The 576,716-nt window shown below is 38.5% G+C and overlaps 10 protein-coding genes across 24 annotated transcripts; 5 read left to right on the plus strand and 5 right to left on the minus strand.

Annotated features, from left to right (window-relative positions):
- Window positions 1–3,677: 3,677 nt before the first annotated feature.
- Window positions 3,678–241,499, minus strand: LOC129771839 (bromodomain-containing protein DDB_G0280777). 12 transcript variants are annotated; one of them, XM_055775922.1, is made up of 9 exons: window positions 240,085–241,351; window positions 160,407–160,748; window positions 159,907–160,252; window positions 75,184–75,349; window positions 41,590–41,938; window positions 23,578–23,668; window positions 13,465–13,741; window positions 13,288–13,394; window positions 3,678–13,213 (listed from the first exon to the last, which is right to left on the minus strand). In XM_055775922.1, the coding sequence occupies exons 4-9, from the start codon at window positions 75,347–75,349 to the stop codon at window positions 10,382–10,384; spliced, it is 3,822 nt and encodes a 1,273-aa protein (XP_055631897.1). In that variant the 5' UTR covers window positions 159,907–160,252; window positions 160,407–160,748; window positions 240,085–241,351; the 3' UTR covers window positions 3,678–10,381. The 12 variants fall into 12 exon arrangements, with proteins under 12 accessions (XP_055631897.1, XP_055631888.1, XP_055631890.1 ...); XM_055775913.1 differs by having other exon boundaries at window positions 41,590–41,941; XM_055775915.1 differs by lacking the exon at window positions 240,085–241,351 and adding an exon at window positions 204,833–204,854 and having other exon boundaries at window positions 41,590–41,941.
- Window positions 105,106–120,012, plus strand: LOC129766239 (uncharacterized). The gene is made up of 3 exons (XM_055766756.1): window positions 105,106–106,636; window positions 106,852–107,445; window positions 119,942–120,012. Exons 1-3 carry the CDS (start codon window positions 105,106–105,108, stop codon window positions 120,010–120,012), a joined length of 2,196 nt encoding a protein of 731 aa, XP_055622731.1.
- LOC129766241 (uncharacterized) lies at window positions 241,046–271,304 on the plus strand. Its single transcript, XM_055766757.1, has 3 exons — window positions 241,046–241,235; window positions 241,288–241,345; window positions 269,279–271,304. Exons 1-3 carry the CDS (start codon window positions 241,046–241,048, stop codon window positions 271,302–271,304), a joined length of 2,274 nt encoding a protein of 757 aa, XP_055622732.1.
- Window positions 271,305–274,364: 3,060 nt separating this feature from the next.
- On the minus strand, window positions 274,365–276,739 carry LOC129768057 (uncharacterized). Its single transcript, XM_055769438.1, has 3 exons — window positions 276,161–276,739; window positions 275,843–276,101; window positions 274,365–275,783 (listed from the first exon to the last, which is right to left on the minus strand). Exons 1-3 carry the CDS (start codon window positions 276,697–276,699, stop codon window positions 275,487–275,489), a joined length of 1,095 nt encoding a protein of 364 aa, XP_055625413.1. The 5' UTR covers window positions 276,700–276,739; the 3' UTR covers window positions 274,365–275,486.
- Window positions 276,740–296,564: 19,825 nt separating this feature from the next.
- LOC129766242 (L-lactate oxidase-like) lies at window positions 296,565–297,376 on the plus strand. Its single transcript, XM_055766758.1, has 2 exons — window positions 296,565–297,120; window positions 297,174–297,376. The coding sequence occupies exons 1-2, from the start codon at window positions 296,565–296,567 to the stop codon at window positions 297,374–297,376; spliced, it is 759 nt and encodes a 252-aa protein (XP_055622733.1).
- A 52-nt stretch (window positions 297,377–297,428) lies between these two features.
- LOC129766243 (2-Hydroxyacid oxidase 2-like) lies at window positions 297,429–299,017 on the minus strand. The gene is made up of 2 exons (XM_055766760.1): window positions 298,211–299,017; window positions 297,429–298,145 (listed from the first exon to the last, which is right to left on the minus strand). Exons 1-2 carry the CDS (start codon window positions 298,784–298,786, stop codon window positions 297,429–297,431), a joined length of 1,293 nt encoding a protein of 430 aa, XP_055622735.1. The 5' UTR covers window positions 298,787–299,017.
- A 9,400-nt stretch (window positions 299,018–308,417) lies between these two features.
- On the minus strand, window positions 308,418–309,561 carry LOC129766244 (uncharacterized). The gene is made up of 2 exons (XM_055766761.1): window positions 308,776–309,561; window positions 308,418–308,717 (listed from the first exon to the last, which is right to left on the minus strand). Exons 1-2 carry the CDS (start codon window positions 309,559–309,561, stop codon window positions 308,418–308,420), a joined length of 1,086 nt encoding a protein of 361 aa, XP_055622736.1.
- A 6,788-nt stretch (window positions 309,562–316,349) lies between these two features.
- On the minus strand, window positions 316,350–387,952 carry LOC129771840 (protein Fe65 homolog). 2 transcript variants are annotated; one of them, XM_055775928.1, is made up of 12 exons: window positions 387,128–387,952; window positions 348,656–348,884; window positions 348,305–348,597; window positions 347,941–348,247; window positions 347,689–347,878; window positions 347,491–347,618; window positions 340,537–340,635; window positions 324,436–324,566; window positions 324,161–324,357; window positions 323,919–324,101; window positions 323,685–323,852; window positions 316,350–323,529 (listed from the first exon to the last, which is right to left on the minus strand). In XM_055775928.1, the coding sequence occupies exons 1-11, from the start codon at window positions 387,273–387,275 to the stop codon at window positions 323,706–323,708; spliced, it is 2,052 nt and encodes a 683-aa protein (XP_055631903.1). In that variant the 5' UTR covers window positions 387,276–387,952; the 3' UTR covers window positions 316,350–323,529; window positions 323,685–323,705. The 2 variants fall into 2 exon arrangements, with proteins under 2 accessions (XP_055631903.1, XP_055631902.1); XM_055775927.1 differs by having other exon boundaries at window positions 324,161–324,360.
- On the plus strand, window positions 332,817–333,700 carry LOC129771842 (uncharacterized). The gene is made up of 3 exons (XM_055775932.1): window positions 332,817–332,974; window positions 333,039–333,242; window positions 333,311–333,700. The coding sequence occupies exons 1-3, from the start codon at window positions 332,902–332,904 to the stop codon at window positions 333,643–333,645; spliced, it is 612 nt and encodes a 203-aa protein (XP_055631907.1). The 5' UTR covers window positions 332,817–332,901; the 3' UTR covers window positions 333,646–333,700.
- On the plus strand, window positions 338,480–339,829 carry LOC129771841 (uncharacterized). Of its 3 annotated transcripts, none has more exons than XM_055775931.1 (3): window positions 338,480–338,995; window positions 339,054–339,257; window positions 339,317–339,454. In XM_055775931.1, exons 1-3 carry the CDS (start codon window positions 338,923–338,925, stop codon window positions 339,352–339,354), a joined length of 315 nt encoding a protein of 104 aa, XP_055631906.1. In that variant the 5' UTR covers window positions 338,480–338,922; the 3' UTR covers window positions 339,355–339,454. The 3 variants fall into 3 exon arrangements, with proteins under 3 accessions (XP_055631906.1, XP_055631905.1, XP_055631904.1); XM_055775930.1 differs by having other exon boundaries at window positions 338,490–338,995; window positions 339,063–339,257; window positions 339,322–339,829; XM_055775929.1 differs by having other exon boundaries at window positions 338,507–338,995; window positions 339,322–339,829.
- Window positions 387,953–576,716: the final 188,764 nt, after the last annotated feature.

Below are 576,716 nucleotides of genomic sequence, written 5' to 3' on the forward strand. Positions count from 1 at the left end.
TTAAATTTGAGAACGTATTTTTTAAATTCCTAAGAAAGCGACCCTTTTATTGAGCAATGACAAATCTCGATGCTCGATTCAGTCTCGAACTTCTGAAAGCAAACAGTTATTTTTGCATAAATCAACATCAATTTATACCAGCTCCTGTTCCTCTCAGCCAAACAATAGATGGTTTGAAAGTACCAATCCCAACAGATGTAAGCATTGATTTCCTTATTCTGTTTGTTAGAAATTCTATGAACTTGTCATATTTAATTCGAATAAACTTTGATTGCGGCCTGGACAGATTATCTACGTTGATATTCTCATTATTTAATAAAATCTGAAATGTTATGAAAATTTTTCAAACGACTTTGATTTTGCGTTACGTAACATGAGGGGGAGGGGGTTTGTCTTGCGTTACTTATTGTTACATAGGGGGGAGTGGGTCCAAAAACCGCATTTTTAGCGTTACGTAATTTGTACACGACGCTTTACCAGTGTGGCATCGCATCGCATCAATTAGGTATCATTGAGGTATCATTGATCAGTATCAGTAAGGTAAATGATTATGGTTTGTCCAGTCAAAAATATGATCATGGTTTGTCCACTTTTTTGAATGCTCTAATTCAGCACACCTTTGTCAAATCAGGTATTCGAATGTTTCAAAACATATAAATAAAATTGTCTTTTTCATGATTTACAGTAGTTTTATAGTACGGTAAATATATAGTATTTATAGTATTGGCATATTTCATAGTATTATATAGTATTTTTACGGAAATACATGTTTTAAAGGCTCATAAAATGTCAATGCGCCCCTCATTCGAGCTAACTTTATTCGATCACCACATGATTATTTGGCACGTATTCAGACCTTTTTAGGATTATAAAACTTACAAATATTGTAAACATTATTCTTGCACACCATTTGTATCAGATTTACATAGCTAAACCATTAAATTAACGCATTTTGATGAACTTAATTCTGATCATGAGTTATCCAATTGAATAATGTTGTTTTGTCCATATGATTTCTATGGCAACCGCTTGGCGCACTGCAGTTTGTTTAGTGTGTCCTTCGCGTATAGCAGAAATAAAGTTTCTCTATGTTGATTGTCTTTAGGTGAACACTTTTAAAATGCCCAAGAAAATGCGATATTCTGAAGAAAGCCTAAATTATGAATGGATCAATATGATGACAGTAAACTCAAACAATGATAAATGCAACATCTAGTTGAGAATTCGAATGTTTTCATTCAAAAATAGTGATTTTTAAAACTGGACAAACCATGATCATTTTTTGGACAAACCATGATCATAATTCCTCTTTGAGGAAAATTTTTAAAAACATAAGAATTTGAATAACTTCAACGCCTTATGGTAGTATTAGCAACTAGAGACTTGGGGATTTTCAACAAACCTAAACTCGTATCGATTATATGTGATTTTCATGAAGAAAAATCGATTTGCATTTACTAGTTGCGTAAAAACACCCAAAATCGGACAAACCAAGATCATTTACCCTATACCCTTCCATATAGCAATATTTATAGATATTTAAACAACATTGATGTTCAGTAAATTTAGTTTTTAAAATGAAGTGTTCGGACTTCGTTTCAAAAACAAAGTGTTCGGAATTAGAATCAAAGCGGTATCATTCGTGATTTGTAGAATATCTGACAAAAATATCCAGTATCATTAAATTAATAATTTTATTTTTGAATATTTTATACAACATTCGAAGTTAATAATTTTATTTTTGAATATTTTATACAACATTCGATCCTTATATTTTTATAATAGTCCAATGAAATATTTTCGATTTCATTGCCAGGGAATACGTAGTATGATTCAGGCGTAATTTGTTTTATTTATTTATCACAGTCTCGAATTGTTCATAATTCCACAGACTGATTCCTTATATTGAACTCTTAGTCCTGTTTTTGAACACGGTTTTGGACATGTTAAAATTGAACACAGCACAAGCACTATTTAACTCACTGAAACAATTTTTTAAGAGGTTATGGAATCCATGAGAAGTCCTATGGCGACTGATAAACAATAAATCGCTCTCACGCAGTTGTCGGGATGGTACATAGAACGATACATTATACAATAAAGATGGATAGTCAAGATGTCCATTAAACAGATCAAACACAAATATGTTTTGAAGGTTGGCACATCTAGAAGCTGGCGATTTCAACGCGATCAGTCTGCAGCGGCTTGGGAGTCAGGAAGATGGACTGGATCTGTCCTAGAGAGTTGTCGGAGAGCATATCGGATGAAACTACGCTGCACTCTCTCCATTCGTATGATTTGTGTGCTGCGAAACCTCCAAGGTTGCGAGTAGAATCAACACACTCTAGTATTTTAGGCCCAACTGAACAACGGAATTCAATTCGAGACTGCCAGCGGGTGAATGACACTGTTTTGCATTTTTTGATATTCAAATATCGGACATATTGAAGCGGTTTTCCACCGATGCGGAAAAGTGCTGTGATGTAGCGACATATTGAAAATTATTGTCAATGGTATCTGCAGAGACGTGGTGCTTTCTTTTAATAACAGTGGCGTGAGATTATCAGTTCCAGAACCTTACGGCACGCCCATTTTACTCAAGGCAGATGAGACATCGTGTTGTGATATTTCAAGTCGAAACGGGCTAGTCCTGAGTCTGTCAGGCGAAAATGTTGGTGAATTGGTGCTGTGTACCTTCTAGGAATGATCTGCCGAAAAGATTTGCAGTATCCTTTCGGGAATCAGCGCTATTACCGTTAAAAGTCATCTCGGCTGAGAATCAATTTGAATGCTTCCGATTGCGGGGTTCGCTTCGCAGTCGTCTCCAGGTGGGCGATGTAATTCCGAAATGATGCGGTATGAAGTTTGTGATAATGTGTCTGTATTTTGCGTAGATTTTATCGATTTGCATCCGTTCGTGCTTGAAAATAACGCTTACGGGTTTTCAGGACAGTGTTACGAAGGTGCTGCAGCTCAGATGTCCACCAAGCGTGCTTGAAGGAGTGTCTCGTGAATCGTCTACGTGGAATATGCTTCTTCTTCTTCTTTGGTTTAAAGAGGCTTTAAACTTTCCAGTTCATTCGCCTCTATGGAATATGCTCATTCTGGACTGCATTCAGAGAGTCGTAGATTATGCGTACTGTCTCGTCAGTATCCTTGCCAAGAAACAACGATGCCCAGTCGATAGCAGAGACAACTCTATTAAGTTCCGCAAAGTTGCAACGTCCAAAGTCAAAGTCGTCTGTTTGATCTGTGTTCCTGTGAGCTTGCAGAAAGCTGTCGTTTACGTCAATGCGAAGAACTATCGGCATGTGGTGTCTATCGATTCTGAGTAGGACAGATAAAGGCATGGTTAGTTCAACTACACTACGCAACACAAGTGATATGTATACTCTGGGGATATTCAGAATCTATCATCCGCGATAGTGATTATTGCAGACCACCGATTGAGAAGTAAAAATGTGGTACAATTTTGACAAGTTGGTATGACCGATCGTTAACATCTGAATATCTTAAAAGTCTGAAAAGTAGTGCCATAAACTTACCGATTTTTGAGAATATCTGAAACAATAGACAGTGTGGATCTATGGAACTCCTCCTTATCATTCGTTGAACAATGAATAGTATCGCATCGTAGCACTAATGACTGTGATATTCAACTCGGCATAAGACTAGCGTTTTATTTTCTAACAGTTTATTAGCCGTATGTATCCTCAATATTTGTAGCTTCATTCATATTGACATTTTCTACACTAGCTTTGCTTCAATGCTTTCTATCTTCGCCTGAATAACACTTCTAATCCATCTGATAAAGTCGTTTCTAGTTGTCAACATCTCACAAGAGTAAATATCTCAGTATGTATGTTTATGTATGTTGTGTGTTTGTGTGTATGCAATGCTTTTACGTAGTAGAATAATGTGTAAATACAATAAAACCTCATGAATAAAATTTTGCAACATCCAGTAGTAAATACAAGGGGAAAGCTTGAAGATTCCAACATACTACTTTTGATTCAGTGCTATTAAACATACGTTTCTCATAATTGTTTTATTTTTCACTTGCGGTCAAGAGAACACGTGTGCAGAGACATTAGTCAGGTTTGAGTTCCATTGCTTAGAACTGAAATAGCTCGCTTAGAGGCTTACATCTAGAAGTGGACAAAATCAACCGCAAAGTATGTACAATTCTGCTGCTAATTCAATTCGTCACATGTATGAAATAACTTACAGTTTACGTACTATTACTCTTATCGGTATAAACTTTTTCGCAAATAATCGATAACATTGAGGATTTTTATATAAAAATCATTCGCCTCTCTGTCTCTACAGTATATCCGTGGCTAGAAAAGAACTCGGAAATATACAGGCGGAAGTTTCAGTTTTACAAATTAATACAGCTTCTAAAATATTGCGCTGAATATATAAACGTTAATTTATTGTTTTTATCACATTTGTTTTAGTTTTGAAATGAATCTTGATTAGTTTCAATGATTATATAGTATTTACGCGCGTCGAATCGGTTAGCCTACGCGCACGAGAAGAGACAATCGAATTTGACTACGGCAATCAAATATCCGAGGCTTGATTTCGTCACAAATATAAAATATCGATTGCTAAACGGGGGACTTGTGAAATTTGAGTTAACACATTTAAGATCGTCAGCTAAGCTAACAGGGGGTGTATGTGTACTGACTGACTCATTGCAACAATTCCTTCCAGCTATTGACTAATGGGGAAGATGACTACGTTTTTTTACACCGGAAAACAGCGAATATACTCGGAACGAGTGCACCTTCAGATTACGTTTTGGTCAAAATTTGCAAATTTGGATTCTCCTTATCATGTATATTACAGGTGGGTTGGAGCATCTCAATCTAGTTACGACTCTTGTTCGTTCATTTCGGGATCGGTGGGGAGATCAGGTTTTCGGAAATCGCGAACAAACTACTGGCGAACACTACTTCGATTCTACTACACAATGAGCACCTCTGAAAGGTGGTGTATGGGAACAGTGCATCTAGAGTGGACACCAAAATGAGAGCGATGAGCACGGTTGACCCAATTGATCCTATCTTACAAATCTACACTGATCTACAGTGATTTTTCTCGTACTATTGGTGAAATTTGTTGCAAATAGATTCGCATATGATGAATTTCATGCCAATTCGGCTGGTAATTGGTAGCAATATCTCAGAATTCAGTGGAACGTTGTGGGTGTAAAGACATTGGTCATTTAAGCAACTTTGCATGCTTGAAAACTTCAACAAGAATTAGACCACTTTTTGAAAAGGGACTAAGTTTTTTTTCTTCATTTCGTACAAAAAAATATAACTGAAAAACTGTAATTCCTACAAAATGTTGGTCAAAGGATGAAAATTTTCATTGGAAATTGCAAAAAATTAAATAGAATTCATTTGTCTCAAAAGTTTTTTTTTAATTTTCAAAGAAATATTTGAACTGCCCTAACAATTTACAACAAGTCATCTATACATCGGAAGATCACCATCCATTGTTCTTTTGTCTTTGTTATCACGCGATAATTCACCGAAAAAAATGGGTTTAAACATTAAACATTAAAAACAAAAAACATTAAAAACAAATCACTAAAAAAGTCATATTTTTGTTCTCTTTAGCATCAACGCTAAGTCGCAACGAATTCTTCTTTCTTCCCAATTTAACAAAAAAAAAGTGTTGCAAATTCGGAACTTATCCGCAATCAGTAAGTTTTAAATTTTTTGTATATGTTTCTTATTCAAAGTGATTAAAATGAATAAACTCTCAGAAAAAAGAGGATTTATAACACGCATAATTAGGTCCCTAGTGTTTTGTTTTTGTTCCTTACGCTGCGCAGGATGAAACCAGGATGCATGGTATTTCTTCACACACACTGACGAAACTACCCATGCAGCATCAATCATGGTAACCCATAAGTCAACAGAAAAAAATTGACAGCTCTATTTGTCGAACTCTAACCGTGATGGGGAAAACAGTGAAGCTACTCCGTTCAGAAGTGTGCGCGTTCAAAGAACGGTACCCCGCCGCGTCAAAAACGGACATCGTGTGATACTTTGTGAACGCCAGATACGCCCGTTCCGGCATTTACAACATTATGGCACTATTGGACAACAATCAGAGCATCGAAAGAAAGCCCGGTTCCGGGCGGCCGATGACCCTGAGTGACGAGAAGCTCCAAAGGATGCTGAAGAAAAAGATCGAGGGAAAAGTGGCTACATCGCTGCGTGCGCTTGGTCGGGAGGTCGGTGCCAAACAGTGAAAAAGTACCTGGCGAACATGGACATACATGTCAGGAAGCGAAAGTCGCGTCCACTGGTCTCAGAGCTACAGGCAATGATGCAGCGGCAGCGGCCGAATAAAATGGTCAAGTCGATTTTCCCGGCGAATCGCGACGTGGCGGTGGTGATGGAAGACGAGAACTATCTCACCCTGGATGGCAACGACTGGCAGGGCACTTCGTATTTTACTTCCCCCACGAAGGAAATGAGTTCTGAAGTGCAGTTTATTTCACACATCAAGTTCCCCAAGAAGGTGCTGCTGTGGGTGACAATCAGCGAGAAGGGGATGTCAAATCCGCTCTTCTTTAGCTCCGCACTGGCCGTAAACAGGGAAATTTATAGTACGAGGTGCCTGCCAGAAGTTGCGTCGTTCATCGAGAAATAACATAAGGGCGAAGACGCAGTGTTCTGGCCGGATCTGGCGTCGGCCCACTACTCGAAGCAATTATTAGAGGAGATGGAGCGGCTGAATATCGATGTGGTACCCAAGTCGGCGAACCCGCCCAACGTCCCCCAGCTGCGTCCCATCGAGAATTTCTGGACAAACCTGAAGCGTAAATAAAACAAAAATCGCCATCCGGAAAAAGTCCATTTTTTTAATGCAAACGTTACAAGAAATAACACAACGATTCGGAAGGTGAAAAACAGAACCAAGAACAACAACGATCGCAGAAATTTGACCGTTTGAGAAAATAAAACTGATGAATGAAAAGTTCAAGGGCTAATTCCAGAAAAAGAACAAGAATAGAAACAAAATCACTACAGATAATTTGCAAGTACTTATGATTATAATTTAATTATTTCAATAAATAACGTTTCTTCTCCACTTTTCTCTCAAATCTCACTCGCGAAATATGAATTTCTCAGGACGACTATCTTTTTGTTGGTCATAAATCAAACATATAACGCAAATATTGGTTATGTTATTTAACAATGTTTGTCAATAAATAACAACAATAACCTTTTTAACAGTCAAATTTACATTTTATGGGTGCACAGGATTAGGAACACATAATATGTTTTCAAAAATATTTTTAATCAGTTTTCTAAAGCATTGTTTGCGGTTTTTATTTAAAATGTTACTACTAATGATCTAGCTTCAAGACCACATTAACTGTATTGTGATATGGTGCATATATTTTGTTACATAATGGTTTCAACTTTGAAAAGTATATGTATGGAAAAAAACTATGTTTGAGTTATACTTATGATGTAACCGCAAGCTTGACGTTGGCTTAGTAATCATTTGTGTATATTGAATATTGATTAGGCTGGTGATTGAATGAAAAAAATTCCGAACTAAATTGCAAACAAATCCCAATTTAGGTCAATACATGCATTGTGATAGTTTAAGTTCTTCGTTGCAAGTAAATCTAATGGCTAAGTCTATCATTTTACGTATGGCATGATACCTGTGAATATGTGAACGGGAGATTTGTCAAATTGAATGGATTTCCGAGTGAGCGCCAGCTTATATACAGATTTGTGTGATTTAAATAGCCTGTTTTCATTTCATAACTCTTGAACATTTTGTCTGTCGAATAAAGTGACTGTCATAACATTTCGTTCATCCGGCAAAGAGGTATCATCGTTCAAAATCTTGCACTTCAAGCGTCTCGCTCTCGTTTTCGAAACGTTGAACATACCCCCCGGTACTAAAATGAAAGATGTAGTCAAAAGTTTGCGGAACATGTCAATCGTGATAATCTGTATAAATAAAAATGAATAGCCGAATCCTCGAGGAAGGAATGATCAAATTTAAGCCGGCTTCATATTGTTGTATTCGTTTGTGCCCACAGATCAATGTTACGGAGAGAAAATCGGAAAATTTTCGTAAAACTCTGGAGAAACGTTGGAAAATTCAGAAAAATTGAATTCTCATCGTGATTACATCGTGATAAGCGTTGTTATTCCATTCGATATTTGCGCTAACGAAATTGATCTTTGTTCGAACGTGGAAATGGATTTTTAGTTGGAACAACACACTTTGAAAATTAAAATTTTGAATGAAAATTTACTTTTCCATATCAAATATATAGTCCATATAATGAAGAAACGTGTTTTCTGTTGCAAATGATTCTTGAAAGAGAATTGTGTCTGATAATAATTTTATATTATGATGACCAGTTTTGTTTACAGTATTGGAAAATTTGTAGAAAGAGAAAATTGCAAGAATAATCAGGCAGGATGAAATTAGCCGGGTCAGGTAGTTTACACATAAACAAGTTATGAGTTAAAAATTAGTGGTATTTTTTCAAAAAAAAAAAAAGAAAATGTAGTTGTTAAGAAAACTTTTTTCATGTAGCAGTGTCCTTCTTCCGATGTTATATGGATGACTGGTTGGAAATTATAAGGGCTATTCATATGATTTTTTTAGAATTAAAACAAAGGTTTTTGAAACGTTCAATTTTTAAAATAACTGAAAACTGAAAAATCAGTGTATTTATTTCGTATTTTTTACGAAAATTTCATTTTGTGAAAAATTAAAAAACACTTTGGCCTTTTCAAAAAGTAGTCTAAGGCCGAGGACATAGTGAACGCAGTACGATGCGAAGCGATTAATTGGAGCTCATCGCGTGCTATGACCAGTGTTGAAAATAATCAATTCATTCATTGACAACACTTCTCTTCACACGAATATCACGGGCTCGTTGGCTACTTCGATGTACGGGCACGTTTCACTCATACGGATCTCTTTTCACTTTTCACTTTTCACCCTCCCTTTCGGTTGAATAATCGCACCTTCGTTAAAGCCGATTGTCATGCTATTATTTGAGATTTACGTTTGTTCCTATCAATTGAACTAGTGACCGACACTCAATTGACACCCGACGATGCTTTGGTTTGTTTTCAGAGAAAAACAGGGGAACAACTCGCGAGAATGAATTTTTAATTTCTTTCATTCTTACGCTTCTCGCATTACTGTGAGAGTGTGATGCTAACACATGAGTAAGGGGCATTAGAAAATGCTCTCCCATCGCCTGCTCTGTGTATGCCTTGCTTATATGACAGTGAATAAACCGAAATCATGCTTCAATGCGGAAAGCCGAGGTTGTGAGAATGAATTATTTGTTTTCGTTCGGCCAAATACATTCATCACATTCAAATGAGAAGGAATAGCGTTCGATTAACAATGAACCCTTTCGAATCACAGTTGACAAGGTTAGCCTAATTCTAGCGATCAAGCAATGCTTTCTTTGATGACGAATGGTATTCTTTGTTATTTTCGTCGATATTTTCGATTGAGACTGAATTTTCACCGCACTGGCTATAACATGCTTATCAATTTGAATCGCTTGGTTTTTGACGTTTCAATAATTTCACATTCCTGTCTATTTCACATGTAAACATCCCAGCACAAAGATGCCAGGTATGATAACATGTCTTCATTTTGCACAATTGAATTGTTGTGAGACATTTTATTTTGCAAAAAAATATATAAGTATGCGATATTTTTCTCAAAAAACTTCAACCGAACATCTAAATCGAAAGTATAGCAAATGAAACATTTTTCTCAGTGGCATTTGGTTACTTTTTCTCCAGTATCTTATATTATTTTTTTAATTCACTCAATCAATGGCAATTTTCATTTCCATGTGCACGTATTTTCTTGAAATCTCCATAAGCCACGGTCAACGATATTCAAAATCGTTTTTCTCTATAAACATGGTAAATGGGAAGCCCGTCGAACTCATTGCAATAAATATAAAAACATCAAGAGTGAGGTTCATGGAGATATTTATGAAAATCATCTGACAATCATCATTTGCATTCACACGCGGCAAAACACTCCACGAACAGTTTCGCCGCATTGAAATTCGCATCGCATCTCGTTTACTATGTCCTCGGCCTTATTCTTTTTTTGAATGTTTCAAGTCTGCAAAGTTGTTTAAACGTCCAATGTTTTTTACACCCACAACGTTGCACTGCTATTTGAGATGGTGCTGCCAACTTCTAAGACAAGTTGGCATGAAATTCGTCATATTACTCACCTTGAGCAATAATTGAACACTATTATCAGAAATGTTTCACGAGAATCGGATGCCCCAGAAACCTCCTAAAAGGGAAGATTGTTTACTGCCTTTACCTTATTTAAATCCCTCCTTGGCTCGCTTTTCCCACTCCGCTCGACGTTGCAATATGCCTTTGAACTCATTAACCTCTCGAATCGCCTCGATGGTCGTGCTATTTCCGTTTGTAATACTGCTGTTGTTGTTATTATTGTTATTGCTAGCATTCAGATTAAACTGGTTCATTGTGGCAATTGTATGGCGGTTGCTGTTTATGTTATTGTTATTATTATTGTTAATATTGTTGTTGTTCATCCCGGAGGATTCGTTACTCTCCGTGCTGTTCTTCGCGAAACTGTTACTGTTCGGTACTGTCGATGTCGGACTGCCTGGGATAAGGGATTTACGTAGCTCGCCAAAGGATGTTGTGTTTCTATTCTGAACGTTACTTGCGTTCCCGAAACGATTCGGCACCCCAAAAGGTTTTGGGTTGCTTTTCCGCAGCACTTCGTTAGAATTATTATTCTCTGACGCAGCTTTGTGATCGGAGGTTTCCTTTGGCATCCCACCAGCAATGCTTTTGGAACCAGCATGAGCTCCCTCCGTTTTGACAATCTTGTCCAGTTTCTCCTCACTAGAATGATTCTCCTTGTCGCTGTCCACACTCGATAGAGGCTTCGCCTCAACATTTCTATAATCATCATCGGAACGAAGCTTCAGCGATCTCCTCGCGAAAACCTTCATCAACTCCGGCGTATCTTTATCTTTGTCTCTGTGGTTATCTACAATTGACTTTTTCCGCAGAACGACCAATTCATCCCCACTGCTGGATCCGCTGTTATAATTACAGTTCCTCTTATCAAACACCTCCTCCGACTTCTTCCGCTCATACTTGATATCTTCGGAGGATGAAGAAATTCTTCGTTCATACTTAATCTTTTCCTCCGTGACCGAGGTCCGGCGCTGCAGAATTACCTTCCTATCGTCAGCAATCTCCTGCGTTAGGTTAACCGAATTCCGCTTTGACGCGACGTCGGATCTTTTGAACGCCAGCGGGCTCTTTGGAGTTTCCACGAAACTGCCCCTGGCCGCCACAATCACCGCTGACGGTGGCAACGGTGGTTTGCTTTCCGTTATCTCGATGTTCTCGTTGCTGAACCGACGCGCTTTGATCGATTCGTCTATAGAACCGCCGCTACCCGAGACCGGAATCGCTGGACTAGGCGAAGGAGTAATGTCGGCACTGGACGGCGGAGCCGATGTCGAGAGGACCACGTTTGACTTGGGACGGGCCGTCTCCACACGGTTCAGCTGGATTTTCATGAACTCTGGCACACGGTTCGATTGTGGCGATTCGGGTTGATCCAACCGATCCGAGCTTCCGGCGTCCTTGATGATACTGACGAACGAAGACGAAACGAGTTTATCGATGGTTTCCTCGATCTGGGAAATGTTTTGGTTAGATTTGTTGAGGACACTGTTCGATTCCGGTGGGACAATAGCGTTTGTGGTTAGGATGATTGACTTCGGCTGGTGATCGATATGTTCCAATTCTCGTGGATTCAACAAATTATTGTCGTTTATCTCGAACTTCTGCAGCGATGTGTTGGAAGCGACCATCGTTCTGCCACCCTCCTCAATTGGCTCGTCCACATTGGAAATGTAATCCTTGAATATTTTCGAATTGCCCACATTGATGTTTTCGGTCATGCTAAAAAATTTGTGCTCTGTTTCGAGGAAGTTATTGCTGAAGTTTCCAATCGAGAGTGAATTGGTGAGGTTGGGAAGACTAGGTAAGTTGTTGGCGTTGGTCAAATTGTTTGATATGTTGTCACTGTTATACACGCGGAAGCTTTTCGACTTTTCAACAACTTTTCGCTTGGTGGGACTTTCCTTGGGCGGTTCTTCCTGGTTGACAGCGATCTTTGCGATTCTTTGCTGATAAGGACTCAGTCCGTATATTCTAGGATTTTTCAATTTGTCCGCATTTGACTGATACTTTCGAACATTCTGTTCATCCCCGTCTCTTTCGTCGAAGCTTCGTTCCGAAAGTTTTCTACACTTCGGCACCAAGTACTCCTCACTCTTGTGCTGGACAATCTTCGAATCTGTGGTGATTATTATCGAACCACTCCCGCTGGAGGAAGTCGAGTGACGGTTGACTTCCACATTCGAAGAGTATCGGTGGCTATCATGAGGTCTGTCAACATCTGATGTGTTAAAAATTTCCTTCGGAAATATCCTCTGTCTAGCCGCTGGCCCAGCCTTTATCTTTCTATAACCGCTCATTTCCGGTACATCCGCATCACACACAGGAAGTGACAGCTTGACAATCGGCTCCGGTGCCATATTCATATTTGATGTGATGTAAATGGTACTGGTGTTGTCCTCTTTTCGTGGTGATGCCACAGGGATGATCACCGGCTGTTGATGATGTTCGTCTCTTGTACTTTGTTCGTGCTTCTTTTTCTTGAAGCTGTAGTTCAAGATTTTCTTGAAGAAGCCGTCGTCTTCTTTTTTCGAGCCGCCAAGCTCGAACTCCTCTGTGATGTGGCCGTCGCCATTGTGCCTGTTGAAATCATAGCTTTTAGATATATTTCTGTTAATGTAGATACCAGAGTTGGAATTCGGAGCGGTTGTGTTGAGCGACACAGAGGCTGATAATTTCGGATTGATGGTGATTGGTTCTCTTGCCGGCGTTTTGTTAATCACGGTGGTACTGCAGCTACTACTCAGCACCGATTGGATGGTATTAGTCGTGGTCAGCCCACCCGGATTGATACCAAATGGAAGCGAGTGGCATTTGGCTTCAGCCTCTTCTGCACTGGGCGATAGATCCACCGGGATATCCGTGTTGGAGAGCTTCAGTGTGTCCTCGTTGACCTCTGGAGTGGCTGGAAGAGCCGTTGACTGCAACCAGAAAAAAGTGAATTTCATTACACAATGAGAAGATTAATGGGGTGTGTGTGACAGCGAGTGTTTACCTCACGCGGACGAGCACGTGCACGAGTGGGTCCCTTCTTTTTTGGTCTCACTGCTAGCTTGTGCTTGGCAGCTGAATGACTAAGTTTGGCTGCTGGAGAGTCAGCTCCTGAAAAAAGGTTCAAGTATATTTATTTACGGAAACAGCTAACTTCAACGCATGGTTCAAATTTGCTCACCATTTTCCTCCTGGTTATCAAACGACCGATTGTACATGCTGGAGCTAGCTGAATCCAGATGCAGTAGATTGTGTCCACTGGCGTTTGACATGGAACGTTCCTCCAGGTCCAGATCCGAGCTAGTCATGCTGAGAATGCTGAGCGACCCTTCGCTTTTATTGATCCCACGATCCTTGCGTTGGGGCGTTATCGGACTTTGCGGAAACCCAAGGTCCTCATCGGAGGCTTCGCTCTGACGATCCTTCCGTCGTTTGCGTAGCACGTCGGCCAGTTCGTTCTGAAAAACGTGAAAGACATCACAATGGTTAGTTTTTTTGTGCTAATATAATTTTTTTGTGCCAAATGTGGTATTCCAATCGCCCTGTGTTTTTATCGCTCGTCTACTGTATCCTTTCTTGCTTGCATGTTTTCGTTGGCTCATCGGCAATCCTGTATTGCACATCCTGATCCTGCCAATGCACAGCGAACGGCCATTCTACTGAAGATTGGAGGAAGAAAGTAACCATTGTTTCACAAAACGCCACACCATGTTCGTCGAATATATTCTCCAACGTAATTTCGTGAGGTGAATAGTATATTTGAGAATTTTGAGAATCTTGCCGTTCTGATAATCTGCGTGGATGCACACAAGGACTATTTTCGACGGTCGATTTCTCCACGTCTGATTTTGATCGATAGGCACCTCTAGTCCATCCAAGCACGCAGCTTAGTTCAACAGATGGAGTATTTTTGATATTCAAGGCAAAGAATTGCCTCAAGGAGGTAATTACCGCCCCAATTCGCTATCTTCTCGTTTTCCTGGCTACCTGGTCTTATTTCACAGATCATCTCGCCGTTCATCATCATGTCCGAAGCTGAACGGAAGTTGCGCCACCTGAAGACGAGATGTCGTCTTTTACTCTGAACAATAGGAGCCGAAGTTCCCGTATGCCTGGAAGCGGTCTCGTCGCAATGGACGGAGCTCAACAACATACAAGTGGAATTAGAAACTTGTGATGAAGCTCCTGAAGAGATAGATCAGTATTTTAAAGAAAAAAAAAAGTCACAGGAGGGTTGTGTCCGAGACGAGACCGCATAGTTGACGTAGGATTCCGTTAGGCTATCTGTTGATTTTAGATATATTTGAAGAATTAAATCGTTAAACTCTTTGATAATGATTTGGTGGCCCTGAAAAGGGCCGTTTTGTTTAGTCCTTGGATATTGTTTGTTCACTCCAACAGTGTTTACCGAGTGATGATGATAGAAGGATGGTAAACAGTCATTGGATGGTGCATATCAGATAAAAGATACAGAAGTGGAGCGAGATATGATGAAAACCGCCCTCTACGATCCTAGACGAGATGCACCCTTTATTATGTATGGATAAAATAAAGAAAAAAAAACTCACCAATGTAATATAAGATAATTACCAATTTTTCTCATCAGTAAAAACATGTTACTTTAATATAGAGAAAACATATTTGAAATGGAAAAGGTAATCTGATTTTATAACTTTTACTTTCTGAGTATTTATTCAACCCAATGCGAATTTGAATTGCACTATGAGCACTTAATAATATATGTTGAGCATATTGTGGTGAACACTTTTGAGCGACACTGTAAGTCGCCAACCGATGCAACATTGTTGCTACGGTTGATTATTTTATCATGGTGTCAAATTGCGCCGACTGGTAAATTAAACATCCACGCGCAATTGACACGCTGTGTCAGCAATGGCATCGACCCTCCACATCGATGCCCGAGCGTTCTCTATGGGTCTCGCTGATATGAAATCAGAACAATAAATCATTAGTTATTCGAACCTAGAGTTGAGTAGTCTGCTGCCTAATAGAGAAAGTCCCAATTTAAGTAGTAAAATGTTAGATGGCGACTGTGGCAGCCTCACTATTAGAGTGAGAGTGTTCTGCGGGCGAGACGGTTCTGCTGTTTTGCACCGTGCCTCGAAGTGTTGCTGGCGGGAGGATGTGATTTCCTCATGAAAATTCAGTGAATTTAGTGTTGGACAGTGGACTGTAGCGACAATGCGCTACATGTTAGCTTTTCTTGACTTTCAAGTGGTATTACTGGATCCCTCTTTAATGTTGAAGTGTTAAGTGAACAATGTCCTGAGTGGCGAACAGGGGAAAGAGCTGCCTAATGAACTGTGGGGCGCCAGTGCTCCTGAATTGTATATGGAAGTGGAAGCAGTCTTCCAGCAGCATACAGTCTGCCGACGAAGCCGCGAGAACGCGCCCGTGCACCAAATTACACCACTATGTCTGTCCTTCATCACCAGCACTGGGTTCCGAAAATATCCACTCAGTGCACAACGGCTGTAAAGAATCCGACTTGAAGCCACTAATCGAAACGGATACGAGAACCACGAAGCAGGCGACAGGCGGGACGGCCCCGTGTGAACATCGGCGAAACGGAGTGACAAATGCTTGGAATATCTTCGCAACAATCTTTTGAATGAATCGCAGAGAGCCGCATTCCATACGCTGCTAGAATTTTACTACATGAACATCGGCGAAACGGAGCGACGGTGGTGCAATGAACACTTATATATGAATTATAGATTAATTAACACATATCAGTGAAAAAGATAAATTAAATGAAGAATTCAATGTAAGTACCTTCATTTGTTTCATTTTCTTAAATAAGTGCCAAATTTTTCCACCTCGCCAATGCTGAAGAAATTGAAAAGTGAGGAACGAAGTTTGTTAAACGAATTGAAAACTATATACATAAATCTAAAAAAGAGTCCTAACAGAAAATACCTGAGGAATACTTTACTCGCCAAAAGAGAATATGCCAGACAGGTCTATAACACAATTTTATATCTGCTCGATGATTATGAACATCACGAGCAGAGGGAAATTGTGTTAGAGGCCAGAGATTTATTCGGCGGTATTCAAGTATTGATTAATTCCAAACTTGATTCCGCAAAACAGTTATTAAAATTTACGACGTTAGTAAAAATAATAATAGCATTTAACCAATTGTTTAAGAAAAATAAAATGGCTACCCCGAAGGTGGACATTAAGCTGGGAACAGCTATCGTCCAAACCTATGAGGGAAACCCGGAAGGGTTGAATCAATTTATTGATTCTGTTGCGCTGTTTGCAGACAGCGTGGAATCGGAATTCGCTGATGCAACAGCTGCACAAAAAACAGCAGCGAAAGAGACGGTAATCAGATTTATTAAAACTCGACTAACCGGGAAAGCTCGAGCAGCTGTCGGAGACAGACCACAAAACACTGAAGAAATAATAAATAAGCTTAAGACATGTTGTGGAATGAAAAAATCTCCTGATGTTTTTGTAGCAAAACTACAAGAAACGAAGCAGATTGGTGATATCAATAAATTTACCAACGAAGTCGAAAACTTAGTGTTCCTGTTGGAAAAAGCATACATATCGGAAAATATTCCCACTGAAACGGCCTGCAAAATGGCTGTTAAACAGGGAGTAAAAGCACTTTGCACCGGAGTTAGGTCCAGTGAAACCAAGCTCTTGCTAAAAGCGGGACAATTTTCGTCCTTAACTGATGCGATAGAAAAGGTGATTGAAAACGAGGGAGCATCATCTGCGAATCAAAACTCGCAAATAATGTATACCCGTCGTGGCCATTTACAACGGGGACGCGGTAGAAATCAAAACCGTGGGAATAGAAATTTTTATGCTCAAAATAATTTCAGTAACCGTGGCGGTTTTTTCAATCGTCGCGGCAGAGGAAATTTCCAGCAATACGACAATCAAAGAAATTTTCAAAATCAACGTGGTAGGGGATCGCAAAGAGGATATGGACGTGGATTCATGCAACCACGCATATTTTACGCAACTGCAGAAACTGGAAATGGTATGGCACCAGTACCACAAAATGCGCAGAATGTGCAAAATTGGAACCAGTGCCAACAACCTCCATTCCAATTTCAGCAGCAGCAACAACCACCACAGCAAAATTTTTTAGGTCAACCCCGAAGCTTTTCACAATAAATGCAACTGCATCAAATTTTGTGAAGGCATACGTTGAAATGGCCAATTCAACGTGTACTTTCATGATTGACTCAGGGGCTGACATTTCAATTTTCAAAATAGGTAAGGTAGTTAATAATCAAATAGTAGATAGAACTAATAAATGTATAATTTCTGGTATATCCGGTGAAAAATTGGAAACTGTAGCTTCAACGATTACTACATTGAAATTTCAGAATGTATTAAAATTGAATCATAGATTTCAATTGGTCAATAACGATTTCCCAATATGCACTGAAGGAATATTGGGAAGAGATTTTTTATCACAATATAAGTGTAGCATTAACTATGAATATTGGATTTTAAATTTTACGTTTAATAATATAGAAGTTAATATTCCAATTGAAGATAATCTTAATGAAGGAATACTGCTTCCGGAAAGATGCGAAGTTATTCGCCGTATCCCAAATTTAAAACTTGAAGACGATGCTTTAGTGTGTGCACAGGAAATTCAGAACGGAATTTTTTGTGGGAACACTTTAGTATCTCCGAAAACGACATATGTTAAATTTATTAATACTACGGATAAACCAGTTCTTATTCTTAATTTTAAACCCATAGTTAAACCATTGAATGATTTCATTATAGCTAATATAAATAAAAATACCGAAATTAAACAGAGATCGGATGAAATAAAACAAAAAATTGACTTTACTGAAATACCAACATACGCTAGTAAACATTTTGAGACATTGATAGAAGAATATAATGACATTTTTGCGTTGGGAGAAGATTATTTGACCACAAATAACTTCTACACTCAAAACATCGAATTGTCGGACAATGTGCCCGTATATATTCCAAATTATAGGAGTATACACGCACAAAATTCCGAAATTGAAGGTCAAGTGAATAAATTACTGGAAAACAAAATAATCGAACATTCAGTATCGGCTTATAACTCACCAATTTTATTGGTGCCCAAAAAATCGAACACTGATGATAAAAAATGGAGGATGGTCGTGGATTTCAGACAGCTAAACAAGAAAATTTTAGCCGACAGATTTCCACTTCCAAGAATCGACACAATTTTGGATCAGTTAGGAAGGGCTAAATATTTTAGCACCTTGGACCTGATGGCAGGATTCCACCAAATCCCGTTGGACCCAGAATCTAAGAAATACACTGCGTTTTCTACGTCGTCCGGGCACTACGCCTTCACGCGCTTACCGTTTGGCTTGAATATAAGCCCAAACAGTTTTCAGCGCATGATGACTATCGCCATGGCAGGATTGACGCCAGAATGTGCATTTGTTTATATCGATGATATTGTAGTTATTGGATGTTCTACAAATCATCACATTAAAAATCTGACTAAAGTGTTTGAACGATTGAGACAATACAATTTGAAACTCAATCCGGAAAAATGCCAATTCTTTAAAACAGAAGTAACGTACTTAGGCCATAAAATTTCTGATCAGGGAATACTTCCTGATGACACAAAATTTAATGTTATACAAAATTATCCAGTACCAACGAATGCGGACGAAGTTCGTAGATTCGTTGCTTTTTGTAATTACTATCGTAAGTTTGTTCCAAACTTCGCGAAGATAGCAAAACCATTAAACGAATTGTTAAAGAAAAATTCAACTTTTATTTGGAATGATGAACGCCAAACATCTTTTGAACAACTCAGAGAAAACCTATTATCTCCACCAATTTTAAGTTACCCTGACTTTTCAAAGAAATTTATTCTGACCACAGACGCTTCCAACACAGCTTGTGGAGCAGTCTTATCTCAAGAAGTAGACGGACATGATCTGCCAATAGCCTATGCAAGTAAAGCATTGAACAAAGCAGATTCTAAAAAGCCAACAATATTGCAGGAAATGATTGCCATACATTGGGCTATCAATCATTTCAAGCCATATTTGTATGGTAGAAAATTCACAATCAAAACGGATCATCGACCCCTTGTCTTTCTTTTTGGAATGAAGGAACCTACCAAAAAGTTAACACAAATGCGTCTTGATCTCGAGGATTACGATTTTGACATAGTACATATCAAAGGAAAAGACAATGTAGGCGCAGATGCACTCTCAAGAATCGTGTCATCTGACGACCTGAAAAACAAAACAATGCTCGTGGTAAACACAAGGTCCATGAGTAGGAAAAATGAAACAGCAAAACAAAACAAACCGATTATACAAGTCGAGAAGCCTGGTAAAATAGTAGTCTGCTGCCTAATAGAGAAAGTCCCAATTTAAGTAGTAAAATGTTAGAATATGGGAAAATACTTTTTCTAATATGTCTTCACTTTTCCAATTTTTCTCGCCGTATAAACTTTCCTTTGGTGAAAATGAACACAACAAAACATACAGCTTAAACCAAACGACCCGTTCTCGAGCGGGAACACACCTTGGTTTTCATTTATGAAAATTGAAATAAATTGTTTTGTATATCAAGTCATTTTTTCAAAACAACTGCTACCATATACAATATACAACACTTACACTTGTGCAATTTTTTTCACAATACACGATTGGTCATTGATATGAAATTTCACGAAGCAACCAACATTAAACTTCTAAATTTAAATTTTATTTGCTAGAATAACCCAATCACTCACCTTACTTGCAATATAAAAATGCCCCCGACTTGCATATATTTGCGATGCCGATTTCCCCTGAGCATCTTGGTTTTGATGTCTCTGTTAGGGAACACATCTCGGTAGGAACAAAAATTCCCCCTAATCCATCATGAAATGACTGAGCAATAAGCGTTTGAAATTGGACAATTTTCACAATGTGTTCGATTTTCGATTTTCAATTTGTACCCCAATATGTTCCCGAAAGGCGTAATCCTACGTCAAAAGCCGAGTTTGAGACGCAGTATTACAAAGTGAAGGGTTTTCTTCTGCAACGCTGCCAAATCCCTGCTACGAATGCGCCTTCTTCCGCCCCCCACATGCGAAGTCATACTTCGAGCAACATTAAACTGCCTGATGTTAAGCTACCGTTAAGCTTTGCCGGTAACTATGAGTGTTGGCTCAACTTTCACGACTTGTTCGTATCGCTTGTTCACTCGTCGTCGGAGCTTTCAAGCATCCAAAAATTCTATTATCTCCGGTCGTCATTAGCTGGGGAAGCACTGAAGCTAATCCAGACGATACCGATTAGTGGCATTAATTATCCAGTGGCGTAGAATTTGTTGGTCGAGCACTTCCAAGACCAGAAGGTTCTTAAGCGCAATTAGTTCAGGCATTGTTTGACTTTCCGGCCCTTCGTCGAGAGTCTTCTAATGAACTGCATTCGTTGGTTGAAAAGTTCGAAGCAAATGATAGGGTGCTCAAGCAACTTGGAGAAAGCAACGAACATTGGGACATATTGCTGATCCATTTCCTCACGAGTCGTCTCGATCCTGTAACTCACCGTGATTGGAAGGAATTTTCTGCTACTCTTGACAACGCTGTTTTCAAGGACCTCGTCGATTTCATCCAACGAAGAGTCAACGTATTGCAGCACGTGTCTTCCAAGCAAAGCGATATTCAACAACTTTCGCAATTTTGCAAACCGACGAATAATCATGTTAGTAGCCACGGAGCATTTCAGGAGAATCGTCGAAAGTGTCTCGTCTGTTCGGAAGAACATCCCATCTACCAGTGTAGCATCTTCAGTCGTATACCGAAGTTCGATCTATTCCACCACCAGTACAACCCTTCAAGATCAACAACCCTCATCATCATCGATGCAAGCGCCAGCACCTGTTTTGAATGCTGCACACTCCGGCTTGAGCAGCTGTAACTCACAACTGTCCGCGAGATCCAAGGTTCTTCTAGCCACTGCTGTGGTGATTGCAGTAGACGACGCTGGAAGAGAACATATCGCTCGAGCACTTTTGGATTCGGGGAGCGAATGCTGTTTCGCCACCACACAGTTGTCTCAGACGATGGCTGTTACTCGAACGAGAATCGATCTGCCGATAGCCGGAATCGGAAAATCGACTAATGTGGAGGACGATGGAGGTCAACGAAGAAAAAATCGGTGCATTTTACACTTCTTTTATAAAGGCGAGAATGCACACCAGACCGCTGAAATAACGCTTGTGATGCTTGCTTATTATTCTCGTGCTCGTCGTATTGTTCTCGCGAGGAAAAGAATGAATCATGACTCATCCATCTTCAGCTGATTCTATGAAACAACGATCTTTCTACACCACTAAGATTATTAAGATTATTAAAACGTTATTTTAAAAATTTCGATGCATTCTGAAATAATATTCGAAGAGATAAACAACCGGATTGAATAAAATAATTCCGTAGTTCGTAGGTCGAAAATGCGGTCGTGTCCTATGCACAATCCCTTAGGTTTTTTTTTTCAAATTACAGTAGTGCAAAACACATGGCGAAAAATCACTCCATCGTGTTCACTGTTTTTTCGTAGTAAAGACTATGTTGGTTTTGCAAAAAGTTGTGTGCTAATCCAGTAATCTATCCAGTAATATCAAAACTAAAAACTAACAGTTCAAACAGACATTATTAACAGGCTATTAGAACTGTTTACATCACCATCAAGAATTTGTGGGGGTAGTTATCACAAGAAATCGTATTTCGTAACGATTTATTTGAAAGAAAGAATCAACTTCGATTCGGACTTGATACACTAGAGAATTCATACACGAAAAAGCGAAAAATGTTTGAGCATTCGCTATATGCAATTAGTTTTTGAACAAGAATTTGATTTACAATGAACAGTTCCAAAGAAAATTTTTCTGCTCTACGTGACGAGTTTTGCCTAATTGTATTTTCTTCTCTGGGGTAGTAGTTTCAAACTAAGGAGATGAACTTTTACTTCGAAGCATATAATATATCATTGTATCTGAAAGTCAATACGAAAGTTACGAATTCATGCGGATTACAGGTGATGTTAATTAGAAGAGAAATGCTAAAATCATATTGAAGGGCATCGATTCGGTAGGTTACATCCACCTGTCAAAATATCACTTTAAATATTTGTATTCCAAAGAACAAGAAGCGCCGTATTTCACGATGTTACTTCGACAAAAATGAAAACACAAAACAGGCGGCTGAACATTTGAATTAGTGTTGCCAAATTCCTAATTCGAAACTGTACTATCTGAAGGCAGGAATCGGCTAAAAGCAGTCAGTTTTAACAAAAAAGAATAGAAATTGTGTTCAATCAGAACAACGCCCTAAAAATGAAAATTTTATTGTATAGGAATCGAAACTCCTTTCATATAAAACTCCTTTCATTTCTCCCTTAAATTCAAAATATCCACAAAGAAACTAGTTTCTTTCTCTTTGTCGGATGCAATGCACAGGGTCTTTTATATTAAACGTTCACGCAAAAAACCTCCTTATAATTTTTTTTGGTTTCGTCGATGGTAACACTGCATTCCGCACTTCGGGACGATAATATTCGGCTACTTGTTCAGTCTGATCGGATTGGTTTTAGTATCAAGATGTATAATTTACAAGAACGTGTATTTTTAGTGAAATCGTATTACTCGAGCAACCGAAGCCTGAATGAAACTTTGTCCTCTTATGGTAATAATTTCAACATTTCTCGTCGTCGATTACTTCCTCTGGGGATACGTGAAGGACCGTTGCTATTTTAATAAACTACAACATTTGAAGGAACTTAAAGAAGAAATAATTCGGAGTTCCAACAGCATCGAAGTCGTAATGCTAGAGTTGTGATGAAGAATTTTGTTCACCGTTTAAAACGCGTTATCGAAAAAAGTGGTGGTCACATCGAAAATGTTCTAAAATAGCTTTGAAAGACCCTGTGCATACTTATTTTTTTATGTGCTGAGCCTCTATCATACTTCTTTTAGTTCTTCCTTTCGGAAACATGCAGTAGCTAATGGTATTATAATTTGTAACACATATTCACTCCTTTCTGCTACCATTTTATCCAACATTCTGCTCGCTGATCTTGACCTATTATACGATATAAATATGTTGAGAGAAGCAACACCTCTCCCTGTTCAGTTTATGTGGATAGTCAAACATAGTAGCAGAGGCCACACACTGGTTTATACAATGTGAACTTTTCCTTTTGCTCTCCGTTAGTGCAACAAATCATAAACACTGAAATCGATTTTTCTCTTAGCATTAATCTCAATCGCCACTTACCTTAAGTGTAATCGATAGACTGCTGGCCGTACCGGCGGATTCCGAGAACACACTGTCGTGGGATTGGGATAGTCCATCGCGACTTATGTCACTGGAAGAAAGAGAAACATAAAAAACGAACGATAAAATAGCGCACACACAACTTGAGGCGCGCGCGATAATAATCTGGCGCAAATCAAATCAACACTCGATGTAAACAACATACAAAAACACAATAGCGCGTGCAACAGGGTTCTCGTGACTTGCCCAAATGGGTGTTCGCCATGTTCAACGACGCGAGGGGTTGCGACAAAAGTCATTATCGGGTAATGCCTAAAAACACATTAGCGAATAGCACCTGTAAAAACGAATCATAATAGTACACCTAGAAATCGATTTGAAAGTAGTTTGCCGGCGATACCAGATTAGGATCAGTTTTTTCTTCGTTTGGTTCTTATATTGCCACCAGAACTGCACGTTGATTATGGTGGCTTATTATGACCTTATTATCAGCCGGGTGACGTCTTTAGAGAACCCCCATTGAACTGACAGGAGCCAACATATCGGGTATCCCACCTACATTTTCCCCTTGTTTTCATATGAATTGGGTATCCCACTGACAGTTCTGCTTGAGATTTTGCTAACGATCCTAGCATCAATCATAGCACCCGGCTGCTTATTATGATCATGAATTCGTGACTACAAATGTTTATAAACGATATGTTTTTATGCCACGAAATGAATTATTTTTCATGATTTGAATCTGGGCTGGATTTATGTATATTACGTGTGCTCTCATGGAAAATGTATCGTTGCAAAACTGACATCGTCTTTTTGTACCAGGGTTGCCAAATATACATAATATTCTGTTTTTTACAGATTTTTCAGTAAAAATACAGAATTTACAGTTTTTTTTTTCAAATTAAATCTAAATTATTACAGTGCATTTTTTCTATACACTTTCTTACTAATAAACTTTGTTTTGTTTTTGCGTTGAGTCATGAAAATACCTTGATTTATAAAAATATTGAAAAATGTAGTCGTGATTCTTTCTGAAGAAGAATGCAGCTAGGAAGTTGACTTTCAAATCGATTCGTCGGGACTTCTATATTGAACTCGTGTAACAGATTTCCAAGCGATTTGATTTCAGTGATCCGGTTATCAAAACTGCGGCCTTGATAAACCCTCAAACTTTCTTCAAGCTACCAAACCTTAATGATTAATTGTGCCAATTTCCTCAATTCGTTGAAGCAGGTAATAGACAGGTGACTAACCACGAGCGACTGCGATGCGGTGGTCAGGTGGAAACAGCACCTCGATGAGTACCTGAAAGGCGGTGCAGAAGGTAGAATCGAAAATCGAACTGACCTAGATGAGCCATCAACAGCCTGACCAAGGTTACTTCAATATGCAAATGTAAATTTTTTTTTTTTTAGAATATAAGAAAAATTGATATTAAGCTACCATTGAAAACCCGAGCTTGTTGGCAAATAAATAAATAAAAATATAAATATCCAACGGTAGTTTAAAAGACTGCATAACAACATAACCGCCGCCATGAACGGAAGGCCGGGAAAGCTCTACATATAAATACAGTTGAACCCCGATTGTATAATAGTCTAGCTCATCGCGAATAACGAAAATCGCACATAAGGCATTAAAGGACCGAAAATGAGTTCCAAACACGAAAAAAGATATTTCAGCATGAAAACTATGCAATATCAATACTGAAATCATTAAACTATCCATCTACAAGGTCGTGTACAGCAGTAGTCAGATATTGTGTAAGCCATGACTAGAACAGAATACATGAAACTATCACTCACTGACAAATTCCGGGAAGGCCTATGGATTTATTATGGAACTCGCTGTCGCGCATAATCCGCACCGCGGATCATCCGCGCGCGGATAATAGGGGTTCCACTGTAGTTATATTGTTATTTCCGGGATCTGAGAAGATGAGAATCTACTGAATGGAGTATAAAAAGGATGAAGGGAGTGGTCTGTACCATCTACAAGAGGACAAACAAGCTGAAATGCTGCAACTTTCGTGAAATAACGTTCAATAGCCACGCCTACAAAATTCTCTCCCAAATTAATTTCCGATATCTTTCACCGGTCACTAAAAGGCTTTAAGCTAGCTACTACAGTAGATCTAGAACAGCTCGATCATGCCCTAGAACTGAGACATCTTCCTGGATAAACTTACTAGACTTATCAAGGCTACCATGAATTGTGTGATAAGAAATGTGAGTGTTCTGCTACTCTCGATATACTTGTCACTTCGGAGGAAGACAAGATCGAACCTAGTGCGCCGCTACATAAAGTTGACGCTGTTCAAAACATTGATTAGACCGGTTGTCTTCTAGGAGCTGGAGATGACCACATTGCTCGCTGAGGATCGTAAGGCAATTAAAGTTATCTAAAGGAAGGTACTGCGGTCTATCTAGAGTGGAGTATAAATAAAAGACGAAGAATGTTGAAGGCGCATGAACCATGAACTCCATGCGCTACTTTGAGTTCCTTTGCATATGGGTCGGACACGTCTTTAGGATGTCGGTCGACAGTCTAGTTAAAAAAAGGGTTTGCAACTGCAACTGGCAACTGAACAACTGAAGATGGTTATAATCAGTATGTATGTTTTCTTCGCAGAAATGATGCCATTTCGTGTGCTGGAGGGTCAAATGCGCAAATAATGAGCTGTTTTAAAAGCTTAAACATAGTTTGTATGTATGCGAGCAGACATCTCTTTCTGTTTTCTTTCCTCATTTAATTTCGGATTGTGCCAAAAAAAAGTCCATTCGACGTCAATGGGGATCGAACCAAGGCCGACTGGAACGCAAAACTATTTCACACGACCACGCTATCCATATAGTTGCCAGCGCTGTTATAAAGAAGCGTGATAATATTACATCTCATCATAAAATGAAGTTGGAAAGTGTTTTCTAAGAGGATAAAGAAGAACATGAACGAGAATATACCTTTCTCTGTCTGGGCCGTGTATTTGGCAAACTATACGAAAAGCTTTCATATGCTTCCATTTAAATGAGTCTCCTGTTTCGCCCGCTCATATTGGCTCTAGCATATATATTATACAAATGATATACATGTATTGGGAAGTAGAACATTTTCTGTTATTTTTCAGCTCATTTGATGTAGTAAATCGGGATGCTAAAAATTAACTTTGGGTGTAGACACTACAGTTTTTATAGTACGTTTGCTTCCAGAAGACGGCATGCATCAACCGCTGAACAATCATGACTTGAGTGGATTTGTAAACAGGTATCCACATTTATAGATCTTTTAAATTTCAGTAGTTGGTCCATGCAATTAATGAGCTTTTGAAACAATGTTTTTGGGTCGATAAGTTACAAACATCACTCATACACTTTCTTTAAATACGCTAAATCCCACGTTTTGATTGGCCCAATTCGTGCTTCTCAAATTGCACCGACCAAAAGGAGCAACTAGAGTAACAGTGGAAAACTATTTGAATACATCAATGCTACTGCGAAAGCAAACGTAGCTATGCATCGTACAAACAATTCTATCCAAGGATAACATAAAAGATAAGACAACAAAGCCAAAACACGCACAAGCGAGCGAGCTGTAGTCTGCTTTCCTTTTCTTGGCTGATGCTTACAACGGACTTACAATGGTACTTACAACGGTAAATGTAATTGAAATATTGTTTCGCAAGCTCCACCTCTAGAGGAACTGGTACGAATTCGGTACCCCGTGGGTAATTTGGTACCCACCCGGATCTCCGGCGGTAATGAGCGCGCTCTGGTGGTGAATAAAAAAAGCGTTCTAGTAATGTAGTAACAAACGTCAGATGCCAAAAACCCAAAATATCTGTGTTTTTAAAAAAAAAATTCAAGTTTTATTGTTTTTGAAATCTTGAAAATTTTTCATGTGCGTCTTTTGAAAAATCATTAAAAATCGAATAGTGAGCCGATTTTAAATAATAAAGCTGATTTGGATCAAGAAATTGATGTTCTTCAATGAAGTAATCGAGTAAGTGTATCGAGATTTTAATCATAAATTTCATAGATTTCATTCCAAAGTGAAAATTCGGTATGCGGGTAATTTGGCACCCTAATGTAAACATAATGTTGATGATACACTAAGCTAAGTATTGCATGCCCATGCAGCAAAATTAAATTTCGCCCGATTTGGGGGTAAAAACTTTTGTAAAGGCTTTTGATTCGTTTTACTAAACAATTAGTTGGAAATAAATCGAGATGAAATTTGTTCACTATTTCTTGAAAAAATCTTTTTTTTGTTCCTCTTTGATTTGTAAAATTGCATGCTTTTTCGTCAAAGTTGAGTTAATTTACGTAAGATAGTGTACTTCACTTCTATGTTGTATGAAAATGTCAAAAAATACATTTTTCAGTGATTTCAGGACGATTCTTTTAATTTGAGAAAATAAAAAAGGGGTGCCAAATTTATACCCAGGCATCTCGGGTACTCGAATTTGAGTTGTTTCACTTCTATGCTCAAAGCTCCGAGCCAAATCAAGATTTTGAAATCGGTTTGCGGGGAAATGTCTGCAATAAATCCCTTCATAAGCTGACGTAATATGAAAAAAAATCCGAGCATTGGCCAAGAGCTAAGTCCAAAAAAAACAAAACGGGGTACCGAATTTGTACCAGTTCTTTTATGTGATTCTCCAGCCAGTCAATACAGATAAATTCAGCTGAAAAAAATCCGAAAATTTAAAGATACAAGAATTTTTTTTTCGATTTTCTAGAGTTTCTTCGATTGATATACATTTAACATTTGTCTAACCGACTAGTATTCTCCCAGTCCAAAAGTGGTTTTTGTTTGCTGTTCATTTACTATTCATACTTGCAGAACCAACCGTAAAATGAACAATACAGCTTTACATGATGCAACACCCGCTGTCACATTTCGGTTTGACACTACCATCTACGTGAATCCGGTTCGGCGATCATGCAAAATGCAGTAGAATAATTTCAACGCAAACTACCAGCTCTACAAGTTAACCCACCCACAGAGTAAAATTGAATCCCACACCTGTCACCTGGTGAAATGGTAACAACAAGTGGTTTTTCTATTTCCGGAATGCAAATCCAGGCCAGGTCTTTATGCGCAGTTGCTATCCAGATTTTCATTACGCGACACAAAGGGATTCGATTCCGCAGAATCAAAACAAAAACACCCTCCCCATTGGGACCCCAGCAATTCGTGGAGCCAAACCAAACCGCGAGCTCTTTGTGGCTGCACATGGCAAATCTAGCTGCGAGAGGTAGTTACGGTTACGGGTTTGAGCGTAAGCCGCAATACACACTCTCCGCCAATGCCGCCTCTGGGATGAACAACAACATAGCCGCCAGTAAAGTTTATGAATATATTAATGTTGCCGAAGCAACAAAAAGTGGCGCTTATTGCGGCCAACGGATTTTCGCAGACTGCTTTTACACGTTCAATGTTTATGCAAATTTGATTATTCGGGCATAGTAACAATTCGAGATAAACTGTTAGTTAATAGTTAGTGGGTGCAGTGCAAGGTTGCTGCATTTTGAACCTAGATAGTTTCGATAACAAATTATTCTTCATCCAAAAAACTAGGCAAAATTTTCTATCTAATGCTGAAGATTCTGCAGCGAAAGAGAAGGTATCGACACTACGCCGTATAATCCAGCGTTGATTTAATTCAAAACAATCTCTTGCATCGAAACATTAAGCCAAACCGAACAGTTTTTTTCTGATGTGAACCTAAACAACACAATGTATGGGAACTTCTTTTGATTAACCTGTGCTGTAATTATATGCATAAAACGAACAGTGGTTCGTAGAAGCGCAAATGCTTCATTAATCCATCCGCTTCGTGAAGTTAGACGTTCGATCTTCAATAACGTACATATGGGACAATGCAGTTAACGAAAGTTAGAAGCGTTGTGCCTGAAACGTGTATTTTACCAGAGCACAGCGGTTAGTGGAAAAGAATTTTTCATAGATCGATTAATTCAAGGCAACACTTGATCGATGCTATTATTTCCTTTCACCTACAACTTCACTATATGTTGAATAAGTAATCGGCTTGGAAAGTGCAAAACATTCCGCTCAAGTTGTAGCTTTCCAGTGTGCTAGAACAACTAGCAATATTTGCATTCATTTCAGAAATGAACATAGATTGTATTCTACATTAAATGAAATAAAAAAATATTCCTCAAAAACCCGATACATAAATTTTAAAGGCGTGTTTCTTGCGGCCGAAAATTGATGCGCAACAGGTGCAAGTGGTTTCAGGTTGTTGATCTTTCGCTCCATTTACAGAAAAGAATAAAAACAACTAATCAAAAAGTGATTACACAATTATATTCTGAGAGTACGAGCAGCAGCGGCCTCATACCTCTTGTTAACTCTAATTCAAACCATAAACAGGATGGAAAACTTGAGAAGCTAGAAACTTGAAATTCTTGGCATTTGTTCAAAAGTGAACACACATCCAATAATAACGATCCGATAGTTTCAGTTTAGGAGAATTTGTCTTTGTAGAGCTTGTCTCTTCATTCATCCATCACTTTCAAAATCTTTCTAGCAGCGCAAACCTCAAATGCTTAGATTTTCGGATTACGTCGCATTGACAATATATATACTTCAAACGTAAATCAAAATGACAGAGTTCGACAACCAGTGAATAGAAACCATCCAATGTCAGGTTTATATTGATCATTGAAGACGTCCAAATTGAATTTCCGTTTTGGGGAATTTCAACATCTTCTTGATGTTTCATTCTTTTTGGGATACTTTTCCGATCAATCGAAGTATGAAATTCCTGCCAGTTCAGAGGTTTTGCTAACCCTCGAGCGAACGAGCCATGCCGTGAGCGACACTCACTCACTTAATCTTTCCGGGTTTTGAATTTTGGAAACAATACTCAAAAATGTCATATTTGTCATAAAAAGTGCATATTTGGTAGATATCAGAATAGGTCGCGAAGTACATTTCATACTGATTGTTAATATACGATATAGAGGTTGTCAGATTTTTTTTTTCAGTGGAAATATGTTGTTTTGTTCCTTATCGCAATATATTAGATCCGTATTTGTTTATTTATTGTAATACAAATAAATAAACAAATACGGGTCTAATATAGCTGACCCGGCAAACTTCGTCCCGCTCAAAATTTGTTCTTTGTTATTAATACCTTTAAACATTCGCGTTTCCTTACCATGAGCATGTTCATTGGTCCAATCGCAGAACTGTTCATTGATTGATCTTCTAATCGACCCCGTTGAATTTACTTTTAATATAAAATTCCTAGCATTTCTAACAAAACTCATCATTATAATATGAGATTATTTTAAGACACAATTCTCGTTCAAGATTTTTCAACCACTTGCAAATAACATGTTTCTCCGTTACATGGAATAAATGTTTTATACAGAAAATATGATAGAATAAAGACAGCCCTGAATCGGACAACTCCTTCTTCGAGTTTTGGTCTTATCAACACATTCGGCGATACTTTTTTATTGGTATAGATAGAACAAGATATAGGAGTGCGTTTCATCACATTAAAATCCATTTCCAGTTTCGAACAAAAATCAATTTAGCTAGCTCAAACATCAAATGGACTAACAACACATGTCACTATGTAATTGTAGAACATATGGGAATTTAATTTTATGAATTCCCTTTTTCCTTAAGAGTTTTCCGAAAATTTTTAATTGTCATGTTTAGTTGGAATATTTTTGGTAGATATATGTGTAATATTTTTAAGGAACCATTCCAGAGGAGGGAGGGGTGTCATATCGTCATAGAAACATTTATCATACCCAAAAACCCTCACATCCCAAATTGCGCTTGATTAGTTATCGAGTCATGCAGAAGTTTCTGTTTGTGTGCCCCCTGTAACTTGTGTTTCATTTTTATGGCAGCCCTTAGAGAGGGGAGTGGAATGTTTAACCACCATAGAAACATTTATTGTACCTTAAAAGCTGCATATGCTTAATTTGGTTCCATTTGCTTGATTAGTTCTCACGTTATGCAGAAATTTGTGTTTCATTTCTATGGCAACACTTCCCTCCCCCCCTCAGAAAAGTGGGAAAAGTGTTGAACCACTTTAGAAATGGTTCTTGCCCCCTAAAACCTCCACATGCCAAATTTGGTTTAGTTTGCTTGATTAGTTCTTGAATTATGCAGAAATGTATGCTTCATTTGTATGGCAGTCCCCCCCCCCCTCAGAGAAAGAGGAGGAGTGTCTCTTCACCATGGAAACGTTTCGTGTCCCTAAAACATTCGCATGACTAATTTGGCTCAATTTGCTTAATTAGTTTTCGAATTATGCAGAAATTTGTATTTCATTTGTATGGCAGCTCCCCCTTAGGAAGGGGGGAGGAGTATCTAACCACCGTAAAAACATTTATTGTACCATAAAACCTACGAATGCCAAATTAGAATTTATTTGCTTGATTAATTATCGAGTAATGCAGAAGTTTGTGTTTCATTGGTATGGCAGCCCCCTCTTTGAGAGTATTACCACCATAGAATCATTCATTGCACCATAAAACCTCCATATGCCTAATTTGGTTTCATTTGCTTGATAAATTCTCGTGTAATGTAGAAATTTGTGTTTCATTTGTATGCAAATGCAAAATGGCTGCCACCACAAAATGGCGGATTACATATTTTTTCTAAACCCCATCAATATGGGTATCAAATGAAGGACTTGACTAGTAGAACACAGTTATTCATGAGGAGTGCAAACCCCAATTATATCACGATACCAGACGGTAAATTTCTGCTACGATATGCTTGCCAATAACTCCTACAACATTTGCACCGCAAGACATTTGCACGACAAATTTTGATTTTTTAGTATTTGAATCGAAACGTTTGAGTGTTTGCTGAGTGCTGAGGTTTTATTTTATCCTTTGATTTTTTTTCTGTAATTTTGTACATGAAAAGCTGCTCATTCTGGGATCTGTGCTCCATGATATTCGAATAATGGACACCCCTTGGTGTAGTCCTACGTCTCTCCGGTTATGTCCCCGACATTACCAATCTGTCTTTTTTCATATTGTCTTCAAAAAATTATTAACGCGTTGATTGCCATTGCACTATGGTCCAGGAGGTGCATTTAAGTGGAAATTAGCATCTAGAGCTCGACAGTGATTCTCTAGACAAAAACTGTCTTCGACAAAGTTGTTACATATAATAGAGCGCTCATTTTTATGTTATCAAAAATAGGGTGACCAAAATTTACGATGAAATAAAAAATTTAACTTTCTTATCTTTATAGATAGAGGTAAACATAGTTCGACAGTATTGTAGCTCTGGTTATTTTAAGTAACTTTGTGGAACAATATTTCTTTCTATCTCTTCAAATAACCGATATAGTGCTTTTTCTCTAGGTTGAGTTAGGGTTTCCATGAAAAAAAAAGTTTTTTTTCTCTAACTTTTATATGTAAAATTCTACATCAAAACTGTCTTCGAATGATCTTTAGAGCTTTCCAATCCACTAATTTTACGGTGCATAACTTGTATGTATCTTAATGCTACTCAAAGTTATTGATGTTTTTTCCCCGAAAACACGACCTTTTCATTTGCTTGTCGTTCTTTTTGGGGCAAACATAATAAAAAATTATTGATGGCATTTTAAAGAGCACATTTGACTCTACATAAGGTGAAACTTTCAAAAGAGTGTTATTTTTTGTATTTGAGTAAATTAAATTTGAAATTATGAGTTTTTACATATAAATGAACAAGTTGCAATTTTTAAATGCATATACTAAGCGTAGACTTTAAAGCAGCATCACTTCAGTTCAGTCTTATAGCCACTCAACATGGAGGTTCAAAGAAGACACATTGTTGATTTCCTTTTTCGGTGGACGAAATATAGAAGACGTTATACAATTATCACGAGAAAAATTTCTTACTATTTTCTTTTTCTACAATAAAATATATTTATTGTATAAAAAGAAAAGCGGGGACCGACAAATTATCAGATGCTTCCTAAATAGAAACCATATAAAGAACAACTCGGGGCTCGACGTGTTATTTTTTAGTAGTGTATTGACATATTTTACTGGCGATGAGTTGATTTTTTTTTTAACAGAACAAGTGTGCACCTTTTTTTTGTACTAAAATTATTTTCAAATGGCTCAGCAACATTAAGTAACAATGAACCGAGTTAATGAATAGGGAAAAGCCTATTTGAGTAGAACAATTCCAATGTTCTTTCTCAAAAAGGCATAAAAACCCTATTATCTTTTCGTAAAATGTTACAATATGGATAATGACAAATTCATAATAAAATAATATTATAGGCTTCTTGTTACAGAGATGTCCATCTCCTAGGAACTTGCTATCTCCTTGGGACTGAGGAAGGGATGAAAATCTGCTCACTTTTCGAATTCTGAAGAAGAAAGTTGCAATAGAGAAAAGGAAACGCTAATAATAAAAATCAAAACAATAAAGGAAAACTAAACATATATATTCATATTTGAAAGTGTATGGATTTGAGAAAATCATAAATTAAAGAAATAGCATCAATATTACGAGTAGCCAGAACGTCGCGAATCGGAAAATTAAGTGGCATTCCCTTATTGCGAAAATTTTCTATTAAAGATAACCTGTCATTTTGAAACTCAGAACAAAACCACACAATATGATCAATATCCTGATATCCTATACCACACACGCATAGGTTACTATCACTGATGTTAATTCGAAAAAGATGTGCATTCGAAGAATAATGGTTAGACATGAGTCTGCACACTACCCGTATAAAATCACGAGAAAAATTATACCCTTTAAACCATGGTTTGAGAGAAACCCTAGGAATGATAGAATATAGCCATCGGCCTTTATCACTACTATTCCAACTTGACTGCCAAGATACAAGTGCCCGTTCACGAGGAAAATGAAGATATTCATCGAAAGTGAGTAAGCCTATAGAATAAGTCTCCTTCCATAGCACCCTTCTTAGCAAGAAAGTCTGCTTTCTCATTTCCTGGTATCGAACAATGAGACGGAATCCATACAAAAGTGATATTAAATGAACTAGTTATCAGAGCACTTAAAAGTTGATGGATTTCAGATAAGAAATACGACGCATATCTATTTCTCACTGAACGGAGTACCTCTAAAGAGCTAAGACTATCAGAAAAAATAAAAAAGTGATCTGGGGTCAAGGTCTGAATATGGAGGAAGGCCATGTATATTGCAGCCAATTCTGCAACAAACACCGAACAAGGTAAACTAAGCCTACGGAAAGTGAAGAATTTGATATTGAATACACCAAAGCCTGTGGATCCATTAAGACAAGATCCATCAGTAAAAAAAGATTTGGTTGGGTCAATATGTTTATACCTTGACAGGAATATCGCAGGTATAACTAAATGGCGGAGATCATCTGAAATATTATGCACATAATCCTTCATTGACAGGTCAATAGTAATAGAGGAATTGAACAAAATTGAAGGAATGATCTGGAAACCAGATAAAGTAGATGGACTTTCCAATGTCATAAATTCATGATATAGAGACATTCGCCTAGATCGAAAACCTGAGTTCAACATTTTTTCAAAGTTTGCTATCACCTTCAGATTAAGTGTTTCACACCGTATTAAAAAACGGAATGATAACTCGAAAAAACGTACGGAAAGAGGAAGTATGCCAGCTAGAATTTCTAGGCTCATTGTATGTGTTGACTGCATACAACCTAGAGCAATACGCAAACAGCGATATTGAATCCATTCCAGATGCAAAATATGGGAACAGGCAGCGGACCTGAAGCAAAAACTACCATACTCCATAACAGATAAAATGGTTGTTTTATACAACCTAATCAAATCCTCAGGATGAGCTCCCCACCAAGTTCCTGTTATGGATCGCAGAAAATTTATTCTTTTCTGACATTTTTGTTTCAAGTAGCCTATGTGTTTACCCCATGTTCCTTTGGAGTCAAACACAACACCTAAATACTTGAATGACATCGAGCGACGAATAGGTCTATCCAAAAGTTTAAGCTGTATTTGTGCAGGATTATGTTTTCTTGAGAATACAACCATCTCTGTCTTCTCAGTAGAAAATTCAATACCCAATCTACAGGCCCAATCAACCAAATTGTTAAGAGAATCTTGCAAAGGATTATGAAGATCGGTGCTGTCTTTGCCCATTACCGATACTACACAATCATCTGCAAACTGTCTCAAAGTACAATTTCCCGATAAACAAACATCAATATCATTTACATAGAAGTTGTAAAGAATTGGACTAAGACATGAGCCTTGAGGAAGACCCATGTAGCTAATGCGTAAAACTTACGAAGAACCATGAGAAAAACTCATATGTTTTTCACGCATTAGGATAAACAGAAAACTATTTAATTTCTGGGAAAACCCATTTCGACGAAGTTTTTGAAACAGAACTTCTATGGAAACAGAATCAAACGCACCTTTGATATCTAGGAACACTGATGCCATTTGTTGCTTACTACACAAGGCAAATTCAACCTCTGATGAAAGAAGCGCAAGACAATCATTGGTTCCTTTACCTCTACGAAACCCGAACTGCGAAGGCGAGAGAAGATTATTAGATTCAACCCAGCTGTCTAAACGATGGAGAATCATTTTTTCTAGTAATTTGCGAATGCAAGATAGCATTGCAATTGGTCTATAAGAATTATAATCAGACGTAGGTTTACCAGGTTTCAGAATAGCTATAACTTTAATTTGTCGCCACTCATGCGGAACAATATTCTGCTCAAGGAAAGCATTGAACAGTTTCAACAAACGTCTCTTCGCATTATCAGGTAGATTTTTCAACAAATTAAATTTGATCCTATCTGACCCTGGAGCCGTGTTGTTGCAAGAAAGAAGAGCAAGAGAAGAATCAGTCATACTGAACGGAGGCTCAACATCATCAGATGTCTCTAAGAAGGGAGAAGGTGCGGGGGCTGAGTCTGGACATATCTTCTTGGCAAAGTCAAAAATCCACCTTTCTGAATATTCAACTTCTTCATTTGAATGAGATGAATTTCTCACTTGTCTGGCAACTCTCCAAAGAGTGCTCAAGGAAGTCTCTCGTGAAAGCCCATTTACAAAATGACGCCAATAGCCTCTCTTTTTAGCTTTAATGAAGCTTTTGAATTTACGCTCCAGATAAATGTAGTTATCACAACGTTCACGGGTGCCCAATTTTCGCCAATCCTTGAACGCATTCGATTTATCTTTATAGAGATTTGTACATTCTTGGTCCCACCATAGATTAGGAGGACGTCTACGAAACGAATTACCAGGAAAGCGCTTCGTCTGAGCATAAATAGCACTGTCAAGAATTAAACCAGTTAGAAAATTATATTCTTCCAGCGGGGGTAACTCATGAACTAATGCCACCGATTCTGAAATAATTGAAGAAAATCTCTTCCAATCAATGTTTCTAGATAAATCATGCTGAATATTTGTTGTTTCAGACGATTTTGAATTATTGGATGACATTCCAATAACAATCTAAAGAAAAAGAGGAAGAACACAGGGACAAATCTAAGCAACTAGTGCGGCCTGAAGATGGAGCAATTCTTGTTACATCACCTGTATTCAAAATTGCCATGTTGAAGTACTCACAAAGATCATAAATCAAATTGGCCCTTCGATCATCAAAAGACTCACCCCATCCAATTCCATGAGAGTTGAAATCTCCCAAAATAAGATTAGGTTGCGGTAAAAGTTCAACAATATTCACAAGATTTCTATAATTAAGCATAGTTCTTGGTGGAATATAAATAGAAGCAATGCATAAATCTTTGTTTAACACATTGTCCGAACGAAGCCATGTCTCAGAAAGAGCAAATGCATCACAATTCAAAAAATGGAGCATCACCTTATGTAGAGTCAAATGTGCTCTTTAAAATGCCATCAATAATTTTTTATTATGTTTGTCCCAAAAAGAACGCCTAGCAAATGAAAAAGTCGTGATTTCGGGGAAAAAACATCAATAACTTTGAGTAGAATTAAGATACATACAAGTTATGCACCGTAAAATGCGTGGATTGGAAAGCTCTAAAAGTCATTCGAAGACAGTTTTGATGTAGAATTTTAGATAGAAAAGTTAGAGCAAAAAAACCTTTTTTGCATGGTAACCCTAACTCAACCCAGAGAAAAATCACTTTATCGGTTATTTGAAGAGATAGAAAGAAATATTGTTCCACAAAGTTACTTAAAATAACCAGAGCTACAATATTGTAGAACTATGTTTACCTCTATCTATAAAGATAAGAAAGTTAGATTTTTTATTTCATCGACAATTTTGGTCACCCTATTTTTGATAACATAAAAATGAGCGCTCTATTATATGTAACAACTTTGTCGAAGACAGTTTTTGTCTAGAGAATCACTGTCGAGCTCTAGATGCTAATTTCCACTTAAATGCACCTCCTGGACCATTGTGCATTGGTGACACCGAGTTTTCCGTTCAGGCCGCGTCAGTCAACGATGACTGACGGTATAAAATAAAAGGGTAGAATCTCTTTTTTACTGCTTTCGAGCAGAAATACCTTCTTACGATAAGAAACGATGGCCCTAATACGTTCAAAAATTTACATCGAGTAAATTCTAATTCTCCAGTATTGCACTTCGCATTGTTTTAATACGATATCAGCGCGTGGCCTGACGGGAAAATCGCTATAAAACCGCGTGGCACTCAACGTGTTAATAATGTTCAACTCGTAACATTTTTATGTGTAAATTATCTCGCACGTTAAAAAACGGCGTTCGACGTCTCGTGGCTTCAATTCATACAGCACCCATTGTCCTATTTTTCCGATCATTCCCATTGCTTTTAAACGATCGGATATTCAGACATTTTTGGCGTGGAGGCGATCTGGCGCAGGGGTAACATTCATATCTCTCACACAGAGATCACGAGTTCAATTCTCACTCCCGACATTCTTCCAAAAATGGAAGTAAAAGTGACGAACCAGCCAAAATGTGTTGAAAGTCACGTTAATAGAGAGGAAAAAATATTTCAAGGACTCCCCTTCCTTGAGCCGTGCATGAGCTAATTGATCATATAGTTTGCACTCTAAGAGACTTATGAATCAGGGTGTCTGCTACATTAGTTGAATATGAATCATTCGCTTTGCGTAGTCCGTATGATCCTGCTGTTTCATGATGCATGGAGAGGTTCGATATGTATATGTTAGAGGCAGAGAAGAAAACACACATTCTGCACTGAGACCGTACATGATAGTTTTGGTGTGTTGGCTCGTATGTCATGAAGTGCGAACCGAAGCAGAGTTGTCTCGTTTTCTTTTGTGTCGTGATTTGTAGCACGTAAAAGCAAAAGAATGCCACTGGGGGAAATGATTCGATTGAAAGGATGATTCAGTAAAAGGATTAATCGGAAAACACTGATCATTAGATCAGAAATCTTCCGGTAGAAATTCCCATTTCTAGTTTCATGCTAAGTAGAGAACAAAGACTAAGGCTCCATTCCATAGAGACCAAAATACTCAAATTTGTCAACAATCAATCAACATATTTTTTGGGTGATCCATGCGGAGAAACTACTCCGAAGATGATGATTTCTGCCTTTGTACGAGCACAGGAGATTTTTTTTTGCTGTTTCCGAGTCACCAAACATCATGCGCAATTGTGCCGAAACACAATCCATGAATTTGAAGCTGGTTATCATGGAATGAAATGCAAGGGTTTATTTCTGTAACTCTAGAAAATTTATGCGACTGGATTTGAGTAGCTTATTTAGGTCACTTCAGTTAGATATGTAGTCAATTTGTTATCTCTTGAATTAAATTAGTAGCTGAGTGTATTATCATTCAAGCTCCAACGGATTTCATAACGCAAATGAGCTAGCAACCTAAGCACAAGCTTGTTACACAGTAAAATATCAGGAGCATTCGATCATGATTTCCTTCGTGTTAAATCCCGTAGATGTTCTAATTACCGATACTACATCTACTACATCTTGTACGAATTTGTGCGCGCTCATCGACTTGTTGAATTTTTGAATACTACAACAATAATACTTTCTACTTAAAAATTAGTCATTCTAATAACAATTTGGTTCACGTAACACAATTTATACTGTATCTTTAATGTTTCAAAAAGAACTTTTGCTCATTATAAGTGTAAATTTTTAGACCTCGTCGACCCCCAAAATTATTTTTCGTTTATGTGGACATCTGGGAAATCACTTTGAGATCTCCTGGTTTAGACATTTAGCTTGGAATGTCGGAACATAGAGACAAAATATAAAAACAACGCCATGGCCGGTGAAATGAAAATTCTGAATGTAAACAGAAAGAAAATCAAAAGGTCAGAGATCAGATGAAAGAAGATTGAAGGTTTCAAAATTTTAGTCACCAACAAAAGTTTTTACTCAAAAACAAAATACGCTGAACAAATTATGATTCGTGAACATAATTGAATTTAATAAAATATTAAAAATAAAATAGGGCGCCCCAAAAAAATATTTAAATCAGAACATGTCCTGCTAAATCAGGACAGATGCTATCCCTATGTATTGCACATTATAACTTTAATGACACTAACTGATCGTTTCTTTTGCTTTTCACAGAGTACTTTCGGAAGACAATCTTGCGAAAAAAAAGAATATCTTCTGTTCCTTTCATTACATTTCATGGTTTACCATTTTAGTAAACAAGAAATGAACTTGAATTGGGTGAGTTCTCATTCTGGAAACGTTTCAGTGAAAAGTATGAACTTCTCCATGAAATTTAAAAAAAATCGATGTTGAGATTGTGCAAGAATTTTATAAAATATATGTCAAACGTATCATCGAAAGAAATAATGTTGTCCAACTTCGAATAAAAATACATATGCGGACAAACATTAGTCACCCATTCTGAATGTTTGTATAATTTGCACTGCTCGAAAACAATAACAGTGTTTATGTGATGAAGCGTTTATTGCAGCGGTAATCTACTATTAAATCTGTAGCTGATACTATTTGAACACGATGTAATCAACAACTCCGTGTTTGGAATGCTATCGCTCCGTCTCAGCATGCAAGATCCACGTGAGAAGTTCAGCATACGTACATCATTATCGATCAACGATAAGTTTCCTTTCGTGTGAAACTTGCTGCGCAATTGATCATTGTTTACAAACGTTTATTACACGAAGCAGACAAGCAGTCCGATAACGTTTCCGCGATTGGATGAAGAAACGAAATCTTCATGCACACGACATAGTCCCCTTTATTCCGCGCGGCGATTGAGGTGAGATGGCTCAAGTCACTGCATTCCCGTAGGCGAATTGCGTGACTATAGATTGTCACTAGGTGAGATTTGAAGTCGTGTCCTCATATGTTATCGACTCGGGTATCAAAAATAAGTTGAAAAGTGTGGTAGCTTCCACAATGAAGCGAGAAACTTTGCTATCTCACGTCACTCGCCGCGTGGAATAAGGAGGAGTGATTGAGCAAACCTGCATAAATCAGATCCATTCCCGAATGAGTGGCTGTGTTGCATTTTTCTCGTTTCTGTCACTTCACTCTGCAATCCACCACCCATGTGAAACTATGCGGAAAGTTAATATTGATTAAGCACACAAATCTGCCATCGATTACCGCGATTATACTGAGTAACTGCGCTCGATGGGCTCGAAGTACTTTTGGTGACTGAGACACGGTGATTGTATGTAGTTGACAAGACGATAACCGAGCCTCGAGCGGAGAAAGGAGTCACCCTACACACCGTTTTACACGTATTCAATCAATGACTGAAATGGAATCGATTGAGCTTTCGCACAAACGCTATTTCAGGGCTGACGAAAGGTAAAAGGACGTGAAGAGGCCATGTGGAAATGGGTTCGTGTTTTGTAATTGCGAACATTCGCTCCTAATCAGCTTATCGTTCAACAATCGTAAATAGAACAGCGACAATCGTTGGGCAAGTCAAGGAGAATCGTTCAACGGCATACACTTCTATGATTTATTTGGAATTGAGTGAAATTATCGCTGTTTTGTTCCCCATCGATTGATTCGTTCCAATCGTGGAAGTTACAAACTTACCTATCCACCAGGCGGCCCTCGCTGAGACTCCGTTGATAGTCAGACATGTCCTTGTCTAGATCATCGGCGTCCCGCAGGCGGTACGTTTCCCGCTTGTAGAACCCAGCACCTACTCCGCCACCACCGCCCGAATCGGCTCTGATAGTGATCGGCACCCCGAGTCCGGTGCGGGGAAGCATTACATCCGTGGTGGAGCAGCCGGATGTGGCAAAGTGGATATGTGTCTGGCTCTTTCCCAGCAACTGTCGGGGCGTGGCATCGGCCGAGGAAACCGTCCGGCGGCGGAAAATTCGCCTCAAGTTGCGCAATGGGTGGAATCGCTTGCGGCGTGTGGTGCCAGTATCGCCCGCTGCTGAAAAAGAACAAAAAATAGAAGCAAATGTCAGTATTTGATTAACTTCCCACAATGATGTTTTATGGTAATACTATTCCTCAACTTGCGATTCGTTCCATGTCGAGAGAGATGTATTTGAAAGCGATTTTTCCGAAAAAAAACTTCAATACATCTCTTATCTGTCAAGAAAGCTACTGTCGAGCCGTTTATGGTCATTGAATGCGAAACGCAATCGGAATCAAATTTTCTTCCACTTCCACATCGCTATACTCCTCTTCCTCCCACTCCCACTACGATGTGATAACGTTTCGTTACATATTATGCAGATGCGTGTGCTGTTATCACAATCTGCTTCCACTTATTACCGAGCTCATTGTGTGGAGATAAAGACAATTTGCCGTAATAATCAGGTAATGGTCGAGCCTTTGGGCAAATTCCGTCTGTCTAACTCTGTTTCTATAAACGAAAATAGATGAGAGACGAAAGGAACAACCGGACTGCCATTGTCGACATGAGAAACTTTCCTTCTCTTTGTTGGCCGAATTGTAGTGCGTAAACTGATAACTACCGTAATATACTGAACCAGACAAATGATGCAATTATAAGCAGAACCCGTAACCTTCCTCATGAAACATTTCATGAAAAAATATGATTATTTTTTTCGCATTTGGAAAACAGGCATTTATTTCAAAGGCAATAACATTTCTATGCCATTTAACTAAGTCAAATGATTTCATCCGTAAAAGAAACAATTCTACATTTCGCAAATTGTTTCGAGTCACCGAAACCACCCTGAAATAGTATGGACAGCTCCGATCAAGTGCAAACACTGAAAGTTGATCACGCGTGAAATCCACCTTCGCTTCCCTCGGCTAATGCAGAGGTGGGCGTCATAAATTCTTGTGTAGAGAAACACAGCTCCTAGTTAACCTTAACCAAAGCAAATCAGCTGTAATTAATACGTGATCGAAACTGAACTTCTCACCACATTCGCCGACGGCGACGGTGTTGGAAATAAATTTATCATCGCGATTGCTAGAGCTGAACAATTTCATATCGTGTTCTTACTTATTCCCCCATCCACGGACGGGGCATTAGATCATCGTTTATCGATTTTTTATTTGTTCAAATTATTTCATAGTATAAATCATTCGTTGAGAATGGTAAGTTCACCTAGAGAGACACAATTTCGATCTTTGGCTTTGTAAAAAACCTTAATTTTCTTCATGCATAATAAGATTTTCTATTGGAAATTGAGACACCGTTTCGTCATGGCCATTTTGACTAAGTCGAATCACCCACTAGTCGACCAAAGTTGTGCACCTCTAATGCGGTGTGCCAGCTCGATGATGGCGTGTTTGCACGGTGCGGTTTCAAAATTATCCGCATTGGCGCCTATTTGCTAATAATTCGATCCTGCTGTTTGTCACAGAGTGAACGGGTGGAAGCAGTGGAGTTACAATGAAACAAGTTTCTCTGCTTTTGAAGATACCCAAGTGCTTCTGAATACTATTTATTTCATCTTGTTTTGTCAATTGACATAATACTTTTCTTGGGACAACTTTTGAGTTTGGCCTCACAACTCCAAAATGACCTCATAAAACTCACCTCACATTCTAGACCAAGGATACTGAAACTATTTTGGGCAAGAGACCCCTTTTTCGGAATGAAGTCATATCATCGACCACCTATAGCCAAATGCTTTAACCCTCCTGTACTCGCGTGCAAAATCATAACACGTATACTCGCGCACGGTGTCGCAGACCGAAAATTGAACTTCTCTATAATGTTGCCATTGTGTATTTTTCAGGCTTTATTGGCATTTATTTGAAGAAGAGGGTATGATTGAATGAAAAATATGAAAAAATATGTTTTCTTCTTCTCTATTATGTTTTAATAGTCATCTAATTCAGCCTCCTCAAAACAGAGTAATTTTTGATACTCCAACACAAATATTTTTCTTTTTCTCGTTTTCTTGTCGATATTGTCCATTATAAAAAAAAGACGGGTGGGTAATGTCGGGGACATAACCGGAGTGACGTAGGACTATACAAAGGGGACAGCTTTTGTTAAATATATATTTTAAATATATTGTTTTATTTTCTTCTCCTACGTGAATACCTACCTATCTACCTGAAAAATGGATTAGTTTACTGTTTACTCTTTATGAATATGTTGATGCTTCTGAAAAGAACCTTTGGTGTTGTGTTTTTGTTATCACTCGATATTCCCATCTTGTTCGGTTAAGCCTTCCTGTTCAGCTATTGCGTTTGCCACTCGCCACAGCTTTCACAGTTGGAAAATTTCTTCCCATCCAGCTTGTGACATGTTGTTCAGTAAATTACATTTAATGCGACGTGCCGGAGAAACACTTTGCCACTCACTGAAACTAATTGTTGCCTTGATGAGCGCCGAACCGAAGCTGCTCTGTTCTTGATGCGGGTTTTCTGATTGTCGTGAGCAGCTTTGCAAGCCAACTCGAGCACTCCGACGGCCGAAAATCTATAATCCCTGTTAGGTATACTGGTGCTCCGGCACTAATCCGTTCGGCCTAGCTACCCTTGCGGAGCAATCAGTGAATGCGACCAACAGGAGACCTGCACGGTTCGAGTGAGACTTTGCCTTTTCCTTAACTTGTCCTTCTTTGTTACGTCCACGATGCCGATGCCGTACAACCACACAGGTTTACGGTTTGAAAGAAAATAAGATATTTTTTTGGGGTCCGCGTGTTTTATACTCTAGCGGTACACACTCACAGGATAGAGACAAATCGGCAGACTCAGCCAGAGGGGCGAGTCCAACGAGACGAACGAATGAGCGTTAAAAGGGAGTGATGACAAAAAAATACATTCATTACGATTTGTTCGCTCGATGGATTCACATGCAGGCTAAAAAGGGTCCTTTTCAGGATCACAAAATTATCTTCAATCTAAAGAGTTTATTGTTTTGTTATCACTCGATATCCCCATCTTGTTCGGCTAAACCTTTCTGTTTAGCGATTGCATTTGCCACTCGCCACAGCTTTCACAGTTGGAAAATTTCTTCCCATCCAGCTTGTGACATATATTACAGTAAATTACATTCAATGGCACGTCGCATTACCACCACTCAGTATCGGATTGGAGGTAATTTTAACCTGTAATTGAACATTTGCGATGACAGTGGTACAGTGTCGACTTTCAATGTGGGGTCATAATTTGGACCTCGAACTCTATGTTTACAAAAATGTCCGACTAAATATGTCGTATTACAGGTCCGTCCAATTAGCTAAATGTCGAGATAAGTGTAAATTACTGTACTTTCAATCTAGAAGCAATTTAAGTATTGGTGCAAATCAATAAGCTCAGAACAACTGCCAAATTCACATACACATCAGATCCTACCAAACAAATGATGAAAAAATCAATTTGTGTTTTATTATTATTTTGGATACTGTTTTAGAAAGCATTAAACTGTATTTCCTAAACTCTTTTTTGGAAGGTTTAATGGCCCTGAAAAGCGCCTTGTTTTATGGAATGGTTCGAATTTAGAAAACTTTGTACTTGTGGTTTTGAAAAAAACCATTTCGAACGCCCTCGATGCCGCCTTGTTCTGGATTGCCACCAAAGTAGTTTGTATAAAGAACAAACTTTTTTCTTCTGCTACCTGATGCCGTTTTGCGATTGCGTTTGCCACTCGCCACTCGCCACTCGCTGCAACTGCCTGTTGTCTTGATGTCCACCGAACCGAATGTGTTCTGTTCCGAATGCGGGTTTTCTTATCGTCACGAGCAGCTTTGCCAGCTAACTCGATCACTTCGGCGGCCGAAACTATATAACGCCGGCTAGGTGGACTGGTGCACTGGTACTAACGCGCTCGGCCTAGCTACCCTTGCGGGGTACTCCAGATCAACACGGTTCGAGCGGGATTTTGCCTTTCCCTTCACTTTTCCTCCTTTACCATGTCCAGACATGGCTGCTTGGGTTGGTTTGTTGATGTGTTGTGATGCGAACCGATGTGGTGAACAGTTTGAATGAGAATGATCGTTACGGCAGCGGAGCGAGGATTTTTAAGCTGACTGGCTGGCTCGAGAATTACGCATGTGTGAGACGGCGACCAATGTTTCGTTCATTTTTTTCTTTTTCCTTTCCAATCGTGCTTCATTCTATTTCGCTGCTGCTCTGGTTGACCGTTTTAGTCGGTACGATTTGAGGAGCACAAAATGGACCAATCAAAAATGGGCACATAGTGCATTTGGACAATGCTTGATATTTAACAATTATTCAATTATTTATCTCAGGAAAAATGAAATGTTATACGTTATGATAGATGCGTATATATATTTCCTATCAATTGATGCAAAAACCTTTGCGATCTATTGAGAAATGCTCGAGTTATAAGCGTTCCAAATCTTGCATTTTTTCCTACTTGTTCAGTGCCTAGATTTCCATTTCACCCCCTATATCTTCCGGTTAGACGTAGTCCTACGTCAAAAACATCCCCGAGACTATAACTGTTAAATTTACCATAAGCAACCGATTAGTTTATAGTTTACTGTTTACAATTCTTCCACAAGTGAAATTCTTTCACAAGTGTGTATATGTATGACCATTATATTTAGTGAATAACCATACGAAAGTCAAACATTTATATTTTGCTTTTGAACGTGTGAATCTAACGACGAATAGTTAATATATGGATCCGTTCAATTCAGTTACAGAAGGGACTGAAATCAAATAAGAATAGTCTGGTAATGATCTTATGCATTATATTCAATAAATATTCCACGCCACTAACATTAATTTATACATTTCATTCAACAATATTCTAGAATATGAAAAAAGGCACTTGTCCAAAAAAGTTACTCCTATACTCGCGTCGGTGTGTCAGACCGAAAGTGTGAAAAAAGTGGCACACGTCCCCTTTGTACCAACACATGCAATACGCTAAACGAAGACGAACGACGAATAACGAAGCTAGAGAGAATCGCAAAGTCGTAGTGTTGATATTTTCTAAGAAATGAACGAATTATTGATTTCTCGGTCTGACAGACCAATGCGCGAGTATAGGAGTGTTAAACATGTTATCTTTGTCTTATGCATACAAAACACTTATTTAATTCGTTTGAATTACCAATTCAAAAATGTTTGCGGTTGGTCAAGTAAGTAAACTTGACCAAATTTTCTCATCAATGGACTTACGAGGTCAGTCCGGTAAGTATTTAGCCTACAAAATAAAAGGTCTGCAAAGTAGGCCTCCGTGGCGGCGATGACCTCCTCATTCGACTCAAATTTCTGCCCGGTAAGTGACTCCTAGAGATGGGCAAACCGTTCACGAACGGTACGAAAGAACTAGTTCGCCGAAAAGAGTGAGCGAGCGGTCGTTCTTTTTCAAAGAACGATAGTTCTCCCCACGAACTGATTGCGAGCGAACGGTTTGTGAACGAACTGATTCCGTAAGAACGGTTTGCGAGTGAATTGTTTGAGAGTGAACTGTTGGAGAGTGAATTGTTTGTGAACGAACTGTTTGCGAGTGAACTGTATGGGAAAGAACTGATTGAGAGTGAACTGTTTGGGAACGAACTGTTTGAGAACGAAGTGTTTGCGGGCAAATTGTTTGCGAACGAACGAGTGCAGCTGAACTGATTTGCGCTGGACGGAATGGATAAATATAACAAGAACGCTTGTAAGGAAAATAAAACGATTTGTCATTTATGAGCAAAATGCGTGTAACGCAGGGTTTATTTTGTTAATGTATTCTCAATTTTGGGTTAAAAATTAAATTAGATTCTCGTAGTTTTAAAAGCAAAACTTCATATACATATCATATACTTTCTAATTATCAGTAAAAATCTGGGGGAAGCTGGGGCGATTCATGGATTAAGTAAACATAAAATTTTATAGTGAGGGTATGTTGAGAAAAAAGTTTTTCCGTTGCTTTCAATTCATTGTTTGGCCTATTGCGTGAACCTGTGTGTTGTCCAAAAAGAGAATATGAAAAATTGCACATATTTTGTGCGCATCAAATTATTACATAAACTTTTGTCGACCGATAAACATATTTTCACATACAGTTTGCGACTTTTAATGAAGCAGCTTATCTTTCCCCACTAAATTTCAAAATTATAAATCCCATACGTACACTATCCAATCCAACGATATCAATATTGATGCTGCTGTCTATTGATGTTGGGTTCCAGCCAACATTCTATGTTGTTCTTAATATCGCTGAACGAAAGAGCGAAAGAACGATTCAAAAGCACTGATTCACGTAAATGAACGGTTAGTGAGTGAACCGTGAGTGAAAGTGAACTGTTTTGCCCATCTCTAGTGACTCCTTCAAGTTTGGAAACAAAAAAAAAAGTCGCACGGGGCCAGAGTTCGGGTTGAGCGACGGTACCGATTGGACGTGCTCGTTCGCGCTCCGTGTTTTTCCTTTGAGTGTCGCTGTTGTTTCGATGAAATTTTTAGGCGTTTCAATAAAAGATGCACTAGTGTTATATAAAAGTGCGCTTTCATCATCGCTACATTGAAATCCTGTTGAATTTATTCAGATTTCCTGGATATTTGCGGAAAATGCCGTGCAAAAGTGCAGTGCAGTGTGCGGCGGAGAGTATTAGTTTCTCGTTTGGTTTCGTGTTACACCATGTTTCTCATTTTGCTGCGTAATTGCCGTGTGTTTGTTTTTGTATATGCATTTAAATGTAGTCAATATCAAATCGTGTTCTAAGTGAAGATATCACGATTATGAAAGAATGAGAGAGAGCTTAGATCGGTTCTCATGGTGAAAATGTCCCACATGCAAATCCGTCCATGCGGAAAGGTGATTCGTTGATCAGCGCACTTTCAAGAACGACACAAGTGCTGTATAAGTGAATTCTCACATATAGAATTGCTGTGGCAATAGTGTAAAGTTTACTGCCAAGAAGTTTTCCATCCTTTTCTTTTTCACTTCAAGCGACAACAGTGTATGCGTGCCATGTCGGACGTCTGTTTGGTACGTGTGGTACTAGTGTGTGCGTATTCGCGTCGTGATAAACTTGGCAGTGTAGTAACATCAAACAACGTTCAGTATCTGCCTATGTGTGTTGGTGACACCACTCGTAGTCTTGTCAGCTCGTCGCTGAAACAAACACCTGAGCGAACGATATTGGAGCTCCAACCATGTTTCGTATGTACTCGTGCACTCGTGATCGATGGCCGGATCGTATTTGCAAATAAAACATCATCGCAAAAAAGTTTTTATTTCGTGCGCCTTCTTCTATATCCCTACGTTATAGAGCGCAGCTAACAAAAAAATATATCGCCGATCCAATCTATTTTAGAAGAGTTTTCTTGGTTGCCTTGATAGATTACAATTTCAAATATTCTGTCAATTCGATATGTATGGAAGGGGCTTTGTCGGTTGCCTTCTAAGATTGCCCAAAGGTAACCTCCGTGTGATACAGTGAAGATGAATTACGTGCGACTAGGCACAAAGGACATTATCAGTCCAATATATCGCAGAGGAGGCCTTTTCAGGCCACCCTATAACATCTTTATTCTCTACGAAACGCATTTGATTTTCGAGTTTTCATTTCGCCGAGTAGTTGTTTCCGCGCTTACAAAACCGAATCACTAACTGGAATTCCGGTTCTATTGCAGAGGAGACCGTTTTAGGCCACCCTTTAGGATATCAGCCGCTGCGAAATTCATTTCAGTTCTGAGTGTTCGTTACGTCGAACAGAGGAGACCTTTTCAGGTCACCCTTCAATATTTCCAGCCGCTACGAATTATATTTGATTTTCGAGTTTTCGCTTCGTCAAGTAGTTGTTTCCGCGCTTAGAGAATCAAATCACTTACCGGAGCTACGATCCTATTGCAGAGGAGACCTTTTCAGGTCACCCTTTTATATATTATGTCGATACGAAATGCGATTGATTTCCAAGTTTTCTTTTCGTCGAGTGGTCGATAGTTCCGTTCACATCACTTACCTCAGTGAATCCTGATTCTTACTTCCCCCACTAACAACTATCCCTTCCATGATATTCGCTAGGGAACCACTCTATAGAGGCGACCCTTCTGGCCTTCTGGGTGGCGAATATCATACTAACATTTCTTCCCTTCCCCTGGTGACTGTAAGGACGTGGCCGGCGTCGTTATTGACCATTTAAAGCTCGAATCACCAGAAATTGCACAACGAAAATGATTTGCTAGTCCCAAGCGTCATTCTGAGTGTTCTTTGTGCAATTTGGTTGGTTCAGGTCAATCACGGAGGGCAACTACGAATTGTGCAGTCTACCCAAGCTCAAGCTCAAAAAAAAAAAGTCGCACGGGGCCAAATCTAGAGAATGCGGTGGATGGGGTCGCAGTTCGTAGTGTAATTCGACCAATTTGACCGTGGTAACGGTGGAATTTTCATGTTTTCCATTTTTCTAAAATCCGCGGACACGCCCGCTTCCACACACGATCAAAACAAAACTACGAGCTCGATTCGGCTGAAATTTTGACAGTAGCCGTTTACGAGAATGTACTACACGATAAGTAATCTCTCTTGCGATACTGACACCATCGGGCGATGAGGCTAAGTACTTATCGGACCGCCCTCGTACAATTCAAGTGTAATTAATGATTATTAATACAAATTACAACAATAATACTTTCTATTAAAATATTAGTCATCCTTATAACAAGTTGGTTAACGTAACACAACTTATACTATATATATGGTTCGTTTTGTTTCCGTTCTGCTGCTAAAACCCACATCATTAAACTGGAGAGGATACAGTATCGTTGCTTGCGTTTAGCCTTAGGGTGCATGCAATCAACACACAACATGAGTCTTGAAGTCTTGGCAGGTGTTTTACCATTGCAGGTTTGGCTTTGGGAACTGTCCTATCGCTTATTAATCCGAAGCGAAATCATGAACCTATTAGTAATTGAGAATTGTAAGAAGCTTCCCGAATTAAACCAACGGTCGAGATCCATGGATCTGTACTCTCATTACATTTCTCAAGAAATAAAACCTTCAGCAGACATCTTCAATAATGTTAGATTTCCGAATTTTTACAGATCTTCCGTTGATTTCGATCTTTCTATGAAGGACGAGACATTTCAGATCATCTTCGATCATCGTTAATCCCTAATATTTTCGCTTCAAAATATAATCATATCAATTCTTCAAGAATGTTTTTCACTGATGGTTCAAGAATAAACGGATCCACTGGTTTTGGTATCTTTGATGAACATTACACTAGCTTTCATAAACTTGAAGACCCTTGTTCAGTGTATGTTGCCGAACTGGCTGCAATATATCATGCAATTAAGACCATTGAGTCCTTACCACCTGATCACTATTTTATTTTCTCGGATAGTCTTACTGCTAAGACAAGCCATTCAATCCTTGAAACAACAGACGAAAGCATCATATTTTCTTATCGAAATTAGGAATGCATTGAATTCTCTTGTTGATAAAAGTATTCGAATCACTTTCATTTGGATTCCTTCCCATTGCTCTATTCCTGATAATGAGAAAGCGGATACACTCGCAAAGATGGGTAGTATGCAGGGCACAGTTTTTGAAAGACAAATAGCGTATCGGGAATTCTTCTCCAATGGAACAGAGATGAGCTTCGGAGATGGCTATACTCTATTATCCCCAAAGTTTCAACGAGGGCCTGGTTTAAAGGGTTAGATCTTGACAGAAATTTTATTAGAACTATGTCCAGATTGATGTCCAATCATTCCGCGCTAAATGCGCATCTCTTCCGCATAGGTCTTGCTACTAACAATTTATGCAATTGTGGTCAAGGATATCATGACATCGAGCACGTTGTTTGGTCATGTAATGAATTTTGCAATGAAAGAATTAAACTGGTTGCCGATTTAGAGGCTCAAGAAGTACACTCACGCATGCCAGTTCGCGATATCCTAGCTACTCGTGACCCTAATTTTATGTACCCCATATATGTCTTCCTAAGAAGCGCTAATGTTATTATTTAGGTCGCATCTCCTACTTCCACTGTCCATTCTCCCTTCCTTTTCTATTACACAAGCAGAACTTAGTACCCGTTGAGATAAGATCATTACAGGAGCTATTAACATAACAAGGAGGCACTCACTACCAAAGGATACCGTTGCTACATCAACTGGTGATGTAGTTTTGTTACGACCCACCACAGGCACTGTTCCAGACAAGGATAATACCGACGAGGCAACGAAGGAATAAATTTTTTTTTTTTATATTGCACTGTAGTTTTAGCTAATTAGACTTAAGTTAATAATTATGTAGTTATAATATATTCAAATAGTTTTAAAATGTATTGCTTGATGGTGGCTCTTTATCCACTTGAGCCTAATTAAATCAATAAAGGAAAAAAAAAGTAGATGTTGTATTTATCAATGCTTGAGTTTACTGCCGTTTGTTTATTGTGTCCATCGCGCATAGCAGAAATAAAGTTTCTCTGTGTTGAGTGTGTTGAGGTGAACACTTTTAAAATGCCCAAGAAAAGGCAACATTTTGAAGAAAGCATAAATTCAGAAATGGCGATTTCTAAAACCGGACAAACCATTATCATTTTTTGGACAAACCATGTGTGTTGCTTGTTTTTGTTGCGCGAAACCTTAAATTTGTTCATATCTTGTATGTGTGAATAGCGCACCTCCGCTACATTTAGTTGCCATTTGTATTCGCTCTCGTGCGAATCGGCCCCGTTCCAATGTAACAATCTCCGTGCTTTGCTAACGGTTTTGATCGAGAATTCGAGAAATGGTGCTTCTTGCGATGTTTCATTTTATCGATGCATCTGTGTGTTATGTCTAGATGTCTATAAGTGCAATGCCACTGGGGTAACACTAAATAATTAGACGCGAATGAACTCTATGAGTTTAAAACCTCTATCAACAACAACACTAAAGAACATGAAGAACATTAAGCATATGAAACTTTCAAATATTTTTATTTTTGTTGTTTTTATGGATATAGTGGTTAAGGAATAAGGAACAACGGTGGGTGCTGGTAGAACAAATATTTAACTGTATGTGGTTGAGTGTATGTCAAATGCGAAAAAAACCGCCGGGAGCGCGATGAATACTCTGTACAATGCGTGCATTGAAATAAAGAAACAAATTGCTACATATGACCAGTTCGTGTATGTTCTCGCATAGGTAAGAAAAAATCGCTGCCTCTAGAGCTATTTCTACAAAGCCAAGGGTTAAAGACATACCCTTTTCAGGCTCACCGAAACTTTGTAATAAAAAGTGATTTATGAAATTTCTTTGCATTTATGAATAACGTCCGAAATGATGAACAAGTAAATTAAATAAAACGAATACGTAGTCCTACGTCCTAAGCGGTTGTGTCTTGGATACAACTCCCTTTGGTTTTTGAGAAGAAAATCACTGCAGTCATTTTTTTCGGGAATTAACACATTTGGGCTAATTGAACATGCCTTTTGTTTCTAGTCATGATTAACAATACCATGAATCGTAGTTCTGGCTTTGAATACGTAGTCTTGTAATCTGACTTTAATGCGCCCACAACTACATTTGATTTAAATTAAATCTATTATTGTTATGGATTAAATCGACAATTATAAGTACTTTGTAAGAGAAATGATGAAAAAATGTTTGTGAAAGTTTGCATCGTATTCGTTTGAAAGTTGGACTACGTCTTTGATTCCTATAAACGGGGATTGCTCCATGAAGTTGAAAAAGAAGCATGTAACGAAAAGATTGAGGGTTTTCAAATGCACATTACACAAAATCGTTATTGAGTTTTACGTTATACTATATACCAATAGACGGACAATTTACTCAGCATATGCTTAAAATACAAGTAGGTAGTTAAAAACAAGAGAACAGTTTAACGGTTGAAATCTCGCTCGCTGATTTCTTTGCTCCACAGAGCAATAAACAATACGTTTGCAATATACCGTTCTGAATAATATTTCATGTTAGATTTTCGGTTTTTGTTTCCCTATTCCACTTTTGGTCAGTATGCATTGTCATAGGATGGTTTAAATATTATAGAATAGCATGTAGAAGGGGTTCCCATCAACAGAAATTTGAAATTCATAATGCAATTATACAAATCAACAACCTGTCCATTACACCCCCACTGTCCATCTTACCCGAAGTTCCCCTAGTGAATTTTTTCAACTTTCTACATAACCTGTTTACACGAGCTTAACGAGTCTGTTACGGTTCTTGACCGGAATCCTATTTAAAATGCAGTTATGTCCATTTGATACGTCGAAATCGACACTCTAGGATTGATCTTCTTTTTGGAATTGTATCAGGTAAAACTTATGGTTTAAGGTGCCAATGAAAATGGCCATCTTGATTTTTCATACGAAATATTGATTTGCATGATAAAGTACCCTATGAGCAATTCCAAATGGAATCGACAAATGACAAAATATGAGTATTTTTTATTCGAATGAAAGTTTGTATTCTGTTTTGGTTGGAGGAAATATGAGCTTTCCACAGCAATTGGAAGTTTTTTGACTGTTTCGGGCTCTGTTTGCCTTAAACTGAAACATTACGCTACATAGGATAATTCTATTGCTTCCATTTGAAAGATGTGAAAATTTAATACAGGATATAGTTGTGAAATTTAAAAGTTTGTGGTTTTTAAGGTGTTTTATTAAAATTTATTTTATTAAAAAAGTACAAAATAAACTTGAATGTTTCTATCTTGAATACATTTGGCATCAAAATATTTTTTTGAAACTCCAATTTCATTTTGAATTAGAGAATCGTAATATTTTGGAAATCTGAAGGAAAGGATTTGCAAATTTCAGTGAGATATTTTAGATATTTTAGAACATATGAACTCGCTAAACATGAAACCACAGAGCGAACAAACCAATCTGATTCAGATCCAAGACAAAGTAATTAAGGCAAAGATAAGAAAACCAGAATCAAATCTGACAATATTGTTCATTTGAACTTCCCGAATAAACAATGTGATCGATATTTTTTGAATTAGCGCAAGAAGATTCTGCTCCAATTGGCTTGCAGGCAGGCAATCCGTTAGATAGGATCTATGATTGTCATAGTGACCATTCTACATCATTCTACATAAATCAGCGATCTGCGTGAATTATTCACTCATCTTTCTGTCAACACTATAAGCAATAATAAAAATTTCAACAACCTTTTCCATTTTTTTTTTATTTTCGAAAGTATGAGATTATTTTTCGATACACTCGTCATATCGAGTACCCAGAGGACATGGAGGATAGAAGAAATGTTTTCAAAACGAATGATTTGAAAATATTTCGTCCAAAATCAACCGAATTGTTACCGAGAGGATTATACGTTCCGATGATCTAAAGTTGATAAAAGTTGATAAAAAATATTTGTTTATTCTTTGCATCTTGAGGTAATATCCTGTTGTAGTGTGCTGTATTCATAACACTTGAAAATATAGAAACTCAACCGATCAACCACTATCATGGGACGCTACAAAACACTACTCTGATTCCATACGCTTTCATTTACTTGCAGCGTTAAACAAAACTCATAATAGTTCATTTTTTTATAACTATGGTAATTTTCCGTACCTGATGATCAAAATTACACGAAATTTTCCAGCGCGCCGCGTTATCCACTGTTTTGTTTTTCTTCGCCCCGCGAGGGTCAATTACACTAATTTTAGCCACTGGTTAGCGGCAAAACTACCCGAAAGAAGCGCCTCGTCGAAAGTTTAGTCGATTGTTTTCAATGGCTGCGCGGTGGATAGTTTTCTTTTTTTTATTTGTTCCAAATAGGGCACCGTTTTTGCTTTTTTTCTAAACAATTGCCACTTTGGGCCGACCCGCACGGTTCGTCACTGTGTTCCGCGGTAGTCTCGGAGAGCTCCGCTTTTCGCAGCGGGGTGCTATTGTCGGATAAGTCGTGGGATATCTTCTCACCAAAGTCGCTGTTTCCTGGTTATTTTTGTTTTCTTCTTGTGCTTGTGCTGGTCCCTATTCACACCATCCGTATGCAATTATTCGTTTCCGATTTGTGTTGTATTCATTGCTTCTGGCATCTGGTTATGTGTGCTCTCTGAACTATTCGTCGGAATTTCCACGCGAAAGTCGAATTAATTAAACCGCGGCGGCCGGGAATGTCATTTTTGCCTATTGTATTTATGCGTCATCGGTGAGAGAGGCCTCACACTTTCGTGATGTACTTTTTTGAAATTTTTCACATAATTAAAGCACTCCACTCTCCCTTATGAAAAAAATGTCTTTCACATTCAACCACGACAGAAAAACAAAACCAGAGGCTCCCAAATTAACCATGAAAAATGGGCTTCTCTTGATAATTAATTAACTAACTTATTGCATCCAATTAACCTTCGGTGTGCAGTCGGCGGTTCACCAATCACTTCGAAGACGTTTTCACCTAAGCTGGTACGCTTTCCACCGGATATGTATCAAACCAGCCCGACCTTGCGCAAATCTTACGGTGAAAACTCTTCAAGATCACAATCTTTAAATCCTTCGCTGTCACAAATCTACTCCGCACATTATCTCCTCTTGCGACAGCCCACAAAAGCTCAGCGGTGTCCTTGTGTCGAACGGAATTCGGCCACCGACGACAATCGCACGTTCCGCGGGTCTGCAACGATCATGGACCGAAAAGGAAGTTCACACTAGTGATTTGAATAACTACCGACTATTCATCATGTAGGGTCCGGCAAGCAAACGCAACCGACGCATCGCAGCACTACTGGGTAGGTATGCGAGGTGTGAGCTGAACCGCAACGTGAACTAAAACACAACGCCTCGTCGTAACATTAACACCCCAGAGCACTACGTCCGCTGCACGCAACAAATCAATCAACAATGAGAGCCCACACCGGGTTTGGGGGAGAGCCTAGATGCAAACGACGAACCACTCACTGGCAGCAGCGCAAGGTGAGTTAGTACTCAGGTGTGACTCTCGCGCTCTCAGCAATATGGGTAATGAGAGCCAAATACACGTGGAAAATACGATAGAAACGGTATACGCTCAAACAACTCCCCAGCACTGTCACTCCAAAAAAATCAGAGAAAACAAATAATTTTATTGTTTAGGGAGACTCGGGGGAAACATTCTGCCTACTCCAGAGAAATCTAAATAAATAAATATGATGAAAGACCATGCCAAATGAAATCAAATAACACACCAAAATTGTATTTGTTCGCACCGTCCCGCTTTCCTCCTATTTCGATAGTAGTAATTGGATTCAAGCCCATAAAACACTGTTTGATTTATAAACACTGTTATCACCCATGCTTCCGAACCATTCGGTGAAACAATTACACGTCATGAATATTTCGAAAATCCCTACAGACACAGTTTTGGCCGGTTTTTTAGAAATCGGATTTGTTTTTGTTTGGTTTATTCGCCCCCCTGGGGAGAGGTTGGAAAAGCTTTGAATGGAGGCGGGCATAACAGCTTATCTATGGACCATCAACCTTTTTTTTGTTGGCCTGCAAACCAAAAAGGTCAGCTTTTTCCTGCAAAAGTCGAAGTGCGTATCGGTTGACTGAAAAAGTTAACTGGGTAGAAGTATCGCAAACTCGGGGAGATTGTGGCTCGATGAATGGAGGCAACAAGTTGGCGCATTTCGAAGGAAAACTATGTTTTATTGCTCTCGAGTACCGACACGAATGGTTTGTGTGCAGTGCCGCCGCTTGTAAATGTAAAATGGTCCATTAAAACGGGTGATAGGTTAGTGTGTTACGGTTTGATGAAATGGCTAGCTTTATTGTGCATAATAAATACATGCTACCGTTGTAGGGGGGTAAGATACTATTCGCATGTAGAGTTGTATATTGTACAGTGGTAGACATTCGTTTAGCCGCACTTGAAAAAAAAAACTTGAAACACTTACAAAACAACTAGGAATGTCCTTTTTATCGGGATACTTATTTGCTGTAGTGATAGTATATTAAAGTCACTTTCATTGAAAGGACGTGCGTCACAATCACACACACAAGGCGGCATCGATGGATATAAACATTCAAACGTCGTTTTTTTCCCGAGACATACGTTCAGCCGCAGGGCATAAAAATCGAGTTTTCGCATAATACCAAGCCTTTATCTGTGTTTTTCGAAAAAAATACTTGGGAATGTTCAATTTACAAGATAAATATTAGATGTGCAACGTAAGAAGTTGGTCAGATTAGTGATTTACGTAGAATTTAAAGGAATGTCGAAAAGTATTCTATTGACGGAAGAGGGGCGGAAAATAATAAAGATATTCAGTGAACAAAAGTTTTCTAATCGCTCGATCGTAACAAAAATTGGTCTATCTGAGAAAGTGGTACGGAATTTCTTTAAATAGTGCCTGAAATATGGGATATAACGACCAACAAATGGGAACACCAAAGTTACTTTGCGTCTTAAAGGTCGAATAGGACACTTTGCAACCAGGAAACAATGTCCTGCTCATACATTAAGGCAGAATCGGTTGTTCCAGTAACGAAGAGGCATATTGCGCGCATCTTGAATGAGTCACCAAACATCATGTGGAAGAAGCGTCAAGGGAAGCCGAACCTGACCGCCACTCATAAGCAGAATCATCTCATTTTCGCCCGGCAATACATGGAATGGAAACTAGAATGGAGAAATGTTGTATTTTCCGGTGAAAAAAGTTCAATTTGGATGGTCCGGACTGTTACAGTTACCATTTGGTACAATTTAAGTCAACGGCACGCCGTGAGATCGAAGCGAAACTTTGGGGGCGGAAGTTTGACAGTGTGGGGAGCCGTTTCCTATCACAGCAAGTTTCTCATTTGTTTCATTTTCACCTGAATGAACTCCGAAAAGTATCTTCAATTACTGGAGGACGTTTTGATTGGACATATTGAGAATAACGCTACCGAGGATGTCGTTTTTTTCAGCAGGATTATGCATAGATCCACGTTTCCAAGCAATCGAAGGCATGGTTTGTCGAGAAGGACATTACCTATGGAGAATTTTGGCCGAGATGGTCTGTGCAAACGGATGACAATTTGACAACATTTCCAGTCTCAAGGCAATTCAGGAATGTTGGGCTATAATCAATATGGCAACACTTTAAAAGCTGTCTGACTCGATGCCAAATCGAGTTTTCAAAGTGGTCCGAAATGAAGGTGGACCTACTAAACATTAGCTACCGATTGGACTGGAAATTTGCCGCAAAAAATTTCTTTTATTGAAATTTTAGGATGCGACTTGACTTATTTTTAAAAATATTGAGGAATAATAGGGTGCGGCTAAACGAATGTCTACCACTGTATATGGTGTATATTTTACTTGAATAATCAGAAGATTTCGGCTAACGTGACATAATTCTCAACCGCTGCTCTCCCAAATGTAACACCTTAGAGGTTATTAACCCTTTCGCTACGAGCGTCGTCTATAGACGACATCAGGGTGACACTGCACATCGATCACTCCAGCGCGATATGCAACCTTTTTCGCGCAGTGCTACGTTCAGCGGTAGCACTCCGACGGAGAATACTGCCTTAGTGAAAGGGTTAAAGTATATAATTCTAATGAATGTTATTGTTTGTAATGAATTCGTAAGTTTTGAGTTTACAGGGGATAGACACTATATCGGGAAAAGCAAAATGATGTCAATGTTTAAAGGGAAAAGTAGACGGAACAGGATACATTTAACGGGGAAATTTATACAAATGGTTATGCGATCAGAATTGGGTCGACTTAAAAAAAATTAAGCCAGATGCGACAGGACGAAAAAAGTGGCCAGTACTTTCAAGCAGGACCTCCTGTCTGAGATGTTGGATACAAGCTACAAGTGTCTTCTACAACCGTGGATCTAGCGAAAAAAAACAGCTAGACTGTCGAAGGTAATTACTCCAATTCGCGACAATAAACAGTACAGTACGGCCAAAACACGGAAGCTGTAAACGACGTCACTGATGAAGTTCAATTGAGGGGTGATGGACGACGTGACCTGCGCTAAGACAGAAATAAAACTGCTCCTGGGCAGGAGTTTTATACAATCAACAGTGGAAACGTGGCAAAAATTTTCAAGCATGTGAAACTTTCGGAATTCGGTCATAAATTAAATTTCCAAATCAAGAAATTTGACGGAAATCGAGAAACCCCTAAAACTGTTAGAACCGAGAAGCAAGTTAAGGAAAGCTGGCGTTCTGCGGCGAACAAAGTGGACGAGGTGGATGAACAAAGTCTGATGGCAGGAGTTAAATGAAAGGCCCGGCAATTCGAATTCGGTCAACTGAATATTTTTATCTGCATTTAATACTAATTAAACTTCAAAAATAGTTTGATTTTTACAAAAGTAATATAAACAGTTTTCCCTCATTATTGTTTGGCCAAATTTTGATCGTACTACTCTCTAATTTTTCGAACGAAACTTCATATATTTTGTTTATTTAGTATTTTGACAGAGAACCGAGATTCGACAACTCGAAATCGCCAAGAAAGCTGAGATATTCACAGTAATGTGAAATTCCCCGCCTTCTTCTTCTTCTTCTTCAATGGCACTAACGTTCCTAGAGGAACTTCGCCGTCTTAACGTAGTATTACTTGCGTCATTTTTATTAGTACTTAGTTGAGATTTCTATGCCAAATAACACGCCTTGAATGCATTCTGAGTGGCAAGCTTTACAATACGCGTGATCACAGTGCAAGTCGGAGGAAATTTCTTTGACGAAAAATTCCCCCGACCAGAACGGGAATCGAACCCGAACACCCGGCATGTTAGTTATGACGCTAACCACTCGGCCACGGGAGCACCCGGAAATTCCCCGCCTCCCATTCTTGAATCAATACTATTTGCGACTAAACCATCAGTATCAAAAAGCAAGGAAACGGTGTCATGCTATATACTTAAGTGGAGTTGAAGAGTTGAAATTCAAAAGAGGTCCTAAATCGTTTTGAAACTATTCCGATAAGCAACGTAAATGTGCCGGATTCTCGTCAAGCGTTTTCTCGAATAAGAATCTTTCTCAAGATCAGTTCTCAACAGCAACAAGAAGCGCTTTACTTCACAAAAAATCGTTTTCGGCATTGCTGTTGATGATTTAATGCTAAAATCAACAAACCAGGCTGGAACAGAATTGATTCTAAACAATGTGCCGTTGGATTGAATTCATTGACAGTGAGTGCAAAAGTTGAACAAGCAAAGTTCCAGAGGGAAAATCTTTTATTGGCTATAATCGATTCTGTAATTACAAAATCACTCTACAAAAACTATTTTATAGAATTTGTTGATCATTGGTTAGGTAGAACTCGGAATGTGGTAGAATACAAAAAAAGATGTTTTAGGTGAAATAAATGGGGGGGCGGGTAAAAACGACACCCTGAGAAAAACGAATGAAAACATGAAAACAATGAATAATCAAAAAGTACTAAGAGGCTATTCATATATTATGTGGGTAAACAAATATCGCAGATGATACGTAATTTTGATAATACAAAAAAACAAATTTAGGTATTCCGACTGCATACAAAAGCTTTTTACTGTTGAGCTACATAGCTCTCGCTGCTGATATAAGTTTACGGAACGAATGGTTTGGATTCTGATTCAGAAATCTCAGCCAGCAATTATCTCTTTCGTATTGATAGGGTGTTTCAAATTGTGTGTTTTTGCCAATTCAAAAGACATAGAAACGATTCTTAGGATCAAGCCGGTTAAGGAGCAACTCTTGCTCCTAGTCAGGAGTAAACACGGGAGTTTTGATTCCAGCATCCACCGGAGATGTGTCCGATGAGCGTACCATTAGCTCTAACAACCTTTTTTGTTGACATGGTCCGCTCAATTTTAATGCTGGCTGTTTTCAGCTGAACATAACATAAATACCAGGCATCTACAAAAAATGAACACGCATTCTTCCTGTCTGTGAAACATAAACCAGGCGTCGATTTTATCCCGAATGGGCTCGAAATTTCAAAAGAAGGCTTTTGAGCATCGTTAAACAACAAAACCACCAAGTTACTCACAGAATACACTAAACAATAATCTAAGATTAACTAGCCTCACGAAAAATATTGAATTTTACAAAATTTCCCGACTAAAACAATTAAATTCTACTAGCAAAATTCTGCACAAAGACTGTTTCCGGTTTACTGATCGATTTTGTTTTGCTGTTTGTTTGTTTGACAGAAACGCGACTTCAGCCGCTATATAATGAATCGAAACGTAAGAAATGACAAAAGTGTACAAAGGGAATCGGAAAATTTTAAAAAAAATAGCTTACATAACACTAAAAATACTTTTTTTTAACTTTAAGTAACGCAAGCTACTTTCTTCATTTATCGCCGAAATCTCACATCAATTCCCATATAAGTGATCCCGACGTGATACTACGGATTTTAAAATAACCGAGGAAAACGCCGCTGTTGCTACGGGAGTTGCAGTCAAACTTCCAGAACTTTCCAGAACTTCTAAAATCATTCCCCTCTTCTCATCAAATGCTCTAAGTTTTTCTAAGTTTTTGCATGACATGATTTCTAACAGCAACACGTTTCGACATGCAACTAAAAGCACAAAAAAGCCACGCACAACCGAAAAAGCAAAGTGTCCCATCGCAAAGCAGGGAAACAAAAGGAAATTGAACGGTGAATGGCGTGGATTTGAGTTATTTTCTTGGGGGAAACTTTGTTTATGCGGTCCCTACCTACCACACAAAAAAAGGTTTTTTTTTCAAGATGTGTACCGAACACGATTTTTTAAAGCTGCTGGTGAAGTTTTGCACGATTTTTTCTTTATTCGACTTTTTTGTGCGGTCCCTATCCCACGCACAAAAAAGGTTTGCCTGTACAACCAATAATTACGAAAATAAAATCCATTTTTTTGGCATGTTCAATATTTTTAAAAACTAGTTCATTGGCTTAAATTTGATATGTCGTCATCTAAACCGGTTCAGTGGTTCAAAAGGCACGATTATACGCACTTACGAAGGTCTGGTTCTGTTTGAATCCGGAATTACTATTCATTTTCTAAACATCGGTCGTAGTAGGCGTATCTGAAATCTTTTGACAGTAAATTATTTGGAAAACCTGTATCTTTCGATGGTAATAAATTCACGTTCATCCGTTTTGTTTTGGAAAAACTGTGCAGGTTGGAAGTCGAGAGTAGAATTATGATCTTCGACATCCACATCAAAAATACGACGTGGTCAGGTACTAAAATCGCGGAATCGCTGAAAGTGGTTAAATGTGCTGAAACTTTTCCGTGAATGTACGACTGTTGTTCGGATGGATCAGAGGACGTGTCGAAATAGAACTTTGACGGAAACTGAGGTTGAAGGTATTGAGAACAACTAAGGCAAGCCCGGGACTCTCGGACTACGACTTCGTCAAAAAACACAACTCTAACCAAAGTCCCATCCGGAGAATCCGTATGTGAGACGGTCTTCGCATTTTCCATATATACAAGCAACCAAACAGGGCCCTGAAGCAAAATCTAGTAGCCGAAAGATACGCTCGAAAGTTGTACAACAGGGTTTTGACGAAGTACGAAGGCTCCACGCTGATGGGTGACTAAACGTACGTGAAGATGGATTTTTGGACAGCTCCCAGACCTGAAATTCTATAAGACCCTGCCAGAGTAATGTCTATAGTCATGATTTGACAAGACAGATAGATGCATTTGCAGATGTGGACAGATGTGGAGAACCAAGGGTCACGTCACAAACAAGACAAAGAACTCGAAAATTTATAGGGAAGAGTGCCTGCAGAAACGTCTGCTTCGAGTTATTAAGACTCACGAAGGTTCAGTGAAGTTTTGGCCAAATTTGGCAAGCTGCCTCTACAATCGAGAGGTACTTCAAATGTACCGTGACAATGGGGTCGATTACATTGAAAAAGACCTCAATCCTCCCAAATGACCCCAATTCCGCACAATCGAAAAATATTGGGCAATTGTCAAGCAGAAATTGAAGTAGGATGCCAAAGTGACTCGTGGAATAAAGAGGCCGCTGAGGTTGACCGACAGTCCTAAATTTGATGGAGGGTATCCGAAAAAAAGTACGAATACTCATCAAAGCTGTAGCGGAATGTTTTTCATTTATAAATATTTTTTTTTCTGAAAATAATACAATCAATTATCTGCACTTTGATATAAAGCAATTTTGTACATTTAACCAATCTCGAGGTACAACTGGTTTTGTGATTTCGGATTCTAATTGAATCAAGCTTTGTCTCTACATGTTCCCTTCCTAGCTTCGTCCAGAGCTTGGCCCGAAGTAGGTGTTGATGCCCTATCCTTGGTTGATAGGTAACCAAAGGCATATTAACAAAAAGCCCGTAAACCATTGGAACTCAAGAAAAAAGTACGGTTTCAAATTTATTCTAGCAATTTGATAGTCAATAAGTAATCGGTTCGGTTTCAATAAGAAATGAATTTTTCATTATGTCCGTCACTGCACATCATCGTTTAATGTATACTGATTCTCATTGATTTTTGCCCAAACGAAACTGAAAGCCTTTTTATTTCTACCTAAGGTTTGGAATTAGAAAAATTGCCAAAATGGTGGCCATTTGAATAAAAATTGGCTATTTTTTTCAACAAAAGTCATTATTTAAAAATCATAAAAAATGGAAAAATTGAGATATCAAAAAATGGCTACGTAACAATTTAGATCAATTACGAAAATCGGTTATTTTTCCACCTTCCAGAATGGGGTCCTCCCATTAATGCTGTTCCCAACCAATGACCGAGTTTACACAAAACAGTTCGTGGTACGGAACAGGCTTTTCTTTTTATTTTCATAAGCTTATGTAAGGAAATACAATAAATGAATTCAAACTGCTCTAGCGTGGTAATGAACGAGTAATTCTTGATATTTACAACCCTAACCCTAAGTCAATTACAAAGGAACCGCGCTATGGATACGACCTCGTTGATCGCGAACACCATATGAATATTCATCCTCCTCCGAACGGTTGAAAGTAAGGACCTAACCGTTAGGGGGTCTCCGTAGCCACATTGGTTGCGCGTTCGCTTAGTAAGCGATCGATCGTGAGTTCAAATCTCAGAGCCCTCATTGACCATCTTTGTTTTGTGTTGCTACAGAATAACTACGTCCACGCAACAATCACCAGCGATGGAGATCGATCCACGGTCGAAATAAGATCGATTCATCCATACAACTGCTCTGCTCTGCAAGACACATCGGGCTGCTGTTCTATGAATATCCCAACAATGATCAATCAACTGTCTCCGCTGTCCGGTCTAACTGGATAATGGAAGATCAGAAGGAATACTCTTACGCCTAAATGGCTACTGTGTAAATGTCCCATGTGCAAATGGTATAGAAGGAAATACTTTTACGCCGAAAAATGGCAACTGTGTAATGTGCTAATTATAGATATGATAAACATGTGACATGTACACGATTAAAATTCGGCCCTGTTACATCTAAAATGCTAATGAGCCTAAAATAAATAAAATGGCACAAAAAAGGACCTAACCGTTGTCGCTACCGTCTTTTTGAAGTTCGAGTTATCACAATATTTGCAAAAAAGAGAATGGACACATCCCAAGTAGCATTCGGTGTGTGTTTTGTGCAATTTCATCGGCTCAGGTCAATTATAAAGAGGCTAAACCTTACCAAGACCAAGCACAAGAAATGGGATAAATAAATGCGGTTCGTTGTAAATTTATTTATTCCACACCCCAGTTGCATCGTTTTTGACTTGCGTAACCTATCACGTGTAACACCAGCAAGATAAAACGCGTGTAAAAAACATCACCCCTTCAATGGCGATCCATATTTATTCCAACTTCTCTTTTTTAACTACTTTAACAAATCGATGAATTTTGGTAGATCGATTTATCACTACCTATCATTACCTTCAGCTGGATTTCAGTTTCACATACACTGCTTCAATGGAGTTCAATTAGATCATTCTGTTTAGTTTTACTTGTTTTTTTAGGACCAATAACGTATTATGATCTACTATTGACGGTTCTGCCATTTTAATATAATCTCTGAATGATGTGCTGAATAATTTGACTGCCGATTTGACTCTCGAGTGTAGTGATGGATCAGTGCAGATTTTTTTTTATTGCACTGAAACAGTTCGAAACAGCGCTCTGCGTTTTTGTTGTTTTCAAACATGCTTTTCCCTTTTACCTGGAAGGTTTAGAGACAGACTGCCATCATCATACCATGTTCCCATTAAAAAGTTATATTTTTCGCATCAAACAAATTTCCCCTTTTTTCATTATTTTTGAATTTCAGTAATGTCTTTTATTTTACATCAACGCAGGACATCGTCGGTGTGAATTTGACTGTGGATTTTTTATATTTATATTTTTATTATAATGTATGGCCACTATTGTACCATTTTAATTTCGAAATTATACAAAAATCCTATAACAACCACGGTAGCGAGTTCAGGTGTTGTTAAGGAACTAAAAGTATTGGGACGATCATAAACCTGAGTCACCGCTTTATGAGTCATGTTATGTTTCTCGGGCAGCTTTCTTTGTAACACCTAGTGTACGCACTTGCACATGATAATCCAAGAAACGTATGTTTTGAATATACAATAATTGTTCATCAACCAACTCATTGTACAGAAATCCATCACTAACGTCATTACACCTCTTGAAGCTGAATTGTTTCCTTTCGATTGCAAATTGCGCTCTAATGAGCGTAATGCTGAAGCACAGTGTTTGGCGGTGGCGCTTCCGCATGTGAGGAGTTTGCAAATCGAGCATTCGACATTGGAGGGATATTTCAATGCAGCTGTATGCTTTAATCTCCAAGAGCTTGGAGAAAATATTCTCTCTCATAGATGAAAGAATAAAAATCTTTGGCGAAACTGTCGGATGTTTGTACATACCGGAAAGGAGATTAACATATTAATGGGAGTTCAATTTGTGGTTATTGTTCATCTTACGGAACCAATCGATCCGCCAAAATGCCAACATCCATTACCCAAGCCGGCGAGATGGAACTTTCCTTTCGAGATATCTCGTGAGTATTGTACAGTTTATTTGTTTCCTCGCAAGTAGCAATTTGGTTACAGAATACATGGTTTGTTGTGTAACATTGCGACGGACGAAAGCAAACATTATCAATAGCCCGAGAGCTTTTGAAGAAAGTGAATAAATTGAAATTAATGCGCAGACAATGTCAAGTGTGGTGAATTCAATGGCAGTAATGTTATCAATTTTTCATGAAAAACTGTACGCATCTATCGAATGTCAAATATCAAAACACCAATCAAAAAATTATCTGTGTACATGTAGTGTATTTTTGAATTTTGTTAAATTTTCACTCTTGGCTGATCAATGGATCAAATTCAATGGAAATACAGCACCTTTCTTTGTTACAATAAACATTGTCAAATGATCGAACTATACAAACACGGATTAAGGGATAACCAAACTCACCTCTATCCAGCATTCAAGCCACAGTAAAATTATTCTAGGTTTGTTTGATTGATGATCAATTATTATCAACACGCACATGCGTGCTGGTAAAATAATTGTCTTTGATACGGGAACGAAGGCTAAGCAGGTTAAGAAAAAAATCGATTGTAGCATCGGAAACTTATGTTTTCCTAGACTCTAAAGTAGTTCTTTGCAGCTTAACACGTTGAACCCCTAGAGGCTGACGTTGAGCTATTCATTAGAAAAACGTTCACTGGGACTGACAGTTACAAAATAAGAAAATATAACAAAAATAGTTATAGTTTGTTTTCAGATGTTTTACGATATTTGACTACTTCCTAGTCAAATTTCTGATTATTTTCTGTTCATACAATAAGTATCGTTGGGAGCTGGGACCGACACTGATATTATGCAAATGCTCTTGATGCGAGCTGAGTGGAAAGCGAAGCAAGAACAATTCAGGGCTTAACGTGTTAATATACTATTTCTTAAACTGATTGGTCAAATAAGTAAAACAACGTTTCCAATTTTTTCACTGGAATAACTTATGGTCGAACAGTAAGATATTTTTAATAGAAGAAATCTCGTGAGCGGTCCGCAATGTGTTAAAATCTACCGCTGCTTGTCTTAGCCGCTGCTTCTCTATATGTCACGGAATTTCTAATAATTCGTGTTTGTGAATATCTTGATTATTAATGGTACAGAGGCATTCATTGTTACGAGCTATTTAAATATTGACTGAAGATACCTGATTGCAGAGAGAATCGAAAAGCACTTTTTTGAAATTTTGAACACAAAACATGTTGAAATAAATTACGCCATGTTTCTAGGCTCATTAAAAGATGTCTACGAAAACGATTGCGTATTCTCCCGACAGCAAAATGAGCTTCTTTGATCGCCTATCTAGCTCTGAGATCTAATCTTTCCTTCTCCTTGTTAGATGGTCCTAACGTTTCAGAGTATTTTTGCCATCACAACTTACAAATGTTTCGGGCTGCTTCCTCGCTGTTTAATCTAATGTTTTGGTTTCCACATTGCGTTCATGTTGTCATTGTTGAAGCCTAATTTTGTTGTTGATAAAATTAGTAAAAAAAAGTTCGACGGTAGTCGAGAAATGAGGCATAGTAACATTGAAGGGTCGGAAATGCGAGAGAAACCATTCTTCTCAGGTATTTGATTTTTTTCACGAACCCTGCACATATTCGTTTTCAGTAGCAGTGATTTTCTTCCGGAAACTCTTTCCACTTTTAGGGTTCAAAATGGATACTCCAACTCTTGCAATTCTCCATCGCAGAAACTCTGTAAACTCATCCAACACTACATTCATACTTGTTATATTGGAAAAGGTTCTGTGATTTACAATTTAAGAAATCTGTACCAATCTGTACTTTGTGGTAAAAATCCGTAACCTGTACAGTAAAGAAAATGTATTAAGAAAAAGAAAAAAATCTGTACATTTCTGGATAAATCTGTACATATGGCAACACTGCTTGACGGTACAATGAGTAGCAAGTTCGTGGAAGACATTTTTTAAGGAGCATACATTTTTGTAATAAATGATTTGCAAATTACAAGACAAGACAAGACAAGAAATTACAAAACAAACTTGACAAGCTTCGACAAATTTCACGAACAACTCGATGCAGTGAGACATATTACCCGGTAATAATTACCGACATAACATACCCTGATAACTGTGTAAATTTCCATTGCACCACAATGAAGCTGAGCTTGAGCTTGAGCTTGGGTAGACTGTACAATTCGTAGTTGCTCTCCGTGATTGACCTGAACCAACCAAATTGCACAAAGAACACACAGAATGACGCTTGGGACTAGCAAATCATTCTCGTTGTGCAATTTTCGGTGATTCAAGCTTTAAATGGTCAATAACAACGCCGGCCACGTCCTTACAGTCACCAAGGGGAAGGGAAGGAATGTTAGTATGATATTCGCCACCCGAAGGCCAGAAGGGTCGCCTCTATAGCGTGGTTCCCTAGCGTTTATCGTGGGAGGGATAGTTGTTAGTGGGGAGAGGTATGAATCAGGATTCACTGAGGTAAGTGATGTGATTATGTAACTGTTATTCTAATCTATTATTCTCACATACTTTTTGTCGATTTCCAATCTCGACAACTGTAGAAAACCCGATAAGGTAACCGAGTGAACTCAGTAAAAATCAGTCGTCTTCAATTGCGACGGTGGTGAGTTATATTTAGGAACCCTGAGAGGGGTAAACAAGAGAACTTCTCTAACCTTCTGGTACGAATGGTTTTAATCATCGAGTGTACTCTTTATCGAACTTAAATCGCGACGGCGTAAAAGAATTTGAGAATTTAAAAACTGAAATTATTAATAAAATTGTCAGAATTTTACAATTATACAATTTTATGATTTCATAGTTTTATTATTCCATGATTTTTTAACTTTAAAATTTTTAATTTCATATTTTTAGAGTTTTAGATTTCAAATATTAGCTATTAATTATTAGAAAATTTTATGCGAACCCACTGTGAATCTGACACACTCGTAATAAACATGTGCAAATTTTCAAATTTTACAACTATGTTTCACAAAAGATCGCGTCCACAAATAGCTCCCTCAGAACAGAAAATCCGTATCAACCTTTCCGATAAGCAAATATACGCGCCTTTCAAGTTAAACTAAAATCTAGCACACATATAATACATTTCTCTCCAATGAAGCTGAGTATTTTTACTACAGTGTTTATGCTACGTGATTGAATATCAATACAGATTTTCTGAAAAAAAAAGTAAGATGTTTACGTATGCTTAAACGCCTAGGAGAAAAGAAACTCAGACCGTCTATGTGGATTCCAGCACACCCAAAGCCTTACTCCCAGACTCGCAATCTATTCGAACGATACCGAATATTGAGTAATCTCTCCTAGGATATCCTAAAAAGCCTGATCTGAGAATACCTTCAATAGAGCAGTTCCGGACTCGGATTATCCTGAAAAGTGGTCAATTTCACAGTAGCTTCTGTCATCTTTCTACGGTTTGCGGATTCAGCAATGTGAAAGATTCTGCGTTCATTTCATTTGCACTGCTTTGGAGATGGACATCTGCGATCTCCTTCGAATATTTACAGTTCGATGGGAGGCTTGACCAAAACGCGATGAACGCGAAGCGTAAAGCGGTTGTACACAAAAATATGCTCCAAACGTAAATCGACGAGGTCAAACAGTAGGCGCAGAGAGTCCTAAGCTCCAGGAATAACGGAGCAAGCGATGTATCGAGACGAAGTGTGGTACGGCTGACCAATGCATTCGCGATTGGGACTCGCGAATCATTCACAGCAGTGCACAATAGTCCAGGAGATGTATTTAAGTAGAAATTAGCATCTAGAGCTCGACAGTTATTCTCTAGACAAAAACTGTCTTCAACAAAGTTGTTACATATGATAGAGCGCTCATTTTTATGTTATCAAAAATAGGGTGACCAAAATTGTCGATGAAATAAAAAATCTAACTTTCTTATCTTTATAGATAGAGGTAAACCTTGTTCGACAATGTTATAGCCAAATTTATTTGAGACATCTTTGAAGAACGAAGTTTTTTCTATCTCTTGAAATAACCGATAGCGCTTTTTTCTAAGTAAGAACCTCCTGAGCCAGAATACCCACACCCAAATCCATAACTACTATGCGATCTGGTCTTCCACTACGACGAGGGGATCACGCAACTCCATGACACGGACCCTTTGCTCAGATACTCAGAACATGGAGGAGTTGCAACTGATAGTGTACTGTGCTGCAGTGGCGACCACTAAAAATTTAGGGTACCGCGTAAAGCCAAGACTGCTCCAACATCTGCGTGAAAGGTGTGAGTTTTCATGGCAGAGGAAATTGAACCAACAGATCCTAAACAAGCGCGCCGCAATTGGAAAGCTGATGGCATACAAAAGAGAAGCAGCATATCGGTGAAATTATATCGCCAAGTTGCTGTGATCGAGCGGCATACAGAACTTCGCCAACAGGGAGCTCACCAACTGACGGAAAATCTCGACAAGCAAGTACAGCGATTGAGCATTCTATCAAATCGGCTGAAACGCTACTCTGACTCTGCAAAACGCTAAGAACATAATCGGATGACTAAAGATAACGAAAAAGCGTTCTAAACTGATGTGGTTGAGACGGGAGGAGGAGAATTATGGAGGAATTGGAGAGATACCAACTCATGGTACCTGGGGAACTAGGCAGCACCGAATCCGGTAGTGTTCATGACTTCTGGCACAAAAAAGCTAACCATGGTACATCCACAGAGCCGAATGATTCAACAAGGTGCGACATGACCCACACAATCTTCCTGAATATTCCCCCCGTGGAGTCTCTTTCCTTCTACCGAAAGACAGCATCACATTGAACCCTTCAAAATACAGAACAAAATGGTGCTTATGAAGTCTGTAAAAACTGCCAAGCAACTTCATAACTGACAGAGTTTCTGCTCACTGTGAACAATACAGCAGAAGAGCAAAAAGGATGCAATAAACTCCATTTGGAATTGGCCGGTATCCAAAGGTCGGGCATCCTTAGTACCGTTCATCTATTCTCGGTCGTCTTTGAATTCCTTATGTCCTTCATAGATATTAACTTGTTCTCATTAACGCTGTAAACAAACTAAATGACAGATCGCGTTCAAAATTGACATTATTCAACTTAACCAACTTAAAAAAATAAAAATTTTCAGCGGAAAATTACAAATTTTCCCAGTATATATTTGACAGAATGTACATGGCGAATTACAAACAAACGCATTAGAGAGATGAATTGTATTTTTTCAACATTTCGCACAGAAGATTGAACAGACGTAATGTTTCTTCCGAGCAACGAAAACGAAACGGATTTGCAAAAAGGAAGCCTATAGACGGATTTCATGCCAACTCGTCTTAAAAGTTGGCAGCACCATCTTTGATAGCAGTGAAACGTTGTGGGTGTAAATACATTGGTCATTAAAGCAACTTTGTATATATGAAATAAGTTTTTTTTTAAAGTGCCAACATTTTTTTTTTACAAAATTTTATAACTCAAAAACTATAATATCTACAAAATTCTGGTCAAACAAATGAAATGTAGAAAATTGTTAAAATTTTAATTAAAAAACACTAGAAATTTCTTAAAGAAAAAATATTTAAAAAATTGAAATTCATTTTTCTCAAAAATGCAAAAAGCCCTTACAATTTCCAATAAGTCACCCATACATCGGAAAATGGGCACTTTTACAGTTTTTCTAACAACTTTCTCATGTTTTTTTTAATCACAACTAATTCAAATTTTGTTTTAAGATAGCGATATAGTGTATTCGACAAAGTATTAAAACTTATTAGAATATAAACTTTTATCGATACATCAACTTTCTATCTTTTATAGTTTTTTGTATACATGGCATTTTTGTATGGAGACTCCTGAAAAAATAAGGTTTTACTCATACCATTTTTGTGTGTAAATTCTCGCGTTTGACATGCTTCTAAATGGAAAAAAAGTTTGCAAAACATGTGAATTGAGATAATTTATACATAAAAGTGTTACGAGTTAAACATTAATATGTAGTAATTTTTCAACGACATCATGAACAAGTTAGAAAAACTCTTTTTCTGTAAAAGTGACCATCTTCCGATGTATGGGTGACTTGTTGAAAATTTTAAGGCTATTTAATTTTTTTCAGAACTTAAAACAATATTTTTTTGTGAAAAATAAATTTAAATTTTTAAAATATTTGTTTTATCTTATTTTCACTCATTTTGCCTCATTTTTCTGTCAGTTCCAGTATTTATTGGTTATCTAATAAAAAGCTCACCGCCAACATGTTAAGCTGAAGGTTCACAGGGAAATCAGCGGACAGTGTAGAACAAAATCAAGAAAGATTAACCTAAAGTGATAAACATGGTTGGGGTAAAAGCTTATGAGCAGTTAAAGAGAAAAGTTAGAGATGTAGTGTACCGTACAAAAAATTCTACCACACGAATTAATTGGAAAGAAAACATAATTGAGGGGCTTAGAATGCAAGGGGTGTAAGTGACTTTATCGATTTCTCTTCATCAACTTTTTCTTTAGTTAATAACTCAACTACAAAAATGTTCTAATTTGAGTTTGCTATAGAATCCGATAGATGAGGTTTTCATCTATCTTCCACTTTGTCAATACAGCTGGGAATGAGTTTGCCGCTAAGTCATGACCAGAAGAGGGAGTCGATGTAGAGAAATCGATCAAATCACTTACACCCCTTTCATTCTAAGCCCCTCAATTATGAAGTATGTTTGAGAATTCAATAATAACAAAACAATATGGTTTTATTTTCTTTACAAAGAAAAGGTATTCAGAACTTTCGAAACAGTCTATGTTTTAATCTAACCCCTAAATCACATACAGTGCCGTATGAATCACCAATGTAGTAAATAGCGATAGACTTCATTCCATCTTCTAACATAGTAAAATTTTCCTGCTTCTACAATATGCATATATCTCATTAGACATTTGAATCTGCTGCGTAAGCCTGGGAAACCATATTCCCCAATAACACGCCACATTACGTCCTCTTCAACCGTCTAGAATGTGGGTCTACCAGTCTATTCGGGGATTATATTTCTCGTATTTGTTCACCCATTCGTTCCGCAGCATTGATTCAACGAATGTCCAATACTGAAGACAGGGCAAAATCAACGAAGAAAGCCCGACATCGAAGGTACGTGTGTGAACATACCGAACCAAACTTTGCCCCTAAGACAGTGTGGCAACACCTGGCCGAAAGGTGGTTTACTCATCCCCTTTATATTCATTTCCTAAGGTGGGCTTTTTATGGCAATAGGTATCTGCGTATTTATATCTAGCGAACAAAAGCAATCGTTACCGACTCGGTTCCACTGGAATTATAGCATTGAAACGGGGAATTGCATGGTATCTACATTTAGGGGTTTTATCTTGGGTGGGCGGATTTTGCAATGCGATATTTACAAATGATAGAAACTCTGCCCCGCACAACAAATCTGACATATTGAATATCTTGCAAAAATACAGCAGCCCCAGAGTTGCTGAGAGCTTTATCGCTCCATGCTTGTAGGATTTTGAATAATTTATGTGATCGTATAATGGCAGAGCGTTATAACATAACCAACACATTACCACCGGTGCATAACTTTAGGCGAATAAGACATTCATCGTGCAGAAGACTTTACATGATAACATGAATAACGCACTGCAAAGAGTGCAGTCGGAATTCTGTAAGCGAAAATAAAAGATATTTTCTCCCTTATTCTGCACCGCGAGTGATGTAATATAATCAATTCCCCGGTTTATTTGGAAGGCCACTTTACTCTTTAGCTGCTTTTTTATAACCGACTCTAGAACAGAAGGGCTTACTCGACCATTATGACAACTATAGTGAAGTATCCCACACAGGTGTATTTTTTAAGTGCACAATCCATTTTGGGAAGTCTTTATTTAGTCTTCTTCGCGTTAAACAAACTATTTATCAGCACTGTGTTTCTACCAGTTCAAATAAATAACCGCTAATGACAAATGTTTGACTATCGTGACCCGAGGAATAAAAATAAACACCCACAAGTTCTCTGTTCGACTGCGGTCCACATGACTCGGCGCGCGTGTTCTGTTCGACAATCACTCTTTCGTTCCGACAGATGGTAGTGGGCGCATAGCAGATGAACTGATGAGCCTGTATGGACCCCGCAAGAGATGTTATTATTCAACTTTCAGTTCCACACACATCAACAAGTTAACCGCCATTAGTGGGCGGTATTTGAACTTATGTTTTCCATGCACTTCACCAGCTCCCTCCCTCCCTCCCTCTATTTATTATGATTATCATTCGGCATCGATATCTTCTTAGAAATGACAACTGAGATGTGTTCTCAAAGATTTGCCCGCCGACGATTGTTTAATGAAAGTTCATGTAAAACCAATACACTCACCTTGATGCTCTGGTGTGGTGATTGTGATCGGCATATCGTTCGAATCCAGCATCTGATTGTTGCCGCCGATGCTGTGGTTGCTGCTGCTGGTGGCTCCGGAGGTGGCAGGAGGGCTCTCCAGTGGGGGCGAATTCTCGCGAACGCACGACATCAATCCGGCTGACATCTGAAAATGGAAGCAAGAAATACGACAAACGATGAGTAACAGCTTGGAATAATGAACGGATAGAAATCATAAGAACGCTGCGGTATACGAACGACTATCCGACAGGCAGCTAACGAGCCATAAATATCTGACATGGGCGATAAAATTTGACGTCGAAGGGAAGCGACCATGATATGCTGAACATTTGTGCTGTAAAATATGCCACCGGGAAAGATACTGCAGCCGAGTGTCACCCACTGCATGTGGAGTCAATCTTCATCAAGTCTACGATGCTTCTTGCTGCCAAGATCATATCAGTTCGTTCGTATTCATATCTTTTGAGGAAGTCTGTACTTATACAGTATACACTACAAACCTATGCTAGTTTATCGCGGATTGGGCTTGTTATTTGCAATCGCATCTGCCATTGTGTTTCGGAAATTGTTTCCAATTGTATGTGGTATACTGTCTCGTCAGTGTCGTTTTATATTGGAGCGCAATTCAAAATGACAATGACTCCCAGAATCCCAACACTAGAGACATATTTCCAGAACATCTCATCCGAATGGACTGAGGGCTGGCGAAGCATGGGTGAATCGTGGTTAGCCAACTCGTTTATGTTTGGTTATTTAGATTGTGCGGATTTAGAGGCGAATGAAGTGCAAAGTTGAAAGCCTCTCAAAAACAAAGAATGGAATGGAATGGATTGTGTTCCAGTGGTCAAGTGGATAGCGTATATCACAACGGGGAATCGAGTTCGATTCCCGTTCTGGGCGGGGGATTTTTAGTCAAATAAATTTCTTCCGACTGCAGTGCAAAAGCTTGCTTGCTTGCCACTTACAATACTTGCAAGGCGTATTATTATGCATAGAAATCTCACCTAAATATTAATAAAAATGTGGCAAGTAATACTATGTTGAGACGGCGAAGTTCCACTAGGAACGTTAATGCCAATAAAGAACAAGAAGAAAATTATTTAGAAAGTATCCGCGCTTGTTTGTCACAAGATGGCATTGGCATACCGTTTTGAACGGGACAGTCCTGATCTTTCAAACATTTATTGTCCTGTTGGAAGAAATGCTGTACCTGTAACTAAAATTGCTATTAATTTTGATGATTCTATTAGAATTCTTCAACATAAAAAGGAATAACTTTTTTTGGTTAGCGAGATGTAAAGTGTTCTAAAAAAATATAGAGGCTTGTGTTCAAGACCGCATTGTTGCACTATATTAGTTAGATCAGGTAAACATCCTCGTCATCCGGGTGAACATCTTCGTCATCCGCGCATTTTATAATAAAACAATCGATCAGTAATTGCAAAATAAGAGGCATCAGTCGATATTTAGACAATTTTTCATGTCCCCTATGCTTGAAGCAATTCGAACGTGGCACAATTTTATGGGGCACAATTGGACGGCATAGAAGTTTGAGAACACTTAATTCAATTCCCAGCTCTACAAAATCATATTAACTCAGGAATCAAATGAACTTGAAAATGTCAGTCGCAAAAGGCTTTGTAAAAAAATACTTCATTCCTCTCCATGCGTTTTTCATAAGTAATTATAAGGATCGCTTCCACCTGAGTGGGATTGCAAATAAGCAGAACTTTCGGTATTGGGTAGCTGCCAATCCATGGGTACTCAATGTACTATATTAAAACTCTCCAAAGGCTACAGTACATAAATTTCTAACCATTTCAGCATCTGAGTCCGATTCAGCGTGTCGAATATTCAAATGTCCGCCAAGGGCTTTTTTGTTGCAATCACTGGCCAATTGTTTTCGATAAAGATTTTTTTTCGAGTCTCCGAAATGATTTTGCTCTTGAACTTTGTATCGAGCAAAACCGATATGTGTGACATCAGAGAAACCGCTGACTGCTTGCTAGTTATAGCGAGAATCAGTATTAGAAACCGCGAATGGCTTATTGACGTGGGACTACGTCTAACCGGAACATATGGAGGGTAAAATGAAAACCTAAACACAGAAAATGCAGGAAACAATGAAAGATTTCGAATGCTTATAACTTGAACATTTCTCAATAGATGGGAGGGATGTTTGCATCAATTGATAGGAATTATTTCTACGCTTCTATCACAATGAATGAAATGTTACTCCTTTTTTTCCCGGCGTGGCGATGGGATAGTTTGCTTTTCTGTTACGCGTGGCTGGTGGTGCTTTTAGTTGCATGACGAAACTTGTTGCTGTTAGAAATCATGTCAAGCGAAACTTAGGGCATCTGATGGAAGGTTAGGAATGATTTTAGAAGTGGATAATTTAGACGCAAATATGCTTTTTTCGCACTGAAATGCATATAAACCATCGAAAAAAAATAAATGGACGATAACTTCGTCAAACATGGTTCATTTCATATACCGCACATAAAAATCGCACAAAAAAACCACACAAAAAAAGGTTTTTTCTGTATAGGAGAAAATTAACAGTATTATATTGAAGTCCTTCCCGGAAATTCAAAGTGGCATTTGTAAAAAAAATCAATTACAGGAATTATAATTAGTGAGATAAAAAGCTGGAGCACATCATCCGTGCCAGTTCGTTATAGGGTTATATGGCTCGTAAGCGGGTACATCTAAGAATGTTTGATTGATTGGATTTTTTCTCGGTTTCATTCACTCAATAAAATACTTCAAAAAATATGAAATAGTTATTTTTTTTTTTGCTTTACGGTTTGGTGTCCCGTTTTCATTACTGAACTATTTGGTCAGTCTAATACTAATCTAGTTGTATCAAAGAAACGCTGTAAGATGACATTTGTGGTTACAGTTTTTGTAAACAATGTTTAGTAATTCTCTAATCGTGTCAAAAGTTGTATTGATTGAACAAAATTTCAGAAGAAATACACTGCGCCAGGATTTTTGATACTGAAAAGCCAAATACGCGGCAAGAACATGCAGGAAAATTTGTGAAGTTTATTTTGTCCCAAAAATTTTAATGTTGATATACATTCCATGCCAAACCGAAATAGTGGTTCTCAGATTTTCGTGAAAAGTGGTAATTTTGTTCTTTACAGCATAACATTAGACCGGCATTTTTCTATTTTTATATTAAGGTGATCATTTCCTTTTTAGAGTGGCGGAAAAATCAACTTTTTCCCTTTTTTTTTTGAAAAATGTTTTTTTTAAACTCAACTAGTTCACAACCGATTTAGATTGTCGAGATATCAAATTAATGCTAACTAGCTACTCTTTCTTGGAAAAATGTTACACTCGCAAAAATTTTACATTTTGGTTTTGTCATTATGTATTGTATTTGTTTTTAATAGTTTTCATGGTCTCGGGACCAGGGGCGCTATTTTTTTTAATATTTTTTCTTGAAAGCTGAGGTTTTTTTTACATAACCAAAAATCAAAGAGGCTTTTTTTTATTCTTGAGTAATGATTTTTTGAAACTAACCGATGGTCCGAAAAATCAATTTTATCCCTTTTTTTCATCACAACAATTCGTAACTTTTGAGTTACTGGACCGATTCAGATATGTTCAGACATATCAAATTAAAGCCAATGAACTATTCTTGTTTAGAAAAATATTACACTTGGGGAAAAAATATATAATTTTGTTTTCGAAATTATTGGTTGTAATTGTTTTTCATAACTTACATGGTTTCGGAACCGAAGGCACCATATTTTTTATATTTTTTTCTTGAGAGCTGTGATTTTTTCACATAACATATCTGTATTTCAGAGAAGTGTCTTTTTTCGTGTATGAGTTATGATTTTTCAAAGTTAACATGTTTTCAGTTTTCTTTCAACATTCCTATTTGATTTTTGGAAAAAAGAAAAGAAAAGATTTTTCGTACCATCGGTTAACTTTGAAAAATCATAACTCAAGAACGAAAAAAAACACCTCTCTGAATTTTGGATATGTTTTGTAAAAGATACTCAGCTTTTAAGAAAAAATATTAAAAAAATATAGCGCCCTTGGTCCCGAGACCATATAAACAATAAAAAACAAATACCGTTCTGAATCATATTTCGGACAAAATTATATTTTGGACACTTTGTTCTAATATCTTGAAATGCTTAATGCACTGATGATATAACTATCAAATCAATATCACAATTGCTTCCTTAGAGTAAACCCTTGGTTTCACTATTATATCACATGAGAACTACATTTGAATTATGACATAATCGGTAAAAATCTATCAACACTACTCACTATCGTTTGTGTTTGACGTTTGCTTAGCGTGAGCACGTAGAACTTACCCCTTCATCAATATTTAAATTTCCCTCGTGTTTTATCAGTTCTCATCATCGTTATCAGGTGATGTGATTTCTTGGTAAGTGTTTCGCAGTTGACTATAAAATATAATAAAGAGTAATGTACCTTTCGTTCGAAAAATTACAAAATAAAGTGTCCGAATTTTGAATTCAATCTGTCCGAAATTTGATTTTTTTTATTAATGGTGTCCGAAGTTTGATTTTTATTCGCTTCATTTGAAAAGCATTTTATTCGATGATTTTTTCATGTTTTCGATCAAATAGGTACTAAAGTAGAAAGCTTAAAAGCATTTTGAACTAATTTATTAAAAATATCAACCAAACAATACCTGTGCATAAAGTTGAGATCTGTTTTCTGCATCATATGCCTTAAGCGTCCGAAATATGATTCAGAACGGTATATATGATACTGCTAGGGTACCGATTATAGTATGTTTAATACCAATTAGAACCAATTCTGAACATTTTTTTTAAATCAACGTCTCAACGTAGTTTTAAATACTTGCCTTATTTCTATTATTTCTTGGTTGCGATTTTTATGCCAAAAAACATGCCATGAATGTGTTCTGAGTGACAAGTTTTAAAATATGTGGGAGAGCACAGTGCAATTCACAAGAAATTTCTTTGACCAAAAATCAAGGGACAACACTGATATTACATAAACATTTAAAAACGAGAACCTTCAACTTCAACAATTATGAACATCATTATTCATTTTGAATCAATATAATATAAAACAAGAGAGTGCGTTCGATTGATTTTTATATGTGTCAAATGATGATTAGATGCGATCAGGACAACGTCATTCTACGATGAAGTGAGCTTTGCCAACATATCCGCAAAGATAACAAAGAACGCAAAAAAAAAACAAACAACTACGATTCCTACAACACAATCACATTCACTTGCGCGACGCTATCATGAGTAACATTGACACAATCTTTGCTTTGCCAGGCTAAAACGCATACATTGTCATGACATTGTTATGTGCTCAAACGAAAAATAAAGTCTTCATTGAGCTTCATTGCAACATTACATGTATTCGGCACCCACACGTTGCTGGATGTATTCGAATGAATGGCAAAAGTGAGGATTACCATACGTACATTTTAGGTTTGGTTAGTTGACAAAACACGCCTTGAGGAAATCGATAGTGTAATTTCCTCGGAAATCCCAGATCCGTCTACTGATCAACTAATCTCCAGTATTCCCGGATGGATCGCAATTTTGCATTCTGGAATCCGTTCGACTCAAGTCCAAGTCCAAGGGTTGTGTAAATGTGGCAACCTTGCCACACAATTTGACATAGACAACATTGAGCTTCCTGTTCTATTTCTGTGAAGAGTAATGAATTTTCGGGTGGTATGAACACGCATTGAATACAAAAATTATAAATGAAAAATAGACTCTACCGAAAAAAACAAAAATTATTTCTGATAATAATTTCATATCATGGATAAAGTTTTGGTAAATTTGGTAAATAGTTAAGTTAGGATGTGTTCTAAGTAATTAAAAACTTCAAGTAATAATTTTCATTCAAATTTAAACTATTTAAAATTACTTGGTCTTTCAATCTGATAGAGAGTATTTCTCAACGAAACTATTAATTATTAGCTTAATTTCATTTGTCTACATGGCGACAAAAATATATTATTTTTTTTATCGAACATGTTGTTTGTTCGATAAAAAAAATAATAAATGAATAAGGAATAGAATGGTTTGTTAATTTTTTTCGGGGGTCATCAACTTGACGTCCCATTCCACGGTATATCAAAAACATATCGAACACAAATATGAAAGCAAGAGTCATGAACGCTGCTCGTTTATCGTATATCGAATGACAAAGCGCGCCGTCATTTCCGGCAGCATAAACATCAAACACACTTTCGTTCAAATCGTTTCATACGTTCTATATTATCGATTACATTCCAACAATTTTATGGATCGTTGAACATTTATTTATTTATTTCTCTATTAATTTCATCTGACTGTAAGTTGTCAAACATTCTTGAAATACATTAGTTGTTTTTTATGTAACATTTAATATATTCACTAGCAACAATTTATATGGCAGTACAATGTTTGCCGGGTCAGCCAGTTTTATGATAAAATTTCCAAAAATCATGATCTCCTTCGCCAGTGTCTTCAGCATCTAAATATTCCATCATAGTAGATAACGTAGCCGGAAAGTTTGATTTATTGTTTGAATGAACTCAATAAAACACTTCAAAAAATATCATGTCCTTTTGGTTTTATTTGTCTTAAGTGCCTCGTTTTCACTCCAGAAGAAGTTTTACACAGATGGAATCATGAAATTATCCCAAAAGAACGGTAGGTTATAGATGATAATGGCCAATGTATACATGATACTTAATTAGTAAAAATGTCGTTCAGAAATTGACCAAAAACCGAAATTGACCAAAACATTCGTTTTGTTATTTGCGAATTCGAAAAAAACCAAAATGTTGCATCGATGCTACTGCGAAACCGAAGGTAATCATCGTAACATAAGTGACAAATTATGCTGGTCAATGTACATTATTGAAGACATATATTGTGCAGCAAATAAATGCAGATTGAACTGAAAAAAAATGGAAATACCGATATAATATTATCCTCCAAATTGCAATAGATGACACATCCACCATGTTATCGGTTTTTGTTGCTTCTAAAATCCGTTCTGTCAGACCACATTCAGATCTATGCATGGAGACTTACCGAATTTACCCACACTCGTCTATTTTATTTACGAACGGCCGCTAAACAAGTGAAACAGGTACAGGATGTAGGCAAGCACAGGTATCGAAAGGCACAGGTGAAAAACCAAAACAATAACAATCGCGTTGCGAGGCACTACCAAATCTTTCGTTTTCACAGAAGAATCATTATGAAACGATTATTCGCGATCACACATAATTATGCTGCTCACTGACTTAATTTTTGAACTAAAACTTCTTCTTCACTCCAAAATTCAAAAACACAATGTGCTACACATTGTAACAGTTTCAGTGTGGCACAAGCAGACAACACGTGCAGTCCGAATAGTACTAACGGAGTGACCGTCTCTTTGGAAACTAAACCGAAAACAAAACGAAAAGATCATATATCCTTTCGGTTTTGTTATGCATAGTTCTACACATCTAGCATACACAGCTACATACAACATGTTGGGTAGAATCCATGCCCACATATACTCTATGAGGGTATGATTTCTTTGGTATATCGTGATTTTTAGATTTTTGTTCGAATGGGTTGATAAGTTCATTGTTTGAGTGCGAAAATGAGGCTGTAACTGTATCGCCCATAATATTTTTTTTTTCCAAAATATATTTTTTATTAAGGCACATGTGGCGTTAGCCTGACGGGGCCGGGAGTCCAATATTTTGACAATTTTTGTCTTACAACTATGTTAGTAATATGTAACCGATTACTCGCGGTTGGCTCGAGGTTAGTATTACAAGTGTTCTCATAATTGATATGTTGCAGTCTTCGATGCTCTATACGTGTGCCCGACACGGGCTACTTCCTATTGGGATGCAGCTGACCATTAATCAGCAACGCTCCCTAGTCTGTACCCCATATCTAGCGTGGTGCGTCTTTCTCGACTCGAGGAATCCAGGATAGAATGGTCACTAGCCGGCGCAATCATCAGTTCGTGTAGAGTTGTCATGAGCGGTACAACCTTTGGCTCTTGTTGAATGATCAGTGGACTGCACAACCTTTGGCCCGTGCATCTGTAAAGAGTGTGTGTATGTATTGCCGCGACTAAGTAAAAGTTTATCGATCGGGTAGGAGGGTTATGAAACGGGGACACAACGAAGGAAACATCATTAAACGTTGACATCGGCGTTTCTGAGGAACAGGTATAGATGAAGCAGAAGATCAGGATCCCGGCTACCTAAGATATCCCGGACGGGGATATCCGATTGTCTGCCTTTTGCTCTCAGTGCTCTAGAGAGCTGAGAGCGAGCAGCATGGAACCGGATACACGACCAGACAACATGCTCGATGTCGTGGTAGCCATCGCCACAATCACAAAGATTGTTTGCTGCGAGCCCAATGCGATAGAGATGCGCGTTTAGGTTGTAGTGATTGGACATAAGCCGAGATATCACGCGAATGAAATCACGACCTACATTCAATCCCTTGAACCATGCACTCGTCGAGACCTTAGGGATAATCGTGTGTAACCAACGACCGAACTCATCTTCACTCCACATGCGCTGCCAACTAACGAGTGTGTCCTGACGAGGAATGTGAAAATATTCATTATAAGCAATTTGCCTTTCAAAAAGTGTGCCTTCTGAAGCGCCCACCTTAGCTAGCGAGTCCGCTTTCTCATTCCCCGGAATCGAGCAATGAGAGGGAACCCATGCTAAGGTAATCTTGAATAATTTTTCGACCAAAACACTCAATAGATGTCTTATTCTTGTTAGGAAATAAGATGAGCGTTTATCAACTTTCATTGAGCGGATTGCCTCTATTGAGCTGAGACTGTCTGAAAAAATAAAATAATGGTCGATGGGCAGTGTTTCAATGATCCCTAGAGCATAGTATATCGCACCCATTTCTGCGACATACACGGAACAAGGATATTTGAGTTTGAAAGAGGCACTGGAATTTTCATTGAAGATGCCGAAGCCAGTGGACCCGTTTATGTATGAACCGTCAGTAAAGAACATTTTATCAGATCCAACTTTCCCATATTTTTCCGAAAATATCGACGGAATAACATTGGAGCGCAGGTGATCTGGTATTCCATGGATTTTTTGTCGCATGGACAGATCAAAAATGACAGAGGAATTGCAAAAGTATGGGAAGCAAACTTGGTTGGAGATGCCTGGTGAAGGGTGCACGTCGTGGGTAAGGTACTCATGGTATAAAGACATAAAACTTGACTGAGGAGTCAGCTGGAGTAGATTTTCGAAGTTATCAATCACCAATGGATTCATGATCTTGCAACGGATGAGAAATCTGTAGGATAATTCTGTGAACCGAAGAGTAAGCGGGGGTACTCCTGCCAAAACTTCGAGACTCATCGTATGTGTCGAATGCAAACACCCCATGGCTATACGCAAGCAACGATATTGTATCCTCTCCAGCTTGAGAATATGAATCCTGGCAGCTGATCGGAAGCAAAAACTGCCATATTCTAACACTGACAATATCGTTGTTTTGTATAACTGAATGAGGTCTCCTGGATGGGCACCCCACCATGTTCCGGTTATTGTTTGGAGATAATTGATTCTTTGCTGGCATTTCTGTTTCAAATACGCAATGTGTCTCCCCCAGGTACATTTAGAATCAAAATATACACCCAGGTATTTGAAAAACATAGAGTGTTGGATCGTTTTGCCGGATAGGTAAAGCTGGAATTGGGCGGGTTCGTGCTTCCTAGAAAAAACGACCATTTCAGTTTTCTCCGTAGAGAATTCGATACCCAGCTTGAGGGCCCACGTGAACAGATTGTTCATGGTATCTTGCAACGACTTTTGCAGAGCGACGGGATTAGTACCCGTGATGGAAATAACTCCATCGTCAGCAAGTTGTCTCAGCGTGCAGTCTCTAGTTAGACAATCATCCATATCATTGACGTAAAAACTGTACAAGAGGGGGCTTAGGCAGGAGCCTTGCGGTAGGCCCATAAAACTGTAACGAGAAGATTTTGAGTTGCCATGAGAGAAATTCATGTGCTTTTCTGACAGTAAATTGTACAGGAAATTATTCAGAATTGGTAAAAGTCCACGATTATGAAGCTTCTCTGAGAGAATTTCCATGGAAACTGAATCAAATGCCCCTTTGATATCGAGAAAAACGGAAGCCATTTGTTCTTTGCGAGCAAATGCGATTTGGATTTCAGAAGATAGCAGCGCGAGACAATCATTCGTCCCTTTACCTCGGCGGAAGCCAAACTGCGTATTTGACAGCAAATTGTTCGTTTCGACCCACTTGTCTAAACGAAGTAGAATCATTTTCTCTAACAATTTGCGAATACAGGATAACATTGCAATCGGCCTATACGAGTTGTGATCGCATGCCGGCTTGTTGGGTTTTCGTATGGCTATCACTCTCACTTGTCTCCAGTCATGCGGGACAATATTCAGCTCCAGAAACTTGTTGAACAAGTTCAGCAAACGCTGTTTTGCCAAGTCGGGAAGATTCTTCAACAAGTTGAATTTAATCTTGTCCGACCCCGGAGCTGAATTGTTACATGAGAGGAGGGCAATTGAGAATTCTACCATCGAAAAATTCTCATAATCGCATTGGAGCGGAATATCGCGTACGACGCTTTGTGCAGGAACAGAATCGGGACAAACCTTCCTTGCAAATTTGAAAATCCAACGGTCAGAGTATTCCTCACTTTCATTGGTATGGTTCCAGCCACGCATTCTCCTAGCCGTATTCCAAAGAGTGCTCATAGCGGACTCCCTTGACAAACCATTGACGAACTTTCGCCAATATCCACGCTTTTTTGCTTTAATCAGACCTTTTAGTTTGGCTTCTAGAGCTTGGTACTTTCGAAACCATTCCACTAATCCAGTTTTCCTGAATTTTTTGAAAGCGGATGATTTTTCAAGGTAGACCTTTGAACATTCCTTGTCCCACCAAAGTGATGGAGGACGACGTCGGAAAGTGGTAGCCGGTACACGTTTCTTTTGAGCTTGAAGTGCGCTATCGTAAATCAAACTTGATATAAAATTATACTCTTCAAGGGGAGGAAGTTCATGCATCGAAATGATTGCTTCAGATATTAATTCTGCAAATTTTCTCCAGTCAATATTCTTCGTGAGGTCATACGCAATATCGACTGACTCACTAGATTTTGATTCATTGGCGATCGATAAAATTATTGGTAGGTGATCACTACCGTGGGGATCTTGGATTACCTTCCATGTGCAATCCAGGGATAATGAAGAAGAGCAGAGAGATATGTCTAGCATGCTTGCCCGTGCAGGAGGGTTGGCTATCCTAGTTGCTTCCCCAGTATTTAAAACTGTCATGTTGAAGTTGTCGCACAGATCATAAATCAACGTGGCACGGTTGTCATCGTAGAGTGACCCCCATGCTGTTCCATGGGAGTTGAAGTCACCTAAGATTAACCGCGGCTCCGGCAATGCCTCGATAATATCAAAGAACTGATGGCGGTCTACCGTAGTCCTGGGAGGAATATATATCGAAGCAATGCAGAGTTCTTTGCCATTGATTTGTATCTGGCAAGCGACAACTTCAATACCTGTAATCGATGGGATAGTGACTCTATAGAAGGAGTGATTTTTTTTGATCCCTAATAGTACGCCACCAAACGAGTCGTTACGATCTAGGCGAATAATGTTGAAATCGTGAAAATTCAGCTCGTCGGCTGAACAAAGCCATGTTTCACAGAGAGAAAATACATCACAGTTAGAACTGTGAACTAAAAATTTAAATTGGTTTAGTTTAGGGATGATGCTTCTGCAATTCCACTGTATGACAGTGGTCAAATCCTTGACTTCTTGCGCTGAATTAGGCATCGAGGGAAATGAACGCTGCTAAAAAGCCACATTTTTCTTTCAAAAATGTTCTCACAACCGGAAGCAAACATAATACTATGCTTTTAAGAGGATCATTTATATTTAAAGCATTTAAAATGTTATCCACAAGGTCTGAAAGCGCAAGCAGGCCAGGTAGTGGCTGTTGCTTCGACCGCGAAAATGGAACAGACGTGTTCGTTGTTGTTCCGGGAAGTGCTGAGGACCCCTGGTTGGTAGCATGACCACGTAAACCGGGAGGTACTTGCTTTGGCCTATTCTCAGCACGTTCAGTTCGAGGCTTCATTCCAACTTGGGAAGTTTCGGTATTCTTTCTGGGGAGTGATGGAAAAGAAGTAATTTTTCTTTTCCTGATGGCACCCTGCGATGTACCGGAACATCCGGCATTGGGAGCGTCAGCAACAGCAACGCTTGAGTTTTTCCTCTCGTTGTTTGTACACCGGGCATTGAATAAGATCATGAGGAGTCCCGCCGCAATGAAGACACTTGTGCTCTTTCGGGCAAGGATTCTCATCATGGCTCTCTCCACAATCTGCGCAACGTTTTTTGTTGCAACAATAGGCGGCCGTGTGACCGAGTTGCATACATTTGTTGACAGCCCATAATATGATACCCTTCATATTCTTCTCTTATCTTGAGCTGACCAGCCGGAGAAAATCTTGCCAATACCATAAGGCGGCGGTTGGTCAGATAGTTTTCGCATCCTTCAATACGAAAAGCATTATCTCTACAAAAAAAAAATCTGGACTTGCCAATCCGTTCCACGGATTGGAATCCAGTGGAAAACTTGTGGTAGATCTTAGTTCAAAGGATTCACGCAGAGAGAAATCAGTACGCTACTGTAGATGAGCCTAAGACTACGAAAACGTAATTTAGACGGTCAGCTGAAACAACCATATTTTCCTTTTTTGGTAAAATATTGTTAATATAATATAAGTCGGCATTTGCAAATATGATAAAATAAGCATGAAGAATATACAGGCAAACCATTTTTGAGATTACGTCACCGCTTGCAAAGACGGCGGTGCAACAATCACAGCTCTAATAAAATTTAATAATCTCAATTGAACAGATCGCTGCCTATGTATTCCTGATTCCAAGCGACCATAGCAAAACACAACACGAGAAAAATGACTCACTGTGTGTTACAACCGAACTGATTTGCCTGGTGTCAGCATCCGTACTGAGAAAGTAGAGAAGACGTTGGGTGGCTATTAAAATTCTCCGTACTTCTCTTAGTCATCTTCACCATCAACGTCGATGTGGTTTTGATTATCATCACTGGAATTGTAGCAGAGGCATGATGTTCTAATGGAGTTTGGAAAACTTCGAAATAAGAATGTGGTTCGGTTTCTCAAACTAGAAACCACAGCTCAAACATGTAGTGAAAGTATCGAACCACATCGATTCCCTCAGAAGAAGTAAGTAGGTCATCCCCAAAATCCCTCAATCAGTTTTTGTAGTCATATGCCGCGCGCGAGTTGTGAGCGCTTAACCTCCGAACTTAACTGGTAGCATAACTTAGTGTCCCTCTTTTCGGGCTTATTGGTTTCCTTCTCTTCGTTTTTTATGCATCGGGATTTCGCATCAGCCGGTATCCGATTTCAGCAAACATAAAACAGGTTTTCGTTTGTCACCGTAAAGGGTAATAAAGCAAACAACAACAACAATAAACGGGTCACAGAAATCGCAGGCTTTTTTCAATATAGAAGGGGTTTCCTGCACATTGGAGGAGCACTTACAACCATGGGAAGAGACCCTGGACTTTCGATGAACAAAGCAAAAAGGCAGGAAAGGCTAATAAATCTTCACGAAACGGAGTAAAGAAACATTCGAGCCGAAACCACCGTTATTAGAGTTGGATGTGGTCGCACGGACGGATGTCAGTTGTTGGGACTAGTCGTTGACATCGCGATATCGAAGGTATCAAATATTGATTTAAAATTATTACTTGATGATTACTTAAAACACGTAGTACTGAACCTAACTCAACCAATTTCTTTTTATTCCACTAAAACTTCATCATTCTAATATGATACTATTTATATTAAAATATTTTCAATCGAGATTTGATCACACCTTGCAGATAACATATTCGACACGGAAAAGTAAATTTCCATTCATCCATTCATAGTTCTAATGTTGAAAATGTATTCATTCCAGCTGATCCATTACCATTTTCGCTTCATGTCCACGGAACACGATGCTCAACGCCGTCAACGCGAATCGATGGTATAACATATCACGAAATGTCGGACAAACGAACGGAACACCGACCAACATGTCAACACACGCACCCTGAATTAATGTTGTTTAACCCTTTCGAGACTGTTGGACGATAACAGTTCGGCTGAAAAGTTTATAAGGTAATGCAGTAAAACTATTTTTTTTTAAATTCAATTTTATTATTCAACATAATTGCCTTCGAGGGCGATACAGCGATTAAATGGTGTGTCACATCAAATTGCATCACGGAAAAAACGCTGTAGAAATTTTATTTTTAGGAATTATATCTTTAGCTTTCGCTTATAATCAGATAAGAGTGTATAGATCACGTTGCGCACATACCTGCGTACATACAATATTCAGAAGGCTCCTAACCGCGACGAAAGGCAAAACATGGTGGGGAAGACGCGAGCACCGAAGCTGTACAACGAAATGTTGACGAAGCCGCATTGCCTGGTAATGGACGACGAAACCTACGTCAAAGCGGACATTCGTCAGCTGCCGGGCCTGTTGTTCTTCTCCGCAGAGGACAAATTCAGCGTTCCGGAGGAGATTCGCAAGCAGAAACTATCCAAGTTTGCCAAAAAGTACATCGTGTGGCAAGCGATCTGCTCTTGCGGAAAGCGGAGCGCCCCCTTCGTGATGACATGCACGGTAAACGGGCAGGTTTACCTTAAGGAGTGCCTACAGAAGCGCTTACTGCCACTATTGAAGCAGCACAAGGGCCCGACCATCTTCTGGCCGGATCTCGCTTCGTGCCACTATTCAAAGGATGTGTTGGAGTGGTACGAAGCCAACGGGGTCACCTTCGTGCCAAAGGAAATGAACCCGCCCAACGCGCCGGAGCTTCGCCCAATAGAGAAATATTGGGCGATTATGAAGCAGGCCCTCCGGAAGAACCCAAAAGTTGTCAAATCGGAGGCGGACTTCAAGAGAAAATGGATTTCTGTTAAAATAAAACTATAACCTGACGCTGTACAGAACCTTATGGACGGGGTAAAGAGGAAGGTGCGAGCATACGGGATTGGGCTCGAAATATGAATAAAAAGAAAATGCCAAAAGTTGTTTAATAGTTTTTATTTTACTGTCTAAAATTTTCAAAAAGATCGGTCTACTGGGCGAATTTCTACAGCGTATTTTCCGTGATGCAATTTGATGTGACACACCCTTTATTTCAACAGATGATGCTACTGAAAATGAATAAGATTGATTTCGAGAGGTTCATCTGTCACTAGCTTATGTGTGAAGTTTCATGACATTTCGTTTATTTGTCCACAAAGTAAAGTTGTTTAAGTGTCACTACCTGAGCATTCGTATAGAAAATGGAAAAATAGGAATATCGTATTTTGATCATACATTGTTTTCGATGGGTAAACTCCTGAACAATCAATGCAGTGGTAGTAGAAATGTCATTCCACTTTTTTTCCTAAGAAAACAACAGTTTACGGGGGTTTAGTGAATTTAAAATGGGCCGTACAAGCACCACAGATGTATCTCACTCTGGAAGGCCAAATGAGGCTACGAATCCAGAAATCGTAGAACAAGTGCATCGACTCGTTTTGAACGATATTAAAACGAAGTTACGCGAGTTAGCAGAGGTCGTAGGAATTTTTAAAAGAATGAGTGGGGTACGTTTTGCACGACATTTTGGACATGAATAAGCTATCCGCGCGATGGATGCCGCGTTTGCTGACCGTCGATCAAAAGCAGCGGCGCGTTGATGATTCAACAGCCGGTTTGGCGTTGTTGAAGCGTAATCGTGTGGACTTCTTTCGTCGTTTTGTGACAATGGATGAAACGTGCGTCTATTACCACACTCTTGTCCAAATCCAATAGGTAGTCTGCAGAGTGGCACTGAGGCATATTTCGAAGACTTAGACGTTTCGTACTACAGAAAGAGAATCGAAATGTTGGAAACTAGCTATACCAAGTGTGCCCTTGAAGGCAACTATGTTGAGGGATAAATACAGCTTTGCCCAGAAACGATTTTTTCTTTAAAAATTCCGGGACTTTTCAGCCCATGTAGTAAAATAATATCCGAAGTGATAAACAGGCGATTTGAATAGATAGAATAATTTATCAGTGCTACATCAACAATGCGGTCGAGTGCTAGTCACAACCGCCTATTATACTTTTTTTTTCTTTTACGCCACCAACATAATCGAATTTATCACCATCAAGTTTTATGAATGTAACATGCTTCGTTTAAGTTCTTCGAAAACATCCGTCTCGAATGGGTTAAGCTGAGATACGGTCTGTATTCAAGGAAGGAGCGCAATCTTACACTATTGCTGCCGTTATCAATTGAGCATGCAATCAACGTTGTCGATTTTATGATGCACGAAATGTCGTCGCCTGGTCGAATGAATAATCTACAGGATGGGTATGTGATTCGTTTGAAATTCTTCACCGATTGCATTTTATCATCCCATCACTGTGTAAATATAATCGGGTAAATGGTATCGTTTGTTGTATCAAATAGGGTAATTTATTCGTGCACTATGAAATGAACCGGTTAAGTAGGTCAGTTTTAGGCAGGAATTAAATAACAAAGAAACATAATGTATATTCGGTCGGGTAATCGTGGTGCTCAACATGTCCACATTACATGTGATTTGTGAATGAGCTAATACTACAATTATAACAATTATATAAAACATAAACACAATAATTTAATTCGGGAAATATTATGGTTGAAAACAAATAATACAAATATGGTAAAGTCGAATAGTGTAAGTTTTTTAAACCACTCAACAAGACATGACAACAGCATCAAACATTCACCGCCTACCTCGGGATCGATTTCCTTCAACACCAATGAGATCGAAAAGCGGAAAATTTCTCTTGCATCCATTAAGCCGAAGGGGAAGCAAAAAATAAACAAACAAACAAAGATCCAAAGAGCTGTCGTCAATGCTGGAAAAACTTCTTGACACAGCGAGGAAATTGAGAACAAAAACGAAAAAAACAAAATCTTTTCTCTGAGTTCCTCGACTGTAAAATGAATATTGCCTCAGGGGCACAGTTTGCTTTTGGAAACCATGGTCTGTAAATGCATTCAGCATTCCTTATGATCTTCGACCTTGAACTCCCTCCGATTGTGACGCCACTGGTAGTGAATATTAGAAAAAAAAGTAATGTGAAATTAAATTTTGTTTTTGTTGGACAACACTACGGCTTTCACTTTTCATCGCCCTTGGAAAGCCATTTTTGATTGGATTGGCCTTTTTGTTGCCGATATCGGATTATAATTTTTTTCTGTGCAATACCCGTTCGGTTTAATTGAGTTCCATGGGGCGGAAATGAGAAAATTGGGAAAAATACATACACTGTGGACAGTGGATAGAAACGAAAATTGGATTGCAATAAAAATATCAACGGTTGAATGTAGGGGAACAGCGGTAACTCGGACAGTGGGGGTAATATAGTCAGGTGGTTGGTTTGTATAGTTAAATTTTGAATTCCAGATTCCTGTTAATGAGAACACCTTCTACATGTTATTCTATAATATTTAGGCCACCCTATGGCAATGAATACTGATCAAAAGTTGAAAAGGAAAACAAAAACCGAAAATCATACATGATTCCGCGTGTGAATTTCATACATGAATTTAGCCGCTAAGCATTTTGAGTGGTTTAATATCGAAATTCAATTCGCTGATGGTTATATTTTGGTTTATGAATTAACAGAGAAGCAATATTAGATATATACGGATATTTTCCACTCAAAAATTTATTTTTGAGTGGAAAATTTAAATTATTAAAATAATTGGGTAAAACGGACAGTTGCCAGGGGGAGTGAGATGGACTGTGAAAAGTCTGTTTAATCTATTCCTAAGGAATGCCCGCGTATTCTAGAGCTTGCCACTCCAGAGTACATTCAAGGCGTGTTATTCGGCATAGCAATCTCAACCAAGTACTACTTATAAAAATGACGCAAGAAGTGCTAGGTTGAGAAGGCAAAAGTTACACTGGAACATTATTGTCATCCAAGAAGAAGGAATGCCCTGCGTCTATAAATGGAAATCAAATCGCCAAATGTGGACTGTCAGCTTCTGCTGACTGGAACCAAAAGCAAAATATCAAAGTTTTGGAGAACATGAGTTTCCAAAGATACAATTGAAGTTCCTCTTAACATGTCCGTTTTACCTCCACCTCCCCTACATGGAAATTCAAATCGCACAATCAATAGTTTTTAATATAACGTTTCAAATATACGCTAAAAAATTCGAGGGGGAGTCATATTCATTTGATTATTTGAGAATAACAAGCTTACCAGGTGGACTAACTAATCCTCACTCTCAGCCATACATACACATAGCTCACGGCAATGAATAATTCAAATCAGATTGGGGCAAACGTTTGCATATAGTGTTATGCAAATGGACACTGCCAACTCGCTTCATTCCCACGAGTGAAAAACAAACAGAAACTTTAGGCGTCGGGACAGCGTTAATATTTTGAGGTTTGCTCCACATTAATTTGGTTGTGATTGTGTTTACATTGCGACAGATGGCGCATGTAACATACTGTCCGGTGTTCGTTTGGTTCATTTGGTTTTATTAGAATCAATGAGTAATGTAATAGCTGTTACAATTTTAGCAATATTTATAAGGGCTGTTCGTTTCATTCGAACCCTATTTTTGATTAAAAATCGTTTATAGTAATTACGTATGTTTTGACTTGCAAACATGGTAATTATTGTACATTTAGATGAATTCATTTGAATTAGTAGATTTATTGCTTATTCTTGAGAAATCTTCCAATATTTTAGATATCTTTCATTGGGTTTTGCACAACTTTGATCGTAACTTTTCGCAGCGCGGTAAGTATTTTTTTCTTGCGACTCATTTTAGTTATTGCTCAGCATTTTTAGGTTTCAGAGCAGTTTGGTGGATGTTGCCACTTTTCGATACATTTGTTTTATTTTATTTCAAATCACGCAAGCAAATTGTTCAATTCTCACTCCCGACATTCTTCCAAAAATGGAAGTAAGAAGTGACGAACCAGCCAAAAGGTGTTGAAAGTCACTATAATATTAGGCTGTCAAAAAAGTCCTGCGGTATTTCCGCGAGGTGTCGTTGTAAGCGCGTAGTTCTAGTTGTATTCATTATATCGAGTCATACTATAGCTTGTTGGGAAGGTATTTTTGCGCTATAATATAGTCCTTGACAGTGTTTTGTTTGGTTAAGTCGTTCGTGAGTTATAGAGTCGCAAATATGGAGCAAAATAAAGAGAAAATCCGACATATTTTACAGTATTACTATGACAAAGGCAAAAATGCATCTCAAGCTGCCAATAAAATTTGTGCAGTTTATGGACCCGATACAGTTTCCATTTCCACCGCACAACGATGGTTTCAACGTTTTCGTTCTGGTGTAGAGGTCGTCGAAGATGCGCCACGCTCCGGAAGGCCTGTCGTCGAAAATTGCGACAAATCGTTGAATTAGCCGAGAAAGACCGGCATAGTAGCAGCCGTAGCATCGGCCAAGAGCTGGGGATAAGTCATCAAACCGTTATTAACCATTTGAAGAAGCTTGGATTCACAAAGAAACTCGATGTATGGGTGCCACACACATTGACGCAAAAAAACATCTTTGACCGTATCGACGCATGTGAATCGCTGCTGAATCGCAACAAAATCGACCCGTTTCTGAAGCGGATGGTGACTGGCGATGAAAAGTGGGTCACTTACGATAACGTGAAGCGCAAACGGTCGTGGTCGAAGCCCGCTGAAGCGGCTCAGACGGTTGCCAAGCCCTCATTAACGGCCAGGAAGGTTCTGCTGTGTGTTTGGTGGGATTGTCAAGGAATAATCTATTATGAGCTGCTTCCCTATGGCCAAACGCTCAATTCGGACCTGTACTGCCAACAACTGGACCGCTTGAAGGTAGCACTCATGAAGAAGAGGCCATCTTTGACAAACAAAGGCCGCATTGTCTTCCATCAGGACAACGCCAGGCCACACACTTCTTTGGTGACGCGCCAGAAGCTCCGGGAGCTCGGCCTTGCACCAAGTGACTACCACCTGTTTTTTTCCATGGCGAACGAGCTAGGTAGTCAGAAGTTAGCCACAAAAGAGGCCTGTGAAAATTGGCTATCCGAGTTTTTTGCCAATAAGGAAGCGAGCTTCTATAACAGGGGTATTATGAAGTTGGCATCTCGTTGGGAACAAGTCATCGAACAAAACGGCGCATATTTGACTTAAAACAGATGATTGTAACTAATTTTATGAATAAATGAAAATTCAAAAAAATACCGCAGGACTTTTGTGACAGCCTAATATATGACTATACAGGAAAACCAGTTTTTGTGCGGGTTTTTTTTGCGCGATTTTTTTGTGCGATATATGAGAAGAAGCATATTTGACGAAGTTATCGTCCATTTAGTTTTTTTCGATGGTTTATATGCATTTTAGTGCGAAAAAAGCATATTTGCATATTTTATGAAACTCCATTGTTTGCAAAATTGGGCGGCTTCCGTGTTCGACTCATGCTCTGGAAACATGAAGCTATTTTGACACTTCTGTGTTGCCGAAACAAGCATTACATATCCACGATGACAGATGTACAGTGTCGACGTCAGGTGGCGATATCCGTTTAAGGGGGTATTCTAGGCACGAGTTTCGGACGAATACAGTGGGTGCGCATAAAAGTTTTGCACGAGTACTTCGATAATTAGGATCTGTCGCATCGTGCCATCGGAAAAAATTGGAAATCCCGTGTATGCCATCATAAAACGGTTCGAAGATCGCCTGACTGTTGATCGGAAGCGAAGATCCAAAAGAAAACCGCCAGGTTAACGAGAATAATCACGAACGCGTGGTTGGGGCTTTTAAACGGAACGACGAACGCCTCAGTTCGATATGTGGCTAAAAAGTTGTATGTGAGCAAGACTATCGCGCAGAATACCAAAATTCGAGCTGGACTACGTACGTTCAAGGTTCAGAAGTCCCCAAACTGTGACGAGAAACAGAATATGGTCGTAAAAAACTGTGCACGGAAGTTGTTAACGAAACCACACTGTTTTTGTGTTTGATGACGAGATATATGTGAAGGCGGACTTCAACTAGATTCCAGGAAACCTGTATGTGACTGCCAAGGACAAGAAAATTGGAACGGTACACCCTTTACTTAATTTAAGGCACCTATTTCACGAAGCTCGTTGAGCGACTTTCCCACTTAGATTTAGATCGAAAAATTGGCAGAAAAGGATTTTTAACATATTGGGATCAAAATCAAAGTCACATAGGCTCGAGTTAACGTTCGTTTCCTTGTATTTTCCATGAATTGGCCAACTTATGGATTCTCTCCGTCTCCGATCAATTTGTTTAGAAAAATATTCGACCCCTCCGCAAGACATTCAAGAACCTGTAAATCATATCTAGGGTTTGGTTAATTTTTCTGGTTGAATTTATCCTTAATTTCAGCATAATCAACCGCTTTTTTTGCGGAGCTAATCGTCGATTAGGGATATCTGTACACGAAAGTTCATTGGCGTCTACTTCTTCACGAGACTAGTATTCGAGGACAAAAAGCACATAGCCGGTCATAGAATCACAATGCACTGTTATTTTGTGATCTACATGCACCCAGGTGAAGGTAAGCGTTGGGTTCAATGTTTGAGAATGCTTTAGTAATTTTCTTCAATGAGAATCTTACCCGAGAACATAAGATAGAAAAACCAGAATTGGCCTGGTACCTTAAAACTGTATTGATCCCACCTTGAAATTTTTGTATGCGTCCAAGCTCTTGAAGGCCTTAAAACTTTCCCGTGTATGTAGACTCTCTCTCGATTTTTAAGATACTTCAAAAGGTAGGCAAGTTACGTTTTTAGGCAAGGAACTTTGAGTATTCAATTCTGTTTCTATTGATATGAGTTATAGGCATAAAAAAATTCTCTATTTTTTTTCCATTTGTTTAAAAATTCAGAATTCAATGAAGTCAGTTATGTGCATTTTAGGTTGGATTTGCCTAACACTTTAGCTGGGATCCACTTTAGGAAAATTTTAGTACAACGAAAATAGTTTTATGTCATTTTATATCGTCTGCTTAGAACATCAAGAAGGTTTGGAATGTCTGCCGTAGAAATGAAACAAAAATTTCTGCATTACTCAAGAACTAATTTTGAAATTTTGCATATAGAGGTTTTATGGTGCAATACATGTTTTTACGGTGGTTAGATACTCCTCCCCCTCTCTTAGATACAAATGAAACACTCTTTGCATTACTCCAGAATACATCAAGCAAACGAAACCAAATTAGGTATATGGAGGTGTTAGGGCGCAGTAAATGTTTTCACGGTGGGTAGATACTCCACCCCCTCTCTAAAGGGGAGCTGCCATACAAATAAAAGACAAATTTCTGTATAACTCGAAAACTAATCAAGAAAATGACAAATTTGGCATGCGAAGGTTTTAGGGGAGACAAAACGCTTTTATGGTGGATAAACACTCATCCCGTCTCTCTGAGGAGGGAGGGGGGCTGCCATACAAATGAAGCATACATTTTCGCATAATTCAAGAACTAATCAAGCAAACGAAACTAAATTTGGCATGTGGAGGTTTTATGGGGAAAAACATTTCTAAGGTGGTTCGACTCCCCCCTCTCTAAGGGGTGAAGAAGGGAGGGGTCTGAGATAACGGAGAAACATGTTATTTGCAAGTGGTTGGAAAATCTTAAACGAGAATTTTGTCTGAAAATAATCTGATATTATAATGATGAGTTTTGGTAGAAGTACTAGGAATTTTATAGAATGAATGTTTGAAGATATTGATAACAAAAACAAATTTTGGGCGGGACGTAGTTTGCCGGGTCAGCTAGTAAATAACCTATAATCCGCTGATTTTGTGTAAAACACAAATAATCAGTATTTGGGAGTTAATTGACCATAGTGTCTATTTTGCGAATTGCGAATAAAGAACACTGATATCTAGCGAATAAAGAACACTGATATCTAGCGCTGTATAAGAACTTCATGATGAATCACGATTGGATCAGTAACCACTGCATGATCTGATCTACCATTTAGGAACAGTTTCCAAACGAAAAGCATGTCATATGTATTCAAAGCCATATGTATTCAAAACGATAATGTATGACAAAATATTGAAAAGTAAAGATTATGATTGTTCTATTTCTGCCAGTGAAATTTTCGCATACATGTATGAACCACATCTCTGTTGCTAGCGCTAAATTCTTTGGAGACCGAATAAAATAAAAAATAATTTCAACATCTCCATGAAAAGCGTGAGCCTTCGTGTAAAGAAGATAAGAACAACAGATTCTTACAATGCGTACTTAAATTTGTATACTTATATAGGACTCTCACTAAAAGCAGCGGATTATATCGCCGAGTTGCTGCAATTGTGTGCTACTTTCGAATCCATGTGAATTCAACAATTGGTTCGTAAGTATCTTGTCACGTTTCGCATTGATCGAAATCGACAAATTACTCTCAAATAATCTTCGAAACACCCGCGAGTACAGCTGGTTTGTCACCGTTGTGTGATTTTCAGATTATGCAGATATCGCTTAATAAATTCCCACGGCACCCAGTATTCACCAAATTTGTTTGTTTATTTCCCATTTTATGATTGGAAAACACTCTGAAATGATCACATTATAACATTATTCAGTGACATGAAATAATGTTGTAGTGTGTGTCAGTGAAAAAACGATTAAACGTTCTAGTTTCGCTCGAATTTCTCTAATCACACTCACCAACAATGAAAGTCGAACCTTTTTATGATGCATTCCATCCACACCGTCAAGCACGAACGGAACAGTTCTTGCAATGCAACACCTCTCTTATCATTAACTTAAAAACACTTTCACATATTTTGATTTCCGTTCTAATGTGTCCATTCCGGAACAAAGAAAATCACTATTTTCACTTAAAGTACGCGTCATCCAAATACTGTCGAGCTTTTCACAAATCCTCAGCTCGAATCAGAGGAGCAAATAGAAGCGACATGATCGCTAGTTTTCTGGCCGAGAACTAACTTCTCCAGAGGTGGCCATTAGCACGCTTGGAATCATCCGATAGCTGTCGCGTAAATAGTTACGTTTTTTTTTGTTGTGGTTGCTCGTAGCTCAATGGTTCATTCACTCCATCCATGTCGAAAACAAACGCATGGATACCAAATTTTAGAGCTCACAAGGATGGGGCTATTGATCGTTTTGCTCCGCTTGGTACATACGATGTTCTGTGAAACAGTTTTCTTTGTTCTTCGACGCGTGTTCGCGGTCTCCTGGACACATCCTCAGCAAATGTTAGAAAGGCGGGCGCACTGTTTGACGTTCACTTTTCGGGCTTTTTATCACTTCGTTGCCTTCAACTGCCTGCCGCTGCGACTTAGTAATTGCTCCCGACGATATCGTGTTCTGCACCATATCTCTATATCTTCCCGCACCATAGTTCATTCTACGATTTCAGCAAGAATATTTATAAAAATGTAAACACTTTGAAAATGCACGAATTCTCGCTGCGCAACAATGGGTGGACGTGTGTCACGTTCTTCGATTGCGTTCGTTCTGATCACGTTCTGCAATTCATCTACTCCCGAGCTGATGATCGGCAATTATCGATCTCGACAGAGATCACTTTCAAAATTTCGTATGAATAGCGTCTAATTGGAAAATCGTTCTGCAAGTGCAATCATGTCTATCTCTTCGTGAAATGAGAGATCATAAAGAAATAAATTATGTAATATAGTGGGGTTGGCTCCAGATTCATTGGCAGGTGAGGTCAGAGAAAATATACAATTATTGAATATGTTGTTCCAGAGTTTTGAAAATCTCTTTTCTGATGAACGGCAACAGCTTTCTAATTGAACCCCATATGATTCATAACCATTGCACAATGCACAATGGTCCAGGAGATGCATTTAAGTGGAAATTAACATTTAGAGCTCGATAGATAGATAGATAGAGGTAAACATTTTTTATAGATAGAGGTAAACATAGTTCGACAATGTTCTAGTCCCAGTTATTTGAGACATCTTTGTAGAACAAAGTTTTTTTTCTATCTCTTGAAATAACCGATATAACGCTTTTTTTCTAAGTTACGTTAGAGTCACCATGAAAAAACTGTTTTCTTGCTCTAACTTTCATATTTCAAATTCTACATACATGCTGTCTTTGAAAGACTTTTAGAACATACTAATACAAACATTTTGCGATGCAGAACTTGTCAATATCTCAACTTCACTCAAAGTTATTGATAATTCTTCCCAAAAACACGCTCTTTTCATTGGTATGTCATTCTTTCTGGAGCAAACAAAAACAAAGTTTATTCACGGCATTTGAAAATGCATATTTCACTCTACAAGATGTGTGATTTTCAACACTATGTTATTTTTTGTGTTTGACTAAATTAAAATTGACACCAAGAGTTTTTGGGTAAAAAAAACATCAATTACTTTAAGTAAGGTGAAGATATTGACAAGTTCTGCATCGCAAAATGTTGGAATTTATAAGCTAAGTCATACGAAGACAGTTTTGATGTAGAATTTGAAATATAAAAGTGAAAGCGAAACAACCGTTTTTTTCATGGTGACCCTAACTAAAAAAACTTTGTTCTACAAAGATGTCTCAAATAACTGGGGCTACAATATTGTCGAACTTTGTTTACCTTTATCTCTGAAAATAAGAAAGTTAGATTTTTTATTTCATCGACAATTTTGGTCACCCTATTTTTGATAACATAAAAATGAGCGCTCTATTATATGTAACAACTTTGTCGAAGACAGTTTTTGTCTAGAGAATAACTGTCGAGCGCTAAATGCTAATTTCCACTTAATCACATCTCCTGCACCATTGTGCATTGACGCCTAGAATATAAAATATGATCAGTAAACAGTAAACTGTGTGTCCACAGTATGAGGTATGGCTATCAAATAACGAGACTGGTTACGAAAAAGGGTTATATTTTTAAAATTACGGTACAACGATATGTTCACCTTGGCTCCTCACACACTTTTCCATACTTTTTTTCCATTGTTCGAAGCAGTGCTGAAACTCTTCTTTCAAAAGTCAAAAGTCGCGACGCTTTTTCCTTTGCCTCTTCTACGGACTGAAATCGGGTACCTTTCAACACGGATTTGATCTTGGGGAATAGAAAAATTATAGGAGGTTGTGTCCAAGATACGACCGCATTGTTGACGTAGAACTACGCTGTATATTTTATTTATTTATTTATTTATTTATTCGACAAATCAACGGGTATACAGAACCCAAATGACGTTTACGTACTAAATTATAATTAAAAACTTAATAACTAGACGGAGTATTTGTGATCGAAGAGATGTTTCTCTTTCTAAGTGATGTGCGTGATATCCCGAGGTCAAAATATATACTGTGTCTATTGAACTCTCGACACATACTCGACATTGGCTCGTAGTATCCGTAATTCGTGCGTGAAAACGGTATCTGGAGGAAGTTATGAGATCTCAGATTCCTTTGCTGGATATTAAAGTTCACAAGTTGTAAAAGCTCTGAACAGTCTATGTGCGACAGTATCAAGTCGGAAATGAAACATATTCTGGCAAGGTTGCGGCGATTACACAAAGAATCAAGCCCGATGAGTCTGCAGCGATGTTCGTAACTGGGACGGTTGCTGGGATCACTCCAAGGTAGATTCCGTAGAGCAAATTTAACGAATTTGCGCTGGATAGCTTCTAGCCGCAGAATGCTGTTTTGATAGTATGGTGACCAAACAATTGATGCATACTCGAGTATCGAACGAACGAGGGAACAATATACGGCCTTTATGCAGTGTATGTCCCTGAAGTGTTTTGTTGCACGAAACATAAATCCGAGCATTTTGGATGATTTCGTCGTTATATATGCAATGTGCTCACGAAATGTAAACCTAGAGTCGAGCATAACTCCTAGGTCCTTGACACAATTGACTCGTTGTAACATACAGCCCTGCAACTTGTAATTGAAGTGGACTGTAGTGCGTTTACGCGAGAATGAAATAATTGAGCATTTGGTGGGGTTTAGACTCATTCTATTCTTGTCACACCATGCAGCAAATGCATCGATTTGCGACTGTAGAAATGCTGCATCATTTTCACTATTAATTAAATAGTACAATTTAAAGTCGTCTGCGTAAGACAATTTTTGACAATCCAAAACAAAATTGATGTCGTTCAGAAATAGCAGGAAAATGTATGGTCCTAAGTGACTTCCTTGGGGAACACCCGAAGTAACACTGAAGGTCTTGGAAATAGTGTCACCAATTTTAACAGACATCTGTCGATTTACCAGATAGGATTGCAACCATTTAAGAAAGGAGCCGTTGAAACCGAGACGATTAAGTTTGGCAATTATTAACTGGTGATTGATGGTATCGAAAGCCGCCGAAAAATCGGTGTAAACTGCATCTATTTGATAACGCGACTGTAGAGCACGAACAATAAATGATGTGTAAACAACTAGGTTTGTGGTTGTTGATCGCTTCGAAATAAATCCATGTTGTTGTTCAGCTATATAGCTCTTGCATGTGTAGGAGATGTAATCCAAGACGATGAGCTCGAGTAGCTTAGATATTGCACATAAGCATGCGATCCCTCTGTAGTTCTGCACTTCTTTCTTGCTGCCTTTCTTAAAAACCGGGAAGACATAAGCCTTTTTCCATATTTCTGGAAATATGCCAGAATCTACGGAGAGATTGAAAAGGAGACTCAGTGGGTAAGACAAACTATCGGTACACTTTTTCAAAACAATGGAGGGGACTCCGTCTGGTCCAGGGTTGGAAGAACGTTTCAGCTTATGGCAGGCGTCTTTGACGATGTTCTGGTTAATTATAGGTGGTGATCCAAACGTTGCAAGATGAGGAATATTAGCGGTTGCGGAGAGAATTTGCTCATGATTAAGACATTCCTTGACGAAAACACTCTTGAATTGGCACCGGAACAGCTCACAGATACTCTCTCTGCTGGAAGCTACTACATTTCCACGTGTCATCACAGTCGGTAGACCGGACTCTCTCTTTTGGTTGTTGACAAATTCCCAAAATCTCTTGGGGTTACATTTTAAAGTGGATTGCACGCGGTTCTGATAACTGGCAAATAAAACTTTGTTAAGACGTTTGTAGTTGCTGTTGGCCAGCGCGTAACGGGTTTTCCAATAATACGAGCGAAATCTAGTGAAATTTCTCAAAGCGGATCTCTTCGCTGCTTTCAAATGTTTCAGATTACGATTTGACCAAGGAGGTTGCTGAATAATATGGATTCTTTTCTTCGGGACAAACTGGTCAATTGCATAGAGCAACACATTTGATAAAGTTTTATGTAAGTCGCCTTCGGATATTATTCTATAATGCTGTGAAATTTTCAAAACAACTGTTTAGTAGAATAATCTTTGAAATGGTTTTTAATTGTAGAATCAGTTGACGATAATTGATTGATGATTCACTCTTGCCCTCGCAAAACAATACACTAGCTGATCGTATGTCGCAATTTATTTCATGTCAATGCATTTAAAATTTACCTCGAACGCTATTCCGGTGGCCTTTTTTGAAATTGACATAGACTCGGCTACAGTCGATTATATACATATTACACCAGCACCATTATTCCACATCTCATAACCACATCAATATATCTATGGCACCGAATGGAAACAACAACAATGACAACACTTGCAAGTATCATTAATCATGCTACATGTTATTTAGTATTGCCTCAAAGCAATCGCACCTCTAGGCATCGTTCGTACAACGTAAACCAAGCGCCAAACAAGCGTTCGCCATAGCATGCATACAGAGCCATACATTGGTGGCTTGAAACTACTAGTAATATAAACACTTCTCATCATTTTGCGCTATTCTCATAAGAAACGCTTTTGTCAATCAATTTTGGCCTCAAAAAAAATTGCATTATTTTCTCATGCTCGAGAGAAGCGCAGCTGTCACCCTTAGTGGAGGAATTTTTGCTACTGGTAAGCGAAACCTAATCACATACAAAACTCAAGAACGACATTTACTTTCTTGGTGACTAAACAAGCGAAATAAACTCTTTTTGTTAATATCAACAACCTCGAAAACAGTAGCAATGCTTTATTATGATCAATATTAGCGCAAATGCAATCCTAGTTGAAGGCAGTTTTGCGACTGGCACGCGAACCTAAATAACTTATAACATTCCAGTAAGACATTCAAGATGCTTGGTATCCCCCAAATATGTTTTTGGAGCATAACCTTAACGCCTGCTTTGCCATAACGTCAGTTTAATGCATTGATGCATTCTCAAAGGCACCAAAGAAGCCGTTTACATTTTCGACCGACGCGCCTAAATCGCCTATTTTGCTGTTGTTCGATGCGGTGTCACACTCGCGAAGGCTCGGTTCAGTGCGAGCGCTTTTCACTACACCAACATCGCGTGCATCATTAGATGACGCTTGCCTCGAAATTTCATTGCCCCTGGCGTTCGTTTTTTGCAGGGCTAGAGCCTGCCTCCCTCTTCTTCTTGCTCATCACACACTACGCGAAACGTCAAATTTATGACGAGGGAAGAAAAACACACGATACGAATAACGAATAACGAACAGAAAAAGCAAACGACGATATCCAAGTTGGATTACCACTGGTGGGGTCCAATCTTAGATCGAAGCGCAGCGAAAGCAAAGTGAACTGGATTGCTCAACAGTCCGATGTCGAATGAAAGTTTGCCTCAGCGAGATCCACTGTTTATATTGAATTCAACCAAACCTCTATCTCATCTCGTCTGGGTTCGACATAGCATCAGAAAAGAACACAGGACGCACCATTTCTGGCACTATGGAAGACCCTTATCCGTCTGGCACAGTCGCGCTGCATCACAACCTCAACCACCAGCTTTCAAGTCGTCCTGGCCCTATGTTCAGTTCTGGAGACGGGGTCTTCCAACTTGCGCTCTCTGGCAAGTACCCTCCTATTACGAGCACCAGATACGCTGAAAAACCTTCATATTACAGCTTTATTACCTCTGGTTCTCCACAACACCATAATGAATCCTCTGCACAACAAACTTCATCTCCAGGACGCTACGAAACCGGCTTCATGGAAGCCCCTAATCCCCCTGCCACAGTCGAGATCCTCCAGCCATCGCTCAGCAGTCGTCCTGGCCCTGTGAGTGGGGTCAGAGAAGGGGTCTTCCACCACGCTGTTCTCGGCAAGTACGACAGTGTTTTTAGTTCTTCAGATTCTCATCCGTCCACTGGTTCTAGCGATGCAACCAATGTATGGTTGCCACCACAACCCGTTGCTGCCCCTGTCGATTGTGTTTGGCTGTACTACCAAAATGTCCGAGGTGTTAGGACTAAAATCGACGATTTGCTGTTGGCGGTTACGGACTGTAACTACGACGTCATCATATTAACAGAGACTGGATTAAACGATTGTATCGATTCTCTGCAAATATTTGGATCGACATTTAACGTTTTTCGTTGTGACCGTAGTTGTATAAACAGCAATAAAACGAGCTTCGGTGGCGTATTAATAGCGGTTCACCATCGCTATTCTTGTACGCAAATCCACACGCCTCACGGGGAAATATTGGAACAGGTGTTTGCCGTCATTGTCATCGGAAATAAACGATTAGCAATCGGTGCTGTGTACATCCCACCTGATCGTAGTCGCGACGTGGAGTTGATAGATGAACATGTGGCCTCTGTTCGTGATCTTTGTGACAATGCTATATGTGTAGATCAGGTGCTGCTTTGTGGTGATTACAACCAACCTCGCTTACAGTGGTTGCAGAGTGCTGGCGGCGAAGTTTTACCAGCAGGAGCTTCGACGGTATCTGCGTCGAGTGCTGCTCTGATCGATGGAATGGACTTTTTGAATTTAAGTCAAGTCAATTGGCACCGCAATCAACTGGATCGAACTCTTGATCTTGTTTTTTGCTCAAATGGCTGTAATGTAATCGTCAATACAGCTGTGGTTGCACTGTTACCCGTGGATACGCATCATCCACAATTGGAAATATCTCTACCAGTACCTCGTACGTGCCAGTACAGTGACGTGTATCCTGTTGCCGATGAATACACCCCCGATTTTGGAAAAATCGACTACGATGCACTTGGTTATTACCTCCCCACTCTTGACTGGACATACCTGAATGCCTGTCAAAATGTTAATGAAATGGCCTCCGATTTCTGTTTCACCATTCAACGTTGGTTGCGGGAGAATGTACCCCACAGAAGACGTCCAGTTTCGCCTTCTTGGAGTACGGCTTTACTTCGACAGCTGAAACGCGAAAAAAACGCCTGTCAGCGAAAACATCGTGTTCTACAATCGTCTGACAGCAAACTCAGGTTTCAACATGCAAGTAATGCGTATCGTAAGCTGTATTCAACTTTGTACAAGGCCCACGTCTTGAGAATGCAAACCAATCTGCGACAAAATCCGAGAAACTTTTGGAAATTCGTCAAAACTCAACCCTCCCAAGCAACGTGCTCTATAACGACGTCGAAGCGAATACTCATACTGAATGCTGTGAGCTTTTCGCCAAGTTCTTTACATCCGTGTTTGACCATATACCAGCCAGTGAAGCTCAAGTTAAGTTTGCCTTCTTAGGTGTTCCTTCGGACGTCATAAGTTTGACGACGTTCGTGGTCACTCCTGCCATGGTGATCTCCGCTGCAAAAAAATTGAAAAGTTCGCTTTCGCCGGGTCCTGACGGCATACCATCGGTATTGTTTTGCCGCTGCGCTGCTGATCTAGCCGAGCCACTTTCTGTCATCTTTACCCGATCACTCAATGATGGAGTATTTCCTGAAATTTGGAAGGAGTCTTTCATGTTTCCTGTCTTCAAAAACGGTAATAAACGAAACGTCAGGAACTATCGTGGAATAACAAGTTTGTCGGCTGCGTCCAAGCTATTTGAGATCATCGTCAGTGAAGTTATTCTTACTCAATCCAAGCGTTACATCTCTACCGATCAGCACGGCTTCATGCCCGGCAGGTCGGTCACCACGAATCTGCTGAACTTCACCAACACCTGCATTACTGCTATGGAGGGCAAGGCTCAAGTCGATGTCATCTATACCGATCTGAAGGCGGCTTTCGATAGGATCGACCACAACATACTATTGGCTAAACTATCACGTCTCGGATCATCTGCAAAACTCGTGTCGTGTATGAGATCATACCTGACGGAAAGAAAACTGCGCGTTAAAATTCATGGCTGCGTTTCCTCGTGCTTCTGCAATTCTTCTGGAGTCCCTCAAGGAAGCAACTTAGGCCCTTTGTTGATCATATTATTTTTAATGACATTGCTGCGAAATTAGGGTTGAACTGCAAATTAATTTATGCTGATGATTTGAAAATATTCTGCATGATCCGTTCAGCTGAAGACTGCCAACGCTTGCAACATTTGCTGAATGTGTCAGCTCGGATTTATTTCGAAGATTGCGAAGGATTTCACTGACCCATACTGCTTGAAGTCCTTATATTGCGCTTTAGTACGACCAATTCTCGAAACTGCAGCCGTTGTTTGGACTCCAAATGTGATTTTCTGGAATTTGAGGATTGAGCGTGTACAGCGAAGATTCATCCGGTTGGCCTTGCGTCATCTACCTTGGCGCGATCCATTGAATCTTCCTGCTTACCCGGATCGATGCAGACTTTTAAACCTGGACACTCTTGAAAGAAGACGCAGAATACAACAGGCAATTTTCGTATCAAAGCTGTTCAATGGGGAAGTTGATTCTCCTCGGCTACTTTCATTACTGGACCTTCGTGCTGCTCAACGACCTCTCCGACAGCGATCTTTGCTACAGAACAGATTTCATCGTACTTTATTCGGATACAACGAACCGCTGTCGTCGATGATTCGAACTTTCACATTGGTGGAGGATCTATTTGATTTCGGCGAGACATCCAGCCGCTTTAAACACAGATTAACTAGTTCGTCGATTGTATAAATAATTGTACTATATTATTATATATTTATTCATTAAGACCACAGATGTTAGATGAATCAGATTTAAATAAATAAATAAATAAATAAATAAATATTCAAGGCAAATATTCCCCTTCATTCTTCTACTTTTCCTTTGTTCATGGCGACTTCAAATCCTACGATTTCCCCTTCGTTGGTCATCGATAAGTTGCTCATAATTGAAAAATAAAAGACGGGTGGGTAATGTCGGGGACATAACCGGAGTGACGTAGGACTATACAAAGGGGACAGCTTTTGTTAAATATATATTTTAAATATATTATTTTATTTTCTTCTCCTACGTGAATACCTACCTATGTACCTGAAAAATGGATTAGTTTACTGTTTACTCTTTATGAATATGTTGATGGTTCTGAAAAGAACCTTTGGTGTTGTGATTTTGTTATCACTAGATATTCCCATCTTGTTCGGTTAAACCTTCCTGTTTAGCTATTGCGTTTGCCACTCGCCACAGCTTTCACAGTTGGAAAATTTCTTCCCATCCAGCTTGAGACATATTGTTCAGTAAATTACATTTAATGCGACGTGCCGGAGAAACACTTTGCCACTCACTGAAACTAATTGTTGCCTTGATGAGCGCCGAACCGAAGCTGCTCTGTTCTTGATGCGGGTTTTCTGATCGTCGTGAGCAGCTTTGCAAGCCAACTCGAGCACTTCGACGGCCGAAACTCTATAATCGCTGTTAGGTATACTGGTGCTCCGGCACCAATCCGTTCGGCCTTGTTACCCTTGCGGAGCAATCAGTAAATGCGACCAACAGGGAACTGGAGACCTGCACGGTTCGAGTGAGACTTTGCTTTTCCCTTAACTTGTCCTCCTTTGTTACGATGCCGATGCCGTACAACCACACGGGTTTACGGTTTGAAAGAAAATAAGATATTTTTTTGGGGTCCGCGTGTATTATACTCTAGCAGTACACACTCACAGGATAGAGACAAATCGGCAGATTCAGCCAAAGGGGCGAGTCCAACGAGACGAATGAATGAGCGTTAAAAGGCAGCGATGGCAAAAAAATACATTCATTACGATTTGTTCACTCGTTGGATTCACATGCAGGCTAAAAAGGGTCCTTTTCAGGATCACAAAATTATCTTCAATCTAAAGAGTTTATTGTTTTGTTATCACTCGATATCCCCATCTTGTTCGGCTAAACCTTTCTGTTTAGCGATTGCATTTGCCACTCGCCACAGCTTTCACAGTTGGAAATTTTCTTCCCATCCAGCTTGTGACATATTTTACAGTAAATTACATTCAATGGCACGTCGCATTACCACCACTCAGTATCCGATTGGAGGTAATTTTAACCTGTAATTGAACATTTGCGATGACAGTGGTACAGTGTCGACTTTCAATGTGGGGTCATAATTTGGACCCCGAACTCTATGTTTACAAAAATGTCCAACTAAATATGTCGAATTACATGTCCGTCCAATTAGCTAAATGTCGAGATAAGTGTAAATTACTGTACTTTCAATCTAGAAGCAATTCTGCCAAATTCACATACTCATCATATCCTGGCAAACAAATAATGAAAAAATCAATTTGTGTTTTATTATTATTTTGGATATTGTTTTAGAAAGCATTGAACTGTATTTCCTAAACTCTTTTTTGGAAGGTTTAATGGCCCTGAAAAGCGCCTTGTTTTATGGAATGGTTCCAATTTAGAAAACTTTGTACTCGTGGTTTTGAAAAAAACCATTTCGAACGCCCTCGATGCCGCCTTGTTCTGGATTTGCCACCAAAGCAGTTTGTATAAACAACAAACTTTTTTCTTCTGCTACCTGATGCCGTTTTGCGATTGCGTTTGCCACTCGCCACACGCTGCAACTGCCTGTTGTCGTCTTGATGTGTTCTGTTCTGAATGCGGTTTTTCTTATCGTCGCGAGCAGCTTTATCAGCCAACTTTATCACTTCGGCGGCCGAAACTATATAACGCCGGCTAGGTGGACTGGTGCACTGGTACTAACGCGCTCGGCCTAGCTACCCTTGCGGGGAACTCCAGATCAACACGGTTCGAGCGGGATTTTGCCTTTCCCTTCACTTTTCCTCCTTTACCATGTCCAGACATGGCTGCTTGGGTTGGTTTGTTGATGTGTTGTGATGCGAACCGATGTGGTGTACGGTTTGAATGAGAATGATGGTTACGGCAGCGGAGCGGGGATTTTTAAGCTGACTGGCTGGCTCGAGAATTACGCATGTGTGAGACTGCGACCAATGTTTCGTTCATATTTTTTCTTTTTCCTTTCCAATCGTGCTTCATTCTATTTCGCTGCTGCTCTGGTTGCCCGTTTTGGTCGGTACGATTTGAGGAGCACAAAATGTACCAATCAAAAATGGGCACATAGTGCATTTTGACAATGCTTGATATTTCACAATTATTCAATTATTTATCTCAAGAAAAATGAAATGTTATTCGTTATGATAGATGCGTAGATATATTTCCTATCAATTTATGCAAAAACCTTTGCGATCTATTGAGAAATGCTCGAGTTATAAGCGTTCCAAATCTTGCATTTTTTCCTACTTGTTCAGTGCCTAGATTTCCATTTCACCCCCTATATCTTCCGGTTAGACGTAGTCCTACGTCAAAAATCCTCAGCTTTCCAGAAAAAATATTATAAAACATATAGCTCCCTCAGCCCCGAGACTTTGAAAACAATAAAAAAAATAATACAATCAATAATAACGAAAACAGGATTCAAATTTTCTGTGTATAAAAAGACTAATTTGAAATGTTGATCATCTGAAAAAGTGATTTTTGGAAAAAGTTGATTCGGAAAACCCTAAAATGGAAATGATCAGCCTAATAAAAAAATAAAAATACGGGTCTTATGTTTTGTGATAAAGAACAAAACTTTTCACGAAAATCTAGAACCACTGTATCGGTTTGGCATGGAATGGCTGTATACGTCTGCGAATCAAATTAAATGCAATTTTTGTTCTACAGACAATGTGGAGAGAGGAAGAATTTCAATTTAATATTCCGTCCGTTTTCAATTTATTGGGTCCATGTGCGATTTCAAATCACAGTTTTGTGCCAGCAAGCGAACAGACAACAGTCTTACCTAATGCTGATAGCACACTAGATACAAAGGGCGAATGGAAGAGAAAAAGTAAAGCAGAACATTGCACCGCAAGCCTCACCCCTGTGTGATTCTTCCGCTAGCCAGTGCGTATAAAAATAGATGCCCCGCAGCGAAGCAATCAGTCATTTTTTAACCGAGAAGTATTTAACACAATGAACCAAAAGAAAGAGGGACCAGAAAACCAGTATAATCAAATTCAGCATCGGCAACAGGTGCGGTAGCGAAGCAGCAACAACCTCAGTAGCAGCACTAACATCGCCAGCAACAGCAATAGAGGGACCAACAGCAATAGAGCAATAGTTGCAAACGAGTTTCAATTTTCCTGTTTTTATGCTTTCATCATTCACCATTCATCAGTCATCCAGCTAGTGTTTTTTTAAGGACGAGAGTTTCATTTAAGTTTTCCAAACTGCTTATTTATACTTAGGTTAGAAGTGAGTTAACTGAAAAAAAGCTTATCAGTTAAAACAACATTATCATCAGCTTCACTTTGGTCACAACGTGCTTTTCATTCCAACTTTTACCAAACAGAAAGGTTTAATTTGGATTGAGTGGTTAAGAAATGTGAAATTATGGCACTAGTGGAACAAAATACAATTTCCTGTAAGCGAGTATGTGTCAACTGCGAAAATGCTGCCACGGTGAATACTCATGAATGAACGAGATGAACACGTAAATTGACATAAGGAATCAAAGTGTGACATACGGTTAGCTTGTGTATTGTTCTCGTGAGGGCAAGAATTAATTATCAATCAGACGTCTTCAATTAATTCTACGAAACGACTCGAACCATCGGTCCTTTCATACCGTTAGGTGAAGCGTATTTGGGTATGATTAAATCACATTGAATCATTGTTGATTTTATGGGTTGTCAAAGGTAGATAATGGTCATGCTGAAACAAATAAAGAAAAACCTCTGGCTGCAACGTGTGACTAGAGGAAAAGGCGCATAACATGTACTACATGCATTAGCAACAAATACACAAATTTTCACATAGGACCAGGTTTTGTATTATTTTCGCGAGTACAAGAATGAACCATGGATCAACCATTTTCAGTTGCTACCATAAAACCACGCAAACCATCGGTCCTATTCTTGTTGGTGGCCCTTTCTGTTAAAGATTTATTTAAAACATTGCACTCTGGCGTAATATCCGAAGTAATTGAAAACGAGCTGATTTGGATATTTTTTTCTGTCGGGAGACCTTGGACTGATTCGTGACTTATTCCGATCGATCATTTAATTTTCTTGAATTCGAACATTGTATCCGGGTTAAAAGTGGCGTCGATAATTTCGTAGCACTACGTTAACAATGCGGTCGTGCCTCGGACAACGCCCTTCGATTTTTTTTATTTTTCTCCGTCAACACTCAACAAAAATATTAGAGGTACCGAGTAAAAATTCGACCTTTTAAGTGATTTTTAGATGGGATATACGCCAGCTCCATATTTCAAGTATTAGAATATTCTACGTACACATTTTTATCTTGGACAACAACGGACAACAATGTCGGGAAGAAATAAAAAATCGATTTGTTTCTATTTTTTTCTAAGATTTTGTGGACTAACACAATTTTCGCCAATTAACCTAATTACCCAGCTTTCATTTGGGCACTAGTGCGTACCTGTAGGATAATGTTTGAATGAAAAATTTCCTAAAACATTATACTAATATGTAAAAAATAACTTTTTCCTGCAACCTACAATTCATAGAAAAAATATATAATGGAATTGCATTTGTTATATAATACACGCAATGTCGTGTAATATCTGTCATTTTCTATTATTAGTAACGAGTGCTCTAACTCAAACTCTACGTTCAATTAATAACATTATCCATTCTGTATTATTTAAATAATCTTATCACGCTTTTCAGGAAAAAAAATTCAAAGAAAAGGAAAATCTATTGTATGACATCGTTTCTGAAATAAATAACGTTCAAATCGAATGAGTTACCATTCCAAAACTACTCTCAGTTTACCGGTTTGGGGTTCAACTTGAACAAGCAATACACAATCATTCCAAAACTGTGAATCTTTGTTGATAGCAATAGATAGATTCGTTTAATTAGAATAGGATTTCTTTCTCATAACAGGAATGAAAAATTTCCTATTTCTGGTTAGGTGTAACCATTATTGTTTTTGTTTTTGCTAAAGCTATCCATTTTGAGTTCATCAAATTCACAACTTTACATCCTTCAAAAGAACTTAGTATATTTCACTTACCACGAAAGATATGAACTATAGTTTCCGAAAGTAGTAATTACCTGCAATACAAAGATAAAAATAAAGGAAAGCATAAGCTTATTTTATCACGAAAACGGATTCCGGCAATTTATTTGCCGCAACACGAAATGAAATAAAAACAGCAGCTCACGCTAGAGCCTAATTTATTTTCCATGAAAACCCATGACATTTCCTCCTGACGGGGCTTCGCGACAATTTGTTCGAAGAAACTAGAGGAAATGCGATATGCAGTGTCTGGTGATTCGAACTTACATAATTATCCTCTCCAGAGCTCCCCATTGAAGGAAACATATTTTGCTGTCTTTTATGCCATCCATTTCAATGCGGCACAAGAAAAACTATTTGCGTGGGTAACAAAAATCACAACTCGTGATTTTCCTATTACCATAAACTATAACTCCTCGCAATAGCCCCTTCCATATGGTGGGCCGGCTCGTTTGTTGGACTCGTTTTGATACTTCGTTGCTCATATGGACTACATCAAAAACTGATATATGGATGTTGAAACTCGCAACGATTTATCGCAGTTGCTGATATGCAGATCGAACATACATTCATTGCTTTTGGGCTACACAACATATTCGGTGAGTATATTGTAATACGATAAGGATGCCACTCGACGAACAGCGTCAACGGTAGGTCAACGGAAATGGCCTTTGCATTTAATTAAATTATTAGTTTCTGACACTTGCCGGGAAATCAATGCCTGGCGGACTGTGTTAACGCCCCACAAAAACATTAGTGGAGCGTGAAATTGATTTTCGATAATTGATATGTATAGTTATCTGTTGCACGACGAACGAATGTATTCATCCATGAAATTCTAAGAGGTGATTTTAGAGGATCAAAAATTAGTCAACTCTTTGACGGTCGCAACTTTCACAGAATGCTTAGCACTTATCGACAGATGAATACAGTTTAGATTACAGTATATATGAAAGTAATTACAAATCATTCTAAAGGTAGTGAATGACTCTCATTCGATTCGATTTGAATCGACTGTCGTTTGTTTTTATTTCGTTGCATAACTCTACTACCACAAGGTGCTAAATTACTCAATTTTGCTCAAAACAAATAGCACATTCGCGGAGAAATTGTAGTCACATCATCTTCTATTTTCACCATATGCTGCAATAGTCTAACCCATATCGGCATAAACATATGTGTTCGAAAGCACAGTCGTAACCTGATCCTGGTAATTGGTGCAAATCTCGCACCGACTAAATTTCAATTAGTGCTCTCTCCCTATGGTAAAGAGAAGCGGCGGCGGCGGTTGGAAGAGACACTGATGTAACGCTCAAATGCTTCTGTGGAACAAAAAACAGCCGTTAGTATTCATGATAATCGTTCCACCATGTTTCATGATACAAGGTGGTCGAAGTGAAATCTCCCCGAGTGAATGATGGATAAGTTTCACAAATAAAAAAAACAGAAAAAATAGATGCGCACACGTTAAAAACCTGGGCAATGGGATGGGTCTTCAAGAGTGGCAGGGTGATGGTGAAACTTGTACTGCTAATTCGTGCTCGACGATTCGAAGCCCTCTGCTAAACCGCATGTGCAAAATTACCGTTGCAATTTTCGCTTTTTAGCGAAGCTGTTGGATCACTGAAGAGAGCGAAGGATTGGCGAACGCATTTCATTGTGCCAAAACGTATGCAAAAACGAAGATTTTTGTGGAACCTGTGGCTAAAGGTATCCCGTTGGATTGAGAAGCAACAAACGCCAACCCACAGAATTTTTTTTTTATCTGTTTTATAGTGACTTTCAACTCATTTGGCTGGTTCGTCACTTTTTACTTCCAATTTTTGGAAGAATGTCGGGAGTGAGAATTGAACTCGTGACCTTTAGCGTGAGAGGCATGGATGTTACCACTACGCCAGATCGCCTCCACCAACACACGGAAAGAAGGTTACGAGTTTCCGTCCATTTTGTTTATTGATCAGTATGGTTTCACTTCGAATGATATCACTTTCAAACGAACAATTATTCGTGTTCTCCTTTACCAATCCTTTTACTGATTCTGTGGAATGCAGTGTCGAAAATGAAAGTTTAACGCCCCAAATTCTACTTTAAAGCCGGTCGCAGAATGTTTTGATGTGCCGCATAACTGAACACATATTACATTCACATAAATCCAATGCAAACCAACGATTCGGATCGTTTCACCGCGGAGATTGATTAGCTTTCGCTATTCAAGCTTCTAATCCTCCACTCGAGCCCATATATGTCAACAATCTTTTCAGCTTTCTGTTAGCAGATTTCTTCCCATTTATGAACTTCCCTTTTTTGTGACTTTGCTGCCTTGCTACGAACATGAAAGCTCTAGCTGTTCGCCCATTTGCACTTTTATGCCGTGAGGGTGAGGTAGATCAAAGACAATCTGAAGTCAAGAAGCATTTTGATGGAGAAAAATTTCCGGTTGGCATCAAACAAGCACATAGCGAAGTCTGTTTTTAGAGACTGCATTCATGCAATTTCTAAGCACTAGAGGGTCTAATACAGTAGAACCCCGATTATCCGCGGGATAGTCTGGCTAGCTCACCGCGGAGAACAAAAATCGCGGATAACGCTACAGTGGTAGACATTCGTTTAGCTGCACCCTATTTTTCCTCAATATTTTTCAAAATAAGTCAATTCTTTGTACAGTTTTGTTCATAAAAGACTATTATTGTTTATTTTCATCGAATTTATTCTAAAATAAAGTATAAATTCACTTTTTGTTTTCTAAGTAATTCAAATATGTGGAATCAGGGTAGACATTCGTTTAGCCGCATCCTAAAATTTCAATTAAAGAAAATTTGGGCGGCAAATTTCGAGTCCAATCGGTAGCTAATATTTAGTATGTCAACCTCCATTTCGGGTCACTTTGAAAACTCGATTTGGCACCGAGTCAGACAACTTTCAAAGATCTCCATAGGTTCTCTATGGGATTGCAATCGACTGCAAGCAGGGCATTCAAGAAGCGGAATATCCTTCTCGGCAAACCATGCCTTCGATTGCTTGGAAACGTAGAACTATGCATAATCCTGCTGAAAAAACGACATCCTCGGTAGCGTTATTCTCAATATGGCGAATCAAAACTTTGGTGTTTCCATTTGTTGATCGTTATATCCCATATTTCTGGCACTATTTAGAGAAATTCCGTACCACTTTCTCAGATCGACCAATTTTTGTTACGATCGAGCGATTAGAAAACTTTTGTCCACTGAATATCTTTATTATTTTACGCCCCTCTTCCGTCAATAGAACACCTTTCGCCATTCCTTTAAATTCTACGTAAATCACAAATCTGACCAACTTCTTACGTTGCACATCTTATATTTATCTTGTAAATTGAACATTCCCAAATATTTTTTCAAAAAACACAGATACAGGCTTGGTGATTATGCGAAAACTCGATTTTTATGTCCTGTGGCTAAACGTATGTCTCGGGAAAAAATGACGTTTGAATGTTTATATCCACCGATGCCGCCTTGTGTGTGTGTGTGATTGTGACGTACGTCCTTGCAATAAAATTGACTTAAATATACTACCACTACAGCAAATAAGTATCCCGATATAAAGAGCAATCCTGGTTGTTTTGTAAGTGTTTCAAGTTTTTTTTCAAGTGCGGCTAAACGAATGTCTATCAGGACTTAAAATGAGTTTCAAACACGAAAAAAGATATTTCGGCAAGAAAACTATGTTTTATCAATACATAAATCATTAAACTATCCATCTACCAGGTCGTGCACACCAGTGATCAGATAATGTGAAATCCATGACCAAAACAAAAGGGCAAGAGCCTATCGCTTACCGACAAATTCGGGAAAGGCCTATAGATTTACTATGGAGCTTGCTTTCGCAGATTATACGCACCGCGGATCATCCGCTCGCGGTTAATGGGGGTTCCACTGTATAGGAAAACTAGCGGAAATAGGAACATTTATAACATAAGTTGATTTTATTTCGATTCGCCTCTTTCGTATTTTATGAGAATGAAATCTAAATCGTTATAATCCATCCTAGCGTAACGCTATAAGGTTCTAACTCATTACAAACATGATTTTTGCATGTTTCTATGTATGAATTACAAGATTTCTATAGAATGAAACGACCTTAATGTTTCTCATAGTGAATCCCTTCAAAGGAACTAAGTCGCACTGGGTTTTCACTTTGTTTTGCTTGCAATTAGATTCTCCAGGCTTTTTTTTTGTTTCTGTTAGTAAGTGTCCACTACCAGACGGAGAATATTTTATAGTTCCATTTGTTTGTTCCCAGTCAAAGAATTATGTCACGTGACAACACCAGACTTTTTGCGATTTTCGACTATTAAACATTAATGTTGGGCCTCATTCCCGTATACACATCATAGTGAAAACGAAATGAACGACATATCATTAAACTTCGTTTTAGAGTTTTGCGAGTCGGTTGATAAACTTACCAACGACTTGACAGCAGTTTACATTAGCGAAAAAATACCAACAGAATCAGCCGAAAAGATAGCTTCAGAAAGAGGCGTAAAAGCTTTGATAAATTGCGTAAAAAACCAAGATACAAAACTTATCTCGAAAGCAGGGAATTTTGGGAAAATTAATGATGCAGTTCAGAAACTGCAAGAGAATGATTCTACAGAATAAATACAACAAAAGCATGTTTTTAACCTAAATACACGAGGTCATGGAAAATACATAAATCATCATGGACGCTACAATAGTTACCAAAATTACAATCAATGCAATAATAATAATGGTTACAGAAACAATAACAATAATAAGAGGATTGTTGATAACCTCTACCTCGCCAGTGATTATTGTTATTGTATCTGTAACCATTATTATTATTGTTTTGATTGTAATTTTGGTAACTATTGTAGCGTCCTGTCACGGTCGCCATGTAATAATTAAACATTTGGCTCGTACGATTTTCGGATTTTAAATAACTGCTCATGTATTCAGAGTCAGAACTAGAATGAATCGATTTATTTTTGAATTTACTTAAACGAACTTATTGCTAGGCCAAATACATAATTAATAAAAAGAGAAGCAAGAACCTCTAAACAAAAAGTGAATAGGAGGAACTTGGTAAAACGGATATGTACTAGAATTTTATGACGGTTGTTAACCCGTCGTGAAATATCGAACTGTTGTAATTTGGGAACGGTCGTGGTTGAGCCTGGGAATTTCATTGCTGGCGGTTCGAGAATGGGCAAGTGTTATTGCACACATTGCGAGACCAAAGCGATTTTATCGTTGCTATGCTACATCTGTTTCTAATTATGCAGCTCAAATATTACGCACCACAAATGAAGCGTCAAACATTTTCCATTAGAAATTATGAACGAAAATTAACTTCTCTGAATCAATTTAGTGTTGAATGTTAATGGAAAATTGTGCTTTTTCGGGTGGTCTCTTACAAAAATGGTATCTGAAGACAATTTTATATTAAATTGATAAGTTTTAGTGGAAAACTAATTTCGTATCCAGATGTCGACACCGAGCCGTTATCATCGCGGATACACTTTATTTCGTTTTCACCGTGAAGTGTATACGAGAAAAGGCCCTTTTTTCAGATTCGTTTCGAAACAAACCAATGAAATTTGTTTTATGTTTTCTTGCTGTAACTTTCATATTTCAAATTGTACATACATACTGTCTTCGAAAGACTTACAGAGCTTACTAATATAAACATTTTGCGATGTGAAATTTGAGTGAAATTTGTTCTTTCAAATTCCGTCAACAAACATTTTTTTTATGTTTGCCCCAAAAAGAATGACAAACAAATGAAAAGAACGTGTTTTTTTGGGAAGAAATATCATTAACTTTGAGTGAAGTTGAGATATTGACATGTTCTGCATCGCAAAATGTTTGTATTGGTAAGTGATTAGTATATTGTTCTAAAATGAAATTAATTTCTCTTGAAATGAAATTTGTCTAAAATGAATTTCTTGAATAGCTAATGCTATCTGTTACCTACGTTACGTTACCAAAATGAAAACGATCTAAAACTCAGCCATGTAGAATGCATATGACCGAGAGTTCTATAGTATAGGTAGTCTTAGTCAGAATTCCGAAGAATACAGACGGTAAATAAAATCCAACTTCCGTTTTCCAATCCGAAAAATTCCTCTAGTCTATTGAGGTCGAAGTCCGCCGGTTGTTTTATAGTTCCGAACTTAGTGAAACTTGTGCCCAGGTTTCTCAGCCCGTTCTTAGTTAAAAGGAGAGTGAGACGGATCACAGTTCGTTTTGGGCGGCAGTTCCCATAATCACGTGTATGCAATTGAACAATCCGGTTCAATTGCACCAGCGAAAGGAAAAAGTGTACGTGTAATCAAGTGGCATTCACGTTTTTAGGCCCAGAGGCCATTAGTGCCGTTAAGAAAGCCTTCGCGTCGGACAATCCGGGTAATCCGCTGAAACAGTAAGTTCTAAAAGTCTTTCAAAAAAAGTTTGTATGTAGAATTTGAAATATGAAGGTTAGAGCAAGAAAACAGTTTTTTCATAGTGACCCTAACGTAACTTAGGAAAATAGCGCCTTTTTCCGGTTATTCCAAGAGATAGAAAAAAAATGGTTCTACAAAGATGTCTCAAATAACTGGGACTACAACATTGTCGAACTATGTTTACCTCTATCTATAAATATAAGCAAGTTATATATTTTTATTTTATCGACAATTTTGGTCACCCTATTTTTGATAACATAAAAATGTGCGCTCTATCATATGTAACAATTTTGTCTCAGACAGTTTTTGTCTAGAGAATAACTGTCGAGCTCTAAATGTTAATTTCCACTTAAATGCATCTCCTGGACTATTGTGCAATGGTAAAACTCCTAGTTGTTTTTTTCGTTTTGGTGTTTTGGGAGCTGCAGATTTCAGTAACGACTCCCTTTAACAACTGGAAGGTCAGGGTTTAGTATTCATTAAGTCCCGTTCGCAGGCTATCGACTGCACCACCCATGTCAGGATCAAATTAAGGAGTTTAGTTTTTGTTGAGAAAGCAAAACAAAAAAGCCGCATCCATAGGGTTTGTGGACAACTCTTTGGGCTTTAAGGACAAGATGATTTCGCTAAGCATCTACAGCGTGTGACATTATACGAACTGTTCAATCTGTTTACTCGTTTTTCGCAGCTTCAACTGATTGCTAGGAAATGTTTCGTAGCCACACAGGTGTGTTGTTAAAAGATTGTCGCAAACTCGATGATGTGCACATTATACTGCTGATAGAACTCAAATCGAACTGTCCCTGTAGCTTTAAAATAAACATTTATAGTGTGTTTCATCCGTTTTCTGATATACATTGTTTGTTGTAAGCTTGCTAAAGGGTGTGTCACATCAAATTGCATCACGGAAAAAACGCTGTAGAAATTCGCCCAGTAGACCGATCCTTTTGAAAATTTTAGACAGTAAAATAAAAACTATTAAACAACTTTTGACATTTTCTTTTTATTCATACTTCGAGCCCAAGCCCGTATGCTCGCACCTTCCTCTTTACCCCGTCCATAAGGTTCTGTACAAAGTCAGGTTGTAGTTTTTTTGAACAGAAATCCATTTTCTCTTGAAGTCCGCCTCCGATTTGACAACTTTTGGGTTATTCCGGAGGGCCTGCTTCATAATCGCCCAATATTTCTCTATTGGGCGAAGCTCCGGCGCGTTGGGCGGGTTCATTTCCTTTGGCACGAAGGTGACCCCGTTGGCTTCGTACCACTCCAACACGTCCTTTGAATAGTGACACGAAGCGAGATCCGGCCAGAAGATGGTCGGGCCCTCGTGCTGCTTCAATAGTGGTAGTAAGCGCTTCTGTAGGCACTCCTTAAGGTAAACCTGCCCGTTTACCGTGCCGGTCATCACGAAGGGGGCGCTCCGCTTTCCGCAAGAGCAGATCGCTTGCCACACCATGTACTTTTTGGCAAACTTGGATAGTTTCTGCTTGCGAATCTCCTCCGGAACGCTGAATTTGTCCTCTGCGGAGAAGAACAACAGGCCCGGCAGCTGACGAAAGTCCGCTTTGACGTAGGTTTCGTCGTCCATTACCAGGCAATGCGGCTTCGTCAGCATTTCGGTGTACAGCTTCCGGGCTCGCGTCTTCCCCACCATGTTTTGCCTTTCGTCGCGGTTAGAAGCCTTCTGAACCTTGTATGTACGCAGGCCCTCCCGCTGCTTGATCCGCTGGACGAATGAACTTGACAAATTCAGCTTATTGGCGACATCCCGGACCGAACTTCTCGGATCACGTCTAAACTGCTTAACTACGCGCTTGTGATCTTTTTCACTGACGGAGCATCCATTTTTGCCGTTCTTCACTTTCCGGTCGATGGTTAGGTTCTCGAAGTATCGTTTTAGTACTCTGCTGACCGTGGATTGGACGATTCCCAGCATCTTACCGATGTCCCGATGTGACAACTCCGGATTCTCGAAATGAGTGCACAGGATTAATTCACGACGCTCTTTTTCGTTCGACGACATTTTTCCAAATTTACGAAAAATTGACAGTGAAGCATGGCCAACGTGATCTATACACTCTTATCTGATTATAAGCGAAAGCTGAAGATATAATTCCTAAAAATTAAATTTCTACAGCGTTTTTTCCGTGATGCAATTTGATGTCACACACCCTTTAGTTCCATTCGAATTATACTTCCCAATTGAAATACATCGTTTTTTAATACCAAGTTACAAGTTGATAGTTCTCGAGTTTTCTTTTTAGAATTTCCCGTTTCCCGCAAATCTACGTGCGCAAATATCCTTTGCGTGAGGGATTTTTCCCGTGATTTCATGCTGTTTTGTGAAAAGGTTAAGTTTTCACAATTCACGTCTGCTCCCGTTCGCCGAAGAAATATACATTTCGTATTTTGGATCCAGCGAAGAAAGAAAAAAGATCATCCCGAAGTCGCCCAGGTAAACCAGTATTTACTCGGAGAGTTAACCCGACCCCAACAACTGCTGTGAAACCACTTTATGAGTGATCACAGCCACTGGAGTATTGTGCACGGTCCCTCCTACCAGAAGTTTCTGATTTAATACTTCTGTGTTATCTGTACTTCTGATGCGTTGTACCGCATGAAGTAGATCTAGCGCAGAATTTTGGAAAACCAAAAGACTATCTCTGAGTAACGTTGTGACCAGACTCGATGCACTTGTAATTCTTCTCGCTGTTGAAAGGAACAGTCTAGTCGAAATGGCCATCAAGAAGGCTTTATTAAATCCCTTGATTACAAATTTGCTACTGAAAGGAGAATTCCTAAGATACTTCTAGATAGCTAGCTAGGTACTAAAAATGAGCAAACCAGGCGAAAGATCCTCCGGGCCCGGGCCAACAATGGAGGAGGGAATGTTGGAGTGCATCCGGAATTACAGGAATGTCAAAATCGTCTAAAGATGAAGTACTTTTTTTTTGAGCTATTCAAGCTCTACCCATGTTATGAGTATCTGACAGCGAACTGAAAACGCCGATTTTACAAACTGGCAACTAATAAAAGTTAATGGTAAACGTTTTTACAATATCGGTCTCAACTACCAAGGTTTTTTTTTGAAAACGAGACTATAGTCTGAAATTCGACTATAAATTAGTCACATTTGGCATCCCAAAATAAAACATAAGACCAACTCGTGAAAATTCTGTGATTTTTTGTTCTACGTTCCTTATATTATAATACCGTTCTGAATCATATTTCGGACGTTTAAGGCACATGGTGAAGAAAAAAGATTTAAACTTTATGCACAGGTATTATTTGGATGATATTTTTAATAAATTAGTTCAACATGCTTTTGAGCTTTCTACTTGGGTACCTATTGACATAACATAAAATCATCGAATAAATTGCTTTTCAAATGAAGCGAATAAGAATCTAACTTCGGACATATTGAATTCAAATTTCGGATTTTGTAATTTTTTGAACGAAAATTACATTACACTTGATAATATTTTATAGTCAACTGCGAACCTTACTCAATATGAAAATGCCTCCGACTATCATATATTTGCAATGCTGAATTCACCCGGGCACCTTGGTTTTCATGTCTCTGTTAGGGAACACTTTTCGGCGGAAACAAAATATATCCCTACTTTCATGTATTTGCAATATCGTTTTCCCCCAGGTAGCTTGGTTTTGATATCTCTGTTAGGGAACCGCCGCATGTATCGTTGATTTCGACCAACCAAAAGAGGGTATTTCCGTTAGGATAGGGGTTGAGATTTTTCAATTGTTCGATAGTTAGTTTCATGACATATATTATTTTCTTCAATATAACAAATTGTTATGGAGTGCCGAAATCGATTGATGCAAAAATTTCATCAATCCATCATGAAATGACCGAGCAATAAGCGTTTGAAATTGGACAATTTTCACGATGTGCTCGATTTTCGATTTTCAATTTGTATTATGTTCCCGAAAGACGCAATCCTACGTCAAAACATATTTATGTAAAGTAATTCATGATGATATTACAATCAGTAACAGTATTCTGGAATCGATATTAGGTGTCTTGGTCAGAAGCCAGACCAGAAAAATTGCATTGAAACCACTTCGAATTTTGCATGAATATTTTTTACTGTTTTTCGAGAATTTTCAAACACTTTCGATGTTATGGGCAAAGTCCCTTCCTTGATGTCGCTTCTTTCTTCTTCCAACGTTATCTGGCCATTCTTGTAATTCCGTGGAATCTGGAATCAGTTATGCGAATTCTCTCCAGAGAAACGTGTCCATGTTACCCCACACAGCATGCAAAAACTTGAATATAATTTATTTCATTTTTTGTAATCAAATTTACAATTTTGTTGCATCAAATGGTTCCTCTTCTGTAGGCGAACTGAACTTTACTGCAGAATACACGAAAAGTTTTTTCAACTGGCGCAAAAAAACCTCAAAACAACGATCGAAAAACTTACATTTTCTTATAATCAAAATACGTGCTTTGTTCATGCTACCGTTTCCCACCACCTGTCAAAGTTAACCGATATGTTTTACGTTAGGTACATATAGGGAATGCTCGTTAATGTTCGGTCGGACATTGCTAGAGGATCGAATCCTATATTTCGAACTAACCGGACAATCAGTGGAATTCTCCACCAAGTCCTCCAGTCCACTCTTATGAGCATTCCGATTCCTTTGGATCTATTTCTCCAATAGCACTTGCTGTTCTCATCATGTAGAGCACAATAGCGATGGCACTGAAACTATTGACCCCATTTTTAACGGCGATCGTCATCACTGTACGGTATCAGGTTCCTCTACGCTTCCATTTAGATGCTTTGTCGACTCTTTCGACCATTATGCGGATGAAACCCCCCGTAGATCTCTCTTTCTAAAATCCAAACTGTATTTCAGAAAACCATGGACTGTGCTACAAGCTGTACTGTTAAATCATTACGAATGTCCTCATATGTCCTCATCTATCTATGTCGACCATTTGTCCTATGATAAAACGAATAAAGAAGTATCAATGAGAGAAATCGTAGTATCTTTGCACCCAATGTCCTGGAAATTACTACACCAAATGTAGCACGCCAATACAAATATACTTTGCCTACTGCTTCACCTCTATATGAACCTCATTGCTTTGCGCCATAACCTACGTTTGATGCCACAATCACCAAATCCATTACTGTTATGAACAAGGAAGGAAGGTAATGAATTATAGAGACTCGTTTATCTATAGCCTTGAAAAAGGCCATCGGAAAACTTTACTTTTCCTGCATTACACCTCCACTCTCACTGCCCTGAGAAAGACACTCGATCCTGCGCCGTCCAGCTCGTCCAGCAACGATGTTGTTCAGTCGTTGTCTTCACGAAGAATGAATGAAGAACTTCTTCTTCTTTATTGAATTAAAGAGACTTAAAACTTTTCAGTTAATTCGTCTCTAAGAAATGAAGAACTAAAACCAATATGACATTCATAGGTCATCCGTAGTGTTCCAATGGTGATTTCAATGACTGGAGTAGTTCACGCGTTCTTTAGAATGGCTGCAAGTGACAGAGCAGCAGCACAATTGAAAGACGGCTGTTGTGCAGACACTGAGCCATTGACGAAATCCGGAAGTAGGCGAATATTATCAGAATAAGACTGAAAAGTGCCAAACTATGTAATAAGTCTATGGTTTATTCAGTTTCTTTCTCCAAAACAATTGTAGTGAACTGAATATATTTATTTGGTTCTCATTCCGCGATTGAGAACGATTACTAATACGACATCATCTGAATGAGTGGAATTTTAATTGAAATCTAACCTAACAAAAAACAATATCGCTATATATTTCATAACTACACAGGAGTGGTTCATCAAATAAAATTAAAAAAAAAAACATTTTTTCGAGTATTGATACAACGTCTAAACAGTTAACGACACTGTGCATATGCAGGGTACAATCTCTGAGCGATCATTCACTCGGTTGATAATTACGACAACTTTTCTAGTCGAGTGATTGATGTACGTTAGCCTGACTAACAATTAATTTAATTTATCTTAATCGATAGTTTGATTTGATGGAACCAATTTGCCATTGCATGGGAATAGCCGATCGTGATGAAATACGGAAACAAACCCCGCTGTAACTAATGAGGTGGAGCTTTGTTACATTTACTAAATAAGCTGCCACAAAACTGATTTGTTTTGATCGGCGAGAGGTTAGCATTGGAACAAACTTATAAAAACTTGTACCGACATGTTTTGCTTGTTAATCGAATAGGAATATGAAAAGTCACGCCCTAGCTAGATAAACTATTCGCACTATTATATGATTAAGTCATCCTCTTCATGAAAAATAAAACAAGTTGAAATGATCTGCTTCCGTTTATTCAAAACTGCGACTACGTCTCAATCGCTTGTGACGATGGACCCATCCATGGTTGTTTTTCCGCTGCTTGGGAGTCAGACCACGGAGTACTCGGTGGGTTTTGCGGGCGTATAATTAAGTAATTTCCATAGGTAATATAGATGTATACAAAATGTTGCAAAACCTGAAGAGAGCAGCAGTAAATTGTACCATCAAATGAGCGTGGCGTCTTTATATACACACGGGGGGAACTCAGCTGTTCGAACGGGGCGGTGAACATCTTCGAGCAAAGCAGTACCGAGTTCGAGTAGAGTAATGGTTTAACTTGAAGGGCAAATGGAAAAGCTGGTATAGAAAAAGTGGTGCAACGGATCACTTCTGGCATATGCAAAAGGCAGCGTCCAAGTCTGCCATTATGTATGGAAAGTGAGAATGTCTTCAGGAGGAATCATTTCACTTTGCACGTGGTGAAAAAAGTATACAGTGGCGAATGAAACCTTTGTTCCGAAAGAATGTTTCAATGCCCAACGTTTCAACTAATGAATATCATTTGCGTAATGGGTGTTTGTGTTACTTTGAGTTTAAAGATTATCTACAAACTTCGGGCGAAAACTGATCTTCTTTTATTACTCAACTCATCTGTATTGCATCGTTCTTCTTAACACATGAGGGACCGCACGTTTTGGGGCAAACTTGAACGCTTCATTTGTTCGGATTCCACGAATGAGATCGTTTCATTTGATGTGGATGAGACGAAGGCGAGCCATCGGTAGGCCTTGTTAGATTCTTGCCAAATCAAGGATTTAACCATCAAGTGTAGAAAACACGAGTTATTTCGTGATCCATCGGTAACAGACCGAACACGAAACACGAGAAATCTCGTGAGCGGTCCGCAATATGTTAAGTTCGCTAGTGCTAGTCAATGAATAATAATGGATAATATAATCAAATTTTCGTACTAATTGAACTGGAATTCAAAAAAGGCAACATTGCGTGCGCATGTTTTTACGATGACAATGAGATACTTTTGGAAATACATGCAATAATTTTGGAAATACATGCAATAATTTTATGTTCATTTACATGTTACGGGTCGTGTTTCAGCTGTCAAACCGGTACTATTTATTATAGCTCACATGGAGATACATAATGTAAAATAATGGCTCTCTTGACGTGTCATTTGGGCATGAAGAAGCCAGCTGGTTCCCAACACAATGGGAAAGCCTCCCCGTAGTGTGATGCTCATAAAGTGAGCGAATAAAAATATTATTATGATCCATCATGAACCGCGTAAGTGGAACGATGTTGGGCAGAAAGCGGGCAGAATTGGCAGAAGCGCGAATTATGTTCGATACGTCATTCAAAGTGCTGCGATATGGAGTCATTTTGCGGCAGCGTTTTGTTATTTGCTTTTGTGATGTCAGCGAATGCTTTTGCATTCTAAGGTTGTGGGTAATTTCTGGCCATTGAAAAACCATCGACTGGGATTTGATGTCGGTAGTGGACAGTAAATGGAACGAACTGATCTCCCAAAATGTGAAATTTTCCAATGAAACTCTCAATTTCAAAGCTCTACTCGACGAGGTAATTCATGCATAAAGCGAAATATAAGCAACAATAAACGTTCCGATCTTGTTACCTTAACGAGAAAACTGTTCGATGTTGTAATGATGTTTCCATAAATTCGGTGAGTGCAAACGATTGAAAATGATCAAATCCTAAATTCTTTGTCAAGTCACGTCACGGACAAATTACTTAGAGGCCATAAAAGTACAGATTCTTCAAAAAATTACTTCACACGTAGTTAAAAGTATGAAATGATCTTAGCACTAAATTTGAAAAGTGATACTAGTTCCCAGGGGTGGAGGTGTACACCTAGCGATGGGAGTCCATATCAAAATATTTTTTTTTGCAATTGTTTGACTGCCAGGTCTATAAATATGAAATCGATGTTCATACATTAATAGTTATACATGCTAATGTAAAAGGTCAAAGTCAAAGGTAAAGTCATTTCGATCAAAATTGTTTTCAAATTCTTGACATTTGTCAACAATGTCGTATTCAATCTATCAGAACTTATATGCAAACAAAATTTTTTAGATGTTAAAAATAACGACCTGCGGACAGCATTGATTTCTATTGTTATAAACAAATTAGCTCCCGATTCGCATAGAATGTTAATGGCGCTTACGGTGAGCATACTCTCGGCAAATCGTAATTTTATGGGGCGTTGGATAAGTTTAAACGCGGGAACACTGATGTGAAGAACGAATCCAATGAAACGTTATCGAAAGTGATTGATAAAATTTATTCATTATTGCTGAGGGGAGCATTCAGAAACAGCTGTCAGTAAAACCCCCTAAAAATCGAAAAAAGCATTTATTCAAAAACAAAAGTTGATGGGTCTGAGCCTACGGGGACGGACGGGATCTTGACATAGGACTGTGATTGTGTGTAGTAATTGCATTTAAATTGAGCTTTTCATTGTTCAAAAATTTATTTTTCTCTTTTGATACATCAAATGGATGCTCTGGAAAAACCGTTTCCTGTATGTACTTGTATCGTTTAAACGGGTTAGATGAGATAACGTGGTGGAATTCACGCATTCTGTTCAAAAATGTACACAAAAATACCATTAAAGCTATTACTACCCTTTTCTTCTGTTTATTCAATCATGCAGAAGAAGACAAAGAGTCATCATTTATCATTTTTAAACACAAGTCTAAATAGTTAAGACCTTCATAAAAATAAGCCTGAGTCAAATCCATCTATGACTACAAAAATATATTATAGATGAAAATAGCATTATCTCCTTCGTTGCCACGTTGTCCGGAACATTGTTTGTAATAACTTTATAGCCCTGTAAGATCGCGACTACTCAAGCTATCTTAATCTGATTTACGAGGGTATACCCTTTCGATCTTCTGAATCAGCAGCCATTTCAATGCATTTATTGCATTTTTACATTACCAAACAACATACTCGATATTACGACATCCTGGACCACAATTACACAAACTGTTAGTAGTGAGACCTAAACGATAAAAACATGAATTGAGCACAAATTGATTGGACGACATACAATATAATATAAAATTAATGCCTATTATCGGTAAATGGAGAATAATTCATTTTACGCATCAATTCACATTATGAGCTAACGCCCGAATTTAGGCAGAAAGATTGCTCGTTGCGTCGGGGAGAAAGCGAGTAGATAGTGCAATCGAAAGAAAACACCCAATTAAATCGTCAAATTGTTAACTTTTTTAACTATATTCATTGTCATGTTTCAAGCAAAAAATAAATTTGGATAAATTTCCTGTCTAATGATATATAACACAACATATGTCGCAATAACCATTTTGAGTAATATGCGTTTGAAAACTCTTAATAAATCGTTACATTTTTCGTAGAGTATATAGAAATCAAAGACATAGTCCTATGTCAAAAATCAATTATACCCATACCTCGCTTTACGGCCTAGATACGTTCCACGAAATTCTGCCGCAAAGCGAAAAGCCGTATAAGGAATCAATTATTCTAATACAAACTCATACAAATTCAATCAGATCGGTTCGAAATTTGTTAAACATGTAACATGGTTTATCATTCAAAATGCATTTTATCTTTTCGTTTTTATTTCTTTTGAATCAAAAATTAAATCCATTTAATATTATTTAATTTAAATCAAAAATACATACATAAAATAAACATAAAACATACAATACATATAACATACATATATAAAAACCAACAAATTATATATATATATATATATATATATATATATATATATATATATATATATATATATATATATATATAAAACAAAAATGAAACAACTCCATCTCACATGGATGTGTATGTATGCTAATTTGTATGTTGCTTAAGTTATTGTATCGCAAATATTTTTTCACTTCTGTACAAAAGTGATTTTTGAACCAATTCTCAATTTTTTTTGCCGTTATAACGAAACATTTTAGGCCGTGAATCGAAAACGTGCCTGAATTGGGGAGGACCGTTATAGCGAAATGCCGTATAAAGAGCGGCCGTATAGCGAGGTATGGGTGTACAGGCTTTCAAAGTACTTCCCTTCCGATATAATACACGATTCCCAGCCAATTTTCCACTTTTGGAAGGACTGACGAAAGAAGTTTTCTCCGAGCTTCTTGAAATCGCCTCCGATATTTTTACAGATATATTCTTAGTGAATCGACGGCCTCTAAAGTGTTTTTACAGCTCAGGAAACAACGAAAAACCACAAGGAGCCAAATCAGAGTAAGTATAAGTGGCGTAACTTGAATGTCGTTTTTTCAGGTAGTCGGTTATAATTCGAACGGTATGCGGTGTCGCGCTATGAAACACAAATTACTCGAGAATTAATCAAACAAATGAAACCAAATTTGGCATGTGTAGGTCTTAGGGTGCAATAAATGTTTTTACGGGGGGTTAAACATTCCACCCGCTCTTTAAGGAGCAGCTGCCATACAAACGAAACACAAATTTATCTATTACTCGAGAATTAATCAAGCAAGTACAACCAAATTAGGCATATGGAGGTTTTAAGGGGCACGAAGTTTTCGTGTTTCGAAGTTTCGTGCTCCCGTGGCCGAGTGGTTAGCGTCAAAACCTAACATGCCGGGGGTTCGGGTTCGATTCCCGTTCTGGTCGGGGGAATTTTTCGTAAAAGAACTTTCCTTCGACTTGCACTGTGGTCACGCGTATTCTAGAGCTTGCCACTCAGAATGCATGCAAGGCGTGTTATTTGGCATAGAAATCTCAACTAAGTACTAGTAAAAATGACGCAAGTAATATTACGTTGAGACGGCGAAGTTCCTCTAGGAACGTTGGTGCCATTTAAGAAGAAGAAGAAGGGGCACGAAACGTTTCTATGGTGAATCGACACTTCTCCTCCCTCTCTAAGGAGGGCTGCCATACAAATGAAACACAAATTTCTGCCTAACTCAAAAACTAATCAATCAAATGGAACCAAATTTGGCATGTGAAGGTTTTTGAGCATGAGAAATGTTTTTATGATGGTATGACACCCCTGCCTCCTTTGAAATGAGGGGGTCCCGTAAAAATAATACACATATTTTAACCAAACCATCCGATTACGGACCGTTTTCAAATGTTCACTAATTTTTTTTCAGCAATGGACAATGTATTTTTAATTGAGGGGCTCAGAATGCAAGGTGTGTAAGTGACTTCATCGATTTCTCTTCATCAACTTTTTATTTAGTTAATAACTCAACTGCAAAAGCGTTCCAATTTAGGTTTGCTATACAATCCGATAGATGAGGTTCTGACCTATCTTCCACATTTTCAAATACAGCTGGGAATGTATTTGCAGCTAAGTTATGACCAAAAGAGAGAGTCGATGTAGAAAAATCGATCAAATCACTTACACCCCATATGTTGTTGAGGTTTTACGAAGGTCCGACACTGTTGTTCGCGACCAAAGCGCGAAGTTTGAGCAAGTGTTCTAAATTCCCAGTTTTTGATGTCCATCCATAACCTTTTTCCTATCCAAATTATTCCCTCCCATTCAAAAGACAATGTGTGGTGCATTACACAACCACAACCAGCAGCGAAACTCGAAGTACAACACATCAAACGCAAACAACTAAACAAGTGCAAACAAATCAATCCCTACCAATGCAATATTTTCATTCCGATTCCAACTTTTATCCGTGCAAGATAGCGAGAATAAAATCCATGTGTGTTAAGAAGTTTTCCTAGTGTTTAATTTTCCAGAGTGTATTAATTTTCCGAACAACACAAATCCAATGGTCTTTCATAAGACCGAAGTGTGACATTATCCCGAATCCAGAGCTATCATCATCCAGGCCTCCTTCAGTCGAAGGATGCGCCATTTCCACAATGGTGTGATCCACCAACTGTTTAGACGAATTTGCCACAATGCCCTAGGACTGACACAAAATCAATAATGTCTGTAATGAGGTCAACCTTTTAAACTCTCGAGAAATTCTGGGTCGCAGAAAAGGCAAACCCTCGTAAATATTCAAAAACGAATGCGAAAGAACCTGATATGAAAAAAAAAATCATTGAGAAGTAGATGAACGCTTCACGGAGCATTCTCTGCGCAACACAATAAAATCCAAGCAATCCCTAGGACAACAAGCGAATCGATATATTTTAAATGTGGTTCGATTATTTCATCATTTTTTTTTAGAATTGATTTGATCACTTCGATTATTGATTCCCATGAATTCCTTCATGTTATGTATATTGTTAGAGGCATCTATCTCACACGTTCGTAAGGTAATCGTGTGAACTAGCGTCTCTCTTCCGGGCTCGTACCAATCCTCATGAAGCCAGCCAACGAACTCTTGCGGATACGCCCCATGAAAACCTTTATAGCACGCTTGTTTACCGAGGTCAAACAATCTCTCGTTTCGCCAGCTCATGTTGTCGATGCTATTCTCTTGCCATCTACACACATTCGCAGCCAATGCTGTCTGGGAGTTGGCTTCTTGTCACGCATGAATAAAATTGAAATAATTACTGTCCGCAACCGGTTTGGTTCGATTCGGCGCTGAGCTTCCGAGCGCCCATGGCGGAATGACTATGGTAACAATTGCAGTTTACATTCGCTAATTATCCTCGCGAATAGTTGCAAAAATGGGTAAACAAGGTTTACCGCTGACGCCACCGTCGACTTGTTGAGATCTCGCGCTGAGATCAGTTCGAAAATTGTTGAGTTGGATCTCGCTGAGGCTGACGTTTTCTTGAACTCGAAAGCACGTGTGCCGCGATGATAAGAAAAATTGCAATCGTTTTCAACCATTTGCTGCTGATAACCGACTGAACGGGTTCGAATTCAAGTTCATGAATAATCTGTTTGCTGTGAATGCATAGTGCTAAGAAACCGTAACATGATTATAATCTTAATTAACTGCATTAATATACACCGACCGGTATGCATCGACCTATTTCCCACTGGAGTGTGAACAGATTAGTGTTTTCTCATGGATTATGACCTTCATTATCATTCCACCCATGCACTGATAGCGGTGCTTAAAGGTGTCGCTCACCCCCTATACCCTCTCCCATTTTGAACATTCCAAACAATGGGTTTTATTCCGCTTCAAACCAGCGAGATCACACATCTTCACCACATATACTCACACAGAGTATATGCCAAGTCGAGACCTTCCAGTGAACATAATCGAGTAAGAGCGAGAGAGAGAATTGTGTAATTTAGTCATGCTGGAAAGAAAACCGATTATTTCCACTATTTTCGTGTTTTATCTGCAGTTTAAATGAAGGCCGTCCAGGCTGTTATATGGACCCCAGACTGAAAGGTTCTCACGGATGCACGAATGTTTATATTATTGCATATAATTTCCCTGACAAGCGAAGTTCGATTGGACCCTCTGAAATCGATGAGAACTCAGCGTTTCGTTTGTCGAAAGCTGGATTTCGAAGTTATTGGCGGTAAAATAAATGTTGCACGAACTATAGTGTGAAATGAACAAATGATTACTTTTAATAATAAATCAGATATATATGATGTACTGTGTCCAAGAGACTTATCTCTCTTTCATGATTTTTAGAAAATTACTCAAGTACAATTTGTACACGTTCCGAAACCAAACTTACCGGACAACGAACGAGGCGTAGCCATGAATTTATCGGTTGATTGCAACAATCAGCATGGGAATGATTTGCTTTTTTTCTTCTAAAGTATCACTCGAACTATGTACCGGATCCACACTCAGTTTTCGTATGAGCACTGTGTTGGGTCGCTCCATACACTTCCTCTCGGGAGCCAATTTGGATGATCAACGTTTCATATATATATATATATATAGGTTAATTTGATTGTGATGATGCTAAGGGTGACCGGATATGGTAAATTGATTACATCGAACGAAGTGATGTTTTGATCACAGTTTCCGTCGTGATGCTCATTGGAATTCGTTGGCGGTGGCCCAGTAAATTATATCGACATTTATATGACAACCGAGGGAGGAATGATATCCACAGAGGCTGAATATGTGGATACACGTAGAAAAACGGAAAGCAGGTGCTGAATCGTGTCAAATATCACAAGCGTTCGATTTAACCAAATGGAGGCGATCTGGTGTAGTGGTAACATCCATACCTCTCACGCCAAAGATCACGAGCTCAATTCTCACTCCCGATATTCTTTCAAAATGGAAGGTAGAAGTGACGAACCAGCCAAATGTGTCGAAAGTCACTACAACACAGAAAAAAAAAAGAATAAATCATAGTAGGAACAGATTCCCAGATACCTCTTCTATGAAGAATAAATGAAATTGATGACGCGTAGCTAGCCACCCAAGACAAACATTATCAAGTCACGTACAAGTGAATAAACCACTCAATATTGTAACCATGTACAATGTATTGCTTTATGAAAGCGAGAAAGTTGATTAGCAAACTACCTGTATCGTGAACAAAATCATATTTTCAAACAATCAAAGCAAACAAATTAAAATGATTCGACCTAAGAAAGTTCTATAAAATTTGCCCAAATTCGTGGAGAAATCGGTTTTCTAAATTGTGTCAAATGTCAGGAAATGCCTTCAGTTCACGCAGCGAATTCGTTTATGCAAATGCAAACTTTTGCCGCATAGTACGGGGCAAAAGTGCGCACTTATAGAATTGAACTTGTAACAAAAATAAATGCTTTATCATTACCAGCGAGAGAACATCATTCCTAGAGTATGTAGGCACCATCCAGTGGGAAGGAGGGGGTCGAACATGATTTTGTTATGTACTGATTGATTCTTGGCACCTAGAAATATGATAACGGGCCATCCATATACCACGTGGAAGTTTTTGGAAAAGAGGAGACTGACAATATGAGATATCTGAAACAGTGGAACATTTGAAACTCATTGTTGAAAAAATCAATATTTATTTGAACTTCATTGTGAAAACATAAACATAAACATCACCAGATCCTCAGACTGCTCACTCGTAAATACTAGTCTGAGCTGTCCTAGGTGCTCGCTAGCACATTCCAGCAGAAATAGAAATGCCAATAAAAGAAGATTCAAATCATCAATCACTCACTGTCATGAGTCTCTTTCAGAGCTGATTCAGAAATACCGAGGTCTATCGCAATTCGACGCTTCTAGACTCCCTCCTGAAGCCTCTGTTTGCCCATTTCTTCAAATTAGTTCTCTTTATATGGGTCCCGTTAAAAATTTGGTTGAAAACATAACGCTGGTGCAAACTATTGCCCCACAGCCAGAGATGCCAACCTTCCTGATTTTTCAGGATTTCCCAGATTTATCAGCACGCTCCCTGATATCCTGACGAATACTCAATTTATCCTGATTTTTCTGAAATGATCTTGATTTTTCATGATTGTACTCTTTACATTATTTGTAATAAATATTCCCATGATAGAGTTTTCTATCATGATAGTTCTCCAGTTCGCACTTGTGTATATCTTACATTAAGTCAATTCTCTAGACGCAAAGCTGTGCTTAACGTTTAAAAGTTGTAGGTACTTCAAATTTATCTCTACCCTCAATTGTTTTGTGGCTTATCAAAACAGTGCTAGAAAATTTCAAGAAACCAGATTGTCTGACGTATTTATGAAATTACAACGAGATTAAATTTGAGGAACAACATTGCTATATCGAGGATAATGTGTATGTAGATGTATCCCCAGAGTTATTAATGTAGGAATACGTTTCAATGTGTAAAATTACTCAAGAGAAAAATGTTGAATCCACAGTCAATATAAAAAGATATTATATGTAATTTGTTCGTCTGATTCAAAGTAGAATCGACTTTAATGATGGAACTATGGTAAATATATCTATAACCGTGCTAAATATCATAAAAATTAGGAATAATTCAACAACTCTTCCACTGCTGATATGCTGATATGCTTTCCACATTTGTCGAGTAAACATTCATTCCAAAGCATGGACGATGAATTCTGTGAAAAGTTGAATATTGATTTCTCTGCAATTGACTGTAGTGATGCTGTAGGTTTTTTGGAAAAAATATAAACGAACAAAAGGTCAAGCGAAACACTCGCATTTCCGCTTATGCGAGGATTTATACCATGCTTATTAATTCTTTTACATATCTGGTTTTCACCCGAAGAAAGATATACTCTGTCTCTGGTGGGATTTGGAATGGATTTTGTATTATGAGCTACTACCAAGCAACCTGTTTTTCACATGTATGGCTCGCAGCACTTTTCGACAAGGAAGCAAACATATTTTGGAAGGATAGGATATTTAAGCTGTGTGAAAGATTGCGAAAGATTGTAAAACAGAACTATGGGTATAAAATTAAATTATAATGCTTTGTTTGAAAATGATGTTTTTGTTTTCTCAAAATCGACATTAACTTTTCGGACAACCCAATATCAGCTATCCTGATTTATCCTGATTTTTATTTTCATTCCGATTTTTTAAAATTATAGTTGGCAACCCTGCCCACAGCCACTGCACACTTTTGCCCCACAAGCAGTTTTTCAACTAATCGAATTTCTAAAAAAAAGCTCTTGAACTTTTCCACAAAAACGAATACGCACTATTATTTACTATAGAATTATAGTTTTCCTTGACTATGTAGTTTCGAACTTTCTAGTTATTTTAAGTAACTAAGTCGTCATCCCCAAATGAAAAGAATTAGAACAAAACAACGCAAAACTCTTCTCATCTCATAACTTTATTCCACTTCCTTGAAATGTATCTTATTTATATGTGTGAGCTGGTGGTGTAATAATGTGTCAAACAAATACACTGTTGTCGAATTTTTATGTTCGTTTGTTTTAAAAAGGCCAATGCGCACTTTGGCCCCGCACTACTCTATTGGATAATCGCAGTGGTTTGAATGGTAAAAAAAAATTAAAATGGTGATTTTGACGTGAGAAATGAAGGATGTGAAAAATATCCGAAAATGTTCGATCGATAGTTAGTTTCATGACATATATTATTTTATTCAATATAAAAAATTGTTATGGAATGCCGAAATCAATTGATGCGAAAATTTCATCAATTCATCATGAATTGACTGAGCAATAAGCGTTTGAAATTGGACAATTTTCACGATGTACTCGATTTTCGATTTTCAATTTGTACCCCAATATGTTCTCGAAATCCTTCGTCAAACCCCATGCAGAATCTTTGGTCAAGCCAAGCTATCTGTGGTGAGTAAAGTTCTAGAAGAATCACGTATGGTTGAAATGTGGCAAGTTTCGTTGTGAAACAAAGACGAATCACCGATATCAGTGTTTGCCAAATGATCCGTTCACTGAAAAAATCGCTTTCGTTCGTTCAAATATGATCATACACAAATCATTTCACCCAGCGGCATCCTTTAGTTTTTTTTTTTTTTTTTTTTTTTCCAAAATATATATTTTTATCAAGGCTCATATGGCGTTAGCCTCTCGGGGCCGGGAGTTCAATACTTTGACAATTTTTCTTATTATCTATGTTAGTAATATGTAACCGATTACTCGCGGTTGGCTCGAGGTTAGTATTACAAGTGTTTTCGTAATTGAGATGTTGCTGTCTCCAATGCTCTGACGTGTGCCCGACTCGGGATACTTCCTATTGGGATGCAGCTGACCCTTAATCAGCAACGCCCCCCTAGTCTGTACCTCATATCTAGCGTGGTGCGTCTTTCTCGACTCGAGGAATCCAGGATAGAATGGTCACTAACCGGCGCAATCATCAGCTCGTGTAGAGTTGTCATGAGCGGTACAACTTTTGGCTCTTGTTGAATGATCAGTGGACTGCACAACCTTTGGCCCGTGTATCTGTAAAGAGTGTGTGTATGTATTGCCGCGACTAAGTAAAAGTTTATCGATCGGATAGGAGGGATATAAAACGGGGACACAACGAAGGAAACATCATTAAACGTTGACATCGGTGTTCCTGAGGAACAGGTATAGATGAAGCAGAAGATCAGGATCACGGCTACCTAAGATATCCCGGACGGGGATATCCGATTGTCTGCCTTGTGCTCTCAGTGCTCTAGAGAGCTGAGAGCGAGCAGTATGGAACCGGATACACGACCAGACAACATGCTCGATGTCGTGGTAGCCATCGCCACAATCACCAAGATTGTTTGCTGCGAGCCCAATGCGATAGAGATGCGCGTTTAGGTTGTAGTGATTGGACATAAGCCGAGATATCACGCGAATGAAATCACGACCTACATTCAATCCCTTGAACCATGCACTCGTCGATACCTTAGGGATAATCGTGTGTAACCAACGACCGAACTCATCTCCACTCCACATGCGCTGCCAACTTACGAGCGTATACTGACGAGGAATGTGGAAAAATTCATTATAAGCAATTTGCCTTTCAAAAAGAGTGCCTTCTAAAGCGCCCACCTTAGCTAGCGAGTCCGCTTTCTCATTCCCCGGAATCGAGCAATGAGAGGGAACCCATGCCAAGGTAATCTTGAATAATTTTTCGACCAAAACACTCAATAGTTGTCTTATTCTAGTTAGGAAATAAGATGAGCGTTTATCAACTTTCATTGAGCGGATTGCCTCTATTGAGCTGAGACTGTCTGAAAAAATAAAATAGTGGTCGATGGGCAATGTTTCAATGATCCCCAGTGCGTAGTATATCGCACCCAGTTCAGCGACATACACGGAACAAGGATCTTTGAGTTTGAAAGAAGCACTGGAATTTTCATTGAAGATGCCGAAGCCAGTGGACCCGTTTATGAATGAACCGTCAGTAAAGAACATTTTATCAGATCTAACTTTCCCATATTCTGCCGAAAATATCGGCGGAATATAATCGGAGCGTAGATGATCTGGGATTCCATGGATTTCTTGTCGCATGGACAGATCAAAAATGACAGAGGAATTGCAAAAGTATGGGAAGCAAACTTGGTTGGAGATGCCTGGTGAAGGGTGCACGTCGTGGGACATAAAACTTGACTGAGGAATTAGTTGGAGTAGATTTTCGAAGTTATCAATCACCAATGGATTCATGATCTTGCAACGGATGAGAAATCTGTAGGATAATTCTGTGAACCGAAGAGTAAGCGGGAGTACTCCTGCCAAAACTTCGAGACTCATCGTATGTGTCGAATGCAAACACCCCATGGCTATACGCAGGCAACGATATTGTATTCTCTCCAGCTTGAGAATATGAATCCTGGCAGCTGATCGGAAGCAAAAACTGCCATATTCTAACACTGATAATATCGTTGTTTTGTATAACTGAATGAGGTCTCCTGGATGGGCACCCCACCATGTTCCGGTTATTGTTTGGAGAAAATTGATTCTTTGCTGGCATTTCTGTTTCAAATACGCAATGTGTATTCCCCAGGTACATTTAGAGTCAAAATATACTCCAAGGTATTTGAAAAACATCGAGTGCTTGATCGTTTTGCCGGATAGGTGAAGCTGGAATTGGGCGGGTTCGTGCTTCCTAGAAAAAACGACCATTTCGGTTTTCTCCGTAGAGAATTCGATACCCAGCTTGAGGGCCCACGTGAACAGATTGTTCAGGGTATCTTGCAACGACTTTTGCAGAACGACGGGATTAGTACCCGTGATGGAAATAACTCCATCGTCTGCAAGTTGTCTCAGCGTGCAGTCTCTAGTTAGACAATCATCTATATCATTGACGTAAAAACTGTACAAGAGGGGGCTTAGGCAGGAGCCTTGTGGGAGGCCCATAAAACTGTAACGAGAAGATTTCAAGCTGCCATGATTGAAAAACATGTGCTTTTCTGAGAGTAAATTGTACAGGAAATTATTCAGAATTGGTGAAAGTCCACGATTATGAAGTTTCTCTGAGAGAATTTCCATGGAAACTGAATCAAATGCCCCTTTGATATCGAGAAAAACGGAAGCCATTTGTTCTTTGCGAGCAAATGCGATTTGGATTTCAGAAGATAGCAGCGCCAGACAATCGTTCGTCCCTTTACCTCGGCGGAAGCCAAACTGCGTATTTGACAGCAAATTGTTCGCTTCAACCCACTTGTCCAAACGAAGTAGAATCATTTTCTCTAACAATTTGCGAATACAGGATAACATTGCAATCGGCCTATACGAGTTGTGATCGCAAGCCGGCTTGTTGGGTTTTCGTATGGCTATCACTCTCACTTGCCTCCAGTCATGTGGGACAATATTCAGCTCCAGAAACTTGTTGAACAAGTTCAGCAAACGCTGTTTCGCCAAGTCGGGAAGATTCTTCAACAAGTTGAATTTAATCTTGTCCGACCCAGGAGCTACCATCGAAAAATTCTCATAGTCGCATTGGAGCGGAATGTCGCGTACGACGCTTTGTGCAGGAACGGAATCGGGACAAACCTTTCTTGCAAATTTGAAAATCCAACGGTCAGAGTATTCCTCACTTTCATTTGTATGGTTCCAGCCACGCATTCTCCTAGCCGTATTCCAAAGAGTGCTCATAGCGGTCTCCCTTGACAAACCATTGACGAACTTTCGCCAATATCCACGCTTTTTTGCTTTAATCAGACCTTTTAGTTTGGCTTCTAGAGCTTGGTACTTTCGAAACCATTCCACTAGTCCAGTTTTCCGGAATTTTTTGAAAGCGGATGATTTTTCAAGATAAACCTTTGAACACTCCTTGTCCCACCAAAGTGATGGAGGACGACGTCGGAAAGTGGTAGCAGGAACACGTTTCTTTTGAGCTTGAAGTGCGCTTTCGTAAATCAAACTCGATATAAAGTTATACTCTTCGAGTGGAGGAAGTTCATGCATTGAAACAAGTGCTTCAGATATTATTTCTGCAAATTTTCTCCAGTCAATATTTTTCGTGAGGTCATACACAATATCGACTGACTCACGAGAACCTGATTCATTGGCGATCGATAAAATTATTGGCAGGTGGTCACTACCGTGGGGATCTTGGATTACCTTCCACGTGCAATCCAGGGATAACGAAGAAGAGCAAAGTGATATGTCTAGCATACTTGCCCGTGCAGGGGGGTTGGCTATTCTAGTTGCTACCCCAGTATTCAAAACTGTCAATTTGAAGTTGTCGCACAGATCATAAATCAAAGTGGCACGGTTGTCATCATAGAGTGAACCCCATGTTGTTCCATGGGAGTTAAGGTCACCTAAGATTAGCCGCGGCTCCGGCAGTGCCTCGATGATATCAAAAAAACTGATGGCGGCCAACCATAGTTCTTGGAGGAATATATATCGAGGCAATGCAGAGGTCTTTGCCATTGATTTGTGTCTGGCAAGCGACAACTTCAATGCCTGTCATCGATGGGAGAGTGAGTCTATAGAAGGAGTGACATTTTTTGATCCCCAATAGTACGCCACCAAACGAGTCATTTCGATCGAGGCGAATAATGTTGAAATCGTGGAAATTCAGCTCGTCGGCTGAAGAAAGCCATGTTTCACAGAGGGAAAATACATCACAGTTAGAATTATGAATTAAAAATTTAAATTGATCTAGTTTAGGGATGATGCTTCTGCAATTCCACTGTATTACAGTGGTCAAATCCTTGACCTCTTGCACTGAATCAGGCATCGAGGGAAATGAACGCTGCTAAAAAACCACATTTTTCTTTCAAAAATGTTCTCACAATCGGGAGCAAACATAATACTATGCTTTTAAGAGGGTCATTTATATTTAAAGCATTTAAAATATTATCCACCAGGTCAGAAAGCGCAAGCATGCCAGATTGTGGCTGTTGCCTCGACCGCGAAAAAGGAACAAACGTGTTGGGCTCTGCTCCGGGAAGTGCTGAGGACCCCTGGTGCGTAGAAGAACCGCTTTAACCAGGAGGTACTTGCTTCGGTCTATTCTCAGCACGTTCGATACGAGGTTTCATTCCAATTTGGGAATCCTTTTGTTGTTACGTGCTGCAAATCACAACACAAAAGAGAACGAGACAACTCTGCATCGGTTCGCACTTCATGATACACCGACACTAGGGTGCCAATGAAAATGGTCATCTCGAGTTTCAAAAAGTTACCCCATAAAAAATGTTCACCACCTCGAAAAAACACCCTATGGCAAATATCAGCTCAAACGGACTTAAGGGAGAGTGGCGCAAAGCAGTCAAAGTTTGAGTTTTTTGAAAATCGAAAAATCTCGCAAGGGGGAATCGGAAATCTGGGTTTTCGAATTTTTTGTTGATTCCAAATGTCTTGAAATTGCATGAAAATTTTTTTTTGTCAAAAATCGACACTCTGGGACTTTTTTTTTCGGCATGCGAAACGAAAAATATGGTTTAGAGTGATAATAAAAATAGTTATCTCGATTTTTCATTCGGAACTTGCTACGAAATGTTGATTTGAACAATAATATACCCTATTCAAAATATTAGCTCATTCGGACTTCATTTACTGGTATCACAAACGTTAAAATTTGAGTTTTCTTGAAAAACGAAAAATCACCAAAAATTGGGGTCCCAGAGTCCCAGAGTGTCGATTTTTGACAAAAAAAAATTTTTCTAGATGACACTAGATCTCGACGTTTCATGCCATTTTCAAGACATTAGGCATCAAAAATTTTTTTTCGAAAACCCCGATTTCCTTTACTCTCCCCTTGGGTGGTTTTTCGATTTTCAAAAAACTCAAACTTTGACCGCTTTGCGCCACTCTCCCTTAAGTCCGATTGAGCTGAAATTTGGCATAGGGTGTTTTTTCGAGGTGGTGAACATTTTTTATATGGTAACTTTTTGAAATTTTAGGGTCGATTTTTTCCCATACATTCATTGGCACCCTAACCGACACGTAAGCAGAACCATCATATACGCTTTGGGTGCATAAAGTTTATTTTCTCCTTTGCCGACCTCTCCATGCATCATGAAACAGCAGGATCGTACGGACTACGCAAAGCGAATGATTCATATTCAGCTAATATAGCAGATACTGATTTTTAAGTCACAGAGAGTGCAAACTATATGATTATTTAGCTCGATAGAGGCTAAGGGAAGGGTAGACAGATCATATTTTCCATTTTTAACGCCGCTATCCCTTGAAATATGTATATTCATATAGACCTCATAGTTTTACTAGCAACACCGCTCTCTTTTCCCATTCGTTGCACCTTGCACTTGTCTGTGCAGTGGGTTTCGCTATAGTAGAGCGGGACGATATATGCGGTTCAAACTTGAATGCAGGCTTCGAAAATGGTTTGCGATGTTTGATACAGCTCGAAAATGCAAACAACAGTCTTCGTTCCTCTCTTGGTTTAATCATGTAATGTCACACAAGTGATTCAGTCATTCATACAAGTATCTGAATGATCTTCTCATATTTGGTTATATGTTCGTGAGAGGTTACTTGCATGACACATTGTTTATCATTCGATTTTGATCGAAATCCAAACACTGACCGATATATCCGAAGGTGTTGATGTGCAAATTTTGACAAAAAATCAATTTTAACTGCTCTCGCTTTGTAATTCAAGTCGATAGATCTACGGATATCAGCTTCTATGTGCAACAAATAATGTTTATGGCGATATTGAGGAAGAGTTTAAGGATTCCAGAAAAGTTCCATAGAGGTTTTATAGATGAATGAAGATCACCACACTTTTCGCTTTACACTGTCGTGCGAAAGATGTTCGAAGTAAATATAATCATCCGTGTTCTTCATTGAAGATGAAAAATGGAATGGTTTGAAAGCTCATAGCATTTTTTTGGGGAGTTATCTCCATTACACGACCACACGACGTAGGACTACAATTTATTAAATTCAAATCGCTTCTTATTTCTTTGAATATTATCTAACTATTTAGTACAAAGTTCAATGGTTTGCATGGTTTAATAAAATAGTGTTCACAGTTAACACACACTCGGTCACAGGCAATTATATACATAATATAGCAGCTACATTTCTCACTCATTCTTCTTCTATAAATAACGTATGACAACTACCAATGACAAACGTATAAAAACGCGCGCGTGTGTGTGTATGTGTGTGATGCTAAAATACAGAAGCACTCTGCTCAACAGCCTGACAATAGACGTGGTGCCTCCATCGAACAAAATTATACCGCTGTGAGCGATATCTTCTATTCACAACATCATCGACACTACGAAATGGTGTCGCTGTTGGATTTCGTTGGAGTTGATGTAGCTTCTACAGCTTCTGGACACCGACGTAGCTTCTTCAGATGCTGTTAAAAATCTCCAAAAATTTACTATATTTATTTACTATTACTAATTGAACCTCAAAAACCTCATTATTAACGAAGGATTCCAGTAAATAAAATTTGAGCCATCATGAGTATCATCAGCCATCATCATTATTTTCAGTGGATTAAGCTCCAATATTTGCTGAATTGAGTTTATCTTATTTGTTCTCTCTGAACGCTTTGGGCTTCAAGATAACTATAAACGTAAAGACCGCAATGCGTTTTCCTAGACCGGTTTTTCATTCTATTTTCATGGCATTTTAACATGAAACTATTGGAAATTCTCTAATTAAATTGCAATGTATTGTTAGGAGGAGTCTAAATCGATTGGTGCAAGCATATCTAAATCCCTCATGAAATTTCTAAACGAAAAGGGCTCAGAAATGGATAATTTCGTAACGCGACCGATGTCTAGTTTTTTTTTAAATTTGAACTCGCTATATGTTCCCGAAAACGTAATCCTACGGCAAAACGTAATGATGATTCTTTTAGATATTTTCAAAGAACTTTCAAAGCAAAATGGATTATGACAAGATGACCTCACGTTTGGAATTCATATTCACTGTGTTTTATAAAGAAAAGGATAAACGATGTGATTTATTTATTGTAACGCTAGTTCATGACATAGATTTTTGCATTAAATTGACACATATGACCATTTAAATCTGTACCAGAGGGGTAAAAAATCTTTCTCATCTGTACTTTTTTTCAAAAATCTGTACCGAAAATATTCGTTGCAGAGAAAAAAATAATTCATTAGCATGAAAAAAATAGTCATTCATTTACTACAAATACTACATTTACATGTGCAAGTCATTCGTGTGTTTGATGATGCTTATACATAGTTTTTTTTTTAAATCTAGATTGCATACTATCATCTATTGAAATGCCACCACGATGTTTGACGAAATCCTTTGATCTCAAAATAGCGTTCATCGTATCGTTGCTAATCCGATTTCAAGGCTTATTTGTGTTCTGATTATATTCAGAAAAAAAACGCTCCATACAGTGGTAGACATTCGTTTAGCCGCACCCTATTTTTTCTCAATATTTTTAAAAATAAGTCAAATATTTGTACAGTTTTGTTCATAAAAGACTATTGTTTATTTTCATCGAATTCATTCAAAAAAAGTATAAAATCACTTTATTTTCTAAGTAATTCAAATATGTGGAATCGGGGTGGACATTCGTTTAGCCGCATCCTAAAATTTCAATAAAAGAAAATTTTTGCGGCAAATTTCGAGTCCAATCGGTAGCTAATATTTAGTATGTCCACCTCCATTCCGGATCACTTTCAAAACTCGTTTTGGCATCGAGTCGGACAGCTTTTAAAGTGTTGCCATATTGATTATAGCCCAACACTCCTGAATTACTGCCTTGAGGCTGGAAATGTTGTCAAATTGTCATCCGTTTGTATAGACCATCTCGGCCAAGATTCTCCATAGATTCTCTATGGGATTGCAATCGACTGCAAGCAGGTCATTCAAGAAGCGGAATGTCCTTCTCAGCAAACCATACCTTCGATTGCTTGGAAACGTGGATCTATGCATTATCCTGCTGAAAAAACGATATCCTCTGTAGCGTTATTCTCAATATGGCCAATCAAAACGTCCTCCAGTAATTGAAGATACTTTTCGGAGTTCATTCGGGGGCAAATGAAACAAATGGAAAATTTGCTGTGATAGGCAATGGCTACCCACACTGTCAAACTTCCGCCCCCAAAGTTTCGCTTCGATCTTACGACATTCCGTCGACTTAAATTGTACCAATAGCAACTGTAACAGTCCGGACCATCCAAATTGAACTTTTTTCGCCGGAAAATACAACATTTCTCCATTCCAGTTTCCATTCCATGTATTGCCGGGCGAAAATGAGATGGTTCTGCTTATGGGTGGCGGTCAGTTTCGGCTTGCCTTGAAGTTTCTTCCACATTATGTTTGGTGACTCGTTCAAGATGCGCGAAATATGTCTCTTCGTTACTGGAACAACCGATTCTGCCTTAATGTATGAGCAGGACATCGTTTCCTGGTTGCAAAGCGTCTTATTCGACCTTTAAGACGCAAAGTAACTTTGGTGTTCCCATTTGTTGGTCGTTATACTCCATATTTCAGGCACTTTTTAAAGAAATTCCGTACCACTTTCTCAGATCGACCAATTTTTGTTACGATCCAGCGATTAGAAAACTTTTGTTCACTGAATATCTTTATTATTTTCCGCCCCTCTTCCGTTAATAGAATACCTCTCGATATTCCTTTAAATTCTACGTAGATCACTAATCTGACCAACTTCTAACGTTGCACATCTAATATTTACCTTGTAAATTGAAAATTCCCAAGTATGTTTTAAAAAAAGACAGATAAAGGTATGTTGATTATTCGAAAACCCGATTTGTATGCCCTGCGGCATATGTCTCGGGAAAAAACGACGTTTGAATGTTTATATCCACCGATGCCGCCTTGTGTGTGTGATTGTGACGCGCGTCCTTTCAATAAAATTGACTTAAATATACTACCACTACAGCAAATAAGTATCCCGATAAAAAGAACATTCCTTGGTGTTTTGTAAGTGTTTCAAGTTTTTTCAAAGTGCGGCTAAACGAATGTCTATCACTGTAGTTGCCGAGGAGTGAGGCATAATGAGAACGTTACAAACAAAACATCGAAGTGCCGAAAAGGCTAGCGAGCCGTCAATTCTTTTTAGGTATTCAATTTTTGTCCATCAACCCTGCACATGCTCGTTTTCTGAAATTGCGATTTATTTACGGAGTAATTTTATCTTTAGTGCACGGAATTAATTCTCCACATCTTGTTAATTCCCGTTTCTCTAACCCACACACACAACGTTTTTTTTTTATTTCAATCGTTTATTTTTACAGGCTCAGTTACATAGGTTTAAAGGAGCCGAACTCCTTACTGTATTGTTACTAGTATATATACATTTTTCCTTAATTCTAATGTTAATAATATAGGAAACCGATTACTCGCGGTCGACTCGAGTTTAGAAGGGTGACATATTTTCTTCAGGAAAAGGAGGGGATATGAGGATATATTGACAATGATCACACTCACACACTCAATCACACTCATCACACTCAATTCTTAAACCTATCTTATATCTAATATGTATTTACATTTCATCTTATTCTTAAGAAGGGATCCGATCTCTCACAAAGGAAAAGGAAAAGGAAAAACTAAGGGTATAAGGACAATCACACACGAAGATATCGAAGATAGCTTTAAGGAATACATATATTTGGGACATGTCATCAAGGTCTAACCGAGCCAACACGTCTCTCACCGGCACCATGGGCTGTCTTCCTCGGGCCCGAAGGGTGTCTTCTAAATTCGATCTGGCGACAAGATACAGCTCGCACGACCAAACAACGTGCTCGATGTCGTGGTAACCTTGGCCACAAACACAAAGATTGTTGTCGGCAAGATTAATACGAAAGAGTAGCGCATCTAACGAACAGTGATTGGACTTGAGTCAGGAGAAGGTGCGAATAAAGTCCCGACTCAAGTCCAGACTTTTGAACCATGGTTTGAGGCTAACCTTAGGGATAATCGAGTGGAACCACCGGACCAATTCATCTTCGTTCCATTTGCGTTGCCAGTTAACTATGGTATTTTTGCGGACTAAAGAATAAAATTCATTGAAGGCGATTTGACGCTGATAAATATCGCCTTCAATTGCACCTACCTTTGCTAATGAGTCAGCCCTCTCATTACCCGGAATTGAGCAATGTGAAGGGACCCAGACAAAGGTAATGACATAACAGCGTCTGGATACACACACAACGTTAATGCTGATCAAATTAGAAAAGTTTCTGGGATTTAACATTGCCGCAGACTTGTGCGTGGAATCATCAAAATCGAATCTTTTTCTTATTTGTTTGATCAGCTTCATGCTCCACTTCAACAAATATCCTTTGAAATGATCTGCCTTTCGATGTCCATTGTTCTGATAAATTCTTCGGCTGTTATACCAACCTAAAATTCCTGTCGCTTTTCAAATGATCATCATTTTGAATAGCATTGGACATTGAAGCAACGTAAGATTCCTTGCAGATTTTAGTAAGAACGATCAGATAAAAATCTTTCAGTTCTTCATGTAGCATCCAGGTTTTCCAGCCTGGAACATACGATTCAATCTCTTGATCTGGGACAAAACATACGTAGCACAGTCTGATGCGAATCCCTTCAGACGATTCTTGTGAGGGATTTCGTCCTGAAGAAACTGATCAAGCATTGCATTGAAAATGCTTTTATGATGAGCAGAACCAAGCGATACTGCGGCGTAAAAGTCGTCATGTACCTCAATGTTGCTTTATTCAAGTGTAAGACATTTCACAAATGGAAAAATTCTGTACCAATCTGTACTTTCTGACGAAGATCTGTACTCTGTACCGTACAGAATCTGTACCAAAAATAACGAAAAAATCTGTACCATTTCAGATTAATCTGTACGTGGGGCAAAACTGCATATAACTATCCTTCAGACTGATTCAAATGCTGTATGAATAAAACTGGTACCATAATTAATACTGGAACGTTATCTAAAAAAATCTCTTTATTCGGTAACTAATACTGGAACGTTATCTAAAAAAATCGTAAAATGTAAAATGTAACAAATCTTAGAGAAATTCGATTCGATTGGTATGCCAATCATCAAAATCCATTTGCACTAAAAATAGTTATTAATATCAAAACAAGTTTTTAAAAAAATGGCATGTTTTCTGATTTGGCACTCTTAATAAAAGACGTGAAGTTTCGAAATTTGTCAACCAAATATTGTTTACAAATCTTCGAGTTTTTCACAATTGTAAATATCGAAATTTTGCTGCAAATAAGCATCACTTGCGGGAAGTTTTGATTTTCTGTTTCCATTGGAAGGAAAAGGTAATTAAAGCTCATCGAATGTAACCTTTCATGGTGATTCTGCACCCGATTTTGTAAGTAGTAGTTTGGGCGATTTAAAAGTGGTGATTTAGTGTTAAAGACAAAAAACGTCAGGGTCAACCGAAAAAGTTTGAATTGAAAGCGAGAGATGTCGAACGGCGATTCTGCATGTCCGGAAAATTGTTTGTACGGTACGAAAGGAATCCTTTTTTGCATAAAATCGTTACTGGGGACCACAAATGGAATTACTCCAAAACGAAAGAGATCGTATGTAAAACCGGACCAATTAGGAACAGCGATAATTCACGGCGTCGAAGTAATGCTCTGCGTCTGATGGAATCAAAAAGGTGTGATCTACTCGATTAACTCGATTTGTTTACATTTGTTACATAGGACCTTTTCAAAAGTTACGCAAGATTTGTTTCGATCGATGCAGAACGATTTGAGTGAAGTACGCTTTACATCAGAGCAGGGTATCAAAAATTGACTGAATTCATCCTTGGCTTCGAAGATGAACGCTTCTTTCGCGAAAATGCTCTGTGGTTTTGTAACACACTTCTCATAATTCTTGTATTACTCACACAAAAATAGAATTCAAATTCTATAGAAAATTTCTTGACTACCACAACTGGATTTTAAATTTCAATTTGTATCACCTATATTTCGATTTTCTATTGTTGAATAACTATTGCTCTTCGTGACTTAAATACGCTGGCCGAACTGAAAGAAGGCATTCAATTCATGCATAAACAAATGCCTGTGAATTTAAAATTCCAAATTCCACCGTCACCGGAATGAATCTAATAAATTTTGTACAAGGATTTGTTACATTGACGAGAGAAGATAAGGATATGACCAAAAATTTGGATAGGAATAGCTTTTCAATATCTAAATTTGGTAATTCCAATACCAAATGAATAGTTCAGCAATGTTGTTTTGGTATCAAATATGCACTATTTGACTGGAATAATATTGTTGGCCATAATCAAAAATTATTCCAGGACTCCAATGCATAGATCATTGCATTAGTCAGTGCATGGAGGCATCAGTTTAACAGTTTTGGACGTTTTGTTTATGTATGGCAACTGAAACAATCTACGCAAAAACTGCTCGAAATAAAACCGATTTACTGAATCCAGTTTTCTTCCAATTTTTTTTTAAAGCAATCTTCCAGTTTTTTGAAAAATATCATTGGTAACCCTGATTCCATGTCAGTTAGTTTAGGTTAGAATTTTCCTCTGTATTCTCAATCACAATTAATAGTTTATCAACATGTTCCAAAAGTACAAATGAATTTCAAGAATTTGTGGGGTTTCTTCGACCTGGTTTTTCACAAGCAAAACACTTCCTTCCCGCATCGAATCTCGCATGACCAAGCCCGTACATTGCGTTTGTGCTTGAGTGAGCGTTTTGTCGGCCCAACAGAACAAGTACTAATTTGCCATTTGACTTTCACTTGCTAACCAGCTAGACAAACGTAGGTGCCGCAACTGGGAACCGTCTCCAATCAAACAACCGAAACCGATTTGAACACTCCCTGCAGAAACTTTACAATTCATTGAGCAACACTGGCGAAGAACATTTTAGCACAACAAATCAACCCATTCGCTTAACATTCTCCGTTATGAAAAACTAAATTATGAAGTGAAATGCGTCTGATAGTTTTATGGCGCCATAGAACACGAAGTAACATTTATTAAGCGTGACTCGTTTCGCGATACAACGCCAAACGAGAATTTACCAAAATCCATATCAGCGCAATTTATCGAAGCCCGCGTGATGAATCGTTTGCTTCAGGCATTATCGAACGGGATAGGCAATATACGAGAGTACGTGGCTATTTACGGAGTGGCGTGAAATGCGCCGAACCCACCCTCCAACACCAGTAACTGACCAATTTATGTGTGCGTATGTTTCTGTGTCCTGGTCCGATGCACAAGTGCGCCACGGGCCCAGAACGGCACCCAACGGTCGGAAAAGGCCTTAATTTCACGGAACGTTGCCATTCGTCTCGCTTTTTGAGTCACTCCTTTCTATAATTGAAGCTTCTGCTTCTGGGTGCAAATCAATCTCTTCGCCATCGCGCCTACCACAAGATGACCACCTGAACCGATGTGCCATGGTTCGTTGCGAAACAGCATCACCCCAATTGCGTACATGAACAACAAGTAACCACGCATTGGATCAGCACAGATAAGATAGTTGCGATAAATTGATTCATTATTCAATTTAAGTGCTTTCTGAACCCGCCATCGGGTTACTGGTTACTGACATTTCGCATTGCCGCATCGAACGCCCATAGTTTGGAGATTGCATCTTGCGGGTCGTATTCACATAATAATGATCATAACAACTGCAATTGGCGCAATTGAAGGCCAGTCGACAATAATCGCAACCGCAAACCGGTTGAAAACACAAAACTGCACGGTGTGTCTTCAACTGTGACTACTGTCTGATGTCAAAAAGGCTGATTGAGCATGTTAGGATGACACATGGATTGTGTTCAACAGTATAATCATGAGCAAATATGATTCTTGTCATGATGATCCATTGGTATTTTAATTTTGCACACAAGATCATTTGAACACATGCATTTATCAATTACTGTTTCAGCTGCACCGTGTGTCCGATATTTCGAACTGTTTCCGTAACAGATAGTGGGTTGGCTGAATCGAGATATCGTTTCGTTGTTTTACTTATCTAGATACAGCCAGTTAACGGAAATGTACATTCACTATCGCTACATTGCCGTCTGCGTTCACTTTCTTTCCCATTCTCCGGTCTTTGGTCGTCCTGTATACATCTATTTCATTAGCGATTTACAATGAGCTTTATAGTTTCAAACCCACATTTCTTACTAAACGCCTGCGGCTGGTTTGATAATATGACATCAAAATCCGGAAACTTGTATTGCACCACATCACATATATCGGGAAGCCTGGGCGTAGTCCAAATGAGGTTACCACTTCAGGTATGATCAAAAATCCCACGATAACATGATGAACGATTTGAAGATGAGATGTTTTTGAAATTACTGAGTCTATCTCAATATCTCAATTAACCGGATGCCAAATCAATCATATTCGATGCAACATAAATATGGTAAGCTACATCGGGGTAAGTTGAAACGGTTTTTTCGAAGTTCAACTTGAAAGTTATCTAAAAAAAATCACAAATTCACTAAATTGAAATCTGGGGTGACATTGCGTATTTCGAAACGAGTGATTTTTGTTCGTTTCGACCATTTTTACATGCATTTGATCAGCTTTGTTTACGAACCCAAAAATTTTATATTTCTCTACGAGACAAATTTTGCTCTAAATCTAGTACACCGAAAATATGAACTTGAAAAATATACATAATACTGAAACCATTTCGATTTGAGTTCGAATTTTCTCAAAACGAGTTACTCGTTTCGGAATGCGCAATGGCACCCCTGTTTGCACCATATGCAAGGTATGACAGATGACATTCTATAAAAAATAGAGATTCACAATAGATTGTTCCGAAAAATATGAATGTTCATTTTTTTGTTTTCATATACATTGTTCCAACTTGCCCCGTAGTGCAGGGTATGTTGAAACGCCGAACTATCATGAATTCAATTTGTGGTTTTGTTTGTCGAACTATCTACAACTGATTCATGAAGCACTAAATTGATGGAATCACATATAAATTATTGGAAAAGGGGTTTTGATAGACTTGAGATGTGGGAAAGTAGTCTGATTCACGCATAATGGACACAACATACTAGAGATTAAAATACGAAACAATAAGATCAGGATCACTACTTTAGGCGCTTTCATGTCAGAGTAGAGTCACTCAAAGCGGCTACTAATGAGATTTATGGGATCATTCAAATATAAAATTATTATGTTACGCACCCGTATTTATGATGTGCACCCGTGGCCGAGTGGTTAGCGTCCCACACTATCATGCCGGGTGTTCGGGTTCGATTCCCGTTCTGGTTGGGGGATTTTTCGTCAAAGAAAATTCTTCCGGCTTGCACTGTGGTCACGCGTATTCTAGAGCTTGCCACTTTAGAGTACATTCAAGGCGTGTTATTCGGCATAGAAATCTCAACCAAGTATTAATGAACGACGCTAGTTAATGAATACGTTGAGACGGCAAAAGTTCCACAGGGAACGTTAACGCCATTCAAGAAGAAGAAGATGTTACGCACCCAGGGAGGAGGGGATACTTTATGGAAACTGATTTAGAAATAAATCTGAATAAGTCTAAACATTTTTATGCAAATGACCATTTGATACATTTTAAGGAGCGAAGAGGGAGTAGAAAAATTATATTTTCATGATGTACTGTATTCTATTAGTCAATGCATTTCAATTTAGTGGCGGCAACCTTTTTGAATTTATGTTGTTCAAAATGAAGTGTGTTCTCCAAGTCAAGCCATTCAGCCATTTTTTAGCAGCAGCCAAATTGGATTTATGAAGATCATGGAATACGTAGTTTTATAATAACAGCTGAGATGAAGGTGTGTTCCAAATTTCAGATCAATCAATCAACGGGGTAAAATATCTATTAATGTGCGACAACTCTATAGACTTTCAAAACATATTTGGATTTTTCATGATCTATTGTGTTCTACTAGTTGAGCACTTTCATTCGATACCCAAATTGATGGAGTATTGAAAAAAAATATATATGGCGCCATTTTATGGTGGCGGTCATTTGAGATTTGTATTTTTCATAAATAACTATGTTCTACTAGCCGCCATTTACGATTTGCATGGTTCATGATCGACTGTGTTCTACTAGTTGAACACTTTCATTTGATACCCATATTGATTTCTTTTTTGGGAAAACCCCTGTTGATGGGGTTTAGAGAAAATATATAATTTGCCATTTTGTAGCGGCCGCCATTTTGGATTTGCATTTTTCATAAATAACTATGTTCTACTAGTCAAGCCCTTTCATTTGATATCCATATTGATGGGGTTTGGAATAAATATATATGGCGTCATTTTGTGGTGGCAGCCATTTTGTATTTGCATTTTTCATAAATAACTGTGTTCTACTAGTCAATTTCTCTCATTTGATACCCATATTGATAGGGTATTGAAAAAATATATAATCCGCTATTTTGTAGCGGCCGCCATCTTGGATTTCCAAGATCATGGAATACGCAGTTTTATAATGACTGCAGAGATAAAGCTGTGTTCCAAATTTCAGATCAATCGGTCAACCGGAAGGGGGTTAAATTTTTATTAATGTGGGTTTATTTCCGAGTGGCAATATAGTTGTGACGGTCTTATAAAGGGTTAACCCCAAAAACACTCCTGCCTTGTAAACTAACTTTATTGCGCCTTTGGTTATTCAAAAATTGTAAGTTTCGCTAGCTCAGAGGTAGACCTAACCTCAAGGTCGGCTTCTCTACCAAGTACGAAGTGGACTCACCATGCGAAGCGGGATTAAAGTAGAACCACTATTAAAGGATTCGTTATATATTTAATAAGAACACAAGGTAAGTATGAGAATGTATTTCTTTATTACTTTTCAAGTTAGGGGGGTTAGAACCGATGCGGCCGGACAGGAACTGTAGAGCAGGTAAGTCGGCGAATTGTAGGAGAGAGAGAGGTAAGTTGTGGTTGCCCGTTGACGGTAGTCGACCTCATTGGTTCCAGTACGGTTCTTACCGTACTGTTACCTCAAAGACTTTGGATCGACTCACCCGAAAGCGTGAGGAGCAACGATGACGTTGGGGGCTCGTTGACTACCGGCATTCGATCTGAGGCTCTCTCTCTCTCTCTCTCTCTCTCTCTCTCTCTCTCTCTCTCTCGATCTCTCTTTTTCTCTCTCTCTCTCTTTTTTTTCTCTCTCTCTCTCTTTTTTTTTCTCTCTCTCTCTTTTTTTTCTCTCTCTCTCTCTCTCCCCTTTCCGCTATCAGCATTTGGGACCGGAAATCTTCCAACCCTTCACATTGTAATCGTTGTTGATTTCCACAGTTGATTTCAGGTTTTCGACAGCATACTTTGCCTCATAGGTATGTACTTATTGGGGAAGGGGTAAGCATTAGTGAGGTTTTTTCTGTACTTATGAATTCATTTCTTATTAAAGAATCGACGATTCTTTTTTGTTTCGTTTTTTTAAACCGTAACAACATCAATACAATTGCAGCGGGAAAAAAAAATTAATTTTTCTATATAGACTTAAAAGATTTTTATTTTCATTTTTTATCAAACACACCATTTGTTTTATTAAAATTTTATTATTTATCTAACGCAGTAGATCCTAAATAGTACGTTTATAGTTAAAACTTATCAACTTGTTGTATTTCCAACGAATTTGAACAGAGTTTTCTGCCGGTCGCGGTTTTGTAATAATATAATATTCCAACTGCAGCGAAAAAAATATGTTTTGTGGGTGGCAAAACAGTTGCCAAGGCCATACGAAGGGTTAAATTAACCTGAACGAAAATACAAAGCTTGTGTTTGCTCCTAATACAGCGTGTTTGCTTCCACCGTTTATAAAACGGAAAGACTTAATTTATTAGTTCTTTCCAGAAATATTTTTAAAAAAGAGTTTCCGCTGTGAACTTGCAAGTTCAAGCGTCCATAGGCACGTTTTCATCGGAGAACCATTCCCGTGCTAACGATCCAACACACACACACACACAATGATGCACTTTTCTCAGTTGAGGCAACGCATCGATTTTCATGCCGTTTGGTGAAGAGTGCTTTTGTATATTTGCATCACACGCACACATTGATGTTGCTTTCATGTGTTGCCAAAGGTTGAGTGAGGTGGTTAATAAATATGGAATAACGGTATGCTGGTGGGACAAAAAATAATTGTCCCATTCACAATTCATCAGTCATCATGCTAGCGACACCACGACAGCGGAGGTTCGATGGGAAGATAGGACGTTGCTCCGGTTTTTCTGGTTTCAGCTTATGTATTGTATTCACGAGAACAAGAATGAATCATCAATTATCCACCTTCAGCGGTTTCCATAAAACCATGGTCCTTTTCTGGGCACCAAAACATTCATCGGGTTATTTTTAAAAAATATTAACATTAATTCAAATCTAAAAATCTATTTTAATCTAAAAAGTAATCTATTATTTTTGGGTAAAATTCAAACCATTTTTAATATACTTCGGATTGTCCGACCTGGGTCAAAACGGTGAATATTTTTGTTGTGAAATTCGTTTTCATTCTGAATGTAGCTTCATAATACTTCTCTCATAAAAGCCTTGGTCCCTTTTGGCGAAAAACTGTAGCAATAGATTTTTACAATCATCTCTTAATCCCAATTTCTTATCATTCAGGTAGTTCTGCATTGCGAGAGAAAGGTGGTAATTACTTGGTGCCAGGTCCGGATTACAGAGTGGCGCAGTCTGAAGGAAAAAAAAAATTATGATCGCGATGCAACTATCGAGCGTGTTGGTTCCTAAGCGGTTCAGTTGTCGACTTTGTATCGTTTTTAATTCGAGAATAAAGATTTTGTATTGTGAGACATTTTATTTATATGAAAAAAAAAATTTGTGCGCTGTGTCCAACGAAAAACCCCGCAAATTCCATTACAAAATCGGATTTCAAGATAGGGCATTTTGCGGAATTTAATAAAACAGTTTGATAGAATTACCATTAAGTCTTGCAACGCTAGACCAACTAGAACCTATTCCTACCTATTCAAGATTCAATGAAAGGAAATTTAAACTAATATATTCAATATTAATATTATTATTCAGCCATATCATGCTAAATCAATAAAGTGGTTTTCAAATGATCATAAAAATTGGAAATTTTGTTCTTTATCGCGAAATATTAAACCCATATTTTTTATTTCTATTGATGAAATACCCATCACCATTTAAAATATGTAGCGCCCTTGTTCCGATACTATTTAAACTATAAAAAAACTAATACAATAAATGATTACGAAAACAAAATCCAAAGCGTGAAAAAATGTAATATTTTTCAAAAAATGGCTTTAATTTGATATGTCGATCATCTGAATCGGTCTAGTAGTTTAAAAGTTAATAATGTTTCAAAGAGTGTAATTTTTTGGGAAAAGGGGAAAAATCAATTTTTCGGACCACCCTAAAATGGAAATGGACATCATAATGGAAAAAATGAAAAATACAGGTCCGATAATTTGCAGTGAGGAACAGAACTACCGGTTTTCACGAAAATCTAAGAACTAACGGGTGTTAAATAAGAATTTTTTCAATACCTTTCAGTAACTCAAATAAAGAGCGTAAAATTTTCTTTCTCCAAGAAAATTGCTCTTTGGGCTCCCTAGAAACATTAGGCGTTTGTGGTTTTGCTTGTTTGAATTTAGTCAAAGCAAAGATGGCGTCGAAACAGCACGTGCTCCGCGAACGCATTGTACGGTTCTACGGTGGCACATTTTAAGGAAGAAAATGTACCTGTCAGTACGGTATATCGTATCCTGGGTTCCCTGAACGTAGAGCGGAAGGTCGGAAGTGGTCGTCCGGTGACGATAATGACGAAGCAGAGGAAGACATCGTTAAAGAAGCTGTTTGACAACAAGGACGCAACCAGCCTGCGTGACGCCGGTCGGAAATATGGCTGCTCCCACGTATTGATCCATCGGGCCCTCAAGATGGAAGGAATCGTCTGCAGGAAGAAGACGAGGTCGCCGGAGTACACGGAGGAGCAGATTGAGACGGTTAAATCACAGTGTCGGTGGATGACCAAAAAAATACCGCGGGACGTCTTTCGTTCTGGACGACGAAAACTATTTTCCGCTGTCCAAAACGCATATTCCAGGAAATGATAATTACTACTTCAGCGACAAGTCATCCACACCGCCTGAAGTGAAATACAAGTTCAAGCACAAGTTTGAAAAAAAGGTTATGTTGTACATCGCCATTTCCGACCGGGGCATTTCAAAGCCTTGGTTTAAGCCGAGCGGTCTGGCAATCAACCAACAAATCTATCGAGAAGAGTGCCTCGATAAAATCCTGCTGCCGTTCCTGAACGAGCATCACGCGGATGGGAAGTACGTCTTCTGGCCGGACAAGGCGTCTTCCCATTACGCCAAAAAGACGCTGGCGTATCTTGAGGAGAAAAAGATACCGTTCGTGCCGAAAGATCGTAACCCAAAAAACTTGCCCCAGTGCCGCCCAATAGAGGATTTCTTTGGCTCACTCAGTGCCCTAGTGTATAAAAACAATTGGAGGGCCAAGGACACGAAGCAACTGACTACAAGAATCCGGAATTGTATCCGGAAAATGGACGTAAGTGCCGTACAACGTTCTTGTGAGAGCATCGCGACAAAGTTGCGTCGAACAGCAGACCACGGCCCTTACTCAAACATTTACTGACATTTTTTTTGAAGAAAATACAATATGTTATTAATAAAGGAATACTGAAATCGATGAAAAAAAATATTTTTTTTGTATGTGATTGAAAAAATTCTCATTTTTTATTTAACACCCGTTACTATATCGGATTGGCATGGAATTTGGCATGTATTTTGCATATTTTGCGAAATAAATTGTTACTCCAAAAGCAGGCAACACGGAAAGCGAAAATACGTGTGAGAAGTGAATATTTCCTTCGATTAGATTAAGCCAAAAACTACTTGCGTTTGCGTGAAGCAAAAAAATTATGTCCAAACATTTTGTTCAAAGTACCGTTAAGACAATGACAACGCAGAGCAATTATAGTAGATCTTAAATCTGAAATTTACTTAATAATGCTGTCAATAAGATCCGGTTTACCGCAAAACTATATGTAGTAAGTGATTGGGCATGCAATTACACGATGCACGATTGACTGATTTGATCGGTTTTAGAGAGACAGATTTATTGACAAACAACAAATTACCTCCATCAATTACCAAACAATCCAGACAGTATTTCACTCGCAGAGCTTCTCGTTTCCATGGGCAAGTGGAAACCGAAAAACCAACCTTGTTTGCGTTATAAATTTTGTACTTCACTTGAATTCGTTCTTTCCATTGAACGGTTCGCCGGTAGACATTGGAAAGGCTTCGATTGAAGGATAATACAATCTTCTGCGGTTGGCGGTTTCATGGCATCTGCACTCTTCACGTTCATGCTCGACACATTTTGCAAAACTAGATCAATTTTCCACCGCTGAATTGCAAATTACAGAATGTCGGCGCTCGCTGGATATTTCACACCGACAAGCACGAAAAAAACGTCTTGCATCAAGCGCTTTCGTGTTGGAAAGCTTGCTCAACGAAATCGTTGCTGAAATAAAAAATCGTTCCAAGCATCGAGAAGAATTCGATTCGAGCGCAAGAGGATGATGATGCATGTAATTAGGTTAGATTGAATTTGATCAAACATCTTCCAAACCCCCAGATGAATTCGTAATCCACGTGGAATGGGCGGTGAGATGATGACTAGTCTCTGATCGGTTACACTGTATGGTTTAATGATGTAATGGGCGAGGGTGGACTCCTTCAAGATGGTTTGAGCACGTGACCGGCAATACTAACAGAGACTCTCAAAAATTTTAACACGAATGCCTGTAAATAATACTGCTCAGAGATTGACTTACCTTGTTTAAAGCTGCGAGCCCCGTTTTGAAGCTGATATAATCCCGTAGATGGCAGAAATGAAAACTTTTTATTGTGTCTTCTCACACCCTACCAAGGAAATTGCTCTTATATCGCCGCGACACAGTTTATTTTTTTCTTTTCAAAGCACAATAACAGTTAGAAACATTTCTTTTCTTGCCTTAACATTTCCTACTCATAACTATTGAAATCTGCATTTTTTCAAAAGATTTTCATCTTTTCTTCCCACATGGAATGTTTCACTTTTCCCGCATTCCTAACACAAACAAGTGATTAAGTATCGTTCGTCTCGACTGGTACACTTCACTCTCGAACAGAAATATTTTGCTACAAAAGTAAGAAACAGCAATAAGCAAACATTTGAACAGAAAATGAGATCTACTGCTCGTGAAATCAGAAGAAAAATCATCTAAAGACACGAAGCAAAACACAACTCCCTAAGCTATGTTCCACTAAACATTTCAATCACCATCGGTGGTACCTATGTATATGCTTGCAACATGATAGCTAAACCACAAAAACTGAAACAAGCGAATATAATAAATAAGGGTAGCTCGACGGCGGCGGCTTTGGCCCGCTCAGGTGTTTCAGCACAGAATTGACGGTTGGAGGTTTTCCGTGTAACCGAAATTCTAGCACATTGTTCTGTATGTGGCTTGAGGAAGATGATTCACACTTCACGTCATTGGTGGCATTTGCAGACGACGCGAAAAAGTAATTCTGAAGAATGTGTAATCCGCAGTGCTTCTTGGGCGGTGTTTGTTTGAATATGGATTCCGGCTGAAGATTACGACGGTCGGCGCTGTGATGTGTCCTGGGCGATCTGAAATTGGAGAAGAATATAATGATTATAATTTTTGCATGAAAATGTCGTTACATTTATTCAAGACTTTAGGAGAGGCAGGGTAAAATGAAAATCCTAGAACTAAACATGCAAGATATAATGAAGGATTTAGAAAGCTTATACTTCTACCATCTTTTTATGTTTTTCTAGTTTCATCAATTGATCGGAAAGATTTCTACGCATCTATCACAATAGAAAATGCTATATTTCTGAAGATACACAATTGAATAATTGTAAAATGTCAAACATTATCTAAACGTGCTAAATTTGATTGGTTCAGTTTGCGCTCCTAAAATTTTACCGATCAAAATAAGTGACAAAAGTAGCTACAATAAAAATACGTTAATACCACTGCGAAAACAATCGCAACTATCCACTGTGGATTTCATCCTATCCAAGGGAAATGAGTAAAATAAGAAAGCCACCATATAAATTTGAGCCTCATTTTAGCCAGCCCCAGCTTCGCACCAGCTATCGAGCAAACAACAGCCATTCTGTACGCTGATATCACCCAAAACGATTTTGTTCAGTTTTTGAAGAGAAGCGACTATCGCAAGACAGGTGCGGTAGTAAAACAACAACATCAACTGATATAACCTCTGCAGTAACAACATCGTCAGCAGCAGTAGCAAACGAATTTGAATTGTCCTGTAATGCCTCCTGTCGCAACATATTTTATTCCACATTTATCAAGAAGAAGGTGTTAGGTGTTCATGTTTTGTGTTATATGTTTTGACGTAGGAAACCATATTGGGGTACAAATTGAAAATCGAAAATCGAGTACATCGTGAAAAATGTCCAATTTCAAACGCTTATTGCTCAGTCATTTCATGATGGATTGATGAAATATTTGCGTCAATCGATTTCGACACTCCCTAACAATTTTTTATATTGAAGAAAATAATATCGGCAGAATATGGGAAAGTTAGATCTGATAAAATGTTCTTTACTGACGGTTCATTCATAAACGGGTCCACTGGCTTCGGCATCTTCAATGAAAATTCCAGTGCCTCTTTCAAACTCAAAGATCCTTGTTCCGTGTATGTCGCTGAACTGGGTGCGATATACTACGCACTGGGGATCATTGAAACATTGCCCATCGACCACTATTTTATTTTTTCAGACAGTCTCAGCTCAATAGAGGCAATCCGCTCAATGAAAGTTGATAAACGCTCATCTTATTTCCTAACAAGAATAAGACATCTATTGAGTGTTTTGGTCGAAAAATTATTCAAGATTACCTTAGCATGGGTTCCCTCTCATTGCTCGATTCCGGGGAATGAGAAAGCGGACTCGCTAGCTAAGGTGGGCGCTTTAGAAGGCACTCTTTTTGAAAGGCAAATTGCCTATAATGAATTTTTTCACATTCCTCTTCAGGACACACTCGTTAGTTGGCAGCGCATGTGGAGTGAAGATGAGTTCGGTCGCTGGTTAAACACGATTATTCCTAAGGTTTCGACGAAAGCTTGGTTTAAGGGATTGAATGTAGGTCGTGATTTCATTCGCGTGATATCTCGGCTTATGTCCAATCACTACAACCTAAACGCGCATCTCTATCGCATTAGGCTCGCAGCAAACAATCTTTGTGATTGTGGCGATGGCTACCACGACATCGAGCATGTTGTCTGGTCGTGTATCCGGTTCCATGCTGCTCGCTCTCAGCTCTCTAGAGCACTGAGAGCAAAAGGCAGACAATCGGATATCCCCGTCCGGGATATCTTAGGTAGCCGTGATCCTGATCTTCTGCTTCATCTATACCTGTTCCTCAGAAACGCCGATGTCAACGTTTAATGATGTTTCCTTCGTTGTGTCCCTGTTTCATATCCCTCCTATCCGATCTATAAACTTTTACTTAGTCGCGGCAATATATACACACACTCTTTACAGATACACGGGCCAAAGGTTGTGCAGTCCACTGATCATTCAACAAGAGCCAAAGGTTGTACCGCTTATGACAACTCTACACGAGCTGATGATTGCGCCGGCTAGTGATCATTCTATCCTGGATTCCTCGAGTCGAGAAAGACGCACCACGCTAGATATGGGGTACAGACTAAGGGGGCGTTGCTGATTAATGGTCAGCTGCATCCCAAAAGGAAGTATCCCGTGTCGGGCACAGGTACAGAGCATTGGAGACAGCAACATCACAATTACGAAAACACTTGTAATACTAACCTCGAGCCAACCGCGAGTAATCGGTTACATATTACTAACATAGTTATAAGGCAAACATTGTCGAAATATTGGACTCCCGGCCCCGTCAGGTTGACGCCATATGAGCCTTAATAAAAATATATATTTTGGATAAAAAAAAAAAAAAAATAATATATGTCATGAAGCTAACTATCCAACAATTCTTAACAATCTCAACCCCTATCCTAACGAAAATACCCACTTGTGATTGGTCGAAATGGACGACACATGCGTCGGGTCCCTAACAAAGACATCAATACCAACCTGCCTGAGGGAAATTGGTATTGCAAATACATAAAAGTAGGGGGAGCTTTTTCTTTTAAAGTAACATGTTTTTACTGATGAGAAAAATTGATAATTGTGTTCGGTATTGGTAATTATCTTATATTACATTGGTGAGTTTTTTTTTCTTTATTTCATCCATTTTTTTCATCATTTCATCACAGAAGGCATCTCGTCTACGATCACAGAGGGCGGTTTTCATCATATCTCGTTCCACTTCGGTATTTTTTATCTGATACGCACCATCTAACGACTGTTTACCTTCCTTCTGCCTTCATCACTTGGTAAACATTGGTGGAGTTAACAAACAATACCCAACAATCAAACGAAGAGACCCTTTCCAGGGCCAAATCATTATCAAAAAGTTTAACGATGCATTTCTTCAAACATAGACGAATTTCATGCCAACTCGTCTTAGAAATTTCTACAAAAAATTACCAAAAAAAATTTTGTTGACAAAAAAGTTATTTTAAAAATTAAAATTCATTTTTCTCAAAAAATTATTTTTTTTAATTCCCAAATATATATATATATATATATATATATATATATATATATATATATATATATATATATATAATAATATAATAGCCCTTACAATTTCCAACAAGTCGTCCATACATCGGAAGATGGGCACTTCTACAGGGAAAAAGTTCTTCAAACAACTACTATTTCATGTTTTCTTTGAAAAACACACAACTTATCCTAATTTAGTTTAAAGTCAAGATAGCGATATAGTGTAATCGGCAAAGTTTTAGATCTTGTTAAAATATAAACTTTTGTCGAAGACATCAACTTTCTTTCTTTTATAGTTTTTGTGTGTAAATTCTCACGTTTGACATATTCTTGACATGTTTCTAAATAGAGAAAAGTTAGCAGAGCATTTAAAATGTGATAATTTATGCAAAAAAAAATTACGAATTGAACATTAATAGCATTTTTCAAATAAAAACATGAAAAAGTTGTTGTTCGAAAAACTTTTTCCATGTAAATGTGCCCATCGTCCGATGTATGGAAAACTTGTTGGAAATGTTAAGGACTATTTATATCTATTTTTTCAGAATTTTGAAAGCCGAGGTACGCTACCACTGGAGAGCCATTCTCTTTGTATCGATCCACCACATTCAAAGATGCAATATTATTCTTTGAGGCACCTTATCAATTTTCATGCCGTCTGGTGGAGAGTGCTTTTGTATTTTTGCATTAAACGCACACTGGTAGGTAGATAGTTGAGGTAGTCAACTTTCCCGTATTCGCGCGCAAAATCGTAACTAGTATACTCACAGACTGTATGCGTCTCTGTAATATTGCTATTGTGTATTTTTAGGCGTTATTGGTATTTATTTAAATTAAAAATATAATTGAATAAAGAAACTCTAGAAAATACTGTTTCATTAACTTCATTCAGTTTTAATAGTCATTAAATTCAGCCACCTCATTGATTCTTGGTCTGTCAGACCATATGCGCGGGGCTTAATAAATATGGAATAATGGTGCTGATGGAACAGAAAGTACCCCATTTCCGGCTGAACGGAGGGGTATAATAATCACTTCATTCGAAAGATAAACTATCGAAGATGTATATGTTCGTTATTTATTGATTCAAAGACTTGTTTCAATAGCTTAAAATTTGCTTTGAAAACACGCTATTGTAATCACCAAATCTATAAATAAGCTCGAAAATCCATTTAATCATGATATCGCTGTAGAAAGAGCATATTTTAGCTGCCATCCAAAGCAAAGCACTCCTCCAGACCATTTCCGTTTCACTTTTGCTACCGATCTGAATGAAGCGATGTTCGAATGATAATTCCAGAAGAATATCAATGAGTCAAATACAGAGTGTCACTACCTGGAAAAACCTTAAAAATCAGGGAATATCACTGAAACATCATTCTTAACTAGTTTCTAGCAACAAAGGCAACAAATTTGCTCACTATGATTGGAGAAATGAATCACTGCACCATTTTTTTTAGGGATTGCTGTCAGGAAAATGATCTGCTGTCTCGTATATAAACTCCAACGGTGAGAAGGTTTTTTTCCATTAATGAAGCTAAAGGGCGAACACGAAATTATTGCGACACATTCAACAGGGCATAACTTTTTTACCATCGCGTAAAAATCAACCAAATTTTGCACACTTTCTCATTGATGTGTATTGTCTACATGCTGTCAAACTCGAAGTCGTGTTTTTCGATTCAACGAAAATGAAGGTGAACCAACGCGAGTTGAGAGAACAAATTCTTTCCAAACACCTGGAATTTCCTGACCTGTCGCACTGGCAGTTGGGAAAAATGTTGAACATTCACCATTCAACCGTCTCCAAAGTGTTGAAGCGGTTCCAGGAGCGGTTGACGTTGGACCACGACGATGGAGCTGGAAGAAAACCGGGACCGGAGAACAAAAAGACGGAGGGAAAGGTGAAGCGGATGATTAAAGCAAATCCCAACGTCTCAAACCGTGATTTGGCTAAAAAGATCGGCATGTCGCAGAGCTACGTCCAGAATGCAAAGAAGAGAGCTGGACTACATACATACAAGGTACAGAACTTCCCAAACCGCGATGAGTGGCAACAATCGACGGCTAAAACTCCGGCACGGAAGCTCTTCGAGAAGATGCTGACAAAATATGGCTGCTGTGTTATGGACGACGAAACGTATATAAAAGCCGATTTTAAGCAAATTCCGGGGTTGGAGTTTTTCACCGGCAAGAGCAAGTTCGATGTGGACGACAAATTTAAGAAGAAGAAAATGTCGAAGTTCGCCTCCAAATATCTCGTTTGGCAGGCCATCAGCTCTTGCGGACTGAGGAGTGAGCCTTTCGTTACAAAGGGCACAGTAAATGGCGAGATCTACAAATCTGAGTGCCTCGAGAAGCGCCTTTTGCCGTTCGTGCAGCAGCACGACGAAGCTATTTTGGCCAGGTTTGGCATCACGCCACTATTCCAAACGTGTCCTGGAGTGGTATGAGGCCAATTCTGTCCATTTTGTTCCAAAGGACATGAACCCGCCAAACTGTCCGGAGCTGCGCCCGGTGGAGCAGTACTGGGCAATAATGAAGCGGGAACTTCGGAAGAGCAAGAAGACAGTCAAAGACGAGAAGAACATGTTAAGAAAATGGAAAAAAAACTGAGAAACTGGTACCGGATGACACCGTAAAGACTTTGATGGAGGGCATCAAGCGAAAATGCGTTCAATTTTACACTCAAGGCTCCATAAATTAACTTTTCTTTTGATTTTTGATGTAAATATATGTAAAAAACTACCCTTAAATTTTGGTTTGATTCTAAACATTATAAGAAAATTGACCGCTCATGACAACTCTACACGAGCTGATGATTGCGCCGGCTAGTGACCATTCTATCCTGGATTCCTCGAGTCGAGAAGACGCACCACGCTAGATATGGGGTACATACAAGGAGGGCGTCGCTGATTAATGGTCAGCTGCATCCCAATAGGAAGTATCCCGTGCCGGGCACACGTACAGAGCATTGGAGACAGCAACATCCCAATTACGAGAACACTTGTAATACTAACCTCGAGCCGACCGCGAGTAATCGGTTACATATTACTAACATAGATAATAAGAAAAACTGTCAAAATATTGAACTCCGGCCCCGTCGGGCTAACGCCATATGAGCCTTGATAAAAATATATATTTTGGAAAAAAAAAATTATAAGAAAATTGGCATTACATTTTCGGTGTCGCAATAATTTCGTGTTCGCCCCTTATGTTTCACGCTGGAGCGATAGCATCAATTCACATTTCGGACAAGATAATTTAACGAACTATGGAAATACTATGGTTTGGGGTTGTTTCTCATGGTTTAGCGTGGGGAATTTAACTGAAATCAATGGGATCATGATGGCAGAGGGGTATATCGACATTCATTGCGAAAATCAAGAAGAGTCGATGCTGAAAATGAGACTGGAAGATAGTTCCACCTTTCAGCAGGATAGCGATACCAAACATATGAGTAAAAAACACAAACATTCTTCCGCTCAATCCATGAAATCCCCAATTAATCCATGAAATGGCCAATCCAGAGTCCCAATTTGAACCCAATTGAAAATTTTCGGGCTACCTTCGACAACAAGGTGTACAAAACGATACACGCCAACTCCGAACCTTCGTCGAAAGCATACTAAATAATCTATAAGTGAGGTCAAGGGAGGTAGATATTTGCGACTACAATCCGATTTTTCCGCAAGCAGTATTTTTTCAAGGAAGGCTAGCTCATTGGCTTCAATTGAATATGTCGATCATCCGAATGGGTCCAGTAGTTCAAAAGTTTTGAAAAAACCATTTTTGTATAGAAGGGGAAAAATGATTTTTCGAACTTTGAAAAATCGTAACCGAAAAGCGAAAAAAACGCCTCTCTCGTCCTTGTATATGTTATGTATAAAAAAATGAGCTTTCAAAACAAAATATAAAAAAAATTAGCGCCCTCTAGTCTAAAGTCATGTAAACGATAAAAAAACAAATGAATCTTTTGTTTGAGAAACCACATAAACGCCATTTTTGTCAAAATAACCTACAAAATTTCAGAAAAAAATTAGTTCTATAAACCCTTTTAAATCGGGGTTGCAAATATTCGTTAACCCCACAATCTGGCAATAGCGCGGATGGTAAGCGTGTCGGTTCTACGATCAGAAGGTTGGAGCTGGGTTCAAATCCGGCCACTGTTTACATAAATATTGTTTACTGATTGGAATTTCGTTCGACAACCCTTGAGCAATAAGCATATCGTTGTCACACAATGCATAATTGGTTACTGGAAAGGCATGGTTAGCCTCAATTAGGAACTATGGAAGAGCCCCCACCCCTCTTCCCCTCTCTCCTTCAATGCAGAGCACAACCTATAAACAACCCCATTCTTACTTGATATGAATATTATGAGCATTAAATGTGCATAAAATTGAGTTGAATCACTTCAAACTGATACATACATCACTGATTTCTCCTTTGTTTGCGAAACCCTCCACCAACTTTGAAACGTTATATTTTGAGCTTAAACTGTCATATTGATGAAAAGTGGTTTCACATTACGTGTTTTTGTTGTAATAACCGAACCTGATATCAAGATAACAACATCATCAGCAAAACATTCTCATTGGATGACCGTTTAAGTACAAATTCTCATTATAGAAAACCTGAGAGAGGCCAAAAAAAGTCGGAAGCAATTGAGGAATCGTGTAGAAATAATATAAAACGCATCAGAATCCAGCGAGAATCGAATGTCATAATGGTTTTAGTTTCAAAAGAACTGTACAATTTGCATGGGTTGTTCTGGTGGTAGTATATTTGCGATGAAATGGCAAATCAAAGTAGCACACATATTAAAAAGTGTTGCCAACTCAAATTATATAGTTTTTCAAAAACACACATTCCTAGAATTTCATTCAGCTCGCGCCGTCCGAAGACATCGGTCGCAAATTTGTTCGCGTCTATTATAAAGTGGAGATTATACCGTTATCAGTTCGTGGCTGGTGAAGTTATTTCGCCCTAACGGGGTTCTCTTTATTGCGCGAGTGAGGAGAGCAGCAATCATTACCAGCGTGAGGAAGAAGTCCTCCACGGCGGACGCGGTGCGTGTGCCGTATCATCGCTGTGTGTGCTTTAGCATCGTCATCGATTCCATCATCGTGTTGTGGTGCGATATACCGTTGCATCTGTGCCGAGCGATTGCCACGCGGTTCGATTGAGACACCGCTTCATTTCATTCGCATTGGTGTGCGATTTAGGTATAATATATATTAGGTTTAGAAATACAAAAAAAATAAGAATTATATTATTTTATATCTGCCGTAATGGCAGAAGGTCATGTTGACATGGAGATTGAAACTACTGTTTCCTCCTCACTAGCTACAACGGGGGCTGGGAAGTCGCTTAAACGCGTTCCCCCCTCAGAAGATGTCTCTTCAGAGAAAGAGGTAATCTACCTTAACAAGCCCCCCTCAAGAAAATTGGCAAACTTTTCCTCTTCGCCCCCTCAATCTCCCGCTCCCGCTTCCGCTCTACTACCGAACTTGCCTCCCAGCCCTACTGATACCGCTCCCGTTCAACAATCGACCTCGTCCTCCCCCTCAGTTGTTTCCTCTCCTCGTGTCAAGGTCTATCCAGACGATGCACTTGGAGCTGGTCCATGGGTTGTTTTTTCCGGCCTAAACCAAAAGGAAAGGCAATTAATGTCATTCAGGTTTCGAAAGATCTGGTAAGATTATATTCCTCCGTGGTCGAAATCTCTAAGGTTAGACCGAACAAACTGCGTGTTGTCGTGAGTGATCGGAAACACGCGAATGCAATTGTGATCGACGAGAGATTCTCCCTAGAGTATCGCGTCTACGTGCCCTCCCATGACGTAGAAATCTCGGGGGTGGTAACTGAAACTGGTCTGACGTGCGAAATGATAAAAGAAGGAGTTGGTAAATTTAAAAGACTCCCGTTGGTGGGTGTTAAAATTTTGGACAGCCGCCAACTAGGAAAAGCCACCCAAGAAGAGGGAAAAACTAAATTCACGCCGTCAGACTCGTTTCGAGTAACTTTTGCTGGTTCCGCTCTACCTGACTACGTCATGGTGGGCAAATTGAGATTGCCTGTGCGACTCTTCGTGCCAAAGCCCATGACTTGCCAAAAATGCAAGTCAGTTGGTCACACTTCAGATTATTGTGCCAACAAGGAGCGCTGTGCCACTTGCGGAGAGCAACATGAGGGGAAATCCTGCAGTGCGACTGAGCATAAATGTCCATATTGCGGGGGATCCCCACACGAGCTCTCAGTTTGTGAAACTTACAAGAGTCGCTGGGAGAAACAGAAGCGCTCTTTGATGGAACGCTCGAAACGCACTTTTGCGGATATTTTAAAGGGCGCTTCGCCACTGGCCCAACAACAACAACCAATCAACACACAAAATGTCTTCGCCACGTTGCCCGTTGACGAAATAGAAGCGGACACAGCTAACGGGGGCACACCGTTCATTTTCCAAGGGAATCCCCGGCGCAAAAATGTGACCACTCCCAAAGTTCAAGGACAAGCCCCTCCGGTGATACCCCCTGTTAGCATGCCTAAAAAATCGAGTGCAGCGGACAAGCAAAATCAGGTTCCTCCTGGTTTCCGTGGGAATAATTCACCTTCGAATGGCCCAGCACTCGAGGGGACATCAAAAACCCCAACTGTCCCTGTTTTTCCGTCCAGTTCAACTTCCCAATCGGGATTTATAAAGTTGTCTGACCTTTTGGACCAAATCTTCAAGTGTTTTAATGTTTCCGACTCCATCAGAACCATTGTCATTTCAATGCTTCCAGTATTAAAGACAATTTTGCAACAATTGATGCAAACATGGCCCCTCCTTGCAATGATTATCTCTCTTGATGTCTAATTTAAATAGAGAGGTCGGAGATATCACTGTTTTACAGTGGAATTGTCATAGTCGTATCCCTAAATTGGATACATTCAAATTTTTAATTCATAAGTTCAATTGTGATGTTTTTGCTCTGTCCGAAACTTGGCTTTCTTCGCGAGACGATCTCTCTTTCCACAATTTTAATATCATACGCTTGGACCGTGATGACAGATACGGAGGGGTGCTATTGGGTATCAATAAGTGCCACTCATTTTTTCGAATTGACCTTCCACCTATTGGAGGGATCGAAGTTGTTGCTTGTCATGCAAACATCAGAGGCAAAGACCTCTGTATTGTCAGCTTGTATTGGCCTCCGAGAGCTGCGGTTAGCCGCAATCAACTTGTTGACATGTGCTCACTCCTTCCTGAGCCACGATTGATCTTGGGAGACTTCAACTCTCACGGAACTGCCTGGGGGGAACAGTACGACGACAATCGTTCATTGTTGATATATGACCTTTGTAACAGCTTCAATATGTCCGTTTTGAACACTGGGGAAACAACACGTGTACCTAAACCTCCTGCTTACCCAAGTGCTCTTGACCTCTCGCTTTGCTCGAATTCACTATCGTTAGATTGCAAGTGGAATGTAATCCAGGACCCCAACGGCAGTGACCACTTGCCAATCAAAATTTCCATCACCATTGGTTCGAATTCTTCTGAATCTATAAACATGGCATATGACCTCACAAGACACATTGACTGGAAAAAATATGCGGACGCAATTGCTCTAGCCATCAATTCCAGAGATGGTTTGCCTCCATTGGAGGAGTATAACTTCCTTTCTCGTTTGATATATGACAGCGCGGTTCGCGCTCAAACGAAACCCATCCCAGGCTCCACTTTCCGTCAAAGGCCTCCCAATCCATGGTGGGATAGCCTTTATCAGGATAAATCGAACGCATTTAAAGCTTTTCGGAAACGTGGAACCATTGAGAATTTTCAAACGTATTTGCACCTTGAAAATCAGTTCAAAAATTTGATCAAAGGGAAAAAACGTGCTTATTGGCGAAATTTCGTGGGAGGTTTGTCACGAAAAACGTCAATGAAAAAATTATGGAAAGTGGCTCGAAACATGAGAAATCGCTCTTCATCCAATGAAAGCGAGGAATATTCACATCGATGGATTTTTAATTTTGCACGAAAGGTTTGTCCCGATCCAGTGCGACAAAATCCAGTGCAAAGAATTATTCGAGATATACCACAAGATAGGTGCGATCTTGATTCCGAGTTTTCGATGGTAGAATTCTCTCTTGCTCTCCTTTCATGTAACAATTCGGCTCCGGGATCGGATAGAATTAAGTTCAACTTGCTGAAAAATCTCCCTGATGTGGCGAAACATCGCTTGTTGAATTTATTCAATCGGTTTCTGGAGCATAATATTGTTCCAGATGATTGGAGACAAGTGCGAATTATAGCTATTCAAAAACCCGGAAAACCCGCGTCCGTCTTCAATTCGTACCGCCCAATAGCAATGCTGTCTTGTATACGGAAATTGTTGGAGAAAATGATCTTGCTTCGCCTTGATCATTGGGTTGAAACGAATGGCTTACTCTCAGATACACAATATGGGTTCCGCAGGGGCAAGGGGACGAATGATTGTCTTGCGTTGCTTTCTTCAGAAATTCAAATGGCTTACGCCGAAAAAAAACAAATGGCTTCAGTATTCTTGGACATAAAGGGGGCCTTTGATTCTGTTTCAATAGAGGTTTTGTCAGACAAATTACACTCTCGGGGTCTGCCGCCTCTGTTGAATAATATGTTATATAACTTGCTTTGTGAGAAACAGTTGAATTTTTCTCACGGGGATTCGACAGTAAATCGGGTCTCCTACATGGGCCTCCCCCAGGGCTCATGTTTAAGCCCCCTTTTGTACAACTTCTATGTAAGCGACATCGACAATTGTCTTACACAAAATTGCAGCCTAAGACAACTTGCAGATGACGGAGTGGTGTCTGTCGTAGGATCAAACGAATCCGACCTGCAAGGACCCTTACAAGATACTTTGAACAATTTTTCAACCTGGGCCATTGGGCTAGGGATTGAATTCTCCACGGAGAAAACAGAGATGGTGGTTTTTTCTAGGAAGCATAGACCAGCAAAACCATAGCTTCAACTTTTGGGTAAACCTTTCACTCATGCTATGTCATTCAAGTATCTTGGGGTCTGGTTCGACTCCAAATGTACTTGGGGGGCCCATATTAGGTATCTGAGTAAAAAATGCCAACAAAGAATAAACTTTCTCCGTACAATTACCGGCACATGGTGGGGAGCCCATCCCGAAGATCTTATAATGTTGTATCGAACAACTATTCTCTCAGAGATGGAGTATGGCAGTTTCTGTTTTCAATCAGCTGCCAAAACACATCTCATTAAACTCGAGCGAATTCAGTATCTTTGTCTCCGTATTGCGTTGGGATGTATGCCCTCAACGCATACCATGAGTCTCGAGGTTTTGGCAGGCGTACTCCCACTAAAAGATCGCTTCAATTTATTATCTCTTCGGTTCCTCATCCGGTGTAAGGTTATGAACCCATTGGTGATCGGAAATTTTGAGCAGCTTATCGAGCTAAATTTTCATTCAGGATTCATGAGCTCATATCATGAATTCATCTCCATGCAGGTTGATCCTTCTTCGTATACTCCCAACCGTGTTTGTTTTCCTGACTACATCAATTCCTCTGTACATTTTGATCTGTTCATGAAGGAGAAAATCCATGGAATTCCAGATTATCATCGATCGGGGATCATTCCTACGATCTTCAATGCAAAGTATGGGCGTGTCAATTGTGATAATATGTACTTTACTGATGGGTCTTCTATGAATGAGTCCACAGGATTTGGAGTGTTCAACGAAATTTTTAGCACCTCCCACAGTCTTCAGAATCCTTGCTCTGTGTATATTGCTGAATTGGCAGCAATACATTGGGCGCTGGACAGCGTCGCCTCACGACCTGTTGAACACTATTACATTGTAACGGATAGTCTTAGCTCTGTCGAAGCTATCCGTTCAGTGAGGCCGGAAAAGCACTCGCCGTACTTACTTGAGAGAATACGAGAAATTTTGAGTGCTTTATCCAGACGCTGTTATGTCATTACCTTTGTCTGGGTTCCTTCACATTGCTCAATTCCGGGTAACGAGAGGGCTGACTCATTGGCAAAGGTAGGTGCAATTGAAGGCGATATTTATCAGCGTCAAATCGCTTTCAATGAATTTTATTCTTTAGTCCGTAAAAATACCATCGCTAACTGGCAACGTAAATGGAACGAAGATGAATTGGGCCGGTGGTTTCACTCGATTATCCCTAAGGTTAGCCTCAAACCATGGTTCAAAAGTCTGGACTTAAGTCGGGACTTTATTCGCACCTTCTCTCGACTCATGTCCAATCACTGTTCGTTAGACGCGCTACTCTTTCATTTTAATCTTGCCGATGGCAATATCTGTGCTTGTGGCCAAGGTTACCACGACATCGAACACGTTGTTTGGTCGTGCGAGGAGTATCTTGTTGCCAGATCGAATTTAGAAAACTCTCTTCGGGCTAGAGGAAGGCAGCCCAATGTGCCGGTGAGAGATGTGTTAGCTGGTTTAGACCTTGATTACATGTCCCAAATATATGTCTTCCTAAAAGCTATCAATCTTCGTGTGTGATTGTCCTTATATCCTTATATTCTCCTTTTCCTTTCCCTTCGCGAGAAATCAAATCCCTTCTTACTAACAATAGAATAAGGTGAAATGTAAATACATGTTAGATATAAGATAGGCTTAAGAATTGAGTATGATGAATGTGAGTGTGAATGTGAGTGTGAACATTGTCAACATATCCTTATATCCCATCCTTTTCCTGAAACAAAATGTCACCCTTTTAAACTCGAGCAAGCCGCGAGTAATCGGTTCTCTACTTCATTAACATTAGAATTAATAAAAAATGTTTATATATACTTGTAACTATACAAATAGGAGTTTGGCTCCTTTAAACTTATGTAACTGAGCCTGTAAAAATAAACGATTTAATAAAAAAAAAAAAAAACACACATTGGAAAGTTTCAATAAAATTAAGGAAGATCGGGTATTACGGTGGATTCTGCGAAAAGTTGGTTCACTAAAAAGTTTTTAGAACATATATTTGTAATATTTTTTTGTGCATTAAGACCTCGCAATACATTGTCAGCTTTTTTGTTGTGTTTGCAATATCACCGCAAGTAAACGAAGGAGTCTTCAATGCTCAACCTGTGCATAACCTGTCAAGAACAGCATCATCCGTCCATGACTGCGAAGCTTCGTAACCAACCACAGAAACATGCAATTGTGGTTGATGAGATAGACGTCAAAATTGATTCACTCTGCTGGATCCAGAATGAGAAACGGAATAACGAAGTGTGTTTTTGTGTGTTTTTGCATTTAAGATATGCGTATCTGGACCAAAATTAATTCTGATCGTAATAGTCATTTGCGTTAATCGATCCACACTAGAAGTGAATTGCCGCTGAGCTGAAGAAAGCGAAAAGTCCCCATTGAATACTATGTGATTTCAACAAGTTATATGTATTGAAAACAATGTTGTTACTAAACATGACATAATGCATCTTCAGCTATACTTGATAAATCTTCCACACGCATTCAACGTTACTTTCTTACTCATCGTTACACTTTTTCAGTCCTCGTCCAATTCATTCTCCATTACCGGATGGCCGCATGCAGTTATTGAATCTCAAATCCCGGTTCGGCCGAGAAAGTTGCATCATCAGGCTACGGGATGGCTGACGGCGTTGGCTGAGGAGAACTCGAGTGATGGTGACAACCTGGGTGCATTTGCTTTACTCCCACTCAACTGTCAGTATCCGATGCGCCCATGTACATCCCAACCGGTTTCCCGTCTATGTAACGGTGACACAAATTTCAGCAGCATGCTAAAATGGCAAACGAGCAGCGAAGCATCGTCTGCAACGTTCTCTGTATATAGGTATATCGTACCGTTTGCCGATGCATCCCGGGATGCAATTTCACTTCGAGAGTGGGAGTCTGGATGGATATAATGTATCTCCTGCTCGAGTGAAATTAATTTCGATGGCGTTTTAGTAGCACATTTTGGATGCAAGAAATACTATCTCCGTTTTGCACTTTTGCAATTTTGACGAAGATAGGTGAGATCGTTGCCCAGGTTAACAATTACAACCATCACAACGATTAATTACTTCGAATAACGTAACGTTTAAAACTTGTGCTGCTAGATGCACTGTGCTTAGATTTTTCATATAATTATATTACCAAGCAGATTTTTATTTACTTTTCTCACCAGAGGCTAAGGAGACACGGTTTAAAGTCCGCTACTGCTGACTCGGTTGGCTGCAAAATGTGCTAGCCGATGGCAAAAAAAGGTGCATCCTTCATGCTATTTCTCGTGTTCCTCTCTAAAGGGAGCCTCGTCGAGTGCTCCAGCAAGCTCTCGGTGACACGTGAACATAACGAGAGAAGGCAACTGGAATACTTTCACGCTTCGCCTCGCGGCAGTGGCAATTCGAAGCGAAGCGCTCGAGTGGGTCCCGGCAAATCTATCGTTAGTGATCCAGTGTGCTGTAAAATCTAAGGTAACCATTTTACCAGCAAACCTGAGACTGAGGTAGCTACCGAGGAAGTTAGTTTAATTGAACTGCCATCTTCATTAGAGCAAGGTTAAAGTAAAATATAAATCGGATTTCAGTTAGTATTAACATTCATATGTTGTTTATCTTAATTTTGCAGCTCAACTTGTACAAAACCGTATACCATTAAAAACATAAGAATTGGTGTCCAGGACACGACCACATTATTCCAACGCCAATATTTTTGGCCTAGGATTACGTTTTTCGGGAACATTTTGGGGGTCGTGCTCAGTCGTGATGGATCAATCGATTTAGGCCCTCCATAACAATTCATCACAATGAATAAAATAATATTTTTTATGAGACTAACTATCCAACAATAGGAAAATTTCAAGCATTATCCAAACGAAAATTCCGTGTTCTGGTTGGTCGATTCGCAAAATAAATCTTTTCTCTCACATCCAGTGCATTTGCACTCTGCACTGTATAAATTAGAATACGGGATTGTATAATGAAATGAGTTTGATGTTTGATTTTCTGCTGATATGCTTCGCATATGTCACATGTTTCTGAAACAAAACCGAAATTTCAGTTTCAGTTGTTGTTTTTGTTTTGTTGTGCTTAACTATTGATTCTAAAACCTGCGTAATTCAATACATGATTATCTCTGACAATCTAAGCGAGCTATGGTGGCAATATGTGCTGATAGTTAATGTGCACTTGTTCGTGCCCTATTCGACCGCTCCGAAATTTAATTATCGGTGCATGCATTGAACGCTTTGCATATCGAACCGAGAGGGTCGTACCTTAGCTTGAGCTTGGGTAGACTGTACACTTCGTAGATGCTCTCCGTGATTGACCTGAACTAGCCAAATTGCACAAAGAACACATCGAACGACGATTGGGAGTATCAAATCATTCTCATTGTGCAAGTTTCGATGAGTCGAGCTTTAAATAGTCAATAACGATGCCGGCCACGTCATACAGTCACCAGAGGGAAGGAATGTTAGTACGATATTTGCCGCCCGAAGGCCCGAAGGGTCGCCTCTATAGCGTGGTTTCCTAGCGATTATCAAGGAAGGGATAGTGGTTAGTGGGGAAAGGTAAGAATCAGGATTCATCGTGGTGAGTGATGTGATTAAGAGTTTATCCATAAATTTCTTTACATAATAATCATAGTAACTATTATAACCATCCTTATTAGGAGTCTTTGAACCCTTTGATCTGGTGCTCAATAGTTTAAGGTTCTTTTTCGGTCAAGCTACTATAGAGATCCGTTATTCGTAGGCGGAGTTCCGAGAATGTCATACCTTAGCACCCCGAAAGAATTTATAGTAATTTTCCACGTTTTTCTCTATAACTGAGCAAGGAAAGGAAAAGCCATCTATCCATTGGACTTTAGCCGTTGTAGTGGTCTTTGCTCTAGTACAGTTATCGGTGGCATTTGACGGAGATTACTGCTTTTGGTGCTGTTGGTATTTGCTGCTTGTCTTCATAATTTTCTTTTTCTATAAATTTCCTAATAACTCTACCAAAACTCGTCATTATAATATAAATTTATATTCAAACACAATTCTTGCTCTCGCTCAATTCTCTTCAATTACTTGCAAATAACATGTTTCTGCGTTACAAGAAGTACATGTTCGATGCAGAAAATATAATGAAATGAAGACATCTTAAATCGAACTATTCTTTTCTCGAGTTTTGCGCTTACCAACACATCTGGCGTTTCATTTTTGTTTATATAGTTAGAAGATGTAGCAGTGCGTTTTTTCACCTGAAAATCCTTTTCCACTTCGAAAGTGGAAATGTTCGAAACAAAGATCAATTTCGTTGGCGCAATCATGGATTAAAAACGCTTATCACGAAGTAATTGTAGAACCTTTGGGAATTATATTCTCCAAATTTTCCAACTTTTCTTCAGAGTTTTTCAAAAAATTTGCCGTGTTTAGTTGTTAATATGGTTGGTATGTGTAATATTTTTATGGGTCCCTCCTTCTCCTTTCAGAGGAGGGACGTATGTTTATCCATCAAAAAAATATTTTCTAGTTCTTGAGTTATGCAGAAACTTATGCGTCGAACCACCGTTGAAACGTTTATCGATCCCTAAAATCTCTATATGCCAAGTATGGTTCCGTTTGCTTGATTAGTTCTCGAGTAATGCAGAAAATCATTTGTATGGTAGCCCATCCGATGGCGGGTCGGCGGCCGACTCGGATTGTGTCACCTCGGAGCTGCCTCGGAGCTGCCTCGGTTCCTTATCCTCATTAGGTGGGAACTTCGCCCCCATCTGTTTGACCTCCTAATAAATGTCATTACAAATAAATAAATTTATAATAAAAGTGGCGTTATAATGGAATTAATACGTAAGTACAATTTTTTTGACGTAGGACTACGTCTTTCATTTCTATACCGGGGTGTAAAATCAAAGTTTCGAAAACGAAAACGTTACGCCGGAGACCGAGATTTTGAGCGTTAATAGCTCCTAAACAACTGAATGAAATGGTATGATAAACACTTCATTCGAAAGATAAAATGTCTACGCGTTATATACTTGTTACTTTTCAATCCAAAAACTTGTTTCAATAGCCTTAAAATTGATTTCAAAACAGGCTATTGAAATCACCAATCGGTATATAAGCGAGCGCCGCTCGTAAACCCACTTTGTTACAATTGAACAGCTATTGGAGCATGTTGTCGCTGCTGTGATGAAGCTAACTTCGTTTTCATGAAAGCGCTGATGAACGGTGTCACCAAGAGCCTGTTTGTGCACCTTAGGCCAGAAGAGAATCCATCAGGAGGAGAGTGATGCCACGGTTCCGCTTGAAACATCGGAGCAGCCACCACACACACATACACGCGCGGAACCCTTGTTGCTATCATCGTTGCTGAAAAATAATCTACCAGTTCCCCTGGGAATTGAAAAATACATTCATGCGAAAGAGTTTATTTTAATGTTTTCTATCCATACAACACTGCAACCAAATACATTTGGTTTTGTGATTTTTCAATCAATCGCAATTAACAGGAAAGTTTCTGAATAATATTTTTCCCCATCAGTAGATAATTTTCGTATCCAATATTAGATGCATAACATGAAAAACGGAAAATTTTTCACATCGCGAAAATCATTTAATTTTCGAGCGATTATTTGCTTCCTACTCATATAATGCTGCGACCAAATACATTTCGTTTTGGATTTTTCAATCAAGTGCGATCAAACTAAGACCACGTCTTTCGGAAATTTATTAGAGGTGCAATTAATCTTAAGGAATTTCCGCTCTACGCGCACTGGCAAACGATGTTTACCCAACAATTTCTCAAACGAGAAATGGGTGTTGTGAAAAAAGTTTAGCGAACGCAATAACGACAATCGGGAGAATGCTCGAAGGAGGAATCGAGTCCTCCGAGGAAATTACCCAGCGCAAATTAGAGCCGACTATCGATTGCGGCATTCGTACACAAATCATTTTATAATGCAGTTTCATCAAAGTGATTTCTTCGATATGGGGAAATATTCACTACACCATGTCATGTATTTCATATTCTTCACTATCAAATCCATATCCATGGCCCCTATCGGTATCGAATTATCATCGACACCACGATTTTCGCTAAATGTTCATTTCAGTTTGGCCTGCAAAACACTTTTCTGAACTCTAATCCATCAAATGTGAAGCCCTGAAAAGGGCCGTTGGTTATATGCTAAACTAATATAGCACGCTCTCCTCGGATACGATGGGCCAGCTGGATGTCCTTGGGCATGATGTGACGCGTTTTGCATGGATAGCACACAAATTGGTATCTTCGAATAGGCCTCCTGCAGCGTCATAACCGCGGAACTTTGGAAGCGCAAGTCGGTTTTGAAGTCCTGAGCAATTCCACGAACCAAATGCTGCAAAGGTAGATTGCGGATCAGCAATTCGGTCGACTTCTGATAGCGACGAATTTCACGCAAAGTTCCCGGTCGATAGCGATGTGGCTTCTTCACGCTTCCTGTGGCTGGTGCGCTTATCCGAGATGCTTTCGTGGTGCCTTACCACCGAAAGACTAACGAGCTGTCTGCTTGGTCCCTCAACAAACAAGTCCTCACGGTGCGAGAGTAGAGTAAGAAATGAACGAAAGCGAAGGTAGCGTGATATTATAAACCATAAAAGTGTAAAATGTAAGGAAGGAAGGTATTGTGTTATAGAGACTTTAAACTTTTGCAGTTCATTCGTCTCTAGCCTTGAGAAAGGCCCTTTGAAAACTCTACTCTACTTTACTCCAGCGCTACCACCTCCGCCCTCTTGCCTTGAGAAAGGCACTCGATCCCTCGCCGTCCAGCCCGTCCAGCAACGATGTTGTCCAGTCGGTGTCCACACAAAGAATGTGTAAAATGTAAACCCCACCCTCTTTATTATATAAGCTGTTATCGATGTTATTCGTTTTTCCCTCAGGGTAAGCTACGAATATAATAAGGGTGGGGTTTACATTTTATACTTTTATGGTTTATAATATCACGCTACCTTTGCTTTCGTTCATTTCTTACTCTACTCTCGCACCGTGAGGACTTGTTTGTTGAGGGACCAAGCAGACACCTCGTTAGTCTTTCGGTGGTAAGGCACCACGAAAACAGCTCGGATAAGCGCACCAGTTAAAATAAATGATCACTAAATCAAAGATAGTCCTACGTCACCCTTGCGGTTATACCACAGATATAACCCACTTCCTGTTTTTTTACTAACTTTTTTCACATTTTCAAGACATGCTTTATATTTTTAATGTTCAAATTATCTGCTTCATTTTCGAAAATGATATTCCAAAACACGGGTTTATTTCCAGCCTTCAAGAAAAACACGTAAAGGAAAGAGAAGACCGCATGTAGATTAAGCCTACGCCAATTTTGAAAAATAAATCAGCAAAATCTCCCACATCACTTCCAAATGTTCTCATTGCAATTACATGTTTTTGTTGTTTTGATTAAATCTCATTTAAAGGGTGTGTCACATCAAATTGCATCACGGAAAAAACGCTGTAGAAATTCGCCCAGTAGACCGATCCTTTTGAAAATTTTAGACAGTAAAATAAAAACTATTAAACAACTTTTGGTATTTTCTTTTTATTCATACTTCGAGCCCAAGCCCGTATGCTCGCACCTTCCTCTTTACCCCGTCCATAAGGTTCTGTACAACGTCAGGTTGTAGTTTTTTTAACAGAAATTCATTTTCTCTTGAAGTCCGCCTCCGATTTGACAACTTTTGGGTTCTTCCGGAGGGCCTGCTTCATAATCGCCCAATATTTCTCTATTGGACGAAGCTCCGGCGCGTTGGGCGGGTTCATTTCCTTTGGCACGAAGGTGACCCCGTTGGCTTCGTACCACTCCAACACGTCCTTTGAATAGAGGCACGAAGCGAGATCCGGCCAGAAGATGGTCGGACCCTCGTGCTGCTTCAATAGTGGTAGTAAGCGCTTCTGTAGGCACTCCTTAAGGTAAACCTGCCCGTTTACCGTGCCGGTCATCACGAAGGGGGCGCTCCGCTTTCCGCAAGAGCAGATCGCTTGCCACACCATGTACTTTTTGGCAAACTTGGATAGTTTCTGCTTGCGAATCTCCTCCGGAACGCTGAATTTGTCCTCTGCGGAGAAGAACAACAGGCCCGGCAGCTGACGAAAGTCCGCTTTGACGTAGGTTTCGTCGTCCATTACCAGGCAATGCGGCTTCGTCAGCATTTCGGTGTACAGCTTCCGGGCTCGCGTCTTCCCACCATGTTTTGCCTTTCGTCACGGTTAGGAGCCTTCTGAACCTCGTATGTACGCAGGCCCTCCCGCTGCTTGGTCTGCTGGACGAATGAACTTGACAAATTCAGCTTATTGGCGACATCCCGGACCGAACTTCTCGGATCACGTCTAAACTGCTTAACTACGCGCTTGTGATCTTTTTCACTGACGGAGCATCCATTTTTGCCGTTCTTCACCTTCGATGGTTAGGTTCTCGAAGTATCGTTTTAGTACTTTGCTGACCGTGGATTGGACGATTCCCAGCATCTTACCGATGTCCCGATGTGACAACTCCGGATTCTCGAAATGAGTGCGCAGGATTAATTCACGACGCTCTTTTTCGTTCGACGACATTTTTCCAAATTTACGAAAAATTTACAGTGAAGCATGGCCAACGTGATCTATACACTCTTATCTGATTATAAGCGAAAGCTGATGATATAATTCCTAAAAATTAAATTTCTACAGCGTTTTTTCCTTGATGCAATTTGATGTGACACACCCTTTATTATCAGGATATTCAACAAAGCTCTCAATCTGATTTGCCGGAGTTTTCCTTCTTCATTCGGGTGTTTGTCGCATTCGGGTAAATGTTCATTCGGTTAAATGTTGCATTCGGGTATTTGTTACGTTCGGGTGAATGTCATTCGGATAGATATTTGCTACAGTCGGATAATCGTGTTTCGGGTGAATGGTATTCGGATAAATGTTACACAACCGAAGTGCGCATGTGGTACACTGAGCGTGTTTCAACTACAATCAAATGTAGCGCGGAAATGATCAGAGATAGTTGAGCATTTTTACGCGAGTTAATATGTCACAATAAATGCCCACAAACTATAAGCGCCGAACCCGTAAACGTGCATCGGAGCAAAAACAACAGTCTAACACTGATGCCGAAAGAGTTGATTGTTACCGAGAAAGGATAAGACTGGCTGTATCTAACAGCGTTGGTTCTCCTGCATAGAATCCACCCTTCGTATATACTTTTATTATTCCATCCATACACAGGAGCCGTCTCGTATCGGACCACAGAGGGTAACATATCTTATTCTACATCAGCATCTTTTTATCATGATATATATCATCCAACGACTAATCACCATCCTTCTGTCATCATCGCTCGGCTGTAACACTGGTGAATTGAATAAACAACGCCTAAAAATCAGACAAAACGGCCCTTTTCAGGGCCACTAAATTGTTATCAAAGAGTTTTTTAATATAGTTTTTCAAACACGTCCAAAATCAGTATGGAACAGATAGCCTAACGTAATCCTACGTCAAATATGTATCGTTTCTCGAACACAACTCTCCTATAACTTTTTTTCTATGGAATTATTTTATTCGATTCCCTTGTTTATCTCTCTTGATATTATTTAGAATGGATCGAAATTTTAGATAGGTTTAAAAAGTATTGGCGGCCTTGAAAAGGGCTAATGGTCGGCGTGGTTTTGTAGAAACTCAAGATTCATTTTTGCCTTGTTTAGACAACTTACCGAGCGGGAACCTCGTCGGTCTGTCCATCTTGACCTTTACTTCGCGTGCAAAACAATATCTGTTGATAATTCTGGTCTTTCTCAGTCTTGTTTTGATCACCTAAATGCGCTTTTCCTTGATCTTATTATGCAATAAGATTCAGGACTGTAGCCCCGGCGCTGCAATTATATTATGCAATCACAGCTTAAGAGCCTACTTTATTTCTCGTGGAAACCATTACACGTAAATGTAACGAGCGAAACGGAATGATTTTCCAATTAGAGTGGCCCATCGAATGGGCGATGGGTCCCTTCTTGAGCGGCCGGAGCAAATAGAAAGTGTACAAATGAATGGATAATCAAAAGGCCCCATAAACGAATTCCGCTGATACTTCGATGGGTACTTGAGTACACTTTTCTCGCCTATTTCCATCAAAGTAACGGCAAACTGTGGTAATGTTGAAGGTGCGCGAAACTATTCCGGGTTGCAATTGGCGAACCTCGAAGCGAACAACGATTGGTGGTGCTTTAGAAGTTTTCCCCCCTTTATTTGCACGCTCAATAAAATGGCGCTAAATGCAAATAAGCCGATTCCGTGCGCTCGTAAAGTCAATAGCGTTGATTTCTGAATTACCAAATTGTTTATGCTCGTGGTAATCTGCAAATGGCGCCAACTGCTCGGAAACATAGGCGCCGTCCTCCAATCTAGTTATATAAGTGAGTTATTATTATTAAATTAAGGAGAAAGTAAAAGCGGTTAGCAGTAATCTTCTGATGTTATGCTCGTGTTTACATTTTCTCCATGAAATATGACTTAGCATGGTATTGATACAGTAATCATAAGAAGATGCATAAAATCGCTGAATAAAATTATCACTGATTGATTCACTTATTCGAGCAAAATCTGATTATTTTCCACCAGTAGTGAAAGTAATTTTAATGAATTATTGTAAAACAAACTCCATCACACCTGTCCGGAACATCTAACTAGGTCACATCGAGTTACAAAATACCACCAGCAGGAGGGTGCCACAATGTGTTACATCCCAAAGTACTCTCACTAGCAGTCATTGCCTCAAAACTTGCTAGCAGCAACCAATCGTGTGTGTTAGAACAACTCATTACATGTTGCATATTGTTGAACATAAACTGACAGCTTTCACCCTATCCAATTTCCTGCTGCACGACGGAGTTTAATTCGAAGTGGCGCTGTGCTTACCTCTTGCACTGATTGCATATTGCAATGCCAACAAAGACTGTAACGTTTGAAAGACAGCTAAAGCATTGCTAAAGGCAACATAAAGCACTGTCGCTACCAACATCACACCACCACCAAACGTGGCGAGGAAACTTCTAACAGACCATTGAACCGAACACAGCTAAATGTTTCTTTTCGAGGCATAGAAACCTTCGTAGCCAGTGGATATCGTGGTGCGGTTTGGGTTGCGCTTTGCTTGGTTACCCCACCATTGGATATATGCTAGTCCGAGTATGCTCCATTTCTTTGTATGTGATGGGGACTAAACCGGTTGCGTTTTTTATGTTTTGCGAGTTGGTTTGCTTTCAAATAACCGGTTTCTTGTGGGTGTGATAATGTTGACTAAAGTTCTAAAGGTTGTTAGTTGTAAACAAAATATTTTTGCGAAGATTGATTAAGACATCGTTTTGTTTTGTAGCTATAGCATAAACCATGCACGAAAACCACTTGTTCTATATTGACACCTCATTTTAACATTTACTCACATTTTACTAAATCAATTGACCCATTAGCGGCCATTTGTTCGATAAATTGAATAACAACTTTGATAATTTTTCAAGCCTTTGGAAAGCAACCGTATGGTAATGTTTTGGCACAATATTATAGCTTTTTTTTTTTAGATTCAACTTACCATCAATTTCATTTAATTTGGTATAATTTTATTGGGCATTTTGATTCGATTTAAAGCAAGTATGCGCGGAAGCTGTTTTCAATGTTAGTAACAAAACCCAATAAAATACAAAAATATGTTAACTTTTCTACGGTATTACTTTGATAACAGTAAGTAGATACTTTGATAAAAGATATAAATATATATTTACGAATTGAGATGTAGGATAAAAGCAGATTGATTGAACTTCCTACAATAAAAAATACAGGTTTTGGTCGATGTTCGATTTTTGGAACAGTCAATTCCTGTTTAACATTGGAGTTTCTTTAACGCCAATAATCAAAATTACACCAATGGATTTCGTCAAAGAATATTTTTATGGCTTGGTCACTCATAGGCTTTGCGCTTTTTTGCAGTAGTTTAATGTCCCTGGAATAGTTTGAAAATATCCCATAGTCTATCGAATCTGGTCTATTAATTAACTCGCTGATTGTATCCTTCAAATTAAAAAAAGTTATAGGAGGTTGTGTCCAAGATACAACCGCATTGTTGACGTAGAACTACGCTGTTATTTTATATGAGTCGCTCGTTTATACCTTCGGATATTATTCTATAATGCTGTGAAATTTTAGAAACAACTGCATAGTTGAATAATCTCTGAAATGGTTTTTTATTGTAGAATCAGTTGACGATCATTGATTGCTGATTCATCCTTTCCCTCGCAGAACAATACACTAGCTGACCTTATGTCGCAATTTATTTCATGTCAATGCATTGAAAATTTACCTCGAACGCTATTCCGGTAGCTTTATTCGCAATTGATATAGACTCGGCTACAGTCGATTATATACATGTTGCACCAGCACCATTATTCCACATCTCATAACTACATCAATATATTTTTGGCACCGCATGGAAAGAACAACAATGACAACACTTGCAAGTATCAAATATCAAGCTACATGTTATTTAGGATTGCCTCAGTGGAATGGCACCTCTAGGCATCGTTCGTATAACGTAAACCAAGCGCCAAACATGCGTTCGCCATAGCATGCATACAAAGCCATACATTGGTAGCTTGAAACTACTAGGAATATAAACACTTCTCATCATTTTGCTCTATTCTCAAAAGAAACGCTTCTGTTAATATTATTGGCCTCGAAAAAAGTTGCATTACTTTCTCATACTCGAGATAAGCACAGCAGTCACCCTTAATGGAGGAAGTTTTGCTACTGGCAAGCGAAACCTAATCACATACAAAATTCCAGAACGACATTTACTTTCTTCTTGGTGACTAAACAAGCAAAATAAACTCTTTTTGTTAATATCAACAACCTCGAAAACAGTAGCATTGCTTCATTATGATCAAGATTAGCGCAAAAGCAATCCTAGTAGAAGGCGACTGGCACGCGAACCTGAATAACTTAAAACATTCCAGTACGACATTCAAGATACCGGGTATTCCCCAAATATTTTTTTGGCGCACAACCTTAACACCTGCTCCGCCATAACGTCAGTTTAATGCATTGATGCAATGTCAAAGGCACCTACGAAGCCCTGCTTGGAAAAAAGACTGAATTATGCCACATAGTTTGTACTCTGTTGTAAAACCCATCGATGTGAATTCGCTGATGAGTTTGTCAAGAGCGAAAGCCTTCACCATCAGCGTGGGGAATTTTGGTTGCTGCCTGGATAACGGCGTTCACATTTTCGACCGACGCGCCGAAGTCACTACTTCGCTGTTGTTCGATGCGGTGTTACACTCGCGAAGGTTCTGTTCAATGGGAGCGCTTTTCACTGAACCAACATCGCGTGCATCATTAGATGATGCTTGCCTCGAAATTTTATTGCTCCTGGCAATGCGTTCGTTTTGTTGCAGGGCACATTACACATTACGCGAAGCGTCTAATTTATGACGCGGAAAGAAAAACACACGATACGAATAACGCGAAAAATGATCTGAAAACACCACACGACGATATCCAAGTTGGATTACCACTGGTGGGATCCAAGCAAAGTGATCTAGATTCCTCAACAGTCCGATACCGAATAAATGTTTGCCTCAGCGTGATCCACTGTTTATACTCTAGGCAAGTGTTCCCCTTTATTCTTCTTCTTTTTCTTTGTTCACGGAGACTTTAAATCCTACGATTTTCCCTTCGTTGCTCGTTATTGACAGCTCTGTTCGGGAAAACACACAAACGGACAGAACAAATGTATGGGAAAATTGAAACGCTCAAAGTTTTCATGAATTTTAACCATTTACAAATAAGGTGATTCGAATGTATAGCATATTAAACAAATCTTAGGGAATTTCCGATTCGTTTAGTATGTAAATCGCCAAAATCCGTTCGCGGCAAAAATAGTTATTGACGTTAACTTTATTTCGTAAAAACGTGACCTGTTTTCTGATTTGGCACCCTTACCTTAATGAAAGACGTAGTTCCACGTCAAAAAAACTTCTTTTTACTTGCGTGTACCAGAGTAGTGTGGAACCAAAGTTTGCATTGGTCATTTCAACCCCTTGCCGTAAGATTTAAGTTCCAACAACAGGGCCCAAACACGAGCACATTGAATCGTCCCGATACTCTGTTGAGTGTGTGCATCTTACTTACGATCGTAGCAGTCCCGCATCATCACTCGCCTGAAGCATGTATCCATTTCACATCGATAGACCACGAGTGAGGTTCAATTTTGTACGTTCTGGCACAGTCTAATCGCAACGAGTGTGGTTCGACGTTATACGTGAAGGGGTTAAAACAAAAAAGGTGAACTCAATTATTATTATTGCAACACTTATTGGCTTACACTCTTCTGGGTAGAAATTACACAGTTTCTTTTCAAAGTGTATGCTTTACATCATGTGAATGCTTAGGGGCTGTCCACATACCACGTGGACAGAAAAAGCAAATTTAGTGTAGTAAGGTTGTTCTCAGTTATGTGATTTCTTCTTTGTACTTGCCTGGAAAATTATTTATATTGCTCTTCCAAATTCTAGTTGTCTTGATGTTTTCCCCACTAAAATCTATATCTAAATATAGTTGTGAATCTAATTTCGGGGATTTTTCATTATAAACCGACGAGAGCTAGCTGAACCGTTCATGTTATCTTAAATAATTAGGTATATTTCACCAAATAAACCGGACAATGAAATCATCAGTTAAGTTAAGTTAAGTGTCGAATAAAAGCTGAATCTTGAAACCAAATAGCATGGGTATAAGAAATCGATTTGAATATCTTAATACTATTCCAGCTATAGAAGCGTTGTGTTGTTTTGTATAGTTTTAGCTTGTTGAACTGTCGAATTGTCCGAATAACCGCTCACGTTGACAAGTGGTCAATTTCGTTGACAAGTTAAACGTTGACAAGTGGTCAATTTCAAATTCCGATTACTTGGTCTATACACAGATTCTTCTTTCCATTATGATTAGTTTACTACTGCAAAATATTGTACGAATTGTTAGCTCGGACATAGATCGTCTGAGCATCAATGACTTCCAGGAAGCAGAAAATTTCAGATTCCCAATGAAATACCTAATTTGGGGAGCTATACACAGCTGTGATAACCGAAATGAGATTTTCGTCACAAAAAGAACCATCAATAGTGAAATTACCGAAACGAAGACCTCCGAAACCAATATTACAATTTATGTAGCAGCACATAGAAACACTGAAAAACCACGATTCTGGCCGGTCTAGAGCTTGCTACTCAGAATACATTTAAGATGTGTTAATTGGCAAAGGAAATCTCAACTAAGTATAGGAGAAGTGTGTAATACGCAAACCCTAAGCGAGAATGGGTTTATCTTGACGGTGCTCTTAAAATTTAAGGTAACAGCTACGTCAGTACGTAGATTAGTTAACCCTCAGTCATCTGTAATCGTTCTGTATTTTAGATACTGAATAACAAAAGTGCTACGAATTTTATTTTGTTAGGCGCCCAAATTCTAAATTTCCAATCATACGGTGTTAAATGGCCCAGCAGAAGTATAATATGCCCATGAGTTGTTTCTCTCAGAGACTATAAAGCTCAGAGAAATCAATCTATTCCCTTCATGCCCACCAGCGAAGAGAAGAAACCATTCCTCCGGTGAGCATGTTCTCCCAGTATTCGTGCATTAATTATCCAGTCCGCGCTCTTGTTTTCCTGCATTCTCTGAGCACATAATATAGATGCCAGATGTGAAGACATGTTTTCGTTTTCAAGATGTTTAATTTTGTAAAAACATACTGAGGTCATTTCAAAGTATGTCAAAACAATTGTTTGTGTGATTTATCGAACATGATTTAGAAATATCGTGATGGTTTGCTCATTTTTGTTCATTATGATTACATTTGAAGACATTTATTCGTGCCATGCAGAGGTATTTGAAAAAATCATCTGGCATCCCTCACATACAAGATATTTTTCTCGTGAGAATGTTTACGGCCGAAAGCGAGCAAATTGCCCCGATCGAGAGTATGCCATACTGCCCGATGGTAAGCTAATTCGGAAAATATCAAATTAAGAAAGAAAAGAATCCTTTCTTTTTCTTCACCATATTCACATATTCACTGAGAACTCGACTCAATAAATGTGACCTCTGAATCGGTTTCGAGCAACAAAAACCTTATAGAAATGATGTAGAAAATTAAATCGAAAATTGCTTCCAAAGAAAATAATTTTTCTTATTTTTTTTAAAGCATGTTACAAATGTAAAACTTGCATGGTAAAATTCTATCATTGACTAGCACGATTGCCTATATCCATTACATTTCTATTCTTGCTGGTTTACGAGAAAATCAGGCGGGTCAAATTGCCCGGCAGGCGCGTTTTAGACACGTCTACTCTACTAATAAGAAATGACGGAAGTAAAAAATCTCAGTGCAAACACTGCATTCAAGAAGAGGACAAATTTGAATTGCAACTATTTTATTTAAAAAAGAATCTTTGACCGTTTTTCAACAAATTAGAGTTTGAAGTTCAGATGTCTTATGAAATCAACGGTCTTATGAACGGCAAAGTTGTTGGAAAATCAATGGATTATGTAAGAAAAATGACTTTTGAAATAAACCATCGACAAATTATAAAAATATTGAATTCAATATCAAAAACTTATCTCGATGATGTACATATGGTACAGCTACATAAATTCACAATTTTCATTATCAGATGCCCTGTTTTAATGAAGACTATTTTTTTAAAGGGGTGTATCCAGAATCACAAAATGCACTCGACAAAAAATTAGAGGAATAGAGTGCGAAGTCGGAAATTTTAAGTGATTTTCGATATGCTGTAACTTCGTGAAAAATCAACGCATATCGATGGGTGCGCACCATTTTGAAACTATAACTTTCAGGTATTAGAATATTTTACGTACATATTTTTATCTTGGTGTGTGTAGGTTCAGTGAGCAACAATATGGGGAAGAAAGGAAAAAACGATTTTTCTTTGTTTTTTTTTTCAAGAATATTCTGAACTAACACAATTTTTTGTTAACCAACTCAACAGCAAATCCAATTAACCTTATCATACAAATTTCTGTCATACAAATGAAACACAAATTTCTGCATAACTCGAAAGCTAATCAAGCACAATTTGAGATGTGAGGGTTTTTGGGTATGAGGTATGTTTCTATAATGGTATGGCACCCCTCCCTCCTCTGGAATGGAGAGGGGTTCCCATAAAAATATTACACATATTTCAACCAAAAATATTCCAACCAAACATTACAATTGTAAATTTCCGGAAAACTTTGAAGGAAAAAGGGAGAATTCCGAAAATTAAATTCCCATATGTTCCACAATTACATAGTGACAAGTGCTGTTAGTCCATTTGATGTTTGCGCTAGCGAAATTGATCTTTGTTCGAAATTGGAAATGGATTTTAATGTAATGAAACGCACTCCTATATCTTCTTCTATCTACATATAAAAAAGGATCGCCAGATGTGTTGATAAGAGCAGAACTCGAGGAAGGAATTGTCCGATTTAGGGCTGTCTTTATTCTATCATATTTTCTGTATAAAACATTTATCCCATGTAACGGAGAAATATGTTATTTACAAATGGTTGAAAAATCTTGAACGAGAATTGTGTCTGAAAACAATCTGATATTATAATGATGAGTTTTGTTATAAATACTGGGAATTTTATAGTAAAAAGTAAATTCAACGGAGACGAATAGAAAATCAATCAATGAACAGTTCTGCGATTGGACCCATGAACTTGCTCATAGTAAGAAAACGTGAATGTTTGAAGGTATTGATAACAAAAAACCAATTATTGGCGGGACGAAGTTTGCCGGGTCAGCTAGTAATGAATAATTCAATAAACAACCATCACGCCGTAAATCGAAAGGCAGTTTTGAAAACTCCAATAAATTCTGTCTAAGGATAATTTGTTACTTGACAAAAAAAATCATTTAAATTTTTTGCATCGATTTCAAAAAAGTGTCAAAAACAGGATTTTATAGTACTTTACAAAATCCACAGTAATTCTGCAAATATCACAGTAAATTCTAATTTTTGCAGACAAATTTTTAGCTTAGTGTATTCCCCAAACATCTGTGAACGTTTCATATTGATACGTTCAGCCGTTTTTTTCAAAGTTTGGAGTAAATTAGAGGAGCAATCATTGAAATGTTCTATGAAACGTTTAGTATTGAAGACTGAACTATGCTGTGTGATCACCATTTCACAATGGTCCAGGAGATGCATTTAAGTGGAAATTAGCATTTAGAGCTCGATAGTTATTCTCTAGGCAAAAACTGTCTTCGAAAAAGTTTTTACATATGATAGAGCGCTCATTTTCATGTTGCCGAAAATAGGGTGACCAACATTTTCAATGAAATGAAAAATCTAACTTTCTTATCTCTAGAGATAGAGGTAAACATAGTTCGACAATGTTGTAGTCCCAGTTATTCGAGTCATCTTTGTAGAACAAAGTTTTTCTCTATCTCTTGAAATAACCGATATAGCGCCTTTTTTTCTAAGTTGCGTTAGGGTCACCATTAAAAAAACTGTTTTTTTCTCTAACTTGTATATTTCAAATTCTGTATACAAACTGTCTTTGGAAGACTTTTAGAACATACTGATACAAACATTTTTTGACGCAGAACTTGTCAATATCTCAACTTCACTCAGTTATTTATAGTTAAGTTTTTGATATTTATTCCCAAAAAACTACGCTCTCTTCAATCGCTCGCCATTCTTTCTGGGGCAAACATAAACAAAGTTTATTGGCGGCATTTCAAAGAGCAGAGTTCACTCTACATAATGTGTGATTTTCAAAACTATGTTATTTTTCGTGTTTGAGTGAATTAAAATTGAAATCATGAGTTTTTGGGTGAAAACCCATCAATAACTTTTAGTAGGATTAGGATATATTGGGATATCCTTTAATATAATAGATTTAGCGCTTTTCCGAAGTTGCAATAGGGTGACCATGAAAAAGCGGGTTTTTTTGCTCTAACTTTAATATTTCGAATTCTACATCAAGGCTGTCTTGGTACGACTTTTATAGCTTATCAAGACCATTTTGCGATGCAGAATTCGCCAATATCTTAACCCATTTTAGGCCAACTGTTCGAAAAATCGAACAGCAACTTTGATAATTTTTCATGTCTTTGGACAGGAACCATATGGTAATGTTTTTGCACCAAAAGATAGCTTAATTTATTAGCTACCACTTATATCGACATACATTGTAATATAGAGCGAAAATCATTCGATTGAGCCGCATACAGGAAAATAACAGCCGGGGAAATTGAGTGTTCGAAAAATCGAACGTTGGCCATAACGAACATTTTTTTTTCTGCTGAATCAACATCAACACATCTAACCTCCACTGCGCATTTTGATTTGTTTGCTTTAGAAGACGAACGAATTTTCATTTATTCTTGCAATTTCAGTTGGGAATGTTTGCAAATATCGATTAATTTAGCAAATATTATTGAAAATCTGTATGATTTTCTGTCCGTAACAACCTTAGGTGATGGCGGCCCGTAGAATGTCTTTTGTGGGGGAGCTGGAGGAAATGATCAGTACGTGTAACGAGGATTCTAATGAGATTGTTTGTGTGAATATTCTTCCGCTGGACCGAATAATTGTCACCCAACCCTCTATGCCATTGTTTTTTAACAGTACTCTGGTACTTTGCAGGTTTTGGAAATTGTTCGATTTTTTCGGGAAATGGATAATTGGAGGGACTAGTTTTTAAGCATTGACATTTCTCCACAGTTAACAATAAAAATAACAGCATATGCTTTCGTTTGAACGAAAAAGCCTGTCAGTAATAAGTTAAAATTACATGAAAGAAGAAATGCCACATCTCACCTTAGGTGGATTAATTTGGATTTATACTTAGAGCCCTCCATTCTCCTGTTCTTGTTCTTCCGGGAATCCAAAATTGATGCATTTATGAATACCGTATATTTGCTAATTGAAGTGACTTTTAGTTCGCAGTATGTTTGTACTTGCAAAAAAAAAGTGCGGATTTTGGCCAATGTTCGATTTTTCGAACAGTCATTTCCCGGAAAATGGAAGATGGGAAAAAAATAATTCTTGAACATTGGAGTTCCTTTAGCGTTAATAATCGAAAATACAACAATGGCTTTCGTCAAAAAAATAATGTTTACAGCTTGGTCGTTAATGGGTTAATCCTGCTCTTATTGATGGGGTTTTAATTTTAATTTACTCAAATACAAAAAATAACATATCTTTGAAAATCACATATTATATAGAGTGATTTTTTTTCTTTCAAATTCCGTCAACAAACTTTGTTTATGTTTGCCCCAGAAAGAACGGCAAGCAATTGAAGAGACCAAACGTATCGACGGGAGCGGTCGATGGAGGTAAGCCTGAACCTGGTTATGACATGAACCATGAACATGAATGTTCTCTTTTTTCGTTACAGACAAAGAGAAATATTGTGGATGTACAAACATTGGCCATTCTAGCCAATCAAGTTTGCATACTTGAAATTTAAAAAAAAACAATAACATGACGATTTTTGGAAAGGGCCTATGTTTTTATTCCGGATGTTTACAGAAAATTCTAGTTCAAAAACTATAAGACTTATGAAATTTTGGCCAAAGAGTGAATGCGTTCATGCGTGAACATAAAAAAGTTCTCATCTCATCATACAATTTTCTTTAAGATATTATAATATTTTTTAAGAACACTGAGAAAATTTTTTGGGAAATTTTTTTTCTCTAAAACGTATTTTTCTTTAAATACTAAAAAATATATTAATAACCAAGTTCATGACAATATTTCAAAAAATGGCTTTTGTCAATGACATCAACTTTCTATTGTAGAAACATATGGCATTTTTGAGTGAGTTTTGAGTTTTGAGTGACTTCTGGAAAAACAATTATTTTATACGTAAAATTTTTGTTTGTAAACATGTTCCTGACTTGTTTTCAAATAGAAAAAAGTTTTCAGAACATGTGAATCGCAAATATGTCACAGGTATACCACATGTTTGAGTACACTGAATTATTTTTTTACGCGATTGATGCATGCGCACAAAAAATCGCGTAAAAAAATCACGGGTAAACTCGCGTAAAAAAGAATTCAGTGTATTTAAGATTTTACACGAACCACTGGTTGTGAAAAAACGAAGGCGTTGTTAAAGTTACAGGAGAACAGTTCATCGCCAATTGTTCTATTTGTATGATCTTAATTTCCAATTCTCCCAAAAACGCAGAACTATTACCCATAATTACGATCAGCATGTCGACGAACTCTCCTACGCATACGAACGTGATGAAGCCACCAAATTGAACCCAGCCATGTTACATTTTAGGAAATGAAACGACAAATTATGGCTGGACCGTGAGGTCAGGGTAAGTCCTGCTCAGTTGCTAGTGTACCGAGAGCACAAACAAAATGAAGCACCATGAGGCGCGAACCTGCTCAGGACATACAAATCTTGTCGCTCAACCTCTCAACCCGACCCTAGCCCATTGTGTCTAACAAAATAGGAACCGCAACAGCGGCGGCGGAAGCTTATCGACGCTTTCTCCGTAAACTGTTGCTCGTCGGTGTCTGCACGTTATGAAAGTGATATTCAGAGCAAGTCACGTTTGTAGTCTGTTGAAATATTCAACACTAATGGGAGGTTGAGGAGGCGTAGAGAGGATGGACTTATTCCCTATAGAGCCTCTTCTGTATGCCGGTGGAATAAAGCATAGATGGTGCATTTATTGTTTGTGGTGGTATATTTCGGGAGAATGAAATTTAGGAGCCGAAGAGGAACCAATTAGTGTAAGTAGTAAAACTTACTGAACACGGATGAATACCATCCATTAGCCTCTATATGTATGTTTCTATAACCTAAAAAATAGGGTAATTTCAAAATTAATTATTTTGAAAATACTCATGTAAGTAAGTAAAAACGAGAATAGAAATGGTGAAAATGAGTGACATTGAGTTTTCTTAATAGCGTAAGTTTAAATCTCTTCATACCATAGTACCACTCACAGTTCTGCATTCACACATGCGGAAATAATTCTTTGAATCGCATTGTCTGAATCGGTTCTACGATTTTCCATTAAGGCATAGTATTCTAGTCTAGAAATGTGAGTTTTTTTCCTTCTTATTTCTGTAGTTTAGACATTCAAAAATATACTCTAGAAAGGACTTATCGATAATCTTATTATTTACCGAGTTAGAGCCATTTTAGTGAAGCGGCATCTAACCTGGTACGGCCATAACAACAAACTTCAAACGCATTTTTCTCGAAACTAGCTTTTTCGAACTGACGTACACGATATCTCATATTCTACTGAACCGATTTATGTCGATAGCGACATCTATACTGATTCAGAATCTGTTCGATTTTTTTTTTGTTTCAGATAAGGGCTGGAATCGTGTACGCCATGGCACAACTTTTATTTTAACTTTGTTAAAAGATAGATGTACAAATAATGGTATAATGGAAATTAAAAATATGATTCGTTTTATTTTGACCAACAAACGTCTGAAACTCGTGTCTCTACACTATAATACCCCCTTAAGGTTCATTGTGAGCGCCTTACCGTTTTGAAAATATTCCCTGCACCGACGGAGCGAAAATATTCAAGTGTAAATTGCGTGCTTCAGAAAGAATTTTCTCGGTCACCGTCCAGCTGTTAGGCATACCTGGAGCGCCTTTCCGTGCGCACATGCACAATCATGCCTCCCCCTGGACGATCGATGGTGGGTGTCTCATCCAGCGAATGTGCGGCTCGAGTGCAGCTATATTGTTTCAACGAGTTTGTTTTTTTGTTTCTTCGTATGTACAGATATGATAAATAACGTCTTACTCATTCATCAGTACATTGATGTTACGGATGGATGACGCTTTTGAACTGCATTTCATCGCGAGGGATTGGTTGTTTGCGGCGCTATATGGTTTTGGTATATTTATTATTTCGTTTCAACTGTAAGATAGGAGAAGATCACTACTAGAGGAGAAGATCACTCACTAGATTTTTTAGTTTCGCTACGATTTGTATAAACCCACATGTCTTCGAATGTTTCGTAACGTAACTCCTAAACATATGTCTTTACCATAACAATGTATTTGGGAAAGTTGTTGGAAATTATAAGCGAATTCATAAAATCTCAGGAACATAACACGACAAACATATTTAAAGGGCCTATTTACTATTAAAAAGACAATAAATTACAAATATTTTTCTAAATATCTCGAGAATGGCTACATTCAGAAGGAGATTGACAATAACCTTTTTTTTTAAAATAACATCAGAAGTCATAATTTGTGATTAAAAATGACTGCTAACATACAAAAACTCGAAGTTTCAAAAATTCCTAAAAATTCGATGTTCCACAAAGTTCGTTTTACCATCTTGGGCCCTGTTCACGCAACGCGTAGTTAATGGACGAGCCAGACTACTCGAATAGGTCTAGATAGCATACTCTTTCTAACGTATCATTCTTCTCAGCCCATCGCAGCATCCGGTTGTGATCTACCGATCTTTATCAAAGGCTCACGAACATTTTTCTATTGTGTTACCCACCCGCTTTGCGATATAAAACCGATAGGAATAGGCAAATCGGTCTTAGTCTACATTGGAAGGTCAAATATACAACAGTTTTCATCACTCCGAATATCGTTACATTATACTCGAAGGAGAATAAAGTTGTTTCGTTCCAATCTCCAAATCAAAAGCACTGATTCCCAAAATCCGAAAGGTGATCGCGGTAACAGGCCCATTTTTTAAATTTTCTACATGACTTCTATCTTATATAAAAAATATAAAAAAATATAAAAAAAATACATATTTTTTGATATCGCAAATTAAAATTTTATTTTGTAAATAAAAAAAGAGTACTAATTTTTCTTCTCAGTGTATATTTTTCTCAAATTAAGCCAACAATACTCTATAACTCTTTCTAACACACTATTTCGGTACGACTCATATTTTTTGAGATTTAAATTATCAAAGATTTCTCTTACTCAAATCGATACGCCCTTTTCAAAAGTTACGCTTGAGTCAAAAAATGAACCATGATGATGTATTTGGAAAAGTTGTTGGAAATTATAAGCAAATTCATAAAATTTCATGAACATGACAGTATAACACGACAAACATATTAAAAGGGATTATTTACTATAAAAAAGACAATAAATTAGAAATATTTTTAAAATATTTCGAGAATGGTTACATTTAGAAGGAGATTGGTAATAACCTTTTTTATTTTAAATCACATCAGGATTCATAATTTGTGGCTAAAAATGATTGTTAACATACAAAAATTAGAAGTTTCGAAAATTCCTGAAAATTCGATGTTCCACAAAGTTCGTCAAAAATATTTTTACCATCTTGGGCCCATTTTTTTAAATTTTCTGCATGACTTCTATTTGGTATGAAAAAAATTTAAAAAAAATAAAAAAATATGTATTTTGGATATTGCAAATTGAATTTTTATTTTGAGATATAAATTATCAAAGATTTCTCTTACTAAAATCGATACGCCCTTTTCAAAAGTTACGCTTGAGTCAAAAATTCCCAATTGCTGTGGAAAACTCATATTTCCTCTAACCCAAACGGAATACACACTTTCATTGGAATCAAAAATACAAGTTTTTAAAATCTGCATTTTTAGGACGATTTCATTTGGAATTGCTGTTTACACTTTATGGCTTTTTTCTAAATCTATGCAATTGTGCATTCAACTGTTAGTATCGATGATACTTGCCAACAATAATTTTGCCAATTATAATTTTCAAAATTCAGAAAGAATGAAAATAAAAATCAGCAAACACGTAGGACTACGTCCTTTATTTCTATACTGGGGTATACATTCAAAGTTTTGAAAACGAGAGCGTTACGCCGGACCAACAAGATTTTGAGCGTTAATACCTCCAAACCAACTGAACAAAATAGTATGATAACCACTTCATTCGAAAGATACAATGTATACGCGTTATATGCTTGGTAACTATCGAGCCGAACACTTGTTTCAATAGCTTAAACATTGCTTTGAAAAAAGGCTATTGAAATCACACAAATCTGTATATAAGCCCCAAGAAAGTGCTGATGAACGGTGTCACCATCAAGAGCCTGTTTGTGCAAACGGAGGGCACTGGTGCGTCGCGTTCGTTCAAGCGTTTACCGCTATCCCCCTGCTGCTACAGGGAAGAAGAAAAGAAGGAAGATTATTTGAGCAGCCCTTACAATATCCAGCAAGTCGTCTATACATCGGAAGATGGGCACTTTTAACGGAGAAATTCTATGAAAAAATTACAATTAATTCTATGAAAAAATTACAATTAATCCTAATTTTGTGTAAAGTAAACTGTGTAAACTGTTTGTTTACGTAAATTTCCAAATTTACGCTTTTTTTTTACGTGACACGTATCAATCGCATAAGAAGTGACTCCAGTGTAAACAGATTTGATATGCTAATTGATGTAACTTTTCACGAAACAAGTTTGTATTGTGTCACTGATTAGTAACAGAGAAATAAAAGGTGAAACAGATATCATGATTGTAGCATGCAAAAAAAGAAATCAGTAAATCAATTGTTAGAATATGCGTTGCATTGTAAACTAATAATTCAACGGAATTTGAAATTTACGTGGTTTTTTTTATACACGGCACGTATTCCTCGCGTAAAAAGCGACTCCAATGTGTGATATTTCATCGAAGACATCAACATTCTATCTTTTATAGTTTCTTGATTATAAGGCATTTTTGTATAGAGACTTCTGAAAAAATAATGTTTCCTACGTAACATTTTTGTGTGTAAATTCTCGCGTTTGACATATTTTTCACATGTTTCTAAATAGAAAAAGGTAAACATTAATAGTAATTTTTCAAAGAAAAACATGAAAAAGCTGTTTTTCGAGAAACTTTTTCCCTGTGAAACACCAGAAAAAAACATGTTTTCGAGTAAAATGTATTTTAATTTTCAATTTTTTTTCAAGAATTTATTTATTTTTAATGAAAACATTCATTCTTTGACTAAGGCCTGATAGATTTTGTGTGAGAAATTTTTTGAAATTTTGAAACTTTTTTTCGAAGAATCTTAATTAATCTTAGTTAAAAACTATAAGAACTAAAAAAGGTTGGTGAAAGAATGAATTGTAGGAAATTATTTAGGTTTTTCAATAAAAAAAATAAATAAAGATGAAAATATTTTTAAAATGTTATTCTTAATTTTATCCTAAAATCTCTAACCACTCTTCAATTCGTTCTTTGACGCTCAACATCTATCTTTTTTTAAATTTCGCTGCAATATCATTTTAAACAATTCCTGGTGGATTTTCAATTATAATTTCCCTAAATCACAGTTTTTACTCCACCGTAGTCATAAAAGCCAAAAAACTTCCACTTAAACGTTGACATATTTCACTTTTGCTTGAAATAAGTTACATTTGAAATATAAAAAAAAATTAAATGTATATAATCGAGTGCAAAATTGTATATAATCGAATCATATATAATCGAGTAAGTATTTAATCGACTTTGTATATAATCGAGTCCGAGTATTATAAAAATCGATTTGCTAGAGTTTTTCCCCAATACGAACTTTTGTGAGAGAAGCACTATGAAGCTATTTTTATAATGGCATCAAATTTTGCAACAAAATGGTGTATATTGATTTCACGCAAAAATAATGTATTTCTATTCTCCCAACGCAGAACGCATTGCAAAACCAAGAGTTTGCAGATTTTAACATTTACGAAGGTTCCTGTTGCATTGACTACGCTGCAGACCCCTCCATAAACAACACAGCTGAGTACACATTTATCTCTAATGAAGGTCATAATCTACGCTAACAACGGAGTATTACACACACCCGAAAGCCGCACGACAAAATTACGGTGGAACGGAGCGGATGCGAAAATTCTGGTTAACCGCGCACATTTGCTCATAAATACCCAAAACAGCAACAATGTTTTTGGAAACCTCATCCATCTTCCATCGGTGCTTTTCCAAAGGCACACTAAATGGGATCAGATGGATTCATGGTACCATCCATTTCACGATTCGTAATTTTGCGCTTTCCGGTACATTTCAACGCTTAATTACTACCTGCTGTAAACGGTTCGACTTTTAGACTTGGAGTGACCTTCTCTGGGGGTTCAAGGTCGAACAAATTGCTCTGTATTTTGCTTACCATTTCATTGATCAATCAAACTGATGAAGCATAATTGATTTTACTTCGGGCTTGGCGAATACAGTGGTGGTGAATTGATTGAAACTTTGTTCCTCGGAGTTCGTCATCGATGAGATCTGTTGCAAAACTTAGACAAATGAAAATTGATTGATGAAACTTGGAGAAACTTACTTTGTTTGAGTAATTATTATCCTATCGAACTGTTGTTTTTTTGAAAAACTCATTCCGGTTAAGGTTGTGTGACTCTCAGAACTGATCTTTTTTGTTTAATTGTCTACATATATTTGAAGGTTATTTCTGTAAGATTATACTCTGCTCGAAAACGCCATTCCAAAAAAGTTGTTGTATTTGTGTATTGCAAGAACTTCCTATCATAATTGATGACACTCAGCTGCAAATGGCATTTCGTTGCGATACATCTTCTACAACGTCTATGTGAACTGTAGTTATGGCTCCAAAAAGCTACTGGAAATGGCATTCATTTTTGCAAATTGAACTTTAAATGCCCAAATCTAGCATTATGCGTTCCCATTCCGTCGAAACCAGCAGTTACACTTCATTTGCGTCTGCACTTGAACTTTAGAAAACACTTAAGTTCTACATACGTATTGGAGTAACCTAGGCTAAGCCTCCGGCAATTAGCAAGCGGCAAATTTTCGAACCATCGCTAAATCCCATTCCACATTCACATACAGATGGACTCGGCCTAAGATGATTGAAGCGATTAGTGGCGAACACTTCTCTCGCCGCATGCTGTGGGTCATAATCATCGCAGCCCGCGCAGCCGCCTGTATTTGCGCTAGCCTCGCTTCATGTGATGCTCATTGGGGAGCTTTCCGAAAAAAAAAACCAACAACAGCTTGAAGGAGAAAACGGTTCAACTTAACCCAGTTTCGTTCGTTTAGTTCGGCAGAGCTAAGATGTGTGGCTGATAAATGGTGCCCCTCGTGTAGCAATTACAGTAAAAGTTTTTTTTCCTCTCCGTTCCAAACTGCGCCATGGCATTATGTTTTTATTTTCTTGGAGGCAATCGGACAAGTGATGACCGACCAATCACAGACCGGAGGAAAGTCTAATATGATTTTATTTATTTTTCTCTGCTCTCGGGCCTGAAAGGTTTCGATAATTTCTCTTCCGTGTTGAGTTTTATTAGCGCATACACACACACACGCGCATTTGAAATTAGTTCACGATAGATACCACGGATGTTGTCGTTTTTTTTCGCAATATGGTGCACACAAAAATGGTAAGTGAAACCAAAATGGTGATGTTATTTTAAATCTCAAAGTTCATCCAGAGATGGAATGTTCACTTTCGGTGGTCGATAGTGGATTGTGAGATTTTATGCGATGATATTCGTGGTGATGTCAGACATCTCTCGATCATTCGGCTCTTTAATGGCCCTTTTTTTTTCTTTAATAAGCTATGCCTTTTTGGTGTTTGATGATGACACCAATGCACAATGGTCCAGGAGATGCATTTAAGTGGAAATTAGCATTTAGAGCTCGACAGTTATTCTTTAGACAAAGTTGTTACTCATGATAGAGCGCTCGTTTTTATGTTGTCAAAAATATGGTGACCAAAATTGTCGATGAAATAAAAAATCTGACTTTCTTATCTTTATACATAGAGGTAAACATAGTTCGACAATGTTGTAGCTCCAATTATTTGAGACATCTTTGTAGAAACAATTTTTTCTCTATCTCTTGAAATAACCGATATAGCGCTTTTTTTCTAAGTTACGTTAGGGTCACCATGAAAAAAAATGTTTTTTTGCTCTAACTTTTATATTTCAAATTTTACATGCAAACTGTCTTCGAAAGACTTTTAACCATCAATAACTTTGAATAGGATTAAGATGTAGACAAGTTCTACAAGCTCTCTGATCGGGATAAAAGTTAGTAGAAATAGTTAGTACAGCTTCGAATACCGCAAAATCGCTTATGCAAATAAAGCAATATTTCAACTTCTCAACTACTCGGGTGACAATTCGTCAAATTTTGGTAATAAATTCTCATATAAAGAGGGTTTAAAAGGTTAAAGCTCTTCATCTTACACCATCTCATATCGAAAGACGTCTGTGTTTTGCCAAAGCTCACATGAACCGATAGTGGGACATGGAATGTTGTGACAAAGAAAGTTTCCAAAAGAATACATTTTGCTATATACCATAACGAAGAGTTCTTCTATGTATAGTTTATCTTCATTGACGAAAAAAGCTCAATTTGGATGGCCGTCATGGTTTCAACGGGTACTGGTGTGATTTACGGAAGAAGGAACAGTATTTTTCAACCACGAATTTTGGTGGAGGCTCGTGCATGGTTTGGGTGGGATTTTGTGCAACCGGAAAGCTCAAGATAGCTCTCACATCACTCAAGGATTACACACATGTTCTGGAATCTTCTCTCCTGCCGTTTTTGCGTAGATATCGTCACAAAAATTCACATTCCAGCAAAACAATGCTACTATTCATACCAGCAAGTAAACTAAGCAATGGATTAAGGACCAAAAACTTATTTTTTTGGACTGGCCGGCTCGCTCTCCAGACTTGAATCCTGTTGAAAATCTTAGGGGGGACTCTTGTACGCTGAATCTACACTGAGGGAAAACGGTACACTACGATTGAAGAGCTCAAAGTCGCAATTTCCGAGAAAATGGAAAAATATCGAGAAATCTGTTCAGCAGAATTTGGTAAATAGTATTCCAACACCAATTTTCAAGGTTAGTAGTCGAAATGGGAAGGTTGCCAATTATTGACATGTAAATCAGCCGATCGTTTTGAATTTTTCATTGATAATACTTATGAATTTTGAAGTGGTCTTATAGAAACTGGACAGCTGAAATATTTAATCATATTTAAGCACAACAAATAAACAAACAACTCTTTTGAACGAAATTGACGTTAAATATATTTTATTCTAAGCATTCAACAATGTATGAATGTATATTGTTGAAATTCTAGCTGTTTGTGTTGCAACGATATAGAATCAGGGTGGTCTTTATAAGTTGGACAGAGTGGATTGTAAACTAAAAACTTTACAATCTATAAAAAAAATGAATATATGACATATTATCAAAATTTGATATTATTTTAAGTGTATGAATTTACACTCGAGTGGAATTGAAAATTATTATTGGATGCATCAAATGAGAATCCGGAAGACTGTTGAAACACACTTCCACGACTGCCTCATCTTCTTCTTCTTCTTCAATGGCACTAACGTTCCTAGAGGAACTTCACCGTCTCAACGTAGTATTACTTGCGTCATTTTTATTAGTACTTAGTCGAGATTTCTATGCCAAATAACACGCCTTGAATGCATTCTGAGTGGCAAGCTCTAGAATACGCGTGATCACAGTGCAAGTCGGAGGAAATTTCTTTGACGAAAAATTCCCCCGACCAGAACGGGAATCGAACCCGAACACCCGGCATGTTAGTTATGACGCTAACCACTCGGCCACGGGAGCACATTTCCACGACTGTCCTTTCTCTTAAATTCGTTTAATTGTTTTTCATGCATAATTCACTTTGGAGGTGAGAACAGCTCAGAAGTCAAAAATAGCAACATCTAATGAATAAGGTTTCTTAGTATAATTCACTGATGCGGAGCGTTTTCTTGATCGATTTTTTTTCTCTTTGTATATCGTAATATCTACGGTTGCCTTAGGTTCCTGATGCATCTCAAGCATAAACAAACTCGCAAATTTTTCATTGAAATTGTTAAAAAAACAATTGGCCACCGAAAATTTCAATCGAAGAGTTAATTCTGAAATATTGTTTCAATACATGCGAATTTGAACAAGTCCTCAGACTCATAGCTTGTAAGCCAAACCACGTAGATGTAATCTTCATACCAATTCTTTTGGAGACAAGCGTGTTAACCTACATGCATATTAATCCACCGCAAGAATACGCCAATCTGTATTTTCACATCTGATACCGTATGCTTTATGTACCTGAAAGAAACTAGAAAAAATCTTTTGTTAGAATATCAACTGTGCAATTGAATAACAAAAATATCAAAAACGAGTGAAGAAATACAACCAACAAAGTTGGTTGTATTACAAATACAAATACAAACAACAAATAAAACCAATTGATGATGTTCTTTCTAAAAGCGATAACGCTTTATATCAGCCATTCCATATCAAACCGATATAGTGGTTCACAGATCTCAGTTTTCAGTTTTGTTCTTTTTCGTAAAATACTAGATTCGTATTTTTTTTAATTTTATTTCACTTCGTCTTAGATTTAAAAAAACATCTCACAGACTGACAAATCTTAAATACTACCTAATATTCCTAATTCTACGTTTAAAAACACATTTAGATACATTAAAATCGAAGTGACATTGAACTTCATTAAACGCACGGAAGCAGCTGGACAAAGGACAGTTTTGCCCGTACGACGTTGTATGCGGCCGTATCGCCAATAGCTGTCTTTCGCGGAGCTGTCTGGTGGGAGCGTAAAACCGTATCTCGCTGATTAACTCCGCACTGTCGATGTTTCCGGACAGTAAATCGAAGACGAACAGACGTTGAATTTTCTTCCGCCTCGCCGAAAGCGTTTCTATGTCAATAAGCATGCAGCGACTTTCGTAATCAGGAAGATGAGCGGGATCATTCCATGACAGTTGTCTTCAGGCGTAGCGAATAAAACAGCGTTGCACTTTTCCGATCCTGATGATGTGCGTTGTATGGTAAGGAGCCCACACGCATGCTGCGTATTCAAGGACACTTCGAACCATTGAGCTGTACAGAGCCTTCAGCGTGTACGGGTCACGGAAGGACTGCGTGTTCCGCCGGATAAACCCTAGAACAGCGTATCCTTTTGCGATGACGTTGTTGATGTGTTCGGTAAACTTTATGTCGAGAATTACCCCGAGATCTCGAATGGAGGTAACGCGATCGATAACAGCAGAACCGATTATGTAGTCATAGGACAGAAACGATTGGCGCCTTGTAAATGTGATTGTCTTACACTTGCTGATGTTCAACTCCATGCCATTATCAGCACACCATGCAACCAATTCATTCACGTCAGCTTGTAGAGCATAGCAGTCCAATATGGAAGAGATTTTCCTAAATATTTTTAGGTCATCAGCGTAGAAAAGCTTACCAGACCTCAGCCGGCTGGCGAGATCATTGACGAAGAGAATGAAAATCAAGGGCCCAAGAACGCTCCCTTGAGGGACGCCGGATGAAATAAGATATGTACGGGAACGAGCACTTCCAACTCTCACGAAAGCTTTTCTATCGGTTAGATACGATCTGAGCCACTCAGTTATCCATTCAAGAAGTCCAATATGTTTGAGTTTCGCGATAGCCAGTTCGTGGGGGACTTTATCAAAAGCTTTCGAGAAATCAAAATAGATAGCATCTACCTGACTGCGACTTTCTACAGTTTCCGACAGAACGCTCATGTAACTCATCAGATTTGAAACGGTTGAACATTTCTTCACAAAACCATGTTGAGCATCAGTTATGAACGAACGAACCGCATTAAAGAGACTCCGGTGGACGAGTTCTTCAAAAACTTTAGCAATGCAGCATAATATCGAGATTCCTCGGTAGTTACAAATGGCGTGAACACTACCAGACTTGTGAATTGGAGTGATCGATGCCATCTTCCACACCTCTGGAAACCTACGCTCGCTCAGGGAACGATTGAAGATTGTGCTGATAGGAGTTTTTAATGCATCTGCACATTCCTTTAGAAATGCTGGAGGTAGACAGTCTGTACCGGCACCCTTGGAAGCGTCAAGGTTTTTCAAAACTGCAGCTACGTCATTTGGGGCGAAAGTTAATAGCGGAAGGTTTATGTCAAACGATGGAATGTTTCGACCAGCCGCTGATAAACTGGGAGTGTCACGATTGTGCACGCTACTAAAAAAGTCCGCGAAAAAGTCAGTGATATTCTCGGGCGAGTCCACAGTAGCTCCATCATGCGTCATTCCTGAATTCCCTCAGTAGTATTTTTCAGGTTCCTAATGTAGGACCAGAAAGATGCTGGATCACGTTTCAAGTTTGATTCGGTGCGGTTGTTGTAACTTCGAAACGCGTTTTCTTGACATTCATTGTAGATCGTTTCAAGGTGTTTTAATCTATCCCTGTTGCACGAAGATCTTTCGCGGAAAAAACGTTTACGTGATTTCCGAACGATATTACGAAGGTGTCGTAGTTCTGGTGTCCACCAAGGGAGTTTTGAGTGAATTGCGGAACTCCTGTGTTTTCGTGGAACTTGATCGTCGAGTATGTTAAAAACCTTTTCATAGAACAGTGCAGCTGTCTGGTCTGTGGATGCGTCGCCGAGTATAGCATCCCAGTCAACCGCCGCAAGCAGGTCATTAAGCGCTACGAAGTCACATCGTTTAAAATCGAAATCATCAACATCACTTACGCCGATAGGGTTTTGATTTCCAGCCACGATTTCGAGCCGGAGAACAAACGGGTTATGGTGAGGATCAATTTTTAAAAGCGAAGATGGTGGATCAATGAGCTCTACATAGGTAGATTCACTCACAAACGCCAGGTCAAGAAGACGTCCGTTTGCGTTACGAACTGAGTTGATTTGGTGAAGTCCGGATGTGAGGATGGATTCTGCAAATGCAATTTCAGATTCGGTAGAGGCGTTGATTGGCAGGTAACTGTTGCAGTCGTCGTCGAACACCATGATAGATGTGGGAGATTATAGTCGCCAAGTACAACAATGACGTCGTTTGCGGAGGACAGGTCGTAAATCTCTTGAACAGCAGCTGCGTGCGATTCATAAATATCAGGACGAGAGCTCGGGCGAATATAAATTCCGCAGACGTAAATAGTTGTCCCGGGAAGACTAATAGAAACGACCGTTTGTTCGAGATGAGTACAGTTTGTTAACGTAAACGCACAACACCGAATATCGGATTTAACGGCGACCAAAACGCCACCACCGCGTTGTAGAGTGCTTGTGTTAGCATTACGGTTACAACGAAAAATGCTGTAGTTTGATGCAAGCTCAGCGTTTACTACGTCTGGGCGCAACCACGTCTCGGTCAGAACAATTATGTCGTAGTCACAACTCGTCGTTTTCCTACGGAACTCGCTAGTTTTTGTACGCATGCCTCGCACATTTTGATAATAAAGTGTCAAATGATTTGAGAATAATGTCGCCGCAGTGTCAAGATTGGAAGGGCAGATGATTTGATCAACAACGTGCAAGCTCTGCGTAGATGACACTAGTTGGATAACAGTACTGTTTGGGGGTGGCGGAGTTGTTACGTCGACGTTGAGGCTCCTGGGTCGGCTATCGGCGCTGGTTCCAAAAATGCCGTGAGTTGGAAACATTGTCCTCAAATTCGCGAAATTCGATCCCCTGCGGCCAAGTAGAGGGGTCCATTGCCTTGGTTTTTAAGTTTGGGTTGATACCCACCTTAAACGACACAAACGTTAACGTGTTAAACGGTCGGCCCCTGGAGATAAGTGATTTTATCACTACGTCATCCGTCTGCAAACATTCCTTGGCGAGGTTCTGGACATCCGCATCCGAGACTTCGGGTGAAATTTTCGACAGGTACATCCAAAGTCTACTCTCTGTCCTTACGGAGGCAGCAATAGATGCCCCGTTTGCCATCGAACCTGTACCACGGAATATTTTCGTTGGCCGTTCGAGTCGTTCGAGGTCTTCGTCGCGGGCTCTCTTTGGCGATGATCGATTGCCAAATTGAAAACGATGCGGTAAGGGTGATAAAAGCGCCGGAGAAAGTTTATTGAAGCCTCCTTGTATCTCCAGTCGCAGTTCGGCGATCAAGCTGTCTTTTATCTCCGTCTTCAACTCTTCGACAACCTTTTTGTGCATATTGTTCAGTTCCGCTGTTACAGAATTCATCGATGTTATTGTGTTCTTAAAGCGTGCGTTCCCCATTATGTCGCGACATCCTTTGCACATCCAGAATACAGCGGGATTTCCAATGATTTCCTTGTACAATGTTTCTGTTATTCTGGCGCATTTGAAATGGAAAGTTGCTTTACAAAGGCCAGCGCAAGCAACTTCGGCAGATGTCATGTTCATTGCACAACTGTTACAGATTTCCATTTCGCAGAATATAAAACATACTAGCAACACTGCGATAAGAAAAACGATTTAGGAACCACCACCAGGGCGTTTGAGTACGACGACAGGCGGCGATCAAAACAAAACAACAAATCACTGAGCGGAACAAGGAAATAGAGCGATTCGCTATGAGCAATACGAACACACACTAACTTACGCTTGGTTTGTTTACCCTTCAACTCCCGATTGCGGTGATGAAAATCTGCCGCGGTGCGAAGCAACTGATGATGATATGATATGTGCAGCTGCTTGTTGGTATTTTCGGATTCCACAATGAGAAGATGAGCAACAGCGGAGAAATGTATTGTCGGATTGATACAGGTGAATTAGAGCAACAGTCAATATATCGCGCTGGTCGAAGGCACTGAATTGATGAACGGATGATTTTTATTAGGGTGCCTATTTCTATTTTCGAAAAATCAAATTTTTCAATTTTTTTCCAAAAATGATATTTTCAATAAATCATATCATTTGAACTACTAAATCGATTCAGGAGATCGACATAAGAAATTAAAGTCAGTTCTGTAGTCTTTCTCGGATAAATGTTACACTCGCAAAAAATTGTATTTAGTTTTTGTGATTATTGATTGTATTTGTTTTTTACTGTCTACGTGGCTTTGGACTAAAGAGCGCTATATTTTTTATATTTTTCGTACAAAGCTGAGTTTTTTTTACATAATATATGCGAAAATCAGAGAGGTGTTATTTTTCGTTCTTGAGTTATTATTTTTCAAATTCAACATGTTTGAAGTCTTTGTTCAATATTCCTATGTGAATAGACTAGAGCTATGCGACTGAAATCGAACCTTCCCGCAAATGTGATATTTTTTCAATGAAGGTTGGCTTCATTTTAATATGTAGGTCATCTAAATCAGTCCAGTAGTTCAACTGTTATGAATTTTTGAAAAAAATCATTTTTAGATAATAGGGGAAAAATGATTTTTCGGACCACCGGTTAACTCTGAAAAATCATTACTTAAAAAACAAAAAAAAATCTCTTTGATTTGTTCATATGTTATGTAAAAAAGCTCAGCTTTGAAGAAAACACAAATACAAATAATTTTTTTGCGAGTATAATATTTTGCTCGTGAAAGACTACCTAATTAGCTTTAATTTGATATACTGATCATTTGAATCGGTCCAGTAATTATGAGTTTTTGAAAATAATTCATTTTTGGAGAAAATCGGAAAAGCTGATTTTTCGTACCACTCCAAAATTAAAATGGGCACCCTAATGAGAAATAAATAAAATACGGGAGTAATATTTTTTCATGCTAATAAAATAGATTATTTTCGATGGTACAGATTTTTGGAAAAAAGTACAAATGAGAAAGATTCTCAACCCCTCTGGTACAGATGAAAATGTGGCAACACAGGATGCGACCGGTTGCTTGATAGGCTCTACATAATTTTTAGAGGCTAACATTCCTTTCATTGTTTCCGTTCATAGTCTACTTTTTTAATCATCGATTGATTTGAGAGAAAAATGGTTCAACCGATATTGTCGAATGTGGAAGATCATGGAATTCTCCTAGAAGTGGAAAAGCCAATGTGTCACCGGATCTTTTGATCGTTATGCCAAAAATCTGCAGCTCTAATTTGTATTCTGAATTTAGCTGTTTTCATGATCCATGTTTTGATCTGAATATTTACTCAACAAATAAGGGAAACATATCAGCAGAAGGGGAATCGAGGATTGTTATCAAATTTTGATATTACTTGGTTCGATTATATAAATATTATTTTATTGATTTGAACTCGAAATGTTTCTCTAAGATAATTTTACACTCTGAAACGTATCCGCAATATTCAGTATGTGTTACATTGATTGGAAACAGTTTTTTAGTTCCCATATAACTGGGCATGAAACCATGAATACTTTTAACATTGTTTTAATTCTTCCATATACACTTCATACGGAATGCAAATAATTACTACGCCATATTTTGTTTACCAATCCTAATATACTTTCCCTACTACTCTACCTCAATATGTACCTCATTTGGGTCAATTCAGAGTTATCAAGAGAATATTATTTTGTTAGGAAGGGAGTGAATTCATTGTAGCTCGCAGTTTGTACAGATCATGGTTTGTACAGTCCGAATGCGAAACGAATCATGTTTCCTTAGTTTTCAATAGTGGATACAACCAGGTATGGGCAAAATCACATCGAAACTCGTTCAACAACACTCATTTACAGATAAAACTCACCCTTCTATTCCCGCTTATGCCTCACTTCATTTGAGACAGAAAACATTCACCTATCATCTTCGCAAGGTTCATTCTTGATTTGAACGAAAAAATACTGTCTCGATTCTGCTCATCTATTCTCAGAAAATTTTGCATTCTCTCATTTGGCTCTCGGAATGACTCGGAAATAAAATCATACATACACGCAGATTAAATCACTCGTTATTTTGTTTCGTACGATCCTTCCACATATTTTCTGAGTTTGCACCCTTAATGAAAGACGTAGTTCTACGTCAAAACAATTTGGAAACTAATAATTGGGATTGCATGTGAATCAAATCAATTTTCTTCTATCTGTACGTATTCGAGCGTTTCCCTTTTCCGGATGTGATAATCCTTCTTCGAATTCTGCCGAAATAGTGGGTAACAGTCAAATGTCCCTAATCACCTTTCACTTCAAGTTGGGTAACCTCTTCAAACCGTAAATTTGAAATCGATTTGGTGAATAAAAACTGTACCGTTAATGAACCAACGGTGATTATCTATAATTCGTCCTCATTATCCAACGCAAGCTTCGCCCATTATACATCCCAAGTTTAGTCGATTGCGCGCTGTTACCTCGGTTGCAGCCAGAAAAAAAACAACTGTGATATAATCGTCCACCGTCGGCAGGGTAGAAAAACGACACCCGTTTTGCGTATTTTCAGATATGATTCGGAAAAAATTAATATGCTTTCACTTTCTCCCGAAATTTGTTAATTTTATGGCATCCACCGTGACGGTGTTAACGGTTGCGATAGTTTCCAAATCATATCAACAAAGCCGCCGAGTGACGAGTGACTGACTGTGACGTTCGTCTGACTCTTGTTTGTATAATTACCTGCCGGTAAGGCTGTTGAAGTAATCACTTTTTGCACCGTTGCAGGAATTAGGCTAAAGTGCTGGTGCTGTGCGACAATGTCGAATCACTGACGTAAGATAACCACTTACCCTCACATGGTAACACTTTCATATGGCAAATACATGTCCGAGTTGCAATTTTATTTGTAGCTTAACTCGTTCTTCTCCCTTGGCTCTCGCTGATTAGCGGTGGCAAACATGATATATTACTCTAGTATGATAAGCTGCATCTTGCGCTCCGTGAAAGTGAGGAAAGGTGTTAAATACCCACGAAACGCCTTATTATTGGGAGCACTACCCACATCTGATGTGTCATCAGCAGAGAAACAGCATGCTTTAAAAAATATTGTACAGTATTCTGTTTTTTGCAATTATAGTTTCGACAATTCTCAGTTGGTCTTTTTATCACATAGAAGCCGGTTCACCACCAACATCCAATGCTCACACTGTGCAAATCACTCACAGGGCGTGAAGATTTCAAAGCATACAGAGCCACTCAGTCCATTTCGTAAGCTGCACTTGCACAGTGCTCTTTTGTGCATTTGTTTGCTTCACGGCTAATCGAAAATGTTTGTGATTTCTCCAATTCGTTTCTAAAAGTACCCCCACATCGTCAGTCCGTCGGTTCGAATGCAGCAAGCATTTCAAGCCCCGGCTGCTGGTCGAAGATTCTGCAATGCTTATGATGTTGAGTGGCGCTTCAAAAACACTTAAGCTTCTCCATTTTTCACTTCACTTCTCAATCGTGTTGTTATATTGTGTTCAATAATAGAGCCTGAGCCTCTGAGTCTGCATTTCTCTCCCTTTCAGTTCAGTGGTCTTGTGCTATACTGAACGGTTCAGCCTTGGTTTTCCATTTTCCAACATTGCATTGTAGCAGTATATTCAATTTGTGCCGATGAACTGTGAATGGAGGGCTGCTAACTGCAGAGTTTTGTGTGGTTTAGAAAAGTGCACTATTAGGTAAGTGTGTATATATTTTGAAGGCAAAAACAAATGGTCGATGTACAAAATAATGAATAAGGCGCGAGAAAATGTTCTTATTATTTCTGTTCTTCATTTTCTCGTCGCGTTCATATTTCAAGAAATTTCTTTGTGGCATTGGAGTCACAGGTTACGTCCCAAATCCATCGAACGCATCATATACGGCAGAGCATTGAGCCCACATTTTTGCGATTTAAATGTACTGAACTATATAACATTTTCCTAAGCGTTTTCTAATACAGAACCTTGGAGTTTACTTTTCGCCGGCAATTTTTGTTTTCATCAGCATTTGACTTCATCAGCCACAGAGACTGAGATACCGTCTCACCGTGATATATCTTCTAATCAATTTTGATTAGGTAGATTATATTACCGTACCCGTTCATTTTTGATGGATCAAAAACGCCATCGATTTTACACTTATGGCTCATATCCGAAGCCATATTTCAAAATCATGTTGACAAATGACCTGTCACAAATCAAATCTGCATTTAATCAAAATTGCATCGTTGATTTAAAAAACCAAACTACATCCGATTAAAGTTGACAGTTGACAATTGAGGGGCTTAGAATGAAAGGGGTGTAAGTGATTTGATCGATTTCTCTACATCGACTCTCTCTTTGGGTCATAACTTAGCTGCAAATACATTCCCAGCTGTATTTACCAACGTGGAAAATAGGTCAGAACCTCATCTATCGGATTCTATAGCAAACTTAAATTGGAAAGTTTTTGCAGTTGAGTTATTAACTAAATAAAAAGTTGATGATGAGAAAACGATCAAGTCACTTACCCCCCTTTCATTCTACGCCCCTCAATTGACAATTGTGAAATATTTCCGGCAAATACCTTCCGAAACTAATGGGATAAAACACAGAATATGAATTTCTAAACTTAGTACTTAGAGTTCATTAGGTACCATTAACACGTTGAGTCCCGCGACGGTCCCATTGAGCTTTTTAGTAGGAAAACGCTGACTGACTGGGACTGACAGATACAACATCTATATAAATAAAAATGTAAGGCAAAATCTGTTGGTAAGGCGAAAACGTGGATGTTTGAAAGTTTGGTCCCTAGTTTTATTATTCATTGATATCAATACACAAATTCATTCAATATCAACATCGTTCTCGGACACTGACGAAAGGGCCAAATTCTCTGAGGAAGACAAGAAAGTACAGGAAATTCTTAATAGTATCTACAAAATAGGATAGCGTTGCGAAGTGTGAAGAAATCGACAACGTATGTCGAGAAATAGGTTTTTCGAATAGGTGAAGCAAACAGTCATTACCTTCTATTGTTGAACCGTATGTACCTAACGTAAAGGAAACTGTAACCCGAGACGGTCGGGTATGAATGAATGGGGGAGTTGCTAGTGAACGGCTTAAGCGCCACTCCCGAAGGAGACCGTTCACCACTGTTTCGGTGCCCAGCTGAGACACTGCCAAAGGGCAGGTTTTTTCTTTGAACCCCCAAACAAGAGAAGTTTCAAGTTCGACCGTCCCAGGCACGTTGGGAAACGAACTGATTGCTGTGGTAATTGTTGCTCGCAACAATCGACCTCAGACTGATAAAGTAGATCTCAATCTGCCTGCGTTATCATCACAGGCAGTAACTCAAACACTCCACGTTTTCCCTTCACGCTTGGGAAACCAGAACCAACCAAAAATCAACAAAGAATAACCAACGGGGAAAGCAATTGGGATCTCATCACAAAACCAGTTTTAGAACTCTATTGTCCCCGAAACCGACAAAAAAAAAGCTAAAGGAGACTTCTAACTTAAAAAAAAAACATAATATGGTCTCTATATGTTCAACATAAATATTCAATATTTGTTTCTTAAAAAACTATTTACATTTTTCTTTCTTCTTTCATTTTCCTTTAATCTTTGAATCTCTAACCAAAAACTCCACTACGCTATCCCTTCCTTATTCGGCTCTTCAAAACTATCTAAACTTCACTACGAAAAATCTTCATTCATCATCATTAAATTTTCCAGGTACTTCCACCACTTATCAATCGTGCTTTGTCCGGTGCTCCATCTTCATCTTCTCACTTTCATTCCTATAGGTTGATATGATGGGTGGGTGGGGTATATATATATGCGTGTGTGCTATTCATTCAATATTTTTAATCACAACCAGCAACCAGTAGTAAATGCATCCGCTGGGACCTAGGGATTTTGGGTATCTTACTTCAAATCAAATCAACACGTACGTGGAAAATCTCATATTTTTCTCTATATGATCATATATTTCATAATTGAGATTCGAACCGGCTACCCTCAACCTGGCAGACCGGACGACTAACTCGCTCGGCTACGATCGCTACTCATAGATTTTCACGACCGTACCGGCACTAATTTCGACATGCGCATGGAATTAGTAAAGTTTCGTTTGTTACTCACGACCTTTTTGAGTTCGCTGTCCAATACAACTTTGGATGTTGCTTATGCCGCTTAGATCAGCGGGGCCTCCTCCCGCTTGTCGATGGTGCCGTTGCAGAGATTAGCGGGGTTTCTTCCCGCTTGACGTGGATGTTGCTGCTGCACGGATCAGCGGAACTCCTCCACTTTCGTCGGTCGTCGTCGCTTTTGCTGCTTCCTGCCAGCGCTTCGCGCTCTTCAACTCGTGGTTTGCTGGTACCTTCTCGCTGCACCGTGGGGTCTGGAACGGCTCTAGCTGTTGAACGGTGTGTCGGAATCGCAACTGTCAAACGGAAAATATATGTTTCCACCCACGTGGAATGTCAGCACACATGGCACCCATGGATATAACAAGCACAGATTACCTGGGATTTTACCACGCTTCGCACGATAACACTCCTACTCTTTCTACCTTTTGAGCCACTACTTTTAAATCTAGGAAAAAATAAATTGAAATTTCCAGAAAAAAGAACCCTAAAACTGGCTTGCTCGGAATAACCGCGACTCACTAACCTAAGCTAACACACCGAGGCTCTTGGCAAAGTCCGCCAGTCCAGCCTCTTCCAGGACAAAGTGACCGATTAGAATTTCTAAATCCTCAGATCAACCAGGCGCGAGATCAATTTTGTCTCAGTTATGTAATTGCCACAAAAGTGCGCAAGTACATAACATTTCTAAAGTCGATTATCGTGGGCAACAATTGCCTCAATCATTAAGGCCATCCACCTTTAATCCCAAGTGCCTGATCTTGCCGGACCTTCCGTCCAACCCATATTTGGGCACAAAGCACCTGCTCTTTTGCAGAGTCTCAAACCAAAAACAGGAACAGCTCTTTCACTCCCCCTTTGGGTGAGGATGCAGCTCAACGTTTCCACAAAAGACATGTTCCAAAACAAAGAAGAAAATACTGAGTGCCGCGTCGCTAGAATGGAATGATTTTTGTCATCCCAGTTCTATCGACGTCTGAGCACTCAGTGGAACCCTACAAATGCTTCTTGTGGAAAGTTGCCCAAAAGAAACAGATCCAAAGCTTTGCAGAATCAAGGGGCCGGCATATCTGAATTTGTGTACCATGCTACAAAACTTTGGTAAAAAAAAAAATTTTATGATATATTAGGCTGTCAAAAAAGTCCTGCGGTATTTCCGCGAGGTGTCGTTGTAAGCGTGTAGTTCTAGTTGTATTCATTGTATCGAGTCATACTATAGCTTGTTGGAAGCGAGGTATTTTTGCGCGCTATAATATAGTCCTTGACAGTGTTTTGTTTGGTTAAGTCGTTTGTATAACTGTCGCAAATATGGAGCAAAATAAAGAGAAAATCCGACATATTTTACAGTACTACTATGACAAAGGCAAAAATGCATCTCAAGTTGCCAATAAAATTTGTGCAGTTTATGGACCCGATACAGTTTCCATTTCCACCGCACAACGATGGTTTCAACGTTTTCGTTCTGGTGTAGAGGTCGTCAAAGATGCGCCACGCTCCGGAAGGCCTGTCGTCGAAAATTGCGACAAAATCGCTGAATTAGCCTAGAAAGACCGGCATAGTAGCAGCCGTAGCATCGGCCAAGAGCTGGGGATAAGTCTTCAAACCGTTATTAACCATTTGAAGAAGCTTGGATTCACAAAGAAGCTCGATGTATGGGTGCCACACACGTTGACGCAAAAACATCTTTGACCGTATCGACGCATGTGAATCGCTACTGAATCGCAACAAAATCGACCCATTTCTGAAGCGGATGGTGACTGGCGATGAGAAGTGGGTTACTTACGACAACGTGAAGCGCAAACGGTCGTGGTCGAAGCCCGGTGAAGCGGCTCAGACGGTGCCCAAGCCCTCATTAACGGCCAGGAAGGTTCTGCTGTGTGTTTGGTGGGATTGTCAAGGAATAATCTATTATGAGCTGCTTCCCTATGGCCAAACGCTCAATTCGGACCTGTACTGCCAACAGCTGGACCGCTTGAAGGTAGCATTCATGAAGAAGAGGCCATCTTTGACAAACAGAGGCCGCATTGTCTTCCATCAGGACAACGCCAGGCCACACACTTCTTTGGTGACGCGCCAGAAGCTCGGATGGGAGGTTCTTTTGCATCCGCCGTATAGTCCGGACCTTGCACCAAGCGACTACCACCTGTTTTTGTCCATGGCGAACGAACTATCCGAGTTTTTTGCCAAAAAGGAAGCGAGCTTCTATAACAGGGGTATTATGAAGTTGGCATCTCGTTGGGAACAAGATAAACTTTACGGGATTTCTTTCATCTTTAAAAAAAAATACAACTTATTGCTGGAAGAGCTAAACTAGAACTAACTTTATTATCATTCCTATGTTCGAAACCTATTCCTCACTTAGAATTATGCTGACCTAAACTGTGCTGCTAGATGGAGAACAATGGTTGTTTGTTCAGGACCGATCGGACGATCGGGCGACGGAATAATTTATAAGTTTATTCTCGTACGCTTCCTGATGTTTATGGGTTGATGCTGGCATGGCTTGAAGTGCTGATGCCGTGGGAACGATCGATGCTCGAGAAAGTGATGTCTCCGCTTTCCTTGGTATCGGGTCCAGCTGGATGTGCGATATGAGTGGTGTTTCTTTGTTAGTGACTGATGTTTCGGTTTTAACTTATATATAGATAGATATTCGCATCCAATCCCCATTCGCTATTCGCAACCTACGACCTGTTCGATTTCGAGCTAGTCTGGGAAAGTTGTGAGATTCGCACTGATTCATGTGAGGAGTATATTGGAAAATGTGGGAACCACTACGACACTCTAAACACATCTGTTCAGGTCCCCCAAAATTTTCAAGAACAGTAAAAATGTTGGATAGCATGAAAAGCGTCTTGGCCAATTTTTCGACGAGAATCTTATTGCATTACACTGTGAACAAATTTTTAGGAATGAATAAACTCACTATAGGAACAAGGAATATGATTGTGATCAGTGATGCCAACCTTCCAGACTTTTTTTTCGCGTGCATCATTTAGCTAAGAATCCTAGAAACAAATTTAACACATTTTTATGTGACTTTTTGTACAACTTATGAATAAACGCATTAATAAGATGTACAAAAAGTCACAACTTTTTAAGAAATTATGTCATAATGTGTCATGATTATTTTTCTGAACGAAATTGAAAAGCAATCAAAATGACTTGTTTGGGCAATCTAGTGTTAATGAAGACACCGTCAAAATCAGATTTTTTTTAAGGAATTTCACTTGTTTTTTACATGATCGCATTATGGTCCTGACAATTTACCGATTTGTATATAATTGAGTGCCGAACAGCATCATTTTTATAATTAGACTCGCTGACCCGGCAAACGTTGTTCTGCCATATAAATTACTTCTAGTGAATATTTTGATTGTTGAATAAAAAATAACTAACGCTAAACTAAAAATAACATGTATGTACATGTATTGCAATACATGTGTGTTCAGATATTTCAACGATCTAAAAAATTAATTGGTTATGATCGATGAAGGATAGATTCCACGTGGATATTGAGCAGATGACGTGAAGATTTGCCCGTGTATTTCATTGAACCGTGGGAACTTCCCGAACCTGAGTATGATGTGGAGATGGAGATAAGATCTATGATGTACAGAGAAATGGACCGGATCGATCGGATCTCAGGATTCGTCTTTTGCATTCAGAAATCTGATCATTCGTGCTATGAAATGTAGCAACCTTGCCTCGGCGCAATAAGTAATCCGTATTCGTGGAGCAATTTAATCTGTATCAGATTAGCAGACACGAAGATAATTTTAAATTGCCTAAATTTGGATGAAAATCATTACTCGATATTGTTTAAATATTTAGAAAACAGTCCGAACTACTATTCTTCTATAAATCTTGTATACATCCAGCAACCTGTTGGACGAAATACGTGTAATTTTGTAATAGAGCCCATTAAAGACTGCATTTCTTTTGTTTAAACAAACGTGCTGTCGTTTGAACAAAGACTGTGTAGGTGTTACTCATGATAGCGTATCGCTATCATTCCTCGAACCGCTTCTGTTGATTGTCTCATAGGAATCGCAGCCGTTCGCTCTCTACCTTTGCGAATATGTTGACCATGGATTATTGACACAGCTCAGCACATCCTAGAATGACGTTGTCCTGACTGCGCCAATTCATCAAACGACACACATGAGAATCCATCGAGGGCACTCTTTTGTTTGTTTCGTCTCCTCCAACCACATAATATTAAAATATTAATTCAAAATGAGTAATGATGTTCCTAATAATTAAAGTAACTGTGGCGCATTGGATCTACACACGTGCTCTCCAATCGGTTTTTTATCAGGATTGACGACAATAGCGTGACTGTTATTTTGCATTCCGAGCATGGGTGTGATTAGAATAATTTCAATAATTCATTGAAAAAAAGGCCTCCAGCTCGCCGGCGATATTCCTAGTTTTAGTCTAATTGAGGTTACTTGCGTATGTTTAGGGTGAAATTCGATGAAGAGGACGAAGTGCCATCTGGCATTGAACAATGTAAATAAATTCGTCCTGTTTAAAAAACGAACGACGAATCAATTATTTGGTATCGTTTATATAAAAATACATATATCGCGATAAAAAAGGAGATGAGGGTGAAAATTGGTTATATATGGTTATAAGTTTTTTTTCAAGCCAAATTTATGCAAAAAAATACGCAAATAAAGTTATTCAGATTTTTTTTGCATGGGACCACCCTAACCGATATCAAATATAAAGTAAAAGGTATCCTAGCGGTATCATATATAGTTTACGACCTATTCTCATGCCTACCAAGTTTTTTGAGGATAATATCATTAAAATCGGTCTAGCCGTTTCGGTGGAGTTTTAAAGCAAAATAATTCAATCAGGCAGTCAATGCCGATGAAGAATCGGCATGATTTTCGGAACAACTCAATCTACTTCCAATATTTTGCATCTTTTCCATAAACCCTTTCAATTCCCATTAGCAGAAAAGCAATGAAACAAATCTAAACTCCGAAAAACATTTGCTTTTATTGTTTTCATAACCAGTAAATTCCTCTCTTTCAATGTCGTTTTTTGTTATTCTTCCCGTGTCCATGATACTGTTTACATCAATTTATATCGACCATACAATACCTAAGGATAAAATAAACATCTTCAGACTCGAAACGAAAGATGAAAATCAGTGTTATGCTTTCCATAAGGTTTTGCTTTGTATACTGTTCTCAGCGAAGTGTACTGCAGACGGCTACTTCCGGTTTCACGGAGTATCGGTTTAGTAAGAAAGGCATAGTAAAAAAGAGGGTAAATAGAAACAGAGTACGATTTCGGGGAAAATTACTTTCCAGTATCGATTCAAAAGAAGATCTTTTGCAAAATAGACAAGTGTTTCGATAATGAACATTCTATATGGTTGAAAGCATTTCAAGCTCAACTGAGATGTTCGATGGTATCGTTTCCAATATCGATACTACAGTTTCCCGATTATTACGCATTTAAATTCATATATTTTCTGTATGTATCACTCGAGTTCCAGTAGCGTACACTATTGAGAATATATTGAATCGTTCCATTCCAGCAGTCGTACCACACGCATCGAGTGCCGCATTAGTTTTCTCCGTTTTCCTGATCGCGATGTGGCACTTTGTGGGGATTTTCCACACCCAGCAATCAATCGAACAAAGCGCACATGAAAATTGCGCCTTGCACTGGGCGAATAATTGCACATAAATTGCAGTTTACGGCGTTTGCAATCAGCGGAGGAATTAGATTATATCTATTGTTCTGATTCAGAAACGGGTCGACAAGCTGCGATCAGTGCAGCACTGCTAAGCCTCTCAACATACATAAACATAAGGCTTCTATAGATGCAATGTTTTCTATGGTAATGAATTGGAGGATTATATGGAGTGATTGTTGCAATGAGAGTTGCAATCTATAGGATTGTTGTTGCAATTTGAAGATAATCCCACAATTGAGAGCACGAATGCAACATAGAAGTATGAATTTTGGATGTTAGCCTCTCCAAGCGAACTTCTACGAAAACGTAAAACGTACCGATATGTGTAGAATTGAACTATTCGAGTCTCAGATTACTCTGCAAACTTTAACTTTTATATATCACATAAACTACAGCCTCTTTTTTCTGGGTTTGGAGTGGCATCTTCAAATATATCCTCATCATATTTCGATTCGCTGCCAGTTCGCGCTATGGAATAGCCTAATTGCGATTCTTTCACTTTGTTCAAATGCATCATATACCGTAGTTTTGCTGTTCTTTTATCTAAGCAGCTTCCCTACACCTTCAACCATTATAATCAGCAACCGTAATAATCTTCGCTGCGGCACGTGGATTCAAGTGCAAGTCATCGCCATAGTAACTCACGTTCGTGCGGCGCTGACTGACGGGTAAATCGGAAACCAGCCAAGTAAAAATACATACCATCGGTTGTATATAGGCTTACGGTTGGAGACGTCTGGTGATCTGTTACGGTTGGGTGGCATTCCTTGCCTTGTTTTCGTAGGAGAAAGACACTCGCTCCAGCCGGTACCAGTGGGTTGTGAAAATTTGCCTGACGGTAATGATTAGTTGTGGTTCCTTTATGTGGCCGAACGGAACGCATTTCCTTCCTGCTGTTTGCAGTCGATAAGCATATCAAGGCCGCATCTTCCCTAGAAGGGGCTCGCTTGGAATTCGATGAACTGTGTTGAAACCACATTCACGTAGACATGACTTTAGCCAGCAGTCGCTCTGTTATGTCCAAAACAATATTCAGATAAGTAGAATACACTTGAATTACATTTTTCAATAACTTGAAGCTCTTTATTTCGCTATAACAGGAAGATTCTTGTGACAAAATCTTGAATATTTTCTGATAATTAAATCGCGATGAGGAGAGTTATAAAATGCATCGCATAAATAATATTGCAGCATCTACTCTTATTGACGTAGGACTAAGTCTATCAGGAAGGGTGGCAAATCAAAAAACAGGTTACGTTTTTATGAAATAAGTTAACGTTAATGACTCTTTTTGCTACAAACGGACTTCAAGGATTTGCATACCAATCGAATCGGGAATTCTCTTAGAATAAGTTGATATGCTATACATTACAATCCCATAGTCCGTAAATAGTTTAACACTAAACCTACCACAAGGGGTCAAACGACCCATTCTAAACATTTAGTCAAAGTAACCTGTATATGTAACCTGCCCTAACTACCGCAACAGGTCATTTGACCCTTGCAAACATTTATATGATATCAGAAATATATGTATGTGTGGTTGTGATACAAAAACATTGCATTACACATTTTTTGCTATTGCTTTCTATATTTTGTTGTATTTGTGAATGAATAGTGAATGATTAGAATTATTTGTATTTCTGACTATCCAAGCGAGCTAACGGTAACCATTCGAAGCTACAGTGCTATTTTGCGTGTCAAAAATTGGAATTTCAATATTTTGTTAATAATTATCATCCCAAAATGTCGAAATATACAGGAGAAATATAGTAGGAATAGGTATACATGAAACATCGGTAGGTTTAGCGTTGAATCTATGAAAATTGGAAGCATTCCCATTTTCCCATACAGTTGTTCTGTCCTTTGGTATATTTACCAAACCGTGCTGTCAATAACGAGCAACTTATACAGCCACGAGAATAAAAACAGAGACGAACGAATCGTAAAATCCAATGTCTCCGTGAACAAAGGAAAAGAGGAAGGAGACAAAAAGAAGAAGAAAAAGAAGAAGAAGAAGAAGAAGAAGGAGAAAAAAATAGAAACAACGAAGAGGGATAACTAAAAGAGAATATTTTGATGTAAACTCCACTCTTGTACAGTAAGCATGCTGTCACTAGCGTATAAATATTGCATCTCCTCTGAGGAAACTTATCAGTCTCTTTCTGTACCCCACACAGCAAACATCGCTTATTCCGCTCATTTTGTGTCATATTCGTTTCCCCTCGAGCTGTGGCCCCGAGCGGACATTTCACTCGCTGTGCTTCTGGCATTGCAATCAACACATCGAGCACGAGCAACACATATCAGGCGTAATCGTAATGTTTTACGCCACGTTATGTAGGGAACAATCAAAACTGTCTCCACCAAGGATGATATCCACGCAATACAATTGCAACTGCAGCTAATCAAGTTATCCTCCCTTTTCGAGGCCAATAATACAAACAAAAGAGTTTATTTTGAGAAGAATGCAAAATGATTATAGGTGTGTCTGTGTATATATTGAGTCGTTTCAAGCCACCAGAATTTGGCTTTGGGTATGTTTGTGCATATTTTCGTTGCGCGAAACTTTTAATTTGTTCATATCCTGTACGTATGAATAGTACACCTTCGCTACTTTTAGTTGCCATTTGTATTTGCTCTCGTGCGCTTCGGCCTCGTTCCGATGCAACAATATCCTAGCTTTTGTAACGGTTTAGACCAAGAATTAGAGAAACATTTTCTCATAAACGGTCGTTCTCGCGATGCTTCATTTCTGTGGATGCATCGTGCGCGTTCTCTGCAGGACGCTTGTTTGGTGCTGGTTTAATGACGACGCACAGGAGGTGTTTATAGGTGCGATACCACTGGGGCAACACGGAAAAAACTTGAAGCACGACATTTGATACTTGTAAATATTGCCATTTTGTTGTTTCTATTAACGCAATTTCGTGGTTAACGAATGTGGAATAACTGGTGGTGGAACAAGTATAAAATTAAATTTTCACAGTTTTATCCAGATTATGTATCTTTTTAAATATGTTCATGTTTTTACTCCACTATTTCAATTCTTTTCTTTCAGTTGTATTTATTTATATATAGCATACGCGCCCAGAGGTACGGTATGGCGTTTTCTCACTTATTTGCCTCACTTTTGATGATATTCAATTCGATTAGGAAAATTCTGTCAATTTGAATAATGTTTATGCTGCTATCGAAATGTTGATCAATAAATGTTTGTCAGTATCAGGGTAAATCTGTATTTATGGTCCGAAAACATCAACTTTTTTCAACTATGTTTTTTTTCAATGAATATCTGTATTGATATCTGAATTAAATTCCTGAGTCCAATTTTGAAGCGTATTCTTAGTTTTAGTGGTATTGATTGAAACAGTTATTAATGATACGCATATACACTGTAGTGAAAATGCAATGCTTCTTCGATGCGTAATGAAAGTTTACATAGTTATCAAACATGCTTGTTTACATTGCGCTGAGCGTAAACATCTTAACTACTTTATTATAAGAAATTTCTGGTACACGCAAAATATAATCTATATCTATCTATCTATATATATATAAAAATGGAGTGATGTCTGTCTGTCTGTCTGATTCTTATAGACTCGGAAACTACTGAACCGATCGACATGAAAATTGATATGTAGGGGTTTTTGGGGCCGGGGAAGGTTTTCGTGATATTTTGAGACCCCTCCCCCCTCTCTAAGGGGGGGCTGCCATACAAATGAAACACAAATTTCTGCATTACTCGGAAATTAACCAAGCAAACGAAACCAAAGTTGGCATGTGAAAGATTTAGGGTGCAATAAATGTTTCTATGATGGTTAGACAGTCCTTCCCCCACTCAAAGGGGGGGCTGCCATACAAATGAAACAAAAATTTCTGCATTACTCGAGAATTAATCAAGCAAATGAAACCAAATTTGGCATGTGGAGGTTTTAGGATGCAATAAATGTGTCTATGGTAATAAGATACTCCTTCCCCCTCTCTTAGAGGGGGCTGCCAAACAAATGAAACACAATTTTTTGCATTACTCGGAAATTAATCAATCAAACGAAACCAAAGTTGGCATGTGAAAGTTTTAGGGTGCAATAAATGTTTCTATGATGGTTAGACAGTCCTTCCCCCACTCAAAGGGGGGGCTGCCATACAAATAAAACACAAATTTCTGCATTACTCGAGAATAAATCAAGCAAATGAAACCAAATTTGGCATGTGGAGGTTTTAGGATGCAATAAATGTTTCTATGGTGTTAAGATACTCCTTCCCCCTCTCTTAGAGGGGGCTGCCGTACAACTGAAACACAAATTTTTGCATTACCCGAGAATTAATCAAGCAAATTAAACCAAATTAGGCATATGGAAACTTTAGGGTGCAATGAATGTTTCTATGGTGGTTAGATCCTCCTCCCCCCTCTCTTAGGGGTGGCTGCCATACAAATAAAACACAAATTTCTGCATTACTCGAGAATTAATCAAGTAAATGGGCGGGACGAAGTTTGCCGGGTTAGCTAGTGGTGAATAAAAAAACGTAACATTTCAAAAACCGGAGTGGTTGTACAAAAAATAAATATAAATGTGTAGACCGCAATGCGAGAATTGGAAATTTATTACGATACCACAATATATCGTTAGGGAATGTTAAAATCGATTGGGACAAAATTGTGAATCCATCATTAAATGCCTGGATTTGTTGATGGAGCATTCAAAATTAATCAATTTTCGTTGCGCGATCGATATCTAGTTTTTTAACTTATACCTTCTATATGTTCCCGAAAAAATCTAATCCTGCGTCAAAACGTATACATGTTTCTTTAAGATATTTGCAATAATTAAAACAAAAATTTCAAAGCATGGATTTTCACGAAAGTATGAGCGCACTTTTGAAGCTCCTTTTATTCTTCTTTAGTGAAGATAAATCGTGTTATTTATTTATTGTAGCGCTAACCGATGACACATTTTTCGCCTTAGATCGAACATGAGAAATCATGGCATCACGCTTCATATGAATGTCAAACAGAGATGACTCTCAATTCAGACTGACTCGAATAATATATAATTAAAATAAGAGAGATAGGCAAAATATCATTGACATCAAGCCACAACTAATATCGAAACGATATTTAAAAAAAGATCTATATATTCTGTATATCACTCGAAATATCTGTAATATTTATCTACAGATTCTTAGTTTCAAAAAGTCCCAACATCTGTATAAATACAGATTATTCTGTAGATATGGTAACTCTGATGAAAGATATGTTTCTACAAAAATTGTAAACTGCGTGCCAAATGCCTACGAAAACTTTGAAACGACCGTGCGTTCAATCTTTTTAACGAACTAGTTCTTTCGTACTGACCTCTGAATTCTATGTTAACATATTGTTTGTTGCTCTTCCCCCATAGCGGAAGCAACGAATAAAATCTGGAAAGCATACCTACCTTATACGTTAAGTTGTTCACTTGTTTTTCTGCCTTCACTGTTTGTGTTATAATAAAAAAATGCAAAATTTCTTATCCAATGTTAGATGGTATAACATATATCGCAATAACGTTTTTGCGTAATATGCATAATTTTTTCGTTTCATTTTTTGTAGAGTGACCCCCTATATAGAATTTCAAAGACGTAGTCCTACGTCAAATTTTATTTGATGCCATATGTTTTCAGCCCTTTGGGGTCATTTGTCTGCTCTCAGCCACCACAGCAAAGAATCATACTCATCTCATACTTTATTCAACCATGTAACGATTTCTCCTGTTTCTCAACGAATCTTAATGTCTAAAGAACCTGTTCCTGAGTTAATATGGATCTTCTTTTGATGATTGATAACGGTACTCAGTATAAACAAAATATGATTAAACATAAGGATGATGTGGTAGATGGATCAAACGTGACGTTATATAACCAAATTTTATTAAAAATTTCAATACGACTATGGGTGGAGTACGACAATTTGTACGCAAATTGGTTGAACGACTTGTTGGTGATTCTCGCGTGATATACATGAAGGTGAATTAAATAAACACATTAAAACACATTATTCAGTAAATACATATCTAAAGTTCACAAGAAGTAAACCGATCTTATTTAGCTTTCATTATCTTACATGATAAATGCAGTGATACATGCTTTTCCGAGGGAATTTAATTCCGACCAGAATGAAGCCCATATAAAAATTCAATTCGACTGCAAAAGGTTAATATCCATGAAATGTCGATACTGTCATCTCGATTTTCTTTTTTTTTGTCAAAAATTTACTCTCTGGGACTTTTTTCGGGATACGAGGCAAATCGTTCGGTTTAGGGTGCCAATAAAAATGGTCATCTCGATGGCGCAAAAACTTTTTTCTTCATTTTCCTGTATGCTAATTCTATCTACTATCTACTATCTAGTTGTCTACTATCTTCTGAATAACTAACAGCAGCTGTTCAGAGAGAGAACAATGAGTAAAATGATGATGTTTTGTTTTTTTTGGTATGAAATTCGTTGTAATTTTTTAGAAAAACCAGAATTTATCTTCAAATTTCCCGGTTTCACGTATTTTTTCTACGCTTAAAAGGTTAAAAAATCGCCATTTTTCAATGTGGTATGTATATTTTGAAGAATGGTTTGGTTTGAGTTTTATTTTTTTTTTATTAAATCGTTTATTTTTACAGGGCCAGTTACATCAGTTTAAAGGAGCCAAACTCTTAACTATATTTCTACTTGCATATATTAACATGTTTTCTTAATTCTATGGTTAATAAAATAGGAAACCGATTACTCGTGGTCGACTAGAGTTTAGAAGGGTGACAAATTTTCATTAGGAAAAGGATGGGATGTAAGGAGATTGTAACAATGTTCACACTCATACTCACATTCTCATTCACATTCACATTCACACTTCACACTCTATTTTTAAAAACTATCCTTACATTTAATATGAATTACAATTCAACTTATTCTCATGGAAGGGAACCTATAGCTCGCAAAAGACGAAAAGGAGGGGAAAAGGATGTAAGAACAATCACACTCGAAGATCGATAGTTTTAAGGAAAACATATATTTGAAACACGTGGTTTAAGTTTTATAAATTTTTTTTTTTAACTAGGTAAACGAGGAGTAGCATGTGTTGCGCTAAAAATATTCCAAATCTGTCTCGTATCGGCCCTCACATTATCAATGATATCATCCAATTTAATATGATATCGGTTTAATCACCATTATCCACAGTATTCATAACTTGTATGCATTATCAAACTTGAAATTCTCGAATATTATCAATGACTTTGGTTCAATCGCGTGTTGAAACCATCATAAATATACAAAGGACTAACTTTCTTTCCATATACTGGTGACATTTAATGGTGGAAATGAATATAAATTAAAATATAATGAATAATCACGAACAAATCTTGCTTTTCAGTGCGTAGAATAAACAAACATCATCACTTGTGTGGTTCAGAGCTCTAATGTAGGTGTCGCCTGAGTTGGTTCAGCTTTGCGTAAATTCGTCAATTGAGAGATACCAGCAATGAACATGGTAATATTAATGAACTTCGAAAGAAAAAATCGTAGTTTCAAAGAACCAAAAAAAAAAAGATTTTATTATTTGATATTTGAAGCCGCCTAAACTGAAACGACATTCGGCCCAAAAACATTGTGAACAAAACTCCAACTCGTTTGTATTTGTGTCACAATTCATCGATTGTCATCATTCGTTTAGGGAGGCTTTACTTGAAACTCATGGAACATCAATACTCAAGGGTGGTCGTATTATTATGAAAAGCACTGTACAAAATTTTTTCATTCGTCAAAGGGAAGCAACAGATTTGTTCTCAGTAGCGTACTTTTTGTATTTATTCATTGACGACCAGCTGTTCAAAAGCTGCTACCACTTACCATCAATTTAATTTTATTCTGTATAACTTTATTGTACAAAAATTCGGTATTGAACCAATATGTGTGGAAAGTGTCTCAATAACATAACCTAAACCAGTAACCAGGTTTTGGCCAATGCTCGATTTTTATCTATTTCCCGGAAAACAGAAGGTTGAAAACATATTCTCGAAGCTTGGGGTTTGTTTAACACCAACAATCGAATTTACACCAGTGGCTTTCGTAAAAAAAATCCTATGATCCTGTTACACTGAATTCTTTTTTTACGCGATTGATGCGTACGCGCAAAAAAAATAGCGTAACAAAAATCGCGTTAAAAAGATCGCGTAATTTCGAGAGAATCGCGTAAAAAATTGCCCCTTCATCGGCCACGCTCGCCATAACCATACTCGCATGCGCACTCGCAGTATTTCTGTTCCCAACGAGGCGACGATAGGCAGATCGCGTAATCTCAAGAAAATCACGTAATTTCGAGAGAATCGCATAAAAAAATCACGTAAAAAAGAATCCAGTGTATTTCATGTAGACTAAAGTCCGATGAAAGTATAAATAGATGAATAAATAAATAACGAAATAAATAAAGAAAAATAAAACCTAACCCAAGAAAAGGTCGATAAATCTGTCATAGTTGAGTTTCAACCACATGTGTAGAACGGTTTGTTTCATCAAATATGATCCTATATCATCTCCTAAAAATGTCTGGGTCGGCTACCCCACATCCTGTATGGTTGAAATTTTTAATGTATGTGGTACAAATTGATTTATGTGGCACAAATTGAGTTTATGTGGAACAAATTTATTCTATGTAGAACAAATTGAAGCCACGCGGAAACAGAAAAAAAACAAGAGTGGTCTAATAATCACGAAAAATTATATTAGTTTGGAGAAAAAGAAATGCATTATTTTCGCGTGAAATTCAAGACTATTTCAGATGCTTCGAATTGTCCGATTTGGGTCAAATATGCATTTATAATTTGTTGCTATTTTGAAGATAGCATCAGAATGCAACTCACATAAACTCTTGGTCTTTATTGGCGGAAAACTCTAGTAATTGATTTTTACAATCTTCTCTTGGTCCAATTTCTTATTGCGCAAATGACCTAAAACTGTTTTATGATCGATTTTTAGCTCCTGGGAGATGCTACGACGAATGTGCTCCCGTGGCCGAGTGGTTAGCGTAACTAACATGCCGGTGTTCGGGTTCGATTCTCGTTCTGGTCGGGGGAATTTTTCGTCAAAGAAATTTCCTCCGACTTGCACTGTGATCACGCGTGTTCTGAGCTTGCCACTCAGAATGCATTCAAGGCGTGTTATTTGGCATAGAAATCTCAACTAAGTACTAATAAAAATGACGCAAGTAATACTACGTTGAGACGGTGAAGTTCCTCTAGGAACGTTAGTGCCATTGAAGAAGAAGAAGAAGAAGATGCTACGACTACTAACATGCCGGTTAACTTCGATTTTTTATGTGATTTTATCGACATTTTTGACGACGGGCTTGCCTATGCGATGTACATCAAAAATCACTGAAAGGAATCGACGAAATCAAAATTGCACATAATTAGCTGTTTCAGTATCTGTACCATAAACAACATTTACAATATCAGCGGCCTGTCTGGTTTGCATTTTGACCTTTATCAAATAAAAATTGTAAAATGTACCTAATTTTCTCTTTGTTGACTTCCATTGTTACAACCTGTAACTCACAAAATAGAATAGACAAAAATAGCAGAATGATTTCTCTAGACCTTTAGAACGAGCATTAATTGTTTGATCGATGCTGTTCGAGATATCGATTACTAAAGACATCTACCGAAAAAATAATGGGATTTCTTTTGCCCCAACCTCTTTCTTCTTGAATGGCGTTAACGTTCCCTGTGGAACTTTTGTCGTCTCAACGTATGCATTAACTCGCGTCATTTATTAATAGTTGAGATTTCTTAAGCCAAATAACACGTCTTGAATGTATTCCGAGGGGAAAACTCTAGAATACGCGTGACCACAGTGCAAGTCGAAGAAAATTTCTCTGACGAAAAATCCCCCGGCCAGAACGGGAATCGAATCCGAACACCCCGGCATGAAAATGTGAGACGCTAACCACTCGGCCACGGGTGTACTACCCCAACCTAATATATGTAATATCGATCTTATTTATCGAAATGTCTGATAAAACTCCGTATATTACATACTCTACAGATGCGTGAACCATTCAACATATGAAAGTCATGTCACATCCACATCCACATCAGTTCTAGCAAATGACATATAAAGCATTGTCCATTTCTGTCAACGAATGCCACTCATTTCGTACGCGTTATTCCAATCTGTTATGGTTTTTTTGTTGTTGTTGTTGCAGGGTTTTCAATGCATGAAACCGCTGCTGAATTTCTGTCGATGTATACTTTTGTGCTCTCCAACAGAGCACCTAAACGCGGGCGGTGTCGGCGGTCTAATCAACAACAGACTGATTCATCAGTTCTTTATTTATTTTACTATGTTTGGAATTTCTGTACGTGTGTATAAAGGCTGAATGTTTGTATACTCTTACAGCTGCTGACTGCCACATTTGTTTTTGTTTCTGCATTTTTGTTTAGAAATTTAACGACCGCTGAGCTGACTTTTTTTATAAGAGTTGAAAAGAAACTCGTTATTTTTTTCAGGCGCGGAGCAAAACAAAAAATCTGCGAGATTTCAAACTTATTTGACTCTGTCTGTTTTCTACACGTCTCCAATCCAAACCACTCACAAGCTGCTTTCAAATGAGAAACATTATATCAACTCTGATGGGAAGTCGCTTCTTGCCGGTTGGTCTTCCGAAACCGCTGTCAATACCGAGGGACAGAAAAGTGATTAAATTACCATCCATTCACTGTCATCATCCTTGAACTGTTTGCGGTGCACTTGGAAAGTAGGTCCGTGGCGTCCACCTCAGCAAAGTGATTCTTTTTTTTGTCTCCTCTCTTGGGCTGGAGATTGTGACTCACACGTTGCGATTTCGTTCGTGAACCGCTTGCCGAAACGAAATTATATTTGTGACTAACAGACCTTCTGCATGCGTGGTTGGTTTTTGCACGGGTGTTTTGTTCCGTCCTTGGGTCGTTGCTTATGTTGCTATTATGATTGAAGTAGAGAATGTTCTTTTGGATATTTGATACGGTTATGTAAATATGACCATGCTTTGTTGAAGGAATATTATCAGAAAATTTTAGCTCGTGGATTTCATGTTGCTTCCAAAATTGTGATAATTGATACGTAAAACTTGTTTGAGCGTCTAAGCATTAATATTTTTTTTGTACAAAGATATCTTCTACTTGTTACTTTTGTGGGTAATAATGTGAGTAATAAGCGCCTCTGGAATGTTGCCGAATATTTTTATTGTAGTGGTACATCCAAACTAGCGTTGGCAGAAAAAGGCTTTTTCATTTGATGAAGGGTGAAATGAACAAATAAAAGCACCTTTTTCATGTGTTTCAAAATATTTTTTATACATGGGAGCAGACCTATCTTTCTCTCAGACTGAACGTCAGCTTGGAATTGTTCTAAAAAAGTCCAAACGACGCCAAGCAGGGATCGAACCAACGCCGACTGGAAGCTGGAAGCAAGGCTATTTTACATGACCACGCTCATCAGGATGACCATATCTACAGAATGATCTGTACTTATACAGATTGTTCAGACCTTTTGATTTTTAAGAATAATGTTTCAATATTAATTATGGTTTAATGACTATAATATTTTTTCCCATCTCACCAAATTTATTCATATGGCATATGAATCAGTCTGAATAAGAGTCATTTTTGCATTAGGTTATCCTGCTTTCTCGTTTTCGATCTAAGACGAAAAGATGGGAAGGTCTATGTCATCGGCTTGCGTTGCAATAAATAAATAACACTGTTTATCTTTTTCTTACTAACGCTCAATGAATGAAAACTTCAAAACTGCGCTCATACTGTCGTCAAAATAAATTCTGCATTGAATTTGAGTGCTTGTTTTGAGCATTGAAAGAATCTAAAAAATCATCGATACAATTTGGCGAAAAATTGCGTTTTCGGGAACCTATAGCGAGTACAAAACAAAAAAAAAAGTGAAACTTTACCACCCAGGGCGGAAGAGTCGATATGCACCCCTACCACCTCGCCAGAAAAAGAATAAATCATATTTAAGTAATTCCTTCATAAAGAAGCCTCGTCGGTGTCGAAGTTGTAGAGAACGAAACTAAAGAACTAAGCGAGAGCAGGAAAAATCTAAATCTAAATAAAAACATACTCGATTAATTTATATAGAAGGATGAAATTTTATCAGAATGTGCCCGTACTCTAAGCTTATGGCTTCAAAGCAACTTTATGGCCATTTGTCAAGCGTTGAGGGTTCTTATATTTTAGAATTGATGCCTTATTATGTTATTGTAATTATTATGACAAAGATGCTTACGTAGCGTAATGTGAACAAGCATACTCTGGTAACCGTGAAAACTTCCATTACACCTCAATGAGGGATTGTATGTTTACTGCAGTTCTCAATTTTTACTACAGTTCAAAGGCTCTACGTGGATATTATTAGCATAGTCGAATTCATAATAACAATCAATGATCCTAAAGCTAAGATATGCTTCAAAATTGGAACTATAAATTTGATACAATACAGATTTATTGAGAAAAAACGTTAAGAAGATTGTTGAGATCAAATATTCAGTTTTTATTATGACAACCCTGCCTTTATATCGTTAGAGGTTCTCTTACTAAGTTAGAATAAAACTTAGAAAAACTAATTATTTGTACTCACGAGATAGTTGAGTTTAGTCTTCAGAAAACTTATAAAACTAACAATTTTCTGAAACTTTGCCGAAGACACATAATTTCTATCATAGCAGAGATATAACCAAAGATGCCAACCTTCCTGATTTTTCAGAATTTTGCAGAACTTTTGGAACGTTTCCTGATATCCTGGCAAACACTCAATCTGCCTGACTTAGACATTGAGTATATTGTAGCGAGATCTTTTTTTTTTATTTTGTAGGTAATCTAGTTTATGAATTAGAAATTTTTATAAAAAAAATAAGAAAAAAACTGTCCCTTCTCAAAAAGTAGTCTAATATTTTTTGAAGATTTCACGTATGCAGAGTTGCTCAAATGACCAATGTCTTTACACCCACAACGTTTCACTGCAATCTGAGACGATGCTGCCAACTCCTAAGACGAGTTGAACGAATTGAAAATATGTACGTTATATCGAGGGTACGTTATAACGAGGGTACATCACATCGAAGTTCCCCTGTGATTGTTTTTCTGGGAAGAGTACCTTAAAACAAGTTTTTTTATCTCAAGTTCTACCTAAATTACATTGTTGATATATCATGACATATTATACAAAATTATGGATGACATTAGAATACATAACTTTACATAAACAATACATAAACTTTGCAAAGAATACATAACTTTTTGATGACACCTTTTATGATGTACAGTAGGGTGCCAATGAATGTATGGGAAAAAATCGATACTAAAATTTCAAAAAGTTACCCTATGCCGAATTTCAGCTTAATCGGACTTCAGGGAGAGTGACGCAAAGCGGTCATAGTTTAAGTTTTTTGAAAATGAAAAAATCATCCAAGGGAGTAGTAAAGGAAATCGGGGTTTCCGAAAAAAAAATTTATGCCAAATGTCTTGAAATTGCATGAAACGTCGAGATCTAGTGTCATCTGGAAAATATTTTTTTGGTCAAAAATCGGCTCTCTGGGACCGATTTTTTTTTCGGAGTACGAAACGAAAAGTAAGGCAGGGTCTCCGTAGCCACATTGGTTGTGTTCAAGCAAACCATTTGTCATGACAATGTCATGCGAAAATGCGAAAACAGAATAGAAACTGAGAGAGGTTGGCGTCGACATCATGCCTCATACCGTATGTTTCTATTCTGTTTTCGCATTTTCGCATGACATTGTCATGACAAATGGTTTGCTTCGTTGTGTTCGCTTAGTAAGCGATCGATCGTGAGTTCAAAACTCAGGGCACTCATTAACCATCTTTGTGTTGTTACAGAATAACTACGTCCACGCAACAATCATCGGCGATGGAGATCGATCCACGGTCGAAATAAGATCGATTCATCCATACAACTTCTCTACTAGACACATCGGGCTGCTGTTCTATAAATAACTCAACAATGATCAATCAACTGTCTCCGTCGTCTGGTCTAACTGGATAATGGAAGAACAGAAGGAAAACTCTTACGCCTAAATGGCTACTGTGTAAATGTGTACCATATGCGATGGTATTGAAGGGACGCCGGAAAATGGCAACTGTGTAATATGCTTATTATAGATATGATAAACATGTGACATGTACACGATTAAAATTCAGCTCTGTTACAGCTAAAAAAATGCTAATGAGCCTAAAATAAACAAAAGGGATAAAAAACGAAAAGTGTGGTTTTGGGTGCAAATAATAATAGTTATCTCGATTTTTCATTCGGAACTTGCTACGAAATGTTGATTTGGACGATAATATAACCTATGCAAAATATAAGCTCATTCTGACTTCACTTACTGGTGTCGCAGACGTTAAAATTTGAGTTTTTTAAAAACCGAAAAATCATCGGAAATCGGGGTATTTAAAAAAAAGTTTGATGCCAAATGGCTTGAAATTGTATGACACGTCGAGATTTATAATTATCTCAGAAAAAAAATTCTCAAAAATCGATTTTTCAGGCGGAAAAGCGACCAAGTGCCAAAAAACTTTTTTTTTACAAAAAAATTATAGGAGGTTGTGTCCAACATACGACCGCATTGTTGACGTAGAACTACGCTGTTATTTTATATAAGTCGCTTGTTTATACCTTCGGATATTATTCTATAATGCTGTGAAATTTTAGAAACAACTGCTTAGTAGAATAATCTCTGAAATGATTTTTTCATTGTAGAATCAGTTGACAATAATTGATTGATGATACATCTCGCAAAACAATCGTATGTTGCAATTTATTTCATGTCAATGCATTGAAAATTTACCTCGAAGGCTATTCCGGTGGCCTTTTTCGAAATTGACATAGACTCGGCTACAGTCGATTATATACATGTTGCACCAGCACCATTATTCCAAATCTCATAACTACATCAATATATCTTTGGCACCGCATGTAAGCAACAACAATGACAACACTTGCAAGTATCAAATATCATGCTACATGTTATTTAGTATTGCCTCAAAGGAATCGCACCTCTAGATATCGTTCGTACAAACTAAGCGTAAACCAAGCGCCAAACAAGCGTTCACCATAGCATGCATACAGAGCCATACATTGGTGGCTTGAAACTACTAGCAATATAAACATTTCTCATTATTTTGCGCTATTCTCAAAAGAAACGCTTCTGTTAATATTACTGGCCTCGAAAAGAGTTGCATTACTTTCTCATGCTCGAGATAAGCGCAGCTGTCTCCCTTAATGGAGGAAGTTTTGCTACTGGCAAGCAAAACCTAATCACATACAAAATTCCAGAACATTTACTTTCTTGATGATTAAACAAGAGAAATAAACTCTTTTTGTTAATAACAACCTCGAAAACAGTAGCAATGCTTCATTATGATCAATATTAGCGCAAATGCAATCCTAGTTGAAGGCAGTTTTGCGACTGGCACGCGAACCCAAATAACTTAAACAATCCAGTAAGATATTCAAGATGCTTAGTATTCCCAAATAATTTTTTGGTGCACAACCTTAACGTCTGCTTCGCCATAACGTCAGTTTAATGCACTGATGCATTCTCAAAGGCACAAACGAAGCCCTTATGAAGACGGAAAATAAACAATGTTAACTGCTTGGAAAAAGGCCGAATTATGCCACACAGCTTGTACTCTGCTGTAACACCCATCGATGCGAATTCGCTGATGAGTTTGTCAAGAGCGACCGCCTTCACCACCAGCGGGGGGAGCTTGATTTTGGTTGCTGCCTGGGCGTTTACATTTTCGACCGCCGCGCCGAAATCGCCTACTTCGCTGTTGTTCGGTGCGGTGTCACATTCGCGGAGGCTCGGTTCAGTGCGAGCGCTATTCACTGCACCAACACCTTCTTCTTCTTCTTCACTAACGTTCCTAGAGGAACTTCGCCGTCTCAACGTAGTATTACTTGCGTCATTTTTATTAGTACTTAGTTGAGATTTCTATGCCAAATAACACGCCTTGAATGCATTCTGAGTGGCAACTTCTAGAATACGCGTGATCACAGTGCAAGTCGGAGGAAATTTCTTTGACGAAAAATTCCCGACCAGAACGACCAGAACGGGAATCGAACCCGAACACCCGGCATGTTAGTTATGACGCTAACCACTCGGCCAAGGGAGCACTGCACCAACACCGCGTGCATCATTAGATGACGCTTACCCCGAAATTTTATTGCCCCTGGCAATTCGTTCGTTTTTTGCAGGGCTCGAGCATGGCTTCCTCTTCTTCTTGCTCATCGCACACTACGCAAAGCGTCCAATTTATGACGCGGAAAGAAGAACACACGATACGAATAACTCGAAAAACGAACAGAAAAATCAAACGACGATTTCCAAGTTGGATTACCACTGGTGGGGTCCTAGATCGAAGCGCAGCGAAAGCAAAGTGAACTGGATTACTCAACAGTCCGATGCCCAATGAAAGTTTGCCTCAGCGAGATCCACTATTTATACTCTAGCCCTTCATTCTTCTTCTTTTTCTTTGTTCACGGAGACTTTAAATCCTATGATTTCCCCTCCGTTGGTCGTCGATAAGTTGCTCGTTATTAATAGCTCTGTTCGGGAAAGTACTCAAATGGACAGAACAAATGTATGGGAAAATAGAAACACTTAAAGTTTTCATGAATTTTAACCATTTACTAACAAGGGGATTCTAATGTATGGCATATTAAACAAATCTTACGGAATTTCCGATTCTTTTAGTATGTAAATAACCAAAATCCGTTCGCGGCAAAAATAGTTATTAACGTTAACTTCATTTCATAAAAACGTGACCTGTTTTCTGATTTGACACCCTTAATGAAAGACGTAGTTCTACGTCAAAAAAATTTCAAGATAACTGTAAATATTGACGAGTAAAGCAATTTAAGGACATTTGGTATCAAAAAAAATTTTTTAAAACCTCGATTTTCGGTAATTTTTCGTTTTTCAAAAAAACTCAATTCATATCGTTTGTGACACGAGTAAATGAAGTCAGAATGAGCTTATATGTTGCATAGGGTATATTATCGTGCAAATCAACATTTCGTAGCATGTTCCGAATGAAAAATCGAGATAACTACTTTTATTGGCACCCAAAACCTTACTTTTCGTTTCGTACTCCGAAAAAAAAATAAGTCCCAGAATGCCGATTTTTGACAAAAAGTTTCATGCAATTTTGAAGACATTTGGCATCAAATTTTTTTTTCGAAAACCCCGATTTCCTTTACTCCCCTCTTGGTGGATTTTAGGAAGGTTTTTCTACATATTGGGTTGGGGAAAAAGAAATGTCGTATATTGTCAATATATGGCAACACTTAAACATACCTTGTGTTGTACTTATCGCATCGGGTCATACTATACGTCTATTTAAAGATGACAATCTGTGCTACAAGTGTCGTTTTGACAGTGTTGTGATTGTTCTTTTCAGTCTCAAGTTATAACGCGTCAAAGATGGAGTCCACCAAGCAAGAAATTCGCCATATTTTACGTTTTTACTACCTGCGAGGTAAAACTGCAACGAAGGTGGCCGAAAAAATTCGTGTGGTTTATGGACCCGATACTGTAACGATTCGCACAGCACAGCGTTGGTTTGATCGATTTCGTTCTGGTGTAGTGGCTGTCGAAGATACACCCCACACCCCGTACTGGTAGACCAATCGTCGTGGAAACCGATAAAATCGTTAAATAAAATCCAAGTAGACCGGCATGTGAGCACTTGCTCGATTGACCAGGAACTGGGTATAGACCATAAAACCGTTTGGAACCATTTGAAGAAGATTGGATTCCAAAAAAAAGCTGGATGTATGTGTGCCACACGAGTTGACGCAAAAAAATCTTTTAGACCGAATCAACGCCTGCGATGCACTGCTGAAACGGAACGGACCCGACCCATTTTTGAAGAAGATGGTGACTGGTGATGAAAAGTGGATTACGTACAACAACCTAGAGCGAAAAAAGTCATGATCGAAGCGTGGTGAGCCGGCCCAAACCATCGCCAAGCCCGGATTGACGGCCAGGAAGGTTTTGCTGTGTGTTTGGTGGGATTGGAAGGGAATCATCCACTATGAGCTGCTCAACTATGAAGTTGCCTTCTAAATGGCAACAAGTTTGCGAACAAAACGGCGCATATTTGACTCAAATTGGATAATTTTAAGTATGTTAAATAAAGCGTCAAATTTCGATCAGAAATACGACATTTCTTCTTCCCCAACTCTATATAAATGTAAGAATTACTATGCTATAAATGTTCGCTCTTCTTCGTACGATGCGAACGATGCTCTTATTGAAATCAAAATATTTCCGTAATACTTTGGAAAAGAGTCACAATCCAAAATGATTATCTCGACATCAATCATTCCTATGTTATAAAATAAAATACTCCAGGCTGCATTGAACAGCACACTATCACATATCTGTAACGACAAATAAATAAACTGATATCTCACTCAAACCCTCTCGAGGAATCCCTGATTGCAAGTAATAAATTATTCAATTTGCAACCATCCATCCGTTCACATGCTATCTTTCTAAATAATCTCGAACAATCCTTCCGGCTCTCTCATCCACGGCGATCATGACACTTTCTCGGCCGTTATCTCCTGGCAGCAGCCGAAAGGAAATAGGATAACAACATTATGAAAGCATCAGAACCAACACCACGACAAAAGTGTGGACAGAATCGTAACATGACTTCTCACGCTCAGCCCACTCTCTTGTTTCGCGTATCTGATTCCTGACGTATCGTGACAAACAAACAAAAAAACACTGACCTTGAACTTTGGATGCTGCGCCTGTGCCACCAATACATGCAAACGGTTGAGCTCAGGATATTATTCACGCTCTCACTCTCGCTCGCTCTGGTGTGAATCCGCTTTCAGTAGGACAAAAAAAACTTGTTGACCCTCTTTCGGTTTCCGGAATTTTGGGTATCCTCCCCTAAGAGAACTTAGCAACTGAGGAGCTTTATTTTGGATCAAGTGTTCCAATTTCGAATTAGTTTGGTGATGATCTCAACGCGCATTGGGTGGTGTATGGTCATAACAAACTCAACTGAAATATCGTGTTTTGATCCGGTTTTGATTCTTTCAGCTGATTTTTTTTCTCTTCATCGCCCGAAACACTGTTATTACGCTTCATTTGCGCTACGCATGCATTTTTCTTGCAGAAACACTCGTTTTGCAACTTGCAATGCTGCTTTCGAGAAGCACAAAAAAACCTTCACTGGACTAGTTTTTCTTCGCAGCACTTATTTTTTTATCTTTTGCACCGTCAAAACACTGAAATATGCGTGCCTTAGCGAGAACTCGATAATCGTATTAAAAACCAATTTCTTTCAGCGAAAAACAGCATCAATCAATTCATGTTGCTGGCTCACTACTTTCCGTTATCTCAAATAACACAACACTACACGAGATTGGATCGGATTTACAACAGAAAATAGTGGAACACAAAAAAAACTATCCCGCGAAAAGAAAATTAGAAACTCGGTTACTGGCTGTCGCGTCCGGCTTCATGTACCTTCCGAGGATAGTGTTTTACAGCTCGCTCGTTATCTCCGATCAGCAATCAACAAAGACTCCGTCCGGCCCGCAATCAAAACGATATTATCAATTCATTGGTTTCAATCATTAAATATTAATAATGCACACAAACATACGAAACGATTATAATCAGCAACAATTTGGTAAAATCTATCATTCATTTATGTATTCCACTTTATGACCCTCCGAAATGTTCCACTCCCATTCGACGGAAGCAAACGGGGCACGGTTTACACTTCACATTGGACTGGAAACTGAGGACTGCAAAATGCATTCGCGCGGAGGGAGGCCTTTCAATTGTGTCACACACGCATCACTGGTTTCGCAGCAACGGATGCCTTTGCGGGCCCATTCCCCCGGCCCGAACTTGCTGCTTGATCGTATGAGAGTGCACTCTCCGTTCGCATCCAGATGATGTACCCTTGTTTTCAGAGGGACCACATGCAATAACCGCAACGCAACAACAGCAACAACAACAGCAGCAGAAATAGTAATATAGCAGCAATGAAAACAAAGAAAAACGCACTCAACGGATCCGGGTGCCACGAAGGGAAGCAAACACACCGACGAATGGACCAGCTTACGACAAAACGATACTGTTCACCCGACAGTCGGACACGGATTGAGAAAAAGCCCAACGCTATGCTATTCACGGATACTTAGCCCGACCGAGAGAACGCGAATGAGCGGGGGAGAGAGAGAAAGATCGCGGATGCATAACAGCTGTGTAAACTTGCGAGACTCCAACGATATGCACTTGTCCCGCATCCTCTACTTCTACCGCCGCATACAATGGAGCCTCGATACGTGCGACTCTCACGGTATGCCGGCTCCAACAAACCTATGCTCGCTACAAGTGTGTTATGGTTTCCAGGCTGCAACCCACACATCGGAGGGGGATTTCCATGGGTGGTAGTATCAAAATCATACTGATCTAGTGAAGTTTGAGGAAATGCGCCATCTGTGGGGTGCTGGCTGAATGATTCTTATGAAGCGCAATTCGTCATTCATGCAATAGGTGAGGATACTTCAACACAGTGTTGGCACCAGGGCTAGTTATTTTCGAAGCTAATAAATGTGATTGAATTTTATTCATACAACTCTCACTTCCACTACAGTCATTTTCGGTGGATTAATTTCAGTGTATCGGGGTGAAGTGGAAACGAAATATTCTCTACGCATACAGTAACATTGATTCTTTTGTTTCGTTCCTTTCCTCTTTCGTTCTCTTACAAGTATAAAAGCAGATGCTTTCACTGACGATTAAAACTGCTTGAACGGGTTATATTTATTTTCATTTCGCATGTTAGAGGATGCTTGCTGCTTTCAAACGTAAGTTTTATTTTACCAAAATGGATCGTCGCGGACCGTGTTCAAAATTCTTCAATCACTTGTAAATAACATGTTTCTCTGTTATTTGGAATACATAATTGTTACAGAAAATGTAATAAAATGAAAGACGGCACTGATCGGACTATTCCTTTCCCTTTTTCACCCTCTCTAAGGGTGAAAAGAATAGTCTGCTGAATAGAGCTGTCTTCATTTTATTATATTTCCTGTATCAAACATGTATTCCATGTTACGAAGAAGCATGTTATTTGCAAGTACGCTGGATTCTTTTTTATGCGTTTTTTGCGTGATATTTTTTACGCTATTCGCTCAAAATTACGCGATTTTTTATGCGATTTGCTTGAAATTACGCGATTTTTTTTACACGATTTGCTCGAAATTACGCGATTTTCGACTAGGTCTGCGCTTTCAGCGTGCCCACGCAGAATTGGGAGCGCACGCACAAACGCATACACAACGCCGGAAGCACGCGCACGCACATACCATTGGGTGCACAAACACGCACACACACGCGCAAACATGCACAAACATGTGCAAAAAAACGCGAGCGCACACAAATATACAAATGGACAAACGCGCACAAACGTGCACACGCACAGACGCACGCACGGAAAGAATCAAGCACACACGTTCACACACGCACACAAATACGCACAAATACGTGCACACGTACGCACACACACCCACACATGCCCATGCACAAAAAAACGCGCACACCTGCACACAAGCAAGAAAAAAACACGCGCAAACGCACGTACACACGCGCACACAAACACGCACAAATGCGCGCAAACACGCCTACACATGCCCGCGCATAAAAAAAGCGCACACCTGCATGCAAGCAAAAAAAAACAGGCCCAAACGCACGCGCACACACGCACACGAACACCCAAAAAACGCGCGAACATACACAAACACCCATACAAATACACGTGCACAAACACAAACATCGGGCTGTCGAATACTCGGCTATCCGGACTCGAAGCTGACCGGTATCCAGTATCCGACCAAACTATCCGTTTCATCACTAATTTCACACTGACAACTAGCGCCGGTAAATAATTACTCCTGCAGGCATACTACACAACCCTCACTGCACCGTTTTCATTAGTCTTACTATAAATAAAATCGCTAAAAAATAAAGCGCGGTCGTCGTGAACAGTCGTAAACGGTCGTAAATGTTCGTATTCTTGACGTAAACACAAACATAGTGAGAGAGTGAGCAGTGAGCAGCTGCGATGCGTTTTTTGTGTGAGAGAGTGTGTGCGTCTGCGTTGTTGCGAGAGTCTGTTTGAGTGCAACAGCAAAGCTATTCCAATGACTTTGCGGTAAACTTATTAAAACATAGAATTGGGCCGCTAGTTTCAGTGAATAAGTTTCGAATGCAACAAGGAAACATTCATTTCTATACAAACTGCCAGAATACATGGATGCTTCAAATTAATTTCCAAGTGACGATTTCTAACGTCGCTTTTGTTTGCAGAATGAAAGGAATCAACGTGAAATGAAAGGAATATGTACGAAAGAGACGAGATATTTTTCTTATTGTGCGTGAAAAGAGAATAGATATATTTTTAGCCTGCATGGTTCTGGTTCTGTTCTGAGAAGCGATAGACACATTATTGAGTGACGATGTGCTAATTGAAGTGAAATTGTCAGGCCCTGGTTGGCACAGTAGATTTATCTGGAAAGGTACAGATTTTTTCGTTATTTTTGGTACATTTTCTACAGGGTATAGATTTGCATCAGAAAGTACAGATTGGTACAGATTTTTTCCACGTGTGAATTTTCTTACATTTGAACAAAACAAAATTAAAGTAAATGCCGACTTTCACGCCGCAGTGTCATTGCTGATCATAAAAGCATTCAAAATTCAATAATTGATCAGTTTCACAAGGATGGAATCCTGCACAAGGATCGTCTGAAAAGATTCGCGTCGGACGGTGCAAGCATGTTTTGCATACAGTGACTCAAATTCGTAATCGTACTCCACCATGCAGATCTCCTTTCCCTTATTTTGAGAATCGAAAACAAGCTTTCGGAACATTCTATTTAGATAAAATCATAGTGTCATATGAGAGTTAAAAGGTTTGCTATTTGTTTGCAGAATAATGGTTTTTTTTTATTTGGAAATGGCGAATGTGTGTGCTAATGTACGAAATTGACTCAAACTCATAATCGCTGGTTGAAATCTCAACTCGATTTCGAAGGCGTTGGCCAATTTCCGAATTTCATCATTAGTATAGTATCCCTTGTTCATTGCAACTATCTTTAGCTGTCTTTAGCCTTATCTACGATTTTTTTGGTGTATTCCGAAGGAATATTTAACATTTTTTTCATTAAGTGGTTTTTAAAATCATTTCTTTCCAGAAATTTAATGGTTTTTAAATTTCCTACACCCGTGCACCCGTGGCCGAGTGGTTAGCGTCTCACATTATCATGCCGGGTGTGCGGGTTCGATTCCCGTTCTGGCCGGAGGATTTTGACGTAGGACTACGTCTAACCGGAAGATATAGGGGTTGATATGAAAATCTAGGCACTGAACAAGTAGAAAAAAATGCAAGATTTGCAACGCTTATAACTCGAGCATTTCTCAATAGATCGCAAAGTTTTTTGCATCAATTGATAGAAAATATATCTACGCATCTATCATAACGAATAACATTTCATTTTTCTTGAGATAAATATTTGAATAATTGTGAAATATCAAGCATTGTCCAAATGAACTATGTGCCCATTTTTGATTGGTCCATTTTGTGCTCCTCAAATCGTACCGACCAAAACGGGCAACAAGAGCAGCAGCGAAATACAATGAAGCACGATTGGAAAGGAAAAAGAAAAAAATGAACGAATCATTGGTCGCAGTCTCACACATGCGTAATTCTCGAGTCAGCCAGTCAGTTTAAAATCCCCGCTCCGCTGCCGTAACGATCATTCTCATCCAAACCGTACACCACATCGTTTCGCATCACATCATATCAGCAAACCAACGCAAGCAGCCATGTCTGGACATGACAAAGGAGGAAAAGTGAAGGGAAAGGCAAAATCCCGCTCGAACCGTGTTTTTTTTCCAATTAATTCAGGCTCAATCGCATAAGCTTTGCGGAGCCGCTAATTCAAGTTTTGTTTATACAAAGTTTCAACTAATTGCTATGTTTAGTAGGATTCGACCGAATACTCGCGGTTTACTCGAGGTTAAAAGGGCAACAATTTCTGTGGGACATGACAGGTTAGGGATTAGGATAAGGAGTACCGTTGTCTCAACAGAGGGTTTCCACACGCACTGTAGCATTGTGCATAATGACCAGGGATATCATCTGGTGTTCGACTAACACGAACCGTGTTGTTCGCAGTTCCCCATAGGTGTATTCGCCAATTGTTCCGCAAGGGTAGCTAGGCGCGTTAGTACCAGTGCACCAGTCCACCTAGCCCCCGTTATATAGTTTCGGCCGCCGAAGTGATCGAGTTGGCTGGCAAAGCTGCTCGCGACGATAAGAAAACCGCATTCAGAACAGAACACATTCGGTTCGGTGGACATCAAGACAACAGGCAGTTGCAGCGAGTGACGAGTGGCAAACGCATTCGCAAAACGGCAGCAGGTAGCAGAAGAAAAAAGTTTGTTCTTTATGCAAATTGCTTTGGTGGCAAATCCAGAACAAGGCGGCATCGAGGGCGATCGAAATGGTTTTTTTCAAAACCACGAGTACTAAGTTTTCTAAATTGGAACCATTACATAAAACAAGGCGCTTATCAGGGCCATTAAACCTTCCAAAAAAGAGTTTACGAAATACAGTTCAATGCTTTCTAAAACAATATCCAAAATAATAATAAAACACAAATTTATTTTTTCATAATTTGTTTTCCAGGATATGATTAGTATGAGAATTTGGCAGTTGTTCTGAGCTTATTGATGGTTGGGGAATTTCCCGATTATTCAATTTTCACCAATTCTTAAATTACTTCTAGATTGAAAGTGCAGTCGACATTTAGCTTATTGGACGGACCTGTAATGCGACATATTTATTTGGATATTTTTGTAAACATAGAGTTCGGGGTCCAAATTATGACCCCACATTGAAAGTCGACACTGTACCACTGTCATCGCAAATGTTCAATTACAGGTTAAAATCGCCTCCAATGCGACACTGAGTGCTGCTTCGGCACGTCGCATTAAATATAATTTACTGTACAACATGTCACAAGCTGGATAGGAAGAAATTTTCCAACTGTGAAAGCTGTGACGAGTGGCAAACGCAATCGCTAAACAGGAAGGTTTAGCCGAACAAGATGGGGATATCGAGTGATAACAAAACAATAAACTCTTTAGATTAAAGATAATTTTGTGATCCTGAAAAGGACCCTTTTTAGGCTGCATGTGAATCCAACGAGCGAACACATCGTAATGAATGTATTTTTTTGCAATCGCTGCCTTTTAACGCTCAATGGTTGAGTCTGCCGATTTGTCTCTATCCTGTGAGCGTGTACCGCTAGAGTATAAAACGCGCGGATTCGCTGAAAATAATATCATTCTCTTTCAAACCGTGAATCAGTGTGTGTTATTCAAACCGTGAATAATGTGCTCAATAGTGAAATATATGATAATGAGCTGATGACCACCTATGCATTCCCTATTACTGTCATCATTTTGATTGTACGATATGTGCATACGCCGAAAGATGCCCGGAGTTGAACATTTCATAAGTACAATGCCTTCAGAAAAAAATCAAGAATCAAGTTTGTAGAAAAAACGCAAAAACACAACACCAAAGGTTCCTTTCAGAACCCCCAACATGTTCATAAAGAGTAAACAAATACTAATCCATTTTTCAGATAGATAGATAGGTATTCACGTAGGAGAAGAAAATAAAACAATATATTTAAAATATATATTTAGCAAAAGCTGTCCCCTTTGTATAGTCCTACGTCACTCCGGTTATGTCCCCGACATTACCCACCCATCTTTTTTCGTCAAAGAAATTTCCTCAGACTTGCACTGTGGTCACGCGTATTCTAGAGCTTGCCCCTCGGAATACATTCAAGGCGTGTTATTTGGCTTAAGAAATCTCAACTAAGTATTAATGAATGACGCTAGTTAATGCATATGTTGAGACGGCAAAAGTTCCACAGGGAACGTTAACGCCATACAAGAAGAAGAAATTTCCTACACAGATAACTTCCACTTGTGTGAAGTTAGCGGCCAAAATCCAGCGGCTAAAATCGCATACAAGTCATATGTTGGATGCAACATGCGATAATTTTGTTTTTCGTTATTAATTATTTTAATAATTATAAATTGAACATTCATCGAATAAATAACGTTAGATATATACTCATTCGAAAGAGAAATATGTTATCTATCTTCTAGCATCTTCATAACCCATCATCAAAGTATCAGAAGGAAGTTATACATCAAAACGTGCACATGAGTCAATAATTTGAGGAGTACCAATTTCGGAAAATCAAAAAAAGTTGTTCGAAACACCCAAAAACACATTCTTGAAACAATGTTCATTCGATAGAGAAATATTTTACCTATCTTCCGCCCCCTACTTTCATTGATCGGAAAAGGGTCTGAGGAAAGTTATAGGCCAAGTTGTATGGGGGAAATTAATTAATTCAAACAACATTGAAAAAAGTTATGAGAAAGGACCCAATACACATTTTCGAGATAATATTCATTCGATAGAGAACATTTTTATCTATCTTGAGCCACATTTTCATTGATCGGAAAAGGGTTTGAGAAAAGTTATAGGCCAAAACGTGTAGAAGTCATATGGGAGAAAAAATAATTTGAGAAAATGCGTACAAGTTGTATGGGCGAAGGGAATTATTTTAAAGAAAATGTAAAAAAGTTATTTGAAGGCTCAATTACACATTTTTGAGATAGTACTCATTCGATAGAGAATATTTTTATCTATCTTCAACCATATTTTCATTGATCGGAAAAGGGTCTGAGAAACGTTATATGCCAAAATGTGTACAAGTTGTATGGGGGAAATTAATTAATTCAAACAACATAGAAAAAAGTTATTAGAAAAGACCCAATACACATATTCGAGATAATATTCATTCGATAGAGAACATTTTTATCTATCTTTAGCCACATTTTCATTGATCGGAAAAGGGTCTGAGAAAAGTTATAGGCCAAAACGTGTACGAGTTATATGGGAGAAAAAATAATTTGAGAAAATGCGTACAAGTTGTATGGGTGAAGGGAATTATTTTAAAGAAAATGTAAAAAAGTTATTTGAAGGCCCAATTACACATTTTTGAGATAGTACTCATTCGATAGAGAATATTTTTATATATCTTCAACCATATTTTCATTGATCAGGAAAGGGTCTGAGAAATGTTATATGCCAAACTGTGTACAAGTTGTATGGGGAAAATTAATTAATTTAAAGAACATTGAAAAAAAGTTATTAGAAAGGATCCAATACACATGTTTGAGATAGTACTCATTCGATAGAGAATATTTTTATCTATCTTCAAGCATTTTTATCTATCTTCAACCAATATTTTCATTGATCGGAAAAGGGTCTGAGAAACGTTATATGCCAAAATGTGTACAAGTTGCATGGGGGAAATTAATTAATTCAAACAACATTGAAAAAAGTTACTAGAAAAGACCCAATACACATTTTCGAGATAATATTCATTCGATAGAGAACATTTTTATTCATCTTTAGCCACATTTTCATTGATCGGAAAAGGTTGGACTCGATTATATACTCGACCGAAAAATTAGAGGAACAGAGGGCGAAGTCGGAAATTTTAAGTGATTTTTGACATACCTACTGTAACTTCGTGAAAAATCAACGCATATCGATGGGGTGCGCATCATTTTAAAGTTACAACTTCCAGTTATTAGAACATTTTACGTATATATTTTTATCTTGAGATGTGTAGGTGTAGTTGGCAACAATATCAAGAATAAATGAAAAATCGATTTTTGTTTATTATTTTTTTTTTGAGAATAGTAAATCCAATTAACCTTATCAACCAGCTTTCATTCCATTCCCAGAACGTTCCTGTAGGACCTTCCCACACAGAGGTATTTCAGTTTGAGTCTTTGTCTTTGGTGATGAATAATTCAATAAAAAAACATCGCATCGTAAATCTAACGGCAGTTTTGAAAACTCCAATAAATTCAGCATGAGAATAATTTGTTACTTTGACGAAAAAAAAATTATTTGAATTTTTTGTATCGATTTCATAGAAGTGCCAAACCAGGATTGTGTATTACCTAGTGTATTACCTAAACATTTGTGAACGTTTCATATCGATATGTTCAACCGTTTATTCTAGACGATTTTTCAAAGTTTGGATTAAATTAGAGGAGCATTTAATTGCAAACCGTATCAGAAGTACAAAATTCTACTCGACTCCAAAAATGAAAATATGACTTAGTTCAAGCAAAAATGTAACCTTTCAACGTTAAAGTGAAATTTAAGTGGTTATTGTATGTACAGTGGGGTGAAAATTGTGATTTTTGAAGATTTTGCCTGAATTTTCACAAGGAATTGTTTGTATCGATATTTCAACAAAATTAAGGATGATAGAAGTTTGGTATCAAAGAACAAATTGTAGAACTGTTAGAAGCTTTAATTCAATTGATAGAAACAATCAAGTTTAAAATAAATTTTTAGGATAACATAAATAATAACACATTAAAAATTACTAACTTTTAAGATTTTCACTTCCAAAATTTAAATGTTCCAGTACTATATCCTATATTATAATTTCTCATTTTTCAAATGGAAGCAACAGAATCGTCTTCCGTACGTAGCGTACTTTTTAATGTAGAATTTGAAGCAACAAAGTCCGAAACAGAAAAAAAGTTCTATAACTCTCTCATTGTTGAAATTCGAACATATGCGTAGATGGATTTTTTCATCCAATATGATTGTTTATCATCCCCTGAGAGATTCCGGATAAATTCATTATTTCCATGTGAGAAAGGTGTTTTCTGACTTCAAAGGGATGAATCAAAAATAAAAATCTTCTTTTATATTCAAGAAACGAAACATATAAGCATAAAAAACGATTTTTTTGTGATATACAGTGAAAAGAAATCCGAGACTGTATCGAGTCCACCCTGTATTTTTATTCACTTCAGCCCTGTACATTTATCCACTTCACTCCAATGACATTTAGTATTGGAAAATTTCCAATATTTTTGGTTTCGTAATTAATTTCGGTGCAGTTGAAAATCATTACCATCATAACAACATCCAAATCTATTAGCAATACGTTGGATGTGATTTCGATGCGCGTCTCAAGTTTTGCGAGGATTTATATCTGATGAGACCATGCATAAAATATGATAGCTGAATAGAAGACATTTTACCGATGAAAAATGATTTGAAATTAATTAATAATCTCACTATATTAAACATACAATACGTTACGAACCGTAAGTGTTGTTGTTCAGATGATCAGTACTATTTTTGGTAGATATGTTTTGGTGTAATTATATTTTATCTGCACAGTACTCGGGCGATATTCTTGGATGTTTTTTTTTTAAATTGGAAATTAACCCCGATTTTTAAAGTACCTCAAATTTCAAACCATTTTTCCTTCATATTTGGTATGATTAAATTTGAACTTTTAAATATTTTGTTTTGTTTAATGCTCAAGACTTTTGTAGAATTTTTCGAAGGGTCTGGCTTGATAAGGAGGTAAAAAGTGACCAATCCAAATCACCAGCTCTATGAAAAATATTGTATAGGGTTCCAAATAATAATTTTTTGATTTTTTTTGAATTCTTATAGGTTGGGTGTTGGAACATTTTGATAATTGATTAGGGTATATTTGACGATGTATTTTTTGTTGTTGCCGATATAATAACTATTATACTGTTGACAGCCAGGCACGTGGCGGTATTTAAAAATTGTCAATTGCTGTTTTTTTCAACTAAAAATTCAAAATTTTAAATTTAAAAAATCATATAAATTGAATAATTGAGATAACAAAAAACAACTACGTAAAAATTTAGATAATTCATTTTTACATGCTAGAAAAAAAATTCAGCCAAATTGTGAAATAAATGTACCACCAGCTGGAAAAAAACATGATTTAAAAAAAACGCGTTTAAATGATGCGTACAAAAATGCTACTTCACTTGGCGTAACCTCATAGTCTTTGCAGTAACTTTTCAACGAGATGCAAAATCGAAAAATCCTTTCCACATAACATTTTTTAAGGCTTCCGAAAATGCAAAAATTTCCTCTTTTATTTTTAAAAATCACAAATTTAGAATCACAAGAAATTGTACTGTGCAATGTTCTGAAATTCTGAAAAAAACCCAAACTAGAAACACATTCATTCAAATAAAAATTATGTTTTTGTTTTCATTTAAATGCACCTGTCTTCTGGATGGCACTTACGTTCTCAGTGGATATTTTGGCTTCTCAACGTAGGTGTTACTTACAGAATAATTATCAAAAAACACATACGAACATATTTTAATATAAATTAGAATAGTACTGGATCTCAAAATTGTAAAAAATCAGAATTTGAAAACAGAAAAAAAAATTTTTTTTGTGCTGCGCCAAATTTTGAAAACACTGAGAAAAAATCATACATGTCTAGAAAAGGCGTGAGAACACATTTGAAATCAAATTAGAGGAGTTCGGATTTTAAAATTGATTTTTTTTTGCGAAATTTCCAAATTTTTTCTTGGTGTTCAAATTTTTGATGAATTTTTTTTCGATACATCATAGTAAATAGTAAATAGTAAAAACAGTAAATAGTAAAATGAATTTTCAGTATTTTCTTTCTTATTTTTATCTCTAAGTTATTGAGAATGGCGTGAAAAATGAGAAGTGAATTTTTCATCATGAATTATATAGTGAACATCATAGAGATTCAAAAAAATAATCATTTTTTCATTTAGTACCCTATACAATATTTACCATAGAGCTCGTGATTTAGTTTGGGAGCACTTTTAACTTCCTTAACCAGCCAGCCTCTATCAACTATTCTAAGAACACACGTATTACGATTATGTAATATAATGTAGGAGGAAAATAATGGTTATGGAATTATTAAAAATTTGGTGCAAATTTTCATTTCTTGTTTTCCGAAAAAGTGTGTATTTTTTTAACAAACTCATATTAGTACTCCCTTGGCCGAGTGGTTAGCGTCATAACTAACATGCCGGGTGTTCGGGTTCGATTCCCGTTCTGGTCGGGGGAATTTTTCGTCAAAGAAATTTCCTCCGACTTGCACTGTGATCACGCGTATTCTAGAGCTTGCCACTCAGAATGCATTCAAGGCGTGTTATTTGGCATAGAAATCTCAACTAAGTACTAATAAAAATGACGCAAGTAATACTACGTTGAGACGGCGAAGTTCCTCTAGGAACGTTAGTGCCATTGAAGAAGAAGAAGAAGATATTAGTACAACTCGTTTCTAGACTATTTTTGTGTACAGTCAAAGGTTTCCGAACTATAATTTTTTAATTAAGATCTTGCTTGCGTCGTTTTAATAAATTACACGTGATAAAAAAATCATTCCTTTTGTGGAAAAGCTCAGTTTCATAGTCCAAATTTATGTGTAATACTCTATCACAATCAATAAAACTGATAAAAACTTCGCATATTTTCAAGATATTCTGGCAGAAAATGCCCTACACAAAAACATGTTGTAAAAACTGAATTTTTAGAGCACATACCGAAAATTAAATTCACTAGGAAGTGTGTCGTTTTACTTAGCGATATTTTCTTTTCAGCTAAAATGGTTAAGTCGAGGAAGCAGACTGTTCTTCAAGAAAATCGAGACAGAGATCATTTCGAATCGAAATACGGTGCTCTATGGATGAATCATTTGAATACGCATGATCCCGAAGCGTACACCGTATTGGGGGTGAAATTTACAGAATCCAATCACTTGAAGATTCTGACCCTGATCAGAAAATTTAAAAAGTCTTCTGTTATTAATGTGGGTGTGGAAAATTATGAGAAACATCATCTTTCTAAATTGCCTTCATGTGATGAAATACACCTAGTTGACAAGGCTTCATTATCCCTCTCAACTGTTAGAGGTTCATCATTATTAATTGATAGTGATGATTCAATTTATAATGACGCACATTTTACGAATCCAAATAAAACTTTTGCTTTAACCAAAAATAATAAATTTGTTAGTACAGGAGCAAACTGCGTCATTAATTGTAACTTTGAAAGTTGTGAAACAACTAGTACATTGTCACAACAGGAAGTTTTCAGTTTTGAGGAAGGTAGCAGCACTGATATACAAGATGAAGTGTTAAGTTTAGATGAGGTTCAGAACAGTATATTGAATGCGCAGGACATTGATGCAAGTAATGTGATAAATAAATCAATTGTACAAACAACTATTGGTAAGGTAGACGGTATGAACTCTACTAATATACCGCAAAGGGACAATAGATTTAACGAATTTAAAATGAAAGATTTCTGGAATTCGGGAAAAGCTCTCGTTTGGAAACGAGAGCAACTCCAATGTTTGTTGGATGGGGAAAACAAATTAATTAGGTTCAAGACTGGATATAAAGAGCGAATTAAATTCGACACTTTTCAAGAGCAAGAATCATATACAACATTCCATGATTTAATCCGACATCTTAATGATACATGTCATGTTTATTTCAAAGGTGTAAAAGATTACGTTCCATTGAAAAAAACCAAACGAACGATTAAAGTTTTTGCACGTTGCATGTTTCTTCCATGTAAACGTTTTATGTTCATCACTACATTTGATCCATTGAAAAATGATGACATAACTTTCAAAATTCTGCATGACATGGATGATATTCATCATCCAACTCCATTGGCTCCACAAATTCGGGGAAAACATAGAATTAAATTACAACAAGAAATTTTGGAAACCACCACTCGTGATTTCATTTCAAACCAAATTGACACGATAATCAAACTTTGTTCGATTTGGATAGAAATCTTCGAGGTTGCATTTCGGATGATACAGCCAGAAAGATGGCTTCTGAGGCAAGATATAAGCTCCGAGAAGATAAGAATGTCTTCTCTGCTCTTGAAGAGTTGTCGAGCAAGCCTGAGACTTCAATTATGTTTTTGCAATACAAACCTATTAATATTCTTCTTATGACGAAAGCACAGCTTGATATTTTCAATAACATTTCAATAGAATCTGGTCTAATTGACTTTCATTGACTTCCACTGGTATTCAGTGGTGTTCTATATCCGGTAAGAGTATGCTTCTGTATAGTTTAATCGCACGTGTTCAAATTTGTCCTCGTGATAAATTAAAACCATTTCCTATCGCCATTTTGTACTGAAAATCACTACACCTGAAATATTGAGACTAATTTGGGTTTCATAAAACAATTTATAGTCAATAACACGAAAAAAAAGTCTCCCTTCTATTTTTCGAACTGTCACAACAGATTTTTCACTAGCTGAGATAAATGCTCTTATGACATCTTTTAATGGAATGTCCATAATGCAGTATCTCAAAGCTTGTGAAGCGTGGGTTCTAGACAAAAACTTGAATAAAAAATTAGATTTTGTTGTTATCAAGTTGTGTAGCTCTCATTTGACGAAAATGTTTTATAGGGATGTAGACAAATTCATACCTGAAAAATATCATCCGAATAACAAATTTTTGTAAAATTGTGTTTGCGTCTTTGTTCAATATAAGATACGCAGACACGATTTACGATATTTTAAAATTATTTTTCACATATTTATTGACTAAAAAGACAAATACCAAATTAGATTCATATGGATGTTTGTCAAAATATTTAAATTTATTAAAAGAAGATGTATCAATACCTAGTTATACAGAATCTTGCACTGTAAGTAACGTTTTTGGTACAGAAAATTGTGATGATTTCAAGACAATTTATCAGTCAAGTCCTTTTTATCAACGAGGATTGATTGATTTCAAATCTGTGGTGAATGAAGAAGTGGGTGATTTTGGGATAGCAGCATCAGAAACAAACTCAATATGTACATTTATCAACACATTTTTGAAAAAATATATTACATATTTACCTTTCTGGACCCCTTTATTATCCAGAAACGCAGAACGTTGAACTGAAGCAAAGATTCAATCGATCAAATAATGGGACTATTCAAGAATATCACAAGGACATAAAATGTGATATTAAAAATTGCACCTTTATTGGCAATCAAGATCGGGTGAGAATCGATGATTATATTTTACATATTCATGAAAATAATGTAAATACGATCGTCAAGAGATTCAAATTGCGAGTACCAAATACGCGAAATACAAAAATGAAGAATTTTGAACGACCTGATGCAACACCTTTTTTGAATAAAACTTCCCGAAAACGAAAACTGTCAAATTCTGAATCATTCGTTACTCCAGCCTGATGAAGCAAACCCCTCTTAGTAAAATGCGTATTTCAGAATTGTACAGAGAAAAAGAAAAATTAAAGAAAGGCAAGAGTAGAAGAAAGCTTCCGTTTTGTGATAAAAAATTAGATTCATTGGAATGTATTTCTAAATGGTGGGGAAAATATAAAGTTGATAACGAAAAGCAAAACCTTGTTGAAGAAGGCGTCCAAGCTGTGAAGCCTGACAATTTAAATAATGAATTAAATTTGAATTCTGTTAAACAAGATTCGTCTTATTGTAGAATAGATGAATCTGTCTCCGAAGAATTTGGGAAACTCTTGCCGAACGGTTTGCTGAAGGATGTAGATTATTATACTGCTCCAAGAACCGAAAAATGTGATGGCATAAAATTAATCTACAGAGAATCTACCTTACAATAGGGTGATCACAAGAACATAATATGTTCCATTGCTCGTAATGCACATAGAATATTCTGCGACCAAACTCCAATGTTATTTGGGCTTTCTCCAGTCGATCTTAATATTCTAGAGAATATTTGTTTGAATATAAATAATGCTGAAATGTCAGTTTTACCTATGTTATTCAAGGCTCATTTCACTTTAGCCCTTATCAATTTAAAGGAAAAAAACATGTATCTTCATAGATTCTAAACATGTGTATAGGTCGGATCAAATGTTCAACATTATCAAAACTAATTCAAACCAGGAATCGTGAAATTTCCTTTTTTTTAAATATCTATATATATAAAAATGGAGTGATGTCTGTCTGTCTGTCTGATTCTTATAGACTCGGAAACTACTGAACCGATCGACATGAAAATTGGTATGTAGGGGTTTTTGGGGCCGGGGAAGGTTTTCGTGATATTTTGAGACCCCTCCCCCCTCTCTAAGGGGGGGCTGCCATACAAATGAAACACAAATTTCTGCATTACTCGGAAATTAACCAAGCAAACGAAACCAAAGTTGGCATGTGAAAGTTTTAGGGTGCAATAAATGTTTCTATGATGGTTAGACAGTCTTTCCCCCACTCAAAGAGGGGGGTTGCCATACAAATGAAACACAAATTTTTGCATTACCCGAGAATTAATCAAGCAAATTAAACCAAATTAGGCATATGGAAACTTTAGGGTGCAATGAATGTTTTTATGGTGGTTAGATACCCCTCCCCCCTCTCTTAGGGGTGGCTGCCATACAAATAAAACACAAATTTCTGCATTACTCGAGAATTAATCAAGTAAATGGGCGGGACGAAGTTTGCCGGGTTAGCTAGTTTTAAATAAATTCACTCCCATTGATATGAAATGCAATTTTCAACCAGATGGAGTTAACTGTGGAGTTCATGTTCTTTATAATATTGAGATGTATCTCACCAATCAAAATCTTTTAAGTACTTCATTCGATCCAAAATATGAGCGGATGAGAATTTTGAAAAACATTATTTTAAATTCCAATAATGTTGAAAAGATGTGTCCGGGCTGCGGAGTAACCGAGAATGACACATCGTTTTCGGGAACTGTGAATTTGGCAAAGTGTAATAAATGCAACAGGGTGTGGCATGTGAATTGCATCAGGGATAAAATATTACTTAAAAATTCCACACATTTTTCTTGCGTAATGTGTGTTGGAATCAAGTACGATTTCAGGAAGTAAATAAAAATGACCAACAATTTTATATTCAAATGAAATATTTTTTTCTACCATACAAGAAGTGGGACTCAACAATTTTCATATAACTTTTTTATAAGCATCAGTTGGATTCAACTCCGCCAGCCTTTTAAAAAAAATTATATGCTGACGGTTCCAAGTCCGTGAGGGAGGAGGAAATTCAACAATACTTCATAAAAGAATTTAATGCTTTGGAATCAAGGAAGTTCAAAATGGAGAAAAGTAAATAAATGAAAGTATTGTTTTAATTTACCAACCTGTCAACACTCATTATTGAATATTTGCAGGAACTATTGTAGCTTCTCTGGAAGCTAACTTTTTTATGATGTTGAAACAAGAAGGTAAATTTCACACTTAAAATTAGAGATTATTGTATTATTATTATTTTAGATGGAACGTATATTCCGTTACTCAATTATAACCCAATTATATATACTATCCGGTTGCATAATGAGTATTGGAAAAAAAACCTTCCATTAAAACAAAATAAATCATAACACAACAACTAAACATCATTCATTACTGTCATGTCAGAAATATTATTAAAATGAATGAAATAAAAGAGTTACAGTATCAAGAGGCTATTCTAGTCTGGAAATTTGAAAAATATAAAAATATCTTTTATTTTTGAAGTTTAGCTAGTTTTTTTTGCAAATCCCGTTATTTATCGAGTAATAGCCATTTTATTGATGAGGTATATAATCTAGTAGGGCCTTGAATCCAAACTTGAAGCACGTTTTTTTTTTTAAACAGACGTACACGATATCTCAAGTTCTACAGAATCAATCAATTGCAAATGAATGTGAATGTGTGATGTAAATAATTATTTATACATCCCTCTATCGCATAAACCAAAGAAAAATTAAATTTTTTTTATTTTATTATTTTCGAAAAAAAAATTGTCGTAAAAACGTTCAAAAATGCAAATTATTTTATCAAATGGCCACCATTTGGTCAAAACTGATTTTTTTTATTTGTCCGAGGTTCATACGATAGCGGTATCTTTACTGATTCATAATTATTTCGATTTTTATGTTTAAGATAAGCAGAAAGACTGAAATCGCGTTCGCCATGGCATAACTTATTTTTAAACCCCCTCACAACACCAGCTTGTAACTACTTTAATTTCGAATTTCCCGTTAAGTTCTCGTTGTATTGTCAGAAGATAAATAAAGAATTAATGAAATAATTGATGGTGAAAATATTCTTTGTTTTCTTTGTTCAGAAACTCGAGTCCTAGAATCCTAGATCCTTAATCCTAGAATCCTAGTATCCTTAATTTATTATCAGTACTCAACAATAAACTAGTTGTATATTATAATGAAAGAATAATAAATTTTCAACAGTAGTAAATATTACTGCAAAGGACTTAAAGATGAACTAGTTAACTATTGTTTTCCTTTGCCACTTCGTTGAAACAGTCCCAAAACGTGTCGTGAGCTTCGCATGTTACGTATGATTCTTTCTCTTTCCGTTTAACAGGTGTTGAAGACGGCAATGAGATGTTACTCTTAAAAGATTCGTAGCAAAATATTTCTGTATTATCCATTTAGATTTTTTGTCAGGCTGTCTCCGTTTGGATATCTTCCATAGCACATCGGATCTAAAAATGTTGCAATATGGTTATTTAGAAATTCTGTGTTACATCAAATTGCATCACGGAAAAAACGCTGTAGAAATTCTACCAGTAGACCGATCCTTTTGAAAATTTTAGACAATAAAATAAAAACTATTAAACAACTTTTGGCATTTTCTTTTTATTCATACTTCGAGCCCAAGCTCGTATGCTCGCACCTTCCTCTTTACCCCGTCCATAAGGTTCTGTACAACGTCAGGTTGTAGTTTTTTTTTGAACAGAAATCCATTTTCTCTTGAAGCCTGCCTCCGATTTGACAACTTTTGGGTTCTTCCGGAGGGCCTGCTTCATAATCGCCCAATATTTCTCTCCGGCTCCGGCGCGTTGGGGATTTCATTTCTAGGCAATGCGACTTCGTCACGTCTAAACTGCTTAACTACGGCGCTTGTGATCTTTTTCACTGACGGAGCATCCATTTTTGCCGTTCTTCACCTTCCGGTCGATGGTTAGGTTCTCGAAGTATCGTTTTAGTACTCTGCTGACCGTGGATTGGACGATTCCCAGCATCTTACCGATGTCCCGATGTGACAACTCCGGATTCTCGAAATGAGTGCGCTGGATTAATTCACGAGGCTCTTTTTCGTTCGACGACATTTTTCCAAATTTACGAAAAATTGACAGTGAAGCATGGCCAACGTGATCTATACACTCTTATCTGATTATAAGCGAAAGCTGAAGATATAATTCCTAAAAATTAAATTTCTACAGCGTTTTTTCCGTGATGCAATTTGATGTGACACACCCTTTAATTAGTGAGCGTGTCGCTTTAATGTGTAGTGAAGTAAGTCTCCCTCTCTCGGCTTAGCTTCCTTGAAGTCGGTTATAATGTTTTTTCAATCTTGAATGAAAATAATTAATTGATATTCTTCGTTCACTCAAAATTCCAAATCCAAAATGGAAACACACACATATCCAAACAAATTGCATTATTATGTTATTTTAAAAAACATTGAGATTCTTTGTAGGAAACTTGGTGCACTATTAGATATTATATCTACTCTAAGCGAAAAAAATAATATACGTTCATGATTTTTATGTGCCTGTGTTTATGATATGTTCTGTAAAATTCAAATCTGTAAAATTTTATTACACTGCTTTTATTTACGCGACTGATGCGTGTGCGCAAAAAAAGGCATAATAACAGAATGCCCCTTCACCGGCGCGCGCTCGTCAGATCACGTATTTTCAAGAAAATCGCGAATTTTGAGAGAATCGCGTAGATAAAATCACGGGAAAAATCGCGTAAAAAGAACACAGTTTATACTTATTTATAGAGCCATTCCATGCCAAACTGATAAAGTGGGTCTTAGATTTTAGTGAAAAGTGGTAGTTTTGTTCTTTTTCGCAAAACAATAGACCCATATTTTTCATTTTTTTTAATTAAGATAACCATTTCCATTGCAGGGTTGTCCGAAAAATCTATTTTTCCTCTTTTTTCCAAGATTGACTTTTTTTTTTTAAATTCATATCTTTCTAATCACAGAATCGATTCAAATGATCGACACATCAAATTAAAGCTAATTATCTACTTACACTTGCAAATGTTTTCATAATTATTGATCGTATTCGTTTTTTTATAGTATACATAGTCTCGGGACCAAAAGCTGAGGTTTTTTTACATAGTATGTCCAAAAAGAGAGGTGAGAAGCGTTTTTTTCGTTATTATATTAGGAAAGTTAACCGATGGTCCGAAAAATAAAATTTTACCCTTTTTTCCAAAATGCCTTTTTTCAAAGATTAATAACTTCTGAACTATTGGACCAATTCCGATGATCGACATTTAAAACAGCAGCCAATGTGCTAACCTTTTTTGAAAAAAATAATACACTTGCAAGAAAAATGGATTTTTCATGTCTGTCCACTAAGCTATCACTATCAATGCATCTCAACTATGAAAAATCATAACTCAAAACCGAAATACACCACCTTTCTGATTTTTGAATATGTTATATAAAAGCTCATCTTTCAAGAAAAAATATTTAAAAAAATATATATCGTCTGTGGTCCCGAAACAATATCAACTATAAAAAAAAAAACAAATACAATCAATAATTATGAAAACAAAGTTCCATTTTTTGCAAATGCAATATTTTAAATATTATTTCAAAAGTTATGAATTTTTGAAAAAAGTAATTTTTGGAAAAAATGGTTAAAACTGGATTTTTTTGAACCACCCTAAAATGGAAATGGGCACCCTGATGAAAAAATAGGAAAATACGGGTTTCATATTTTATGACAAGGAACAAAACTACAATTTTTCTCGAAAATCTGAGAATCTGATCTACTATATCGATTTGGCATGGAATGGCTATTTTCTTTGATCCTCCTCGGCTTGTAGGATTACGACTACTAACACGGTATCTCCCTTAACTTCTGAATAACTTTTCTGATATTCTTAAATTGATTATTGGGAGGCGATCTGGCGTAGTGGTAACATCCATGCCTCTCACGCTAAAGGTCACGAGTTCAATTCTCACTCCCGACATTCTTCCAAAAATGGAAGTAAAAAGTGACGAACCAGCCAAATGAGTTGAAAATCACTATAATACAGATAAAAAAAAAAAAATTGATTATTGTACACATTTTGGCCTATAACATTTCTCAGACCCTTTTCCGATCAATGAAAATATGGTTGAAGATAGATAAAAATATTCTCTATCGAATGAGTACTATCTCAAACATGTGTATTGGATCCTTTCTAATAACTTTTGACGTAGGATTACGTCTTTCGGGAACATATTGGGGTACAAATTGAAAATCGAAAATCGAGCACATCGTGAAAATTGTCCAAAAATGTTCATTTAATGATGAATTGATGAAATTTTTGCGTCAATCGATTTCGGCACTCCATAACAATTGTTTATATTGAAGAAAATAATATATGTCATGAAACTAACTATCGAACAATTGAAAAATCTCAACCCCTATCCTAACGAAATATATCATTGTTCCCACCGAAATGTGTTCCCTAACAGAGACATCAAAACCAAGCTGCCTGGATCAAATCGACATTGTTAACACATGAAAGTAGGGGGAGCTTTTACTCCCACAGAAATGTGTTCCCTAACAGATACTTCAAAACCAAGCTGCCTGGGAGGAAATCGGCTTTGCAAATACATGAAAGTAGGGGAAAAGTTTGTTCCTAACGAAATGTATTCTCTAACAGAGCCATCAAAACCAAGCTGCCTGGAGGAAATCGGCATTGCAAATACATGAAAGTAGGGGGAGCTTTTGTTTCCACCGAAATGTGTTCCCTAACAGAGACATTAAAACCAAGCTGCCTGGGGGAAATCGACATTGCAAATACATGAAAGTAGGGGAAGAGTTTGTTCCTAACGAAATGTATTCTCTAACAGAGCCATCAAAACCAAGCTGCCTGGAGGAAATCGGCATTGCAAATACATGAAAGTAGGGAAAGCTTATGTTCCCTAGCCCAACGGAATCCTACGTCAACTATGCGGTCGTGTCTCGGACACAACCCTCCTGTGACTTTTTTTCAATGTTCTTTAAATTAATTAATTTTCCCCATACAACTTGTACACAGTTTGGCATATAACATTTCTCAGACCCTTTTCTGATCAATGAAAATATGGTTGAAGATATATAAAAATATTCTCTATCGAATGAGTACTATCTCAAAAATGTGTAATTGGGCCTTCAAATAACTTTTTTACATTTTCTTTAAAATAATTCCCTTCATCCATACAACTTGTACGCATTTTCTCAAATTATTTTTTCTCCCATATAATTCGTACACGTTTTGGCCTATAACTTTTCTCAGACCCTTTTCCGATCAATGAAAATGTGGCTAAAGATAGATAAAAATGTTCTCTATCGAATGAATATTATCTCGAAAATGTGTATTGGGTCCTTTCTAATAACTTTTGACGTAGGATTACGTCTTTCGGGAACATATTGGGGTACAAATTGAAAATTGAAAATTGAGCACATCGTGAAAATTGTACAATTTCAAACGCTTATTACTCAGTCATTTCATGACGGATTGATGAAATTTTAGCGTCAATCGATTTCGACACTTCATAACAATTTTTTATATTGAAGAAAATAATATATGTCATGTAACTAACTATCGAACAATTGAAAAATCTCAACCCCTACCCTAACGGAGATACCCACTTCTGATTGATCGAACTTGACGATACATGCGGCGGGTCCCCAACAGACACATCAAAACCAAGCTGCCTGGGGGAAATCGGCATTGCAAATACATGATAGTAGGGGGAGTTTTTGTTCCTACCGAAATGTGTTCCCTAACAGAGACATCAAAACCAAGCTCTGCATATAGTATTAGGTGCTGTTAGTCCAATTGAAATTTGCATTGGGTTGAATAAACATTCAAAAAGCAAACATTATAAAAGAAAATTACCTTTCGCATTTCAAAAATGTTTTCTCTATATTGAAGTAACATGTTTTTACTGATGAGAAAAATTGATAGTTGTGTTCGGTATTGGTAATTATCTTATATTACATTGGTGAGTTTTTTTTTCTTTATTTCATCCATATATAACATATGAGTCATCTCGTCTAAGATCACAGGGGGTGGTTTTCATCATATCTCGTTCCACTTCGGACGCATCATCCAACGACTGTTTACCATCCTTTTGTCATCATCACTCGGTAAACACTGGTGGAGTGAACAAACAATATCCAACAACCAAACAAAACGACCATTTCAGGGCCACCAAATCATTATCAAAGTGTTTAACGATGTAATTATTCAAACATATACAAAATCAACAGATAGCCTGACGGAATCCTACGTCAACTATGCGGTCGTGTCTCGGACACAACCTCCTGTGACTTTTTTCAATGTTGTTTGAATTAATTAATTTCCCCCATGCAACTTGTACACATTTTGGCATATAACGTTTCTCAGACCCTTTTCCGATCAATGAAAATATTGGTTGAAGATAGATAAAAATGCTTGAAGATAGATAAAAATATTCTCTATCGAATGAGTACTATCTCAAACATGTGTATTGGATCCTTTCTAATAACTTTTTTTCAATGTTCTTTAAATTAATTAATTTTCCCCATACAACTTGTACACATTTTGGCATATAACATTTCTCAGACCCTTTTCCGATCAATGAAAATATGGTTGAAGATAGATAAAAATATTCTCTATCGAATGAGTACTATCTCAAAAATGTGTAATTGAGCCTTCAAATAACTTTTTTACATTTTCATTCAAATAATTCCCTTCGCCCATACAACTTGTACGCATTTTCTCAAATTATGTTTTCTCCCATATAGCTCGTACACGTTTTGGCCTATAACTTTTCTCAGACCCTTTTCCGATCAATGAAAATGTGGCTAAAGATAGATAAAAATGTTCTCTATCGAATGAATATTATCTCGAATATGTGTATTGGGTCTTTTCTAATAACTTTTTTCTATGTTGTTTGAATTAATTAATTTCCCCCATACAACTTGTACACATTTTGGCATATAACGTTTCTCAGACCCTTTTCCGATCAATGGTTGAAGATAGATAAAAATATTCTCTATCGAATGAGTACTATCTCAAAAATGTGTAATTGGGCCTTCAAATAACTTTTTTACATTTTCTTTAAAATAATTCCCTTCATGCATACAACTTGTACGCATTTTCTCAAATTATTTTTTCTCCCATATAGCTCGTACACGTTTTGGCCTATAACTTTTCTCAGACCCTTTTCCGATCAATGAAAATGTGGCTAAAGATAGATAAAAATGTTCTCTATCGAATGAATATTATCTCGAATATGTGTATTGGGTCTTTTCTAATAACTTTTTTCTATGTTGTTTGAATTAATTAATTTCCCCCATACAACTTGTACACATTTTGGCATATAACGTTTCTCAGACCCTTTTCCGATCAATGAAAATATGGTTGAAGATAGATAAAAATATTCTCTATCGAATGAGTACTATCTCAAAAATGTGTAATTGAGCCTTCAAATAACTTTTTTACATTTTCTTTAAAATAATTCCCTTCGCCCATACAACTTGTACGCATTTTCTCAAATTATTTTTTCTCCCATATGACTTCTACACGTTTTGGCCTATAACTTTTCTCAAACCCTTTTCCGATCAATGAAAATGTGGCTAAAGATAGATAAAAATGTTCTCTATCGAATGAATATTATCTCGAAAATGTGTATTGGGTCCTTTCTCATAACTTTTTTCAATGTTGTTTGAATTAATTAATTTCCCCCATACAACTTGGCCTATAACTTTCCTCAGACCCTTTTCCGATCAATGAAAGTAGGGGGCGGAAGATAGGTAAAATATTTCTCTATCGAATGAACATTGTTTCAAGAATGTGTTTTTGGGTGTTTCGAACAACTTTTTTTGATTTTCCGAAATTGGTACTCCTCAAATTATTGACTCATGTGCACGTTTTGATGTATAACTTCCTTCTGATACTTTGATGATGGGTTATGAAGATGCTAGAAGATAGATAACATATTTCTCTTTCGAATGAGTATATATCTAACGTTATTTATTCGATGAATGTTCAATTTATAATTATTAAAATAATTAATAACGAAAAACAAAATTATCGCATGTTGCATCCAACATATGACTTGTATGCGATTTTAGCCGCTGGATTTTGGCCGCTAACTTCACACAAGTAGGTATAACTTCCTTAGTTTTTTACTAGGATTCATGTCAGGAGATTGTGGAGGAATATCAATAGCTTTTGAGTAATTGTAATGTAACCATGTGCGAACTTCATATGTCTTGAGCTCTGGGTCATTGTCTTGGCAAAACTTGAATCCTCGATTCCATCACAATTTGTTGACACTTTGCTTCATATTTTCCTTCAAGATGTTCACGTAAACATTCTGATCCAATACACCATCGATGAAAACCAAATTGCTTATACATGCACCCTCATACCATGCCTCCACCACCACCATGTTTAAACGTTACTTTCAGATATTTTTTACGTTTAATTCATCGTTGGCCTCGTCCATACGAAACGATAACCATCGGAGCCAAAAATATCAAATTAGAACCCATCTACGGAAATAACATCTTGGCAGTAAGTAATGTGTTTCATGCTGTTTGGAATAATCAAATTGGAGTTACTGATTTTTTTTCTTCTAAGAAACGGTTTGTCCCTCTGTGCTCGGGCATTCAAGCTGCCATTCCTAGGCACATTACAAACTTTTTGTTTGCTAAATTTGGTTTTTATCGATGGTGTAATGGATCAGAAATGTTTTTAAGTGTCAACAAAATGTGATAGAATCGAGGATTCATGTTATGCCAGGACAATGACCCAGAGCTCAAGACATATAAAGTTCGTACATGGTTACATCACAATTGCTCAAAAGTTATTGATATTCCTCCACAATCTTCCAACAGCAATCTCAGTAAAAAACTGAGGAAGTTATTTATGTAGGAAATTTAGAAACCATTAAATTTCTTAAAAATAACGATTTTAAGAACCACTTGATGGAAAATTGATTAATATTCCTTCCGAACACACAACAAAAACTCGTAGATATGGCTAAAGACCGCTAAAAATAGTTGCAATGAACAAGGGATACTATACTAATGATGGAATTCGGAAATTGGCCAACCCCTTCGAAATTCAGTTGAGGTTTCAACCAGCGTGCGATTATGAGTTTGAGTCAATTTTCATACATTAGCTCACACATTCGCCAATTTCAGAAAAATAAAAACCATTATTCTGAAAACAGATAACAAATCTTTTAACTCTCATATGACACTATGATTTTATCTAAAATTGTTTTCGATTTTTGTTTTAATCGAGTCAAAAAATTAAAAAAAATCGTTTTTTTTGCATGTATTTTTCATTTTTTGGATATAAAAGAGGAATTTGATTTCTGATTCATCCCCTTAAAGTCAGAAAACACCTTTCTCACATGAAAAAAATAAATTTATCCAGATTCTCTCATAAGATGATAGACGATCATAATTGGCGCTGTCCACATACCATGTGGACAACTTTAGGGGGAGTAGGGGTTCCGAAAATGTCCACGCTTGTCCATGGTGAGGGGGGAGGGGGTATAGATTACATCCACGTGCACACTTATAAATATTTTAAAAAACAAATATATATCGGTATTCAACAATATATGAAAAATATTCTGCATTGCAAGAAAATTTATCCGTATTACTGCTGTCTGATAGTACTGCGCGGTGGAAATCCCATATTTCTTTATATCGTTGAAATTCTTTGCTGAAATTTGAATTCAGAGAGTATCGCACAGGAGCTGAGAGCGATCGATTTATTTTTATTGATTTTAAAGAGTCTTGTGTTATCATTATCGATCAGAATTGGGACGCTATTATCGGCAGGATTCAGATGCCACCAAAGCATGTTGGAATGTTGTAATTTTAAAAATACACGACATTGTTTTCGATGTTTCAATTCAGTTTCCGCTCCCAATGTTCGTTTATGTTATTCAAGAACTCGAACAACAAATTCAGTCACGGGGGCCTATATTTAGAGAAGTCTTCTTAGCAGTGATGCTCTTCTTCGTTGAATTATATTATTTTTTGGAATACGCTTCTAGTTATTGGGTAGTCCAGCAAGTTTGAGTGCGCAACTGATGATAATCGAATCGAGACCCTGATGAAGATAATCCTCGGTATACGAAACATCAATTAGCAGGTTCCTTACAAGTATCTATGTTCATGAGCACCTGGTGAAACTTGATTACGAACCGTTACAATGTATGAGTTCTACACCTTTTGACCGAAAACATAAAATGGATCGTATCTCCATCAACAACTCGCTTCATAAATGCAATGAAAACTCGCAGTTCGAAGCAAATAGTGTCAGGCGAAGAAAAATATTATCCTTTACAACAATGTTGAGCAAAAAATAAATCTTTGAGGTGAGCGAAATGAACCATCCTTAGATATCTCCAAACGATCTTCACCTGCAGAAAGTCATTCTTTGTGTCTAGTGGGATAGGAGAAAAATTCTGCATTATAAGCTTCTACCAAACAGCCAATCGATAAATTTCAACGAGCACTATTCGTAACTAAACGAATCAAAATCGTTAATCTAGAACACACGTTCAGAATTGGCAAAGGCGTCCTCTTCTGGAATAATGCCAAATATACAAGATCTGAAGAATTAATTCCATATCCTAAAGATAAAATTACTCCCTAAGGAAATAAAAGTTTCGGAAAACGAGCATGTGCAGGATTGGTGGACAAAAATTGGATGCTTAAAAAGAATTGACGGATCGCTTGCATTTTCGGCGCTTCGATGTCTGCTTTGTAACGTTCTCACACTTCGGTCATTGTCGAGCGATTTTTTTCTGAATATTAACAAAACAAGAATAAGCTTCGAAATCAGCTCAGCAACGATACGATGAACGCTTTTTTAAGATCAAAAAAATTGATTAAACATCGTGGCGGCAGCTCGAAAATTATAATAAATGACAATATGCAATCTAGATTCAAAAAAAAATATGTATAAGCATCATCAAACACACGAATGACTTGCAAATGTGAATGTAGTATTTGAAGTTAATAAATTAGTATTTTTTATGCTAACAAATTAGTTTTTTCTCTACGTCGAATATTATCGATGGTACAGATTTTCAGAAGAAAAAGTGCAGATGAGAAAGATTTTTAACCCCTCTGGTACAAATTAAAACGTGGCAACACTGCTTCAATCCTTTATAAGGCCGTGGCCCTATAAAGTGTATATTAACAAACGTAAGACATAGTCCTATAGAGGGGTAAAATGAAAATCTAGGCACGGAACATGTAGGAAAAAATGAATGATTTCGAACGCTTGTAGCTCGAGCATTTATTCCCTACGCATCTATCACAATGAATAACAATTTATTTTTCTGGAGATAAACAATTGAATAATTGTGAAATGTCAAGTATTGTCCAAACGCACTACAGTGATAGACATTCGTTTAGCCGAACTTGAAAAAAAACTTGAAACACTTACAAAACAACTAGGAATGTTCTTTTTATCGGGATACTTATTTGCTGTAGTGATAGTATATTTAAGTCACTTTTATTGAAAGGACATGCGTCACAATCACACACACAATGCGGCATCGGTGGATATAAACATTCAAACGTCGTTTTTTCCCGAGACATACGTTTAGCCGCAGGGCATAAAAATCGAGTTTTCGCATAATCACCAATCCTTTATTTGTGTTTTTATGAAAAAATAATTGGGAATGTTCAATTTACAAGATAAATATTAGATGTGCAACGTAAGAAGTTGGTCAGATTAGTGATTCACGTAGAATTTAAAGGAATGGCGAAAGGTATTCGATTGACGGAAAGGGGGGGGGGGGGGTAAATAATAAAGATATTCAGTGAACAAAAGTTTTCTAATCGCTCGAACGTAACAAAAATTGGTCTATTTGGGTCAAAAATTGGGAGAAAGTCAATGCTTCACCTTCTAGCAATTGCTGCTCATCCTCTTTTTTGTTCGATGCCTCTACATTGGATCCGGGACAACCAGTAACAGGTATTGAGGAAGTTCCCTCGCCACCCGACCCAGTCGTGCCCTTTATCAACATCTGCCATCACCATTGTCCCGGTCCTGTGGTCGGTGTTGGTCCAGGGAGCTTCCGGCCTGTAAGTTCAGGCGAGTATACTGATAATTCTGAACTTTCGGCACCTGAAATCCCTTCGATTTCCAGTTCCTGCGATCGACGTTCCTCGAACCTCCGGATTTATTATCAAAATGTGCGTGGATTGAGGACCAAAATAGATGCTTTCTTCTTGTCTGTTTCCGAAGAAGAGTTTGATTTGATTGTCCTGACTGAAACATGGCTGAATGATCGCATTTTCTCAACGCAGCTTTTTGGACCTTCGTACGCCGTATACCGAACCGATAGAAGTCATCTGAATAGTCATAAATCTCGTGGTGGAGGAGTACTGATTGCTATCACGAGGCGACTAACCAGTTATCTTGATCCTGCCCATATTTCTCTCCTACTTGAGCAACTGTGGGTTTTGGTGGAAGTTAATCACAACACTATAAGTATCGGCGTTATTTATCTCCCGCCTAACAGGAAAAACGATAGTACGGCGATCGACGAACACGTGGAATCCATTGGTTCAGTTTCAGCTCGTTTGAAAGTTCACTCTCCTGCTCTTCTGTTCGGTGACTATAATCAAGCAGGTTTGCAGTGGTGTTTCCCCGAAAGTAGTACACCAGTCATCGATCCATTGACATCGCATATATCCGAGGCCCGCTGTGCTCTCCTGGACGGATTCAACCTTCACGGTTTTTCTCAAGCCAACACACATCTGAATAGAAATGGTAGATTACTGGACCTTGTCCTGACCAATGATGCTGCATTACCCATTTCTTCGATTGCTTTGGCGGCTGATCCCCTAATTGATCTCGATGCTGATCACCCTGCTCTCGTCACGTTAATAAGCTTGCACACTCCGATCGTTTATGTTGCACCATCTGAACAAACATCTCTGAACTTCCGTCGAGCCAACTACGCTTTATTGAGTGATGAACTCGCCAATATTGACTGGAATTTCATCGAATCTACCGATAGTGTCAATGTCGCAGTGGAGTACTTCTATACAGCAGTAGTGGATGCTATCTTTCGTGTTGTTCCTGCTCGACGACCACCTCATAATCCACCTTGGTCCAATCGCCGCTTACGCGAGCTGAAGCGAAAAAGATCAACCGCTCTGCGAAGTTACAGTAACTGCCGGTCATCTTACTTCAAACGACAGTTCAATTTGGCCAGTCGTTGTTACCGTCAATATAACCGTTTTCTCTATAATCGGTACGTAAAACGAACGGAAGCGAATCTACGCACCAACCCTCGTGGGTTTTGGTCATTTGTGAATACCAAACGAAAAGATGCTGGACTGCCTTGTTCTATGTTTTTTGGAAATAGCACGGCTAATAATGATCCTGAGAAATGCAATTTGTTTGCACGTCATTTCAAACGAGTGTTCAACAATTCCTCAACCTCTGCTATGCAAGTTGCAGAAGCTACCAGCGGACTGCCTTGTGATGAATTCAACTTCGACATTCCTCACTTTACAGAAGAGATGATGAAAACCGCAATGCGTAAATTAACGCTCTCGTATGCCGCTGGGCCCGACGGAATACCCTCAGCAGTCTTGAAGCTTTGTGCAGATGTTCTTTGCTCTCCGTTAACAACGATATTCAATCTGTCGGTTCAGCAAAGCGAATTTCCAACCCGTTGGAAATTTTCATATATGTTTCCGGTGCATAAAAAAGGCGACAAACGCGATGTTGGTAATTACCGCGGTATCACGTCCTTGTGCGCATGTTCTAAGCTGTTCGAGATAATAGTAAATGGATCTTTGTTTGCTTGTTGCAAATACTATATCGACACACAACAGCACGGTTTCTACCCAAAGCGATCGGTATCCACCAACTTGGTGCAGTTCACATCGTTTTGTTTACGAAGTATGGACTCGGGATGACAAGTTGATGCTGCATACATGGATTTGAAAGCTGCTTTCGATTCAGTGAACCACGAAATTCTCCTCGCTAAACTGGATAAACTCGGTGTTTCATCAAGAAGTGTTAATTGGTTCAGATCCTACTTATTAGATCGCTCAGTTCGGATCAAGATTGGCCTCTCAGAATCGGAGACGTTTTCCAACAATTCTGGAGTCCCGCAAGGCAGTAACCTCGGGCCGCTATTATTTTCATTATTTTTGAATGATGTTTCGTTGCTGATACCTCCGGAATGCCGTTTCTTTTTTGCTGACGATGCAAAAATATTCAAATTAGTCAAATGCCATTCGGACTGCCAGGATCTGCAAACTTTGGTATGTACCTTTGCAGATTGGTGTTCCAGAAACATGCTGAGTGTCAGTGTCGAAAAATGTAACGTGATCTCCTATCACCGCAAAAATCAACCGATCATCCATGACTACATCCTGTTTGGTTGTCATCTTGACCGAGTACAACACCTCAAGGATCTCGGAGTTATCCTGGATAGCGGACTTTCGTTTCGCAATCACTATCACGATATTGTTGCCAGAGCCAATCGCCAATTGGGCTTTATATTCAAAATTGCCGACGAATTTCGCGACCCACTGTGTCTCCGATCCCTGTACTTTTCACTTGTCCGATCAATATTGGAATCAAACTCAGTAGTATGGTGCCCCTATCACACCAGATGGATCGCCCGTATTGAAGCTATTCAAAAGAAGTTCGTCAGATACGCCCTCCGATTTCTTCGTTGGCGCGATCCTCGGAACCTGCCACCCTACGAGGATCGTTGTCGTCTGTTGAATATTCAACCACTTGAAGTTAGACGCATAGTCGCTCAAGCTACATTTGCTGGGAAAATATTCTCAGGAGACATTGACTGCCCACCACTGCTGGCTCAACTGAACATGTACGTGCCTGAAAGACCATTACGCCAACGTGATTTTCTGCTGTTGGATCCACGAAGCAGAAATTATGGGTTGCATGAGCCCATCCGTTCGATCTGTCAGCATTTCAACGACAATTTCAATCTCTTCGATTTTAATATTTCTGCCAACAATTTCCGACAACGGCTTCTCGACCTATTTCGTACTGCTGGCCAACTAAGATTAGCATAAGTTTTTTATTCATTGAGACAACAATTGTCAGTTGAATTGAGAAATAAATACAAATACAAATACAAATAAAAATACAAATACAAATACAAATACAAATACAAATACAAATACAAATACAAATACAAATACTCAGATATCATCGGTTGACATGCAGTATTATGAACTAGTCCTTCTAATACTTTCGCCACGCAACATAGAATGGAAACGCCTCGATAATTTTCAACGGCATGATTAGAGCCTGATTTGAAAGTCGGACATATTGAAGCGGTTTTCCATTGATGCGGAAAAGTGTTGTGCAGATTTGCCAATCCTTCCGGGGAATCAGTGCTACTGTCCTCAAAAGTCATCTCGGCTGGGAATCGATTTGAATGCTTTCGATTGTGGATAAACGTCCAAAAATAGGAGTGGTTTCGCATCGCAGTCGTCTCCAGGTGGGCAATGATAAGGTTTGAAGTTCGTGCTTGGAAGTAACGATTAGAGAATTGCGGACAGCGTTACGAAGGTGCTGCCGATCAGATGTCCACCAAGCGTACTTGTAGGAGCGTCTCGTGAATCGTTTACGTGGACCATGCTCATTCAGGACTGCATTCAGAGAGTCGTAGAATATGCGTACCATCTCGTCAGTATCCTTGCTGAGAAACAACGAAGCCCAGTCGATAGTAGAGACAACTCTATTAAGTTTTATTAAGTAAAGTTGCAGCGTCGAAAATCAAAGTCGTCGGTTTGAATTGTGTTCCCCGGAGCTTGCAGAAAGTTGTCGTTTACGTCAATGCGAAGAACTAACGGCATGTGGTGACTCTCGATTCTAAGTAGGGCATAATTTGTGAATTGTTTGTTTGGGAATAATGTTTTTGGGAGCGTTGGATATGTAATTTTGCTAATAGGCACCGAAAAACTATTCAGATATTCTGTAAGTTATTTTTTTTTTTTTTTTTTTTATCTGTATTATAGTGATTTTCAACTCATTTGGCTGGTTCGTCACTTTTACTTCCATTTTAGGAAGAATGTCGGGAGTGAGAATTGAACTCGTGACCTTTAGCGTGAGAGGCATGGATGTTACCACTACGCCAGATCGCCTCCGCCTGTAAGTTATTTCAATTGAAAGCCTTTGTTGTAATTCTACGTCTCTTAGTCTATGTCTATTTCTATGACTCCAACCTGATATGCCAATCTTCCTAATTTTTCAGGATTTCCCAGACTTTTTGACACGTTTCTGATGTCCTGACAAACATTCAATTTTGTCTGATTTTTACAAAATGATCCTGGTTCTCCAGGTTCCTTGGTTTAGCAGTCTGTTTTGAGGAAACGCCTTCCGGTCCAGGTATGGGCAAAATCGCATCGAAATTCGTTCAACAACACTCATTCACAGATAAAACTCACCCTTCTATTCTCCGTTTATGCCTCACTTTATTTGAGACAGGAAACATTCACCTATCCTCTTCGCAAAGTTCATTCTCGACTAGAACGGAGAAATACTGTCTCGATTCCTCTCTTCTATTCTCAGAAATTTTTTCATTCCCTCATTTGCCTCTCGGAATGATGGTGATAGAATCAAACTGGAAACTTTTGCTTGAGCCAGCGAGTGTCTCTGTAAAATCATTCGTTTTTCACTCAAATAGCAATCATTGAGCCTCTATCGCGGCAGTAAAATATAGGTAGATAGTTGAAATCGAGTTGTTTCCTGTGCACTATTGCAATGACATTTTTTTGTTTCTAGTATGAAACGATCTAAGCCAACGCAAAAGACCATATTAACGCAAGTTATTGGTGAGCGGGAAGGTAGATTTATGTGCACTTGAATGCTGACAAGGAAAAGAGTACAAGGGAAAATAAAATCATACATACACGCAGATTCAATCTATTTTGACTCACTTGTTATTTTGTTTCATGCGATCCTTCCAAAGGAATATTCATTTATTGAATGTTGTTTTCCACTCTTTGTTTTGTTATGTTTTCTATCAGTCCCGAATGAAGATGGTCGGGGAGTGTAAAATGATTCATCGTGCAATCTCACGATTGTTTGCTGCATTCTTTTCGCCATGATTATTCCAAGCAGATACAAGAATGATCTATAATCAAGTGTGGAGAAATGAGGAATGAACTTTTCCATACTTGTTCCGTTCTGCATGTATGTGTGACTTACAACGCAATGTTTCGCTTGTTTTCAAATTGTTACTCTAGTTGCTTCATATAGTCGGTACAATTGAGGGAGCACAAATCGGACCAATTCAAACATGGAACTAACGCGTTTAGATAATGCTTGACATTTCATAATTATTTAATTGTTCATCTCAAGAGAAATAAAATTTAAAATAAATGCGTAGAAATATTTCCTATCCGTTGATGCAAACAGCTTTGCCATCTATTAATAAATACTCGAGTTATAAGCATTCAAAATCTTTCTTTATGTAAGTGTTTTGATTTTTGTTTTACCCCCATATATTCCTGTAAGTCATCGGTACAATGAAAACAATGAATTTTAGGTTCAGCTATCAGCTACATGTACGCATAAAAAATTGTAGGAACAAATATAGATATAGGGTGATATCTAATACAATCAATCGCTTACAATCACTCCACAAGATATCTGGGTTGTTAACATTTATTGGATTCGCATCATTATCCATGATTAATTGAAAACCCTTGCATCATAAAATATATCGTAAAAAACTTATTGTCTGCTAAAATTTCAAATTCTCCTTGGTTATTCTATTATTTAAACCATTTCTTCTATTCAATCAGTTTTTATCTGCCTCCAACAAATGACAGATTAAATAAAAATATCGTAAGGCTATGAAGTTTGTTTCAATTTCTTAATTCTTCTGTAGTGCTTCTCATCTGGAATGTTTGAAAACAGTTTTTTTAGAGTTTCATGCACCTGTGAAATACATACTTTATACAGCTAACACCGTTTATAGCTACCAGCTCGCGCGAGCGAAAAACACTTAACATAATAAAACACTTAACATAATCCATCCCTACTAGACCGAGATCTTTTTCTCAAATGAAAATCACTTTATGATAATACCGTTGTTTTGTGTAAAATAATCATAGTTTTGCATAAGTCGATTCATGAGCCACGTGATTCCGACTGATGTCAGCTACACTTTTGCAGCCCGCTAATGCCATCGCAACGTCCAACTCCTTCCTCAAGATATCTAAAATATGTTCCACTCCTTGTTGACCATCAACCGCTAACCCCCAAAGCGTCGGTCTTCCCAAGAATACCATCTTGGCGCCCAGGGCGAGAGCCTTGAAAATGTCGGTTCCCTCTGTGACACCACCATCCATAACGATCGTTGTTCGATCACCAACAGCAGCAACTACTTCCGGTAGGGCTTCAATCTACAATTGGTACAAACATAAGCGAATAATACACTCAATCGATCATTTGTAACAAATACCGATGCCGGCACCGAATCGATCTGTCGCGCACCGTGATTGGACACCCAGATACCATGAACACCCATATCAACCGCTATGATGGCATCTTCTCTAGTCAAAATTCCTTTCACTATAACCGGCAATTTTGTAAAGTTCAATAACCATTTCACATCTTCCCATGACAGAGTTGGATCCAGTTGCTGCGTGACGTACTCATTGATTCCTGAGCCACCCTTGCTTTGGACACTTGTTGCTAAGTGACCTTCGAAGTTTGCTAATCTAGAATTAAAATGCAATCAATTTAGAATAATATATTTATCCACCATATACCTCCTTACGTCAGATGTGGGGCAAGAGAAAACTTATTTCGCATATCTGATCTTCTCAGACCAAACATCGGTGCGTCAACTGTCAGCACAATGGCTTTGAATCCAGCTTTCTCCGCTCGACGAACCAAACTTTCGGTCAGTTTCCGATCCTTGTATATGTACAACTGGAACCACTTCGGTGAATTGGGTGCCCCAGCTGCAATCTCTTCGATAGAGCTGGTGGCGATGGTGCTCAGTGTGAATCCAGCCCCGCGACTGGCAGCGGCTTTCGCATTGGCAACTTCGCCCTCGGGATGAGCCATCCTCTGCATGGCCATCGGTGATATTCCGAAAGGCACCGCATACCGCTGCCCGAACAGATTCGCAGTCATATCACGCGAGGCGCTGCTGTTCAACATACGCGGTCTGATGCGCAAACGATCGAAGCAAATTCGGTTCAGTTTCAGCGATAGCTCATCCCCAGCTCCACTCCGGAAATATCCCAGCGCGATCGGTGGTATTATATCACATGCTCGCTTTTCATAATCCTTCAATGAAACCAACGCCATTGTTTTTTAAAGTACCGTCTCGGAAAAAGATTGAACTTAAACTAATACACGGAGTGCAATTTTTCTCCTCCCCACCAGTTCGATGCGTACAGATGGCTTCGTTTATTATGTTAAGAGATAACGGTAATTTGTCTAGGTGATAAGCCGCGGGCCCTATTTGTGTGGCTTGACAGGCGTAATAATCAGCGAATTGCTACTTCATTAATGAATGAAATGTTAATGTAGTTCATGGATGTTTTTGCTTGAACTATCCATATAATTTTGACACATCAAAACGAATTCATATGTAAAATTAAACGAGCTATTCGCATGTATAAAATATGATAATTACCAGATATCAAAAATTAAAAAAAAATTAGATAACTAATCTTTACTGAATTTCTACACATTTGTACACTTTTGTGTCTGTGTTTTGTTATGTTTGATATCTACCATGAAGCGCGTTAGTCTCAAACGAATGTCGGCTACTCATGTATCAAACAGGGACGGAACACAAATGGCACGACAATTATTGCTCGTATTCCGGATTAAAATACTTAAAATAGTTTTTCACTCATGTTGCGGTGAAACATTCCGCTCAAAGACCCCTTGTACAGCCATAAAGTAAATACGGCAGAATAGGTAGACGTAGATAACGTATGGGAGAATTGTCAATAGATAAGAGCAAGAAATCAAAAAATAGAATTGTTATCATTTGATGAAAAGCGTGAATTCGAATCTTTGAGGTGAATTAAATTATATTTCCTGATTATTAGACATACTAAACTTACAGCTGATTTCAGACAAAATCAACTAAAATTTATATTTAATTTGGAAACTGATAGAGAATGTATGATCTATGAATGAGACTAATTGTGAGTAATTTATTGATATAACCTGAATTTTGTACTCAATATTAAAATAAACCTTCCAGCTTTGAGCTAATCTCACCTAAAAAGAAACGAGTAGCTTCAAGGAACTCAGAAAGAAAAGTTCAAACAACAACTCATATGCTTGCTAGTTTGTGATCTAGTTCTTTTGTCGCAGGACTGCATCTTTCAAGAAAGGTGCCGAATCACGTTTTAATGAAACAAAGGTAACGTTAATAACTATTTTCACTGTGAACGATTTCTGAGGATTTGCATAGCAATAGAATCGAAAATTCTCTGAGATACGTTGATATGTTATACCTTACATTTCCCTAATCCCTAAATGGTTTGAATTAATGAAAATTGGAAGCATTTTCCAATACATCTGCCTGCAGCATTGCAATTTACGTACCCATACGAATATGGAAAAGTATCCTTGGAAGACTACTTTGGAATATAGACATATAGATCAATCGATAGGAAATATTAGGTTGGGGAAAAAGTTATCCATTATTTTCAAGGTAGTTGGTTTTAGTGATCAATATCTCGCGAAATATTGATCCTACTAATTTAATTTAATTTAAACTCGTTGTAACGGTGACATTTCACTAGAAAAAAATCTTCGACCGTTGTGACGAAAACCAGTGGGCATCCAGCTTAAGCCACAGGCTATCACGATGCGGACAGTCAATCGATCCATCTGACAGATCAACTGGTCAGATGGAGAAGAAGAAATATAAATAATTCGAGGGGTTGTATCCGAGACACAACTGCTCAGGACGTAGGACTACGTAACCTTTTTTGTGAAATTTGTTGGTTTATCATTTCGGATATTATTTGCGAATACGACGAAAATTCATAAATAACACTTTAGTAAAAAGTTCCGGGGACCCTGAGAAGGTTTAATGTCTTGGGTGGTTTTGCAGAATCATTTCTAAAAGCAACGATTATTTCTTACCAATGCACGCATTGCACCGGGTATTAAACGAGAGGCATCTTCCGTTCAACAAGCATCAAACACGCGCACATAGTTGCAGCGATAAAAATGAAACATGAAACGCGAGAATGACCGTTTATGAAATATCGATTCTCGGTTCTCGGTCAAAACCGTCAACAGAACCGTATTGCATCAGAACAGAGTCGATGCGCACGAGAGCAAATACGGATGGCAACTAAAAGTATCGAAGGTGTGCTATTCACATGTACAGCTAGCGTTCACAGCTCGAAGAGAAACATAAAACACAAAACGAGCAGAATAAGCGACCTTTGCTAATTCGGGCGCAGAAAGATTCTGAAAATTTTCCTCAGAGGAGATGCAATACTTATAGGCTAGCAACAGCTCGCTTGCTTTTATTCTCCTTTCGCTATCTCTCTTCGTTGTTTCTATTCTTCTTCTTCTTCTTCTTTTCCTTTATTTACGGAGACATTACATCCAACGATTCATTCGTCTCCGACTATTCCTATTCTGGCGGCTGCATAAGTTGCTCGTTATTGACAGCTCTGTTCGGAAAAGCACTCAAATGGACAGAACAAATGTATGGGGAAATGGGAATGCTTCCAATTTTTATCAATTTAAACCATATACAGACTATGGGATTGTAATATATAACATATCAAACAAATCCATTGGTATGCAAATCGTGAAAACCCGTTCGCCGCAAAAATAGTTATTAACATTAACTTTATTTCATAAAAACGTGACCTGTTTTCTGATTTGGCACCCTTAATGTAAGACGTAGTCCTACGTCAAAAAAAAAAAAAAAGATATAAACAAACCAATAGCGAAGTGGTACCATTGAATATTCTATGAGAAATTTTTTGCAAATAAGTTACAAAAATCAAATTGAAAAATCTCAGGGGTTTTCGTAGCCTAATTGGTTGCGTGTCCGCTACTAAGCGAACGATCATGAGCTCATAACTCAGGGCCCCTCTACTGACCATCTTTGTGTGTTATTCTAGCAACAATCATCATGTGAAGGTAATCCCAGTCCCTTACCGCTCACATTTTCGGTCTGCTGTATCGGTTATTGGAACTATTAATAACTCAACAAAGGAAGCCTCATATCAACAGTCCCGCTGTGAACAGCCCAACTGTGAACATTCGAACAATAGCAATATTCTTACGCCGGAAAAGGCGACATGTGTTGTGCATCGATAGAATAGGAATTCTCTTACGTCTAAACGACTACTGTGTTATAGATAAACACAAATGTTTATCGATAGATTGCGCGATACTCTTACGCCATAGAAAGGTAACAGTGTAGTATACGACAAAAGTTATCTTAGGATAAAAATGTACACGAATGAATTCGGCTCTGTTACAGCTGAATTGCTAAATTAGCCTAATATAATAAAATTGTGTTGGGATAAAAAAAAATTTAACAATCTAATACGTGATCTCCATAATCCAGAACAAATCGTGGAAGTAAGGCTATTGGAAACAAGATTAATTAGGTTTATTACAAATTTATTTTCATTAGTTTGAAACTATCCTGCGAAAATTGGAATCAGCCTGCCAAATTATTGTAGCACGAGGACATGGAAAGAAACTATTAAATGTAAGCTAGACTTGGAATCACATTAATCACGAGAATTTAAAACTGACCAAAAAGTATAATACACAGTTTAAGCTGCTACTAAAAACTGCTCCAAAATTGTGGTGCATTTTCCGAACAAACTCAAAATTTAATGTACGGATCAATCCTCAAACACCATGGTGAAGCCTGGGAATTTCACATTGACCCCCTGCAGTGCTTGTTCCAATACATCGGAGTTTATTGAAGACATGGTGGGATGTGATGCGTGCGATGGCTGGTTCCACTGCCGATGTGTGGGAACTAAGCCAGTCAGACGTCCCAGAAGATAATGAATTGTCAGCTTCATACCAAGGAGAAGTAGTAAGTTCTAACAATTTGGATGGCTCGTCATACCAAGTAGTAGATAATGAACCAACTTCCTCGCTTCAACAACTAGATGTAGTTGAAATTTTGATATACTGTCAAAATTTGAACCGTATGAAAAGTCCACTTAAAATTAAATAAATCCAATATATATATATATATATATATATATATATATATATATATATATATATATATATATATTTAATATTCTGAATTCTTCTTTCTCGATAATTATGGCAACAGAGACAAGTTGGGATGATAGTGTTAGAAGCAAGGAAGTATTCGGAAATCGTTTTAATGTTTTCAGAGCCGTAATCTTCACAAATCCCATGAAAAATCGGGAGGCGGCGTCCTTATTGATATTAATTCATTGATAAATTCAGAACATATTCCAACAACAGAATTCGACGAGTTTGAGCAAGTGTGGGTCAAAGCACTTATTGCGGGAAAGATACATACATTTGCATCTGTTTACTTCCTCCCTGATCGTGCTCAAATTAGTTGTTATGAGAAATTCTCTGTAGGTTTTAATTTTGTACATGTACATATGTTTATGTTTCTATAAATTGTTAATTACAAAGTAGTTTGTAGTAGCCATTTAAGCATTAAGTTTTCTGTTCCATTACATACAGTATTGCAAATTACACAGTAGTAGCCATTTAGGCGTAAGGGTATTCTTTCTATTCTTCCATTGTTCAGCAGACCGGACAGCGGAGACAGTTGATATTGATCATTGTTGGGTTATTTATAGAACAGCAGCCCGATGTGTCTTGCAGAGCAGAGCAGTTGTATGGATGAATCGATCTTATTTCGACGGTGGATCGATTTCCATCACTGATGAGGGTTGCGTGGACGTAGTTAATCTATAACAACACAAAGATGGTCAATTGAGAGCCCTGAGTTTGAACTCACGATCGATCGCTTGGTAAGCGAACGCGTAACCAAGTGGCTATGAAGACCCCCTATCACTGTTGTTTGTGATAATAAGACTCTGCAATTTATGTTTGATAAAATATTCGGTCTTGGATTGAATCAAATAAATAATGTTCATAATCGACAGAAATGCTTCTTAAACTTCTTGTTGACAAATATGACCGAAGATTTTTGTGTGACTGAATCATTAGATCCGCTTTGGAAAAAATGAAGCTTTCCACACAGCTATCGAATATTTAGAGATAACACCCGAAACCCATTTGATTATGAGTTCGAGGAAGTCTCTGATTACACTGAAGCAAATTACCAGTCAATTAGGTGTAAGCTTCACTATATCAATTGGCAGGATTTATTTAGGAGTGTGGAAAACATTGAAGTAGCAGTGACGACTTTTTACTCGATGATCAATAAAATTATAGAGGAGGAGATACCAACAAAACGGAAAAGGAGAAATATGAACACAAAATATCCGATTTGGTTTAATCAAAACATAAAGAATCTAAAAAATAAAAAATAGAAGGCACATAAAATTTATATACTAGCTGACCCGGCAAACTTCGTCCCGCCTAAAATTTGTTTTTTGTTATCAATACCTTCAAACATTCACGTTTTCTACTAAGCGCAAGTTCATGGGTCAAATCGCAGAATTGTTCATTGATTGATCTTCTAATCGACCCCGTTGAATTTACCTTTCACTATAAAATTCCTAGTACTTCTACCAAAACTCAACATTATAATATCAGATTATTTTCTGATACAATTCTCGTTCAAGATTTTTCAACCACTTGCAAATAACATGTTTCTCCGTTACATGGAATAAATGTTTGATACAGAAAATATGGTAGAAAAACACAGCCCTAAATCTGGCAATTCCTTCTTCGAATTTTGCTCTTATCAACATATTCGACAATTCATTTTTATTGGTATAGATAGAAGAAGATAAAGATATTTCGTTAGCGCAAACATCAAATGGACTAACAACGCTTGTCACCATGTAATTGTAGAACAAAAGGGAATTTAATTTTCCGAATTTTCCCTTTTTCTTTCAGACTTTTCCGAAAATTTTTAGTTGCCATGTTTGATTGGAATATTTTTGGTTGAAATATGTGTAACATTTTTATGGGACCCCCTCTCCATTCCAGAGGAGGGAGAGGTGTCATACCATCATAGGAACATTTCTTATACCAAAAAACCCCCTTAGAGAGGGGGGAGGAGTGTCTAACATTTATTGCACCCTAAAACCTCCATATGCCTAATTTGATTTCATTTGCTTGACTAATTCTCGAGTAATGCAGAAATTTGTGTTTCATTTGTATGGCAGCCCTCCTTAGAGAGGGGGGTGAAGTGTCTAATCACCATAGAAACATTTATTGCACAATAAAACCTCCATATGCCTGATTTGGTTTCATTTGCTTGATTAATTCTCGAGTAATGTGGAAAGGGCCTGGCCGGGTAAGGAAGTAAAAAGTGCCCCCAAACCAAATCACTAGCCGTATGGCAAATATTGTAAAGGATATTAAATAAGAAATTTTGGCGGTTTATTTGAACCCCTATCTGGTTTGACGTAGGATCTATAGTGAAAAACGTACTTTTCGTTAATTTCACGCCATCCTCAAAAGATCCGAGATAAAAATTTGAAAAAAATACTGAATGTGCATCTTACTACGATGTATCAAAAAAAATTATCAAAAAAAAATTTCATCAAAAATTTTAGTACTAAAAAAAATAATGAAATCTTGAAAATTTTTTTTTTGGGATTTAGAGATTCAGTACTACTCTAATTCATATTTTAATGTGTTTCTACGGCTTTTCTAGATATGTGTGATTTTTTTCAGATTTTTTTCAGTGTTGCGCGGTATCAAAAAATTTTTTTTTTATGTTTCCAAAGAGTGGTTAGGTAAGGGAGTAAAAAGTGCCCCCAAACCAAATCACTAGCTGTATGGCAAATATTGTAAAGGATGTTAAATAAGAAATTTTGGTGGTTTATTTGAACCCCTATGTGGTTTGACGTAGGATCTATAGTGAAAAACGTACTTTTTCGTTTATTTCACGCCATCCTCAATAGATCTGAGATAAAAATTTGAAAAAAATACTGAATGTACATCCTACCATGGTGTATCAAGAAAAATTATCAAAAAAAATTTCATCAAAAATTTTTGTACTAAAAAAATATTAAAATTTTGAAAATTTTTTTTTTGGATTTAGAGATTCAGTACTACTCTAATTCATATTCAAATGTACTCTTACGGCTTTTCTAGATTTATAAATATCTTCAAACTGTTTTTTTTTTCAAATATCTAATACTAAAAATAAAATGAAAAAAAATACACAGTACAAAAAAATGTTATAGATTTTCTGGCATTTCGAAATTTTGAAAAAAAAAATATAACTTTGAGACCCACTCCTGCTCAAATTTTTATTTAAATGCGTTCGTATGTGTCTTTTTTCTACATGTGGCGTAATTTTTCCTGAATTTTTAAGAGCATTGTGTGACACAAAATAATTTTCTTCATCGTCTGCATTATTATTTTTATTTTTTTGAAATCGATTATTTTATTGTATTCGTGGTTTTCAATTGAAAGATTAAAATAAAAAAACAAATCGAATTTGTGGTCTCAAAGTTATATTTTTTTTCAAAATTTCGAAATGCCAGAAAATCTATAACATTTTTTTGTACTGTGTATTTTTCTTTTTTATTATTTTATTTTTATTATTAGATATTTAAAAAAAAACAGCTTGACGATATTTATCAATCTAGAAAAGCCGTAAGAGCACATTTAAATATGAATTAGAGTAGTATTGAATCTCTAAATCCCAAAAAAAAATTTTCAAATTTTCATAATTTTTTTTTAATACTAAAATTTTTGATGAATTATTTTTTTGATAATTTTTCTTGATACACCGTGGTAAGATGCACATTCAGTATTTTTTTCAAATTTTTATCTCGGATCTATTGAGGATGGCGTGAAATGCACGAAAAAGTACGTTTGTCACTATAGATCCTACGTCAAACCACATAGGGGTTCAAATAAACCGCCAAAATTTCTTATTTAATATCCTTTACAATATTTGCCATACAGCTAGTGATTTGGTTTGGGGGCACTTTTTACTCCCTTACCTAACCACTCTTTGGAAACATAAAAAAAAAATTTTTTGATACCGCGCAACACTGAAAAAAATCTGAAAAAAATCACACATATCTAGAAAAGCCGTAGAAACACATTAAAATATGAATTAGAGTAGTACTGAATCTCTAAATCCCAAAAAAAAAATTTTCAAGATTTCATTATTTTTTTTAGTACTAAAATTTTTGATGAAATTTTTTTTTGATAATTTTTTTTGATACATCGTAGTAAGATGCACATTCAGTATTTTTTTCAAATTTTTATCTCGGATCTTTTGAGGATGGCGTGAAATTAACGAAAAGTACGTTTTTCACTATAGATCCTACGTCAAACCACATAGGGGTTCAAATAAACCACCAAAATTTCTTATTTAATATCCTTTACTATATTTGCCATACAGCTAGTGATTTGGTTTGGGGGCACTTTTTACTCCCTTACCCGGCCAGGCCCTTTGCGTTTCATTTATATGGCAGCCCCCCTCAGAGAGGGGGGAGGGGTGTCAAACTATCACGAAAAACCTTCCCCGGCCCCAAAAACTCCTATATACCAATTTTCATGTATATCGGTTCAGTAGTTTTCGAGTCCATAAGAATCAGAAAGACATACAGAAATCCATTTTTATATATAAAGATACAAATCTGACGCTAATCTCGAAAAATATCTGAACAATTGCGAACAACTCAACTCAACTGTTAAAAGCGCTTTTGAAGATTACAACTTAAAAACAGAGTCGGACATAAGGTCTAACCCGAAAAGTTTCTTTACATACATAAAAACAAAATTAAAAAGCAATGGTTTTCCTTCACGCACGCGCCTTGACGATACCCAGAAAAAATTTGCACCCTCTTTGCAACATTTTTTCAAGAAGTTTATATTGTAACAGTTGAGGAGGACCGAGATCGTGACTTCTTTGCATTTCTTCCAGAATTTCCATGTGATGTTGGAGTCAGAAAACTAACTTACATTCAAATTTTTCACGCATTAAATAAGCTTGATGTCTCGAAACGGCCAGCTCCAACATTCAAACGGAATTCCACCGGTTTTTATCAAAAATTTGGCATCAGAATCAACTCATCCACTTCTATGGCTTTTCAATAAGTCATTGGAATCAGAAAGGTTCCCAAAAATATGGAAAAACTCTTTTCTTGTACCAATATTCAAATCCGGTAATAGATCCGATGTAAGAAATTATCGTGGAGTAGCAACTGTTTCCTGCATTCCAAAACTCTTTGAAGCCATAATAAACCAAACATTTTTTCAACAACTAAAGACACGAATTACGAATAAGCAACACGTTTTTTTCAAAGGACGATCAACGACAATAAATTTGCTGGAATTTGTCACATTCACTTTGAATGCAATGGACAATGGTAATCAAGTTGAAGCTCTATACACTGACTTTAGTAAGGCTTTCGATCGTGATATACCCTTACTCCTTCTTAAACTTCAAAAAATAGGGATAGAAGTCAAGCTATTGAAATGGCTAGAATCATATTTGACTGACCGCATGCAAATGGTAAGATTTAATGGGAAAATTTCAAAACCAATATTTGTAACATCCGCAGTTCCTCAAGGCTCTCATTTGGGGCCACTTTTGTTCATTTTATTTGTTAATGACGTTTGTGTTTTTCTTAACAGTGTTAAGGTACTTATCTACGCAGATGATGTGAAGCTGTATATGGAAATAAATAATGAAGAAGACTCTAAAACATTCAAAAATGAAGTTGACATATTTTATAAATGGTGAACTAAGAGTTTATTACAGCTCAATGTAAGGAAATGCACTTTGATGACTTTAACACTTGAACAATGGTGTTAAGCTGGGAAATCAACCCATAAATGTCAACGAGTAAGAGACTTAGGCGTGGTCTTAGATTCGAAACTAACCTTCGTTGATCATTATAATACAATCATCCATAGAGCAAATAATATGTTGAGCTTCATCAAACGCTTTAGTTACCATTTCCACGAGCCGTACACAATAAAGACATTGTATATTACATATGTCAGATCAATTCTCGAATACTATAGTATTGTATGGCCCCTATATAACTTCACACGAAGACAGAATTGAATCTGTACAAAAACAACTTTTATTATTTGCACTTCGTAAACTAGACTGGTTTTCATATCATCTCCCTCCATATGAAGCATGCTGTATGCTAATCAATATTAAAAGCCTAAAAAACGTCGGAACTCTGTCATGATTCTATTTATTATTGATATCATATCACAACGAGTTGTCTCAGAAGATATATTAGGAAATCTAAATTTTTACGCACCGATTAGACACCTGAGAAACCCTAACATTTTACACATAGATTACCGAAAAACGAATTATGCCAAATATAGTCCTATTGATCGTATGATGAGCCTCTGTAACGAACACAGTGAAATAATTGATGTAACCATGTCAAGGTCAATTCTTAAAGACTATCTGAATATTATATATATTTAGTCTGAATATTATTATATATTTAGTCTAGGCTGGTTTGACGAAATAAATAAAGAAAAAAATTTTTTGATTACGTAACTTGTTCGTACCCGACGCTCCGGATGCCGAACAAAATTTTAGCAACCGAAACCACGCCCACCGAATATGCGCAACGATGCAATCAGCTATAAAAATGGCGAGCACGATGCGCTCCATACACAGTGTTTCGATAACCATCGGCCAGATTACCTACTACCACCGATCAGTTGAGTGCAGTATTCCGACAATCACCGAATAGTTTTCCTTCCACCACCGAGCAGTAACCAGTGTTTCAACGACGAAGAATAACAACAGCAGCAGCAGCAGCAGCAGAAGGAGAATGCAATAAGCAAATGTACAGTTGCATTTCACCGACGGTGCAGCTTTCCTACATGTGAACGCAATTGTGTGATTCCTTCCAGTACAGTACTGTGAATGAAAATACACTTTTGTAAATCGAGACACACTCGTTCTTCCTTCCAACGCAAAAATCCAGAGTTTTACCGCAATTATCACGAGCAGTTCATCTTTGAACTACCTTTAAGAGTTTAAGTTTTCTAGCGAGTGATAATTTGCAATTAATCGCGTCTGGGTCGCGTCTGCGCCCGAACATAACTTGTTGAAATACTCTTCTAAAGTTAAACGGATAAATTATCCAGCCAGCTCTCTTTAGTTTTTTTTTTTAGTTTTAAGTAAGTAGTTTTAAGTAGTATTAAAAATGTATCGGTCTACAATTTTGATTGACGACAATAGATAAATAAAAATAAATAAAGCCAAGGAGAGGGAGATGGAAATTGAACGAATCGTAAGAGAAAAGCGTATTGAACTGAAACGATTATTAAGGGAAAAGCAGCGAAAAATCGATAATGAGCTGAGAGAGAAGGAAATGCAGCAGGAGAAGGAATTGTTAGAACAGGAACTGCATGATGGAAAGGCTCATGCTCACCGTAAGCAAAAGATGCGACAGTCATATAAAGATGCGATAAAAGGCATAAAAAGATCTTCAGCGAATCCAGGGGCCAATAAAGAAGGCGTTGACGAGGACAGTGACGATGAAGATGAGGAAACCGAACGCAAGTCAGAAAAATCTGAATAGATGAACGATACACGACTGGCTGGTCGCTGGTCCAACGAAAGGTCCAATTGGCAGTACGAAATGCGATTTCCAGGAAGCTTCCAGTTTTTACCGGAAAACCTGAAGAATGGCCATTGTTTGTCGGCAGCTACGAAGCCTCTAATACAGCTTGCGGCTTCAACGACGTAGAAAATTTAGTTCGATTGCAAGAGAGCTTGAAGGGCCCTGCATTGGAGAGCGTTAGAGGGCAATTACTTCCGCCAAAGTCAGTGCCTAAAGTAATGAACAAACTCCGCCAACTCTATGGACGTCCAGAGCAAATTTTACATGTCCACCTAGAGAAAGTGAAACGATTGGATCCTCCAAAGGCAGACAAATTGGAGACATTCATCCCATTTGGAAACGAAGTGGAACAACTAAAGGGTGTGTCACATCAAATTGCATCACGGAAAAAACGCTGTAGAAATTCGCCCAGTATACCGATCCTTTTGAAATTTTTAGACAGTAAAATAAAAACTATTACAACTATTGGCATTTTCTTTTTATTCATACTTCGAGCCCAAGCCCGTATGCTCGCACCTTCCTTTTTACCCTGTCCATAAGATTCTGTACAACGTCAGGTTGTAGTTTTTTTGAACAGAAATCCATTTTCTCTTGAAGTCCGCCTCCGATTTGACAACTTTTGGGTTCTTCCGGAGGACCTGCTTCATAATCGCCCAATATTTCTCTATTGGGCGAAGCTCCGGGGCGTTGGGCGGGTTCATTTCCTTTGGCACGAAGGTGACCCCGTTGGCTTCGTACCACTCCAACACGTCCTTTGAATAGTGGCACGGAGCGAGATCCGGCCAGAAGATGGTCGGGCCCTCGTGCTGCTTCAATAGTGGTAGTAAGCGCTTCTGTAGGCACTCCTTAAGGTAAACCTGCCCGTTTACCGTGCCGGTCATCACGAAGGGGGCGCTCCGCTTTCCGCAAGAGCAGATCACTTGCCACACCATGTACTTTTTGGCAAACGCTGAATTTGTCCTCTGCGGAGAAGAACAACAGGCCCAGCAGCTGACGAAAGTCCGCTTTGACGTAGGTTTCGTCGTCCATTACCAGGCAATGCGGCTTCATCAGCATTTCGGTGTACAGCTTCCGGGCTCGCGTCTTCCCCACCATGTTTTGCCTTTCGTCGCGGTTAGGAGCCTTCTGAACCTTGTATGTACGCAGGCCCTACCACTGCTTGGTCCGCTGGACGAATCAACTTGACAAATTCAGCTTATTGGCGACATCCCGGACCGAACTTCTCGGATCACGTCTAAACTGCCTAACTACGCGCTTGTGATCTTTTTCACTGACGGAGCATCCATTTTTGCCGTTCTTCACCTTCCGGTCGATGGTTAGGTTCTCGAAGTATCGTTTTAGTACTCTGCTGACCGTGGATTGGACGATTCCCAGCATCTTACCGATGTCCCGATGTGACAACTCCGGATTCTCGAAATGAGTGCACAGGATTAATTCACGACGCTCTTTCTCGTTCGACGACATTTTTTCCAAATTTACGAAAAATTGACAGTGAAGCATGGCCAACGTGATCTATACACTCTTGTCTGATTATAAGCGAAAGCTGAAGATATAATTCCTAAAAATTAAATTTCTACAGCGTTTTTTCCGTGATGCAATTTGATGTGACACACCCTTTATGCGACCGTCCTGAAGCGGCGGACCTTCATCAACACTTAATTAATTCACTTTTAATCCAGGAATTGGTCGACAAACTGCCTGCAGGTGCAAACGAGATTAGATTCGCTTTCGAAATAAAGAGAAAACGGTGATGTTGAGAATATTTTCAGACTTCCTCTCCCAGATTGTGTTGGAGGCATGGGAGGCAAACGTGAGCTTCGACTATAAACCAGAATCCAAAAGTACGTCCAGTCAGTCCTGTCGTGTTCCTGTGGAGTCCTGTTCAATCACAGCATGCCTGAGAATCCGGAAAGTGATCTAACATTCGTCGATAAAGTAAAGCCCTGCAAAATGTGCAAAAGAACGGATCATCGGCTTCGTTTTTGCCAGGACTTCGAAGCGTTGGATTTTGAAAACCGCATGAAGTTGGTGGAGAAGAGCAAGCTTAGCCAAATATGCCTAAATGATCATGGGAACACTTTCTGCAAATTTAAAATCCGGTGCAATGTAGGCGACTGCCGTGAGCGCCATCACCCGTTATTGCATCCATCTGAAAGCGCGATGATTATCAATACGCACATTCGTACATCTAGTTCTGTAATGTTTCGGATGGTTTCAGTAACGCTGTACTGCGGAGATAAGCAAGTAACAACGCTGGCATTCCTGGCATTTCAATTACACTCGTTGAACGTTCTCTGACTGACCAGTTAGGTGCTGTGGGCGTTCGACAACCGCTCACCAGAAAATGGACTGCTGGTGTTACACAGGTTGAAATTAGATCCAGAAAGTTGAATTTTCGGATCTCTGCGCTGGGGACAAGACAAGGCATACAAGGCTTTTTATCTGAAATATCGTCGAAATATAGTCATCTGCGCGACCTGCCAATCGTTTATTACTCGGATCAACATCCTGGGTTGCTCATTGGTTTAAACAACAGACACACTATTGCGCCAATTAAAGTCAAGGCCCGAAGAATGGGAGAGCCGATAGCTGTACGCTCTAAGCTCGGATGGTCTATATACGGTCCGATGGTAGGACACACAAGCTGCGAAAACATCATCGGCCATCACCGTAAAATTACCAATGAGGATATCTACAATCTATTGAAAAATGAATACTCTCTTGAGGAATCGACAGCGACGGAAGAGAGCTCGGGAAATTTTAGAGCGAACGACGGTGTGTGTTGATATTTTTTTCGAGATCGGGCTTCTATGGGTTACCGATGATTATACCTTTCCGGGTAGTTATCCGAAGGCCTCCTGCAGACTAAAACAGCTTGAGCAGCGTCTGACAAAGAATCCAGAGTTATACTTGAAGATCTGTCAGCAATTCGAGGAGTACCAACAAAAGTGCTAGGCACATCTGGCGACGTCAAGAGAACTGGCAGATATTGAACCACAGAAGCGGTGGTATCTTCCGTTGAATTTGTAGGAATGAGCAACACGTCTACCTTCTCATTCTTATCTTGATGCATATCATCACCACAGTTTTCCCAGTGGGCGATTACCAATCTCGCAGAAATAAAACAAAGCGCACAGAAGTAGCGCAGTGAACTTTATTCTTTCTCTTTCATTCCGTACGTTGTACTGTGAACACGCGAATTAAACCTTTTATTAAACCAACAAAATTACACGTGATACAATTTATTAGCGTCATATCCCTTTTCCGTCTATTTGGTGGAGTCCGTTTCGCACAAAGTGGTTCTGTCCACAGAATTTTGTTCAGAACCCGAAAAAACCTGAAAAAATCCACCTCATATGGGACGCTGAGGCAATGGTGAATGGCGTGTCCCTCAACAGTCAGTTGCTCAAAGGTCCTGATATGCTCACTCCGTTGATAGCTGTGTTGTGTCCCTTTCGTAAGCACTGCATTGCTTTCGAAGGAGACATTCGTGAAATGTACCATCAGATGAGAGTCCGCAAGGTAGACAAAAGAGCACAACTATTTCTCTTCAGGAAAAATATACAAGACGAAAATCCGAGTGTGTATATGACGGATGTTGCCACATTTGGGTCATCATGCTCTCCGTGTTCGGCGCAATACGTGAAAAATTTCAACGCGTCAGAATTTTCGGCGGAGTATCCTGAGGCGGCGGCGGCTATAATAAAAAAAAGCATTATGTCAATGACTATTACGACAGCATCGACCTCGATCCTATCGATCTTGCAGCAGTGCGTCGAGCCAAGGATGTGCGATTCATCAGCTCGGAGGCGGGATTCGAGATATGAAATTGGATTTCGAATTCCACTGAAGTATTGGGGAGTCTAGGAGAACAGAGGCCAGTGCATGCAGTTCACATCAACGTTGATAAAGCAACGGAAAACGAACGAGTCCTGGGAATATTTTGGAATCCATGCCAGGATGTCTTTTCTTTCGCCACCGATCATCGACGAGAGCTAAGATTTTTTTCAATGTCACTCAACAACCAACAAAGCGCTTGGTTCTAAGCTGCGTAATGGAGTTTTTGACCCTCCGGTACTGCTACCTCCATTTACAATTCACGGAAAAATTCTCGTCCAAGACTTGTGGCGGACAGGCTGCGGCTGGGATGATGAGGTAGATGATAATTCCTTGAAGAAATGGACGCGGTGGACAGAACTTTTAACGAAGGTAAATGCTATACGATTTCCGTATTAACATCGTGGATATCCTGACGAAATGGGGAAGCGGACCTCCTTCAGAGATGGTTCAACGGTCTCTATTTCCCTTCTGAACCCGATTCGCAGTGGCCAGTAAGTACATTACCTGCCGTCGACACTAGAGAAGAAATGCGCACATGTATACCGGATTTCATGAATCGATGCCAAATTACCCAATTATTACATTGTTCTTGATGAAAAAACAGCAGTAAATGTTTCTGAAGTACTTCGTTGCACTTCTGACTGTTCATTTGTGTTTATACTAAGCTATCTAAACCAGGCCTTTTCGAGAAAATTCTCCCCAAACCATTAAAATACCATTTTCAAAGCTGCGAGTCCAAAAACTAATGCGGAAGCCATGGGTTTTACTGTTTCAGAAGAACTTCTCTGGTAAAAAGAAATTCAACTTGAATAGAACTTCTTCATATTGGGAGGATGGAAGGGAAGGTATTGAATTAGAGAGACTTTAAACTCTGAGAGTTCATTCGTCTCTTATTGGGAGGATTTACGGAACGTGTCATTTAGTTTTTCAACTCGTAACTTTGCAAGCGATGGTTTGGGGAGAATTTTCTCAAAAAGACCTGGTTTAGATAGCTTACTATAAACACGAATGAACAGTCAGAAGTGCAACGAAGTACTTCAGAAACATTTACTGTTATTTTGCATAAAAATCAATGTGATAATTGGGTAAATTGGCAATTCAGAAAATCCGGAATGTATGGTTTAATGAATAGGGGCTTCAGATTCGGGACTGGTCAGCTCGTTCACCAAATCAAAACTCTGTCTAGAACTTATAAGGAGTGATCGTACGAAAAGTAAATGCAGCATACTGCTTAGTATGAGTGATTTAACCCTGTGCGGTCGTTTGTCTGCTCTCAGCCAGGCCAGCAATGAAGTATACTGATCTTTATGTATCAATATATCAGTTCACACTTTTTCTAAAAGAATTTTAATGCCTAGTGAATATGAATATGAATAATACATAACGGTACTCAGTATAAACAAAAGTTGTCATTTATGCTCGAGGAAAGACTTAATGAGCATTGTTATGTATGTTCAAACAGAAAGATAAAAGACTGAAAACGCCAAACGAGTCATTTTTGTGATACATGCGAACACTTGCACTGCACTTAGGGGACTGTTTCGAATGATATCATACATATGATATTTTTATATGAATACAACACAATAAAATACATTGTTTAGTAAATACTTATCTGAAGTTTACATAAAAATAAACAAATCTTGTTAATCTTTCATAAACTCATAAGCAGTGTTACCACATTTTAATCTATACCAAAGGGGTAAAAAAAAAATTCATCTGTACTTCTTCTTCTAAAAATCTGTACCATCGAAAATATTCTTTGTAGAGAAAAATCTATTTTATTACCATGAAAAAATACTCATTTGTTTACTACAAATACTACATTTACATTTGCAAGTCATCCTGCACATGCTCGTTTTCTGAAACTTTTCCGTACTGAGTAATTTAACCTTTGAGGTACGAAATTCGTTCTCCAGATCTTGTATATTCCCATCGTAAAACCCTGGAAACACCTCTAACACAACATTAATGCATGTCAGTTTGGAAAAGTTTCTGGGATTTACTGGGATTTATCATTGTCCTAGCTTCGAGCATCGGATCATCAAAATCGAATCTTTTTTCTCATTTGCCTGACCAGCTCCACGGAAAAATTGCGACAAATATCCTTAAAAATGATCTGTCTTTCACTGTTAGTTTCTGATAGTTTCTTCTGCTACCATTCCAACCTAAAAATTATTGCCACTTTTCAAAGGATCTTCAAATTTAATAGCATATAACATTGAAACAACTCGAGATTCATCGCAGATATTAGTGAGAATAGTTAGATATAAATCTTTCTGCTTTTCATTTAGACGATCCTTGTAAGGACTTCCGCCCTTATGAAACTGATATTGTTGCATTATAATTGCTTTCACGATCAGCAGCACCAAGCGATATAGCGACGTAAACCTCAACCCTAATGTTGCTTTGTTCAAATGTAAGATATTTCGATCGCGAAGAAATCTGTACAAATCTGTACTTTTTGACGAAAATCTATACCCCGTACCGCAAAGAATATGTACCAAAAATAACGAAAAAACATGTACCTTTCCAGATAAATCAGTACGTGTGGTAACACTGCTCACAAGTTATACATATTCTGCATATAATCTCAAAAAGTTATACATCACTGCGTTTTCAAGTAAAAATAATTCCGACCGCAAAAGGTTAGAGAGCTTGAACGAGCATTATCCTCTGCGTAGAACGAGATACACACTACAACACGACGCAGCTTTGTCGAAACCACCCTGAATGGGATATTTTTAGAACTAAAGATAACCTACGAATTAGGCACTTATTGTAATTCATGTGAAATTGAAGTTAATTTTGTAAAGAAGTGAGAGTTTTTCCATCTGGTTCTATAGTTATGAAACACTGGATTTTAGTTTTTTTTTTTAATATTTTGCGCCTGAATACAACAACAAAGTTCAAATGGCCAGTCTTATGGATGAAGATAGTTTTTGTATTCTGTACTATATACTTGGGGGTCTCCGTAGCCACATTGGTTGCGCGTTTCGCTTAGTAAGCAATCGATCGTGAGTTTAAAGCTCAGGGCCCTCATTGACCATCTTTGTGTTGTTACAGAATAACTACGTCCACGCAACAGTCATCAGCGATGGAGATCGATCCACGGTCGAACTAAGATCGATTCATCCATACAACTGCTCTGCTCTGCAATACACATCGGGCTGCTGTTCTATAAATGACTCAACAATGATCAATCAACTATCTCCGCTGTCCGGTCTAACTGGATAATGGAAGAACAGATTGAAAACTCTTACGCCTAAATGACTTGACTACTGTGTAAATGTGTACCATTTGCAATGTGGTATAGAAGGGAATACTCTAACAACGAAAAATGACAACTGTGTAATGTACTAATTGTAGATATGATAAACATGTGAAATGTACACAATTAAAAAATTCGGCTTAGTCACAGCTAAAATACAAGTGATCCTAAAATAAACAAAAGGGATCAAACAAAGACACTATATACTTCAATTCAACCGACTTCTCACATATCTCTGGAAACTCAGAAAAATGGAGTGGTTCTATAGTTGTGAAACGCAGTTTATTACAATCAAGAAAATTATTTATGCTTTGAAACTAATTATTGAGCAACTGGAGAATGTATAGCATTATCTAAATAAAGATCCCACATATTGAATGATCCATTGGCACGAGCAATCTATGTTCACCCAATTATGCTCCAAAAAGAGCAAATAATGTAGCGATATTGATATTGAATAATGTAGCGATATATGTCACGTGTCACGTTGCATCAATATTTTTACTAGAAAATGTTTACTTCATGTTATTTGATTACTTGAAACATGGCATCCTGACCCTTATTTTACTATTTATCGATATCGAAATCTAGTTATACAGCCATTCCATGCCAAACCGATATAGTCGTTCTCAGATTTTCGTGAAAAGTGGTAGATTTGTTCTTTATCGCGAACAATTAGACCCGTATTTTTTATATTTTTTTTTTGTTAGGGTGACCATTCCCTATTTAGGGTCGAAACATAACTTTTTTTCACTTTTTTCCTAAAATGACTTTTTTAAAAATTCATAACTTTTGAACTACTGAGCCGATTCTAATGATCCACATATGAAAATAAGTCCAATCACCTCGTCTCAGCACCAGTCGCTGCACAGTGTGTTTGATTAGGGATATTGTACTACCTCCCTTGTGCAGCTTCCGGCTGAAGAAAACGTTTATGAAGATTAAGATATGTAATATGTGACGAATAACAATTCGATACCATCTGAATATCGGAAGAGTCCTTATATCGTTTGGTGCAACGGAATAAAAATAAACAAACGAAACGAAGTTTTCGTATATCATCTTGATGAATCTCTAATTTCTATACTATTATTTGCAGTGGGAAGATAAACTGATAAATTCGCATACCATAAAGAGCTATACATTTTGTTGTTATAGTTTATGAGCACCTATTGGATGATTCATTTTCTGCCTCATCGATCAGTATCGCGCATAATAATTATTCATTGATGTTGAGTTCTTTGTGCCCTTTTTTGTTCAAATTCCTATAGCCAACCTATATAAAGTCCTACTTAAAACGTTTCCGGAACACGTCCACTGAACATTCTTGTATTATGTCCCGCCTCAAGCTGAACCCAACCATTCCTTTCGGAATCTCACCTGTGTCGCCCTACCGTAAAGTCAATGCCGGGGTTGAGACCGCCGCGGCCAGAGTTGCAGAAAAATTCCAACTGTCGTTCGTTCAGAGTTTGTTTTCCTCCATTACCGTCGAGGATCTAGCTTTGATCGCTCCAACAACCCCGAAATGGATCGAATTATATCCATTTTGTGATAGACGTATCACATCAACGATCATAGATAAAGCGGAAAAAGCCGGCTTTGAGGGATTGGTAATCGTTTTGAAGGAAGAAATGGTGGACGGTTTTCCGTCTATTCCAGAGTTAACCAACGAATATAAACCCCGATTGTTTGATGGTATAATAGAACAAGGGTTTTTTGGGGCCGATATTTCGCAGCTCCTGATCGACCACAAACTTGAATCTAATTGCCAATACGTGGAGTGGTTGGTCAACAGTACCAAGTTATCTGTTGTTGTGAAATGTGACGGATTTGGTAATGATAATGATTTTTCAAATGGAATAGCTGGAGTGTGCGTTTCGAATCATAACGGTATGTAATGAAATATTTTAATGATTTAGTGAAATATATGTGAACTATTGCAGGAATCGCCAACGTGAAAACTGCTACTCAGTATCGAATTCCAATAATTATTAGCGAGGATATAATCAGCGAACAGGAAGCGGCCACAATATTGAAATCAGGAGCGGATCTCATATTGATCGAACGGCCCATTCAATGGGGCTTCATGATTGATGAGCAGAAAGGAATAGAAGATGTGTTAAAACTTTACACAAGTGTCTTGTAAGAATTTTTACGAAATAAACTTTGTATATTTACAGAAAAGTAGCTAGGTTAATCTACAGTATGCATCGACAATCTCCGGTTGGTTTCTTAATACTGATTAGAGTTTGCATGGAATGGGCTCGGTTTCGGTATTCGCTGTTCCTGGCCTGATTGCGCCGAATAATTTCAGCTTTTATGTTCCGCTGGAGCACTTTGGCCACTTCTGGGACTACACGAACTTCTCTGGTTATTCGTGGTGGTGATCGCACTGGCTCGGTTTCATTATTCACAGTTTTACACCACGGACTGATATTTTTGCCGCATTCATCGACTCCATCTCCACTTTTGGGATCTTTCGCTAAACCATCTTCGCCTGTTGGAACCAAGTTATTATCTACCAGCTTTTCACTTACAGTTGATTTTCGTCTATCGACCACTACTACTTCATCATCTTTATCGTCATCGTCGAAATTATAGTTATCCGGGATTCTTGAACGTGGTCTGAGCAATTCCGACTCGAATCGCACACAATTTTCGCATATGTGTATGGGGGTCTTACAACCGGACATCGCCATTGCTGAATCAAGCTCTAATCTGAGAAGATCGAGTACGTCTTCAACACCGATCTGACCACCTACAGTCAGACCCCAAACAGCTGTCCGACCGAGAAACACCATTTTAGCTCCCAATGCCACTGCTTTGAACACATCCGTTCCCTGACTAATACCACCGTCAAGCATCACCGTTACTCGATTTCCAACCGCCTGAGCAATTTCCGGAAGTGCCTCTATCTGTAATCGATTTGGAAGAGAATTTTTAATTCGGTTTCATCAATTAAAAAAGTCAATTCTTTTACGGTAGCCGGTGCCGAATCCAGCTGACGTCCTCCATTGTTGGAAACAATGATCCCATGTACCCCCAATTCAGCAGCTATCACCGCATCTTCCTTTGTAAGAATTCCTTTAACGATCACTGGAAGAGTGGTAATACTCAGCAACCATCGAAGAGAATCCCATCCGACGGTTGGATCGAACTGATTTTTCACATACTCCATTATATTTTTTGTGCACACACTGTGATATGGTGGGCAAAGATTTGCAAAAGTCACTTTCGACGGCAATGTCAATGGGTTCTTCATTTCATTTCGTCTCATTCCTACGATGGGAACATCAACCGTTACCACGATCGCCTTGAAGCGAGCTTTCTCCGCCCGCCGCACTAAATTTTCCGTCAACTCACGATCTTTGAATATAAATAACTGGAACCATTTTGGAGTTTTGGGGATCGCCTCCGCAATGTCCTCAATCGCAACACTCGATAGTGCACTCAGAACAAAGGGTATACCCATCGTACGGGCTGCTCGGGCCATTGCTTTCTCGCCATCGCAGTGCGCCAACTTCAGCAACCCTATCGGACCAATCCCGATAGGCATCTTGTAGTTTATTCCCAGTATATTGACCACCAAGCTGCGATTACCGACCCGAGCCAAACAACGGGGTCTGATTCGAATCTTACTGTAGCATGACCTATTGAGGCGGACCGTGTTCTCACTCGCGGCACCGCTTCGAAAGAATTCAAGAGCGTTCCGGTCGAGCAAGTCAGCTGCACGTATTTCATACTCGAAAATGGAAGCAAGCTCACGAGACCGGCGATCGCTCCGTTTACCACGGAAAAACGTGTCGAACATAATCGGCGCGGCCGCGTATGTTAGTAGGAAGCACTAATAAAAACTCTTATCAATAGAACTAGTATCGATCACAAATGAACAAAGACTAAACCCGAGTTGAAGCTCTCCGCCAGTCTTATATCACTTCTTGGCAAATTGCGTGTGGTAACAAGTTGTGTGAATGTGTTAACTAATTTGCATTTGACCCTTGATTAAGCCGTTCCGATTTGTACCACATTGTGAATCTGCTCGAAGCCTTCAGCGAATAAAAGGATTTCCAATGATTGAATAATATGACACTTCCAAATCACATTTTGTTGCATTCGATTTGATATCCTTCCGAAAAAAAATATGATTTGTTTTTACGTTTGTTCTCCAATGCAACCATTCTATAACCTTGTTCACCAACTTTTGTGCCTGTTAACAAACACACTTCATTTCGTTATAACCCTAAAAACTCTCAATTCCTTTTATTTTCTTAAGATACGAAAAAGATCAGTTAAAATATATACGCAGATATTGTATTGTAAAAAGAAAATGCTTTATTCATCATCTTAATTTGAATTTGTATTACCGCTTTCAAAAATTCAAGTTCGGGACCATGCACCTTCTCCAACGAACAATCTTATCAAAGATATCAGTCATATCTTTGACCAATAGATCATATCAAAAATTGACGAGCAAAAATAGTTAACTTGTTCTCAACATGTTGTCGGTGCCTAAGGACTAGCGTTGAGCTTTTCGTTAAAGAAACGTTGATCACACTGCACAATGGTCCAGGAGATGCATTTAAGTGGAAATTAGCATTTAGAGCTTGACAGTTATTCTCTAGACAAAAACTATATTAGACAAAATTGTTACTTATGGTAGAGCGCTTGCTTTTATGTTGTTAAAAATAAGGTGACCAAAATTGTCGATGAAATAAAAAATCTAACTTTCTTGTCTTCATAGATAAAGGTAAACATAGTTCGACAATGTTGTAGCTCCAATTATTTGAGACATCTTTGAAGAACAAAGTTTTTCTCTATCTCTTGAAATAACCGATATAGCACCGTTTTTCTAAATTACGTTAGGGTCACCAAGAAAAAAGTTTTTTTTTGCTCTAACTTGTATATTTCAAATTTTACATGCAAATTGTCTTCGAAAGGCTTTTAGAGCTTACTGATACAAACTTTTTTCGATGCAGAACTTGTCAATATCTCAACTTTACTCAAAGTTATTGATATTTCTTCCCAAAAACACGCTCTTTTCATTTGTTTGTCATTCTTTCTGGTGCAAACATAAAAAATGTTTGTTGACAGAATTTGAAAGAACAGATTTCACTCTATATAATATGTGATTTTCAAAACTATGTTATTTTTTGTGTTTGAGTAAATTAAAATTGAAATCATGAGTTTTTGGATGAAAACCCATCAATAACTTTGAGCAGGATTAAGATATTGACATGTTCTGCATCGCAAAATGTTGGTATTGATAAGCTCTAAAAGTCGTATTTCAAATTCCACATCAAAAATGTCTTCGTACGACTTTTAGAGCTTATCGATACCACCAATTTGCGATGCAGAACTTGTCTATATCTTAATCCTACTCGAAGTTATTGATGTTTTTCTACCTAAAAAATCATTTTAATTTACTCAAACACAAAAAATAACATTGTTTTGAAAATCACACATCATGTAGAGTGAAATATGCTCTTTCAAATGCCACCAATAAACCAAAAAAAAAGACAAACAAATGAAAAGAGCATGTTCTTTGGGAAGAAATATCAATAACTTTGAGTAAAGTTGAGAAATTGACAAGTTCTGCATCGAAAAATGTTTGTATTAGTAAGCTCTAAAAGTCTTTCGAAGACAGTTTGCATGTAAAATCTGATACATAAAGGTTAGAGCAAAAAAACAGTTTTTTTTCATGGTGACCCTAACGTAACTTAGAAAAAATGCGCTATATTGGTTATTTCAAGAGATAGAGAAAAACTTTGTTCTACAAAGATGTCTCAAATAATTGGATCTACAACATTGTCGAACTATGTTTACCTTTATCTATGAAGACAAGAAAGTTAGATTTTTTATTTCATCGACAATTTTGGTCACCCTATTTTTGACAACATAAAAGCAAGCGCTCTATCATGAGTAACAACTTTGTCTAATATAGTTTTTGTCTAGAGAATAACTGTCGAGCTCTAAATGCTAATTTTCACTTGAATGTATCTCCTGGACCATTGTGCACTGGTACTGACAACTACAAAATTAGGTAATATGAAAAAATATTTGTTTTCGGACGTTTTACGATATGTGTCTACATTCTAGTCGAATTTCTGACTATTTTTCTTATACGAAGAATGCTGTCATACAAGTGAAACACAAATATCTGCATTACTCGAGAATTAATCAAGCAAATGAAACCAAATTTGACATGTGGAGGGTTTAGGGTGCAATAAATGTTTCTATGGTGGTTGAACATTCCTCCCCCTCTCCAAGGTGCCATACAAATGAAGCATAAATTAATCCATAACTCATGAACTAATCAAGTAAATAGAGTCAAATTTGGCATGTGACGGTTTTAGGGGGCACAAAACGTGTCTAAGGTCAATTGACATTCCTATCCCCTCTCTAGAGGGGGGGAAGGCTGCCATACAAATGAAACCCAAATTTCTGTATAACTCAAATGGAACCAAATTTGGCATATGAAGGTTTTAGGGTGAAATAAATGTTTATATGCTGGACACATACCCCTTTCCTCCTCTCTAAGTGGAGGGCTGCCATACAAATGAAAAAAAATTCTGCATAACTCATGAACTAATCAATCAAACGGAAACAAATTGGGCATATGGAGAATTTAGAGGGCAATAATTGTTCACATGGTGGTTTGACAATCCTTCCCCCTCTCTAAAGGCAAGGGGACAACCATACAAATGCAACAAAAACTTCTACATAACTCGTGAACTAATCAAGCAAATGGAGCCAAATTTGGGATGTGAGGGTTTTTGGATACGAGAAATGTTTCTATGATGCTATGATGAATTTTCGGAAAACTGTGAAGGAAAATTAGGAAAATTTGAATTCGCATATGCTCTAAAATTACATAGTGTTAAACGTTGTTAGTTCATTTGATGTTTGCGCTAACGACATTGATTTTTGTTCGAAATTGGAAATAGATTCCAATGTGATAAAACGCACTGCACTTACAACTAGGGAAAAGGTTGTGAAAATTTACTAATCTAAATTCTATGATTGAGGATTTTGCTCAAATTGATCGAATATTTAATTGTTTTACTCGGGCTAAGCGATGAGTAAATTATAAAACATTAGTTGAATTGGAAATCGTCAAACAGAATATTAACCTGTAAAATTCATTTTAGGAATTCATTTGAAATATTCAAAAAAAAATTAGACTTCTTTTTTGAAAGGGCCAATTTTTTACGAAAAATTATAAAAATTATTATAACATTATAAGACCAATTTTTTTTTGAAAAATTATGTTAAAAATTAAAATTTATTTTTCTCAAAAACGTATTTTTTTCAAAATTCTAAATAAAATATATTGATAGCCCTTACAATTTCCAACAAGTTACGGGGAAAAAGTTTTTCTAACAACAACTTTTTCATGTTTTCTTTGAAAAAAATACAACTAATCCCAATTTTGTTCAAAGTCAAGAGAGCAATATAGTGTATTCGATAATGTTTTAGATCTTATTAAAATATGAACTTTCGTCGAAGACGTCAACTTTCTATCTTTTATAGTTTCTGGAATAGAGGGCATTTTGGTATGGAGACCCATGAAAAAATAATGTTTTACTCGTTATATTTTTGTGTGTAAATTATCGTGTTTTACATGTTCTTGACGGCGCCAGTGGTTGTGTGGTTAGCGTAACAGCCTCACTATCCGATCGGCCTGGGTTCAATCCCAGCTGGAGCCGTTGGGATTCTGAGGCGAAAAATCTCTGGTTACGTCTTCCTTCGGAAGGGAAGTAAAAGAAGTTGACCAGGCTCATGAGTTGTTGAGTTTGATAGGTAGGAACAGGTGGAGTCGCTTCCCTGATGTCGGTGACGGGCACCAAAGTGGCGGAATTAGGCCGACAAAAAAGAAGCGAAGATAAAAAAACATGTTCTTGACATGTTTCTGAATGGAAAAAAATTAGCAGAGCATGTAAATCGCGATAATTTATACATGTTAATGTTACGAATTAAACATTAATAGTAATTTTTCAAATAAAACATGAAAATGTTGATCTCAGAGAAACTTTTTCCCTGTAAAAGTGCCCATCTTCCGATGTATGGATGACTTGTTGAAATTTGTAAGGGCTATGTACATTACTGCCGTAATCTCGCAAAGTGACGCAAGCACCAGAGAGACGAATTTTCAGTACGAGGCTTTTCTTAAAATTGCACGTATAATCAGCATACGCGTGCATTACGAAAATCTGATATGTACAAAATGTCTACATTAGATGGAAATTTATTGCCATCGATTCTTGAAATAATGCAGTTTCATTTAAGCTATGTTACCAACGCCAGTTAGTTGTGGAAACAGCGAGTTTTAATTGCTGTTTCCACAACCAATTGGCGTTCATCCATCAAAGTATGCGATAATCTGTTTCCAATAATTTTCTCCAAAATGCCGCCGCTGAGCGGAGCACGAGGAAATATCAAGTAGAAGAGTTTTACACATTATCCGACTTTGTAGCATGCGTCGAACAGGCTAACGTAGTTGAGAACCCGATTGTAACAATTATGGACAGCACCGATTTTTTCCAATCCAATATGAAAACATTTTTCCAATCCAATTGAAAACAACCGTGTTAGATAAGATAATGCCGTCCGAAATTATTCGATGTAAAACAAATACAGATTACGCGAGGATGTTTGGGGTTTTTTGAGTTTTGTTATAAGAAGCGTTTCGATGGAGAATTTAGAAGAGTGCAACTGTTCATCTAATCCGACATTTACCCTTCAATCAACACTCAGCTTCAATTCATCCGAAAGAGCAATTGAGCAGGTGAGGTAAGTAAACATCATCAAGAAGCTTTGTCCCTTGGTTTCTGAAGATAAAAGACACTATTGGAAAACCCTTGTAATCAACAATTAAATTGAGGAGTTTTGACTATTTAGTCCCAATCGTTATGTGCAATATGTGAGAACAGCAATTCACACCAATCTGGGATATTTATTTCTTCTAAGATGAGATTGATTTAATGAATTTAAATATTCGACGAGACTTTTGAATTTTTGAAATGGCGCTTACGCCACACCGTTTTCAAGCTTTTACGGGGTTGTTTTGTCACATTTCTGTAAAACTTCGCAGTCGTTTGAAAAGATTTGGTATTCTTTATCGATCTATAACATAAAAAAATAAAATGTCAATTTTGACGCTTGCGTCACTTTGCGAGATTTCGGCAGATTAGTGTGGCAATGGATGTATGGGAAAAATTTCATCATCGAATTTCAATTCGGCCACTTTCGAGATAACCCCAGATCTCGACGTTTTATGCATTTTAAGTCATTTGACATCGAAAAAAAAATCGATTTTCTAAATTTCCTTGGAAGATTTTCGAGAATCAAAAAATTAAAACTTTGAAAGCTTTGAGGCTTTCAAACTAAACTGAAAAGCTTTGAGGCTTTCGAACTAAACCATGTCCGATTGAGCTGAAATTTTGCACAGGTAATTTTTTTGGGCCAACAAACATAATGTACATGGTAGGTTTTTGAAATTTGACATGACCATTTTCGCTGCCACCCTAATGTACTTTTTTTCCAAATTTTAAAAACACATGTTTTCGAGAAAAAATTAATTTAAATTTTCAAAATATTTTTTCATCAATGATATTTTTTTACAAAAATTTGTTTGATATTTATTAATGAAAACCAAAATTATTTCCTATATTTCATTCTTTAACTAACATTTTGTAGATCCTTTAGTTTGTAAATTAAGATTTTTCGAAAACAGTTGAAAAATAACTCAAAATTTAAAAAAAATCATACCTACAAAATGTTAGTCAAAGAATGAAATGTGGGAAATTATTTATGTTTTGATTAAGAAATATCAAACAAATTTTTGAAAAAAAATATTTTGAAAATTTAAATTCATTTTTCTCGAAAACATGTTTCTAAAAAGAAACATGTTTTCGAGAAAAATGAATTTAAATTCTGAAAAATATATTAACATGCGGGATGCTCTTTAGTAGCGGATAAATGCCACATTTCTTAAGTCCAGAAATCGAGTTGCTCTATTAATTGTCTTTGAAGTTTTCAATTAGCGGTTTCAGCAATCCTGGAAAAGGTAGCTCCTGCAAAGTTGCCGCTGAGGAAACGCTTTTCTCCTTACACGTGCGAAGAATTCGCCTCATTTCCTCCCCATAGGTCCGAAAAAAAACCACGTCTAACGACTTGTAATGAGCGTTGAATTTCATAAATTAAGCTGCGTCAATGAACCTAGAGTCGTAGATGAAGTTACCTCATACGTACTAAAACGCAGCAAGAAGCACATAACGCTACGCATGATGAGGCTTGGATTTGATTGGGTGGCCTCGGGCTTCTCGGGCTGAGCGCACGTTAACATCCAAATATCTCCTCGAACATGAAATCAGGGTTTAAAAAAAATGTTGATGCTAAATGTCTTAAAAATGCACGAATCGTCGAGATTTAATGTTATCTCAAAAATAATTTCTGGTTAAAAATGGTTTTTTTGGCAACCGGTCGTTTTTCCGTCTGATAAGTTAATTTTTGATTTTTTAGATAACAGTGAATCTACACAAAGAGATTGTGTAACATCTACCGGGAAGACAATTACCCGAAAAGCAGTTACCCAAAAGACTTTCACCCGATTTTCATTTACTCAAATGTTACAAATTCTCGAATGCGACAGCTACCCGAATGTAACATTTACGCAAATGTGATATTTACCCGGATACGACATTTACCTGAATGTTACATTTGCTCGAAAGCAACATTTATTCAAATGTAAAATTTACCGGAATGTACTATTCACTACTATTTTGAATAAAAGATGTTTCTATATGTGATATTGATAAGCGGTAATAAAACGATCATATTTGTAACGAGTATTTCAATAGGGACGCTACAAATGTAGACCTATAGGGACAGCAAACGACGCCATATTTTTTCCCGCTCTCTTGAAATTTCTATTCAGTAAGGTTTGCCATCTCATAATGGAAAGCTATACGATCCTACAATGAGTCGAGATTATTAAAATTTACTACCGAAATTCAATGGCCTCAACTTCAAGAGCGCTACGTCCAATTTATGGTCGTCATAATCGTCCTGCCAGATCAACAAGTGAGCGTCTAGTTGAAAAACTTGAATCCACAGGCACAGTACAAAATGTTCCCGTGCCAGTGAGACGAAGAAGTGCCCGTAGTGTCGAGAATATTGTTGCCGCCAGCGCATCAATTAAGGAAGACCCAAATTAGTCTCTCACACGTCATTCTCAAGCGTTGGGCACCTCTGTGAGGTTGTTGTGGCGAATTTTGCAAAAAGATCTTGGCCTACATCCTTACAAGATCAAATTGACACAAGAACTAAAGCCGCTTGACCACCAGAAGCGTCGTATGTTCATGAATTGGACTGAGCAACAACTTGAAAATGATCCGGATTTTCATCGAAAAATCATCCTCAGCGATGAGGCTCATTTCTGACTGAATGGCTTCGTCAACAAGCAAAATATGCGTGATTGGCCAGGCAGTAATCCACACGTACTCCATAAGTCACCATTGCATCCCGAAAAAAAACCGTTTGGTGCGGTTTATGGCTCGACGGCGGGGCGTACTTCTTCCGTGATAATCAAGACCGGCAGGTTATTGTGAATGGGAATCGCTACCGCTCAATGATAACCGAATATTTTTAGCCCGAATTGTATGATATGGACTTGGACAATAAGTGGTTTCAACAGGGCGGCACAACAAGCCACACAGCGAATTTAACAATCGATTAATTGAAAACCAAGTTTGGTGAGCGTGTTATCTCCAGTCAATTGACCACCTCGGTCGTGCGATTTGACGCCGTTAGACTATTTCCTGTGGGGCTACTTCGAGTCTATGGTCTACGCCAACAAGCCAACGACGATTTATGAACTTCGTACGAATATCGAACGTGAAATTACAGCAGTATCGGCAAATTTATGCTTGAAAACCGTCGAAAGCTGGGTTCAGCGTCTGGACTTCTGCAAGCGTGCCCGTGGTGGCCATGCAGAAGAAATCGAGTTCCATACATAATGGCATCAAATGAACATTCACAAAATGATGTACATCCCATCGACATGCGTTGATTTTTCCCGAAGGTACAGCATATCAAAAATCACTTAAAATTTCCGACTTCACACTCTGTTCCTCTAATTTTTTTGTCGAGTGTACAATCGAGCCCCACACTGTGTGTAGTACGAGAAGAATGCCGCAATGCATACTGAGTGCGTTACGTGTATTGTTGTGAGTGCGTGTATTGTTCTCGTGTGAACAAGAATGAATCATGAATCAACCATCTTCAGCTGCGAAACAACGAAAATCCATCGGTCCCTTTGAGGGCCACTAAAGCTTTCGACTAAAGAATTACTTCAAAAATATCGATGCATTCTGAAAATCTATTTCATATTTATTTTTCTGGCTAAAGGGAGCTTCTGTAAATTTCGGAGTATGTTTGAATTTATTGGTGTAATGATGTTGTTTTGAATTATAGAAACTTCACGTTTTCTCAGTTATTCGCCCCTAGCCTTGAAGAAGATCAATTTGAAAAACTAAACTAAATAACTCAGCCTTGAGAAATACCATTTGGTAAGCCTTGCTGCCATCCGGTCACTAACTGAGTGAATAATAAATCGTGAATGACTTATTTGTGATTTTTTTCAATCGATCATCAAATTTTCTTAATTCCAATTATTGTTTTCGGGTTAAAAGTGACGTAAGTTATTTTTCAGCGTTGAGAGAAGTATTTTAATTTCAGTGCTCTAGACAGCGAACAATCAACAGTACATGTTAATGCTTAGGATTAATTTGACAATCTTTTCAAATTGCTTTGCGAAACGTTCGTCCTCCTCTCTAAATGAAAACATTCATTTATCGGCCATTGTCATTCCTATCAAATATTCAAATATATCAAAGAGTTTTATTATGAAATTTCTTTGATGCCTGTGCTCGCAGACAATAACTTCGTAGTTCTAACAATATGGTCGTGTTTTGGACATCACCCTTTTTTATTTTCTTTTGCGGCCTGCGACACCATGACTAACTTTCCTTTGCCCCTATGAAAAAAGGTTGAGTACCGCTGATCTAGAGTAATCAACCGTCTGGTACTGCTTGTCTATTGCATTTTAACGATATGATTGAATTGATTTTAATATCATGATTGAATTAAATTTTATTTACAATGATTATGTTTAACCGATCAGATACTCATATCTCTTCACAATGCTCTGTTGCATGTTGTATGCGGTCCTTTGTGATATCAGCAATGGTAGGGCACCCAGCTAATGCCATGGTGTTATCAAGCTCAAGACTTATACGGCGAAGGATTTCTTCAACACCATTTTGTCCAGCAACGGCTAGCCCCCAAACAGCAGCTCTTCCGATAAACACCATGTTTGCACCAATAGCGAGAGCTTTGAACACATCGATTCCTCTTTCGATTCCCCCATCTATGATGATTGGAACGCGTCCCCTAACGGATGATACTATTTCTGGTAGCACATCAATCTAAAAAAAATATGAGAAATAACTACGCAAACGTTCTTTTACAGTTGTGTAACATTACAGTAGCCGAAACCGAATCCAACTGTCGTCCGCCATGATTTGAAACCATAATAGCATCGACTCCAATTTGAATCGCTTTCAAAGCATCTTCTCTCGTTAAAACTCCTTTCACAATAACCGGAAGTAATGTTATACTCTTCAACCATTCCACATCTCTCCATGTAAGAGCAGGATCGAATCCAACCACATCACTTAATTCTACACGTTCTATAATACCTTCGTCCACCAGTGATCGAAATATTTCCAACTGTATACCATCCGGAAATTTAAGGCTTTCGCGAATTTGTCCACGCACTAAGCCGGACACGGGGCTATCGATTGTCAGCACTATCGCCCGGAAGCCAGCTTTTTCTGCCCGCCTAACAACCGCTTCTGAAATTTGTCTGTTTTTATACAGATACAACTGAATCCACTTGGTTCCATCGGGAGCAGCTCGCGCCACCCCCTCGATGGAACTACTTGCGAACATGCTCATCACGTAGGGAACTCGCATCGCTTGTGCGGCACGAGCAGTCGCAACTTCACCTTCACCGTGAGCCAAACGCTGCAACGCGGTGGGGGATATTCCGAGAGGCATATCGAAGGGCAGCCCCAAAATGCTGAAACCGAGCTGACGATTCACGACGTTCATCAGAACGCGTGGCCGTATCCGAATTCGATCGTAAGCGGTGCGGTTGAGTGCACGCGTTTGTGCCCGATCCGCTGCACCTTGGAAATACTCCAACGCGATCGGGGGCAGTATTTCTGCGGCCCGGCGGTGGTAATCGCCAACGGAGACAAGAGCCATCGTTAGGCTGTGCGTGGCGGTGTTAGAATCGACTTAACTGATTTTCCATTCAGGTGGATAATGAACTTATATAGGGGTTTATTCTTTTATCATGTATATTTCTTTATAAACATATATCGATTCATCGATTGATTTGTGTTGGTAGTGTTCCGGAAGTAGAACAAATGTTGTTGGCGTGACCAGACACATAAAAATGATGCCGATCTGAGAAATTATTGTTCTAGAAAGGGTAGGCAGTGCCCCCGACAAACTATGAAAATGGCGCCCCAAAAAGTACCACTTATTATACAATTGCATCTAAATCAAGGTATTAGCGATTCTTTCTCGATCGAATGAATTGTCAAGCCACGATTCCACTGTAACTGGAAGCATCAGTAAAATTCGTAGCGCCGTCTCGATTTTAGGATAAAATACTTCGAGAGAATAGCTGAAAATAATGTTCAAGATGCCTAAAGGCGTTGAAGAAGTTCAGGTCGGAGAATAGGACCTTCATCTGCGCCTTGAACATTTCTTCTGATACAAGTTCCTCTGTTTCAACATCTGAAGAATACTCCCGCCAGAAATTTTACGCAACCTACTTCAATTGATCAATGCTCATAGATGTTAATCAGTCTCTCGTCAAAATGAAGAATCTGATGCTATATTCGCTATAGCAGGGGTGGCCAAACTTTTCACCACCACGTTCACCTTTTCTTCAAAAGCAGATGGCGGACTACCAATACAATGGGCCTGATCACGAACATCACTGTCACAAACGCTTTCACGTCACTTACACTTCACCTAATCTTTTTGTGTCTATCATCATTGTCACGGACAGTTGCGTGTAAAAATAAACTCCGTGAAGTGAAAGAGTTCATTCCCGTTTATAAGAGACTTGTTAGTTGCATAATTTTGGGCATTTGAACGTTATGTCGGTTGCATAATTTCGGACGTTTGAACGTTATGTAGGTAAAATTAATAAGTGTATGAGATAATATTCCATTTAATTGAACGTATGTTTTAGAATGATAAGTTTGCTATTATACCTCGATGATTCGGTATTTCAATGCCAACTATTCGGACTCTTTCCATGAATCATTTGCTTGGTGCGTTACTTTGCTGAATCAAACGCTGGTTTATAGATGAGGAGGAATACTTGGTTGCTCTTGAATAATGTAGTTGTTGAACATATGGGAATGTAATTTTATTTTCTCTTTCTATGAATTACTCTAGAGATAAAGCATGACTATCATGAGTTTAATAATCGATATCTCGCTAACTCTTGTACTCAGCTCTGTCTTACTCGTTCGAATAGTGAGAAGTTTTTAGTATAGGTCAACGTTAAAATCATTTTTTAAGAACCGTTTCTACAATTTTGATGAATAATAATATTTTCTATATCTCAGAATAAACCCGAATTTATCCATCTCATGATCAGTATAACCTGAGTTACTCCCATATAGGATTCTGAAGTTTAATTCTTTTATCCTTGCCATTCTCGTGTAATTTGATATACGGGACATACGGGACATGAGGTTTGATATAATTACTTAAACAGAAACTGGTCAGTAGCGTCGGTCAGAAGCATAACTTTCATATGAAACACCTGATGAGTTTCAAGGAATTTTCCAAAAGCAGAAAATGATTCAGATTTTCTATAGACGGATATCAACATTATGGAAAAAGAACTAAAGAATAATTTGAAAGTTATTAATTTAAAAGATTTGCAATGATAGATTCATTTTTTCCTTATTTGAAACTTAAATATTCTTTCATTCAAAGTATGTCTCCAAAACAATATCGTTAAAAATGTCTATTACGTAAAAACAAATGATCAATGGCCTTATTCGATGTAACTATCGTCCTGATTCGGGTCTTGTCCACCAATTGCGAATGTTTGAATTACAAAAACCAGCTCTGCAATGTTGGGAAAACATTACATTTATTAAAAATTAAAATTAAAATGTTAGCAAAAAAGCTAATCCAAAATTAAACTTACTCCATTCCGCGTGACTAGCTTTCACAATCTAAAACACAAGTGACAAATATACTTGTTTTTCCCCGTGACGTGACAGTATCGTGATATTCATAATAACACCGAGTTCATTAAAGTTGTCACGACGGATGAACTTTTCCGGATTCTACACACACGGTGGCAGCCGTAATAACGTTGTACACAATTCACTTCGTTTTCACCGTGAAGTGACGTTCGTGATCAGGCCCAATATGTTTTAAGTGACCGTTAATAAGTAGTAGTTTGATTGTGAAATGTTTTAGGTAGCGAGAATAATTATGTCTTCTTAAAACAAATTAGTTATAATAACAATAGGCTCTTTTATTTTTAATGATTTTATTTTTACTGCGAACAATTTTGTTTTAAACACATTTTATCCTGAATGTTTGTTTTGTATCTGATAACGTGCTGAAAACATTAGGTTGCATATTTCGACATGTTTTTCAATTTTTATTCAAAGCTACTCAAATGTATTTGCATATGAACGTTCGTGGGTTCAATCGCAGAACTCCGCATTGCACAATAGTCCAGGAAGTGCATTTAAGTGGAAATTAGCATCTAGAGCTCGACAGTGATTCTCTAGATGAAGACTGTCTTCGACAAGTTGTTACATATGATAAAGCGCTCATTTTGATGTTGTCTAAAATAGGGTTACCAAAATTTTCGATGAAATAAAAAATCTAACTTTCTTATCTTTATAGATAGAGGTAAATATGGTGCGACAATATTTTAGCCTAGGTTATTTTAAGCTAATTTGTAGAAAAAAGTTTTTTTCTATCTCTTGAAATAACCGATATAGCGCCTTTTTTCAAAGTTGCGTAGGGTCACCGTAAAAAAACGGGTTTTTTGTTCTAACTTTTATATTGCAAATTTTACATGCAAACTGTCTTCAAAAGGCTTTTAGAGCTTACTAAGACAAATATTTTGTGATGCAGAACTTGTCAACATCGTAACTCTACTCAAAGTTATTGATATTTCTTCCCAAAAAATACGCTCTCTTCATTCGCTTGTCATTCTTTTTGTGGCAAACATAAAAAATGTTCGTTAACGGCATTTGAAAGAGCATACTTGACTCTATATAACGTGGGACTATGTTATTTTTTGTAATTGTGTAAACTAAAATTGAAATCATTAGTTTTTTGGGTGAAAAAGCATCAATATCTTTAAGTAGGATTGAGATATTGACATGTTCTGCATCGCAAAATATTTGTCTTAATAAGCTCTAAAAGTCGTTCTAATACAATTTTGATGTAGGATTTAAATTATAAAATTAGAGCAAAAAATTCGTTTTTTTGCAATTGTGCATTGATTGATCTTTACAGTTTCCATTTATTTCCTATTACTTCTACCAAAACTCGCCATTATAATATAAATTTATTATCAGACACAATTTACGCTCAAGATTTATGATTCATTTGCAAATAACATGTTTCTCCGTTACAGAAATACATGTTCGCTACAGAAAAGTAAATTTTCATTCATAATTTTTATTTTCCGCCTAAGAATCATTTTCGCTCCACACTAACGAAACACGAAGCTTAATCCCGCAAACGCGAAAACCAATTGGACTAGCAATGTGATTGTGGAACTTATGAGAATAATATTCTATTCTCTCTTTCTTTTCAAAAAAATTCAAAACGTTTTCTCACCATAACATTGAATTATGGGCAGAGACAAATACAACAATAAAAAAAGACATTCCTTCCTCAGGTTTTGCGCTTAGCAACACATTTGGCCTTCCAATTTTATTTATTTGATAGAAGATATAGGAATGCGTTATTTCGTCTGAAAATCCATTTCCACTTTCGAACAAAGTTCATCATATGGGAATTCAATTTTCCGAATTTTTCGACCGTCCTTCAGAGTTTTCCGATTTTTCCCTCCACTATATTGATCTACGGGTCGAGACAAATACAACAAACTAAAGACGGCTCAAATCAGACCATTCCTTCTTCGAGTTTTACGCTTAGCAAACACATCTGGCCGTCTATTTGTATTTATAGATTATTGGAGATTATATTATTTTCGATCTTCAAATCTTCTATCGAACTCATTTTGCAACAAAGAATTTTAATCTTCATAACGATCGTATCCATGTGTTTTAATCTATTGATTTAGTCGCAATATTTTCGAATTTCTCTAAACCTCGTCTCCTGAATTGTGCTTCTAAGAGTGTTTTCAGTTTTTTTTCCTTCATGATTCAAATTCAATTCATTCTGCTTTGCCACCTTTCTGTAGCCAGCAGTGATTTCAATTTCAATTCGCTAAGAAAGCTTCCGGATGGGTATAAAAACATCGCTTGCAAAAGGAAACTATCCAACGTAATCAAATATTAACATATATGACTCCAAACAGTAAACAATACGTGAGCTTCCTTAGCGAGAGCCCTGCTTTATGCTGCCTACGCTCAATTTGAGTTGGTTGGGATAGGGTTGCCAGAGCCCCGCTTTTTATTTTATTATATTTTTTGGGAACAACTCCTATTGTACATGACGGATTTTAGTAACGTGTACGTATCAGACAGGCAGCCGACTAGGAAAAGCTAAGCGGTCGACTCCTGCATTATAGCTCCTCCACGCTGTTCCATCTTTATACACAGTACACTGGAGTTGCTTTTTACGCGGGGGATACGTGCCGCGTAAACGAAAATCGCGTAAAAGAAAACCGCGCAAATTCCAAAATCCGCGTAAATTCCGAAGTCCGCGTAAATTCCAAAATTCGCTTAAAAATAAACCGGGTAAATTTCAAAATCACAATAAAATCTAACAAACAGTGAATTATTAATTAAAAATGCAACCCATGTTCTAACAATTGATTGACTTATTTTTGTTTTTTGTTTGCTGTTATCATGATATCTGTATCTTCTTTTTTTTTCCAGCTACTAATGAGTGATAAAATACCACGCTATTTCGTGAAAAGTCACATCAATAAGCACATTGAATTTGTTGGCGGTTGATACGTGCTGCGTAAAAAAACCGCGTAAATTTCGAAATCCGCGTAAATTCCGAAATTCGCGTAAAATCCAAAAACCGCGTGAAATAAAACCACGTAAAAAGCGACTTCAGTGTATGCGTTCTAATGATGCAGCTTAAGGGGGGAACCCGGTCTGGAAGGTCGCAAAATCGTTTTTTTGCATTTTTGGGAAGCTTATGAGGTAGCCTCAAGGGATATAGCATTGCTGTTTTCCTGATTGTTTTTGTTTTTTTAACTGGTGGTATCGATGGATCTATTCGACCGATTTGGCTAAAATTTTTTTTCAACATGTAAAAATAGATTATCTAAAGCGTTACAGAGCCATTTTTTGATATCTCATTTTTTTGACGTAGGACTACGACTTCCATTAAGGGTGCCAAATCAGAAAACTGGTCACGTTTTTATGAAATAAAGTTAACCCTAATAACTAATTTTGATCGGAAATTCTCTAAGATATGCTATACATTACAATCCCCTGGTGTGTAAAGTCTTTAAATTAATCAAAACTAGAAGCATTCCCATTTTCCCATACATTTGTTTTGTCCATTTATGTGCTTTCTTAACCGTGCTGTCAATAACGGGCAACTTATGCAGCCGCAAGAATAGAAACAACGAAAGGGATAAGGAATAGAGAATATTTGCGACGTAAACCCCATCCTGGTACAGTAACTAAGCTGTCGCTGGCGTATAAATCTTGCATATCCTTTGAGGAAAAAATTCATTTCCCGTTTGGTGGTCATCGAAGCAACATCGTTGCCTGTGAGCGTCGAGTGGGAATGAATCATTTGGTGTCATCTTCATTTCCCCTCGAGCTGTGGACGCGAGTGAATAATTCATTCGCTATGGACCTGGCATTGCAATCAACACATCGATCCATGTAGGAAAAAATCAATTCGTGAATTGTTCCCGCAAAGGCAAGAAAGAACCGCTGCTTCAACAAAACCAAAGATTAATGATTTATCCTTTTCAAACTGACTGGAACTAATCTAATAAAAAGTGATTTATGAAATTTCTTTGCATTTATGAATAATGTCCGCATTAATGACAAACAAGCAAATTAAATTAAACGAATGCGTAGTCCTACTTCCTAAGCAGTCGTGTCTTGGATACAATCCCTACATCTGTTTTCAGATTTTTATGAGCTTTAAAACACCGATCTTTCATGAAAAATAACTCATTTTTAACAATAAATGGCCGCCATTCGGCATTTTCTCGGATTTTTAAAATCCCTTTGTGATGCTTTAGGTATTGTCCAAAAGTTTCAAAATATTTATTGGAATCCGTTCTGCGACACCCTTTTGCTTCAGAACCGATACTACCAGCAAGGTACCGATTTTCAGACAGCATCTACGCATCCAGCAATCAACAGCGTAAGAATCATTATTCGTGTACTTAAAAAATGGAAAATCTTCAAATATACATTAAACAATAACCAAAATACCCGAATACTTCACTGTATTCCTAACATCCGAAAAAACACTAAAATTCATTATTTTCCGACCTTCCAAACTGTAAAACCACGCATAGCATGGAGGCATGGCGTAGCGAAAAATATGGTGTAATGTGATGTGATGTTTCAATTTTGCGAAAATCACAGTTATTGGTTTCATATACAGACAGAAATACGGTGGATGTATTTTTACTCAATTGAAAGATGAAATATAATACGGGAAAAAATTCCAATTGAATTTTTTTGGATTTTGTAGCCCCAAATGGTCAGCGCCCCCTGCAAATGCCGGGTTTGCCGCCCGCACACTACGCTACTGAGAATGAGTAGCTCATAGTTTGGTGGGATTGTGATATCAAGAAACACTGCCAATAATAGTTTTCCAAGATTTTTTATTTATTTTTATACAATGTTACATAGTAATCAAAAGCGATGCAGTCATTTTTTTATTTTCGTGAAAGTTGTGTTGTTTTTTTTGTGATGCTCTCTGATGTTCTCCTTCTGTCTAGTAGTACAACGTATCGCACCACACAGTGTCTACATCTGGAATAGTTCGAATTTTCAAGGAGAGATATCGAACGAACGCTCATGTCTATTACTCACGTGGAACGCTCATGGTAAAAAATGGTTACTCGCAATCCTTCACCTGAGGCATTATCCAGAACTGTTCCAAATGTTTCACTGGCTTTTTTTGTTTCCACCCAATTAGAGCAGACCGTTTTTACACTTTCCTCAAACTTAAGCTGATATTTTTTTTTTCATTTTCTTCTCAAGCCGTTTGCTGTAGCGGGTTTCATTACGAATTTGTTCTGCTTGTATTTTTTAATTCTGATTATTATTGTGCACATGTGCCGAAAGCAAGCCATAGTTAGTTTATTGTTGGTAGGTTTACATTACGATGTTTTTTTCCTCTCATTTATGTCATTGTTTTCGCGATTGTTGCTTGTTACTTTCAGCTATCTTTTTTTTATATCTCAAAGGATGCATTATATTTAACATTGCAGTTTTTTGTTTTGCCTACTCCTCTCACGAATTACGTCTTGGTGATACTTTTTTTGTTTTTTTCACATTTGCCAAATATCAAGAACCGAAATCACTTTTGTTTAATGAAGCAATTGATTCGAAATATCACTATCACTAGCTTTCATCGACCAATCATTCGGAACAAATATAAATAGCATTTTCTTGACGTTGGTTTCCTTCACATCAATCAATCAATCACTTTGCTTTGCTTCCTATAACCTTCACAAAAAGCTCCTAGATAAAAAATAATATATTTTTTTCGTTATAAATATATCTTTGTTGTTACAGCTATTCTTCTTTCTTGTCATATACATTTGCTGAATACACACTTGTGTTTGTTTTCATTTTCTTTTTGTGTTGTTTTGAAGGCAAGAAATATGTTTTTTGGAGTTTGTTTTTTGTCTATATTTACATTTACTCGCTGGATACTGTTAGAGTTGTGTTTTAATTTTATATAGCTTTTGAGTGCGCTGCAATTTTCTTACGATCTCACTAAATGGCTACTACATATTTGTTTTGTTTTGTTTGAATGTAATGTTTATTTGCAACACCGAGAATTCTTACCGTGGCTATAAGAGTGTTTGCGTGAGATTTGTTCGCTATAGTACTTGGTTTGTTCCTAGGAGGACCGTTTTGCGATGGGGGGAAGGGAATCGATAATACGAATAGTGATATACTTCACAGTTTTCTTGTTATGTTTTTGTATGACGAGTAAATACGTTTCCGATATTCGTTTCGTTCCAATGAGGTGATAAACCTGTTACCACCAAACTCAGGAAAAGCTACAATGTAAAACATTCGTATTTCAAGCACTTTATCGATTGTATTCTTCGCAATAAGCTTCGTTCGGATTTTGTGTTTCTTTTCATCATATTCTGACTTTTCGTGGCAAAATAGTTGGCTCCATCGGGCGGCAATAGTTTTCTCGTGGTGTAAATAGCATAAGAAGTTAGAAAATGCGTTCACCTTGTTTGCGGTTAAACTTTGTAAAATTCCTGAATGAGAAGAGAAAATTGGTCCATTCTATGCAGACAGAATGTGCCCGGCTGAAGATTCGAACGCAAAAGGACTTTTTTTCGTTTGGCCGAAATCAAATACTTATTCATTATTTCCTTTTTTGTGTGTAAGTGTGTTGCGATATGTCAGTTTTCGTTAAACGTGAGTCTCCAACAAAACTACGAACAACCTTCGGAATAGTATGAACACTGTTTCTTAGTGGTCAATCCTATTCCATTTATTATCTTTTCCTAAATGACACCTATGACTACGACGTGAATGCCTATGCGAAGAAATGATTTATAAACAAGTTTTCTGGGTGATGTTTACATGAAACATAGTAGCATGTTACAAATGATTCAATCAAAAACAATAACATCGATTATTCACACGATCAAGACTTATTACTAACATAAAACCTGTCAATTTATCAAGAAAATTATGCCTCCTGATTCCTGAAGAAAGCAACCGTTTCTCACGTTTCGCATTATGTCAACCCAAAATGACAATTCAAATTCTGAAAGTGTCTATGTGCATGAGGATATCGCACGCCAGTACGCATACAGCTCTACTGTGTTACAAAACATATAGTTTTCGCTGCCGGGGTATAAATAAATCTTTGCTTATCAATCACAAAAAAAAAAAATCGCACCTATTTACATATTACACATATTTTACCATTGCTAATGATTTTCTTACGTTTTCCCACATTTTGCTAGTTATCTCTTTCCAAGGAAGAAATCATACCTGTATTGAAGCGTATATTTTTTTTTGTTTTTGCTTAATTTCGTTAGATGACAGGGTGGTGCCGCAATCTCTTTTGACGACGATTGTGTTAATTCATCTCGTTTTTCATCGTCGGGAGATTAGAGGTTAAACTGGTGATTTCCGATTGCAACCTGTGTGTCTTCCACTCAAGGACAAAAGTTTCCTGTCGACAGGTTTCACAGATCATACATTTTTTCAGGGAATTTACACGATATTCATAGTGAACCTGGTTCTAGGAATTGACCCCACAATAGTTTTTTCCGACAAAATAAATCTTTACTTAGGATCATAGCCTCATTTGAGAGCGTCATTAGGGGCGAAGATACAAATTCTCATCGTCCAATTTGTTCATGAAAGGTGGTACGATATGGAGTAATTCCAACCCAAACCAGTCGGCTGCTGACCCGTCCCTCTCTGATTTTTTTTTCGAAACTTGGTACTTATGATGGAAAATTCCCTAAAATCACAATTTTCATTATCACATGACCAATTTAAATAACGACCAGAGATGCCAACCTTCCTGATTTTTCGGGATTGCCAGACTTTTTGTGACGTTCATGATATCTAGACACTCAATTTTGCCTATTTTTTCTGAAATGACCTTGATTTCTTCTAATGTCTTCTTCATCGGAATAAATATTATCTGTAAAAAATACACTGGGATTCCTTTCAAAGTTTTTCTGAAACCAGAGTATCTGACAATTTAATAAATAATAACGAGATTAAGTTTGAGGAACAAAATTACCTTGTATGAGGTGTACGTACAATAGGGTGCCGCTGAATGTATGGGAAAAAATCGACCCTAAAATCCTCATACAAAATGTTCATCACCTCGAAAAAACACCCTATGCAAAATATCAGCTCAATTGGATTTAAGGGAGAAAATCGAAAAATCAACCAAGGGGGAAGTAAATGAAATCGGGGGTTTCAAACAAAATTTTTTGATGCCAAATGTCTTCAAATTGCATGAAACGTCGAGATTTAATGTCATCTCGAAAAAAAATTTTTGTCCAAAATCGACACTCTGGGACATTTTTTCCGGAATACTAAGCGGGAGGATTGAATTTTCAAGCTGCCTGAAAGATGGTGAAAGTTGGCAAGAGATTGTGGAATAAAATAAAAAAGATTGTAGAACGCAGAATACAATCGGATATCGAATGCTTGTTTTCCCAAAAATCGACAAGAACTTTCCGGACAATCCAATATGAGCTATCCTTTTTTGGGTCTCAGATCCTCTCACGCCATATATCGCCAATAGTAAGTAGATTTGTAGGAAGTTATCATGTGATACAATGGTACAGTCGACCGACAACAGCTATAGAGGATCATGGACGAACCGAAAACAGACAAAACTGATTCAGACAACGATGAACGGTGTGCAGTGCAGTGTGCGGATCACAGGATCACAGCTATCGGAATCATTTGAGACTCGCAGAGGACTTCGACAAGGCGATGGACTCTCCTGTCTGCACTTCAACGTGGCGCTAGAAGGTGTTATGCGGAGAGCGGGCTTCAACATGCGGGGCACGATTTTCAACAAGTCTAGTCTGTTTATCTGCTTCGCCGAAGACGTGGACATAATCGGAAGAACTCATGCGACGGTAGCCGACTTGTATACCGACACACGAAGCAGCAGTGTTGATTGGGCTTGAGATCTATGCGTCTAAAACTAAATACATGCTAGCAGAAGGGACTGATCGCAACAGAGTTCTTCTTGGTAGTAGTGTTGTGATCGACGGCGACGAGCTCGAGGTGGTAGAGGAATTTGTTTACCTTGGTTCGTTGAGCAACTATGGGCTCCGCAAAGACTTGAGCTCTCCGGCTCCATACCATGTACAAATCCCTAATTCGACCGGTTGTTCTCTATGAGCACGAAGCATGGACGATGCTTGAAGAGGACTCACAAGCGCTTGGTGTTTCCGAACGCCGAGTGCACCGAACAATATACGGTGGTTAGGTAAAAACACTCTATGCCAAACATCAGCTCAATCGGACTTGAGGGAGAGTGGCGCAAAGTGGTCAAAAATTCATTTTTTTATTTGAATAGGAAAAATCATCCAAGGGGGAAGTAAAGCAAATCAGGGTTTTCGAAAAAAAAATTTATGCTAAATGTCTTAAAATTACAAACGTTACAAACGTCAAGATCTAGTGTCATCTCGAGAGAAAAAAAATTGTCAAAAATCGACACTCTGGGACTTAGATTATTTTTGGAATACGAGACGAAACGTATGGTTTTGGGTACCAATACAAATAGTTATCTCGATTTTTTATTCGGAACATGCTGAGGAATTTTGATTCGCACGATAATGCACCCTATGCAAAATATTAGCTCATTCGAACTTCATTTATTAGTGTCACAGACGTTAAAATTTCAGTTTTTTTTTAAATACAACAGATCACCGAAAATCGGTGGTTTCAAAAAAAAATGTTGGTGCCAAATGTCAAAAAAAATGCATTACTCGTCGAAATTTACTGTTATCTCGAAAAAAAAAATTTTTTTTGCCCTTGGTTGATTTTTGTCTGGAAAGTGTATTTTTGACCAAAAAAAATGTTTTGAGATAACTGTAAATCTCGACGTGTTCATGCAAATCGCTAAGGCTAGACGAGTGCGATGGACAGGGCATGTTGCAAGATTGCCGGTCAGCAGCCCTGCAAAGATGGCGTTCGCATCAAATCCGGTAGGAACAAGAAGGGGCAGGACTTGGCAAGAATCGGTACAGCCGGGAGTAGAAGAACTGCAGCTATGAATCTTGTACAATGCGGAACAATGTTGTGAATCAGATCCAATCTCTTCTAAGGATGTGGCATCATTGTAAATAAATAAATAAAAGCAGAAAGATCACGGAAGAAGTTCCACAAAGCTCCATCATAGGGTCCACCCTCTGGAACGAAATGCACGACAGCGTGAACAACAACACTGAAGCTGCTCAGAAATGTAGGACTGTATCGTCAGAACCGGTGAGTGTTATCGCATGTATGATCCCTATCGGTAACATTCTTTTCCGAGCTATTTAAGCTTCTCTTCTCCTTACGAAAAAAAATCTGTGATCTATTTGGGGACATCGAAGCGAGCCACCGTGTCAGTCGGCATCGGTCCTGGAAAATGAACGATTCAAGCAGTATTGGGATCTGACCACCCAACCTCTTCTAGATATAATAGTTTACAACAAAAGCGACCTTATCGTAAACTTACCATTATTGATGTCGTTATTCTACTGACTAAAATCTGAAGAAACCCACAGCGACAATGTGCAAGTACCGACCATTGGCAGTGAATCCAAGGTTTTGTAGAGACAAACTTAAGTTAGTGAAGTGAAGTCTGAAGCCCAACGAAGCGCCAGAAATTGACTGCATTGAGATGTCCCACCCCGCGGATCCACTCAGCACAGATTGCATCAACTCTTCAGCGATATCTGAGGAGCCACGACTTTTCCATACGACTGAGTCCACGACATATTATTGAATGTTCTCAAGAAAAGAGATGTTACCGAATGTGGTAATTGGCGCAGCATCATGTTGCTGTGTATCATGTTGCTCTCAAAGTTCTTTATAAAGTTATCCTCAACCGGATCATGCCGGGTTCCATGTCGTCCGATCCTTTGTGGATCACACACTGAGACGGATGATGCCCTTTCCATGGATGTTGTTCGTTAGACCAAAAATACCATAATTCTATAACACCACAATAGTTCGGAGTGATTCCTCATTCACAGCTACCTGATCACCAAATAAGCTCCCTCAACTGTCTCAAATGTGATGTGGCCCTATCCATTCCCCACATAATAATAAAGTGCAAAGCTTATGATAATGAGCGTTCGGCTTACGATTTGAGCTCCACGCTGGAGTTGATACTCTCTCCCACTTATCGTGATAAGTTTATCCCATTTTTCAATGGATTTGATTGAAATCAAAGATTGTTCTCGACCCTAATTTCCCCGAATTTAGCATAAACCCTGAGTGAACAGTGGTTCACTCGTAAACAATTCTTCTCTCAATGTATACAAACTCAGGTTCACTATAATATCGTAATTTACGCAAAATCCCACCTTCAATACCTATCCAACGTCTGAGCTCCCTTCACCGTGTCATTTTCATCCTTGCCGACCAGTATCCACTTGACAAACACCGTTTAACAATTAATGTGAGATAAAAAAATTCGCCCAAACGAATATGAAAACTTAAATATTTTCTTCAGCCACGCAATGTAACCAGTTATGCTTACAGTTGCTTCCGCAGCCATCGATACAACCAACCCCAGTACCAAATAGGTTCGTTGTTGAAGGGATCGTCTGTTGCAGAACTACCGATGCAGATGTTAATCCCTGTGGATACAGCTGATGCGCTCCAATCGTGGTGCTTTCACTAATACTACCAATACTATTATCATCATTACCGCTAATAGTGTTGCTGATGGTGGTATGAATGTTTAATTGGTTATTACTATAAGCTGTCACGGTGGCTACTTGATGGCTGCAGGATGAGATCGTTGTGATGGACGTTTCCGACGATAGCATGGACTCGACCGATACTACCGACAGTGAAGATACGGATGATTTTCGGCTAGTGCTAAACGTATTACCAGCGGTGGCGGTTTTGGTAACAGCGATCTTCTGCCAGACAGCTGGCAGCGCTATGTGCTACGGACTGTTGGAGTATTCGAAGATCTTCTTATTTATGAGCGGCGACTGCAGGTGCCGATGAGGGATGACCTCCCGCTCCGCGGCTAGTGGCCAGATTTCCTAAATTACAATCGGGGGGTCTTGGTTTACTACAATGTGGAAATGCGGATAGTACATTTTTCGCGGTTTTTTTGTCAACCAAGGTTTGCCAGGAAAGAGTATAGGGAAGCGGACAGAAACGGGGAATTACACACATTTTAACGAACTGAAAAGCACATCATTTTAAGTAAGACGTAGTCATTACCTGCAGTGATTTTGCTCGTTCTCAGGAGCTGGCCTTATCCTTTTTTAGCGAGAACGAGCTCATCAAGTTTTTTAAAGTGGCGCCGATGCCCTTTCCCGGCGTGTGCGAGTCCGCCGAATAGCGACCACTCCCCTCCGGATGGGCATCAAGACATTTCTGGTATCGCAACTAAAATAAATATCGATAGGTACATTATGAGTTCCCTGAAGCGTGATTGAAGTTCCTCAAACAAACCTTGCATGCGGCCTCAACCGTCTTGCACAATGCTCCACTGGTCGGCTCGCAATGAAATACGTGAGCCACGAACTTATCCTGTGCCGTATGCATGACGAACGCACAGTTTTTCACGTTCTTGCCAATTCCCAAAAAGCTCAGATATCGCACCCGGCACTCGCACAGAAGTCGTGCCTCGGGATCCTGTGAAATATAACAATAGAGAAAGGAAATCTCTTCGAAATAAGGGTGATATAACCCACCGAAGTGTTAATGCTGATCATACTGGGCGCCACCGATACGTTAACGTTGTCCCAGTTCTCGATCGGAGTGCAGCTCAACATTTTGTCGATGGCATCGTTCAGCATTTCCATTCCCGTCGGTTGGCTCACCTCGAGCGAACCTATGTATTGTGCCTTTAGCACCTTCTTTGGTTCCTCCATTGGCGTTGGGAACGAAGCTGCTATGTACGAGAGACGCGCGATGAGATATCGAACGCAGTTCTAAAACGAGGGGTTGAATCGAAAGGTTAACTTACGGTGCCGTATCCATCGACGATTCTCGGTCGGCAGATCAGTGGGACGTATTGGACAGCGGGAACTGCTCGAGCCGGAAATACTGGTATCGAGCTGGAGGGATCGTTCAATCATTATCCTTTTACATATGTCTCTGCAAATAAAAGTAAGAAAAAAATTGTTTTAAATAGTGAAGGACATTAACATTTTTAATTCGCTTGAATAGTTCAATCAAAACGAAGTTTTCTTAGTACACGGCCCCCTAAATTGTAAAAATCATGAAGTACATCTAATATTAGTTTATGGTGACTTCAGCATTGCATTACATTGCATAATAAGACTCTTTAACACTTTGCGGACCGCTCACGAGATTTTCCGATTTTGCGTTCCTTCTTTACGGACTTGTGTGAAATTAGCGGATAAAAGTTTTTGTTGCGTGCAAGTTTCTGTTCAACGTCTTGCTGGATTTAATGAATAATGAATTATTTTAATTAAAATAAATTGATTGTTCATCAAGTAACAACCTTCAAAATCATGCTCATTAGACAGAGAATTGAATCATTCATCTTTCCACATAATTCATTTTTTTCTTGATCGTGACAGAGAAAAGTTACAGACTGAAACGTGAGCATGGGTCAATATAGGAAAAATTACAGAATTTTGAAAATCAAAAAAAGTTGTTCGAATAGAGTTATCGAAAATATTCGATAGAGAAATATTTTACATATCTTCCAGCCACAATTTTATTGATCGAAAAAGGGTATGAGAAAAGTCATAAGCCAAGTTGTATGGAAAAAATTTATTATGTTAAAGAAAATTGAAAAAAAAAATTTGAAAGGACCCAGAATACATTCTAGAAATAGTACTTATTCGATATAGAATATTTTTATCTATCTTTAGAAAAATTTCAATTGGTCGGAAAAGGGTCTAATAAAAGTTATAGCCCAAAACCTTTACAACTTGTATGGGGGAAATAAATTAATTTAAAGAAAATTCAAAAAAGTTATTTCAAAGGACCCAAAACACATTTTTGAGATAATACTCATTGGATAGAGAATACTTTCATCCATCTTCAGCCAAATTTTCGTTGGCCGAAAAAGAGTCTGAGGAAAGGATGGGCCAAAATGTATACAAGTTGTAGGAGGGAAATTAATAAATTTATCGAAAATGGGAATAGAATTTTTTCACACTCGAAAAAGATTGAAGGGACAGAGTGCAAAGTCGAAATTTTCAGGCGAGTTTTGAAATGCTTCAAAATTGTGAAATATCAACGCATGAAGATGGGAGATAAATCTCTTTAAAGCATAATTTACATGGATTTACACGGAATATTTTACAGGGAAATTTGTATTTCGATATATGTAGATGTAGTGGATAAAAATATCGGAAAGAAATGAGAAATCGATTTCTTTCCATTTTTCAAAGATAGCAAATCCAATTCACGTTATCAACTATCTTTCATTTGATTTCTATAACGTTGTTGTGGACCATTCAGTACTGAGATATTATTGTATGAACGAAAAATTTCCAATTCGAAATAAATTCGTAATAAATAGTTCAATAAATAATCATCGAAAAACAAATTTGAAAACTCTAATAAATTCTATACACCCAGGATTTTTTTACGCAGGAGATAGAATTTTGTTATGATTTGTCGCGGTACACCATAGTAGATGTACTTTGAGTATTTTCTCAAATTTTCATTTCTAAGCCTATTGAGAATGGGGAAAAAAAAGAAAAACTCATTTTTTCACTATAGCTCTTATATTGAACCATATAGGAGAATTATCTTATTATTATCTGCTTCAATTTCTTAGAATTTTATTTTTTGATTATATTTCTCGATATATCATAGCAAGATGCACTTTCAGTATTTTTTCAATTTTTTATCTCAAAGCTATTGAGAATGGCGTGCCAAAAATTGGGAGGTACGTTTTTCACCATAGATCCTATGGATAAGGATTCGAAAAATATTCAAAATTTCTATACAACGGAAATTTTTACAAATAACTTTTTTTCAATTTTCTTTGATATAATTAGTTTCTCTTATACAACTTATTTATTATTAATTTATTTTTTATTTTTACAGGCTTAGTTACATAAGTTTTAAGGAGTCAAATTCATAACTATATTTTTACAACCATATATGAACAATTTGCTAATTTTATTGTTAGTAAGGTAGAAAATCGATTACTCGCGGTTGACTCCCTCCCATACAACTTAGCCTATAACTTTTCTCAGACCCTTTTCCGATTAATCAAATTGTGGCGGGAAGATAGCTGAAATATTTCTCTATCGAATAACTTCGATAACACTATTCGAACAACTTTTTTTGATTTTCCAAATTCTGTATATTTTCCTATATTGACCCATGCTCACGTTTCAGTATATAACTTTTCTTTGTCACGATCAAGAAAAAAATGAATTATGTGGAAAGATGAATGATTCAATTCTCTAGCATGATTTTGAAGGTTGTTACTTGATAAACAATCAATTTATTTCTACTGAAATAATTCATTATTCAATAAAATCCAGCAAGACGTTGAACAGAAACTTGCACGCAACAAAAACTTTTATCCGCTAACTTCACACATAGAGGCGATTGAACTTCAAAGTTTAAAGCCTCTTAAAAACTTGCAAGCAAAGCAAGCAACTTCACACAAGTCAAAACGTGCGGTCCCAGGCGTATGTCTTACATATTTCTTCCCGGTCCTTAAAGTGTTAACATTGTTCTCTACCATTTGGTGTGGTCCATGAAGGTAATGAAAATATAGAGACCAAATCAAAATTACATTTTTTTCGACTTTTCCTAATAAAGTTGTCCTTAGGCGATCTCCGTGGTTCTAAAAATCGTGCCATCTACCGAATTCTCAGTGATATCAGAAGAGAGATGTCATAACGCTGACAATTTGATCGTATGGAGGCATTTTCCCTGATTCTTTCATTCTACACCCAAAATTAGTTTTAACACATATTTTGACATCCTAAAACATCACTTTAAATGAGTATAAAAATGTCACGAAAAGTGATGTCTACCCATACTGAGTTGCCAATAATAATATTTTTGCCAATATAATATTTTTCAAAAAACTGGAAGATTGATCTTAAAAAACTGGATCCTGTAAAACCGTTTTACTTTAACAGGATAGACTTGAGAAATAGAATTTCCTTCCTAGTTAATAAACAGTGAAATCAACTATTTTATAAAATAAAAAAAATATTACGTTTCCCACCTCTTGAACATTACTGTGAAACAATATTTGAGGATCTTTTCTCCTCCTCTCCTCTAGAAAATACAGCTTTATTTGGGTAAAACATGGGAAATCTCGTATTTATTGTTTCATGTTCATAAAATCGCTTATAGAAGATCGTCGCAAAACTGCTCGACAATGTGATTAATTCCGGTGCATGGGGACACGGTTTCTGGATATGGATCACTGTATTGAAACTAACTTCAATTCTTTGTTTTTTTTTCTTGTCACGCGAATTTTGACATTTTTGTAGTGTTTCTGTTAAAATTTGCTATCTTTTTCACTCTCACTAAAAAATATAGAATAAACGAAATCAATAAATCATTGCATAACTTTATCTTCAGTTTGACATTCGTGCGTAGATTGTTTCAGTTCCCATTCATTAACATTTAAATAGGGACATGTGGAAATTACAACGAATGGCAGCTGAAACAGAACGTCCAAAACTGTCAAACTGACGCCTCCGTGCTCTGGCTTATGCAATGATCTATGTATTAAAATCCTGGAATAATTTTTGATTATGTCCCACAATATTATTCCAATCGAATTGTACACATCCGATACAAAAACAATTTTGCTCAAGTATTCATTAGGTATTAGAATTATCTAGTTCAGATATTGAAAAGCTAATTGTCTCTAATTTTTTTGGTCTTGTCATTATCTTTTTTTCGTCAATGTAACAAATTATCCTTGTACAGAATTTATTGGAGCTTTGAAAACTGCCTTTCGATTAGCGATGCGATCATTATTTACTATACAATTAGTCTTCAAAGACGAAGGAAAAAATTTTCATTCAAACAAAAATATCTCTGTATTGTAAGGTTCTAGAGGAAATCAAATGAAAGCTGGTTGAATAGAATTGGAATTGCTATTGATGCAAAAAATTGTGTTAGACACAAAATATTGAAAAAAAAAAACAGAAGGAAATCGATTTTTAATTTCTCCCCGATACTTTTGTCAACTTCATCTACAAACAGATAATTTTTTTTGAAAAATACTTGAGAGTTTCAGATTCAAAATTATGTACATCCCATCTTTATGCGTTCATTTAATATAAAAAAAAATATTTGTAATGAAAAAATAAAAAAAAAGACGGCAATTACCTTTCTGGCAACCTAACCCAACCTGGCAACTTGAATGATTTTAGTATTTAATTGTTTGACTGGATCGAGCGAAAAAAACTGGAAGAACCCAGTTTAAACTGGAACATTTGTAACACTGATCAGAGCAACATAAGAGAGCAAAATAAGAAACTCTCTGCAAATAAGTAGGGTAAGTTGGGGTGATTTAGTCATACAGGGTGATTTGGACCACCCCATTATCTCAAAAAGTACGGCATAACTTGTTTTGTTTTATAATGTCATCTCCTTTTATTGTTGAACCGTATGTACCTAACGTAAAAAAACCTTCGGCAAAATTTAATAGGTGGGGGAAAACGGTAGCATCGATGGTAATTTTAAGGTTTTTTCCGCTGATTAATCACATTTTTCGTGTATCGTGCAGTAAAGTTGTGTTCGCATACAGAAGAGGGACAATTTGATGCAGCTTGATAACTATAAATAAAATTAATTGCATTTTAATTTTTGCATGTTGTGTGTGGTGACATGGACACGTTTCTGTGAAGTGAATTCGTCATACAAGTTTGATACTATTTTATGGTCTAACTGATTCCAAATGTCGCGGAATAACAAGAAAGGATGGACAGACAACGTTAGAAGAAAGAAGAGCTTGAAAAAGCAACGCAGGCCATCAAGGACGGGTTTTCTTTGCCCAAAACATCGAAAGTGATTGAAAATTCTCGAACAACAGTAAAAAGATCCATGCAAAAATCGAAATGGTCTCAATGCAATTTTTCTGTTCTGGAATTCGGCCAAGACATCACGTATCGATCCCAGAACATTGTTACTGATTGTAATATTATCCCAAAATACTTTACATAAACATAAGTATGTTTTTTTTTCGATTGAATACACACTGGACCAAATCACCCCGCATCAAATTTTAAGGTCCAAAAATCATCTCTTTTGTTTTATGATACATTTGGTAGTTTAAAGCTTTATATAATGATTAAACATTTTTGATTGAGAGAAAACAAGTGTAGCTCAGTGTTCAATGTGACATTTTTTTTTATTTAGACCGTATTGGTTTGGAAATATTAGGCGATTTGCTTAGGGGGTCCAAATTGCCCCCACTTACCCTACGGTTCAAAAGTTGCACACGTGGGTGACATATCATGTTCCCTACTGACATTTTCTGCTTGTGTTCTCCTGAATTGAAGTTCCCACTGACAGTTCTGCTTGAGATTTCCTAACGATCTTAGCATCATTAATACCGTTTTATCTCAAATTCCGAACATTTATTTTTTAAATCTAAATATACTAAACATTAATTCCATGAATAATTGAATGATGAAAAACCCTAACATTCATTGGGATACAGGGTAAACATTAACATTTACAGGTATCGATACAGCCTATAATTTATGATACTAAGCATTTGCAAAAAAGTGATAGTCAAGAAAAGTCAAAACCAGTGATAAAATGTTTACGTGAGCGAATTACTTAAAAAAGCATAGTAATTTATTCAGTTTTTCAGCCATTCCATGGCAAACCATTATAATGATTCTCAGACTTTCGTAAAAAAATGGTAGTTTTGTTCCATATAGCAAAATAATAGACCCGTATTTCTTATTTTTGCATGAGGGTGCCAATTTCAATTTTTCCGCTTTTTTCAGAAATAACATTTGTTGTATTTGTCTCGGCCTACTTCTAAATGGTCGGTGTTAAGTCAGAGGGGACCAAGTCGCAAAATTGAAAAGTTCGAGTTATCGATTGCATTAAGTTAGGCATTTCGTGGTATGGTATGTAGCATGTTAATCAGATTTGGGAAATTACGCGTGCAGCAGTAATAACGTATCGAAATTGTTTCGAATGCTCAATGAAAACCCCTTATAGCACCAAACTTCAAGGTTGTTTTTCCCGAGATCATAAAAATGTCACATGGTCTGACCGATGCACCGACCATATCTTCTATATGAATAAAAATGGAAGGCCAATTTGTTGGTTAGCGCGAAACCCGAGGAAGGAATGGCCCGATTTGAGTCGTCTTTATTTTATTGTATTCGTCTCTGTCCGTAAATCAATGTGATGGTGAGAAATAATTTCGATTTTTCTTAATTTAGGAAAAGTTCGAAACAAATCAATTTCCATATATTCTACAATGACATCGCTGTTGGTCCAATTGAATTTCGCGTTTGCGGAATTATGCTTCGTGTTCCGTTGGTGTGAAGGTAGAATAACGCCCTTTGAAAATAAAAATTAAGAATGAATTTTGAATTTATGAATTTACTTTTCTCTAGTAAAAATGTATTCCACGTTACGGAGAAAAATGCTATTTGCAAGTGATCGAAAATTGTGCCTGAAAATGAATTTTTATTATTGGGTTGGGGAAAAAGAAATGTCGTATATTGTCAATATATGGCAACACTTAGACATATCTTGTGTTGTACTTCTCGCATCGGGTCATACTATACGGCTATTTAAAGACGACAATCTGTGCTACAAGTGTCGTTTTGACAGTGTTGTGATTGTCCTTTTCAGTCTCAAGTTATAGCACGTCAAAGATGGAGTCCACCAAGCAAGAAATTCGCCATATTTTACGTTTTTACTACCTGCGAGGTAAAACTGCAACGAAGGCGGCCGAAAAAAAATCGTGTATTTTATGGACCCGATACTGTAACGATTCGCACAGCAGAGCGTTGGTTTGATCGATTTCGTTCTGGTGTAGTGGCTGTCGAAGATACACCCCGTAATGGTAGTCCAATCGTCGTGGAAACCGATAAAATCGTTGAAATCATCCAAGTAGACCGGAATGTGAGCACTCGCTCGATTGGCCAGGAACTGGGTTCAGACCATAAAACCGTTTGAAACCATTTGCAGAAGATTGGATTCCAAAAAAAGCTAGATGTACGGGTGCCACACGAGTTGACGCAAAAAAATCTTTTAGACCGAATCAACGCCTGCGATGCACTGCTGAAACGGAACGAACTCGACCCATTTTTGAAGAAGATGGTGACTGGTTATGAAAAGTGGATCACGTACGACAACCTAAAGCGAAAAAAGTCGTGGTCGAAGCGCGGTGAGCCGGCCCAAGTCGTCGCCAAGCCCGGATTGACCAGGAAGGTTTTGCTGTGTGTTTGGTGGGAATCATCCACTATGAGTCGCTCAACTATGGCCAGACCCTCAACTCGGATCTCTACTGTGAGCAGCTTGACCGTTTGAAGCAGGCGATTGACCAGAAGCGGCCAGAAATGATCATTAGGAATGATGTTGTTCTCCACCAGGACAACGCTCGGCCTCACACATCTTTGATGAGCAGCCAGTAGCTACGGGAGCTCGGATGGGATGTCCGATTGTACCCACCGTATAGTCCGGACCTGGCTCCAAGTGATTATCATCTCTTCCGGTCCATGAAAAACGCTCTTGGTGATACTAAGTTGGCATCAAAAGAGGCTTGCGAAAACTGGCTGTCTGAGTTTTTTGCAAATAAGGAGGGGGGTTTTATAAGGGAGGGATAATAAAGTTGGCTTGTAAATGGCAACAAGTTTGCGAACAAAACGGCGTATATTTGACATAAATTGGGTAATTTTAAGTATGTTAAATAAAACGTCAAATTTCGATCAGAAATACGACATTTCTTTTTCCCCAACCCTATATAATGACGAGTTTTGGTAGAAGTACTAAGAAATTCATAGTAAAAGGAAATTGTAAAGGGTCAATTAGAACATCAATCAATGAGAAGTTCTGCGGTTGAAGCCACGAAATATCGCTTTATAAGAAAACGAGAATGTTCGAAAGATTTCATATCAAAAAATCGATTTTGGGCGGGACAAAGTTCGCCGGGTCAGCTAGTTGTAAATACACCAAAAATTAAAATCTCAAAACAAACAATCAATCGTATACTGATGGCACCTGTTCTATTTAATTTGAATTACGCATTTTAGTGATCAGACCTTAAACAATCAGAGTTACCTAGGATTGATATTTTTCGTAACCCACTTCACTAAAATTACATACATAGATCAAAAAATCTATTTCATCATGGGGAACCCCTAACGCAAAATCATCACCACAAAACGATCCGTTAGAAACCTGTTTCGATGCGTTCTTTCTCTACGATCGCTTACGGAGCTTCTTCCCTCCATCACTCGAACAGTCAGTTTCTGTTGTTCAAGTTAGAATGACTTTCATCATAACGATCGCCCTTTTGCTACTGCAGTTCACCAATGGTGAACCATCGAATAAATTTGAAGGTGTGTGACAATGATACAGTTTGTGGAATATTAAAACGTTGGTAAAACGGTAGATTATTTTTAGCAACTAGGGGTTGTCTGCAGTACAATACAAAAGATGGATATGAGCACCAGCATCCATATTTTCCGACAAGTAATTTCCAGCACGTAAAAACCAACGAGAACGATGTGAAGCTAATGCGTTTTGGTGTTCTCGGGAACAACGATGGCCACCTTCGGTGGTCGCCAACCATGTATCCATACGATAAAACCGGAATGAACGAGATTGGTGAGTGATTACAATTATTCGAAATAAAGCCGACCGTAATGTTGTATCCCACGAACATTCGGGTGCAGTTCTATCCGGATGGTCCAACACAAAAACCGTAGCCCGGCGCTACACGCGAATTTCGCCACAGAAGTTCATCGATCTGAACGTGCTGAAGGAACAGTCCAGCATCGGTATGCTGTCCGTGTTCGAACCATTCATGTTCACAATGGCAGTGAGTCCCAACGGACTGGTACAACTCACCAAGGATGGTGATTCACATCCGTTTCTTGAATTCCGTGATCGAGAATTTTCAACGAAATATGTTGGATTTTGCAATTGGGACGTTCCACTGGTGTACTTCTACGATTGCCCACTGGAGCTGGATCAGAGAGCATGTAGTGGAATTGTGCTTAGTAAATGAAGTGGCTCTGGCTTGGAAAAAAAATAGCTATACAATAAAAGTTTTCTGAATGACAGTGTTTTGTCTTTATTTTGTTGTTGATGGTTATAAAAACACCGATAATGGCGTGAGGTAGCCCGACATATTAACATCGTTCGTAACCAATTCGAAGAAATATTTATCGAACAGCAATCGTAAGCAATTGGAACAATGGAATCTGATTAATTTAATCTAGCATCATTAAAAAGTCAAATGCATAATGTAACTCATACTATTATATTGACATTTTAGGTGATCCTCCTGGCTGACTTGAGCGGAAAACAGTGACGCATTTTTATATATTTGTCTAAATTAAGGTTCCTGATTCATGTCTTGAGATGTTTTTTTTTTTCAAAATAGATCAAATTTATCTTTTGTTTGCTATATTTTTGCGTTGGTTGCTCGTGTACTCTACCATGATGAAAATGTTGATTTTGCCAAAGGTTTTGACATTGGCAGAGCATTAAAATATTTTAAGGGTTCGTTCACTCGAAGACTCAAAACTGTCAAGTCGTTAATAGATGAACCATTAGCTTCTACCGGTTGTTTTGGTAGAGGTATAGAACTTTAAGCTCGCAACATTTTAGAATGTGCGCGCCATTTTGACAGTTGTCACTTATTCTATATTTGGTTTGATTTGTCATCCCATCATGAACAGACCGAACGCATGAAAAACGCTTATCAAATTATGCAGATTTTTCACGAAATACTTTTAGTCTCGATCCAATACGGTCATTTGAGTATAAAAAATTACAGTTTGGGTTGATAACTACAATATGAAAAATCTAAAGAGAATCGTTGTTGACTAATCCAGTATTTTTGATGAGACTTTCCGTGATCATACCATAATAATGATCTGAATATTTACACACTGATAATGGTTTAAATATTTAAAAAATGATAATTATAATATTATTCATGATGAACGCCCAAGCGCACCGAAGTGTTTGGAAAAAGCTGATTCGAAAGAACGGAAACACCACTCACACTTTCACTCAATAACTCATTCGCTCACTCTCTCCACTGTGCCAAAAATAGATTGCGATTCTTATCTGATCTCCTTTTAATAAATGAAATCCTTTCAATACAACGTGAAATAGCAGCTCATTTGTCTCTAGACAGGAATAATTTCATTCTATCAATCAGTTTTGATATTCACCAGATTTCAGTGTGAATAATTGGTACGGAACCAATTAACGCGGAAGAACTGCTCTTGTTTAGAGAAGGACAATTTTTAGGCATTGCGCTTAAGAAGGCTAAAGAGAGAACTCCGCAATAAATATTATCGATGTTATTGTTTGTGACTTACATCGCGTTGTACGGATAGTTGAGGCATAGTGGTCATCCTATTTTTCATATCCTATTTTTCCATATAGCTATTTTTTGTGCCCACATACCGCTTCTATTTAACCGTTTGAGTGCGGAGCAAATTTTGTTAGCATACGCCAAAAATGCGGATGAGTTTGGGTATATTTAAAAAAATACTGAAGAGCTTAGATAACTAATTAGGTTACAAAAGTTGTACTAATAGGAAAAAAAACATAAAAAGTGAGGTTTATAAAATTTAGTAACATAAACTCCCTTACCTCTACATAAATTATTTTTTTTAAAGTAATATATTTAAACAATATTTAAACAATTTCATTCAAAATTATGGTTTGCTGCACAAGACGCGTGAAGTCCTCTTGAAAAAATGTCTCCGAAACACGAAATCCAACGTTAAGAGATGCTATGTCAAAAATAAGAACATAGAACAAGAAGAGCGCTATTGGGCTCCCCGCGCTTTTCGCACACAATAACTCCCTCTTATTCAAACGGTTAAGTTTTTCCAAGAATATTGTAGTTCAACTTGTTGTTGTTCAAGATAACAAAGGGTTTGTATTATAAAAATTTAAAATATTCATTTTTCGTCATCACGAAAGCTTTTTTGAAAAATCGAACTTTTTTTTGAAATAGTAGGTACATGTATGAAATAAGTTTGAAGTTCAAATAATTAAAATTTTCTCATACATAAAAAACGGAGTGAAACACACGTTCCGCATAATAAGGCTTGGTTTAGTTGGGGTGGCAAATTTTTCCAGGGTCAAAACTACAAAAGGAACGGCTTCAAAATCAGAATGTGATAAGATATATCAGCTTTAGTAAACAGAACATTGTAAGTAGTGTTGCCACAATTTCATGTGTAGCGGAAGGGGTACACATTTCTTCCAAAAATCTTTACATCGAAAAAATTCGTAACAAAGAAAAATCTGTTTCATTAGCGCGAACAAAATCCTTAATTTTTATTTCTTTTCAAATAATCTTAAAATTTAGTAGCATTAGACATTGAAACTGATTCCTCGTAGGTATTAGTAAGGACGATTAGATTGAAATCTATCAGCTTTTCATGTAGATTATGTCATTGATTCTTTGAGGGCAAACAGTCTGTTTTTTGTCTCTGTTATACGGAAACCTTTTTCATCTGTACTCTTTGTTTCAAAAATCTGTATTGCAATCTGAACAATTCACATGGAAAACTCTGTTGAAAAAACAGTAATCAAGCCTCAAATTACACATTTGTATGATGATTGTTATACACACTTTTGCTGAACTTTGACTGCATCAGTTGTGAAGATATTCGAGCTGGCTTATGCTGTATGATCAAATGTTTTGAATTCAAAATTGTGATCATCGTACAAAGGGTGTACCTTTTAAAATCCGTTTTTTAAGTTCCACTCTATACAACGATCAGCTGAGTAATATAACAATTAGAAAATATGTTCCAGAAGGCTACGATAAAGGTACACCAAAATCACGGTCACTGAAGAGTTTATTATTAAATTTCGATTTCGTTTCGTTTCGAAAGTGATGAGAAAACGAATTGAGTGCAATCATTTTGTTGTCCTACGTTAACAATGCGGCCGCCCTCCTATTTTTGTATTTATACGGATTTTTCTTTTTTCGCAATACACTGATAGGTAAAATAAAATGTTCACTCCATAATTTTTTTTATTTTTTTTTGCAATTAAGGTAAATGATTTTTGTTTGTCCAGTCGAAAATATGATCATGGTTTGTAAACTGCTTTGAAAGCTCTAGTTCAGCGCTCCTGTTTCAAATTAGGTATTCGAATATTTCAAAACATATAAATAATATCGTCTTCTTTATGATTTACAGTAGTTTTATAGTATATTTTTACGGATTCACATGTTATTATAAAATCCACATCCTATTGGATTGGTATATAGCGTCATTTATTAATTCTTAGTTAAGATTTCTTAAACCAAATAACACGCCTTGAAAGTATTCCGAGGGGCAAGCTCTTGAATACACGTGACCACAGTGCAAGTCGAAGGAAATTTCATTGACGAAAAATCCCTCGGCCAGAACGGGAATCGAACCCGAACACCCGGCATGATAATGTGAGACGCCAACCACTCGGCCACGGGTGCACACAATTATAACACTTATAATATAATTATATAACAAACTTACAAATATTGTAAACATCATTCTTGCACACCATTTGTATCAGATTTACTTGGCTAAACCATGTAATTAATGCATTTCGATGAACTCAATTCTGATCATGATCAAGAAAAGACAATATTCTGAAGAAAGCTTAGATTATGAATGGATCAATATGATGACAGTAAACTCAAGCAATGAGAAATGCAATATCTACTTTTAAATTTGAATTTTTTCATTCAAAAATAATGATTTCTAAAACTGGACAAACCATGATCATTTTTAGGACAAACCATGATCAGAGGTGGACAAACCATGATCATGATTTCTCTTTGAGGAAAACCGTTAAAAAACATAAATATTTAAATAAATTCAACGCCTTATGGTACAATTAGAAACAAGAGACTTAGGACTTTTCAACAAATCCAAACTCGTCTTGATTATATGTGATTTTCATGAAGAAAAATTGATTTGCATTTACTAGCTGCGTAAAACACCCTAAATTGGACAAACCAAGAGTAAATGATCTATTTGGTTATATTAAAATGAACACACCGTGAGCTTTTTAACATTTTATTTATTATTTATTCTTATGAAGTTTCACTTAAAAAATACTGAAAATAAGAGATTTACAAAAAAAAAACAAAACATCAATTTGTATTAATGAAAAAACAGTGACAATAATCGATATTTTTTCTAAGAGCTCCCATCGGAAGACCACTCGATTGTTTATACAGGGACATTTTGACATGATTTCAAACAAACGACTCGACCAGGTACTTTTGTACACGTAATCGCACTTGATTCTCTTGTTAAACAAAATGAGGAATGCAGTGATTTCAAAAGCTATTCCCTTGTGTTTCCGAAAATATGTAGTTCATGATGTGCAAAACGTTTAATCGCACCGAGTTGTCGCAAGCAAGGAATTTTCTTAGGAAAACTCTTCTGAAACCAAAAACGTTCGGATCAGTGGTGGATCGCCCTGAAAGAGGCAGGAAGGACGAAACAGATGCAAGATCGAACATCAAGATCATGTGCGAAGTCAAGAAGGACCCGAAGGTAACTGTCCGCAGGAAACTCTCCACCTATCAGTTTCCGATCGAATTATTTCTCACCCCATCGAGAACTAGTGAGCGATTCTAGATGCCAGGAATGCCAAAGCTAGTGTTTCCAACAAAAACAATTATTTTAAAGTCTTGGAGCGCGCCTTTTACGGCTGAGACGAGTTTTCCAAAACAATTTGAACAACACAAATACCGCTTGAACGTCAAAACGTGATAATGATAACGTGTACCATTGAAACGTCAAACGAATCAACGCTTATACCAGGTGATCATGCTCTCAAATCTTTTCGAGCTACTCTCGCATTAGTTACAAATACAGTAGAACTCCGATTACCCGCGAAATTAAGTGGCAAAGTCACCGCGGATATCGAAAATCACTGACAACGCATTAAAGGACTGAAATGAGGTGCAAACTATGCAAACTTAAGCTACCCATCCTTATGGTCACTATCACTCACTGACAAATTTCGGAACGCGTTATAAAATTATCTTGGAGCTCACGTTCGCGAACCATCCGCTAGCAGTAATCGAGGTTCTCCTGTGTATCAAAACACAGTTAAAACACATACATACTTCCTATGGAGAGAAGTAGATTCCACTGAGTGGTAAATCCCAAACGTCTTATCGTCTTTGCGGCTAGCATTCGATGGGAACCTGTTTTGAAGCGTTTTTTTCCTTACGTTCTACCGCTGATCATCAACGGAGCGTCCAGCTCTACTCAATCAGTCTGATTCTGTTATTCAGCTCAGAATGATTACTCTGATAACGATTGCGTTTTTGTTGTTGCAGTTTATCGCTGTCGAACCATCGAACAAGTTTGAAGGTAATATAACAATAATATCATTTGATATAGATTCACAAATTAATGTTGGTTATTTTAGCAACTGCAGGTTGTTTGCAGTACAACACAAATCACGGATATGAGCACCAGCATCCGTACTTCCCAACGAGTAACTTCCAGCACGTAAAGACCAACGAAAACGATGTAAAAATTATGCGCTTCGGTATTCTCGGGAACAACGATGGCCACATTCGATTATCACCAACCATGTATCCATACGATAAAACCGAAATGAACGAAATTGGTGAGTAATTACAATTATCCGGAATGAAACCAGTGCTGATGGTGTTCATTTTTCTCAAGATCAGTTCTGTCTGGATGGGCCAATACTAAAACCGTAGCCCGCCGCTACACGCGAGTCTCGCCAAAAGAGCGCATCGATCGGATTATACTTAAGGAACAATCCAGCATCGGTATGTTGTCAGTGTTCGAACCCTTCATGTTCACGATGGCAGTGCATCCCAGCGGGCTGGTGCAGCTGACTAAAGATGGTGACTCATATCCGTTCCTCGAATTTCGTGATCCGAAATTATCATCGAAATACATAGGATTTTGCAATTGGGACGTTCCACTGGTGTTCTTCTACGATTGTCCACTGGAAGTGGATCAGAGAGGTTGTAGTGGAGTTGTGTTCAGTAAATGAAGCAACATCGGCTTAGGACAAATATACTCTACTCATACAGTAAAAACCACGTTGAATCACTGTGATGTGACTCCTCAGAAAGTAAAGTCGTTTGATTATTGTTTGACCTTAGATAGAGGCAAGCACTCATGGTATTTTTTTAAATAGAAACGTGAATAAAATTGTAAGCTCATCACACTCGACTAAACAAACAACGCTTGAAGCATATGATTGGTGATATACTCAATGTACATCATACAAAACTGATTGATACAACACATTCTGTCACATATATACCGGGTATTTTCTTCAAAAATGTTTTATATGTCATCTAAATTTATATTATCACCTTCAAAATATACCCCTCCTGAAGCAATGCACTTTTCCAACGAATAATTTAGTCATCGAATACTTTTAATAGCTGTATTCTGGAATTGCCAGTTCACGCAGCGAATTCGTTTTGATGTCTTCAATGCAATCAAAACTGGTCTCACAAAGCGGCAATTTGATTTTCGGAAATAGGAAAAAGTCACACGGGGCTATATCTGGAGAGTACGGTGCTTGTTCAATCACATTCGTGCCTTTTTTGGCCAAACATTCGTTCACAATGATCGATCGATGAGCTGATTCATGATCGTGGTGCAAAATGCAAGCATTATCCTTCCACAAATATTGCCGTTTGTGACGAATGTTCACTCTCAAACTTATTAACTTATTTTTAATGACGATGTAACAAATTAAATGACAGATCGCGCTCAAACTTTTTATCAACAGCATTCACAGAAGTACCAACTTCATATTTGACAGAATGTCAAACATTTCTCTAACTTGTCTCTAACATTTTCCCCATCACTAAATAAAAAAGTTCAATCGTATTCCAAGTTGTCAAATTGACACTTACCTCAAAGTATTGGCGATCGTCCTTGCGGCGGTATCACAGCGGAAAACGTGACACATATGGATCCGGGTGAGTCGATCTCGGGCCACGTAAGCGAAATCCCTGCATCCGAAAGATAAAAAAAACGCACAAATAAATTAAATTAGTCCATCATAGGTTTTAACATTCGAAGCATTAAATAAAGGGTGTGTCACATCAAATTGCATCACGGAAAAAACGCTGTAGAAATTCGCTCAGTAGACCGATCCTTTTCTTTAAAAACTATTAAACAACTTTTGGCATTTTCTTTTTATTCATACTTCGAGCCCAAGCCCGTATGCTCGCACCCTCCTCTTTACCCCGTCCATAAGGTTCTGTACAACGTCAGGTTGTAGTTTTTTTGAACAGAAATCCATTTTCTCTTGAAGTCCGCCTCCGATTTGACAACTTTTGGGTTCTTCCGGAGGGCCTGCTTCATAATCGCCCAATATTTCTCTATTGGACGAAGCTCCGACGCGTTGGGCGGGTTCATTTCCTTTGGCACGAAGGTGACCCCGTTGGCTTCGTACCACTCCAACACGTCCTTTGAATAGTGGCACGAAGCGAGATCCGGCCAGAAGATGGTCGGGCCCTCGTGCTGCTTCAATAGTGGTAGTAAGCGCTTCTGTAGGCACTCATCACGAAGGGGGCGGGGGCACCGGGGGCACCGGTCATCACGAAGGGGGCGCTCCGCTTTCCGCAAGAGCAGATCGCTTGCCACACCATGTACTTTTTGGCAAACTTGGATAGTTTCTGCTTGCGAATCTCCTCCGGAACGCTGAATTTGTCCTCTGCGGAGAAGAACAACAGGCCCGGCAGCTGACGAAAGTCCGCTTTGACGTAGGTTTCGTCGTCCATTACCAGGCAATGCGGCTTCGTCAGCATTTCGGTGTACAGCTTCCGGGCTCGCGTCTTCCCCACCATGTTTTGCCTTTCGTCGCGGTTAGGAGCCTTCTGAACGCAGGCCCTCCCGCTGCTTGGTCCGCTGGACGAATGAACTTGACAAATTCAGCTTATTGGCGACATCCCGGACCGAACTTCTCGGATCACGTCTGAACTGCTTAACTACGCGCTTGTGATCTTTTTCACTGACGGAGCATCCATTTTTGCCGTTCTTCACCTTCCGGTCGATGGTTAGGTTCTCGAAGTATCGATTTAGTACTCTGCTAACCGTGGATTGGACGATTCCCAGCATCTTACCGATGTCCCGATGTGACAACTCCGGATTCTCGAAATGAGTGCACAGGATTAATTCACGACGCTCTTTTTCGTTCGACGACATTTTTCCAAATTTACGAAAAATTGACAGTGAAGCATGGCCAACGTGATCTATACACTCTTATCTTATTATAAGCGAAAGCTGAAGATATAATTCCTAAAAATTAAATTTCTGCAGCGTTTTTTCCGTGATGCAATTTGATGTGACACACCCTTTATAATACACTTCGGCGCTTTGCCGTTTGCTATAGCAATGAATAATTAATGGTGCGCCGGTTCCCGTCGTGACAATGAAAAACGTGACCTTTTCCTGGCGTAATACACATTCCGAATAAAGAAACTTTTTTCTCTTATTATTTTTCGTGATCGAAATGATGTTATTATAAATTCTGCGCTTATTCTCGCAATAACCATAATCCTGACGACTATGGCTCACTTTTTTGGTAGTGACACATTTGGCGCTCATAATTGAAAGGGAGAAAAACTCGATGGAAAATTGAGTTCTTTTTTTATTTTTTCGATCTTGTACATTTTTTATCTGTCTGATACCGGTACCGGAGGTGATATTACTGAAAAACATTGTTGTTTTGAATTTGTTCATACCTTTCTCTGTGATCACATTTATGTTGATGTAGGTAGAGTTCGTTGGGTTGTTTGTATATCGAAGTACCAAAATATAGCAGCAAGAAGTAAAGAAAGAAAAAGAGAGAGAGAAAAGTAAACAGATGGACAGGTGAATGACAGGAGAACGACGGAAGAATTAGAGGACAATGTGTAAAATCCAAGTATTTTTGTTCAGTATGGAATAAGGTATCACAGATCTTCTTTTTTGATGTTGTAAAATATACCCTAAGTATTCTATCAAATGTTTCCCCATGCAAATTGTATTAAATTGCCATTCTATCACCAACAGTATATACGAGAACTATACATGAGCTACCATGTTTTTAAGTTGTTCGTGTCTTAATGAAAGTGCTCTGCATTTATTGGAAGGGTATGACCTAACGCTTGCGTTGAAAAAATGGACGACTTTTACCAATTTTTCATGCATTCACCTTAGCACCTACCTGGTGATGAGACCACTTGTGCATCGTCAATCATAGTAACCCATAAGTTTTCAAACAAAATTTGAAAGTGCTATCAGTTGAACTGCGGAAGGTATGGCAAAAACAGTAAAGCAACTGCGCTCCATGGTTTGTGCGTACTGGGAGCTCTATCCCGTTGCGCAGAAAGTGGACATCGTAAAGTAACGGGTGTTCAATGAATAATGAGAATTTCTTCAGTATTTTTCATTAAAAACATAACAGTTGTTCTTCAAAAAAAAAATCAGTGAATGTTGGCAAAGGGGCGTTGCTCAGCCGTATGGCGCAACTTGGAGGAGATACTCTCACAAGAGCGCCGAACGGCACTAACATCCATCTTCCGGATGCAATTCCGGATTCTCATGATCAGCTCTTTGGTGTCCATGGCTCGCCAATTATTCTTGTACACCAATGCACTGAGGGAGCCGAAAAAATCTTCGATCGGACGGCACAGGGGCAAGTTGGTTGGGTTCCGTTACTTGGGGACGTCCGGTATCTGTTTTTCCTCGAGGTTTTAACGTCTTCTTGGCGTAATGGGAAGACGCCTTGTCCGGCCAGAAGACGTACGTCCCATCAGAATGATGCTCCTCTAAGAACGGAACCAGAATCTTCTCCAGGCACTCCTCCTGGTACACTTTCTGGTTGAGGGCTTTGAAATCCCTTTGTCGAAGATTGTAATATACAGCATAACTTTCTTCTCAAACTTATGCTTGTATTTGTACTTCACCCCGTGGGGTGTGGACGCCTTGTCGCTGGTATAGTAACGGTTATTGTCGGCAATGTGGGACTTTGACAGCGGGAAATAACTATCGTCGTCCAGCACGAACGACGTTCCGCGATAATTCTTCGTCATACACCGGCACTTAGATTTCACGGTCGCTATCTGCTCGTCCGTGTAATCTGGGGACCTAGTCTTCATCCAACAGACCATGCCCTCCTGCTTGAGGGTTCTGTTAATGTAGGAATGGGAGTAGCAAAATTTTCGGTCGGCTTCACGCCAGCTCGTACCGTCCTTGTTGACGAACTTTTTTCCTTGACTTTCATGCTTTTCGAAGAACCGTACAACGTGTTCGCGAAATGCTTGTTGTTTCGACGCCAGCTTTGATTGAACTGACAGCACACGAACGAAAAGAAACGGGCAACCCGTTTCTAGGGAGCCTATAGAGCAATTCTCTGGGTGAGAAAAAAAAATTATCCTTTTCACTTTTTTACAGAAAGATATTGAAATCATTCTAATTTTTTATTGAATCCCGTTACTTCGTGCCCGCAGGATACGCCCGTTTTGTATGTATTATATCCTTACACTTCTGGAGAAGAATGAGAGCACTGAACGGAAGCATGGTTCCGATAGTTCCAGTGCTACGCAATCGTAAACTGTAGCTGGAGCTGAAACAGAAGACGGAAGGAAAGGTGGCCATATAGTTCCGGACAAAATAGAAAAGAGTTTTGACTTCTTCCGTGTACGCGAGTAACGAGATTCATGTCAGGGGGAGTAGTAGTGTGGATTGAAGTCAGGTTCATGAAGAGGCAAATTTTTATTCATCCGTCTCGTCAATTAGAATAACGATTTTCTAGAATAGTTCATCAGTCATCCTCGCTCTTAACACTCGTCAATTCATTTCTAGTCAATTCAAGGGATGTTGACGGCGGATGCCGAAGTAGTCCTACTCGAAGCGAAGCTGCTGAGGGGAAAGCCAATTTTCATTTTTCATCTTTGAAAATTTCGGGCCCTGATCCTAGCTATGATCGTGACATAAAGTCTTATCGGAGGTGTCGCACAGAACCTGAAAGTGCGAAATAAAGCTTGCTAACATAGTAGCTGGATTGGTTTTCACGAGAACTAGAGAAGAAGACGCGGTGAGATCCTTTCTTCCATACAAATCTTCAGGTGCAGATGGGATTTTACAGTCTTGATTCAAAATGGAGAATCAAAGCTAATTCCATTCCTAATCAATATTTTCAAAGCAAGTCTGGAGCTTGACTGAGCTGCCTGGAGGAAGGAGATCGATCAAATGTTCGTAGATCTAGACAATGAATAGATCATGCTAGATCAAGTACAGCAACGGCAAACAGTAACGTGAATAGACACAAAGCATGCCTACTTCTGAAGGGCTTTTCACAGCGAGAGGAAGAAAACTATAACTAGGCCTATTCACTGCGATACCTTTTCGTCAGTCCGTCATGTACTGGACAGTACGAGCAGATAGATTCATCGGAGGAAATTTACATGGATTAGCCACCGCGTCAACAATGGTTGGACTAGAATGGTTTGCCGTTTAAATCAAGTTCTCTAGGGCCTCAAATAATCGAGCCACGTTTGGCACGGTACATCCGAAGTGGCGTTGTGTAGATTCGGATATCTTTGAAATTCGACTCATGTCTGCACTATCATAAGAACGACAATCGAATAATATATCTTAATACACCGGGATATCCCCGCTACCTCCACCGTTCTGCGTTGCAAGATGTCTTCTGATTCTATTCACACAACGGCAAAGCTTCATAAGGACGCACTGCTTGTTATTATGGCGGAAAACCCCAGGTCTCCTCGACTCAGTCGTGCTAATAGCAGCCAACTTTCTACAGGACCGTCTTCCAATCGCTTTTTTCAGGATGACAAAAGACTGAATGTTCAGGACAGAAACCGGTATTCGATTTGCCGCAAGCACCATGAAAAATCCTTATCTGCCCATTACAGTCGAATCATTCCAGCCAGTGACCTGCAGCTGCCCCGGTTTTGTAAAGAAGAGATCTTCCAAAAAGTAATTGTACAAATACAAAGTTTCTGCAAGCATCTCAAGCTTCCTTATCTGTCCATCACAGTCGAATCATTCCAGCCAGTGATCTGCAGCTGCCCCGGTTATGTAAAAAGTAAAACTCATCGTACTTCTTCGTAACGGATTCCGAGACGCAGATATGTCGCCGATAATACTGAAACCACGGACTTCAAAATGAATACTCTGCCAATCGGTCTTCTCCACCATGGGCATACATTGCATCTTCAGACGAGATAAATGCAATTTTTCCACAAGTAGTTCCTGGTTCGTCCAACACTATCGGACGTTCCAACCAGCGACCAGTCTCGGTACTGTGTTCGGCATCGGAGAAGGGGTTCTCCACCGTGCCTCTCCAAGCAAGTATCAATGTATTATCAAATAACTCGTTCCAGTTACGGCCCGCCATCATCTGATAATAACCAGAAGAATATATAATATGTTTTGGTCGATGGACAGCAAGCGCGGCACCCATCGCGCAGATAGCTTTATCGTGTCCAAAATGTCGTGCAAAATGTATCCAATTCGTCTTTTTGAAATGCACACGACCTCAGCTAATTCGCGTAACTTCACTTTACGATCGTTCAAAACGAGTCGATGCACTTGTTCTACGATTTCTGGATTCGTAGCCTCTTTTGGCCTTCCAGAGTGAAGTTCATCTGCGGTGCTTGTACGGCCCATTTTAAATTCATCAAACCACCGATAAAGTGTTGATCAAGAAGTAGAAGAAGTGGAATAACATTTCGTCAACTACTGCATTGATTGTTCAGGAGTTTTCCCATCAAAAAACTTGATCAAAAAATGTTTGATCAAAATACGATATCATTATTTCCATTTTCTATACAAATGCTCAGGTAGTGACACTTAAACAACCGTAGTTTGTGAACTGTGATATAACCACAAGTGTAACGTAGGGCTACCGTTGGTAGTGGACTGCACAAATGTGTGCGAAATCATATTCCTTCCCTCGGGTACATTCACAAGCAAACTATTTTGCATTTCCTTCCAACAGGGTATCAAACTAGAAACTAATGGATGAATTCGATTTCATCAGGTTGCTTCGATTCGTAGTCTGTATCAGGGATTCGGTATATTCAAATGTATGTCAACCGTAGACCAATCACTATTGAAATGAAATTTCAAACTGAATCTTTATTTATAGCGATTACAGTAATTTGCTTTCGAAGTAGATTTTGAGCAATTAAAAAGAGTTTGGGGGGGGGGGGTAAATAAGTAACAAAGATCACTCGTAGATATTTTATCTTTCGAATGAAGTGATTCTCAAACTAGCCACCGTACGAGTCGTGTTGTCAACTATTGGGACTGAAGGGTTGGGACTTGCGAAGAAGACGTTTCAACAAATTCAATCATTCGATTCACAGCAAAGCGAGCAATAGAATGTAAATTTGCCAACGTAGTTCGATTCGCGATGTCATAGTCGATTTCTCAATGGTGATTGTGCAAATGGGCTGATTTGAGTTGTCATATAGAAACCGATATTCAGTATTATTGGAACACCAGCAATGTTATTCAGAATTTTGATGCATTGTTATCCATTGTTTCTCAATTGTCAGTCATGTCAGTTCCCTCCAAAAAAAAAACCAAATATCTCTAGTGTCTACTAACAACTCCAATGCCAGAAGCAGGTTAAGAAAACCTGATAGATTTCCTTTCAGATTCAACCAGTTGCATTTTGTTGCAAATAATTCTTTTTCAGAAGAGTTATAATTGTTTGAACATTTACAATTTTTTTTTATTTACTTTCATCTTCTATCCACTATAATTTTTTTCAAATATAAAATATTAAATGCAGGTGTTCAAATTTGTATGCGCCCCAAAAAATAATCGAATGAGAAGATTCCTACCTTCCGTTATCCCTGCCAACGCCCCACACGCGAATCGTGTGAATTGGCTGTGAGTTCAGTATTGTCAGCGTTTCCGGATCAATTAATTTTAAAGCACCTTCGTCTAAGTCCATAAACAGATCTTTGCCCTGCAACGAAAGCGTTTTTTTTTTGGAAAGTAAAGTCCAATGTTCCAACCGTCTCACTGCTTCTACTTACGTCACCCCATCTTCCAACAACGTCCAGCAATTCATTTCTGCCCAACGAGAGATCTACAATACACTTGTTCACGGCTTTCGAGGATCGCTCTGGTGTTAGGTCCTCTTCAGCAATCTCAACCCAGCCCAACGAGCGAACGGCGAATCGTATTGGTCGATCTGTGTCCGATTTCAGTGGAAAACTTCTTCGTCTGAAATAATAAATCTGATCGTGTTAATCTCGCAACAATGCAAGTAAACAGACATGTCGTACTTCAACACGATATACTCTCTTCGTCGACGCTCATCTTCCTGATCTAGCGCAGAGCTAGTGCTGCTACGGGTGACGGACGTAATACTTTCATGCAATCTACCGCTGCTGGAGCCGCCCGAACTTGACTCAGGCTTTGGTGTACCGTACAGACTGGCTAGGGTTTGCGAAAACATCGAGTTTTGTATGCACCGTGGAGTTGGTACGGCAGTCGTTTTCGCTGGCTCTTTCGGTGGTTCTTTTGGCCATGCCGGTGGTTCTCGTTGGATTGTTCCCGTTTTGATGTGCCAGTAGTAGGGGCCACCATTATCTGCCAAAGATATCGATTGAAAATGGCGAAAGTCTAGAACTAAATAAAATCAAAAACCTTCATGCTTTTCCCAGCCGGGTGGCAGATCGTTTGTTTTGTCCTTGTCCTCAATACCTTCGATATCTTCCTGCTTACCCTTTTCTTCCTCATCGTCATCGTCTTCCGGAGGAACCTCATTCACTTCCTGCTTCTTCTTATTTGGCAGCGCGTACAAATCGTCCGCGTTCAGTGTACCTGCAATGTGTTTAATCTCTTCCTTGGTCTTGCCGCCTTTCTCCGAAACTTGATCCTTTCGAGTTTCCGACTCATTCGGTGAACCGTCTAGCATCAATTGTTTATCCTTCGAAGAGCTACAAAACAAAACAGTATTCAGCACTTAACATCCATTCAGAAAAGACCACTTGGTACCCGTCAACTTCCTTGCCGTCTACACCCATCGAACCGAGATCCAAATATCCTTTTCGGTTGCTGCCGAGTATCTGGTTCGGATCGCGCACCAGGTTGACCGCGCCGGCTGCCCGCAGGGTACCCTGCTGCTGCAGCTCGGAGATAATCTCCTCGTACAGGTGCGAGTTCCGCTCCATTCGCAGTGGGTCCATGTGGTAGTTTGGGTTCTCGTAGCTTAGCAAACCGTTCTCTGTAAAATAAATCATCAGTTTAAGAAAAAATGTTAGGATTCACGAAACTAACCGCTGAAGGAGTGAGAACGAAAAAGGGAAAAGAAATGAAGGTGTGGATTAGTGAATCGCAATCGCAAGCAACTATCGAAAGAAATGAAGTAACACTGAAATCATTAAACAAGCAATACTATTTAACGGCGTCGAAAATTACCGTTTCACAGAGGCTGTTATTGATCATTATTATAGGTCGGCGAAATAGTTTGGGACATGCAATGTATTCTGATTATGTTTTACTTCAGCTTCAGCTGAATTTCCACCGATAAATCAGATAAATATAAACCAAACTGTGTCCGATGAAGGACGAACCGACGACCGGAGAACGAACGTAAACCTGAAGGCATGAAGGCAATTCCTGCCAAACATTGAAAATGATTCAGTTTGCACAGGTTTGTATCGATTTGCTGTCATTCCACACAAGTAGAAGAAACCGAACGTATAGCAACAGCTTCGAGTCATTTTTCAGCAGGGGATGCGTGGCACTTGACATATTTAGTTTATTGAATTTTCTCGTTCTGTCCCAGAAGGCACGTTTCCGATGGTGCAGCCCCGATGGAAGCTATATGCGTACAGCTCGAAACATTCGACTGGGTTTCGACGACAACGGAGGACCCGTTTGAAGTCAAATGACAGTAAATAAAGAATAAATCAATCAAGATTGAATGGCAATGAATTCATAATTTGGGACCGAGACGCGAGGTTATAATGTCGTACAATACGAGCGGCTTGAATACACAATGTACAGTTCAAGGTAAATGTTTTCTATTATTTGATCATTCACTGTTGCGATTGTACCGTTTTCCTCAGAGAATCAGACAAAGATAAGTTCTTTTGGATTTATGCTCTTAGAAATTGTGATAAACCTCAAGTAGCTTCTTATATACAACTGTGTGAAAAACAGAAGTGAAAACATTCTCACGCTAAATACATTCAAGTGGATAGAACGTGTTATTTAAAAGGTAGAAACAAAACAGTGGAAAAAGAAAAGTTAAATAGTAGAGTTAAAATATAGTGAGAAATAGAAAAAGAAATAGTGAGAAAGAAAGTGACACAACGTAGGAGAAGGTTTCAACATAGAAAAGTGGTACTGTTTGGATATAAATGAAGTTTGGATGAAGTTTGAATTTCAATATTTCTTCTCTCCACAGTGTCCGCAGAACGAACGCTGTATTTCTGGCGAGAAATTCCTTGAGCTCTACAAAATTTTACTGACAGAATGCGTCGTTAAGGATGATGGAGCGTACTGCAAAGTTGTTTTAAACACAAATTTTCTTGACAAAAAATGTCATGCCAACCCCAGGGCTGTCCGGTTATGTTATCACCAAAAAATTCAGTGCTACCCCAAGCACCGTCAGAAGGACTCGTCAGCGAAAAGAATTTCGATATCTTCGGACCAATAAGCATCCAAACAAGGCATTGAAGCAGAATCTAGTGGGCAAAAGACATGCCCAAAAGTTATAGAATGATGTTCTTACGAAGTACGAAGGATGCATTCTCATGAACAACGAAACGTACATGGAGATGGATTATAGAGATCCTTCCAGGCAAAAACTACTGGTCGTGATGATTGCTGCGGAAGGAAGTTCACATTCGTTTTTGCCGATAAATTCGCAAGAAAGCTTATGATTTGGCAAGTATTTGCAGCTGCAGACAAAAGAAACAGGTTTTCGAGACAAACAAGGCTATGAATTTCAAAACGTACAAGCAAGAGTACCTGAAAAATATATTCTTTCGTACATTAAAGCTCACAATGGACCTGTAAAGTTATGATTTGGCAAGCTGTCACGACAGGTATCGAGAGAACGGGATGGATATCTTTGAAAAGAACATCAATCAACCCAACTGTCCCAAATTCCGCCCAATTGAGAGTAGAGTTTTGCATCAATGCATTCTAAGCGAGTGTCTGTTGGATATGGATTATGGGCGAGAGGTATAATTATGTCATTTTTTAAAATGATGCTGGAAATGTCGTTACGCTCAAAAAACGCTATACCGAGATACGAATAACCATTATTTGTGGCCTGAATTCGAGAATATCGAGAATAATGAAATTCAACTATCGATAATAATGAAACTCAAGTGCAATCCTGTATACCTAAATTCATTTTGGAAATGCATTTCAATTCAGAACAAACATAACGGAAGCAGATCGCAAACCTGAATCAACAATTCCAAAAGAGTATCAGATTCTTCAATAATATACTACTAAGTGTACTGAGGCTGACATTATAATATCGGTTACATAGAACGAGGGTTCAGAGATCTTTGATAAATTTTGCTTGCGGATATTCGCAGACAACTCCCACGGCCTTGAAGGCATTTCACTGATACAGATTCAATCTTGGGAACTTTATTTGATACCCAAACTGGACCATAATGACGGTTCCATCGATGATCAAGACTTATAGGAGAGCTTCTTACTTAAACTGCCGTTCAAGGATCATGACGTTGTGCTATAAATACATATCCCAGAAGATGGAACCATTCTTTTCAACCACTATCAATACCTGTTCATGCACTCTTGCTGATCTTCTGCTATTTTGGATTATTCTGTGAATTAAAAAAAGAATAAAAGAGAGTTTGTAACTGTAACAGGAAATTCGTAAATTTAACGTATTCCATGCTCCAAAGGATGGCCCTGCAAAAACCGTTTGTTATAGGAACTGAACTGAACTATAAACGGATTGAAAGAGTTGTAGTGGTGGAAAACCCCGGAACGATTAATTTCTATTTTCTTCGTTTTTAGGCTGAATTTATTTTCACCAACTGGCTCGGAATTTCTATTTTCAATAGTAAACTGAAAAAAATCAGAACCTCTCAATCGGCATCCAGTTTAGTTCTTTCATTGCAAAATTGTCGATAGTACCAACGTACTCAATATCATATCTTACATTATAGAAACGCGTGTTGAGCACGATATGTTGAGACAACAACCTTAAAAAATTATCATCTTCCAATTAATCTCTTCGCCTTTGATTCTGATTGCTTGCTATCAACGAATGAAGAATAATTCTTAACATACATCGAATCAGCTTGTCCGTCACGAAAATCGTGTAAGAACGATTAAAGACCAGACTATGGAGTAGAGATGGGCAAAGCAATACACTTTGATGAACGACTCAGTCGCTAACCGTTCACCTAAGCGAATAAGTTTTTTGAATTGCGCATTTTGTCATATTTTCTGTTAGGACTAAACCTAGGTTCCATCAATAATCTTCAATAATCTTTTCTGGAATCACCATACTTCTAACTTCTATTTTACACCCGCGTCGTTAACTGGATAGACTACACGATGCTATTAAGATAGAAAGACCAGCAAACATCAATGTGGTATATGTGGCAAAGTATGAGAAAAGAGTTAATGTGTGTTTTTTTGCTATGGCATATATATTATACAAATGTTGTACAAGTATGGGAGGGTAGCACATTTTTTGTTATTTTCAATTTCGTTTATTAATTTCGGGCGTTCTTCGTCTTCAACTTATTGCAGAGCTCCCTGCCACAATCGATCCAATATGTTATGAATTCCACAACGATGGGACTCTTTTATTCAATTCTAACCTAGGGTTGAGTAATATTTTATGTAAAGGGCGAATACGAAATTATTGCGACACATTCAACAGGGCATAACTTTTTTACCATTGGGTAAAAATCAACCAAAGTTTGCACACTTTCTCATTGATGTGTATTGTCTACATGCTGTCAAACTCGAAGTCGCGTTTTTCGATTCAACGAAAATACAGGTACAACGCGAGTCGAGAGAACAATTTTTTTCCAAACACCTGGAATTTCCTGACCTGTCGCACCGGCAGTTGGGAAGAATGTTGAACATTCACCATTCAACCGTCTCCAGAGTGTTGAAGCGGTTCCAGGAGCGGTTGACGTTGGACCACGGCAAAGGAGCTAAAAGAAAACCGGGCCGGAGAACAAAAAGACGGAGGGAAAGGTGAAGCGGATGATTAAAGCAAATCCCAACGTCTCAAGCTGAGATTTGGCTAAAAAGATCGGCATGTCGCAGAGCTATGTCCAGAATGCAAAGAAGAGAGCTGGACTACATACATACAAGGTACAGAACTTCCCAAACCGCGATGACTGGCAACAATCGACGGCTAAAACTCCGGCACGGAAGCTCTACGAGAAGATGCTGACAAAATATGGCTGCTGTGTGATGGACGACGAAACGTATATAAAAGCCGATTTTAAGCAAATTCCGGGGTTGGTGTTTTTCACCGGCAAGAGCAAGTTCGATGTGGACGACAAATTTAAGAAGAATAAAATGTCGAAGTTCGCCTCCAAATATCTCGTTTGGCAGGCCATCTGCTTTTGCGGATTGAGGAGTGAGCCTTTCGTGACAAAGGACACAGTAAATGGCGAGATCTACAAATATGAGTGCCTCGAGAAGCGCCTTTTGCCGTTCTTGCAGCAGCACGACGAAGCTCCACTATTTTGGCCAGATTTGGCATCATGCCACTATTCTAAAAGTGTCCTGGAGTGGTATGAGACCAATTCTGTCCATTTTGTTCCAAAGGACATAAACCCGCCAAACTGTCCGGAGCTGCGCCCGGTGGAGCAGTACTGGGCAATAATGAAGCGGGAACTTCGGAAGAGCAAGAAGACAGTCAAAGACGAGAAGGACATGTTAAGAAAATGGAAAAAAAGAGAAAGAAACTGGTACCGGATGACACTGTAAAGACTTTGATGAAGGGCATCAAGCGAAAATGCGTTCAATTTTACACTCAAGGCTCCATTGGTTAACTTTTCTTTTGATTTTTGAAGTAAATATATGTATAAAAGTACCCTAAAATTTTGGTTTGATTCTAAACATTATAAGAAAATTGACATGACATTTTCGGTGTAATTTCGTGTTCGCCCTTTAGCACGAAAGAAAAAGTTTTTGAGTTCTTCTTCTTCTTCAGTGGCATTAACGTTCCTAGAGGCACTTCGCCGTCTCAACGTAGTATTACTTGCGTCATTTTTATTAGTACTTAGTTGAGATTTCTATGCCAAATAACACGCCTTGAATGCATTCTGAGTGACAAGCTCTAGAATACGCGTGATCACAGTGCAAGTCGGAGGAAATTTCTTTGACGAAAAATTCCCCCGACCAGAACGGGAATCGAACCCGAACACCCGGCATGTTAGTTATGACGCTAACCACTCGGCCACGGGAGCACAAGTTTTAGTTTACGTTTTTGAGTTACGTTTTGTATTAATCGGTGGCAAAACAAACAACGAAGATATCTACGAGTACAAAAGACATGAAAATAAACTCTGTAACAGTGCCGTTGAATTCTTCAAAGCGGCAAAAAGTTGCTTGTTTCGTGACCTCGTTTTTCCCAATTAACGTCCCTTTTATCTTGAGCGTTCATTTTAGATCCACGGCTCACAGTGGTCCCTCAGAAATTCTAGGTGGCATTAAATAAAAATTGAACAACAATGCCCGACTTAATGAATGATCTAGTTTTGTTATATAACCTTCAAGGCAGCTAATATCACATATGGCAACAGTGGCCGTGACGATTTTCGTTGACGAAGTGACAACGTAGTGTTTGATGCAGTGAACCAGTGTAGCGATATACACGCATGTTTTGCAAATTTTACTACAAAATACGTTAAAAAATAATGTGATGGTGTTCTGGATAGAGAATTTTATGCGGTTTTCGAATTTGTATTCCGTTTTTTGTTTAAAAAATTTTGAAGCTGTAATGTTTATTAGATTATAGGCTGCAAGCCCGTTATCTTTCTTAAAAACTAAACATGGAAAATAAAACTCATCATAAAAACTAAACATGGAAAATAAAACTCATCATAAAAACTAAACATGAAAACAGAAATAAAACACATCATCACTTATACATTTAGTTGACCTCTTAAAAATAATCGTAGTCTTCTTCGAATTTCTTCTGTTGTCATATTTATGGAAATCACTTCATGCAGCATGTTAAACTCACGCATGAATCGAGTTGTAGGTTCGTGCTGGGTGTAATTTCTGGACCTCAGAGGTGGATCAAAAACCCTCCGGCGACGAAGAGAAACGGGGCTGGTGTTAAAATTTATCCGTCCGTAGAGACACGGGCTTCTTATCCGTCCGCTCAATAGTTTACAGAAGAAAGTCATATCCGCAATTCTGTGTCTACTTTTGATAGTAGCCATGTCTACTAAACAACAGAGATCTTCGTATACTGGCAGGTGTTCTCCTCTCCATCCTAAATTCCTCAGCGCAAACTTCAGGAACTTTTTCTGGACATTTTCTAATCTTTGGATATGCAGATCGTATTGCGGTCGCCACACTACACTCGCAAAGTCGAGTTTAGACCGTACAAGGCTGGTGTAGATCCTCAGAATTACATGCGGGTCAGTGAATTCTTGCCCAAAACGACGAGTGAGAGCAAATAGTTGCAGCGCTTCCTTGACTATTCGTTCTAGGTGGAAGTTAAACGTGAGGGATTGATCCATCGTCACGCCTAAGTCTCGGACATACTTTACTCGTTGTAGATCTGTACCTCCTAGCCTATAGTCGAAAGTTATCGGCTGAGCTCTCCTGGTGTAAGTAATAACGGAGCACTTGCTGGGGTTTACACTCAGTCCGTTGCTCTCGACGAATCTCCGAAAATTGACTAAATCTTGCTGAAGAAGATGGCAATCATCGATGTTTTTACGGGCAGGAAAATCTTCACATCGTCTGCGTATATGAGCACTATTGCGTTGGCAAAACATGATGGTAGTTTATTCATGACCATGACAAACAGAATAGGCCCCAAATGACTACCCTGCGGAACACCTGAACTAAAACCGTAAGACCTGGATGCGTTGTTGTGCACCTTCACATATTGTGTTCTGCTCTCCAGATACGTCCCAATCCATTCGAACATTTTTCCGTGAATGTCGAAATCAGCCACCGCGCGCATTATGCTGCTTATTCCTACTACATCGAATGCCTTGCTCATATATAATTAGATATATAATCCGTGACGGTAGAGCAAAATTCGCATAGATTCGTCACAACTGACTTTCCTTTTACGAAACCATGTTGTGCTGCTGACACACGGTCGATAATACGTTCATAGAGGCGAGAGTAAACAAGTCGTTCAAATAACTTTGGCATCGCAGACTGGATTACAACACCCCGGTAGTTTTCGACATCTGAACGTGAGCCCTTCTTATGGATTGGAGTAATGTGCGAGATTTTCCACAGTGGCGAGAAGTAGCCGGACGTAAGCGAGTAATTGAATAGAGTAGTCAGGGGTTTGATAAGTTCATCCTTGATTTCTTTCAGAAGTTTTGCGGGGAGTCTATCTGGTCCTGCTGACTTACCCGGGTCCAAATCCGATAGACCTTGATTCACTTCACGATGCGAGAGAACCAACAGATCATCGGTCCTGTCAATCGAAGAGTTGAGGATTCTCGGTTGATCATTTTGATGAACGCTCTTGAAATACTCCGCAAAGAGCTCGGCGGTCTCTTGTCCATAAGTTGAAGATCGGTTACCGTAACTTATCACGTCCGGAATTCCCTTATTTTTTCGTCTGCTATTCACGAATGCTGTGAAATGAGTGTTTGAAAGTAAGTACATTTTCTACACTGAATTTACACAAAAGTAGACCTACGAAAAAATTCTCCAAATACCTCCAAAGTTTTTTATAACAAAATGACTTCCTTAGGGTTCCCCCTACATTTTACCATGAATATTTAATACCCCAATACCATACAAAATACCATGAATATTTTAATACCCCAAACATGTTTCTCGATTTTTCTAAAATTTCATTCCCTCCCCTGCACCCTCTTTTGGGTTTTGGGTAAAAAGAATATTGAAAACGTTTTCAGGAAGTTTGAAAACATATATTTAGACACCCCAAACGTGTTTTTTCCAAAAAAATCAAATTTGACCCCCTCCCCCAGCCCTTGCTTTGGAGTTTATAACCAAAATGACTCAAAAATAGATTCAGCACCTTCGAAAACCCCCGTACACCAAATTTCAAGGCATTTCCATTCATTTTTCTGTTTAATGCCACCTAGAATTTCTGAGGGACCACTGTGAGGCTTATTTGAGAGCCATCGATTGTTCGAGAGTCGCGACCACATTTTCAGCTGTACCAGTAGGGGTAAAAATCTTTTTCATCTGTACTGTTTCTTCAAAAAATCTGTACCAAAAATCTAATAAAATTTTTGAGCTGCCGCCACTATATTTCATCAAATATTTGATCTCAAAATTGCATTCATCATGTCATTGCTGAGCCGATTTGGATGCTTACTTTGTTTTGATTATATTCAGAATAAATAGCTCGACAGTTGCCGAGGTGTGAGAACGTTAGAAACAATGTATCGAAACACCGAAAATGCGAACGAACCATCAACTATTTTTAGGCATCCAATTTTTATCCACCAATCCTGTACATGATCGTTTGATCGTTTGATTTTAGGTAATAACACTGAGTAAAAAAATGTAAGGAACTTCACACGCGAAAAAAATCTGTACCAACCCGTTTTTTATGAATATCTGTAATCTGTACCGTACAGAATATGTACCAAAAATAACGAAAAAATCTGTACCTTTCCAGATAAATCTGTTCATGTGGTAACACTGGTCGCGGCTTATTTGAAAGCTATTTTATATTTGAGGTTTGTGTGCCGTGGCTCGTAGGTATCAAATAAGCTCATTAGCGTTCACCCGTCTCTAGCACAGATTAGTTCGAATCCTTGCGATTGGATTATGGAGGCATTTTGTTTTTGGTGCTTTCAGAGAAGTTAGACAGCTGCTTGTAATATTCAGTTTATATCGCACTTTGTGTTAAGCGAAAGGATTAAATGTTATGCTTCAACTAAAGAAAAGTCGAATAAAAAAATAATTGTCGACGTTTTTTGTAACTGATAATTTATGTAGGAAAAGGTACGATTTTCCAAGGATGAAAATTTCTAATATATATTTCTTTCAAAGGTAGCAAGTTCTGTTCTAAGTATTGTTCTAAAATAAATGCATTTTACGGAAGGACAGATGTATACTACCAACATATGAAACAATTGATTGCACGAATAATTTCTTCCCATTATCGCATGATTAATCAGATTATCGATTCTTTTTATAGTTTGCACCACAATAATACCCAAGGTAAATGGATTTTCCAATGACAAGAACGTGGTTGTTCCACCCCTGGAAAGCTAATACACGCGTGACGAGCTGTTGACCATTTGGTTATTTTTATCGTCAACTTGCGCGAAGGCTTCACGTTGGCCAACGGTATATCGGCTCCCAGCATCATCTATTTAGCTATTTCTGTCGTTAGCACATTGTACCAAATAGAATTATTGGCAAAGTGACATTAGATACTGCTTGTCAGATGCTTTGTAGCTTGTTTTATTGCCCCGGTCTAGAATCGTCGCCAAGATTTCAGCATTGTTTCGTGTCCATTGTTCGCCCCCTCTGCTGGTAGATGAAAGTGATAAACCCAATCTCGGATGGACAACGTCGTGCCCCAGAAAACATTCCACTTCCCATAAACAAGCCGATTGGGGAACAGCGTGGAACGTTGGCTGCTTTCGGGCGAGGGTTGGAGTGATCATTAGATTAGTCAAGGATTAGTGTAATAGTGTTGGGCTCAGAGAATGGTGTTCGGCAAGGGGTTCGCTTTACGGCGTTTTAATTTATTTATTAGAGCCGCAACATTCCAGGGTACCAGCAATGATGTTGGCGAGTGCCGTTCAAATATTTGTGATTCCGGCTCAATCCCGAACTATCCCGTGTGGCAACACACGAGAAAATGGTTTGAGGTTGTATCCAGGGGAGAGGTTAACACGCGTCTAACGAGCTAGTGATGGCAATCAACATCGAAATCGCTCGGGATAATTAGCGACTATTTGCTTTACTACCTTGCTACATAGCAGTTCACTGATTAGGGTCAATAAAACAAAATGTTTCGCTAATAAAACGTTAATGATAATGATTGTACCGGGTCAAAAATGTGTATCCACGGTGAATAAATACGATACATCTTCGTTAACCATATGAAACATATTACCCTATGCACTCACATAAAAAATATTGACAAATCTACATGTCATCCGGTTCATTTCCAGTGGAAACAATAACACACACCGAACATTCAATCTTGTCGGAAGCAATTTGTACGAGCTCTCAAAATCTTCCAAGAACACAACCCTTGCGTCTCGAATTTAGATAAAACCCAATTTGCCGGTGCTTTTTCAAGATTACTTTCTGTATTCTGTCCGACGGAAGATTGATTCTCACACTTACAGAAGATAACCTAATTCAATCCGAAACGAGGTAATCGACCAAGAGAATAACCATCTTTCATTCCACCCAATCTGACTGCGGCTGAAGCCCCACAGCTTTCACTTTTCCCCTTCTAGACCGTGAGAAATATAGGCCCATAAGACGGAGAGAATCACCTTTGACCGAAGAAGCGAGAAAATGCGATAACGGAGGAAAATTTCCTTTATTTCAGGTTTCTGCCGTGTATCGAACGAGTTCACATAGTGTGGCGGTGGCTCTGATGGTGGGATGAGGCAACTCCCCCCCCCCCCCCCCCGATCGACCGGAAACCTCTACGAGGGCGGGGGCGAGAAAAGTCAGGCAAATAATGAAGGTGGCCAGGCAGTCAGCAGTCAGTACGTCTGGCGCCGAATGACGGCATCCGAACGGCACACATTAAAATATTAATACCTGGGCGTTTGCTGTTGCGTTTCTTGCTACCCGCACACTTACAGTTTGTTTTCTCTCGCCTTCAACCCTTCTTCCGCGCTTTATTGGTCTGTGGATGGGTTTGCTGTTTTCGTAATGTACTTCTAAATTGTATTACACTGTTTCTGTTTTCGCGGGTTAATTGTCTGCAGCTTTACGGCAGGCGCTTCAATAAAGGACACGTGCAGCGGGAAAAAAGTTTCTCAATCGAGGCGGCTTACCACGAAGGTTGTATTATTTAAGTATGCAATAATACTGCATAATAATACTGGAAACAGGCGTTCTTTGTCGAGGTTTTGCGGACCATGAATGCTTCAAAATTGTGGAAATTATCAAATATCATTACTAAGGATCGAACATTGAGGACATTAGATTAACAACTGAGTATAAGCTGCCAATGTTAACACAACTATTTCAAACTGATGCATTCCTCTACTCCCGTATTCTCGCATTTTGGCATATGTCCCAGAGGGAAGAATTTTCAGCACGAGGATTTTCTTGAAATTTCATGACTTTTAGCGTGAGAGGTATGGATGTTACCACTACTAGATCGCCTCAATGCACGTATACAACAAAAATCAGATCTCTACAAAATGTGTGCAATTGACGGTAAAACATTGCCCTGGACTTGATTCTTGAAAAAAAAATGCAGTTTTATTCAAGTTTTATTCAGTTTGTTGTGGAAACAGAGAATCTCAATCGCTGTTTCCACAACCGATTGGCGTATATCCATCAAAGTATGCGAGAATCTGTTTACAATTATTTTGTTCAACATGCTGCCGATGAGCGAAGCATGAGGAAGCATCAGGGAAACATTGTAGCATGTGTCGAGCAGGCTATCGTACTGTTTTATCCCATATTCCGAACAATCTCAAATTCCGAACACTTCATTTTTAAATATAAATTTACTACACTTTAATGTTATGAATAATTGAATAATGAAAGCCCTGACATTCTTTGAAGTATAAGCTACATTTTAACATCATTTACAGGCATTGATTTAGCCTATAATTTAAAATATTAAACATTTGCTAAAAAGTGATAGTCAAAACCAAAGATGAAACGCTTGCGTTAGCAAATTGCGTAAAAAAACAAGTTTCGTTAATTTTTTAGTTTTTGTTGTTCTTTCAATTTCTTTGTTAGCTTTTTTTCATGTTAAGTGCGAGAAAAGGTGAGAATCTTCAATAAATGGATGAAAAAATGATATTTTATGCAGAATTATTAATTGAAATTAGTATTGAAGTAGTGTTCGGAATTTGAATTAAGTTTCTTTGCATGATTCAAATTCCGAACAATTCATTTTAAATGTAAATTTACAGAACTTTAATGTTATAAATAGTTGAATAATGAGTGCCTTGACATTCTTTGGTTTATAGGCTTAATTTTCACATCATTTACAGGTATGAATACAGCCTATAATTTATAATGTTAAGCATTTACAAAAAAGTGACAGTCAAAACCAATGCTAAAATGTTTGCGTTAGCAAATTCCGTAAAAAACAAGCACCGTTATTTTTTCAGTTTTTTAGTTTTTTCAACTATTTTGTTTGTTTTTTTTTTCATATTAAGTTCTAGAAAAAGTAAGAGACTATAATAAATGGATGAAAAAAAAGATATTTTGTGCAGAAATATTCATTAAAATTAGTATTGAAGTAGTGTTCGGAATTTGAATCAAGTTTCTATACATGATTCAAATTCCGAACACTTCATTTTGAATGTAAATTTACTAAACTTTAATGGTATAAATAATTGAATAATGAGAGCCTTGACATTCTATGGGTTATAGGCTTCATTTTAACATAATTTACAGGTACCGATACAGCCTATAAATTATTATACTAAGCATTTGCAAACAAGTGACAGTCAAAACCAATGATACAATGTTTACGTTAGCGAATTCCGTAAAAGACAAGCACCATTATTTTTTCAGTTTTTGTAGTTTTTTTCAACTATTTTGTTTGCTGTTTTTATGTAAAGTGCTAGAAAAGTAAGAATCTACATTAAATGGATGAAAAAAATGATATCTCATGTAGAAATATTTATTAAAATTAGTATTGAAGTAGAGTTCGGAATTTGAATCGAGTTTCGACGTATGATTCAAATCCCGAACAGATCATTTTTGAATGAGAATTTACTGAACTTTAATGTTAATGTTATAATTATAATGAAAACCCTCACATTCTTTGGTTTGTAGGCTTCGTTTTAAAATTCATTTCCAGGTATAGATACTGCCTATAATTTATAATATTAAACATTTACAAAAAAAAGTGACTATCGAAAACCAGTGATAAAATGTTTGCATTAGCAAATTCCGTCGAAAACAAGCATCGTGAATATTTCAATTTTTGTATTTTAATTGCTGCGTATATGTTCGTTCGGTAAGAATCTCGTTACGAATCTACTATAAGTTGTCAAAAAAAAAATTTTATGAAGAAATCTTTATTAAAATTAACGTTAAAGTAGTGTTCGTAAATTGAATCAAGTTTCGACGCATGAATCGAATTCCGATACAAAATGTTTGAACACTATTTTCCGGCAAATACAACGATAGTTCACAAATTAGGGTACAAGGAAAATTCAATTCTGGTGCTATAGTATAAAAAGAACATTTGTTAACAAATGTTTGCATGCTCTTTCCTTGCAAAACGCAGGTCGCAAGTGCAAACCCACGATAGTAAAATTGATTTTCTTCAACTAAAACCACAATAACAACACCGGGGTCTGAAGTAACAGGGCGAACTCGATTATTATATTACATGTTTATATAACATATCCGAAAATCAAAATGTGTTGTTTTTTGTTTTTGAATTCTAATTTTTCAATGTTAATCGTTGGTCTAATACTCATGTTTCCTTTTTTCCAAAAATGATATTAATAATCATATAATCATAACTTTTGAGCTACCTAACAGATTTGGATAATCGCCATATTAAATTTAAGTCAATGAGCTACTCTTCTTTGAAAAAATATTCAATTTGCAAAAAAAAAAGAAATTCTTTTCGCATAGATCTCGTCTAGTCGCATAGGAATATCGAACGAAGATAAAATCATGTTAACTTTGAAAAATAATGACTCAAAAACGATAAAAACACACCTATGATTTTTGAATATATTATGTAAAGCCTCCTCAGCTTTCAAGAAAAAATATAAAAATATATAGCGCCCTTGGTACCGACACCATGTAAACTAGAAAAAAAAGAACACAATCGATAATTACGAAAATCAAATCAAATTTTATTGTGAGTAAAATATTTTTCCACAAAAGACTAACTTATTCGCTTTGATTTGATATATCGATCATCTGAATCGGTCCAGTAGTTCAAAAGTTATGAATTTAAAAAAAAATGCATTTTGGCTGTTCGTTATTTGAGACAAAAGTTTTCGGAATATGAATCAGTGACATAAATGGTGTTCGGAATTTGAGACAAATGTGATTAATGTAATTTTTAGTTTTTCACCATGAAAATATATTTGTGAATCAATTTTTTTGAAGTCCAATGAAAAAGAAGGCTCTATTGCATCCAAAAATCAAATTATTTTCGTAATAAAGTACCATTTTGAGTAATGAGACACTGTTTAATGGCCACCAAAGATTAAGTGTTCGGAATTTGAGACAAAACGGTAGTTGAGAACCCGATTGTAATAATTGTGGATAGGTCCCTTTTTTCCCAATCCAAAATGTTTTAAATAATATAATACCATATTATCCGATATAAAGCAGATACAGTTTACGCGAGGATGTTCTGAGCTTTGTTACAAGATATGTTTCGATGAAGAATTTAGAAGAGTAGCTGTTCACCAAATCCGACATTTAACCTTCAATCAACACTCAGCTTTCAGATGAATTGAGCAGTCGGGGAAAGTAAACATCGTCAAGAAGCTTTGTCCCTTGATGCCTGAAGATAAAAGATACTATTGGGAAATCCTTGTAATCAGCTATTCAGTTACAATCTCTATGGGCAATATGTGACAACAGCAACAAACTTCAATCTAGGATAAATCAGGATTTACATGATTTGTAGTTTTAAACCAACATTGCTGTTTTTGATTAAAATGTTTGACATGACGATATTTTGTGATTTCTTACAAGAAGGCGGACATGTGACTCTCAATATGCTAAATGTCTATTACAAAAGAAGTTGTTATGTGCCATCAGATCAGATCAAAAATCACATCGCATCACAATCAACTTGACTTACTCTACATCACAGTGGAAATGGCTCATACGCCACTCCGTTTTCGAGCTTTTACGGGATCTTTTTTTTTTGCATTTCTGTAAAACTTTTTTGGGAGTATTTGGTATTCTTATCGATCTATAACAAAATAAGTAAAATGCCAATTTTTGGCGCTTACGTTAGTTTGTCAGATGACGGCAGTATAAGCAACCGATTGGTACTGAATTACGGTTGACATTCCAAGAAAAACATACAGTTCGGAATATTTATTCTGTAGAAGCCAGTGTTTTGGGGGATCAGCAAAATCGGCTGTTTCCTTCTAATCTTCTTGTTGCTTATGCAACGAAGAGAGAGTCGTTTCCGAAATTTTTCAACCAAGTTTATTTATACTTTGTGTTAAAATTTCCTATAATAAATTTTACAATTTAGAATTTGGTTCAATAATTTTATGTTCGACTTACGTTTTATAATTCTTTCGTCGTTTAGCCCGGAGTGAATGATCCCATTTATCGAAACGTTAATTTTCGAAAAACCCGTGAATAAAGAGTAATAATTCACAATGTGACGGCGTTGGTACAATGTACTTAACCTAACTGCTACCTGTTAGAATAATAAATTTATTATACAACTAATGCAAGTTCTAGCTATTTATATTCGACTCACTGCAACAAATATCGGTTAAGCAAGTATCAGTGGATTGATTTGCTATATAATGAATTTAACACACTGTATAAACTAATAAATTTAGGTATCGAGCACGTGAGTTCTATTCTTAGGAAATTTTGGAACAAAGGTGAATAAAATCTGTAAAACAATATCTCTTGTATTCAACATTCCATCATCTGTCAATTTCAATCATGGTGATGTTCTAGAGGTGTGCTCGCTGACAAGGGGCGTTCGTAACAGTCCCCCCCAGTAGCTGGAGCCTGTTCCAGCATACTCTTGTTTGCCCCGATGTCCAGCACCGCCAGTTTAACCGCAGGTCTCTCGTAGATTCCGGACTCCGTCTGAACCGTCGCTGAACGGACCTGTCCGTCTTTCGAAGCTTTTACTGCGATGATTCTGCCCTTAGGCCAACAATTTCTCGGAAAGCTGGAATCGACGACAATAACTATATCCCCGATCTTAATTGGTTTTGCTGGGCGGAACCACTTTGCTCTGCGAGTAATCACTGGAGTGTACTCAAGGACCCAGCGCTTCCAGAAATAATTGGCGAGTAGTTGGGACGTTTTCCAGGACTGCCGCATGACCAAAGCGCCATCATCGTATGGCACTAGAGGTTTAGAGCCATTCGAGGATCCGACCAAGAAGTGGTTCGGCGTTAACGCGGGAGACGATTCGTCATCGACGGGAACATGAGTCAACGGTCGGCTATTCACGATGTTTTCGATTTCGATCATAAGGTTCCTGAGGACTTCGTCGGTTGGTAGACGTCTCGGTTTTATTTCTTCTAGAATTTTTTTAATCGTTTGAATCATTCTCTCCCATATCCCGCCCATATGTGGGGACGCGGGTGGATTGAAGATCCACGAAGTAGACGCAGTAGTAAACTCTTTCATCAGCTTGTTTATCTCAACTTGAGCCAATGCCGCTTTGAGCTCTTTCGATGCTCCCACGAAGTTGGTGCCTCGATCGCTTATTATTTGCACTGGTGTTCCCCGTCTGGAGAAGCAGTTACGGAGAGCCATTATGCACGAATCCGTGGAGAGAGAGGAGGCTAGCTCGATATGGATTGCCCGCGTGGTCAAGCACGTAATTAATACTCCATATCGCTTTTCCATACGCCGACCAACGGTGACCTGATATGGGCCAAAATAATCAACCCCTACATAAGAGAAGGGTCGAACAAAGGCTGCTAGTCGCTCTTTCGGGAGGTTAGCCATCATAGGAGGATCAGGTTTAGCTAGACGAATTTTGCAACGGACACACTTTCTGCGGACTCTGTCACATTCCACACGAACTCTAGAAATATTGAATTTTCTCCGCACCTCATTGACGAACGTTTCATTGCACTGATGATGATATTTTTCATGGACATCCTGGAGCACTAATTTAGTGAGTGGGTGTTGTCGTGGTAGTGCAATCGGGAACTGTGTATTCTCATTAGCGAAGTCGCAAATGTCGATACGTCCGCGTATGCGCATGACGCCCGCTCTATCGATGTATGGACTAACTTTATATAAAGAACTGGTTTTCGGTAAATTGGTTCTACCCGCTGACAACATCGACATTTCATCCTGGTAGCAATCCCATTGAGCTCGCTTATAGAGATAATTACTTGCCGCTAATAGCTCTTCGCTGGTCAATGGTCCAAGAAGAAGCCCTTCATTCGTACGTTTTCGTTTGATGTTGTTTGGAAATCGCTGCACTAGAGCCGTAAGTCGCAGTAAACGAGTCCAGTTGGAATGATCATCCGGTCGCAGAATATCATCGGCCACCTGAGCGTGATGGTGCAGCAATCGTGGCCGGAGCTCCTCTACTGTGTCTTCGTTGATCAATGCTTTCGGCCAATCCGATGTAGATTTTGACAGAAAAGGCGGTCCCGCAAACCAGCGGCAGTTGACGTCGAAATTTGGTGTACCATCCCATTTCGTACCTTCGTCGGCAACGTTGATTTTTCCACGAATCCACCTCCATTCTTCTATATTCGTGACTTCCAAAATCTCCCCAACACGAAATGCAACGAACTGGGAATATTTTCGATGATCCGACTTAAGCCAACAGATTACGTCACGGGCATCTGTCCAAAAAACTCGTCGATCAACCCTGATTGAATGTCCTTCTTCGATGCTTCTCGCTAAACGAGTGCCAATCACCGCTGCCTGAAGCTCAAGTCGTGGGATCGATACAAACTTGATCGGTGCAACTCTGCTTTTCGATCCGACTAGTGAACACGAAATTCTATCTCCTTCAATAAATCGGAAGTAACAAACTGCTGCGTATCCAAGTTCACTGGCATCCACGAACGTATGCAGCTCGATCGTACGAAGCCTACCCCGTGAGGGGGACAGGTGATAGCAACGTGGAATCCGCACAGATTCAACCTCCGGTAGGAGCTGTAGCCAATTATTCCATTTTATCAGCTGGTTTTCGCCAATTTCGTCATCCCATGATGATCCCATCCTCCAAATTTCTTGGAAGAGCAGCTTCAGATATATCATGTAATGTGATATCAAGCCGAGGGGATCATATACTGACATCAGTACACGCAGTACATCTCGTTTGGTGGGATGCTTACTGCCGGATAGAAGTTCTTGATTTCGTTGAGTGGAGAGTTTGTATCGAAAGGTGTCGGTCCTGGTGTCCCACCACATTCCAAGAATCTTCTCCAGTACTGCCTCATTGTCCACACCTAAATTCTTCTCCACCTGTCAAGGCTCTCCGAGCGCTTGTAAAACAGCAGGAGAATTTGAAATCCAGTTTCTCATAGTGAATCCACCCTGCAGATGGATGTGCTGGATGTCCTTTGACAGTTTTATCGCTTCCTCTTCGGTGTCGACGCTTACCAACATGTCATCGACATAATGACATTTCCTAATGGCTTCAACGGCTTCTGGAAATTGAGCTGTGAATCGTGCTGCATTCTCATTGATGACGAACTGCGCGCAGCTCGGCGAGCATTTAGCGCCAAACGTCATTACGGTTACAACATATTCTGCAATCGTACCATCCTGCTCACACCAAATAATCCGCTGACAATGTTGATCTAGCGGACTCATTAGTATACGCAGGAACATCTCGGCGATATCTCCAGATACTGCAATTGGGCGCTCACGAAATCCATACAGTACAAATGGTAATGCTGTCAGAAGATCTGGACCTTTCATGAGAACGGTGTTAAGCGAGACTCCTCTCACCGTCGCTGCTGCATCCCAAACCATTCGAATCTTGTTTGGCTTGTTAAGGTTGAACACAGGGAAAATTGGCAAGTACCATATACGATCCCTGTGTTCCTGCAGTTCCTCCAGTGACAGCTTGCGGACGTAGCCTTTCTCTGAATATTCGTCCATTTTTGCTCTGAGCGTTGCAGCTAAACTTAAGTCACGTTCCATCCTCTTCATGAGACAAGTGTGTCGTCGCAATGCCATCGGCCTGCTGTCAGGGAGTCGGATGTCGTCAAATTTCCATAGCAACCCTGTTTGCCACCTTCCATTTTCGAACTTCGTAACTGAACGCATCATTTTACTGGATCGTTCATCTTCCGTCGATAGGAGCAACTTTTCTGGTTTAGAAATGCCCAAATTTTCAAAGGCAAAATGGGCCTTGACCGCTGAATTCAGTTCGGCGTCATCTTCTAGGGAGTGATGACACATATGAAAACTATGTGGAGCGTTACTCGGACTTCCCGCAGGACACATTCCGTAAACCATCCATCCCAACCTTGTCTTGGCCGCTATCGGCTCGTGCTCTGTACCCTCGCGGCTTTCCAAAGGGTTAACAACACGTATGTTATTCATACCGATTAATATACGAGGCTGAATGTTTGAATACGAATCCACCGGTATTCCTTGCAAATAATCATGCTTCGTACATAATTCTTCAAATGAAAGAGACTGAGGGGGAAGATTCAAATCCCTCACGGTGTAGACATCAGTAAGACGATGCTTTGTTTTCCCGTTTCGTGTACCAGATATTTCAAGCGAAACTCTCATGGCCGAATCTTCGTACCGGCAGGTATCAGCAGTCCAACGTAAACAAAGTGGATGCTTTTCTCCTCTCAGTTGCAACTCCGAAGCTAGCCCTTCTTCCAGCAATGTTAACGACGATCCGCAATCGAGGAAGGCGAAGGTGTTGATTCGTGTTCCTTTGGGTGACCGGAATAAATCGCCACAGTAAACAACTGCAACAGAAACAACCGCTTAGAAAAAGTGTAGTAGGCTAGAAATATTTGGCGCGGGAAAAACATCATGTGCCTCACATTTCTATTATAAATTTATTCTCTTGTTCTCGTTTTTCGAAATTTATTCTGAGGACAATGTAATGGGGACGAAGTCCCCATTTGGCGAGGATAAGGAATCGAGGCGGCCCATGCCGCCAAGATGACGCAATCCGAGTCCACCGCCGACCCGCCGTCGGAAGCGGCGGTGTCTCGCACGCAAACCTGGGATCCACTGATTGCCCGGTTAGTTTGAAACATAGGATACGATCCTTTAGCAATGTCCGACCGAGCTCTAGCGAGCGTCGGACGGTATACGTCTGCCCGGGGCGTTACGTTTGCCTGGGGCGATACGTTTGCCCGGTTAATTCTTGTTTTGAAATACAATACCGCGCCACAATATTTATAGCCTACTACACATTTTATAAGCGGTGGTTTCTGTTGCAGTCGTTTTCTGTGGCGATTTATTCCGGGAACCGTTCCTTTGTTGTAGAGTGTGACGGGTATGTACTGAAACAACACAGATTTGTTGTTGCTTCGATGAGTGTTGCAAGTATGCTCGGTGGTGTCCTGCTTACTTGTACTACCGCTTAGCTCCTGGCAACTTAATGTAGAAGAGAAGGGAGGCTTATCCTTCGCGTCGTTGTGCAACAATCGATGATGCTTGTACGTACATCCTTTTTTACCACATTCTTTAATAAATTTGCACGGACCCTGGTGCTTCCCGAGGCAACTACGACAAAGCTTATATTCTCGGAGCGCATTCCATCGTGATGCATGATCCAATATCAAAAACTGCTTGCAATCTTCCACGGCTTCACAGTTTCCTCGACAGAATAAACATCTACCGAATCGGGAGCCGCTGACATGTGCTTTAGGCTTCGGAGCAGATTCAGTATGTGCATTCAAAAAACCGTCATCTTTTCTCAAGCGCCGAGATTTATCTAACACAATTTGGGCTTGCGGAAGCGTTACCGTACTAGCTGCCTCGGCAAGTGTGTAGAGCCATGCGCTGAACTCAATGAGTGTTGCTCGACGTAGACCCTGACGATATGTTGTCCAATTCAGCCTAATCATGGGTGGAAGGCGGTCCACAAGACTTTGTAGAAGAGAGATGTTACAGAGATGCTCCTCTAGGTTGCAGTTTTGTATCGTTGCTACCATGTTCCTAACGGCGATGGCAAAATCAACCAACGTACATAATTTATCAGCGTTTGGCGCGGGCAAAAGTTGAACTTTCTGGATAAGCGAGTGTACAATTATCTCCGGACGACCGAATAACATTTTTAGTGTTGCCAATACACTCTCAAGGTTCCTCGGGTGTAGGAGCTGACACTTAACTGCATCCAAGGCCTTACCCTTGAGACATTTTTGCAACCGCATCATGTTTTCTTCAAAGGTGTAGCCACAGAGACGTGTTGTGCTCTCGAATGTAGCGATGAATAATGGCCACTGTTCTGGATCACCGTTGTACTCCGGAAGGTCCTTTGACACAGCTTGTCGAGCAGCAATCTGGCTTCTGTTGAGCAAGGTGGATTCATTCCCAATTCTGGTCCCTTGCAATGGATCGATCGGATCAACACATGGGAAGTTTGGATGAGCTGACACTACTGGTGAGGGTTGAAATTGAGGTCCAGCAGTAGTCTGAATCGGCCTTCTGGAGTGATGAGGATCGTGTACAGGCGAGGACTGGGATTGCGGGTTGGAAAACATTCCGCTAGGTGGCAAATCATTTGTTGATCGGGGTTGATATCCCGAAATTTGATGAGAAGGGATTATTGTATGTGTACTACTGTAAAATCCAGACGATGGAATAGACGTACTCGATATCACAGCCAAAGGCGCGCCCATCATCAGTTGATAACGTTGCAGCAAATGTTTCCTTTCAAGAGCTTGTTCCTCCGCAAGAAAGCGAAGTTGTAATTCCATTGGCATTTGGGAAACAATATTCGGTTGCGATGATGATGCAGACGGTGCGGTTGTCATAATTGGTACCGTTTGTGGCACAGAGTGTGTAGGCCTCAGATCCTCTGTACTAATCGACGGCGTGGATTCGCATGGCGGAATGTAGAACTGATTCCCGGGAAATCCATTAAGAAATGATGACATATTTGTCGTTTGTGAATTCGAGGCTACAGATGGTATTATTGATTGCGCCGATTGATCGACGTTAGATAAATCTTCCAGTGGCTGTGTGGCAGCTGCTTGCGACATTGGAACAGGAATTATGGCGCTGTGGCACTCCTGACAGCTCCAATCGTTGTTGGCAATAGCTTTGGTCACACCAACGCATGAGAAATGGAACTTTCGTCGACACTTATCGCAGCGAACCATTTGGCTGATGTCAGGCAATACACAGAGGGGGCAGCTTTGAACTACGCTGTCATCTTCGGAAATCTGCGTACGCGGCATTTTAGGAGATGCACTTGGTCCGGGCAAAAACGAAATTTTAAGATGTTGCTTATGCAACGAAGAGAGAGTCGTTTCCGAAATTTTTCAACCAAGTTTATTTATACTTTGTGTTAAAATTTCCTATAATAAATTTTACAATTTAGAATTTGGTTCAATAATTTTATGTTCGACTTACGTTTTATAATTCTTTCGTCGTTTAGCCCGGAGTGAATGATCCCATTTATCGAAACGTTAATTTTCGAAAAACCCGTGAATAAAGAGTAATAATTCACAATGTGACGGCGTTGGTACAATGTACTTAACCTAACTGCTACCTGTTAGAATAATAAATTTATTATACAACTAATGCAAGTTCTAGCTATTTATATTCGACTCACTGCAACAAATATCGGTTAAGCAAGTATCAGTGGATTGATTTGCTATATAATGAATTTAACACACTGTATAAACTAATAAATTTAGGTATCGAGCACGTGAGTTCTATTCTTAGGAAATTTTGGAACAAAGGTGAATAAAATCTGTAAAACAATATCTCTTGTATTCAACATTCCATCATCTGTCAATTTCAATCATGGTGATGTTCTAGAGGTGTGCTCGCTGACAAGGGGCGTTCGTAACACTTCTAATGCGACTAATGGACTAATAGTAATCTATGGATTCCGGTAATAGTCATCCGGTGCCGAGCGATAAGCGACATATAATCAGTGTTGGCACATTTTCATCTATACTGAAAAGGGTAAGAATCTTTTTCATCTATACTTTTTCTTACAAAAATTTATACCAAAAATCTGTACCATCGAAAATATTCGTTGCAGAGAAAAATCTCAAAAAAAAAATCCATGAAAAAATACTTATTTACTTTCTGCAAAATATAACAAATACTACATTTGATGTAAAAGTACATTGCAAGCCTCGAATCACTCGTGTGATTGATGATTCTTATGCACAGTCTTTCTAAGCTCATTGTAGCATTGTAGCATTGGACATTGTAACAACGTAAGATTCCTCGCAGATATTTGTGAGAATGGTTAGCTGAAATCTTTAAGCTATTTATGTAGCCTCGTGAATTCAGGATTTTCAGCCTGAAACAAACAATTCAATCTGTTGATCTGCTATTTTTTTGTAAAACTATTTCAATTTCAAAACATTCAATTTTATTATTCAACATAATTGCCTTCGAGGGCGATACAGCGATTATAGCGATCTTGCAACTTTTCGATACCATTTTCATAGTACTCTTTCGGTTTTTCCTCAAAATACCTCAGTTTTGGTAATCACTTCATCATCGGTCTTAAATTTCTTGCCAGCGAGGATTCTCTTCAGGTCTGCGACCGGAAAATAGTCGCTGGGGCCAGATCTGGAGAATACGGTGGATGCGGAAGCAATTCGAAGCCAAATCCATGCAATTTTGCCATCGTTTTCATTGATTTGTGATTTTTCCATTTTTTTTCACAATAACAAAAGTTGCTTCACTCTCAACGCTGTAACTCACGAACCAATCGACCGATTGCTGTCAAATTTCGACACGTTTTCATTGGAAGATGGTGCTTTGTGACAGTCAAGCAGATTTTTGCAAGAGGCGCCATCTAGACGTCAACCTTATGAACTTTTCAGCCGAACGTTACACTGCCCATGATTGCATAGGAGACGTAATCGACAACACCATTAGTGTTGGAAAAACGCATTTTGGTTGTTTTTTGGCCTACAATTATAACCATGCAAATTTCTGATGAAATGATCTGTCCAGTTGAAGGATATTATCGGCAAAAAGAGGGCCTAGGTGATTTTGCGGATTATAACATATTTTTTTCATTCGGAAAACGCTTGCCTCTATTTATGCGGACAATCAATCGTTTCAATGAACATTTGTCCGCATAGCTAGACGTAATCACCAGGTTGCTCTGTTTGTAGCGTTAGTATTTACAATTCCGATAATAGTCAAAACATCTCCGTCGGTAGTTTCAGTTATATAAAATCAAAAAGGTTTGGAAGAAATTAAGTGAAATGTCTAGAAAAGGTGCTCTTGATTTGTTGCGAGTTTATTATAGTACTTTTTTTCTGAAGAATACTCTGGAATATGATAAAAACAGCAGGTGCGTGTTTTTTCAATTAATTGAATTTGTAAAGGCAATCTGCAATGTTGGTAATTTTAGCAACCTGATTTATCGATATCACGATCAATCGCATAAAGATGATGGAGTGACTTACTGTCGGTATGAGTAAATGCTGAGTATGTGGAATAATTCAATGAATCCGAGGAGTTATAATGCTAAGAACCAATATTATTTTAATTTTGCTACTGATCTGATTGTTTCATTATCTACTTGAAGATTCAAAAGCAGAAATTTAGGTATTAAAAAAATGTTTGTTTGCATTTTGAGCAAACGTATTACATTGTGTAGAATGCGAAACAGCGAAAAAGTCGATTTTGTTCATTTTGTCGTTTAAGTCTCCTATACAAACATGGGTAGTACAGTCTCCGATTCATTTTCACTGTATATAATCGAATCCTGTAAGGGAAGGCGGGGTAAGACCACCCTCCTAAGAAAACCAATTTTCAGTTAAACATCCTTCAGGATTTCCCCTATTTATTGTACTACATTTTATTGAGTATATAATAATCTACTACTAAAAAATGTGTAACTGTTGATTGAATAACTTTTTTGTGTTTTTTCATTAATTTTTGAAATGATAAAAAATAATTTTTATTTTGCTGGCGGGGTAAGAAGGACCACCCGCCGGGTGGACAGAGCGATACGATTTTCAAACTCTTTAGTCTAGTAAAAATAACAGGAACAATGTTGTCTAAGATACTAAATGTTTAGGGTTGTTCATAAACTGCACACAAACTTCTGAAAAGGCCATCCATATTCCACGAGCAGAGTTTTTAAAATATTCGTGAAAAATTGACCAAATTATCGGAATCTATAAGAACGATTAATCACTCAAACGTGAAGTCTTAATGACCCCGAAGTAGATATTTCTAGTTCCGATTCGATATGTTGTTTCGTCCAGCCAGCTCGAATGCCAGTTCCATGACATCTCGCATTGCGATGGCATAGAATCGATTCTCCAGCTGCAGCAAATGCTCCACTAGTTCTTGTTCCTGAGTAGTGGTAAAAACTGGATCCTTGGATCCGAGCTTCGTCTGAGATTTATTGCCTTTGATTTGTTGGTGGTTCTATGAATTCCAAAACTGACTGATGCTGTCCTGATAGACATGTCGTTATCCACTGTCACTTTAGCCATATTCAGCTTATCCAACGTCCATTGCATCCACGACGACTTCCTTATGTACTTTCAAGGCATTTGTGTGTAAAGAGACGTGCAAAAAGATGGTATTTTATTTGATATGAAAATCATTCAATATCACCGCGTGTGGCTCTTTTACCCCGTCGAAAATGGTCCGTCGTCCCCCCAGAGCACCTTTTGCATTATTTTGCACCTTACGCGCCTTTTATATTATATTTTACATACCTGGGATACTGGCAACTAACGGAATATACAGTTTTTGCTGGAGAAATCCTTATTTTGAAAATTATATTGCAACCGCAATGGACGAAAACTTTGTTTTGTTTACAATTTTGATGTTTCGTGCACTCAAGTGTTGCAAGGTGTTTCGAAATGAGAAAAATATGCTATTAATGCTTCTTGCGTAGCATATTTGCCAAAATACTGAGGATTTCTTATAGAACTAGAAGTGGTCCGTCTTACCCCGTCTTCCTCTATATAATCCAGTAACGAATTTTTTTTTGATTCGTTTTTTTATGCATATCTTCTTCTTGAATGGCGTTAACGTTCGCTGTGGAACTTTTGCCGTCTCAACGTATGCATTAATTAGCGTCATTTATTAATACTTAGTTGAGATTTCTTAAGCCAAATAACACGCCTTGAATGTATTCCGAGGGGCAAGCTCTTGAATACGCGTGACCACAGTGCAAGTCGAAGGAAATTTCTTTGACGAAAAATCCTCCGGCCAGAACGGGAATCGAACCCGAACACCCGGCATGACAATGTGAGACGCTAACCACTCGGCCACGGGTGCACGGGTTTTTATGCATATATTCTCGTTAATTGAACATAAAAGATGAATTTAATTTTTGATGCAATAAAAAAGTCAGAAAACACCTTTCTCACATGAAAAAAAATGGATGGGTTATATCTATGATAGCTAAAATCATTTGTTTGTATTGATAAAATTTTTGATTGAATGAAATAATTTCCAAATTCAATTGAATTCAATATATTAGCTTTTTGAGTAAAAAGATTGAACAAATGCCATGTAAGGCAATTCATGCATTGTGATAAATTATGTTCTACGTTACAAATAAATTTAATGACCCTCCTTTTACGTTTGGTATTATGCCTAGGACTTACAAAATATGTGAACGGAAGAGTTATCAAACGATTATTTCATTTTACATTCCCCTCTGAAGTTTGCGTCTCTCAAATTTACGCACTTCTCGAACCACGAATTTGCATGATTTGATGAGCTTCAGGCACTCATTTTCGATATTGACATGTACGTCGAACACATATTGTTTAATCAATAGGCGTTGTCGTAGTAAATGATTATCAACATTTTGCCTAGTCATCAAATGGTATGCGTCGAAATTCAGTGAGCAGTAGAAATGACCTTCAATGCAATCATGAATAACCGAGCCAAAGCGTTGTGTTCGTATCCGCTTTAGTAATCCGTGTTAGGAAAACACTTTCCGGAGTGCAAAAAAAACATACGGAGCATGAATCAACAACTTCAACTTCTACCTTTTATACTATAGAGGCTTTAAACTTGAAAGTTCATTCCCCTCTCTGGCCCCTGTCTGCACGATTTTACCAGGTTCCTAAGTTTAGAAGATCGTGTCCGAGAAATATTTTCCAGCCTGCACAAAGGCAAGCGAGTACAAAAGTATTCATGATGATGATGATGTTGGATTAAAGAGGCTTTAAACTTTTCAGTTCATTCGCCTCTACAAAAGTATTCACAATTTGCCCCCAGGCACCTTGGTTTTGAAGTCCGTGTTAGGGAACACATCTCGGTAAGAACAAAAGTCCCCTACTTTCAGGTGTTTGCAATGCCGAGTTCCCCAAGGCTGCTTGGTTTTGAATTCTGTGTTGGGGAAACCATAAATCGGGCCAATCGAAACGAGGCAGTTATGGCGTTTAGATAACGCTTAATATTTTACAGTTTTTCAATTGTTTATCTAATGAAAAATAACATTTTATTAATTGCTATAGATGCGTAGAGATATTCCCTATCAATTGATGCAAACATCTTTCCGATCCTGTATGAAATATTCGAGTTATAAGCATTCGAAATCTTTCATTTTTTCCTGCATGTTCTGTGTTTAGGTTTTCATTTTACCCCCCATATATTCCAGTTAGACGTAGTCCCACGTCAAAAATATTTTTTTCCACCAACATTTGATTCAATTCCACGAGAAGGCCACTCTTGAAAAGGTTACCAAGTTGCCCTATGATTGACAAAGTTAGGTTTGCTTCTAATATCGGAAATGAGTACTCAACTGACTGGTTTCGAGAGACTTCATTACTAACAAAGGGGATCTCGAAGGCGGATAAACTGGGAATCACTGTTCTACACATCATGCAGTTGTATTACGAAAAGCAGTGTAAAATCATGGAGGCGGTAAAGAAGACTATTCGCAATAACATTACATGACAATGAAGATTCCTCGACAAACTATTTTTTTCTTCAAATATTTTTAGCTATTTTTTTCATTTTTGAATCGAAATCAGTTATAAAATTAGTGCAGTAAAATTAATTCGCCACAAATTATTTTCTGCACAAAACTCGACATATTTGTCACAATAAAAGAGTTGTTAAAATAGATGCGTAACATATCGAATAAGCTAGAAAATGTAGCAAATTCATTCTCTTGGGAATCGGTGAACAACATTCACAAAGATTCGGTGAGATAGCGTTATTATCTAAATTTTGCTTTCAATTGATTGGGTTCACAAATGATATAAATTTATTTAGTAAAACACTCGGAGATACAAGAAAACCATCAGAATTATAATGGAGCTTTGAACACATCACTCAATGACTGGCAATGACGACTTTCATTCGAAATTCGACTTGATTTATTAACATTATGCTAGCCGATGCCAATATGTTGATGGTTGGTTGAAATCTTTATATATCCTAACAATGGGTGTTCTTTGCTGTTTGTTTTTTCACTGCACTGGTTTTGATAGATCACGCATAAATCCATCAAAAGTGGCGCCATCCAAATGTCATTCTATGAATCTATCGAGTGATCTGATCAAACAGAAATCCATCATTTATAGTTTAGTAAACAAAAAAATGAAAACTAATGTTATTGAAACAGCAATTAATTGAAACAACGATAACTTTGCTAATATCTTATAAAACTATCGAGCATACATAAACTAATCTATCTAAGTAATATAGATTCAGGTTTAATGTTGATCTATTAGAAGCTCTACACCACTACTGAATCAAATGATAAAGTTTGTTTAGAAATCAAAAAGGTACCGGTGATGATGGAACTGCTTTCTCGTGGTTCCTAAAGCAAAAACCTAAAGCTGGAACATCCAAAAACCAACGGCCACAAAAGTATGAGAAGTGAAAAAAAGAACGAGAAAAATAAAGATCATATAGCGAGAATCAGCCCTATTTGTTTTTTTAATATTTAATTGTGTCTTAATCATACGAAAGCGATCAAGTGTGTGTGTGTGTGTGTTTTAAATGTGTTCATATTACTGTTAAAATCCTTTTGGGACAAAATAGAATGAAAAATCATAAACTTATCGACGATGAAAAAAGAGATGACATTTACAGTAACTAATACAAAAACCTTAAATAGTGACACAATCTAGACGAGGGACACCAGGATTCATTTGGTTTCATTTACCTAGAAAAATGTCATCATCATCGATATTTTGCTGATTGGCGAGCGTGGCGATAGCCGCCATAGTTCTACAAAAGTCTATTAGAGACGGTGGCGGGAGCAACACCACGCTCAACGGTGATCGGATTAAAATTTCACCCGACAACATTCAAAAGTGGACGGGTCGTGGCGCTTACCTGCAAGAGAAGAGAAGACAAAATTAAATTAGCGAGATTGTAATTATATGTTTGACACTAATTTGGGTTCATTTTTTTCTATTCGTGACTAGTAAAGAGAAACATATAAAAAGTTACCCAAGGCACTAAAACATCGAAATAAATTCAATCAGTCAAGTTTCATCGCTATTGGGTCATCAGTGATTAGTGGCAAGTAACCGGTGTCTTATATCGGGTAACACTAATCCAATTGTGTCAAAGGAACGCGTACCTGAAAAAAACATTTTAGGTTTTTTGGTGATTCATGTCAAAAGCTAATAGTTTCCGGAAATGAACTTTTGTTCTTTGTAATTTCTGATCAAAGATGTTATGCGAAGCTTTTTTTACTATAGAAAAGACAAAAAGGCTGCAGAAACATAAAGAAAAAATTGTAAAGTTTACGTCATGGATGATGTAAGCAGAGATGCCAGCCTACCAGATTTTTCAGGATTTCCCAGACTTTTTGGCACGTTCCTTGATAACCTGACAAAAACTCAATTTTGCCTGATTTTACTGAAATGATCCTGATTATCCTTGATTTTTGTACTTTTTACTCGATCAGAATGAAAATTATTTGTAATGAATATACTTGGATCCCTGCCTAAATTTTCCAGGTTGGATATGAGAAGTGTCATAACTCTCTGGTCCGTATTTGTATAATATTTACTCTTTTTTTGTTTATTATCTATCTATTCCGAAGCGATTCGCGTTATCGACATATATTATAGCTTGAAATGGGCGTGAATGAAATATATTCTCATATATCATGTCCATGACCAGTTCCAAAACTTTGTAATTTGATTGAAAATAGTATTAACATGATGTTTTTCAAATGTTTAAAACACGTAGTCCTGATTCTTACTTAACAGTTTTTCTATACCTTTCCTAATATCTCAACATTGCCTTATCTTTATAATATTAAATCTTTATCGTGTTCCATCAGGACAATGCCAAACTTCATGTATATTTGACAATACAGGCTGGGAAGTGCTATTCCTCCAGTTGGAAAATTATAGTTGGTAACTCCGGCTGTGATTGATCGTGGCACGCAAAAGTAGCTCATTAGATTTCGATCAGGAAATGTTGATGTCAAAGATCATACTCGCTCTGGTTGGCTAGTCGATGCAATTATGCAACTGGACAGCAGTCAGCAGACATCCCTCCTACAGGATTGTCAAGTTGTCATTGTCAGCCATTCTATGCCAAACCGATATAATGGTTCTCAGATTTCCATGAAAAGTGATAGTTTTGTTCTTTATTGCAAAATATTAGACCCGTTTTCTTTTTATTGTTTCAGTAGGGTGACCATTTCCATTCTAGGGTTGTCCGAAAAATCAATTTGCCTCTTTTTTCCAAAAATGGATTTTTCAAAAATTTATTACTTTTAAACTACTGGACCGATTCAGATGATCGATATATGAAATTAAAGCCAATTAGCTAGCCTTTTTGAAAAAATTACACAATTGCCAATGAATTGAAGTCTAGTCGCATACATCCAGTCAAGTCGCATAGAAATATTGAACGAAGACTGAAAACATATTACCTTTGAAAAATCATAACTTAAAAACGAAAAATAACACATCTCTGATTTTTGAATATGTTATGTAAAAAAAAAACCTATCCCGCACTACCCGTCGAAGGGTAGAATGGAGACGTTCCGGTCTGCAGTTTTGATGGGACGTCGTTGCACCAGAAATAGAAGCAAGTTCATTCTGGCTGATGATTAAATGCCAAACACGAAGCTTAGGGGAATCTTCGGTAAAATATGAATGGTAAATTTATCTTCAACGATCTTCTTTGTGGGCACTATAACATCCTGAACCCCGAAGAAGCAACGTTCTATTCCGTGATCGGAAAAAAATCGCTCCAGAAAACAACTGCAACAAAAACAACCACTCTGAAAAAGTGTAATGTCACAAGTAGGCTAGAAATATTGTGGCGCGGGAAAACATCATAGGCATAAATGGCTCACAGAAAAAATCGTAATTTCTATTATAAATCAATTTTTCCGTTTTCGTTTTTTCGAAATTTATTCTCAAGTCAATGTAATGGAGGCGAAATCTCTATTTAACGAGAATAAGGAATCGAGGCGACCCTAGCCGCCAATATGAAGCGAATCGAGTCGACCGCCGATCCGCCGTCGGAAGCAGCGATTTCTCGCACGCAAACCTGTGTTCCACTAATTGCCCGGTTAGTTTGATACATTGGAGACGATCCTTCAAACCCCTACTTGTGCCCTTACACTTTCTCTGAACGGTTGTTTCTGCTGCAGCTGTTTCGGGTGCGATTTTTTTCCGGGAACCAAAAAAATGTGATTGCGGATCTCCGTAGCCCCATTGGTTGCGCGTTCGCTTAGTAAGCAATCGATCGAGAGTTCAAACCACAGGGCCCTTATTAACCATCTTTGTGTTGTTACAGAATAACTACGTCCACGCAACAATCATCAGCGATGGAGATCGATTCATCCATACAACTGCTCTGCTCTGCAAGACCCATCGGGCTGCTGTTCTATAAATAAATCAAGAATGATCAATCAACTGTCTCCGCTGTCCGGTCTAACTGGATAATGGAAGAACAGAAGAAAAACTCTTACGCCTTAATGGCTACTGTGTAAATATGTACCATATGCAATGGTATAGAAGGGAATATTCTAATAGATATGATAAACATATGACATGTACATGATTAAAATTCGGCTCTGTTACAGCTAAAATGCTAATGAGCCTAAAATAAACAAAAGGGACAAAAAAAATTGTGGAGAATCAGTTTTCCAGAGTGATTTAGACCAAAATCTTTAAGCACAAAAAAAAACTTTTTTTTTCCAGCCTACATCCCACTCTCGTCCCTGCTAGAAATGACAAAAAACCCTTAAAATCAAAACCCATCCCTTCCTAGAGTTCCAATTTTCCTAATCCTGATCTCCTAATAACTTCAGTTGAGAAATCTAATGCGCTTGGTCATCATTTTTGCTGCACTTATAATCTTGATCATGCCATGCTCAATCCATGAGAAGCTGATATTGCGGAGGATGTGGCTGAAGTAAATCGAGCTCAATGTACTTTGGATAACGAGCAGAGAGTAACCGCTGGAGAGGCGGATTCTAAAACGAAAGCCTCAAAGAACATGAAAAGACCCCGAGCTAATTTGCAAGAAAATTTGGGTTAAAGTTAAAAAAGGTCATTTGACCCCTCGTGGTAGGTTCATTTAAAGATATGTCAACTATACGGTCATGTATTGGACACAACTCTTCATTGACTTGTGTATTCAAAACCGAGGCGGAGGTTTGACGAAAAGATGCACCGCGTCAGTTTTCAAAACGTCAGGTGGAGAGTGATTGTGTATTATTGCATGACATGTACATATAGTTGTTTTTATGCTGTTAGGTTATGGTGGTTACCATAGTGTCGTGTTTCGCTATTAGCAAAATAGAAAATAGCGATGAAAAAACAAATATATCACTACTTGTGACCAGTGTTGTTAACAAAAACATAGTTTTTTTCTGAATCAAGATTGCATACAATCATTTATTAAAATTTTCGTGCTGCCGCCACGATGTTTAATTAAATCTTTTAAACCCAAAATAGCGTTCATCGTATCGTTGCTGAGCCGATTTCGAACCTTATTTTTGTTCTGATTATATTCAGAAAAAAATCGCTCGACAGTTGCATAGTGAGAGTGAGGCATGGTGAGAACATAACAAAACAAGACATCGAAGCGCCGAAAATGCAAGCGAACCGTCAATTCTTTTTAGACATCCAATTTTTGTCCACCAATCCTGCACATGCACGTTTTCTAAACCTGTGATTCCCTTACGGAGTAATTTTATCTTTAGGTACGGAATTAATTCTCCAGATCTTGTATATTTCCATTGTAGAATCCTGGAAACGGCTCTAACACAACGTTAATGGTTGTCAAATTGGAAAAGATTCTGTGATTTAACATTGTCGCAGCGCCTTGAACGTCGGATCATCAAAATTCAATCTTTTTCTTATTTGCTTGATCAGCTCCACGAAAAAACTGCGACGAAAATTATCTTCAAATTCAATAGCATTGAACATTGTAACAACGTTAGATTCCAAGCAGATATTAGTGATATTGATCAAATAAAATCTTTCAGCTTTTCTTGTAGCAGTATGAATTCAGGTTTTTCAGCCTGGAACCCACGATTCAATCTGTTGATTTGGGGCAAAACATACTCCAAATAAAGCAACTGAGGTTTTGTCATTAAATCTTCGAGAACAGTCAATATTCTGCAATCAGTCTCCAAAATTCCAAAGTTTCCTGTATTACCTCAAATTCATTTGTGGGCTATTGGATATATGAGTAAATATGCCCATCAATAAATGTACAAGATAGTCAGGATTTTTCTTACATGCATAACTAACACACAAAGCCAGCGAATGACATGTACATTTGACAATTACAAGATCTAGGCAACCGATTTTTATCAAGCGCATTACGGAGTTCGAAACCCACATCGTCCATTCAGACGATCATTGTGAGGAATTTCGTCCTTATGAAGCTGATCAATTTTTGCGATACTGCGGCGTAGAAGTCATCATGTATCTTAATGTAGCTTTGTTCAAATGTAAAAAAAATCTCACGCAGAAAAAATCTGTGTCAATCAGTACTTTTTGACGAACATCTGTACTATGTAGATTCTGAATGGCAGAAATCTGCGAAAAATTATCTTAACCTTTCCAGATGAATTTTTACGTGTGGCAACACTGCTTGTGACCGCAGTGTCTACCAACTGTCGCCGCGATAGTTATTACGGATAAATAGCTTTTGGATAACAGCTAAAAGCTACGAAATTGTTGCTTTCGATCTACTAGTTTATTTTTTCCAAAGCGAATAAACTTTACAGTTTGAGGCCTCAAATTACAAAAAAAAGTCACAGGAGGGTTTTGTGCGAGACACGACCGCATAGTTGACGTAGGATTCCGTTAAGCTATCTATTGATTTTGGATACGTTTGAAGAATTACATCGTTGAACTCTTTGATAATGATTTGGTGGCTCTGAAAAGGACCGTTTTGTTTGATTGATGGGTATTGTTTTTTCACTCCACCAGTGTTTACCGAGTGATGATGACAGAAGGATGGTAAACAGGCATTGGATGCTGCGTATCAGATAAAAATACTGAAGTGGAACGAGATATGATGAAAACCGCCCTCTGTGATCCTAGACGAAATGCCCCCTGTGTTATGTATGGATGAAATAAAGAAAAAAAACTCACCAATGTAATATAAGATAATTACCAATACCGAACACAATTATTAATTTTTCTCATCAGTAAAAACATGTTACTTTAATCTAGAGAAAACATATTTGAAATGGAAAAGGTAATTTTCTTTTATAATGTTTTACTTTCTAATTGTCAATCCAATATCCAATATTAAATATTCAATCCAATGCGATTTATAATTGAACTAATAACAACTAATACTATATGTAGAGCATATGAGAAATCACTTTTTCTAATATTTCTTCACTTTTCCAATTTTTCTCGCCGTATAAACTTTTTCTTGGGTGAAAATGAACACAGCAAAACAGACAGCTTAAACCGAACGACCCGTTCTCGAGCGGGAACACACCTTGGTTTTTATTGATGAAAATTGAAACAAATCGTTTCATATATCATGTCATTTTTAACACAGCTACCAATTTTGCACTTACACTTGTGCTAAATTTTTCACAATACATTCAAATTTAAATTTTATTTGCTAGAATTAATTGTATCACTCACCTTAATATAAAAATGCACCCGACTTGCATATATTTGCAATGCCGATTTCCCCCGAGAACCTTGGTTTTGATATCTCTGTTAGGAAATACACTTCGATAGGAACAAAAGCTCCCCCTACTTTCATGTATTTGCAATGCCAATTTCCCCCAGACAGCTTGGTCTTGATGTCTCTGTTAGGGACCCGCCGCATGTGTCGTCAATTTCGACCAATCAGAAGTTGGTATTTCCGTTAGGATAGGGGTTGAGATTTTTAAATTGTTCGATAGTTAGTTTCATGACATATATTATTTTCTTTGATATAAAAAATTGTTACGGAGTACCGAAATCGATTGACGCAAAAATTTCATCAATCCATCATGAATTGACTGAGCAATAAGCGTTTGAAATTGGACAATTTTCACGAGGTGCTCGATTTTCGATTTTCAATTTGTGCTCCAATATGTTCCCGTAAGACGTAATCCTACGTCAAAAACTTGTTACTTTTTGATCCAAAAACTTGTTTCAATAGCCCTAAAATTAGTTTCAAAATAGGTTATTGAAATCACACAAATCAGTATATATGCGCTCAGAAATCCACTCAGTTATGATTGCGCAACGATTGTGGTACGATCGCTGGAATGGATGGATGTTTTCCTAACACAGACTTCTAAATCATGAAGCCTGGGGAAATCGGCATTGCAAAATAGATGCAAGCAGCGGGAAATTTTGTACTCGTTTGCGTTTTTGCAAATTGGAATGTTTCCCTAACACAGACTTCAAAACCATGGAGCCTGTGGAAATCGGAATTAGATGCAAGCAGCGTAAACCTTTGTACTCGTTTGCGTTTTTGCAAATTAGAATGTTTCCCTAATATAGATTTCAACAATATGGAAATTCCCATTGCAAAATAGATCCGAACTGCGGGTACTTTTGTACTCGCTTGCATTTTTGCAAACCGGAATGTGTTTTCCCAATACAGATTCCGAAACCAAGAAGTTGGGAAAATCGGCATTGCAGATACAATCAAGGCAGCAATACTTTGAAAATCCCATACATTTTAACACTTCGGAATTCGTTTAGCTAACACGGTCTACAAAAGCGGGTACAAATGCAACGCTTTGGCTTGATTAACACTGCATTGGAAGATATCTCTTCATGTCGCCAGCTCACTGAACTTCTACGCATACCGTTTGATGATTAGGCAAAATGTTGATAATTATTTGCTGCGATAACTACAGCCATAATACATATATTGGCATAAATTGGGATTTGTTTGCAATTGAATTCGTAAATAGTTTCATACACAGCGGCGATATCGTACCCAATGAGGAACATCCGAGGTGGGATTATTGCTAATTGAGGAAATACAATTGATTACTAAGCCAACGGCAGTCCTACATCAACCTTGCGGTTATATCATAGGTACAACCCATCCATAATTTTTCAATTTATATTTTGTTTATTTTGAGTTATACTTGTATCACTTCATTTGACCGGGAGCAAGATTTGTGCCATGTACATGTATAAGGTTATCGAATCAGAAATTATGAAATAAAAAAAAATCGTTTCATCAAAGAAAAATGGAAGAATAAGACCACCGTACAACATTACTGCTGTTGGTGTCATGGACCCCTCCCATATACCCACAAAGTACAAGAGAAAAATAGATAAATAGAAAAATAGAAAAATATAGAAAAGTGAGCAAACTCAACGATTGAACAGATACACAGATAAACAACAGATAAAGTCTGCATGTAATTCATGATTCGGAATACATTAATTGAGAACAAACTTGTTACAAGCCGGATAGTAACATTACTGTAGATGAACAGCTATTTCCTTTAACTCTCATGTACTCGCGCGAAAAATCGTAACTCGTAGACTCACAAACTGTGCATATTGTATATTTTAACACGTTATTGGTATTTATTTAAAGAAAAAGATATAATTGATTGAAAAAAACTCAGAATATATGTTTTCTTTAACTTCATTCAGTTTTAATAGTTATTTAATTCAGCCACCTGATTCATTCTCGGTCTGTCCAACAGTATGCACGAGTATAGAAGGTTTAAAGAAAAATTATTTCCAACAAAAGTAAGATGTAGATGTAAACAATACTTGCTTAACAGACCTGACGAACTTGGTAGCAAATTTTGGTTAACATCGGACGATGATGGCAAATGCATCATGAATGTACTTCCATATTTAGGAAAAGTAGAAAATAGGCCTTCTACAGTACAGCACTCTGAATATGTCAAACTAATGGAACCATTTACGGAATGAGAGCTGCTAGCAAAAAAAACCACGTTAGTTGGATCAATCCACTAAAACAAAAATGAATCAGCAATAATTTCCAAGCAAAAGATAGATTAATTTTTTTTACCACTGCTTTTCGTCGAAAATTTTTGCAACAGATAATTGCACTCATACAATCTGTAAAAGAAAACCGAATAAAAAAGTACTTTTACTTTTACAGTTGAAAACAACGATGAACTTTTATGGTTTAATTTGGATACCGATCAAATGGCGGGAAAATATACCACTAAATCTAAGTCTAGCAGATGATCGCTCCAGATGTTATTGCATATCCTTGATTTACCTGGCATTCATGCTTAGATTTTATACAAGCAACGACAGAACAAAATATCTCGTGACAAGCCTTTTTTACTACAGTTAGTAATGGAATTACCGTCGAGTTTCGAAAGGCCCGTGAACAACCAAAATAATTAAAAAAAAACGAACCGTTCGTTGCTTAAATCAACTAGAAAATATTTTCAACGCGAGACGTGTCAAATAGGATATTGTAACGAGAATACAAAAAAATAACCCAAATGTGAAAAAGATGTTTATTCTGTTTGTTTTGTCTGTCTTGTTTTGATGCTATTGTTAGCTCATGGTTAGATATACTGGTTTTTTTTGCATGTTTAAATATTTAACCGAATAACAGAAAAATAATTAGTAATTACATAGAAGAACAACACTTTTGAGAAGATTTTCTCTTTCTATGTTTCATGTTTAGAATGGCTTCCAATTACTTCTACTTTAGTAAAATTCTTCACTAATTGTAATCAGTTGTATTTTGTAATTCTTCAATAATTGTAATCAGTTGTATTTTGTATCACTGGAATATTTGGTTGCATATTTTCAAACTTGGTCAACATTTACCACACCCATGTTTCTAACAATATAAAAATAGAAAATCTAAAACATTGCTTGGTTTAGTTACCTATGAAAATGTTAGCCCCCTTGAGTCCCATCGTCGTCAGCGTTTCCGATCCGAGTTTGAACGAAAGAATAATCCCTGTCGTGAGCAGGTTAAGCTTGATCAGCACATCCAGGAGCACACTATTGATTGTGTTTATCAGTAAACACATAGACAATAATGCGGCACGGTATTCGAAGGAGTGCCCGAAGTGCGCCACTTTGGAAACGGTGCGCTGTTCAACGCTTCTCCGAACAAAATTGAGACGTTAATGCAACTATCCGAGAAATTACCACTGCAATGCCGCACACCACTACTAAACGGTAGAACTAACTGCACGACGGTAAACGACACGAAACACAATGTGAGCGCGTCCGTGAGCTAATCAATATTACTCATCACCTTCCCATTGACTGACATTCTTTATTCAGCTCTTTCCTTGAACTCAACCCGAACAACCGCGAGATCAAAACTCAACTGCAGCATACTCGCCGGGAAATGAAAACAACAACCAGTTCAGATGCTCCGAAAGCGTTTGTGTAGGTTATGTTGTTATGCACGATGAAACCCAGTCGGGCTCTGCTCAAACCCTCGTGTGATGACTCATCCGTCTCCAGACAATTTGGCGACACCGACTGACGCCTCACACAAATAATTGCACCCTTTGCAACAAGCGAGCACCGAGAAAATAAACAAGCTTCCAAAACTTTGAAAATTACTTCCTGTCAACGGTAAATCATTCAATGCGAAATTCCACCGTTGGGTTTTTTCGTCCTTGCTCTTGGGTGTCACGGAATGCACTCTCTAATGACCACGCAATGGCGAAGTGCACTCGTCGGTCGAAATTTCAAAACTGTAGCAAAGTTTATTACTGTTTTCCCTGACGAGTAAAACCCAGCAGCAGAAAAGCATCGTTCGCTTCACTACTACTGCTTCCCGTCGGAGAACGAAAAGCTCTCGGAGAATTAGCCGACTCTTTGTCGTCTGGCGAACCCAGCTTTGCCAAACTCTCACTCACACGCGAACAACAAACACCACCAACCGTCGGAGCATCGGAGGAAACCTGCCAATGCATGCAGCCAGGCACTTTGGCCACTGCACAGAAAATTTTCCGAGGTGGTACGTATATCAGCCAATTTGACAGAATAGCCGCCACCCTTCGAACGAATGCTTCGCTGGTGAATCAGCGAGCGGTGAATCACCAATTCAAGCGCTGCCTTTTCCAGGCTGATATGGATGGTTCATTCCAAGTGGATAATCTAGTCTGGTCCTACGGATTACATAAGTATTAGGCAATTAGATTCTGCTGTTTTGCTGTACGATGAAAGCCACCCTACGGGTCCTTTAATTTGTAATGTAACGAGTGAGGTAATGTATTATCCGTCCACATCGGTTTTTATCATTTGCATAACTGCACAAACTTTTAACGAATGGTATCAACAGTTTGCGAAGCATCGTTCTCGTCGTTTCAGGAAGAAATATGCACGTTTATGCTTTCTCTACATCTTGAGAGATCATTGCTGTCAAATGTGCTCGACTTAACATATTAAGGACCGCTCACGGGTTTTCGCGTGTTTCGTGATCCGCCTGTTACGGAGGGATCACGAAATATTCAAATAAAATTTGATAATAATTATTATTAAACAACCTTATTTTAATAATACCTAAAGTGCATCCTAATTTACAATTTCTGAATTTTTAACAAAAATATCTTCATAAACAACAAAGTTATTATGCTTTTAGAACGTACATGTTTGCCCCAAAACGTGCGGTCCCAGACACATGTCTTACAGATTTTTTTGCGGTCCTTAATGTGTTAATAGATCTAACATTCCGAATGAGGCTAACTAATAAGTGAACTTGTAACCAAACTGTTCAGTTTGATTTAAGATGTAATTGTAGATGGAAGATTGATCGGCTGAAAGCTGATTAGAAGATGTACTTTCCCGGTTTCATAATAGCAGTAACTATTCAGTGCTTGCAATGATTGGGGAAATACGATTTGGTTGTTTGAACTGATGGAGAACTGAGGATAACCTACGAATTATAAACTTGTAGTTCGTGCAAAATGCTGCGAAAGACATGTTAATTGTGTACAGGATTTTTTATCTAGTTCTATTGTTATGAAGTACCGACATTTGGGGTTTTTGAATGTTTTTGAAACGGCAACCGCCAGAATCATGCCGAATAAGGTGGCCAACAGTAGTAGTAAGATGCGACTCCTAGCTAGCGTAGCCACATTTATTCTAAAATATGATTGTCCAAATTGGGTGGAAACGATCAACAACAAACAAAACCTAACGCTGCTGAACCGAACCTACAGAGCCATGACCATGAGAGTAGCAAGCACATACATAACCATATCTACGGAAATTGTGTGTCATATATGACCAGGATTCCTATCACCATTGTTCTGGTTGAATACAACGTTAGCTTCAACGAGAGCAAAACAACAAAATATCAGAGATGTTCGGGCAAGAAGTGACAGATGCCACATGCCACATGCCACATGTAGCATACCACATATCGCATACCGCATGCCGGAAGGGGAAAGGTGGCAGACACTTCCAATCATGTGGAATTGACGAATTGTCGCTAAGAAATACCTGGTTTGGCATATCATTTGTACATGTGACTTTATACACTGTGTTTCATAACTACAGAACCACTCATTTTTTCTGAGTTGCCAGAGATATGTAAGAAGTCATTTGAATTGAAGTATATAGTGTAGGATATTGTAACTATCTTCATTTATATGACTGGCCATTTGAACTTTAATGTTGTGTCCTGGCGCGAACCATTCAAAAAACTAAAATTCCAGTGTTTCAGAACTCTAGAACCAGATGGAAAACTCTCACTCCTTTACAAAATGAATTAAAATAAGTTTCTAATTCTTAGGTCATCTTTAGTTCTCAATTAGTTCAAACAACCCATTCGGGATGGTTTCGACCAAGTTGCGCCATGTTGTAATGTTCTCGTTCTACGTAGAGGATACTGCCCGTTTAAGCTCTTCAAATCACTTATACTGCTTGTAACCTGCATCTAATATTCGTACGATCACTCCTCATAAGTTCTTGATATGGTTTCGATCTGGTAAACAAGCTGACCAGTCCAGAATAAGATACCCCAATTCATTAAACCATGCCATGACTTTCTGGATTTTATGAATTGATGTCAAATTACCCAATTATCACATTGTTTTTGATGCAAAAACTGCAGTAAATGATTCCGAAGTACTTCGTTGCACTTCTGACTGTGCATTCGTGCTCATAGTAAGCTATCTAAATCAGGCCTTTTTGAGAAAATTCTCCCCAAATCATAGAAATCATGTCTCCAAAGCTGCGGGTCCAAAAGCTAATGTGGAAGGGTTTCCATGGGTTTCACTATTTCAGGAGAATTTCTCAGATAAAAATAAATTCAACTTGAATAGAATTTCTTCATGCTGGAAGGACTTACAGAACGGCCTGGAAAGTTACGAGTTGGAAAAGTGCATGACTTTCCAACTCGTAACTTTCCAGGCGGCAGTTTGATGATTTGAGGAAAATATTTTCTGATTCAGATAGAATATAGAGATAGAAGTTCAGATAGCTTTTCATCAACACGAATGCACAGTCAGAAGTGTAATGAAGTGTTTCAGAATCCTTTACTTCTGTTTTTGCATCAATAACACCGTGATAATTGGGGAATTTTGCGGAATCCGGAAAATCATGGCATGGTTTAATGAATAGGGGCATCAGATTCTGAACTGGTCAGCTTGTTTACCAGATCGAAAACCTATCAAGAACCTCTAAGAAGTGATCATATGAATAGTACATGCAGGTTACAAGCAGTATGAGTGATTTGAAGAGCTTTCAAGGAGCAGTTTCTTCTGCGTAGAACAAGATACACAACACAAAATGCCGCAGCTCGGTCGAAACCACCCCGAATGAGTCTTTGAACTTGAGAGCTAAAGATGACCTACAAATTAGAAACTTATTGTAATTCGTGTGAAATTGACGTTAATTTGGTAAGGTAAAGAAGTGAGAGTTTTTCCATTTGGTTCTATAGTTATGAAACACTGGAGTTTTAGTTTTTTGAATGTTTCGCGCCTGGACACAACAATAAAGTTCATATGGCCCGTCTTATTAATGAAAATAGATAATATATTCTACACTATATACTTAAATTCAACCGATGTCTTACATATCTCTAAAAACACAGAAAAATGGAGTGGTTCTATAGTTATGAAACGCAGTGTAGGCGATGTTCATTGCAACCGAAACCGTCAGTCAGAAAATTTACGTGAACGAATGCCTGGAAAACATATGCTACCTTTCCTGAACCAACATGATCGTTCTGAGCTGCTTTCACCGGAAGTAGTATGCCACTAACAATGTACAGGGGTTACCCAAGGACCAGAATCCTCCCAACACACCGGAGTTCCGCCCTTTTGGGAAATTTTGGAACATCGTCGAGCGGAACCTGATAAAGACCATAAATTGTAGGAAGTTATGTCAAAGACACAACTACATTGTTCACGCAGGCCTACGGAATTATATTATATATTTCGCTCGTTTCTCACTTCGGATATTATTTTAGAATGTATCGAGTTTTTCAAAATAACTCTTCATTTGGTTTGGATTTATTGGTAGCCCAAAAAAGAGCAGATGGTTTGCGTGATTTTGTAGAAATAACTGAGAATAATACACAAGTTGGCGTTGCACTGATCATACGTAGCAAGCGTTAAGGTGAGACCAGAATGCCGCGCTATGCGTCGTGCACTTCATTTCAAATATGTGTGTTTCCATTTAGTCGAACACAATAATGTGTTGTGTCATTAGCATTGTTGTACTAAACGCTAACATTTGTTCTAAACTGCTTGCGCCGAATTGGCGATGACAGTAGCATGGTGTCGACGTCTGGTGGCAACTTCAAATTAGGGCCATAATTTGGGTCCCAAACTCGTTAGTGTAATCGCTATCAGATTTGAAGATACGAAGCCGGTTTTCAAATTCTAAAATTTGAATGAAAATTTTCACATTTGTTATCGGATTACTTTAAACACGTGTTTCTGACTTTCATTCAACCATATGGCTAAACAATTCCAACATTGTTGCAGAATTTTTTCATCATAATATAGAGTTGTCATCATAAACAATTTTCGTATAAGACTTATTCACCACCTGCAAACAAAAATGTTTTTCATTTCATTTAGAATACTAGTTTGATATGGAAAAGCTAATTTTCATTCATAATCTTAATTTTGAAAACGTGTTCATTGCGACTGGAAATCAGCTATTCTTATTTACATGAAAAGTGGTGACGCGCACACACAGTAGACTTCCAATATGGCTGAAGAGTGGTTTTAGCAAGTTGGCCCACCTTAGTATATACTTCTAGGCGCCTTGGCTAAAACCACTCTTCAGCCATCTTGGAAGTCTACTGTGTTTTGTTTGTAAACAAAATACAATACGCTATTGCCGAAGCTCGCTCGTGATCAGTCTGTCTCTTTCATGCTACAAGCAAATAATTCCCCTTCTACTTTCTTCCGTGCTGTTTTCATATACCGCTCCCCTAACCAACTTAGTGACGAAACGGCCTCACCTAGTACCATGAAAAGTTGGTTGAAACAGGTAGCACATCCCGTGACTGATAGTGGCCTGGGCCGGAATCAACAATCCAAATAACTATAATACATGTTAAAGGGCGTTATAATCTATATCTTGTCGAACAGGAATGTGTGTACATTGATTAAAACATTTATAGCAAAATCTACTATTTTTCTTTCTTCAGTTCAATTAGTATAGAAAATAGAAAAAAAATGAGTTAAGCTCCCAGTTGACCGAATTCAAATTCTTTGGCCTTCGTTTAATTCACGTGTTCGGACCAGCCTGGAACGCCAATTTTAACAGCACTACACTACACTACCCTTTTTATATACTCAGATAATTCAATTTCCGTTCCAATAATATCACTTTTCAATTCTAATTCAATTCACATTCAACCTTTGCAATATCCCCTCCTTTTCCAAAAGAAACTATGTCACCCTTCTAATCTCGAGTCGACCGTGAGTAATCGGTTTCCTACTTCATTAACCCTAGATTTAAGGAAACATGTTGATATATACTAATAAAAGTATAGCTAAGAGTTCGGCTGCTTTAAACCTATGTAACTGAGCCTGTAAAAATAAATGACTTAAATAAAAAAAAACCTTTGCAATCTATGTTTTGTTTTTGTTTATATTACTTATCGCCACTCACACGTTCACACTCACTGACTGACACTCGTGCACATCACGATTTCATGAAATAATGTTAACGTGATTAACTTTTTTCATTATGAACGAATTTATATGATTTACTGGGAATCGAAAATTATCCACGATTTGTTTGATATGCATTCTAAAATAATATCCGTAGTGATAAACGAGCGAACCAAAACCTGATTAAGAATATTGAAAAAAAAAACAAATGTTACGGATTATAAATCAATCTCGACTCTGCAATGGTACCAGACAGAAGATGGAAAAACTAATGAGTAACTTCCAGAAGGGAAAATGTAGAGGTGATTCTACGTATCTACTTTATGCTGCGAGTTCACGTGGCATCGGCGAATCAGCAAATTTTATATGAGAAAAATAAATTAAGAAATCAGATATCACATCAAATTTATTCGAGTTTCTAATATTTCTGCCGGCATAAGAAAAAAAAATTAAGTATATACTATATTCATTACACATTGTTCATTGCGCACATAAATATGATTGTCATATCGAAGGGTAATCACAAATCCAGCTCCATAGCACTCAAATATGATTTAATTATTAACTTTTATTTATTATGTACATCAATGATATGCGACGAGTTTTACGATATTGCGATAATAATCTTTTTGCTAATGATACTGTGATATCTATTGCAGCTAGGAATGTATATATAGGGGAACTTTGGGTAAGACGAGTCGTATCGGTAAAACGCCCCACCATGAAAAATCATGGAAAACACAGTAATCGGCAGGATTTTTCAGTGCTTATAGCTTCCTTTTTTTCATTATAAATACAATCAAACGTATTGTAGCACAAAAAAAAACACGTCTATCTTCATAAAATAATGATATTTAAAAACTGCATGATTTCATGCAACTTTGACCGCTACTGTCATAATACGTTTGAAGCATAAAAATCTTATTTAAATTTTGTAAACTTCAATACATTCTCAAATATTACCAGAGCTATCGATTGAGTTTGAATGAAAAAATTTCAAAAATCATGTTTTATATCAAAATGCAATTTTCTAATCCATCTCATAATGGGGCACATCGCTCCAGTATGGAGATTAATGAAGAGTTTCAGTGTTACCAAATCACTCAGATATTTTCAGCGATTGTTTTATGCCTGGATGGTTTCTGAAAAGCATAATACCATTTTCACATATCTTTTCTTGTATTATGCAATGTTTCTCACTTCTAAAACCCATCCATTATTAAGAATAATACAAATCTTAGAACCAGAATAAAAACTCATTAATGTAACGGCCAAAAGCCTTGCAGCCTATTTTTAAACAGCGGCCCGTAGCAATATTTTTATGAACAGCGGCACATATTAATACAATTGTAAACACGAATATTGTATTTCAAATTCCTCGGCGTTTTCGGTTCGACAACAAAAATTCCTTAAAAATCGAGATCATTTGATGATTCTAACTGGTAGAAACATAATGGAAGCGGCAGGTATAAGGAACGAATGAAGAATTATCCAGAATTAACGCTTCGATGTCGTTTGACATTTTGACCCGTTGTTGTGGTGCATATTGGACACGCTCATGGGCATTTACCTCGCTTATTTCAGAATTGTGTAATATGAATGCATTTAGAATTCTCGTTATTGCTGTTGGTTTGCCTATTCGTAATCGTTCTTGCTCATATCATTACGAAGAAGTAAAAATAATTGTTTCATCCTGTTTTGCTTAACATGGGCGTCATGCCCGGACTTCCCCTATATGTTTTATACTTGCATGGATATTTGCGTTATTTAAGTAGATGGTTGTAGTATAAGTAATTGAAATTGATTATAAGTAAAACTAAATATATGATAATCACGCAAAATCGAATAAATGAAAACGCCTCTATTGTAATTGATGATGAGACCCTTAATCACGTTTGGGACATTAAATATCTTGATGTGATTATTGATGACTTATGTTCAATACTCACATTGACAATGTCATCAGAGAATTGCCATGAAGTATGGAATCTTGTGTCGACTATAGGATTGAAAAATCGGAAATCGAAATGGAAAAAACCGATCCAAGATCGCCCAATCCTAATCGACTAAGAAACGATTTAACTATTTGTAGTAAAGTACAGCTATACAAATCAAATTTCTCCTCATCTAGACTTTGGCTGTTCTATTTTGTTTTTGGCAAAATCTAGACATTTGCTCTTCCACTTTGTTTTTGGCCAATGAAACACAAACAGCGCTTGCAGAATAAAATAATGCGTTTAATTTTATAATGTAACAGATCCTCTTCCTCATATTTGGTGCTGGAGGTTCTGCAGTGGTTATCTGTGAAGCGAAGAATTGTTTATTTAACTATGATGTTTACATTTAAAGTAGTTAACGGTTGCCTACCTCGATATTTGTGTGATCGAGTTGAAAGAGGAAGTGACTTTCAAAGATATAATACTAGAAACGCGGTTGGAATGAGAACACCACATTTCCTAACATGTGCTTCACAAAATTCGCTATATTTTAAAGGAGTAAATGTTTTCAACTCAATGTCAAGACATATTAACCCTTTGCGGTCGGAATTAATTCCCACTTATCCAATTATCTTTCCACGCTAATATTATTTTGTTTACACCGAGTACCGTTATATATTGGCCATAGAAACTGCGTATTAATTCGTAAAGGAGGTTCACTAGATATTAAAATTCGTTTAGAAAAATTGTAATTTATTTCATATGGTTGGATGAAGTATTTAGTATGATCCTTGCTGTGGTGGCTGAGAGCAGACATGCGACCGCAAAGGGTTAAACGTGCAACAACATCAGCAGAATTGAAGAGAAACTGTATTTCACACGTTAATGCTGTATTTCCCTAACAGCCGAAAGTTTCTTTTTATTTTCATTTCTTTTTTCGTGAACGATTTTGACAGACGAAGTTTTATATGAATGGATATCTTAATGTGTACCGTTTTTTTTTTGTTTTTTTTGTTCTCATTATTTTCAATGTATGACCTGACAAAAGTTTTTTTTGAACGGATTTTATTGTTTAAGCAATTTTTCATTTATGTTATTTTTTATATTGTTTTCTGTTTATATTCGTCTCTTATATTTCTATTTTAATCTTGGTGATGAAGGACTATTTTTATTTTATTTTTATTTTGTATTAGTTTGAAAAAAAGTCTACAAAAGTTTGAGCGTCCGCTAGCAACTACTGATAGTTTTTTCATTCATGATTACCCACGGATTAATTTGAGTACTGATCAACTTTGTAAATAAAATAGTAGTAAAAGTAATGCTATTAATAAATTATTGTTATGAGTTAATATTAACTTATCTGGCATCTCAGTAGTTAAGCCTTGTTTTTATTTATGTATGAAAGATGTTAATGAGCTCTTTTGTTACGATATATCTTGTGTTAATAAGAAATTATTGATTTTTTTTTCTAATATCCGGTATCCATCCGGATAGTAGGTCACTATCCGGTATCCAGCCAGATAGTAAATATTGGCCGGATAGTACCCGGATATCCGTGTCTTCTCTACTACTTTTGGTTGCTCCTTTTGATCGGCACCATTTAATGAGCACATATTGGACCAATCAAAACGTGGAACATAGTGCATTTGGACAATGCCGGAAGCTTCCATCGCTGTCCGAAGAGGTCTCCAATTTCCATAACAAAATCCTGGACATTATTCCCGACGAAGACATGGAGACTCGAGAAGCGGAATGTCTACAGTCTCAAGTATTGTCGTGTTTCGTGTCGAATAGATTTGATCAGTACACGTTGATTAACGTTTATCTTTCAAAAAGAGTCAGATATTAGGTTTCGGCCAAACAGTGTATGAGCACCCTTAGCATCACTAAAAGCGATGAGCTGAAATCTTCGGCCTCTGAAATCATATTCATAGATAGAGCAATATGTAATATACATATTATTTCATTTTTTCGGAAAATCCAAATAGAAGTTCTTCTCATTGGTAATTCATATACATTCCAGGTAGCAAAACATCGGCTCCAATTTGCGCCAAAATTGGTTCGTGAGAAGTTTACATTTGCACACTGAAGGCAATCTGAATTCATCAGTTCCAGTTTAAGTTATACATATTTTATTCGGAACCAAAAGCCGAGGGAAGGCCTGCTGAAAAGATTTAATCGGCGAATGGGTCTCCAGGCGGGTAGAGCTCCCACGATGGAGATACTGAATTTTAGGGAAAACCTGACCGGCAAGATTGCACTAACCTCTCGGTCGAACGGATTGACTCCGTTTTCGATACCTCCGGCGTTTCATACGCTGGCAAACGAGCTATGTTTTCAGAAAGCTGTTTGAAATTGTTCATAGATGCATACTATCGGCACATGAATGGGTGCCACCAGATGGTATGTATCGCCAGACCGCAGTGATGCACCGTGGAATGGGTAATGCATACTCAAAAGGATAACCGTAGGGTAAATTAAGAGGAGGTTTATTATCATCACGTTTTCACGCTGCGAGAATGGGTTTTCCGCAGTTGACGCGTTCGCCCCGTTAGTCGGAATAAGGATTTCAGCACAGGATTCGATTTGGTGCGTTTCATAGAACGGAACGGCGTTCACTATGTTAAATGCAATTTTCAGAAGACGTGCCAACTAGTTTATATGCTATTATGGATAATGAAAATTCCAAACTCAGAATATGTTTTATGGAGAATGCTTCCATTGGAGGTCGCTGGTAATGAATTGTACCGTTGCATTGAAACGAGTAACAGGAAAGAAACCGATAATTAAACCACCGAGCAAACGTGGTGCCATACTTTCCAGAAATGAAGCGTTGCTGTGGTTTGCCGATTCCGCCGAAATGACTGTTATATTTGGGCCCTGGTGTTCTTCTCTTTCGCTACTTGATTTTTTTCTCGCCACATCGACAGGATTCATAAACAGAACTTTTAATGAAACTGACACCACCACAGAGAAAAAATTGTTTTCCTTCCGAAAATTCTTAACGAGATATCGAAAACAAACGATGTACGGATTTGCACGAACATCAACCACAAACCCTTTCCCAGTCATTCATCATTTTTTGTCCGCAATCGCTGGCTAAACATATTACTGGCCAATAAATATTCATCAGTGTATTCTAGTTTTGATTTACAATCGCACCAAATAGCCGTAATTTATAGCAGTCACGCTACGGGATTCTTCTTTTTTGTTCTTTCCCAGAGCCGGGCCAATATTACAACGTCAATCCTATCCAATCTCGCGACGAAATAAAGTTCCATTATGCGAAGAAGTCCCCCGCGAGGAAGTGTGAATGATATTAGCGGTTGCGAATCGCGTGTCTTTTGGTGGTCACGGTTTAACTTTCGATTAAGCGGAGCGCCATTCAAACTGATTACGCAAATAAGGCGAAAGGTAGATGTGGAGGTGTCGCGATTTCGTTTTGGTAATATGATTATAGTCATTATTCCGACTAGAGAAGTTCTATTTGTTCAGGATAGCAATATCCCACCCGCATTTTCTGCCGAACAAAGCATATTTTCTTCTCAACTTTTTGTCTGAGGATCCATTCCTGCGAACAGCTCTTCCGGAATGGAAAAACAAACACATACTCTCGAAAACACACAAAACAATTTCCTCATGAGTGCAACCGAAAGCTGCTGCACTGCAAAATTAAATAACTTTTCTACGCCACTTTGACACACCACACCAAGTAGGTTCCCGATACACAATGCCGACCGCGAAGCGCTCAACGACACATAGCGAAAGTTCAATTTCATCTCGATATAATATAAAGTAAAAAAAAGTTTCCACTTTTCTCATCATCTCGTGTCATTATGGGGCTGCCATTTGCTATTTTCGAGCTGAAGCGACATCGACATCTCGGTTTCTCGTCCTCAAAAGTTCAAGTAGCGAGTTTGAGAAGGCTTTGTGCTTCGGCAAGACTTCTCTTGCGCTGTTTGGGGGCAATGGATCTGTTTACAAGCAAGTGGTGTTTATTTGAGTTGCAAACAGGAATGAAATTGGGTGGAGGTTAGAGGCTGGATCATGAAATGTTTGTTGGATCCATAGAATCGCAATGTTTTAGAAACTAAAAAGGACAATGATCACCAAAGAATTTATTAAAGACGATGTATCTCAAATAAAAACTAACAAGCAAGTTGAAACATGTGCTATCAGAAATTACTTCACTGTTTATCGAATGGAGCCATTTCTAATAACTCATATTCCATGAAGATCGATACAATCAAATGTGTGGTATATTGCAGAAGCTAGTGATGCCAGATTTTTCAAATTAATCGTTCATCAACTAATCGATGTTAATCGATATCTACTGTAAGCTAATCAATTCGATTAATCGTCTCAAAACAGTGAAGGCATTGTTTCATCACCAATGTCTTGATTAATATAAAAAAAACTTACAAGGACGTTGTTCAAGGCACGAGCACATTATTAACGTAGAACTACGAAATACTCGACGGCTAGAACCAGATTATAGAAATTTAAGATTCTTTAGTTCAAATATTTGTGTAGTGGCGACAGCAAACATTGCATAGTTTTGTAAAAACAGCTGAAGATGGTTGATCCATGATTCATTTACGTTCTTCCGAGCATAATATATTTGTGTCCTCATAGCATGTATGCGTTCCTTCACCTTCAGTTCTCAACCGAAGAACACAGCTCTCGTTATTGGAAAATTTCTTCTTCCCCTTCTATCGATGTATCGCGTTCCAATCCGGAAACAATACACGAATTCGGGAAAACTGAATGAACGATCGGAAAGTTCCCAACCACCGATAAGCACAAAAATACTCCCAAAAACACACAAAACCACAGAATTGCTTTTTTATGATTATTGTTTCGGATATTACTTTAGAATACATACCTAAAAAGCGCCAATGGATGCACGTAATGCGTCTCCTCCTCTGGTCAAAATGAATGTAGCCACCAGCGATTCAACATCGGTACCACCATAACCATCACTGGGTGTGGTGAATCAATAAACACGAGCCATTTTAGAAAACTTATCTAAACTCGCGGTCTTGAAAAAAAAGTCTCAAGAGCGTTGTGTCCGAAACACGACCGGCATTGAAACACGTTAGACTATTTGTGTAATATATTTGACAACTCGCATTCAAGCCTATCCACGTTAAATTCCGGACACTTTTCTTTCAGTGTAGTTTATGAAATGTTTCACTAATCAATGAAATATTCCACTTTCATGACAGCTGAAACCCTCCTCTTTATTTCGATGTCCAACATGTTTACATTCTTCTTCAGTTTGGTAAAATGACGTCGAATCAAGAGGAAGTACACAAACGCATTTTGCGGATCGGAAGGTTGGAAGCGGAACAAATCGAAAAGTATGCTCCCGACAGATGGACCGAAAGGTGGTTGGCATTATTGAGAAACATCCCAACCTTTCAGTTAGAAATGTGGCTCGAAAGGTTGGAAAATCAAAATCATATGTACAAAAAGTGAAGCAGAGGCATGGACTGAAGACGTACAAAGTGAAAAAGGTGCTAAATCGTAATGATAAGCAAAATTTCACTGCAAAAAGCTGTGCTAAGGTGCTCTACACCCAGTTTTTGAAAAAATGTTCATGCACCATAATGGACGATGAAGCTTATGTTCTCGAAGACTTCAAACAGCTTCCGGGTCTCGCAAGAAGCAGTCTAAATTCCTTAAAAAGTACTTGGTTTGGCAGGCCATATGCAGTTGTGGCCGAAAATCCAAATCTTTCGTATCTACCGGCACTATCAACAAAGTCTATGAGAAGGAATGTCTCCAGAAGCGGTTGCTGCACAACTCGAGAACTAATCAAGCAAATGGAACCAATATAGAGGTTTTAGGGATCGATAAACGTTTGTATGGTGGTTTGACACTCCTTCTCTTTTCTAAGGGGGAGAATCTGTGATACAAATGAAATACAAATTTTTGCATAGCTAAGAACTAATCAAGCAAATTGAACCAAATTTAGTACATGGAAGTTTTAGGGAGCAATAAAGTTTCTATGGTGGTTTGGCACTCCTGTTCCCACCCTTATGCAGGATAACTCGAGAATCAATCAAGCATACGGAACCCAATTTGGCATGTGGAAGTTTTAGAGGACACGAAATGGTTCTCTGGTGGATCGACACTCCTCCCCCCTCTTTAAATGGGTGAGGGTTGCATAGCTCGAGAACTAATCATACAATTTGAATAATGACGAGTTTTGGTAGAACTACTAGAAATTTTATAGTAAAAGGTAATTTTAAAGGTTCATTTAGAAGAGCAATCAATGAACAGTTCTGCTGTTGGATCCATGAATGTTCGCTTAGTAAAAAAAGGTGAATGTTTGAAGGTATTGGTAACAAAAAATAAATTTTGGGCGGGACGAAGTTTGCCGGGTCATCTAGTAAAATAGTAAAAGTATATATGAAGGTTTGATTTCTTATGCTCAAATCACCTACTACTTTTTCGAAAAATGTTCCTAAGTCAGTATCAATGCATAAATGGTCTCTTATCCTCAAACAGTAATACCGAAAGAAAGGAGGAGGTATATTAATTGTGCATGCACCAATTTCTATAAATGAAACAGCGAAGTCTCCCGCATCATTACTAAATTTTATAAATACAATATTCCATTTCAGTTCTTATTTTTGTGTCTCTCTCATGTAGGCTCAAATTAATCTTATATTATCTTTCCGATTTTTTTCTTTTCCATTCGGGTAAAGGTGTTTCGTGTGAACAAATTATTATACAATTCAGTAAATAATTGCATTTCACGTCGGTTGGCACTGATATCGATACAACCGGAACCCACCGCCTGAGTCTGGGAGAGTGCAAAGGTGACAAAACAACGCCTTATGAATTATGAAACGAACTCCAAATAGATTTATTATTCAGGCGAAATACATTCCGCTTACGCCGATAGCGGTTCCTGTTCAGGAAATTGAAACGAGATGAGGCTGTGACTACCATATTTGGGAAATAATCCACTTTTATCGCAAGCATCATCACTGTGAGGAACGAAGAACAAGTCAAACCAGTTGTTCAACTGACAACAGATACTACAGACCAGTTGGTTTTCCAGAAGTGGAATGAGGAATCGGGGCATGGTAAATTTTAAATAACCGTCAGAATGCATCGAAAAAAAACTGTAGTCGCTTTACCTTGAATCTTGGATGCATTATTCGACGTAATTTATTCTTTCGCTACTATTATTATTTGGGTAGTAATCGCTCTAATAATAATTATTTTTTGCAGTCATTAATCGATTATTTGAATGATTACCGGACATCACTAGCAGCAGTATTTTTAACACAAACTTGTTTCATTCAAAACATCGGCATTATCAAGAAAGGATTATTAATATCATCCTTCGAGTTTGTGAATAATACGTAAATTGCGGAGCACGAAAGTGATGTAAAAAACTTTTTTTCTCCAAAATAAGGGGGGGAAAAGTAACCCATTATTTTTGGGTGAAATTCAAACAATTTTTTTAATATGCATCGGATTGTTCGATTTGGGTCAAATATACACCGTTTTGTTCGAAAATTTGTTTCCATTCTAAAGGTAGCTTCATAATGCTAGAGAAGTTTTGGTCCTTATTAGAGAAAAACTCTAGCAATAGATTTTTACAATCTTTTTTTATCCCAGTTTCCTATCACTCAGGATGTTTTGCAATGCGAGAAAAAGGTGGTAATCGCTTAGTGCCAGGTCCGGACTATATGTAAAAGTTAATTATACTTTTTGAAACTTTAATCTATACCGTCATTTCAATGCGGTTACTGGTCGTTCACTTACCAGCAGATTTTTCAATGTTTTAGCTATCTTCAAATATGTATATACATTGAAATATGAATATACATTTGGTGATATCCAATATTAACCAAATTATGAAGTTTGTATATGTTATAAAAAAACCTACAAAAATAACTTTCGCTAAAACTTGTGTACTGCTTAATTGTTTAATTTCAATTTCGACTTTAAGAAACAATATCTGGGTTGACTAAGTTATAGCAACACTGAGTTCCACTCTGACCCAATCGAGGACCAGGTCAAAGATGCCACAATATTGCCATATGCTCCACGGTTCGCTTGAGACACCAACGGGCAGATCAGCCACAGGAAAAAGACGATTCCATTTGGGCCAGCAAAAGACGTTGCCATTTCCACGTGGAGCATTTCCATTTTCCCATTTTGCTCACCCCGTTATGTCTTGGCTAAGCTATCTGTTTTGTATAAAGACGGAACACCCGGTGTATCCCTTCCAACGCAAGGAACGTTTGCTTTATCAGCAGGAAGCACAGTATGGAAATTGAATTTATAGTAAGCTTTGCGTTGGTCGAGCCAAGTGAGCTTGTGCTGGGGGAGATGCCGAATAGACTACCAGGACATCCCAACAATCGACACAGAATGCATTCTTTCTCCCCAACCGTCATCGAAGCGGTCTTCGATATGATTCCGAACAAAAGAGAAAAAACGAATCCAAATAGCCTTCGGGCATCGAAAGCTCAAGACACCGTACGGTTTTGGATAATAAAGGATCAAATTGAATGGAATGGATCTGGGAGAAGGGGTGGCAGCAGAATTTTCCCAACAGCACTGAAGGTACATCAAGTATGGATTCTATATTCGAAGCAGAAAAACCGCCATTGGATGACAAACATGAAAATATCGTCGTTTACTCGAATCGTTGATTATTGTGAATGGTGTTAGTAGTCTTTAGTGACCATAACTTGCTTGATATGTCTTTGAAGATATATGGTAGGTCAAACACAGCATTTGCATACCATCCTTTTTCCTTTGAATAAAAAATTTAAATCATTCCGTCCTTCTCAGTATAACAGGTTATAACTAAAAATCGGCAATTATTCCAATGTTGACCAGGACAGCCAATGCAGGCAATATCCGTGGATGTGTAATAATTTGAGTGGACAACCATTCATTTGAGATGAGCTCCATTTTTATTTATTCGATGATGGATCGAATTATGAGTATTCATTATTCAGTATTACATCGTGCAAATAATTTCCCAATAGTCTGGAAGTCTACTAAACATGGCTTTGAGCAAGAATCGTCGCTCCAGACAATCCCTAATTTTATCTCATGTGTAGAACAAATGGTACTCATCATTCCACAAAGGGACGCAGAACTCTAACGAAACTTGTTCCTTCTCGAGTTTTATTCTTCAACTGCCCCAAGTACCAACTTAGACACTCTCAAAGTGACAATCCATCACCATCGTCTCCGTATCAACGGTTCCATCTGTTCCGTCAAGCCTCGGAAGCGAAAAAAAACTACAGTAAAGTTGTGAAGGTTTGTTTTGTGTGCTTCCCCCTAATTTTCCCGGGAAATATGTTGCTGATGCTTTTTATCTGCCGCTCGGTCCGTGCGTCTATTGGAAGACATGATGGATGCGTCCTTCGCGCGTTGAAAGCCTTATAAAAGAGGAACGTGATCTTTGATGGTGGAAAAAGTGCACACACAACAATGGATTCGTACCACTCTCAAGGAACGTGAATCCGGGACCATTTGATAGAAGCATTACTGTAGCGAAAAGTTTGGTAATTGATCTTTGGCACATTAATAGAAAATGTGCGGCTCCAATTTGTGTATCTGTTGTGATTTTAAAACACGTTAAATTATTTCAACATTCTGGAACAATGTTGAAACATTCCATTCAATCTGATGACCCGAAATGTGGTTGGTTTGGAATCGTTGTATCGTAAAACGTTTGACACGTTGCACATTGTCCCAAATGTGTAGCGTGCAGATTACATATACCACGTCTGTAATCCGATGTTAAAGGGTATGGAGAAATAAAACTTCACCATATTTGAGCCTGAAGCATCCTATTAGCAAATTTGTTTAAAAGTAACACCTCCAGAACCGGATTAACCACGCTATGGATGCTGGTCTTCACCAAATAACTTGGATCTCTTGCTTTGAATTCGTCGTTTCATTTCGTTCAACTCGGACACGAGTGAGAAGAATAACACTCGAGTGGGCATAATCCCGACTCTATCTCTCGTTCCACACACATTGCTAAGCGGATTCCAGCATATGTATGCTCGACTCTCGGATGGTTTGACCCAAGGCGTGTAGAAGTATATCCTAAGGTGGGCCAACTTGCTAAAACCACTCTTCAGCCATCTTGGAAATCTACTGTGTTTTGTTTGTAAACAAAACACAATACGCTAGTGCCGAAGCTCGCTCCTGATCAGTCTGTCTCTTTCACGCTTCAAGGAAATAATTCCCCTTCTGCTTTCTTCCGTACTGTTTTCATATACCGCTCGCCTAACCAACTTAGTGACGAAACGGCCTCACCTAGTACCATAGACCCGTCTTGGTTTGACCTACCGGGATAATGTTACCGCCGTTACCGCCATTACTGACAGATGGTCAACCTTGTGGTTGTAAAGGAACTGTGGTGTTACATTTTTTGTTCGCACTCATGTGATACTTTAATTTGGTTACGTTAATACCCATTGAAAGAGTTGTACAATACCTCAGATCCAATTCAACAATGTTCAACATTTGACTATAAGGATTGATTCAGTTAGAATACGGGATCACTGTTCATGTTATAGCAGCGGTTGTAGTAGGCGTATCTGAAATCTTTTGACAACAAACTGTTTGGAAATCTATGTTTTTCAACGATACAAATTTCTCGTCGATCAGTTTTGTTTTTAAAAAGTTGTACAGGATGGTAGCCGAGAAATTTGATTTTGTACACCCACATTCAAAATCCGGTGTGATCAGGTACTACAGGTACAACAAGGTTTTGACGAAGTACGAACGATGTCTGCTGATGAATGACGCGTACGTGAAGACGGATTTTGGACAGCTCCCAGGCACTGTTTTTCGTTATTTTTGGTACAGATTCTGTACGGTACAGAGTACACATTTTCGTCAAAAAGTACAGTTTGGTACAGATTTTTTCCGCGTGTGAAATTTCTTACATTTGCAGGAAGCAACATTAAGGTACACATTCTTCGCATTGCCCGAAGTAGTACAGTTTGGTACAGATTTTTTCCGCGTGTGAAATTTCTTACATTTGCAGGAAGCAACATTAAGGTACACATTCTTCACATTGCCCAAAGTAACCAGACGAAGGAAAGTCGCGTCCAAGTTCCGTTATCGGTTACCGCGTGATTGTTGTTTTTTTGCCGCTGAAGAGTTCATTTCGCTATCTGGATAGTGAGTGAAGTGCCCTGCCTGCAAGTGGATAGAGGCTTTCATCCTCGGAAAGCCAAGCATTGGTTTTTGTTTTGTCGCTGCTTCGCCGACATTGGAGATTTCGCCGAGTCATCGTGCCAACAGTGACAGTGCGAGTAAGCTTTCACCGACGACTGTGTGTAGTGGTGTCGTAGGCACATTCCCACCACCAACGAGCTTTCAGCACGCTCCCGTTCATCTGCACTGGAGTGCGTTCATAGGTGAATAACATTAAATATACTGAGAGAAAATATTTAATAATTATAAGTTTTTTTTTTATTTTTGTGAATTATTTTATTGTGAAATATTGTTTAAAAAATACTTAGAATATAAGTGAAAATTTAAAATGGCAGAGAGTGGGGGACCTTCGGATATGGAGGTCTCTGACTCTAGTTCCCTCCTAACGGATAAAAAAAAGTCACTCAAACGTGTTCCAAATACGGAAGATACTTCTTCTGGGGACGAGTCAGCTAACCCTACCAAGCCTCCCTCCAAAAAACTAGCAAATCTCCCATCTGCCCTTAACGATCCCACTCTACCTTCAACCTCGTCTTCTCCCTCTGTTCTTCCCGCTCCTTCTCAACCTTCGCCTTCCCATTCTCAATCCCCGTCCTCGCCTTCCCCCCCTGTTATTCCCACTCCCCGTGTAAAGGTCTATCCAGAAGATGCGCCCGGAACTGGTCCCTGGGTTGTTTTCTTCAGGCCTGAGCCAAATGGAAAGGCGTTGAGAGTCATGCAGATCGCGAAAGATCTGGCAAGGTATACCTCCGTTTCGGAAATTTCGAAGGTTAGACCAAACAAATTGCGAGTTGTCGTGAATGATCGAAAAGACGCAAACAAGATTGTTGTCGATCAGCATTTTACAATTGAGTATCGGGTCTACATTCCCTCTCACATAGTCGAAATTGAGGGTGTGATAACCGAAACGGGCTTGACGTGCGAATACATTACGAGTGAAGGTACCGGCCGTTTTAAAAAACTGCCCTCGACGACTGTTAAGATCTTGGGCTTGGCGCAAAAATGTGACCACTCCCAAAGTTCAAGGACAAGTCCCTCCGGTGATACCCCCTGTTAGCTTGCCCAAAAAATCGAGTGCAGCGGATAAGCAAAATCAGGTCCGTGGTAATAGTTCACCTTCGAACGACCCAGCACTCGAGAGGACATCAAAAACCCCAACTGTCCCTGTTTTTCCGTCAAGTTCAACTTCCCAATCGGGATTTATAAAGTTGTCTGACCTTGTGGATCAAATCTTCACGTGTTTTAATGTTTCCGACTCCATCAGAACCATTGTCACCGCAATGCTTCCAGTACTAAAGACAATTTTGCAGCAATTGATGCAAACATGGCCCCTCCTTGCAATGATTATCTCTCTTGATGTCTAATTTAAATAGAGAGGTCGGAGATATCACTGTTTTACAGTGGAATTGTCGTAGTCTTATGCCTAAATTGGATACATTCAAATTTCAAATTCATAAACTCAATTGTGATATTTTTGCTCTATCCGAAACCTGGCTCTCTTCTCAAAATGATCTCTCTTTCCACGATTTTAATATAATACGCTTGGACCGCGATGACAGATACGGAGGGGTACTATTGGGGATCAATAAGTGTCACTCATTTTTTAGAATTGACCTTCCACCTATTGGAGGGATCGAAGCTGTTGCTTGTCATGCAAACATCAGAGGCAAAGACCTCTGTATAGTCAGCTTGTATTGGCCTCCGAGAGCTGCGGTTAGCCGTAAGCAACTTGTTGACATGTGCTCACTCCTTCCTGAGCCACGATTAATCTTGGGAGACTTCAACTCTCACGGAACTGCCTGGGGGGAACCGTACGACGATAATCGTTCATCGTTGATATATGACCTTTGTAACAGCTTCAATATGACCGTTTTGAACACTGGGGAAACAACACGTGTACCTAAACCTCCTGCTAACCCAAGTGCTCTTGACCTCTCGCTTTGCTCGAATTCACTATCGTTAGATTGCAAGTGGAATGTAATCCAGGATCCCAACGGTAGTGACCACTTGCCAATCAAAATTTCTATCACCAATGGGTTGAATTCTTCTGAATCAATAAACATGGCATACGACCTCACAAGACACATTGACTGGAAAAAATATGCGGACGCGATTGCTCTAGCCATCAATTCCAGAGATGGTTTGCCTCCATTGGAGGAGTATAACTTCATTTCTCGTTTGATCTATGACAGCGCGGTTCGCGCTCAAACGAAACCCATCCCAGGTTCCACTATTCGTCGAAGGCCTCCCAATCCATGGTGGGATGGCCAGTGTTCCAAGCTTTATGGAGATAAATCGAATGCATTTAAAGCTTTTCGGAAACGTGGAACCATTGAGAATTTTCAAACGTATTTGGACCTTGAAAATCAATTTAAAAACTTGATCAAAGGGAAAAAACGTGCTTATTGGCGAAATTTCGTGGGAGGTTTATCACGAAAAACGTCAATGAAAAAAATGTGGAAAGTGGCTCGAAACATGAGGAATCGCTCTTCATCCAATGAAAGCGAGGAATATTCACATCGATGGATTTTTAATTTTGCACGAAAGGTTTGTCCCGATTCCGCTCCAATGCAAAGAATTATTCGAGATATACCACAAGATAGGTGCGATCTTGATTCCGAGTTTTCGATGGTAGAATTCTCTCTTGCTCTCCTTTCATGTAACAATTCTGCTCCGGGATCGGATAGAATTAAGTTCAACTTGCTGAAAAATCTCCCTGATGTGGCGAAACATCGCTTGTTGAACTTATTCAATCGGTTTCTGGAGCATAATATTGTTCCAGATGATTGGAGACAAGTACGAGTTATAGCTATTCAAAAACCCGGAAAACCCGCGTCCGACTTCAATTCGTACCGCCCAATAGCAATGCTGTCTTGTATACGGAAATTGTTGGAGAAAATTATCTTGTTTCGCCTTGATCGATAGGTTGAAACGAATGGCCTACTCTCAGATACACAATATGGGTTCCGCAGGGGCAAGGGGACGAATGATTGTCTTGCGTTGCTTTCTTCAGAAATTCAAATGGCTTACGCCGAAAAAAAACAAATGGCTTCAGTATTCTTGGACATAAAGGGGGCCTTTGATTCTGTTTCAATAGAGGTTTTGTCAGACAAATTACAATCTCGGGGTCTGCCGCCTCTATTGAATAATATGTTATATAACTTGCTTTGTGAGAAACATTTGAACTTTTCTCACGGAGATTCGGCAGTAAGTCGGGTCTCTTACATGGGACTCCCCCAGGGCTCATGTTTAAGCCCCCTTTTGTACAACTTCTATGTAAGCGACATTGACAATTGCCTTACACAAAATTGCAGCCTAAGACAACTTGCAGATGATGGAGTGGTGTCTGTCGTAGGATCAAACGAATCCGACCTGCAAGAATCCTTACAAGATACTTTGAACAATTTTTCAACCTGGGCCATTGAGCTAGGGATCGAATTCTCCACGGAGAAAACAGAGATGGTGGTTTTTTCTAGGAAGCATAAACCAGCAAAACCAAAGCTTCAACTTTTGGGTAAACCGATCACTCATGCTATGTCATTTGAGTATCTTGGGGTCTGGTTCGACTCTAAATGTACTTGGGGGGCCCATATTAGGTATCTGAGTAAAAAATGTCAACAAAGAATAAACTTTCTCCGTACAATTACCGGCACCTGGTGGGGAGCCCATCCCGAAGATCTTATAATGTTGTATCGAACAACTATTCTCTCAGTGATGGAGTATGGCAGTTTCTGTTTTCAATCAGCTGCCAAAACACACCTCATTAAACTCGAGCGAATTCAGTATCTTTGTCTCCGTATCGCGTTGGGATGTATGCCCTCAACGCATACCATGAGTCTCGAGGTTTTGGCAGGCCTACTCCCACTAAAAGATCGCTTCAATTTATTATCTCTTCGGTTCCTCATCCGGTGTAAGGTTATAAACCAATTGGTGATCGGAAATTTTGAGCAGCTGATCGAGCTAAATTTTCATTCTGGATTCATGAGCTCATATCATGAATTCGTCTCCATGCAGGTTAATCCTTCTTCGTATATTCCCAACCGTGTTTGTTTTCCTGACTACATCAATTCCTCTGTGCATTTTGATCTGTCCATGAAGCAGGATATCCATGGAACATCAGATTATCTTCGATCGAGGATCGTTCCAACGATCTTCGATGCAAAGTATGGGGATATCAATTGTGATAATATGTACTTTACTGATGGGTCCTCTATGAATGAGTCCACAGGATTTGGAGTGTTCAACGAATTTTTTAGCACCTCACACAGTCTTCAGAATCCTTGCTCAGTGTATATTGCTGAATTGGCAGCGATACACTGGGCGCTGGACAGCGTCGCCTCACGACCTGTTGAACACTATTACATTGTAACGGATAGTCTTAGCTCTGTCGAAGCTATCCGTTCAGTGAGGCCGGAAAAGCACTCGCCGTACTTCCTTGAGAGAATACGAGAAATTTTGAGTGCTTTATCCAGACGCTGTTATGTCATTACCTTTGTCTGGGTCCCTTCACATTGCTCAATTCTGGGTAATGAGAGGGCTGACTCATTAGCAAAGGTAGGTGCAATTGAAGGCGATATTTATCAGCGTCAAATCACCTTCAATGAATTTTATTCTTTAGTCCGCAAAAATACCATAGTTAACTGGCAAGGGAAATGGAACGAAGATGAATTGGGCCGGTGGCTCCACTCGATTATCCCTAAGGTTAGCCTCAAACCATGGTTCAAAAGTCTGGACTTGAGTCGGGACTTTATTCGCACCTTCTCCCGACTCATGTCCAATCACTGTTCGTTAGATGCGCTACTCTTTCGTATTAATCTTGCCGACAACAATCTTTATGTTTGTGGCCAAGGTTACCACGACATCGAGCACGTTGTTTGGTCGTGCGAGCTGTATCTTGTCGCCAGATCGAATTTAGTAGTCACCCTTCGGGCCCGAGGAAGGCAGCCCATGGTGCCGGTGAGAGACGTGTTGGCTCGGTTAGACCTTGATTACATGTCCCAAATATATGTATTCCTTAAAGCTATCGATCTTCGTGTGTGATTGTCCTTATACCCTTAGTTTTTCCTTTTCCTTTTCCTTTGTGAGAGATCGGATCCCTTCTTAAGAATAAGATGAAATGTAAATACATATTAGATATAAGATAGGTTTAAGAATTGAGTGTGATGAGTGTGATTGAGAGTGTGAGTGTGATCATTGTCAACATATCCTCATATCCCCTCCTTTTCCTGAAGAAAATATGTCACCCTTCTAAACTCGAGTTGACCGCGAGTAATCGGTTTCCTATATTATTAACATTAGAATTAAGGAAAAATGTATATATACTAGTAACAATACAGTAAGGAGTTCGGCTCCTTTAAACCTATGTAACTGAGCCTGTAAAAATAAACGATTTAAATAAAAAAAAAACCAACCCGCTGTCTCCCGGGCAAAGGAGATACACCCAATAAAATGGAGCTACGATCACGAAGAGTAATTAGAATGCGATCACCCGAGGAGGGTCCCCGAACTGGAGCTGGTCCTGGAACGGGCGTAAGAGCGAGCGGCCAGCGGCTGGAGGGCGATGTGCAAGAGCGGGCCACCAGCCGGGTTCAACCCGAAGAGCTACCGCCACACGGAAACAGCAGCCATCGACATCACCCAAGAAACGCTGCGCCTACGAGACGTGTTGCGACTGCCAGACGACAGTCGTCCACACTTGTGGGTACCACTAGGCGCCGGATCATGTGGACACACGAAATGAATGAATTCGTGATCCGCGCCTATTACATCTGCACTGCTTTGGAGACGGACATGAGCGGTCGCCCTCGAATACTAACAATGTTCGAGGAAGCGTATCCAGAGTTCGTCGGGAGGCTTGATCAGAACGCGATGAACGCGAGGCGTAGAGCGATAGTACGCAACAACATGCTCTCCCAAACGCAAATCGACGAGATCAAGCAGCAGGTGCAGAGAGAAATAAGCTCCAGGAACAACAGAGCAAGCGATGTGTCGAGACGAAGTGCAGTACGGCTGAGCAATTCATTCGCGAGTGGGGCACGCGAATCAGCACCAGTGGAGGCCACAGTACTACAACCCCCTGAGCCGGAAGACCCACAGCCAGATCAACAACTACTACGCGATCTGGTCTTCCACTACGACGAGGCGATCTCACAGTTCCGCGACACAGACCCATTGTCGCGCCCCAGGATCCCGAAGTTGCAGCATTCCCGCAGGCTGACAAGTGCAGTAAAGCTCATGAACGAGCACGTTCTTCCGCTGCACTTGGTTGATGCTGAGAACATGGAGGAGTTGCAACTGAAAGTTTACTGTGCTGCTGTGGCGACCGCCAAAAGTTTAGGATACCATATTAGGCCAAGAGGCGGACTGCTCCAACATCTCCGTGAAAGGCTTGAGCCTCCATGGCGAAGGAGATTGGAGCAACGGATCCTAAACAAGCGCGCCGCAATTGGAAGACTGATGGCGTACAAAAGAGGCAGCAGATCGTCGAAATTATGTCGCCAAGTTGCTGTGATCGTGCGGCCTACTGAACTTCGCCAGCTGGGAGCTCACCAGCTGACGGAAAAACTCGACACACTGGTACAGCAATTGAGCGTCCTAACTAAACGACTGAAACGTTACTCTGACTCTGCAAAGCGCCAGGAACAAAATCGGATGTTCAGAGATAACAAAAAATCGTTCTACGACCACATTAGCGACGAGAAGCCCGACTACCGCGAAGGTTTGCCAGATATTAGCGATGTGACGAACTTCTGGGCTGGTATTTGGGAGACCCCAGTACAACATCGCGACGGGCAAATGTGGTTAAGACGGGAGGAGGAGAGTTGTGATGAAATTGGAGAGATGCCAGCTATCATCGTCGAAGAGAACGATGTCCGCGAAGCCGGTACCTGAGGAACTGGGCAGCACCGGGCCTCGATGGTGTTCAGAACTTCTGGCACAAGAAGCTGACCGTCGCACATCAAAAGATAGCTGAGTGCTTCAACAAGGTGCTACGTGACCCACACAACCTCCCTGAATTCGCCACCCGTGGCGTCACATTCCTCCTCCCGAAAGACAGCAACACATTGAACCCATCAAAGTGCCTATCGAGTCTGTACAAGATATTAAGCAGCATCATAACCGCCAAAGTTTCTGCCCACATGCGAACAACACCATATCATCGCAGAAGAGCAGAAAGGATGCAGAAAAAATACGCATGGCTGCAAAGACCAGGCCATCATCAACGCAGCCATAGTCGGCCAGGCGGTTTATAACCAGCGGAACCTAAGCATGGCCTATATCGATTACAGGAAGGCTTATGACTCCATACCTCACTCGTTTGTCGTCCGGGTATTGGAGCTCTACAAAATTGATCCCGTCGTCGTTAGGTTCCTGCAGCATGCGATGAGGCAGTGGAGCACGTCTCTGCACCTTAGTGATGGGGAAAATGTGTTGCAGTCTAGAACGCTGCAGATAAAGAGGGGGATATTCCAAGGCGACTCTTTAAGCCCGCTTTGGTTTTGTCTGGCACTGAACCCCCTCAGTAGGACGCTCAATAGAAACGGTCATGGCTATAAAATAAGGTATGGCGATGGCGCCCACGAAGAAGTGACCCATACCTTTTACATGGACGATCTCAAGGTCTACGCTGATTCACGTCAGCGTCTAGGTGTAGCTATCCGGGTTGTCGAAGAAATAAACAGGGCCATCTGTATGGAGTTCGGCCTCGAAAAGTGTCGCTGTGTCCACCTGCTGAAAGGACAACTTACCGAATCCGGAGGCTACGAGGTCTATGACGGCGAGTTTATAAGAGACATGGTTCGTGGCGAATCCTATAAATATCTTGGATTCCGACAGCTCACCGGGATTCGCCACTCCGACATCAAGACGGAGCTGCGAGACAAGTTCTTGAGTCGAGTGAACTGTGTCCTGAGGACTTTCCTCAACGCGGAGAACAAGGTACGCGCGATCAACACATTCGCGGTTCCCCTGCTGACCTTCAGTTTTGGTGTAGTCAAATGGAGCAAAACTGACCTAGAGGACCTTGAGAGGAGGATGAGAAAAAGCATTCAAAGAGGCCGGAATGCACCATCCTCAATCGGCACTGGAGAGAGTTTCACTACACGTAAAGAAGGGGGACTTTGAATCGTCGACATTTCTGCACTGTGTGTTGCCCAGGTACGACAACTGCGCGAGTACTTCGCAGAACGCGCCAACCAAAACGCGCTATACCGGGCTGTCTGCGCCGCTGACAGAGGATACAGCGCTCTGCACTTGGCGCAAGCGGAGTACCAACTAAACTGCAATCTGCAGACAGTGGAGGAGAAGATTGCAGCTTGGAAGCAGAAGGCAGTGCATGGTGCCCACCCCCATCAACTGGACCGGCCACACGTCGACAAGGCCGCATCTAATCTGTGGCTAACGCGTGGTGAACTCTCTTCAGTAGTAGAAGCCGACATGATAGCCATCCAGGACAGGATAATGCCGACGAGAAACTGCAGGCGGTACGTCTGGCATCAAGACGTTGATGACATTTGCCGGATGTGCCATCAACCAGGTGAAAACATAGAGCACATTATGGGAGGCTGTCCCGTTTTGGCCAACGCAGCCTACACCGAGCGCCACAACAACGTGGCCCGTATTGTTCATCGACAACTGGCGCTCCAATGTGCTCTGCTGGAAGACAACGTACCAAACTACCGGTACCTGCCTGCACCTGTCCTGGAAAATGACCGTTTCAAGCTGTACTGGGATCGCACTGTTCTGACCGACCTCTCGATCCACCACAACCGCCCAGATATAATGGTTTACGACAAGAGCGACCGCAAAGTCACCATCATCGATGTCGCTATTCCACTGAACCAGAATCTGGAGGAGACCCACGGTCGCAAAATATGCAAGTACCGACCATTGGCCGTGGAGCTCAAGGAACTGTGGGGGCTAAGGGAGGTCCCAAGAATTGTTCCAGTCGTTCTCTCTGGAACTGGAATTATCCCGAAGACACTTCTGGAAGCGCTAAAGGTGTTGAACATCGAGAAGGAATTGGCCGGCATCCAAAAGTCGGTCATCCTTAGCACCTGCGCGATTGTCCGACAATTCCTCGGTCAGGACTAAAACAGCACGAGCATGCAGATACGTGCAGTCCGCAGAGCCTAGTCCCCCTTTGGCATTCAGAAGCCCGGGGTCAGGTGAAAATTCTGGCTAGGTTCGCCTAGTTAAGAAGTGAGATAAGTCTGCCAAAAAAAACATTAAGGTACATGACGACTTTAACGCCGCAGAATCGCTTGGTGCTGCTGATAATAAAGGATTCATGATGCAATAATTGATCACTTTCATATGGACGAAATTCTTTTCCAGGGTTCTACGATGGGAATATACGAGATCTGGTGAATAATTTCCGTAAAGTTGAAATTACTCCATAAGGAAATCACAGTTTCAGAAAACGAGCATGTGCAGGATTGGTGGACAACAATTTGATGTCTAAAAAGATTTGATGGTTCGATGTCTAAAAAGGATTGAGGCACGCATTTTCGACGCTTCGATGCTTTGTTTGTATCGTTCTCACTCACCTCACTCCTCGGCATTTTTTTTTCTTTCCGGCCGCTGAGAGTGACCAACAGAGAGTTCAAACTTTGATGAAAAATGTCCGAATAAATGTACAAAAATTCATCAAAACTGACTCAGAATAATATACTAATAATGTTTCTGAAAAGAACAATAAATTTTCTGCATTTTCATATAAACACATTTTATATACCTTTTCAATTTTTTTTATTGATCTCTAAAAACTCAAGACACTCGATTTTGTGTTCAAGTGCCGCTGGTAAGACTGAGTGACATTAATATCAAACACGTATTAATGAGCAATTCAATTTCTTCTTATTGCATATTCGTACAGTTGAAAGAAATTTAGACATCTTCATCTAAAAGATGCACCAGAAAGTTAATCTGGTTTTCAACTTTTTTACTGTTTTGGAACTAGTCGGTGGTCAAAAGTAGGACGGAGGGCTTTTATGATTTTTGTGAATCACAGTTGGCGCTTACGTCAATCATGCATATTTGGGCAGTTATGGTGTCGAATGTTTTCGAAAAATCCAAATGAATTGGATTGGATACTGCACCTAAAATGCTTATTGGTCTAAGATTCTCAATAGACGAGGCTGTTTCCTTTTTCCTCATTGGGATAGTCTTGGAAGTCTTCCGCAGTTTTGGATACGGTAAGTGGGGAAAAAGTGGTCATCCTAAGGAACATGCCCTTTTCCTTTGTCCACATACCACTAAAATTTCCGTTTTTCGAAGAATAATGTAGCTCAACTTATTGTTGTTCGAAGTAGCACGCGGTTTTTATTATGAAAATTTCAAATAGTACATTTTTCAATATTAGAAAAGAATTTGAAAAATCAAACATTTTTTTAGTGAGAAGATAAAGTTGTCACTTTTGGGGGGCAAAATGGATTTTTTTTGTATCATTATTAAAATAGAATTGAAATGAGTTAGGCATATTCACCTAGAGTCGTAGGGAATACATTACGTTTCTCATAATGAGACTTGGTTTTGGTTGGGGTTGCATATTTTTCCTGGGTCAAAGCCACGAAAGGGACCCCTTTAAGAGAAGAAGGTGATAAGGTATATCAGTTTTTGAAAACAGAACATTGTCAACCACTAACCACTTTGCCCTCAAACAACCAGAGTCAACCAGAGACCCAGGATTCGGACAGAGTAAAAACATCACATATAAAGTTATAAATTAAAAATTCGAATGTATCCAATTTAGGAATAAGACTACGACAATTACACTGTAAAACAGTGATATCTCCGACCTCCCTATTTAAATTAGTCATCAAGAGAGATAATCATTGCAAGGAGGAGCCATTTTTGCATCAATTGCTGCAAAATTGTCTTTAATACTGGAAGCATTGCGGTGGTAATGGTTCAGATGGAGTCGAAAAAATTAAAACACGTGAAGATTTGATCCACAATGTCATACAACTTTAAAAATCCCGATTAGTAAATTGCACTTGATGGTAAAACAGACCAGTTGAGATTTTTGATGTCCCCTCCAGTGATGGGTCGTCCGAAGGTGAACTATTCCCACGGAAGCCAGGTAGAACCTGATTTTGCTTATCCGCTCACTCGATTTTTTAGGCAAGCTAACAGGGGATATCGCCGGAGGGACTTGTGCTTGAACTTTGGGAGTGGTCACATTTTTGTACCGGGGATTCCTTTTGAAAATAAACGGTGTGCCCTCGATAGCTTTGTCTGCTTCCATTTCGTCAACTGATAACGTGGCGAAGACATTGTATATGTTGATTGGTTGTTGTTGTTAAGCCAGTGGAGAAGCGCCCTTCAAAATTTCCGCAAAAGTGCGCTTCGAGCGTTCCTTCAAAGAGCGCTTCTGTTTATCCCAGCGACTCTTGTAAGTTTCACAAGCTGAGAGCACGTGTGGGGATCCCCCACAATATGGACACTTATGCTCAGGATTGCTGCAGGATTTTCCCACATGTTGCTCTCCGCAAGTGGCACAGTGGCTCTTTGTTGGCGCAATAAGCTGTTGTATGACCAACTGACTTGCATTTGTTGCATTTGTTACAAGTCATGGGCTTTGGCACGAAGAGTCGCACCGGTAGCCTCAATTTATCCTCCAAAACGTATTCAGGGAGGGCGGAACCAGCAAAAGTTACTCGAAACGAGTCGGACGACGTGAGTTTTGTTTTTTCCCCATCCTGGGAAACTTTCTCTAGTTGATGGCAGTCCAAAACTTTAACTTACATCAAAGTGAGCTTTTAAAATCTGCTATCTCCCTTTTTTATTAATTCACTCGTCAGACCCCTGATCACCCCCAGAATTTCTACGTTATGACAGGGCACGTGTGCGCGATATGAACAGCTTGTCGTCAACAATATCGTTAACTTGTTTCCGACCAGCCACGACAACACGCAATTTGTTCGGTCGAACCTTGGAAATTTCGACCACGAAGGAATAATTTTTTGTCAGATCTTTCATGATCTGAATGACATTGAGAGATTTTCCGTTTGGTTTGGGCCGGAAGAAAACAATCCATAGGCCAGTTTTAGGTGCATCTTCTGGATAGACCTTGATACGGGGAGAAGAAACAACTAAGGGAAAGGACGAGGTCAATGGTTCAGCAGGATTGGGAAACCAGATCGGGGGTTGAGCGGGAGATTGAGGGGGTGAAGAAAAAAGGTTTGCAAATTTTCCTGAGAGGGACTTGTTGAGGTGGGTGAACTCTTCCTCTGAAAAGACATCTTCTGAGAGGGGAAGCTTATAAACGACTTCCCAGCTTTCCAGATTCCGCGAAGGAGGGAGAGACAGCGGATTCAATCCACATGTCAACGATTCCTTCCTTTTCCACCATTTAGTACGGCAGATATACACTTTTTAATAATTTTACAAATTTTATATTCATTCTTGGCCAAATAGCCTTAAGTTGATAAATTTGAATACCACCAAAAAGTTCCCGGAATTTATTCAGGAAATGAAAAATACAAGATTATGCATCAATATCGATATTCTCCTCTTCAAAGTACTCCCCATCAACTGCAACGCACTTTTGCTTGATCCAATCCTCGAAACATTTACTATATTTGATTTGCGGTATGACCATCAGCGCCGTCTTCAGTTTTTCCATTATCTCATCTCGGGTGTTAAAACGTGGTTTTTTTAGTAGTACGAATAGTAAAAAAGACGGGTCGGTAATGTCTAGTACATAACCGGAGAGACGTAGGACTACATCAAGGGGTGTCCATTATTCGAATATCAAGAAGCACAGATCCTAGAATTACCAACTATTCATGCACAAAATTACAGAAAAAAAAATCAAAGGATAGAATAAAACCTCAGCACACGAAATTTTTAGATTTTTTCTTATTTTCACCTAAACACTCAAACGCGGTGCAAATGTTGTAGGGGTTATTGTTCAGCCGGTAACGAACACACACTTGATGGCAAGCATATCGTCATAGGTAATTTCCGTCTGGTATCGTGATATAACCAATACGTTAAAATTGCTCTAAATAATTACTTAGCAAATTTTGTTGACTATCATAGATCAAATAAACTTGTTGATGCGCTTTTGTGTATGTAACATGCTACCTGCCGAAAGTGCGAAACATTGGGTCTTTGAGAAAATATGTAATCCTCCATTTTGTAGCGGCCGCCATCTTGGATTTTCAAGATCATAAAATACGCAGTTTTCTAATGACTGCAGAGATAAAGCTGTGTTCCAAATTCCAGATCAATAGGCCAACAGGAAGGGGGTCAAATTTCTATTGATGTGGTACAGCGCTATAGATTAACATGTTACATACAAACATATAAATATGTTACAGCTAAATAAAACCGTTTAAAAACTCCAGCATTCTATCAAATCGAGCGCGATTGGCGTCTCCTCACCAAGTATGGATAAGTTCATTCGCTCATTTCTCCACACCTGATTATAAATCACTCTTGTATCTGCTTGGCATAATCATGGCGAAAAGAATGCAGCAAACAATCGGGAGATTGCACGATGAATCATTTTACACTCCCCGACCATCTTCATTCGGGACTGATAGAAAACATAACATAACAAAGAGTGGAAAACAATATTCAATGAATGAATATTTCTTTGGAAGGATCGCACGAAACAAAATAACAAGTGAGTCAAAATAGATTGAATGCGTGTATGTATGATTGTATTTTCCGTTGTACTCTTTTCCTTGTCAGCATTAAAGTGCACATGAAATCCACCTTCCCGCTCATCAATAACTTGCGTTAATATGGTCTTTTGCGTTGGCTTAGATCGTTTCATACTAGAAACAAAAAAATGTCATTGCAATAGTGAACAGGAAACAACTCGATTTCAACTATCTACCAATATTTTACTGCCGCGATCGAGGCTCAATGATTGCTATTTGAGTGAGAAACGACTGATTTTACAGAGACACTCGCTGGCTCAAGCAAATGAGGCAAATGAGGGAATACAAAAAATTCTGAGAATAGAAGAGCGGAATCGAGACAGTATTTTTCCGTTCAAATCGAGGATGAACTTTGCGAAGAGGATAGGTGAATGTTTTCTGTCTCAAATGAAGTGAGGCATAAACGGAGAGTAGAAGGGTGAGTTTTATCGGCGAATGAGTGTTGTTGAACGAATTTCGATGCGATTTTTCCCATACCTGCTCCTCACCCGGCGTGACGCTTTCACTGCTTTTTACCACATTTCAATAGGTTCTCCTGCTCCACATCCCATAAAAACTACTGTCTCTCCCTCTTGCGGTATCGCAGGGCACAAACGTTTTTGCGTTCATAATCGCTTCTCGGTATCTTTCCTGCTTGGTGTCCGATGATAGAATGTGGTCAAGCACCACTATCGCTCACTTTATATAGCCATATAGTTAACGTTGTAGCGACCGCCTTTATTATTTATAATCTCTTTTTCGTCCCCACCTTCACCTTGTCCATACGTTTCGCCCGTACCCGTGGTTGCTTGTAATGAATAGCTGTTTTCTACGGGGAGGCAGACAAAATATATGGGAAAGTAGGGATTTATGTCTTCCAATTGTTCATCAATTCGAACTTTATATGAGCTGCCGTAATGTATAGCATATAAACAATTGCTGAGGATATATCCTATTAATGTGTGTATTTGAAACCAAAATCCATTCATTAATTGAGGAGGTATTGCCGTTCAAAAACTGAACACTTTTTCACACCGAAATATTGAAATGGGCCCCTATATTGAACGTAGACGTAGACGTAGTCATACGTGAAAAGTCGCAGAGAGCCAAATCATGTGAATTCGGTGGTTGCTAAATGGTATTCGTTTAGCATTGTTGTTGCAAATTTTGCAAATTGTACAAATTCAAGGCACCCACAATAGCAAATGTACACAATACAGCGTAACTGTTGGAAATGCAAAACTATCACACTATAAATTTTACAGAATAGCAATGACAGATGTGCCAACCTACAACATGAATGAAAAATACAAACGGGTGACTGAGAGCGTCACACGGTGGAGATTCCCTGAACTTTTTCATCAAGGTAGTATACCCAGTGCGAACACCAGTTCGGATGATTTAAAACGGTTCCCAATCGAACCGTGTGTCGATCGTTCGGTGCAATTGAACCGGTGTTCGTATTCAGATGTCGACACCGTACCATTGTCGTCGCGGATACACTTCATTTCGTTTCCACCAAGGGGGTCATATGCGGCCATCTTTTTGTAGCCAGCATGGAAAATATAGAAATATAAATTATAACAGAAAATTAAAAATGAAGTGCTCCGTGTATTCCTGCAGCAGTGATTTTAACATATTGCGGACCGCTCACGAGTTTTCTCGTGTTTCGCGTTCCGTCTGTTACTAATGGATCACGAAATAAGCCGCGTTTTCTACACTTGAAGGTTAAATACTTGATTTGCCAAGAATCTAACAAAACCTACCGATGGCTCGCCTTCGTCTCATTCACATCGAAGGAAACGATCTCATTAGGGAATCCGAACAAATGAAGCGTTCAAGTTTGCCCCAAAACGTGCGGTCCTTAAAGTGTTAATTGCAGATCGTCAAATAAAGCGTCCGGATGGATATCCAAACATCGTTTGCCAAAGGAAACTATCAAACGTAATCAAATGTTGAACATATATTGGGTTGAGGAAAAAGAAATGTCGTATATTGTCAATATATGGCAACACTTAAACATATCTTGTGTTGTACTTATCGCATCGGGTCATACTATACGGCTATTTAAAGACGACAATCTGTGCTACAAGTGACAAGTTTTGACAGTGTTGTGATTGTTCTTTTCAGTCTCAAGTTATAGTGCGTCAAAGATGGAGTCCACCAAGCAAGAAACTCGCCATATTTTACGATTTTTCTACCTGCGAGGTAAAACTGCAACGAAGGCGGCCGAAAAAATTCGTGTAGTTTATGGACCCGATACTGTAACGATTCGCACAGCAGAGCGTTGGTTTGATCGATTTCGTTCTGGTGTAGTGGCTGTCGAAGATACACCCCACACCACGTACTGGTAGGCCAATCGTCGTGGAAACCGATAAAATCGTTAAATAAAATCCAAGTAGACCGGCATGTGAGCACTCGTTCGATTGACCAGGAACTGGGTATAGACCATAAAACCGTTTGGAACCATTTGCAGAAGATTGGATTCCAAAAAAGCAGGATGTATGGGTGCCACACGAGTTGACGCAAAAAATCTTTTAGACCGAATCAACGCCTGCGATGCACTGCTGAAACGGAACGAACTCGACCCATTTTTGAAGTAGATGGTGACTGGTGATGAAAAGTGGATCACGTACGACAACCTAAAGCAAAAAAAAATCGTGGTCGAAGCGCGGTGAGCCGGCCCAAACCATCGCCATGCCCGGATTGACGGCCAGGGAGGTTTTGCTGTGTGTTTGGTGGGATTGGAAGGGAATCATCCACTATGAGCTGCTCAACTATGGTCAGACTCTCAACTCGGTTCTCTACTGTGAGCAGCTTGACCGTTTGAAGCAGACGATTGACCAGAAGCGGACAGAAATGATCAATAGGAATGGTGTTGTTTTACACCAAGACAACGCTCGGTCTCACACATCTTTGATGACCCGTCAGAAGCTACGGGAGCTCGGATGGGATGTCTTATTGCTCCCACTGTATAGTTCGGACCTGGCTCCAAGTGATTATCATCTCTTCCGGTCCATGCAAAACGCTCTTGGTGATACTAAGTTGGCATCAAAAGAGGCTTGCGAAAACTGGCTGTCTGAGTTTTTTGCAAATAAGGAGGAGGGGTTTTATAAGGGGGGGGGATAATGAAGTTGCCTTCTAAATAGCAACAAGTTTGCGAACATATTTGTTTGCGAACATATTTGACGGCGCATATTTGACTTAAATTGGATAATTTTAAGTATGTTAAATAAAGCGTCAATACGTGAGCTCCTGATCGAGAGCCCTGCTTTATGCTGCCTACGCTCAATTTGTGCAGGTTGGGATAGGGTTGCCAGAGCCACAATTTCCTCCGTGAAGTGTATTCGGGAATAAAGCCCATTGAACTTCCATGGACGTCATAATTTTCAGCATAATTTTCATATGAAACATGAATTTGCCAAAAGCAGAAAATGATTCAGATTTTCTTTAGACGGATATCAAAATTATGGAAAAAGAACTAGAGAATAATTTAAAAATTATTAATTTAAAAGCTTTGCAATGATAGATTATTTTTTTCCTTATTTGAAACTATCGTCATTATTCGGGTCTTGTCCACCAATTGCGAATGTTTGAATTACAAAAACCAGCTCTGCAATGCTTCAAAACATTACAGTTATTATTTTATATTCAAAATTTCAACAAATCAATATTATACATAATCAATCATAATGATTGTTTTGGGCCAGTGGTCTCCATTGCCATTTTATAGGGTTGCAACTCTCTGTTAGTCTAATCCTTAGAATAGAAAAAAAAAATCTATTCATTTTGGACAATCGAAATAAGACCTTTCGTCATGTTTCAATCGATTCACGGGAGCTACATTTTCAGTCCTCAACTACACCCCATAGCGTATTTATCGAATCAAAATAAACAAATTTACGTGCTCTGGATACGTCAGGATTTCGTTCTAAAAATGTCACCGAGCGGGTAAATTGCTGTTTGTTTATCTTTTCTTTCTTAAAAAGCAAGACGAGATTCAAAATGTTTGCAAAAAAAGCTGAATAAATCCGAAATTAAACTTACTCCATTCCGCGTGACTAGCTTTCACCATCTAAAACACAGGTGACAAATATACTTGTTTTTCCCCGTGACGTGACAGTATCGTGATATTCATAATAACACCGAGTTCATCAAAGTTGTCACGACGGATGAACTCTTCCGGATTCTACACACACGGTGGCAGCCATAATAACGTTGTATACAATTCACTTCGTATTCACCGTGAAGTGACGTTCGTGATCAGGCCCAATGTTGTGTTGCATACAAAATTCAGGGGAATCAAGTTGGAAGAAAGAATGCATAATACATGATTTATCTTTGCATTCGCTCGCCAAACATACCTCTTTCATTCGTTAAATTGCTCACTTTATATATTATTTCCACTGTTGATGAATCAGGCGAAAAAATTGCTGAATAAATTTTTCATCTAATGGTAGGGAAAATGCGGTTAAAATGAACAGGGTTGGTGAAACGAACCGGGGCTCGAATTCCGATAATTAAATTAAAATTAAAAACCAATGGACACTTCTTGATTATTCCGTTCTTAGAACATATGAAGCTATTTAAGCAACCCTGTTATGCATGAAACATTTGGCAGTTTAGTAGAAAAAAAATAAAACTAAAATTTCTCTCACGATAGCCATTCAGATGTAATTTTTCGGGCATCGTATTTAAGTAATTTCCCGTGAAATTTGAGTTATTTCACCTAATACCTTCGACAAATTATCAGTTAGATTAGAGGTAAACATATATTTTGTTTGATATCAGCGATTAATTCGCATTCGAAATCACTTTGTTGTTTGGAGAAAAATGAGCCACCACCGGATAACGACTTACAATGTTATGTTTTCTGGAGCTGATATACCTGATTACATGTTGCCCTTCAAGATGTTCTTTTTGCGGCTTTGACCCTGGGAAAATATGCCACCCCAAACAAAACCAAGCCTCAATATGTAAAGCGTTATGTGTTTCTTACTACGTTTTTGTACGTATGAGAAAATTCTAATTACTACTCTAGGTGAATAGGCCCAGATTATTTCATGGATATACCTACTTTCTCAATAATTGTTCAAACAAATTTGGACATGAAACAACGTATAAATCTAACCCATTTAACATGATATGTACAGGTGTTCATTTTACCAACACCAAGTGATCATTTTAACCGCACACTAAAAAAAAGGTTTGATTTTACAACTATTTTTTTCATTTAAAGAAATATGTACTATTTTCATTTTTTATTATAAAACGTTTGATATCTTAAACAACAATTAGTTAAGCTATAATATTCTTCGAAGAACGGAGATCTTAGCGGAAAGTGGACGCAGTAAATGGGCACATTCCTTAGGGTGTTCATCTTAGCCGCATTTCCCGTATATATTATAACAAATATCGTATGAACGATTCTGCGTAATATGCATTTGAAATCTCTTATTTTTTCGTTACATCTTTCGGAGAATGATCATCTATATAGAAATCAAAGATGTAGTCCTACGTAAAAAAAAATAAAAAATACAAATCTAATATATTGCGATAAGGAATAAAACGAACACTTTTTATTCTGATAAAGTACAAACCAGAATTATTTCATAATATTAGAATATGTCAGGATATCAGAGAAGGTGCCTGAGAGTCCGGGAAATCATGAAAAATCATGAAGGTTGGCATCACTGATGACATCACTTTCCTCGATACTAAACAATATTTCAGCAGTAAATTAACTCATCCCTGTTTCGGAAAGTACCCTATGTTTTTTTCATTTCTGCACCTGGACCCCGAAATGCACCGCAGGTAAGTGAAGTAATTTCATCGTTTCGTTGAGTTATTACCTGCTTGCTACTGACGTTCTTGGAAAGGGCTCCAGTTCCAGGAAAAACTTCAGCAACATAGTTGGAATGGAAATTTGTCTGTCACACACACATATACTTATTTTCACGTTAAACCTGCCACGGCGCAGACAAGGCTTGTATTCCACAACCCACAGCAGAATGCTTGATTAGTGATTCGTGTGTCTGGCTGTGTGGGTGGTCGGAAGGGGCTTACGCTGAACTTCATTATGACTGATTGTGTTGTTTTGTGCTACTCGTGTCGCACTGCGAGTTATTTGTGTTCGTGGTTGACCTTGTACTTCTTTGCTGAATCATGCAAAACTGTTTTTGGGTAGAAAAAAAAGTTTTAGTTGGGATTAGAGAACCAGAGAACCTGCACACAAACATATACGCTATTAGTTTGGGCTCCATCGTTGGTTCGGTTGCTTTTTTTGGGTGGAAAACAACATAATATTCTCAGAGCATTACGTAAGGATGCTGCTGTCGGTGGCATAAAAAATATAGCTCTGCTGGGAGAACGAAACTGTTTTGCTGGTTCGCCTTATTCCCGCTGAGTGTTTGGGACGATAAACCATCTCTGCTGAGTCGGGATAGGGAAAGCAACGTTTTATAAAGCACTACTTTGTGTCGTTTGCTGTTGAGTGCTGCAAAGTATCAGTTTGTGTTTGGCATACCATTCCCAGTATCTACTCCCACGACTGGGATCGAGGTTTGAGCAGATCAATGAGCGGGGTGACAGTGCTTTGCATTTAGCTTCACTGTTGGTAAATTGATACAAAAAATGCGTGGCAGCGGCAACGTAGACAACCGGTATTTTGCCGATAAATTAACCGAACCGGACTATACTATTTTTTCCTTCCCTCAGTTACTTTGGGGATACCGTCTGAAAATTCCAACAAGCATTTACCATGAGACCACCGCCGGGAACGTCTAAAGGAAGCAGTAAAAATGTTTCTTTTCTATCCTCCCTACAAGGACAGTGCCGTTGTTGCTTCACGGTTGTACACTAAAAATTTTATTGGCCTCAACACGTTGCCGGGCTCCAGTCGGCTTTACGTTCCTTTTTGTTAAGACCGTCCTCGTAGGATTCGGGAGAATATGTTTCTCTCCGAACGCTATTTTTTGACTATCAAATGTGGGAGGGTTTGACCGGGCTTGGTGCTATAAATTGACCTGCCCCAAATCGAGAAGTGAAATTTTGATATATTTCCGGGACACGTTGGAATGTACGGAATGAGTGGCGGGTAATATAATTCACTTTCCTAGAGACAAGTTCACTCCAGCTACTAACTTCTGTGTTTCGTTTTGTTACCGGAGGATACAATCAACCCTCCGAGGCGCTGGAAGGCTGGAAAGGTTTGGACCGTAATTGATTTATATTCGGTTCGAAGATTGAGAATGATTACGCTTTGGCGAGCTAATATAATGGATTGAGAACCTGCGGGGCACTGTGTTGTTCAATTTTATTGCCGACCTAATCAGATTGCTTCAGGAGAAGAGGCGATATGTACCGCCCTGTTCACGCTACTATTCTCGTATACATAAATCCATATTAACTCTACCGTCTCGGTCATGGCGCAACATGTTCGTTGCTCGTCGTTTTATTCCTTGAAATTGGAGAATCAGTGCTACCTAGGGTGCTGTTCTTGAAATAATAATAGCTGCAATAATACCTTCAGGTGTATTTTTTATGTTGTTTTTGCTGTTTGTATTTTTTCAACAGCTAAGATGTATGTGCACAAGAAAAGCATTGCAGTTGAAGTTTACATTGTATTTCACATGTATGTTTCCCAGTAGAGAAAAATATAACTATTAACCTGAAGGTCCATGAGATAACTGAAAGATTCATAGTGCAACAATCAGCAGCATTATATGTATGTGTATTCGCTATACTGTGTTTGTTTAAACAGATAAGATTCTCTCAAGCAAACAATCAAAATGTTATTTTGTAGAAAGATGACAGAAAATATAAATCATGCCCTTCACTCCACCAAAAATCCACAAATAATATAGCATTACGGGTCCAAAAGCAGAGATCATTTCTATTTCGGAAAGTCGTTATTCAAACGACAGAGAAAATACCACTAAACTGCACTCTCAAACCATTCCAAGTTTGAACTTTGATTGCTTAACTAATATTTAATATCATACCAAAACCATAACATATTTTGCATGTTGAATTAATGTTACTGACTATTGATAGTAACTATTGTATCAATTTAGAGTAGTGTCAAGCTGTTGACAAAAAATGGCAGAAATCAAAACAAATATATGGTTTCACAAAACCATGCTCGGAATAAAAAACACAGAATATGATTATAAATCCGGACGTCAGATAAAAGTGAATCAGATAAGACTTCAGATAAGTTTCACAAAACCATGCTCGGAATAAAAAACACAGAATATGATTTTAAATCCGTACGTCAGATAAAAGTGAACGAGAAAATTCTTATTGCAGGAGTTGCATAAAAGTGTCCGTAATTGAAATCAAAAGAATCCGGTATTCAAATCGTGAATAAAAAAGCGTATGGTTTTAAATCACGGCACAATGAAGAAATCTACAAATTTTGAACAAATATAACATGATTTTGTGGAGTTCTGTGATTCATAACTTACATGAAAGCCTTCTTCTTCTATAGAAACGGTAATTTTTCATCTTATGATATGGCAATATTTTCTAGTAGTTGAAGTTTTCATCGTATGCGCCGGTAAGTGTCCGAATTTCGATGAATTACTATACGCAGTTTACCAGTGCCGAGTTCGCACAGTTTTTTTCGAAAACGATGTCGGCCAAGTGACAATCACACAATTCCATCCGCAGTTAATCGGGCAAGCCGAGCGGTTCGTAGATACCTTCAAGCGAGCGGTCAAGAAGATCTAGAGGGGAGAGGATCAATCCATAACGCATTGGACACTTCTCTGTTGAAATATCGAAGTGAAGTAGTGATAGTATATTGAGGTCACTTTTATTGAAGGGACGCGCGTCACAATCACACACACAAGGCGGCATCGGTGGGTATAAACATTCAAACGTCGTTTTTTCCCGAGACATATGTTTAACCGCAGGGCATAAAAATCGAGTTTTCGCATAATCACCAAGCCTTTATCTGTGTTTTTTTTTAAATACTTGGGAATGTTCAATTTACAAGATAAATATTAGATGTGCAACGTAAGAAGTTGGTCAGACTAGTGATTTACGTAGAATTTCAAGAAATGGCGAAAGGTATTCTTTTGACGGAATAGGGGCGGAAAATAATAAAGATTTTCAGTGAACAAAAGTTTTCTAATCGCTCGATCGTATCAAAAAAAAAGTGGTACGAAATTTCTTTAAATAGTGCCAGAAATATGGGATATAACGACCATTAAATGGGAACACCAAAGTTACTTTTCGTCTTAAAGGTCGAATAAGACACGAAGCAACCAGGAAACGATGTCCTGCTCATACATTAAGACAGAATCGGTTGTTCCAGTAACGAAGAGGCATATTGCGCGCATCGACTTTTATGAGCAGAACTGTACAAAGAATTGACTTATTTTTAAAAATATTGAAGAAAAATAGGGTGCGGCTAAACGAATGTCTACCATTGCCACAAGCCGCGTCGATTTCATCAACGCCGTCCACGCTCGCAACTCCGGTCGGGCTTTCAACAGCACTGCAGATCATGTCATCCACGCCGGTTCCACCAAACTTAAACTAGGTTACACCAAAATTAACAACAGATCGTCGTCAGCCCTGTTCCATCCCACCTACATCCAAATCTGTAGTCCCTTCGTCCTCTGCAAGCTCGCCGGTCTTCACGTCCGCGAAGACCGTCGATAAGGTACCCGCTGTATAAAAGGGGGGATGTTGGGAATATGGAAATCTCTAGTCATTAATCGATCCTTACCAGCTGAGTTAACTGGTGGCTGAGTTGTATCCCGTAAATGCGTGCAACAGTATAATTAATAACACCACAATAATATTGTAATTTCGGCATCGTTGAGTATCACGTCGAATATCAAATTATTGTTTTCCATAGAGCTTGAGCTTGAGCTTGGGTAGACTATACAATACGTAGCTGCTCTCCGTGATAGACCTGAGCCAGCGAAATTGCACAAAGAACACACTGAATGACGCTCAGGAGTAGCAAACCATTCTCATTGTGCAAGTTACGGTAATTCGAGCTTCAAATAGTCAATAACGACGCCGGCCACGTCCTTACAGACACCAGAGGAAGGGGAGGAATGTTAGTATGATAATCGCCGCCCGAAGGCCAGAAGGGTCGCCTCTCTAGTATTGTTTCATAGCGATTACCATGAAAAGGATGTTGTTACTGGGAAGAGATAAGAATCAGGATTCACTGAGGTCAGTGATGTGATTACATAAACGCGGACTGTAAGAAGAATATGTGAAAGTAATTGGGCCGGCTATGTATTCTTTGATTTATGGCACGTACTTTTTATTGAAACCCAATCCCAACGGCGGACGGCCTGAGAAGGCAACCAAGAGTAACATAGATAAACGTTATTCATCGCGCGTATTCTTCATCGAATTTCAACTGCGGCGGCGGAGCGTCATTTATAGGAAACGTGATAAGGTAAGAGCTCTACAACCAATCGGACCGGTGATTTATTCCGTTATTCTTCGTGCGTAGGGTAGGGCGGGGCTAGTTGGTCATTTTTGAATAAATTTGACTATAACTTTGTAGCACCAAGTTTTACGTTAGAATGTTGTATACCACAATCAAACTTACCTTTTCCCCTTCAATGAAAAATAGCCAGAGAATCATTTATTTGACATTTTCTTTTATTTAACGTCTTTATATTCCAGAATAAATTGTCCAACTTTGAGAATTGTAAGAAGCTTCTCGAGTTGAACCAACGGTCGAGATCCATGGATCTGTACTCTCATTACATTTCTCAAGAAATAAAACCTTCAGCAGTCAATAATGTAAGCTTTCCGAACTATTGCAGATCTTCCGTTGATTTCGATCTTTCTATGAAGGACGAAACTCGAGACATTTCAGATCATCTTCGATCATCGTTAATCCCTAATATTTTCGCTTCAAAATATAACCATATAAATTCTTCAAGAATGTTTTTCACTGATGGTTCAAGAATCAACGGATCCAGTGGTTTTGGTATCTTTAATGAACATTACACTAGCTTTCATAAACTTGAAGACCCTTGTTCAATGTATGTTGCCGAACTGGCTGCAATATATCATGCAATTAAGACCATTGAGTCCTTACCACCTGATCACTATTTTATTTTCTCGGATAGTCTTAGCAGTATACAAGCCATTCAATCCTTGAAACAACAGACGAAAGCATCATATTTTCTTATCGAAATTAGGAATGCATTGAATTCTCTTATTGATAAAAGTATTCGAATCACTTTCATTTGGATTCCTTCCCATTGCTCTATTCCTGGTAATGAGAAAGCGGATACACTCGCAAAGATGGGTAGTATGCAGGGCACAGTTTTTGAAAGACAAATAGCGTATCGGGAATTCTTCTCCATTTCCCGACAGCAGTCACTCACCAGTTGGCAAAACCAATGGAACAGAGATGACCTAGGGAGATGGCTATACTCTATTATCCCCAAAGTTTCAACGAAGGCCTGGTTTAAAGGGTTAGATCTTGACAGAAATTTTATTAGAACTATGTCCAGATTGATGTCCAATCATTCCGCGCTAAATGCGCATCTCTTCCGCATAGGTCTTGCTACTAACAATTTATGCAATTGTGGTCAAGGATATCATGACATCGAGCACGTTGTTTGGTCATATAATGAATTTTGCAATGAAAGAATTAAACTGGTTGCCGATTTAGAGGCTCAAGGAGTACACTCACGCATGACAGTTCGCAATATCTTAGCTACTCACTACCCTAATTTTATGTTCCCCATATATGTCTTCCTAAGAAGCGCTAATGTTATTATTTAGGTCACATCTCCTACTCCCACTGTCCATTCTCCTTTCATTTCCTATTACACAAGCAGAACTTAGTACCCGTTGAGATAAGATCATTACAGGAGCTATTAACATAACAAGGAGGCACTCACTACCAAAGGATACCGTTGCTACATCAACTGGCGTTGTAGTTGCTACGACCCACCACAGGCACTGTTCCAGACAAGGATAATACCGACGAGGCAACGAAGGAATAAATTATATTTTTTTTATATATTGCACTGTAGTTTTAGCTAATTAGACTTGAGTTAATAATTATGTAGTTATAATATATTCAGATAGTTTTAAAATGTATTGCTTGATGGTGGCTCTTTATCCACTTGAGCCTAATTAAATCAATAAAGGAAAAAATATTGTCCATCTAACCCCACACACGGACATGATAGCGTACGTGGATTGTTAAAAGATATTTTCATGAAAATCTAACTATTGGCCGAAAATATCGTCAAAAAAAGTAGGACTTTAGTCTCAGCGAATGAAGCGATCTGAACACATATTGTCTCTAGAAGACATTAGTTCATTTGCGCTAGAAAATTTGAATGATTATGACAATGTATTTCTATTATTTTGGGCATATACTATACAATAGATTACCCTAGATCTTTCGAACAACCACTTCACAAATCGAAGGCTTTCCGGTTACATACCTTTTCTACAATTAGATTCATGGATATGGCTTGAATTACAACCAGAACTTCAAAGCTGAAATAAGCAAATAGAGTTATCCGTTTTTGTGTATCCCTGCGGCGCACAACCGGTTTCTTGCTTGCATTTGGTTTGATGGCATTTGCACCGTTTACCCCAAAGTATAATGAAATAACCTCCACGTATGCTACATTACTCGACATTACTTATTGTGTGTTCTGATATTCAATGATAGCGTTTATTATATGTAATGAAAATTTTGCAGCAAAAAATATAAATATGACAATTATATTGCAAGTGGTTTTTGCGGTGGTTGGTATCAGGTTGTCTCGTTTCAAATAACTTGGGTTTAGCAGTAAAACATATGCTTTCTATATTTGTTTATAGCTTGCGTAATGAAACGCGGCATACCTGAAAATTGTATATGCGTTGCTCTCAAACGAGCAATTTTTGTGACCAACTATTTCCTCTATATGTAAAAAGAATATTCATGAAAATTCAATAAAAATAATTTTAAAATCGATTTCCATTAACATTTAAAACTAATACACACAATAAACTTTTGTTTTATGTTAGAACCGATTTTTTTCATGATTATTTACCATTTCAGAACCAATTTTATAATGCGCAAACATTGAATTATTTTTGGAAAAATCGGAATTTTTTGCGCGACGTTGGAGTTATCTTTCAGAAACCTTAAAAGGTAACCGTGAAAACTCCTCTAAAACCAAAAAGAATTCCCGAAACTTTTGTGTACAAATAAACACGAACACACGAAAGAAAACAAACAATATGAAAAAAAATACAAGAATGGTTTACATTGTGTTACACTACAACGCAACCAGCAAAAAATTATAAGAAACGGTATATCGCGACGTACTTCACTCTGAAAACTTACAGTGAAGACATTCCAAAACTTTGTTTAACACATGTTAAATTGAAAAAAAAACACCTGACATCCCCGAACATCAAAACACGCACACATGAAAACCTATGGAGGAGAAACAGAATATAGACATAAACACGAACCTCTTGCTTGGATTCACAGCAATCAGCAGGCTATATAATTTGAATTCTGAAAAATTTAATAAAAACTCTCACTCGTGCCATTCGACCTCTCAAAACACGTAGCCCCCAACCCAACCATTCCTCTACAAATCTTTGACACCTCCACAAAAACTCAATACAGCACAAAATCCCTGTCAAACACAACCCCAGTTGCATTTTTCTCAGTTGTCAATTTTGGAACATGGGACAAATGGTCGGTGTTAAGTCAGACCGGACCATGTGACACTTTTATGATTTCGAGAAAAACGAACATAAAGTTTCATACTCTGCAATTTTAAAAGCATTTAATTTTTTCGTTCAATAGTGTTCTCATAAATGCTAGCTACTCTCTGGCAACACTTTGACGTATGATAGTTGTAAAAAACATCATGTATCATGCCAAAAATGCAGTTATTTGACTGCCTATACGTACATGATCCATTCTGACTGAACCAAATGAAGCGTTTTTTAAGAGTTGGTTCACTATGACTGAACAATTTCGAAATATTTTCCAATCAATTAACAGTTGTGAGTCAAAGTGTACCATTCTGCTATGAAAATCAGAGCGAGAAGGATTGTGAGTTTGAAACAGTATGAACATTTGTTTGCGTTCAGCATAATAGCCTCTGCCATCTACTGTTGGCATGAATATGATTGCACGGCAAACATTGTTGGCGCGTTCCTCAGCGCCAAAGGCAGTGGACTGTAAAGCGGAAAGAACGTTTCAACTGTGTGGAAATAAACTCTTTCTTCCGCCTTGAGAAAGGCAGGTATTGGTTTCCACAGCAGTCTACTAGCCAGATATCGATGGTGCGAAGGTTTTTCCTGGAAGGCAAGAGTGCACTTGGAAAGTCAAACACTTGTTACTTTCTACTACTAGGTTTTATTCGAACGATGTTGCACATATAGCGTGTGAAAACAGATGAAACTCTCAACCGCCACCTCTTCTTACGTGTATGCGAACGGGAAGCGTTAGCGATGAATATTTGGCTTGTCGGTACACGGTGCAGTCGGTGATGCGCAAAAACCGTCCCGCGCATGCGCTCAATGTGTGCATCGATGACATCATTCCGGAGCGGTCGAGTCGGGCGCGAACAAACATGTTGAGCATAAACTTCCCATTTTCAATCATCTTAGGCAGTATTCGTCAATAGAATCGTCAAATTTGAATTCATTGTCATCGCTGCAGCCTAAATCGCACTCTGAAATAGTACATTTTGCGATCATTCACACTGAAGACCAGCATTTTTCACTGATCCGTTCAGTCGGAGTGAACCAAGTTTATTTTTTAATATGCTCCGAATGTGCACATTTTACACTAACGGGTTCAAACACATTTCGACAAGGTACCTATTAGCTTTAAGAAAATGTTTTGATGGTTTGAATTCGGCGTGATATTGTTTAATTTCAATATACAAATGATTGTCATATGGTCCACTCTGTCTGCACATGATATAGAGCCATTTCGCCATGGTAAATGGTACATGGTCCGCTCTGACTGCATACTATGAAGGATTTTCGTTGATCAATCATAACAATTTCGATCCGTTATTCCTGTTGTATGCATGATTTTCCAAATCTTCCAAATGTGGTATGCAGCTTACATAATGCTTAACCAAATGTAATCAATAACTCGAAGTTTTCAGTTTTGCGACTTGGTCCCCTCTGACTTAACACCGACCAAATATGCGTCGAAGGTAGTATACAGGTTTATAAAAACTGTGCTTCCCAGTTTCGTTAGTTGCTCAGTGTAAACGGCGCGGGTAGGCGGGGTAATAATGTATCTATATACCAGGTGTATGACACGATTATCGCTGTCTCACTCTACCTACCGTCACCGCCTATCTCACTATCCCTCTGCTGTAAAAGTTCATCATCGACATCACGATATGTCAGATGGTGGTAAATTGGTAATTCGCGATGACGTCGACTTCAAGCTAGAGCCATAATTTGGGTCCCAAAATCGTTAGTGTAGTCTCTACCAGATTAGAAGACACGGAGCCGGTTTTCAAATTTTAAAATTTGAATGAAAATTTTCACATTATGTTATTTGATTATTAGAAACACGTATCTCTGACTTTCATTCAACCATATGGTCATACAATTCCAACATTGTTGCTGATTTTTTTCTTTATAATATAAAGTTTTCTTCATAAACAATTTTCGTATGAGACATTTTGCCCACCTGCAAACAAAAATGTTTTCAATTTAAACAGAATACTAATTTGATATGGAAAAGCTTATTTACATTCATAATTTTAATTTTGAAAACGTTCACTCCGACTAAAAATCTGCTATTCTTTGACGCTCCCCTAAACTAGCAAACGAAGCTCACTGCCGTCAATGCGGATCGCTGTTTTGAAGAAAACAAATACTTCTGACGTTTTAGATGTTGGCATCAAAAACATGGCGGGTACCATACAGCTGCTATACACATATAAATGGATTTCTATCTGTCTGTCTGTCTGCCTGTCTGATTCTTATGGACTCGGAAACTACTGAACCGATCAACATGAAAATTGGTATGTAAGGGTTTTTGGGGACGGGGAAAGTTTTCGTGATAGTTTGATACCCCTTCCCCCTCTCTAAGGGGGGGGGCTGCAATACAAATTAAACACAAATTTCTACATAACTCTGGAATTAATCAAGCAAATGAAACGAAATTTGGAAAATGGAGGTTTTAGGGTGCAATAAATGATTCTATGGTGGTTAGACTCTCCAACCAACGTTTCTAAAAAAGGGGCTTCCATACAAATGACACACAAACTTCTACATCTGCGAGAACTAATCAAGCAAACTGAGCCAAATTAGGATTGTGAGGTTTTTTGGGTACGAGAATGTTTCTATGATGGTATGACCCCTTCCTCCTCTGGAAAGGAGAGTGGGTCCTATAAAAATAATGCACATATTTCAACCAAACATATTCCATCCAAACATGACAATTGAAAATTTTCGGAAAACTCTCGACAAGCGTTGTTAGTCCATTTGATGTTTGTGGTAACGAAATTGATCTTCGTTCGAAAGTCAAAATCGATTTTAATGTGATAAAACTCACACCTATATTTTCTTCTATCTATATAAATAAAAATGGATCACCGAATGGAATCGAGAAAGGAATTGTCCGATTTAGGGCTGTCTTTATTCTATCATCTTCTCTGTATCAAACATTTATTCCATGTAGCGGAGTAACGTGTTATTTGCAAGTGGTTGAAAAATCTTGAACGAGAATTGTGTCTGAAAATAATCTGATATTATAATGACGAGTTTTGGTAGAAGTACTAGGAATTTGTTGATAAAAGTTAATTTCAAATGATCGATTAAAAGATCAATCGATGAACAGTTCTGCGATTGGACTATCTATCTCTTGAAAACTATCGCTAAAACTATCTCTTAAGAACGTGACCCGTTTTCCGACTTGGCACCTCAACATTCGTATTAGTTTATTTCATTTCATTTATCAAACATCATTCACTGCACTATACATAGATGCTGTTCCACTGATTAACATATCACGTATCAGTGTGATCACTTCTGTTACTAACGGTTTATCTGAATGACAGAGATCTTTCTGCTTCTCAATGAAGAGAGTCGGACTCCTCTCCTTCTTGCGCCTACTCGTGGCGCCACTGCTTCTACTCTTTTTTCATTTGAACCATTGGTTCTATATTTCGCTCTGAACAACGTAGGTAAACACGTAAAGGCAAAACTTATCCCGTTATTATTATTTTTTTTAAACGTAGAAATATAATAATGAAATTCAAAGCAATACTGTGTGTAATGTATATTGCAAATGGTATCTTTTATACTCTCACCCGTTGCAGAAAGTAGCATACGAGCAGAGCCCGAGTTTCAATATTTCTTGCCCCTCAATCCCCAAGGACAAGTACTGCATTTACATTTCGAGCTAACGATTTGAGCGCTACTGAGTACGGTATAGCCGCTACATTAGTTGCTCGTTATTGACGACACGAATAGAGAAAGAAATGCACAGAACAAATGCATGAAAAAAATAAAATACTTTCAATTATCCTCAATTTAATTCTCGATTCACGGACTAAGGGAGTTAAATGTGGAGGATATCAATAAATAAAGAACTGGAGATCCTATTGGTATGCAAATCATCGAAATTCGTTCGCTGTGTAAATAGCCAAGAAAATCGATTTTTTATTTGATAAACGAGATGCAGTTTTCAGAATTAGAACAATCCTTGAAAATCTCAAAATTATTAACGTTCAACATGGCTTCCACTTCGATTTAATTTCATGCTGCTTTTCACTAAATATGAAAATAATGAGCATGTTTTAATTAAGAGCATCAATGGAATACAATGTCGATTGGCTGAATAATGTCACACAAATCTGTTGATCGCAAAGCTGACAGTGAAACTATTATACAATTCATAACTGGAAAATAAGTGATTTGTATTGATGTTCGCCAAACTCGATTATGATTGACGGCACCCAAAATACGGTGCCCTTCTCAGTGCCCTGGTTATACAATACCCAAAGAAGCTTGATTCGTGTGGAATCATCGCTCCCTCATAGAATATGTATGCGGTGACATGAACTCTTGTTTCAAATTCAGTTTAGTATCTCATACATAAATGTATCCTGCTTCGGACCGTTTCGCTTACCACTATTTGGCAATATGTCTCACAACATGCCGGAGCATGCCCGCAGGTTCTGAGTGGAAAATGAAAGCACAAAACGAAGAGACCAAACGACACCGTGGGCCACAGCCTAACCAATGAAACAAGAGTGAAAACACTTGTCATGGATGGGGCGCCGAAAGTACCCTACGCCCGGCCGGATAACGTGTACCGGAGCATCGCTTTCTGTTGGCTACTGATGCTTCTCGATGGTGCCGAAACGTGTGGCGGCTTTTTTAAAAACCTACAAACTATTGGATTGAGACGTTTTTATTTTCCTGCTGGTGCGTGCGACTTCCGCTTCGGGACGGATGCTGAATGTCGAAAAAATAAACCCACTCAATGTACTGATTTCGGGCCGAGAGGGTCATGTCAAAGAAAAAAAGATAAGTCGGGTATCGGCTTAGTGCTTGTTTTATCTGTTCCATTTGCATATGCGATTGTGCGTATGCATAATTTATTTTTTGCTCGATTTGCTGATTTAGTAGAATGAAAGTTTTTGTTCGTTGGAAAGTTGTAGCATATTTCTACATAATGTCAAGCTTAGAGGGGGAGAAAACTCATGTTTTTCCTTATTAGTTACATACTTTTGCGACGTTGTAGTACTTTTCCACATTCTACTTAATGAACATTCAAATACACGACAATCGCTGGAATGATCAGCCTAGCTCTAGATAATCCCCCTCACCAGAAAAAAGAATTCATTGGCCATGGTCCAGCTAGTATCACCATCAAAAAGTCGTTCCCTCCAGCAGCAACAGATGGGAAGGATTAACAATATGCTCGCAAAATTTATGGCTTTCGGGCAATAGGCCGTATTGAGCTCATTACATTCGGGGCTACTGCGAGAGGCCGTCCGGAACTGCTACGAACTGTACCTTGTCTAATAATTTTATTAGCCCATCTCTGATCGTCGGAGATTGTGTTGCTGCTGGCTGCTGGTGTTAAGTGTGTAGATACTGCCGCACTGGGCAACTCCTTCTCAATCCTCCAGCTTCCATGGTTCGGAAGCTCAAAGTTTTATTGTACCCCAAACTGCAAACAGACGGACAGTTGTCTTCTTTGTTTTCCGACGAGGGAAATTTTTCTGTCTCAAATTCTCTCTCTCTCTCTCTTCCTCCAACTGTAAAGAACCTTGCAAATTCTGAACTGGAGACTCGTAAAATAAAGCAGTTGAATACGCCAAGTGCGAGACGCGAGAAATGAAGGCGAATGCTGGGTTAGGGGGATAGAAGCCCAGAAAACAGCTTCGAGACGTACAAAAATTAAAAGAACAACTTCAGTTTTACTACGCAATTTCTTCGTGCTGAAACATAAAGCCCGCATTACATGGCTTTATTCGGGGAACGTGTTTTTCTTTTTCTTTCCTGCTTTTTCTCTCCCCCAGATGGGGGCTGCATAACATCCAACTAAAACGTGCACACAAGATGTCCAAGTTTCATCTCAATCCGGGTTGTGTATGTTCTTACTTTGTGTTGGCCCATATCACTGTCAGAGCGTGGTGTGACAGCATAAAACATTGTTTCGAGAAACTACGAAAGCAACTTTTGCAGGTGAACCGACACTTAACAACAGGATGTTGTTGTTGGCTGTGAGGAGCAGAGTATGCCAGTATAGTCTGTCATCTGGAATGACTAATCCAGGAAAACTCAACACAATTTATCGTGGAAGGTTTTCCTTGTTGGAACGTCAGTGGGAAACATTGTAGCCGTTGGAAAATGATGCTCCTCTTTTGATAGCGCACAAATTCGAATGTGGCATGATGACTCGTGTCTGCATTGGGCAGCACCAGTGTTGCCACACGTACAGATTTATCTGGAAAGGTACTTTTTTTCTTTTTTTTTTGGTACAGATTACAGATTTTCATCAAAAAGTTATTGATCAGTTTCATAAGAACGGAATTTCTCACAAGGATCGTCTGGAAGGATTCGCGTCGGACGATGCGACGTATGTTTTGCTCCAGAACAACAGATTGAATCGCTTGTTCCAGGCTGAAAAATCAGAATTCACGATGATACATGAAGAGCTGAAAGTTTTTTTATTTTGTCATTCCCACTAATATCTGCGAGGAATCTTACGTTGCTTCAATGTTATTAAATTTGAAGATCATTTGAAAATCGGCAAGAATTTTTAGGTTGGAACAACAACAGAAGATACTATCAGAACTATGGACAGCGGAAGGCGTTTTAAGGGTATTTGTAGCAGTTTTTTCGTGGAGCTGATCAAGTAAATGAGAAAAACATTCGATTTTGATGATCCGACGCTCAAGGCTGTGGCAATGTTCATTCCCAAAAACTTTTACAATTGGACAAGCATTCACGTTTGGTTAGAAGCTTTTCTAGGATTCTATTACAATGGGATCAAGATCAAGATCTGGAGAAATAATTCCGTACCCTAAAGATAAAATAACTCTGCAAAGCTTCAGAAAACGACCATGTGCAGCATTGGTGAACATAAATTGGAGGTCTAAAATAAATTGACGGTTAGCTCGCATTTCCGACGCTTCGATGTCTTGTTTGTAACGTTCTCACTATGCCTCACTCCTCACTTTCTGAATATAACCAGAACAAAAATAAGCTTCGAAATCGGCTCAAAAACGAACGATGAACGACATCGTGGCAGCAGCTCGAAGATTTTAATTAATTACAGTATGCAATCTACATTCAGAAAAACTATGTATAAGCATCCTCAAACACACGATTGACTTGCAATTGTAATTGTAGTATTTGTAGTAAATAAATCAGTATTTTTTCATGCTAATAAATTAGTTTTTTCTCTACAACGAATATTTTCGATGGTACAGATTTTTGGAAAAAAAAGTACAGATGAGAAAGATTGTTTACCCCTCTGGTACATATAAAAATGTGGCAACACTGATCATGTAAGTTGTACCGAATTTCGTCTTTGTTGGCATCCATTGTTAATCCCATGTAGATCACAACTGAATTACAAATAAATGGAGCAGTGGAGGAGATATTGAACATACTGAAAAAAATGTTGAGATTTGTTTTATCTTGATGAACTTCCAATGCTCACATTATGAAACAATGTCAATAAAATATATGAGAGGCTCAAAAATAAAGTGGTGTAAGTTACATGTTTAATTTTCTTTTCATCGACTCTCTCTTTGGGTTATAACGTGGCTGCAAACACATTCCTAGCTGCATTTGACAATTTGGACGATAGGTCAAAACTTCATCTATCGGTTTCTATAGTAAACTCGAATTGGAACGTTTATGCAGCAGATTTATTAACTAGAGAAAAAGTTGATGAAGAGAGAATCGATCATATCACTTGCACTCTTTTCCAAATTGTAAAATACAGCTTGGAATGTGTTTGCAGCTAAGTTATGAGAGAGAGAGAGTCAATGAAGAGAAAATCAAACATGTCACTTACACCCCTTTCCTTCTGAGCAACTCACATAAGAGTGCGCTATTTCAACTGAAAATCCTAATCCACTTTCGTTAGCGCAAACATCGAATGAACTAACAGCGCTTATCTTGGTGTAATTGTAGAACATTTGAGAATTCAATTTTTTGAATTTTCCGATTTTTTTCTGAAGTTTGCAAAGAATTTTCTGATTTTTCTCGTCATAACATTGATCGATGGGCATAGATGAAGATTTGTTTGAACGCTCTTAAATCGCATGATCTTTGAAATACATTCATACGTCTATTATACGAAATGCTTCATTCGACGAACGTTTCTTTCAATAGTACTGCAAACTACCTTCTCATGAAGCTCACCAAGCATCGTCACGCACTGTAAGACGTTTCTAACGATGCAGGTTATCATGTAGAATAAAAGTGTTGCGTAAGCAATTCATAATTACTCGAATTAAGTGCTCTAAGGGACGATCATGAGAAAAACTACAAGCCCTTCTAAGTGATTTTAGTCTAGTCTTTTTGTTCCATCATTTTTAAGGCCTATTCGAAGACCTCCAAATATATCGATACATAAACGTGGATTTTAAGTTAGTATCCATCCTTCCCACCCCAGCTATCCGTCTTTACCACCCTTTCTCTATATGGAAACACTGTTGAATTTCTCAATAATGAAAATTTCCGTGAATTGATTGTGCGTTTTATCCATAAATATTTTCATGATATGAATTGAAATTCGATTCGTACGATGGATCGTTATTTAGAAGATCCATTTTTTTCATTCTGGTTGCCGATTTTTTGGATCGATTTTTTTAATCGATTTTTTTTCTAAACATTTAAGCGTTCTTGAAGGTGAAGGTGGAAGGAAGCCACAATGAAGCTCATTTTTTCCATCTCCCTCCCTCACGCCTCGCCTGATATTCAATAATTTTGCGAAACAGTGTGTGGAAAACGATCGTTTTCGCACACTTCCCATCAAGTAACATCAACCATATCCTTATTGATTACTCACAAGATATTAAATTTTCATCTGCCGCCGCAATGTATAATGAAAAACGTCGGAAAACTCGAGCTAATGCTCTGAAAGTTAAATTTTCATTTTTCTATTTTCCGCAATGGCTTTGTATTGGTGGAAGCATCGTTATTTTTTCGACACTGAAGTCGAACAACATCATCGAAACAGCTAAAAAACTCAATAAAGTGTTATTCCTGAGGCATAGCGTTTCATGTCACGAAAATCATCAACATAAAATTATGTTGATATCAATACAATTATTATTTTACGTTCAATGGGTCTATAATGTAGGTTTTAGCAACTTTAACATTGGATAAGAAAATTGTATTGCAGAGCTCGGAACACTGCCACAGCTCTTCTGCTGTCAAAAATAGTAAACGGAAAAGTATTACATCCAATCAAAATGTATCGGCCAACGAAGAGAAGGGTTAAAGCTCTCCAACGAGAAAACGTCTCCAACGAAAAAATACTATCAACTAAGGAAAATAATAAGAAATTATCAACGTCGAGTTACTGTGCGAAAGAACTTGTTTATACCAAAAGAGCCCCAATTCGCATGTGTTATAAATTTGTTACGCTAGCGTATGCTCAGAATTTTACTTCATTTGCAAATACACCTTCTACATATATTTATATTTGCAATTGCTCATCGGGACACATCGTTCATACATTTAACTTCAGTATTGATTTTTTTTTTCAAATGTATCCTAAGACTCGTGTGAAGCGCCACACGGTCTGATTAGAGAATGGATCTATTTACGTTACAAAAGCAATACAAACGGTGTGCTTTACTCTTCTCTCACAAACACTATTACCCCATGAATACACGTGCTTTTACCTTTACTACTACAATGGTTTCGTTCCACCTTCACCTTAAACGTTTTCCAAAGGAAAATATCAGTGACGTAAACCAAAACAAAATAATTCTCTGAAGATATGCCACAAACAAACCAAACAGCTTAAAAAACTCTGACAGTAGCACCGATAGCTTTCACTCGGTCGATGCTATCGACTTTGCTCGGTATCTATTATAGTGAAATAGCAGACTTGATTTCTATAATGGGGCTCATTATATCCCTGAAATATGAATTCTCTCATTAAAGAGAAAACGACACTCATATAGAATAAGGGTTGTGTAACATTTACCCGAATACCATTCACCCGAAACACGTTTGTCCGAAGCACATTTACCCGAACGTAACAGATACCCGAATAACATTCTCCCGAATGTAACAAATATCTGAATGCAACATTCACCCGAATTTATCCGAATGCAACGTTTACCCGAATGAAAAAAGAAAAATTTCCGACAAGTCAGGTTATGAGTTTTGTCGAATCTCCTCATAATAAATAAGATTTAATTAATACAACATGAGAGAGAAACAAAAATACGCAGTAAATTGAAAAATTGTAATGAGGAAGTTTGAAAATGATGCGGGAGACTTCGCTATGTATTAGTGTAATGTGTTTTTTTCTTCCGCATTGGTTTTCAAGGCTAAGAAATCATTTAGAAATGAACACGGGCTATGAAAAATTCTTCCGAAAATTAAGCAGGTAATTTTGCATGAAAAATATTAAGCATAAATGTCTTAGAAATGTGAAAAGTGAATTAGTGAGAAAAAATGGTATTTACGTATTAATTTTTGTTATGAATTTAATCTTTTGAAATAAAATTCATTCTGAGGTCAATGTAATGGGGGCGAAGTCCCCTTCTAACGAGAATAGCCAAGCAAAGCCGTCGAGATGGCGAAATCCGAGTCGGCCGCTGACCCGCCGTTAGAAGCGGCGGCCTCTCGCAGGCGAACATGTGTTCCACCGATTGCCCGGTTAGTTTCAAGCATAGGAAACGATCCTTCAGTAAGGTCCGACCGAGCGTCAGATGGTATACGTTTTTCGATGTATTACGTTTGCCAGTTTAATATTTGCTTTGAATTATTAATTCATTCATATTTTAATGCAAATATTAAGCAGCTTCTCTGGAGGCGATCTGGCGTAGTGGTAACATCCATACCTCTCACGCTAAGATCACAAGTTCAATTCTCACTCCCGACATTCTACCAAAAATGGAAGTAAAAGTGACGAACCAGCCGAAATGTGTTGAAATTCACTATAATAGAGAAAAAAAATAGCTTCTCTGTCGGGTGATGTTCAACTGATTTAATTTATTATCGGGATTATTATCAAGATTTTAATTCTTTTTCAAATACTTATTTCTTTTTCTTTCGGAATTATTTACCATTCGGGTAAACTTTCTATCCAGATAAAAGGTATTCAAGTATTCGTAAATGCACTAGAACCTCGCTGTGTTATAATACTTTTGTGTTATAATACTTTTACCTCCTTCCAACGAATTATATGTCTTGTTTTAACAGAGTTCAATATCTCATTCTTTGAATTTTATGCCCACTGCTTGAAATTAACGGCTTTCTCCTATCTGATAATGTTCAAAATCAAATTTGATTTTTTTTTTTAAATTAATCAAAATGTGAAACTATTCTATCTGTTTTTGCTCTACCCGCGAAATATACGAGTTTTTGGATACCAGTTGATGTATAAATGTGGTCATTTCAATAACAGTTGTCTGAATTATAGATTGCCCAATCCTAATATGAATTACGTGCTCGTGATCGATGCGATAACTTAAAATCACATGTTTATTTGAATTGCTAGCAGATTTACACTTGCCTCAGGTTTATTTCTACGATCCGAAGGTTATAATCCAGAAGTATTTAGTACTAGCTGAACCGACGATAGAGTCTGTGTTTTATTCTACCTGGCGTATCCTTTGTCATCACCCAGAATATCGTGAATTTGTTGATGAAGGAACTGCATTACAACGATGGCATTCAAAGGAGTTAGATTGACATTCTCAAGGAGATGTCTACAGAAGACCAAAAACACTTGTCCGACGTAATTATTAGCCATGAACACCACAGTATAGAGTTTCAAGTAAACTATTTCGATTTAAATAAATGACTTTTACTGAATAAATTAGCCTTTGTTCTAATTTTGAAATTTTTTTTTCATATTCGTAACGCACTTGTGATAGTTATGAAGTTATTATCGAGGGCAAAATACAGCTTTCGTACAAAGAAAATTGCGTATTTATTTACGTGGAAACAAATTCCACTTTACATTTTATAAACTAAACAGCTTCCCTTTGAAATTGAGTTAGCATCGGATGTTCTAGAACACAATCCCACTGTATCCTGCGGAAACACGCTCTTCACAAGTTATTTTGACAGTGAACACAATGAAAACAACATCGTACCGTTTTTCTGCGAATTCTCATGTATTTGTTCATCAAGAAGGTTGTTGTTTGCGCTCCATGTAGTTGTTGCTGTTGTTGTTTTCTCCCTAGCCTTATTTGTCGCGCAAAACTCACTTCGTAACGTAGACTCGCAGTCCCCATTCCATCTCGAAATTAACGATAGTTGGTTTGCTGTGCTCATTTCGTTGCTCAACCTCAACCACCCATCGTCTTACCAGAATCAACACAAGTCGAACCGTAATGAGAAGATGTCGCTGCCAACTCCGCCACCCCATCAGTCTCCACCCACTCCTGGCACTATTCGCACGCACGATCACACACACACACACCACCGCCATGAGGAGGGGGCCATACTGTCGACTGGCAAACAACAACCACAACGTTATACTTTTCGCCTCTCGGCAGCACTCGGCTATTCGTCCGTTTGTCCGATCGATTACAGACTTCGAGACGCCTTCAGTAAATTCGATTTGTTGTGATTGCTAAGAACTGATTGCGAGCTCCTTCCCTTTTTCCAGCTTGACACAGCCTGGTTTACATACAGCGGGAAAGTAATGACTGTATTTGTCGTATTTTTATGTAACCATGATAGAAAAATGTGTCCTAGAAGTGTGATTCAGAGAAAGAAATTGACTCAACATTTTATGAGCAGCGTGGAAGATTTATGCAAGATTGAAGATTAGAATTTTATTTGAATGTATGATCCCATACGATAGCGGTTAAATATGACGACATATTTTTAGCAACACTTGCAGGACTATTTTTTTCTTCAAGATGCGTATTTGCGGATTTTATTCGCCGAATTCGCTCAACAGAAAATACATTGAAATGTGATAAATGATCTAAATAACAAAATGCGGTGAGTCACCTCGTAATGGGTGGTATTCAAGGGGAAAAATCAATTATATTGTCCAATACCGTACGTGTACTTAGCGTTCCAATCCAGTAAAAAATTCACATCGGTAGAGGAAGAGGACAATTCATTCGCTACCTGCTAGTCTAAAACAGGCGACTTCGCGCAATTGTCCCATCAGATCGTAAGGCAAATGTCATTAGAATCCCTAAAAAGCTCTTGCTTTGTTTTATAGTGGATTCTTATCACCTGCCACACCTTCTCTTGAAGTGCCAACCTTTTCTCCGACATCGATACTGCGAAACCCGAGCTACCACGACGATAAGAGTCGTAATTTCACGTTTTATTTTTTCATTTGGCCATCGAAGCGCTCCCCTTCTTTTCGTCGCCTCCAGAGTCATTACCTCCTCGTTTTTTTGTAGTACCCATATTAGAGCGGAATAAAACATTTATTCATCCGGGTTCTCCGCGGTTCGTCCTCTCAGCAAACATTGTAAACATTACGCTACATCACAGGCAGTAAATCATCGCGAACGAAAGAGGCGGATTGCCACCACATTTCAACGAGCTGGGGGAAGGCCCTTTTAGAATTGAAAGCCTCCAACAATTCGATTTCACTTTCGTCATTCACACCAGTGCCACTTGAGTTCAAGTGCAATGTTTATTTTGATATTAAAAAAGTAACTGAAGCGGTCGCTTTGAGCGGAAGCAACGCGGGAAAAAAAGTGCGAGGAAAGGAAAGTTATGTTCTTTTCACGACTGTGAAGCTGGGCAATACTTACCATCTACCAAGCATTCATCAGAAAAATAGCGACCACATTTTTGCTTATTTCTGTAACAAGAGAAAGAGAAAATGAAAGTTTAGCATGGAGTGGAATGGTTCTGTTCAAACAATATGGCAAAACATCAATATCAGTTGAAGTAAAGTGAACACGCGTTGTCGAAAACGGTGAATTTATAAAGACTTGCTAATTTTAGGGGGATAACGACAACAAATTAATAAGTACCTGTATTCGAAAGAAAAGAGTGAGGGAGAAGATGAAAAAGAAAGTTAGATTGGGAGCGAAGTCTGTTGGGGAAGTTGATGAATCATGAACAAGATCGCTTTATACAGGGTTTTCCAACTTTAAATTCCGAAAGTAAATTGAAATAAAACACACTTAAAATTAGAATTTCAATGAAACTTTTATTTCAAATTAAAGTTTGGTTTATGCCATTATGTGTGAAATACAACATGATTCAAATGTCCACCTAGGGCTTCCTCGCACACCTTGATCCGGAACAGGTAAATTTCGATTACTGTTCGGCACATATGGGGCGGTATCTCGGTCATAACTTCACGAATGTTGTCTTTCTAATGTTCAAGAGTTTGCGGAGAGTTGGCATAGACACGGTATTTCGCATAACCCCACAAAAAAAAGTCTAGCGGGTTCAAATCGCATGATCTGGACGGCCAATTGGCATCACCAAAACGCGAAATTATGCGTCCCTCAAATTTAGTTCGCAATATGGCCATGTTCGGTCGTGTTGTGTGGCACGTTGCGCCGTCCTGCTGAAACCACATGTCATCCGTACCCATATCTTCAATTTGTGGCAAAAAAAAATCGGTTAACATGCGGCCATAGCGCTCACCATTTACAGTTACCGTCTCGCCGTTCTCATTTTCAAAGAAATACGACCCGATGACTACACCAGACCATAATGCGCACCAAACAGTGACTTTAGGCGGATGCAATGGCCTCTCAACAATCACGTGTGGATTTTCTGAGCCCCATATACGGAAATTTTGGGTGTTCACATAGCCACCGAGTTCGAAATGTGCCTCATCGCTGAAGAAAATTTGATACGAAAATTCAGCATTTTGCTGCTGTTGTTCGTTCACCCAATCGACGTATGCCCGACGCATTCCATGGTCACCACGCTTAAGTACCAGTTGAACTTTATATGGATGTAGGTGCAAGTCCAAATGCAAAATTCGCCACAATGATGTGTTTGACAAGCCCAATTGCTGAGCACGCCGTGGAATCGAAACATTCGGGTCATCCTCCACACTGGCAGCAACAGCAGCAATATGTTCGGCCGAACGCACATTACGATGATGCACAGGTTTCACAATATCCGCTAAGGATCCAGTTTGTTCGAATTTACGCACTACATTAGCGATTGTGTGCTCTGTAGGCCGTCCATGACGACCAAAATCCGTCCGTAATGCTTTTATAGTATAATTTAACAAAATTAACACGTTGTGCGATGCTAAAACGATCCATATTGAAAAATGGCAGACATTCAACTAACGATATGACGCTTTGACGCTTTGATATGACAACTATGTCAAACGGTTGTCAGCGCAGGGCTGTATACTTTCGGAAGCCCGAAACCCTGTACTTACAATGTTTACATTTCACCATCATATCAGTGAGTAATCAGTGCCTAAAATCTTCAAAATTTTATATTTTAAAATGTAAAATTGCATAAAACTTCAGTCATCATTTTTGTTTTTGTGAGATACTCATATCTCCACTAAATTGAAAGACCGATGCAACACCAGCTACCAATAAATTGTACATCTTATTCTTCATATTCTGTTCACTGCTGCTGGCAGAGCATCCCACATGTTCGCAGCTTTTGTACTAACTCTCATTCGCGAATATTTAATGATCACATGTGGGAGCCACGAATAGAAACAAAAGTGCATTTTCATATTACTTTATTATGACACACACACAAAATGCATCATAATAAACTGATGTAGCAGAAGAAATAGCAAAACATCAACAGTCATTCGCTTGCGAATACTCCGAAGTACCCCACTGGAAGCGTAGATCATCTGCATCAGCTGTGCTCTGGATTCCATCCATGCGAACACACAAATGTACAACGTCATGCAAGGATGTTGCCCATTGAATAAAGCTTAGTGTACATTATGAAAACTGCCACCCTCCCTACAACAAAAGGGATACTCCTTGAGCAGACGATTACTCGTTTCTCGTGCGTCAGCAGAGAGAAGAAACTATGATTCACTTGAAAGAGTGGGATGTTCTGAACATGAGAAATCTGAATTATGAAATAGTTCTCCCCAACTTATTGATTTTCTCTACCATTGGGTTGTAATGTTTCTTATTTCGGTACCCTACAGTAAACCTATTATAATGTATTTGAACAAAAATAGTTCCACCGGCCTCGCTTAGACACTGTAGTTTCTCAAAACTGTCATTGCTCTCCAATAAGCATCGGCATGCAATTAAAACCATCCAACCAATTGAAAGACGAACGCGCCACTTTCGTCGGTACGTTTCAACGTCATTTGCCGGAAATAGCAGCATCCCCACGGGTATATCGTCACTAATGTACTTTTTCAATCACTCAATCCCATTTTAACCTACTCCTGATCGAACTTTCCTGGCAGGTGTCTGGCCAAAATCATCAACGCTCGACATCGTTACCGAGGAAGGCGGCCGCTAGCAATCGGCACAACTCAGTTCAAATTTATTAAACATGCCGGCTTCGATCGGTCGTCTTTTTCCATCCAGCCAATCGATCGTGAAACTTTTTTGTTCAGTGGAGAACTTTGTCTGTGTTCGGGTTTTGTGCGATGGAAACATGGTGGAATGGATTCTTCGATGAGAAATCGGACTGGACATTAAAAACATGAATCATTTCAAGCAATCTCGCAGATAATATGGAGTCTTTTATAAAAACAAGACTCTTTATCGGAATTCAATATATTCAATGATATACTAAACCGTTTTCATTCATTCTTAAAAAAATATCTAACAATAACATGAATTTTGAAACGGGATTTCAAACTTCTGCTCTCAATGATTTTTCGTTTTCCCTCATGAATAGTTTTGAATCAGTAAAGGTTAATCAACAATATACCAGCTAGCACGCCGAAATATTCGTTATATTTCGTACGTTCTATACCCACAAGCCAGCTCACTTTTCTATGCCAAATTAAGAAAATAAAAAAAGGAAAACTTCTTAAGTTTTACTTTTTAAGTTAAAAAGTTTAAAACGTAAAACGTAAACTTAAACAGTTTTATTGTGATAAAACATAATAATAATACATATAATGTACTAAAAACTAAAAAATAATTAGGCAAGTAGCAATTAGTAGTTATCACACCGCTTGATACCCATGATGATGAGATTGCGAAAAAAAACATAGCCGATCATTTTGTATCGGCGACCTTTATGAATTTATGGTGTTCATAATGTAGTTTGTTCGCCAATTCAAGTCCATTCATTTGATACACATATCCCCATTAACATTTTTTTAACTAATATGAAATCAGCCATTTTATAGCGGCGGCCAAATTGGATTTTTCGAGATAATGGAATATGCAGTATTAGAATGACAGCAGAGATAAATGTGTATTTCAAATTTAAGATCAATTAGCCAAAAGGAACGGGGGAAAATTTCTATTAATGTGGGACAATCCTACAGACATACAAACATGTCAAGTTGAACGAACCCGTTCAAAAATGTAGTTGACTATTTTGATACCGTTTACCCTTTAAAAATGTAATTGGCTGTTTTGTTACTGCGGCCATCAAAAATTTTGTAGCGGCCGCCATCTTGGATTTCCAAGATCATGAAATACGCAGTTCTATAATGACTGTAGAGATAAAGGTGTGTTTCAAATTTCAGATCAATCGGTCAACAGGAAGGGGATCAAATTTCTATTAATGTGTTACATACAAACATACAAATATGTGACTCCAGCATTCTATCAAATCGAGGGCGATTAGCCTCTCCTTCACCTGGCGCAACATTTCCACCGCTTTTAACACACTTCGATAAACAATTAGGTTTTCCTGCTTCACTTCCCATAAAAACTCCTGTCTCTTCCTCTTGCGGTATCGCACCGCATACATCGCCTGCAAATGCATCGATATCTCTTATGCTGAAAATCCATCTCAAGATAGCGTTCGGCGATAGAATGAAGCCAAGCACAATCACCGCTCTCTTCTATACAGCCATCCTATATCGCTCAAATTAAAACGACACATGATAAAAAAAACACCGCGCAAACGTTTTCGCGTTCACAATCGCTTCTCGGTGTCTTTCCTGCTTGGCGTCCGATGATAGAAAGTGGCCAAGCACTACCATCGCTCTCTTTATATAACCATGTAGTTAACGTTGTAGCGACCGCCTATATTTATTTAAAGTCCCTTTTTCGTCCCCCACCGTCACCTTGTCCATACCCTTCGCCAGTACCCGTTGAAAAACCGTAATGTATAGCATATAAACAATTGCTGAGGATATTTCGATTGTGTCACATTTACCCGAAACCCACTCACCCAAATGACAATTACCCGAAAGACATTCACCCGAATTCCACTCACCCGAATGTAACAAATACCCTAAAGCGACACTTACCCAAAAGAAGGATATATTCAAATAATACACAAATTTTACTATATTTGTATTTGTATTTGTATATTTAATTCTGATCAGTGTTATATAAAGATCACATTTGTCTCATACTTTCATTTCCATTCAAAAAGTATTTTTCGTGGGAAGTACAATTCGAGAAATACTGGCATCCATTCATTGATTAAAGAGGTATTGACGTTCAAAAAAAATTAAAAGGTTAGACGTAGTCCTACGTCAAAAGTATACAGAATTAACACTATTGGCAAAATTCTTCGACCATTTCTTTTTCACGCAAAGTCGAAAACGCTAAGGCCAATCGTTAATCGCTGCAGCTTCTCGATAGAATTATTTGACGATTGGTAATTCTAACGAGAACGTCCACTGGCACGCTACTCCAACTTCGCCCAAAGTGAATAATTCGATAGATTGGCAATAGCCAAACATTTGCGGAGATGAAGTCTGGTAGGTTTGATGCTAATCTCGTTTTTTTTCAACCGTTCTAGGAGTTTTTTGCATCGTTCCAAACATATTCGCCTCAATCTGGGCGTCAGTAAATGACTCACATATCGATGTACGCACCAATTAATTTATCCAATTCATTTCCACTGATGAACGTTTTTATTTCCAAAGAAGATCACGTTGATCGTGCTCATGGACAACATGGATAATAATGTGCAGCCGTACCCACCTCGGACGTCCCTTTTTGAGCCTTTCGCCCCCATCAGCTGTTTCTTTGTACTGTTGTAGTGTACGGAACACGAATCGTTCATTGGTACTAAACAGTTTGGGTAACTCGTAGATCTGTTTTGATGTTTTCCCGCAATTAAATAACGTGACAATTGCCACACGTTTCTCGTACAGACCGAACCTTATCGTTGCTAAGAAACCAAACAATTACTGATGGGACCACGAAACATGTGAAGGGGAACATCGATCTACACGACTGCAGTGTTACCACTTTTCTTCGCTCCAAATTTCTCTGCTGAGAACAGTCGCGATTTCATTGACAAAATTACATCTCTACTCTAATGTGAATTCGGTTTAATGATAAATTGGACGTTATTTCAATCTTCAAAAAGATTCTACAATATTTTTTCTTTGTTTCAATATAGAAAATCCTTAAATACAAACGTACTCCAACACCGTTTCGATTTCACTCGAACTACTTTTCTTGAGCCATTTTATCTAAATCAGCTCGAGTGCGAAAGATAGCGATGCGAAGAGTGTTTCCCAAATGACTGTCAGTGATATTGTTCCTTGATTTTGATTTCACTTCTTTCATAACTGAAACAATTGCTAACAAATATTTGTGGATTCAAACGAAGAGGTAATAAAATGAGCATGTTTTATTAGTTCTGGAAATCGCGCTTCTGAAACAAATCTGGAGTTGAAATCCAAGACATCGTGGTTTTCAAATTTGTCACGCAGCTCTAAATCACAACGCGTTTCAATCGACACTTGAGAAATTCTTAACGTCAGAAAATGGGTAAAATGAAAATTTCCAATTTGTTGTTTGAACTTGAGTTTGTTTTCGAGTAAAAAAAAGGAATAAAGAAAAGAAGAAAAGAAGCTTGAAACTCACGATGATCCAATGAGTGCGAGTTGATTGATGATTTGGACAATATCCTTCAACTCTAACCACCGAATAAAATACGTAGTTGGCAGCTCGTTCTTTCAAAAATGCAAAAAAAAAATTTCGCTTCTAACTCACCCAATTTTATAGCATAGGATGTGATAACAAACTTATCTAATTTTAGACGCATGTTTCGACTCATATTTTCGTTTCATATTGAATCTACAAAACAACAGCAGATTCATTACAAAACAAATAAACCATGATTTATGAACGTAAAAAAGTATATTTCAGTCAATTTTTCCTGGAATAGACGTCTTCCGTCAGCCATTTTCCTTTTTTTTACTAGTGCAGGCTTCCATTTTGCTTTAATTTGCACAACACAACACAACAATTCAACAGTGTTTTCGTCAGTGGAACCCTCAACAAAGATCATATTGATGCAGCTATAAGAAATGTACCATGCCTTCCGTCTGTTTGCATATTGGCTGCTATAAGTTCTAGCAGAGTACAAGAGTCCTGCCACGTTATCAAAAATTCCACAAATCCAGGACCAGACGGTATCCCTTCTACAGTGTACAAAAGTGCTCCAGCAGTCTATCGTCGTCTCTGAGTATCCTGTTCAGCCCATCACTGTCATGTGGAACTTTTCCAAAGGCATGGAACAATTCTTTTGATTTCCCGGTCTTCAAAAAAGGCTGCAAAAGAAATGTCAATAACTATAGAGGGATCGCTAGCCTTTTCTCGGTTTCCAAACTTTTTGAACTGATAGTTCTGGATTACATCTCCCATGCCTGCAGCAATTACATCGCTGATGAACAACATGGTTTCGTTCCCAAACGATCTACATCCACAAATCTAACAACGCCAACAAATTGATGCTGTGTATACAGATTTCTCAGATGCATTTGACAAGATAAACCATGAAATTTCCGTCGCCAAACTACAACGTCTTGGATTTCATGGCAACTTTTTGAACTGGCTACGTTCGTACCTGACCGATCGTGTGATGTCAGTGAAAATCGGTGACACTGTATCTTCTCCATTTCGAGTTACATCGGGTGTACCTCAAGGAAGTCACCTTGGCCCTTACATCTTTCTACTCTACCTCAACGATGTTAATTTCTGTCTGAAGTGCCACAAACCCTCTTACGCAGATGATTTCAAACTATTTTGCACCGTTAATTGTCTTGATGAGGCAGCATACCTACAGCAGCAACTCAACATTTTTGATGAATGGTGTGACATCAACAGGATGATTTTGAACCCAGCAAAATGCTCAATTATCACCTTTTCGTGGAAACGTTTAGCTCTACCCGTATAAATTACGAAATGTCATTGTGAACCGGGTTATGGCCATCAAAGATCTTGGCGTCATTCTCGATTCTAAATTAACGTTTAAAGAACACGTAGCTTATATCACAAGTAAAGCATCCAGAATCCTAAGAATCATCTTTCGCGTTACGAAAGATTTCAGGGACATACATTGTTTAAAGTCACTATATTGTGCGTTGATCCACTCAATCCTCGAATATGCTTGTGTAGTATGGTCGCCTTATTGTCAAAATGGCGTTCAGCAAATCGAAGCGATTCAACGCAAATTCGTTCGTTTCGCTCTGTGAGATTTTCCTTGGAACAATTGAAGGATCTTCAAATTATGAAAATCACTCTAATTTAATTGGACTAGACTCACTAAATCTACGTAGAGACGTCGCTAAACCGATTTTCGTATCATACCTGATCCTCTCAAACATCGACTGTTCTAATCTTCTGCAATTAACTAATTTTAATATAAGGATACAAACTTTGCGCTCTCATTTATTCATTTGTGTCCCCTCTTCACGCTGTGCCGAGTTTTCAACCGCTCGTACACTTCGTACGAATTTAACTTGACCCGTTCACATCTGAAAAAGGTTTTTTCTAATGCCCTTAGATATTAAGTAGAATTTAAATTAGATTTAAGTATATCATTAGGGCACTCTTGTTCAGGCCTGTTGATAACAAATAAATAAACAAAAAAACAAAATATACAAATAAACACACACAGCGATAAAAAAGACACTGAAATGGTGAATGAACTCGACTACCCTGTAATGGAGAGAGCACATCAAAATAGAATGAATTTTCTCCCAAACTTTCTCTCATACAAATCAAATGTAAAATTTCATGGTATGGGTACATCCGTAATTCTTCAGAACGTTTGACGTTTACTCACAACCGAGTAACTGGCAACGTAAAAATCCGGTTTCACTGCCGTTAACCCTTTCGTTACGAGCGTCGTCTATAGACGACATCCACGCGACGAGCTGTGTGTACGAGCGTCGTTTTTAGACGACATGAAATTCATACTGCTCTTCGATCAAACCTGCGCGATAAGCATACTTTTCGGCGCAGTGCTCCGTACAGGGGTAGCACTTCGGCGGAGCACGCTGCCGTAATGAAAGGGTTAATTGCACGAATTTATGAGACTGTGAGCAGTGCAGAACCAAAAACGTTACAAAATCTTCTGAGTACTAACGAGAACAATTGTCAGAAGGTTAAATTAGCACAAAAAAAAACGTAAAAGAAAACAGAAAATGATCAGCTTGGATACACATGATTAACAAGAATTGTTTACAAAGTTATTTTTATTCAGTTGTATGGAAGAACTTTTCTTTTATTAAATCGTTTATTTTTACAGGCTCAGTTACATAAGTTTAAAGGAGCCAAACTCCTATCTGTATAGTTACAAGTATATATTAACATTTTTCATTAATTCTAATGTTAATGAGGTAGAGAACCAATTACTCGCGATTTGCTCGAGTTTAGAAGGGTGACATTTTTTTCAGGAAAAGGAAGGGATATAAGGATATGTTGACAATGTTCACACTCACATTCGCACTCACATTCATCATACTCAATTCTTAAGCCTATCTTATATCTAATACGTATTTACATTTCACCTAATTCTATTGTTAGTAAGAAGGTATTTGATTTCTCGCGAAGGAAAAGGAAAAAGAGAGTATAAGAATATAAGGACAATCACACACGAAGATCGATGGAAGAACTTTAAACTGCATATATTCTTAATTTCGCTCATATGATTTTTTTTCAAATTCGGCTGCGGGCCGCATAAACAAGACTGTAGGGCCGCAGGTTGGCCACCACTGACTTAGAAAAATTTCTCTCGTCTGCAGGGAATTTATCAGAAAGAAAGGTTTGGAAAAAGCTTAGGGCGCTTACGGAGAATATACATTCCACCAAGATCCGAAAACAAGATATTTTTAAAGTACCTAAATTTAGTTGGACCTCACTAATCTCTGGAGCTTACCACTTACTAAATACATACACGGTGTGTCATTTCTTTCATTTTTCGCACAGAAGCGAAATTATCAAATCGTCAAATGAAAATGAAAGGTTTTTGTATCGAATGTCTTATTTCTAATGAAAATTTCGTTGTAGCTCGAATCGTATTCACTGAAACTAATGAATATGACGATGTGAGAAAATGTGCAGTATGCTAGCAGACGTAATCAGTTGTCGGCGCTGATTGTAAAACTAATATGCCCTCATATGCCTCTTTTAATTTCATTTTTGATTCAAGAACGGTACTGGAAAATCCAGTTTGAAGAAATGAAATCGAATGAAATTTTTTTGAAAGTAGTGATCGTCCTTTCACCTGTGAAACTGAAAGAGACATAAAGTCCATCCGAATGGTAATGAATAGGGCGCTTTCAATCGTCAAGTGAAGGCGTCTGCTTTCAAATTCATAGGAAACGACAGCTGAACGAAATCGAAATTGAAGAATCGATGTTTCAGTATGGGTAGTGAATACACACAATCGAAATTGAAATTGACTTTGACGAAATGCCGAAATTAGTTATTTTCATCTTTTAGTTTTGATATTGCCCTGATTACATTCTCGTTCCCGTCAGCCAGCAGCCAACAGCATTTCTTAAGGTAAGAAGATAGGCTCTTCTTAGCCCTCCTATTCTCGCGCATACAGTTTGACAGACCGAGAATCAATGAGGTGGCTGAATTAAATTTAAAAAATGATAATTTTTGTTTTTTTTAATTGATGAGAATATAAACTTATTTTAGCTGAAGCAAAAATTAACGTTGTACAGAAATTAAGAAAACTCTCCATCGATCATGATTATTAACAATTAAAGACGAAAGGATAGTTTTATGAATCAAAGAAAAGCCCCATATATATGGATATAATTATGGATACAATTATATAATTATATGTATCACATACATATGGATTATTAAGTTTATTATTAGTTTATTAGGCTAAAAAAATTGGATTTGTCCACAAAAGCCTTGTAAAAAAAAACCCCAGATTTATTTGTCCATTACACAAGAATCAATACTAAAATATGCGACCAAAAGATTCCAAACCTACAAAATTTTAGCTTTAAAATTATGTAAATATCATTTCTATGTGTTGATTTATAGCAAAGTTACAGTTCTTCAAAAATTACTAAAAATTTTCCTTTCGATGTTGCACTTTGCTTCCCTATCTTATGTCGAATGTTTAACCAGGCTTATTCCTCCTGCCAATTAAGATAGATTTATTTTGGAAAACATCATCTTAATCTAAAGTAATTTTTTGAATACAAAACATAATCTTGAAAATTGTTTTCTTATAGTTTGAGAATAATCTATACCCATAAATGAAATCACATGATTGTAAAGCATTGATTTTCAAATTATTATCTTAATGCGAGCCTCTTATGCCACTTATTTATTATTTTTTTAGAAAAAAATTATGCTTGTTTGCGAGTACTTGAAACACCACGAAAATGCTCCAACGCTCGAGAGTCGGTGTCTTCTAACGATAAAACCAAAGTATGAAGCTTTCATTCGCATTTGCAACGAAGTGTAGCAATATGCAACGAATCATCACTCTCGCCACCAATGTCTTTCTGAACATATTTCCACAGTGGAAGCCGCGAGAGTCATCACCATGCAGACCGTCGGTGCCGTCAGTGCCGCGTCAAGTTGATGCTAGCGAGACATTTTAATTATTTCTCTAATTAAATTTATCGTCTTTTCAATGGCGTGTCAGGAGAATTTATTATTCTTCTTCTGCCCCTTCTCTACTCCAACCTTCGAGAGCCTCTCTCTGTCGAGCCGTTCGTGGCCCGAAGCGTGACTGATGGAAGTAAAGGCGACCGGATTGTAGGGTAGTGAGACCATCTCTCTGGCGCCCTTTACCATGGCTTCTAGGGTCAGTGGTATAAGGACGAAGCGTTTGTGTCTGTCGAACACCAGTAGAGCTGGCTGTGTGAAATAGAGTTTGTGTCACGGTGGAATCACGGGAGACCAAACCCCCGGCTGGTTAGTCAGCAAAATTTGCCTTCTTATAAAGTTGGGCCTCGAGCTGAACACTCTCGGGGTGGTGCTCAAGTCAAGATGGAAATTCGCGAGAGAAGTTCGCCGTGATTAATTGTTTGTGGCACATTCATCATTCGTCCTCACTGGCTGGAGCTTTTGTTATCGCGACTGTGCCCCTTTATTCCCGTAGTGCGAGACGCGAGAAGGTTAATTGTGATGATTAAATTTTAAAGCTAACACTAATTGAATTTGGTTCCCTTTTTCCAGTCGATTAAGGCTGTTATTCAGCCACGAGGCTGAATATAATTTGTGTTTCGAAAGAATGTCTGGAAAGGCGATAATTTAATACCATCATTTATGAGTTTGAACTCTATTTGCACTATGACTGTGTATAATAGCCCGACTCCATCAGTGGGGAGGAAATATGGAGAAGTGTTATCTTTTACTGAAGTATTTAAGTTATCTCGATGAATGATGTCGTTCCATGTTGACTGCATGTGACAGCTGGATTGATGGAGTGAATGTGCATGACAGACGTTTATTGCAAAATCTAAGAATGCAACTTTATTCTCAATCTTGTTGAGTGAGCCATGAAACATGTCTAATTAATTAGATGCTTTAGAATATCATAAACGAAAAAAATCATGACTGTGATAAAGTTAAGAAATTATGTGCAATAATTAGACACTTCCATCAAATGGCTGTACGACTCTGGTTGAAGCGAATTCGAAACGATTGATGTTTCCCGTGGAGGATAAAATATTTTTTTTCACGACCCAACTTTTATGTTTATATCCGCAAAGCAATGAATACGATGCAGAAGTGTAGTCCCCGGTATTCCCGTTTCGCCGGTGGTCGTGTTTCAGTGCAGCAGTATGTCCTGATTACACTTTGAGTATTTGCACGTATGGTTTCGCCTGCTGACAGCCTCTTTTTTGTAAAATGAGCTTCTCTTTTGAACTCCAATATCCAGAAGCCCTAACTGAGGCAGAAACCCTTAACATCACTCCCTTCTGCAGCTTCGTCTTCAAAAATTACAACAAGGAGCAGGTGTTTTCAAGTACACTCCTAGCAATCATGGAACGATTACATCCGCCGAATGGAACATTGGCATGCATTTTACGAGAATGGAAAATCAATGCTATGCCAGACAGAATGAAACACATTCACGCTTCACACGAATGGCTTCATATTATGAGCTACCCGATACAGTAATCGATTCCGAGCGCACATGCTACTCAGGGCGTTGGTCCATCATCGATGGATTGAGTGTGGTCGTAGTGAATAATTGTGAAATAATTTTGCGGGGAAAACGTTTTCGTTTACTTTCGCAGTGTATGTGCTCTTCACGAATGGGTTGAGGCTCTCAGTGTTAATCGGATCTGGGATATTTTACGCTTTCCTTGCTGATAAATGCTGAATGCTGCATTCGCTTGTTAGTTTTCTTTCTTCAAGTGGTAAGCTTCAACAATCAGGAAGATGATGTTTTCTATATTTTTCACATAGGATTACGTTATTCGAGAACACAATGGGGTACAAATTGAAAATCGAAAATCGAGTTCATCGTGAAAAATTGTCCAACATTGAACGCTTATTGCTCAGTCATTTCTTGATGGACTGATGAGATTTTTGTATTGATCGATTTGAGCATTTCCACATAATTCAAGAACTAATCAAGCAAACGGAACTAAATTTGGCATGTGGAGGTTTTATGGGGACGAAACATTTCTAAGGTGGTTCGAAACCAAATTTGGCATGTCTTTATTCTATCATGTTTTCTGTATCAAAGATTTATTCCATGTAACGGAGAAGCATGTTATTTGTGGTTGAAAAATCTTGAACGAGAATTGTGTCTGAAAATAATCTAATATTAATATGATGAGTTTTGGTAGAAGAACTAGGAATTTTATAGTAAAAGGTAAATACAACGGGGTCGATTAGAAGATCAATCAATGAACAGTTCTGCGATTGGACTCAGGAATTTGCGCTTAGTAAGAAAACGTGAATGTTTGAAGGTATTGATAACAAAAAACAAATTTTATGCGGGACGAAGTTTGCCGGGTCAGCTAGTATATATATATAAATCTCGTGTCACGGTGTTTGTTACCGAACTTCTCCGAAACGGCTCGACCGATTTTGATGAAATTATGCACAGAAAACTTGGTAGGCATGAGAATAGGTTGTAAACTATATATGATACCGCTAGGATACCTATTACTAAATATTTAATACCGATTAGAGTGCCTCTAGGGTAGGGCGGGGCTAGTTGGTCATATGGGTAAGTTGGTCAGTGACGATATCTTGGAATCTGAGCGTCCAAAAAATTAGCGATCTATGGATGAAAAATAACGAATTGCTGATACAAAAAAAAAGGAAATCGGAAAAACTTTTTATTAAGTAGGTTAAAAAATACGGACATGGTTCCGATTTCGCCAAAAATCATTCACGGTTTGCGCATTATAAAATGTGTTCTAAAACTGGTTAATAACCATGAAAAAAAATCGGCTCAAACTTAAAACAAAGCTTTATTGTACGTATTAGCTTTAAATGTTAATGGAAATCGCTTTTAAAATTATTTTTGTTGAATTTCCATGAATATTTTTTTTCATATATAGAGGGGCTAGTTGGTCACACAAATTGCTCGTTTGAGAGCAACGCAAATACAATTTTCAGGTATGCCGTGTTTCATAACGCAAGCTATAAACAAATATAGAAAGCATATATTTTACAGCTAAAACCAGTGTATTTGAAACGAGACAACCACCACACAAACCACTTGCAATATAATTGTCATATTTCTATTTTTTGCTGTAAAATTTTCATTAAATATAATAAACGCTATCATTGAATATCAGAACTCACAATAATGAATTGAGTAATGTAGCATACCTGGAGGTTATTTCTATATACTTTGGGGCGAACGGTACAAATGTCATCAAACAAATGCGAGCAAGAATGCAAGCGGTTGTGCGTCGCAGAGATGCCAGGTAATTTTTTTCAAAAGTCTTGACATGGTACGAGAAAATGTCTTCACCATAATATCGGAGGAAAGTTATTCACACAAAAACGAAACTGTGATAACTATTTGTTTATTTTAGCTTTGAAATTTTGGTTGTAACTCAAACCATGTCCATGAAACTAATTGTAGAAAAGGCATGTAACCGGAAGAGCTTCGATTTGTGAAATGGTCGTTTGAAAGATCTAGGTTAATCTATTGTATAGAAGGGCCAAAATAGTAAAAATTCAATGTCAAAATCATTCGAACTTTCGAGCACAACAAATTATTGAAATACTTGAAAACACATTTGCTCGGTTTACAAAATGACAATCACGTTATTGTTATCAATTCTGATAAAACATCTGCTGGAAAGCACGCGCAAGTGCGCAAGCGTTACTAAAATCATAGAATGTGTCTGGACAATAACGCGTGAAATTGTGATCCGAAGAAAAAACAATAATCTGGAATTCACCGTTAACGAACATCGTTCATACGACTCTCTCCATGTTCTTCTTCAATAGCACTAATGTTCCCAACGCTAGCCGTATCATCGTAGTATTACATGCACCATTTTCAGTAGTACTTGATTGAGATTTCTATATCAAACAACACGCCTTGAATGTATTCTGAGTAGCAAGCTCTAGAATGTGTGTGACCAAAATGCAAGTCAAAAGAAATATCTTTGTCGAAAAATGCCCAAACGTTCTGAAGGAACATGTTGAATATTACACAAACATTAGACAACGTGATCCTGCCACAGATATTCCATTCATTATGAACATCATTACTCATTTTGAAATAATATTTATGAATAGCTATATCAGACGAATAAATTAAAAGAACGCGCTCGATGGGTTTTATGTGTATCGTATGATGTCATCATATGATGTCGTGAGCTGTACCAACAATCCATGGTCGACATGTACGCGGAGGTAGAGAGCGAACAACTGCGATACCTACGACCTAATCAACATAAGTGACTTGAGGAAGTGAACAGATGTGCACCCGTGGCCGAGTGGTTAGCGTCCCACACTATCATGCCGGGTGTTCGGGTTCGATTCCCGTTCTGGTTGGGGGATTTTTCGTCAAAGAAAATTCTTCCGGCTTGCACTGTGGTCACGCGTATTCTAGAGCTTGCCACTTTAGATTACATTCAAGGCGTGTTATTCGGCATAGAAATCTCAACCAAGTATTAATGAACGACGCTAGTTAATGAATACGTTGAGACGGCCAAAGTTCCACAGGGAACGTTAACGCCATTCAAGAAGAAGAAGAAGACTTGAGGAAGTATACATTCACTTGGGAAACGCTATCATGAGCAACGCATTAACAGCGTCGGAGTCAAAATTATCCCAACGGATTGCAATTTTGCATTCTGAAATCCGTTAGACTCAAGTCCAATCGAGTTGTGCAAATGTGTCAAGCTCGGTGTTCCATTTTTGTGAAGTAAGGAAGCAAAATGGATATTCGGGTGGAATAAACACGCTTTTAGACCATTTTTTTTAAATTAAAGTTAATTCTAGAAATGTGTCCGATGTGAAAAAACAACACATTCTCTACAATTGGGAGACAAATCTTGAACGAAAATTGTGTCTGACGATGATTTTATGTTATGTTTAAAGTTTTGGTGGGAATGCAAGGAAATTTATAGACAAACAAGTTAAGTTAGGTTTAGGACTATGCCTTCTATGTATTTCAACGACATCGAGTGATCGTGAAATTCGATCGAGTTTCAAACCAATCAGATTCCGGAATATGAATAACTGTTCGATACTGTTACCACAAACATGGTGTATGGTCCAAGCGGCAATTCGAAACCTTTGTCGCCTTGCATGGTAGATGAAATATGTGCAAAGCGTGTCCTTAGAGATTTCACCAACGACACGATCGCAAACGTAGCGTAGGTGAATAAATACTGATAACGTCATTTACAAGTATCAACAAAATTGAAAATCGTTGAGTAGTGCCATATTCGCCTCAGCTGAGCAAAGAGCAATTAATACAATTACAAGTCCGTGGATGAAGTAAGTGGCAAAACGGCTGTGATTCTAAATTAGAATACCGCAGTGAATACTCCTCGATTATCCTCGTTATCAGGTCCGAACTACCCAGCAAACATTAAATCGTATAATTTTGCACGTGTCAAGTCTTACAAGAAATCCGAATAAATCATAATCGCATATAATATCAATCAACGTATGTGTATATTTGAAATCGCATAAAATATAAAAACTCGATTTTATATACCATTATCAAATTAAGTCGCAATTCGGTATAATAAACATCAATTTTATGATGTACATTGTCGTAAAATATATTTAATCCGCATCATATGCGTATATTACGCTGATGCAGTTTGTGTGTCGTGTAAGCGTTTAATTTAATTCGATTCAGTACTGTAGTAAATCGTGTTGCATGCTGAAGAAAATCATGAAACAGTAAATCATATTAGATCCTAATAAAGAACATATTACATCATATTGAAATGTCAATGAAATGCTGATGCACTCGAAAGTGTTAACTGCTGTTGAATTAAATTTCAGATAGCCGCGCGAGATAGCTGGTGGATGATAATCCAGACGACCGGAGTTCGAACCCACATCGCAGCAGTTTTCACCAAACATCAATCTGTGCCATTTTAAACATTCATATTCCACTCCCAGCACAAGTCGATCAAACAATTATTATTTCTACAAACATAAATACTCATATATAAAAATGGCGATTCGTGAGGCTAAAATAAACATTTCACGAAAATATTATGCGCCATTTGTTTTTTTCTATGTCTGTAATAAATCGTATATGAGTATGGTAAAAGTCGTATTTGGTGCTTTGACAACTCATTAATATATTCACATTAGATCGCAATTTAATTCAACATAATCGCTATTATAGCCGGTCAAAGTTGCATATTCATCCAAACAAATTCGGTAAGCATTTGCCATGTATCTATATAGCCTCCACTTTTGCATGCATATGCCAGTTAGGCGCATTATATGCCAACCAAGTTTTAGGGCATATGATGTTATATATACGCTTGTTATGCGATTTAATGTTTGCTGGGTATATGGTGGATGTATTTATAAAAAAAAAGGGTAAAATGTACCGAATTTTCTCTTTGTTGACCTCCATTGTTAATATTGTTGAGTCACCCTGTACATCAGTAAAGCTGTCGTATGTCAAAATATAAATAAAAACAGAAATTTCTCTCTCGATAGCCATCCGGCGGTAGTTCTGTGCGCATGGTATCTAAGGAATTTCTCGAGAAATTTAGTTTATTCAATCTGATATGTTGAACAAATCATCAGTTTGAACGACTGTTCACATGTTTTAGGGGAGATGAACTGATATTTTGTTCAATCTCAGCGATTAATTAGCATAGAAATTATGTTTAGGGGCGAAGTGGTCATAGGTGAATACCGTCTTAAAATGTCCTGTTTACTAAAGCTGATATATCTATCATATTTTGCTCTTGAAGAGGTCTCTTTTGTGGCTTTGACCCTGAAAAATTATGCCACTCCAACTAAACCAAGCCCCATTATGCGGAACGTTATGTGTTTCTTATTACGTTTTTATATGCATGTTAAAATTTAAATTGAGACTCTAGGTGAATATGCCAAACTGATTTTATACATGTACCTACTATATCAAATATGATTTGAACAAATTTGGACGGAAAAAACGCATAAATCTATCCCAATTAGCTTGATATGTGCAAGTGACCACTTTGCCCCACTAGGTGATCACTTTACCTCCAAGCAAAAAAAAAACTTGGATTTTTCACCTTTTTTTATGATGATGGAAAATGTACTATTTTGAATCTTTTTAGTGAAAGCCGTTTGCTATCTTGAACAACAATGAGTTGAACCATGATATTCTACGAAAAACGGGTATTGAAGCGGTATGTGGACGCTGGAAATGGGCATATTCCTTAGGGTGGGTGACCACTATGCCTCCACTTCCCCTACCATTCACGGATTTGGCTTAGAGGCGAATGAACCGCAAACCGCCTCTTAAAAACAAAAAAGAAAGAAGAAAGAATTTGGCCCATAAAATTTTCACGTTATACGGTAAACATCATTCGATCAAATAACCAGTAGGAGAAAAAAGTAACAAGTGTTTTGACTTCCAAAGTGCACTCTTGCCTTCCAAGAAAACTATTCGCTCCGTTGGTATCAGGCTGAGTAGACTGCTGTGGAAACCAGTGTATTTCCACACAGTTGAAACGTTTTTCCATAATACAGTCAACTGCCTTGGCGCTGAGGAAAAAGCCAACAAGAGTTTACCGAGAAGAGTTTTCTGCGATAATCGAATGCTAAGCTTTTTTCAAAACCTAAAATCAGTCCTCAATACCAATTATCTTTTTCAGCACAACAGATCGGTCGACACGGCCCAGATCTGGTCAGAAAATGTGGAAGGAGTGATTTCCACTTCCACGGGTCTCTCTGCTGCATTTTTTCCGGACCCTACTTACTAAGTGGTTGTGCCCCGACATTGCATGAAAGCATCTTCCCGTCGCCCCACTGCTTTTGGGTAGTGTTTACTGGAGGAGGTTTCTTTTTACTTTCGGTAAGTGAAAGAAATTTGCTCTTCACATAGGGACATAGGGACAATGAATGAAATAATACAGGGTTTTCCAACTTTAAATTCCGAAAGTAAATTGAAATAAAACACACTTAGAATTCGAATTTCGATGAAACTTTTATTTCAAATTAAAGTTTGGTTTATGCCATTATGTGTGAAATACAACATCATTCAAATGTCCACCTAGGGCTTCCTCGCACACCTTGATCCGGAACAGGTAATTTTCGATGACTTTTCGGCACATATGGGGCGGATTCTCGGTCATAACTTCACGAATGTTGTCTTTCTAATATTCAAGAGTTTGCGGAGAGTTGGCATAGACACGGTCTTTCGCATAACCCCACAAAAAAAAAGTCTAGCGGGTTCAAATCGCATGATCTGGACGGCCAATTGGCATCACCAAAACGCGAAATTATGCGTCCCTCAAATTTCTTTCGTAATATGGCCATGTTCGGTCGTGTTGTGTGGCACGTGGCGCCGTCCTGCTGAAACCACATGTCATCCGTACCCATATCTTCAATTTGTGGCAAAAAAAATCGGTTAACATGCGGCCATAGCGCACACCAATCACAGTTACCGTCTCGCCGTCCTCATTTTCAAAGAAATACGGCCCGATGACTCCACCAGACCATAATGCGCACCAAACAGTGACTTTAGGCGGATGCAATGGCCTCTCAACAATCACTTGTGGATTTTCTGAGCCCCATATACGGAAATTTTGGGTGTTCACATAGCCACCGAGCTCGAAATGTGCCTCATCGCTGAAGAGAATTTGATGCGAAAATTCAGCATTTTGCTGCTGTTGTTCGTTCACCCAATCGACGTATGCCCGACGCATTCCATGGTCACCACGCTCTAATTTTTGTACCAGTTGACTTTATATGGATGTAGGTGCAAGTCCAAATGCAAAATTCGCCACAATGATGTGTTTGACAAGCCCAATTGCTGAGCACGTCGTGGAATCGAAACATTCGGGTCATCCTCCACACTGGTAGCAACAGCAGCAATATTTTCGGCCAAACGCACATTACGATGATGCACAATCAAACAATAAAAAAAACTCAAGCAATGGAAATAGCGCGTTCTGATTGATCGATTTATAAAAGCAATCTTTACTCTAACGTCCAGTGCATTTGCACTCTGCGGAAATTAGAATACGGGGTTGTATGAAGAAAAAATAAATATGGTTTGATGTATGAATTTCTACTGATGTGCGTCGCATATGTCACAAATGTTTGAAAAACGAGAATTCAGTTTCAGTTGTTTGTCCAAGCATTTTTTCGAAAAGAGAAGAGTAGAAGAAAGCTTCTAAACCTTCTGTGGCTTCTCAACCGCTGTGGCGGTGTTTCACGAAGAGGCTAGCAAGCTTAGACCGCCCAATAAGCGTAGTGAAAATCTTTTTAACACTCCTATACTAAAGTCTGCTTCATTTAATATTGGAACACAAACAATTGCGTGTAGTTCAGTCATTTATTAACGAATTCATAATTTGTTTTTCATACAAATGTAGCATTTTCTTTACTCTTTCATAAAAAAATTAAAAAAATTATTCATTGCTGTTTCAAAGAAATTCTCGTACTTTTCCCGTAATACGGCACATTAGGCGGCGCACACCCTTTTCGTCCACCGTTTTGGCGATTTGATTCCACCAGTTCTTCATTTGAGTCATGTTCCTAACAAGTTTTCCCTTTGCCTTAAGCCTCCGCTTCGTGATTGCCCAGCATTTCTCTATCGGCCGGAACTGGGGGCAGTTTGGGGGGTTGAGGTCCTTCGGTATTACGCTGACCCCGTTCGTTGCGTACCATTCCATAACCGTTTTGCTGTAATGGCAGCTTGCGAGGTCCGGCCAAAACATTACTGGACGGTCGTGGGCACGAATAAACGGCAGAATCCGTTTCTGTAGGCACTCTTTTTTGCTATCGTTTGGTGTTATGACATAAATACATGGTGAAAGGTAATGAATTTCCCGACACGTGGGTGAAAAAAGTTTCCAAATCCGTCCACTAGGAGCGCCACAATGAGCAAAAGAATTTGTTCCAATATTAAACGAAGCAGACTTTATACGCGCATTGGTCTGTCAGACCGAGAAATCAATAATTCGTTCATTTCTCAGAAAATATCAACACTACGACTTTGCGATTCTCTTTAGCTTCGTTATTCGTCGTTCGTCATAGTTTAGCATATCGCATGTGTTGGTAAAAAGGGGACGTGTGCCACTTTTTTAACACTTTCGGTCTGACACACCGACGCGAGTAAAGGAGTAACTTTTTTGGACAAGTGCCTTTTTTCATATTCTAGAATATTGTTGAATGAAATGTATAAATAAATGTTAGTGGCGAGGAATATTTATTGCATATAATGCATAAGATTATTACCGGACTATTCTTATAGTAAACGATGATTTCAGTCCCTTTTGTAACTGGATTGAACGGATCCATATATTAACTATTCGTCGTTAGATTCATACGTTCAAAAGCAAAACATAAATGTTTGACTTTCGTAGATTTATTCGCTAAATATAATGGTCATACATATACACACTTATGAAAGAATTTCACTTATGGAATAATTGTAAACAGTAAACTATAAACTAATCGGTGGCTTATGGTAATTTTTAACAGTCACAGTTTCGGGGATATTTTTTTATAATGGACATTATCGACAAGAAAACAAGAAAAAGAAAAGGAAGTTCCTATAAATCCTTTTATACCATTTTTTCAGGCCCCATCTAAAAAAAATCATTAATTTCTAGTTTACCAAAAATACAGAGACAAAGAATATTAGAAATATGCAAACTTTATATTCCAGAACCTTTATCATCTGGTAATTATCTAGAAGGTCGTTATACATTCTTCTCTTCGATAAAAGATCCGAAAAATACGCAACAATTGCATGAAATGTAAAAAATATGTTTGTTTCGAGCATGCAGTTATGCTATGTTCTGATTCTTACTCCAATGAAACCACAATCGATTAGTACGTTTTTATGTTGTTTTATAGCTCTTCATACTTCCATGAATTACATTCAGTTGCTTACTTTTAATTAATAACAGTGAAAAATTCGAATTTAGTTATTTGTGTTGGAGTATCAAAAATTTCTCTGTTTTGAGGAGGTTGAATAAGATGACTATTGAAACATAATAAAGATGAAGAAATCATATTTTTTGGAGCTTTTTCATTTAATCATACCCTCTTCTTCAAATAAATGCCAATAAAACCTGGAAAATACACAATGGCAACATTACAGAGAAGTTCAATTTTCGGTCTGCACGCGAGTACAGGAGGGTTAAAGACAATTTCTAGATATCTTCCAAATACGTTTGCAAGTGACTGATTTACTAAGTCTGGTAAATGTTTTTTCCACAAGTGATTGTGATTTTTCCCAAGCGATTGTGATTTTTACTCCTGGTACGTGTGATATCGGAGACCCTTATCCGAACCTTATTTAGGATCTCTAGTGTTTTTTTAGTTGGATAAACAACCTAAGTGCTGTGTCGTTTGTCCCCTGCCGTTTTTTTTTGTTTTCTTGTGTTTAATAATAGATTTAAAAATCTGGATAAATTAATACACCATCATTTTAAACAATCCAATCAAGCTGTGGTGACTCTCTTACTCACAAAGTTATATCGCATACATTTTTAAAGCTCGGTAAGTATTTCAAACATATCCGAATAGTGGTTTCTAAGTGTACTTTTCCTGTAACTTTTTTTTTTGAGAACTGTTCAATCGGTTCAACGAAGGTTATCAACATAACAAATTTTAATCATGAAGTCTAAGCAAATTGCAAATTCTGCATGTTCTCAGAATGTTTGTTTCCATTCAACTGTGAAATCATTGGTTCGATTCAAGACATATTTGCAGTGTTGAGAGAAAACTTTTAAAAAAAACTTAAAAATCCAGAACTTCAAAAAAATTGAATATGAACTGTGTAGATGGAAAAACAGTTGGCCACTCAAATTAAAATCACAGAATGAAATTTGTAATGTATACGTTCCATCAAATACATTCATTTGATTCTCTAAACATTGGGAGACTTGACTAGTTTAAACATTTTCAAAGGCTCGGTTAACTTTTTTCTATACAAGCGCTCGCAAGTTCAGGATATCAGGAAAACAATTTAGTGGAATGCATAAATACCGCCAGGTGACTCCAACCGTGGAGCAATATCTTTTTCAGCTACTGGTAAATAAAACATACACACACAGGCATGCCTTATATTCAAAACATTGCGAACGATGTAATTCAAAAGTAGAAAGCTTTTGCTCCGGCTGTTTGCCTTCGCCAAAGTATCATGTGCTTCCAAAACTTTTAAATAATTTGGGAGGTGGGGGGTGTGAGAAAACGTGTCAGTGCGCCAGCTGGTAGGAAGCAATTTTCCTAAAGAGATCGCAATCCGAGAGTGTGTAGCACACACAGTCACATTTTCATAAAGAAACTAGCAGACAGAGCGTGTAGCTGAAATCGTGTGTAAGAAACAAAGCAGAAAGTTCCTTCTCGAAGGAAGACTATGCAATATGAAAAGTTAATCCTCAACCCCACCGAAGGAAATCTCAACCGGAAACAATCTTCGACGACAGATGGCACTCCACGGAGCCGTGCAAAATTAAAAGGATATAATTAGTCAACCGTTGATGATACCATAAAACAATTCACACCTTTTGCAAAATTGATTTGAGGCAATTTATGGACAATGTTTGAATTTGTAATTTGGAAATTCTTCTAAAACAAACAAATCGAATGCAAACCAGGATTGCGTAGCAACAATAACTTTGAACGAGTCGAATATAAACATTACCCGCATTCTCATTCCTTAAACTTTCAGCATGTTGCGTGAAAAGTCATTAGAATGAAAACTTTTCCAATTGTTACATCAGGATTGAACCGCAATGAAAAATAACGGATGGTTGTTCTTACATTCTCGCCTCCGCCGCCAAGGGCGCGCTCACGTTCAGCGATAACAAATAAGCCCCAATCCAATGAGGGTATTTTCCAACTACGAGGGGAAAGCTTAGTCTTTCGCTTGTTTCCACCCAATATTTTAAGTATTTGTTCGGGTCCTCCGCTCCGTACAAACTCGTTACAGTACAGAATGGTGAAATGGCCTGACAAAACGAACAGCCATCGACAGAGGAAAACACGGGAGGATGAAGGCTAACAACAACTGATGGTACTAATACCTAAAGGAAATTCTGCATCGCGATTGATGTGAGATGACTCGAGTCACAGTATTCATGAAGGCGAATGACTTGACTATAGTTGTCGGAAGATTTGATTTGAAATAACTTCTTCTTCTGCTATCGCAACTGATATGAAACAGGTGACTTCCAGAATAAAGCGAAAGACTTTGTTCTGTCATTCAGGGATTTTAAGAGGCGAATGAACTGAAAAGTGAAAACCCTCTTTGATTCATCATCAGTCAGTCAGTCATTCACGGTGCAGGATAGTGAAACAAGGTGTGACCGAAAAAAATCGCTCCAGAAAACAAAATAACTGCAACAGAAACAACCGCTCAGAAAAAGTTTAATGTCATAAGTAGACTAGAAATATTTTGGCACTGGATATACAGGGTTTTCCATTTCGGGCTTCCGAAAGTATACAGCCCTGCGCTGACAACCGTTTGACATAGCTGTCATATCAAAGCGTCAAAGCGTCATATCGTTAGTTGAATGTCTGCCATTTTACAAAATGGATCGTTTTAGCATCGCACAACGTGTTAATTTTGTTAAATTATACTATAAAAATGATTAAAGGCCGGCAAATGTTTTTCGAGCATTACGGACGGATTTTGGTCGTCATGGACGGCCTACAGAGCACACAATCGCTAATGTAGTGCGTAAATTCGAACAAACTGGATCCGTAGCGGATATTGTGAACCTGTGCATCATCGTAATGTGCGTTCGGCCGAAAATATTGCTGCTGTTGCTGCTAGTGTGGAGGATGACCCGAATGTTTCGATTCCACGGTGTCAAACACATCATTGTGGCGAATTTTGCATTTGGACTTACGCCTACATCCATATAAAGTCCAACTGGTACAAAAATTAGAGCGTGGTGACCATGGAATGCGTCGGGCATACGTCGATTGGGTGAACGAACAACAGCAGCAAAATGCTGAATTTTCGCATCAAATTTTCTTCAGCTATGAGGCACATTTCGAGCTAGGTGGCTATGTGAACACCCAAAATTTCCGTATGTGGGGCTCAGAAAATCCACACGTGATTGTTGAGAGGACATTGCATCAGCCAAAGTCACTGTTTGGTGCGCATTATGGTCTGGTGGAGTCATCGGGCCGTATTTCTTTGAAAATGAGGACGGCGAGACGGTAACTGTGAATGGTAAGCGCTATGGCCGCATGTAAACCGATTTTTTTTTTGCCACAAATTGAAGATATGGATACGGATGACATGTGGTTTCAGCAGGACGGCGCCACGTGCCACACAACACGACCGAACATGGCCATATTACGAACGAAATTTGAGGGACGCATAATTTCGCGTTTTGGTGATGCCAATTGGCCGTCCAGATCATGCGATTTGAACCCGCTAGACTTTTTTTTGTGGGGTTATGCGAAAGACCGTGTCTATGCCAACTCTCCGCAAACTCTTGAATATTAGAAAGACAACATTCGTGAAGTTATGACCGAGAATCCGCCCCATATGTGCCGAAAAGTCATCGAAAATTACCTGTTCCGGATCAAGGTGTGCGAGGAAGCCCTAGGTGGACATTTGAATGATGTTGTATTTCACACATAATGGCATAAACCAAACTTTAATTTGAAATAAAAGTTTCATCGAAATTCGAATTCTAAGTGTGTTTTATTTCAATTTACTTTCGGAATTTAAAGTTGGAAAACCCTGTACATCATGGGTGTAAATGCCTCACAGAAAAAGCGTAATTTCTATTTTTCGTTTTTGTTTTTCAAAAATTCTTTCTGTTTATAAATCGTTTATTTGTACAGGCTCAGTTATATAAGTTAAAAGGAGCCAAATTCTATAAATCTAATTTTAGTTCTAAAGCATATTTACAATTTTGCTCATTCTACGGTTAAAAGGATGGGAGAACCGATTACTCGCGGACTAACCTCGAGTAGTAGGGTAACAATTTATTTCAACAGGAAGAGGAAGGGACGTAAGCAGGTTTGGACAATACTGATGACTAAATACGGAGATTTCTAAATTCGATCTGGCTACAATATACATCTCGCACGACCAAACAACATGCTCGATGTCGTGGTAACCTTGACCACAAACGCAGAGATTGTTCTGACAAGATTTATACGAAATAGCAGCGCGTCTAACGTACAGTGATTGGACATGAGTCGGAAGAAGGTGCGAATAAAGTCTCGATTCAAGTCCAGACTTTTGAACCACGGTTTGAGCCTAACCTTAGGGATAATCGAGTTAACCCACCGGCCCAATTCATCTTCGATCCACTTACGTTGCCAGTTAGCGATGGTATTTTTCACGGATTAATGAATAAAATTCATTGAAAGCAATTTGACGCTGACATATACACTGAGCAACGATACTGAAGACTGTGGGAAGTGCTAAAAAATCGTTGAACACTCCAAATCCTATGGACTCGTTCATAGAGGACCCATCGGTAAAGCACATATTACCACAATTGTTTCGCCCATTCTTTGCACCTAAGATCGTTGTAACGATTCCCGATCGATGATAATCTGAAATTCCATGGACAAAGCAAAATGCACCGAGGAATTGATGAAGTCAGAAAAGCAAACATGGTTGGGAATATACGAAGAAGGAATAATCTGCGTGGAGATCAAGCAAACCATTTATAATGACAATGTCATGCGAAAATGCGAAAACAGAATAGAAACTGAGAGAGGTTGAATCATACGGTATAAGGAATGATGTCGACGCCAACCTCTCTCAGTTTCTATTCTGTATTCGCATTTTCGCATGACATTGTCATGATAAATGGTTTGCTTGGTGGAGATGAATTCATGATATGAACTCATGAATCCGGAACGAAAATTTAGCTCCATCAGCCACTCAAAATTTCCTATCACCAATGGGTTCATAACCTTGGACCGGATGAGGAACCGAAGAGATAATAAATTGAAGCGATCTTTCAGTGAGAGTACGTCTACCAAAACCTCGACATCGACATATTGGATTGGATCACACATATACATTGTTTTTATGCTGGCAGCTTACTGCTAGGAGTAGGAGTAAGGAGCTAGGAGATTTATGTTGAAAATCGGAAATTCGAGATAAAAGTGAAGTAGGTTTTTTTTAGATAAATAAAAAACTTGGGCGCTAGAGTGTTAAACATGATCCCTGGTGGAGTCCCATGGAGGAGACCCGATTTACGGACGAATATTCGTGTTAAAAGTTCAAATGTTTCTCACAAAGCAAGTTATATAACATATTCTATATAACGATAGCTTGTAATTTGTCTGACAAAACCTCTATTGAAATAGAATCGAAGGCCCGCTTTATTTCCAAGAATACTCAAGCCATTTGTTTTTTTTTTTCGGCGCAAGGCAATCATTCATCCCCTTGCCCCTGCGGAACCTATATTGAGTATTTGAGGATAGGTCATATGCTTCAACCCATCGATCCAAGTGAAACAAGATCATTTTCTCCAACAATTTCCGTATACAAGACAGCATTGCTATTGGGCGGCACGAATTGAAGTTGGACACGGGCTTCTGGGTTTTTAAAAACAATAACTCGTATTTATCTCGAATCACCTGGAACAATATTACGCTCCAGAAACTGCTTAAATAAATTCAACAAGCGATGTTTCGCCACATCGGGGAGGTTTTGTAACAAGTTGAACTTGATTCTATCCGATCCTGGAGCAGAATTGTTTCAAGAAAGAAGAACAAGAGTAAATTTTACCATCGAAAGCCCCTGCGCTACATCAGGAATACCTCAGGGGAGTCATCTCGGCCCTCTGATATTTCTCATCTATTTTAATGACGTAAATTTCGTCCTGGAGGGCCCTCATCTTTCATTCGCTGATGATATGAAAATATTTTTCCACGTTAACTCGGAGGCTGATGCCTTGTTTCTTCAACAACAACTTGAAATTTTCCAGAAATGTTCCACGATAACTTTCACAAGAAGGAAAGATCCTATTCGCTACAACTATTCTCTCGACGATGCTCCGCTAACTAAACTCGACTGCGTGAAGGATCTAGAAGTGTATTTAGACTGTAAACTGAACTTTAAAACTCACGTCAACTACGTGGTTGGAAAAGCTTCCCGTAGTCTTGGAATCATCATGCGCACTGCGAGGGATTTCACCGATGTACGCTGCCTCAAATCTATGTTCAGCGCTCTAGTTCGCTCAAGTCTGGAATACTGTTCAGTAATTTGGAATCCGCACTATCTGAACGGAGTCAACAGAATCGAAGCCGTACAAAAGCGATTTGTTCGGTTCCCCTTAAGACGATTACCCTGGAGTAACCCTCAGCAGCTACCTAGCTATGAAAGTCGGTGCCAACTAATGGCTCTTGACACGTTGTACGTGCGAAAGGATGTGAACCGCGCCTTATTTGTATATGATGTGCTATTGGCTACGACAGAATGCCCAGTGATTCTGGAGAACATCAACCTTCTGGTTCAATCTCGAGCTTTACGGGACCACGCTTTCCTCCGAGTTCCTTTCCGTCATACCAATCATGGATACAACTCAGCCGTATTGGGTCTGTTCTAGGATTGGGCGATCTTTAGAAAAAGATCGATCTTGCTGGATCGATTTTCTAAACGGCGCAGGGATCGATTCACTGATTAAATCGGTACCAAAGAATCGATCTTTGCTGAATTGATTTTTTGAAAAATCGAATGCCTTTTTTCCAATTTATTCACTTGTTTTATATAAGTATTATATTTTCTTTAAACGTGAAATGAACATTTCACATTTCTATTCAAACACCAAAGGCATTTCAATTTGATTCTCAGAATGAAGGTCAAAAACAAAAGTTTGAAAGCCCAGAAAAATTGTATTTTCCATGCATTCATTCTGAACCGTCATCATTTAATTAAATAAATTAATTGAAAATTATTATTAGAAATTCAACAACTGATATTCATCTCCGCTGACAATACTCCATTTAGCATTTAGTCGAAAGTAGTCTCAGTTCTAGAAAAGAGCGCTTCAGCTGGACCCGATGTCAACCATTCTATCTCGTCACAATTTCCACTGGCAGCATAGTGAATTTAATGGTGTAAATATAACTTGTGAACACTTGTATTCTAATGACCAAACTTTCAAAACTGCTTCTCCTAAATTTACGACCAGTGATTTGACAACCTTGGAAGATGTTTATGAAATTGTGGTTTTTGGTGAGAATCAAAAACTGAAAAACAAATTTACAATTTTTTTTCCTACGATCAAAAAGATAGGAAAGATGCCATTGGAAATCGGGGAGGAAAAGATCGATCGTCAAAATATCGATCCAAGTTCGCCCGATGCTATTCACTGTCACTACTTTGGCATCCTCGAAAGCTATCCAAATGTTCAAATCAAGTTTTTAAAATTTGTCAGGTGGTGAGATTAAAATCGATGTACATTGAACAAAAAAAACTCTAAGATCGAAAAAATCGAAAGAAAAAGATCGATCTTTACGATTTTTTAGGGTACAATGAATCGATCCAAAAAATCGGAAATCGAAATGGAAAAGATCGATCTTCTGAAAATCGATCCAAGATCGCCCAATCCTAGTCTGTTCAACCTGTTCAACAGAGTAGCTTCTGATTTCGACTTCCACTACTCAAGGAATGTGGTTCGGCAAAATTTTTTGAACAAATACTTAGTTTTAATTAATATCATTAGGGCAAAATTCCATGCATACATGCATACCCGTTAATACAGTGATATCTCCAACCTCTCTATTTAAATTAGACATCAAGAGAGATAATCATTGCAAGGAGGAGCCATGTTTGCATTGATAGTTGCAAAAGAGTCTTTATTATTAGAAGCATTGTGGTGACAATGATAGTGGAACCTGATGGAGTCAGAAACATAAAGCACGTGAAGATTTGATCCACAATGTAAGTCAACTTTTCAAATCACGATTGAGAAGTTGAACTTGACGGAGAAACAGGGACAGTTGGGGTTTTCGATGTTCCCTCGAGTGTTGGGTCGTTCGAAGGTGAACATGTTATTGTTGTTATTGGGCGAATGGAGAAGTGCTCTTTGAAATTATCGCAAAAGTGCGCTTCGAGTGTTCCTCTAAAGAGCGCTTCTGTTTCTCCCAAAGACTCTTGTAAGTTGCACGTGTGGGGTTCCCCCGCAATTTGGACACTTGAAATGAGGTCGATGATTGGATGGAAGGATTGGAGGAATCAGGGGAGAGGTTTGTAAATTTTGTTTTCGGAGGGAGGTTTGGTAGGGTGAGGTGACTTGTCCCCGGAAGAGGTATCTTCTGGTATAGGAATACGTTTAAGGGACTTACTATTCCATGGTTGAGCAAACGAGGGGGAATCTGATATCTCCATGTCAAGAATTGTATAATTATTTGCATATAACTGATTAAAAAAAATTAAAAAAAAACATTATATATGTATTTGTTCCACATTGTTGTTGCACATATATGTGTTTGTTGTTCCGGTATGCACTCTGTTACCCTACTAAGGTAGACACAGAAGCCACGCGCTGCAGAGCCAACACAATTCATCGAGGATCATCGGAGTTGCGTACTAAATGCCGCTAACAGACTTGAGATCGATTATATTATGTTTTATTAGCCCAATTTGAAATTTGAACTCTGACAAAACCGTTTGAACTTGCCCCGGTGTGTCTTAATTCAAATTTTGATTTTTTGTGCTTGAGTACGTATAATGGTATTGCGTATTTTTATAAGGTTTTAGAATTATATTATATTTCACATACATAAAACCTGCCAAATGTCTGTAAATCTTCAAGCTTTGTGTTCTGTAGAGCAGAAATCATGATGGATTTTGAGAAAAAGTGGAATTAACTCAAATATTTTCATTCAAAATATAACTATTTGAAATTGCCTTCGAGTATGCCAATCTGATAGATTCTGATTAGCCAACTATTCACGATACTTTCAAGCTCTCATAAATATCGGCACCATATCTTCGACACCTCGAATCGCTCAGAAATGAATAGATAATACACGAAAGAAAGAGGAAAAAAAACTTAATTTGATTCTAATAAAAAAAAGGAAAAAGTTTAAAAATCATGAAAAATCGGGATCATCGAAATTGCAAAATCAAGCAAAATTTAGTCTTTGCCAGGATATCAGATACCTGTAGTCTGGAAAATCTTGAGAAATCAGGAAGGTTGCAAGAGAAATCTCTGGTTGTAACTCCCAATAATTCTTGGATATAGTTTTAGATGAACAATAAAACAACGGAGAAGAGTAACAATGGTGAAACAGCAATTTCACTTATTTCATTCAGACTCTTTAATATACAATAGATTATCCGCTAAAGCAAGTTCCATAGTAATTCTATACAGCTTTCCGAAGTTAGTCAGTGAGAGGTATGCACTTGTTCTCTTATTTTGATCATGGCTTACACATTATTGGACAATTGGTGTACAAGACCTTACAAATGAATAATTTAAAGAATTCTTTATTGATAAAACATAGTTTTTGCGTTGAAATATCTTTATTTCGTGTTTACACTTCATGTTTAGTCCTTTATCGCGTTATCCGCGGTGGACTAGCCAGACTATTCCGCTGATAATCGGGGATCTATTGTACTATCCTAGAAACTCGAGAACAACAAAGATAGATTCAACAAATAGCTCTCCTCGTGCCCTTCTGTAGCTGCCAATTTGAAGAAGCACCGAGCATCAGAAAAAAGACGAGAAAACACAACTCAGTTGGATTGCAATATCACAAGCAAATTGCCAGAAACAAATGATCGTTACGTATTCATTTAATTATGAACACCTCCTCTGTGCCGAACGACGACAGAATAACCACGACAAGTCGAGATGGAAAACCTTCACCGAACACAAGATAGAAGGATTCCATTCTTCTAATTTTCGAATCCATCGTACAGACATTAGTACGTGATGTACATGCAAAGCGCGCAAAACCACCCACACACCGTAGTGAATGTGGCTCTGAGGCAACCCAAAGACTACACGGAAGGACATTCTTCCTACCCACGTTTCGCTCCTCCTGTCGCTATTTGACAGTTCAGCCATAGTAAACGAGGGCAACCGAATCCGGCGGTAAATGAAAAGATATTCTCCGTTTCTCGTTTCGCTGGTAAACGTCCCGTAATATTTTGCTGCATCATGTCTTCCCGACAGCTCGCCGAGTACGGCACGGCACGGATGCTGCACACCTTTTCGCCCAGGATTGTGCTACGTGCGTTTTTGTTTCGTCGCCATTGTGTTAGTTGTCATTCATTGCTTTTGTCAAGTTGTGTGCAGTACGAAAGTGGAATTGCAAGAAACTCATTTCCGTTGATGATGGTCGCGCTGGAGAAGCGATGAAACGTTGATAAATAAAATAGAAGTGCATGGAGAAAATCAACAGCTGCAGTACGGAAAATGAAAGCTGCTGATGGTGGAAATCTAATTACTTGCTACCATTATTAAACAGCACATTGAATGAATAACAATTTATGGAAGCTACCGATTGATGACACGTTAGATCACATGGCTTGTGAATAATTGTCGTATCATTATGGTAATCTCGATACTTACAGCTTCCAATGAAAACAATATTCATGTGTATCGTACCTATAGCGAAAAAAGAAATACTCTGCATTACTCCAATAAAAACTTGTGACTAAATTTTGATAACCATCTTCCCAAAAAGCAAAACTCGGAAACAGCCATTCTGCCGACCAAACTGCCGAAAATAAATCAGGAAATAGAATCGATCCGATAGATCCCATTACCACAAAAAACTGAACCTACGAATTGAGTGATCCGGGCCTCGAAGGTAGTTCGATTCGAGGAGTATAAATAAATTATTGTGCGCCTACCGAGGAGAAATAATTGCGTTAGAAATAGAGGCCCCTCGAGAAAACTTTCCACCGAAACGGTAGTAAGGAAAACCTATAAAAATAGAACTATATATTGCTCTGGCATTCGATCCATGAGTCCCATATCTTTATCGTGTGGTTGTTTATTACCGTTCAGACTGTTTAGAATTTGTTTCTTTATCCAGAGTCGAGTTGTTGCTTAAAACTCGAGAAAAAAAAAGTTAAAAGTCGATCTGCTAGATTGTGGACATACTTCAAGAAAACGAGTTGTTAAATTCCAACCCACCAAATGATTTGATCGATGAACGTTGGATTTACGATCAAAATAAAGCGTAAAAATATGATCTTCAGTCGTAAAATTCAAATTATTGCTAACTTAAGACCAGCAGCGGCTAAACTGGTGGCAGCTAGGACTTCATGTTTCTCTATTGGCTTCCAGTTTTATGTGGCTATTATACTGCAGTTACTTGCTCGAAAACCCCACCCCACCCACGGGCTCCATGCTGGAACATGTGCTGACAGGCAGGCAGGATGGGGTTATATATTCGAGCAAGCGGTTCGTCTAGCATCGGGTGGCTGGAGGTCATTGGGGGAATTCAATATACCAACTCTAAACCATGGAGAGTTAGCACAAACATCGTTTTATTGCTCTTCAGTTGAGCTGCGTCATTAATTTATCGGTTCCGGAATCTGAGGCCCATTTGCTCTCTGCCGAAAATCCAATATTTGTTGCTAGTGTGTATGGTTTAATTTGGTTTTTCGCTTCCGAACGAACGAAGTTATCCTACGCAACGCGCAATATGAACCGGAATTTAACGAAATTAAAAATCCATAAAACAACTCTACCAGCCGTGATTCAACCAATTCATACCGTCTGGGTGAGTTAATTTGATCTCGGTGAGACGGAGTGAGAAATGTGCGGAAATAAAATAAAGTGGACGTAAATTCGTTTCCGGGTTTGAAAAACTTATTTCGTAGCAATTCACATAAAATGATGAAGAGAAAAATGCGTTTGCATGAAATTTGGTGGGTGAAAAATATGAGACAGCATTAAAAGAATGAGTGACTGTTGTAATACGAGATCTACGTTAATTTTTCTGTTTCTTCAGGTTAAACATTCGGACAAAAGAAAAAGACACCAATTTATTTATTATTAGAGTAAAATGTTTCCAAACTTTACTAAATTACGTTAAGAGTATAGAATAAAAGTAGTCATTGTTTTTTTTATCTTCGCTTATTTTTGTCGGTCTATTCCGGCAACTTTTGGTGCCAATCACCGACATCAGAGAGGCGACTCCACCTATTCCTACCTATCAGACTCAACAGCTCATGAGCCGGGCAATTTGTTTTACTTCCCTTCCGAAAGAAAACGTAACCAGAGATGTTTCGCCTCGGAAAATTCCAACGACGCCAGCTGAGATTGAACCCAGGCCGATCGGATTGTGAGGCTGTTACGCTAACCACACAACCACTGGCGCCGTCTAGGCATTGTTTTGTCAGAATAAATTCCTTTGTTTACATAATACCGTAAACGAAACAAGCGCATCGCGATTCGACTCTGCGCGCTCGCAATAAAAATCCCGGATTATTTCAGAAGACATTCAATCCTAAAACTCATTCGAAAGTAATGGTGGAAATGAGGTAGAAATCGACACCCTAACAATTTTCACGGAAATCCAATATTTATAATCAACTATCTACCGGTTCTTTATACTTCGTTTCACGCTAACGGTTTATTCTCAATTTTGAATATTTCCGATCTATAATCAAAATCGAAACTCTGTTTTTTGACGCATCAAGTAGTAGTGCGGGTAGGATGGACACTCTATTGGAGTAAAACTGGTTTTTGGCTATTTTGGACTGCACGAATTCGTTTTCCAGAAAAAGTGATAGAAAAAAAGTTGCTTTATATAGTCAAAATTTCTAGAGATTCCTGACTGGACACTCGCATCGTGTACATGAGATGGAACAGTGCTTGGTGGTACAACATTGTACAATTCTGACAAATTCACCATCATTGACAATCAACGAAGTCTGAGGAACGAAGCCAACACAAATCGCAGAGGGAGTCTTCCGAGATTACAGATTGTAAACGAATTTTCGAAGTTGGTACTATCGGGCCACAGTCTATCTAAGTACCACTCACACCAAACCGTGATAATACGGTTTAATAATTATCTCATAATTCGTATAACAGTAGTTGAAGAGCAAGCTTACGCGTAAGACCTCTTTTATCGCATATCCGAAACTTAGACAAGGAGTCTATTCCGCTGGTGGGCTATCGGGAAGTGAGTATTGCCCTAGTTTCACCCCTCTGAGAGTGACACTCGGGGCGGACCGCCCCCCTTCCTCCTTGCTACTAGTACACACCCATTCACCTCCCAAAACACACGTGGTAAAGCCTGGAGGATATTCCTGTGGCGATTTGTACACAAAACGAGTGAAAAGAGTAACTCAATTATTCGAACTAGACTCTAGATCGCTAGTCTGAATCTAGATTCTAGAGTAACAGAACATCATTCTGTTAGGAATAGAGAGGGTTCATCGTTACTTGCAATTAGTGCAAATCCCGATCTTTGTAGTGTGTTCGGGAAAAGAGAAAGTACGGGTAAAGTGATCTGTTACTTGTTTGATAGTACAACTATTGACTATTGATGCCGTATTGTCGTATGTCGACATATAGATAAAAACAGAAATCGCTCTCGCGGTAGCCATTCGTTGTGCGCATTGTATGTTACAAAAAATCTAGTTTATTCGACCTGATACAATCGACAAAATAGTTTCGACGACAACTATTCACATATTCTAGGCGAGGTGAACAGATATTCTGTTTAACTTTGCGAAGAATTCGCATAGAAATTACTTTGTTGTATGGAGACAAAATGGTCATTTGTGGAAAACGAAAGTTCAAATTTCTTTTTACTAATGCTGACCGTCCTTCCAGAGCAAAAATAATGAGAAAGAGCTGGTACGACGGATGATGAGCTGTGTTTAGATAACAGTTCAAGCAACAGGCTATAATAATTAGAAAAGCCTGAAACCGATGCATTTATTTTGTCAACTCTCATGGTAACCCCAAATTCTCTAGTCACAGTAGAGGAGTAACACGACCAACAGCCATCCCGGTTCACGAGTAATTCACGAGTAATAAGAGTAATTCGTCCCGCTGCGTTTTTTGTGTAATATCAAAATGTAAGAGGCATACGTAGGGGTAAATCGGACAATGAGGGAAAGAAAGACATACGATTGCTTTGTATAGTTACATTTTGAATTTCATACTTCTGTGGGTCAACATTTTATTCTAAAATTTCTAAAACACCCTATAACAAGAACGAGTTATCAAAAGTGGAAAAGGGAAACAGAAATTGAACATTATAAGTGATTCCGCGTGCGGATGAAATTGATGATTTCAGATATATCTCCCACACTAATATCTGAAAAAAGTTCTTCTGTGACTGACGGTCAGCGAGAAGGAAATTTCCAAGCCGCTGTTCTTCTCTTCTAGCCGAAAGTTGACTCCTTCTTCAAGAAGTATCTCGCGCAGGAAGATCTGGCCGAACCTGGTCCCATTATGTGGTGGCCCATTATGCCAAGTGATCACAGGAGGAGATAAGCGTTGTACCGAAGATCGTCAACCCTCTCGGCGTCCTCCAGCTGCGACCGATAGATTTTTTTGAGCGAAACTCAAACGGTGGAACTATTCCAATAATTTCGTAGCCAAATCGGAGAAGCAGCTGATCGCCAAGACCACGAAAGGGATGAAGAACATGGCGATATACATATTTTTATTGACCATGGCTAAGGTTCCGGCCAACTCTAAGGCATGGGAATGACGTCGAAACATTTTTGTAGGAGGTTTAATGAACGGATGATTTTAGGAAAATTTGCCTCATTGAATTGTGTTTTGTAGTCTATTTTCATAGCCATCCGAAATTAGACCATTTTAATTAACGTATAAGCTTCACTTTGCACTTTTCGTGGTGAACTGGCAGATAACTGGTTTTGAGGACGTTAGGGTAGTCAGAACTGTACATTATTTGTGTCACAAATTGGATTTCCAGCATTTCAGAATGCCACAATGCACTTCAGACCAAAACAGATCCGTGAAGGTTTACGCAAATCATGAAAATAACCATTATCTCTTTACGGTCATTTACGTGTGTCCATTTCACCCATACCAATTGACCACTTTAGACGAATTTCATGCCAACTCGACTGGCCGTTGGCAGCACTATCTCAGATAGCAGTGAAACGTTGTGGGTGTAAAGACATGGGTCATTTCGAAAAAAAATTAGACTACTTTTTGGAAAAAGACAATTTTTTTTTCTTAATTTTTTACAAAAAATTATAACTTAAAAACTATGATACCTACAAAATTCTTGTCAAAGGATAAAAAAGAGGAAATAATTTAAATTAAAAAAATAAGGAAAACAATTTCGTTGACAAAAAAGTTATTTTAAAAATTAAAATTGATTTTTCTCAAAAACGTATTTTTTTTAAATTCCCAAAAATATATATATTTGAATAGCCCTTACAATTTCCAACATGTCGTTCATACATCGGAAAATGGGCACTTTCACAGGGAAAAAGTATTTCGAACAACAACTTTTTCATGTTTTTTTTTGAAAAAAATACAACTTATCCTAATTTTGTTTAAAGTCAAGATAGCAATATACTGTATTCGACAAAGTTTTAGATCTTGGTAAAATATAAACTTTTATCGCAGATATCAACTTTCTATCTTTTATAGTTTTTGGAATATAAGTCATTTTGTATGTATGAAGACTTCTAAAAACTTCTTCTAAAAAACATTATTGTATGAAGACTACTAAAAAAAATGTTTTGCTAGTAACATTTTTGTGTGTAAATTTTCACGTTTGACATGTTCTTGACATATTTCTAAACAGAGAAAAGTTAGCAAAGCACGTAAATTGCGATAATTTATACATAAAAATGTTACCAAATAAACATTAATGATATTTTTTCAAAGAAAAAAAAATGAAAAAGTTGTTGTTCGAACAACTCTTTCCATGTAAAAGTGCCCATCTTCCAATGTATGAACAACTTGTTGGAAATTGTTAGGGCTATTCATATATATATATATATATATATATATATATATATATATATATATATATATATATATATATATATATATATATATATATATATATATATATATATATATATATATATATATATATATATATATATATATATATATATATATATATATATATATATATATATATATATATATATATATATATATATATATATATATATATATATTTTGGGGAATTTTAAAAAAATACTTTTTTGAGAGAAATCAATTTTAATTTTTAAAATAACTTTTATGTCAGCGAAATTTTTTTCCAAAAAATTTTTGGTATTTTTTTGTGAAAATTTTCTACATTTCATCCTTTGACAAGAATTTTGTAGGTATTATAGTTATTAATTTAATAAATTTTTGTAAAAAATTGAGAATTTTTTTTTGTCTTTTTCCAAAAAGTAGTATAATTCTTTTTCAAATATTTCAAGTACGCAAAGTTGCTTAAATGATCCATGTCTTTTCACCCACAACGTTTCACTACTATCTGAGATGGTGCTGCCAACTCCTAAGACGAGTTGGCATGAAATTCGTCTTTAACACTTTTAGTTTTGGTGCCTTAGGTGTTTTAGTTGTACATACCTTATTTCACATTATTCCCTACCTTTTACAAAGGTCTGAACCTTTGAATTTAGTTAACTTCAAAGTCAACATGTTTTCAGTCTTCGTTTAATATTGCTGTGTGACTAGACTGCCATGGACCTACAATGATTTAGGAACAAAACTCAGTATTCAAGGAAAAATAGAAAAAAATATGGACCCTCTATCTTTAACCATTCTTCTTCTTCTTCAATGGCACTAACGTTCCTAGAGGAACTTCGCCGTCTCAACGTAGTATTACTTGCATCATTTTTATTAGTACTTAGTTGAGATTTCTATGCCAAATAACACGCCTTGAATGCATTCTGAGTGGCAAGCTCTAGAATACGCGTGATCACAGTGCAAGTCGGAGGAAATTTCTTTGACGAAAAATTCCCCCGACCAGAACGGGAATCGAACCCGAACACCCGGCATGTTAGTTATGACGCTAACCACTCGGCTAAGGGATCTTTAACCATGCAAATTTTAAAAAGCATATACAATCAATAATTACGAAAACAAAATTCAATGGCATCAATTTGATATATCTATAATATGAATTCATCCAGTAGTTCAAAAGTTACGAATTTTTGAAGTCATTTTTGGAAGAATGGGAGTTGATTTCTGAAAAAAAAATGGAAATAGGTACCCTAGTGAAAAAATATTTCAATATTTTGCAATAAGGAACAAAACTACCAATGTTCATGAAAATCTGAGCAACATTTTATCGGTTTGGCATGGAATGGCTGATTTTAGAGCCTTATAGCAAAACCCGCCTGTTATCTTGAACAACAATAAGTTAAGTTACAATATTACTCGAAAAACGGAAATTGTATTGGTATGTGGACGCAGGAAATGGGAAATTCCTTAGAGTGGCCACTTTCCCAATGTGATTTGTTATTCTCGGGAAAAGAATATATGAACTGATGTGATTCGAACATCTACGGGTTAACTGCTTCCGGTGACTAATCGATACTCGGTTCAATTTGGAAACGGTAGTTCATTTCCGCTGGCTAACTCCCACTTTTCGATCGGAGATTTCGGTGCGTCCATCGCTGACAGCCAGTATCGTCATAATATCCGGTCTCAATTTAATTATATGTCCTTCCGAAAAATAGCATGATGGGTTCCCTTCATATCAACCATGATTCCTACAACAGATCCGCACAGACCACTTCATGAGGCTGCCGCACGAATGTTTATGAAAAAAAAATTGTAATCAAATTCTCCCAAAATGAATATCTATTTGACTAGGGGGAGGAAAAGGACGTAATAACACAATTTTCTCGGAGTGTCACTGTCATGATTTTTGTTTGCCAACTACACGGAATGGTTCACAAACACTCTCGCGAACGCTGATTCAGGAAAACAAAGTTCAACCGCTCAGCGTTTCCCGTGCTTGGGGTTTGTAGGTTGCGTTTCATTTGCCCGAGAGTGTTTTTCCCAAAATAAATTTGCATGTCAAAGAGTGCCACACTAAACAAGTGGAAAATGGCCACATTATGTTATATACCTGTCCCGTTGACTCTGCAGCTGTTTATCGACTTTCCGACTCCGAGAAGGACGGTCGAAAGCACGGAGGCGCCAGCATGGCGGACAGTGCATTAGCTATGGAAATGGCGGCTAATATGTTGAGTGCTGCCGGCTGGGTTCGGTATATTGCTTTTTCATGGATCATAACATTACATAAGCCCTACTGTAATGTACTCACGCGGTTTGTTCGGGATCACGGTGGAATACATTAGTCACGAAAGCCATGTATTGATGGTTTTCTTTTAATCCATTCCAAATTAAATGTTATTCCGTTCTTACTCTTGGTCTTCAAATACGTACTGTGATATTAAGCCTGCCTTTAAATAGATCATAACCATTTTCCTTTATGGTCCCTTTTATGCCGGATAAATTACGTGCTACATTAAATATCAAAACCTGGAGGTGTACGTAATGAAAGTACCATATTTTTGCAGACAACACTAGACGTTAAAATGGATACGAGCCATATGTTATTCTTCAGTTTTATGATATGATCCAGATCAACATTAACACAATTCATCATCATTATCCCACTCCCGGCGTTGATCCTGTGCCCTCGGTGACATTAACGTTCGAAGACATTACCGCTCATGATACATCATTTTATGACAGCTAGCGTACCTCTGCTTAATACACGAATACTAATAAATCCCGATTGGGTCATTCCAACGAAATATTCCCAGAAAACTCGAAGATGTTGCAGGATCGTACCCGTTCCTCTACCACCGCGGAAACTCTGGTTAGACATCGTTGGTTTTTAATGCAAAATAATAAATCGGTTCGGTTTGAGCGGCGGGCATTCAGCGGGAAAAATTAGCTTGGCAATACGGAACACAGAAAATCGCCGCCTCTTTCACTTTCAGTTCTTTCACCCGTGCGGAAAAAAGGAACCTTCCGTTTTGTTTGCAATATGACAGGAACGGTATTATCCTACCCCACAGGAATGCGACCACAATGAGGGTTCGCACAGGTAGATATATTTCGGTACAACAAAAACGCAAGAACGGAAGTGTTTTTTTTTTGTTCCATGCCTTTTCTGACCTTCTGTCGCGGAGGTTGAACGTTAATATTGGCAATAAAATCTAAACAATTTTCACCTGTCTCCGGTTTGTAATGAAAAACTGTCGGAGTGGTTAGGCATCGGGACTACACGCAATTTTTGCTAGAGGTTTTTACTCTCCCTCGCTTTTATTGAACATCGTATAAAATATTATCAGTGAGTTCAGTGATTTTCAGCAGGGCTCAAGCGGATGCCATTTTGATTTGAAGATTACCAATATTGACCTACGAAAATATACACATAGCACGTGTATTGCGCTTATAAATTGTCTGTTGGTTGCGCTTTATGACGTGGAATATCATGGTTGAAAGTTGTAATTTACATCAGTGCGTTGTTTTCGCAGGAGTAGAAACTGTCAGTTTCGATTATATGTTTTGATGTAGCAATTCGTCCATCTCTAAGGATAAGAATAATAGCACGGAAGAAAAATATCCCCTTGCACAAATAATACGCTTCTGACAGGGTATGAATAGCGAAACTTCTGTAAAGCAAGTCAATTGTTTCTTTGTTTCTGCGCGAACTTTTCGCATTGCGATGCGACAATCCTCTAGTTTTGATAGCGCTGAATGCTTTCTAACAAACGAACGTAACACTTATAACCATGCTTCAAAAGAACGCGCACCTGAAAGATAACATATAGCGGATTTTTATATTAGGTGTACCGGTAAGTTTCTTCGGTTTTACAACAGATGGCGTAACTTGATTATTATTCCAGTGAATCAAATTTCCAGACATTCGTTGGAAAGCTACTGTCATTCAGTATATATCAAAAAGTTGAAGCGTAAACAACATACTTTTTTACCACTTCGAATATGTCGAATTTCGTACCAACGAGAGTGTTTTTGTGGGGAGTGTTACTTCATTACTCCAATATGAAGAACAAAGCTGCGGAAAGTCATCGCAGTTTGGTGGAAGTTTATGGTGACCATGCTCCAACTGAGCGAACGTGTCAGACGTGGTTTACACGGGTTAAAAATCGAAAAACATACTTGGAAACGCTGAAATGGGAGGTCCTATCCCATCCGCCGTATTCTCAAGACATTGCTCCGTCCGATTACTACATCATTTTATGACAGCTAGCGTCCTTTTTCGATCGATGCAACATGGCCTCGTTCACCAGCACTTCTTCAATATTGATGAAGTCGAAAATCGGATCGATTCTTGGTTAGAAGGAAGAGGTTAATGATTCAAAACACACAGTAGAACAAAAAAACTGTATCGTTTCTAGATCCAGATCATTGGAAAATAAATAAGTCCCATTTTCGAACACACCGGAGAGTTATTGTTTTTGTTCAACTATGCACCCGATGCATGGGAGTCTCGTGCATGCCCTTGTGCATACGTAATAACACTCGGCTAGGTTCCACGTCCTCGAACCTCGACCGATCGCATGTACACCCTCGGCTCGCTTGTGTCGATAATTGAACCGGGTAAACTTGTGGAAATCGATTTCACGTACGTGTGGGCAAACGCCGCGTGGGTGAATCGTTTGCCACCGCCGGATTCAATGTGGGTTGGCGAGGTGCAGTCGCTACTGGCGCCATCGTTTAAAAAACAAAAAAAAATGGAAGGACGTAGCGATAATAAACGAATTAATAGGATACAGGCGAGCGAGGGGACCGTCACGTAAAAAATCCCCATGATTGTTTCCACAAACAGAAAAGTGTGTGAGAAATGGAGTGTGCTGTTTTATTAAGTAATGAAAATCAAAAACATGCTGTAGCGTATATCTGAAAAAGGCTTTAAACTTACATTGGATACGAAGGTTTCTACGGTTTGGCGAGCATTCCTCGAATATACAGGGTTTTCCATTTCGGGCTTCCGAAAGTATACAGCCCTGCGCTGACAACCGTTTGACATAGCTGTCAACCAAAGCGTCATATCGTTAGTTGAATGTCTGCCATTTTACAATATGGATCGTTTTAGCATCGCACAACGTGTTAATTTTGTTCAATTATACTATAAAAATGATGAAGAACCGGCAAATGTTTTTCGAGCATTACGGACGGATTTTGGTCGTCATGGACAGCCTACAGAGCACACAATCGCTAATGAAGTGCGTAAATTCGAACAAACTGGATCCGTAGCGGATATTGTGAAACCTGTGCATCATCGTAATGTGCGTTCGGCCGAAAATATTGCTGCTGTTGCTGCCAGTGTGGAGGATGACCCGCGTGTTCCGATTCCACGGCGTGCTCAGCAATTGGGCTTGTCAAACACATCATTGTGGCGAATTTTGCCTTTGGACTTGCACCTACATCCATATAAAGTCCAACTAATACAAAAATTAGAGCGTGGTGACCATGGAATGCGTCGGGCATACGTCGATTGGGTGAACGAACAACAGCAGCAAAATGCTGAATTTTCGCATCAAATTTTCTTCAGCGATGAGGCACATTTCGAGCTCGGTGGCTATGTGAACACCCAAAATTTCCGTATATGGGGCTCGGAAAATCCACACGTGATTGTTGAGAGGCCATTGCATTCGCCAAAAGTCATTGTTTGGTGCGCATTATGGTCTGGTGGAGTCATCGGGCCGTATTTCTTTGAAAATGAGGACGGCGAGACGGTAACTGTGAATGGTGAGCGCTATGGCCACATGTTAACCGATTTTTTTTTTGCCACAAATTGAAGATATGGATACGGATGACATGTGGTTTCTGCAGGGCGGCGCCACGTACCACACAACACGACCGAACATGGCCATATTGCGAACGGAATTTGAGGGACGCATAATTTCGCGTTTTGGTGATGCCAATTGGCCGTCCAGATCATGCGATTTGAACCCGCTAAACTTTTTTTTGTGGGGTTATGCGAAAGACCGTGTCTATGCCAACTCTCCGCAAACTCTTGAACATTTGAAAGACAACATTCGTGAAGTTATGACCGCCCCATATGTGCCGAAAAGTCATCGAAAATTACCTGTTCCTGATCAAGGAGTGCGAGGAAGCCCTAGGTGGACATTTGAATGATGTTGTATTTCACACATAATGGCATAAACCAAACTTTAATTTGAAATAAAAGTTTCATCGAAATTCGAATTCTAAGTGTGTTTCATTTCAACTTACTTTCGGAATTTAACGTTGGAAAACCCTGTAGTACGATCAAAATTGATCAGTGATCCTGGTTTGCTTCCTCGCCACAAGGAAAAATTTTCATGGTGAAACATGTCCCCAGATTGGAAGAAGTGATCTTTATATTTTTATTAATACGAGTATAATGGCAATCGATGCATTCAAACCACTTAAAAATCGTATGAAACACTCATAGAGATTTTTCAATTGACAAAAGGTTCAACTCAAACGGGCCGATCGCCCTTTACGGTCCTGTCAAACAAGGACCGCCCTTTACGGGTGTCAAACAAGTCGGAATTATTTTCCCTCGTTTTTTCTATATGAAGTGTCATATCATTTCGTTTATTTGTTCATAAACTACAAAATCCTGAACAATGAATGCAGTGGTTGACGAAAAGACCAAAAGGGGATACGAACCCAGGAATCGTAAAACAAGAACATCGACTCGTTTTAAACGATCGTAAAGTGGTTGTACGCGAGTTAGCTGGGGCCGTAGGCATTTAAAAAAAACGAGTGGGATACATTTTGCACGACATTTTGGACATGAAAAAGCTATCCGCGCAATGGGTGTCGCGTTTGCTGACCGTTCAACAACCGGTTTGGCGTTGTTGGAGCGTAATCGTGTGCACTACATAAAGGGAATCGAAAGGTTGAAAACTCACTATACCAAGTGTATTGTCCTCGAAAGAAACAAGGAATAAATACAGTTTTGCCCGAAAAACGATTGTTTTCATTAAAAATCCAGGGACTTTTCAGCCCAATATATCAGTATATTGTCGGTTCGAGAGATTCTAGCAGAATTTTATTGGTGACCTTCTTAGGTTGCCCAAATAAAATCGCTGCTCGTTCTTTTAAATATAATACAAGTGATGAATATCGAAATATATCACCGGTTCGAGCGATTTTAAAGATTTTAAAGAAATTTTCTCGGTGACCTACTCATGATGAAAAATATATTGTCGAATCGAGGTATGCGAAAGGAGTCTCTCGGCGACCTTCTCAGGTTAGCAAAAATGAAAAATATATAGTTTCAATTTTTAAAGAAGTTTTTTCGGTGACCTCAGGTCAGTAAAAATACATACCTAATACGCACGATGAATAACGAGATGTATGACCGATTCGATTAGAATGCATATTATTTTCGAATTATGTCTTTGCCGAATAGTCGAGAGTTCGCGTTTTCAGAATCACATCAATCACCACAGTGAATCCTGGTTCTCACCTCCCCCTACTAACAACCATCCCTTGGCCTTCGGGTGGCGAATATCATACTAATATTCCTTCCCTTCCCCTGTTGACTTTAAGTTAGTCGTTATTAACTATTGAATGCTCGATTCACCGAAACTTGCACAATGAGAATGATTTGCTACTCCCAAGCGTCATTCGATGTGTTTATTGTGCAATTTCGATGCCTTAGGTCAATCACAGAGAGCAACTACGAAGTGAACAGTCTACCCAAGCTCAAGCTCTAGCTCAAGAATGTACCCTAGAAAGGATAGTTATAATACGGAACTAGAAACTGATAACTTTACCCGCACTTCCCCTATATTCGATGATGACACAACATGAAGTGTTGTCAATAAAGCCTGTCCACGTTAAATTTCGAACTTTTTTCTTTCAGTATAGTTTATGAAATACTTCACTAATCAATGAAATATTTCACTTACATGACAGCTGAAACCCCCCTCTTTATCTCGATGTCCAACATGTTTACTTTAGTTTGGCAAAATGGCGTCGAATCAAGTGGAAGTACGCAAACGCATTTTGCGCGAGAGGCAGCAAAATCCAACACTGTCGGTACGCGATCTCGCCAAAAAGCTAAAACTGCCGTAGAGTACCGTGTTTAGTGTGTGCAAATCGTTTGATCAGCGCTTAACTGTGGATCGGAAGGTTGGAAGCGGAACAAATCGAAAAGCATGCTCCCGACAGATGGACCGAAAGGTGGTTGCCATTATTGAGAAACATCCCAACTTTTCAGTTAGAAATGTGGCTCGAAAGTTTGGAAAATCAAAATCATATGTGCAAAAAGTGAAGCAGAAGCATGGACTGAAGACGTACAAAGTGAAAAAGATGCTCAATCGTGATGATAAGCAAAACTTCACTGCAAAAAGCCATACTAAGGTGCTACACCCAGTTTTTGCAAAAATGTTCATGCACCATAATGAACGATGAAACTTATGTTCTCGAAGACTTCAAACAGCCTCCGGCCCTCGCTTTTTATACAGAAGCAGTCTAAATTCCCCAAAAAGTACTTGGTTTGGCAGGCCATATGCAGTTGTGGCCGAAAATCCAAATCTTTCGTCTCTACCGACACTATCAACAAAGATGTCTACGAGGAGGAATGTCTCCAGAAGCGGTTGCTTCCATTCATAAGAAGCCACGACTCTCCAGCGTTGTTTTGGCCAGATTTGGCCTCTTGTCACTATGCCAAATCCATCATGGAATGGTATAATGCACATGAGGTCAAATATGTGCCAAAAACAGCAAATCCACCGAACTGCCCAGAACTTCGCCCAGTGGAAAAGTACTGGACTCTGATTAAGCGAAAACAATTCGAAACTAAGAAGAAAGCGAATGGCATTAATGATTTCAAGAGGAGATAGAAAAGCGCCGCCGCCAGCATATCTGAGGATACTGTACGGAACCTAATGGCAGATGTTCCCAAGAAAGTTCGTTGAATTTTTTTTCGCCGTGGCGAAAGCAGTCAAGCAACTACGCTCGATACCTTGTTCGTACACCCGAAATAAATTTTTGGCAGGTTTTTTGACACCCATGTATGAGGACATTAAATGAGCTTAAAAGTAACACAAAATGTCCTATCCACCCATACTGGTCCATCATTTACTAAAACAAGAGAAATATCCAATAGATTCTTCTTCGTTCCAGTGAAAATGATATGAACCTCTAACAAGCCAAAAATAATGGATAAACTTGTTTTAGTGTGCACGCAAGCAAAAGTTTGATTAGATGTTGCCAAAGAATTTTCGATACAGTCCTTAGCACATAGCATGATTTCATTTTTTTTAATAGTAAAATTGAAAAATAAAAGATTCATTCAAAGTATAAAGTAAAAAATAAAAAGAATATTCATACCAAACTTTAAATAAATCGGTTCAGTAGAACTTGAGATTTCGTGTACGCCAGTTTAAAAAAAAAGTAGTTTCGAGTAACACGCGTTACAAGTTTTCATAAATCGGTAAGTTCACTCACTAAGTAAATAATTATAATTTCGAGAAAGTCCTTTCAACAAGGGGAAGTGGGGGCATAGTGGTCACCCTAAGGAATATGCCCATTTCCAGCGTCCACATACCGCTTCAATTCCCGTTTTTCGAAGAATATTATAATTCAACTCATTGTTGTTCAACATAGCAAACGGCTTTTACTATAAAAATTCAAAATAGTACATTTTTCCTCATTAGAAAAAAAGGTGAAAAATCGAACTCTTTTTCTACTTGTAGGTAAAGTGGTCACCTAGTGGGGGCAAAGTGGTCACTCGCACATAGCAAGCTAAATGGCTTAGATTTATGCGTTTTTTTCGTCCAAATTTGTTCAAATCATACTTGATATAGTAGGTACATGTATGAAATAAGCTTGGCCTATTCACCTAGAGTAACAATTTGATTTTTCTCATGCATACAAAAATGTAGTAAAAATCACATAGCGTTCCGGCTTCGTTTAGTTGTAGTAGCATATTTTTCCAGGGTCAATGCCACAAAAGAAACCTCTTCAAGACCACTTTTCCCCCAAACACGAAAGAAATCTCTATGCTAATTAATCGCTGAGATTGAACAAAATATCTGTTCACTTCTCCTAGAATAGGTGAACATTTGTCCAAACTGATGATTTGTCCAACATATCAGATTGAATATACTTCATTTCACGTGAAATTTGTTAGATACCATGCGCACAGAACCCAATGGCTATCGATAGAGCAATTTTTGTTTTTATTCATATTTTGACATTTTGACAGCTCTACTGATGTACAAAGTGACTCAAAAGTCATTAAATTCTTCAAACATAAGGTGACTATCGATACGGTTTCAATAGTCAATAGTTATACCACCAAACAAGCAGATGACCACTTTGCCCCCCATGACCAATTTGCCCCCATTGCCCCTACATAGACCTCCTCCGGAAAAAAATAGCCGATCCAGTTCTGAAAGTGCTAGGGAAAGAAGTAATAAAAACTGAGCACACCCAGACGGGCTACAAAAGGATCCGGTGTTCAAGACTGCGGTCTTCAAAGAACTCATCGCAAATGTGGGTGCATGAACTTTATTCCAAGAGATTTTGAGTGCAGGAACCTGGACGAAATCACTACGAAGGAAGAGCTTACGTTGGCACGCAGACGGCATCGATAAGGCTCTCTACAACTACAACAAACAAATTTGCGTGACAAATGTGATCGGGAGCTTTGGGCATTACAGGAAAAACTGCGGTGACCTAAACAGATCTAAGCTGTGCAGAAAGTGTTGTGAGGAGGGTCATGTTGCAAGAGACTTTAGAATTCAACCATGGTGCATGCTTCATGAAAAAGATTTCTGAAATAATCATGTTCCGATAAGCTTTGCATGTCCTGCATATAGATGGGCGATGTCAGCTTATCGGTAATGGTACACCCAAACTAGCGTTGGCTGAAAACATTTCATCTTTGGCAGAAATGATGCCATTTCGTGTGCTGGACTTTCAAATGCGCAAATAATGAGCTGTTTTAAAAGCTTAAAAATGGTTTGTATGTATGCGAGCAGACATCTCTTTCTGTTTTCTTTTCTCATTTAATTTGGGATTGTGCAAAAAAAATCCATACGACGTCAATGGGGATCAAACCAAGGCCGGCCTGGAATGCAAAGCTATTTCACACGACCACGCTATCCATATAGCTGCCAGTGCTGTTATAAAGAAGCGTGATAATATTACACCTCATCATAACATGAAGTTGGAAAGTGTTTTCTAAGAGGATGAAGAAGAACATGAACGAGAATATATCTTTCTCTGTCTGGGCCGTGTATTTGGCAAACTATACGAAAAGCTTTCATATGCTTTCATTTAAATGTGTCTACCAGTCTTCGATGTTTCACAAAAAACACTGCGTCCGGAATAAACATGTCCACGCTGCTGTTCATAGTTTTGTGTTTGAGTACAAACATGATTTTTTCGTACCTATGTTAGAAAATGTGACATGTTTGTATTCGTGGTATGTTTGGACATACGATGTTTAATCCCAATGTCTCACATGATGTTCGAACATGGTGTACAGTTTCTCTTGCATTTTCACCTCAAGCACCGGCAGTGTGTAGAGTAGAAGAAGCGAATCGGACACCATACCACCACCACTCAACGCGTGGTGTGTTGGTATGTTGACATGGAAAAAATGCTTTCCTTTCATGACAATGGATGCTTCGTCTAAAATATTGGGCAAATAAAATAAACCTCTTTTTCTGTTCTGAACAAAATAAACATCGATTGATATGAGAGTTTTTCACATTTAGTGCACGCATAAATTTATATATTGAATTCATGTAACATTCGTTATTATTAGCTATTTGAACAAGTACTAAAATTGAATTATTCAGCAGTGACATGTTAGGCGTGACGCTAACCACTCGACCACGGGAGCAACAATTTTGGCTGGATCTTTGAATACAAATGGCCAATACTACTTGTTCGCGACGATCGCGACCCGAGCTATAAAACGAGCGGAGAAGAGGAGAAGAAAGGATGATGCAATCGCATGCACACATAGCATATGTAGTGCAGTGTAAGTGTAGCTTTTAGTTTTTTCCTTCATACAGTTTGTGATAACATCGAGAAATTAATGGTGTGTTTTAGCCGCTGAAATTTCTCTGCTGGTTCTGCTGTGTGTCGATGAAGGTTGCATCTAAAACTAATTTTTGGGTATTTATTTTTTTGGTCAGCATTTGTACGACGTCACCCGCTATGCAGTCGGCTCCCCAGACTTTAATTGCCAACATGCACGCAAAAAAATAGAAAGCTTCTTTCTATTCAGAGAGTGTTTTCTTTGAACGAAACCAAGGATTATTTAATCAGACTTGCAAAATGTGCATGAACGATCTATAAACTTTTACTTAGTCGCGGCAATATATAAACACACTCTTTACAGATACACGGGCCGAAGGTTGTGCAGTCCACTGATGATTCAACAAGAGCCAAAGGTTGTACCGCTCATGACAACTCTACACGAGCTGATGATTGCGCCGGCTAGTGATCATTCTATCCTGGATTCCTCGAGTCGAAAAAGACGCACCACGTTAGATATGGGGTGCAGACTAGGGGGGCGTTGCTGATTAACGGTCAGCTGCATCCCAATAGGAAGTATCTCATGTCGGGCACACGTACAGAACACTGAAGACTGCAACATCCCAATAATGAGAACACTTATAATACTAACCTCGAGCCAACCGCGAGTAATCGGTTACATATTACTAACATAGTTTTTTTTTTTTATTATTAAATCGTTTATTTTTACAGGCTCAGTTACATAAGTTTAAAGGACCCAACTTCTGACTGTATTGTTACAAGTATATATAAACATTTTTCCTTAATTCTAATGTTAATGGTGTAGAAAACCGATTACTCGCGGTCTACTCGAGTTTAGGAGGGTGACATATTTTCTTCAGGAAAAGGAAAGGATAAAAGGATATACTAACATAGTTGTAAGCAAACATTGTCAAAATATTGAACTCCCGGCCCCGTTAGGCTGACGCCATTTGAGCCTTAATAAAAATATATATTTTGGTGCATGAACTCATAGCCTCTTAGTACGTGCAATTTTTGAAGTGCGAACTAAATTTCAAGTTCGTTTCTGTGAAAAAGTATTCTACGAAGAAATGTTTTGGGATGAATAATTTCTTTCCGTGTATGAAAAGAAACGAAACGAAAGCAATGAATACTGCGACATCGGGTGCTATGTTTGTACATGATGTTCTTGAATTATAAACATCGTGTTTGTTTTCAAATGTTTATGTTTGTGTATCATTGTTCGTGTTTGGGATAGACATTCAACACTAGCGAAAATCATGTTCGAATTCAAACAAGAACATGGAATTTCCACATCGCGTGGACATGTGTAAGTGTTTTTCGGAAGACTGGTGTCTCCTGTTTCGCTCGCTCATATTGGCTCTATCATATATATTATACAAATGATATACATGTAAAGGGTGTGTCACATCAAATTGCATCACGGAAAAAACGCTGTAGAAAATCGCCCAGTAGACCGATCCTTTTGAAAATTTTAGACAGTAAAATAAAAACTATTAAACAACTTTTGCCATTTTCTTTTTATTCATATTTCGAGCCCAAGCCCGTATGCTCGCACCTTCCTCTTTAACCCGTCCATAAGGTTCTGTACAACGTCAGGTTGTAGTTTGACAACTTTTGGGTTCTTCCGGAGGGCCTGCTTCATAATCGCCCAATATTTCTCTATTGGGCGAAGCTCCGGCGCGTTAGGCGGGTTCATTTCCTTTGGCACGAAGGTGACCCCGTTGGCTTCGTACCACTCCAACACGTCCTTTGAATAGGGGCACGAAGCGAGATCCGGCCAGAAGATGGTCGGGCCCTCGTGCTGCTTCAATAGTGGTAGTAAGCGCTTCTGTAGGCACTCCTTAAGGTAAACCTGCCCGTTTACCGTGCCGGTCATCACGAAGGGGGCGCTCCGCTTTCCGCAAGAGCAGATCGCTTGCCACACCATGTACTTTTTGGCAAACTTGGATAGTTTCTGCTTGCGAATCTCCTCCGGAACGCTGAATTTGTCCTCTGCGGAGAAGAACAACAGGCCCGGCAGCTGACGAAAGTCCGCTTTGACGTAGGTTTCGTCGTCCATTACCAGGCAATGCGGCTTCGTCAGCATTTCGGAGTACAGCTTCCAAGCTCGCGTCTTCCCCACCATGTTTTGCCTCTCGTCGCGGTTAGGAGCCTTCTGAACCTTGTATGTACGCAGGCCCTCCCGCTGCTTGGTCCGCTGGACGAATGAGCTTGACAAATTCAGCTTATTGGCGACATCGCGGACCGAACTTCTCGGATCACGTCTAAACTGCTTAACTACGCGCTTGTGATCTTTCTCACTGACGGAGCATCCATTTTTGCCGTTCTTCACCTTCCGGTCGATGGTTATGTTCTCGAAGTATCGTTTTAGTACTCTGCTGACCGTGGATTGGACGATTCCCAGCATCTTACCGATGTCCCGATGTGACAACTCCGGATTCTCGAAATGAGTGCACAGGATTAATTCACGACGCTCTTTTTCGTTCGACGACATTTTTCCAAATTTACGAAAAATTGACAGTGAAGCATGGCCAACGTGATCTATACACTCTTATCTGATTATAAGCGAAAGCTGAAGATATAATTCCTAAAAATTAAATTTCTACAGCGTTTTTTCCGTGATGCAATTTGATGTGACACACCCTTTATTGGGGAGTAGAACATTTTCTGTTATTTTCAGTTAATTTAATGTAATAAATCGGGATGCTATAACATGTGCTGAAAAATAACTTTGGGTGTAGTAACCAGATCAACCTAAATCATTGCGAGCAGCACAGCATCTGCTGTGGCAGTCAACAACGAAATCAAAATACGATGCTGCAATAATAGCAGAGCCGTATCGAGGTCCTCCAGATAATGCTAATAGCGTACAGGGCAGCAACGGCTCCGATACAAGTTATGGCTAGGGATCCCATTCAAGAAGTGGTGTCAAATTCATATCACATTTAGTGATAGCAAACATCGACGGAATCTTCAAGTGTACACACGCGCAAGACGGTCAAAAGAGCAGTTCCACCAGATTATGGATGCAGCTACGGCAAAGCTCGTTGGTCGGAAGCCATTAATTTTCATAGGAGACTTCAATGCCTAGATTTTGGAATGGGGAAGCAAATGTGCAAGAGGGCAGAATCTTCTAGATTTGATTAAGCTGGATGCTGAACGAGAGTACCACCAGCACTTGTCGAAAGAATGCTCATGAATCCATCATCGATGTCTCTTTCAGGTTCGGTTTTTGTTTGTAAGGGACTTTAAGCTGTCTATTTCTGCAGTCCAGGGCTGGCACAAAATACAAACTAGAGAGTTTGCGAGAAGAAATGACCATCAAGCTATCCGGTATAGCATCAGACTCTCTTTTCTCTTTACAAAATGTTTCGCCTTTTTGTCCTTACAAAAAAAATAAATCAAAATTTGAAAAGTTTATAATTTGTAGCAGCAACGGCAACACATTGTTCAGCTTTCCTTAGCCTCCTTCAAAATCGAATTATACCATGATTTTGAGTAGAACGGAACATAAATCTACTGGACACGAGGAATTCACATTTATCCATAGAGATTGTTTCTACGGAATTCAAATTTCTCCAAAAATCGAATAACGTATATTACAGTCAAAAATAATACGATGTTAGTTTTTTCGTTGGACAAAAAGTTTACTAAAAGAAAATGAATTTAAAAAGGTTCACCAAAACAAAACACCAACTCAACATAAAACGGATGACTTACCTTTCAAAAATCTTTCAGTATGAAAAATTCCGCTACTTAAAATTCAATAAGTGTCAGCGTATCAGAGCTCGGAAATCACAAATCCACCGGAGGCTCTCAGGTATTTTACCACTCCAACGTGTTCTCGGTTCACGTCCAGGAATATTTAGCTTGTCTGCATATATGCGGCAATTAGTGGATTATTCTGCCGCCCTCCTCCTGCTCTGCTTGGTCTTGGGTTCTTGTACTCCCCCGCAGGATATCTTTCGTGACGACGAGGACGACAACGACGCTGACGTATAATTAAGCTTTTTCACTTCTTCTATTCTCTCAAGCACACTTTTATGAGAATTTTAGACACTGATTGTCTTCAATGACAGCGAAAGCACAACGATTAAATTTTATTTGCCTGCCTGGCTGGTATCGCGTCCTAATAGAGCATTTCAGACAGTAAGCACGTCTTTTAATGGTGACTATTAATGTCTGCCAGCTACTAACGATGAAGCTTGATTGATATCGGTACGGTGCGTAACAGGTATTTTCCGTCAAACCAGGCTTACTGAATTGTAACACATCAAACGAACACTTATTGTTTCTTCCACAAATGATTACACAGCACTTTGAACTGAAAAGTTTTCTGGTGTCGCGTTCTAGTCACCAATTCGGTTCTCAGCCTCGACTTGTCACAATCTCACCTGTAAATTGAACGACAAAGAGTGCTTGTTTAGCGGTTATGCAAAGTAGCTTACAAACAGCTTAGTTTTATGACAATGACGTATGAAATAGTGTTTCACGAGCGTGAAATGTTCTTCGATTCCCTCGTCCCGAAATTTCCCCATGGTAAACTTCTATTTTGAGCAGTCAACTGGGGAAGTCAACTAACGGTAAGTGCAAATGTTTGATAGTTTCCTCATCTGCGGAAAAACAACGGCAGAAAGAGGGAGCAGTTATTAGAACGTATAGGGTATTAATATTTCCCCCTAGTTTCCGATTCCTCCCACGCAATTCAGCTCCACACAAAGCCAATGTTTACTCACTTAACGAGCTTCTCTTCTTGCGCTTTGTGCAACTTTGATATAAATGAGAGGCGGAAAATATGCTTCTTCACTATTACATACATACTCTCCCCTCCCTTCCGATATTCGATGGCGTTCAAAATATGCTTATGCTATGGTCCGTGATTAGTACGAGGGGAGTGACCCAGTGGCCAACTCACTGTTGTGCTCTTGGGTTGTTTAGTATATGTGACCTTTCTTTCTAACAACAACCAAGCCGCACGCCAATAGTGATTTGAAAAAGTCTTTTGATTGTCGTCAACAATGTCCTTTTAATTTTGCCTTATATTTGGGAAACGACAAAAAATACAGAGTTTCAAATCAGGTAAATACGCATGATGGACTCGAATGTTGTGTCTGTATATTTTTTTGTCAAGTTTCTTAATATTCAATTCGCAAAATATTCGATTTTGCTATCCGTAATCTCAATCTCAACTAGAATCAACCCATGATGTAGATTCAGCAAAATAAAATCCCCTGAACACGTGCGTTCCGCTCCTGCTGTCACTGTAATTATTCAAATTTCTCCGCTCGTAATATGCAAATCCCGCACTGGATGATGTTCCATGTATGAACAGAATCCATTTTTTTTGCACACAGTATTACGTGTGTGTTGTTCGCGTACCCATTGAAGGTTACCACATTTTAAACCCCGACAAAATTTGCCGAATTCGTTTCCGACGGTGTCCTTTTACGCCGCTTTGGTTCCGCTCGCCGCTTTTATCCGGGCTTGGACTCGGAAAGACGATTCAGCGAAATGCCGGTATAAATCATTTGTCGAAGGACGAATCGTATGAGTCATATTGCCCCAAATGTGAACCGCTTCTACGGTGCTGCGTCGTATTCTTGGACGGATCAAAATTCGCCTTCGCTCCGTTCCGAAGATTTCGGCTCGCATCCACGAGTTTCGAGCCTTCGCCGGAAAATCGGGCAATATTACGATCCTAAGTCTGGGTACAATTTTTATAACCCCTGCCTCGGAATACATTACAACCCCTCCGCGAGTGAAACGTTGCGGTCGTTTCAAGGGAAAGGGACGAAAGGGGGAATCAGTGGGGGTAAAACTCGAGGAAAAAACGTAAGCATATACATTCGCACATAAAACCAGGCGAGCGATGTCTTTAATCGTCTGGGAGGTGCCTCGGGTTGTTGTTCAACGGCGCGCTGTCGCTGGAATGGGTTGCCGGGAAGATGACGCATTTTAAGAATTTATTTTTAGGGAGTTTTCCGATGTGTGATTTTATGTTTTGCCATGAATAACAGAGAATTCCAGCAAGAGACATGCGTACGAACGTTGTGAAAGGGTAGCACGGAAACAGCGGCATCGGAATGTCCCTGTGATGGTATCAAAGTGTTGCTGAATTTCGCTGTTGTAAACATCATTCGTTTTCGAAATGATGAATGTTGCTTGTATCGCACAAGTACTGGCGAAAGATTCAGTTCAAATTATTCTAACATTCTCAAAACATCCTATCTGCAAATGATAAAACTTTCTTACATATTTAATTGAAAACATAATTTATTAGATTAATTCAAAACTTTCAAAACTGAACCAGCTATATTAAAACTGAATATCTGCAATCATTTGTGATAACTTTCACAAAAGTCATCGCTACAAACATTAGGACAAGGATTGCGAAGGAGTGTGAGCGACAGCGTAGAGAAAATGGGCGCTGCACATAGGAATTCATGAAGAAAAGGCTCAAGAAGGAATCCGTAATCGTAAATGCGACATTTGTAGTTTCGGTTTCGGTTTTGTGTCCATCATCGTTAGGGTAACACAGGGTGAGTTGGACATACGGGGTGATTTGGACCACACAGTTCAAAAATCATCTCTTTTATTTTATGATATACTAGCCTGACCCTGCCACGCTTTGCTGTGGCACATTGTGTTTGCATGGTTGAGTTGAATTTTTCTTTTTTTTTTATGTTGTAACAATAATCCTAGATGTGTTTGGTTGTTTTCTATATTGTATCATAGTTTGCACTCAATCGGTTCCGTACTTTTCGAGTTTTTGACGCGTACACAAACGAACAGAACATTTTTATATTAGGCTGTCAAAAAAGTCCTGCGGTATTTCCGCGAGGTGTCGTTGTAAGCGCGTAGTTCTAGTTGTATTCATTGTATCATACTATAACTTGTTGGAAAGGTAAAAGGCGCTATAATATAGTACTTGACAGTGTTTTGTTTGGTTAAGTCGTTCGTGAGTTATAGTGTCGCAAATATGGAGCAAAATAAAGAGAAAATCCGACATATTTTACAGTACTACTATGACAAAGGCAAAAATGCATTTCAAGCTGCCAATAAAATTTGTGCAGTTTATGGACCCGATACAGTTTCCATTTCCACCGCACAACGATGGTTTCAACGTTTTCGTTCTGGTGTAGAGGTCGTCGAAGATGCGCCACGCTCCGGAAGGCCTGTCGTCGAAAATTGCGACAAAATCGCTGAATTAGCCGAGAAAGACCGGCATAGTAGCAGCCGTAGCATCGGCCAAGAGCTGGGGATAAGTCATCAACCGTTATTAACCATTTGAAGAAGCTTGGATTCACAAAGAAGCTCGATGTATGGGTGCCACACACGTTGACGCAAAAAAAACATCTTTGACCGTATCGACGCATGTGAATCGCTTCTGAATCCCAACAAAATCGACCCGTATCTGAAGCGGCTGTGACTGGCGATGAAAAGTGGATCACTTACGACAACGTGAAGCGCAAACGGTCGTGGTCCCCGCTGAAGCGGCTCAGACGGTGGCCAAGCCCTCATTAACGGCCAGGAAGGTTCTGCTGTGTGTTTGGTGGGATTGTCAAGGAATAATCTATTATGAGCTGCTTCCCTATGGCCAAACGCTCAATTCGGACCTGTACTGCCAACAACTGGACCGCTTGAAGGTAGCACTCATGAAGAAGAGGCCGTGAGCTCGGATGGGAGGTTCTTTTGCATCCGCCGTATAGTCCGGACCTTGCACCAAGTGACTACCACCTGTTTTTGTCCATGGCGAACGAGCTAGGTAGTCAGAAGTTAGCCACAAAAGAGGCCTGTGGAAATTGGCTATCCGAGTTTTTTGCCAATAAGGAAGCGAGCTTCTATAACAGGGGTATTATGAAGTTGGCATCTCGTTGAGAACAAGTCATCGAACAAAACGGCGCATATTTGACTTAAAACAGATGATTGTAACTAATTTTATGAACAAATGAAAATTCAAAAAAAATACCGCAGGACCTTTTTGACAGCCTAATATTATATATAGAGATAGATGAGGGAAATCGATAAATTTTAAATCTCTTCGAAACACAATTTCAGTTCATGATTTCGTCAAACATGTGGAAAAAAGATGTTTCCTTTACATAGAACACATATTCATTACTGAATAGTCGATTTTCATTAGAAGCTCAATTTCAGAAACGCACTCTGGTCATATATAAAATAATGTTTCTTCCAATTTTACAATTTTTTTTTATGTCGTAACAACACTCCTTGAAGTGGGTTGTATATTGTGTCCAACTTTGTGCTCAATCGGTTTCGTACTTTTCGAGTTTTTGACGCGTACACAAACGAACAGAACATTTATATCTATATATATATAGAGATATTGATTGAGAGAAAACAAGTGTAGCTTAGTATACAATCTGACATTTTTTATTTAGACCGTATTCCCCTACACTCTCTCAAACAGTGGGTCCGGTGTGGTTGGTATGAATTACAATCGCTGTGAAAGCAATACAATTAGTAGAATTCAGAGAGGAATAAATATTCATATGGAATGGGGTTTTCCGATTTTTATTTTCCAAACTTCTTTTCTCTTTGATACAAAGACATCCAGTTAATCTAAAAGGTTACAATTTTTCTCGTCGAATTGAGATATTACTCGCTCTGTGTTCAATATCAAAATGGTCTATAGCTACCAAAATGCACGGTGCGAAATGTACTCTAATATGTTTAGTAAATTTATAATAACAATAAAAATATCATTTTCATTGACAAAGCCATAGCGTGACCAGGTGACACCCGGGGCGGTTGTCTTTGGTGTCACCCTTTAATCAAGCTCCGGTATCAAGTCTACGTTTTCGTCATTCAATGAAAAATCAAATTTTCTGAACCGAGAAACTCATTTATGCAGCGTGAAATCACAAATTACTGGTTGGAGGGACGACTTGATCTGGTATTCAAGTTCTCGACAAGATCGCACAAAACTTCAATGGCTGTGAACACACTATCAAAGCTCAACAAAATTGTCGTGCAAGTGAATGGAGGCACACTTCAGAAACGAGTTGAAACTTCGAAAAACGTGTAAACAGCTCCAGTTCCAGTTCCGAAAAATATTACATACCGTAAATTTTCAGCGAAAACATATCTACATAATTTCAAAAAAACGGTCTACACACTTGTCGCAAATTTTAAAGTTGTTTCCGAAACTTGAACTCAGTCGTGGATGTGACCCCACTGAGGGTGACACCCGAGAGAACCGCCTCCTCGCCTCCTGTACACTACGCCACTGCTCTTTATTCAGTACATGGTAGTTCAAGAGAACTGTGAACAAATTTTACAATTTTAATCAATTGACAATCGAGCAAAAAGGGGAGGAAAAACGGACATGTTAAGAAGAACTTCAATTATATCTTTGGGAACTCATGTTTCCCAAAACTTTGATGCAGTTTCTTGCAATTCAATATACTGTTTTTCTACCTATTTGGTCAAATATTTTACAAAAAAGTGTTTTTCAATGTTTTTTACTAAAATTAAAACAGACCGAAAAGTACAACATTTTTTTCGATGCGGGTATAATGGACATGTAGTGGGGGTAATATGGACAGGTTTGTAATATATGAAGCGCAGAGATTTATCGATCGCGAGAGGAATAATTTCAGTCAACCAAGGTCTGAACTCATCACGAATGTATCCACCTAGAAGTGATATCGTGCTTTTCAGCTGTATAAACGGACAGACCCTCAACTATTTTGCTTTTGGTTCCAGTCAGCTTCTAAATAGTCCACATTTGGCGATTTGATTTCCATTTAAAGATGCAGGGCATTCCTCAGGAATAGATTAAACAGACTTTTCACAGTACATCTCATTCCCATTGGCAATTGTCCGTTTTACCCCACCAGTACAATTATTTCGATAATTGAAATTTTTCCACTCAAAAATGAATTTGCTTTTCAGTACATACCTAATATCGCTTCTCTGTTAACTCACAAACCGAAATATAACCATCAGCGAATTGAATTTTGATATTAAACCACTCAAAATGCTTAATATCGAAGCAGCTTAAATTACATCCTCACGCGGAATCATGTATGATTTTCGGTTTTTGTTTCCCTTTTTCCACTGTTAATCAGTATTCATTGCCATACTTAAATATTATAGAATAACATGTAGAAGGTGCTCTCATTAACAGAAATCGGAAATTCGAGGATAAACGACAGAGAAAAAACGGGAAAGTGCACAGAATTTGGAAATGTCGATGATAAATATTATTAAAATTAATCAATTTTCTTCAGTCGTCTGGAAGAAGAGAAAATTTCCAGACCGTGTGTGTATTAAAAGACTAAGCGAAGGGGACTTGCAGTTCTAGTCCGCATATATGAGACATAGACCATGTATAGTAATTCCAGTCAGCTCTCAAACGAGGAAAACGAAGAGGATTCATCAAAGACGTAGAGTGTTCAGAATGACCCTAGATCCCTGAGATCCAAATACCTCGAAGCTGATAGATAACTGGAAGGGTTGCTCAAAATTACCCATAACTTACGTTGTAATCTACGTAGAAAATTAGGACACTATGCGCGGTGCTGCCGTGGAACACGTAGGGAACCTAACCAGCGGAAAGACAGAAATTATCGAGATGAAAAGAAATTTGATCAAAAATAAAATTCGATCGCGAGGTAGATGATGTTACCAACAACGTTGAGGTCCTTGGTAAGCGAAGCGTGAAAGACTCTATTGGGGGAGTAATCATTAGATTTGTTGTGGACACCGGAGCTGACGAAGATATGCTTAGTGAGGAAGATCGGAAAACACTCAAACGGATTGATTTTGTCGCGTCTGATGTGAGACATGAGTTTTTAACGGTACTCGGTGAAGTAGATGCAGAAGTCAAAATAGGTGACGTCAGCTGCCATACGACTTCATACGTTATACAAAATGGAAAAGGCTCTTTGCTGTAAGGAAGCTCTACAGAAATATTGAGGTTAGTTAAATTTAGGGATACCATTCTTCCTGATTTTGAGATCTTTTTGAAACGTTCTGCATTCTAGCATTTGTCATGATTTTTAAAAGAAATTCAGTTTTGTTGACAAATCTTAATTTTTTTTCAGTGTACTTTGTTTATGATTGAAACCTATTTTATTTTAAATTTTGCGAGCGTAAAGAATGACTGCTGCATCTCCCATGAAGTCTTTCCTCCTGTTTCATTCAGTGTTTTCGTTTCTCTGATCACTATTGTTTTTGTGTTTTGTCTCGATTTTGATTTTTGATTATTTTAAATGTCTAAAACGGAAATGTCATTTTACCGTCGAATTGCGCAAACGGACTTAATGATTATAAGGCCAAATGCTGCATATACGTTTCATACGTGTCGGTTGCTAATAGCGGTATGTACATTGTACCATCTTGTTGAAACAGGACCATGAAATCAGAAAATCAGAGAAATATGTTAAATAGAAGAACTTGAGTTGTTGGTTCTATTGAAGTACAAATCTCATATAAGGTTTTTTTTTCTTTATCTTTGTCTCAAATAGTTTGATCATAATTCTTTATGTGATAGGTGTCCTGGTTTTTGACGGGTATTCCTAAGTTAAAGAGCAGTTCAGTTAAAGAAGTTAGCGAACGAATACTGTACACATTTAGCTTCGTGTTCCGTTAATTTGAAGTGAAAAATCAAACAATCAAACCCAACGGTCAGAGCCCCAAAATTATTATCACAGAGTTCAATAACGGGATCTTCCAAACATATTCAAAATCAATACGCAACAAACAGTAACAACTTGATCGTACGTCATAGGCAGTCAGGTCTCGTACACAACCCTATAATTTTAGGTACACAATCCTCCAAGGTTTTTGACGATATATAAAACCGAATATATAAGTCGTAGTAGGTAGGTAGGTAGGTACCTAAGTAGATAGGTTGTTGCATAATCTAGTCACATTTGCTGCATGTTAGTTAGTCACAACACAATTCACACGCAACACACGGCGCTCTCTCATGCAACAACCTATCCCGGTTGCGGGAGATGATCGCAAACGACGGAAACACAGCCGAAAGCTGTGACGAAGAAATGTTGGTGGCGAGTGTGGCGTTTACCAACACACAAACCAGCCAAAGCGAAGCCACGCTAGGCCACACTAAGGAACGGGAGAAGTTGTTAGATCGTCAACCCGAACGGTCGAGTGCTCCGTCTCGTACATAACGGAAATTTTTCTGTGCCCGCGAGGTGAAATAATGGCGCCGCGTACAAGCACGATCAATTGTACTATCTCGCGCGAATAGAAAATTGTGCCCGCGGAGTGAAGAAACCATAACGCTAACAAGAACGGCCGTGCGGTCCCGCTCGAATACGGAAAAGCTGTGCTGTGATGCCGTGTCGCTCACAATTGAAGAATTTTTCGAAGCGCCTGTTTACCCCGGGAAGCGGTGGATCTTCATCCCACGGAAGTGCTTTTCCGTTCAGATCCGGTTTGGAAGTGTTCGTTCAGCTCTTAGCTTTTGGAATTGGCCATCGGGTGTGGTGCTTGGTACATTCGCCAAAAAGAAACGATTGTCTTACGCGGCGATTTGGTGTCCGCCATTTTCACTTGGCCGCGTGTTTGCTGCATGCGTTGTGCGGTGTGTTGGCTTTGATAAAAAGTGCGATTAAAGGAAGAAAAGTGTATTCTTGTAACGGGCGGATATGCCGCAAGTAATCGATTAGTTTGCCTGCTTTACGATCGTATTATGAGGTGTAGACAGAATCATTTGGGTGAATCGCGTTGTAGTGACCGCGAGTAGTGATAAATGAATACCGCAACGGTGATATCACTTGTATCAGGATGATTGGGCGGTGTTTCGCCTAGCCCACGAGGTTGTGGTACGATTGATGGGAGGTTGTTGGCTGCACAAAGGGACCCAGCAAAGAGAGGCTTCCGGTTGACGAGAGGACGACTCAGCGTGGAGAACAAAGGGCGCTGAGAGAACTCAGCAGAGAGCACCACGCATCAGGTTCGAAGAAAGGTTAGTGAGCATGTTGAGTGTGTGTGCGTGTGTGGCCTTCCTTTGTGTGCATGCAGCAAATCAAAAAGACAGCAGTTAAGCATGTGCCTTTATGCATGATGGCGGCGTTGAGATCCGCATATCCACGTGGTTTATTGAGTTAGAGCGAGAAAGACGAAGGGGCAAAATGAAATAAGCAGGAAAGATCTCGCAATAAGGTACTTAATTCTAAATTGACTCCCACTTTCAGTTAAATGACCTAATAAAATCAAACTATTTAGCTCATTAAACAAAATTTCCATGATCTTATTAATTTTCTATTCACGTCCGAATCTTTTGCTTGTGTGTTTTCTGTTCAGAATTCCGCTGATATTTTAGTCACAGCTAGCTTTCATAGTTTAAAATGGAGAAATGGCAAGAACACTTGGGATTTATCCCCAAAGGCAAAGCATCAATTGCATGGTGGTTGAAGAAGCAAACACTAAAAAGGTGGACTTGCGTAAACCCGTTAAGAATCGTTGAAATTGATCTTGTTCTTAAATGGCATTAACGTTCCTAGAGGAACTTCGTCGTCTCAACGTAATAATTACTTGCGTAATTTCCAATAGTACGTAGTTGAGATTTTTATGCCAAATAACACGCATTGTATGCATTCTGAGTGGCAAGCTCTAGAGAATAGGCGTGACCACAGTGCAAGTCGATGAAATTTATTTGACGAAAAATTCCCCCGACCAGAACGGGAATCGAACCCGAACCCGCGGCATGTTAGGTGCGACGCTAACCACTCGGCTACGGGAGCTACGTTGAAATTGATATGATAGCGTAAAAGATGAAGTTTCCGATATGTTCAAGATCTTCCGTTCACACGCTCCAGTTGACGATTCGTGACGAACTGAATGATCGTTTTGATATATTACATGTTAGGTGTGACGCTAACCACCTGGCCAGGGGAGCACATCCCCGTTTTGATAATACCTTGATTGGTAAGTTAAGGTTAGTTTCTATAGCTACTAGAACCCTGAAAACGGATGCAATTCTCAAAAGAAGATCAGAGAAAGAAACAATTCTAGATCAAGCGATTCGCTGAAAAAGTACATATCTTGAACGTGAACGTAGAAATTTCATCAATGATCTGGATAGTGAGAATACTTCCCTAACCGCGAATCAGGGAAACAAAGCGATCGATCTGAGGAAGCTTCTGTTTCAGCCATTCGACCTAACTAAAAAAAATTCAGCCTGAAGAACTGATACCTAGAAAGTTTATGTTGAAATGGAGAAGTCTTATTTTTCGCCTTAGTAAGATAGAAGGGCCAACTGCAGAAGGAGTTGTACGGTCTATGGAGAGAAGATAAAGTACACTTCTGGCTAACCCTTCATTGTTAGCAGAAATTCACATCGCTCCAAAGAACAGAATTTCACTCAACGAGAGCCCATTAAGGATGGGCAAGTGAAACATCGGAACGGATGAAAGGTTTGTTGTTGACGAAGATGGATGCTGAACTATCTTTTGCTGCTGAACATCTTTTGAAGTGAAATCCTAGCTTGTTCACCAGAGATTGAAAAATATGACCGATCGTGCAAGATGACAGTACATGAAGTGATTCCAGCGTTTCCTAAGGTCGTCGTGGATGTTGCACGAACGATTACTGCCATGCCACCAACTCAAGTTAGCGTTCTCTGCTTTGCAAATTGTGGAGCCAGATCTTCGAGTCTCAATGAAGGAAGATTTGGCTGAAGCAATTCTGTTTTACGACCAATCTAAATTTTATTTAAATTCATTTATTCAGGCTCAATTACACAAGTTTAAAGGAGCCAAAGTCTTAACTTTATTTTCAATAGTATATGTCAATTCCTGATTTTTCTCATTTCTGAGGTTAATAGGGTAGGAAGGGTGACATATTTTCTTTGGGAAAAGGAATTCTTCGAATTTGATGTGTATTTTACTTATCTTATCAGAGAAATCGTGAATTAAACGTTCTAATGAAAAAGCTGGTTTCGAAGTATATCATTTTTTTAGCAGGAGTCGGTGTTGGAGTCGGAGTCAGAGTTAGAGTCGGGGTCGGAGTTGAAGTCGGAGTCGCAGTCAGAGTTGGAGTCGGAGTCGAAGTTAGTACTAATAATTGTGGGGAGTCGGAGTAGGAATCGGGGAATTATTATTCGACACCGCAGCCCTGCACACTAGGCCAAACATTTTCAGCTAACATAAGAATTTACGGCAATATTTACAAAATTACAGAAAATTTTCTAAAACACTTTGAAAAACTTGTTTTGGCACGATGCAAAAAAGTTCAATTTTTTTTCGTCAAAGTAACAGATTTGCCTTTTACAGGATTTATTGAAGTTTTCGAAACTACTTTTCGATTTGTGATGTTCATTATTCATTAAAATTGCATCATCAAAGAAGAAGGGGTATTTTTTTCATATCAAACATTGACCGAAACCATCGAAAAAAAAATTAATTACGGTATTTTTTCAGCACCATTTTATTTCATTTAACTAAATTAATTTTGAAAAACCGTTCATAGTATGAAATGGATCCCTATTCGATTTTTTCACCATTTTCTTTCATTTCAGTCAACTCTGAATTGGTCGGTCATGTGACATTTTTGTGATTCCGAGGAAAACGAGCTTGAAGTTTGGTGCTAGAATGTGTTTTCGTTGAGCGTTCAAAACAATTTCGATACGTTATTCCTGATGCACGTGTGTTTTTGCAGATCTAATGAGGGTGGTATGTACCTTACGAAATGCTTAGGGTAATGCAATCAATAATTCGAAATTTTTAATTTTACTACATGGTCCCCTCTGACTGAACACTGACCAATTTTAAGTCATAAAATGTGATAGTTTTGAAAATCAGAAATCACATCAGAGCGCGATACAAATATTCTGACCTTTTGACAAATTTAAGAAAAAATCAATTAATTATCTGAGTAATCGGAGTCTCCGTGTTTCATTTGTGGGAAACAAAAATTTTAATGGATTTTCAGGTTTCCACACTTTTAAAATAAAAATTATGAATCATATTCTAGGTAATAGAGTAATTCATTCTTCTGCAAGTGGTGTAAAAAGTTGAACAGATTGTGATAATTGTTTTATATTTGAATGGTAAAGTGCAAGCGGAAATACCGGAAAATTACATGTCCTAAGTATTCAAGTAGCATCAAGTAATAATTTTCATTAACTATTTTCAATAACAATAATTTTCGGACCTGCTAATCTGATTGAAATAAACCTGTTTCACAAATACGAACTTTTTATGTCGGCGTGTGCTTTGCGCCAAGGAATATTTGCACAATCAACGCTCCTAGAGGAATTTGTGTCTCAACGTCGTATTATTTGTTTCTTTTTTACTTGCATATTAGCACTCGGTTGAAATTCCCAAGCCAAATTATTATAATTACACTTTGATTATATTGATTATATAATCTGCGTTCGAGTTTTGAGAACTGTCGAACCGATTTAGGAATGGATTGAGGTGAGCATGACTGTTTTTATCTGTGTATTTATGTAAAGTTTCATGTATGTAAACTAGTCTAAGTTTTTATTCATTAACACAAACACATTGTCGGATGAATTATACAATATACAATATGTCAATATTCCGATTGGAAAGTTAGAGGATACGCGAGAGCCAGTAGGAAAAAAATCTTTGGCGAAAAATATTTAGGCTAAAACGGGAATCAAACCCGAAACTGATATATGTGACGTTATCCACTCGGCCAAAGAAGCCACAATTCATGCAAATGTGAATACATTATTTTCTGAAAAGGTTTGCTGAGATGGAATCTGTGTTAGACGGAGACTAATCAACCATATTATAATTCACATCCGAACTCTATAACAATCGATTCTTTTGAAGGCACAAGATTGTTAAGGTTAACAATTATACAGATTATACAATACAGTTCACAATTATATCATAGATCTACTAAACAAACAAGAAAACAATGTTCTAGAAATGTTGTTTTCTATGAAAGTTATTCTCAATTAGATAATCTTGAGTGTCAAAAAAGCAGCGCACTGTGAAATTTGTGGTAAATAACAATGATCTGCGGCAAATGGCGCAATTCTAAATCAGACTTGAGATGTTTTACTAAATTTTTCAGAGAAAAAATTAACCCTGAATGGTCGAGTTAAAGGGATTTGAAATTGGTTTGATAGAAGAATATTGTCGTGATCTAAAATAAAACATATAAGAACATAGAAACTTGTTTTTTTTTCTGTAAATTACACATCAAAGCGAAAATATGTATAAAAAATCCAACACTAGAAACATGTAACTTTTTTTTTCTTTTTTATTGTGACTTTCAACACATTTCGGCTGGTTCGTCACTATTTACTTTCATTTTTGGAAGAATGTCGGGAGTGACAATTGAACTCGTGATCTTTGCGTGAGAGGTATGGTTGTTACCACTGCGCCAGATCGCCTCCATCAACATGTAACTTCAAAAAATAATGTACATTCAATTCACAGGTGTTCGTCACAGCCTTTCCAAAATCACTATGATTTTCTCAATGTTACATATATTTGAACATAAAATAATGACGGACTTCAAAAACCAACAGTAATCCATAAACAAAAATTAAGCAACTTCATGTTATATGATGTATACAACAATTCCACGCCAAACCAATATAATTATTCTGAGATTTTTTTCGTTTGAATTGGTAATTTTGTTCGTTATCGCTACATATTAGACTCGTATTTGTTTTTTTTTTTCATTAAGGTTCTCAAGGCTGCCAAGTAACGAAACTACTACTTTTCACGAAAATTGGAGAATCACTATATCGGTTTGGGATGGAATGGCTGTATATCGATTTATAAAAAAAATGTTGCCGCTATAGCGAATCATTTTAGGCCGTAAATCAAAAATGTGCCTTAATTGGAATGGAGTGTTATAGCGAAATACCGTATAAAGAGCGGCCATATAGCGAGGTATGGGTATATAAAGCTGAGAATGAATTCATTTTAGAGGAAATTTGTATGTTTTAGAATCAAATAGTTTTTACGTATAATTGAACACAACACGTGTCTATGGAATGTTACTCAATGAGTTTGAAACTTGACTTTAAAAAGACCAATCAATTTCGTCTGAAGCGAACTCTCCTCTATCGCCTCAATAAAATAATTTAAAAAATGGTCCATTAATTATATCTCCAGGCAGATAAACTATTCATCGTCATTCGGAAAATGAACAAATACCAAATGTATTTCCCGTGTGCAGCGATAAAACCTATCTGTGTTTTTCGGAAATCCCCATTTCTTCACCGTCATCATAGTCAAAAGAGAGAGAAAAAGGTGAACCCGTATCCTTGAACTGTAGGCAATAAAAGTCAGACAGAACAGACGAGGGGTGAAAACTGTAGATTTTCCATAGCGTTTCCCCGCTGTTCGAGAGCGCTCACACGCACTTTTCCACTAACGCAACAGAGCGTTTCGCACGTTTCCGCTCCGATGTGTGCTACTACTGCTCTGTGTTGAGTCATTCTCAGCGGAACAGTTTTGACTGAAGAAGGACTAGACACTGGAGACTAGGATTCGGCTCGTTCCGAGAAAATCGTATAGATATTACATAAGAACGGCCGCTTTTCGTTATCAAGCGCATTACACAATCGCCCAAAACTTATGCTTCGGGACCACCCACAAAGAGCGTGTACACTGGACTTGCTAGCAGAGCATAGGTATTCCTTTCGAAATGTGTTTTCCATTCGTTATGCCGCTGTCATAAAGTGTACTGTTTGCGCAAAGAAAGAAATTCTTATTTTTTCGCAAATTGGATTTTAATAATTAATTTCATTTCATCGTGAAGGAACAGGTTCGAGCTGCGAGCGGCAAAAATACGGCGTTAGTTTGAAAATCTAATCAGCTCTCTCGATTTTCTCTCAGAACTCATCGGTAGGTTTCTTGCACTTTATCCTGTCTAAGCAGAGCTGCTCGATTTTCGCTCCCCCTCATAAGGAATTGTCTTCTCGCAACCCCTGTTCATCCACCGGCACACCAATATTACACACTGTCTGTCAGCACCAATTCACAGTAACTTCGTTTCATTCGCTTGGATATTTCGTAGCATTTGTATGATTTTTCCATTGCTTCGTTTTCGAGAAAATTGAATTTATTCTTCTTCTCCTATTATCACATCTATTCGCATATGTTTGTCTCAGCAATGTCATCCACACTTGTATTGGTTTCTTTGGCACACTTAAAACGTGAATACTCCTTTCATGTGAACTTTCCATATCAAACACTTCGCATTGTTTCACTTCAAACACTGCTCCTAATTATATAACACTGCATCAACGCTGAGCTGTAAACACATTAGGGTTCGCCCAAATAGGACCCCCATGGAAGCCCCCATTCACCTTTCCCTAGGTATCCCCACAAAAAAAAATGAAAAAGGGACCCTAACCAAATTGGACCAAATTGACGAGGCGTATTACTCACTTCAGCAATGCTGTGACCGACACGAAAGCTGACGTCCTTTTGATTCGGATTGCATATCTTGAGGCAAACTCCACCCGTTCGGACTGAAGGGACAAATTTTCCTGCTCCCGTATGTGTTGGTGTGTTCCGGCTGTCACGAACGGCATCCAACCCGAAGTTTGCGGTGCTCACGATCCTGCGCAGAATACAGAATACTATGTGACGTCATGAAACGGCGAAAAGGGAGAGCCTTTCGATGATTTCGAAAAATTTGTAGAATAAATTGTCAGATAAATTGGTTTTGATTATTAAAAATTAATAAAAAAAATAAGAGCAAACAAACTGAACCAAACAAAATCAAACCATTTTGAAAGAGAAGAAGATTGTGAGAAGAAATGAATCTCAATCGGAATTCATTTTCATGATTTCCGTATTGCTCATGTATTAGCAAATAGGCGAAGAAAATATTTTCGATTGATACCAGACAACAGGACATTCCTAGAACTACAAGCAGTATCTGAGAGATGGAGTATCATCATGGAGACCGCATGCATCAAGTTTTTACCAGCGTAACATTTTTTTCCGAAGTGAAGCAATGCTGGAAATCGTAATACACAACATTTTCCAAGTCTTCGTTCCATCGCCGGTATACAAGTGAGATGGGAAAAAGGAGAAAAAACACCAATGCAAAGTTATCGCGTCGCAACCACAAACACTAGCACTTTGGAAAAGCTCGTCATCCTCGCAATTGCATGTGGTGAAACTGTATTTGTACCCTTCGCCTCCTGATGTTGCCGTCCTTGCACCCCCTGCCGCACTTTGCAGCACCCGGCAATCCTCCACTATGCCGCGGTGGTAACCGCTGCCATCACCCGCATGTTCAGCTTCCCCACTCTGTTATACCGTTAAAATCATTTGTTCTTCATGTCTGTCTTCGCAGGCTGCCGGACTGTTAAAACCCAAACTCGGTTAGAGCAGTTGCCAGAAATATTTTTTAACACATTGCGGACTGCTCACGAGTTTTCTCGTGTTTCGCGTTCCGTCTATTGCGGATGGATCACGAAATAACCCGTGTTTTCTACACTTGATGGTTAATCCTTTGTCTGCCAGGAATCTAACAAGGCCTATTGATGACTTGTCTTCGTCTCATCCACACCGAAGGAAACGATCGCATTCGTGGAATCCGAACAAATGAAGCGTACCAGTTTGCCCCAAAACGTGCGGTCCATAATATGCCAAGAAATTTATTATGAAAAATATCCTTTCTTTTTCCGGATAGATTCTTCGAGATTCGCCAAAGACCAATCGGATAAGTTTCGGCGATTCATACGGTCAAGTGGCTTTAGTTCTTACGTCAGTTTGATCTTGTAAGGATATAGCCCAAGATTTTTTCGCAAAATACGCCACAATGAGGTTTGGGAGATGCCCAATTCTTGAGAACACCGTGCAATCGACTGATTTGGGTCATTTCGGATGGATTCCCTTGCGGTTGCGAAATTGCCGTTACTTCGTGCGGGGTGGCTTCTCGTTGGCACGAAAACACTCAATAACGAAAATGTAGATTCAAATTTGGTCACTTAACTGTGCACAGCCTGCCGGCTGGAACGATTAAAACGGCCGAAAAGTGAAGTAAGCGCTCTTGAAGTTGCAACCACCAATTATTAAGCGTTGTTCGTTCGTGAAACTTGATTGAAGTCGATTTTGACTAAGTATGGACAAACAACTTACTAATACCAATCTTCAAATACGGTAATAGATCCGATGTACGATATTATGGTGGAGTAACAATTATTTCCTGCATACCAAAACTCCTTGGGGCCATAATAGACCAAAAACTTTTTCAACAAAAAAAAAACACGAATTATGAATAAGCAACACGGTTTTCTCAAATGATGCTCAACAACAACAAAATTGCTGGAATTTGTCACATTCACTTTGAATTCAATGGATAATGGTAATCAAATTGAAGCTTTCGATCGTGTTGATATACCATTACTCCTCCTTAAAATTCAAAAGATATGGATAGAAGTCAAGCTTTTGAAATGGCTCGAATAATATTTGACTGACCGTATGCGAATAGTAAGATTTAATGGAAATATTTCGGAACCAATACCGTTCTGAATCATATTTCGAACAACATCATATTTCGGACACTTTGTTCTAATATCTTGAAATGCTTTATGCACTGATGATATAACTATAAAATTAATCTCACAATTGCTTCTTTAGAGTAATCCCTTGGTTTCACTATTACTTCATTTGAGAATTACATTTGAATTATTACATAATAGGAAAAAATCCATCCAAAATCTAAAATCCACTCATTATCGTTTGTGTTTGACATTTGTTTAGCGTGAGCACGTAGAATTTACCCCTTCATAAATATTTCTCTCGTGTTTCATCAGTTCTCATCATCGTTATCAGGTTACTGTGATTGCTTGGTGTTTCGCAGTTCACTATAAAATGAGGGGCTTAGAATGAAAGGGGTGTAAGTGATTTGATCGATTTCTCTACATCGACTCTCTCTTTTGGTCATAACTTAGCTGCAAATACATTCCGTACTGTATTTGGCAATGTGGAAGATAGGTCAGAACCTCATCTATCGGATTCTATAGCAAACTTAAATTGGAACGTTTTTGCAGTTAAGTTATTAACGAAAGAAAAAGTTGATGAAGAGAAATCGATCAAGTCACTTATACCCCTTGCATTCTAAGCCCCTCAAATATAATCAAGTGTATTGTAATTTTCGTTCAAAAAATTACAAAATAAAGTGTCCGAAATTTGAATTCAATCTGTCCGAAATTTGATTTTTTTATAAATGGTGTCCGAAGTTTGATTTTTATTCGCTTCATTTGAAAAGCATTTTATTCGATGATTTTTTTTGTTTTCAATTAAATAGGTACCAAAGTAGAAAGCTTAAAAGCATATTGAACGAATTTATTAAAAACTAGCTGACCCGGCAAACTTTGTCCCGCCCAAAATTTGTTTTTTTTATATCAATACCTTGTAACATTCACGTTTTCTTACTATGAGCAAGTTCATGGGTCCAATCGCAGAACTGTTCATTGATTGATCTTCTATTCAACCCTGTTGAATTTACCTTTTACTATAAAGTTCCTAGTATTTCTAACAAAACTCATCATTATAATAACAGATTATCTTCAGCCATAATTCTCGTTCAAGATTTTTCAACACTTGCAAAAAACATGTTTCTCCGTTACATGGAATAAATGTTTTATACAGAAAATATTATAGAATAAAGATAGCCCTAAATCGGACAATTCCTTCCGGGAATTCTGCTCTTATCAACACATCCGGCGATCCCTTTTTTTGTATAGATAGAAGAAGATATAGGAGTGCGTTTCATCACATTAAATTCCATTTCCAGTTTCGAATAAAAATCAATTCGGCTAGCGCAACACGCAACAAGCGCAAACATCAAATGGACTAACATCACTTGTCACTATGTAATTGTACATTGAACATATGGGAATTTAATTTTCCGAATTTTCCCTTTTTCCTTCAAAGTTTCCGAAAATTTTCAATTGTCATGTTTGGTTGGAATATTTTTGGTTGAAATATGTGATATATAATTTCTTCATTCCAGAGGAGGGAGTGATGTCATACCATTATAGAAATATTTCTCATACCCAAAAACCTCGAGTTATGCTTGTGTTTCGTTTGTCTGGCGAGTAAGTTTGTGTTTCGTTTGTCTGGCAGCCCCTCTTAGAGAGGGGGGAGGAGTGTATTCACCATAGAAACGTTTCGTGCCACGTAAAACCTTCACATGCCAAATTTGGTTCCTTTTGATTGATTAGTTTTCGAGTTATGCAGAAATTATGCCCACCCTTAGAGAGCGGAAGGAATGACTAACCACCATAGAAATACTTAGTACATCCTAAAACCTCCACATGCCAAATTTGGTTTCGTTTGCTTGATTAATTCTCGAGTGATTCAGAAATTTGTGTTTCATTTGTATGGCAGCCCCCCCTTAGAGAGAGGGGTGTAGAGTCTAACCATCATAGAAATATTTATTGCACCCTGAAACTTCAATATGCCCAATTTGGTTTCACTTGCTTGAATAATTCTCGAGTAATGCAGAAATTTGTGTTTCATTTGTATGGCATCACCGTTTCGGTAAAGAAGACACTTCTCCGATCGATTCTTGGAAATGTGTGTCCTTTGTTTTGTTTTGGCAACTTACGATACCGAAGGCGCGTGATGATAGCCCCCCTTTAGAGAAAAGGGATGAGTATCTAACCAGCGTAAAAACATTTATTGCACCCTAAAACCTCCACATGCCTAATTTGGTTTAATTTGCTTGATAGAAACATTTATTGCTCCCTAAAACCTCAAGATGCCTAATTTGGTTTTATTTGCTTGAATAATTCTCGAGTAATGCAGATATTTTTGTTTCATTTGTGTGGCAGCCCCCCTTAAAGGGGGGGGGGGGGGGGCGGTGGAGAGTCTAAACACCATAGAAACATTTATTTCATCCTAAAACCTCCATATGTCTAATTTGGTTTCATTTGCTTGAATAATTCTCGAGTAAAGTAGAAATTTGTGTTTCATTTGTATGCCAGCCATTCACCACCACCCCCCCCCCCTTAGAGAGGGGGTGGAGAGTCTGACCATCATAGAAATATTTATTGCACCCTGAAACTTCTATATGCCCAATTTGGTTTCATTTGCTTCATTAATTCTTGAGTGATGAAGAAATTTGTGTTTAATTTGTATGGTGTGTATATAGTGTCGAAACAGCAGTGCCGAAACAACAGTATCAAAGCAACAGTGTCGAAACAACAGTGACGAAACAATAGTATCGAATAGAACACAACCAGGCATCATCATCATCATCGCTGCATTGTTAGGTGTCATCATCGTCGTCATTGTTGCTGTATCGAATCCATTGGAAATTGTAAACCGCGGTGTATCGAAACAATAGATCCTAAATTTCTTTGTAGATTAAGTATAGCTATAAATTGAACTGGCGCGCCAATAAAGAAGTTTGTTGAATAATTTCATTCGAACTTGTTAGACCCTTTTAGACCGTTTCAGCTTAATCCAAAAAATTGTGTCGAATTTTGAACACCAAAAGGTCCTTCGAACCGGATATTTTTCAAATCTCGTACGAAGTAGTCGAAATCGGTATAATTCACGGTAGTGAACTGTGGCAAAATATTTGAAATTTAATCTTGACAGTCGGTAGTAAAAGTGTGACTAGACAGTTTCGATATTTTACGGACATTAATCAGCGCAAGTGCGGAGAGCGGAAGTACTGTCGTGTTCGGACTTTCTTTCTTTCTTTGTTTTTCATTCATTTTTTCATTTCTTTGCAGTTCATTCGCCTCTACTATGTTCGGACTAATCAAATCGACAGTTTAAAGACAATCGATTGTGATGAAAAAAAATGGGTGGGTTATACCTATGATATAACCGCAAGGTTGACGTGGGACTACCTTAGCTTAGTAATCATTTGTTTGTGTTGATTAAACTTTTGATTGAATGAAACAATTTCCGAATTCAATTGAATTCAATTTATTTGCTTTGTGAGTGAAAAGACTGAATAAATGCCATGTAAGGTCAATTCATACATTGTGATAGATCATTTTATCCGTTACAAGTAAATTTAATGAAAGTTCTTTTACGTTAGATATGATTCCTAGGACAAAATATATGAACGGAAGAATTATCGAACGATTATTTTATTTTACATTTCCCTCTGAAGTTTGCATCTCTAAAGTGTACGTTCTTCTCGAACTGCGAATTTGCTGGATTTGATGAACTTCAGGCACTCAGTTTCGATTTTGACATGTACGTCGAACGCACATTGTTTAATCAATAGGCGTTATCGCAGTAAACGGTTATCAACATTTTGCCTAATCATCAAATGGTATGCGTAGAAATTCAGTGAGTAGAGGATTTGAAGGCATATCCTTCAATGCAATCTTGAATAACGGAGCCAAAGCGTTGTGTTCGTAGCTTTTTGTAATCCGTGTTAGGAGAACGCTTTTTTGAGAGCAAAACAAAACATACGTGTGCAGAAGTATCCCCGGCTTGCATGAATCAACAACATCAACTTCCAGTTTTTATACTACAGATGCTTTAAACTTGAATGTTCATTCGCCTCTAGTGTCTGCAGGATTTTCCCAGGTTCCTTAGTTTAGAAGACCGTGTTAGGGAAACATATTCTAGACTGTACAAAGGCAAGCGAGTATAAAAGTGCTCACATTTCGCATTCTTTTGCAAAACCGATTTCCCCAGACATCTTGACAATTTTCACACACTCCATGGATTTGAAGTCTGTGTTAGGGAAACACATTTCAATCGGAACAAAAATACCCACGACCTGCATGATTTTGCAATTTCAACACGCTCTATGGATTTGAAGTCTGTGTTAGGGAAAGACATTTCAGTCGGGACAAAAATACCCCCGACTTGCATTTATTTGCAATGCCGATTTCCCCCAGGTTCCTTAGTTTTGGAATCTTTGCAAGGGAACACATTTCGGTGGGAATAAAAGCTCTCCCTACCTTCATGTATTTGCAATGCCGATTACTCCAACGCTGCTTGGTTTTGAAGTCTGTGTTAGGGAACATATTTCGGTGAGAACAAAAGTCCCCCTTCTTCCATGTATTTGCAACGCCGATTTCCTCAAGGCTGCTTGGTTTTGATGGCTGTGTTGGGGAAACCGTTAATCGGGCCAATCAAAATGAGGCAGTTAGGGCGTTTAACTAACGCTTAACATTTTACATTTATCCAATTGTTTATCTAATGTAAAATAACATTTTATTAATTGCGATAGATGCGTAGAAATATTCCGTATCAATTGATGCAAACATCTTTCCGATCCAGTAAGAAATGTTTGAGTTATAAGCATTCGAAATCTTGCATTATTTCCTGCATGTTCTGTGTTTAGGTTTTCATTTTACCCCCTATATATTCCGGTTAGACGTAGTCCCACGTCGAAACCGTTAAGAACAGATAGTGAATTCGTGAGAATCATTGCATCGTTTACCCAGCGTTATTCTCTATTGTGTCACCGCCGTTCGAGAACACAAAAGTTCGTCGTACATCAACCCACAATGGTTCCTAAAATAAAAACCTCTACTGTATCTCTCTATCGAACGCTCAAGACACTTAAACAGCGTGCGACAAAGATTTTGTCCTTCGTGAACACCGTTAGAGGAGACGAAGAGGATGATGTTCTACTTCTTGAAATTCGTAAAGAAGGTCTAAATGAGCTGCGAGAATCGTATTTCGAAATGCAAGGCAAGCTTTTTGGTTTCGTGAAAGAGGATGAATTTGCTTCTATTGAAACGGTATAAGAAGAGTTCCAAGACCTCTTGGAGGAAATTATGTTCGAGATTAATCGAAAAATTAATTCCTTGTCGAATCAATCGGAGCCAAAATCCACACTCGATACAAACAACGCTCAAATCACTCCGTGTCATGGTTCTCAAATTAAGCTTCCCGATATTCAGTTGCCACGTTTTTCTGGCCAGTATAAAGAATGGTTGTATTTCAGAGGTCAATTTAACAACCTAATTCGTCGCAATGAATCCTTAAATGAGCAACAACGGCTGCACTATCTTCGTTCTTGTTTATTTGGTGGAGCTGCATTTATAGAAACCCCGGAAGAATCTGTTTCATCCTTGTAGAGGGCGCTGGAATCACGGTATGAAAATCGTCGCTGGTTGGTGGATCGACATCTTGCGGAAATATTTCAGCCAAAACCTATCGTTAATGAATCATCGCATGCCCTTCAGGAGGTTGTGAATATCGTGCAAAGAAATCTTCGTGCTCTGGTGTCGTTGAAACTGACACTCGAACCTCTCTCCGAAGCAATGATGATCCACGTGGTTGCTTCTCGCTTGGACAAAGAAACACACAAGACTTTCGAATCTCATTTGGTCGGAACCAGTCTCTTGAAGTGGCAGGAATTGGTTGAAATCCTGCAGAACCGTTGTCGAATCCTGGAAAATTTGGAACAAGATCACAAATCATTTTCTCGTGGTGGTCATAAAGTAGTACCGAGTAAAGCATCACAAAGGGTACTTGTCAGCTCCAGTCGTGAAGCTGAGAACAAAAAACGTTTTAGCTGCTTCCACTGTTCGGGAAATCACTATATCAATGAGTGTCGGGATTTATTAGCCAAGTCATCAGCTCAGCGGTACAATCGAGTGAAGGAGCTCAAACTGTGTGTGAATTGCTTCAGTAATAGTCACCTGGTTGTGAATTGCACTAGTGGTTCGTGTAAACAGTGCAACCAACGACACAATACGTTGCTCCATTTCGACCCCAAACCAAGCAGTGGTCCGTCAACAAGCTCTAGTGCTCGAGTGTTTGTTCCAAAACAATGTAACGAATCAATGACTGGTCCAAGCCGTGTCGAATTGTGTGCGATAACAAAACCAGTAGTATCGAATATCTCTCAAGTTCCAGTCTCGATGGAAGCGAACGGGCCAGAGCGGCTTCAGCTGCCGAACGAAAGTTTTACTACCCAAAAGGTGACGTTTCGATCACATCACCGCCATCGTTCAGCATTATTGGTCGCGGTTTCAACTCGAGTATATATCTTCGCTACAGGAAAGATTCAAGTGGCACAAGAAAATTACTGTAAAAACTGGTCAGATTGTACTAGTGAAGGACAACATGCCAGTGTAATATGACTACTAGACCACCCGCGCGATAATAAACAAAATTCTAAATTGTTCAATGCCCCTAAGGCAATAAATCCCCCACGAAGACGCCGAGCAACGCAAGCATAAGTATTATTCGACTACAAGCCTCTTTACTGGGCCAAGGGTCTGTTTATTATTTATGGTTGCGTAACTCGATGCGAACCAAGCGTGATTGTACATTTGCTTTCTTTCCGCTTTGCCGCTAGCCTCGGCAAGGCCACGAATAGTAAACACATGTGCAAGAACCCCGCTGGGTGCCGGTCTTCCTTGTTATTAATTCTGGCATACGGAAGAGATGTTCCGCACATGGTTTTCTTTAGAGTGCGTCTGACCACGCCTAGAAATTATTATATGTAAAATAGCTAGGTACATAGAAAATAAGACAATTGAATAAAACCAAACGTGCGGCACTTGGGCCGCACAGTCGAGAAAGCTACACCAAACGTAGCAGTTAATTATCTCGATCCGAAAGACTAAAAAGGGACTTGCTTACATGGCGACCTGTGACATCGGACCGCAGTGAGGTCGTGAACGAGTGTGAAAGTGAATTCTAAAATGCATTTTTTAGACCCTAGCGGTTACATTCCGAAGAACGTAACGGTAAAACAGTTAAACTGTTGAAACAATCGAGTGTAGTGTAGCACGAACAAGCAAGCTGCAGAAACAGAGTGAACGTTGAGTGAAAAAAATAATAATTGGTTTTTGTGCCTACACGGAAACACTCCCCCGTCCGAAGCACCTGAGTTGGTGTGGATATGCAACAATTGCTAATTGAGAAGAAATAGAAGAAAAGTTATGGTGAAAAAAAAAACAAGATGGATAACATGACTCCAGCAAATATGACAAATTAGTTATCAAGTGTTACGAAGGATTAATTTTCCAACATCGTGGATTGCACGAGGAATTAGATGCTGGATTTTATGTGAGACACATTACATCTAGAAAGCTAAACATGGAGAAACACACAGTTGATGGAAAAATCAATTTGATCACCGTGAAATAGACCCGCCTGTGATTTCGTGGTCATCGTCCATAACACACACATCATACACTACCAACACCGTGTGAAACAATATCACAACGGTAGAACGTTTGTTCGCACATCAGCCTACAAAACCAGGCGCACTACATCTCGTACAATTTGGATGCTGGATTCACCTGCCAGACATCCCCCCCCCCCCGGATTCGAATGCAGCAGCGAAATCAGCAGCACGGCCAGCAACGAGGACAGCAACGAGGACAGCAGCGAGGACAGCAGCGAGGACGGCAGTGAAATAAAGTGGAGTAATTCAGATTCGATTAAATGAAAACAAAACCATGAAAAGCGAAAACTAAATGTAAAGCGAAACAAAGAAAAATAGTCCATATAACCTTTCTTGCAAAAAAAAAAAAGAAAAAAAAAAAAACTACTAAAACTACGATCTGGTCTTCCATTACGACGAGGCGATCTCACAGTTCCGCGACACGGACCCTTTGTCGCGCCCCAGGATCCCGAAGTTGCAGCATTCCCGCAGGCTGACAAGTGCAGTAAAGCTCATGAACGAGCACGTTCTTCCGTTGCACTTGGTTGATGCTGAGAACATGGAGGAGCTGCAACTGAAAGTTTACTGTGCTGCTGTGGCGACCGCCAAAAGTTTAGGATACCGTATTAGGCCAAGAGGCGGACTGCTCCAACATCTCCGTGAAAGGCGTGAGCCTCCATGGCGAAGGAGATTGGAGCAACGGATCCTAAACAAGCGCGCCGCAATTGGAAGACTGATGGCGTACAAAAGAGGCAGCAGATCGGTGAAATTATGTCGCCAAGTTGCTGTGATCGTGCGGCCTACTGAACTTCGCCAGCTGGGAGCTCACCAGCTGACGGAAAAACTCGACACACTGGTACAGCAATTGAGCGTCCTAACTAAACGGCTGAAACGTTACTCTGACTCTGCAAAGCGCCAGGAACAAAATCGGATGTTCAGAGATAACGAAAAAGCGTTCTACGACCACATTAGCGACGAGAAGCCCGACTACCGCGAAGGTTTGCCAGATATTAGCGATGTGACGAACTTCTGGGCTGGTATTTGGGAAACCCCAGTACAACATCGCGAAGGGCAAATGTGGTTAAGACGGGAGGAGGAGAGTTGTGGTGAAATTGGAGAGATGCCAGCTATCATCGTCGGAGAGAACGATGTCCGCGAAGCCTCGCGGTACCTGAGGAACTGGGCAGCACCGGGCCCCGATGGTGTCCAGAACTTTTGGCACAAGAAGCTGACCGTCGCACATCCAAAGATAGCTGAGTGCTTCAACAAGGTGCTACGTGACCCACACAACCTTCCTGAATTCGCCACCCGTGGCGTCACCTTCCTCCTCCCGAAAGACAGCAACACATTGAACCCATCAAAGTACAGACCGATAACGTGCCTATCGAGTCTGTACAAAATACTGAGCAGCATAATTACCGCCAAAGTTTCTGCTCACTGCGAACAGCATCACATCATCGCAGAAGAGCAGAAAGGATGCAGGAAAAATACGCATGGCTGCAAAGACCAGGCCATCATCGACGCAGCCATAGTCGGCCAGGCGGTATATAACCAGCGGAACCTAAGTATGGCCTACATCGATTACAGGAAGGCTTATGACTCCATACCTCACTCGTTTCTCGTCCGGGTATTGGAGCTCTACAAAATTGATCCCGTCGTCGTTAGGTTCCTGCAGCATGCGATGAGGCAGTGGAGTACGTCTCTGCACCTCAGTGATGGGGAAAATGTGTTGCAGTCTAGAACGCTGCAGATAAAGAGGGGGATATTCCAAGGCGACTCTTTCAGCCCGCTTTGGTTTTGTCTGGCACTGAACCCCCTCAGTAGGACGCTCAATAGAAACGGTCATGGCTATAAAATAAGGTATGGCGACGGCGCCCACGAAGAAGTGACCCATACCTTCTACATGGATGATCTCAAGGTCTACGCTGATTCACGTCAGCGTCTAGGTGTAGCTATCCGGGTTGTCGAAGACATAAGCAGGGACATCTGCATGGAGTTCGGCCTCGACAAGTGCCGCTGTGTCCATCTGCTGAAAGGGCAGCTTACCGAATCCGGAGGTTACGAGGTCTATGACGGCGAGTTAATAAGAGACATGGTTCGTGGCGAATCCTATAAATATCTTGGATTCCGACAGCTCACCGGGATTCGCCACTCCGACATCAAGACGGAGCTGCGAGACAAGTTCTTGAGTCGAGTGAACTGTGTCCTGAGGACTTTCCTCAACGCGGGGAACAAGGTACGCGCGATCAACACATTCGCGGTTCCCCTGCTGACCTTCAGTTTTGGTGTAGTCAAATGGAGCAAAACTGATCTAGAGGACCTTGAGAGGAGGATGAGGAAAGCATTCAAAGAGGCCGGAATGCACCATCCTCAATCGGCACTGGAGAGAGTTTCACTGCCACGCAAAGAAGGGGGACTTGGAATAGTCGACATATCTGCACTGTGTGTTGCCCAGGTACGACAACTGCGCGAGTACTTCGCAGAACGCGCCAACCAAAACGCGCTATACCGGACTGTCTGCGCCGCCGACAGAGGATACAGCGCTCTGCACTTGGCGCAAGCGGAGTACCAACTCAACTGCAATCTGCAGACAGTGGAGGAGAAGATTGCAGCTTGGAAGCAGAAGGCAGTGCATGGTGCCCACCCCCATCAACTGGACCGGCCACACGTCGACAAGGCCGCATCTAATCTGTGGCTAACGCGTGGTGAACTCTCTTCAGTAGTAGAAGCCGACATGATAGCCATCCAGGACAGGATAATGCCGACGAGAAACTGCAGGCGGTACGTCTGGCATCAAGACGTTGATGACATTTGCCGGATGTGCCATCAACCAGGTGAAAACATAGAGCACCTTATGGGAGGCTGTCCCGTTTTGGCCAACGCAGCCTACACCGAGCGCCACAACAAAGTGGCCCGTATTGTTCATCGACAACTGGCGCTCCAATGTGCTCTACTGGAAGACAACGTACCAAACTACCGGTACCTGCCTGCACCTGTCCTGGAAAATGACCGTTTCAAGCTGTACTGGGATCGCACTGTTCTGACCGACCTCTCGATCCACCACAACCGCCCAGATATAATGGTTTACGACAAGAGCGACCGCAAAGTCACCATCATCGATGTCGCTATTCCACTGAACCAGAATCTGGAGGAGACCCACGGTCGCAAAATCTGCAAGTACCGACCATTGGCCGTGGAGCTCAAGGAACTGTGGGGGCTAAGGGAGGTCCCAAGAATTGTTCCAGTCGTTCTCTCTGGAACTGGAAGCCACTTCTGGACACTTCTGGAAGCGCTAAAGGTGTTGAACATGGAGAAGGAATTGGCCGGCATCCAAAAGTCGGTCATCCTTAGCACCTGCGCGATTGTCCGACAATTTCTCGGTCAGGACTGAAACAGCACGAGCATGCAGATACGTGCATTCCGCAGAGCCTAGTCCCCCTTTGGCATTCAGAAGCCCGGGGGCAGGTGAAAATTCTGGCTAGGTTCGCCTAGTTAAGAAGTGAGATAAGTCTGCCAAACAAACAGTAACAATTATACATATGTACGAATAACTTTTCACCATAATTTTTTTTCGTTTCCTTAAATAAACCGATTTTGAATGGATGAGGTCCTTCAACAGATATACACAAACCTGCAACAATTAAAAGCAATTCACGATACAATCCAAAAAGAAGTCGTGAAGAAGTTAAGAAAGTCCACCTTGTTAATACGTATCAGGGAAGCGGAAACTCTTGTGAAAAATATAAAAAGATTGTCTTCATTCAAGTTAAATGACAAACCAAAACCAGAACTCTTAATCTGCATTGAAAAAGCAAATTCTTTATTAAACGCGATCAAATTAACAATCGAAAAAGGAAAACCAAGATCGTTAAAAGAAATAGTTTTAGCAATTATATTCACGTTAAAATTATCAAGACGTTCTAAAATGGCGAATTTACTTGAAATTATTAAAACCACATCCTCAATTGTGCCACAATTCGATGGAAACGTGGATAAAATTAAGGCATTTACAGACGCCGTAAATTTAGTCAAGACAATAGAAACGGCAGAAAACAGAGCAACTATAATTCAAGTAATCTTAACAAAATTGGAGGGTAAGGCGAGAAACGTTTTTGCCGAAGTTCCAGAATCGATTAACGATATATTGAAAACATTGCAAGCAAAAATTTCTGCGTGCCCTCCGGAGCAAGTCATTGCTAAAATGACAAATCTAAAGCAAATCGGCCCTATAGAACCGTTCTGCCTAGAGCTCGAAAAGCTGGTTTTCAGTCTGGAAACCGCTTATATAGCAATGGGTATTTCGCCTCAGATTGCCAGGTCAATGGCTACCAAAGAAGGCATAAAGTACTTAGCCAGAGGTTTGAAATGCGAGAGAACTTCTTTTGTGGTGAGAGCTGGAACTTTCGGTTCATACTCCGATGCAATGACAAAAGCATTGGAGAAGAATTTAAATAATCCGAATACGTCCATATTTACGTACTCGCGGGTAAATCAAAGTCGAAACTTCAACAATTACTTTCGACAACCAAACACTAGATTCGGCTATAGGGGTCGAAATCAAAATAATAATCACCAACCATCCAATTTTCGTCAAAACTATGGGCAGAATAGGCCAAATTTCAATCAACCAACACCAAACCACCAATACACCCAACCAAACTATCAGAGAACCCAAAACTTCAGAGGCCAGCGTGGAAATAACAATTCCAACCGAACGACACGATTTGTACGGATTGCGGGAAACGCAGGGACGCCGGCGGACAACCTCCAGTCCGTCCCGGAGCATGAACAGGAGGAAAGGACATTAAGGGAAAGGCCGTTTCAAAGCGAACAATAAATATATATAACATAAACATAACATGTTCTATGTTTGTTACAATAAAATTAAGCATGTGCGAAAAGCCATGCACCCTCATAATTGACACTGGAGCAGACATCTCCCTCATAAAGGAACATATAATAGACAGAGACCAACTAGTAAACTATAGCAACAACTGCGTAATAAACGGCGTGACGGAGGGAAAAATCGAAACTCTTGCCAGTACAAATACCACTTTAACTTTGGATAATATGGAAATACCCCACCAATTTCAGGTAGTAACACAAAAATTTCCGATACATACTGATGGAATTTTAGGCAGCGATTTCCTAACTAAATATGAATGCAATTTGTGCCTTAAAACTTGGTTGTTATCCTTTACCTTCGACAATACTTATGTTGAAATACCCATACAAGATAACTGGGACGATCACTATATCATACCAGCCAGATGCCAAATCATCAAAAACATTCAAATACCTGCAGTTCAAGCTGATTCGGTAATCGTAGCACAAGAAATTAAACAAGGCGTTTTTTGCGCCAACTCGATAATAAACCCTGACTCCTCTTTCATCAAAATCATCAACACTAATACCCAAGAAGTATCCGTTCCTAAATCTTTCAAACCTACTATCATCCCTTTAGAGCACTACACAATAAACCATATCAAATCGACACAATTCGAAAATACAAAAATTAGACATGACAAACTGGCTAAAGAACTTAATCTAAGCCAGACCCCACAACAAGCGCAAGCGAAATTGACAAAATTATGCACGGAATATAATGATATTTTCGCACTAGAAGACGATATACTAACAACAAACAATTTTTACAAACAAAAAATTCACCTGCAAGACAACACACCCGTTTATATTAAAAATTACCGCACACCAGAGTCACAAATTTCTGAAATTAGCAATCAGATTAACAAACTACTAGACAATAGAATAATTCAACACTCAGTATCGCCCTACAACTCCCCAATCCTTTTAGTACCCAAAAAGTCCAACAACCAAGATAAAAAGTGGCGTCTAGTAATTGACTTCCGGCAATTAAACAAAAAGATTACTCCCGATAAATTTCCTCTGCCCAGAATAGACGAAATATTAGATCACCTGGGTAGAGCTAAATATTTTTCAACACTAGACTTAATGTCTGGTTTTCACCAAATTGAATTAGACAAGCATTCAAAACAGCTAACAGCATTTTCAACATCAAATGGCCATTATGAGTTCAACAGACTGCCATTTGGACTAAATATCTCACCTAATAGTTTTCAAAGGATGATGACTATAGCACTAAGTGGTTTACCACCAGAGTGCGCCTTTTTGTACATCGATGACATCATCGTCGTTGGTTGCTCAGTGAATCATCATTTAAGTAACCTAGAAAAAGTATTCAAACAGTTGCGAAATTACAATCTGAAATTAAATCCACAAAAATGCTCATTTTTCAGACCCGATGTTACGTATCTCGGGCACAATATATCAGCATCTGGAATACAACCAGATAAATCAAAATATTCAGCAGTAGTGAATTTCCCCACACCCACCAGTGCAGACGAAGTAAGACGTTTTGTTGCATTCTGTAATTATTACAGAAGATTTATCCAAAATTTCGCAGATATTGCCAGTGGCTGCTTGGTCGAATCACCGAAACATTTGCTGGTAAGGATGGAGTCGTTCGTGTCGTTAGCATCAAAAGTCAAAATAGAATCATGAAGCGAGTAGTTTCCAAATTGTGTTTCCTCCCATTTGATCCTGATCAAAGTTTAGAAAGCTGTACCTTTCAACGGGCGGAGGATGTTCGAGAAAATTAATTTCCATCGTTGATGGCAGTAACGAGCTACTCTACCTTATGTCGATCAGCGTACGCAGATTAGTCTCGAAACAATAGTGTCGAAACAGCAGTGCCGAAACAACAGTATCAAAGCAACAGTGTCGAAACAACAGTGACGAAACAATAGTACCAAGGGGCTGTCCACATACCACGTGGACAACTTTAGGGGGGGTAGGGGTTACGAAAATGTCCACGACTGTTCACGGTGAGGGGGGTAGGGGTTTAGTCAATGTCCACGTGGATACGTGAAATAAATATTTGAGAAAAAAAACATTCACATCTATGTTTAAAAATCAACGAAATCTGTTTTTCATTTTCAAGAATTTTCAAACTTTCCTATCATGCTTGTTCTGCATATTTGACAATAAAAAGTTTGAGATATCTAATACCGCGTATCTTATTGGCAGTGCTCTGAAAGTTTCAACATTTCAGCTATCAATGGGTAACTAAAAATGGCTCAAGAAATTAAAATTTCACCGTAACGGCATTCGAGATTAACATTGGTTCGTTGGTTCATGCATATTTTCACAATTTCTTCACGATAAATTCATTACAGAAAAACAACGAGAACTTAATTGAATCGTTTGTTTGAGAAACCCTATAAGTCCATCTCAAAATGTTGACCTGGTCTTTCTATTTGTTGTTGGTTCGGTTATCACACCCAAAACATATTATGTGAAACCACTTTTTCATCAATATGACAATTAAAGCTGAAAATATAACGTTTTAAAGTTGTTGAACTTAGAGGATTTCTCAAACAAACGAGAAATCAGTGATTTATTTATCGATTTGAATTAATGCAATTCAGATTTATGCACCTTTCATGCTCATAATGTTCAAACGAAATAAGAATGGTGTTGTCTATAAGATATGCCCTATATTGAAGGAGGGAAGGGAAGAGAGAGGAGGCATTCCCACAGTTCCTAATTGAGGCTAACTATGCCTTTCAGTATCCAATCATGCATTATGTGGCAAGCAAAACGATATGCTTATTGCTCAAGGGTTGTGAACGAATTTCCAACCCGAAAAATACTTTAGACGGCGGTGGGATTCGAACCTCCCAAACTTCGGCTCGGAAAGTCGACGCACTTATCATATGCGCTATTGTCATATTTTGCCAGCTGTAGCCAGATTTTAAAGTCACTTAACACGTTGGTCCCCGCGTCGGTCCCTAGTGACCGACGTTGAGCTTTTTGATAGGAAAGCGTTGACTAACTGGGACTGACAGTTGGAAAATAAGAAATTAAAAATATATACGGTTTGTTTTCGGATGTTTTACCAAATGTGATTACTTTCTAGTCGAATTTCTGACTATTTTCTATTTATACAATAAATATGTTTGGGAGCTGGGACTGACACTGATGTTGTGCAAACGCTCTAGATGCGGATTGAATGGAAAGTCGCTGCGCAAAAGTTCGAGGCTCAACGTGTTCAAATAGTTTTTTTTTGCAGCTGCTAAAAAAATGTGAATGTGAATATTGTATGTTCATTAAGAGGGTAGTACACTATGGCAACTTGAAAAAATCGAAAGAAAAATTCTGGCCTAAAATATTCTCTGGGATGTCTACTTCACTGTAGTTTTTTTTCCAGGTTTGTCCGATGTTCCGTTCCAAAGTTACAAGCCAATTAGTCTTGGCGTAAGGTGCGCGGACCCAAAATTTAAAACGCGTTTTTCTAGAAACTAAGTCTTGCAAACTGGTGGGAGTTCTTCCTCCGGAACGGTACATCCAATTTTGATGGAATAGTTTTCACCAGATTCTCATTTTCCTGTCATCGTACGTTGGGTCTAACAAGGTTACAAAGCAATGTCGAACATTCTACCCATAATTTTTTCCTCTGAATGGTTTACCATCCGAGATAATTCTCTTCCGATGACGTTTGATATCGATCAAGTTTTGCAAGTATAAGGTCCTGTTCGCTTGTATTCTCAACCATGCAAACCTAACTACAGGTACAATTCGCTCCTACTTTCACAGCTGGAACATTCTTTCCCTTCCTATTTATGTATACCGTTCCATTGACTCCAGCCCTTTTTATGAATTCCGTTTTGTATTCTGCTGTCCGCCGAACACCTCGTTTACATTTTGTGGTCATGTCGTGGTCCCGATTTAAGGGGATTCGTAGAACTAACTTTTTCTGAAATTTTGTACTCAAAAACTATCAAAAAGTCAATTTTGATAAAAATGGCGTTTATGGGGTTTCTCAAACAAACGATTCAATTGTGCATTTGAAAATATAAATTAATTTGTATTTTGCGTTTATAGACAAAAGCTTTATGCTGTGCTTTTGCGAAACACGGCTCAGCCTAAAGAGAAAAAATGCGACTTCAATATTATTAAAGGTGGAATTTCACATTAAAAAAATCTTTTGCTGTTTTTGTCTGTTCCATCCAGTTGTGAGTTACAGGGTGTTAACGATGGAGTTCAACAAAGAGAAAATTCGGTACATTTTACACTTTTTCTTTTATAAATGCGGAAATGCAAGCCACGCCGCTGAAATTGTGAATGGTGTTTATGGTACCGATACTGCAACAGTAAAATATGTGTAATTAATTTTTTATTTTAATTTCACCACGATTCCATTCACAAGATGTTCAAATTACTCTGAGAACCATGCCTATCCCATATTGGCATCACTGACCAAAAGTCTGAAAGACCATCGAAAAGGATGAAACAAGCGATTCTCGCCGATAGCACTCGGGGTCAACATCGATGTATCAACCGGGAGCTGTGCGACTTGAAGGGGGTTGGCAAATTTCCTCCCGAACAGTCGACGAGCCGCACATCGAGAGCGACCCGAGAAGCTTCAATAATGCAATATGTGCGATGGGTATAAAAGTATTGTAGGTACTAATATCATTGGAATAACTTTTTTTTGCTGCACACAACCCTGCCCACATACACAATGCATGGGTAGACGACTGTTGTCTTTCGCAGCGGACGATTTCCCCCTTCTCGTCGATTGAGAAAATATGTATGAGAATGTAGGATAACGCGAACAGCGTGATAAAAAAGGGCTGATGTATTTAAGGATGAACTTTTGCCGGGAGGATAATTAGGAACGATCTGTGGAACGTTTTTCAAAACGAACTGTCGCCGTAGGTTGAACCGAGGAAAAGAGAGTGATAATGAACGAGAGTGACAGTGTAAAATTTATCACCAATAATGCATTTTGCTTAATCATTCTCTCCGGTCTAATCTGCAGACAACTGGAGCCGTGGTTGACCTTTCAAGGCCAGTCATTATAGCTGTTCTCTCTTTCTAGGAAATTTCAAAGTTCTCGGAGATGGTCTTCGCTAGAGCTTCAAATAAACGCCTCGAAATTGTTCAATTTCTATGACCTATCATGATTTCAGTAAAGATTTCATTTGCATTAATAGAAACAAGCTGAAACAATAGAAATGAATGACATGGGACAGCATTCAACTAACTGGTTGGTTAATTTTATTTAGATTTTAGGTGAATAATGAGCATCATTTTCTAAAATAATATAGAAAACTCCATGTATGTTATGCTTCATTCTTCAATCAAAGATGTCATCAATTTTTCAGTAAAAAGCAAAAAATACGCTGATTGATGTGGTTTGTGGACCGCCGGACATATTTGGTTCCTAGCTCGTTATCGGCCGATGACAACGAATTTTTTTGCCCCAAAGACAAGCATATAATCTGGCCGACATGCAGTTCCAACAGGGTCAGAGGATCAAATCAGTGGATTTCTCGGAATGAGCACTCCCTCCATCTGAATTGGCCTCCAGGTATCGTAGCTGAAATGACATTTTTTCTTGATTTGCTTCAAAACCAATCTTATTCCACCGCACAATTTTGACTGGTTGAAGTTCCAGAGCATGACGAGAATAGACCCGACTGTGGTGGATTATGCTGAGTACAGAGTTTATGTTAGAAGCGCATTTATATTACAAATTCTATTACATGCAAACCGTTTTCGAAAGACTTTTGAAGCTTACTAATACAAACATTTTGCCATGCAGAACTTGTCAATATCTCAACATTATGTAGGCGAAATATGCTCTTTCAAATGTCGCCAAGAACCTTTGTTTGTGTTTGCCCCAGAAAGAATGACAAACAAACGAAGAGAACGTATTTTTTGGGAAGAAATATCAATAACTTTTTGTAAAGTTGAGATATTGACAAGTTCTGTATCGAAAAATGTTTTTGTTAGTAAACTCTAAAAGTCTTTCAAGATAGTTTGCATGTAGAATTTGAAATATGAAAGTAAGAGCAAAGAAAAACAGTTGACCCTAACGCAAGTTGGAAAAAGCGCTATATTGGTTATTTCAAGAGATAGAACAAAACTTTGTTCTGCAAAGATGTCTCAAATAACTGAGGCTACAACATTGTCCAACTATATTTACCTCTATCTATAAAGATAAGAAAGTTATTTTTTTTTTTTATTGACATCTGTGGTCGCCCTATTTTTGACAACACAAATATAAGCGTCCTATCATATGTAACCTTGTTTTTGTCTAGACAATAACTGTCAAGCCCTAAACGCTAATTTCCACTTAAATGCACCTCTTGGGCCTATGTGCAGTGTGACTAAAATTTGAGAAGCTTCTGCGCAGATGAGGAGCTTAAGCAGAAGCTCAACCAACGCTATTAGAAGTTCTGGTTGCAACGCAACAACGCAACACATTGTTGAAAAATATATTATCGATTTTCCATCTTCATACTTCGTTGAAAAACAAATAGTTTGATAAAACCAAAAAATACCGTTCGAAGAACAACTAATGCGGAGATTTAAGCGTTCAACTCACCAATATTGAACCGGATTCAGATAGATTGGTAGAAAATCACCAGGTTCATCCATCACACTGAATGGTTTATGTGTTTTATCTTTACTTTGCGATATTTTTTTTTCAAAAATTTGTTACATACTTAAGTATTTGTAAGCAATCTGAATTTGTAAGTAAGTTGTATTATTAATTGTTAATTGCACTTGATATTAACAAAATTTTATGTCTATTCATTTTGTTGAATTTCGGTGAGAAAATTATGTCAAGTCACTTACCCAATCGCATAGTTTTTAAATTGTTAAGTATTTCGTATGTTTAAAGAAGTTCTGCTACAGAGGTCTGAGGTATCACTTCATTCTGGAAAGGAGATCCCTTTCCCAAAATAGTTTGAGAATCCCTGATCTAAATCATCTAAATCTACATGTAACTAGTGAAATCATTAAAATCGTAGCCATTTTTTTCTCTCTAATTTCTCTAATGATTTTCAACACTTTTTGGCTGGTTCGTCACATAACATCCATTTTGGAAGAATGGCGGGAGTGAGAATTGAGCTTATGACCTTCGGCGTGAGAGGTATGATTGTTACCACTACGCCAGATCGCTTTCGTATCTTAGCCATGTAAGTTCTAGAGTTTTCAGGAATGATTTGGCCAAACTCACCAGAGGTCATGGAAAATTCATCATCAGAGGAGATTTAAATCCGCGACAAGAGTTTTGAGAGAACGCTTCAATCTGCGATCATGGAGACAGATGCAACATTTGTCAAAAAAACATTGTCATCAATTCCCAAACTAAATATTTGATGCGAATGAAAAAATTTAATTGGACGTCAGTTGTTCCAGGAAAGCTTTAAAGAAACGGAAACGCTTCTAACACCGGATTTCTGGGATTTCCCATTGCCGTAGACTCATCAAAATCGGATATTTTTCTCATTTGCTTAACCAGCTCCACGAAAAAAATGCGACAAATATCCTTTGAAATGATCTGCCTTTCGCTATCCATTGTACTGACAATTTCTCCTGCTACTATTCCAACCTAAAAATTCTTGTCGCCTTTCAAATGATCTTCAAATTTATAGCATTGCACAATGGTCCAGGAGATGCATTTAAGTGGAAATTAGCATTTAGAGCTTGACAGTTATTCTCTAGACAAAAACTGTTTTAGGCAAAGTTGTTACTCATGATAGAGCGCTCGTTTTTATGTTGTCAAAAATTGGGTGACCAAAATTGTTGATGAAATTAAAAAACTAACTTTCTTATCTTTATAGATAGAGGTAAATATGGTTCAACAATGTTGTAGCTCCAGTTTTTTGAGACATCTTTGTAGAACAAAGTATTTCTCTATCTCTTGAAATAACCGATATCGCGCCTTCTTTCCAAGTTACGTTAGGGTCACCATGAAAAAAAATGTTTTTTTGCTCTAACTTTTATATTTAAAATTTTACATGCAAACTGTCTTCGAAAGACTTTTAGAGCTTACTAATACAAATATTTTTCGATGCAGAACTTGTCAATATCTCAACTCAAAGTTATTGATATTTCTTCCCAAAAAAACACGCTCTTTTCATTTGTTTGCCATTCTTTCTGGGGCAAACATAAAAAATGTTTGTTGACGGAATTTGAAAGAACAGATTTCACTATACATAATATGTTATTTTTTGTGTTTGGGTAAATTAAAATTGAAACCATGAGTTTTTGAATGAAAACCCTTCAATTCCTTTAAGCAGGATTAGGATATTGACATGTTCTGCATCTCAAAGTCGGTATTGATAAGCTCTAAATATCGTACGAAGACCATTTTGATGTAGAATTTTAAATATAAAAGTTAGAGTAAAAAAAACCCATTTTTTCATAGTTTCCCTAATGCAACTCAGATAGGAGGTGCTAAAAACAACTTTGTGGGAGATATTTATTGTTTAGACAAAAAGTGTCTTAGACAAAGTTGTTATATATGATAGAGCGCTCATTTTTATGTTATCAAAAATAGGGTGACCAAAATTGTCGATGAAATGAAAAATCTAACTTTTTTATCTTTATAGATAGAGGATCGGCAATGTTATAGCTCCAATTATTTGAGACATCTTTGTAGAACAGAGTATTTCTCTATCTCTTGAAATAACCGATATAGCGCTTTTCACCCTATTTTTGACAACATAAAAACGAGCGCTCTATCATGAGTAACAACTTTGTCTAAGACAGTTTTTGTCTAGAGAATAACTGTCGAGCTCTAAATGCTAATTTCCACTTAAATGCATCTCCTGGTCCATTGTGCATTGGACATTGAAACAACGTAAGATTCTTTGCAGATATTAATGAGAATGATCAAATGAAAATCATTAAGCTCTTCATGTAACATCGTGAATTCAGGGTTTTCAGTCAAACGATTCAATTGATCTGTCTGGGGCAAAACATACATCGCACCGTCCGGGAAAAAAAATAGTCCTCGCGTGAAAATTAGTATCAGTATTAGAAAACAACAACCAAACGAATTATCCCAGCTGTTGTATGAAAGCGCCGGGATGTTATGACATTTTTAATATTATGCAAAAAACGTAGAATTTACGGACAATTCATCGTCCTTTGCATTATCTTTGGTATTTCTGGAATATTTTGAAAATTAAAATTAACCTTTCTCGAAAACATGTTTTCCTAAAATTCTGAAAAAATAGATATGAATAGCCCATACAATATCCTACAAGTCACTCATACATCGGAAGTTGGGCACTTTTACAGGGAAAAAGTTTTTGGAACAACTTTTTCATGTTTTTCTTTGAAAAATTACTATTAATGATCAATTCGTAACATTTTTATGTATAAATTATCGCGATTTACATGCTCTGTTGATTTTTTTCTATTCAGAAACATGTCGAGAACATGTTTTTTTTTATTTTCGCTTACTTTTTGTCGGCCTAATTCCGCCACTTTGTGCCATTAACCGACATCAGGAAGGCGATTCCACCTGTTCCTACCTATCAGACTCAACAACTCATGAGCCGGGCTGACTTCTTTTACTTCCCTGCCGAAGGAAGACGTATCCAGAGATTTTTCGCCTTAGAAAACCCAACGAAGCCAGCTGGGATTGACCCCAGGCCGATCGGATTGTGAGGCTGTTACGCTAACCATACAGCCACTGGCGCCGTCAAGAACATGTAAAACACGATAATTTACACACAAAAATGTAACGAGTAAAACATTATTCTTTCATGGGTCTCCATACCGAAGTAGCCTCTGTTCCAGAAACTATAAAAAATAGAAAGTTGACGTCTTCGACGAAAGTTCATATGTTAACAAGATCTAAAACTATGTCGAATACACTATATTGCTATCTTGAATTTGAACAAAATTAGGATGTACTTTTTTCAAAGAAAACATGAAAAAGTTGTTGTTAGAAAAACTTTTTCCCTGTAAAAGTGCCCCTCTTCCAATGTATGGACGACTTGTTGGAAATTTTAAGGGCTAATAATATTTTTTTTGAGAATTGAAAAAAAAGTTTTTGAGAAAGATAAATTTTTAATTTTTCAAATAATAAGAGATATAAGACATAGATAGAAAGAGTAAGAGAGAGTCGTTTTTGAAATTTTCAACGAATTTATTTGTGTTTTACGTAAAAATTTCCTAAAATGAATTTTACAGTTTAATATTCAGTTTGATGATTTCCAATTCAACTAACGTTTTATAATTTACTAATCGCTTAGCGCGAGTGAAACAATTAACTATTCGATCAATTTGAGCAAAATCCTAAATCATAGAATTTAGATTAGTAAATTTCCACAACTTTTTCCCTAGTTGTATATAACAAATGAGCAGAATTCACAGTTTGGAGATGAGCATTGGCACGAAGCACTTCACTTTAGAATAATAAATTGATTAAAACTCCAATTTAATTCCAACTATCAATGTTTGACTCACTGTATCAATAAAGAAAATTTTAGTGGATATGGTTTTCTGCATGAAACACTTTATGAAACTATATAACGCAATAAATTTAAGCATAGAGCACGTGAGTTCAGTTTGTTCAGTTCAGAATTGTTTGGAACAAAGGTGAATTTTTAATACAATATTCTTCTCGCAAAATGTATTCAGTCATCCATCATCTGTGAGTTGCTTCCACGGTAATATTTTAGAGGTGTGCTCGCTGACAAGGGGCATTCTCAACAGGTATATCAAATTAAAGTTATTTAGCATTTTTTTGTGGTTGACAGGGTCTTGGGACCAAGAGCGCAATATTTTTCCTTTAAAGCTGATTTTTTGGAAACATAAAAAAATCAGAGATATGTTTTTTTTTCGTTTCCGAATTATGTATTTTCAAAGTTACCCGATGCACCGAAAAATCCCCCTTTTTCCAAAAATTGCTTATTCTTAAATTCATAACATGTGAACTACTAGACCGATTCAGATAATCCACACATTAAATTGGAGCCATGCTAGACTTTTTTGGAAAAATGTTACGCTTGCGAAAAAAATGAAATTTTGATTTCGTGAATATTGTTTGATTTATAGTTTTTATAGTTTTATAGTCCAGTCCCGAAACCATGTAAACTATAAAAAATACAGTCAATAATTACGAAAACGAAATCCTAAATATTTTTTTTTTTCAAAGCCAATTGGCTTCAATTTGATGTGTCAATCATCTAAATCTATTCAGTAGTTCAAAAGTTATAATTCTTAGAAAAAATTGTAAGGGGTTGTATCTAGGACACGACCGCATATTTTGGACGTAGAACTACGCAATTATATTATGTAATCCACTTGTTTACCACTTCGAATATTATTTTAGAATGCATCGAAATTTTTGGAATATATTATATTCTTCGTTACAAATAAATTTGATGAACGTCCTTTTACGTTTGATATGATTCCTAGGACTACCAAAATATGTGAACGGAAGAATTGTCAAACGGTCATTGTATTTTAAATTTCCCTCTGAAATTATTGCACATCTCATGTTTACGTAGTTTTCGAACCGCGAAAGTTCATTCACCTCTAGTATCTGAAATGACGATTTTCCCAAGCTTCTCAGTTTAAAAGTACGTTTTAAGGAAACATTCCGGTCTGCACAACGACAAGCGAGTACAAAAGTACTCAACACCAAAAATACCCCCGACTTGCATGTATTTGCACATCAGATTCCCCCAGGCACAATAATTTAGAAGTCCGTGTTAGGGAAACACAGCTCGACGGGAACAAAAATACCCCCTACTTACATGTATATTTGTAAAGCGGATTCCCCCAGGTACATCGATTTTGAAGTCTGTGTTGGGGAAACCGTAAATCGAGCCAATCAAAACTTGGCAGTTAGGGCGTTTTGATGACGCTTGACATTTTACAGTTATTCAATTGTTCATCTCATAAAAAATAACACTTTATAATTGTGATAGAGGCGGAGAAATTTTTCTTGTCAACTGATGAAAACATCTTTCCGATCTATTAAGTAATACTCGAGTTTTAAGCATTCAAAATACGGGCAGGGTTAGCACACGAATCGGCAGAACAAAAGTATGGGAAAAAAGGAAGTTCTTCCAGTTTTCATGAATTTAAACCGTTTAGAGATCAGCGAATTGTAATGTATAGCATATCAAACAAATCTTAGAGAGTTTCTGATTCGATTGGTATGCAAATCATGAGAATTCGTTCACAGTGAAAAAAGTTATTAACGTCAACTTTATTTCATAAAAACGTGACCTGTTTTCTGATTTGGCACCCTTCCTGAAAGACGTAGTTCTACGTCAAAAGTCAACTTTTTTCGGACCACTCCAAAATGGAAATAGGCACCCTAATGAAAAAATTAAAAAATACGGGTCTAATATTTTGCGATAAAGAACGAAACTATCGTATTCCACATCTGATTCCAAATCTGAGAACCACTATATCGGTTTGGCATGGAATGGCTGTACTACGGCTAATGAGAATTATCTGTATTTATTTTGATCCAACGGTGGTTTTGCTTTTGATCGTTCTGATGTCGATCAAATCCTGCAAGTATTGTTCATTCTTATTCTGTATTTTTCGGAATTCCCAAAAATCCGCTAGTATTTTCATGATTCAGTTGGTACAGTTCTTTCATCAAAATTGAAGAAAATTACTTAGTAAGTTCAGAATAAAAGAGTATTCATAGGAAATCGTTCCTTTTCAAAAACTCTCCATAAACTGAAAGGCTGGCATAAGTGCATTCAGCTGATAAAACGCAAAGTTTTTGAATGTCCTGGATTATTTCCAAAATTTTGTTCCCAAAGCATGGGAATTGTACCCTTTCTGTCATATTTCAAACTAGTCGCTCCAATTACCATTCAGTTTATGAACTCGACGCCCAAGAGTCACTTCTAACAAAAATATAATTACTTGAACTTAAACAACTTCGCAACCAAAAAACTTTGAATATCAATTGAAGCGAAAGAAAAAAAAATCACGACTAACGCCACCGCCGCCACAATCCAGTCAGCTAACATATACCATGTAATATTATTTCCACTAAACTTCACTCATCGTCCTAATAAGGCTATTTCAACGTTTGCATAATTAAATAGTTCAAGTAGAGTTACAACAGCGACTGCGAACTGGAGGGAGCTTTCGGTGGTGGCCTTACCTGGGAAGTGGCCATGTGCACACGGAGCGGCTGGCACGAGCATCGGCATTAAGTTCAATTAGAAAAGAAAAGAGAAATTAACCTTAGAATATTCAAGTATGATGACTTTTGTTTCTCTCTTTTTTCGCCAGGTTGGCTTCTCGGCTTGGTTTAAGTCGAACCGTGGGCGGCAGCCCAGAATTTGTTTAATGGAACGAAACGGTGCCACTGCGACTCGCTGGAAAGCCGGCTGACGGACATAGCGACGGAACAATAATCGACGAGCAAAAAGACGGCGCGGGAAAGATGAAAATTTAGGACAATCACTGCGGAGAACAGTGGCAATAATAATAAACTAATCCTTAGCATTCATTTTCATCTTTTCCCTTCTCGAGGGGATATCCTTTCAAGCCACTCACGCGGTTCTTCTCATCGACAACTTCACTGCCGGAGGAATCGGACGGAAGGTGCCGTTCCGAAAAGGTACCCTAATTTTGTTTCATTTTATTTTCTCTCACTTCGAGATTTTCCACCCCAATTACATGCTTCCAACATGGTTTTTTTCTTTTTTTTTTCTTTTTTTCATTCTCTGAATTTTTCCCCGGCTGTGTAAACAATACACGAAAACAGGGTGGAAGTCATTTCGAAAATCTTACGTCTTGTTACCACTGTTTCGGGCATTTTGAAGTGGACCAAGAACAAGTAGAGGATCTACGACTCTTGATTATTTTCATTCGCACGGATACTTTCTAATTACTGGTATACTTGAGCATGAAATAATATTTTCCTGAGTGGTTTTACTTCCAACTCGCGTGGAACGCGAAAACAAACCTCAGCGGCTGCTTTCTATCGATGCAAGACTGGCTGTCCACTAGAGTGAAGAGGGGAGGCCCCGGAGTGTCTCGAAATCTTTTCATCTATTACACCGACAAACGACAATAGCTGTTGTGGCGCTCTGGTTCTGGAAACCCAACGATTTGACTAATTGGTTGTTGAATTCGTTGTTCAATTGTGGTGATTCGCGTGCGCAAAACAAATTGGTACCAACGAGGTCGTGGGCTACCCTGAAAAAGCTCCTATATTGATGTTTGTTAATCCGCCATAAATATCTTTCGTTCTTTATCCACAGACCCCGAATACTTTAGAAGTTTATCGGAAAATAGAGAAAATTTCTCAACTGTTTCTTCGTTGTTTTTGAGAATATTCGGCTTCTTGATTCACAAACTGCTGAGAAAGTAAGAATATAGACAAAAAGACAAACAAATTCAGTTCGTAAATAATTTTTAACTAGTTATCTGAGATCGAATCCGAGCAATTTAATCTGCATCCAAGTAGAAAAAATTCCAGAACAAATGGGGAACTCCTCAACTCGACAAACCATTTCTTCTTGAATAACTTTTGCAACTGGAATTGTTACCCATCGCAGTGTCGATGGCACATGCCGATAAGCGATGCAATAATATTGAGTTCGGTTGGGTCTTCTCATTGTTTATTCATTTGTCCCACAAGTTTCTATGAACAGGAGCAATCATCGGGAGAAGGGAAGCAATCCTAGCCATCTTGCAGAAAGATATCACAATACATGTGCATATTTTAGTAATTCCCAGCCGTCTGAGGACGAGCATATTCCGAGAAAAGTGAGTGAATCATCCCGAATGCAAACTTATTCTGTCAAACTTGCCAACATCGATGGAACAACATGTATAGACACAAGGAATTTGAGAAGATATATACTTACTTTTCTGCTCAAAGTCGTCTGGATCTGGAACAAAATCTGCAATAGAAGAACGGATTGTGCTAATCAATTGAATACTCTTTTAAGAGGTTAAGCTCCAACATTTAATTGGATCATTCAAAGTTTGAAAGTAGGCCTCTCGGTCTACCGCCTTTATTAATTTCAACAACCAATCGACACGGAAAAATCCTCTCCCCAATGTAAATTGTGGGTGGCCACAAAGCATTAATATTCCTCCAACCATTTTTTTTCTCTCGGTAATCGATTTCACACCACCACGATATTCATCGACCAGACAGCGTGTTCTGCGGATAAGTGAGGCGGAAGATAATTTCCGGCTCTCATCACCTCACCCGCAGAACATCATCTTTTAATTTTATGCATATCAGGTCGAAAGCCGCACACTCTCGGTCTCTGCTCATTTAAATTTCATGCATACTTTGAAAAAGCTTGTCTTATGCTGCTCGGTTGTTGCCGGGACAAATTCTTCCACCCGATCACCACCTATCGGAGCAGCAATCTCCGTCGCATAAAAGTACCAAAGCAGCATACTATCAGCGGAAATTTGCACCACGTATATCGATTCCAGGAGGTGCTGTGTACGAGAGTATATCTTCTAGCTTTATACACGGTTGGTTATACGCTTTTTACCGAGCTGAGATAGCGCAGGCGAGACTTTAAGAAACTCCATTTTTCTTGGAATTCAACGAACACCCTTTTCCGAGCGGCGTCGCACGTTGATATATAAGCGACGAAAGAAGCAAACGTTGAGGATACACCTTCGAATAACGAAACGATATTTGAAATATTTTCGATACGTGCTATATTCATCCAGAACGCTTCTTGTTCCACATTATCTCAAATGTTGTTTCCACCATTTGGCGTCGAAAATCTTGCTTGTGCGAGATCCGGTGTCTTGGAAGGAAGAACGTTTTCCCAAATCTGCCGCACACCTTGCGAAGGTCGATTTCCTGCGGGTCAAAAAGGAGAGCACTTTCGCCCCCGGTAAGCATACGCGGTATACCTGGTACAAATGAAGCAATAAATTCCTCTGCATATAAAAAGGAACACATGCCTCTGCAACATATTATGGAACAGCTAAGTATAAGAGTGCGATTTTCAAACACTACCAGCTGTCGTCACTTTTTTTTTGCTTGATTAAAAATAATGGGTGTAAAAATATGTAGTGATCTGGTATAATTTTGTTTGCACAATATAAAAATGTCGGTGGTTTAAAGTTGTCACTTTGATATTATCCTTTATAACCCAAACAATTCACAGAGAATCATAAATTAAACAATAATGAGTAAAAATTGCATTTCAAGAGAACAGTAACAGGTCCAATATTGTATTCCAATGTTGTTATGTCCGAGCGGAGCCACAATAAAACACGACTTATTGCTAGCGCATAATTCAAAAAAGAGAGCTATCTCATTCCGTATACTCATTACATAAATTCCAATAAAATCCAACTGTCACCAACACTGCTCCGTCTACCCGTCACAGATACTACATACCTCTTCTTCTAACATTCATTCAAATTGTAATCAGCCAAAATACTAGATTGTCGAAAGGTTAGATTCGGTCGTGTTTCCACCGAGTTGGGACGAGCTCGGCCCTCCTGGATGACTTGAACCTAAAAGTAATATCGCCAGTAACTTCTAAGCCTATTTATTAAAAAGACGTGAATTCGGTAGGCTGTAACTTTCATATGTGACTGGTGATGCAGGTATTATGGGCTTTTGTCGGGGCAAATTCCTATGAAACAATTTTTCAGATCGTAAATTACTTCTGATTGATCAAGACTGAAGTTACTCGATATTTTTATTGTCATTAATTATGCATTCAGCAACCACTGTATCTTCTGCTTCTATGGGATTCGGAGCCGCATGTTGACGACGATCAGCCTTTCCAACTTCTTGGCATTTCTTTTTGCAATCTAGATCTCTGAATTCCTTGTAACTATTGCACTCGTAATTGTTAGTTGTTGTTGTTTCTTTGTTTTTAAGAGGCTTTAAACTTTGCAGTTCATTCGCCTCTACTTGTTAGTTTGCATGGAGTTACCGGCCAAGAACAGCACTTCGGATCTCGGGCACTGTCCCTGTCGTAAAAAGCGACTATTCAGGCGATAACGCAAGTAAGGGTGCGGTAAAGCCTTAGTGAGATAGCACGGGGGAAATACCGTGAACAGCAGCAGTGGATGGAGTGCCATATCATGGAGCGCCATGATATGGAAACAAATAAGATTCGACGCTAAAGGCAAACAATCGTCCTGTTCTGCTCCCTGAGTAAGTAAGGGTGCCACTTTGCTGAAATGGCGTGTGAGTTAATGATGCGGTTGCCCGGTTGACTTTTGCACTGGGTACTAGACTCAAATGTAACTTTTCTAACACACACTGATCAGGACTCCATGAAAGGCCGTGTAATGGCCTCACTGCTTGCGAATATGGAATCACGAAGGCTATAAGAGCTGATATAGCGGCTCGGAGGAGGAGCCCAACAAAAACGGAGACAACCATCAAAAACAATGGAGAAAGAAGCAATAGCGCGAAAGGTGGTAGGAACAGTTGATATGTCGATCATCTTAATTGGTTCAGTGATTCAAAAGTTATGAATATTTGAAAAACGTCAAACGTCAAAACGGAAAATTTAATTTTCGAACGTCTCTAGACTAGCGTCTCTAGACTAATTCAACCATTCCATGTGAAACCAATTCTGAGATTTTCATGGAAAGCGGTAATTTTGCTCCTTTTCGCAAAATATTAGACCCATTTTTTTTTTTTTTCATTGGGGTGCCCATTTCCAGTTTAAGGTCGTTTGAAAATTAAATTTTTCCTCCTTTTTTCAAAAATGACTTTTTTCAAATATTCATAACTTTTAAATCACTGAACAAATTATGATGATCGACATATCAAATTAAATCATATTAGCTATCATTTCTTGGAAAAATATTACATTTGCAGAAGATTTGGATTTTGTTTTCTAAATTATTAATTGTTTTTGTTTTTTATGGTTTGGGATCAAAGGCGCTATATTTTTTTATATTTTTTTCTTGAAAGCAATAAATGTCAGCAAAAAGAATATCCGCGAAGAATGTTTGTTTCCGACTTAACACTCTGCAAAAAAATCTGTAAGACATACGCCTAGGACCGCACGTTTAGGGGCAGACTTGTACGCTTCATTTGTTCGGATTCCACGAATGAGATCGTTTCCTTCGGAGTGGATGAGACGAGCCAAGGCCTCCCTTGTTAGACTCTTGGCAGACCAAAGATTTAACCATCAAGTGTAGAAATTACGGGTTATTTCCTGATACATCCGTAACAGACGGAACGCGAAACACGAGAAAACTCGTGAGCGGTGCTTAATATGTTAATAAGCAACTAAATCGACTGTCCAGATCTCTTGCAGCAGATGAACATTTTTGTTCCAGCACGACGTTCTCGCCAGTGTTTGCTATTCGCGACCGCTAAAAATCGCACTGTGTCCAAACAAATCCATCCTCTTCAAATGTGTTTTAATTTATTAAATAACTCATTTTCTTTTTATTTTCATATGTGTAGTGACAATTTTAAAAATAGAATTATAGCATTATAGCTGAAGACGTAGTGTAATAAATAAAATTATGACAAGCATACTATCGGAGTTGCGACATAAGAGGGGAAAAGAGTACCAAACGAATTACTGTAGTCAAAAAAAAGAGCAACAGCACAGCTCCATGCCACATGCTGATGATTATTGTGTGGCTGTAATTATTTTATAAAAACACACACACACAGATGATCAATTAAGGCCTCTGAGATTTAAGCTCACGAACGTTTGATCGATAAATGGGGGACACACATCCATTTTGTCTACGAAAACCCTCTATGTTGGTTGTTTAATAAGTTTCTTCGTTCGATGGGACTAAGGTTGTTTGGTTTGTCATTTTATTTATTTGAAAATTGTAGAGTAGTGCGGGGCAAAGGTGCGCACCTAACCGTAGTCGTCCCATAACTTTTGAAATAAAATTCATTTTGCTGACCAAATTGTAACTATATATATTACCCTCGTAACGTAATACAATAATTTCTCGAGTTTTGTTTGTAGTTGGACAAAAACCTATTTTAATACAAAATGACAAAAGCGTATTTTTGTCCCATAGTGGAGGCAAAGGTGCGCACCGTACGGGGCAAAAGTGCGCACTTATCGAATTGTACTTCTGAGGCAACTTGTAACAAAAATAAATGCTTCATCATTACCAGCGGGAGAAGCATCATTACTAGAGTGTGTGTGCACCATCCAGTGGGGAGGAGGGGGGTGTTGGGTGTAATGGTCGAACATACCACGTGGAGATTTTTGGTAGGTTGGAGACTGACCTGAAAAAGATACCTGAAAATGTTCAACATTTGAAACAGAATTCTTTTTAGTAACAAACTAGCTGACCCGGCGAACTTATAAATCATTTCGAACACTCAAGCTTCCACAGAAATTATTTTTATGTACGTAATCTATACTCGTGGTATATAATTTCTTTTTTGACATATAAACCTGATGTAGACTAAGACGCATCAACTGACCGTTTAAATCCGTTGCTCCGTTCTTGAGTTGAATCGTGAGCAACGGACACAAAATCATTTTTAATTTTTAAAGATCAAGTTTATAAATACATAGTTACCTTCACTTAATTTATTGGAAGTTCAACGTGAAAACATAAAACATAAAAACAATTTTCATTTGAAACTCATTTTGAATTATTTTGAATCAATTGTTCATTCTTCTTCCGCATCTTGAATTTTGGTTTTAAGGATTCCGACGCTTTGCCTTGGAGCACTGTTGCTTCGTTGCGCTGTTTTGGGGTTCGAAGAGACAGACGGTGGTTCCTCGTGAAGCTAGTAGCCCAATCCTTTCCTGACAGTTTTGCAACTTGGTTGAATTCATGTTGGAGGTTGTGGCTTCCGCAATATCAAATGACAGGTGCCTCAAATCTTTGAGAGTCATACCATAGATAGCTTTGTCCAGTGCTCTGCAATAGTTCGCCAGATCCTCAGACTACTCACTCGTAAATACTGGTCTAAACCGCTCGCTGGCGCATCCCAGCAAAAGTAGAAATGTCAATAAAAGAAGATTCAAATCATAAATCACTTACGGATATGAGTCTCTTCCTCAGAGCTGATTCAGAAAAACCGAGGTCTGCCACAATTCGACGCTTCGAGACTCCCTCCCGAAGCCTCTGTCGGCCCGACAGTATTTCTGGAGTGCATTTCTTTAAATCAGTTTTCTTCTTGTAAATCTAGTTAAAAATTTTATTGAAAACATTTTATAATTTTTTTTTGAGAGCAAAATTTTGGTGCGAACTTTTGCTCCACAGCCACTGTGAATCCTTTCCCCACAAGCTATTTTTCCACTAATCGAATTTAAAAAAAAATCCCCTAAACTTTTTCACAAAAACGAATACGCACTATCATCTACTATAGAATGAAGGTTTCCTTGACGGTGTAGTTTCGAACTTTCCAGTTATTTTAGGTAAGTGAATCATCATCCCCAAAATTGAAAAAAATATATCAAAACATCGCAAAACTCTTTTTACCTCATAACTTTTTGCCACTTTCATGAAATGTATCATGCTTATATGTGTGTGCTGCAGGTGTAATAATGTATCAAACGAATGCACTGTTGTCGAATTCCTATGCTCGTTTGCTTCAGAAAGGCCAATGCGCATTTTTGCCCCGTGCGCACCTTTGCTCCGCACCAAGTATGGAAAAGTTCATTCGATCATTTCTCCACATCTAATTATAAATTACTCTTGTATCTGCTTGGAATAATCAAGGCGAAAAGAATGCAGAAAGCAATCGTGAGATTGCACGATGAATCATTTTTCACTCTCCGACCATCTTCATTCGGGACTGAGAGTGAACATAACAAAACAGAGAGTGGAAAACAACATTCACTGAATGAATACTCCTTTGGAAGGATCGCATGAAACAAAATAACGAGTGAATCAAAATAGACTCAATCTGCGTGTATGTATGATTCTATTTTCCCTTGTTCTCTTTTCCTTGTCAGCATTCAAATGCACATGAATCTACCTTCCCGCTCACCAATAACATGCGTTAATATGGTCTTTTTCGTTGGCTTAGATCGTTTCATACTAGAAACAAAAAAAAAGTCATTGCAATAGTGCACAGGAAACAACTCGATTTCAACTATCTACCTATATTTTACTGCCGCGATCGGGGCTACATGATTGCTATTTGAGTGACAAACGAATGATTTTACAGAGACACTCGCTGGCTCAAGCAAAAGTTTCCAATTTGGTTCTCTCACCATCTAACGTCATTCCGAGAGGCAAATGAGGGAATGCAAAATTCTCTGATAATAGATGAGCGGAATCGAGACAGTATTTTTCCGTTGAAATCGAGAATAAACTTAGCGAAGATGATAGGTGAATATTTTCTGTCTCAAATAAAGTGAGGCATAAACGGAGAATAGAAAGGTGAGTTTTATCTGTGAATGAGTGTTGTTGAACGAATATCGATGCGATTTTGCCCATACCTGCCCCGCACTACTCTACTACTTTCTTATGAACATTTTATATAGATCTATCAACTCATTCCTATATATACAGATGCTCAAAGTTGAAATGTGAACAATAAAATATCGTATAATGTAATTATTCTCACCTAAATAAATTCAACATCGAACCGAAGAATAAAATTAGGTTATTTAGGACGAAAGAAGGAATAGAAAAGAATAAACTTAGTACTTAACCGATCAAATAGTCCATTTTGAGACCAGTTTTAGAGAAAAGGCGGTAGTTGATAATTTAAATCAGCTGACATCTACAATAAATTAGTGTATCGTATGAAAACGAAGACAGATACTAACAATAGCAGAGGTACGCTATGAGCCCTATTCCTGTTGTCCCAGTAAGCACTCCTCTGTCAAGGACGTATTTTCAGCACTTTTTATCAGGCCAGGAAAATTAGAAAACACTTTCTTTGTTTGCTTCTTTTGAAGCGGTACAATCGGTCTTCTTTCACACACCAACGAAGGCCAGATACTAGAGTACTGCATATTCCCCCTCCGAAATGCAAATTGCAGCATATCGAAGCATACGAAACGACGAATGTATTCACGATACTCTCATCCCACGCCTGTGCCTGGCTGTCCCATTTTCACGGGGGATGGTGAATAATGTAGTGCTACTCAGAAGCCCATCAAAGGAAAATTCACACTCCAGGCTATGTATGAGAGTAATTTTTAAAATCATGCATCACTTTCAAACAGCAACTCTAGGTTCTAGTGGAGAAAGCTTGATAAAATGATGCCATGATTCACTTGATCAGAGAATGCTGTCGGCTGGAAAACATCTTTATTTCCGTCTGCAAATTTCGCTGTAATATATAATTGCGCTCCAGCACTGGCGCGATAAATAAAATTAAACACGACATCAATTATCCGCTTAAATCCGACAGAAATGGAAATAAGCTTCCGCTGACAATTATTGCCCGATCTATGCCGGGTACAAGAGCCATGGCAGATAAATTAAATATTTTATAAAAGCGGGGCGGAATATTATCTAGAACGAAGCACTCGTTCAACCCGCCGGAATGTTTCTTGTCCTTTTATATTATTATTGCTGGCTTCATGAACTTCACGCCATCGCCGTATCACTACACGACGATAAATGAAACACAAAGATGAAAGAGTGAGAATGGACTCGACAATGTCTATGGCTGCCACTTCCTCAGACCGTATGCTGGGCGGAAGCCCCCCATTGGATCTAGGCACAAGCGATATGGACGACAACGAGGACAGTGCTTTGCTATTAGGCTCATAATCGACACCATGGTGCCGCCAGGCGGAAAAGTGCATAAATAAATAAAAATTGCATAAAAAGAAATGAAATGATACAAACACTTTATTCGTTGAACATGGAAAAGAGACGTCCGCTGCGTGGTCTATTGGGATGGTCAGAATATCACATCTGCAATTGCATAAATAGAAACTGATTGAATGATTGAATGTTTACGGATTGTATGATGCATCGTTCTGTAACAAAATTATCATTTGTTTGGCATATTTCATGGCAGCATATTTCAACGCAATCCAATAAACGATCATCTCGATGTTTTAAACCAGCCATACTCAACCTACGGCTCACCTGGCTCTTCTAGTTGGCCCGCCTGGCCCGCTACTATTTCGAATGTGTGACAATCACGAAAACTTAAAAAATCTAGAATTATTCTCATCTCATGTTTTCTTATCTAGAAAACATGAGATGAGAATAATGGAGTTTGACACGTTACACATTATTACACATAACACATTTACACATTAGTTAGTTGTCTAGTTAAGTAGTATTAGTAGATTAAATATCTATTCAATTTATTTATTTCGATCATTGGGGCTAATCTTGTTGACGTTAGTGAATTAAAATGAAAATGTGGATATATACACAATCACTACCTATATTTTGACATAAGACTTCTTCTTTCAGTAATGATACCAAATCAGAAAACAAGTCACGTTCTATTATGAAATAATTTTAACGTTAGTAATTATTTTAATTCTGAACGGATTTTGATGGCTTGTGTGATACTTCTAATAAAATAATGCTGTTTATAATTTAACTAAATGTATGTTCTTACTCAACTTTTCAGTACAACGTACATTATTATTCAAACTGATATGACATCTCGGTACAGACCCGCATCTATGAACAGTAGCGTATGGATGTCGGGCCCACACTCAGGCACCACAGTTCGCATTCCAACCGAGTCGGAAATAGAAAATTGAGTTGAGCAAGTTTATGAAGAAAAGTCTTAGTCGAAGAAAGTGAATTTATAATTGAATTGGTTTATTGAACAAAACACCAAAATGTAAATGAACAATAAATCATTTGAATATGTGAAAATTTTCAGCTTTGAAGCTGTTGGTACTGCTATCAAGGAGGTGTTTTTGAACAACCCGAAACACGATTTCCACCAACAAATCTTCAAAGATTCTGAGGTTGCATAACCCGCGCGTAATCGAAGGATGAGTTCGGAAAGCCACTGCATACTGTGTGACCGGCCAGACAGTGCCGATGATTTAGTCCAGTGTGACAAGTGCGATGGGTACGTACACTATTCGTGTGCAGACCTGGAAGATACGATAGCCGATGTCTATCGAAGTTTCATCTGTAAGAGATGCGTCGAGAGTGACGAAGTAACTACAATTTCTTCACAACGGTCTAGCCGGAACTCCCATGCGACAACACGTAACATCGTACGAGCAGCATGATTAGCGCTACAGATGGAGCAGCTGGAGATGCAACGGCGGTTGCAGTTGAAAGAGCTGGGGAAGCTGAAAGGTATCAGCAACAACGACGGCAAGTGGAGGCGAATTTCGCCGTTTCGAATTGTTGGAAGCACAACTACTCGAAAAAGAGAATGGCAACACCAGGAGCAGAGTTATTTCCAGAATTGTCCGGAAGAACACCAACCGGTGGATAGGAGCAGCGTGTTAAGGAGGTCAAGCAGGAACCACGTCGACTAATCCTGCTGCAATACTGCAATCTTACCCGAATTCAAGCCACATCTGTGTTCACTGGTATTGATTTCCGGTCGTAATATTTTTCGTAATTTTTTGAGTTTTTCGGCCTAATTTAATTCGATTACCGAGCTGACGCTGTTTATTAGATTCCGTTGTTGAATATAGGGGAAGTGAGGGCATAGTGGTCACCCTACTGGTATTGATTTCCGGTCGTAATATTTTACGTTATTTTTTGAGTTTTTCGGCCTAATTTAATTTGATTATCAAGCTGACGCTGTTTATTAGATTCCGTTGTTGAATATAGGGGAAGTGGGGGCATAGTGGTCACCCTAAGGAATATGCTCATTTCCAGCGCCCACATACCGATTTAATTCCCGTTTCTCGAAGAACATTATAGTTCAACTCATTGTTCTTCAAGATAGCAAACGGCTTTTACTATATAAATTCAAAATAGTACACTTTTCATCATTAAAAAAAAAGGTGAAAAAAAACTTTTTTTTTGCTTGGAGGTAAAGTGGTCACCTAGTGGGGGCAAAGTGGTCACCCCCACATATCAAGCTAAATGGGGTAGATTTATGGTTTTTTTTCGTCCAAATTTGTTCAAATTTTGTTGTTATAGTAGGTACATGTATGAAATAAGCTTGATTTATTCACCTAGAGCCTCAATTTAAATTTTCTCTTGCATACAAAAACGTAGTAAGAAACATACAACGTTCCGCATAATGAGACTTGGTTTAGTTGGAGTGGCATATTATTTATCCAGGGTCAAAGCCACAAAAAGATCTTCTTCAAGAGCAGAATGTGATGATATATTAGGCTGTCAAAAAAGTCCTGCGGTATTTTTTTAAAATTTTCATTTGTTCATAAAATTAGTTACAATCATCTATTTTAAGTCAAATATGCGCCGCTTTGTTCGATTTCTTGTTCTCAACGAGATGCCAACTTCATAATACCCCTGTTATAGAAGCTCGCTTCCTTATTGGCAAAAAACTCGGATAGCCAATTTTCACAGGCCTCTTTTGTGGCTAACTTCTGGCTACCTAGCTCGTTCGCCATGGACAAAAACAGGTTGTAGTCACTTGGTGCAAGGTCCGGACTATACGACGGATGCAAAAGAACCTCCCATCCGAGCTCCCGGAGCTTCTGGCGCGTCACCAAAGAAGTGTGTGGCTTGGCGTTGTCTTGATGGAAAACAATGCGGCCTCTGTTTATCAAAGGTGGCCTCTTCTTCATGAGTGCTACCTTCAAGCGGTCCAGTTGTTGGCAGTACAGGTCCGAATTGAGCGTTTGGCCATAGGGAAGCATCTCATAATAGATTATTCCTTGACAATCCCACCAAACACACAGCAGAACCTTCCTGGCCGTTAATGAGGGCTTGGCCACCGTCTGAGCCGCTTCAGCGGGCTTCGACCACGACCGTTTGCGCTTCACGTTGTCGTGTGACCCACTTTTCATCGCCAGTCACCATCCGCTTCAGAAACGGGTCGATTTTGTTGCGATTCAGCAGCGATTCACATGCGTCGATACGGTCAAAGATGTTTTTTTGCGTCAACGTGTGTGGCACCCATACATCGAGCTTCTTTGTGAATCCAAGCTTCTTCAAATGGTTAATAACGGTTTGATAACTTATCCTCAGCTTTTGGCCGATGCTACGGCTGCTACTATGCCGGTCTTTCTCGGCTAATTCAGCGATTTTGTCGCAATTTTCGACGACAGGCCTTCCGGAGCGTGGCGCATCTTCGACGACCTCTACACCAGAACGAAAACGTTGAAACCATCGTTGTGCGGTGGAAATGGAAACTGTATCGGGTCCATAAACTGCACAAATTTTATTGGCAGCTTGAGATGCATTTTTGCCTTTGTCATAGTAGTACTGTAAAATATGTCGGATTTTCTCTTTATTTTGCTCCATATTTGCGACACTATAACTCACGAACGACTTAACCAAACAAAACACTGTCAAGGACTATATCATAGCGCACAAAAATACCTTTCCAACAAGCTATAGTATGACTCGATACAATGAATACAACTAGAACTACGCGCTTACAACGACACCTCGCGGAAATACCGCAGGACTTTTTTGACAGCTCAATGTATCAGCTTTAGTAAACAGAACATTGTAAGTTGTTATTCATCTATGACCACTTTGCCCCCAAACATGAATATAATTTCTATGCTAATTAATCGCTGAGATTAAACAAAATATCTGTTCACCTCTCCTAGAATATATTAACAGTCGTCCAAACTGATGATTTGTCCAACATATCAGATTGAATAAACTAAATTTCACGAGAAATTCCTTAGATACCATGCGGCTATCGAGAGAGTAATTTCTGTTTTTATTTGTATTTTGACATGCGACAGCTCTACTGAAGTACAGGGTGACTCAAAAGTCATTAAATTCTTCAAACATAATGTGACTATCAATACGGTATATATCGTCAATAGTTATACTACCAAACAAGCAGGTGACCACTTTGCCCCCCATGACCCCCACTACCCCTATGTGTTGATTCGTCGAACCGTTGTGTCATATTGTAGTATTTCGCGAGTGTTGTGTTTTCGTTTGTGGAACAAATCAACAAAGGTGTACTACACTCCACGCCAATTTTTTGAATTGAAGCGACATCTACTGGGAAAAATTCTAGCTAATCACTCGCAAGTTTTGCTGTTCAAAAAAAGCTTATAAGATTACGAGTCGTTCTAAGTTTAGGCACATCATCATGGCAAACCAGTGTAAAAAATGCTCTGAAGCAATTACTGGCATCGATATGGTTGTTTGCCGTGGTTACTGTGGAGCGTTCTTTCATATTATCACCTGCTCGGGGGGGTATCACGTGCGCTGCAGTCATATTTTACATCCAACGGTAAAAAACTTGTTTTGGATGTGTGACGACTGTGCAGAATTGTTTCAAAATTCCCAATTTCGGGTTATCTCGAGCAAAACCGATAAGGAATCCCCATTGAATTTACTTTCGACGGCGATTTCCGAACTACGAATGGAGATCAAACAGATAAATTCAAAGTCTACTGCACTTCTCTCGCCACCAACAAGTTCTGCTTGGCCAGTCATAAATCAGCCAAGAGGTGCAAAACGTCCCCGCATGTTGGAATCCACAGCACGACCCGAAACATGTCAAATTGGAAGCAAACCTACCCAGGATAATGTGCTTTCAGTTCCAATTATTAAAAGCGACGAAGATAAAAAATTCTGGCTATATTTGTCTAGAATTAGACCAGACGTCAGCGAGGAAGCTGTACGCGTCAAGACGAAAGCTAACCTCGAAATTGAGTATGATCCATCGGTATTCAAGCTAGTTCCGAAAGGAAAAGACACTAACACGCTTTCATTCGTCTCTTTCAAAATTGGATTGGATGAATCGCTTAAAAGTAAAGCAGTTGACCCTGCAACATGGCCTGAAGGATTGATGTTTAGAGAGTTTGAAGATACTGCAGCAAATTTTCGGTTCCCGCTGAGGAGGAAACACTTCGCTAGTTCTTCAAGAAGATTCATCTCCAAACAACCCAACCGCGAATCTGAGGTGATTACCTCTACCCCGGGACGCAATAAATTGAGCATGCTGGAAGCCCCTAATCCCCCCTCCACAGTCGAGACTCTCCTGCCAGCGATCTTCAGTCGTCCCGGTCCTGTGTTTGGGTGCGGAGATGGGGTCTTCTACTGTGCTTCCGCAGGCAAGTACTCATTCGATTCGTTGACAGTACTCCCGATAATACCAGTCGCTTTCAGTGCTTCTACGTCAGAGGAATTTCTAAACCAACACCGAAATTTTATGAATTTTTCGGATCTGCCCAATCTTGCATCTGTATCAATCTCTTCAATGTTACCGGGATGCACGCCTGCAAATCTAATGGAAGTCCCGAATCCTCTCGTCACAGTCGAGTCACTCCAGCCAGCGATCAACAGTCATCCCGGTCCTGTACACGATGTTGGTGAAGAGGTCTTCCAAGTCCCTACCTCAGGCAAATATACATTTAACTTGAACGTCTCCCTACCGGTAACGCACATTGCTTCCAGCTGATCGACGACAGGAGACTGATGTACCCAGTGCGACTATACCCGTATTCGAACCTGGTTCATTCTTCTACACCCAACGGTACAGGTCTACTACGAACCAAGTGAGCGATGTTTTAAGCAACGTAAATACTGGTTTGCAACCTAGAGCCCAGGCTAGCACAACCGGCACATCGAAACAGTCATACGTAGCGCAGACATCACATAATAAAGTAAGTCAGCTACGGGCTAGATGTAAGCAAATTAATACTACCGAGACTAGAGTTTTAGCTAGTAGTACACAGAGAAAGTTCTCTCAACATCCTCCTCAACGCACAATGTCTTAAACAGATGTATATTTACCTGAAATCAAACTTGTCTGTGCTCCAGCCACTGCCGGGACATGAGCAGGAAATCGTATCGAACCCGTTGGGGCTTCTGCCACCGTTGGGGCCTGCATTGCCGCTTACGTTCGAAGACTTCAACATACGATCAGCGCCAACGCAGCAGAATAATCATGATCGTGTTCATCAGGGTGGTGTAATGGAACCAACGGCTGAACAATTAGCCGCTCGCCAAGTGATACCGAGTGATTACCTGTCTTCGCCGATGATCCGCTGGACTGGTCACTTTTCATCAGCTCGTTTCGCAACTCCACTACCGCGTGTGGATTGAATGTTGTAGAGAATGTCGCGAGACTCCAACGGAGTCTAATAGGGTATACACTGGACAGTGTACTTAGTCGTCTACTGATTCCAGAGTCAATTCCTCATGTGATAGCTACCTTGGAACGACTGTACAGAAGACTAGAAGTCATCATTGACTCGATACTAAAACGGATGCGGGAAATTCCTTCGCCCAGGGGCGATGATCTTAAAACCCTAATCAAATTTTGAATGGGGGTCGGGAATTTGGTTGAGCACATGATACAGGCAAACCAACGACAACACGTTGTTCGCGCCCGATTCGACAACTCCGGAAAGACATCATCGATGCACACATTGAGTGCAAGCGCGGGGCAGATTTATTTCATCGCCGACAGCACCACGCACCGAATTGCATCGCTAGCACAACACGCTCACTTTCACATAAAAAGAGGTGTCTGTTTTCACACGCCATTGTAGAGACGAATGAACTCTCAGAGTTTAAAGTCTCTCTAATTCAATACCTTCCTACCTTCCTTCCTTCACACGCCATTTAAAGTCTCTCTAATTCAATACCTTCCTTCCTTCCTTCACACGCCATATGTGCAACATCGTTCGAATAAAACCTAGGAGTAAAAAAGTAACAAGTGTTTGACTTCCAAGTGCACTCTTGCCTCCCAGGAGAAAACCTTCGCACCATCGATATCTGGCTAGTACACTGCCGTGGAAACCATTGCCTGCCTTTCTCGAGTTAGAAGAAGAGTAATTTCCACACAGTTGAATGGTTCTTTCCGCTTTACAGTCCACTGCCTTGGTGCTGAGGAACGCACCAACACACGTTATCAATCATATGTTGTTGGAGGAGATGGTGGATAGGCTTCGGCCAAATTTGAAGCTGCAATGGGCGTCCTTCAAACGTACCTACCATACAGTCGATATGGAGGCATTCAATGATTTCATGACGGAGTTGGTAACTATGGCAAGCGAAGGCAACTTGAACACGGATCTAAGCTACGAAAGCACAGTAATATCAGAGAAGAATAAAAGGGAAAAACCTGCAAAAGAGAAGTTTTTCGTTCATCAGCAAGCTTCTTCGACGTGCAGACTTAAAGTAAGCAGGCCGCAGCAGAAGGAAACCGTGAATATACCGTGAATATATATGAGAGTACCGAACACCATATAACCGTTTGCCCAATTCATTAAATTTGATGTAGATGACATCATCAGCATTGCTAAGATGACTTGTTCGCGAACGGGAAGCCGGTTGACGTCTGTGCTTTTCTTGGCGATGGGTCTTTGTCGACGATGATGGAAGCTGATATGACGAGAAAAACCTGTAAGGCATTAGAGAAACGTTTTGGGGCAAACTTGTTCACTTCATTTGTTCGGATTCCACGAATCAGATTGAATCTCATCGAATGAATTGTTTTTCAAACACTTTGCATCTGTTTTCGCCTCCAATGTGGCTACTGCATCTGAAGTTGACGCTGCTGCAGCACACGTTCCTCAGGATTTGATTGATCTGCGCACCTTTGTTGTCAGTCCGCTGATGGTCGAAAAAGCAATTAACAATTTAAAATGTTTCACTTCTCCTGGCCCTGATGGAATTCCGGCGCTAGTGTTTCGCCGTTGTGCGGCTAGTTTTGCAGTACCGCTATCGCGAATATTTGCCGCTTCGCTGGAAAACGGTGCCTTTCCAGTGATCTGGAAACACTCATTCATGTTTCCCGTATACAAGAAAGGAGACAACCGCAATGTAACTAACTATCGTGGAATAACTAGCCTATCTGCAGCTTCGAAAATTTTTGAGATTATCGTAAAGGATACGGTATTCTTCCACGTTAAACATTATATATCGCCAGCACAGCACGGTTTTATGCCCGGGCGCTCTGTGACAACAAACTTGTTGGAATTTACCTCTACGTGCATCAATCAGTTGGAGAACAAGGTTCAGGTTGATGCAGTGTATACTGACATAAAAGCCGCCTTTGATTGCATCGACCATCAGATTCTACTTGGAAAAATGCGTCGCCTGGGTGCTTCAGACCGTTTTGTTTCGTGGTTGTCGTCGTATCTTTCCGGGAGATCACTTCGAGTGAAGCTTGGAAGCCATCTTTCAATACCGTTCACCGCCGCTTCCGGAGTTCCTCAAGGCAGTAACTTGGGACCTCTATTGTTTGCCATTTTTTACAATGACGTCACCACATTTTTGAAGCCAGGTTGTGTTCTCATCTACGCAGATGACTTTGAAAATTTTTCTCACCGTTAAATGCATTGAGGATTGCCGTCAGTTACAAAGCTTGCTCAACAGCTTCTGGGTGTGGTGTCAATTGAACAAAATGACAGTAAGCATTGCCAAATGTGTTATCATGACATTTCATCGCAAGAAGGAACCAATATCCTTTGACTACTCTCTGGAAAACCATGTGCTGGCCCGTGTCAATCAGGTGAACGACCTCGGTGTGATACTGGATCCGAAGCTTACTTTCAGCATACATCGCTCGACGTTAGCTTCCAAGGCCTACCGTCAACTTGGATTCATCTTGAGGATCTCCCGAGAATTCACGGAACCTTATTGTTTGAAGGCGCTATATTGTTCATTAGTGCGCCCTATTTTGGAAAATGCTTCTGTAGTGTGGATGCCCTATCAACTATCGTGGATCCTACGAATTGAACGAGTACAGAAAATGTTTATTCGTCGTGCTCTCAGCTCCCTGCCATGGCGCTGTCCTCAGAATCTTCCGCCTTATCCTGACAGATGTCTCTTGCTAGGGTTGGATACTCTTGAGCGAAGACGGAAACATCAACAATGTACGCTCGTCGCCAAGATACTCAACGATGAAATTGACTCACCCGTGCTGCTTTCCCGCATCAATATGCGTGCGCCATCCAGAGTTCTTCGCTCAACAAGCCTTTTACAGCCCGCGACACACCGTTCTAGTTTTGGTCATAATGAACCCGTAACGGGAATGATTCGTACTTTCTCGATAGTAGAAGATCTGTTCGAGTTTGGAGAGTCATCTACCAGATTTCATCAAAGGATTGGACGCATTCATGTTTTTTAATGTTTTGTTTTGTTTTTAATGTTTGTATTTTAAAATTTTGTTTTTTATGTTTATATTCATTAAGACATTTGTCAGATGAACAAAGAAATAAATAATAATAATAAAATAATAATGAGATCGTTTCCTTCGGTGTGAATGAGACGAAGGCGAGCCATCGGTAGACCGCGTAAGATTCTTGGCAGACCAAGGATTTAACTATCAAGTGTAGAAAACATGGGTTATTTCATGATCCATCCAAAACAGACGAAACGCGAAACACGAGAAAACTCGTTAGCGGTCCGCAACAGATGAGACGCGAAACACGAGAAAACTCGTAAGCGATCCTTAATATGTTAAGAGTCGGGATACCGGTAGTTGTGAGCTGATTGCAGCAAAAACAGGGCTCGGATGGTTTGTGTGTATATAGGCGACACCCCACTGATGCTAGACTCGTGGAGTACATGAACACTCATGTGGAGCACAATGAACAAGTATCGGAACTTCAAGACCTGTTCAGACAGTTCCTGGCGATCGACGAAGCAAATATGAAGCGAAGCCCTCAGCCAGAGGAAGATAGACGAGCGTTGAAGATCCTACGAGAAACTACTCGATAAGTGGGTGGAATGCTGGAGTCTGGGCTGTTGTGGCGCTATGCGAACCCTATTTACCTAACAGCTATCCGATGGCCATATCTTGAGAAGGGATACATTCACCGTATAACAGCTGGAGTCTACAGAGCCTGGTCGAGTGTGGTATTAACCACTCGGAGTAGGGAGCAACCCGAGAAAACCCGGAAAAGTTAAGCTGATCTGGGATGCAGCAGCTCGAGTCGAAGGCGTTTCGACGACGCGATGTTAAAAGGACCTGATATGCTGACCGCTCTACCTACCATATAACTTCGCTTCCGGCAGAAACGTGTGGCGGTTAGTGGAGATATAAGAGAAATGTTTCGTCAGTTCCTGATCCGGCAAAGGGACAAACAAACACAGAGATTCGTTTTTCGAGAACGACAATATGAGCCGCCTCCAATCTTCGTAATGGACGTTGCTACGTTCGGAGCAGTCTGTTTACCATGTGCGGAGCAGTTCCCCTTGGCAGTCAGGGCCATAAAAGAAAATCATTATGTTGATGACTACCAAGATATTGTGGATACGGTAGAAGAAGTAGTGAGTTTGATTAAAGAAGTCAAATACGTACAGTCCATGGCAGGCCTATAAATTCGGTATTTCATATCGAATTCTACCGAGGTACTGGAACATATTGATGAACACAGCAATGTGCAAGAAATGTCGATGAATCCAGAGGTAAGCATCGAAAGAGTGCTCGATATGGTTTGGAAACCGTCGAAGGATGTCTTCAGCTTTTATAACAGTTTAAAGGAAGACGTTCGTAAAATAGTACAATGCCAGAAAGCACCGACGAACACGAACACGAACACGAAGCACGACGCCAAGCGCTGAGAACGATCATGTCGCTGTTCGATCCGCATTACTCTGTGCATGGGAAAATACCTATGAAACGGATCTGGAGGACGAGTTCTGATTGGGATGAACTGATCAGTGGAGAGATTTTGGCTGACTGGCACAAGTGGAACGGACTACTAGCAAACATCAATGAGGTTCGCGTACCGAGATGCGGTAGTGCTTGAGACAGAATCGGTGGTAAACTCGAGACCCCTCACATATGTATATTCCAACAGAACACGGGGGGATTTTAGCGGAGCCACTGTGCAACCGTCACCTAACGTCTGAGTGAGTATCGGTAGCGCCTTTTGCGAATGAGCGGACGAACGCAAAGCGAAAAGTCTTAGTCGAGGAAAGTGAATTTATAATTGAATTGGTTTATTGAAGAAAACACCCAAATGTAAGTTAACAATAAATAATTTGAAGATGTAAAACTGGAAAATAAATTTTCAGCTTTGTAGCTGTTTCTACTGCAATCAAGGAGGTGTTTTTTTAACGACCCGAAACACGATTTCCGCCAACAAATACACATTTTTCTATCGTGTTACCGTGGCCTAACATTGCAATCTTAGCTCCGCCGTATTCTATTCATTGAGTATAACCAAGCCGTTCGCAATTTCAAATTACATCATTCACAATTAATCAGCCATCTAGCTAGCGACCAGACAGCAGCAAGACTTTCGAAATTATCTTTCTCAAGGCCGAGTGGTAAGTTTAGTTTTCCAAATTTGCCTTTTCAGGGCTAGAGGCGAATGAACTGATGAATTTTTAAGGCCTTTATAATTCAAAACATCATCATCATCATCATCATCATTATAGTAGTCGCCCCAGCTATCAGACAGCAATCTTTCTCAATGCTGATGTTTAAGATGAATTAGGCTCACAGAAGTATCAAACTTTCAACGTTTTCCGATTAAAACACTTAAATTCCACCAGCGAAATTGTAAGGTGACTCGAAACGTAAGAAATGACGAGTATATTCAGGGGACATCGGAAATTTGCAAAATATTGCTCCGAACTTGAAAAGTCAGGTGTCGGTTTCACCCTGATTTCCCCCACTCTTTATCAAAATCACGCTAACACGTTTGCGTTGAAACATATTTTTTATATCTCGAATTGTACTTGAAAATACATACTAATCGATTATTTTTGGTAAGTAAAATACTGTTTCAAGCTATAAATCCGGTTTGTTTTATTGTACAGGTTATATGATTTCGTCATCAAATTGTTCAGTCAATGTGGACCCAGCACACATAGCCAGTCGTAAAACCCTCTTGATTGAACTAAAAGAGGGTTTGTTTTGTAATAATATAATTACACGACCTTGCTGTACAAAAACAATTGGGGAGAAAGATTGAAGGCTACTAAAACTACACAGCTTCAAACTTTGAGTTCGATTTATTCGAAATCATAATTATTTTATTTTGTCCAGTCTGACTAAACACCGACCATATGAAGTCCGTGATCCGGCGTGGATGATATTTCACTTTTTTTCTCATTTAGGAACAATTTATTTACAGTAACACTCCAATATTTGACAATGATTGCTTTAATTGAACCAAACAATCCCAGCTCTTTACGCCCAAAATGGAATGATTTCCAATAGAGGGATCTCACGTTTTAACTCCAATGCAATCGCTCCCATGAGAAGTATAAAACAGTGCTTTTCGTTTGCACAACATAACGCACTATTTATCGAACTAACATGACTTCAAAAGCCATACGCCATCAATGACCTTTGATTGCGTGCATACTTCAGACAAGTTTAATAGCAGAAGAGATATCTCAAAGTCAGATTCAAAACCTACTACAAAAACAAACAGCTGGTAGGTGGACTTTTAATTGGATTTTAAATAGATGTATAATACACCATATTCCAACCAGTGGCTGTCGCGTGGATATATTGGATAACAGCTGAACATCAATGACATCACTTTGGGACAATAGCCCTTCGGTTAGTTTGTGTGCATTATCTGGCAATAGTTTCTCGGTTGCATTATTGACTACATTCGATTACATACATATATACATACACACATATACTCCGTCTATGAACGCGATTGATTGTTCACCATCTAATGGTGCAGTTTCTGTGTATATAATTATCGATACGGAACGTTGTCTTGATTACAAAATCGATACCGATTATTTATTAACAATCGTACACGTGTGGTATACTTGAAACAATAAATACATAGATATAGAACTTTCCATCGCGCTTACCCTATTTTCGACAGACGATAGTTCTCGATGTCCTCGAATTAGCGATAAGGAAGATTTCTCCACCAAATTAACACTTACAATAAAATACCAACGTTCATTCATTTACTTTGATTATGAATAAACGCTGGTAATATTCCTTGATTATCACAAAAGTAGAAATAAAACAAAAAACCTATAACCGTGAACTTTGACAGATACAAAACGAACGAACAATATCAGAATGTGAACTGTAATGTTGACACGGAAAATGCACGGAATTCACCACAAGCCCACAGTGCGCATGTGGCCCACAGGACATTCATTCTGGCGCGTGCATCCGTGTAACGTAAACAAACCCTCAAGCGTAACGCCTCAGCTTGAATAATAGGATACCGCATGAGTCATTCCCGTCTATTCTGCACGGCGAAGGACGTGGATGGCTCGAGTCACAATGTTCCGGATGGCGAATATCGAAACTATAGTTGTCGTATCGAAACTATAATTGTCGTAACATTAGATTTGAAGTCGTGTCCACTTCTGTTATTGATTCAAATATCAGATAGGACCGATAAAAAAAAACTCGCGGTGTAAAATAAGTAAGATTGCAAAAAAATACTCAGAAGACAAAACATTCAATATCCAATACAAAGCATGGAACTGAAATCAAGTTTGGCTTACGTTATGCTCGTTTTTCGGTTACCTTTGTAGCATAAACGGTCATAAAAACCATCCATATTATTTATATGATGATTAATGATAGTCTGTCAAGGTGCATACGATTAACACACCGTTTGATAATCTCCTCACAGACCCACAATGATTTACCGAATCAAAAACTTATGAGTAACATAATCATTTAATCGTCTCCGAATAAAAATCTTCTGCTTTCGCGGGAGGGCCACCAAATAAAAATGTTTTCACATCCTAACGACACGATGATGCATTGGTCCCCAAGCTTTGGAAACTATCGAAATCAATTCTCTTGACCCCACTTAATCAACTGATCAGTCAAAGATATGCAAATCCATTCGTTAGTCTGATTTGATAAACAATGCAATGCCACTAATGTTTGATTGTTTTGCTGAGTGCCACATTTTTGAGGCATTTGAATCTATTTATTTTGCAGAAGTGTGGCACGCTCGTTTAGAGCGACAATCTTAGCCACCGATAAACAAAAAAAAGGTTGACGTTATGATTGAGTTATCAACGTTCAAATTTGAAGATGTATAATTATATGCTAGCAGCATCGATGTTTGTTTCAGAGAATCGTGTCGAATCCGTGTCGAGTCCGTTGGGTTAAGTTGTTGTGGATCATACTGATCGAAAACAAGAGTAGTAAACGCGAAGTCTTCTTTTTTGTGACATGTGAACGACCAAAAAAGATGATTCTTTCTGCCATTGTGTCGGTTATATGAAAGTTGTTTGAAAAGTCCGTGCAAACCTACCTAATTTTTAACACTTTAAAATCTTCCAATTTTTTAAATGTATCAACATAGTCTCCTTTTAGCCTTATATACATCGTCCAAAGCAGCTCAAGTTCGTTGATCCCTATAGGATTTGTCCATGTCTAAAAAATAGCCATTCGTTTGCGCAACCATCTTCTCGTATGAATAAAACCTTTTTCCCGCAAGCCATTTCTTGAAATTATAGTTCGAGAAAGCCCGAGGAAGTGTGTTGGCATACTATTTACCAAATTTTGCAGAACGGATTTCTCGATATTTTCGGAATTCGCTTCATACACTGGTTGATATTTCGCGATATTTGCCTCCAATTCCACTTCATAGGTCCGAAAAAAGCCACGTCTATGGGCGGTGTAATCAGTTTGGAATGTGGAGAATTGCTTCTAATTGTGAGTGTATTAATGTATTTTTGCATGTAGATTGCAACTTAGTTTTATATGCTCAATTGTATGGTTGACCCATTCTCTCCCCCGCTCAGCGTAAATAAAAACTTTTTTGATGTTCAAGACTTAAAAGAATAATTCTATCCAATATTTAACATTATAGTAGTTCTGTATAAAACTGGGCATGTGATTTTTCTGTGGTGTTATTTGATGGCTATCTACACATCAAACATTGATGAACTATTAAATAATAGCTAATTGATGCTACAGTTAAGTATTATACATTGGAAGTAGTGAAAATATGTCTCCTAATTAACGGCTCACAGCTTTCAAAAATATTCGCAATATTTGCCAAAATATTACTAATAGTAACTTTCTCCGTTTTTGACCCAATCTCACCCCCATGAACGGTATTCGAAGCTGTTCTAACTATTTCCGATTTATCCCGGTCAGATATCTTCGATTCACGTGAAGCTCTTTTCTTCATACCGTATCCTTGAGAATTCGCCAAATAATTGAGCAATACTTGATGGGATCGTCCAATCCGACAAGCAATTTCTCTGATACAAACATTTTCTTGGTAAATGCATCGATTTGTCCTTCTTCTCTCTCCGTGAGCACTTTTCCCTTCAGAATTTTCCAGATTTATTGATTAAAACAACTAAAACAACGAAAAATGTAACTGGTCTTATACAAACTTGAGAAATACAAAAATGTTTGTTTCGCTCAGCGCTTGCACACACACATATGAAAATCATGCAGTGTATGGTAGTTACCAATACCATTACACTAGAATATAAATTGAAGCGTTGTATGTTTACAATGACATCTGGTCTTATAGAAGAAGAAGAAAAATAAGAAGCTGAAGGGAGCTTCTGTGAATTCAGAAGTCAGTTTGGATTTATTGGTGTAATGCTGTTGTTTTTAATTAGAGAGGTTTTAAACATTCTCATTTCATTCGCTTCTAGTCTTGAAAAAGATCAATTTGAAAAATCAAACCATGGCCGAATTGTTTGGCCATGAGAAACACCATTTGGAAAGCCGTGTTGCCGTCCAGTCGCTAGCTGGATGACTGATAACTCGGAAATGACTTATTTGTGATTTTTCTCAATCGATTATTCAATTTTCGTGATTTCAATTGCGTCGAGAGTTGTGTTCTTCGGTGGAAAACTGAAAATGAAAATTTGTTTCGATGCTATTTCTTTCGCCTTCTCCGCCACCACACAATAGATTCGGTTCGGATTTTCTGTTGTCGTTCTGCGTCTTCTGAAATGTTCCGTTCTGCGTTGGAGATAGAATTTTGCTAATAGATACTGAAATCAGTAGTTTTCAAGGAGATCAATATTTCAATTTCAGTACTCACGACAGCAAGCAATCAACAGTACATGTTAATGCTTAGAATTAATTTGACAATCTACTCAAATTGCTTCGCGAAACGTTCGCGCTGATCACTTAGTGAAAGCGTTTAGTTATCGGCCATCGTTATTGCTATCAAATATTTGTATAAAAGAGCTTTATTATTAAATTTATTTAGCGTTTGCTCTCGCATGCAATAATTTCGTAGTTCTATGTTAGCAAGGCGGTCGTGTCTTAGACATCACCCTTCTTTATTTATTTTTTTTCATTGCGACCCGCGACCCCATGACTAAGGGTGGGTTTAGACTAGTGATATATTTATGTGAAGAAATATGATGAGATTTATAGAAATCGCATCAACCGTTTACACTAGCGTGAACTTCTATAATGAATATATTCATATTTTCAGTAAATTTATTCACCTGAAGTAGAACTGCATCCAACTTTAGTGATTTCTCACCAGTGAGAAACTCTCAAGCGTTTAAGTATGCTGAATTTTTATTTATTTTTAAATAATTTATTTATTTTATTTAGAAAGTTAACAGGCTAAACATAAATGCCCTATTAATTCAAGATAAAACTACTTATATACTAAAACTACCAACTAAATACTTATATGTTAACAATGAAGAGTCTAGTGCTATTAACTTTGAGTGAGAGCAATACAGTACAATTTCTTGAGGGATGAACGAGAAATATGACAGTCAAAAACAGAACTACACAGGTTGAAAACACGACACATACTATTTACAGGTTCGTTGTATCCATAATTCGTTCGTGTTGTGGGGAGGTACAAAAAGTTTTGGGAACGCAGATACCGGCAACTGATGTTGAAATTTATCAACCGGAGGAGCTCAGGACAATCAATGTTTAATGTGATTAAATCTGATGTGAATAGCGCTTTTGCGACATCTCTTCGAGCAACTAATAAGTCTAGCCCTAATAACTTGCAACGGTCCTCGTAGCTGGGAAGATTCAGTGGATCAGTCCACGGAAGATTACGTAGGGCGAATCGAATGCATTTATTCATGTTATATATACCTCGAATAAGTATATCATATTTATTCTCACCCGTTTACACCTATTTTCACGTGAATAAATCCATCTATAGCTATAGATCTAATGGAAACCCGCCATAACACGTGTTTGTGGCCCCTATGATGGTTAAGTACCGCTGTGTTACGTGAACCAATTTGTTAGAAGAATTACTAATATTTCAGAGTAATGTATTATTGTTGGAATTTGAATTAATTATTATTGATTACTCTTGATACTCACTGAATTTTATGTATATTTATTGATGACAAAATGATGTCAACTTTACTCACTCAACCTACCGCAAAGTTTTTGCGATTGGTATGTATTTTGTGTGAGATAAAGATATTTTTTTTATATTAAATCGAACGTCGAAAAGCTTCCGGAATGGTATGTTGAGAACCAGTGGCGTAGTGTGCGAGTGCGGGGGCGCCAAAATCCAAGAATTTTCAAAAGCCATTTTTTCCCCGAAATATATTTCATCTTTCAAATGAGTGAAAAGACATCCATCATGAGTAGTTGTTTCTTTCCGTAAATGAAACCAATAACCTTTCTTTTATTTTCGCAAAATTGAAACACCCAACATCACATTACACCAATACCCTTTTGATTTTTTCGCTACGCATGCCTGGGCGCCCTTCCTTGCAATGTTCCACCGTTATTTAAGCAATAACACGTTCATTGCCCGTAACCCAGATATGGGTGACACTTTCCTTGTTCAAATTGGTGTAACGTAAGGTGTAATGTAAGTGTAACTATAGGATATCTAGAAAAACAATAAAATTATAACCAGATTATTATAATGTTTATAATGTATTTTATTAATTTCACTATAAATTGTTTTTTTTGCGAAATTCATATATGACTTTGGCATGTATTATTGTTGTCAATCCGTCTTCAAATTGAAAAAAATATTCATGCAATTCTAAGACATTTGTCATCAATATTTTTTTTTGATTTTCAGAAACCTAAATTTTGACATCTGCGACAAATGAAGTCCGAATGAGCTAATATTTTGCATAGGGTACTTTTTCGTGCAATTCAACATTTCGCAGGAAGTCCCTATGAAAAATCAATATGACGATTTTCATTGGCACCCTAAATCATACGTTTTGCCTCGTATTCCGAAAAACTATCAGTCTCAATCCCAGAGTGTCGATTTATGACAAAAAAAAATCCGAGATGACAGTAGATCTAGACGTTTCATCCATTTTGAAGACAAAAAAAAAATTTTTTTAAAACCCCGACTTTCTTTACTCCCCCCTTGGGTGATTTTTCGGTTTTCAAAAACCTCAAGATGACGACTGTGCGACACAAGTAAATGAAGTTCGATTGAGCTGATATTTTGCATAGGGTAGTTTTTCGTGGGAATCAACATTTTTAATCAAGTACCATTTGAAAATTCGAAGGTCACTTTTTTCCCACACATCCATTGGACTCTAATGAGCATGGGCCAATTTTTTTTTTATCCCATTTATTTATTTAAGGCTCATTAGCATTTTAGCTGTAACAGAGCCGAATTTCAATCGTGTACATGTCACATGGTTATCATATCTATAATTATCACATTACACAGTTGTCATTCGCCAGTATTCCTTCTATACCATTACAACATATGGTACATTCACACAGTAGCCATTTAGGCGTAAGGGTATTCTTTCTGTTCTTTCATTATCCAGTTGGACCACCGGACAGCGGAGACAGTTGATTGATCATTGTTGAGTTATTTATAGAACAGTAGCCCGATGTGTCTGGCAGAGCAGAGCAGTTGTATGGATGAATCGATCTTATTTCGACCGTGGATCGATCTCCATCGCTGATGATTGTTGCGTGGACGTAGCTATTCTGTAACAACACAAAGATGGTCAATGAGGGGCCCTGAGTTTTGAACTCACGATCGATCGCTTACTAAGCGAACGCGCAACCAATGTGGCTACGGAGACCCCCATGGGCCAATTGACTACGGCTGAATTTCAGACGAAATTATTCTTCAGACGTTGATACAAAGGAACTTGTATCAGAAGTGGTATCAATGGAAATTCATTAAAAAATATCTGCGTTCTAAAATGAACCAAGACCAACTCACTGGCTCGGCAATTCATTCGATCAAGAAAGGATCGCTAGCATACCTTGATTAAAATGCAATTGTGGATCATTTTTCTTCAGTAAAAGCACGCAAGGCAAAGATTTGACTAGCGGATAAAAAAAGCTGGTAATTGTATTTCTAGCATTCTAAATACTAATAAACAGCTCAAAGTGAATATTGGTATAAGTGAGTAGTTTTGTCAAAATATCACAATCTCAAAATCAGTGATAAAAACGAAAACAGTGGTATTTTTTGGGGCGCCATTTTTATAGTATGCCATAGTTCGGAGTGCAAATGGAAAAACTAAAAATTAAACATATCGTCGAATTGTCCAATTTTGAGCGCTTATTGGTCAGTCATTTCCTGGCGGATTTACGATTTACAACTATCGATTTGGGTATTCCTTGACAATATATTACGTTGAAGAAAATTATGAAGCAATTGAAAAACGTGAGGCATTATCTCAACGAAGCTCCCAAGTTCCGATTTGTCAAGCAAGTTCCCAGTTCGTTTCAGTGTTTTCAGTGCATTTGCACTCTATAGAAATATTAGAATAAGGGACTGTGAATTGAAATATGCGCTTGGTGCTTGATTTTCTGCTACGCTAAGTCCCACATTTTAATTGATCCAAATTTAGCTCTCCCAGGCTTTCCATCTAAAAGGTGCAGGTAACATAGCGGCGATTAATTGTACCCGTGAAACAAATATAAAAGCAGTTTTCTGCGATTTCAGTGTTACTCTAGACAACAAGCAGTGCATGTTAATGTTGGGTTTAATTTGTAATTTACATTGAGAAAAAATGACATATGGCCAGCTTATGCACTGCTCGCACAACGGAACGATCCATGAACCATTAACACTCCGTCGGGAGCAACTGATCTGGTAGGCACATCTCGAACGGTTCCCGGAATAAATCGCCACAGAAAACGACTGCAACAGAAACCACCGCTTATAAAATGTGTAGTAGGCTATAAATATTGTGGCGCGGTATTGTATTTCAAAACAAGAATTAACCGGGCAAACGTATCGCCCCAGGCAAACGTAACGCCCCGGGCAGACGTATACCGTCCGACGCTCGCTAGAGCTCGGTCGGACATTGCTAAAGGATCGTATCCTATGTTTCAAACTAACCGGGCAATCAGTGGATCCCAGGTTTGCGTGCGAGACACCGCCGCTTCCGACGGCGGGTCGGCGGTGGACTCGGATTGCGTCATCTTGGCGGCATGGGCCGCCTCGATTCCTTATCCTCGCCAAATGGGGACTTCGTCCCCATTACATTGTCCTCAGAATAAATTTCGAAAAACGAGAACAAGAGAATAAATTTATAATAGAAATGTGAGGCACATGATGTTTTTCCCGCGCCAAATATTTCTAGCCTACTACACTTTTTCTAAGCGGTTGTTTCTGTTGCAGTTGTTTACTGTGGCGATTTATTCCGGTCACCATCTCGAACATTTTGGTTTGTCCCACCCACTTTAAACGTCATCCCCACACCCCCGAATTGTTTCTTACGTATTCTTAGAACATATACTGCCGTTCTACGTATAGTTGACCCCAGTTACTTTTTGACAATTTTGACTTTTCTTCATAAAACGATGATTTTATGCCTAATCTTACGGAAAAACACAAAAAAAAATTATTGCTTGTTCCCAGATTTTAAAAAAATATCAAACTCAATTGTCTCATGTAGATAAAGGGTGTGTCACATCAAATTGCATCACGGAAAAAACGCTGTAGAAATTCGCCCAGTAGACCGATCCTTTTGAAAATTTTAGACAGTAAAATAAAAACTATTAAACAACATTTGGCATTTTTTTTTTATTCATACTTCGAGCTCAAGCCCGTATACTCGCACCTTCCTCTTTACCCCGTCCATAAGGTTCTGTACAACGTCAGGTTGTAGTTTTTTTTGAACCAGAAATCCATTTTCTCTTGAAGTCCGCCTCCGATTTGACAACTTTTGGGTTCTTCCGGAGGGCCTGCTTCATAATCGCCCAATATTTCTCTATTGGGCGAAGCTCCGGCACGTTGGGCGGGTTCATTTCCTTTGGCACGAAGGTGACCCCGTTGGCTTCGTACCACTCCAACACGTCCTTTGAATAGTGGTACGAAGCGAGATCCGGCCAGAAGATGGTCGGGCCCTCGTGCTGCTTCAATAGTGATAGTAAGCGCTTCTGTAGGCACTCCTTAAGGTAAACCTGCCCGTTTACCGTGCCGGTCATCACGAAGGGGGCGCTCCGCTTTCCGCAAGAGCAGATCGCTTGCCACACCATGTACTTTTTGGCAAACTTGGGTAGTTTCTGCTTGCGAATCTCCTCCGGAACGCTTAATTTATCCTCTGCGGAGAAGAACAACAGGCCCGGCAGCTGACGAAAGTCCGCTTTGACGTAGGTTTCGTCGTCCATTACCAGGCAATGCGGCTTCGTCAGCATTTCGGTGTACAGCTTCCGGGCTCACGTCTTCCCCACCATGTTTTGCCTTTCGTCGCGGTTAGGAGCCTTCTGAACCTTGTATGTACGCAGGCCCTCCCGCTGCTTGGTCCGCTGGACGAATGAACTTGACAAATTCAGCTTATTGGCGACATCCCGGACCGAACTTCTCGGATCACGTCTAAAATGCTTAACTACGCGCTTGTGATCTTTTTCACTGACGGAGCATCCATTTTTGCCGTTCTTCACCTTCCGGTCGATGGTTATGTTCTCGAAGTATCGTTTTAGTACTCTGCTGACCGTGGATTGGACGATTCCCAGCATCTTACCGATGTCCCGATGTGACAACTCCGGATTCTCGAAATGAGTGCACAGGATTAATTCACGACGCTCTTTTTCGTTCGACGACATTTTTCTAAATTTACGAAAAATTGACAGTGAAGCATGGCCAACGTGATCTATACACTCTTATCTGATTATAAGCGAAAGCTGAAGATATAATTCCTAAAAATTAAATTTCTACAGCGTTTT

This window comes from Toxorhynchites rutilus, chromosome 2 (assembly GCF_029784135.1).
Source record: "Toxorhynchites rutilus septentrionalis strain SRP chromosome 2, ASM2978413v1, whole genome shotgun sequence".
NCBI lineage: Eukaryota > Metazoa > Arthropoda > Insecta > Diptera > Culicidae > Toxorhynchites > Toxorhynchites rutilus.

Excerpts from the sequence above, each read along its gene's own strand:
- LOC129766241 (XM_055766757.1), top strand. The coding sequence starts at position 241,046 with ATGTTCCACTCCCATTCGACGGAAGCAAACGGGGCACGGTTTACACTT. Across the intron at positions 241,236-241,287 it reads CCCGAACTTGCTGCTTGATC|AGGGACCACATGCAATAACC; the intron begins GTATGAGAGTGC and ends CCTTGTTTTCAG. Across the intron at positions 241,346-269,278 it reads CAACAACAGCAGCAGAAATA|CAATTGCTGCTCATCCTCTT; the intron begins GTAATATAGCAG and ends TTCACCTTCTAG.
- LOC129766239 (XM_055766756.1), top strand. The coding sequence starts at position 105,106 with ATGGAAGACCCTTATCCGTCTGGCACAGTCGCGCTGCATCACAACCTC. Across the intron at positions 106,637-106,851 it reads ACTCAGGTTTCAACATGCAA|CCAGTGAAGCTCAAGTTAAG; the intron begins GTAATGCGTATC and ends ACCATATACCAG. Across the intron at positions 107,446-119,941 it reads ATCTGCAAAACTCGTGTCGT|GCCCAGAGGCCATTAGTGCC; the intron begins GTATGAGATCAT and ends TCACGTTTTTAG.
- LOC129768057 (XM_055769438.1), bottom strand. The coding sequence starts at position 276,699 with ATGGCGTTGGTTTCATTGAAGGATTATGAAAAGCGAGCATGTGATATA. Across the intron at positions 276,102-276,160 it reads TCTCTTGCCCCACATCTGAC|ATTAGCAAACTTCGAAGGTC; the intron begins GTAAGGAGGTAT and ends TTTTAATTCTAG. Across the intron at positions 275,784-275,842 it reads TCGATTCGGTGCCGGCATCG|ATTGAAGCCCTACCGGAAGT; the intron begins GTATTTGTTACA and ends TACCAATTGTAG.
- LOC129771840 (XM_055775927.1), bottom strand. The coding sequence starts at position 387,275 with ATGTGTTTACTGATAAACACAATCAATAGTGTGCTCCTGGATGTGCTG. Across the intron at positions 347,879-347,940 it reads AGAGAGTATATCGTGTTGAA|ACGAAGAAGTTTTCCACTGA; the intron begins GTACGACATGTC and ends TTATTATTTCAG. Across the intron at positions 347,619-347,688 it reads TTGTTGGAAGATGGGGTGAC|GGCAAAGATCTGTTTATGGA; the intron begins GTAAGTAGAAGC and ends CTTTCGTTGCAG.
- LOC129771841 (XM_055775929.1), top strand. The coding sequence starts at position 338,923 with ATGATTACTCTGATAACGATTGCGTTTTTGTTGTTGCAGTTTATCGCT. Across the intron at positions 338,996-339,053 it reads ACCATCGAACAAGTTTGAAG|CAACTGCAGGTTGTTTGCAG; the intron begins GTAATATAACAA and ends TGGTTATTTTAG. Across the intron at positions 339,258-339,321 it reads AACCGAAATGAACGAAATTG|TTCTGTCTGGATGGGCCAAT; the intron begins GTGAGTAATTAC and ends TCTCAAGATCAG.
- LOC129766243 (XM_055766760.1), bottom strand. The coding sequence starts at position 298,786 with ATGCCTATCGGGATTGGTCCGATAGGGTTGCTGAAGTTGGCGCACTGC. Across the intron at positions 298,146-298,210 it reads TGGATTCGGCACCGGCTACC|ATAGAGGCACTTCCGGAAAT; the intron begins GTAAAAGAATTG and ends AATCGATTACAG.
- LOC129766242 (XM_055766758.1), top strand. The coding sequence starts at position 296,565 with ATGTCCCGCCTCAAGCTGAACCCAACCATTCCTTTCGGAATCTCACCT. Across the intron at positions 297,121-297,173 it reads GTGCGTTTCGAATCATAACG|GAATCGCCAACGTGAAAACT; the intron begins GTATGTAATGAA and ends GAACTATTGCAG.
- LOC129771842 (XM_055775932.1), top strand. The coding sequence starts at position 332,902 with ATGACTTTCATCATAACGATCGCCCTTTTGCTACTGCAGTTCACCAAT. Across the intron at positions 332,975-333,038 it reads ACCATCGAATAAATTTGAAG|CAACTAGGGGTTGTCTGCAG; the intron begins GTGTGTGACAAT and ends GATTATTTTTAG. Across the intron at positions 333,243-333,310 it reads AACCGGAATGAACGAGATTG|TTCTATCCGGATGGTCCAAC; the intron begins GTGAGTGATTAC and ends ATTCGGGTGCAG.
- LOC129766244 (XM_055766761.1), bottom strand. The coding sequence starts at position 309,561 with ATGGCTCTTGTCTCCGTTGGCGATTACCACCGCCGGGCCGCAGAAATA. Across the intron at positions 308,718-308,775 it reads TGGATTCGGTTTCGGCTACT|ATTGATGTGCTACCAGAAAT; the intron begins GTAATGTTACAC and ends TATTTTTTTTAG.
- LOC129771839 (XM_055775921.1), bottom strand. The coding sequence starts at position 75,349 with ATGTCAGCCGGATTGATGTCGTGCGTTCGCGAGAATTCGCCCCCACTG. Across the intron at positions 13,742-23,577 it reads GTCTATCGATTACACTTAAG|AACGAACTGGCCGACGTGCT; the intron begins GTAAGTGGCGAT and ends CACGTTTTTCAG. Across the intron at positions 13,214-13,287 it reads CACGTGCTCGTCCGCGTGAG|TCAACGGCTCTTCCAGCCAC; the intron begins GTAAACACTCGC and ends TTCTGGTTGCAG.